Source organism: Meriones unguiculatus, chromosome 3, assembly GCF_030254825.1.
Source record: "Meriones unguiculatus strain TT.TT164.6M chromosome 3, Bangor_MerUng_6.1, whole genome shotgun sequence".
Lineage (NCBI taxonomy): Eukaryota > Metazoa > Chordata > Mammalia > Rodentia > Muridae > Meriones > Meriones unguiculatus.
In genome coordinates this window covers 102,547,137-103,044,105 of record NC_083351.1, presented here as the reverse complement: position 1 = coordinate 103,044,105, position 496,969 = coordinate 102,547,137, and the positions used below count along the sequence as shown (strand labels likewise).

The 496,969-nt window shown below is 39.6% G+C and overlaps 1 protein-coding gene across 1 annotated transcript; it reads left to right on the top strand.

The window, feature by feature from the left end:
• Nucleotides 1-10,889: 10,889 nt before the first annotated feature.
• Dnah5 (dynein axonemal heavy chain 5) lies at nucleotides 10,890-267,458 on the top strand. Its single transcript, XM_060378798.1, has 79 exons — nucleotides 10,890-10,925; nucleotides 11,638-11,772; nucleotides 25,066-25,150; nucleotides 30,332-30,492; nucleotides 31,224-31,445; nucleotides 33,896-34,033; nucleotides 34,939-35,115; nucleotides 36,250-36,363; nucleotides 37,139-37,246; nucleotides 39,392-39,514; nucleotides 40,146-40,361; nucleotides 43,378-43,485; nucleotides 51,777-51,862; nucleotides 52,371-52,692; nucleotides 53,606-53,812; nucleotides 57,915-58,086; nucleotides 63,536-63,681; nucleotides 69,311-69,485; nucleotides 70,028-70,243; nucleotides 72,511-72,701; nucleotides 72,788-72,875; nucleotides 80,257-80,390; nucleotides 82,630-82,831; nucleotides 83,576-83,811; nucleotides 87,045-87,263; nucleotides 90,385-90,447; nucleotides 90,723-90,961; nucleotides 92,036-92,276; nucleotides 93,939-94,138; nucleotides 95,586-95,739; nucleotides 97,750-97,913; nucleotides 100,552-100,708; nucleotides 104,141-104,353; nucleotides 105,129-105,353; nucleotides 106,823-106,995; nucleotides 124,480-124,658; nucleotides 125,150-125,337; nucleotides 125,667-125,861; nucleotides 129,639-129,773; nucleotides 131,030-131,137; nucleotides 133,442-133,595; nucleotides 137,249-137,395; nucleotides 140,426-140,667; nucleotides 143,589-143,765; nucleotides 144,336-144,537; nucleotides 146,269-146,411; nucleotides 147,149-147,283; nucleotides 171,861-171,983; nucleotides 172,505-172,718; nucleotides 174,127-174,350; nucleotides 176,592-176,790; nucleotides 178,812-178,984; nucleotides 185,895-186,025; nucleotides 192,540-192,693; nucleotides 193,341-193,608; nucleotides 198,596-198,827; nucleotides 200,820-200,934; nucleotides 201,099-201,275; nucleotides 206,018-206,221; nucleotides 210,705-210,884; nucleotides 212,646-212,783; nucleotides 216,406-216,541; nucleotides 217,095-217,411; nucleotides 217,981-218,136; nucleotides 218,920-219,102; nucleotides 229,359-229,602; nucleotides 230,420-230,534; nucleotides 230,996-231,186; nucleotides 233,709-233,830; nucleotides 235,588-235,737; nucleotides 241,306-241,551; nucleotides 242,568-242,787; nucleotides 244,154-244,359; nucleotides 245,170-245,373; nucleotides 247,167-247,382; nucleotides 248,975-249,187; nucleotides 254,489-254,641; nucleotides 255,061-255,292; nucleotides 265,829-267,458. The coding sequence occupies exons 1-79, from the start codon at nucleotides 10,890-10,892 to the stop codon at nucleotides 265,978-265,980; spliced, it is 13,839 nt and encodes a 4,612-aa protein (XP_060234781.1). The 3' UTR covers nucleotides 265,981-267,458.
• The last annotated feature ends 229,511 nt before the right edge of the window (nucleotides 267,459-496,969 follow it).

The following is a 496,969-nucleotide window of genomic DNA, read 5'->3' as shown; positions in this document are numbered from 1 at the left end:
GAGATGACTCTGGTTAAAAGAGTGGATTGTTCTTCCAAGGACTCAAGTTGGGTTCCTAGCCCTCATGCCATCAGTATCTATAACTCTGGCTTCCCTTTTGGCTGGCTGGGTGTGGTGGCCCCCTGCTGCTTTAATTACTAGCACTGGGGAGGCAGAGGCAGGCCAACCTTGATCTACACAGTGAGCTTGAAGCTAGCCAGAGCCATGTAGTGAGCACTTCCCCATTGCTTTTTAAAATTTTATTTATTTATTTTTGTTCACTTTATATCCTGGTTGTAGCCCCATTCTTTCTCCCTTCCCTATCTCACCCTCTCTTATTCCCTCTTCTCTCTCGCCTATTTCTCAGAAAAGGGGAGCTGCCTTTCCTGTCCACCCCAGATCATCAAGTTGCATCAGGACTGAGAATGCCTTCTTCCCCTGTGGCCTAGTAAGGCAGTCCAGCCAGGGGGAAGTGATCAAAAAGCTGGCAAGTGAGTCCTTCGCCAATGCAGTCCTTACTTCCCCTACTATGGAATCCACATGAACCCTAATCTGCCTATCTGCTACATCTTTGTAGGGAGCCTAGGTCCAGTTCATGCCTGGTCCTTGGTTGATGCTTCAGTCTCAGCAAGCCCCTCTGGGCAGCTGGTCTTCTTGTAGAGCTCCTGTCCCCTCCAGTTCTTTCTATCTTTCCCCCACTCTTCGGCAAGTTTCCCAGCATCTCACCCAGTGTTTGGCTGTGAGTTTCAGCATCTGTTTCAATCTGTTGCTGGGTGGAAGAGTTGAGTTGGGAGTATGGAATATTGGGGTGGGGAGGGATATTTGGTATTGGTAATATTCCTATAGCGGGCTTAAAGTTGGTTTGAGGAGAATTCACTTATGTTGAATAGTAAAGAGATATTATATTTGTTGTAGGGCTGCTGATGTAGAGATAATATATTCATACAGAAACATTTATGTTAAACTAGCAATGATACAGGCTTTGAGGCACGTGAACAAGACAAGTAGCTTTGTGAGAGTGACAATCGTCTAGTTTCCAGTGTCTCTGTGGGCTGTAGTTTACTTCATCAACTTTGCTCCAGTTGGGTGCCTTAAGAGTCATCCTGTGTACCACAATTCTGTACCCATTCCTCCACTGAGGGACACCTACGTTGTTTCCAGCTTCTGGCTATTACAAATAAAGCTGTTATGGTTGAGAAAATGTCCTTGTTGTGTACTTGAGTATATTTTGGATATTTGCCTAGGAGTGGTTTAGCTGGATCTTGAGGAAGTGCTATTCCTAACTGTCTGAGAAAGTGCCAGATTGATTTCCAAAGTGGTTGTACAAGTTTACATTCCCACCAGCAATGGAAGAGGGTTCCCCTTTCTCCACATCCTCTCCAGCATGTGTTGTCACTTGAGCTTTTGATCTTAGCCATTCTGATAGGTGTAAGGTGAAATCTCAGGGTCATTTTGATTTGCATTTCCCTGATAACTAAGGACTTTGAGCATATCTTTAAGTGTTTTTCTGCCATTCTATATTCCTTTACAGAGAAGTCTCTCTTTAGCTCGGTACCCTGTTTTTAAATTGGATTACTTGATTTGTTGCTTTTTAACTTCTTGAATTCTTTATATATTCTAGATATTAGCTCTTTGTCAGATATAGAGTTTGTGAAGATCTTTTCCCAGGCTGTAGGCTGTGGTATATTTACACAATGAATACTAGTCGGCAATTAAAATAAAGGAAATCATGAAATTTGCAGGCAAATGGTGGGATCTAGAAAAGATCATCCTGAGTGAGGTATCCCAGAAGCAGAAAGACACACAGGGTATACTGACTTATAAGTGGATATTAGACATATATTATATGATAAACATACTAAAATTTGTACACCCAAAAAAGCTAAGCAAGAAGGAGGACCCTGGGTAAGATGATCAGTCCTCACTCAGAAAGACAAATGGGATGGACATTGGAAGAAGGAGAAAACAGGGACAGGAGCCTACCACAGAGGGCTTCTGAAAGACTCTACCCAGCAGTGTATCAAAGCAGATGCTGAGACTCATAAGCAAACTTTGGACAGAGTGCAGGGAATCTTATGAAAGAAGGGGGAGATAATAATAAGGAGCTCCACAAGGAAAGCAACAGAATCAACAAATTTGGGCCCAAGGGTCTTTTCTGAGACTGGTACTCCAAACAAGGACCATTAATGGATATAACCTGGAATCCCTGCACAGATGTAGCCATGGCAGCTCAGTATCCAAGTGGGTACCCTAGTAAGGGGAACAGGGACTGTCTCTGACATGAACTCAGTGGCTGACTCTTTGCTCACCTCTCCCTGTAGGGGGAGCAGCCTTACCAGGCCACAGAGGAGGACAATGCAGCCAGTCCTGATGAGATCTGATAGGCTAGGGTCAGATGGAAGGGGAGGAGAACCTCCCCTATCAGTGGACTTGGAGAGGGGCATGTGAGGAGACAAGAGCGGGAAGGTGGAATTGGGAGAGAATGAAGGAGGGTCTTACATCTGGGGTGCAAAATGAATAAACTGTAATTAATATAAAAATAAAAATTTAATTAAAAAAGGAGTCATCTTGTTACCTCATCTAGGTTCCTTTGCCACCTTTAGAAGGTGGTAACTTTGAAACTCACACAAGTCTTATGTATGGCATGTGAAGTGTGACAGTCTTTTAGGGAAAACCAACCCCATGCTCTCAGGTATGTCTTTCTGAACACTTTTCTTTTTCTTAACTCTCAGGGTGCACGCAAGCTGTATGTGTGTGTGGGTGTGCTATAAAAATCTACCTTTAGTATCCTTTCTTCAAGATAGAATCTTTCATTCTCCTGAAAAGATGATAGAAAAGGGAATTAGCAAATGAGATTAAGGGCCCCTTGAAGCTCAAGTGAAATAGATGAACTTCCAAAGCATACTCTTGGACACAGACTGGATGGCACCTCCTCTGTTTAAGTACTGTCTCTGAGACAGGGAGTGCAGTTGTGCTGAATAAAAGAGGGCTTCACCAGGCTACCTGCTGTGAGTGGGATTAGCCAGTAGGGAAGTTCTTTCTCTTCAGGAGACAGAAGAGTTCTTAATTCAGGAAGGAATCACCCTGCTTTCTTGGTGGCTGCGGCCCTTTACCTGGAAAAATAAAAAAGGAAAGCTGAGTGAAAAAAGGGAGCATGTGAAAGCAGCCAAGAGAGTTTTTAAATTGGTTATCTCAGCCAATTAAAGAGCAGGATAGGATTGGTTGGGAAGCATCCTGCTGAGCTGGGAGAAGTGGGCCCGTGAGTAATAACGAAAGGCTGGAAGACAAAGAGGGAGGCTGAAAAGAATAAGAGATCTGCTTCCCTCAGCGTCTATAATTCAATACACTTAAATAGGATGTTGGTTCCGTTAGCATCATTTCCGGGGGTCATTTTTATTTGGGTCCCATCAGCATTAGACTGAATCCTGGTCTGCAATTACGGAACCACATTGATGTGAAGTAATTGGCTCATCCCTTACCTGGAAGAAGTGACTTGTAAAGTAAATCACCTGGTTAATTTATCCATTGATTACAAATCACAGGGCAGGACGGTGTGGCACCTTTCCTTTTAAAGGTCATCATCACAGGCTATAACAAAAGACAGATTAAGAAGAGGAAAAGCAAAGCAGAGTTACCTAATCAAAGTTTTGTATGACAATGAAAGCTTCAGAAATAAAGAATCAAAGAGAAAACGCTCCCTTTTCGTAGACAGTCAGGTGGAAATATGATCAAAAAGGGTGTAAGCTCATGGGTGGGGAAACTCAGCCAGACTTGTCTGGTCAGCTCCTTTATGGCTTTTCTGTGTGTCTTTCCCCTTGGGTGTGGGATATGGGTTGGGAAGTTCTCTGAGCAAAAAGAAAGAAGGGAGAGTGACCTTTCTAGTTTTTATGGCTTACTTTGACAAAGTTCTGTTCTTTTTGGTGTGTGGCTCATAAACCCAGTGACACACCATTGGCAAAAACTGATATTTCCTTTCCCAGCAGGTAGCAATTGCAAGTAGCTTCTTGGTTAGGGTGGGACTTTGTGTCCACTTCTCCTTCCCAGAAGGCACCATGCTGTAGAGCTGTTGTTCTCATCTTCCCAATGCTGCAACCCTTTAATACAGTTCCTCAGGTTGTGGTGATCCCCCAACCACAAAATTATTTCATTGCCACTTCAATTTCCATACTCAGAAATTGTAATGTAAATATCTGATATGCAAGATATCTGAAATTTTATCCCCAAAGGGGTTGCAACCCACGCGTTGAGACCCACTCCTTTAGAGTATCATTTTGAGATGCCCTGAAATATTACTTGAGGCTCTCATGTGTTCTGGGCATTGAGGATATCACAAAAACTCAAAACAGAACCACCCTCTGTAGGGTGTTTGTGCCCTTGCAGTAAGGACAGTGTTGAGCTGGGATTCGCTTTGCCTCAGTGCTCAGGAGATAGATAAGAAGGGTCAGGTTATGTTTGTGGCAGGGAGATAAGCTAAGCCAGGTGGTCATTTGGGTATACTTAGAAAAAGAAAATAAATTCTGTCAGTATCCAGCCATTTTATCTGCATAGGTGCTTCTTATAAATTTCCACGAGCAGAAGGTCATGGATTGTCCTGTTTCATCTAGCCAGGGAAAGCAGAATAACGTGAAGCTAACTGGCCTGACCAGACCTGTGTCCTTGGCCCTGTTAGCTCAATGTCTTTATCAAGCGATTAACTATCCACAGGCTCAAGATTGATATGGACAGCTTAATCAAGATCAATCATCAGGGTATTTACTCTGGTTATTTAAGATAAGGAACTGGAAAACAATCCATAGATTTTGTATTGTTTACAGTTATCTCAGAATTTGCTACCCAAGGTGCATCGCAACCGTACTGTGACACCTTTACAAGCACACAAAAGGACAAAACACATCAAACAAGTAGGAACAGAGCTAGATTTTATCTTAAAGTGGAACTGTCAGGTTTCGACAAGTAACAGGCTGATCATGCCATGGAGAAAAGGTTTTAACAAAGATCCCCATTATCTATTATCTGCTTATCATCGATCTATCCATCATTTATCTATCTATCTATCTATCTATCTATCTATCTATCTATCTATCATCTGTCTATCATCTATCTATCATCTATTTATCTATCTACATCATATTTTTATTGAACCCATTCTTTTGCCTAGTTACTTCCTCATTGTATAAAGATCATAGTGTATAAAATACAATGTAAGTGAAAGATGCATCTTCCCATTGGGAGCAGCAGCCAGGAAGAGAAGTGTCTGGGAGGGACGCTCTATAAAATGAAAGCACAGAGCCCAGTCTCTTGTATGCACAAGCAGAGAACTCAGCTCCCGGAGTTTTTCGGAGTAGAGGGCGAGGTAGGAGATTTCCTAGTTCCTGGGAAACTCAGGGGTGGAATGACAGAGCTGGACATATGGCAGTTAAGCTGGGAGACAATCCCAAGGTGGCAGTATGACTAGGAATGCAAGTATTAGTGTCTGCCCATAGCGCCCTACAGAAGCTGCGCACAGTCCCTGGGTACCCTTCTAGAACATCATAGAATAACTTAACTGCTAATTTAAAGAAAGTCTATGGAATGGATTCACCAGTCTTAGTCTCCCTTGAAACTCTGTGATTCTACCACTTGACTGCCAGCCTGTCACTTATGTATGAGGAATGTCGTAGACGGTCCATTGTCTCAATCTTCCGGCATGAAGACAGCAGCCTCTGCTTGGAAGGGTTTGTTTGGTATCACCATAGCAACAATGCAAAGATGAAGTCTAGGTAGCAGTGCGAGCAGGATGAACTATGAAATGTGTCCTCTGGGAGAGAAATGAGCATCTGTGCTCAGTCACAAAGGTGCCCTCAGCTTCATAGTTCCATCCTTCTCCCACTTCTGCAGGGTGTCAGTGTGGTCACTGTGGTGAGTCTGCCAATGAGGGGAAGAGCTTAAACATTTACATAATTGAAAAATCATCAATGAAAGTTTTGTTTCACTTAAATTTTGATGCTTGGACCAAATATTTGGTCATTCGATTTTAATCTGCTGCCTAGACTTCATCTTTACATTGTTGCTATGGTGATACCAAACAAACCCTTCAAAGCTGATGCTGCTATCTTCATGCCAGAAGATCAAGACAATAGGCCATGTATAACTTTCCTCACACATTAAGTGGCAGTGCTTGTTGATTTGGAGATCCCCATTGTATAAGGACCTTTGTCTCCATTTCTGTAATGTCTCTCTGCCAGAGGTGAAATAGAAGACTGAGAGCATGCAGTTCTCAGACATGAACTACTTTGCCTGGTTCAAGGCAAAATAATCAGGACTTAAAATGGGGAGATCGGTCTTGGGAAAAAGTCACAGGGCTTTGTGAAAGCGTACAGCGTTGGGAACTTCACTGGGATCTGGGTCAGGATTGTAATTTGTCACATAGAAGAGGAAGGTGTCTTCACTGTGATGTCATCCGATGCTGGGATCTTGTTATTGAGGGAATTTCAGGCCAGAGAGGTTAAATAACAGGCTTGAGGGGTTGCAACTGATGGAGGAGCTGGGACTAGAACCCATGACCCTGACAGTAGCTTTTGTGTGTGCAGGGAGCTGCTTGCCTGAGAAGTAGCACTAATTCAGTGTAAGCCAGTGTGTACTCACCCTCCCATCCCAAGACATCAGCAGCAAACCTCAGCACAAGTGTTTAACACCAGGTAGATTTCCTGGTGTTCTGTGTTGTTTCTGTCTACCCTCCAAACCCCTTAGTTTGGTGCTTGCTTATTCAGTGTAAAACAACTGTAATGGAATGCTTAAAAATATCCATCTCCTTTGCTCAGTGGTGAAGTCATAGCATGTGCGAGTCTCTGGAGGCTTATTCTCAGCAGAGTGAGAAACAAAGTTCATCACGTGGTACAGCTGTTACTCTTCTGTGACAAAATACCTGACAGAATGATATTTTGAAAGTGCAAAGTCTCTTTGTGGTGGCACATCTTCTCTAACGAGGACACATCTCCTAACCCTTCCCAATCAGTTCCATCAACTGGGGACCAAACATTCAAACACATGAACCTATGGGCACTATTCTCATTCAAAATACTCCAGAAGTCGTCTGATCTTGAACTTGCCATGAAGGTCAGGATGGCCTCAAAGTCATGATCCTCCCTCTTCTGCCTTCCACATGCTGGGACTATACAATTGTACCAACCATCTCCCACTGCGCTTCTTGCTTTCTTAATTACATTTGACTTTCACTCTCCAAGTGTCCAGCAGCAAACAAGCCCAGAAAGCTAATCACCTTGTTGCTGCAGTCCCTGAATAGCCAGAAAGGGGCATAATAACTTCATAGCCTGACAGCGTACTTACCTGTTTGCTAAGTCTAATGTTATTTACTATATCATGGTAATAGAAACAAAACAGGATAAAAAATCCTCTCCTTTTACCAGGATGTACCTAGTGGAAGTCAGTGAAAACAGAGACAGGCAAACTTTAGTCTTGATGATGCCAGGGTTGACTTCATATTTCTTGTTTTTAGGGAATGAACATACTTAAAAATAGCCTTTAAAACTTTTACTTTAAAAACATGCTGACCACTTTCTTTGTACACACAAAACTGCTTTGGAAGTTTTCCCTTCTGTGATAGTTAGGTAAAAATAGAATAATTAGAGTTCTGTTTTAGAGACCAATCTTTCTTTTCTCTGAATTCCTTTCCCCCTCTGGAATTTAGTAAAATCAGGTCATGGAGTAATGTGTTGCTATGGTAGAATCTTACTTAGGATTTCGCCTTCTTTGAAAGCCTTCATTTGTTCTTAATCTTGACTCCTGCCTCTATCCCTTTTATTTTTTGTTTGGCTACTGCACATCTGCTGTTTGTTTCATTGCTGGTTGACCCCCAAGCTCTCAAGCTGTTAAAAACATTTACTACACACTCCAAGAGATCACTCTGAGGAAAGTGTTTTATTTCCCCTGCCAGGAAGGTAGAAAGTAGTTGAAGAAATGGCATAGTCCTGGTTTTAGTGATATTTGAAAATACACTTACACGGTCCTCTCTTTGATGTTTATGGAATGTGTACTTTATGTCAAGACCTTTTTGGATAAAGAGCAAGGAAATTGGCAGACTGTTTGTTTGTTTGTTTATTAGCCACAGTCTGGACTCTTTTCCTCACGTTGTCTCTAGCCAGTCCTTCAGGTTAAGAGAAATGAATGTCAAGTGTACAGGGACAGCGATGTCCAGCTAACCTCCCTCCTTCCATTCTCTCTGCTGCCCTCTTCCTTTGCTCCTCCTCCCTCTCTTTCACATCTGTGTAGTCTAGGCTGGGCTCAACCTTGGCGATTTTCTTCCCTTGTTCTCTAGAGTGCTGGGATGTAGGTGTGTACCTCCTACCTGTCTCATTATCTTTCAATGCCCTGAAATCCTTAGCATTTTCACTTTCCTTTCTTGCCAACCTTCTGTAGCTTGAAAAGTCCTTCCTTAACTTTAAATTCTTTCCAACTAATACAGCGTCCTTTTTCTTTTGCAGTAAAGTTTCTGAAAAGAATAGCCTGCGTTTAGCTTGTTTGTGTTGCCTTTCCCCCAACTACCCATTTCTCAAGCACACATTCATTTGCTTTTTGTCTACCCAGTGGAAATTCTCTAACAGCATCACTATATGCTTATTGATGCATTGTAAACCACATCAATGTTTGTGAGTCTAAAGTGGCAACAATCATTGCTCGTGGCTCTGTGAGTGACTGGACTCAGCTACATGGTCCTGTGGCTCATGACCTTGGCTGAAATGCAAAAACGCAAAGGCAAAGCTGAAGTTTTCTAATGGCTGGCCCAGAAAATTTTACCATCTCACTTTTGCAAAACAGCTGTGAGATGCTGCAGCCATCTTGTAAACAGAGTCCCTACAGACATTCCAGTTAGTGTGAGCAATCATCTATAGAACTAGTGCTGTCGGTCACTGGCTATGCTTGATTGATGATGTTGTCTCCTGCATCCTCCCTGCTGCACATTCTCAGCCATCCTTTTTTACACTTCATTCCCTCCTTGCTCCAAGGTATTCACTTCCTTGTCTCTTATCTCCATATCTTCATTGGAAAACATTTATTTCCTATAGATTTATTTATTTTATGTTTCTGAGTATTTGCCTACAAGTATGTAAATGTACTATGTGAATGCTTGGGGCCCACAAGATGCCAGAAGAGGACAACAGATGCTCTGTGGGTTACAGGTGTTTGTGAGCTGTCATGTGGGTTCTGGTAACCAAACCCAGGTCTTCTGCAAGAGCTGCAAGTGCTCTTAATTGGGGAGCCATCTGTCTAGCCCCCTTTCAAGAAAATCTTATTTGTGCTCATAGTCTTAACTTTGATTTAATTATTCACTTGGTAAACATTTATTGAATAGCTACTATACTGGATGAAACTGCTGCTGATTAAGTTTTATTAAAAAATGTTTATGTATGATGTGTGTGTTTGCAAATGTGTGCATGTGCATGAGTGCATGTGTGTGTGTGTGTGTGTGTGTGTGTGTGTGTGTATTTGATGTGTGTGATGATGTGGTATGTGTGTGTGTGTATTGGTATGCCCATGCCATAGTACATACATGGAGGTCAACTTTCCAGAGTTATAGAGATGTGAGCTAACTTGCCAGTCTTGCACAGTGTGTGATATTTTTTACGCACGGAGCCATCTTACCTGCCTGATATTTAGTTTTACAGGTTCTGTTTTTCACAGTCACAACAAATAATACCTTTATTTTTGTTTTTATGTCAGTATCTTATGTTTTGCATATATCTGCGACCATGTGTGTGTCTATTTTTATGCCTTTGGTGATTCTCAGTGGGTGTGACTTTGCCTGATAGGAGATGTTTGGCAGTGGCTGGAGACGTTTTTGATTCCTGTATCTTGATGATGAGAAGGAACTTCCAGCATCTTTGAAGTAGAGTACCAGGCGGCTCCTGACTAGTATAGGATATCCCTCATAAGAATGATCTGGCCCACACTGCTCGGGTTGGATTGGGAGCCTGTATGTATATCTCTTTATCTGCATGTGATAAAATTCCCTTAAACTCTAGATATCCATTTCCAAGAGTTGATCTGTCTCTTCCATGTATGTGTTGATACATGTTGATACACGCGAACCCAGCATATCCAGAAGCCCACTAATGGTGTTGATGCAATGGTTTGCTCCTTCTGATACAATCTTACAGACTGGACATGCTGCAGAGATCCATTTGCCTGCATCTAGGCCTGTCTCAAGGCAATCTACTCTTCACCCTGATGCCAGGGTGATGGAGCTTTTGGTACTACAGAGAGAGCTACCATTTGTCTTCCTTTATTTGAAACTCATTGATTCCCCATGGGTTCTAGATAACGTTTGAAAGCTATGAGGTGTCCAAGAAGGTATTTTATCTTATGACATCTTTCTTATCTCCTACTATGTTTACTTGTCTGTCATTCAGCCACCCCTGGCTTCATTGTGTTTCCAGATGGCACTGAGCTTACTTATATCTCCCACATTTGCAGGTGCAGCTTTCTCCTAGGGAGTGATGTCAATTTTTCTTCAACTCTGGCTTAAGCTGCCTTTTCCTGAAACTCTTCAGTTATTCTCCCCTCTGGCCCTCTATAACTGTAGATTAGACTGGGAAATCTCTTTCTTACTCCTTTTCTGAAGATATATAAGCCTCCTGTTTTCTGGGACCCTCAAATCTGATTTTCTTCCTAACCTTTATGTCACCTTGCAGTAGTTACATTTTCTTCACATATTCTAATAAGTAGTTACATTTTCTTCACTTACCCTAATAACCAGCTCATGTACTTTTTTTGTTTATTGCCATTGTTTATTGCCACTGGCATTTATAGGAGTTTAAACAGTGTTGATCAGAAAGGACAATCCTTCTACTGCTGCTAGGATTTACTGATTGGCATTAAAGGTAATTGGCTGATTTGAGGAATGGATTGGAACAATGTGTACTAATGGCAAAATATTTGAACAGATTATGGTATACCCATATGCAATATTTTGTAGCTGTTATTTTTGAAGCCCTGGAAAAATCTGCACCAAACTACAAACAACACTGATGCATTGTTAAGGGAGGAATACACAAAGAAATTTTATGTCAATATAAACATAGACAAATGCAAATGTTTGAATATTTCGTGTGGGCAAAGAGTATGGTAGGGTGGTCATTAAGCTGCAAAGCCTGGTTATACTGAGCATTCCTCATTACTGTAATTAACAGCTAACAGAACAAAGCATCAGTGGTGGAAGTCAAAATGAATTCCAAGAGCAGATATGAACCTATAAACAGCAAAGATAAGAGATAAGAATGTTACTTTGTGGCTGAAGAATTTTACAAAAATGGGATTTTATTTTTTTGCATGCATCTGTTAAATTCTTTTATGCATGTGGAAATAAGTCTGGAAAGATATAATAAAATGTTAACAGTAATAATTTATGGATGGCTGATGATTTATGTGGCTTCTTTTTGTTTGTCTGTGTTGTTTGCATTTCAAAACAATGGGCTCACCTTATTTTCATAAGAGAAGTCAATTTATTTCTAAAAATAGAAGAGAGTACATAAACACTGCTACCATTAAGCTGCCTGTTATGCGGATCCCTAAGACTCAAAAACCACGATTGTGTGAAATTGTCATAAAGTGAACCATCTGAGAGCAGCAGTTGCAATATAACTTTTTATTCCTCTCTTTTAGCAACGGCTGAAAGAGGAGAAGGAAGCCAAGAGGGCTCGTTTGGATGGGAGGCATGACTACCTGTTTGCAATTGTAGCTTCCTGTTTGGACCTGAACAAACTGGAAGTGGAAGATGCCCTTCTTGAGGGTAATCAGGTAGGAGACTTTTGTGCCCCTACCATCCTGTGGCAAGCACCAGTGCTGTGCCTTTGAAGAGGTGCCAACCTAAAGTTCAGGGGCTCCATTCTGGGTTCGGCAGATCAGACTCCTGAGTCTCCAGCTCTCTCGGTTGGCTTTTGTGGTCATCATTTGAGTTCTACAGGTTGATGAGGATAACTGAGTTTCTTTATGGCCAGTGAGGTTGAGTCTTATGCCAGTTTGGGACCTGAGATTAGGGAGTGAACCATCTTTCAAGTTGCTTATTTATGTATGTGTGTGTGTATGTGTGTGTGTATGTATGTATGTGTGTGTATGTATATATGTGTGTATATGTATACATGCATGTGTGTATGTAACTATGTATGTATGCATTGTTCATTCATTTATTTTTATTGTTTAAACATTTTGTACATCTGTGTAATGTGTTTTTATCAAGTCCACCCCCATTCCCTCTTTGAATTTGTCCCCTGTCCTCCTACCACTATCGTCTCCCCTCCCCCATTTTTAAATCCATCACATTTACTTAGTGCTGCTAGCATGTGCCGGGGTTTGGAACCACCTGCTGGAGGTTCCTCTCAGGGACTTAATCCTTCAGAAAACCGACTTCTTCCTCTCCCCACCACCAGCAGCCACCAGTAGCTCCCTAGCTAGGTGTGAGACTTCTTGACCACCTCTCCGTTCCATGCTAGATTTCATTTGGCTTGGGCTTGCACGAGAGAGAGAGAGAGAGAGAGAGAGAGAGAGGCAAAGAGATAGAGAAAGACACAAAGAGAGACAAAGAGACAGAGAGAGGGATGGAGAGAGAACCAGAAAGAAGGTAACCAACAGACCTTGTGCACGTCGTCATAGTTGCCAGTTCATGAGCATATATGCCCCATTGTGCTTGAAGTTATTCACTTAGAATCTTTCCACCCACTCTTCTGTGACAATTCCATGTCTTGATAAGATACAGAGGCACTCTGTCTGTCCATCATTATCTATCTATCTATCTATCTATCTATCTATCTATCTATCTATCTATCTAATCTATCTGCCTACTTACCTACTTACATACCTATCTGTTGGTTCTATTCTAGGTTGAATATTGGATACTGAACTGTGCCATGGTTTTCTGACTGGTTTTGATTTGGCATCTGAAATGGCTTTCTTCTCTTCCTAACTTTGATTTCTCTGCTACGGTTTCTTTTCAATATTTGAGATGAGGTGTGTTAGGTAATGTGACCTTGATAGTGAAGGCAAATGCATGAGAAGGTAGAGTTTCCTGAGTCATGAAATTAGGAGCCCTATTAAGATTCCCAAAGACAATACATGCTGGAGAAGCTGTGGAGAAAGGGGAACCCTCCTCTACTGCAGGTGGGAATGTAAACTTGTAAAACCACTCTGCAAGTCAATCTGGCACTTCCTCAGACAACTAGAATAGCACTTCCTCAAGATCCAGCCATACAACTCCTAGGCATATATCCAAAAGAGGCTCAAGTACACAATAAGAACATTTGCTCAACCATGTTTGTAGCAGCTTTATTTGTAATAGACCAGAAGCTGGAAACAGCCCAGATGTCCCTCAAATGAAGAATGGATGCAGAAATTGTGGTACATCTACACAATGGAATATTACTCAGCAATGAAAAATAAGGAAATCATGAAAATTGCAGGTAAATGATGGGACCTGGAAAGGATCATCCTGAGTGAGCTGTCCCAGAAGCAGAAAGACACACACGGTATATACTCACTCATATAGACATGTGATATAGGATAAACCTACTAAAATCTGTACATCTAAAGAAACCAATCAAGAGGGAGGACCCTGACTAAAATGCTCAATCCCCATCCTGAAAGGCAAAGAGGATGGACATCAGAAGAAGAAGACAACAGGAAACAAGCTAGAAACCCGCCACAGAGAGCCCCTGAAAGGCTCTACCCTGCAGACTATCAAAGCAGATGCGAGACTTACAGCCAATGTGCATGAAATCTTATGTAAGAAGTGGGAAATAATAAGATCTGGAGAGGACAGGAACTCCACAAGAAGAGCAACAGAACCAGAAATTTGAACACAGGAGTGTTCCCAGAGACCCATACTCCAACCAAGTACCATGCATGTAGATAACCTAGAACCCTTGCACAGATGTAGCCCATGGCAGTTCAGTGTCCAAGTGGGTTACATAGTAATGGGAAGAGGGACTGCCTCTGACATAATCTGATTGGCCTGTTCTTTGATCACCTCCCCCTGAGGGGGGAGCAACCTTACCAGGCCACAGAAGATGACAATGCAGCCACTCCTGATGAGATCTGATAAACCAAGATCAGAAGGAAGGAGAGGAGGACCTCCTCTATCAGTGGACTTGGGAGGGGTATATGTGAAGAAGGGGGTGGGAGGGTGGGATTGGGAGGGGAGGAGTGAGGGGCTTATGGGGGGATACAAAATGAATAAAGTGTAATTAATAAAAATAAAAATAAAAAAGATAAAAAAGTGATTATACAACAGACAACAGCCAGGGCTACACACAGAGAGAACCCATCTCAGAAGAAAGAAAGAAAGAGAGAGAGAGAGAGAAAGAAAGAAAGAGAAAGAAAGAAAGAAGGAAGGAAGGAAAGAAAGAAAAAAGAAAGAAAGAAAGAAAGAAAGAAAGAAAGAAAGAAAGAAAGAGGGGACTCCAAGATGGCGGCGAGCAGAGCGCACCATTTTGGAGAGGCAGAAGACTTGAATCTCCGTAATTGGTGAGTGGAGAGTCAATCAAAGCTAGAATTTGGACTTTTGGGCTTTCTAAAGGAGAGGGGCCACCACAGAAGCGTGGAGTGCTTGTAGATTTAGATCGGACGAGGACTTCTCCGGGAAGGAAATAGGGTGCTTCCCGTGTCTGGGCCTCCCGAGGGGAAACCCACACACAGCACCAGGCAGCTGAACATAAAACTCACATCTGGGAGATCAAGGCAGCAGAGACAGTGCTCCTGGTCCCTTACAGCAGCGGTCTGCTGTAACCACCCATTGAACACCCAATCCCCTCCTGGGACACACTTCCCACTCAGGGCCCTCCGGTCCTGAGGAGCGAGGAGCGTCTCCTCCACCATCCCGCTGACGCTGACGCGATCCCTTGGCTAGACCGCAGCAGGAAGTGCAGTGGAGCTCACATCCCAAGTGGCCAGAGTGCAATAACCCCAGAAACCTCCTCACAGGAGGAGCGCAGGCCCAATCACAGAGCTCCAACCACTGAGTGCTAACCACAGAGACTCAGATCCACAATACAATTCTTCCTGGATACCAAAGCGGCAAAGCTCAGTGCCTGGGACCCAAGACGGGCGGAGGCAGGGAGGCAGGGCTCCAGACCCCGCAGCCGAAGTGGAGAGCAGTAACGACCTGCAGAACGCCACCACTCAGAGGAGAACACACCCCACCTAGGGCCCTCTCGCCTAGCTCTTGACCCACAGAACACACTCCCCACTACGACCACCACCCGGCTCTGCAGGAGTGCACTCACCGCCGAAACTCCACCCCGCCAGAGCACATGCCCAATACAGTGCTAGCCACAGAGACTCAGACCCACAGTACAACCCTTCCCAGATCCCAAGCCTGCAAGTGGCAGCACGGACTACACAGGGCTGCCCAGCCAGTGATTGTACGGGCCATCCAACCCTTCAGTGGCAGAAAACCAGCTGAATAGACACCAAAGACCAGCAGACCTGTAAAATCAATACACGCATGCATTCTTCAACAGTGCTTGCAATTCCTTAGTGCCTGCAACAACTTCAGTGCCTGCAAAGCACCCCTCTCACACACTGAAGGCCTCTTCATTCACCAACACCCTGTCCCTTAGGACACACCCACAAGCACACGCTCAAACACATGCTACTCCGCATTTGCCCTTCTGTGCCTGTGAATTTTCCTTCTACAGGTATAGCTGAATAACCAACGCACACACTGAAACCACTAGACCCCACTAGACCTTCATTCTCCTGAAGAATTCTCCAGATACCAGAGAAAAACCAGTCTGACCTGCAGAATCCAGGGACAGTGAACACGACAGATAACCAAATGGCCAGAGGTCAGCGAAAGAACACAACCAACGCACATCAAGATATCATGGCTTCCTCCGAAATTATTGGACACTCCAACTCAGCAGCAACAGAAAAAGAAAATGATTTTAAAGCTATGATTATCCAGTTATTTGAGGCACATAAAGAGGAAACCAACAAATCTCTAGAGAAATAGTCATAGAGATTCAAACAGTTAAAGAGGATACAAAAAAATCCCTTAAAGATTTGGCCTCCCAAATAGAAACAAAGAAAAACGAAGTGAACGAATTAGCTCTTAAAGAAACACATACAAATATATCCAAACAATTGGAGGCAGAAGCAGAGGCACTAAGAGAGGAAACAAACAAAAAAATAGAGACCATCTTGGAGACACAGGAATCCACACTCAAACAGATGAAGGAAATGTTGCAAGACATGAAAACAGAATTAGAATCAATAAAGAAAACACAAACTGAGAAAACCCTGGAACTGAAGAACTTAGAGAAAAGAGAAGGAATCACAAAGGTAAGCATCACTAATAGAATACAAGAGATGAAAGAGAGAATCTCGGGTGCTGAAGATACACTCACAGAAATTGATACTTCTCTCAAAGCAAAAATAATATCAGAAAAATCCCAAACACAAAACATCCAAGAAATCAAGGACGCCATGAAAAGGCAAAATATAAGAATAATAGGAGTTGAAGAAGAAGAGGAGTCCAGGTTACAAGGTCCAGAAAATATTTTCAAGAAAATCATAGAAGAAAATTTTCCCAACCTAAAGAAAGAGATGTCCACAAACATACAAGAGGCCTACAGAACACCAAATAGACTAGACCAGAGAAGAAACTCCTCACGCCACATCATAGTCAAAACACTTAATCTACAGAACAAAGAAAAGATACTAAAAGCAGCAAGGGAAAAAGGCCAAGTAACATATAAAGGCAAACCTATCAGAATCACACTGGACTTCTCATCAGAAACTATGAAAGCCAGAAGGGCCTGGGGAGATATCATGCAGGCCCTAAGGGACCACAGATGCCCTGTGACTACTTTACCCAGCAAAGCTTTCAATCAACATAGATGGAGAAAATAAAATATTCCACGACAAAACTAAATTTAAGCAATATTTGAACAGCAACCCAGCCCTACAGAAGATACTAGAAGGAAAATTCCAATCCAATGAATACAAATATACCCAAGAAAACATAGATTAAAGATAATTTCCAACAAAAATCAAAAGCAAACAAGCAATGATTCACAGTAACATCGCCAACTCCACAATAATAGAAAATAACATTCAATGGTCATTATTATCTATCAACATCAATGGACTCAACTCTCCAATAAAAAGACACAGACTAATAGAATGGGTGCGGAAACAGGAACCAACATTCTGCTGCATCCAAGAAACACACCTATACAACAAAGATAAACATTACCTCAGAGTAAAAGGCTGGAAAACAGTTTTTCAAGCAAATGGACCCAAAAAAAAACAAGCAGGAGTGGCTATCCTAATATCTAATAAAATAGATTTTCAACCAAAACTAATCAAAAAAGACATAGAGGGGCACTACATTTTCATCAAAGGAAAAATTCACCAAGAAGACATCACAATTCTAAACATCTATGCCCCAAATACAAGAGCACCCACATTCATAAATGAAACATCATTAAAGCTTAAACCACACATTGATTGCAATACCCTAATAGTGGGTGACTTCAACACCCCACTCTCACCAAGGGACAGATCAACTAGACAGAAACCAAATAGGGAAATAAAAGCACTTACAGAGTCCCTAAATCAAATGGACCTAATAGACGTCTACAGATCTTTCCACCCAAACTCAAAAGAGTATACCTTCTTTTCAGCACCTCATAGAACCTTCTCCAAAATAGACCATATAGTTGGTCACAAAGCAAGCCTCAAGAGATATAAAAAGATTGAGATAATCCCTTATATTCTATCGGACCACCCATGGACTAAAGCTGGACATCAACAAAAACGAAAACAACAAAAAGCCAACACGCACATGGAAACTGAACAACTTACTACTCAATGACAGCTGGGTTAAGGAAGAAATAAAGAAAGAAATTAAAGAAATTAAAGACTTCCTAGAATTCAATGAAAATGAAGGCACAACATACCCAAATTTATGGGACACATTGAAAGCAATGCTCAGAGGAAAATTTATAGCACTAAGTGCCTTCAAGAAGAAATTTATAACATCACATACAAATAAATTAATGGCCCAACTGAAAACCCTAGAAAAAAAAGAAGCAGATACACCCAAGAGGAGCAGAAGGCTGGAAATAATCAAACTCAGAGCTGAAATCAATCAATTAGAAACAAATAAAACTATCCAAAGAATCAATGAAACAAAAAGCTGGTTCTTTGAGAAAATCAACAAGATAGATAAACCCTTAGCCAAGCTAACTAAAAAGCAGAGAGAATCTATCCAAATCAGCAAAATCAGAAATGAAAAGGGGGACATAACTACAGACACTGAAGAAATCCAAACAATCATTAGGTCATACTATAAAAGCCTATACGCCACAAAATTTGAAAATTTAAACAAAATGGACAATTTTCTTGATAGATTCCATTTACCAACATTAAGTCAAGATCAGATAGAAAGATTGAATAGCCCTATATCCCCCAAGGAAATTGAAGCAGTCATTAACAGTCTACCCTCCAAAAAAAGCCCTGGGCCCAATGGTTTCAGCGCAGAATTCTACCAGACCTTCAAAGAAGTGCTAATACCAATTCTCCTCAAACTATTCCACAAAATAGAAACAGAAGGAACATTACCAAACTCATTCTGTGAAGCAACAGTCACTTTGATACCCAAACCACACAAAGACCCAACAAAAAAAGAGAACTTCAGACCTATCTCTCTTATGAATATTGATGCAAAAATACTCAATAAAATACTTGCAAACCGAATACAAGTACACATCAAAGATATCATCCACCATGACCAAGTAGGCTTCATCCCAGGCATGCAAGGGTGGTTCAACATAGGGAAATCCATCAATGTAATCCACCACATAAATAAACTGAAGGAGAAAAACCACATGATCATCTCCTTGGACGCTGAAACAGCATTTGACAAAGTCCAACACCCATTCATGTTTAAAGTATTGGAGAGATTAGGGATACAAGGCGCATACTTAAACATAGTAAAGGCAATATACAGCAAGCCTACAGCCAACATCAAACTCAATGGAGAGAAACTTAAATCAATCCCACTGAAATCAGGGACAAGACAAGGCTGCCCACTCTCTCCGTATCTCTTCAATATAGTACTTGAAGTTCTAGCCAGAGCAATAAGACAAGGAGATCAAGGGGATACAAATTGGAAAGGAAGAGATCAAAGTGTCACTATTGGCAGATGATATGATAGTATACATGAGTGACCCCAAAAATTTAACCAGAGAACTCCTTCAGCTGATAAACACCTTCAGCAAAGTGGCAGGATACAAAATCAACTCAAAAAACTCAGAAGCCCTCCTGTATACCAAAGACAAAAGGGCCGAGAAAGAAATTAGTGAAACAACACCCTTCACAATAGCCACTAAGAACATAAAATACCTTGGGGTGACACTAATCAAGCAAGTGCAAGACCTGTTTGAGAAAAACTTCAAGTCTCTGAAGAAAGAAATTGAAGAAGATATCAGAAGATGGAAAGATCTCCCGTGCTCATGGATTGGTAGGATTAACATTGTGAAAATGGCCATCCTGCCAAAAGCAATCTACAGATTCAATACAATTCCCATCAAAATACCAACTCAATTCTTTTCAGACCTTGAGAAAAAGATTCTCAGCTTCATATGAAGAAACAAAAAACCTAGAATCTCCAAAACAACCCTGTACAACAACAGATCATCTGGAGGTATCTCCATCCCTGATCTCAAGCTGTACTACAGAGCAATAGTAATAAAAACTGCATGGTATTGGCATAGAAACAGAAAGGAGGATCAATGGAACCGCATAGAAGAACCAGAAATAAACCCACTTACCTATGAATACTCAATTTTTGACAAAGCAGCCAAAAACATTCAATGGAAAAAAAGATAGCATCTTCAACAGATGGTGCTGGTCTAATTGGATGTCTACATGCAGAAAAATGAAAATAGATCCACATTTATCACCCTGCACAAAACTAAAGTCTAAGTGGATCAAAGACCTCAACATAAAACCAGATACGCTAAATCTGTTAGAAGAAAAAGTGGGGAACAGCCTAGAACTCATTGGCACAGGAGACAACTTCCTGAACAGAACTCCAACAGCACAGGCTTTAAGAGCAACAATCAATAAATTGGACCTCATGAAACTGAAAAGCTTCTGTAAAGCAAAGGACACCGTCATCAAAACAAAACGACTGCCTACAGATTGGGAAAGAATCTTCACCAACCCTTTATCTGACAGAGGGCTAATATCTAGTATATATAAAGAACTAAAGAAGCTGAAAAGCAGCAAACCAAGTAATCCAATTAAAAAATGGGGAATGGAGCTAAACAGAGAATTCTCTGTAGAGGAATATAGAATGGCAGAGAAACACTTAAAGAAGTGCTCAACGTCATTAGCCATTAGGGAAATGCAAATGAAAACAACCCTGAGATTTCACCTTACACCCATCAGAATGGCCAAGATGAAAAACTCAAATGACAACACATGTTGGAGCGGTTGTGGAGAAAGGGGAACCCTCCTCCATTGCTGGTGGGAATGTAAACTGGTACAAGCACTTTGGAAGTCAATCTGGGGCTTCCTCAAGACCCATCTATACCACTGCTAGGCATATACCCAAAATTTGCTCAAGTACACAATAAGGACATTTGCTCAACCATGTTTGTAACAGCTTTATTTGTAATAGCCAGAACCTGGAAACAACCCAGATGTCCATCAACGGAGGAATGGATACAGAAATTGTGATATTTTTACACAATGGAATACTACTCAGCAATCAAAAAGGAGGAAATCATGAAATTTGCAGGCAAATGGTGGGATCTAGACAAGATCATTCTGAGTGAAATATCCCAGAAGGAGAAAGACAAACATGGAATATACTCGCTTATATAGACCTAAAAGATAGGATAAACATAATGAAATCTATACACCTAAAGAAGATAATCAAGAAAGCAGACATGGGGTATGATGATCTATCCTCATTTAGAAAGACAAATGGCATATGCATTGAACGTATGACAGGAGTCTACCTCAGAAAGCACCTGAAGGACTCTACCTAGCAGTGCTCCAAAGTAGATACTAAGACTCATAACCAAACCTTTGGCAGAGTGAGGGAATCATATGAAAGAAGGGGAGTTTGATGTGGAAAGGATAGGAACTCCACAAGGACCAAACATATCTGGGCACAGGGTCTTTTCTGAGATGGACACTAAACCAAAGACCATGAGAGGATAAAACCTAGAACCTCTGCTCGGATGCGACCCGTGATAGCTCAGTGATCAATTGGTTTCCCATAGTAAGGGGAACAAGGACTATTTCTAACAGGAACTCAATGATAGGCTCTTTGACCTCCCCACCTCCCAAGGGAGGAGCAGCACTGTTAGGCCACAGAGGAGGACTTTGCAGCCAGTCCTGAAAATATCTGACAAAAGGGAGTCATATGAAAGGGGAGGAGATCCTCCCCTATCAATGGACTTGGAAAGGGGCAGGGAGGAGATGAGGGAGGGAGGGTGGGATAGGGGAGGGAATGAGGGATTCAGCTGGTATACAGAATTAACAAAATGTAACTAATGAGAAAAATAAAATTAAAAAAATAAATCAGGGATAGAAAAAGAAAGAAAGATATAGAGAGAAAGAAAGAAAGAAAGAAAGAAAGAAAGAAAGAAAGAAAGAAAGAAAGAAAGAAAAGGTGGGGGCCTAAGAGCACTGGCTCTCTTCCAAAGGACCCAGGTTCAATGGACATTGGAAGAAGGAGAAAACAGGAAACAGGACAGGAGCCTACCACAGAGGGCCTCTGAAAGACTATCCAGCAGTGCATCAAAGCAGATGCTGAGACTCATAGCCAAACTTTGGGCAGAGTGCAGGGAATCCTATGAAAGAAAGTGGAGATAGTGGGAACTGGAAAGGACAGTAGCTCCACAAGGAGAGTAACAGACCAAAAAATCTGGGCACAGAGGTCTTTTCTGAGACTGATATTCCAACCAAGGACCATTCATGGATATAATTTGGAACCCCTGTTCAGATGTAGCTCATAGCAGCTCAGTATCCAAGAAGGTTCCCTTGGAAGGAGAACAAGGACTGTCTCTGACATAGACTCAGTGGCTGGCTCTTTGACTACCATTGCCCTGAGGGGGGAAAAGCCTTGCCAGGCCACAGAGGAGGACAGTGCAGCCAATCCTGATGAGACCTGATAGGCTGTAGTTAAGTGGAAGGGGAGGAGGACCTTCCCTATCAGTGGACTTGGAGAGGGGCATGGGCGGAGATGAGGAAGGAAGGGTAGGATTGAGAGGGATTGAGGGAGGGGCTACAGTTTGGATACAAAGTGAATAAACTGTAATTAATATAAAAATAAAAATTTAATTTAAAATAAAAAGAAAGAAATAAATCGAAAAAAAAAAGAATCCCAAAGACTTAACTTTTTAAACACATGGCATGAGAGGGGAGAGAGAGAGGAGGAAAGAGGAAAAGGGAGAAGAACTGAGAGAAAGGGAGGAAGGGAGAGAGGGAAGGAGAAAGAAACTGTTGATAACATGTTCCAGTTTGCACAGGATGAGGGGCAGAGTAGGGAGGTACTAGTTTGAGATAGATCCAGTTTTTATGGTGAAGACCTTTCTGCCTCCATGGCCATTGTGTAGCTGTAAATGCTCAGTTGGAAGGCCTTGGGACCAACGAGACTCATTCATTAGCCAACACTAGCAGCTTCTAGTAGGAACTGTAGGAAGTGATTAACAAGAATTAGAAGAAAATGAAGGGGATCAGATCCAGTTAATAGGGAAGTTCCTCTTTGCCTCTCTTTCTTGGTACAGGTGACACTTACTTAATATCTACTGTACATTAGTTCCTGTTCTGAGTTAGTCTCACCTCCAATCTCAGTCATATTCATCTTACCAGGAGGTAGATAATACTATTACAAAAAAAGGAAGCAGAGGGTGGGTTACCTAGCCTTTCTCACTGTACTGGTACAGTCATCTAGATACTTCATATTTGAGAACCTATACAGTAATTGTCCTTTAGGGATTGCTTTATTTCATTAGTGTAATGTTTCATAGTTGCATTAGTCAGAGGTCTCTAGAGGAACAGAACTGATTATATATATGTATAAACACACACACACACATATCTGGCTTGTACAGTGCAGTCTGGGTAGTCTGGAAAGGCTGAGAATCTAGCAGTTGTTCAGTCCATGAGACTGAACAGCTCAACAGTTCCAATCTGGCACTGAAGGCCTTGAGGATCCTGGAGAGCTGTTAGTCTTATGTCTGTGTTAGAATCAAAGAATCTGGTTCTAATATCAGCAAAGGAATGCAGTAATACCATCAACAGGCTAGATGAACTTGACACAAAGACTGAAAGTGATCAGGCAGAAGTAAAGTTTCCTTCTTTGTATTGTTTTTATTTTATTTCTTTTTTAAAAAATTATTTATTTTTATTAATCACAGTTTAATCACTTTGTATCCCAACTGTAGCCCCCTCCCTCATCCCTTCCAAGTCCCACCCTCCCTCCCTATTCTCCACCCATGCCCCTTTCCAGTCCAGTTCCTCCTCCCCTTCCATCTGATCCTAGTCTAGTCTCCACCAGAATGGTCAACGCACATGCAGGGTTGGGTTTTATCACTTCAAACAATCTGGTCACAAAACTCTTCTACAGGAGTGTGTGGTGGCTTGCCTTTGATTCCAGATCTAGCGAAGAGGACCAAGATTGGCCATCACAAAGGTGCATCTTTGTTGTGGCGTGTGTCAGAGGCCTCTTGCTTATTGAAGTCGAGAAAAGTCCCTGCTCACAGGTGTCAGACTGTGTTTATTCATTCACGGCATTTCCACTTTTTGTGGAGGTGACTGTGGAGCAGAACAGCTGTAGACGTGAGAACACAAGCATCCCCTTGAGATCCTGCTTTCAGAGCTTGGCGATATACGTGCTATGTGTGGTTACAAACAGAACTGATGGATCTCGTGACAATTCCAAGTTTAACTTTTTGAAGGAACTTTGTGCTGTTTTCCACAGTGGCTGTACATTTTTACATTCCCATAGTGTGTTTATTTATTTTTTTGGCAGTAGCCATCCTAATGAGTATGTAGATTTTTTATTGTTTCTATTTCATTTATCATCCATATCAATTTATCACCTATCTATCTATCTATCATCTAATTTCTATTTATCTATCCACCTATCTATCCATATACCTATATGCACCATCTGTCTTCTTATTTTTGTGTGTGTGTGTTTGTGTATGTGCACACATGTCCACACATGTGGATATTGTCACATGCATTCACAATGTGAATGTGGAAGTCAGAGGACAACCTTAGATGTTGGGCCTTAGGAGCCTTTTGTTAGAGACCAAGTTCCTCGCTGGCCTAGGACTTTACCGTGTGGTCTGCAAGTTTCCTAGAATCTCCTGTCTTCACTTCCTACCTGACTATCACTGGGGTTATAGGCATGTGTCAGGGTAATAGGCTTCTTATGACAGAGTTCTGGTTATCCAGATCCTTCAAGTGCCTTTCAGACTGAGCACCTCCCAGTCTACACTTCTCATATGAACTCTAAACCATGCTGTAGACTCCTTGCAAGACTTCTGTTGGTATTACGCCATGTATGAGATAGATGAACTCTGGCTCTCATGGATGGGATCAGGTGCAAGATGGCTACGGAAAGAATAGTTGGCAGCTATATATGTTCTTAAAGCAGCTTTAGAAGATTATTACATTTAAATGTTAATTATATCTCTTGTGCTATGTGTTGAAGATTTACTTTCTCTTTCTGATTTGCAATTTACTGAGCACAAAATATTCACTTTTATTTATATCTGTCTTTAACAACTCAGTGTTTTGGGGAATTAGCAAAAATGGAAAGACAAGTCTTTGTCAAATGTACACACATAGTAAACATTTCTGTAATCAGTGAAATTACTTCTTTGAGTTGAGTGAGACATTTGTTCTTTTTGTTTTTTGTGCTAGGAAAATACTCCCTGCTTAGGAGAGGCATTGGGTTCAGCACTATAAGAAGACGGGAGTGAATTGAATTGATATGCCGTCAGTACTGGTTTAAATGCATTTTCTAATTCAGAACAAAAATGTTCCCTTACTTTTTTTCAGATTGAAAGAATCGATCAGCTTTTTGCTACTGGAGGACTCCGTCATCTCATGTTTTACTATCAGGATGTGGAGGGAGCAGAAGCAGGTATTGTCATTTGGCATGAGATAGCGTAGAAATGTCACTAAATTCATTTGAGGGCGGCAAAAAGAAGAAATGTAATGAAGGACTAAACAGGCCTATGCCTTAGAGTGCTAGGGGTGTGTGTATGTGTTGTGTATATGTTATGTAGTGTTTTTGTGGTGTGTATGTGTGGTACATGGGTGTTGTATACGCATGTATGAGGTCCTTGTGGTGTATATGTATGTTGTGTGTGTGTCCTGTGCATGATGTTTCTGTGGTGTGTATGTGTGGTATAAATGTGTGTAGTACATGTGTGTGATGTTTTTGCAGTGTTTATATATCATGCCTTTGTAGTGTTCGTGTATATGTGTGTATTGTGTATATGCAGTGTGTGTGTTTGCTTTATGTGTGTGAGATGTCCTTGTAGTGTGTATGTATGGTGTGTATTGTGTACATGTAGTGTGTGTGTACTGCATGTGTGTATGTATGTGTGTGTCCTGTATGTGTGTAGTGTATGTGTATATGCATGTGTGTGCATGTATGGTATATATATAGTGTGTGCCCTGTGGAAGGATGTCTGCTTTCTCTTTCAGGTTAGAGGATGGAGAATGGTAGTTAACCTAGATGTTGTAATTGTTTTGTGCTCCTTTTGATTTGCCGGCAGTGGGGGTACAACCATGCAAATTTTTGTCTTGAGACTTTCCTTCCTTCCTTCCTTCCTTCCTTCCTTCCTTCCTTCCTTCCTTCTTCCTTCCTTCTGTTTTTTCAAGTCAGGGTTTCTCTGGGTAGCCTTGGCTATCGCAGACTCACTTTATAGACTGGCCTCTGACTTGTAGAGATCTGCCAGCCTGTGCCTCCCTGAGTGCTGGGATTACAGGCATGAGTGACCATGCCAGGCTGAGACTTACTTTTCTTGTGTACTAGTTCCTTCTGTGTAACCATGTTCTAGAACTTCCAGCAAACACTGGGTTTTTAACAGAGGAATTCTTGTCAGTAAGTATGGCATCAACTTCCTTTAGTTAAATACAATATTATCTTTATTTTTTGCTGGTTTTGATTGATTATGTGCAATGTTGAATGATAGATTGAATACTTGCACTTAAAACATTGTAAGGCTTTGTATGAATTCAGCTGAATTATACTTTTAATCAGATCAATATAATTTTAAGGCCAAAGTAGAGTCCTGACTAAATATATCACACTTCTAGTATTATATGTATCCTTTCAAGACTTTTAAAAATTGGAAATAGTTATTGATTTTGTCAGGTAGCATGAACATGTTTCTTAGTTTCACACTCAGAGAAATCGTTGTGGAGAGAGACTGTGTAGATGTTCTGATTGCCACGAAGCACAAGGACAGGACCTGAGTTCTCATCCCCAGAGCTCTAGTTAAAAAACAAAACAAAACAAAAACGGGGTGTATCCTGTGCCCATCATTCCATCAGTGGGAGGGCAGGAACAGGAAGACTCCTGGAGCTCAGTGATAGCCTAGGCAATTGCTGAACTCTGGGCTTACTGAGAGAGCCTGGCTTAAAAACACAAGAGCAATTAATTAACATTGACACTCAATGTCAAACTTTGACTTCCGTGCATATGTGTTCACACACGTGTGCATACGCACATGCGTGTGCATTTAAAAAACTCACACACATACATTATGTGTGAAAATTTTGAATTGCTGATGTTTCTTTAGTTATAAATTTATCTTTCCACAGAAAATGCATTACATTTTGAGTAAAAGGAATCAAAAGACAGAAGATTTGATTTCCATCTCAGATTGCAGAACATGAGCTACAGCGGGAAGTGTGCTCAGCTGTAACCATGCCCAGGGTGAAATTACCCATTTGGTATAAACTGCACAGAATAAGAAGGGCTCATAGGGTCCAACAAAGAAGCAAGAATTTTTTGTTTCCCTCTCACTCCCCTTTTCAATCTTCTCAGCATGGTTAGTTCTTCTGACCTTGGAGTAAGAATCAGGCTCTTGAGTGACTTTTCTAAACATTCTTAGGAAAACTTCCATGATCATTTCAAATTGAAAACATAATATTAATTAAAACAAGTAGAGTATGCAGTTGACCAAATCTGGTTGGTCAGAAGCAAAGTCACCTTTCTTTGCACTCACCGTCTGCTTCCTCTGACCCTTGTCTGGGGCTTCTGAAGGTTTCCGCATGGGACTCAAGAGGAACTCTTGATTCTCCTTGTTTTCTTCCTTCATCTGAACTTAGCTCAGGTCAGTCAGTATCTGTGTCAGGTCTGAAGCCATGTACACACAAGAAGTAAAGGTGAGAGGGGAGTTTGTACTCGACTGCTACTGCTGAGTTTGCTGAGCTCATGTTCTTGTGGCTCTGCGGGTTCCCGTGCAGCAGTGACAGCATAGCTCCCCATGACGTGTTGTCCTCATAAAACTGCAGCCTTCTGTGTCAGTGTTTCACAGCGCATGGCACATGCCAGCTGGATTACCTCTGTTCTGGATTACCTCTGTTTCAGTGTTTCACAGCGCATGGCACATGCCAGCTGGATTACCTCTGTTCTGCACCATTCCAGCATTCCTCTTGAGAGATGGAAAGTTACTCTCTGGAAAGTTCTCCTCAGAGAAGTCCCCTCACCTGATTTAAGAGAGGCTCTTATTTTTCTCATTATTTAATTTTTTTTTTAAATTTTAACTTTTATTAATTATAGTTTAGTCACTTTGTATCCCCCTTGTAGCTCCCTCCTTCCTCCCCTCCCAATCCCACCCTACTTCCCCCTTCTCCACTCATGCCCCTCCCCCAGTCCACTGATAGGAGAGATCCTCCTCCCCTTCCTTCTGATCCTAGTCTATCAGGTCTCATCAGGAGTGGTTGCATTGTCTTCCTCTGTGGACTGGTAAGGCTGCTCCCCCTACAGGGGGAGGTGATCAAAGAGCCAGCCACTGAGTTCATGTCAAAGACAGTTCCTGTTCCTATTACTATTGAACCCACTTGGACACTGAACTGCCATGGGATATATCTCTGTAGGGGTTCTAGGTTCCCTCCATGAATGGCCCTTGGTTGGAGTATCAGTCTCAGAAAAGACCCCTATGTTCAGATTTTTTTTGGTTCTGTTGCTGTCCTTGTGGCACTCCTGTCCTCTCCAGGTCATTCTATCTTCCCCTTCTTTCATAAGATTCGCTGTACTCTGCCCAGAGTTTGGTTATAAGTCTCACTATATGCTTTGATACCCTGCAGGGTAGAGCCTTTCAGAGACCTGCTGTGGTAGGCTCCTGTCCTGTTCCCTGTTCTCCCTCTTCTGATGTCCATCCTCTTTGCCTTCCGGAATGGGGATTGAGCACGTTAGCCAGAGTCTTCCTTCTTGATTAGTTTCTTTAGGTGTTCAGATTTTAGTATGTTTATCCTATATTATATGTCTAATATCCACTTATGAGTGAGTATATAACCTGTGTGTCTTTCTACTTCTGGGATACCTCACTTAGGATGATCTTTTCCAGTTCCCACCATTTGCCTCCAAATTTCATGATTTCCTTGTTTTTAATTGCCGAGTAGTATTCCATTGTATAGATGTACCACAATTTCTGTATTCATTCCTCAGTTGAGGGGCATCTGGGACTGTGGGCAGTTGGTCAGCTCCCATCCCTTGCCCATTTCTTTCTCTGTAGGTTGTACGCTGTGTTAGGATTTATTGGCAACAGGCATCATTTTCCAGCCTATCATGTTCCTAACCTCTAGGAGGTCAGACTTTGCAGGAGGTTGGACTGAAATCCTGCTTTTCACTAAGACTGGCAACTGTGTTCTCTCGCCTGAGACTTTCCTGGTTCTAGTACTGGGAGTTCAGCATCCCAAGAACCCTTCAGCTTTGCGACAGAGAAAACAACGAATACCCGTTTCTTGGCCCCATCAAACAAAGAAGTATTTCATACTTCCTGTGTGCTATTGAACACCGGATTTTCCCTAGAGACTCTGTTTTCTGGTATCTCTCATATCTTGTTGCCTTGGTTGAAATGCCTTGCCTTGCTTATTGTCCCTCATCTGCTATTAGACCTGTGTGTATTCATCAGAAGTGGGCTTCATTTGAATATGAGAGCAACTGGCTTTCCCTTTGGAGTGGGTCCTTCCCCAAATTGCTAGTCAGAAGCTCAGCACCATCAGGCAGAAACAACTTGAGGGAGAGGCTCTATTCTCAGGACTCAGATTTTAATTTCCATTTCACTGCCTTCCCCCAAATTCTTTCCTGAACACCACCCTCTCTCTTAGGGTATAAAATTCACTTAAGGATATAAAATTTACTTGAACACAGTGGAACAACATAGAGCATGTTCTGTTGAACCTAACTGAGCCACTCTGCAAACAGCAGTCTTAGACAACCATCATGAGCTTTCAGATCTCTGAAAATGCTTGCTGAGCTAATAAGTTTATGAAATTTCCACAAAATTCAGCAAATGTTCTACAAAGAGTGTTAGATTAGAATAGCGTATGCCACTTTTTAAAAAACAACATGAGAGGGGCTGCTTTGACAAAGAGCGCTGGCTGCTCTTGCAGAGGATGAAGATAAAGTCCTTCATATTCACATCATCTACAACTCTAGTTCCAGGGGACCTGACTCCCCCTTCTGGCCTATCTGGACACCCGTCATGCATGTACAGGCAGGCAGAACACCCATATATGCAAAATGAGAAATGGAGACAGAGAAGGCTTAGGCAACTTGTTCAAGGTCAGAACATCAATTACTTTGTTATGCTACCTCTGTTCAAGCCTGAAGCTAGCAATATACACAATTAACCAGCTGCCTGGATTATGATGGTGTCATGAAGCATTGAGACTTAAGAGCCCTCAGTTTTGTAGTTAGAGCTTGCTTTTGACCTTGCCCCTGACATTCGTTGGTGGTACAGCTCAGGATAGCTCACAGGTGCCTCAGGGTTCTTAGCTTTAGTAGTGTAGACATGGTTTCCAAGAGAGATCCTGGAAATAGTGCATGACAATCAGTGCTTTTTGCTCCCACCCTTTTCCCCACCCCAGTCTCTGACCCAAATCACTGACCCTGTGATTTGGAATCCATCAGATCTTTTTAGATATCTTTCAGGATGAGACTAGAGATTATGCAAGTGCCAGCTCTGTCTAGAACTTCCGGCAGGTCAGCTATAGTAAATTCTACAAGGAATCTTCACCCTACGTGGCAACTCTGTACACCACAAACAACATTTGTGAAACTAAAGTTGTTTTGCATTTGTAGGACAGTTTGGCTCTTCAGGAGGGGTAACTCCTGTTCCTGGAAAGACGAGAAAGCCCAAGGTGTTTGTGACGGAAGGAAAAGATGTTGCTCTCACAGGAGTTTGTGTGTTCTTCATCAGGTCTGACCCTTCTAAAGCCATCACGGCTGAGAATATCCACCGGGTAAGAAGGCCATCATTTACCTCAGATTCCTCCAAACCACAAACATTGCTCAAACCTGCCTCGTTTTGTGGAGATAACCACAGGATTATTAAAGTGTCTAAAGTTACTTACTGGGGCTGGGCCTTTAGTTTAGTGGTCGAGCTCTTGCTTAGAGTATTCAGGGTTCTCAGTTTAATCCCCAGGACACACACAGAGACAGACAGACAGATAGACAGACAGAGAGCAAGGAAGTCCCCTTATCGTCAATTTTTGTTTTTAGCATTTAAAACAGACACTTAAGAAGATATTTCCTTCTTATCTTTTGATGAGGAATTGATATTCAGTTTACCAATAAAATATCGCAGAACATTGTATCTGTGTACAGAGTGAGTTCTTTTCTTTCCGAAAGACGCTCCCACCCAGAACTTACTTAATGACAAGACTTCTAACAGTGTATATGCAACTTGATGTTCTGTGTAAAGCAAAGTGCAACTGTTCGGATGTTCTCTGTCTAGCAGAGGTCACATGGCCTCATTACTTTCTTGTAGCAAATAAGCTAATAAACTAGAATTCGATTTCTTTTTTTTTTTTTAATTTAGGGGAATATAATTTGAACTGGTATAAAAGTATCTTTCTCAGTATGAAAAAAAGATTCACCCTCTACTTGGTTAATTAACATGTTTAGTGACTTCACTGCTATGCTGCAGTTGAGGCTAAGTTTTACAACACAGAGTGATGGACCTGTTTTCCAGGAGGTGAGCTTTAACACGTTAGACACTGCGGATGGGGGCCTGCTGAACAGCGTGAGGCGTCTGCTCTCTGACGTCTTCATCCCAGCTCTCAGGGCCTCAAGCCATGGCTGGGGTGAGCTCGAGGGGCTTCAGGATGCAGCCAGCATTCGGCAGGACTTCCTGAGCTCTCTGGATGGTTTTGTGGGCATCTTGTCAGGTGCACAGGAGAGCCTGAAGGAGAAGGTAAGAAGGAGTAGGCAGTTCATTAAAAACGATTACCAGATTCCCAACAACATAAAATACGAGGGGTGAGTCTCTCTTACACGGAAGGGCTTTATTCTACTGTGTTGAAAGCCTTCAAAGTGTTTGTAGGTAATTTTAACACCTTCTTAAGATGCGACTGTGGCTTGATTTAAATACTTTCAGTTCTACAGGCGTAATGCTTCTGAGGCCTGTAAGAATGTTTATAGCAGCAGTTCTCAACACTCCTAATGCTGCAACCCTTTAATACAGTTTTTCATGTTGTGGTGCCCCTCCACCATAAAATCTGTCATTGCTACTTCATAACTGTAATTGTGCCACTGTTATGAATCATAATATAAATATCCGATATGCAGGGTTTCTTATATGTGATGCCATACAAGGGTCATTCCATCTTCAAAGGGGTTGTGACACACAGGTTGAGAGCCCTGGTTTATAGTAACTTAAAGTTTTATTTAGCCTGTTAGATGGAAGATGGAATGCTTGTGACACCGATGTATTTCCTAAAATGAAAAGGGATTTAGAGCTACAGTGGAGAGTGTGTGTATGTTTGTGTGTGTTAAGTAGGAAGGGACAGGATCAGAAGGGGCAGGACAGAAGTGGTGGAAGAAGAAGGAAAGAGGAATTATTATTCCTGGAGGGAAGGTGCTGGGTATAGTAGTTTAGCTTATGGCTAAAGCAGCTTTTAATAATAAGCTTGGAAAATGTGAGATTGGCTGTTTATATAACTTGTGCAGCACATTTCCTTAATGGTTTAGTAGAAGTTGCTGGTTGCACACTCATGTGTATTTGCAGTGTGTGTGTGTGTGTGTGTGTGTGTGTGTGTGTGTGTGTGCATGTATGTTAGAGAGAGACACAGACAGAGACAGAGAGGAGAGTAAGTGAAGATGTCCAGCTGAGGTCAGGTATGTGTAGTAGGGAGATGTGGCCCCTATGGTAACCATAGCAAGGCAGCTCTATCCCCGCCTCACCAGGGAATACTGGGCCTGTTCAGTACTGTGAATGAAACTGACCTTACTAATAATGTAGACTTGTGGCACTGAGAAAATTTTATCCAGACAGGGGTAGGCATTCCCTCTAGCTAACATCTTTAGTTGCATTCACAATTAACTAGGCTGCAGGCCAAAACAAAATGCACGATAAACCAAACCAAATGGAAGAAAGTTCTTACCCAAAGCAGGGCTTTCCTGCGACTCTTCCTCATGTGTGATGGAGATATTAGCAGAGCAGGATGTGGAGGCATTGCCTCTGAGTGAGTGGGAGAAGCCACTGGACTTTAGGCCAGCTCCTGAGGGTGTGTGGGACCATGGAGGAGTGCTGGAAGGTCTGTCCAGGATAGATCAGTGCCGGCAAAAGTACAGGGAGTGGCTTGGGTGCATGTATGACCTGAGAAGATTTATAAGAGCTCCGTGAGAGGGCAGCAAAGGTGCGGAACAAGGCTGGTCTGGTCGTTGTGGAATCAGATTGCACTGGGGAGATGCAGATCTTGGCTTTCAATTGAAGGCCTGTACAACCATCCTATGGGAAAGAGTCAGCTTGGAAGGCAGGCACAGAGACCATGAGAAATCGGGCTGACAAGGTTTACTATGAAGCCCACGGGGGCAACGAGCAGCCTTCAGGAGGAATGACAGTGTGGGTGTGTTTCTCAAGGCAGACCCTGGTATGCGGAGGTGCCTCCATGAACACTTCCATGCCCACCTCTCTGGAGCATTCTTTGGTGCTCTGTTTAATGCACCGAATCCATGTTGGGTTATATGAGTGACCAATAGTAGCCCATTTGTTGGCCCTGAACATGCTGAAATATGAGTCATATCTTTTTTGAAGGTAAAGCCAAATTGTGTATGAGCACTGAGTTCTGAGATTCACACAAGTTTTAAGGAACACTTCTATCAGAAGGAAAGTATTCGTAGACACAGAGAAGGTCATGTTATGATTTGGTATACCATGCGTGCTTAAAAGTATATTGGGCTTATTTTGGGTCTCTGCCCTCTAAACTGTACTCAAGTGTTTGCAATTGAACTTGCTAACTGTGAAGACATGGGAATCTTTTCTCTCATGAATTCCAAAAAGGAACTCAGTGATAGAGTGAAAACTACCCATTTCCACCTTCCATGCTAATTTCCTCCAGGTTGACTCAGACTCTGTGGTGATATAACTTGGTGACTTTTTCCAATTTTCTTATTAGCTTCTCTGTTTCATGATGTATTATCTCTTATATCCAGCCAAATTTGAGCTCAGTACTTAAGACACAGAGGAAGGTGGGTATTATTGTTACCATTAGCAGGTGCTGCCTTTTCAATAAGCACTTTGAATGATCAAGGTAGTAATGATGCAAAGAATCCATTGAGCTCCAACGAACCCCAAGCTGACCAGAAAGTGTGTATAGACATTTGTAAACATTGTCTTATTATTGTAATCTTAATTTTAATTAGGTGAACCTTCAAAAATGTGACATATTGGAACTGAAGTCCCCCAGGGAACCTTTGGACTACTTGGCTCTAGCTAGTAACCCGGAGACTGTGGAAAGAGTGGAGTGTTGCATGAAAGTCTGGATCAGACAGACAGAACAGGTAACTCAGAAATCTGTGATGATTTCAGTTGCCTCGTCAGTGGAGTCGCCAGTGGAGAAAGTCCTTTCCAGACATATTCATTATCCACATAGCATACCACACACTCTTAAAGAGAAGGCGCTTCAATGCAGCTTCTATTTATGATCAGTATTAAGAAAGTAGAAATTGGTGATTTTGTGTACTTAAGTGACTAGAAGGCTACACATTGCTAATTCTTGAGAAAACTTCCATAGACTTTTGGGGCAGGTCACTAATTCATTGTGTCCTTCAAGAGAGAGCCTGAGACTTAACCACTCAAAGTATTTTACGGGGGGGGGCCCTTGGTGGCTAAGAGTGTTTGCTGCCTTTGCAGAGGACTTGTGTTCAGTTTGTAGCATTCACATCAAATCCTTTCTAACTGCCTGGAAGTCCTGCTCCAGGGCTCCAATAACCTTGTCTGGTCTTCATAGGTATCTGCATTAACTTACACCCCCCAACAAACACACACATAAACAAACAAACAAACAAACAAATCTTCAAATTTTTTTGGAAAAGTTCTAAATGGAGGGGACTATTCCATCCTAGCAGTGTATACATGTAAACTTACCCTGCTTAAGGCACGAAGTTGCTTCAGTTCACGCATTTAAAGAGCAGGCAAGGAAACTGCATATACTCATGGCATCCAGTGCTTATTCAACGTCATCACCCAAGTCACTGTTGGGTAGCAAAAGTCAACTCAGTTCTTTCCTGAAATTAGAATAATGGGTTTATACTGAATTAGATAAAACCCATCACTGAAGTCTCGGAAGTGAACAAATACATGATTCCCATAGTGTAACTTCTTTGTTACGACTTCTTTTTTTGCTCATGTATGGCTTCACACCTCAGGTCTCACACAATTGCTTGTTCTTCTCCTGCACCTACAGATCCTTGCTGAGAGCAATCAGCTGAGGAAAGAAGCAGATGATGTTGGTCCGCGAGCAGAGTTGGAGCACTGGAAAAAAAGGCTCTCCAAATTTAATTACCTTCTAGAGCAGCTGAAAAGCCCCGGCGTGAAGGCTGTGCTAGCAGTGCTCGCTGCGGCCAAGTCCAAGCTTCTGAAGGTTTTTAGCCATTTTGCCAATATTTATGTTATGTGAATAGGAAAGTTCTCCATCTGCAACTCCACAGAGCACTTCGGGATAGAGAGGTGTTATTTTATTCATATGAAAATCTTTTAAGACTGTAGTGTTAGTCACAGAACTTTGGATACTGTGAATTAACTTTCAACTTAAAGATGTTTGTTGGCTGCTATACTTGTATTATATGTATTATGAGTGAGCATTGCAAGTAACTGAGATATAATGTGATCGCACGGCTATATATGAACAGAACATGTAATAAATTCAGACAACATAGATATAGTAATCATGACAACCGAAGTCCTCATATATTAGTTTTATACTGCAAAGCATATAACTGAGAAATTTTTTTACTGCTGAAAATAGTATTTTTACTTCAGGCCAGGAATTGGGGTACAGCTTAGCCAAGCTAAGGTCCTGTGAGGCTGCGTCTGGGCTGTTGGCTCACCTGATGAGCCGACAGGCAGCTGATTGGGTAGCAGGTCTTCTTTTAAAGAGCACCCAATAGCAGGCAGAGTCTTTGCCAGCTAATCCTGGGATTAAGTTATCATCGCTCCTGTCATACTCTACTTATTAGCAGCAAGTCATAATTTTTTCTTATATTATGTATTTTACAGCGACTTTACATATTGTGATGCGATAGAAAGCCAATTCATGTTACATCCCCTTTAATTCTTAGGTATTGTTCTATTTTATTGTCTGGACAGCTCATTGGCAGTTAATAAATGCTTGTTATATCATGGACACAAGTTTAGGGCCCAGGGAAAAGGGAGATCAGGTTGGAATGGAGAGAATATGGAAAACGTGAGTATGAGACACAAAGCTAGTCTGGTGGCCACCGCACAGGAAGCTGTGACTTCACAGGGCAGTGGTGCCCTGCTGTACTCTCTGCTGGAGTAGAGTATCCAAGACAAATCTGGAGACAGAGGCCCTTAAACATTTCGTTAAACTTTTGGACTTGCTCTTCCACATCCTTTTCAGATTCAGCTTCTAAATGCAGGAGGCAGAGAGCAAATGGAGATGCTGAGGAGCGAGGAGGTGACGATTATTAGGTCTTGTTATGCAGGCTCCTCTGGAAGTAATTGTGTTAAAACTGTTTTTCTGCGTTGTGCTTAGGTCTGGCGGGAGACAGACATTAGGATCACGGATGCAGCTAATGAAGCAAAGGACAATGTCAAATATTTGTACACCCTGGAGAAATGTTGTGACCCTCTGTACAACAGTGACCCTGTGCGTTGAGGTTTCTGCTCCTGTAGTCCACTGGTTACTCTTTTTGCACTAGCAGAACGAAATGCTGAGTTTTAGCTCACAGCTGTGGACATTTTAGAAAGTTCCTACTCTCAAGAAAATAACTTCGCATAGCTCTGTATATATCTTATGTCCTCATCCATCATATCACACCTTATCATATCACATCATACAGTATCAATCTATCTTCTGTCAATCATATATCTATCCTATCTATCTTTCTATCTATCTATCTATCTATCTATCTATCTATCTATCTATCTATCTATCTATCTGCTTATCTATCATCATCTATCTATCTTCATCATCATTATCTACCTACCTATCTATCTTGAATGTTGTATATTTAAAAATGTTATATATTAAAAATGCATTGCATTACATTTTGCATTCAGTGTTGAAGCTGATATTCCAGACTCTACAGCAAAGCACTATGGAGAAAGAGATTGGCTGATGTTCTAAAAATATGTTAGGTTTAGGAAATATCTGCTCATTTACACTACAAAACCAAGTGTTAGCATAACCTATTTGTCATGAACAGCAAGCCTTTGGTATTGAAATAAATTTTGATTTACTTCATGACTAAAACAGTAAAAATAATTTTTGTAAAATATATAAATGTAAAGCATCAGGTACTATTTAAGATTTTTTTAGTAACAATCTTAAACTTTATTTTAATGAAAAAATTGGCTAGACTATCATAATCATTCTTCATTTGACATCTTTTTCCCCTGAAAACTTCTGAAATCTCTTCCAGATAACTATGATAGATGCTATTCCCACCCTTATAAATGCAATTAAGATGATCTACAGCATTTCTCACTACTATAACACCTCTGAGAAGATCACATCTCTGTTTGTAAAGGTGAGTGTATAAGAGAGAGTCTATGGTCACATAGTTGTCAATGGCCATTTTTTTTTTATAATTGAAACTTGTTAACTTGGCTCCATCCAGTATCTGTGCACTTTATATTTAAAAGGACTTAATTTGTCAACGGATATAAATTCACTTGACAGGTGACTTTTTAGCAAAGAAAGCATTGTTTCCTAAAGTAATTGTTATAATACACTTTCTATTTTATGTTTGAAAAACTAAGTTGTTTTTCAGAATTTTCCTGTGTGATTTTTAGCTTCCCTGTATTTCTTAATTATTTTAATTAAGAAAAATATTATTAGGCCAGTTATGGTGGCTTATGGCTGCAATCCTCACACTTCAGACAAGAGAGAAGGATTTTTATGACTAATTGGACTATATAGTGAATTCTAAGCTAGCCTGTACAACAGAATAAGATCCTGTCACAAAACCAACTAATCAGTCAAAATAACAAGAAGTGCCCAAACCATAACAAAAGAACACCCCATTCGCTAAACTGCACCAATCAAGAATATAAGAAAAAACTGTATTTGACTGGCTGTTCTGTATTTCTCTTCACTTTGCAGCTCCAAGTTTGTTTTATGCCACATATGTTTGTTTAGTGTTAATACAATAGTAACCATGTTAATAAGACACAATGTTTCAGTAACCTACAAAGTAATTAAAACTCTCCTGGCCCAAACTATGATGATGTTTAAACTGTACAGCCATATTCTGACCTGTAGGTATTTTGGGTCAGAGATTATATCCCTTGGGTAAATGATACACAAAAGCCTATTTGTATGATTAATTGATATTTCATGCATATTATTTCATGTCTTTGTTGATCTACCAATGATGGTCAGAAAGTTTTGTAACAGACATTTTCAAGTAGAATAAGGGGAGAAGAAATTGTATATTAACCCTCAGCTCCCAACACACACACATACACACACACACACACACTCACACACACAAACACACGTTCTTGCACACACAGTCTTAAAACCAACAGGCACCAATGCATGGCTAATATTGCTTTGCATAAACCCTAATTTTTAAGATTTATTTATTTTTATTTCATTTTATTTACATGGATGTTTTGCTTGCATGTATGATGTCTATGCACCATGGGCATGCCTGGCACCTGCATATGTTAGGAGAGGATATTGGACCCCCTGGACCTGCATTTCCAGATGCTTTTTTAGTCACCATGTGGGTGCTGGGAATCTAACCTGGGTCCCCTATAAGAACAGGAAGGGCTCTTAATTGCTGAGCCATGTCTTCATTCACCATCACTTCTTGACCTGATTGGTACCATCCCTGTTATGTTGTACAGACAAATAATTATGCTCTTGATTTATTTAAAAACAATAAGGAAACTGTTGAAGATATTTGAAGTTTAGAGGGATGAATATAATGTTACCGACTTTCTCCATTAGCTTCATCTCTGTTTCTCTGGTGTCCTATTTTTGATATTTTCACTGCAGGTCATGGTGCCATGAACTATCAAGTTGGATTGGACTTTACTTGGTGCTAGTTAACTGTGAGGTAGACATTAGGGAACGGGATCTGCAGAGGAAATTCTAGTTGCTGTTAGACAGGGGAGCCAATCCTTCTGTTGGTTAAGATCTTCATTTTTGTGTAAATGTGTGAACCCCATGGTTGATTTTTCATGGTGTGGCCAACTCTGGTTTTGCAGATGGTTTTAAAATTCATTCCTTGATAACTTCATATATATTTGGGTCACAATTACATCTCTATCCTGTATAATACCCCGTCTATTCTTGCCAATCCCCACTTCCTCCTGCCAAACTTCCCATCCTAACTTCCCGTCTTTTATTTTTGCTTTTGATTTGTGACTCACTGGGCATAGGCATGGAGCCAGTCACTGCCCCGAGTAACTTAGCACTGTCTCCACCACTCTTCAGCAATAGTGATTCCTCCTCTGTCATTCTGGGATTGCCAACAGCAATCCAGACTGTGGATTTTGACTGTATCAGAGGGTTAGGGTTCATCAGGGCTGTGAGGGAAACAAAGCTGAAGATGAAGGTCCCAGACTGGATTCTGGGAGGAAAAAGACTTGAGGACTCTATACAGATTCATAATTCATTAGAGTTTTATGTACCTAACATGATTTTATTGGGGGAACTCCAGGTGACAAATCAGATGATATCTGCATGCAAAGCCCATATCACCAATAATGGGACTGCCACCATCTGGAGCCAGCCTCAGGACATTGTTATGCAAAAGATATCTTCTGCGATTAAACTTAAGCAGGTAATGGAGCTTAGATTAGTAGTGTGCTCTGATGTATTTTCTTTTTCTGCTGCTTTTCTGAGACTATGTTAAATCATTTGACAATAATATTTTTGGTTGCTAATCAGAATAGTAACTATTTTCTTTTTGCAAAATAACTTTACAGCTAAGAAAATTGAGTGTTAATGAACATTCTGGGAAAGTTTATCAATTTAGTCTGCAAAAGTTCTGAACTACACTGGTAACTAATATTAGATAGTTTTCTTTAAGTATTGTTTAGCCTGATGGGGCGATGGACTTAGGGTGATTCTGTTACTGAAATAGTGGATCCTAGGAGGACAAGACACAGGTTTAGTTGCACTAGGAATGATATCTTGTTGGATTAAAAGATAGGGAAAGGTAATGATTCAGACTGATGACTAAATGCAAAAGAATGCAATTATGAAAAGACTGAGATTTTCAGTTCAATTTTGCTATCACCTTCACTTGAGAAAGACAATGAGTCCCCCTCTCCCTTTCCCTCCCTCCTTTCCTCCCTTTCTCCCTTCCTTCCTTCCCTTCCATGATAGCGGTCGAACCTAGTTCTTGTATATGTTCGATATGCTCTTCCCTGAGTCACACTTCTCCTCCACTGTTTGTACTTGGTTGTCAGGGATACCAGCGCTGCTTCCAGGAGACAAAACAAAAGCTTAAGCAAAACCCAAGTGAAAAGCAATTTGACTTTAGTGAGATGTATATTTTTGGAAAATTTGAAACTTTCCACCGACGTCTGACTAAGATAATGAACATCTTCACAACCTTCAAGACATACTCAGTCCTGCAAGATTCTAAAATAGAGGGGTTGGAAGATATGGTGACAAAATACCAGGTATTGCATGCTTAAATATTACTTTCTGTCACTGTCCATAACTAAACTGGAATATTTTACAAACCAGTGATATTTAGGCAAATAATTAGTACATAATATAAAATGTTTGGATTCTTTAAAAGTAAGGAAATTGGATTTATTTGAGAATTGTATAATGGTACTAGTATATTTTTTTCAGACATGTGGGTACAAAGATGATGTTGCAATCGTTTCAAGTTAATCATCTTTAAGCAAAAGCATTTTCATTAGTAGTACAAGAGAACTATTAAAATATAAATTTTCCTTTTTAAAATTAATTGCTAAGACATATCTTATTATAAAAAACATGCAAATAAATAAAACAACTAAGCAGACCCAAAGTCAGACAACTTAATGAAATTATATACAATTAGAATTGGAATTTGAGATGGAAGCTGTGAAGGAAGCTTCCCATTAGTTTTTACACTATCAGTACTGAATATATTTTATGCACTCATGCATCACCAAGACCCAAATATCTCTGACATAATTAGAACTAGAAAAACACAGCCGTCAATGAGATGGTAGTAACAATGGTGGCTGTAGTTCCAAGATCCCTTTTCTGTCTGAAGAGAGTCATAGCGTGAGGGGCATCAATGGGCACAGGCACCCAGTGAGGCATGCGAGTAACCAGGGCATACCTAAATTTACTAGCATTCCAGCATTGGGCAAAAAAGCAAGTATCATTACCACAATTACTTGGCTCTATCTGGCTAATAATGAATAAAAATGGGGGATATAGACAAACAGGTGATGCTCTTTGGGTGGATGACACCTAAATGAACATCTGTACAAAGTCCCAATTTATTTCTAATATCAGAGATCAGACCTCTACTCTTGCCTGATGCGTCTAAAACAAAAAGGGGGAACTGTAGAGAGCTGCGGAATGCTATGCCTAAAAGATGGAGCTGGTTTCCGCCTTCTACCTTTCCGATGGTGAGTGCTCTCTGTCATGAACAATTCCACATTTGGCTAAGGCTGAGGATCTGGCTTGCTTCCATGTATGTGGACCTATCTGCATTGCCCCCGTGGCACGCCTGGGTTGGCTACCCAGAGGCTATTTAAGCTGTGGGCTGGCTTTCCCCGGGGTCCGAGGATTGTTCAATGTTCCTGAATAAACTGCATTGAAAAAAAAAATAAAAAGAAAAAAGAAAAAAAAAAAAGAAAAACACTTAGCTTTGAATTCTCTTTCATTACAAATATCCATTACCTGCATCGGTTTCTTCTTCATCCCCCCATATTTAGATTTTCATGTTATCTTTATTCATGCAAAAATAGCTAATAAAGGACATACTGTATCGCAGGCACTATTTGACACCAAGATTTGATTATCTGTTTACATTTTATTTGTATACATCTTAAAGTGATATATAAAGAGCCAGTGTGATGGTTTAGCAGGAAAAAGTGTTTGCTATGCTAGCCTGACAACCTGAGTTTGATTGTCAGAACACATAGTAGAAATAGATAACAGATCCTCAAAGGTTGTTCCATGATTGCTACGGCAGGCCGGGACATGCACAAAACCTGCACTGTCATGCACGCCTATCCAACACACTTGTGTATACAGCCATTGAATAAGAAGAGATCACTGGGTTTCTGGCCCTAGTTGGTAATCTAGACAGCCCCCACAGCCGAGGCTCAGTGGACGACAGAAGACTATAAAAGCCAGAGGGCTAGCTACTGCCAGACAGTGTCTTTCAGACATGACAGGGATATTGCATTCACACAGTCTCAGCCATGTGGTTGCCTGAAGACCTGCATAATGACCGTGCCAGTCAACAATGCCTAGGTAGATGAGAGAATTTTCACAAGGCCCCGCTTTTAGATGAAGAGCTACATATATATATATATATATATATATATATATATACACACACATACACACACACACACACATATATATGTCACAATATGTAATAATAATAATTTCAGAAGACAGGATCATGAATTTGAGAGGGAGTGAGAAAGTACATGGAAGGACTTGAAAAGGGGAGATGTTGAAAATAATAGTATGCTATATGAAATTCTTAAAAAATAAAAAATTGAATTTAACAAGGAATGTATGTTGAAAAAGTGAATTAAGGCAGCTGCTCCCCACTTGTCTTAAGCATGTCACATGCTACATGCACACTCACTGTCTCCATATGTAAGTACGCTTGTTCACATGGGCACGAGGAAGAGTGCAATGTTTTCACTAGCGGACTTGACTCCAGAAGTTTAGCAGCTTTCGTTTCTTTCATGCGTTGAGAGATCTGAGTGGAAATGACTTTGAAGAGGAGATCTTGGAAGGAGGCCCAAGACTCTTCATAAAAATTACATACTCCGTCAACAATGTGGGGCTGTGAGTTTGAGAACGGCTTAGTATCTGGTTAAGAATGATCACAAAGCATTACTGCTCATCATTCTGAGCAAACAAAACTTCTGATAATAGTGTTTTCAAGGATGAATCACCTAATTTATACTCTCCTACTCACAGACTGTGGCTGTACAGGAGAGCAAAGAAATGAACTCTAGATCATCGGAAAGCAGTAGACTGTGTTTGACGGTTCACTTGAAGTGTTTTGTTTGGGAGGTGAAATCTCTCCTGTGGGTCTCAGAGAACCTCCATTTCCTTCCTATCTGGTTTTTATTCTGTTAAAGTCTTGTCTCTCTATTCCTTGGTATTATTTAAGCCTTTCAACAAAAATAATGTTTAATTAAATTTTGCTCTGGGTTTCTTTTTAATTAACACATGAAACTTTTGAGAAACAACCTGTTTATTTTCAGGTGTGGTTTTAATTGTATATGTTTGTCCAAATAATCTGTGTGATGGTGATTCCTTTGGATGGGAAATGACAGAATTTTACTGCTTGAAAGACAAATAGCACCAGCCAATGAGAAAGGCAGAAAATAAGGTTCCCTTTAAACAGACATCTTCGTGGGAACCATTTAAAGGCTACAAGTCTTGAGGACTGAAAGGAAAATGGAATGCCACTGTCATTTCTTCCATCTGTTTTAGGACATTGTTGCTGCCATAAAGAAGAAGGAATATAACTTCTTAGACCAGCGGAAAATGGATTTTGACCAAGATTATGAAGAGTTTTGCAAGCGCACTAATGACCTTCATGTAGGTTGCATAGTAAAACCCCTGGGGACAGACACAGGTTCTCCTTGTCCTTTCTGTGTTACCCTGCTCATCATTCCCCATTCAGAAGACAGAGGTGTCCCCATCACAGGGGATGGAAGGAAGAGGGGTAGCGATCTCAGCCTCCATTTGGTGGTTTCAGATGAATAACTGAGGGCTCCTTTCCCTGGTCTAGACAGTCATAAATACAGCTTTGACTAATGATTCATCATCAGACTTCTGCCCATCTTCTGTCTTAGTTCTTAGGAAGGTAACGTTCATCCTCTGTTGGAATGTTCCGTAGCTTCATTAAGCTGTGACATTTCTTTCCTTTCATTACCATAGAGTAATAATTGTGATAAGAAGTGACCTAACTGTCGGCTATGTCTGCAAATTCTAAAGGCAGGGCTGTAGCTGGTCTTAGAGACCGTGGTGCTGGGGCCCTTCTTGGCAGTCGCTTTCCTTCCCATCATATTTCCTCACTACAGGCCAGTCACCCTGACTTTCATCCATCCTGGGCAGCATGGCCTTTATCAGCATTAGAAAACACATCAGAGACGCAGTCCAGCTCCAGGTTCCTGGGGAAAGGATTTGGGTCCCAGCCTTAGGGGTGAGTGTACACCCTATAGCCTATCGGGTGTGGGGCCATGTGATGAATAAAGGATAGGCAGGGTAGCCTGGGGCTAATCAGAGAGGATCTTTGTTATTAGGAAAGGGGAGTCAGGGAGGCTAAGGTGGGAGACAAGCTTAGACACCTGCCCCCAGGTTAATATGCAGAATTCCTTCACCCGTGGGAGAGTCAGGGATATAGTATTCTAATAGGAACAAGATCAGGATGGGGAGATACCACAGTCTATGATGTGCTTTCAATACAAACATGAGGACCTGAGTTTGAGCCCCAAAACACACAAACACACACACACACACACATACACACACACACACACACACACACACACACACACACACATACACATACATATTTTTTTTTTTTTTTTTTTCAATGCAGTTTATTCAGGAACATTGAACAATCCTCGGACCCCGGGGAAAGCCAGCCCACAGCTTAAATAGCCTCTGGGTAGCCAACCCAGGCATGCCACGGGGGCAATGCAGATAGGTCCACATACATGGAAGCAAGCCAGATCCTCGGCCTTAGCCAAATGTGGAGTTGTTCCTGACAGAGAGCACTCACCATCGGGAAGGTGGAAGGCGGAAACCAGCTCCATCTTTAAGGCATAGCATTCTGCAGCTCTCTACAGTTCCCCCTTTTTGTTTTAGACGCATCAGGCAAGAGTAGAGGTCTGATCTCTGATATTAGAAATAAATTGGGACTTTGTACAGATGTTCATTTAGGTGTCATCCACCCAAAGAGCATCGGACCCGTCCGATACCTTTTTCTCAGAGGCGGGACCTGGGGCATCAACCCGCATGCAATCAGACATGCTCTTCTCTGGGTCCAAAGCGGCTGACCCTGAGTGCAGTGCTTAGCCTCGCATCCTGAGCGTATCATTTTAGCTTTTTATGGTATCCAACCATGCTTGGGGAGAATGTCTTGCTTCAATGGCTGTAAAGGCCTGAATGATCATGGCTGCATCACACTGTTGTGAGACTCTAATCTTGCATATATACCACAGGCAAACCAAGGAGACCAACACCAGAAGGCCTGCTAACACTCCCATGCCCGCCCATTCCTTCAGATGATTCATGGCTGCAGCAATCCATGTTGATAATCCTGTGGCTAGTCCTGCGTCCACTCTGGTAGAATTTACTGTGACAATGGCCACTCTCAGCTGCTCCATCGTAGTATCGAATTCTCCAGTCCAATTACCTAAAATATAGCTCGACAATTGTTTAGACAGATTTGCAGCGCAGGAAAAATTCTCATGTTGTATGCTAGTGACACAAAGTCCAGCATACTTTCATTGACAGCCAGGTTGAGCGATTTGCCATAGGGTATCAATTTGCTCCTGCAAGAGGTCAATCCTCTGATTGAACACCATCAAGCTTCCTTTTAGTTGAGCATTAATTCCTTTATGTACAACTAAGGCATGAGCTACATTGGCTAAATGATTATTCAGGGTCTGAGCAGTCTGCCCAGTATGACTCATGGCTAATGCCCTGGTGGTAGCTCCAACAGCCGTCAATGAGATGGTAGTAACAATGGTGGCTTATACACATACATATTAAACCTAGGTATATATAAAGCTCAGCAGTCGTGAGGTGGAGGGAGGAAGATGGCTGGCCAGTAGCCTCCCTTACTTGGTGAATTTTTTTCCTAAGTACATTAACTTTATTTTTTTATTAATTACAGTTTATTCACTTTGTATCCCCCCATAAGCCACTCACTCCTCCCTTCCCGGTCCCACCCTCCCTCCCCCTTCTTTGCGCATGCCCCTCCCCAAGTCCACTGATAGGGGAGGTCCTCCTCTCCTTCCTTCTGATCTTAGTCTATCAGATCACATCAGGAATGGCTGCATTGTCATCTTCTGTGGCCTGGTAAGGCTGCTCTCCCTGCAGGGGGAGGTGATCAAAGAACAGGCCAATCAGATTATGTCAGAGGCAGTCCCTCTTCCCATTACTATTTAATCCACTTGGACACTACACTGCCATGGACTACATCTGTGCAGGGGTTCTAGGATATCTCCATGCACAGTACTTGGTTGGAGTATGAATCTCTGGGAAGGCCCCTGTGTTCAAGTTTCTGGTTCTGTTGCTCTCCTTGTGGAGCTCCTGTCCTCTCCAGATCTTACTATTTCCCACTTATTACATAAGATTACCTGCACTTTGCCCAAAAGTTGGCCATAAGTCTTAGTGTCTGCTTTCATAGTCTGCAGGGCAGAGCATTTCTGTGGCAGGTTCCTAGGTTGTTTCCTGTTTTCTTCTTCTGATGTCTATCCTCTTTGCCTTTCTGGATGGGGATTGAGCATTTTAGTCAGGGTCCTCTCTCTTAATTAGTTTCTTTAGATGTACAGGTTTTAGTAGGTTTATACTATGTTATATGTCTATATGAGTGAGTATATACCGTGTGTGTCTTTTTGCTTCTGGGACAGCTCACTCAGGATGATCTTTTCCAGGTCCCACTATTTACCTGCAAATTTTATGATTTCCTTATTTTTCATTGCAGACTAGTACTTCATTGTGTAGATATACCACAATTTCTGCATCCATTCTTCAGTTGAGGGGCATCTCAACTTTTTGGGTATAGTCACTGGATGGCTGGCGTTTTTCAGGAGTTGCCGCTGCTCCCCTCAGGGATAGAGACCTGAGTGGTAACTGTGGTCTTTGTTAGTGGAGAGGGTTCTCCTCTCACCCAGGGAAGTCCTGAAGACAGCTGCCCTGCTTCTGGGTTTCTTGCTGTAAATTTAATGATCTGCTGCTGTGACCTGTGTGTCCCGTGGTTTGGTCAGTTTTGTTAGGGATAACTAGTTGCCCCTTGGAGCCATATCTGGGGGTTGATCTCGGGGATTCCGGGCTTTTTTAGGTCTGAGGTTGTGGCTCTGTGTCCTAGTCCCAAGCGGTAATCTGTGGTGGGTGGGTACCACTTTCCTGGTAACAGCAGGCTATGTGGTGCACAGCAGGTCCCTGGGTTGGACTGGTCTGTGGGACCTATTCCAGGGATATACTGGGTTGCCTAAGTCTGTCCTTTTGCTTAGTTCCCTGTGAGGATTTCTCCTGACAGTGACTCCCAGTCTCTGTTGCCCTGGTACACACAGTTGGAGAGCTGGCGTGCGGCAACTGTTTGTGCCTGATGCTGGAGCCCAGTTCAGTGATGGCGGCTTGGACCTGCAGGTCTGTGAGACTTTTTCCAGGGAAGGACTGGGTGACCCAAGTCAGAACCATTTCCTTTCTTCCCTGTGGATTCTCTTGTGACAGGGACTCTCGGTCTGTGGTGTTTTTTGTGCCCGCCAGTCAGCCTGGGAAGGTGATCAGGACACACAGTCCTGTGGCTCAGGTCCGGCGACCTAGTGCATGTGCGACCCGGGATCTCTTCCAGGTTCTGGCTGGATGGCCTGAGAGTGGGCCCGACTGATTCCCACGCTGTGGGGGTTTCCTCTCATCTGGGAAACATGATTGCTATTGTTTTAGGGACCAGAGTTCAGTCTCTTGGTTGCTGTACAGGAAATGTTGTCCTGTTCCTCAGACGCTCTGTTCTCCTGGCGCCGCCATCTTGTCGTCCCCTGTCTACTTGGTGAATTTTAAGCCAATGAGAGATTTTGTCTCCAGAAGAGGTGGATAGTTACTGAAGAATGATACCTAAAGTCATCCTCCGGCTTTCACATACAGATATGCACCTGTGCATGCATTGAACTCACAGCACCTGTATACTTACTTGCACACGTATAAATATGCATATACGCGCACACATATACTTCCTCTCGAAGCAAAAGGATAAAATGGCTACTCTGCTTCCGTCTTCCTAAAATTTATGGTTGTGAGCCCTAACTTAGTGCATGCGGAGGGGAAATGCTGTGAGGTGTTTCTGGAGGAGTGAGTTCAAGACAGAGCTGTGAGAAAGTGCCATGCATTTTTTCCCTTTGATGTTTGTGAATTAATTTAATAATCACAATGCTCCTAGAAAGTGGGTGCTCTTGCTGCTCTCACTCTGCAGAGGGGAGACGAGACTGTAAGTCAAGCTTCCATCTGTGTGTTTCTCTAGAGATTCTAGCCGCTCAACAGCAGCAGCTCCTCTGGGGAGGTAGGCAGATGGTGGGCATCCAGAGGGAGGGGTCGTGTTTTGTCTCAGGTGCTTAATAAGAAGGTGTAGAGTTTTTCCAAAAAAGCAGCCGTTTACTCTGTGCAGTGGTGTTCCAGGCTTCAGCACTGCAGACTGTGAAAGGAGAAATAAATACACCGTTGAAATGGGCTTGCCCTTGCTGTGCTCACTGATAGGATTTAAATATGAACATGCATTAAGTTAGAAAAGAGGAATGGTTGTAGCACCGAAAGGGAAGGGGAAGGGTGGGTGTGATATCAAAAGTGACGAGAAAGGAGGGAAAACAGTCAGTTATAAATGAACAATACTCAGATATGTGTCGGAATGAGAAGTCAAAGGTGAGAAGGCACAATCCTATAAAAATTCACGGGGGTCGTGGTGCATAGAACCCACACATAGAACTTGGTCACTAGCGTACCTCACAGGACAGGATGTGAACCTGGGAGAAGATAACAGTGTCTTTGTATTCGTCTGAGCTGAGAACTGGAGGCTGTGAGTGATGTGGGTGAGATGGACGAGAGCATGAGCAGAGGTGTATGTCTCCTCACAGTGCTGAGAGCAGGGCTGTGCAAATGCTCTGAAACCTCATGTTAAGGCATTAGTCACGTGCTCCAGTCCTGATCTGGTAGTTTTCTTCTTTGTTTAAATGAAAAATGTTTTTTTTTTTTTTTTTAAGGAATGGTACACAAGTACCATGTTTACGGCACTTTACCTCTCCCCCTTTGTCTCAAATTGTTAGTCTGTTAATATATGTATACTCACATATGTATATGTATATCTGTATACATAACCTGCTGAGTCCATTTACAGTTTCTCATGTGTGTATATACATGAACACTCTCACACACAAATACTTAAAGTTCACCATATGTCTATCTCATCTTCTATCTCAAAAATAGGCCAGGTCTGAAATTGGTTTACTGGTTACATAACCTCTGACTTGTTCATTTCTTTCTCTTCCTTTTTCTCTTAACTAATACGTTTTTACTTTGTCTCTGAAACAAATCCATTCTGTTGAATTTAACTCGTATCTCTGTAAAACTGGGGTAAAAGTATCCACACCTCCCAGACTCTGAGTGGAGTAGGTGGAGCTAATGGGGCTAATGGATGGTAGGAATTAAGGAATGGAGGGGTTTGCAGGGAAAGATTGTGGGGTCTCAGCCGTCCAGGAATGACTGAGATCAGAACTCTGCTGGTGAGGGGATGTAAGTTGCAGTTAGGTCCATGTGGTACTAACAGCACAAGAGTGTCAGTGTGCTGCAGTCGCACAGGGCGGCTTGATAGAAGTGATGAGTGATTCTACCAGTCAAGGAAACAAGGTTAAAAAAATCAATTAATTAATTAATTAATTACAGTTTATTCACTTTGTATCCCCCCTGTAACTCCCTCCCTCCTCTCTTCCCAATCCCAACTTCCCTCCCTCTTCCCCACCCATGCCTCTCTCCCAGTCCACTGATAGGGGAGGTCCTTCTCTCCTTCCCTCTGATCCTAGTCTATCAGGTATCATCAGGAGTGGTTGCATTGTCTTCCTCTGTGGCCTGGTAAGGCTGTTCTCTCCTCAGGGGGAAGTGATCAAAGAGCAGGCCAATCAATTCCTGTCAGAGACAGTCCCTATCCCTATTACTTTGGAACCCACTTGGACACTGAACTGCCATGGGCTACCTCTGTGCAGGTGTTCCAGACCATCTCCATGAGTGTTCCTTGGCTGGAGTATCAGTCTCAGAAAAGACGCCTGTACCCAGACTTTTTGGTTCTGTTGCTCTCCTTGTGGAGCTCCTGTCCTCTCCAGGTCCTGCTATCTCCCACTTCTTTCTTAAGATTCCTTGCACTCTGCCCAAAGTTTGGCTATGAGTCTCAGCATCTGCCTCGATACCCTGCAGGGTAGAGCCTTTCAGAGGCCCTCTGTGGTAGGCTCCTGTCCTGGTCCCTGTTTTCTCCCTCCTCCGATGTCCATCCTCTTTGCCTTTCTGAATGGGGATTGAGCTTCTTAGCCAGAGTCCTCCTTCTTGATCAGCTTCCTTAAGTGTACAGATTCTAGTATGTTTCTCCTATATTATATGTTTAATATCCACTTATGAGTGAGTATATACCCTGTGTGTCTTTTTGCTTCTGGGGTACCTCACTCAGGATGATCTTTTCTAGTTCCCACCATTTACCTGCAAATTTCATGATTTCCTTGCTTTTTATTGCTGAGTAATATTACATTGTGTAGATGTACCACAATTTCTGTATCCATTCCTCAACTGAGGGGCATGTGGGCTGTTTCCAGCTTCTGGCTATTATGAATAAAGCTGCTACAAACATGGTAGAGCAAATGTCCTTGTTGTATACTTGAGTGTCTTCTGAATATATGGCTAGGAGTGTTATAGCTGGATCTTGGGGAAGCACTATTCCTAATTGTCTGAGAAAACTCCAGATTGATTTCCAAAGTGCTTGTACAAGGTTACATTCCCACCAGCAGTAAAGGAGGGTTCCCCTTTCTCCACAACCTCTCCAGCATGTGTTGTCACTTGAGTTTTTCATCTTGGCCATTCTGATGGGTATAATGTGAAATATCAGGGTCGTTTTAATTTGCATTTCCCTGATGGCTAATGACGTTGAGCATTTCTTTAAGTGTTTCTCTGCCATTCGATATTCCTCTACAGAGAATTCTCTGTGTAGCTCTGGTCCCCATTTTTTAATTGGATTACTTGGTTTGCTGCTTTTCAGCTTCTTTAGTTCTTTGTATATACTGGATATTAGTCCTCTGTCAGATAAAGGGTTAGTGAAGATTCTTTCCCAATCTGTAGGCAGTCGTTTTGTTTTGATGATGGTGTCCTTTTCTTTACAGAAGCTTTTCAGTTTTATGAGGTTCCATTTCTTGATTGTTGACCTTAGAGATGTTCTGTTCAGGAAGTTGTTTCCTGTGCCAATAAATTCAAGGCTCTTCCCCACTTTTTCTTCTAACAGGTTTAGTGTGTCAGTTTTTATATTTAGGTTGCTGATCCACTTGGACTTTAGTTTTGTGCAGGGTGATGAAACATGTTTTTTTTTTTTTTTAAAGTAATACAATGATTTTTCTGGGTTTTACTTAATTAAATTTATATTTAAAACACAACCTGAACTGAATATTAATGAGTAACAACATATTATGCTTACTTTTTAATGCAATCTTTTTAGGTACAAATTTGCATAATAGTAAAAGACGTGGTTATCAGGACAGCTAGGTCTCAGTTTCTGGCTTCTGGACACTTATATTCCTTTGAGGCTCATTGAGTTTCTCTCTCTCTCTCTCTCTCTCTTCCTTCCTTCCTTCCTTTCTTTCTTCCTTTCTTTCGTTCTTTCTCCCATTAGTACTTTTTTTTTCTTTTAAAAGTGGTGTGAAGAATGTGGATCTCTTTTCTTCTATGGCTAAATAGAAAACCCGCATTGTTTCTTGAAACAGTGGCAAACGTTTTTAATCTCAGCCTTTGGGTGGCGGAGCCAGGAGGGTTGTGAATTTGAATTTAGCCTGGGTCTCATAGGATGACTCTGTCTCAAAAAAAAAAAAAAATCTTGGTGCTAATTCATTGTTTGTAATAGGGTTTTGTTCTACTTTCAGAATGAGTTGCAGAGGTTCATGGATGTCACATTCGAAAAGATTCAAAGCACAGGGCAAGCTCTGAGCATGCTGAAGAAGTTTGAAAGGTAAAGATTTGAAATAACTTTCCAAGTTCTGTCTTCTAAACTTGAGATAATGTGAGCACAGTTTAGCTTCTTTTTATAGCTTATCTTTTGTTGTAATTATAACTCTCATTATAACTTTGCTTTCTAATGTGAAGAAAAGCCTCTCTTGACAGTCTGAGTCACAAGGTCACAGGTTTTAAGTTTTTCAGAGGCTGAGGAGGATTAATCCCTGGAAGGATTAGGGATTTGCTTCATCTCTGTCAATAGAGAATACTCTTAGCTTTGAAGTGGTCTGCAGCTGCCTGTAGTAATACTGCCTAATGTCTGAATAATTTGACATAATTCTTCTCAGGTTAGTGGTTTGGCTTTGTAAGGATTGATGAAACTGTTTTGGTTCTTTAAACACGCCACACAACTATTCCATTGTTTCTAGCTGGACTGTTTTAAAATGAATGTAATTAAGTAATATTTAATAAATATATATTCTCATTAATCCAATACTTTGTACTTTTTTTTATGTTTCAATCAGATTGAATATACCTAACCTTCGTATTGAGGAAAAATACCAAACAGTTTTTCGGAATTTTGGGGCTGACATCGACATGGTTTCTAAGCTCTATACAAAACAGAAATATGACCCTCCTTTGGCTCGCAACCAGCCTCCCATAGCTGGGCAGATCTTGTGGGCCCGGCAGCTATTTCACAGGCTGGAGCAGCCAATGCAACTCTTCCAGCAGCACCCCTCTGTGCTGAAGACAGAGGAGGCCAAGCCTGTGATCCGCAGTTACAACAAGATAGCCAAGGTCCTATTGGAGTTTGAGGTCCTCTACCATAGGGCGTGGCTTCAGCAGGTGAATTCCTGAATGAATGCTTCTTAATGCTGTCTATTGTCCAGATGGAGGGAATCCTTTTCCAGCATTTGCCATGGATATGTCAGTTTGATTGCACTTAATACATCAATGTGTATAACATAAAAGTGAAAGTAGATACTTATTAATTTTGAAAAAAGACTAAGCTAAGTAATAAAAGCTTATTGTTTAATTTATAACTTAAGTGAGAAAGCCACATGTCACCATCCAGTTAGGGGTCCTATTTTTTTCCTCCTTTAAAAATTTGGTAAGATTCTCATTGGAGGTATAGTTCAGTGCTGGAACATTTACTTAGCAGGCATGAGACATTAGGTTTTATCTGCAGCAGAACACACACACACACACACACACACACACACACACACAGATCACAAATGTGTTAGCAAATACAAGCGTGTCTGTAGAAAGAAGTCTTATGTTTTATTTAGTTGTATTAGTACGGAATCAAGATATATCCCACCAATACTTAAATTTCTTTAAAGGTCAGCAAGACACAATAGCTGTATAGCTATGTCTATTGACTTTCTAGTTAAATAAAAAGTGAGATCAGCTAGGTTTGTGTAACTTTTATCATGAAATATGACTAATTAGGTATAAAGAGCTAAATGTCTCTTTAAAAATCACCCAGGCTACTGTAGTGTTTGCCTGTCATGTGAGAGTCTCAGGAATGAAAATAATACATTCAGTAGACTGTGCAACATCACCAACAAGAACCGAAGGCTGTTTTCTCAGAGGGAATTTGGAAGTAGAGTGAATGACCCCATTTCCTGGAATTTTGCAAGGTCAGGCCCATGGGAGAATACTGAATAAACACTTACCGAGGCCTGAGAATGGGTGAGCCAGTACAATGCATACATTACACTCTGATGGTAATAATGCTGACGTCCTCCCACAGATCGAAGAAATTCACAGAGGTCTTGAGGCTTCCTTACTGGTGAAGGCTCCAGCCACAGGGGAATTGTTTGTGAACTTTGATCCTCAGATATTAATCTTATTTAGAGAGACTCAATGCATGTCCCAGATGGGTCTCCTGGTCTCACCACTTGCAGCTGCCCTCTTCGAGAAGCGGGATGTGTACAAAAAGAACTTCAGTGACATGAAGGTAGAGTACTTTATTTCCCCCTTCCTGGATGCTTCTAGAGTACATTTGTTATTTTGTTTTATGTTCTTTCTTTCATTTCTTTATTTTTGTGTGTGTGTCCATGTGTGCATGCGCACACGGAGACGAAAAGCTAATGCCAACAATGTTTGTGTTTACTCTACCACCTTACTCACTGAGTCAGGCTCTATGAGTCAAACCCAGAGCTCATTAATTTGCCTAATATCACTAGTCAGCTTGTTCTGGAGATTGTCTGTCTCCACCAACTTAGGCTGGAATTACAGGTGGGCTGCCATGTTTATGTGGGTTCTTAAGATTTGAATTCCAGTTCTTGTGATGGAAAGTCTGGGCTTAATTCTGAATGTTTCAGGAAGTTACTGGGAGATTTCTTGGGCTGGAAAAAAGGCAGAGACTGACATTAATTGGGATAAGAGTACCAGTGGGAAGCCAATATTTTGGCCTATTGTATTGATCCAGGATAGAGCATGAAGACGGTAGCTTGAGCTTGAATGACTGTAGTGTTGGTTTTGTCCACATACAGGTTAAGGGGAAACTCAGGGGGAACTGAAGTGAGTTGACCACTTATGGGCAGATAGTTGTGTTTTATACAACTTGCACAATGATATGCAGTGGCTTTGACTGTAAATCATTTGTTGAGATGAGAGATGCTTGAAATGTTTTTTTTTTCGGGGGGGCATTAGAATCTCAAGTTCCTATTCTAAGTCCAAGATGACTTTTAGACATCAGTGTGGCCATGGTACCCAGGCAATTATATCTAGAAGCCTGGAGCTCAATGGAACATTCAAAGTTGGAATCATGCTTTCTGGAAGTGGAAGATTTAGCTGTTAGTCATGTCATTGTCCTGGATGAAAACTTTTGGACAGGGACAGAGGCAGAAAGGGCTATTGGATAAGACTCAAGGTTGTTTCATTATTAACAGTCGTAGTAGATGACATCTAGTAGTAGATGACAAGCCACAAAACCAGGCATGGACTTTCAGGTGGGATGAACTGTCATTCAGGAAGCTGAGAGTAAGGAAAGAGCTGCAAGGAAGGACCGATTGTCACTGACAAAGCCATTGCCAAAAGGATGAAAAGAAAAGTTCAAAGACGCAGTCTTGGTACCGGAACACATAGAAACTGTTGCTAAAATGCCACAGGAAACCAGCCGTGGTGGTGTATGCTGTAATCTTGGCACTTGGCAAGTAGAGCAAGAGGATCAGAAGTTCAAGGTCATCCTTGACTATGGAGCAAGTAGAGGTTGCCCTGTCTCAAAAGCAACTATGGTGATTAACATCATGTGATGACACTGAGCACCTCTTGCACAGTGCCTTATGGCGTGGGCCCCTCTCTCGTCACTTTGCTGTACTGCCCACTGAGTGCAGAGGCTTTTGCACACTAACAGGTGCTCTGCACTAAGCTGTCCCCTCAGCTCTTTTCACTGTGTTCTAGGACAGGGTCTTGGTCCTGTGGACTCACACTTCACTAACTCCTGTAATCCAGGCTGCCCTCGAACTTCCAATCCTTTGTTTCAGTCTCTCTAAGAGCTGGGATTGCAGACCTCTGTCTCTGTTCTAAGTTTATGGTCATTAGCTAATGTCATCTTAGCTAATGTCTTACTACCATGTAAGATGGGTGGGACAAAGCACTATCTGGCTCAGAGAAATTGAGAGAGTCAAGGTCTCATAGCTAAGTGACAGAATTAGGACCAGAACCCAGGATTGTTCTTTCCTGTCTTCTTATTACTCTTTTTACATTAAAAAGTTAAAATTCTCTTCAAAAGTTAAATTTCTCTACGGTTGACCCATAAAACACTAGTCAGCATGTTTATATTCTCTTTAAATTTTTTTGTGTGTCAGAAAAAAAAATGCCTGGTCAATTTACATATTTACAAGAGAGAAATGTTTTACTAAGAAATCATATTTATACAGTTATACAATTACTACTATAATTTTCCTCACAGAGTCTTTTTCAGTTATATGTTGCAAATAACACAGAACTTCAAAACATAGGGGCTTTTTGGCATACTTTTCATGGTTCCATGCTAAAGGTTTGAATGGATATTGTATGATATCCCCAGGTGGAATTACAGACTGAGGCATGGACAAGGGTTTCTGGCATGGGCTCTGCAGGCTAGTAGAAGATATCACTATCTAGGAGGAAGTGCTACATAAAGAGTCCACATGGTCTCAGTGCCAGCCCAGGTGTCTCACAGAATCCTTCTGTTGAGCCCTGTCGACTCTCAGAATGCACATGCTGATTCAGTGTAGGGTGCTTAGACCCAACTCCATAAGAAGAGAAGCGGCAAAGAATGTTTGAAAGCTACTACTGTTCCAACCAAAGATTTGAACAAGCAAATTACTATCTGGTTGGTATTTATTATATCTTGGAGATGGAAAGAGTTAGAATCCCTGTGTAGCATGGCTAGCTGGTAGAAAGTAGATTTATCGGCACACATGGTGGTTGTGGGGGGTACAAAAGCTCTCTCAAGTTTCAGAGCTGCTGTGCAGGAATCTAACGAAGTTTTCAGTTTCTACAGAAATGCTAAAGTAGCTGGCTGTTTGTCTTATTCATCTTTTTCTTGGAATATATATTTGGAACTGGAAAGAGATGAGCTTAGTGTGAGCTAATAGTGTGGAATATAGTTTGTGAAACCAATATGATCTGGATCCAAACCATTATCTCTAGATAAATGATTTTACCTTTGAAGCCTCAGTTTCTCATTTGTAAAAGGGATGAGTGGTACTCCTTGGGTTTAAAGGATTAAAGGTGAGGATGCAGATTCTAAGAACCATTTCTCTGATAGAATAAATAATGGACATTGAAAAGAAAAGGAGCAGTAAGCAGTGGCTAAAAGCTTTAGGATATTTGGAAGCAGCTGCTAATAGAATCATCAAATATAGGCCTTTCTCAAGAGGCCTTTGGGGAAAATGAAAGGGTATTAATGAAACTATAGAAAAGTATTATAGGAAGTCTGAGCTCATTTGGGAGATGTTAGGTTTAACTTCCATCTCAAAGCCCAGCAGGACTTCCTATGCTCTTCTGACAGGTTCTGTAAAAGTATGAATAGAAGCTGTAACACTGCTGTCTCTAAAGTTTTGCAAACATATCACCCAGAGGCCATTTCTGTTCTAGTGAGAACATTTTTTTTTGGCAATGATCTAACATTTTACTAATACCTATACCTTCTGTACAAGAATGGACCTAAAACTGTCTGTCTTTAAGAAGCACATTGATGTCCCCTGCAAGGAGTGTGTCAGGATGCACTATTAGGTGGGTTTGAAAATGATAGCATATGGACTGAATAGGGAGTAATGTTGACTTTATATTGTAGGTGATTTTTAATGGGGAGCTCAAACCCCTCACATTTCAGATCACAAATTCTTTTTCTCATAACAATTAATTGATTAATTAAATAGATGCTGATTGATCCTGTCCTGTATGGTAGCTAATGTTTCAAGGAAATTGTAAAAAACAAGTGGAAATCTTGTCCTTGCATTTTTATGCAGTTGCTTTTGACTTATGGTGAGGTTGAAAGTGTTGTAAGTAAATAATGCATTTATTACACTGAAGTTAATGAACAGCGTGGCTTAGCGTACTACCCTGCCTTCAATAGGCTCATTTCTATTAGCCAAGAGGTGTTATTTAAAGCGGCTTGAAATCGGCACTGATTCTTGACTCTCCCTTTGCCCTTTGGGTCTTGCGCCAAAACTGTTAACGGTATATGTGGTATATAGGAGACTCATAGCAGGAAGATGTACTGTGTCCCCATAAAAAATGGAAGTACAGTGAGGCACAGATGGACATACTCTTCCTGTAACTTTGCATTGTTTTCAAAAGTTGCTTGACTTTTCTCTGCTTTGGGCTGGGTAGATGCCAAGAAATGATCCTCAAATTCTTTTTCGCTCTCAGTTCTAATTTACTGGCTTAGGATTTGGTGGGTGTACAGAGAGTATCTGTTTTATTTTGTTTGCAGTGTTCGCCCTGCCAGGATACTAGATCCTAATTATTTCACCCCAGATATAAAAGTTATCTTTTTAAATAAAAATACTAATAGATATTAAAAGTGACATGTAACCTGGCTGTTTAATCACATTCCTTTGCAGATGATGCTGTCCGAATACCGGAGAGTGAAGTCGAAAATGCCTCCTGCCATTGAGCAGTTGATGGTCCCACACTTGGCTAGAGTGGATGAAGCCCTCCAGCCCGGCCTGGCTGCCCTGACTTGGACGTCCCTGAATATTGGGACATATTTAGAAAATGCTTTTGCAAAGATCAGTGAGTCTGTCCACATGATTTTTATTTCTCCATTTTAGGAGCCAAGTTCTTATTGCCTCCTGGATAATTTGTTATTAATATGCTGTTATAAATAATGAAATGAGGAATAAGGCCCAAAACCCCCACACTGAATAGCAGCAAACTATAATGAGTTCAGTACTTTCTTAGAAACTGTAAATATTCATTATTTAATTTTATTCTTAGGGATTATCCGTGCAATTTTGTTGATTCTTTTTGCTGTATATCAGCATCCGAAAAATGTTTAGGCCCCTTACTTTCTACACTAATTCATTAGTTCATTACAACTGTTTTCTTTTTAATCTTTCCCTCTCCCTCTTCTTCCACCTCCTTCTTCTCCTTCTCCTCCTCCTCACCTTCTTCTTCCTCCTTATCCTCATCTTTGTCCTTTTTCTTTTAGGTTAGACTCAGAGCTGCACATGCAGTAGGAAGACACTGTACCACTGAGCTTATTTGCAGACCTCTCTGGTTTGGGGCACCTGGATTTGGATGGACTAGAGTGCTAAAGGACAGGGCATCTTAAATGAGGAAAGTTTAAGCAAGTGCCAGTTTTCCATAACCAGGGATGTAGTGCTTACAATATATGTAAGACGGCGAATTCCTTTTAATCCAGTTTCTCAGAATAAGCATAGGTATGCTACAATGAAAATCTGATCTCAATTCCATCTGGGATATTAAACAGTTAGAAATCTTTGTTTTATAGAATGCTTTTCGTAGTCTCTCACTGTCTAAAAGCGAGCTCTTTCATGAGACATTTCCTGGAGATCATAGCTGCATTTTATAATGTATTACCTCCAGATCTCCTGTGTAAACAGGGGCATGCGGATTGGAACATAGTGGTAGAAGTTTGTAAAAATGTTTTATTGATTTTTTTTTGTGTGTGAACTTCATATTTTGTACCCCAATCCCACTTATCTCTCCATCCTTTAATATTTGTTCTTGCAAAGAAAACAAACAAGCCCCCCCCCCAAAAAAAAAACCAACAACAAAAACAAAAGCTTTGGTGTGTTGTGGTGTGTCCCAAAGTACACACTTTTGCCCAAACAGCTTTATTTGTTAATATTCATTTCACTGAGTCACTGGTCTGGTTTGAGGCCCCTGGCTTCCTCTACACTATCAATACTGGGTCTTCATGGCGTCTCCTCTTGGATCTCCTATTGTTGCCCTGTGTTGTGGAGATCCTGAATAGATGGGGTTGGTGTGGGATGGGCCAACTCAAATCCCTGTATCTTGGCCTGGGTGGTAGCTGAGTAATTCAGCCACCAGGGCCAGCATTATTGCACTGTCCAGGTGAGGTGTGGGGTGATCTTCTGCCTACCACAGATGGCAAGGGACAAGGCCATTTCTTCAGTGAGACAGTGGAAATTTCTATTCTTTATTTTTTCCAACTTGGTGTTATCTATTTCTTCTTCATGGGCCAATTTTGCCTATGAAGACTTTTTATGACCCAGGATAAGAAGTTAAGGTTCCTAGTCTGGCTACATTACCTGATGTCCACCTCTTCCTAGGGCCTCTGTTGTGCTGATGGCTGGAACTAGAGGTTCAATATTGTACATATCTTCTAATGGTGAAGTCCAACTCTGTCTTTCTCCCAAACTGACTGCAAAGGGCTTAAAACCCAGGCTATTTCCTGTACTTTTCTTGTGTCCATCTGGTGTACCAGTACTTCGAGACTCAAAAAACCACATAATTTCCATCCCTTTACTTCTCTGACCTTTTGCAACTCACTCTGTCATGTTACTTCCTTTCTGGGTCAGGTTTTCCTGGGACTGCCTTCTAGGTAACTGCTGTGATACTGCTCTTTTTCTTTCTCTTACTCTTGGTAGGACTTAGTCTACTGATAACTTTACTTATTAGGAACATGTCTTCTCAGTGGTTTCTTACTGTACCTTCCAAATAACTATATAGTAATTAATATGATAATTTAGCAGGCACATTATATTGAAGGATATTTGAGAAGTGCTGCGTTGGGGCAGATAATGAAGTAAGGGATTACGGTTGTGAGTTATCTAGTTTTTTTTCCTCCCCCCAACTTGACAAAAGCTAGAGTAATTTGGGAAGAAGGAATATCAGTGCTGAACATTTTATTGATTGGTGGTTGATAATGGAGGCCCAGGCTGTTGCAGATGGTGCCACCCCTGGGCAGGTGATCCTGGATCGTGTAAAAAAACAGGCCAAGCAAGCTGGGAGGAATAATCCAGGAGGCAGTACTTGCTCATGGCTTGTGCTTCAGTTCCTCCCTCCAGCTTCCTGTCTTGAGTTCCCTGGTAAAGGAATCACAAGCTCTAAGATGAAGTAAACCTTTTCCTCCCAAGTTGCTTTTGGTCATGGTGTTTTATCAAAGCAATAGAAAGTCTACCTAAGACAGTTGCATACTTTTGCTTAAATTTTGCTTGCTTAAGTGGGAACCAGTTTCAAAGATAAATTGTAACAGAGTGTTTGCATATTAATGAAGTGTATTTTAGGCTCATCGCTGTTTACAGTGGGATACTGAAAGGTGCACAGTTAGATAACCATGGCATCAGGAGGATCAAAAAAGTTTTAAAAAGGAGCCTTAATTTAAAGGTTAAAAGTAACAATCCAAAGATGCTTAATGGTATCCAGTATTGAATAGATAGAAGCAATAAAGATGAGTTTCCTTCCCTTTAAACCAATATTCTCTCCAAAATATCTCTCCTTAGGAAATGTAACAAGAGTAAATGGGCTAAAATCTCTAAGGAGGCATTTATAAGGCATATAAAGCCTTCATAGTGAGAGTTAACACAATCAAATTAGAACAGGCTGCTGAGGTGGTCTTAACAGTACTCTCCCTAGAGAGGTATAAGGATTAGCAATTTGGATATTTTATTAGATGTTAGCTAGAGAAAAGTAGGTAGCTTCTAAAGAAATCCCAATTCTCCTTTTTAAATTGTGTTTTCTTTTGTAAATTAAACTAAGAAGACAATGAAGAACAAAATTAAGCATCATTGTACATGTAGCCATTATGGTTGAGCACCTCATGGTCAATTGTTCTCTGTACTTTGGCCATTTGTAGTTATCTGTGATGGTCTCAATCTGCTGCATAAAAGAGCTTCTTTGATGAATGTAAACAAACAGCGTTAACTCTCAAGAACAGTTGGATACTGAATTGGAATAAATGAGCCAACCTTTAGAATTGCAGATGTTTAATTGGCCCACACATTTGTAAAAAACATTTCTGTTCTTTGAAATCATCAGCAGAACTTGAGTGGGCCTGATTTGGTACCCTGTGCTGCTGCTTTTTCTTGAGTTGTTGCTGCAATTACTTGCCACAAATTTCATGGCTTCATATAATGCAAATCACAGACATCAGAAACCCAGAGTCTCATGTTGTTAAATCAAGGCATCTTCAGAGAAGATTCTTCCCAGAAACTCTGCCACGGGTCCTTTCCTCAGCACCTTCTGGGTCTTATAGGCTGCCCTCATCTGCAGGAGAATGACTGTGTCATGTTTGGAGCTAGCTGTGTCTCATGGCCAAGCTTTTCTCTCAGCCACTCTTCCAGGGCCAAACTCTTCTCTTTCCCACTCTGACCTTCCTGACTTTTTCTTATAATGTCCTTGTGACAGCTCTGCCTGGATAATCCAGAACAGTCCTCCAAGCTCAAGATCCTTAACACATCTGCAAAGTCTCTTTGTCACATACGATAATATTTCCAGAGGATTAGAGATCTCCTTAGGATATATATATTTTAAGTTGCCACAAATGTCTTTGAAGATCTTGTGCAGGACCTTGTGCAAAAGGAAACAAGAGATTTCTATTGAGTGAGCACACTTAAGTAGAAGTGTTTGTTTGTTTCACTGCATACTGTTGTCAGTAAGAACCATTTGGTATATTGACTAGTTGCCTGAATAATTAGCTTAAAAAGTATTGAAACTTAGGTATTTATTATTTAGGTAGTGAAGATATTGATTTAAGGGACTATTAAAAAGAAGAATTTAATTTCTTTTTTTTTCTTTTTTATTATTTATTTTTATTAATTAAAGTCTATTCACTTTGGATCCCCCCTGTAGCTCCCTCTCTCCTCCCCTCCTAATTCCACCCTCCCTCTTCCCCACCCCTGTTCCTCTCCCAGTCCACTGGTAAGGGAGGTCCTCCTCTCTTTCCTCTGATCCTAATCTATCAGGTCTCATCAGGAGTGACTGCATTGTCTTATTTTATGGCCTGGTAAGGCTGCTCTCCCTTCAGGGGTGGTGATCAAAGAGCAGGCCAATCAGTTCATGTCAGAGACAGTCCTTGTCCCCATTACTATGGGACCTACTTGAATACTGAACTGCCATAAGCTACCTCTGTGCAGGGGTTCCAGGCCATCTCCATGAGTGTTCCTTGGCTGGAGTATCAGTCTCAGAAAAGACCCCTGTGCCAAGACTTTTTGGATTTGTTGCTCTCCTTGTGGAGCTCCTGTCCTTTCTACGTCTTACTATCTCCCCCTTCTTTCATAAGATTCCCTGTACTCTTCCCAAAGTTTGGCTATGAGTCTCAGCATCTGCCTCGATACCTAGCAGGGTAGAGCCTTTCAGAGGCCCTCTGTGGTAGACTCCTGTCCTGTTCCCTGTTTTCTCCCTCCTCCGATGTCCATCCTCTTTGCCTTTCTGAATGGGATTGAGCATCTTAGCCAGAGTCTTTCCTGATTAGCTTCCTTAGGTGTACAAATTTTAGTATGTTCAGAATTTAATTCCAATCCCAGTTGTTGAACTGTGGAATTGGCACTGACGTGAATGTTCACGATACAATGATAGAACAATGAATCACCAGAGTAACCAGCATGATCACACATGCTGGAAGAATGGAAGAATGCTCAGGTGATAGGTAATGTAAGACCAGGGACCAGTTTCCACACACAGTCATAGGTGACCTTCTGGGGAGATGAATCAGAGCCAGGGAGGTAAGAAAATTGCAAGTGTTAAAGGAGGAACCGTGTGCAGCAGCTACCTGCGGAGCAGCCAAAGGTTCGAAGGACACTGTGGTGCTTTTAATAAGAATGGCTCCCACAGGTTCATATGTTTGAATGCCTTCACCCTCTGTGGAATTCGGAGATAGTATGCTGCTGGGAGTAGGTTTTGAGGTTTCAAAAACCCATAGCATTCCTAGTGTGCTCTCTGCTTAGTGTTTCTTGACTCAACGTGTAAGCTCTCAGCTACTGCTCCAGAGCTATTCCTGCCTTCCTTTTTCTATGCTTCCTACCACAATGATCACAAACTCACTCTCTGAAAATGTAAGAAAGCCCCCATTAAGCGCTTTCTGCTGTAAGTTGTCCTGATCATGGTGTCTTTTCACAGAAATAGAAAGGTAACTAAGGCAGATATGTATGACCCAAACAGTTTTAATCCTGATGCTTCCGTTGTCATTCAGTCACATGTCCATGTTTAAGGAAATGCTTTACCTAATCTGCTGTTCATTTTGTTTTTCCTAAAGAGGACCTGGAGCTGCTGCTTGACCGGGTCAATGATTTGATTGAGTTCCGCATCAATGCCATCCTGGAAGAAATGAGCAGCATGCCGCTTTGTCAGCTCCCTCAGGAGGACCCCCTTACTTGTGACGAATTCCTCCAAATGACAAAGGTTATCAGAAGGCTGATTTAAAAAAAATATTCTTGAATTAACCTTTTTAAAGATAAAGGGCATATTTGAAGCATAGTTAGATTTAAAAAATTCTATTTTGCTCCATGATAGAAGTGATTCAAATGTAGAACCGCCTGACAACATGAAGATAAAGAAAATGTTATTTAAGCAGCTGCTAGTAAATTACTTCCCTTCAGATCAGTTGGAGGGGAATTGCTGTGGCATACATTTCCAATTTTTTCATGTTGTATGAAGGGCAGAGGGTTTTGTTTTGAAGAGCTTCAGTTAGCAAGGGTTAAGTTTGAAGTAGATTGTGAAGTAGTTGGGACAGCTTATTGGCAAGGTTTCTTCAAGCACATCCAAAGAGCCATTTCTAAACTAGTATTTTGAAGCCTAGCATTCTAGACTAGTCCCTAGGAAAGCTGGCAAAGAACAGATGCTGTGTTTAAACTATTCATGGCAGAGACTGCATTTCCAGGTTCATCACACTTCAGTATATGAAAATAAAACTCTCAGAAAGTCTCCCTTATTTCCCAAGCACCCTTGAAAATGGGGCACCTTTTTCCTACTTAGAACCAAGGTACTAGCAGAGAGGTTGTACACCTTTTTGGAATGGCATGTTAGCTTAATTTATAATATTCCCTATGGGTATTCTGGCAATATGAACTCTTCAATGATGGCTTTAATACTGTTGTCCAGTGGTGCTTACTGGAGGACCCATTACATTACATTCAGCTTGTGGATAGACTGTAGCTGGGATTCATCACCAAGACAGAGCGACAATAGCCGGATGATACAGAAGGCAGGTCGAGTCTGGGAAAAGCCTGGTGCAGTCTTCCTTATGCTATCTCTTTCCAGTAAGGATTCATGGAGAACTCTTTTTCACTCACAAGGAAACTGCAACAATCCATGCGCAAATTTCTGCTCAGTGAAGTTCATTGCTTGACACTCAAATTTTTTTAATTTAAAATTTTTTAATTTAAAATTTTATTTTATTTGTGTGTGTGTGCATGTGGTGTAGGGGGTGGGGTACATGTGCACAAAGGCCAGAAGAGGACATCATATTTCTGGAGCTAAGTCTTATAGCCTCTTTTGGCCTGAACTCTGACTCTGAGCAGTAAGCATTCTTTTTTCCTATTAATTAACTAATTTATTCACGTTACAGCCTGATTGTAGTCCCTGCTTCTCCTCTCAATCCCACTCTCACACACCCTCTCTCCCACCCTCCTCCCCTTCTCTGAGGAGAGGGAGGACACCCTTGGGTACCAGCCTGCCCTGGCATATCAAGTCACAGCACGACTAAGTGTGTCCTCTTCCACCGAGGCCAGATAAGGCAATCCAGCTAGGAGGAGAAAGGGATCCAGAGGCAAGCAACAGAGTCATAGACAGCCCCTGCTCCAATTGGTAGGGGACCACATGAAGAACAAGCTGCACATCTGCTACATATGTGTAGGGGTTTTGGTTCAGTCCATGCATGCTCTTTGGTTGGTGGTTCAGTCTCTGTTAGCCCCCATGGGCCCAGGTTAGTCGACTCTGTAGGTGTTTTTGTAGTATCCTTGACACCTCAGGCTCCCTTTCTCCTTCCTGCCACTCTTCAACAACATTCCACAAGCTTCGCCCATTGTCTGCCTGTGGGTTTCTGCATCTGTTTTTATCAGTTGTTGGATGACGTTTCTTAGAAGACAGTTATGCTAGGCTCCTGTCTGCAAGCACAGCAGAGTATCTCATGGGGTGGGTCTCAGGGTGGGCCAGTCATTGGTTGGCCATTCCCTCAATCTCTGCTCTGTCTTTATCCCTGCATATCTGCAGGACACATTTTGGGGTTGAGGTTTTGTGGTCGGTTGGTGTCCACCTCCTTCCACTGGGAGTCCCTCCTGGTTACTGGAGGGGGCATCTTCAGGCTCCATATCTCCAGCTGCTAGGTGTCTCAACTATGGTCACTTCCATCGACTCCTGGGAGCCTCCTCCATCCCAGGTCTCCAGCTAAGATAAAAAAAAAAGCTCAAGCAACTTATACACTGAGCCACCTCTTGAGTCCCAATACTCTAAGTTTTTATTGGTTTCTGCCACCATGGAACAGTTTGCTTTTCATGAAAAGGCTCTGAATTCTATAAGGAATCAAGTATTTGGTATAAACCATATTGCTTACAGAAGCAGTCTAGTCACAAATCCATGTTTCTTAGCCAGATAGCAGTGATAACCTACCTGAATCTGATCTCCTGGATGAGGAGGGTTTCACATTCACAGGTAACCCTTTAAAAGGACAGGACCAGGCATTTAGTGTTAACACCCGTTTGCATAGATGGTGAACTTCAATTTCTATTATCTTGTTATTAGCTGATTGTAACTTAATGCCTACATTTTAGAATTATGTTTGACTTTTTCACAATAACTTAATTTTTTTTCCTGCTGATTTTTAAATTCCCTTCTCATCTGAAAAGACATCACTTAGCTCTTTGTTGTTTACAAAATGTAGCTTAAATATTAGAAATCCAAGTTTTAGATTTTAAAAATAGAGAAACTAGAATTTATAGCAATCATATCACTATCGTTATGATTGTTATGCATTTCATGACTTTCATAGTATTCATAGCAGGTTTTCACAGTGCTTTTACTTTTTGCCTCTTAGCTAGTATTTCTTTGATATATATATATGTATATATATGTATATAATAGCACTATATGGCTTTTGCAGGCATGATACCTTCATAACATTTTATTCAGATGATATATATTGTTTATTTCTATTGGACATTAAATGACTCCCAAAATTTGTCAATTTTGCCAAGAGCTATAATGAATATATACTTATGATTTTTGTTTTTGATCTTCAGGATCATTGCTCACAAATAAGATTACTGTGTCAAACTGTATGGCTTTATCTATTTCACAACTCTTTACAGTCATAGACAAACTGATTTTTAAAGGATGATCCTGATACATAATGATATAATACAATGTACCAATTTCACTTCCATTTGACATAAAATTTATTAATTTTAGCTTGAGTAGCAAAATCATACATCCTAAATTAATCTGTATTTTGATTACCAATAGAAGTAAGTGCTTTATATTGACTTATTTCTACAAACTGTTTATTTGCTTTATAATTTTTAATTTTTTCATATATATATTGTTTTTTAATTTTTATGTTTGGTTTTTGGGAATATATAATCACATCATTTCCCTTCCTTGTTCTATTTCAAATTGATGGCTCCTTTTTCATTAATTGTTGTTACATACATATGTGTGTATATATATATTCCAAAATATGTAACTATAGCCTGCTAAATATGTATACAGCTACTTATATGCATGTTTTCAGAGCAGACCACTTGGTATTGGGAAGCCAACTAGTATGCTCTTCGCTGGAAAAGACTATTTCTTCTGCTCTCTTCATTCCTTAGCTGCTTGTAGCTCTTTGTGTAGGGCTGGAGCCTCTTGGGCTTTTCTCTTTCTATGCTAGCTGCTTAGTAAAGAAAGGGATGGTGGGGACTCAAAGACAAAGTTCAAATACATGCTCCTGCTGCTGAGGAAACTGGAGCCACTGTGAGGGTTTACTTCCTGGGGGAGCCTGCCTTGAGGATGGGAGAGGAAATTAAGGTCCATTTTGAGCCTCTTTAACATAGAGTTAAATGGACATTAAATGGCTCCCAAAATTTGTCAATTTTGCCAAGAGCTATAATAAATATATACTTATGATTTTTTAAAGGACTCAAGAGACAGTTTTAAAAATGTTAAGGCTCTCTTAGGGAACAAGGAGTTAACAGATTTAGAATGAGGCAAACAAGCGTGGCAAGCAGGATCCTTGGTTGAATGTCATTTGCTAGTTAACAATAGTACTTCTTGAAGACTTTCTTTGTTCTGGAAACTGCTCCCAGTGCTTTCATATGTCACCATATGGAGTACATGCAACAACATAAAACTTTTAAAATTTATTTTTAGAAAATTTCATATATGTATATCATGCATCTTAATCATACCCCCCCCCCCCAGTCAGTTCAACCCTCCAACTCCCCTGGTCCCCCTTCTAAATTCAAGTCTCCCTTTCTTTCTTTCTTTCTTTCTTTCTTTCTTTCTTTCTTTCTTTCTTTCTTTCTTTCTTTCTTTCTTTCTCTCTCTCTCTTTCTTTCTTTCTCTCTCTCTCTCTCTTTCTCTCTCTCTTTCTTTCTTTTTTTTGAAATAACACACTGAGTCCAATTAATGTCACCCATATGCATATGCCTGTGGACAGGCAACCTGCCTGTGGTTACCCCTCAGGGAAAACTGACTCTTCCTCCCCCAGTAGCTGTCAGCTCTCCTCAGCTAGGGATGAGGCCTCAGTAGGCACTCCCTCTCCATGCCGGAAGTTTTAACTGGTTTGGTCTTGTGTAGGCAGCTAGTTGTTGTGAGTTTTTATGTGTGTAATAGTCATGTCATCTCCAGACACCAGCATTTCACAGCACCACTTACTTCCTATCTTCTGGCTTCAAAAACAAAACAAAATAAAGCCAGGGTAAAAATTTGTCGTTAGGGGAAGTTGAGTTGAGTGAAGCTGTCATTTGATATTTTTCTTGGTAATAACAAAGTTTAAAAGTTTGTTCCAGGATATATTAAAACATTCACTCTAATGGCATCAACATGTCATGTCTATTGCCAAAGAGGGGTAAGTAGAAGTCAAGGCTGCTGAATGAGGAGGTATGGAACACAGATGGTCTGATATGTAATAGTACATGAACATGTTAGAATCTCAGTATATAAGTCAGTGAAACTTGAGATGGATTTGGGAACAGTGACCAACAAACAAAGTCTATTTTCATTGTGTTTTCCTCCAAATAGGTGGTAAAAGAAAGCCTTCTGTGTGTTTTACCTGTCTTTATAGATTTGTCATAGCAGCTACCACAGTGCTTAGTATTGTGCTATATTTGTCTTGTTTTCAATTCTAAGAAAGGTGCAACCTACCTAAAGCGAGTATAGATCCAAAATGAAGTACATGCCAATGGCTTGCCAGAAATGATGAGAAGGGAAGACAGCTGGAAAGGGTAGATTCACACCATATGAAAAAAATTTCATGGGACCAGATGCCGCTGATGCCTTTGGGAGTTATCCCCTCTGTGCTAGGAAATCAATGCAGCTTTGGTCTGTTCACCCTGCTCCCGTTGGTTCTCTTTTCTTTAATGCTTTTTTTCCTCAGTATGTCTGGCTAGGGCAACAGGGAGTATGTTGCTGTTTTAGTTACCTTTTATGTTGTTGTGATAAAATATCATGACAAAAACAACTTAAGCGAGGAAGGGCTGATTGTGGTTCGAGGTACAGTCCATCATGGCGGGAACTCAGCAGCAGGAGCTTAAGATGGGTGTTCCTGTTGCTAGAGAAGTGAAGAAGGATGAATGCTTAAGTTCAGTTCATGTTCTTCCCTTTTTTATAGAGTAGGGTCCACGCCCAAGGAATGGAACTACTCACTCCAGACAGATTTTCCTATCTCACATGATTCCAGATCCCAAGTTGGCAACTGAGATTAACCACCACAAGGTCAAACCATCACTGAAGCTAAATTATCAGTTGGAGGCTAAATCTGCACTCTTCCAACTCTTCCTGATGAACTTTCAAGAGCTAGATAAAAATGATCTTTTGTTCTTCTCGTTGTTAGGACTTGTGTGTGAATGGTGCTCAGATGCTCCATTTTAAAAGCTCTCTGGTGGAGGAAGCTGTAAATGAACTAATAAACATGTTACTGGATGTGGGTGTCCCGCCTGAAGAATCGAGTGAAAATGTCTGTCGTGAGAATGCCAGTTCTTACGGTGACACTTCAGGTAAGAGAGGAGGCAATGAAATGGTCTGCTTTTTTTTTTCCCCAGGAAATTTACTGAAAACCCAAACTTAAATTTTTACACAACAATCAATTTCATACTTCTATAAATACTATCCCAATTTTATACCAATATTTATAAATCTGAAATGATTCTTTTCAAATGGCAACGACTTGGTTGCTTATTCTCATTATTTTGTGTTAAACTCTGCAAATTAAAGCAAACCTTTTCCTACAGAGAGGAGGGGGAGGATGGTCTTTAGTGCTATTGTTGGGAGAGAACACACCAGAACACAGGTCTTGAATGGCCAGTAGAACTTTAAAATTATAGTCCTTGATCTGTTATTGGATGTTTTCTCACACTGAGATGGTCTCTACTAGGCCTTTTATGCTCTGATTTCTTCTTCCTTTTCTTCAGTGATCTCACTTTCTCAGATGCAGGGCATTTAACTGATATTGAGCCTGCATCTAATTTATTTTGATTTCCCGCTGCAATTTAATGGATCTCTGTCTCTCTCTTTGTCTCTCTCTGCCTCTCTCTCTCTGGAGGAAGAGAAGGGCATTCTGAGGCCTTGGCATCTATGTTTAATGCTGGGGCCTGTCATCTGCCTTTGACAGCAAGGAAGAAGAAAGAGAGTGAGATGTTAGAAGATGCCCATGAGCTGCTTTCCCATTTTAACCATCAAAACATGGATGCTCTTTTGAAAGTGACAAGGAATACGCTTGAGGCCATTCGCAAGCGCATTCATCTTTCCCACATGATTAACTTCCGGGGTATGATCTTGCACAGTTTGCCTATTGGCTAATCTTTCTGTGTGTGTGTGTGTGTGTGTGTGTGTGTACACTCCTGTTAAATGTAAATAATTAAAAAAAACTCCAACTTATAAGGGTCCTTCCTTATAAGTTTAAGAAGCATGAATTTTGGTCATCCTAACACATTCTATGATGTGGATTCTCTCATTACTTAATGTTAAAACTGAGAAACCCAGGGCCCAGAAAGATCAATTTGCCAAAGTTACTGAAATCTTGATGACACCAAATCAACATAATTCAACAATTTCCTGTAATAAGATGAAAATGTGAAGAAAATTATTTAATCCAAGAGAGAAGAAGTTTTTAAAAATGACACATGGGGGAATTGTTTCAGTGGTGAATTTTTATTTATTCACTAATCCTATTAATGAGGAAAGACTGATGTCATCTCCTTATTTATTTAGTTAGTTATTTTAAGTTTTATTTTATTTCAGTTTATTTACTTTACATCCTAAGAGTGCCCCTCCCTCCTTTCCTCCCAGTCCCCTCTCTCCTTCCTTTTCCCTTCCCCTATCCCTTTTCTCCCAGAAAAAGAGATTTTGCCTCTCCATCTCACCCTTCTCCAGCCCATCAAGTCATATCATTCTCATCCACAGAGTCCAGGCAAGGCAGCCCTGCCAGGGGGAACTTATCAAGAAGCAGGCAATAGAGTCTATGTTAGAAATAGTCCCCCACCCCCACTCCACTAGACAGGTGACTCACGTGAAGACCAAGCCGCCTACTGGCCACATATGTGCAGGTGTCCTAGGTCCAGACCATGCGTGTTCCTTAGTAGATGTGTCAGTCACTGTAAGCCCCCATGGGTCTGGGTTAGTTGTCTCTATTGGTCTTCTTGTGAGGTTCCTGTCCCCTCCAGTTCCTTCCATCTTTCCTCCAACACTTCCATAGGACCCTCAGAGCTCTGCCCCATGCTTGGCTGCAAGTCCCAGCATCTATCTTGATCTGCTGCTGGGTGGAGCCTATCAGAGTACAGTCAAGTTAGGCTCCTGTCAGCAAGCATAGCAGAGCATCATTAATAGTGTCAGGGGCTGGCTCTGTACCGTGGGGTGGGTCTCAGGTTGGGCCAATCATTGGTTGCACAGTCCCTTAATCTCTGTTTCCTATTTCTCCCCGCACTTCTTATAGGCAGAGTAATTTTTAGATATCATCTCTTTTAAATTAGAATTTATTTTACTATCTTCATGATACTTCAGCTGGCTTCTTTCTGAATGGCCTCATGTTTTTCTCAACACTGTTCAGTAAAAAGGTTTTGGCTTTTCTAGGAAGGCTACAAAATCCCATGAATAGTAGGGGTACTCTGAATTTAAAAATCTAAATGAAGAATAGTAGAAAAGGAAATAGTAATAAACTGAAACAAAAACAGTAGGATAATAAAATCTTAGTTACTTGGAAGATTTGTAATTATAAGGGAGCATAATATTGCATTAAAAGTGGATGAATAAAAGAAGGATTTGTGAAGGAATGTTTTGGGGCAAGGCTTTCATTTACTTGAGAATGGAAGATATTTCTTTCCATAGATACAAGGCAGGCAAAAGGATTCATAAAATGTTGGTTCATACATTAATACATTATGTCATAGTTATTGCATAGCTTTGTGCTTTGCAGGTATTTTTAACAATATAAAGTTGTGTGCAGTTCATGTGCATGTGCTATGAGCATGCATCTCTGACTAAATACTTAAGACCATAGCTGTCTCCAACTTAAACCTATAGCTTAAACCTATAGATATTTTATACATATAAAACCCCATTATTATAAATTATGAGTTATATTTAATTTTTTCTTACATGTGGCAACTGCTCCAAAGTTTGGAATATGTTCATTGTGGTAGGTGTTTTATTTGAAATTCCAAAAATTGCTTGTTGTAACTTTCACTATTATAGTATTTGCTCCTATGTCTTATGTGTTAACTGTGCATTTAACTTTTTGTTGGCATCTTGCTACTTGCCGCCACCATTTTAAAATCTTATGTAAGACTTCACAATTAACCTGAATCTACACTGAAGATTTTCTTTTATGTAGACTTACCAGCAAACTACAATCAGCAGAATGACTTGGGATGCACTGAATTGCTGTTATTTGAGTAAAACAATATCTTTAAATATCCATGCACTCAATAATTTGACAAACATTTCTCTGATTAAATGTGTATTATGCATGCTTTAGTATTTTGTTAAATATTAAATTTTAGTATACCATTTTCAATTAAAAATGGCATATTAACTCAGACAGTAACAGTACATCTAAGGCAAAACAGAGCCATCTTCCCATTTTCCGGGCAAACATCACTCTGGCCATTCCGAACATTGCTATGACTCCTGCCCTGGAAGACATACAGCAGACGCTGAACAAATCTGTGGAATGCATCATCAGCGTCCCCAAGGGGGTTAGACTGTGGAGCAGTGAGCTGTTGTCCAAGGTTCGTAGAGTATGAAAAACTGATTCCTTTGGAAGCTGCTGACTTTAAAGATGGAGCAAATTTGAAAAGTACTTTTTCCATTCTAGAGAAAGATGCATGAAAGAAAAATGGCTGCTGTGCAGAACAAAGAAGATAGTGATTCCGATGCAGAGGTGGAGGGAAGTGAACTGCAAGGTAAATATGCTTTAAAAATTATAAAAATTGAGAAGTCTCTCGTGTGTGTGTGCGTGCATGTGTCTGTGTGTGTATGTGTATATGTCCATGAAGATGCCCATGGAGGCAAGATGAGAGAGTTGGAGCTAAGGACAATTGAAAGGCATCTGATGTAGTGCTGTGAAGTGATTTGGGGTTCTCTGCAAAACAAGCAAGTGCTGAGCTTTGTTTCCCAACTTTTAAAACAAAGTCACTGCAAGTCAAGGGTTTCCAGGGATTTATGGTATCTCCTGTATCCTGCACAGTTTTCAAATCATGGACATTCAGAGTGTTAATCTTTGAGCCCATTTTGTGTTTAAAAACATTAGGATCCACATACTGATATGTTAGTGTCACAATATCTCCTGCTTCTCTTGTATTGTTCACAATTGCTGGCACCCAACTGATGTGTGGTCTGACCTATTAGTAGCTGAAGATAAGAAATGCTTTTAATTTCACACTTTACTGAGAAATTGGTTTTCATCTCAATGAGTATTTCCTGGCATGTTACAGACATTATTGACCCATTATGAGTTCCATTTTGTTAACACATTCTGTGTGTTGCTGAGCATCCCACGGCTTTCATTTGTAGTCTGGAAAACTGGGAAACATCAGACATCCAAGTTGATAATGACATCAGATGTCATCTTCAGTCCTCACATGCCTTTTAAGTAAGCATCATAGTTAGCAGACCCAGAATAATTTTGTTGGTGTTGCTCTCCCTTGAGATGATAAATTGACTAACCACGAGGAAGAAACTGAAGCCAGTGCCTCTTTGAAATAGCGCTAATGATGGAAGTAGAGTTAGCTGGAAAACTTTCGCATAACTTGCTTTATTTACCTCTGTCTGCTTATCTATCTATCTATCTATCTATCTATCTATCTATCTATCTATCTATCTATCTATCTATATCTATCTCTATCTATCTATCTATCTATCTATCTATCTATCTATCTATCTATCTATCTATCTACCTACCTACCTACCTAGATATCTATCTGTTTGTCTATCTATAGCTATCTCTTATTAACTTAAACTAAAAAACACTGTCTGGAGCTGGACAGATAGCCCATCAGTTAAGAATATATTTTGCTCTTGCTGAGATCCTGATTTTGGTCACAGCACCTCTGTTAGGTGCTTCCATTTTCAGCTCCAGGGCATCTGATACCCTTTTCTGGCTTCTGTGGGCACCTTTACTCATGTGCACCTTTAACACATACATACAATTAAAAAAATAAATCTTAAAAAGCACTTGCTAGTATTGTATTAGCTCCAATTTATTTTTATCTGACAACATTGCCTAGTTCCTAGAGTCATTTAAAATTCAGAGTCTTCTACTGAGAATATGCTTAATTATGAATCTGAGAGGTTAAAAAAATATGTTCTGAAAACATGATTAAAGAACTGAAGCATCAGACTACAGCCTGGCTATCTTTTTCTTTAACTGTATAGTTTACAGTTTTTTTGTATACTCAGACTCTCATCATGGTCTAATTTTAGAACATTTTTATTATCTCAGGATGAACCCCTACACCAATTAGTACTCATTTTGCTTTCTCTTCCTGCTCAGCCCTTGGTTGTTGTAGGTTGCGATTAATATTTACTATTGGTTTATCTTTTAGTAATGCTGCTGTTAATCCTAAAGAGCTGTGTAACCAAATCACTAACAGAGACTGGTTTTTATTTAATTAACCTAGAACACAGTGCTGGGCAATAGTTACTCCATCCTTAACCTCCAAGCCCTCATAGTTTCCTGTTATGTAGATTTTACCCATTATACTTGCTTTTTGTGAAATTTTAGGTCCGTTTCATTCTTGTTCCACCTCTGCTCTCCCAGGCTCTCCTCCCGCCTTTCTGTCCTCCTCTGCCTCCCACCTTCTTGTCCTCTGGCTCCTCTCTCTCTTCCTTCTATTCCTTCCTCTCTATTGCTCAACATTGTGGCTGGTTGTTTTATTTTGTCATGTTTACACGAAGTTGAGACAGGTGATGCTTAGAAAAAGTATCACAATGCAATGTCCGGATTGAAACCAGAGAGTCGGGGAGAGAAATCAGCATTTGAATGACCAAGGGTAAGGTGTATACATTTCAAAAGAACATTATACCAATAGTAGCCACAGACTGTCTTCTTTCCACAGCTATAGATCATTCTATGTGTGGTGTTCTGTGGCTGATTTTTCCATTTGTCATGGAGATTCATGTGTAGCATGAAGCATTCATGTCACATTTCCCTAACCGTAGTTCCATAGAGAAGATCCCAGGCCCTGTGCATGCCAGGCAAGTCCTCTGCTGGCTTCATCCTTACACCTTGTCTGTTTGAGACAGGCTCTTACTGTGTAGCATAGGCTGGCCCGTGAACTCATTAGGTAGCTCAGGCTAGTATTGCTTTCGAGATCCTACTACCCATACCTTCTGAGTGCTAGAATTGCAGGCACATAGGATCCATTTACTTTTATCATTGAAATCTATTTCACACTATAAAGTACATTTTATTTATGCATTAGTAAGTTGGTGAGCAGTTAGATTGTTCACATTTTGCACTGTTTTAAAGAATTCTGCCAAATATGTAGTGATGTTTGTTTTTTTATGTGTGTGTGCATGTGTGTGCAGGTGTTTGTACTCATGTACATGCACATGTGGAGGTCAGAAGCTGATGTTGGGTGTCTTTCTCAATCGCACCCCATTCCGTTTTTTGAGATAGGGTCTTTCTCTGATCCTGGAGGTCATCAGCTCGCTAAGCTGCCAGAGTGCTCCAGGGTCTGTTTCTCCATACCACGCAGTGCTGCGTTACATGCAGCTGCTGCAGACCCAGAGTTGATACGGGTGAAGAACATTCAGATTCAGGTCCTCATGCAAAAGCGGCAAGCAGCTTACCAAGTGCTTCCAAGCCCAATTATGTGGACATGTTTTTTATTTTTTTTTATGTTTTTATTTTCTTGGGATATACTAAACAGTAGGATTGCTGGACATGTGCTGATTTTCTGGTTGACATTGGAGGAAATGTCAGACTACCTTTGGAAGGTATAACTATTCTATCTTCCCACTGGCAATGTGGGAAGGGTTGCCTTTTCTCTCCAGAGCTAGGAGAGTATTTTTGCCTGCTTTTTGTCTATGGATAAAGTGCTATTTCGTTGTAGTTTTAGTGTAAATTTCTGCAGTGGCAAGTGAGGTTAAGCACCTTTTCATGTGGTTTTTGGTCATTTGTTCATATCTTTGGTGCAATATCTTATTACTTTTTTCATGTTTTTAAAAGTTGGGTCATTCATTCAAATTTCTGCGTGAATTTTTTATGTTCTTAATAAAATAGTAATTTTTTATTACATTATAGATTCATTTTCACTTTCTTGATGTCTTTTGGAGAATAAAATTTGAGTTTTAAGTTCTATTTAGCTGCATTTTTATTTTGTACCTAAGAAACAGTTGCTTAGCATTAAGGTTAGGAGAATTTATATTCTTAAAATGCATAGCTTAGCATTTATATTTCAGTCTATGATTCATTTTTCAGTGAAATTGGAGTTCAAATTCATTATTTTCCATGTGGGTGTATACTTGTACCACCACTGTTAAATGAAGAAATCACGAATCTATAATTGAATTTTCTTGAAACTCACTTAAATAGACATGTAATCCAAAGCTTTATTTCTAGACTTTTTTAAATCTTTATTTATTTTATTCACTTTGCATCCTTGTAGCCCCCTCCATACTCTCCCAGTTCCACTCTCTTTCCTTTTCTCTCTCCTCCCCTTTTCCTCAGAAAAGGAGAGCTCCCTTTCCCACCCACCCCAGCTCAGCAAATTGCATCAGGACTGAGCATGTCCTCTTCCACTGTGGCCCATTAAGGCAGTAGTCCTGCCAGGGGAAGTGATCTAAAAACTAGCAAGTGAGTTGCTATTTCTGGTACTAGAGGACCCACTTGAAGCCTAAGCTACCCATCTGCTACATCTTTGTAGGTGACCTAGGTCAAGTTCATGCATGGTTTTTGGTTGATAATTCAGTCTCAGCAAACCCCTCTGGGCCCTGTTTGTTGGCCCTGTTGGTCTTCTTGTGGAGCTCCTGTCACTTCTGGGTCTGTTTCTCTTTCCTCCCACTATTCCCCAAAGCTCCCCACGCATTGCCCCATGTTTGGTTGTGGGTCTCAGCATCTGTTTTGAGGGGCTACTTAGTAGAACCTCTCAGAAGACAACTCTGACAGACTCCTGTCTGAAAGCTTAACAGAGTATCATTCATAGTGTCAGGGGTTGGCACTCTCCTATAGGGTGGGTCTTTGTTTGGGCCAGGCATTGGTTGGGTAATCCCTCAATCTCTGCTCTATCTTTATCCCTGCACATCTTATAGGCAGGGTAAATGTTGGGTAAAAGTTTTGTGGGTGGGTTGGTGTTTGCTGCCCTTTACTAGAAGTCTAGTCTAGTTAGAGGATGTCCTCTTCAGTCTCTATGATCACTGCTATTAGGAGTCTCTGTTTGAATCCCCCTCATACAGTCCCAGGAGCCTATGCTGACTTAGGTCTCCAGCTTGTCACAGAAATGTCCCACTCTCAGTTTCTCTCTTCTCTACAGGCCTTCTGTCCTCTTGCCTTTGCTCTCCTCAGGTCTGATCTTCACTGTCTTAACTCTCTGTGCCCCATCTCCTGTTCCCTCTCTTCAGCCATTACCTCTGTCTGTTCTATCTCTCCTTCCTATTGAGATTTGAGCATCATTACTTGGGTCCTCCTTATTACTTATCTTCTTTGGGTCTGTGCTTTGTAGTATGCTTGTCCTGTATTATATGGCTAAAATCCACTTACAAGTAAGTACATACCATGTGTGTCTTTCTGGGTCTGGGTTGCCTCATTCAGGAGTATCTTTTCTAGTTCCATCCATTTGCCTGCAAATTTTATGATTTCTTTTTCTTTTTTTTTAAATAGCTGAGTAATATTCCATTGTATAAATGCACCACATTTTCTTTATCCATTCTTCTGTTGAGGGACATCTAGGTTGTTTCCAGATTCTGGCTATTACAAATAAAGGTGCTATGAACATGGTTGAGCAAGTGTCCTTGTTGTACGGTGGAGTGTCTTTTGGGTGTGTGCCCAGAACCTCAGCTCATGTGCATTCTAGTGCGACATTGTCTTTACTAATATAGCTTTGTAGTTAGCTTCCAAAAGTCATTTATTTACTCTTACAATTTCATGCATCTATATTATTCTTTGTTCGAAGTTCCTTCTCTTTATTCTTTCTTATTCCATTCCCATCACTCTTTTTTCTTCCAAAGTGCCCCCATCCATGTTTCATGCCATTCTTTTTTTGTGACCCATGGCATGTAATCAGGGCTGTCCTGGGGCCACTCTCATTTGTTTGAGTGAGAGCAAGGCAAGGTAACAGGGCTACAGCAGGGAGGAATATGCCCACCCCACCACTCTCTCTAACTCCACGGGGTGGGGTTAGCTCCCCCAATGGGTGGGGGAGCTCAGGAACTGCGAGTCCCATGCCATTTTACTCTTTTCCAAACTCACTTAAACTGTGCTGGATTCTTCATGTTTCTTTATGAATTTTAGGACCAGTTTGTTAGTTTCTCTAAAAAAAAAAAACAGTCTAAACAATATCATAGGAATATGCTGAATCTGTAAATCAACTTATGATACATTTTAATTTAAGAGGATTTGAATTATATAAAGCATGTCCCTCTGATCACACAACAGGATGGATATAGATATGAACTCACAGAAACAAGACCTGCACAAGTCCATGCCAGACAAGGTCCCAGCATGGAGATAATGAAGTGGAACACAGTGTCCTACTCCTAACCAAGATGCTATTTGAAATTGATACCTTCCAGGAAAGGGAAAATCAGTTTCCTCCAATGGGGTATCACTGGCTATATTAATCACACTTCAGAGCAGGCCCCGTGCTCAGGAAGAGTTCGCCAACAGAAAATGAACTCTTGTGTGCGTGTGTGTGTGTGTGTGTGTGTGTGTGTGTGTGTGTGTACTTTTTGTTTTGGCATATTTTGTCTCATTGGTCTTCTGCTCTCTTGTTTTGATTCTGTTTCTTTTGACAGAGGGTGGGAGAGAGAAGATAAAGTTGTTGGGTTGGGAAGTGCGTGGACCTGGGAGGAGTCAGAGGAGGGAGGAAAACGTGTAATTAAAAAATAAAAAAAGTAATAAAAAGGAGGAACTCTTGAGACTGAGGTAAAAATTAGAAAAGAAAAAACGAAAATCAGATTGCTGAACTCTAGCACTTCAAAAGCAAAACTAAGCAACCAACCAACCAACCCCACCACCACCAAAAAAAAAAAAAAAAGCCAGGACCCCCCCCCACCAAAACAAAACAAAACAAAACAAAATAAAACAAAACTAAAAGCTAGCTAGGCACCAGAAGAACATCATGCATCGACTTTGACTTCCACGGATGAATTCTGTAAAAACTCATATTTTTACAGAAAAATACGTAGCATCAGCTGTGGTAATGTCTGGCTGTTTAGGGGCCAGCTAAGGATTATGTGGACACTGCCCTCTCTTTTTTGAGCCCAAAGATTCACCCTTTGCCTTGGGATTCTGTGGAGGAGCATAGTAACACTACCCACGGTTTACATCATGATTAGGATTGCCTCAGTGTTAGCCAGAGATGAAGATTGGATATTTCCTTATCCTTCCTGGGCATGCTTGCAGTTCCATCTGTGTGGGGACTTTTAGAGCTTTCAAGGGCTTCCCAGAGTCTTCTGTGTCACTGTCATCACCCAGGTTTCTCTTTACTTTCACCATATCAAACCCATGCACTGGGATTTTCTTCACCCCAAACTAACACCGTTGTCTTAACTACTGATGAAGTTAAATGATTGGGGCTGATCGTGAATGTATCTAACTTTTATTTTGACAAAATGATGTGTGGCTAAAGCTTTTACTTTCCCCATCTAGTGTAGTTCTGACTCAGGAACTAGGCAAATATCAGTTCTTTGGGTCCAGTTCATGCAGGGAGCTTTCAGCCATGCCTGTTAACAACAGAATTTGCCAAAGAGACCCAAGTTTAGTCACACCCCTCCATGGGGTGCTGTCAGGCGGGTTAGCATAACTATCAGAATCCAAGACTACAACTGTGTAAGGCTGTCACGTAACCAGAGAGGAAACAGTGACAACAGAAGAGCACATCTCAGCGTGGAGAGCTTGCTATTGCCTCTGAAACCCAGCCTTTCTTCTTGAAGAAACACTTTCTGGATTGTCGCAGACTTTGATTAGTCAGCTCCAAAAAGTGAAGGTTGTAAATTTCACTACTGTTTTCATTGCTTTTATGCAGATTTTAAGTTTATCATTGCAGAAACTCTGATAGTCTGTGTTCTCTAGGCTGTTATTAACACCTCTTTTTTTTTTTCTTTTGTCTCTTCTGCTTTCAGAAACACTGGAGGTAGCATCTGTAAACTTGCCCATTCCTGTGCAAACCCAGAATTACTATAAGACTGTTTCTGAGAATAAAGAGATTGTAAAGTTAGTATCTGTGCTCAGCACAATCATCAACTCCACCAAGAAGGTATGTGTGTTAGGAGGCTGTTATGGGTCCTGGGCTGCCCAGCACGTGTGTGCACGAACTCCATCATAAGCTAACCCTGCATGCAGCCTGATTTCATCCATGATAGCTCCCTCCAGTAACCAGAGGCATCTTGTCTGTGTTCTGTGAGTGCGCACTCACTGAAGACCCTTTACTCCAGAATAAACTGGGAGAGAGCTGTGAACTCCTTGTTTCTTATTGTGTTCTGGTTAATGTCTTTAACCTCTTTTGTTAACATAAAGGAATTTAATTAAAAAAAAATCTGCCACAACTCAGACAGATGTGGCAGTTTCTCAGTTCTCCTTCGAAGAGCAAAACAGACTAAGATGTGCAGTCAGTGTGTGTGTGTGTTTATGTGTGTGTCCATCCATGTGTTTGTATGGGTACACTTGCCTGTCTATTCGTATTCAGAATAATTTGTCTAGATTCCCAACATTTGCCTGCAAATTTCATGATTTCCTTGCTTTTAATTGCTGAGTAGTATTCCAATGTGTAAATATACCACAATTTCTGTATCCATTCCTCCTTGAGGGACGTCTGGGTTATTACCTGGTTCTGGCTATTACGAATAAAGCTGCTATGAACATGGTTGAACAAATGTCCTTGTCATGTACTTGAGCATATTTTGGATATATGCCTAGGAGTGGTATGGCTGGATCTTGAGGAAGCACTATCCCTAGTTGTCTGATAATGTGCCATATTGAGGCTTAAGATCCTGAAATCTGTTTTTGTTTAAAGTCTGTGCACACAGTTATTAAAACCAGTTGACTCTCAGGTGTTTTTCAGTGTTGAGAGAGTAGCTGTTGTTTAGTAAGTACATGTTTTCTATGGCTGTTTTTACTAGAATGAGCTAAGTTTGTTTGAATGCATCCTGAAAGCTGCTGTTGCTATAACAAGATGAGGAAATGTTGATAAGTTGTGCTTAATGCAGTCCCCAGGGAATGGCAAGTCTTTGCATTTATTCATATTTAATCTTTTATTCTTAGCATTTTGAAGATCCTGTGTCTAACTTTCCTCTAGGGACAGTGTTCACATATTCAACAATTACTTATCTCATGCTTGGTTTATCAGGCTCTGTACAAAAGGACAGGAAACAAGTAGATTATGGAAAGAAGCAATTATTTATATTTTCAGATGCCTCAGTAATCATAGAGAATGCAGTAAAAATAAGCCAGACCTTGTATTAGTTTCTTCTGTCCGCCTTGAGGAGATGCCTTATGACAGCACCTTAAGAGAGGAAGGATTTAATTTGGAGGAAGGATTTACTGTGGTTCACAGTTTGAGAGCTCAGTCCATCGAGGCAGGGAAGGTAGGGTTGCAACAGCTGAGGCTCTGGCCACTGTGACTCTGCCATCAGGAGGCACGGAGAGATGAGTGCTGGGACTCCATCTGCTTTCCCCTTCCTCCATTTTCATTCAGTCCAGGACTTCCAGCCCAAGCAGATGCAGATGGTGATGTAGATATCCAAGGTTGGTTTTCTCCCCTCTGATAAACCTCTCAGACATGTCCTCACGGACTTGTCCAAAGTGTGCCTTCCAGGAGGCTCTAAAGCCAATCAAACTGACAGTAAAAACTAATTGCCACAACAGTAGGGTCTAATGCTTTCTCTGATTATAACCAGCCACTATCATGGAAATATAAGGATGAGGCACAATAGTTTTAATGACCTAAGGCTAGCAACAACAACGACAACAACAACAACAACAACAAAATATGGGTTTTCTTTCTTTCTTATTTTTAAATTTCAGAATGTGGTATTCCTTTTAACTGTAGAAAATAAGCACACAGATCCTAATCTTCTTTAATGTGGAGCTGAGTCTTACCAATAAGGATCCTTGGAGGAGACTTGAGGCGAGAATGATCCTCAGTGTTTTTCTCCTGTATTTCCTGATGGCACAAGCTTGCTTGCTTTTTTTGATCTAAGGTCAATCACTGTTCAAGATGTTCCTGTCCCCAATGGCCAACTAGGTAGTCCTTTGCTTCTAGTTTCTGCACAGTTCTTTCTTCTTTTAGGCTAGGGGTGACAAGATAATTAGCCCTAAGGTACTGTTAATGTCATGGAGTATAACTTATTTCTATGGTTTTTCCATTTCCTGCCAGATCATTAACTAAACATGTCAATAGCTCTGTGCTACAACCAACAATGGACCAATCCTTGGTTGCATGATGATGTTATTTCAGAGTCTTTCTTTTCTATACAAATCTATTCTTTCTATTCTAGGAAGTTATCACATCCATGGATCGCTTCAAATGCTACAATCACATTTGGCAAAAGGAGAAAGAAGATACCATTATGACATTTATTGCACAAAACCCTTTGCTTTCTGAATTTGAGTCCAAGATTCTTTATTTCCAAAGCCTGGAGCAGGAAATTAATGCAGAGCCTGAATACATCCGTGTGGGTTCCATTGCTCTATATACAGGTTGGTCTATTGTCTCTCAGACAGTCATGTAAACCCAACAGTACTTGTTCTGTCTCTTTACTTAGATTAGTATGCCAGAGAGTTTCAGATTTCTTAAAGATTTCATTTCCTTTTATGGGCTTCATGATTTTACACCTATTTGTAGATTTGTTTTTAATTCTCTTCTACATAATTATTAATTCTGGTCTATCTTAACACTTGGCTTCTTTACTTGAAAGTAAAGGGTAGTTTAGAGAGAGGCGATGAGTCTGTTGTAGGGAGAATTAGGATTTGGCTGTTATAGGTAACAATAGAAAACATTTGAAACTTATCTCATACATGCATTTATATACATTGTGTGTGTGAGGATTTTAAAACATGATATGAATTTTAAAAATAAATTTATAAGATGAATTAGTTATAAGGATTAAGAAAGTCTCTTGGTGTGTGCTATTTGTCTGTGTTGTGTATGCATGTGCATGCATGGAGGCCAGGGGACATCAAATGTCCTGTTACACCGATCTCCATCTTATTCCCTTGAGCTAGGGTTCCCTTTCTGAACTTAAAGCTTGACAGGTTTTGGCTCTGCTAATGGTACAGCAAAGGCTCTCACTCATTGAGCTGTATCCTCAGCTTGGAAAACATTTTCAATTCTAGTTTCACATGGTTCTAGACTCAGTATTTACTGTGAGTGAACAATGCCTCATGTCTTTTTATGTTGGTTCAAGCTTTCCAGACTGACCTGTGGGCCTTTTGTTTTTACAGCTGATTTGAAGTTTTCTCTGACTGCAGAGACAAAAGCCTGGATGGTTGTTATTGGCCATCACTGTAACAAAAAGTACAGGAGTGAGATGGAAAACATTTTTGCAGTTGTTGAAGAATTCCAAAAGAAACTGAGTCGGCCAGTTAAAGACTTGGATGATATTCGGATTGCAATGGCAGCCCTGAAAGAAATCAGGGAGCAGCAGATCTCCACTGACTTCCAAGTGGGGCCCATTGAGGTAGATGGGAAGTTTGTCTGTCACAGAAATATTTTTACACCTTTGATGCCATTAGCAGGAGTATTAACTGGGTCTGGGCCTGAACAACAAATGGGCTTTAACACTAAAGGCAACAATTTCAGCACGGAGGTTGCACTTTGTGGGGAAACTTCTAGGCTTTAGTTATTTTCCTTTATGTGCTCAAGAGATAGACTTTGTTTCTGGGCAAATGATTTATGGATGAATGATTCTGGGTTAAAAGAATGATTCTGGGTTGGAAGAAGGAAAAGACAATGAGAGAAAAGCTGAGTGAGGCTGGGGTCTCAGCTGTAGACCATCTTCAGACTCATGCCATGGGGACTCTATGGAACAAGTGTCACACAGTTACACCCTCCTGGAGGAATGAGATATTGCCCTGGGTGACGCTGAGTCTGTGGGTCATTGACCGTAGTCTCTCCATAAGCAGGCTCCCATCCACCCAGAGCAACTTTCTAAAGGCGGAAACAACAGTCCCTAAAGTCAGCACCCTCAGCAGTTGGGGATGGGAATCCCAGGTGCTCAGTAGAGATTTGGTATGTGCTGTCAGGCTAAGAGCACCCAGGTATGCAGATAACATCCCAGCTCTGCCTCTATGCAAAGACAGAGGTCAAACACATCACGTAAAACAGCATAATTAGCATTATATTCCTCTGTTGCTGAGTGTGTGGTGTATGAATGTGTGCACGTGCGTGTGATTGCCTTTATGGGTGTATGTGGAAGCCCGAGTTTGATGTCAAAATATCTAACCCAATCATGTCTCCACCTTATTTTTTGAGGTAAGGGTTCCCACGGAACCGGAAGTGCTCCATTTCAGCAAGGCTGGGTAGTCAGTCTGATTTTTCTATTTACCTATCTCAGGCCCCCTGCACTAGGGTTATAGTCACATACCACCACGCCTGGCACTCACGCTTGCCTGGCTAGCCCTTTATCTACAAGCCTTGCCCCCTGCTCCCCTATTTTTGTTTTATTACACAGTGCTTTGACTTTTCCAGCTGAAAAACTTTATTACATGTGGCTCACTGCATTTATTGCTTTCAATATATTATTTTAACTATAATTAAATGTAACTCTGCCATTAAAATCCAGATTTAAGGGGTTGGAGCTTTGGCTCGGTGGTTAAGAGTGCTAGCTGCCTTTGCAAAGGACCCAGGTTCTGTTACCAGCACACACACTGCAGCTCACACCCCCTCGTATCTCCAGCTCAGGGGATTCAATGTCCTCTTCTTGTCTCCCCGGGCAATGCATCTATATGGTGCACTCATGTAGGCAGACCTTCACCCACATAAAATAAAAAGAAGTAAATCTTTAAAAAATCCAGAAGTAAGAACATCACCTTTTTTTATTTTTTATTTTTTTAAATTCAAAGCTCTGGACTTGTACTCTCATGGTCAGGAGCAGATTCCATCTTTAAATTTCTTTAATCTCTATGAAATTTGAACAGTTCCATTTGCCATGAAAATGGTACAAACCACGACACATGCATATTTAGCCATCTTCAGGGAATTGCATGGCCTATTCTTTTCTTGGGACTGCAATTATTAAGGCAAATGGCCCCTTATCTATATGATATTGGGATGGGGTGTCCCTTAAGTCTAAACACAACCCAATTTATTCCTACCTCAAAGTTAAGACAGTAGTAGAGTCAATGGTCTTAGTTGGGAGTTGTGTTGTAGAGTACCTTTCTGGGTCTCCCAGCTGTAGGCATCTCCATTTCCCTGTTCCTATTCATACTGAAGCATGGACTGCAGCCTGTCTTTAAGGAGGAGGAAGAGGAGAAAGGCATGGGTTATGTTTGCCTAAATCTATGTTCTCCTCTACGTCTAAACTATCAATCAAATATTACCAGACGCATTTGGGGAGAACAGTGTTGGAGAAGCCAGGGGTATTCAGGGAAAGTAATCAATGCAAACAAACTTTGAGCATATGCCCCATCCATATTTCCTTGCATCTCTTTTTCTTGCTTTTCTCCTCATTAATTTCCATTGGCAGTTTTACTTTTCTGTTTATCTCTTTCTCTCTCTCTCTCTCTCTCTCTCTCTCTCTCTCTCTCACACACAATTTTATGGATCTGTATAAAATCTAGGAGAGAGAACACACAATATTTGTCTGTCTGAGAGTAGCTTATGTATAATTATATGAAAATGCCTTTGTGTGTGTAGCCCAGTACCAGGTACAATGCACATACACATGAAAGGTTATGAAAAGAATAAAACAAGGGAGAAAAATTATCAACTTTGCTTATCTGAATTTTAAAATCTTTTTCTATATTAGTAGTTAGTGTATTACCAATCAGTATTTACACTATTTCCACGCCTTCAGCTTGTCTAACGTCTCCCCTCTCAAACTTATAGCCTCTTTTAAAATTATATATATATATATATATATATGAATATACCATGCACATATAATGTACCAAGTCCATTTAGTGGTTTGTATATTTATGAGCACTTGGAGTTGGATAACCTGCCATATTAATCTTTTTTAGTTCTAATATTTTGCATTCTGAGAACAAAGACTTGGCTCAAGCTTTGGCTGAAAAAGACTTCCTTGTCAGGGATTCTTTTTTATTTTTAATTTATTCTTCTCTCATATATTACAACCAGCCCTCCTTTTTTCCCAGTCCCTCACTCCTCCGTTTCCCTTCAGAAAAGGGCATGCCTTCCAGAAATATCAACCAAACATGACCTATCAAGTTGCAATCAGACTAGGCACCTCCCCATATATTAAGGCTGGATGAGGTAACCGATAGGAAGAAAAGGTTCTCAGAAGCAGGCAAACGAGGCAGAGACAGGCCCCTGTTTCCACTGAAAAAAAGTAAGCTAAGAATGAATTTAAACGGTGTCTTATTTTGTTATCCTAACTTTAGAAGTTAAGCTTTATGTTTTTCCATTCACTTGTTATAATTTTATAGTGTTCAAATACAATTTGGGACCCAGTAAAAATATCATTGTGTCATGTTTTACAGTTTTGAAAATGATGTTTTCAGACACTTCCAGACATTCTGTGAAATAGCCAGAGTCTCTTCATTTCACAGATGAGAGAACTGGATCTGACTGGCTCGCTGGCTCACTTAGGTCCTTGAAGTTCATGAGTAGAATAATTAGAGCCCTTAGGGTGGCCTCTCCATCATGCCGGTCCCCTCGTTCCCGGCTCCAGCCTGTGACTGTGTGAGGATTTACACATTTGACCGAGAGAGTTTTCCCTCCTGTCTCTAGGAGTCCTATGCCCTCCTTAACAAGTACGGACTTCTGGTAGCCAAGGAGGAGATGGACAAGGTCGACACTCTGCGCTACGCTTGGGAGAAGCTGCTGACGCGGGCCAGTGACGTTCAGAATGAGTTAGTCTCTCTGCAGCCGGCTTTCCGGAAAGAGCTGATTGGCGCCGTCGAAGTGTTCCTCCAAGTCTGTCAGCAGTTTTACCTGGACTATGAGTTGGTATGACGCTGCCTTTCTTCTCTGTGAGAATTCAGGGGAGAATGATGGGACACCCAAAAGTACAAGTGTTTAAAAACTGTATGTTAATTTCCATACGACTTCGTAGGAAGAGTAATTTTATATTTACATGGGCAAACCTATTTCTCTTTTTGTATTCATCCCCATAAGAGTTAATTCAGAATATAAGTTTATCATTAAATGAGGACTGAAATGCTCTGAAGTCATTCAGTTGCTTCCCAGGCTACACTGACCTGAAACCAAACGGAAGTGAAGACCGGAATGGTGTGTAAGTTTGTATGGAATAATACCATTCAAATACAAACACGATTCCCCCTTTCCACAGCACGCATTGATTCTTCAGGCTTTCAGCCTGGGTAGGTGCTGTCCTTTGTGCCGAAGACATCGTAGTGGTAGGTAAGGCAGATGGAGCCTTTCTCCCCTGCTATCCATGTTTTAATCGGGGATAGGGGTTGTAGTGCAAGAACTTGTGGTGTAAATGTGTTGTGTGATGAGATGCATTACTGGTCAATTATAACAGGAAACATGGAGGAAATATGTAAGTATGTGGTTAGTTTTGAGTCTATTAGGTGAGCTATTAGGGGGCTTTTCAAACTGCAGAGCTCATCAAGGTGAGAGGCTGGGTCTGAGCACTCACTTCATGCCCAAGGATACATACGGGCCAGCCACGTCATGATACAGGAGCACTGAGCAGGACTGCAGAGACTATGTTCCATTTTCCAGGACAGCTGTTAGCATGGTACTCTGTGAGCTAGTTACAACAGCACTTTTTTTTTTCCATAATTTTATTTTTCTCATTAGTTACATTTTGTTAATTCTGTATCCCAGCTGTATCCCTCATTCCCTCCCCAATCCCACCCTCCCTCCCTCATCTCCTCCCTGCCAGAGGAGGACTTTGCAGCCAGTCCGGAAAATACTTGACAACAGCACTTTTGTTCAAAACCAGAACTGTAAGGTCTTTCTACAGCAGCCACTGATCCTCCCTTTCTGGTTCCATGCAAGAGGTAGATGATAAACAGTTAACAGCTTTCAGGGGTTCTCAACCTCTGGACACTGTGGTATTTCCTCGGCTTTACTAGACCAGGAATGTCTTCCCAAATGGATTCCATTAAGAGTTCTTTTTGGAAATTAAAAATAAACAACAACAACAACAACAACAAAATCCCACAACTTTCTTTTTTTTTTTTTCATTTACTCAATGCACATTTATTGATTATCTCCAGGCAGGCATTGTTACAGACATGAATGCTAAGAAAATTTACATAGATTTCTGCCATTACTGTTGACTACTGGTGCAATCTGGAAAACTGATTGATTTCAAGTAGTTGAATCACTTTTGCATTTTGTCACTATTTAGTCACATAATCAGAGTTGACAGGTACATGCAAATCCTGACCCTAGGACACTCAGGAGCCCATTGCTGCCACAAACAGCTGAATCTGGGCTGCAGTATCTTTTTTTTTTTTTTTTTCAATGCAGTTTATTCAGGAACCTTGAACAATCCTCGGACCCTGGGGAAAGCCAGCCCACAACTTAAATAGCCTCTGGGTAGCCAACCCAGGCGTGCCACGTGGGCAATGCAGATAGGTCCACATACATGGAAGCAAGCCAGATCCTCAGCCTTAGCCAAATGTGGAATTGTTCGTGACAGAGAGCACTCACCATCAGGAAGGTGGAAGGCGGAAACCAGCTCCATCTTTAAGGCATAGCATTCCGCAGCTCTCTACAGTTCCTCCTTTTTGTTTTAGACGCATCAGGCAAAAGTAGAGGTCTGATCTCTGATATTAGAAATAAATTGGGACTTTGTACCGGTTTTCATTTAGGTGTCATCCACCCAAAGAGCATCAGACCCGTCCAATACCTTTTTCTCAGAGGCGGGACCTGGGGCATCAACCCGCATGCAACCAGACATGCTCTTCTCTGGGTCCAAAGCGGCTGACCCTGAGTGCAGTGCTTAGCCTCGCATCCTGAGCGTAACATTTTAGCTTTTTATGGTATCCAACCATGCTTGGGGAGAATGTCCTGCTTCAATGGCTGTAAAGGCTTGAATGATCATGGCTGCATCACACTGTTGTGAGACTCTAATCTTGCATATATACCACAGGCAAACCAAGGAGACCAACACCAGAAGGCCTGCTAACGCTCCCATGCCCGCCCATTCCTTCAGATGATTCATGGCTGCAGCAATCCATGATGATAATCCTGTGGCTAGTCCTGCGTCCACTCTGGTAGAATTTACTGTGACAATGGCCACTCTCAGCTGCTCCATCGTAGTATCGAATTCTCCAGTCCAATTACCTAAAATATAGCTCGACAATTGTTTAGACAGATTTGCAGCACAGGAAAAATTCTCATGTTATATGCTAGTGACTCAAAGTCCAGCATATTTTCATTGACAGCCAAGTTGAGCGATTTGCCATAGGGTATCAATTTGCTCCTGCACGAGGTCACTCCTCTGATTGAACACCATCAAGCTTCCTTTTAGTTGAGCATTAATTCCTTTATGTACAACTAAGGCATGAGCTACATTGGCTAAATGATTGTTCAGGGTCTGAGCAGTCTGCCCAGTATGACTCATGGCTAATGCCGCGGTGGTAGCTCCAACAGCCACCAATGAGATGGTAGTAACAATGGTGGCTGTAGTTCCAAGATCCCTTTTCTGTCTGAAGAGAGTCATAGCGGTGAGGGGCATCAACGGGCACAGGCACGCAGTGAGGCATGCGAGTAACCAGGGCATACCTAAATTTACTAGCATTCCAGCATTGGGCAAAAAAGCAAGTATCAGTACCACAATTACTTGGCTCTATCTGGCTAATAATGAATAAAAATGGGGGATATAGACAAACAGGTGTGGGCTTATAGGAAATATTATGAGAAGCCTTAACCCCCTCGTTGGAACATCCTGCGTCAGTTCTAGAACTAGCAGTGGTGGTGTCCGAGGTCTGAGTAGGTTCAGGAGACCATTGCCCCCAGGGGCGAGACGATCCCACAACTTTCTATCACGTGTGCAACACCCCTGGGAGCTTTGGTAACCCAGTTTGTTGATTTCATAAAATTTTGTGTGTGGATGCTTCATTTTGTCTTGTGTTTTGTGTCTAATCAGAACGGTCCGATGGCAAGTGGACTGAAGCCCCAGGAAGCCAGTGACAGGCTTATTATTTTTCAGGTAATCTTTCACATCCCACAAAGGTCTTGTGTTTGTAGTACACATACAGGGTAAAAATTTTATCCTCTGAGTGAGGATATGCTTACGTAAGGTAATTTTCTGTTCTTTCAATAAGAAGCATTTTCAGAAAAGGTAAGTTTTCTTCAGATAAATAATTATACGCACTTACTGCCGCTACTTACATGTGCCTTCAGTTCGCGCATTCTTGCTTGTTTGCCAGCGTGCTAGCCCGTGTCTACATCATTCTGACACAGTTCACATTTTTTTTTTAACAGAATCAATTTGACAACATATATCGTAAATATATTACCTACACTGGGGGAGAGGAACTTTTTGGCTTACCAGTTACTCAGTATCCCCAGCTTCTTGAGATAAAGAAGCAGCTAAATCTACTACAGAAAATATACAGTCTGTACAACAGCGTCATAGAAACTGTGAATAGTTATCAAGATATCCTCTGGTCAGAAGTGAATATTGAAAAAATCAACAATGAGCTCTTAGAATTCCAAAGCAGGTAAAAAAAATCAAATGATTTTGAATTCCCAGAGACATTGAATTATTGATTAAACATCTGTGTGGGACTAGAGGACGTGTGTGTATGAGAAATGGAAGCCAGAGGTCAAAATCAGTGTCTTCCTCCCTCATTACCCATCTTTTTAATTTTTTTTTTTTTTTTATTTTGAGGCAAGGTCTCTCACTGAACATGGAGCTCACTGATTGGCTATATTGACTGGCCAATGAATCTCTGTGATCCTCTTGTCTCTGCTTCCTCAGTTCTGGGATTACAGACATTGGCCACCATGATCAGCTTTTTATGGGGGTGGTGGGGATTTGAACTCAGGACCTTATTCTTGCAAGCACTTTTTCTCTGAGCCTTCTCATCAGCCCACATGACTCATGTGTGTGATGGGCTTTCAAGTTTTCTTTTCACTGCAGGCATTTTAGAAATGTGCCTGGCATGTTTTGACTCTGTCTGCTGTCACCATCTATTTCATCTGTGTGAAATGCTGTTTTACTGTTTTCCCCAGTGTGTGCACCATGAAAGAATCACTCTCTTCAAAGCTGGTCAAGTGTTTTAAGGACCTTTTCTCTATCTGGAAGAAAGATGATTTTGTTTGAATCACACTTAAAAGTGTTTGAAGTTTATGTTCAGTAGTTTCCTGAAATAGAAACATGGACTACATTTTTTTCCTAGCATTTTAAAATAGCTGATCCCAAGGAAAGTAGAAGGTCATTGGTCATGTGTGAGTCAGCAGCTGGATACTTTATGCTGTGTTGTGTATTTGGAAAGTTCTCAATTTTATGTTCAAAAATTAAAATGAATTGAAAGACACTTCTCATCCTTTAAAAATAATACCACCATTTAGACAATTGTCATAAAAGATTGGAAAAAAATCTCTGATTTAGAGAAAGATTTTCCATATGTGCCAATATGTTTTATTAATATATAGGTTATGAGTCATTAAACTTCAAAATGAGATTGTATTTGTGGAGATTATTGTATATGGAAATGTTAGCAGACAATTTTTCTCTAGCGGTGTCTGGATTTGAATAACTCAATGGACTTTCCTGTTGGTTTCCCTCACAGGTGTCGGAAGTTGCCCCGGGCCCTGAAGGATTGGCAGGCTTTTCTGGATCTGAAGAAGACCATTGATGATTTTAGTGAGTGCTGCCCACTGCTGGAATACATGGCCAGTAAAGCCATGATGGAGAGACACTGGCAGAGGATAACTGCTCTTACTGGGCACAGTCTGGATGTGGGCAATGAAACCTTTAAGTTAAGAAATATTATGGAGGCCCCTCTTCTGAAATACAAAGAGGAAATAGAGGTACAGTTGACAGAGAGTAGAACAATGCATTCATGGCATCCATCTACTAATCCCTTGTTTAGTGAACGTGTACTATGGAAAGGGATCTATGTTAGAAATATAGAAATGTAGTCTTGCTTTTATAGACTGGTAAGTGATGACTGCAGTTAGTTATACAAATGAAGGTACAGCTATGATCTCTACCAAATTGCACTGGAAGGAAGGTATGCTGCTTGCCCAGGAAAGCCTGTGACAAAGGACTTGTCTTGTCTGGGTGCATGTGTGTCTGAGTGAAGGCAAAGTGGTTTTATTCTGGAGATTAGCATCTGTGAAAGTGCAAAGAAAGCCATTCCAGGCAGAAAGAGCATCATTCTTTGTTTCACTTTTTTTTTTCAAGACAGTTTCTCTGTGTAGTCTTGGTTGTCCTGGACTCACTCTATATAGATCAGGCTGGCCTTGAACTCACAGAGATAACGCCTTCTTTGTCTCCCTGAGTGCTGGGATTACAGGTGTGTGACACATGCCAGGCTTAAACATAATTTTTGAAATGTCTGAAGTGTATTAAGAAAAAAAAAAAGATGTCTCTGTGTTCCTCTGCTAGGGGTGAGGAGAGAAAGGAGACTGTTGCGGGCAGGGAAGTGGACTGTGTGCTGTCCACTTGACACTGTCCACATGACAGTGCATGTCATGGGCTTTGGTCTCCAGAGCAATGTGGAGCCACATGGGAGATATGTTTTTATTGGTGATGACATAGCTTTGCACTTTGGAAAGATCAACCTGATAATTGTATTCAGATAGATGATGATAAGAATAATGGCCAAAACTACTAAAAGATTGTAAGATTAGATTAGGGAAGAGGGAATGATTTGTTGACAGAGTGGAGGTTAGGAAGCTGAAGAATTAAGATTAATGTAATTTTTTTTGGGAGTCAAAGTGGGCAGAATTTGTTGAAAAAGGAGCATGATGGGAAAAAGTAAGGGTGCAACAATGAAGATCTGAATTTTTTTCTTTTTGAGAGGTCTGCATGAATCACAGAAATGGGTAATTTGTAAGAAGTCAGACTGGGTGATGGGTGCAAAGATCAAACTTGAGTTTTGGCAAGCTCATGGCTTGTGCCTGTGCTTGAAATATTCACACAGAGAAATGAAGAGGCAAATGAATGTAGATTTTTCCTAGAGATATAAGGTTAGTGAATACACAGAGATGAGCTTACCAAGAAAAGGAGCACCGTCAGAGGACATGAGTTGGGGTTCAGCTATGGGTTTGGGGGAAGAAGCTGTGCAGGAGACTGGGGTTGTGGCTAAAGTACAGGGATGAACTCAGATATCTGCTGATTCTTTTCTCTCACACTGCACCTGATTGACCTGAGAGGGAAATCAGAGACAGCAAGTCTTAAGCCTATGATTATATTTTATACTGTAACAGAATATTGAATCTTTTTTTTGTCATTTCTTTTTCTGACACTGTTGGAAAATTTTAGAAATTTAAGTTCTGTTTAGATACACCTGTATCCTCCTCTCCCTCTATTTGTGTTTACACATCCACACCATTTATGACATTGCATTTCATATGTGGAGTATCGACGCTTTAAAAAATATAAAATGGATAAGGAGCTCTTCTGGACTTAGACTATTAAAATGACATAGCTTTCCCAGGATAACCAAGAGCTTACTCTGATGACAGGACATTTGTATCAGCGCAGTGAAGGAGAGAGACATTGAACAAAAACTGAAGCAAGTGATCAATGAGTGGGACAACAAAACATTAACATTCAGCAGCTTTAAGACCCGTGGAGAACTCCTCCTGAGAGGAGACAGCACCTCAGAAGTCATCGCCAGCATGGAGGACAGCTTGATGTTGCTGGGCTCTCTCTTGAGCAATAGGTAGGAAAACCACTTTCCTCATTCTTGAGCTCTAAAGTGGCAGTGGTTTCATGCCATTATTCTCTGTTTGTGGGATGTGTCTGAGGCATCAATTGGATTGAATAGCACCTGCAATCAGCCCTTTGAACATTTCATCTTTGCTGCTGACACATCTCCCTGAAAAGCTGACAGTGCAACAAGTTGCCGATTACAATTGGGAATGCTATTCTGAATTCTGGAAACGTCCTGCCTGAAAACACCTTTTGTTCTAACATTCATGGTCTCAAAGCACTTAGTTGTATGCATACTTTACTGATCACAGACCAAGACAACATTAATAATGGTGCAAAAAGAAACCAGCCTGACACTTCTGTTTGACCATTTCATTGTAGCAGTGATGCAATTCTGTGTTGACATGGAAACCATAGACTCCTATTCCCTAATGAACTTACTTCTCTGTACTTTCCTCAAATAATTTATTGCACACCAGACTCTGAAGGATACCATCACTGTGATATAAATGTGTTATGCTTTTCTGGGTTTAAAACCTCACTCCATGTGTGTGTCTAAAATATGTTTTTGAGACAGAATTTTGTTATGTAGTCCAGGATGACCTTAAACTCATGCTGTTCCTTTCTCTGCCTCTTAAACACTGGGATTTGAGACATTTAGCATGTGTTAGTCTATAATTAAAATATAGGAAATACTATCTATTTAACATTATTTCAATAAAATTCCTTTTTTTTCATTTATTTGGCACATCTGACTGAGTACTATGGCTATAAAATTGAGTTTTTGCACTCTTTATAGTGTTGAGTTTGGGCTGTTCAGCACTTGGTAATTCTTTCATAAGCGTGGACACTATACTCTACAACTGGAAAGAAAGATTATTTGAATGGCAGCACACCTAGAGAGACAGAAAAAGCATGCAAATATATTTATTGACTGCTTTTTATAGGCCTTGTATATGTATATTATGGATTCAGCAACAGTTTAAAATACATGTATGCACACACGGGAACAACTGGACAAAAAGAAGGTGGAAAGTTAGAATAAGACCTGGGAGAAGGAGGCTAAAGAGAGTCCAGATATTGTGATAGTTGAAACTTATATTCGTTATTCAGTATCCATTGATGGTCTTGTAATTGCCACCAGTGAATGACAATTCATACCCCCTGTAGAATAGGCACAGAAACTCAGCAAAGAGAATGTTATGCTCCTAGATATCACAACAATTCTCTGGAATCTGGGTGGAGTTGTCTTATTCCAGATTTCTTTCTCAGATGATCTGTCTCTTGCTGCTATCCATACTCTAGATCGAAGCTGTAAAAACCAAACAGAAAACATCCAGCAGCATCCTGTTTACTATGCTAAGATGGAAGCAAGTGGTAAAGGATAGAAAATATATTAAACATGAAGTCTTTTTTTAAAAAAATAACACAACCAAAATAAGTGATTCTTATTTTAGGTACAACATGCCATTCAAAGCCCAGATTCAAAAATGGGTTCAATGCCTTTCCAACTCGACAGACATCATTGAGAACTGGATGACTGTTCAGAACTTGTGGATTTATCTAGAAGCAGTCTTTGTGGGAGGTGACATTGCCAAGCAGCTGCCCAAGGTTTTGGAATTTTCTTTATGATTTTATCATGTTATTCAATTTGTGAAAGATCTAAGAACTGATAACTCCTTAAAGAAACTAATAATATTGTAATCTTTATTGAGTCTTTGATTCTGGGCAACTTATCTTTTTTTTTTCTTTCCTTTTCTGATATTATCTTTCAAAAGAAGTGAGGAATTATGGTAATTACAGAGTGAAAATGCTATGAAACTATGATGTCTGATAAGAAACTGAGGGTTAAAAAAACGCAGAAAATGAATTTCTGTGTCATTGGTATAAGCTTTCAGATAATTTGAAGGTGGAGTTTGGAACAGTGTAAATTTATGGCATAGTTATCTTGACAATAGTAGGATAATTTGTTCTTTTACTACTGACATTTTAAAATAATGCACACTATAGAATATACCCAATTATATCCATGCTGTAAAATTGAGGGTTGGAAATCTGTGGGAAAGGCTGTCTTTCTGAAATATTGAGTGTATTTTTTTCTCATCAAATGGTAATTACCTTACTATGGTCATATTGGGCATATTTTGAAATTTTTAAAGACATTAAACTAAACTTAAAAAAAATCTTATTTAAGTACTATGATTTTCTTGCAAGGTTAGGACATTTAACCTCATATTTGAATTGTAGAAGCATGGCTATATCCATTGTTCTCACAAAGGTCCTGTAAGTTTCTCCTTGGTTATTTCAGTGAACTGTGGTAGGTGGATATGTTAACCATTTGTAGGCAAGAACGTTTATCTTTTGGTCAGTAGGAAACACATTCATAAACGAGAATTTTAGGTGTTCATTATACATTTTTGGTTTTTCTTTTTCACATGTCAATGGAAACCATATACAATATTTAAGGGTTAAAATGCTGTTTCTTTCTCTCATGTTTGTGAACCCATGATCATTAGTGGCATAGAGGAACTGCTAAGGAAAAAAAGAAAAAATAATTATTTCAAACATCCTAAATTAATGTATGCATTTTTCATTTATTCTGAAAGAAATGTGTCTGTTTTTTTACAATAATATATTAGAACTAATTTTGTGTTCTTTCAAATATATTTTATGAATTCTTTGAGAATTTTATACAATGTGCTTTTATCTCATTGGTCATCTCTTCTCCCCTAAATCCTCCCAGATCTACTGTATCACTCTGCAACACCTTATTGTTCTATTTTTTTTCCAAATAATTCATTGAGTCCAATTCATGCTGTCTATGTACTCCTGGGTATGGAGCCACCCACTGTACATGGTTGACCTGTTAGGAAACACACTAAAGAAAGTTGACTCTCCCTCCCTTAGAAGACAGCAGCTTGTTCATAGTGCCTCATTAGTGTAGGGTTGCATGAACACTGGCCCCACCGCCATGATGCTATGTTGACTGGCTTGATTTTGTGCAGGTCATTTTGAGGCCACTATAGCTGTTGTGAGCTGGTAAGTGTAGTAGTCCTGTCATGTTCAGAGGACACAGTTTTATCCTAGGCTTTCAATGCCTGGCTCTTTTCAGTCATTATGATATACACCCTGAGTCTTGTGGGCAAAGGGAGTGATATATGCATTCCTTCTGTGGCTGAGCTCTCTACTGACACTTCCTCTCCACACCCTATTTGTGAGTGTCTGCATTTAATACTTAGTATTTGCTTTCTCAACATACAATCAGTCTAATCCTCTACAGAACTCTTGAAAATAATAAGTTCACTCTATTTAGAGATCACCCTGAGAACATCTGAGAGTCATTTTTCTTCCAAAGTCATCTTGTACATACTTTTATTTTTGCATTCAGTTCCTGTTTTTTTTAATATAGTGGAAAAGTCAGGGTTGAGCCAGAGATTCTTATTCAATAAGGATGATGATATAATGAGAAAGACACAGGAGACTTTACATAGACCGTGTGGACCTCAGACATATATGTCTTGGGTGTCTAGCCTGGTTGGAATGATGGTCTCAGCTCTTGGCATGTGCGATGCCTCTTTATTGAGACAGACCACAGATTTATCCCATGTGTCATTTCTACAGGAAGCCAAGCGCTTTTCCAACATAGATAAGTCTTGGGTAAAGATCATGACACGGGCACATGAGATACCAAATGTGGTTCAGTGCTGTGTTGGAGATGAGACCATGGGACAGTTGCTGCCCCACTTACTGGACCAGTTGGAAATCTGCCAGAAGTCCCTCACAGGGTGAGTTCAGTGGTTCTTTGAAAGCTCTCAGGACCTTGGACACAAAAGAGAACAGAAAGGGTAGGTAATAAAAGCCACACTTGTGCTGTTTCGCTAAGACTAGTTTCACACACAAAACTATTGCATAGATGAGGTTTATCATTTAGAACCTCACATTCTATACCCATCCTGGTGTTGGACTAAGGACTTGAGATGTTTCCTTAGGGAGTAAAATATTGTAAGCATTCTCATACGGTACCCATTTTGAAAATTATTCTACCCCCTTTCTGACATTTTTATTGTTTATCTTCTATGTTATAGACAGAACTGAAATATTGCATTATATTTATTATATATGAAACAACATAGATAGATAAGCAGTAAAGACTATAGAGAAATGAGTGTATGCAGTTTGTTAGTATCCAAAACCAGTGCACATGTAACATGGAGTCTTTGAAAACTCAAAGACTCATAGCCTTTCCCATTGCTTTACTCTCACTGGTTTTAAAATAAATTAACCTCAAGCCAGGCACAGTGATACATGCCTGTAGTCTAAGTACTCAGGAAACTGAGACTGGAAGATAGGAAGTTTGAGTACAGATTAGACTGCAGAGTGAGACATTATCTCAAAAAACCAAAGCAAGCAAAAAAAAAAAAAAGTTAACCTAAACAACCAAAATGAACACACACATATACACAAACACACACACACCATAAACCAATAACAAACACAAAAACATAAACAACTCTCCTAAGCAAACAAACAAAATATACACACCTAAATACATAAAACAAAAACAATTAAATACTAAACACACAAGCAAACCAAGCCGCCAGCAGCAGCAGCAGCAGCAGCAGCAGCCACAGCAGCCACAATAATTAGGAACCAGCAAACAGTGACACCTAGAAAATCATGTAACTGGAAACATGATGAAAGTAATTTTCTAAGTGTATATCAGCACTCCAGGCAGACATTCATCTGAATTTAACTTGAACAATGATGTCTCCGTGGCTGACTTGGGGGGGCAGATGGCCTTTACCAGTGCACTCTTCTCTGTAGCCTCATGACTGGTGACAGTGTCTCAACCAGCTTCAACCGAGCCCCGAGTTACCAAGCTAGGCTCCTCTCACAGACATAGGTGATAGGTAAAAAAACTGGGCTTCAAGCAGAATTTTGAAATTATTTTAATAAAGTAAAGAAAGGATGACTTTATGAAACTGAAAAAATAAAACCTATGGACCACCCATTACTCCTTGTATATACTCAGGACCAGTTTTGAGATGGCTGTTGCAAAATAATGAAGTTATTAGAAAGTTAAGGCCAAAGAAAGAACAATATATTGGAGAGGAGAGTTGGTACACCACTTGCACAAGTGGATCTTAGTCAAATGAAAGAGGTCCTGCCTGGGTGGAGGAGGGGAGATGCACAGAGCCACACACACTCAGCCACAGCTTCCACAAGACCCATCGCATAAAACATATTTGTTTCCAGGAAAATGTTTGTTTTTGTTTTTTCCCTTTTGCGTCCTTGAACTGATACTTTTGGGAAGCTCCATTGTGTATCCTCTATCCCATCACAGAAGAGGTACCATGAGCTGGTGTGCATGTGTGTTCATGTATGTACACATGCTTGTAAAAGCCAGAGAACACCCTTAGCTGTTCACCATTTTTATTTCTCTTTTGGACAATATCTTTCACTGGCCCATTACTTGACAAAAAGGATAGCCTTTTTGACAAAAAGGATAGCGAGTCCCAAGGATCCAGCTGTCTTCATCTCCTTATCATTGGGAGTACAAGTATATTCCATCACAACCTGTATTTTTTTTTTTAAGAAAACATTGGCTCTGTGAATTTAACTCAGATCATAAACACCATACCAACTGAGCTATCTCTCCAGCCTTAATCATGAGGTTTTTATTAAAAATTATTTATATTATATTTATTGTTATAATGAGGATGATAATGATGATGTGTGTCTCTGTGTATGTACAAATAGTGGGTACAAGCCATGGTTTACTTATGGATATTAGAGGACAACTTTTGGGCATTATTTCTCTTGTACCATGTTGGTCCTGGGGATTGAACTCAGGTTGTTTGGCTTACATGAATAACTTATGGGCAGTTTAAATTCTGACATGAACCCAGAAGATGGGCTGTCTGAACTGCTGCCAAATAATGGGCATATGCAAAGGATTTTGGTACCTCTGGGAGGCAGGAGCCCTGTGATGGAGCTATGAATCCCTGGAGTTTGCTCTGTCCTGAGGAAGGATGTATTTATTTCTCTCCTATGGGAGACTTTTAATGATGTGGAGTCTTTCTGCAGTGCTGAGAAGCAAAGCAAAATCTGAAATGAACCCATGAACTGTATTTTTATCTTGCTGTCTATAAAAAATACATGATATGGTATCCTAAGTAATATACAAACTTAACATTTATGAAAAAATAAATTCTACCACTTACTCTGAAAAAAAAACCCACCCTTTTTTTGTTAAGACTATGAAATGCTATTTGATAAAACTTACAACCAAACAACACTAAAACATTAACGTGGGAAAAGCAGATGGTTACATGATCCTTCCTCCTCTTCTCACCCAGGGAAGCTGTTTACAAAAGATGAGCATGCCATGCTTACAGAGCCTTGTGGTTTTCCCCCCTGCAGATACTTGGAGAAGAAACGGCTGTGCTTTCCCCGCTTCTTCTTCGTCTCAGATCCCGCTCTGCTAGAGATTCTGGGCCAGGCATCAGACTCCCACACCATCCAGGCCCATTTGCTGAATGTGTTTGACAACATTAAAACTGTCAAGTTCCATGACAAGGTCAGACTAGTTTTAATCACTGCCCATAATCCCTTGCGTCCTAGTGCCAACTGTCTCTATCAAGTGGCCCTGTAATATTGTGTTTACAAAAGAGTTACTTCCTCGACACTAACTCTTGGCCAGTAATTAATTGAAAATTCCAGGATTCGAATTTACATTCAGATCTCTATGTTTTGTTAGTATCCAAAATGTATATTAAATATGATCAAGAATTTATTGTACAACACAATATTCTGAGGCAGGAGCACTAACCTTGACTATACTCTATGCCTTTGTCTCAAAACACGCAGGCATGTTTAACAAAAAGCAAAATAAACACTAACTTTAAAAACATATGTTATAATGTTTACAGTTTCTGAATACCTAAGTATTCAGAGATGCAATGAGTTAAAGAAATCAATTGTTTATATATAAAGGCATGACTAAACAGAAGTGCTGCATGGATTTGTTTATTTTTGTCATGCTTCAGAAGTTTTTGATAACTATTATATTATATTATATTATTGTTTCATACTTCTATCGTATTTATGGTATCATGGAGTTATATAAGTCATCCAACTTGATGGAGAGTACATTTGCTTCCAGAAGATGCTATTCAGTCCATCCTTCTATTTAAAACTCCTAGGAAAATGACCTTGCCCTTTTGACATTGTGCTCAGTCCTCTGGTGCCTCATAATAACTCAATAATACTGATTTATTCACCCTATAGGCCAATTTAATTTACTGAGTAGCTATCATGTGCCAGATGTTTTGCTCAAGAATGGGAATATAGCAACCAGCCTCAGGGAACTCATGCTCTGATGGAAAAGACAGAGACATAAACAGGGGACTCCGCAGAGCACAGTTAGTGCGGTGGCAGACCTTTTCCATGGTAAGCCAGCCATTACGGTCAGGCACCTTGCTGTGTGCCACAGGGAAGCTGGCTGTAGGGTTTCCCGGGGAGAACCTGTCATCAGTGACACGGAATTCTTTCCTGTTGATACACTTGGACCAAATTATTACTGTGTTTGTGCTAAGTGCATGTTGCATAAGAAATCCTGCCAGGGATCCCTAACGTGGGTGCATGGGTTCTCGGGAAGATTTTCTGCATAAGTGAATGGATTTTGATGGACGTTTTGAGGAGGGGTGGAATGTAAGCTGGTAGGTGATGAAGGACCGTGTGGCTTGGTGACAAAGAAGTCCGAGTGAGAGCCCAGAGGCGTGTGCAGCCCAGTCTAGAACTGTGGGTGTGTGCACTAGTGCCAAGCTTTCCATGGCTTAGAACGAAAGCGGTGTGCTCTCTCACAGTTCTGGAGGCTCAAAGGCAGACATCAGAGGGTAGAAGAGTTGGCTGTCCATAAGAGACCCCGAGAGAAAACTTTATTCTTGATTTGCCATAGTTTTTCCGCAGTGTTTGAGAGAACTTTGTGCTTTTGGCCGGTACTTATCACTTCAATATTTGCCTTTTGTGTTTAATATCTGCCCTTCTTGTAAGGTCAGCTAGTTTTATCAGGACACTCTAATTCATCATAACCTTACCATAACTTGATGAGACCTACAAAGACTCTAGTTTCCAGTAATTTCTAATCTATGGGCACAGGTGCCTCTAACTTTAATCTATCTTTTTTTTTTTTTTGAAAATATAATTCAAGTCACTAGAAGAAATGATGAACAAAACAACAGAGCCATGGGTAGATTCCAAAGGCCAAGTGAGGCATGCCATAGAATCTCACTCCTTCCAGCATGTATCAGCAAACCATGGGGGGCTTCCAAGTAGGACACTCAGTTTAGGGAGTTTGTTAGTATAGTTGCTGTGTGGAATGGAAAAAAAGCAAAAGTGGGGAAGGCAGAATTGTTGTATAAGGCTTGAATGAGGGTCAGAGAAGCAAAGACTGGGTAGATTTTAATGCTCAGGACCAAGGGTTCATGCTAACGTATGGACTTTGTTGATTAATGCTCCTGTCTGATAGTAGGAGCTGCTTCTTAGTAGAGTTGGTACTGTATTTTATTGTATGCATTTCATTTTATTTTATACATTCTACTTTTGCTCTATTGTGCTGTTATTTTTTTTTTTTTTTGAGATATGGACTTGCTGTGTAGCAAAGGCTAGCCCAGAACTCATTCTGCAGCACAGGCTGGTTTCGAGCTTATGTTTTTCCTACCTTAGCCCTCCAAGTGCTGGGATTACAGACATTTGCAATTATATCAGGCCTGTCTTAGCAATTTTTATTAAGGCCAGCACTGAAGTCAGTCTACAGCAGTGTTTTTTTTTTTTTTTTCTGGCAGTGTTTTATCTTTGTATTTATATTTATCAACAACTTAATTCTTAAAGTAAAAGTTGTATTATATCAAGAAGAAAGTCCTTCATGATGTTTGGGTAAATCTTTCTGCTATAGTACTCAGATTTCATGTTCAATAGAAAAGCTTTTCACAGTCTCAGGCTGAGGAGTAAAGGTTGTTTGCCTCCTGGTTGGTAAGTTAAATGCCTACTTAGCTTCAACTTCTGCTTAACAGACACTTCTGCAGACATCATTGCCTTTACTTTTTCTTGTTCCTACCACAAGGTTGGTGCGTCCTGAATCAGGTCCTGATTCTGTGGGTTCCAAGTTTTTCAGAATTATAAATACCAAATGCAAATGAGAAGACTGAAGTTTAAGACCCACTAGCCTCTTGGGAGATGACATCAGTGTAAGGGGATATAACACAGCACTACATTTCGTTTCCAAAAGAATCGTGTTTTGTTGGTTTACCCATTTAAACCAAAGAGCAGAAACAGCAGCAAACATTTGCATTTACTCTATGCCACTTTTTTTGTCATGCACATGGGTAGAGATGCAGAATAGTTGTCTTCTTTTAATGACTAATATAGACAAGAAATTTATTCTTAGTTCTGTCCTCCACGAAGAGGTCCAGCAGGATCTAGACAGCGTGCTCTTATGAGGGTGTGTTGCCTGGAGACCGAGTGAGCAGAGAAAGGGTGGAGTTTGGTCAGGAGACGCGTGGACACTCTCCTGGAGAGAGTGCGGTGCTTGGCACAGAATCAGAATTACTTCGTAATGGTTCTGTTCTTTTCATCACATTGATCAGGTAATTTTTAATGTCAAACCAATAATCACGTGGTGTGGAATTACAGCTCTTTGAAAGCTCCGTGTTGCTTGGAGGATTTTAGGGGTTTCTTTTTCTTCCCTCAGCACATTTGTATTAAGTATTCCATATAGAACTAAGTTCAGCCTTTTGGAGTACTGATGAGTTGGAATTGATTTAGGTTTCTTTAGAGTTTAAAGCTAGCTTTGTGTTGTTTCTTTGAAATTACTTCATGTCCTGTTTTGCCCTCTATTTTATGATTTGTGCCTTAACTTTTTATGGGAAGGGTAAAATTGACAAAGAGCACAGAAGAAAGGCATTTCTTCTTTTTATATGAACATAGCTATCTTTTTCTTCTTCTAACACAGATCTATGATCGAATTCTGTCAATTTCCTCTCGGGAGGGTGAGACGATTGAATTGGACAAACCCGTGATGGCAGAGGGCAATGTGGAAGTCTGGCTTAATTCTCTGCTGGAGGAATCTCAGGCCTCATTACATCTTGTGATTCGCCAGGCAGCTGCAAATATTCAAGAAACAGGCTTTCAATTGATTGAATTTCTTTCTTCCTTTCCTGCTCAGGTCAGTGTATTGAAATTGGAAAGTATTTTTTTCTTTCTGTCTTTTTTTTTTAAACTTTTTATAAAACAGTCATTTTAAATCTTAGATATTGCCTCTGTAAGGTTCATAAATGGTGCAGTTTTATTCTGACTGATTATTAAGATTTTCATAGAGACTTACCAACTATGGAGAAGCTGAAAGGTTCCCACTATTGATTATTTGGCTATATACAATTATAAACTTAAATATGACTTGGGGTTACTGAGGTACTTGATATATCTTCTTTAACTTAAAACAGTTTTTCTCTTATGAAATCTCATTATGTAACAATACATAGATCATGAAAACCATTGGTGCACACCTAACTGTAAAAATATTCTTTGGTATTAAAATACAGGAAACTTTTTTTTTAGTTCTTGTGATCAATAAATATTTTATGAGTGCCTACTATGTATGAACACTTGGATAAAGCCAAGTTAATTTAATTCCTTATCTGCTTAGGAATCTATTTAGAGAAGTGCAATGTAAACACATGTGACCTAAGATCCCAAGAGAGACATAGGCATGTCAGAAGGCTTCCTATATTTACCCATTGTATAAATAGCATAAATGGAATCTGTGGACTTTGAAATAAATAAAATAATAAATCAAATAAATCAAGACCATCCATTTTTGTAATAGCTATAGTTTTATTATGCTGTGACTTCTATGTGAAATTTGAATTCTATGCAGGTTGTAAATATACTATCTACACTGTCATAGAGCCTTAGCTTTTTTTGTTTAAAACCTCTACAAGGTTGGATTATTAGGGATTCAAATGCTATGGACCCGAGACTCAGAGGAAGCCCTTCAAAATGCCAAGTTTGATAAAAAAATCATGCAGAAGACCAACCAGTCCTTCCTAGAGTTACTGAACACGCTGATTGACATCACCACGAAGGACCTGAGCTCCGTGGAACGGGTTAAATACGAGACTCTGATTACTATTCATGTGCACCAAAGGGACATCTTTGATGACCTGGTAAACGCTTTATAAATGTTGCATCATGTACAGAAAAGCAAACTCTAGATGCCATCTGTGTTCACCCACCAGACTGATTAGACTGAATTTATGAAAAGGTCAGATTCAGTCAGAGCCATAGTGATATCAGAGCAAACATGTCAAATTCTCTTTTCGGCCTTAAGCTGAGATTTCAGTCATATTCCAGTAAACTATTCTACATTATTGGTGTAACTAGATATTACTTTAAAATTCCTTATGATTATTTTAGGTGCTAAAATGCCATGCCACATCTCAAAAGCTATTCTCTGTCTTGTTTCCCTTGTAGTTATTGATCAAAGGTCACTGGTTGGGGGGCAGATATTATGAATGCATAGATAATAAAGCTGTTGAAGGTTTCTTTGGGGGATTTGACAAATTCCATTCTTCACAAGTTTTACTGCTTTTTATGTTGTCGATTGCAAAGTGGCCTTTCAATGCTGTAAAGAAAAAGATAGTGGGATGGGTGGGAGATTCATAGTTACCGTTATGTAAAGTATGAAGAGAAATTAGAGTTGTCCTCGTCTAGAGAATGCAAAATTAGGTGATAGACAAGAAGCTCTTATATTCATAATAATTTTCTGGATTGTGTCTGAGCCCCATTATGTAAAAAAAGATTATGAAAGATTGGTTCTGATGTAGTGGCATCAAAGGAAGGCATTTTCTTGCTCTTTTGTGCTAATCTCTCCTAATAGCGGAGCACAATGTTTGGCTCTCAGAGAAATAAAGGGCACAGGATAACTCTAGATTTATTTGTTAAAGAGAAATGATTAAAGTGTTTTAAAATTTTGGTAAAAATTTTAGACAAAACCATTGGCAGGTATTAACCTGCCATTGAAATGTTAGGATTTTAGGCTTGTCGAAAATTTAGAGGAAAAAAATGGTTTAAAAAAAAAAAAGACCTCCCTTTTCAGTGGACTGGGAGAGGGACATGGGTGGGGAAGAGGGAGGGTGGGATTGGGAGGGCAGGAGGAAGGGAGGTACAGAGGAGATACAAAATGAATAAACTGTAATTAATAAAAATAAAAAATAAAAAAGAGGAAAAAAAAAGATAGCCTAAAATAATTTTTTTCTTGAAGTGATTCCATTTTTTTTGATAGTGAGATTCTCATAGTTTTGTTTTTGTGTTCTCATAGACTGAATATCATGCTTCAGATAGTATGAAACTATGCATGAAGCGCTACAACTATAGAGATGAGTCTCCTATTATTAGACTGTAATGCCATCTCAATTTGAGGGGCACAGCTAGAGTGGTCTTGATCCCTCCCATTCTCACAGCCTCTCCAGTTTACCTTTTGTTGATCAGTAGCTGACTGGGTCACATGATGAAAAGCTTGCTACCTCTCACCTCCTTGGCTTTCTCCTTTCTCCTTTGTGATGTGTGCAAATGCTAAAGTGTCCGTTTAGCAAGTGACTCCTCTCAGGTCTAACACATGCTTTTTGAATTTCAGTGTCGCATGCACGTCAAGAGCCCTACGGACTTTGAGTGGCTGAAGCAGTGCAGGTTTTATTTTAAGGAAGATTCTGACAAGATGATGATCCACATCACAGACGTGGCTTTCATATACCAGAATGAATTTTTAGGCTGCACTGACAGGCTTGTCATAACTCTGCTTACAGACAGGTGACGAGAGGATACTGATTCCGTAGCCCTTTTCTCCTCTGCCTGGCGTTCTATCTCTTCGGTTGCTCAGGGACATTTTGCCAACAGCTCTTTTATCGCAAGGCCTTTGAAAGTTAGTGTTCCTAGCTTTGCACCTGTTTTCATATGGGATTCAGGCCTGTGGTTAAAACAGGCCTGGTTTCTTTTACCTTCAGTCCCACAAAGGCAAAGTGTAAATGCCTCTGTGAACACTGAATGGACAAGAAAGGAATTAATTACTGTGTGCCACTGGGTGTGAATCTCAGTGGGCACCGAAGGTTGCTTTATTAGCGTCCACACCTGTTGTTCTTCAGAGAAACAATTAAGGTGTTTTTAAAAGGCAGAATAAAAATTTGAGTACAACACAATTGAAAGTAGGAAGACGGATGGGGCTATGGGTAGGGACATGGGACGTGTCATTTCTTTTCCCTTTGCCTGTCACTTGCCACTTATGCTGGTTAATTACAATTGTCAGCTTGAGTGGATTAAGAAACACCCCGGTCATTCATCATCAGTTCCTCTAGTTGTCTTTAGGGATTTCCCCACAAAGAACTAACTGAGAGTGATGGCACCATTCTATGCACTACGGTCTCAGAACGAATCGGAAGAAAAAGGAGAAAGCCGGCTGAGTCCCAGATTCTATCTCTCTCTTCCCTGACTCACTGAGATTCAAGGTTTCCTCTCTGAGCGCACCAGTAGTGGGCACATTCTGTTATGTCATTGTCCTCAACCGATTACATACTGCAGTCATTTCTGTCTGGAAAACTCTCCTGTCTCCCTCCATTTTCCTTCCCATTTTTGCACTATCATGCCCCCTCAAAAGTACAATTTCTTTCTACCTTGCTTGTTTTAAACTTATGCTGTTCAGATGTGTTAATTTTATACTGCCACCATAAGAAATCATCACAGGTTCAGAAGCTTAAACCATACAAATCTATTTTTTTTTTTTTTACTGTTCCATATTTTCTTCATAGAGACACAAGGGGGCACCGTTCCCCACCTTTTTAGGTTGTTGGCAGAACTCATGTTTGCAGGACCTAGGTGAAGATCACCCCAGCTCTGGATAGCTGCCTTGTTCCTTGGCTTGTGATCTTTACCTTCATCCGGAGAAGTGCAAACAGTGGGCTGACTCCATGAGATGTTGCCCATGGCCGTCACCTTTGTCCCTCTTGTGTCTTTGACATACTGTTCTGTCTCGTGTTTCCTCAGAATAGACTGAATCCACTGGGAACCCCAGGATGATGTGTCCACCCCAAAGTTTTCACATTGATAATGCCTGCAAAGCCCCTTTAGCTATAAAAGGTGATATGCTCACAGTGTCCAGGGGTTAGATTATTGGCATTTTGTGGGCAACCTTATTCTATTACATCCCCCTGCCAGCCCCTTTTCATTCAATCAGTCAATCATAGCTCAGGCCATCACATCCAATGTTGGTTCTGGCCTCAACTTCCTTGACTAGGGGCTGGCAACCGTGTCTGTCATTTATACCTATGCAGCTGCTGCCATGTCATGCCCATCTGAATGCTCACAGACTATTTAACCACCATATGTTTCTCTCTCTCTTTTTTTTAGATTTCTTATTTTAATATTTTTTTACATTAATCACAGCTTAGTTACCTTGCATCCCAGCCATAGCCCCATCCCTCATTCCCTACCAATCCCATGCTCCCTCCCTCATCCTGTCCCATGCCCCTTTCCAAGTCCACTGATAGGGGAGGTCCTTCACCCCTTCCATCTGAGCGTAGCTTATCAGGTATCTTCAGGACTGGCTGCAATGTCCTTCTCTGTGGCCTAGCAGGAGGGGAGGGGAGAGGTCAAAGAGCCAGCCATTGAATTCATGTCAAAAACAGACAGACCGTGTTCCCCTTACTAGGGTACCCACTTGGAGACTGAGCTACCATGGGCTACATATGAGCAAGGGTTCTAGGTTATATCCATGCATGGTCCTTGGTTGGAGAAACAATCTCATAAAAGACCCCCGTGCCCAGATATATTTGGTCCTTGTGGAGCTCCTGTCCTCTCCAGGTCATACTAACTCCCACTTTATTCATATGATGACCTGTACTCTGACGAAGGTTTGGTTATGATTCTCAGCATTTGCTTTGATACACAGCTAGGTAGAGTCTTTCAGAGGTCCTTTGTGGTAGGCTCCTGTCCTGTTACTTGTTTTCTCCCACTTCCAATGTCCATCCCATTTGTCTTTCTTTTTTTTTAATTTTATTTTTTTCTTATTAGTTACATTTTATTAAGTCTGTATCCCAGCTGTATTCCTCTCCCTCAATCCCTCTCAATCCCACCCTCCCTCCCATATCTCTACCCTGCCCCTTTTCAAGTCCACTGATGGGGGGGGACCTCCTCCCCATTCATCTGATCCTGTTTTATCAGGCATCTTCAGGACTGGATGCAAAGTCCTCCTCTGTGGCCTAACAGGACTGCTCCTCCCTTGGGGGGCGGGGGGGGGGTCAAAGAGCCAGTCATTGAGTTCCTGTTAGAAATAGTCCTTGTTCCCCTTACTATGGGAAACCAATTGGTCACTGAGCTACTATGATATGTTTAACTCTTACAGTTTTCATTCTAGTAGTTGGCCATTCCATTTACCCTGTGGTGGTATCCATCTCCTATTTGCTACCTTAACCTCACCAAGAACCCTTAAAACCTATGCTCCTTTGCATTTCATTGTTCAGTTCATGGTCAATATCCAGAATGTGACAGCATTTTTTTCAAATGCATTTTTTTATTAATTACACTTTATTCACTTTTTATCCCCCCCATAAACCCCTCCCTCCTCCCCTCCTAATCCCATCTTCCCTCCCCCTTCTTCACGCATGCCCCTCACCAAGTTCACTGATAGGCGAGGTCCCCTTTTCCTTCCTTCTGATCTTAGTCTATCAGACCTTATCAGGAGTGGCTGCATTTGTCATCTTCTGTGGCCTAGTAAGGCTGCTCCCCCCTCAGGAAAAGGTGACCAAAGATCAGGACAATCAGTTTATGCCAGAGGGAGTTCCTCTTCCCATTACTATAGAACCCACTTGGACACTGAACTGCCATGGGCTATATCTGCACAGGGGTTTTAGGTTATCTCCATGTATGGTCCTTGGATGGAGTATGGGTCTCTGGAAAGACCTCTGTGTTCAAATTTTCTGGTTCTGTTGCTTTCCTTGTGGAGCTCCTGTCCTCTCCAGATCTTACTATTTCCCACTTCTTTCATAAGATTCCATACACTCTGCCCAACAGTTGGCCATAAGTCTCAGCATCTGCTTTGATAGTCTGCAGGGCAGAGCCTTTCAGAGGCCCTTTGTGGCAGGTTCCTAACTTGTTTCCTGTTTTCTTCTTCTTCTGATGCCCTTCCTCTTTGCCTTTCAGGATGGGGATTGAGCATTTTAGTCAGGGTCATCTCCCTTAATTAGTTTCTTTAGATGTACTGGTATTAGTAGGTTTATCCTATGTTACATGTCTATGTGAGTGAGTATATACTGTGTGTGTCTTTCTGCTTCTGGGACAGCTCACTCAGGATGATCCTTTCCAGTTCCCACCATTTACCTGCAAATTTCATGATTTCCTTATTTTTCATTGCTGAGTAATATTCCATTGTGTAGATGTATGACAATTTCTGTATCCATTCTTCAGTTGAGGGGCATCTGGGCTGCTTCCAGCTTCTGGCTATGACAAATAAAGCTGCTACAAACATGGTTGAGCAAATGTCCTTACTGTGAACTTGAGCCTTTTTTGGATATATGCCTAGGAGTGGTATAGCTGGATCTTGAGGAAGCACTATTCCTATTTGTCTGAGAAAGTGCCATATTGATTTCCAGAGTAGTTGTACAAGTTTACATTCCCACCAGGAGTGGAGGAGGGTTCTCCTTTTTCCATAACCTCTCCAGCATGTGTTGTCACTTGAGTTTTTGATCTTTGCCATTCTGATAGGTGTAAGGTGAAATCTCAGGGTCATTTTGATTTGCATTTCCCTGATGGCTAATGATGTTGAGCATTTCTTTAAGTGTTTCTCTGCCATTCAATATTCCTCTACAGAGAATTCTCTGTTTAGCTCTGTTACACATTTTTTAATAGGATTACTTGGTTTGCTTTTTTTCAGCTTCTTTAGTTCTTTATATATACTGGATATTAGCCCTCTGTCAGATAAAGGGTTGGTGAAGATTCTTTCCCAATCTGTAGGCAGTCGTTTTGTTTTGATGATGGTGTCCTTTTCTTTACAGAAGCTTTTCAGTTTCATGAGGTCCCATTTATTGATTGTTGCTCTTAGAGCCTGTGCTGTTGGTGTTCTGTTCAGGAAGTTGTCTCCTGTATCAATGAGTTCTAGGGTCTTCCCCACTTTTTCTTCTAACTGATTTAATGTGTCTTGCTTTATGTTGAGGTCTTTGATCCACTTGGCCTTTAGCTTTGTGTGGGTGATAAGTATGGATCTATTTGCTTTTTTTTTTAATGCAGTTTATTCAGGAACATTGAACAATCCTCCTCGGACCCCGGGGAAAGCCAACCCACAGCTTAAATAGCCTCTGGGTAGCCAACCCAGGCGTGCCACGTGGGCAATGTAGATAGGTCCACATACATGGAAGCAAGCCAGATCCTCAGCCTTAGCCAAATGTGGAATTGTTCGTGACAGAGAGCACTCACCATCGGGAAGGTGGAAGGCAGAAACCAGCTCCATCTTTAAGGCATAGCATTCCGCAGCTCTCTACAGTTCCCCCTTTTTGTTTTAGACGCATTAGGCAAGAGTAGAGGTCTGATCTCTGATATTAGAAATAAATTGGGACTTTGTACCGATGTTCATTTAGGTGTCATCCACCCAAAGAGCATCAGACCTGTCCGATACCTTTTTCTCAGAGGCGGGACCTGGGACATCAACCCGCATGCAATCAGACATGCTCTTCTCTGGGTCCAAAGCGGCTGACCCTGAGTGCAGTGCTTAGCCTCGCATCCTGAGCGTAACATTTTAGCTTTTTATGTTATCCAACCATGCTTGGGGAGAATGTCCTGCTTCAATGGCTGTAAAGGCCTGAATGATCATGGCTGCATCACACTGTTGTGAGACTCTAATCTTGCATATATACCACAGGCAAACCAAGGAGACCAACACCAGAAGGCCTGCTAACGCTCCCATGCCCGCCCATTCCTTCAGATGATTCATGGCTGCAGCAATCCATGTTGATAATCCTGTGGCTAGTCCTGCGTCCACTCCGGTAGAATTTACTGTGACAATGGCCACTCTCAGCTGCTCCATCGTAGTATCAAATTCACCAGTCCAATTACCTAAAATATAGCTCGACAATTGTTTAGACAGATTTGCAGCACAGGAAAAATTCTCATGTTGTATGCTAGTGACACAAAGTCCAGCATACTTTCATTGACAGCCAGGTTGAGCGATTTGCCATAGGGTATCAATTTGCTCCTGCAAGAGGTCAATCCTCTGATTGAACACCATCAAGCTTCCTTTTAGTTGAGCATTAATTCCTTTATGTACAACTAAGGCATGAGCTACATTGACTAAATGATTATTCAGGGTCTGAGCAGTCTGCCCAGTATGACTCATGGCTAATGCCCTGGTGGTAGCTCCAACAGCCGTCAATGAGATGGTAGTAATAATGGTGGCTGTAGTTCCAAGATCCCTTTTCTGTCTGAAGAGAGTCATAGCGTGAGGGGCATCAATGGGCATAGGCACCCAGTGAGGCATGCGAGTAACCAGGGCATACCTAAATTTACTAGCATTCCAGCATTGGGCAAAAAAGCAAGTATCATTACCACAATTACTTGGCTCTATCTGGCTAATAATGAATAAAAATGGGGGATATAGACAAACAGGTGTGGGCTTATAGGAAATATTATGAGAAGCCTTAACCCCTCGTTGGAACATCCTGCGTCAGTTCTAGAACTAGCAGTGGTGGTGTTCGAGGGTCTGAGTAGGTTCAGGAGACCATTGCCCCCAGGGGCGAGACGTGCTCCATGCCAATTGACTAACTCCATGTTTTCCTCCAATTTTGAAAGTCATTTAAGGTTCTTAAATTATTTTTTTCCCTTTTTTCTTAAATTTTTCATCAATTACACTTTATTCATTCTGCATCCCCCCATAAGCCCCTCCCTCCTCTCCTCCCAATCCCACCCTCCCTCCTCCCTCTGCTTGCATGCCACTCCCCAAGTCCACTAATAGGGGAGGTTCTCCTCTCATTTCTGATCTTAGTCTGTCAGTTCACATCAAAAGTGGCTGTATTGTCCTCTACTGTGACCTGGTAAGGCTGCTCCCCCCCCCCCCCAGAGGGAGGTGATCAAAGAGCAGGCCAATCAGATTATGTCAGAGGCAGTCCCTCTTCACATTACTATGTAACCCAATTGGACTCTGAACTGCCCTGGGCTACATCTGTGCAGGGGTTCTAGGTTATCTCCATGAATAGTCCTTGGTTGGAGTATGAGTCTCTGGGAAGTTCCCTATGTTCAAATTTTCTTGTTCTGTTGCTCTCCTTGTGGAGACCCTGTCCTCTCCAGGTCTTACTATTTCCCAGTTCTTACCTAAAATTCCGTTCACCTGCCCAACAGTTGCCCATCCGACTCAGCATCTGCTTTGATAGTTTGAAGGGCAGAGGCTTTCAGAGGCCCTCTGTGGTAGGTTCCTAGGTTGTTTCCTGTTTTCTTCTTCTTCTGATGTCCATCCTCTTTGCCTCTCTGGATGGGGATTGGACGTTTTAGTTAAGGTCCTCTCTCTTGCTTAGTTTCTTTAGATGCACAGGTTTTAGTGGGTTTGTCCTATGTTGTATGTCTATATGAGTGAGTATATATCATGTGTGTCTTTTTGCTTCTGGGACAACTCACTCAGGATGATCCTTTCCAGATCCCACCATTTACCTGCAAATTTCATGATTTCCTTATTTTTCATTGCTGAGTAATATTCCATTGTGTAGATGTACCACAATTTCTGCATCCATTCTTCAGTTGAGGGGCATCTGGGTTGTTTCCAGCTTCTGGCTATTACAAATAAAGCTGCTACAAACATGGTTGAGCAAATGTCCTTTTTGTGTACTTGAGCCTCTTTTGGATATATGCCCAGTAGTGGTATGGCTGGATCTTGAGGAAGTGCTATTCCTAGTTGTCTGAGAAAGCGCCAGATTGATTTCCAGAGTGGTTTTACAAGTTTACATTCCCACCAGCAGTGGAGAAGGGTTCCCCTTTCTCCACAACCTCTCCAGCATGTGTTGTCACTTGAGTTTTTGATCTTGGCCATTCTCATGGGTGTAAGGTGAAATCTCAGGGTTGTTTTGATTTATTTGCATTTTTTTTTTTACATGTAGATATCCATTTAGACCAGCACCATTTGTTGAAGATGCTATCTTTTTTCCATTGTATGGTTTTGGCATCTTTGTCAAAAATCAGGTGTCCATAAGTGTGTGGTTTTATTTCTGGGTCTTCTATTCAATTCCATTGATCCACCATTCTGTTTCTATGCCAGTACCATGCAGTTTTTACTATTGTTGCTCTATAATACAGCTTAAGATCAGGGATGGAGATACCTCCAGAAGATCTTTTATTATAGAGGATTGTTTTAGCAATTCTGGGTTTCTTGTTATTCCATATGAAGTTGAGAATTTTTCTTTGCAGGTCTGTAAAGAATGGTGTTGCTAATTTGATGGGAATTGCATTGAATCTGTAGATTGCTTTTGGTAAGATGGCCCTTTTTGCTATGTTAATCCTGCCAAGGCATGAGCATGGGGGATCTTTCCATCTTCTGATATCTTCTTCTAATTCTTTCTTCAGAAACTTGAAATTTTTTTCATACAAGTCTTTGACTTGCTTGGTTAGGGTTACACCAATGTACTTTATGTAATTTGTGGCTATTGTGAAGGGTGTTGTTTCTCTAATTTCTTTTTCAGCCCTTTTGTCTTATGTATACAAGAGGGCTACTGATTTTTTGGAGTTAATTTTGTATCTGGCCACTTTGCTGAAGGTGTTTATCAGCTGTAGGCATTCCCTGGTAGAGTTTTTGGGGTCACTCACATATACTATCATATCATCTGCAAATAATGATAATTTGACTTTTTCCTTTCCAATTTGTATCCCCTTGATCTTCTTTAACTGTTTTATTGCTCTAGCAAGGACTTCCAGAACTATGTTGAAAGAGATATGGAGAGAGTGGGCAGCCTTGCCTTGTCCCTGATTTCAGTGGGATTGCTTTAAGTTTCTTTCCGTTTAGTTTGATGTGGGCTATAGGCTTGTTGTATACTGCCTTTACTACATTTAGATATGTGTCTTGTATCCCTGATCTCTCCAATATAAACGTGAATGGATGTTAGATTTTGTGACAGCATTTTTTAAACCCTTTTCTGTATCCTTTTGTTGTAAAAGGAATTTTTATTCACCTGTTTCAATTGTCTCAGTAGCTTACTCCCTCCTTCTGCTAACCTAGGCCTAGTCCTGGAAGAGTCTAGCCTCCATATCATCTAACCTAGGCCTAGAATTTTTTTTAGCCTCTGATACTTACTGCTGAATAAGCTCATTCTTTCTTGTTCTTACTGAGTTCTTGGCTGCCTGGTTTAACTCAGCTGTTTTGGCCGAACTCTTCTCCCAGCTGACTTACTCAATCTGGCTTCTCTCTTGGCCTCTGAATTGCTCTGTTTGGCCTCAAACTAACTTCAACAATCTTTTCTAATATTCTGCCTCTTTATCACTCTCTGGCTCACTCAGTGTTCACCTGAATTCTTTCTCTGCAGCCAGTCTTTTTATTACTGTCCAGGTAAAACTGCCTCCTCTCTCCCTCTCTCTTCTTTTTCTTCTTCCCCTCCCTCTCTCCTGCCCCTTAATTAGCTTCCTTTTTCTCTCTCTTTTTCTGAGAGTTGTTTGTATCTATTCTTTCAAATCTTATTATTTGTCACTATTTCTACCACTGAATTAGACATCACTTTTAAACATGGGTACTTCCTTCTACAAACTAACTTTACCTTTATTGTTTGGGATTAAAGGCATGTACCACCACACCTTAAGCTAAGCTTTTCCTTACTTGAAGCTTACTCTATAGCAGGCTGGCCTTGAACTCAGATCAGCATTCATCTTAGGCTTTCACTCATTTCTCACTCTGCATTTCTTCAGCTTCAATGTGTGAGAACGGAGGCATTCTTTTTGGCTTGTGGCTCAGAGTGTAAGACTTTCTGTCCTTTTACAGAAGGAAAGCTCCTCATGAAAACAAACTTTATAAAGGTATAATTTTGGAGGCTCTGGAATGCACTGTCAGTCTGTGTGTTTGACCTATGGAATTTGACAACAGGCAGTTCTCTCAGCTCTGGAGCTTCGCATCACATGGACAGACCTGTTGACATTCCAGATGGTCAGATGGCCATCATCACATGATAGAGATACATATCACCTTTCCATAAAACTCATGGTGACTCTAATGACCACCCTCCTTCCACTTCTGAGCACTCATGGAGGTAGCTGGAATGATCTCATGACTGCTGTTACTCAGCAAGATGAAACCAAGGGCAGATACAGCATCCTTGTTGACAGAAATACAGAAGCACAATGTTTTCTCATGATGCAGTGATATAGTTTCTGTTACTACTTGACCCTGCCCTTCATGGCTATGGAGTCTTGGGCAGGATTCTTGATCCCTCTCAGTTTTTTGTTTTTAAATACTTTTACAAACTATAGCTCATGCATAAAAGTCCTCCTGTATTATTTGCTTTGGAATAGATGTGACATCAACCCAACAGAAGAGCTCAGCGAGTTTGTTTTGGCTCATGGTTTCAGAGGGCTCAGTCCATGACTTTTTTTCTCTAGGCACTAAAGTAGAACATAATGATTATGATAGTATGTGGTAGATGAGCTTATTCACCTCATGATGAATAGAAGGTATGCGGATGGAGGAATATATTGGGAACAAGGCAAGTTATATCTCTAGTGACACCCCCAGTGACCCATTCCTTCCTCTAGACCCCACTTCCTACCTTTACCACACCCAATAATTCCAGAATATTCTGAATCTGTCAAGGTATTGACCCATAGATTAGGATAGAGGCCCAGAAAGTCAAACATTGCTCTAAAGTTAATCAGCTGGCAACTATACCACCAATCATATGAGCTTAGGGGACATTTCATATTAAAATTATGATACATCCTCTATCGAGGGGGAGTATGTTCCAGGATGCTAGGCAGATGCCTGAAATCACAAAAAGAATTCATCACTATGTATACTCTTTTTCTTATACATACAAATTCATGTTGCGATGTGATTTATAAATTATACATAGTAGGAGATTAGCAATAACTAATGATAATATGATAAAATAAAAGTTCAACAAATATATCTTTATGTTTCTTAAGATATTAATTTAATAGACTTTAGATAATGGCAACTTGAGAAGACTGAATGCATATGTAAGAAGTAATTGTATGTAGCTAGCCTTCTATTGTCTCTCTTTCACTGATTCTGTTTCTGACTGTTGTCTGTTTGTCTCTCTGCCTCATTTGTCTCTGTCTTCTCTCTCCCCTTCACTTTGTCTCTATGTCTCTGTGTGCCTGTCTGTCTCTTTATGTCTGTTTCTCTCTTTTTCTCTCTATCTCTATCTTTTTCTCTCTGTACCTCTCTGTCTCCCCTCCCCCATGTGTGTGTGTTTGTGTGTGTGTGTGTATCTTCGATCCTCCTATGCAGTTCAGTTGGACCTGGAAATATGCAACCCAAGCTGACTTTAATTCATGATCATTATCCATCCTGCCTTAGCCTACTGCACTGTCAGTTCTGCCTTGGCCTACCAAGAGCTGCAATTACATGAGTGTATCACCATGCCTGCCTCATTGCTTTTCTTAATCATGGAATGCACATTGCTTAGCAATCTTTTCTGGCAGCTCTCCTTAAGCACGTAAGAGTGACCTAGTTCAAAGTCTGTAACTAACTCCAGTTCTCAACAAAGTGAGTTCCTTGCTGGTACATGTGCCCTGTTGTTTTCCTTCAAAAATTTTTGAGCATTTTAGAATGAACACGTGCAGAAAGCACTTCTCTTTACATGTAATAAGAAGCATCTGTAATACCATGGATGTTCAATTTCAACGGTCATGACAAGTTGCCTGATGTTCCCAAGTTTAAGAAGCTCTGCAGAACAGCAGTGAATGGCTGTAGTTGGTTCCTTACTTCTAGAGGTTAGATGTGCCGTGGGTCTAACAGAAAGGGCTGGGTCTAACAGAAAGGGCCTGACTTGTGGCCATGGACTAGTGTTGACCTTGAATTTTTTTTTTATGATGACACGATAATTTTATTTGTTAAGTCAAGATGTGCACATTTACAATATTGTCTTACTGCTCTAGCTAGGACTTCCAGCACTATGTTGAAAAGATATGGAGAGAGTGGGCAGCCTTGCCTTGTCCCTGATTTCAGCGGGATTGATTTAAGTTTATCTCTCTTTAGTTTGATGTTGGCTATAGGCTTGCTGTATATTGCCTTTACTATGTTTAGGTATGTATCCCTGATCTCTCCCAGACTTTATATATGGGTGTTGAATTTTGTCAAATGCTTTTTCAGCTTCTAAGTAGATGATCATGTGGGTTTTCTCCTACAGTTTGTTTATATGAGGGATTATATTGATGAATTTCCATGTATTGAACCACCCCCGCATTCCTGGGATGAAGCCTACTTGGTCATGGTGGATGATATCTTTTATATGTTCTTGGATTCGGTTTGTCAGTATTTTATTGAGTATTTTTGCATCAATGTTCATAAGAGAGATAGGTCTGAAGTTCTCTTTTTTTTGTTGGTCTTTGTGTGGTTTAGGTACCAAGATGACTGTGGCTTCACAGAATGAGTTTGGTAATGTTCCTTCTGTTTTTATTTTGTGGAATAGTTTGAAAAGAATTGGAGTTAGCACTTCTTTGGAGGTCTGGTAGAATTCTGTGCTGAAACCATCTGGCTCAGGGTCTTTTTTTTTTTTTTTTCAATTTCCTTGGGGGATATAGGGCTGTTCAATCTTTCTACCTGATCTTGACTTAATTTTGGTAAGTAGAATCTATCAAGAAAATTGTCCATTTCCTTTAGATTTTCAAATTTTATTGCATATAGGCTTTTGTAGTACAACCTAATGATTGTTTGGATTTTCTCAGTGTCTATAGTTATGTCCTCCTTTTCATTTCTGTTTTTGCTGATTTGGATAGTTTCTCTCTGCCTTTTAGTTAGTTTGGCTATCTCTTCCTTAACCCAGCTGTCATTGAGTAGTATGTTGTTCAGTTTCCATGTTTGTGTAGGCTTTATGTTATTTCTATTGTTGAGGTCCAGCTTAAGTCCATGGTTGTCAGATAGAATACAGGAGATTATTTCTATTTTCTTGTGTCTGTTGAGGCTTGCTTTGTGACCAACTATATAGTCTATTTTTGAGAAGGTTCCATGAGGTGCTGAAAAGAAGGTATACTCTTTTGAGTTTGGGTGAAGAGTTATGTAGACATCTATGAAGTCCATTTGATTTAGGACTTCTGTAAGTGCCTTTATTTCCCTATTTGGCTTCTGTTTAGATGATCTGTCCCTTGGTGAGAGTGGAGTGTTGAAGTCTCCCACTATTAAGGTGTTGGGATCGATGTGTGATTTAAGCTTTAATAATGTGTTTTTTACAAATGTAGGCACTCTTGTATTTGGGGCATAGATGTTCAGGGTTGTGATGTCCTCTTGGTGGATTTTTTCCTTTGATGAGAATGTAGTGCCCCTCCTCATCTTTTTTTGATTAATTTTGGTTGAAAGTCTATTTTATTAGATATTAGGGTAGCTATCCCAGCTTGTTTTCTGGTCCATTTGCTTGCAAAACATTTTTCCAGCCCTTTATTCTGAGGTAATGTTTATCTTTGTTGCAGAGGTGTGTTTATTGGATGCAGCAGAATGTGATCTTGTTTCTGCAACCAATTTGTTAGTCTGTGTGTTCTTATTGGAGAGTTGAGTCCATTGATGTTGATAGATAATAGTGACCAAAGAATGTTAATTTTTGTTGTTGTGGGGTTGGTGGTGTTACTGTTTCATTGCTTGTATTCTTTTGATTTTTTGTTATGTAGTTATCTATATCCTATGTTTTCTTAGATGTAGTTGTTTTTGTTGGATTGCAGTTTTCCTTCTAGTATCTTCTGTAGGGCTGGGTTGTACTATAAGTCACAAGTTAAAATTATACTTCCTCAAAAAAATTATACTTCCTCATTGACATATTTTAGTTTAATGACAATAATAGATTTTATTTTTTTATTATTATTGTCATTGGACCATTACTTATTTATTTTTAAATTAAATTTTTACTTTTCACATTAATTACATTTAATTCACTTTTTATCTTAGCTGTATCCCCCTCCCTCATTCCGTCCCAATCCCACCCTTCCTCCCTCTTCTCTTCCCATGCCCCTCTTTAAGTCCATTGATAGGGGAGGTCCTCCTCCCCTTTCTTCTGACCTTAGCTTATCAGGTCTCATCAGGATGTCTGCAATATCCTCCTCTGTGGCCTGGCAAGGCTCCTCCTCCCTTGGGTGGGGGGGAATCAAAGAGCCAGCCATTGACTTCATGTCAGAGACATTCCCTGTTCCCTTTATTAGGGAATCCACTTGGATACTGAGCTGCCGTGGGCTACATCCAAGCAGAGGTTCTAGGTTATATACATGAATGATCCTTGGTTGGAGAATCAGTCTCAGAAAAGACCCCTGTGCCCAGATATTTTGGTTCTATTGTTCTTCTTGTGGAGCTCCTGTCCTCTGCAGGTCTTACTGACTCCCCCTTCTTTCATATGAGTCCCTGCACTCTGCCCAAAGTTTGGTCATGAGTCTCAGCATCTGCTTTGATACACTGCTAGGTAGGACCTTGAGATTTTTTTAACAAACCTATTCTATTTAGGGTTATTAAATGTTTCTACTTCCCTTTTAACCCCTTCAAAACTGGGCAGGAGGGAAAGAAAGTTAGTGGGGACATGGGTTGAGGTTCTCTCTGCTACTTGCCACTGGGTAGGGTTGTAGGAGTCTTTTTGGGGCCCTACCAATATCAGTAGTCAAGAAATCCAGAAATTCAGGTAACCAGTAAATCAGCAAACAGCTAATGCAGAAGCAGGATGAACCAGCAGCAATCAGTCCTCCTCCAAGCAGCTGTGCCTTCTTCCTCTGGGCTGTCATATTTATACCCCTCAAAGTCCGCAGAATTCAACTAATTCCACCTGGCAGAGGCAACGCCCCACATGAGACACATAACAGGTGTGGACAAACTAAAATCCCAGACTTGGAATTTTAACAAAAGCGTGTTTGCATATCATAAACCAAAACATCCACAACAGACTAGATTACATATCAGCTCTCCTCCTGAGATCCTGAGCAGGTTCACTCTACTGAGTGAGCATCTGTCCTACTTGTGAAATGAGAACAGAGACTTCCATTATTGCAGGTTGCTCTGGGGGTTTTAATGAGTCGACATGGAGACCATTGATTGTATAGGTGGTGGTTGCTAAAGACTGCTCTGAAAAGGCCTGGTGAAATGCAAGGCCGGAATTAGGCTGTTGGCTAGAAGAAAAATATATGTGAGTGCAAGTGTTCATCTGGTTTCACACCAGGCATCTTCCTCCTTGGCCAGGATGGTTGCTCACCTGGTTTTCAGGAACTCATTTCTAGTAGAGAACCTGGCAGACTGCAGTCTGTGTACTTGATGTCCGCTTCTGCCTATAAGCTGGACAAATTGCCTTTTTCTGAGTTCTTTCTCCGGTCCATATGAATGCTTTAGGAAACAAAGCTGCAGCAGCTTATGAATTGTTTTCTTTGGCAACACCAGGTGGTGCTGGGAATCAACTAATCTATCAGCATATTTTCAGGGTAAAATTCTTCCTTTAGAGGCTCTTATATTTGCTCACCAAATCTTTCATTTGTTATCCTCATATTAGATGTAGAAGGAATTGCAGGTGCTCATGCATCGACCTGGAATGCCATTATTCAGTAGTGTGTTGTTCAAAACCAAGATTTGTGGGGCTGGGGAGATAGCTTAAGTGTTATGAACACTTATCACTCTTGCAGAGGATTGGGGTTCACTTCCTAGTCCCCCGTCACAGCTAACAACAATCTGTAGGTCCAATGCTGGGTGGGAGGAGAGAAGGGGACAATACTTGGCAAAAGTTTCTCAGATATGTCCCCATGTGTCAAATAGCATGGTTTTCTTCTTGACTGTGGTTTCTTCTCCCCCCTCTTCTTCCAGTCCCTCCTCTCTCTTTTTTCCCCTCCCCCAACCACTCCTTCTCGCTCTATTTTCAGAAAAAGTGTAGTCTCCCTTGGATATCAGCCAGCCCTAGCATATCAATCTGCAGTAAGACTAGGTACATCTTCTCCAACTGAGTCTAGACAAGGAAGTCTAGCAGGAGGAATGTGTCCCAAAGGTAGGCACCAGAGTCAGAGACAGCCCCTGCTCTCACTCCTAGGAGTCCCACATGAAGACCAAACTACACAACTGTAACATATGTACAGAAGGTCTAAGTCAGTCCCATCCATGCTCTCTGGTTGGCGGTTCAGTCTTTTGTGAGCCTCTGTGGACCTAGGTTAGTTGATTCTGTGGGTTTCCTTGTGGTTCCTACAATCCTTCCTCTCCTTCTTCCGTAGGACTCCCCAATCTCTGCCTAGTGTTTGGCTGTGAGCCTCTGCATCTGTTTTTTTCAGCTGATGGGTGATACCTCTCTGATGACAGTTTTTCTAGGCTCATGTCTGCATGTATAGCAGATTATCATTAGCAGTGTCAGGGGTCAACTCTCTGTCATGACATGGTCTAAAGCTGGACCGGTCATTGCTTGGCCACTCCCTCAGTTTCTGTTCTATCTTTACCACAGCAAATCTTATGGGAAAGATAAATTGTAGGTTGAAGGTTTTGTAGCTGGTTGGTGTTCCAATTTCTCCATTGGAAGTCTTGCCTGGTTACAGGAGATGGAGGGTTTGGGCTCCATATCCCCCATTGATAGGAGTTCTAGCTAGGGTCATCCTCATAGATTCCTGCTCTAAGTTTCTAGCTTGTCCTAGAGATGGCTCCCATTCCATTTGTCTCTCCCAGTACTCTCTCTGTCTTCCAGTCACCAAATTACTCCTGTTCCCATCCCCATACCACCCCTGTCTGGTTGCCCGTCCCCCTCGTACCAACCCATGATGCTTGTTCTATTTCTCCTTTTCAGTGAGATTTATGCATCTCCCCTTGAGCCCTTCTTATTACTTAGTTTCTTTGGGTCTGTGGATTGTAGCATGATTATCCTTTATTTTATGGCTAGTATCCACTTATAAGTGAGTACATAGCATGTTTGTCTTTCTTGGTCTGGGTTACCTCACTCAGAATGATACTTTCTAGCTTCATTCGTTTGCCTTCAAATTTCATGATGTCTTTGTTTTTAATAGCCGAGTCCATTCTTTGGTTGAGGGATATCTAGGTTGTTTCCAGTTTCTGGCTATTATGAGCAAAGCTGCAGTGAATATAGTTGAGCAAGTGTCTTTATGGTATGTTGGAGTGCCCTTGGGCATCTGCCCAGGAGAGATAGAGCTGGGTCTTGAAGATTGATTCCCATTTTCTGAGGAAGCACAAATTTATTTCCAAAACTGTTCTTCAAGTTTTCACTCTTACCAGAAAAGGTTGTATTCCTCCTGTTCCACATCCTTGCCAGCATGAGCTGTTGCTTGAGTTTTTGATCTTAGCCATTCTGACAGGTGTAAGATGGAAGGAATCTCAGAGTCAGTTTCTTTTTTAAAGACTAAAAAGTATTCTACTTTTTGAAAAGTTCATTCATCATTAACTATCAATTGTGTCTTTTTTATATCTACTATGAACATCCACTGGCTGATAACTGGGTGTTTTCTTGGCTGTAGTGATCATAGCAAAGTAGACATTTTCATGAAAGGGCGATTACATCTTTATTTGTGTATGAACCTGGATGGGTACAAGTTAGTGTTGCTTTTAAGTTTTTTGGGGGGAGTAGAAAGTCAAACAGTTTTCAATAGATACTTCACCAAGCCACATCTTCATCAACAGAATGCAATTCCCTCACCAATGCTTGTTTTTACCTTTTGAGTAACATCCTTCCTTGAGGGTGCCTGGTGATACATAGCCACATGCATTTTCCTCATGCTCAGGGAAACTGACTCAATGTTGTTGTTTTGTCATGGAGAGACTTCTAGGGAAGCCTATCAGTTAAGTGCTGGCAATATTCTACACCATTTTTTCCTGCTTATACATTCTCAATTATCATAAATATCTAAAGCCCGAGAAACATCAGTAAAGAAATCTGTTTAACTATTTACAGACTTCTTAAACTTATTTGACCAGAGGCTACCTCCTTTTTTTCCCATAGCACATCTCAACACACACAAGACATTTATCTTAGGATGAAGGTTTGGAGATTATCTGTAGGGAAATGGGCTCTCTTCCCGCATCTTTTAATCATGCGCTGGTTCATTTTTCTGTGACATCTCGAGTAACTTTGTATGCTCTAGCAAGTTTCTAACACTAAGCTGGCCGTGCAGGTGCTACATCACATTGGCTCAAGCTCTAGGCATGAGCATGGGAGGGGCCCCTGCTGGTCCTGCAGGAACAGGCAAGACCGAAACCACCAAGGATATGGGCCGGTGTCTTGGGAAGTACGTTGTGGTTTTCAACTGCTCAGACCAGATGGACTTCCGAGGACTTGGACGCATATTCAAAGGTGAGCACCGTGCTCTTCACCGGCTGACAGATTTCAAATCAGGTGAATTTCTTGTTAAGATTCATCTGCCAGCATGGGTGATGCAGCTCACTGGGAGAGCATGCTTAGCTTGTGGGAAACTTGATTCAATCTGTAGCGACAACAACAGCAAAAGATTTGTATATATTTTTTCAAGAACAGGATATGTTTTGGTGTCATCTTTTTTTCCCAGCTTGTTTTATTTGACAAGCTCAGTTTGAGCAACATTAGGTGGATGGAATGCTCATGCGGGTTCCCCGTTGTAAAGCAACTTGTCGTCAGTAATATGGTTGGATGTTTACAGACAGGCTGCCAACTTCTTGGCTGTTTGGGGCCTCTTGATGCACCATTTATTTCCCAACTTAAGTTTTGAATAAACCGATCTCTGGTTCTTGGCAACTGTGTAATATCCATTTTCTTGGATTTTCAAAATTATATACTAATTGGATTTTCTATTTAATTTCCTTTCTAAGGGCTGGCACAGTCTGGGTCCTGGGGTTGCTTTGATGAATTCAACCGCATCGATCTACCAGTTCTCTCCGTTGCAGCCCAGCAAATCTCTATTATTCTCACATGTAAAAAGGAGCATAAAAAATCCTTTATTTTCACTGATGGAGATAATGTGACTATGAACCCAGAATTTGGACTATTCCTAACCATGGTACGTAATGCTGGAAGAGCTAGCAATTGAAATGAAACCCGGCCTTGTTGTCAAACCTCTCCCCAATCCTGTTTCACCTGCGCTTCATGAATGAAAATTGAGATTGTAATTATCATTTCTGTTTGAAAACCTTCAGGAGCTAAACAAAGCTCATATTAATAACTCATGACTTAGTCTGCCCAGGCAAAAGAAGAATAAGATACATAAATGAGCTCCACAGCTGACATTCCAGATTTGTTGTGTGCATAATGAATCTTTTACTATCACGCCGGTGTGTCCCAGTTGCCCCAGGAGTACGTCATTCGTTCTTGGGTTTTGCTTCCATTTAGAACCCTGGCTACGCTGGGCGCCAGGAGCTCCCCGAGAACTTGAAGATCAACTTCCGCTCCGTGTCCATGATGGTCCCCGACCGTCAGATTATCATCCGGGTGAAGTTGGCCAGCTGTGGCTTCATCGACAATGTGGTTCTGGCCAGGAAATTTTTCACACTCTACCGGCTGTGTGAGGAGCAGCTCTCGAAGCAGGTGTGTTATTCTGAAGGTCTCCATGGAGCTAACCACATTTCATCTCTCTGTTCACTGGGATGTTTTCAGTTGTTCTGAAAAATTGTTTGGAAATTTCACATATGCATATACTGTATTTTGATGAATCCACCCTGGATTCTGTCCCTCCGGTTCCTCATTGATCTTCTTCACTGGTCTTCTCTCCCAATTTCATGCACTCCTGAAACAATCACTCGGGTCCACTTAGTGCCGCCAGTGTGTGCATGGTGCGGGGCTGTCTACTGGAGCATGGATAGTCCCTTAGGCCGTACGCTTGTTAGAAGCCAACTCTCCCTCCCAGCAGCCACCCATCGCCAACAGCTCCTTAGCTTAGACCAGATCTTGACGAGGCACCTTTGATGCTAAGTATAAAATGACAGCAGCTGCTTTGTGTGTATGTGTACATACATGCGAGCATGTGTGCACGCCTGCTGGGTATGTGTGCAGGTACACGTGCATTGTGTACACATGCACATGGATGGGAAGTCAGCTTCATGAACTGTTTCTTTTTTTTTTTTTTTTTCACTTTCTTTTTTTTTTTTTTTTAATTTTTCATCAATTACACTTTATTCATTCTGCATCCCCCCATAAGCCCCTCCCTCCTCCCATCCCAATCCCACCCTCCCTCCTCCCTTCATGAACTGTTTCTAAGGCACTGTCCTCCTTGGCTTTTAGGACACAGGGTCTCTCACTGGCCTGGGCTAGCTGAGCAACCTATTGAGAACTGTGGACCTGTCTGTCTCCGTGAATTCATGTGTGTGCCACCACGCCTGGCTTTTCTTTTCTTTTGTTCTTTCTTTCTCTCTTCCTTTCTTTTTGGCATGGGATTTTAGACTGATGTCAGATCTTCATGGTTACACAGCACTTGGCCGCACAGTTATCTCCGAAGCCCAAACAAAATTTTCTCTGGACTTTTGTTAAGAAGTACATTTAAGGAAATTACTACTTCGAGTATAGAAGCGATGTGGTTACTCTGCAAACTGATATAAGAGCTAGAATGTGAATGATATTGCTGTTGGCGGTTTGCATGTCTTGGGTGTACATCATGGTACACTAAATGTTGGCATAGTTTTCAGGAACTACTGTGTCATTGACTCGTCTTACACTTAAGCTCACCAACGTGGTGTTTAACTAATTTGACTAATTCTGTTAGTCAGATTCTGTTGCTTATTCTGCTGCAAACTTCTTGATAGTTTCCTTATGTGTTTGGGATAGCAGATAAGGCCCTCATGACAGTTAACGGCTAGGAGATATGAGTTATCACATTACGTTTGTATGGCCTGATGCGTTGGACAATATTTCATAATGTCTGGGGAACTGAAGCCAGCTTGAGTGGGTCCAGTGTATGTCGCAAGACTGCAGTAAAGGTACTGGCTAGAGCTTGGATTTTATCTCACTTTTGATTGGGCCTCAGCTTACTGAATTATCTTGTCCCTTCTAGTCCTTGGATGTAGAGAACTTTCCAAGCCAGTGACTCCTGCCCTTGTCTCCACTGCTTCTGCCCTGCCCCTGCTTCACTCCTGCTGTCACAATCACAAAGCCCTCACAAAATGACAGCAACCAGTGCACCCAGGGCAGTTATCCCCTGACAAGGTTCTCCTTCAGGCTCTTAACACAGTTACAGTTCTGAAAGGAAGTCTCACTTGATTAGTTCCATCCACTCATACTTTGAAGACATTGCTACTTTTGTGCACATTTACTTACATTTCATATCTTTGTTTTTGGTAAAGAACTTGAATCCCCCGAAGGCAGGAAGTGACTCTGAGTGCTTTCACATTCTCCACCCTCAATGCATATGCAATGAGTGAGATGCAGTACTCCCTGTTACATTAATTGATGATGTTTAATTTTGTTTTTGTTTTTACGTAGTCAGGACTTTATTGTGGTAAAATACATAACTTGTGAAATCAGCCATTTCAAGTGTAGAGTTCAGTAGCATTAAGTGTAATCACAACAAATAGATTTACAGAAATTTTTCATAATTTCTTTTCTTACAAACTAAACTCTACTATTTGACACTTTCCTTCTCCCACCTCCAAGCCCCTGGTAATCACTCTTCCAATTTTCTACCAACTTAATAGATAACTCATATAAACAAAAGCGTACAGTTTTTGTTTTTCTTTGGCTGACATACTTCAGTCAGCGTGGTCTCTTCAAGGTTCCTCTGTGATGCGGTATGTGGCCTTCTTTATGTGGCTAAATAATAATCCGCTGTGTGAAAATGCTGTGTTTTGCTTCTCTATTCATCTGGTGCAGGGCAGCCAGGAATTTGGGCTGCTCCCTGCTTCTATGTTTTGTGAACAGTAAGGTATAAATATTTTATATTGTTGTTCAAATATCACTTTGAGATTGGGCTTACAGCGGGGTTCTTGCATCATATGGAAGGTCTCCTCACCTTTTTAAGACACTGTCTCACTATGGTACACAGGTTGGCTTGGAACTTGCCATCCCGCTCTGAAATCCTTCTGCATCAGTCTCCAGGTGTTGGGATTACAGGCCTCAGCCCATGCACCTGCCTGCTTGCTCCATTTTTAATTTTTAGAACTGCCAGCTGTATTCCACAGTGGTTGGATAATGGGATTTTAATTATTCACCTCATATATGCTAACATTTGGAATGTAGAACTTTCATAATTATTATATTAAGCACAAAACTGGGGCATGGCTCCAGATTTAGTGGGATTCTTCCTTCAGGTAATTCTGGAATGTGGCTTCTCCTCCTCATGCTTAATATCCCTATATTATTAGCAAATGTTTGAGAGTGCAGTGTCTGAGTTTGGTTCTGGTCCTGAATTTTAACCATAGACACACAAATACATTTTTATATGTATGAATGACTCAGAGGAAGGCAGAGGGATGTCACAGTCTAAAAGGGAATTTGTACCTTTCCCGTTATCTACACTCAACTTAGTTTTAACCCAAGGACTTAAGCTAATGATGGTAAAAGGAGAGACTCTTGGATGGTCTTCAGTTTTAAAAAAGTGTATCAGTAAAGAAAAAAAATTGTTTCATTGTTTTTTAAAGCTTTTTATTGATTCTTTGTGAATTTCACATTATGCACCCAAATTCCACTTATGTCTTCATTGCTCCATATCCACCCTCCATATTTGCAACTTCATCCCCCAAACAAACAAACAAACAAACAAGCCCAACCCAACCCAACCCAAAGTAGAGTCTCTTGCATGCAAGCTGTGGGATGCCACACAGTCTGCCTTCTGCCCCAAACAGCTGTGCTTGCAAATGTTCATTGCAATGACCCATTGGTCTAGTTTGAGGACTCTGGCTTCTGCTACACCATCAATACTGGATCCTCTCCAGGATTCCTCTCAGATATCCTGTTGTTGCCCTGTCATGGAGATCCTGCAGCTTTGATTTTGCAGAACCAGTCTCTTTATGGGCTCCAGCAGTTCACAGATGGGGCAGCTGTTGGGGTGGGCCAACTCAAGGCCTGGGTCCTGGGCCTGGGAGGTAGTTGAGTTGTTCAGCTTTTCAGCTCTCCCGTGCCCACACCCTCTCCTGCTTTGACCAGGTGAGGTGCAGAGGCCCTCTTTCCCAGCGCTGCAGCCAGGGAGGGCTGGGGCCAGCTTCCCTGAGCTCACATCCTCAGGACCTGCTCACCCATGACATTATTTTTTTTATTTTAATTTTTTTGGAATTCATTAATTTATCAATGGAACATGCAATGTGTTTTCAACCAAATTTGTACTGTTTCCCTAGTAGGATATTATTAGAAATAAGCCCAGCATCTCTATTTCTTCAGGTTCACTACGACTTCGGTCTGCGGAACATTCTGTCTGTTCTGCGCACACTGGGGGCAGCAAAAAGAGCCAGTCCCGCGGATACAGAATCCACCATCGTGATGCGTGTGCTGCGTGACATGAACCTTTCCAAATTGGTGAGACTCACAGGGGGAACTAATTCCACCTGCTTCAGGACGAGTTTAACGAATCGAATTTAGAAATATTTATTTAAATTTATTTAAATGCCCGGTTCTCAGATCAAGTGCAGAGTTTAAATTATACATTTTGAGAAGTTTTTTCCCCCTTTCAAATAGCTCACCTCTAGTCAGAAATAGTTCTATTTCCATAGAATTGAATCAATTAAAAGACAAGCTATACACAGGGCTGGAGAGATGGTTCAGCAGTTAAGAATACCTAAGAGCATTGGCTGCTCTTCAAGAAGACCCAGGTTTCGTCCCCAGCATCTACATGGTACTTGCCTTCATAGGCAACAGGACACATATGCTACACAGACATATACACAGACAGAACATGCCCAGAAAATATAATAATAAATTATTTTAAAAACTCACACAATAAAGACCTAAGTAGGTTAAATCATTTCTGTGTGGTAGATAAAAATCTTGCTTTTAAAATGTCCTCAGGGCCTGATAAGGGGTTGTGTTTTATAAGGATGTAACGGTTTCCCATTCCTTTCTTTAATTTAATTTTTATTTTTATATTATTTACAGTTTATTCACTTTGTATCTCAGCTGTAGCCCTCTCCCTCATTCTCTCCCAATCCCACCCTCCCTCCCTCTCCTCCTCTCCAAGTGCCCCTTTCCAAGTCCACTAATAGGGAAGGTCCTACTCCCCTTTCATCTGACCCTAGCCTATCAGGTCTCATCAGCTCAGTGGCTGGCTCTTTAATTACCTCCTCTTGAGAGGGGAGCATCCTTAGCAGGCCATAGAGGAAGACAATGCAGTTTCCTATTCTCACAGTAACTACCAGAAATCAATGTCTAGTGTCAGTGTCTCTGTAGTGTCAATCAACAAACAAAATGCTGCTTTTGTTTCAAAATGAAATAGAAACCAGATTCCAGTTTATTAATTTACAAATATATTTCATTAAGATAATATCTTTAGCTTAAGTTAGAAATTGAAGACTACTGTCTTCTGAATGGGGGATTTTCCTGAAATATTTGTTATGTAGATAAGGTTTTCTTTTCTTCTGTTTTTTTTTAAATTTTTTTATCTTTGCTCATCTTAACTTTGTAATTATGGGAGATGTGAGGAGCATATTATTTAAATTTGGTAGAGGTTCTATTTATCTACTTATGGCCACCCTGGCCTGTGTTGAGCATTTTCAAATTTTCTGTATATTCTGTATTTGTGGTAAAATTCATTGCTGTTCTTTCTTTGTTCTTTGTAGATTGATGAAGATGAACCCCTGTTCTTGAGTTTGATTGAAGATCTATTTCCAAATATTCTTTTGGACAAAGCAGGCTACCCTGAGCTGGAGACAGCAATCAGGAAACAGGTAATGCATTTCATGGTGAAATGAGGGCTGTGTCTCATTTGTCTGAGTTTTGGGGGGATCAAGAGAAATGTCCTCACCTTACCTGTGTCTCCAAAAATGACAATGCTGCTGCAGCTTTTTCAAATGAGAGGTCTGTACAGGTCATTGATGAAGCTCCCCGACAGAGCTTTCCTGATTTCCCATAGTCGCATGTCCAGGGAGTCACTTCCAAATGGCTGCAGCATTAGTGGGACCCATTCTGCTAGATTTAGAATAAAATGTCAAGATTGTCAGGGCCTGTGGGGACTCCGATGACTTCCTGCTGGACCTCAGCTTGGCTCTGCTGTCTGCCACAGTGGTCTCCAGATTTGTGTTTCTGTGTTCTACTTGAAGTGATGACATGTAACTTCATATATTCATTCTTTTCCTCTGGGCACTTGTTCTGTCTTTCATAATCTCTGTGATGGAGGGGTCCATTGCAGTGTGCCTACTCAGGCATCTGGATTTATGGACAGTTGCTGCTATTTAATTGATCTTTCTACGTGTGGAGGTGGACCATGTAAAACTTATATGCCCAAGTTTACCTTCCTTGAAGAACAATTTTAGAAAAAAAATGTTTTGTCCTTATTGTTCTTATTTGTCCTTAGTTTACAACATAAAATTGATTTTCTTGAAAATATTTCAATGTAATTCAGATGTGGTAGTTACTGTATATTTTTGCTTAAGAATTTGTGCACTGAAGTCTGCATTTACTTACTGATCAATAAAGAGTAATAATTCATTCTGCAAAAATATTTCCTCATCATTTGGCTAAATTAATTAAAGCCCTTCTAAAAGGCTAAGTAATTTATAAGATGGCTTATGTAAGGTAATAGTAGGCCATGGACTTTCTGAAGAGTGTTCATAACATGATGGTACATGATCATTATCCAAAATTATTTTTGTTTTTAATATTTTATTACTTAAATTCTTTGATAATTTCATAAGTGTATATGATATTCTGTATATATATATATATATCTTTGCTTTTTTTCCTCCTTCCCACCCACCCTATTTACCTCCTTCTTTACTATAAACCCCCTTCCCAGATTCATGTTTTTTTTGTTTGGTTCTGCAACTTACTGAGTTTAACCAGGACTGACCATGTTAGAATGTGTTTGGAGGTGTGTGGATAACTTCCTCTCTGTAGCTCAGGGAACATCATGAAAGAGGGTACAGAAAGAATGCATGAACCAGATAAGAGAAAGTGCAAAATACCATCTTCTGGGCTCAACAACGTAATTGAATTCATGAACTCAACATTAGTCTAGTCAACATAAAACCATGATTTATAAAGAGTTCAAAAATAATGTAGTTATTTTATAAATAGATCTTAGGCCTGGCTGTTTTTGGGTTCAGATCCCAACTCCATGACTAAAAGTTATACCTCATGGAAAACTGATCATTCCATGTTTCAATTTTCTTACCTATTCATAGTAACAATCTCATCATCTCATTTGCAGATTAATATTAGAACAGTGTTTGGAAGCTTCCACACTCCACGTTTTTAGAAGAAAGAAAGCATAGATGCACAGATACTATAACTTGTATTGCGATTGCTTAGAAGTTACATGGACTTTCAATCAATCTGACATACTATACATTTTTTTCCTTTTTGCCATTTAATGCTCTTTTCTCTTTTTAATAATTTATTTTAATTTTATTTTATGTGCATTGGTGTGAGGATGTCACACCACCTGGAACTGCTTTTGGACAGTTGTGAGCTGCCATATAGGTGCTGTGAATTGAATGTGGGTCTCTCGGAAGAGCATACGGCACTCTTAACCACTCAGCCAGCTCACCAGCCCTAATGCTCTTTTCTTAAGTTTATCCTCAAAATTACATTCAATAAAGTATTAGTATTAGTATTAGTATTATTGAAGTCAGTTCCCGAAGAGAAGAGCAAGTACTTCTTAATAGATTGAGATGATAGTTTGCCTCTAGTGGGCCACTCTTTGTCTGTGTTGGCATACATTGTTTCTGTATGGTAGGCGTGTTTTGTTTTTGAATTGTGGTTAAGTAGACACTGTCCAGCTTATTAGTTGTAATCGTAATGCTGTGAAGGAGGCAGTCTGATTGCAGTCAGTGACCTCACACTATGACTATGGCTGTGTACACAGTTACTATGTAGTCATCACTGCTATCCATTCTCAGATCATTTTCTATCTTCCCAGACCAAAGCTCCACATAATTAACCCCAATCTCCCATTACTTCTCTACCCTCCAACAGAGTAAGTGTGGCTCACACTGAATGCTGTCTAATATGGGGATTTTGTTGTGTTTCAGGTTGAGGAAGCTGGCTTAATTAACCACCCTCCTTGGACACTGAAAGTCATCCAGCTGTTTGAAACACAGAGGGTGAGGCATGGAATGATGACCCTGGGGCCCAGTGGAGCAGGGAAGACCACCTGCATCCACACCCTGATGAAAGCCATGACAGGTACGGAGCAGCAATTTCATTGCCCTTGGTGACACATTTCAACAGTTGTAGCACATTTGAGTGTTCAAGAGAGACATAAAGTCAGAGAGACAGACACACTTTTAGGGAAGAAATACTAATTTACCACTATTTGAGAACATTTAAGAAATAATACATTGTGTTCACACCCACAAAAAGGAAATGTTTTAAAGTGACATTTTTATTGTGCTGTGTGTTTTACACAGTTAATTTCCTCTTCGTGTTGAATTGGAGAAGAGGCTGTTATTTTGCATAAAAATCGAGGCTCATACTCAGAAAAGCCCAAGGTCAGAAAATGGTAAATGATGGGAATGAGAGTTAGGGTAAGGGCCCATCAGCTAATTTCCAAGATACCATGCTGCTTCCCATTAAATCCATAATACAATGTTACTTTTGAGTAACAAAAAATAATTCCAGTCTCAACTGTAAACATGTTAGCAGCCTGAGCGGTGGCAGAGCTAAATCCCAGAATTTTATGAACTTTGTCTGTTGGGATGAAATCCACAGCATTGGAGGGGGAGAGGGTGCTGTAGGGTTCCTGTTAGTGGAGCCCAGCTCACTGACTCTAGTACACTGTTGTTTGTTGTTGGAGACTGATGGCACCTGTGGCAGGGCTCTCAGTATGATCCGTTTAGTCTCATTTCTAGAAGTTATTGGATAACATGGATTTTGTGAGGGCTCTTCCAGATGGCCTCGGATGGTGCAAAATTCTGTTCTTTGCCAGTAGCTATGTCCTCCAAACTGAAAACACACATCTTCAGGATTTATTATGTCATTTTTTTGTATATTCTGCAAGCCCTCTGTTTGGGATTTTTATTTTTTTAAATGATGAAGTTTTCATAATTATGCTCAACATTTATTATAGTTGACAATCAACTCCTGTTAACAATAAACTGCAAATGCACCAGGGTCAGTGACTTGGACAGAATGAAATGCTAAACATTAAACAATGTGGATACATTATGCATGCTATATCTGAACTACTTGGCATTGTGGTTTTGGGAGAAATTCCTTGAAAAGCTAAATTTATTATTAGATGATTTGCTGTTTATTAACTTACTCTTGGCTTTAGCATATAGGGTAAACATTAATTATATTAAGTAACACACTGTTTCATGTTGAAAAGTATAATTATCAAAAAGACAAAGGAGATAGTTGAGTGGAACCCCTATCAAAGAGGTGCATGACCCATGCATGTTGTTTGCTGATTCACAATACAATTAATGTTATTATTATTTTTAAATATTCTGTACTGTGCTATCCTGCCAGGTTTTATATTAGAAGCAGAGAAATAGCATATAAAGGCATGTAAACAATGTGGCAGGGAGGCAGGCATAGACACAGATAATTATAACAGAATGTGTAATTGTTGTGAGGAAGGTTTGAACTATAATGGGAGCAGAGGGAGAGGGGATGGGAAACTTTCTAAGTTATAGAGAGTCGTACAGAGAAGGCACCACTTCATCTGAGACCCGAGGCTCAGTAGCTGATGGATAAAAGGATTTTTTTGCAGAAGGAAGAGCCTGTAAAGGGTAAGAGTGATTGGGAAGGGTATGATAACACTGGCACAGTGCTTCAGCATGGCTGAAATACAGTTTGTTTGTGGGTGGTGGTGGGGCTGTGTGTGGTGAGGCTTCATTTCGAGGTATGGCAAATGCTTAGTCTTGGCATGTAGTGTCACTCTTCTTTAGCACTCCCTTGCTGAAGATGTAACTGTGTTGGAGAGGCCCCACTCTAGCTTCGGAGATACCTCCCAGCTTTTAGTCCCATACTTTATTTCAAGCGGAGGAAGTAACTCAAAGAAAAGGAATTAATGTCCTCAAGATAGCCATATCTTTAACCAGTTGGAAGAGGAGCTGATGGCCAATGTCCCACCTCTTTTTTTTTTTTAAGTCTATTCTGTAGTTGACTAGTTTCATGACATGCCATTTACTCACTTGCTGCTTCTTTGTCCCTTTATTCAAGACTCCCAGAATCTGTCTCTGCCTTCTTTGTCCCTTTATTCATGACTCCCAGAATCTGTCTCTGCCTTCATTGGGCCCAAATTAGGGCAGTAGCTGTGACATGGGTAGCTTTTTTTTTAATTTTTATTTTTTAATATTACTTACAGTTTGTTAACTCTGTATCCCAGCTATATCCCGCTCCCTCTTTCTCTCCCACCACCACCCTTCCACTCTCATCTCCTCCCTGCCCCTTTCCAAGTCCACTGATAGGGGAGAACCTCCTCCCCTTTCATCTGATACTGGTTTATCAGGTGTCTTCAGGACTGGCTGCAAAATCATGGGAAGCTTTCTAATCATACTAAGTACCCGGGTTTCATTCCATATGTTTAGAGAAGCCATTGAACTCTGTGTGCCATGATTACCCCTGCTTGCAGAAAACCATCTGTTGGCCATGGAGAGAAGAGAATATGGAGGGAGGTTTGTAAGGATCGACAGTAAGCAGTGGTGCTCATGGTAGGTCACAGTCAGTGGAACAATCAGAACTCAGTCCAGAAACACCGGCTTACTCAAGAGGAATTCATTTAAGCAATGTTATGAAAGTCAAGTATTTATTCTTACAGTGTTTAAAAAACGTTATTGTATCTTAAATGAAAATAAAAGCCTTACCCACTGTACTGTGTTTTGATGTTTATCTTTTATGTACAACAGAATAAATACAGTTTTCACCCATGAAGCTGACCAACATACACTTAAAGATTTTCATAAAGTGTAATTATATTAAAAAGTAGCATAGCCAGAGTGTTGTGGATGTCAATTATTGCAAAAGCTCAGCTGTGGTAAGATTGAACTTTAGCATCATGAAATACTGCAAATAATTACCCTAATTTGCTTTGTGAGTTCTAAAAATTAGAAATTGGGTTCCGTTCTTTAGGGAAACAGATGCAGTAGGGGATGGATACACACACACAAACACGCACATACACACACAGAGAGAGTTTTTCTGAGTTGGCTTAATGTTGATGGATGCCAAGAACTCCTGTCACCTGTTATTTTTAAATTGGAGATGTAGAAGAGCTGGTTATGCACTTGTGTAACCAAAACTCAGAGGATAAGATGGTGTAAATCCTAGCCTGAAGACTGCAGAAGATGTACAACAACTTAAGCTCAGTCACAAAAGAGAAAAGAAAAAGCAGAGGGTCGAAGGGGGGGGGGGATTCCTCCCACCTCATGTCTCAAATTCTGTTAGGATCCTCCAATAAATGGATAATTCTTTTTTACTTTATTTTAGCTTTTTAAAATTTATTTATTTTTTATTAATTAGAATTTATTCACTTTGTATCCCAGCTATAGCCCCCTCCCTGTGCCCTCCCAATCCCACCTTCCCTCCCTCTTCTCCTCCCATGGGAAAATTCTTATACACACTGAGAAAGTACTGACATCATTCCAGCATGGCATCCCTTTTGTCCCCAAGGCAATATGAATTTATTTCACAGACAGCAAAGTGCTGCACTCAATAAAGGATAATAAGGCTAATTATAACTTGGAATGCAGAATGACATATATTTTCAGTGTAATTTTTCACTTCTCATATTTGACCACTTGCTGACAGTACACGACAAATTAGTGCAATGTTGCTTCATACTGACTCATGAAACATCTGAGATGTTTAAAATTGGGATGCGCTTGCTGCAGATTGTGGAAAACCGCACAGAGAAATGAGGATGAATCCCAAAGCAATCACTGCCGCACAGATGTTTGGTCGACTCGATGTGGCCACAAATGATTGGACTGACGGAATATTCTCTACCCTTTGGAGAAAAACACTGAAAGCAAAGAAAGGTAGAGGAATAAACATTATTTTAAACCTGCCCTTCTAAACAAAATCATAGATGGCTGGACAGATTTACCACGCAGTGGTGCTGTACATAAAATATGTTAGTCAGACTAAGTCAAAGATTTCAGTATATTTCTGAGTGTTGAAGTAATGGAATTATTGATTACTACACTTAAATCTTGTCTTTAACATTTTTATTGCATTTTACTTATTTATTTTGTGAACATGGTATGGAGTGTGGTGTGTGTGTGTATAATATGTCACAGTGTGCTTGTTAGGAGCTGATTCTGTGCTTCTACCATATGGATTCAGGGGTTGAAACTCAGGTCTTGGGGTTTGTAGGCAAGGACATTTTTCTGTTGAGCTATCTTGCTGGCTCCAAATGTGTCCTCTTTAAAGGATGTTTGTTTTTTAAAATAATATTTACACATCCTTGTGATATTTTATAATAAAATAGAGAAAAGCTGTAAAGGAAGGTTGATAGTATTGAATAAAGTGATTTTTTTTTTGCTGTGATTATACCCACTGCATAGTTTAAAAATGTAACATTTACATTTATGCAGCTTGTTTAAAAAAAAAAAACAATTCTCCTGTGAAATCATGTACAGAAATGAGCTTCTTTGGGTAGAAAATTATATATACCAAAAGTGAGCTGGCAAATCATTCTGTTTTGGGGACAGTGGCGTTGGATTGTTAAAGCAAAACTGAAGGGCTTGCTGTTCAGGTTGAATGGTCACTGTAAATAGACACTGTAAACAGCACAATGTGTTCTCAGAATATCAGCTCAGCTGGATGAGATGGTGACAGCTCACCCCTCTGTGCTACCTCACTTCTGAGAAAGAAAGGGGCAAGAGGCACAAAGGCAGGTAAAGAACACCGGAGGAAGGAGCTCTCGCAGGTCCTTCCCGCCTTCACTTTGGGCAGCAGAACCGTGGTGATGTGTTTAAGATGGGCAGCTTGGTCTTCATGTCAGTGTTCTAGTAAGGGGAGGCTTGGCTATCTCTGACTTGGGCCTGCCTCACCAGACCACAGGGGAAGAGGATGCACTCAGTCCTGATGTGACTTGATGAGCTGGTGTGTGTGTGTGTGTCCCTCTTTTCTGAGGAATGGGGGAGGGAGAGAGAAGAATGAGGGGAGGGTGGGACTGGAAGAAGAAGAGCAGGGGCACTATGATTGGGATGTAAAGCGAATGAATAAATAAATTCGTAAAAGAGAGATAGCATCATCCAAGTTCTCACAAAAGGAAAGGATCCTGACCTGTTAATATTGGTAGTCAAAAGATAGTGAAAATGACCCTATTGGTAACTACTACTGAACAGAAATTGGAAAATTGCTTCTAATATGTTCAATAACCCAGGGTAAATGTAGATGCAGTGATAAAATTTTACCTCCCAGAATTATTCGGAGAATAGTTTCTCTGAAGAGAACACAAACTTTGCCTTTCAAAGTGACCCTTGCTGAGATGACCATTTCACCTATTGCTATTGCTCAGAAGGTTTCATCAGGGATCCCAAGGCATTTAACCCGAATAGAGTGCTCACAGTAAGGCAAAGGGAATTTAGAAAGAGACAGTGATAGCATTGGTGACAGAGGTAGACAGACTGAAGAGGAGTACAACTGAGCCAAACAACCTTCACCTACATTTGCATTCTTGCTGAGCTGCCTTCTGTTTGTCATTCTCTAGCTCCAATCATCTCCTTAAGTGACTCCTGTCAGGTGTCTCGATTGTCTCCTGAAATCACACTACTCTGAAGAACTTTGTTGATTTTTGGCATATAGAATACAGAGTGCCTTTTCTTCTCACTATAGTTCTGCCTCCAGTGATCTCTCTCACAAGCGGCCACTCTTCCTGAATCTTGCCTACTCGGGTTCAAAGATTCTCATCCTGCAGGCTACCCTGTCTCCCACATTCACTGGAACTGAGATGTCTGGAAAAAGTGGGAGGATGGAGGGGGCAACAGCGCAGTCTCTGGCAGAAATCTGAATGCTTCATTGCCTCTGTCCACAGACCTTCTGTCTCTCTTTACTATTTTTTCCCGTGACTTTAAATGCCACTTCTAAGCTGAAAGCTTCTACATTGTAACATGTAGTCCCTATCTCTCCTCCAAACTTCCAGATCAACAGCTCTCCTGGGATTTCTGCAGGGTCTTAACCCATGCAAAACTGAATTTGCCTGCTCCTCCCCATCATCTTTCTTGTTGCACTGATATACCATCCCTTCTCATTTTGTTAGCTAGGTCTGATTTCGTCCTGCCCAGACTGTCTTATTTACTTCTCTTCGTCCCTTTGGATGGCTATAATACAACACAGTGGATGAAGCCATCTGCAAACAGACAGACATTTAACTTGCACTCTTTTAAAGGCTGCCAACTTTATGGTTGTTTCCTTTCATGGACAGAAGAGTGAGGGATTTCTTTTTCATCACAGGGCACTAACCCCATTCCTGAAGGCACTAACTAATTCCCTAATGTTAGAGAATAAGATTTCAACATCTCACCTTGGAGGGCACAAAATGTTCTGTCCATTTTATCTCCTGAAGCTTGTTCCTGCTCCAGGGTCTTTGTACCTTCTTTTCATAGATGTGAAAAACTCTACCTGCAGATCTTTAAGTTACTTCATTCTCTGTGTAAAATCTTTTATTGACCATCTTTTCTACTGCCTCTTCTCTCAATCTGCTTAAAATTTCTTACGTTGTTTCTCTGATTATCCGTTTGTCTTCCTCACTTAGAATGTAAGCTCTCCGAAGGTGGTACATTATCTCATTCATATTCCAGTAGCATACAGAAGGTGCTCAGTGAGTATTTGTTCAAGGAACAAAGAAGTTTTGGATTCAGTATAGTTTGTAACTTACTGGCACATACAGAACTTTAGAAGGTCCTTTGTGCTCACACAACTTAATTATCATTGAGATCAAAACTTTTCTAAAGATAAAGGGCATTATATAGGGTTTTAGTCTCTGTGATGCTACATAGCTCCTTACGTAAGCACCTCTGTGCCTGCGTGCTCTCTCCCTCTTCTCCCGGGTGGCATTCCAGGGGAACATATCTGGATGGTTCTTGATGGTCCCGTTGATGCCATCTGGATTGAAAACCTGAATTCTGTTTTGGATGATAATAAAACTCTGACACTGGCCAATGGTGATCGGATTCCGATGGCTCCAAACTGCAAGATTGTCTTTGAACCTCATAATATCGACAATGCTTCTCCTGCCACCGTCTCAAGAAATGGAATGGTTTTCATGAGTTCCTCTGTCCTTGACTGGAGTCCTATTCTTGAGGTATGACTGAATCCTTCCTTTTGTATAATTAAAAAGGGAAAAGAGTCTCACATTCGTTGTGAGCATGCTGATTCTTCCGCAGCTGGTGGTGTAATTGCCTTTTTATGATAATGTTTATAAAGGTCCTTGAACACACAGGGATTTCAGACCCTGATTGCCCCTCACAGGCTTCTCCAGCCCTCCTTCTGATCACTTAGAACTGTGATTTCCAGATAATTGTCAGGCCTGCATGAATCAATAATCCTGCCAAACTGTGGCTGAGGATTGAAAAGTACAATTTAATTTCACTACTTTGGGGATTCATGACATTTTTGAAAGATACTTGTTCACATAAAATTTGGGAATAACTATCTTAGAATTTTAATTTAAAGACAATTTGTTAAAATTGTATATAAAGATTTTTAAAATGAGATTCAGTAGTCATAATATTAATTTTAACTATGTGGTTGGAAATATTTCATATGGTATCACTTCAGTTTATAATTAGGTATAGTAGTTTATTACTGTCAATATATTCTAGATTATATAAATTAGAATTTTATTATAGTTATACACTTATATATATGTTTAATTAAATCCATAATATAAGAGCAGAGTAAGTGCTACTGGATAACCCATGTTTTCCATGTTTTATGACATGGTTATGACATGGATGCCTAGATTTTTAATTTTTATTTGCCTTTATATTTTGAAGATGATTTTATTTTAAAACTTCTTAATTTAAATTAGGTAGATATTATTTTATATTTCTATTATAATTTTTTGCTCATATCTATGTGGACATATTCTAACTTTTATTAATATCTTTTCAAAAGCTACATGTTTCTGGATTACAAAAGGGTTTAGACTCCATAACAATATATAAAGAGATACAAAAAAAGGATGTTTTATAGCAAAATGATATTTTTGAATATGACTATAAAATCACTTTTAAGAATTTCATATTGTATAATTAGCTTTTCTATCTATCAAAATGAAATATAGGTGCTCTTAGGTGTGCAGAAGCACTCGTCAGTGATAATTAAAAAAAATACAGGCAATAGTATCAGATCCAAATCCCACTAAGTTAGAATCTCCAGGGAGGAGACCCAGGACTCTTTATGCTTACAGATTCACAGTAGATTTTCTTCATATATCTGTGTTGGGTGACCACTAACACAACAGAGTGCAATTTAGTTGTAATTACATTATTTTTCCACTCAAAATATTTAAAATTCACAAAGTTGTTTGAAAATACTTTTATTGTACTAAATGGCTTTCACCTCAGGAAGTACACTTCTATCATACCGCACCTGGATTTTTACAGTAACATTAAACCTAATCACACTTTCACGTGTGTTTAAATGATGTAGTATCCTCAGAAGATCAGGAGCTTGCCGTGGGATTGTCTCTCAGTAATGTCAGCAGCTGCACCATGAAATCTCATCAACATGACCCGGTAAACACGAGCTGTACTAGAAAAATAACAAATAGGTCAAAGTGTAAGGGGGTCTCAACCCTACACAAAATATGACAGGTTAACTAAGAAATTCGGAGAGTGGGAAAGAGAGTTTTCCCCAGAGAACAGCACACCACATGGCTATCCCCTGGAAAACTGTCAGCCCTGAAAACATGCATACAAGTAACAATATACAGGCTGAGCAGGCTGCATTTATGTATTTGGGAATATACATGCATATATATTTGCCTGTAGCAACAATTAGTAAAAAACGAGAGCATGAATTTGAAAGAGAGCAAGGAGGGGTAAATGGGAAGCTTTTGAGGGAGGAAAGGGAAGAGATAATGAGATAATTCTATTATTATCTCAAAAGTAAAAGCAATAATTAAAAAGTTATCACAGTATCCTTTTGGACACGATCATGAAGAAACAGGATTTACCAAAAAACAGACTAAGAATGTTAGGTCAGGATGCTGTGGCCTAAGAAACTTTCCAGATGTTGGGACCATCATGGAGGGCTGTGGAGGTGGGATGTTACCACAGGGAGAAAAGCCATTCTCTGGCCTCCTTAACTCAAAAAAATTCCTGTGTCATGTTTCATTAATGTGGAAGCCTGGCAGGTCCACGAGCTAATGACTGCTTCAGAGTTAAGATTTTACTGTTTCTGTCTTGAGTCCCTAAGTATTTCCTGGGCTGCCGAGTTGACGGGAACACTCATTTCTTGAGCCCTTGAGAACCAGCCTAAAGAAAGTCTGGGACTGTGGGTGGCAGAGCTCTGGGTGGCATTACCCACACTTAAGTTTAAGTGATATTTTTCTATGAATTACAAAAATTTCTTTATTTAGCCCCAAATGACAAATTTGTCCTGCTTTCTGAATATCTTTGGTATTTTCTATGTTACTTATTAAGTCAGAAAAAAAAATAGTGGAACAATTGTACATTTTTGTTTTGTTTCTTGATTTTTAAAGCCTGGGTATGGAGTTTCTTCATTCATCTTTCATTGCTTTTCATCAGCTTATCAACTCCCTGTGGATGCCTCCTGGGTTTTTTTGTTTGTTTGTTTGTTTTAAGTACATTTTAACCGTCGTTAAGTTAGGGTCTGTCTCTGCATGCATGGCATTGGAGGTGCCCATGTGAATGCCTCAGACAAAATTTTTCAGTTCTAATTCTGGCCTTGCCACCCACCAACCATGGGATGCATGGTGGTTTATAGAAGCTGGAAATGGAAATGTCAAATGTCAAAATAACAAATTTTAATAAGTTATTAAAATTTATAAAATACTTCATATCTCAGAGGGTTGTTTGGAAGATCTAAACGAATTATTATATGAAAAAGTTTACAGCCAAGCATGGTGCATCTTACTTACAATATCCATTTGCACAATTATTAATTAATGGTAAGCAATTAATAATGCCGTAAGAATGTTCTTGCCCCAGCGGTCACTTTCCTGGTTTCACCAATGCATGGTGTTTGAACCCACAGGGTTTTCTCAAGAGACGATCTCCTCAAGAGGCTGAAATCCTTCGACAGCTGTACTCGGACACTTTCCTGGAGCTGTATCGTTTCAGCATTCAGAACCTAGAGTACAAGATGGAGATGCTGGAGGCCTTCGTCATCACGCAGAGCACCCACCTGCTGCAAGGCCTGATCCCTCCGAAGGTAAGGGATCAGCTTCCCTCTGAGCACACTGTGCAGAGAGCGTAGCATTTCAAACCAGCTTTGGTTAGGGTGGGTGGGAATGTGCTGGGGCTTGGGACAACCTTCAGACACGCCAATTTTTCCCCCCTCCATAGCTTTCTTACAACAAAGCAAGCCATTGATTCGAATTTTGTTGCTGGTTAGCGTAACTATATAACAAATGCCATTCGTTTTGTTTAAAAATATTTCCACTGTATTTTTATTTATTTATTTTGTGTTTGTGCAGAAGTCAGAAGACAAGTTGTGGGTTTGTTGGTTGTCTCATTCGACCACTTGAATCTGGGGAATCGAACTCAGGCCATGAGGACTGATGCCGAGTGCCTTTTCCCACTGAGCTTGCAGTCTTTCATTTATTTTAAAAGCCAGATCGTACGCAGGGAACTTGCTTTCTCATTTGTTACCCAGTTGTATCTTTTGTTCTCCTGGGGATAGCTAATATCTCTTTCTGAGTTTTATTGTTTTCATTTAGCAAAGTTTTAGACTGAGATTGAGAATCAAGTAACGAAAAGAGAACACTTTGTGCATCCTCAGGAGCAGGCCGGGGAGATAGGCCCGGAGCACCTGGGGAGGCTGTTTGTCTTTGCCATGATGTGGAGTGTGGGCGCTGTCCTGGAGTTGGAAGGTCGCAGGAGGCTGGAAGTCTGGCTGCGCTCGCGAGAGGTGCCCGCGCTGCCGCTGCCTGAGCCGAAGGATCCCGGGGACACGATGTTTGACTACTATGTTGCACCGGATGGTGAGCATGCACTGCACGCAGGATGCAAGGATGGGTTGTTAGTTCCGGCATGCTTTTGTGTTTTTAAAGTGAGACTCTTGTGTGCTATAAAACTAAAATAGGAATCTTAATGTACATAGGAAAGGTAGCGATTGTTTCTTTCCCAAGGTTTACTTTAGATTCCAGGTACGAGTTCCATTGGTGTGGTGTGTGGGATCTTTACTGACTTGATGCAAGTTGAATCAATTTCCTACTCAGGTATACACGAACCATTCACCAGTTGGTGTAGAAATTACATTCAAATATAGGTGTCTGTATTTACAAATGTCTATGTACTTATCTATATATTACTATATAGATATATAGATCTCTCTACATAAATATCTCTATGAACATCGATATATACTTTAAAATGACTTACACATGCATAAACATATATAATGCATACAAACATACATATGCAATAATATGCAGAAGCAATTTTATATTTTCTGCGTATCCATACATAAGCCATCTAGTATCTTTCGCCTAATGAAAAACTCGTGAGATTTGACATTTAAAACTAATAATGGCTTCAGGTACATGCTTCTCACTCTCTTCTGTATTTTTATGTACACTATATTGTTGAAAAGCTGCATATTGGGAAAACAGTTCTAAAACCTGAGTATGTCCAGATACAGGACTCCATTTGAAATAGTTCCCTGGGAAGTTTTGCTCAAGCTAATTAACATGTAGTGAGATCTAACCTTACTAAATATTTTTTGGGGCACACGGTCTTACATAGTCCAGGTAGGCCTTCAACTTGCTATGCTGTTGAAGGTGACCTTCAGCTTCTGATTCTTCTGCTTCCGTATTTTAAGTGCTGGCATCACAAATACATGCTACTGCACCTGATATCCTCTTTAGCTTTAATTTTCAACTTGTTACAGATCAGAGTCATCTGAGAGGAAAGTCACAACTTAAGAATTCTCTTTGATCAACTCCCCCTGGTGAGGTGGGCTTACTAAGGCACAGAGAAAGAAGATTCAGACAGTCCTGATGAGATCTGATAGACTAGGGTCAGATAGTAGGGCAGGAGAACCTCCCCTATCAGTGGACTAGGGAAGGGACATGGGGGTGGGGAAGAGGGAGAGAGGGTGGGACCTGAAGGAGGTGAGGGAGGAGCCTACAGGGGGGATACAAAGTGAATAAATTTTAATAAATAATGATAGTAAAGAAAAAAGTTCTGTAGATCAGTTTGCTCTGGAGACATGTCTGTGGGGAACTACTAACAGATGCAGAAGGGACCCAGCCCACCTTGGGCGGCACCATCTCTAGGCAGGTGGCTCTGAGCTGTGTAAGAAAGCTAGCTAAACGTGAGCCAGAAGTCAGGACAGTGGGTGAGCAAGCAAGCAGCACTCCTACCTGCTCCAAGCTCCTGCACCGAGTTCCTGTTCTGACCTCCCTCAGTGGTGGACTGAGACCTGAGAGCAGAAAATGAGCTTTCCTCTCTAAGTTAGTTTTGGTCAGACTTCTATTACAGCAACAGGAAGAAGAGTAGAAGACTCTATTTTATGTAGTGGTAGGGGTTGAAGCCAGGGCATTGTACATCCTAGACAATCACTAGACCAGCTGGGCTATATCTACATACCCTTAGTGATCTTTGTTTTATGGCTAATATTTGAAGCTGGCTCTGGGGCGTTTTGAAGGCGCCTGATCATCACGGGGATATACATTATTAACTGGAAGCTGTGAGCACCCTGCCCTTCTTAGGTACCTGGAAGCACTGGAACATGTGTACCCCGGAATATGTGTATCCACCTGATACCACTCCAGAGTATGGTTCTATCCTGGTGCCAAATGTGGACAACGTGAGGACTGACTTCTTAATTAAAACCATTGCCAAGCAGGGCAAGGTATGGCTTTTCAAACTACTATTAAACATAATGTTCTTTAAAAGATACTTTTTAATGTACTTTAAAAGGTCCTATGAAAATACAAAACTACCTTGAATTTATTTTATACTGCCTTCTGTTTCTGTTGAGAGTAGGTGGAAATATTGCCTAAATGAGGGAACTCCTTTTGTTATTTTACAATGACAACCCAATGTGTCCAAAAGGCCTAATTCCCAATTAATCATTCCTCGAATAGTAGTTGAAGCAGGTGAATTTTTTACTTGTTTTTGTTAAGATAATTCTTTCTCTTTTGGTTACCAACTTAGTTTGCTGTAGCTGTCTTAACAAAATACCGAAGCTTAGTGATTTAAACAATGGCAGTTTCTTTCTCAGCTGGAGGCTGAAAGCCATGAGGCTTGGGATGTTGCTGAGGTTGCTTTCTCCATTGGCCTTTTTCCTTGTCTTCTTGTGGCCCTTTCTCTGTCATGCATCTCTGCTGTTTCTCAGTGTACCTAGATTCTGAGGCCCCTTTCTGTTTCATGTATCTCTGCTGTTTCTCAGTGTATCTAGATCCGTTGCTTCTATCAGGTCATCATTAGGCGGGATCATGCACCTGCCTCATCTGGGGTGGCCCTAGGTACAGTCTCATTGGGAGATACTGAGGATTCCTCTTCAGTTTAGGAGTTAGTGGGCAGGAGGGGCACAGTTCAACCATATTGCTGGTTTTATTTCATTCCCTCTGAACTTCTTTATTTTAGGCTGTGCTGTTAATTGGTGAACAAGGAACAGCCAAAACAGTCATAATAAAAGGATTTCTGTCAAAATATGACCCTGAAAGTCACATGGTCAAGAATCTAAACTTTTCTTCAGCAACTACCCCACTGATGTTTCAGGTACTGCCTTTGCTGTTGCTCACAGGTCCGTTGGGTCAGTTTTGGAGGCTCAAAGTGTTCCATGTGTCTGTGAAGCCTTGTCAGACTTTTTGTAACCATGACATCATGTCAACAATGTCTTCTCTTGTCTCTATTGTTCAAATGAAGTAAAATCTCTTTCTAGTTAGGTTGTTCTATATAATCTTAAATTATGGAGAAATAAGACATTCTCAAAGAACTAATAAAAGGTATATAAGCTACCACAGGCCTCAGTGGTGTTTAAAGCATGTGTAGAAATGTAGGACATATTAGGAAAAACATCTCAAACCTGAGGCATAGACAATCAGTTTCTGAGTAGAACACTAAAAGCTCAGGTGAAAAAAGAATTGGCAAGTAGGATTTCATGAAATTAAGTATATGTACAGAAAAGAAATTATAAAGTGCAGAGAGAGCCTACAAAATGCAAGAAAACCTCTGCATTTTGAATAAAACCACTTATTCATCGGATGGGGAAATAACATCTAGAATATTTAAGAACTCAAAAAAAAAACCCTAAATAATTAAATCACAATATGAAAAAAATAACCTGAACAGACACTTCTCAAATAAAAAAATTCAAATACATACAAACATGATGGAAAAATGTTCAGCATATTTGGAATTGGCAAAATGCAAATCAAAACTAGACCAAGCCTCTATCTGTCCTGCATAAAAATGGGTATTATTAAGAAAACAAGCATTTGTGAGGGGTGCATAATTTTCTTTATGAAAATTTAAATTAGCGCTGCTGGTATCCAAGTCAGCATGAAGGCACCTCAGAACATTAAAAGTAAAATTTCCACACTGTACAGAATCAGAGTGAGTGGATTATAGACACACTTGCTATATCCATTGATGTGCAACTTCTACCAGCCGTGTTACAAAATCAGCTGATGTAGCTGTCATCAGATGAATGGGTGACGTCGCATACATATGCAGTGGAGTTTTATCCAGCCATCAAGAAGAATGGAAATGGATTGTCTGTACATCAGTACATTAAGTGCAATAAGCCAGACTCAGAGAATACACTCAGAAGTGGCTTTGATTTTTTGGGGGGTAGATACTTAGAGCTGGTTATATCTGGATCGTATGGAAGTTCTACTTGAAGGATTTTGAGGAGCCTCTATGCCGATTTCAACAGCAGTTGCACCAGCATACATTCCCGCTAGGAGTGGGAGCATGTGCCTTCCTTCTCATAGGCAGAATCTAGTGAGGGAAAGTTTATGAAAATTAAATTCTGCCTACTAGGGATGTGAAAGAGTAAAGGAAAAGGTCAAGAAAATGTAACAGAAAGAGTGAATACAGTAAAAAAATCCATGTATGGAAATGCTGTATGAAATTACTTTGTACAATACACATTTACAGTACAATTAATTTAAAAATACTGTATTGGAAATAAAATCATTTGGATCTACAAAGTCACAAGCTGAACCATCACCACTCATTTTACTGTATAAACTTTCACTTTCTGTTTAGTATCTGCCTTTTTGGTATATTATTTTTTATTCTTTAGTAATTTTAGAGTCATCTTTGATGGATAGCTTTTGAATTCAAGGATGTTAATGTATCTAAAGAAATGGTCTACACAGCTCTCCATTTGTTCCCTGGCCCCTGGGTAACCCACATCTCCTGATTCCACTATAGAGGGAACAGTCATGATCTATCCTTGGTTCAACTCTAATTTTCTTCTAGCCTAGCTTTATGCCTTTTCCCAACTATTTCCTAAATTGCCACTTTGTCTTCTCCTTCATGGTGTAGCATTCTAACATGACAACCAAGAAAAACTATAACAGGCATAAAATCTTAGAATTTTACCAGATGAAATATACTGTGTCATAGATCCTTACATCATATGGTAGTGACAACAAAAACCTTGGATTTGGGCTGCTTTAGTCAGGGAAACTTCAAGGACAGACCTGAGTTTGCAGTGGCTGACTTTTCCATCTTATGCAGGTGCAAAATTGCATACAACTATTAAACTAGAGAAAAGTTTTCCTCAGTGTCTTTTATACATAACTGTCAATGGTTACTATTATCATTTAAATTATGCATGCACACCTGTGCACACATATGATGTGTGTGTGTGTGTGTGTAGTGTGCATGTGAGTATAGTGACTGTGGAGGTCAAGCATCAGATACCATTGGAGCTGGAGTTACAAGCACTTGACATAAATACTGGGAAACAAACTCAGGTCCTTGGCAGAGACATGTTAAACCCCTGAGCCATCTCTCTCCAGCCCCCTTTTTTCTTCAAAAAAAAAAAAAATCAAAATACTGCTACTTCACTTGCCCCCTTTTCCTTCCTACCTCCAACTCCTTCCAGGTCCCCTTCCACCAACCCCTCCTAAGAGTCCTCTTCTCAAACTGATTATTTTTCTTTATTATTGTTACACACACACAAACAGAAAGAGAGAGAGAGAAACACCCTCCAAGTCTATTTAGTGTTGCTTATGTCTACACAATTTTGAGCTGACCACTCTGTATTAGAATAACATTTAGGAGGATCATCCCTTAGAAACAACAATTATCCCTCTCTCAGCAATCATCAGGTGCCTGTAGTCTTTGTACCCTGTGAGATTTCCTATTTCCACATTAGCATATCTGTGGGTACTGTCATCACTCAGACTTTGTTTAGAGAACCATATTGTTAAGTATCATTGGTGTAGCTTCCTGTCACAGCAGACTTTCTGGTACCTTGGCTCTTGCAATCTTTCGGCTCCTCTTAGGAGATGTTCCCTGAGCCTTAGCTGCAGGAATCGTGTTGTAGATGTATCGGCTCGGGATAGGCATTCAATGATCACGTATTTTGTGCATTTTTTCAGTGTGGTTTTCTTTGTATTGCAGAGAAAAGCTTCTTCGATGATGGATGAGATTTATCTGTGGATATAAGGACACATTCAGAATGCAGTTAGGAACAATGCCAGTCTAATAAAGTGGGCGGTAGTAGGTTCTTCTCTAAGATCCATGGCATTATGAGCCTCTGGTAGATGGCTAGGTTTTCAGTACCAGGCATGACTTCTCTCTTGTTGAGCAGGGCTTAAATTCATTTAGATGGCTGTTAATTATTGCCAAGATCATTGTATATATTCATTGTAAGTTGTATTATGTCACATATGAATATTTTCATATGAGTCTATATTGTACATTGAACATATTCTCTCTGCTTTTCTTTTTGTTCATCCACATTTCCATTTGTTAGAAAAGACATGTAGCTACATGGAACAGATTTTATGTCACAGATATATGGCATAGACCTCAGTAAGGATTCCGGGTGCGTCTTGAACTCTAGATGCTCTTGCCTCTAACTCCCAAGTGCAAGTACTGAAGGTATGTATTATCATATCTGGAAACCGAGGAAGAATGTTTTCTTAATTAATTAATTTACTTTCCCTCCCTTCTTTCCTCCCAAAATCTCCATCTCCCCTCCCCTCCCTCTATGCCTCACTCCCTTTCTTCTCAGAGGAGGGGAGACCTCCCACTGATATCAATCCACTTTGGCATAAGAGGTTGTAATAGGACTAGGTATATCTTCCATTGAGGCTAGACGAGGCTGTCCAGTTAGGGGAAGGGAATCCAAAGGCAGGCAACAGAGTCAGAAACAGCCCCTACTCTTGCTGTTAGAAGTCCTACATGAGGACCAATCTGTGTATCTGTTACATATGTGCAGGGGTCTTAGGTCCATCCCATGCATGCTCTTTGGTTGGTGGTTCAGTCTCTACGAGTCCCTGTGGGCCCAGATTAATTGATTCTGTAGATTATTTTGTGGTGTTCTTGACCCCTCTTGATCCTTCAATCCTTCTTCCTTCTCTTCCACAAGATTCCAGAACTCCACATAATATTTGGCTGTGGGTTTCTGTGTCTCTTTTCATCAGCTGCTAGGTGAAGCCACTCAGATGACAGTTATGCTAGCCTCCTGTCTGCAAATATAGCAGAATATGACTATTAACGTCAGGGGTCAGCTCTCTCTCATGGCATGGGACTCAAGTTGGCCAGTCATTGGTTGGCCATTCCCTCGCTTTCTGCTCCTTCTTTATCCTTGCACCTCCAATAGGAAGGAAAAATTATTGGTCTAAAGTTTAGTGACTAGGTTGGCATCCCATCCCTTCATTGGCAGTCTTGCATGGTTACAGGAGGTGACCATTTCCTGTTCCATATACCTTATTGCTAGAAGTCTTAGGGTCACCCTTCTTCTTCTTCTTCTTCTTCTTCTTCTTCTTCTTCTTCTTCTTCTTCTTCTTCTTCTTCTTCTTCTTCTTTTTCTTCTTCTTCTTCTTCTTCTTCTTCTTCTTCTTCTTCTTCTTCTTCTTCTTCTTCTTCTTCTTCTTCTTCTTCTTCTTCTTCTTCTTCTTCTTTTATTTTAATCCTCATTCTAACACATTGTTTGAGAGACCGGAGAGATGGCTCAGTGGTTAAGGATAGTTTTTGGACTTGCAATGAGCAACCACAGGGTAGCTCACAATTGTCATTAGTTCCAGTTTCAGGGAATCTGACATTATTCTGGTTTTCATGAGCACCATGCATGCATAAGGTGTATCTACATGAATTCAGGCAAAAACACATAAAAAATAAATATATCTTTAAAATTTTTGTTTGGGAATGTCATATATGCATATAATTTGCCTTGATCAAATTCTCCTCTAACTCTTCTCACACTAGGTTCCCTCCCAACCCCACGTGCTCTGTTTAAGCCTACTGAGCCTACTTAGTGCTTCCAGCATGTGCCCAGGGCAACTCACTGGAGCATAGACAGCCTACCAGGGGGGCACATTCCTGAAGCAAACAAACACACTCCCTCCCTCAGCAGCCATTAGCTGACAATAGCTTTTCAGCTAGGGGTGGCACTTTGTGAATGCCCCTCCCTTCCATGCTGGGATTTTGTTCAGGCCTTGTGCACATAGTTATAGTGCTGTGAGGTCGTGTGTGTAACTGCCCTGTTGTGTCTGGAAGTACTGGAAATGAATTGTTGTCTTGCAGTAGTCCTCCACTGCCTTTCCCTCCTCTTCTAATATGATTTCTTCTTGCTCAACTCCCCCCCGTGTGTGTGTGTGTGTGTGTGTGTGTGTGTTAGAGAGAGAGACAGATAGTTAGAGGTAGAGATAGATAGCTAAAGATAGATAGCTGTGTGTGACACACACACACATATATCTAGGGGGAGAGAGAGAGAGAGAGAGATATTGCATTTAAGGACGAGCACTTCACAGTCTCTTAATACCTGCACACTGACCAGTTATGCCTCAGGATTAATTACTATATGCTGCCAAAAGAAGCTTCCCTGATAAACATGGAGAACGGCACTTACCTATAGGTTTAGGAATCAGTTTAATTCTATGTTTGTTTAGCAGAATAGTAGTATTAGGTTCTTCCCTAGGATCTGTGACTTAACTCAGCCCAGGTTCTTGAATTAACAGTACCAGGAATGAATTCCATCTTGTGAAGCAGACTTTAAATTCAACCACAAAGTATTTGGTTATTTTTATAACATTTATGGCACTACTATATGTATTTCCAAGCCAGTCACTATTATAGCTTACAAGGTTCACACATGGGCAAGAGCATCGACTATCAGTTTCTTATAGTAGCATACTTTACACCTTCTAGCACTAGAAAAGTTAGTCAGTGGGGAATAAAGCAGCTGGGTTACAGCCAGCTTGATTTCCTCATGCCATGCAACTCAGGTATGTTGTGTCTCCAGAAATAAGATCTACCCTCAAGTTCTGCAGGTAATTCAAATCAGTATCATTAGCCTGTGATGGCACTGTTATGATATCCCGTCCCTCCCACAGACCAATAACTTGAAAAGAGGAAACTCACACCTGTCATTGGTCATTTTGTTTGATAGCCTAAGGTGTCTGGAAAGGGAATTATGGGGAAGAAATTCTTAATGTCAGTCTATGCCTCAATTACTTGAGAAATTTAATGTTTCTATTAGAACATTAATCAAATAGAAAAAGATAGTCATCAAAAAATTGTAATTGGAAGGCAAATATTTATTGAAAAACAAGCTCATAAAACTTTGCTTCTGGTGAACTTTGCTGTTCTTTCCTTATTGAAATCAAAATATCAGCTCAATGAAAATTGTGGGAGGCATGGATAATTCATGACTTCTTATTGCTTAATTTAATCAGTGACATCAGAGCGCCAATATGCTAAGATCATTGATTGAGTTTCTAAATAAGACTGTCAACTTCATTATACTCCTCTGCTGGAGATGAAATTTCCAATGCTGGCTAGCCCTCTGTTAAGTAAATGCTCTGTATACAGTATCTTGGCATGGAAGTCTAGATGAAATGTCAACCTTAAATTACAGAGCCTCAGTATTGTTTTATATTGTTTTTCTGTGTGTGCATGTGTGTGTGTGTGTGTGTGTGTGAGAGAGAGAGAGAGAGAGAGAGAGAGAGAGAGAGAGAGAGAGAAGAGAGAGAGATTATCTTAAGCTGGTAATGGACATATGTCTATACATTTATATCTCTATATGCACATATACACACACATGCATACACATACACTACCACCACAAACATACATTATTGATGCTGTGTCACATTTAAATAATTTTGACTTTCGAAGGACAGCTCTCTTTTTAAAAAAATTTTAATATTAATCACAGGTTATTTACTTTGTATCCCAGCAATAGCCCCCTCCCTCACTCCCTCCCAATCTCACCCTACCTCCCTCATCTCCTTCCTGTCCCTTTCCAAGACCACTGCTAGGGGAGGTTTTTCTCCACTTCTATTTGACCCTAGCTTATCAGCTATCTTCAGAACTGGCTGCCATGTCCTCCTCTATGGCCTAGCAAGGCTGTTCCTCCCTCAGGGGGTTGGGGGAGGTAAAGGAGCCAGTCCTTGAGTTCAAGTCAGAAATAGTTCCTGTTTCCCTTACTAGGGCAAACCCACTTGGATACTGAGCTACCATGGGCTACATCTGAGCAGGGGTTCTAGGTTATATCCATACATGGTCCTTGGTTGGAGAATCAGTCTCATAGAGGGCTCCCCTGCCCTGATATATTTTGTCCTGTGGAGCTCCTGTCCTCTCATGGTCATACTAACTCCCCCTTTTATCATATGTTTCCCTGCACTCTACCAAGGTTTGTTTATGAGTCTCAGCATCTGCTTTGATAAGCTGCTAGGTAGAGTCTTTCAGAGGCCCTCTCTGGTAGGCTCCTGTCCTGTTACTTGTTTTCTCCTACTTCTCATGTCCATCCCATTTGTCTTTCTAAGTGAGGATTGATCATCTTACTCCGGGTCCTCTTTCTTATTTATCTTCTTTAGGTGTTTACCTTCTTTAGTATGTTTATCCTATCTTATAGGACTATATAAGTTAGTATGTACTGTGTGTGTTTTTCTGCTCCTGGGATACCTCACTCAGGGTGATCTTTTCTAGATCTCACCATTTGCCTGCAAATTTCATGATTTCCTTGTTTTTAATTGCTCAGTAATATTCTATTATGTAAAAGTCCCACAATTTCTAAAGAAACTAATCAAGAGGGAGGATCCTGACTAAAATGCTCAATCCCCATCCCAAAAGGCAAAGAGGATGTACATCGAAGAAGAATAAAACAGGAAACAAGTTAGGAACCTGCCACAGAGGGCCTCTGAAAGGCTCTGCCCTGCAGACTATCAAAGCAGATGCTGAGACTTAGGGCCAACTGTTGGGCAGAGTGCATGGAATCTTATGAAAGAAGTGGGAAATAGTAAGATCTGGAGAGGACAGGAACTCCACAAGGAGAGCAACAGAACCAGAAAAGTTGAACACAGGGGTCGTTCCAGAGACTCATACTCCAACCAAGTACCATGCATGGAGATATCCTAGAACCCCTGCACAGATGTAGCACATGACAGTTCAGTGTCCAAGTGGATTCCATAGTAATGGGAAGAGGGACTGCCTCTGACATAGTCTGATTGGCCTGCTCTTTGATCACCTCCCCCTGAGGGGGGAGCAGCCTTACCTGGCCACAGAAGATGACAATGCAGCCACTCCTTATGAGATCTAATAGTCTAAGATCAGAAGGAAGGAGAGGAGGACCTCCCCCATCAGTGGACTTGGAGAGGGGCATGTGTGAAGAAGGGGGAGGGAAGGTGGGATTAGGAGGGGAGGAGGGAGCATTTTATGGGGGGATATAAAGTGTAATTAATAAAAGTTAAAAAAAAGAAAATACCCCCCAAAAGTACCACAATTTCTGTATCCATTCTTCTGTTGATGGACACTGGGTTGTTTCCAGTTTCTGTCTATTACAAATAAAGCTGCTACAAACATGGTTGAGCAAATGTCCTTGTTGTGTACTTCAGCATGTTTTGGATATATGCCTAGGAGTGGTACGGCTGGGTCTTGAGGAAGCGCTATTCCTAAGGGACAGCTCTCTTTAAAAGCTATAATTATAGCCTTACTTGCGAATAAACATTTAAAAAAAATCTAAGTTTGATTTTTCTTTTTACCACATAGGGTAATTATCTACCTAGTCACTGTTCTTGAGATTTCAGTACCTCTTTGGCTTTCAGTATGACTGGGGCATCACTGTCCCTGGTGATATAGGGATATGGCAGGTGTCCACTAGGATGTCAACGTTCTCATTGTTCAAGGACAGGAAGTCTCCTCCTCTCTTTTGTTTTTATTTCTTTATATCACTCTTTTTTCTCCCACCCAGGAACACAACAGCATGGCCCACTCTGCTTCTTGCCAGGGATACTTGATTGCTGAACCTCTCTGCTGCCTATCATGCTAGACTCATTAGTCTGAGAAAGCTTTCAATTAGCCAGATCCTGTAATTAACTTCCATGCTATAATTTCCAGTCATTCTTACTAAACAGAGCTGATGGAGCAGAGGCCATTCATTTCTTACGCTTCCACTTACGTGGATCCCAAGAAAATTGAAACTGTAGATGGGAAAGTAGATATTGGGCATCTTGTCTGTTACCATGATACTGCACAGTCAAACCGAGAACATTGCTCCTGCCAGGCTGTTTCACGATGGTTCTGGCTGGTTCAGCATCTTGTATCAGTGGGAGGTTTATGTGTTCCTTTTTGCTTGGGATACTCAGGATTACATTCACTGTCTCTTATTAATAATTAATTATGTCTCCTGAGGCTAGTCAAGGTGTGTAGTTTGGATAAAAAAATTATACTCAGCCCAAATTACATTTTGGCTAAGAGAATTTATTATTTTTTTAGAAGAAAAAGGAACAATTTTTCTCTTAACCTAGTGTTATTTTTTTCTACTTATGAAAATTATTGATTTATATCTTTGTGATTTAAATAATCTAATAGTGTGAAAAGAAGAAAATGAAAAATAAGAGGAATTTAAAAAACTTTATCTCTTTAAAAATTATCTTATAGATTTGTTTGTTTCCTCTTTATGTGCCTCAAATAATTGGATAAGTGTAGCTTTAAAGTCATTTTCCTGTGCTCCTGATGAATTGGAGTATCCATCAATTTTCGGGGTTGCTGGTGAAGTCATAATGTCCTGATTTATGTTGGATGTGTTCTTTCACCTACCCCTGGCCATTGGCTTATCCTTAACCTTCCCTGTTTATTCTTGGATTCTGCAGTTCAAACTGGTACGGTCTTTCTCCGGTGTCTGGAGCATTGTTTGGGAAGTTGAGAGAGGTCCTGTGGTTTCAGTGTGTGTGTGCGCGCGCGCGTGCGTGTGTGTGTGTGTGTGTGTGTGTGTGTGTGTGTGTGTGTATGTGTGTTGGTGTTTCAGTTGTACCTGTGGGAGGAAAGTCCGTCCGCGGGCACAGAAGGACAAATGCTAATGCAGAAGGTCAAATGTGGGCGAGCGTGTGCGTGGAAATGCGCGTGGAAATGTGTGTGGAAGTGTGCCTTTGAGGGACAGAGTGATAGAGAATGTTGAACCCTTGAGTGTGTGGGAGGGGCTCTGCCTTGCAGGCATCTAAGGGGTTGTGCATGCACTGTAGCAGGTGCTGGTGCTAATCGCAGCTCAATTTCCTTATGTAAATTCCCTGAATACCTCAGTGGCCAGCAGGTTGGCTCTGTCTGAGCTCCTGATTATCCCCCTGAACTCCACTGTTGGACCCACAGAGCAGGCCATTGTCTCAATAGGCCCTCCGTTTCCCACAGTGGCTGTGGGGGTGGGAGGGGTCTGATGTCCCGCTGTTAGTGTAGAAGGATCCTGGATCTGGTGCTCTGCAGGCACCTGGGTAGTACTCACTCTCAAGCAGGTCACCTCCGCAAGGATCAGGGCATTGGGGCTCTCCAACTCTGGTCTGGACCCACTTAGTCATGCAGGAGGACTGAGGAGCTCTGCCAGCTCAGTGCTGCTGCAGCCTCCAGGTTAGGAAGTCCAGCTACTGCTGCAGATCCCTTCCGGGAAGTCCTGGGGGCCCACCACTGTGTTCTCCAGACATGGGTGGCCTGGCGCTTGGTGTGCCTAGTTTGTTTGGCAGGTCTGCCCACTATCTGCCACTGAGGATTGGGGCGGGCCATACAGTCAGTGGCTCGGAGACCCCGCTGAGTGAGCCAGTCATAGAGTTCCTGTTAGAAATAGTCCCTGTTCCCCTCACTTTGGGAAACCAATTGGTTACTGAGCTACCACAGGCTACATCTTAGTGGAGGTTCTAGGTTATATCCATACATGGTCCTTGGTTGAATGTCAGTCTCAGAAAAGACCCTGTGCCCAGATATATTTGGTCCTTGTGGAGCTCCTATCCTTTCCCCATCAGACTAACTCCCCTTCTTTCTTATGATTCCCTGTACTCTGCCAAAGGTTTAGTCATGAGTCTTTGCTTTGAAAACACTGCTAGTGTCCTGTTAGGCCACAGAGGAGGGCTTTGCAGCCAGTCCTGAAGATACCTGATAAAACAGGATCAGATGAATGGGGAGGAGGTCCCCCCTATCAGTGGACTTGGAAAGGGGCACGGTGGAGATGAGGGAGGGAGGGAGAGACTGGGAGGGAATGAGGGATCGGGACACGGCTGGGATACAGAGTTAATAAAATGTAACTGATAAAAAAAAATAAAAATATATTATACATTTAAAAAAAGACTTTAGAGCAAAGAAAGGGAATGGAAAAAATGATGTAGTTATATTTTAATTAAAAATAAAAACAACAGCTTCCTTACTGAATATATAAAAAAAAAAAAAGAAAACACTGCTAGTTAGAGTCTTTCAGATGCGCTCAGTAGACTCCTGTCATACGTTCAATGCACATCCCATCTGTCTTTCTAAATGAGGATTGATCATCTTACCCCATGTCTGCTCAATTGATTATCTTTTTTAGGTGTATAGATTTCATTATGTTTATCATATCTTATAGGTCTATATAAGTGAGTATATCCCATGTTTGTCTTTCTCCTTCTGGGATATTTCACTCAGAATGATCTTTTCTAGATCCCACCATTTGCCTGCAAATTTCATGATTTCCTCCTTTTTGATTGCTGAGTAGTATTCCATTGTATAAAAATACCACAATTTCTGTACCCATTCCTCCGTTGATGGACATCTGGGTTGTTTCCAGGTTCTGGCTATTACAAATAGAGCTGCTATAAACATGGTTGAGCAAGTGTCCTTTTTGTGTACTTGAACAAACTTTGGGTATATACCTAGCAGTGGTATAGCTGGGTCTGGAGGAAGCACTATTCCTATTTGTCTTAGAAAGCGCCAAATAGCTTTCCAGAGTGGTTGTACCAGTTTACATTCCCACCAGCAGTGGAGGAGGGTTCCCCTTTCTCCACAACCTCTCCAGCATGTGTTATCGCTTGAGTTTTTCATCTTGGCCATTCTGATGGGTGTAAGGTGATATCTCTGGGTCGTTTTGATTTGCATTTCCCTGATGGTTAATGAGGATGAGCATTTCTTTAAGTGTTTCTCTGCCATTCGATATTCCTCTGTCGAGAATTCTCTGTTTAGCTCTGTTCCCCATTTTTTAATTGGATTACTTGGATTGCTGCTTTTCAGCTTCTTTAGTTCTTTGTATATACTGGATATTAGTCCTCTGTCAGATAAAGGGTTAGTGAAGATTCTTTCCCAATCTGTAGGCAGTCGTTTTGTTTTGATGACGGTATCCTTTGCTTTACAGAAACTTTTCAGTTTCATGAGGTCCCATTTATTGATTGTTGCTCTTAGAGCCTGTGCTGTTGGTGTTCTGTTCAGGAAGTTGTCTCTTGTGCCAATGAGTTCTATGCTCTTCCTAACATTTTCTTCTACTGATTTACTGATTCTGGTTTTATGTTGAGGTCTTTGATCCACTTGGACTTTAGTTTTGTGCAGGGTGATAAATATGGATCTATTTTCATTTTTTCTGCATGTAGACATCCAGTTGGACCAGCACCATTTGTTGAAGATGCTATCTTTTTTCCATTGTATGGTTTTGGCTTTTTTTGTCAAAAATCAAGTATTCATAGGTATGTGGGTTTATTTCTGGGCCTTCTATTAGGTTCCTTTGACCCGCCTTTCTGCTTTTATGCCAATACCAATTCATTTTTATTGCTATTGCTCTGTAGTATTGTTTGAGATCAGGGATGGGGATACCTCCAGATGATCTGTTGTTGTATAGGATCGTTTTGAAAATTCTGGGTTTTTTGTTTCTCCATATGAAGTTGAGAATTTTATTTCAAGGTCTGTAAAGAATTGTATTGGTATTTTGACAGGAATTGCATTGAATCTGTAGATTGCTTTAGGCAGGATGGCCATTTTTATTATGTTAATCCTACCGATCCATGAGCTCAGGAGATCTTTCCATCTTCTCATATCTTCCTCAATTTCTTCACAGACTTGAAGTTTTTTCTCTTGTTTTTTTGTATTTAAAAAAAGATTTTATTTATTATAATTTTTCACTTTGTATCCCAGCTGTAGTCCCCTCCCTCATCCTCTCCCAATCCCACCCTCCCTCCCTTTTTCTACCCAGTCTCCTCCCAAAGTCCACTGATAGGGAAGGTCCTCCTCCCCTTCCATCTGACCCTAGTCTATTATGTGTCAGTAGTACCTTCTGCATCATTTACTGGGTGGGATGGTGAGAGCTGAAGTTTTTTTCAAACAGGTCTTTCACCTGCTTTGTTAAAGTCACCCCAAGGTACTTTATGTTATTAGTGGCTATTGTGAAGGGTGTTGTTTCCCTGATTTCTTTCTCAGCCCTTTTGTCTTGGGTATACAGGAGAGCTTCTGATTTTTGCATGTTAATTTTGTATCCAGCCACTTTACTGAAGGTGTTTATCAGCTGAAGGAGTCCTCTGGTTGAATTTTTGGGGTCACTCATGTATACTATCATATCATCTGTGAATAGTGAAACTTTGACCTCTTCCTTTCCAATTTGTATCCCCTTGATCTCCTTTAGTTGTCTTATTGCTCTGCTAAGACTTCAAGTACTATGTTGAATAGCTATGGCGTGACTGCTTCAATTTCCTTAGGGGATATAGGGCTGTTCAGTCTTTCTACCTGACTTTGATTTAATTTTGGTAGATGGAATCTATCAAGAAAATTGTCCATTTCTTTTAGATTTTCTAATTTTGTGGCATATAGGCTTTTGTAGTACAAACTAATGGCTGTTTGGATTTCCTCAGTGTTTTTAGTTATGTCCCCGTTTTCATTTCTGATTTTGCTGAGTTGGATAATTTCTCTCTGCTTTTTAGTTAGTTTGGCTAAGGGTTTGTCTATCTTGTTGATTTTTTCAGTGGATCAGCTCTTGGTTTCATTGATTCTTTGAATAGTTTTATTTGTTTCTAATTGATTTATTTCAGCCCTGAGTTTCATTATTTCCAGCCGTCTGTTCCTCTTGGGTGTAGCTGCTTCTTTTTTTTTTTTCCTAGGTCTTTCAGTTGGGCCATTAAGTTGCTTGTATGAGATGTTTCAAATTTCTTCTTGAAGGCACTTAGTGCTATGAATTTTCCTCTTAGCAGTGCTTTCATTGTGTCCCATAAATTAATGGATGTTGTACCTTCATTTTCATTGAATTCTAAGAAGTCGAGGTCCAGCTTTATTCCATGGTTGTCAGATAGAATACAGGAGATTATTTCAATTTTCTTGTGTCTGTTGAGGCTTGCTTTGTGACCAACTATATAGTCTAGTTTTGAGAAGGTTCCATGAGGTGCTGAAAAGAAGGTATACTCTTTTGAGTTTGGGTGAAAAGTTCTGTAGACATCTATTAGGTCCATTTGAATTAATGCCTTTGTAAGTGCCTTTATTTCTCTATTTGATTTCTGTCTAGATGATCTGTCCTTTGGTGAGAGTGGGGTGTTAAAGTCTCCCACTATTAAGTTGTTAGGATCAAGGATCAATGTGTGATTTAAGCTTTAATAATGTTTTTGTTTTTTTGTTTTTTTTTTTACAAATGTAGGCGCTCTTGTATTTGGGGCATAGATGTTCAGGGTTGTGATGTCTTCTTGCTGGATTTTTCCTTTGATGAGAATGTAGTGCTTCTTCATCTTTTTTGATTAAGTTTGGTTGAAAGTCTATTTTATTAGATATTAGAATCGCTACTCCAAATTGTTTTCTGGGTCCATTTGCTTGAAAAACATTTTTCCATCCTTTTACTCTGAGGTAGTATTTATCTTTGTTGCAAAGGTGCATTGCTTGGATGCAACAGAATGATGGATCCTCTTTCTGCATCTATTCTGTTAGTCTATGTCTTTTTATTGGAGAGTTGAGTCCATTGATGTTGATAGATAATAGGGACCAATGAACATTAGTTCCTTTTATTGTGGAGTTAGTGGTCTTACTGTGATTCATTGCTTGTTTTCTTTTAATTTTTTTAGGCACATTATCTGTATCCTATGTTTTCTTGGGTGTAGTTTTTGTTGGATTGGAGTTTTTCTTCTAGTATCTTCTGTTGGGCTGGTTTGTTGTGTAGAAATTGCTTAAATTTAGTTTTATCATGGAATATTTTGTCTTCTCCATCTATGTTGATTGAAAGCTTTGCTGGGTATAGTAGTTTGGATTGTTATCTGTGATCCCTTAACGTCTGCATGACCTCTGCCCAGGCCCTTCTGGCTTTCATAGTTTCTTATGAGAAGTCTGGTGTGAGTCTTATAGGTCTACCTTTATATGTTACTTGGCCTTTTTCCCTTGCTGCTTTTAATATCTTTTCTTTGTTCTATATATTTAGTGTTTTGAAATGATGTGATGTGAGGAGTTTCTTTTCTGGTCTAGTCTGTTTGGTGTTCTGTAGGCCTCTTGTATATTTATGGACATCTCTTTCTTAAAGTTGGGGAAATTTTCTTCTATGATTTTCTTGAAGATATTTTCTGGACCTTGGAGACTGGAATCTTCTTTTTCATCAATTCCTACTATTCTTAGATTTCTCCTTTTCATGGCATCTTTGATTTCTTGCATGTTTTGTGTTTGGGACTGTTCCGATTTTACTTTTTCTTTGTGAGAAGTATCATTATCTGCAAATGTATCTTCAGCACCAGAGATTCTCTCTTCCATCTCTTGTATTCTGTTAGTGATGCTTACTTTTGTGGTTCCTGATACTTTTCTCTAAGTTCTTCAGTTCCAGGGTTTTCTGTGTTTGTGTTTTCTTTATTGATTCTAATTCTATTTTTATTTCTTGCACAATTTCCTTCATCTTTTTGAATGTGGCTTCCTGTCTCTGTATGATGGCCTCTATTTTTTTTGTTTATTTCTTCTCTGTATGCCACTAATTTTACCTCTGCTTTTGTCTCTATTTGTTTGGCTATATATGCCTGTGTTTCTTTGAGAACTTTGTTCAGTTCCTCTTTCTTAGCCTCCACCTGGGAGGTCAATTCTTTGAGAAATTTGTTCGCTTCCTCTTTAACTGCCTGGATTTGCTTGGCTAATTCTCTGAGAGACTTGTTTGTTTCCTCTTTATGTGACTCTAATAACTGGATAAGCATACCTTTAAGGTCATTTTCCTGTGCCTGATGAATTGGAGTATCCATTGACTTTGGGAGTTGCTGGTGAAGCCATGATATTTTTATTTTTGTTGGCTGTGTTCTTTTGCCTACCTCTGGCCACTTGCTTAACCATAACCTTCACTGTTTGTTCTTGGGTTCTGCAGTTCAGATTGGTACTGTCTTTCTCTGGCATCTGGAGAATTCTTCAAGAAGATGGGAGAGGTCCATTGGTTTCAGTGTGTGCATTGGTGTTTCAGCTATACCTGTGGGAGAAAAGTCTGCAGGCTCAGAAGGACAAATGTGAATGGGCGTGTGCATATTCGTGGAAGTTTGTCTTGAAGAACAGAATGGTAGAGAATGTAGAGGCCTTCAGTGTGAAGGAGGGGTGCTTTGCGGTCACTGAAGGGGTCATGGGTGTTGAAGTTATCACATGCGCTGGTGATGACAACATCAGCAAATTCACTGAGAAGGTCAGTGGCCTACAGGCTACTGGTAATCATCTCTAACTGAGCTCCAGGAGTTATTTGCCTAAATGCTGCTGGTAGCTCCACTGAGCCAGGGCTCACTTGTCCCAAGAAACCCTCTGTTTCCCACAGTGGATGTGTGAGTGGGAGATTTCTGATATCTGGTTGCTAGCTTAGAAGCACCCTGGATCTGGGGCTCTGCAGGCACTTGCGGGTGCACTCACTCTCTAGCAGGTCAAATCGAAATGCACAGAGGTTCCTCCTCTTCTCTCCTGGCAGGATTGGACCTGCTGAGCCAAATGTGCGCTTAGACAGCTCAGTAGTGTTGCGGCTGCTGTACCCAGGAATCCAGTTGTGGCTGCAGAATGGGGTGTCTAGGTGCCTGCCAGGAAGTGTTGTGTAGCCACTACCATGGCTCAGCACTTAGTGCCCCTGGGTGGTTTAATAACATACATTTTAAATTATCGTTTATTACAATTTATACAGTTCGTATCCTGCCTTTGTCCCTCATTTAATATAACAATAATTTTATATCCATAAATTTTTACTTTGAAAATGATAATCATAAGGCCTGCCAACACATTTTACATCTTTTCCAATATCATCCCCATATGTAGAGGTGATGAGAGCTTGGGTTGCTCTGATGCTCATGAAGCTGGGTCCTTCAAGCCCGTTCAGGCCCATTTTTGCTTCCTAAAGTTTTCTCTTCTGTGTAGAGGATTTTTTTTCTTTCACAGCAACTTGACCCTAGTTTCCAAAGGAGACTCCTAACATATGCTGACACACATTTAACATGTCAAATTTCACTATTTATACTAACTCTTCATTGGTTGGTAGCAAAGTGTGATCTGTAACCTGCTGGCCCAGGCCTACTTCTTCCCTCGGGGTGGGGTATCCATACACCAGGCTGGAAGGAAGCTTCATTGGGAGGGTAGGTTAGCAGGACTTCGGTTCCATGGTAAATGCAGGAGAAACAGCTTTCTCCAATTTGGGTTTCAGTAAATCAGTTCTCCTTTATCGGGTCATGAGGGCTATATCAACCTTGGAGAAGTGGGTAGAGGTTTTGGGGTGACTGAACATCATTGGCTGGGGCTGAGGTGCTGGGAATGCTTCATTTGCATAACGAGGAATCCCAGGTGCTAGCTGGTCTTATCCTTATAAGGAAATAGAAAGTTTACCAAGAAACCACCAGCCTACATGATTATCTCAGGAGTGGCAGAGGTGGGGTCACAAGGCTACATGCACTGGGGCATGCAGGCCCAGAACAGGGAGGGAAATGGTCTTACTCCTGGCGACCTCAAGATGAGACTGTTTGGGTTTGCACACATCTTGACCTTACTCTTGCTCTGGGCAGGCTCCTCAGGCCATAAGGCTCAGGTGCTCCAAAAAAGCCAGGTCCCATAAACTGCTGTGCTTTTCATAGCACCCTCTTGCCTTTTTCCTATGGATTTTCTTTATCTACCTTAAAATTAACAACTGATTTATCAGTAATGTGCTTATTTTACTTGTAGCTTTTAAGGATATGACTAGCTAGCACCTGAAATTCCTCTTTGCACTTCACTGTAAATTATTAAAAACAGTCTTATATTCACAAAGTTTAAAAGGCCAACCAGGGTTATACAGTGATATCCAGTCTCAAAACAAAAACAAAAACAAAAACGAAAAAGAAAGAAAGAAAGAGGAAAAAGAAAAGTAAAAAAGAAAGGGAAGGTGGATGATAGACAGATGTATATACAATATTTCATGGGGGATTTAAAATGTAAAATCTGTGTGCTGGAGAGATGGCTCAGAGGTTGAGAGCCCTGTCTGCTCTTCCGAAGGACCTGGGTTCAACTCAGCTCACACATGGCAGCTCACAACTGTCTGTAACTCCAGCTCCAGATGACTTGACACCCTCATACCAAAGCAAATAAAACAAAAAATTACAAGTAAATTTAAAATGTAAAATCTGATATTAGAACTGACATGCATTTAAATATTTCCAGTTTTAGTATCAAATTTTACATTCTATTATTTGGGCTGTAGGTTTTTAAATAAAGAGCAAAACCTCTTAATTTTTATATTTAAGATATATATTATGCATAGATGGAATCAAAGTCAATTAAATTTATATTTCAATTCAATTGTATGTGATAGTTATAAAAAATGACTTAACTACTTGAATGGCATTCATACCAAAATAATAAAAACATCGTTGTATTTTAACAATAACTTTAAACTTTTACTTCCTTTTTCATATATCACTTATGTTTAATTCTCTGTGTTTTATTGATTCTGGATTGTGACTTAAAAAAAAAAAGAAATAGATGAAGCCACAAAGCTAATAAGTGGGAGAAACAGTTTAACCTTTTTTATGACTCTAAGCCCCGTGAGAGCTGTGACATAAAGCCTTTGCAAATTATGCAGATTTGCACTCACTCACTCACAGGGATTGTTGTGCGAATGAAGGGCTATTCCCAGAACTACCAATGAACAATCGTTTGATCTAACAAAGCCCTTCCAGCGAAAGTTTCTTTCCTTCTTTTTTTCTGGTTAGAGAAGCAGACACATCTACAATTTGATGTGATAAACACTGCTTATGATATAATATAAGTACTATGAATCACAGAGGATAAAGGTATGATTATGGTAGAAAAATTATACACATGAATATAATGGAATAATTGGCTACTTTGTATAAGAGAAGAGTTGACATTTGTTTCAATGATATCTAGGAATTATGAAGACTGAACTGTCTACTGTGAAGTTTATTCAGAAAACTGAACTGCTCTGAGCTTTCAGTCTTATATTTCAGATGGATTACTGAGAATTGTCCTCACTCCATTCCTAAGCCCACTTGATTTTCTAACCACCTAATTATTTTAATTCAAATTTATTTTTTATAATTTATTCACTTTATATCTCAAATGCAGCCCCCTCCCTTGTCTCTTTCCCACCCCACCCTCCCTCTTTCTTTCCAGTACCCTCCTCCCCTATTCCTCTGAAGGGGGTGCCCTCCTCCCTACCATCTGACCCCAGCCTATCAAGTCTCAGTAGGAATGCCTGCATGGTTTTCCTCTGTGGCCTGGCAAGGTCCTCCCACCAGGGGGAAGTGATCAAAGAGCAGGCAACAGAGTCCATATCAGAGACAGCTCATGCTCCCCTTACTAAGGTTCCCACATGCCTATCCACTACATCTGAGCAGGGGGTCTAGGTCCTCCCCATGCATGGTCCTTGGTTAGTGTATCAGTCTCTGCAGGCCCCCATGGGCTCAGATTTGTTGGCACTGTGTAGCTTCTTCTGGAGCTCCTGTGCCTCTGGGTCCTTCTATTCCCCCACACTTTCTTATGACTTCCTGTGCTCTGCCCAAAGTTTGGCTGTGAGTCTTAGCTTCTGCTTGGATCCCCTGCTGGGTGGAGTCTTTCAGAAGACATCTATGGTAGGCCTCTTCAACCTCTTCTGATGTCTATCCTGTTTGCCCTTCTGAATGAGAATTAAGCATCCTCCGTAGGGTCCTCCTTTTTATTTAGCTACTTTAGGTCTGTGAATTATAGTATGGTTACCCTGTATTATATGGCTAATATCCACTTGTAAGTGAGTATATTCCATGTGTGTCTTTCTGGTTGTGGGTTACCTCACTCAAGAAGATTTTCTCTAGTTCCACCTGTTTGTCTGCAAATTTCATGTTTCATGATTTCCTTGTTTTTAATTGCTTATTAATATTCCATTGTGTAAATGTACCACAATTTCTGTATCCATTCTTTGGTTGAAGGTCATCTAGGTTGTTTCCAGGTTCTGGCTATTATAAATAAAGCTGCTATGAATATAGTTGAGCAAATGTCCTTGTTGTATGATGAAGCATCTTTCAGGTATATGCCCAAGAGTGGTATAGCTGGATCTTGAGGTAGGACTATTCCCTATTGTCTGAGAAAGCACCAGATGGATTTCCAAAGTGGTTGTACAAGTTTACACTTCAATCAGCAATGGAAGAGTTTTCCCTTTCCCCATATCCTCACCAGCATGTGCTGTCACCTGAGTTTTTGACCTTAGCCATCAAGAAAATTGTCCAATTTTTTTTTTGATTTTCAAATTTTGTGGCCTATAGGCGTTTAAAGTAAAACCTAATTATTCTTTGGATTTCTTCAGTGTCTGTTGTTATGTGTCCTTTTTCATTTCTTAGTTTGTTGATTCAAATAGGGTCTCTCTGCTCTTTAGTTTGTTTGGATAAGGATTTTCCAAATTGTTGATTTTCCAATTGTTTTCCAATATTGTTGATTTTCTCAAAAAATTCTACTTTTGGATTCTTTGATTCTTTGACTTGCTCTCTTTCTAATTTATTGATTTCTGCCCTGAGTTTGATTATTTCCAGCTATCTACTCTTCTTGGGTGTGTCTTCTTCTTGTTCTTCTTCTTGTTCTTCTTCTTGTTCTTCTTCTTGTTCTTGTTCTTCTTGTTCTTGTTCTTCTTGTTCTTGTTCTTCTTGTTCTTCTTGTTCTTGTTCTTGTTCTTCTCCTTGTTCTTCTTCTTCTTCTTCTTCTTCTTCTTCTTCTTCTTCTTCTTCTTCTTCTTCTTCTTCTTCTTCTTCCCCCCTAGGGCTTTCCAGTGTGCCATTAAGTGGCTTGAACAGGACGCCAATCTCTTTATGAAGGCATTTAGTGCTATGAACTTTCTTTTTAGCACTGCTTTCATTGTGTCCTATAAGTTTGAGTGGTATGTTATTTGGGAAATCATGGTGATTATAAGCTCCAATTTCAGAGTATGGTTGTTGTATTGATTATCAAAAAAGCATCCAGTCTTCTGCAAAAGATTTAAGATCTTTTAAAATCAGTATCTGGGTTAACAAAGTAACATTTATGGAAGGGCATTAATAAAAGAAAAATTGTTTCACAAGACATTTTGGCTACCACAAGTCATCCTGGGAGATGTTTTAGGTTTTATCTCTAGGAGTATGTGAACAAGGTTTCCATAATTAGCACTATAACCTAGACTATAGGATAAGCAACATTTCATAGTACATGTCTTATTATTATCTGAATTCAGATATATAATATATTATATTAGCACTATAGTATAAATACATTATGTCATATAATATATAATTATGTAATATGTAAGATATAATATTAAATACAATATATTTGTATATTTATATATAATTATATTATATATGTTATATAACATATATAATATAAAGGTATTTTTATCTAAGTTCAGAGACTGAGGAGGAATTTCTAGGGTAAGCAGCTAACATCATGCAGTTCCTTGTAGGTCATTCATGGGAATCCATTGGAATAGTAGGCAGGGTTATATCACCCTTTTGAAAGATTAACCTGACCATAAAGCAGAGATGAAGATGGAAAAGATTGCTGACTGCTTTAAATGATATCTGACAGAAAGGGTTACAGTAACTATTCAAGAGGAAGGTTGACTGGCTCAAGATGCAAAAGTGAGAGTGAAATAGAACACATGGATTCATTCACATTGCGGTTAGACAAAATTTATGATCGGTTGAATGGAAGTTGTTGAAGGAGATAGAGACATAACAAACATGACTCTGGGACTCCTGAATTTCCTTACTAATGTATCAAATGTACATGGTCGCAGGTAATTTTCTAGATACTAAAGGTACAATGAGGAGTATTATAGGTAGGATGCATGTAGCATTTCACCCTAGAGTGGGGAACAGATGGTAACTAAATAATAGAATACACCTACTTGGAGCTATAGGTTGATATTCATGATGCTGTGGGGACATCCAAGTGGGGAAGTTCAGTATTCATTCATCTGTTAGTGTTTGTATGTGCTTTCAGGTGCACATATGTGTGGAGTTGTATGTACATCTGTGTGGCCTGTATTTGTGGCCTATATGTGCTGTTCCTACGTGGGCCTCCACCTTGCACTTTGAAACAGGGTGTCTCAAAGGTCTCTAGCTCACCAAATAAGAAAGGCAGAGTATTAAGAAATCACCAGGCACCTGCTTCTACCCTCCTCTTCAGTACTGAGATCACAAGCATTTGCCTCCCCACTTAGATCTCATGCTTGCATGACAAGCATTTAACCATTGGTGCTTCCTCCACAGCTCTTACATAGTTGATACCAGCTTAGTATCAACAAAACTTTTCAATTTTTTCTAACTGGAAAATTGATTAGGAAATTATTCAGTGGTCAGAAATTTGAGAAATGTTACAAAATAGCTCCACATTTACAAATTCTTTCATTTCCTCTTTCTTTTTGTTGTTGTCAGCATAGCCAGTTTTATGATAAGTAATGCATTTATTATTTCCTGTCATCTAGAAGAAATTAGGATCATAATGATGAGGGAGAAGGTGCAGGTGTGTGGGTCTTACCTGTATTATTCTAATTATCCCACCTACGGAGTTTTAGCTCTTGGAAAGTTCCATACAACAAAATCTTCACATGACAAAGAGTTCTCATTAATAGACATAGGATGTCTGGGAGTCTCTGGTTTGCCATAGGGGGTTGTCGGGAGGTTAGTAATTGGCTTAGGCATTTAAATTCATTGAAAAGCAGAGCTAAATTTAACCTAGTGCATTAAAAAGCATGCTGTTCTGTCAGGGGAATATGAAAGTCTCATTTCTATTATATAATTTCATGGGGGATTTGTTTTATAATTGAATGAGCTATGATATATTTACATGTATTTCTATTGAAAATGATGAAAACATTTTCACATCTTTTCCTATTGCTTATTAAAATGACGGAAGCTTACAATTTGCAATTAAATTGAGTATTTCTGGAGGCAAGTATATAACCATTTCCTTATATTTCAGCACATCTTATAGTTATATAGTGGTTATAAAAATAATTTTAACTGGTTTGTTCTTTACAGGATGTAACAAAACAATTTTGGATAGAAGAACTCATTTTTATTGTATTATTCTTTCACTCAGAATGCATGTACATAACACTTCTAAAATGATTTAAAGTCATGGATGAGTAGATCCTACAGTTGTAGCAATGACTTGAAGACTTTAGAACGCTGAGCTTGTAGTTAGGGAACTTTGCATTTCATGTTTTTTCTTGTATGGTAATTTCCAATTAGTTGACCTATATATTTATTTTTACTTAAGTGTAGTTGTTAACTATTAATAGCAATACAAAATAAGCTAATCCTCAAAACCACAAATGATTATTGCTGTAGATTGTTTCTTGGTGAGACCTAAGAAAAAGGCAAAGGTTAGCAAACTAACCTTTTTTTTTTTTCAGTAATGGTTTAATGGCTTGTTTCTAAGCCACTGTGGACAGACGTGGAAACAAATGTATTGCCATTGTCAAGACTCTGAAATTCTTTTTAAGATAGAAAAAGAACACAAAGTTGGGAGGATAAAGAGGGAAATCTGGAGGGAGTTGGGGATTAGGAAAGAATATGATAAAATATACTGTAGAAACTTCTCAAAGAATAAATAAGAAATGAGTTTGAGATCTTTCTTGTATACTCTCCCCACTCCTTTCAAGACTCCACTAAAAAGGTTTGATTTTTTTTTTTTACGTTGCTTTTGATTTGTAGAGTACAGTACGGCTTCTTCTCCCGCTAAGGAGTAGAGTGAGAGAGACAGTGGGCTTTGTTCTTCATGCTGTTTTGTGGAATGGGAAAGAATCATTGTGGCTGCATCTGCTCCACAGCAGGGAATCTGGATCATATGGACCCCACTGGAATTGTAACAGCCTTCAGTCAAAGGCAGGCTGTACAGCTCAGGCTATGGACTTAAGACGCTCATTAGACAATATAGCCCTATTTAACAATATCTCTGACTGTGACAAAACTTTTACAGGACTGAAGTTAGGAGTCATTGGTATAGATGCCAGGAAATGAAAAGAAATCCTTATGAATAAACAGAAAAACATCATCTACTCAGAATTTACGTTGATTAGAACTTTATTAAATGGTAAATGAAGTCAGATTTAAAAAAATATTTATTTATTTATTATGTATACGGTGTTCTTCCTGCATGTACACCTGCACACCAGAAGAGAGCACCAGATCTCCTTATAAATGGTTGTGAGCCACCATGTCATTGCTGGGAGTTGAATTCAGGACCCTTGGAAGGGCAGCAAGTGCTCTTAACCTCTGAGCCATCTCTCCAGCCCCCATGAAATCATATTTTTAAAGCTTATAAATGTTAAGCAAAATAATTTCAGCACTAATTAGCTTGCTAAAGTTAAGGAGGGTATTTTGGCTTTTTATAAGTAAGTCTTGTCAGTTGAAAAGTTCTAGTTTTGTTGATTCGCAGTAGTTGATCAGGTCTTAGGAGATGCTTCACAGATGTTTCTGTTGGTGTTCTTGCTTAACAGAGGACAATCGAGAGCTATGTGGATAAACGCATGGGCACAACGTATGGTCCTGCTGCAGGGAAGAAAATGGCCATATTTATTGATGATTTGAATATGCCAGTAATCAATGAATGGGGTGATCAGGTATACTGAGCCTACTGTATGTTTTTATTTTGCTAATTTGTGGTTGATTTGTTCTTCCATTGATAATTTTTAAAATATTTTTTCAGCTTGCAGTTTCTGAGTTACAATAAACTCGGTTCATGAGTTTAGGGATTAGGTTCTAGAAACATGTCTGTCTTGTCTGGCTGTCTGCTGTCTATTTGTCCATTTGTCCCCGCCTTTGTCTCTCTGTCTCTGTCTCTTTGTCTCTCTGTGTGTGTCTCTCTCTATGTGTGTAGATTCACTAACCTGTGACTAATTGTGAGGCCAGAGGTTGTATTCTACCACTCTGTACCTTTCTGGAGATCGGTCTTTCTGAATCTAGGCCTCACCATTTTGGTAGACTATTTGGACACTGAGCTACACCCAGCATTTGCTTGTCTCAACCCCCAGCCCCAGGTCTGACATGCGCACAAGCACACCCGGCTTTTACACGGCTGCTGGGGATTCTGAATAGCTGCAAGCAAGAATGCCATTTTAATTCTCAGAGTTATTTTTCTTAGGTTACTAATGAGATTGTCCGACAGCTGATGGAGCAAAATGGGTTCTATAACCTAGAGAAGCCTGGAGAGTTTACTAGCATTGTGGACATCCAGTTCTTGGCAGCCATGATCCATCCTGGGGGTGGACGCAATGACATACCGCAGCGATTGAAGAGACAGTTCTCCATATTCAACTGTACCTTGCCTTCGGATGCTTCCATGGACAAGATCTTTGGTAAAATGGTTATTAGAGAGCAAGGGAAAAGAGGGATACCTACTCTCAGCAAGTATCTACCCCAGAGGTCAACAGAAAGTGTGAGAGGCTCCTTAGACTGCAGCCTTATCACTGTCTTATTTTGTTTCCTACAGTGAATAATTACAGGTATTTATGGAGGTAGATGCGTTAGTGCATATTTTCTGGTTGTTTATTATTATTATTATTATTATTATTATTATTATTTTCATTTAACTACCAGTTACCACCTTCTCAAGTAAGGAAGTTGAACATGGCACATACAGGAGTTGGTTTTCACATGGGTAGCCTATATATTCCTTTATGTAGACCACGTGGCTGATACACTTACTAACCCAAATAATGAGTATTTTGCCATAGGAATAACAGTGTCCAAAGTGGATAAGAGACTCCTCTCTGATCATCAGTGAACTCAACAGAATTGTAGTCAGTTATTGATGGATTAAGTACATAGTTCTTCAGAGACAATTTAATTGAAGTGCTACTAACTAAAAAAATATATAGCCAAGTATATTTACTTGAGCAATGAAAAACTAATTTTACTGATTTTGGAATTACTCTTTGCAGAAAAAGAGTGTGAAGTTATGAACAACTTTCTGTTGGTATGAATTTGTAATTCCACAAACTGAAACTGACACAAAACTCATTAAGATTACCCTAATTAATTTCTGGCAGAATAAAATGTCATCTTATCACCCCAGGCTGGGAGAATGTGACGGCACTCTGCCTTCAGTCACAGCAGTGGAAAGATTTGGAGACCAAATGACATTTGAATTATCTAAATTTGGGGAAAGTCAGGAAGATGAGAAGGAATGACTACTATCACTTTTAATTATTCTTTGTTGCCTGGAAAATGTTATGCATAAGGGAAATTAGTTTATAATGCAAGAGAAGTCAGCAACAGAAGAGGGAACTCTAGAAGACCCAGGAAAACATCTCATCTTTTAATGTCAAATTTATATATTTATCACCGTTACTCATTTAAAAATACTTTGTGCATTTAGAGTTTTCAGCAGTGTTTGTTTTCTTTATCGTTGTTGTTGTTATTACTATAATCGTTATTACTTAGCTCTACTAGAGATAGAATCGAGAACTTTACACTCAAGAGGCAACTGCCCTTCCACTGAGCCGCTTATCTCTATTTTTAAACCAACTATTTTAAAACTACTTTTAAACTGACACTGATATTTGGAATGCTGAGTTACTTAAATATATAACTGGTTTTTGAGTATCTGAAAAATTAATAGACCATGAATGGATGTGATCATCTTTAATGCGTGGCCATCTGATAAAATATATGAGCATATTTGTGCAAATTCTGCATTGCCACGCTTTTTCTCTGAACTGAGTTGAGCAGTTAGTCAGAACCAATGGTCTTCCGTCTTGCCAGGTGTGATTGCGGCTGGCTACTACTGTACCCAGCGGGGCTTCTCCGAGGAAGTGCAGGATACAGTGATGAAGCTGGTAGCCTTGACACGCCGCCTGTGGCAGATGACTAAAGTGAAGATGCTCCCAACACCTGCAAAGTTTCACTATGTGTTTAACCTTCGAGACCTCTCCAGGATCTGGCAGGGTATGCTGAACATCACTGCAGAGGTCATCAAAGACACAGATGTAAGTGAGAAGACAGAAAAACAGTTCACATTGCTATGATTAAATTTAATTTTTATGTGGAGTCTGAAAAAAAATTAGATCTTTTTGGTACAGTATTCATTTCTTCATCCCTGGTTAACATCCGTAAAAGAAAAACTAAATATTACTTTAGAAAATTTGAATTATAATGTCAGTTAAGCTAATTTATATTGAAGGAAATAGTAGACACAATTATTGTCTACGGGGTACATATTAGTTTCTTTTCCCATTCTTGTAGTAAAATATCTCGATACAAGCAATTTAAGTGGAGGAAGGATTTATTTTGGCTCTTCCTCAGAATGTGTAGACTATCTAGAGGGAAGGTCATGGTGGCAGGGTGTGAGGCAGCTGGTTACAAAGCACCCACAGTCAGGAAGCAGACAGCTCTGAATGCTGGCACTCAGTCCAGGATCTCTGCCCACGGGATGATGCTGTCTGTAGTTAAGGGGGTTTTCCACCTCAACTGACCCAATCTAGGTGATTCATGCAGGCATGGGCTTGTGTTTTAGGTGACCCCAGGTCCTGTCAAGTTGAGAGTGGATATCAATCACAGACTACAACAGAAGACACTACTGTTTTTTTTTCTTAATTTTTTTTCATAATATGCTATTTTTCTTTAAAAAGCAGTAGGTACAATTATGACTGGGTTTATTCATAGTAGCCTACATACTTTAAGCTTCATTTTCTTAAACTTAAAAATGTAATTATATTTATAAATAAGCAGTCAGAATAAAAGGAAACCATTTTTTTTTGTTAACCACCCATGGTTTTTCCTTGTAACTAGATAAAGTAAAAGAATTATTTATTTTGCTACAATTGAAAAGAGGCAACAGAGTAGACAGTTCATTTATTACAAAATCCAAAATGAGCATTTGTGGATGTATGTTAATATGACAGTTCGCTCCAAACTAGAAAAATAGGTTAAAAATCAAGTATGTCTTTTGCCTTCAGAGCATGACTACTCAGTTTAAGTCAGTGATGGCCTCTTTTCTGGCCTTTCTGGAGATGGGGATGTAGTTTGGCAACTGGCTTCAGCAGTATTGGTACCAAAGCACTCAGAGGGTGGAATTAGTAACGGAATAATCAGTAATGATGTCATGTATTCTCTCTCAGATTCCCTCATCTTTGCACCGATCCTCACCAATAGCCAAGTTAGCTAACTTGAAAACCACACAAATTTTGGGGAAGCTCATAATCCATATGACAAAACTGACCTTTAGTCTAGCAGAAGTGAATATTTTAAGTTGATTTAAAAAATTAAATATATTACTCATGTGGAGGTCAGAGGACAACTTTGTGGAGGAGGTTCTCCTTTTCCACTTTGATGTGGGTTCTAGGGATCAAGCTGAAGTCATGAAACTTCCATGACAAGCACCTTTACTTTTTGAGCCACCTGGCCTGCTCTCAGGTTGCATTTTCCTCTTGTAGTGTCATTAACAAACTAATGGAATTGTGGAATGTCATTCTTACCTACTATTCTTCAGTCTTCATTCTGGTCACTTATTTTAGGTCAATACAAACAATTTAAGCAATTGATAGTATAGTAAACTTTTTTCTTAACAGAATATTTTTATTCTGGAAACCAAAAGCTTTTTGTCATTACTAAGAAACCTGTCTTGAAAGGTAAATAATTCCTACTATTATTTTAAACCATGAAATACATAATCAAACCAATAAATAATGAAATTCATCAAATATTATTTTCTTGATGTAGAATAGGGATGTTGTTTAATAAATTTTCCCAGCTACCAGCAAATTTTGGTCCATAATTTTTTTCATTTAGATATGCCAGATTTATTTTTGCAACAAATTTTCCTTATTTATTGTAATTAAATATCCCTTATAATATTGTATACATGTGAGTTCCTCATATACTGTATATTGCACTATAAATGGCCCATGAAAGGAACCATTGTAACCAATTTAATAACAAATGAACACCTTTTCACACAACATCAGATAGTTTGTTGATTGATTGATCTGATAAATCTGTAATGTTTTCATCCAGGAGTATGTTCTTCTTAATTAAGACTCCAAAAGGATAAATTCGATTTCCCTTTATTATTCTTGGATAATATCAATTCAAATTGAAATGTGGGCATATTGTATCTTTAAAGTTTTGTATCTGAAAGCCAGCGAAATGAGGCTCTATGGCATTTCAGCCTGCAACCTCAATTATGGCACAGTAGGAATTAATGATGCATTTAATTATGTCTTCAACAGAACCTACTCAGGCTGTGGAAGCATGAATGTAAACGGGTGATAGCTGACCGCTTCAGCACGTCCGGTGATGTGACCTGGTTTGATAAGGCTTTAGTCAGTTTGGTAGAGGAGGAGTTTGGTGAAGAGAAAACACCGGTGGTAGATTGTGGAGTTGATGCTTACTTTGTGGATTTCCTGAGGGATGCACCAGAGGCTACAGGTAAACTACTGAGGAGGAGTGTGAAGTTCTCCAAAAGGTGGCACCCAAGGGAGATCTAATGGTAGAAGGTTTATGCTTTACAGAGATTCATTTCCTGTGCAGGAAAGAGCCAGGGACAAGTAGGTACTCAGCAGGTACAGGAAGAGTGGGTCAGTACAAAATCAGCGAGTTCAAAGGTGAATTACTAGTATGTTGATCTCTTTTGCATATTAAAGGTGATAGGAAGTGGTAGGAAGGAGGAACATGCCCAGGACTCGCAGCTCATCAGAGGCAGGGAGAAAAAATTTATATCTGTTGGCTGAATCTCTCGTATCTAATTGCCTTCATGCTGGCAGATAGAAATGTGAATATCACATCATGGAAACTGGGGAAAAAAATGAAGTGTTATCTATGGAATGTCTAGGCATCTGCAGACCACCATCACTGCCAAATAAAAGTCAGCAAAATTGGCAATGGTTATTCTCATACAGGTATCTGAATCACATGAGAAACCCAGTGTATATAACTTAGAAGAAGTGAGTGATTCACAGTCTCCCTTTTGTGACTGGTTCCATGAAAAGTAGAGATCTATTCTTTTTATTTATGGGAATAGACAGTGCCCTAACTTTCGTATCAGAACTAACCTGTGCTAAAACGAATATTATTCTTCATTAAAAACCCTTTCTAAAACTTCGGATGGAACAGGAGTTCCACAAGGAGACCAACAGTGCCACAAAAATCTGGGTTCAGGTGGACCTGTAGAGACTGATGTGGCAACCAAGGACCATGCATGAAGAGGACCTAGACCTACTGCTTAGATGTAGATCATAGGCAACTCAGTTTCCATGTGGGTTCCCTAGTAAGGGGAGCAGGGACTGAATCTGACATGAACTCAGTGGCTGGCTCTTTGATCACCTACTCCTGGGGTGGGGGATGGGAGGTCAGCCTTGCCAGGATACAGTGGAAGAGCATGCAGCCAGCCTTGATATGATATGATAGTCTAGGGTCAAATAGAAGGGGAGGAGGACTGCCCCTATCACTGGACTAAGGGAGTGGCATAGGGGAAGAAGAGGAAGGGTGGGTGGGACTGGGATGACATGAGGGGGGGCTACAGCTGGCATACAAAGTGAATAAACTGTAATTAATGAATCAATAAAAATTTAAAAAGGCTGCTGGTACTGGGGATGTAGCTCAGTTGATAAGTACATTGCTTGCCTACCACACACAAAGCTTTAGACACCAAAAGCTTCATAAACAAGCAGCACAGACACAAGCCTGTTTTCCCAGAAGTTTGGAGCCAGAGACAGCAGGAGCTAAGGCCATCACTGACTTATAGGGCACTCTGGCCTAATGTAGTTTATGTCTTCTAAATGGTTGGAATGACTACAGCATCTCTGATATGTGGCTGTGACAGTATGTGTGGTACATCAAAAGTTTCTGAGCAACAGCTACAAGAGAACATCCCGGATTCCTGTGAATCAGCTCAAGCATGTAGAAAAACCTGGCAAGGCCAACTGAAAAAGAAAATTGAGGATCGAGCCTGTGTAGAGAGAGCTTTTAAAGGTGCAAAGCGCAACTGCTCCCTCCATCTGGGGTGTAGCAAGGGCCACAGAAAAAAGTGTAATGGCCTGTGACTTCAAAACACTATTTCTTGACATTTCAACTGAACATTTATAAGAGAGTTTCTTTATCACATACCTACTAAAAAGTCCTGCATCATGATTTTGATGTTAAGTACCTATTTCATTTCAGCTGCTAGACTCATGTCTCTAGCATGATCTTCAAGACACAGGGTTTAATTGTGAGTTATCATTAAAAAACACATTGTTTAAAACTGGTTCTTTCTAGACATGAAAGAATATCTGCTTATGAAAATCACAATACTTTTACTATTACCTGCTTTCTGTTTTCTTAAAAGTTTACAATATGGTATTTTGATAAAATATTATTTAATATTAAATTGTAGCCCCTGTTAGCGTGTTAATGTAGGCAGAAGTAGTCAAGTCCAGTGATTTGAAGAAAACTTATTGCTTCTTGCCAAGGTGAAACTTCTGAAGAGGCTGACACTGAAATGCCAAAACTTTATGAGCCAATCCAATCCCTTAATCACCTGAGCGAGCGTCTGAGCATGTTCCTGCAGCTCTATAATGAGAGCATCCGTGGCACTGGCCTGGACATGGTGTTCTTCCTAGATGCAATGGTCCACTTAGTCAAGGTACAGTAGCTTCACCAAGGAGTTTGTCGGAGGTGACAGACACTTGGCTTCACCCAGAATACTGCCCCCGTCTTCATTTTCTCTTCCTATGAGTTTAAATGTAATCTCGCTGTCATATTCCAGTTGAATTTATAAGCTGAATGCAACATTTCACATGCTACAGGCTTAAAATAAGAGCATGTATATTTCCAATGTGCGATGTGAGAATTTTATTCAGTGTTGATATTCAGCTTCTAGCTCAGTGTTTTTGCTGCACAGGATGTATGTGGTTTATTTGAGTTCAAAGACTAAAGTCTGTTTATCTACATCATGTAAAGAACAGCACTCTGAAGTAGTGTCTAACCTTCAATGACGTCAAGTGAAATAAGTGAGGCAAATACCACAGCATTCCACTCAGAGTAGGCACTCAGTGAAATCATCCACAGAGATCAAAGTAGAATGGAGAAAGTCAGAGCCGGATCAAGAAAGAAATGGGATGTCAGTGCATAGATGACAATGCAGGCACTCCTCATGAGATCTGATAGACTAAGATCAGAAGGAAGGAGAGGAGGACCTCCCCTATCAGTGAACTTGGGGAGGGGCATGTGTGAAGAAGGGGGAGGGAAGGTGGACTGGGAGGGGAGGAGGGAGGAGCTGATGAGGGGGATACAAAGTGAATATAGTGTAATTAATAATAATAATAATAAAAAAGAATTTTAGTTTTGCCTGAAGAAAAGAGATATGCAAGCAGGTGGCATCAATGGTTGCACAACAGTGTTCCTTTACTTGATAATATTAAATCATGCATTTTAATTAGTTTTGAGTGACTTTTATTACATGTGTTGATTGCATCATCTGCTTTGCTTGATGCTATAACCAAATATCTGCTATAAATAGCTGAAGGAAGGATCTGTTTTGTTTTGTTTTTGCTTACAGTTTGAAGGAGGACAGTCTATTGGCGGCAGGAACTTGAGGCAGCTGATCACGTTGCTGAGTTAGGAAGCAGAGAGAGAGAACAGTATGCTGGTGCCCGGCTGGCTTTCCAGTTCTTACATAGTCTAGGACACTAGCCCAGGGCATGATGATGCCCACCTTTAGAATGGGTCTTGCTGTTCAATTAACCTAATCTAGAAAACCCTTCACCGTAGTCTTAGACATGCACTTCTGTGGTGGCTATAAAAATCCACTCAAATTGCAAAGTAAAGATTAGCCATCACATGTACTTTGTAATCAAAGCTAATAGTTCTAAAAAAAAAAGAAGAAAGGATAATATGAAGATTCTTTTCAATGAATCTGACCAGGTACATAGAATTTCATGCTACTTTGCCATATAAGACGGTTGATCCATTCCCAAATGTTGGAAATATATGTGTTTGTGTGTGTGTGTGTACATGCATATATATATATATATATACCAAAACATACATGACCTTATTTATCTATGTCATTAGACTTTCCATTTAATAGATGCCATCTATTTTCTTACTTCGTCAACATTATTTACTTTCTCAGACTACATACTTTTAGTTAGAAAACAGGCTGTCTTCTGCATCGTTTGTTTTTTTTTCATTAAATTTTAATTTTTTTCTATTAATTATAGTTTATGCACTTTGTATCCCAGCTGTAACCACCTCCTTTATTCTCTCCCAATCCTACCCTCCTTCCCTCATCTCCTCCCTGCCCCTCTCTAAGTCCACTGATAGGGGTGGTCCTCCTCCCCTTCCATCTGACCCTAGATTATCAGGTCTCATTAGGACTGGCTGCATTGTCCTCCTCTGTGGCCAGGTAAGGCTGCTCCTGGCCCCCTCAGGGGGAGGTGGTCAAAGAGTCAGCCAGTCATTTAGTTTTAAGTGTGAAGAATGAGCTCAGAAGTTAATAAACTGTAACTAATATTAAAAAAATAAAAATTTAATTAAAAACATGCTAATTAAATATTTATATAGTGGAGATAAAACACATTTCGTGTTGTTCCCAATAATGAGTAATAAAATGGTGTTTTTTTTTTAAAAAAAAGAATGAGCTCGGGGATGCAAGTTGCCTCGTTTAATAGTTGCTGGATCTGAGCAGTGGAGGTGGTTTGAGAGCACATCCACAGAGCCTTTCCCGTGATTTGGGCTTTGCTCTCTGTGTATTTTCTCCAAATGAGGGCAAGGGTATTTCTGCAGGGTTGAAGTGAGCCTGGGACAAAGAGGAAGAAAGACTGCTTGGCAATTGTGTCTCTTTAGCATGAGGGCACATAGATTGGTGTCTTTGAATTCTTAGAATTTGTGACATTTGTATGGACTGAATGACAAAGCCCAATGTTCTTCCAAATTCTAATGTAAATAGTAGTATGAAATGAACCTCAAAGTTATAGTTGGATAAGGGTTTATGTTTGGAGCTGGAGAGATGGCTCAGCTGGTTAAGATGGTTAAGAGCACCGACTGCTCTTCCAGAGGTCCTGAGTTCAATTCCCAGCAACACCACATGGTGGCTCATGACCATCTGTAATGAAATCTGATTTCCTCTTCTGGTGTGTGTAAAAACAGAGCATTCATATACATAAAATAAATAAATCTTAATAAAAAAGTTGATGTTTTATTAAGAATAGAACTTTGGCTATGTTGAACAGTTAAAATAAAGGGTGGGTAAAGAAATAATAATTAAAAAAAATCCTCCAACACTTTACATCCTGTAAAGGAGTCTGCTGAAGACATGGTCTTGTTCTCCCATTGTTAACACTGCTAGTGAGTATTTTTGCCAGTCTTTCAAAATGGCTTCACTTTCTGTTTTGCAACATAAACAGTAAGCCTTCTTCATTTATCTGAGCATGCCATGGAAGGCACAGTGGCTCAGCTTTGAGGGTCTTTTTCTTGGTTCTCATTCACTAGCTTGATAGCTTGGAATTGGTCTAAGAATACATATCCAGAACATCTGAGACAAAATTTTGCATCCCTCACTGTGTTCTAGGCTGACTCCCTCTTAAGTATGTGTGTGTGTGTATATATATGTGTGTGCTCAGTACCTCTAAGTTCTAGGTCATGAGAACATGAGCTTTGATGTGTGTGACCTAGTCATATGATATGACAGAAGTCAGAGACAGAAAAGAGGTAAAAATCTGTGTCCAATTGGCTGTGATCTGTGGTCCAGCTCACAGCTTACATTTTTTACTCAAAAAATGCAGACTATGTCTTTGTGCTATGTATCTTTATTAATATTATTTTTTAAAAATTGAGATTATAATACAATTACATTACTTTTCCCTTCCCTTTCCTCTCTCCAAGCCCTCCAATGTACCCTTCTTTGCTCTCTTTCAATCGTATATGGATGTGCATATATATTTATGCATGGATATTCATAATCACAAACTGCTCAGTCTGTGTCATGTTACTTGTATGTATGCTTTCAAGAATGAATGTTTAGTATTGGATAACCAATTGGTATGGTCTTCTCTGGGGAAGACTGTTTATCCCACTCTCAGCATTCCTTAGTTTCCTGTATTTTTTTAACTTTTTATTGATTCTTTGTGAGTTTCATGTCTTGCACCTCAGTCCCACTTATCTCCCCAACCCCTTGGATCTGTCCTTCACCCTTGCACCCTTCCTCCAAAGAAATTAATAAATAAACAAAAATAACCAAAGCAAAGCATAGAAAACATCTCGTGGAAGCTGCAGCATGTCACAGTGTGTCCCACAGTATACCCCTCTGTCCACACATTTTACCTTGCAAATGTTCATTGCAACAAGTCATTGGTCTGGTTCAAGATCTGGCTTCTGTCACACTGTTAGTATTGAATCCTCACCAGGACTCCTTCCTGTTACCCTGTTGTTGCCTGTGTCATGGAGATCCAGCAGTTTTGGATCAACAGGACCATGTGCTCCAATAGTTCACAGATGATGTAGATGTTAGGGTGGGCCAGCACAGAGCTCTGGATCTGGGCCTGGGTGGTAACTGAGCTGGTCAGCCTGCTGGCCTTCCCGCACCAGCAGGGTCAGGTCTCCAACACTGCTGTGGCTAGCCCACCCAAAGCCGCCATCAGCAAGAGGCAGGGTCAGCTCTCCTGACTTCTCAGATGACAAGGAACAAGGGGATGGAGGGTATCATCCTTGCGCCCAAGCTACCTCAGAGCAGATGAGTGGGCCAGTAGTTTTGTGTAGGGTTGAGGGCTTGCCATATTTCAACAATAGACATCCCAAAGTGATACATGTGTCTTTTGTGCGTGGGTGCGTGTGTGTGTGTGTGTGAGTTTAAACTACAGAGTCAATGGCTTATCATGACCCTGATAATGTACTCAACCCATGCACAACATTTTGCCTAGTGAATAATTTAGAAATATTGACTGTTTATGTTCAAATACACCTAAGTCCAGAATACTTCATTAGTATGAATTCCCTTCGGTTATTTGGGTATTTACTTCCCATGGACAATGAGTTCCATGAAGGCAAACCTCCTCTTGAGTCACTTCAGTCTTTCCTGATGAAATTCTTGGGAGATGATCAAATACACAAGACTCTGGCAAATTATCTGGAATTTAAACATGTCCCTGTGTGTCCCCAACACTTTGCAGCCTCGTCTACTTCTATTTCCTGTTCCAACCCTGGTCATCTCAGGCTTTTGCTGATTCTCATAATTTGTGTCTTACCTGTTGTCCACCATCCTTCCTCCTCTATCTCCTTCCTTCCTTCCTTCCTTCCTTCCTTCCTTCCTTCCTTCCTTCCTTCCTTCCTTCCTTCCTTCCTTCCTTGTGTTTTGTTTTGTTTTTGAAGAGAAGAAAGCCTTTGTTGAGTAGCTCCGTTGGCCCTGCACTCAACCATATATCAAAGGGTGGCCTTGACCCCTCTATTCTTTTGCTAGAATTGTGGGTGTGTGCCTCCACACAGGTCCACAACCAGAAAGCCACCTTCTTTGTGAACTTCTTCTTGTCATATTCCAAGACCAAGATTAAATTCAAGTCACATACCTGAACTCAACTCTCTGAAGCAGTGATGTCTCCATGGAGTTCATTGATCCCAGTGTTGTCATTGCTTTCTCTCTCAGACACTCAAACATTTCCTGTCAACAGGAGCATAGTGCTGCAGGGACATAGTGCTACAAGGATAATGAGCATTATTTTTTTTTTTACACATTTGCTAATGAAATGAAAACATGAACATCTTTATCTCAGTCTACACATTGGACAATGTAACCCATTTAAAGGTCTCCCTTGAGTGCTTTTTCTCCTAGCATCTTTGATATTAACAAGGATGATCTTGTGTTTTAATTTCACTTTAACACCTTTTATTTACTTGTCCATGTATCTGTTCATCCTTCCAATTTTGTGAGGATTTATTGTGGCAGAAACTGGAAATGGAAATTTCAATTTAATACTTTAGTCAAGTTCCAGGTAAAAATACAATGAAGATTTCTTAAAACCAAATACACAAATTTACATAATCCTCTAATATATTCCTACACATGAAACAGGACAGGATTATCACTGCGAAGTGGCAACCAAAGGACGTCAGAACGTACTAGTGTAGTTAGGGTTGCTCCTTATCTGTCTTGCTTCAACAGTTTGAATTTACACCAAAGGGAGGTGTGAGGAGACCCATGCAGCTCTCTGCCTCTATAGAGTCACAGACTTAGGTAGGCTGTGAGCAGGAAGCTAGAGAAGCTGAAGGACACAGATGTCTCCAGCTTTAAGGTGAATACAGAGGCAGGCAGATCAAGTTCCTTTCCCACATGTTTAAAGTTTGGAGTATTGGGTGCAAAGTCAGTAGTATTCCAAACAGGAATGGAACATACTGAGTTAAGAGACAGAAATTTTGAAGAAGGATGCTTAAGAAAACCTTGTCTGGATGGAAAGCAAGGGTTAGCAGGAGCTATGGTTAGCCCTTACTTCTTGCTGTCATTGGACTAAGGGAAATTTTACAGCAGTACTAAGTTAAATGTATATTTTTGGAGGGAAAGGGCTTGCACAGAAGGTGAAATGATTACTGAGAATTCTTTCCTGGATCCTGTCTAGAAGGAAAGCTAAATTAATGAACTACTACCAGGAGGCAACTGGGCATGGTCTGTGTCTGCTGAGCAGGGTGGAGAAGATGCCTGACCTATATTTTATCACTTCTTGATAAAAAACTTGGAAATCACCATCTTGCCAAGTAGTATGTTTATGCACATTTCCTTCCATCATCTCTGTTACTTAAGCTATCTTCCCTGTGATTGAAGCTATCTGTGTTCACGTGTGGATAGTATTGTAGTCAGTGGCCAGCTCTAAGTTCTGAGGATAGGTGTCGTCTGAGCATTCTGCTGTCTTTCCTAGCATGCTGCTTTAGGTTGCACATGCTAAAAGGACACATCAAAGTCTCCTTTAGTTTTCTTCTTGTAAGCAGAGTCAGCCTCAATCTGGAATATGTTGGTACCTTATGGGATCGTGAGGGCATGCCTTACTGTTGCGACCAGGTGGTGCAGCCCAAGTTCTGTCATAGTTAGAAGGGCTCCATTGTCTTAAGCAGTACAGCTTTCTATTCTGACCCTGAGACACCTTTGTGTTCCAAATGATTATCTGGCCTTTAAAAAATATTTTATTTACTATTTTAAAAATATTTTTATTAAAATAGAATTATATCATTTTCTTTTTTATTTCTCCAAGTACTCTCCCTCTACTCTCTCTAATGTCTTTCCATTTTTAAATTGATAGCCTTTTTTGATTATTATTATTGCAAACATATAGATGTATGCATATATTTTAATACGGCCTTTTGAATCCATTTTGTGTGTGTGTACTTATGGTTTCAGGGCTGACCACTTTGTATCAGATAACCAATAAGAGGGTTGGTTCATCACTGGGAGAGCTAATTTCCCATGTCCCATCAGTTATTACTTGTTTTTGGCCTTCTTTTATACCAAGTGCAAAATATAATGGTGAGCTTACATGTTGAAACAGATAAGTCTTTTCTACTTTATATCATAGATTTCCCGAGTCATTCGCACTCCTCGGGGAAATGCCCTCTTGGTTGGTGTGGGCGGATCAGGAAAACAGAGCCTGACAAGGTTGGCTTCGTTCATTGCTGGCTATACCTCTTTCCAGATCACTCTGACAAGGTAAGGGCTTTTATGTTACCATAAAATGGATTTTAAGAAAGATTTTCAGAAGTCACCAGCAGTTAAGAATGAATTTTTTTATGAACATTAAGAATCACAATAGTTTTCCTCCTTGAAAACAGCTTCCCCTTTTAACCTTTATTATGGATAAGGATGTTTTCTATTAGAAACCTGCTTTTTTAAACAGTTCAGCCCCTTACAACAGAGCATTGCTACTTCTTTGTTTATATCTTGTATGTAGTATAAGCATTAAATCTATCCTTTGTACATTTTAGAAGACATTCATATATTGTAAGTCTTAATGCAGATTTCAGCAATGAGAAATAGATAAAAAATACATCCATGCAAACACTTTAAGGTATTTGTTAAATATTGAGTAGACACTCAACTCTAGTTGGGGGAACAGGATTGTGTCAGCTTCCTGTTACTAGGGAAATATCACTGAAAATCAACTTAAGGAGGAAAGCTTTATTTTGGTTTAAGGTTTTAAATAATGTCTGACTAGCTCTGTTGTTCTATGGATTTGCAGTGAGGGAAAAATCATGATTGGCAGTTCATGGGTGTGTGGTAGAGCAAGACTGCCCACTTCATGGAAACAAAGGAGAAAAAGAAGTAGTTAAGGAGAACAACACACACACACACACACACACACACACACACACACACACACGCACGCACGCGCGCACACACAGACAGACAGAGAGACAAATGGAGGGATAGACAGACAGACACACACACTGATGGGGACACGGGGAAAAGAGAGATGGAGATATAGAGGGAGAGAAAGAGGAACATGAAAGAACATCTTAATGTCCCCCTCAAGAACAGCCCCAAGGCACAGTGACCAAACTTCCTTCCACTAGCTGCACTTTCTAAGGTTCTGTTACTTCCCAATGACACCACTAACCCATGGGTCTCTGGGAGACAGTCCTGAACCATTACAGCATAGATAAGTCCAGTCAGTGATATCATGGTGCTTCTAACAATTCAAAGGAGACATATGATGAGAATTTTACTCAACAGAATATGGCTTGTGAGGTGCTATTGTGTCTAATAGGGAAATAAAGGCAGACACATCAGAAAAGGCCTTCTAGAAGAACTGATGTTAAAAAGGAAACCTGCATCTGAGTAGGAATTCTAGAAGAAGAACCTCTGAGTTTCTAGGCAAAAACACTGGCATTGTGAAGTTAACATTATGCCAAGTTACATTTGATCCTGGGAGAATCACATATGTCTGCATGTGGAATGTGAGATGGCAAGTGGGAATGCAATTAATCATGGAGGTATTTAAAGGTATAGTAATGAATTCATATAGCATCACAGAGTAATAGGAAAGCACTGATGGGTTACCAGTAAAGCTGTGTGTGTGTGTGTGTGTGTGTGTGTGTGTGTGTGTGTGCGTATGTATGTGTGTGAGATATCTGTATGTCTGGCAAATGGATGGAAGGAAAACTGGCATAGTTATAAAACTATCTTAAGGGTTTAGGCAAGACAAGATGTTACTATGAGGAGTGGATGAAGGAAGGGAAAGATGGAGGATGGAAATACAGGAGATTGTTAGCAAACTGGAGCTCTTCTTGATAATCCTCTCTTTGGGGATACAGAATGATATAGATGGTCACTATTCATAAAGAGTAGGCACTCAAGGTATGTCAGGTGTGTGTGCACACTTGTATGTGCAATAGGTAGAAAACTGCATTAGCAAGTGAACTGTGAACATGAAAACATAAGAGGTGACTCAGAAAAGCCAAACTAAGTTTCATAAAGCCAGTTTAAAGAGTTTAGCTGAGATGAATTCAGTAGTATTTAATTCAGACTAGTGGGGGCAGGAAGCACTACTTCCCTGGCATCTGCAGGAAGTGTGCCATTGACCTGTCTCACTGAGAGAGACCCATATGCACCTGCTGCTATCTTGGAGCCTGAAAGTTATTAAATATTGGAGTTGGAGATCCTGTTATTCAAGCTGAGGTTGTCATACTTGGTCTGAATTATAGGACTCTCTTTGGAGAATAAATCCAAAGATTGCTGTTTAATACATGTAGGAAGATGACAGAGATAGCCCTTGTTACCATGAGTATAATAACAGCCTGTGTGTGTAAGCCAAGCAGGGAAACAGATAACCTACACAGGAAGGCGATTTGATTCATATTTTTGTCACCAACATTTGTATAAAACCTTATTGTTTTTAAATCACCTCTGCATATCTGGGCTAATTGGATTTTCTAAAGAAGTTTATTAGGAGGTTAGGTAGTAGTAGTCCATCTTGCAGCTGGAGTTCAGAGAGCCCGCAAATTGCCTGACATTAGTCAGAGTAGGGGATTGATTGCATTGCAGGACTTGCAATCAATTCAGGTGTCTAGTCAAGTGTGACTCCTGCTGCAACCCAATGGCTCAGTAAACACCTACAACTCTCACGGTGACAAATTTGTTCCTCTGCTTGTCACACTGAAAATGATCCATTACCAATGAGAGGAGAGGCAAGGTCTTCCTCACCTTAAAGACCATCTAATTCCATAAGCCAAAGATGTTTGTCCAAGGCTGGACCCTGGAGCCTCCCGACTAGGATGCAAAACCATTGGTTATATTTGAGGACAGTAATTCCCCCATCCTTTCAAGAAGCTGGATGAGATGAGCTATGCATTCTTTTTATCAATTGTTTTTGTTCTCTACTTCTCACCCCCATTTTCTCTTTTAATGGGAGAACTGTATCTATCTTAAAAAATTTTATAATCACTTAGTCCTTGTGTCTCTAGTAGTCTTCTAGGAATAGTGACACATGACTGTGCTGGTTAGTTTTTTTTTTTTTTTTTTTTTTTTTTTTTTGTCAACTTGATACAAGTTAGAGTTATTTGCAAAGGGGGACCTAAATTGAGAAAATGCCTTCATCAGGTTCTATGTAGGCAAGTCTATAGAACATGTTCTTGAGTAAAGATTGATGTGGGTGGCACCAGCCTACTGTGGGTGGAGCTGCCTCTGGGCAGGTAGTCCCAAATAGTGTAAGAAAGCAGGCTGCCCACTCTCTCCATATCTCTTCAACATAGTTCTTGAAGTCCTTGCTAGAGCAATAAGACAATTAAAGGAGATCAAGGGGATACAAATTCAAAAGGAAAAAGTCAAAGTATTACCATTTGCAGATGATATGATAGTATTCCTGAGTGACCCCCCAAATCAAAAGCCCTCCTATATGCAAAGGACAAAAGGGCTGAAAAAGAAATTAGGGAAACAACATCCTTCACAATACCCACTAAAGACATAAAGTAGCTTGGTGTGACCCTAACCAAGCAAGTCAAAGACTTGTATGAAAAAAATTCCTAGTCTCTGAAGAAAGAATTAGAAGAAGATATGAGAAGGTGGAAAGATCTCCCATGCTCATGGCTTGGCAAGATTAACATAGTGAAAATGGCCATTTTACCAAAAGCAATCTACAGATTTAATGCAATTCCCATCAAATTACCAACACAATTCTTTACAGACATTGAAAGAAAAATTCTCAACTTCATATGGAATAACAAGAAACCCAGAATTCTCTGCAATAAAAGATCTTCTGGAGGTATCTCCATCCCTGATTTCAAGCTGTACTATAGAGCAACAATAGTAAAAACTGCATGGTACTGGCATAGAAACAGAATGGTGGATCAATGGAATTGAATAGAGGACCCAGAAATAAACCCACACACTTATGGACACCTGATCTTTGACAAAGATGCCAAAACCATACAGTGGAAAAAAGATAGCATCTTCAACAAATGGTGCTGGTCCAACTGGATGTGTACATGTAGAAAAATGAAAATAGATCCATACTTATCACCCTGCACAAAACTAAAGTCCAAGTGGATCAAAGACCTCAATATAAAACCAGACACACTAAACTTATTAGAAGAAAAATTGGGGAAGACCCGTGAACTCATTGGTACAGAAGTCAACTTCCTGAACAGAACACCAACAGCACAGGCTCTAAGAGCAACAATCAATAAATGGGACCTCATGAAACTGAAAAGCTTCTGTAAAGCAAAGGACACTGTCGTCAAAACAAAACGATTCCCTACAGATTGGGAAAGGATCTTCACCAACCCTATATCTGACAGAGGGTTAATATCCAGAATATATAAAGAACTCTAGAAGTTAAACAGCAACAAATCAAGTAATCTAATTAAAAATTGGGCTACAGAGCTAAACAGAGAATTCTCTGTAGAGGAATATTGAATGGCAGAGAAACACTTATAGAAATGTTCTACATCCTTAGCCATCAGGGAAATGCAAATCAAAATGACCCTAAGACTTCACCTTATACCCATCAAAATGGCAAAGATCAAAAACTCAAGTGACAACACTGCTGGTGGGAATGTAAACTTGTACAACCCCTTTGGAAATCAATCTGGCACTTTCTCAGATAATTAGGAATAGTGCTACCTCAAGATCCAGCTATAACACTACTAGGCATATATCCAAAAGATGCTCAAGTATACAACAAGGACATTTGGTCAACCATGTTTGTAGCAGCTTTATTTGTAATAGCCAGAAGCTGGAAAAGCCCAGATGCCCCTCATTTGAGGGATGGATACAGAACTTTCGGTACAGCTACACAATGGAATATTACTCAGCAATAAAAATAAAACAAGGAAATCACGAAATTTTCAGGTAAATGGTGGGAACTGGAAAAGATCATCCTGAGTGAGATATCCCAGAAGCAGAAAGACACACAGGGTGTATACTCAATCATAAGTGGATATTAGACATATAATATAGGATAAACACACTAAAATCTGTACACCTAAGGAAGCTAATCAAGACGGAGGACTCTGGCTAAGATGCTCAATCCCCATTCAGACAGTCAAAGAGGATGGACATTGGAGGAGGGAGAAAACAGGGAACAGGACCGGAGTGTACCACAGAGGGCCTCTGAAAGGCTCTATCCTGCAAAGTATCAAGACAGATGCTGAGACTCATAGCCTAACTTTGGGCAGAGTGCAGGGAATCTTATGGAAGAAGGCAGAGAGAGAAAGACCTAGAGAGTACAGGAGCTCCACAAGGAGAGCAACAAATCCAAAAAGTTTGGGCATAGGGGTCTTTTCTGAGACTGATACTCCAGCCAAGGACCACTCATGGAGATGGTCTGGAACCCCTGCACAGAGGTAGCCTATGGCAGTTCAGTGTCCAAGTGGGTTCCATAGTAATGGGGACAGGTACTGTCTCTGACAGGAACTGATTGGCCTCCTCTTTGGTCACTTTCCCCTATGGGGGGAAGCAGCCTTATCAGGCCACAGAGGAACACAGTGTAGCCACTCCTGATGAGACCTGATAGACTGGGATCAGAGCGAAGGAGAGGAGGACCTCCCCTATCAGTGGACTGGGGAAGGTGTACAGGTGGGGAAGGGAGGAGGGAGGGAGCTACAGGTGGGATACAAAGTGAATAAATTGTAATTAATAAAAAGAAAAAGAAAAAAAAAAACAGGAAAAAAAGAAAGCCAGCTAAATATGTTATGTGGAGCAAGCCAGTAAGCAGCACTCCTCTATGCCTTCTGCTTCAGTTCTTGAGTCCAAGTTTCTGACCTGCTTTTGGTCATTTTAATCACAGCAATAGAAACTATAAGTCAACGATTGTAGATTTAGTTTATGCTATTAAAAAAGACAAAATTTAGATGCCAAATACTTAATATCTTTAAAAAAAGATCAAGTGGCTATTTGATTCTTTACTCTGAATTCTGATTTGTTTTAATCTCTCTCTCTCTCTCTCTCTCTCTCTCTCTCTCTCTCTCTCTCTCTCTCTCACACACACACACACACACAATTTAGTAAGTCTAACTCTCCAGAAACGAAATGTTTTCTTTTATACTCTTGGGAGTAATGGATGACTCTGTGGACATTGCTCTAGCGTTCCTTGATTGTAGGATAACTTCTACCTGTAGATTGTTTTGGAGAATGGAAGGAGATTAATGGTAGGGTTTATTTCAAAAGTTTCCAGCTAGTCTGATGCAGTGTACCAATTGTCTTGAAACCAACTCTTTGTGTGGAATCCAAATATATGACTATAATAGTGATTTTAGAAGATGAGAAGGGCATAGTAGGTCACAATTCAACTTTTAGCTCCCATATCATGAAAGCTTGAATGGATTTAGTTTAGTTTAGTTCAATCTATGAGATCTCTTCTAATATGCCCTTCACTGCTGGGTACTTAATCAATCTTCTAATTACTATGTCCAACAAATATTTCCCTTGTAAATGTGTATCTTCAAAATGGTGTTTGCACACAGATGGCATGTATGCAGGCAAATGATATTTGCTTGTGTTAAATTGTGATCTTTCAGATTTAACTTCTCCTTACAGATGATTCTGTCTACCAAAGCATTACAGTATCAGTGAAGTATGTATGAAGTTGAACAATCAGTTACCTAGCTAAAATTCAGTCAGTATGTATCCGTATGATAGAATAAAATCTGCATTGTTTGATGGCGTAAGTCTCTTGCCTTTCTATGGACATGTTTTAGTGACTGACACAATGGCCACGTTTCTTCAGATCCTACAGCACATCAAATCTGATGGAAGACCTGAAGGTTTTGTATAGGACTGCTGGCCAGCAAGGCAAAGGAATTACTTTCATTTTCACAGACAATGAGATTAAAGAAGAGTCGTTTCTGGAATACATGAACAATGTTCTGTCTTCAGGCGAGGTGGGAGTTCAGTTGTTTTCAGACCACTGCCTCTTTAGATTCTTTCTAACATAGAACTCCCCATTTTGTCATCCTTTAGAAATTTGAGTTAAATTTGAGTTCTTAGGAATTTGACAATCAAAATGAAAAATGGATTTTTCTATTGATTTTTGAAAGAATAAACTTCTTCCAGGCTGGAGAGATGACTCAGAAGTTAAGAGCACTGGTTGCTCTTCTAGAGGTTCTGAGTTCAATTCCCAGCAACCACGTGGTGGACCACAGCCATCTAGGATGAGATCTTCTGGCCTGCAGGTGTATATGTAGGCAGAACGTTGTATACATAATAAATAAGTAAATCTTAAAAAGAAAGGATAGATATGAACCTGACATTTATGACAATGACATGAGAAATGACTAAATGGAAGAAAGGCTGGGAAAGCGCGCTTTGCTATGCCCATTTACCCCCTGTCAGGGCTGTAGTTTTGCTGTTAGTCATTGAACCATCTGTGTGCATAAAGATGTGGTATAGTTCATCTTGAAAGTTTTAAGTTCACTTTAAAAAGTGGAACTTACAAGCACAAATGGAAATGTCTTGGACCTTTTTAGTATATATTTTGATGTGTTTCTTATGCATATAGCAAATTTAGATGCCTGTATTTCTTTCTGAGGTCTCCAACCTATTTGCCCGGGATGAAATTGATGAAATTAATAGTGACCTGACAGCAATCATGAAAAAGGAACACCCCAAGCGCCCTCCCACCAATGACAACCTGTATGAGTATTTCATGAGCAGAGTCCGAGGGAACCTTCACACTGTGCTCTGCTTCTCACCTGTTGGAGAGAAATTTCGGAACCGAGCTTTGAAGTTCCCTGCTCTGATTTCAGGATGCACGATTGACTGGTTCAGCCGGTGGCCCAAGGATGCTTTGGTTGCTGGTTAGTGTGATGGAAATAACTCTGCCATGTGTTCTTGTTCGCAGGGACTCATTTACTTTATTATTTATTACTTATGCTACCAGCTGTCTCTGTACTGGGCTGGACAACTCCCTCTGCTCAGAATGGGAGGATTTTTGTTTCAAGATACTGCTCTTTTTAACTTGGTAGCTGGTTATCTTTTTTTTTTCCCTAAAGTATGGTTGCCAGAGAGTAAAGTCTTCCATTTCTGCCTCTTTGACTAAATCTTCAGTGACCTCAGTTCTTCAATGATACACAAAAGGCTTTACCTTGATCAGTTTGTGATTTGTACTTAGTTGTGTGTTTCTTGAGTTTTGATGATTAATTTTACTAGGTTAAAGCCTCAGAAGGCAAGGATGATATATACATACATAACAGGTATTTTTTTAACTTTTATTAATTACACTTTATTCACCCTGTATCCCCCCATAAGCCCCTTCCCTCCTCCACTCCCAATCCCACCTTCCATCCCCCTTCTCATGCATGACCCTCCCCAAGTCCACTGATGGGGAGGTCCCCTCTCCTTCCCTCTGATCTTAGTCCATCAGATCTCATCAGGACTGGCTGCATTATCATCCTCTGTGGCCTGGCAAAGCTGCTCCCCCCTCAGGGGGAGGTGATCAAAGAACAGGACAATCAGTTCATGTCAGAGGCAGTCCCTCCTCCCATCACTATGGAACCCACCAGGACACTGAACTGCCATGGGCCACATCCGTACAGAAGCTCTAGGCCACCTTCACGCATGGTACTTGATTAGAATATGAGTCTCTGGAAAGACCCATGTTCAAATTTTCTGGTTCTGTTGCTCAACTTGTGGAGTTCCTGTCCTCTCCAGATCCTACCATTTCCCACTTCTTTCATAAGATTCCATGCACTCTGCCCAACAGTTGGCCATAAGTCTCACCATCTGCTTTGATAGTCTGCAGGGCAGAGCCCCCCACAGGCCCTCTGTTGCAGGCTCCTAACCTTCATAACAGGTATTATAATACACAGAGATTAGGTTGATAAGTGACACAGGGAAAAATCCACATCTCTACCTGGGTCTCATTAATGAAAGATCTTAAGAATGGACTCAAACATAAGCTTAAAGACACTTTTATTATATATTAAAAGCAAACAAAAACCTATAATGAGAGAGCTATATATCTCAGCAGCTGCCCAGGAGAAAAGGTAGAAGGCCGGAGTTTGCCCTTGTATATCACTTGTCTGACCTTGGCTAAGCTGGCATGGAGGTCAGACAAGTGATATACAAGCAGCCAGATTGTGGGGAAGGGAACTTTGGAGAAAGAGTAAGGAAGCCAAAGATGTTGGGGAAGCCCAGATTGTTAGGGAAAGTGTGATTAGAAAAGAGATAGAAGGAGAAGTTAGACTTTGCTGGATCATTTAGAAAAACAGGCAGCCTTATAGAGCTGCTTGGTTGTGGCCTAGTGAACTGCTGTGTAAGCTTGGGATGAAAAATTCTGGAAAGGAAAAATACATCATCTCATTAAAGAACTTATTATTTCTCCCCTCCTTTACCACAGTGCAAAGTGAACTCACCTTCTTATTTTACTTTGGCCAGGTGGTTGACCAGGCCCACCTGAACTGTTAGGTCTCCAAGTTGACCAGAAGAATTTTCTCTCATTGACTTTACTGCTGCCCTGGCATGAAAAAAAAAACCTGATAATCCTTAGACTCCATGTAGAAACCCAGGTGTTGCTGTAATCCCACCGTTGTGTGTGTGTGTTGGGGAAAGGAGGGGAAGGACCCACTAGGGTTTGCTGGATGCCAGCGTAGCTGCAGATTCAGTGTAAGGGCCCGTCTCAAACTAAGGAGGCAGAGAGTGAGAGTGATGCAGCAGGATCCCAAGGCCTCCTCAGGCCTCTGCACTTGTACTTAACTGTCTCAGCCTATACATAAATCACACACACACACACACACACACACACACACACACACACACACCCATACATACATACACAAAGAAAATTTATGATGAGGTTTCTGGAAAAAGTATTATTTCAATTGTCCTAAGGGTGTTTTTTAAATCAATTTATTTTTTATTCACTTTACATCCTGTTTGTTGCCCCATCCTTCCTACCCTTCCAGTTCCACTCTCTTTCCTTCTCCTTACCCCTTTGCCTATTCGTCAGGAAAGGGAACTCCTTTTCCCATTCACCCCAGCTCATCAAGTTGCATCAGGACTGAGCATGGCCTAGTCCCCTGTGGCCTTGTAAGGCAGTCCCACCAGGAGAAAGTGATCAAAAAGCTACTGAGTTAGTCCATGTCTGATGCAGTTCCCACTTCCCTTACTAGAGACCCACATGAGGCCTAAGCTGCCCAGCTGCTATATCTTTGTGTGGGGCCTAAGTCCAGTTGATGAAAAGACCTTGGTTGATGCTTCAGTCTCAGCAAGCTCCTCTGGGTCCTGGTTAGTTGGCTCTGTTGGTCTTCTTGTGGAGCTCCTGTCACCTTCAGGTTCTTTTCTCTTTCCTCCTACTTTTCCACCAGACTCCCTATGCATTGCCCAATGTTTGGTTGTTAGTCTCAGCATCTATTTTGAAGCTGCTGGGTAGAGTTTCTCGGAGGATAACTCTGACAATCTCCTGTCTGCAAGCTTAACAGAGTATCATTCATGGTGTCAGGGGTTGGCACTCTCCCATAGGGTGGGTCTTTGGTTGAGCCAGGCATCAGTTGGGCATTCCCTCAATCTCTACTCCATCTTGCAGGCAGGGTAAATTTTGGCTTGAAGTTTTTGTGGGTGGGTTGGTGTTCCGCTCTCTCCTCTAGGGAGCTAGTCTAGTTAGTAGGTGTCCTGTTCAGTCCCTATGGCTTCTGCTACTAAGAGTCTCTGCTTGAGTCCCCATCATATCCTCTCAGGAGCATACCCTGACTTGGATCTCCATCTTGTCACAGAGATACCCCAACCCCAGTTTCTCTTTTCTCTACTGTCATTCTGTCTTCTTGACCTTGCTCTACCAAGGTCTGCTCTCTACCTTCTTAACTCTTTATGCCCCTTTTAAGAATATTAATTTTGAATTTAGTATTATCTCTATCAAAAAATTTAGAAATAAAGATTGAGCATTCTTAATTTCTTAACCCATTTTCACTTTTGTATTTAATGTTAGCATTTTATTTAGATTTCAGGTAATATTTCCAATTTAAAAGAGCATTAAGTGGTTAACACCTGTAAACATTTCCTAGAGTGTCTGAAGAGATAGCTCAGTGGCAGGACGCTTGTCTATCATATGTGAGGCTCTGGCCTTCATGCCTAACATTGCAAAAATAAACAATTCTTTCATAGGTATGAATCCTTCCTGTTTTCAATGCCTAGATTTAAACTTACTGGGATTTGAGCTGTCCTTTACAACACTTGATTAACTTGTTTGGGAAGCATGAGTGAGTCACAGATCTTTTAATTTCTCACCTTTTAGTATTTAGTAAATTTTATTTTCAAGCAATTTGATGAGTGGTCTCTGTTATCTTCCCCTGAGAACTTAATTTACTGATCAGATATTAGTGATAAAAGGCTACTATTTAAGAATAGCCTCTACTCTTGCCTGATGCGTCTAAAACAAAAAGGGGGAACTGTAGAGAGCTGCGGAATGCTATGCCTTAAAGATGGAGCTGGTTTCCGCCTTCCACCTTCCCGATGGTGAGTGCTCTCTGTCACGGAACAACTCCACATTTGGCTAAGGCTGAGGATCTGGCTTGCTTCCTTGTATGTGGACCTGTCTGCATTGCCCACAAGGCATGCTGGGGTTGGCTACCCAGAGGCTATTTAAAGTGGGCTGGCTTTCCCCAGGGTCAGTTGATTGTTCAAGGTTCCTGAATAAACTGCATTGCAAAAAAAAAAAAAAAAAAAAGAACCGCCTTTGTAAGACAAAATAAAGTTTACCAAGAAACAGTGCTGAATGAATCAGTAAAGTGATTATTTAAAAACAAAACAAACAAAAAAAAGAATAGTCTATGCTATCTATCTCTGGCTCACTAGATATTTTTTCTTTCTCTGATACTTATATTGCTCATATTTCCATTTTCAGTTCTTATACACATAGGGTATTTCTTATAAAAATACAATAATTTAAAACTATATTATACATAATCTTTGAAACATTTTATGGAGTTCGGACTGTATTTTATATTTCTCTCTCATCCATTTCAGTCATGGATAGACAGTGAGAACACAGTACATATATGACAATAGATTTCATTTTACTTTATGGCTTATTATTTTTGGTTGCATGAGACATGGGCTCACTATAGTAGAGCTCATTATATAGACCGAACTGGGCTTAAACTCAAGAGATCTACCTGCCTCAATCTCCTCAGTACTGGGATCAAAGGCATTTGCCACCATGCCCATAACAGGCTTGTGCTTATAACATGAGTGTGTCTTTATAATAGATTCACTGTTAGACCTCATCGGCAAGGTAAAAGTCTCTAATAGGAAGAGTTTTAACCAGACATCTCTAAAAGGGTGCTGTAAATTAGGCCTGATCACAAATGACCAGTCACAGCTTTTAAGGGCAGATTACTGCATTAAAAAACAAATGCAGTAAACATTTCCACACGACAAGGGCAGCTTGAGTGGAAAGGAATTAAAGGACTGACAAGTTCCAAGTTAGAAAAAAGAATAAGTGGGTCTGAATGGCAGGTGGGCACAGATGTATCAGGTATTTGTATCACTTTTTTTCTTGGGTAACCTATAAAGCAGGTTGGCATAGAGGAGACTGCTCTAGGCATTCTTCAGAATGCAAGGAAATGGTGATTAAGTGTAATGTTTTTATGGTGTTATATTTGAAAGGGACAATAAAGTTGCTGATGTCTTAGGTCTGGGACCCAAAGTACTGAGAGCTATTACTTCCTGGGGCAACAAAGACTACGTTTGGATCTAGGAAATAAAGGACTCTTTTAAACACAGCCAGACAACTTTGAAAACGGCAATTGGTGTTCCTGTTTCACACTGTCATCTTTTTACTTTTCCTAGTGTCGGAACACTTCCTCTCATCCTACAATATTGACTGCAGTGTGGAAATCAAGAAGGAAGTGGTCCAGTGTATGGGCTCCTTTCAGGATGGCGTGGCTGAGAAGTGTGCTGATTATTTCCAGAGGTTCCGGCGCTCTACCCACGTGACTCCCAAATCATACCTCTCCTTTATTCAGGCCTATAAATTCATATATGGGGAAAAACACATGGAAGTGCAGAGCCTGGCCAACAGGTGAGTGTGAAGGTCAAATGAGAGTCATCTTGAAGCACTAGTTCTTCTCCCAGGGCCAAATTGTTGCTTGGATACAGTTTGAAAGGACCAGAGACACTGTCAGCTGTCACAGATGGGCTTCTAAAGTTAGGGTAGTGTGGGGGTCAACACTATTGGTACCTAAAGGACAGTGCATCACTTTTTGCACATTCCTTATATGGTTCACCAAAATTCATTATTACAAATTCATTAATGTTAATCCCAGTGTACCAAAAATGCATCATTGTTGCATAAAGCAAAGAAATAAAAGCACTTTCCCTTGGAGTAGTTTGGTTAATAATGAACTCAGATTTGTGCTCTCTTCTCCTCTTCTTGTATCTCCCATTGTCTCTCTCGTCTAAAATCTATCTGTTGTATGAGTCTGAATAGTACTTGTCTGAATATTGTCTTGTCTTGTAGGTCCTCATGTACACATCTGTCCCTAAGAAAGAGCTTTTACTCTTTATTTATTGAACAGCACAGAAAGTATCAAATGGGGAAAAATGAGAGATACTTTATAGAAATTTTTAACAGGGTCTTAAAAGGTATTAAATCACTGACATCAACTGAGTCCAACTGACTCATATAACAAACAAATACTATCAAATAATATATGTATGCTCTTTCCAGCATTTATAATGGATATTTATTGTGTAATGTTGCTTTTAAAACATTGTGTTTTGAGCATTTGTTACCATACCATTGGTATACACATGCATTTCTCTCTAGATCAGGGGCATGGAAAAGTTCGTATCTTAAGATTTAAGCTATACACTAGCTTAGATTGTAAAAGCTGATTAAATTTGAAATCCAAGACATGTAGGGCTGGTTATTAGATTTGTCTTTTAAAGGTAGGTTAAACAAACAGGCAGACTACACAGCAGGATCAGACTTACGTGAACACAAAACGTGTTATTTACTCTGTGAGGTTCAGCAAAAGTTCCAGTCTCTTAGAATGTAACAGATGTTTTCATAATCACCAAAGGACAGAGGTCAGGGCAGTTCCCTGACCAAAGAATCATCCAGCCCAGATGTCATTGGTACTGAGGTTTGGAATCCTCTTTTAGAGCCGTGTGGAGTATTCGCTTGGGCTCCTGGGGCCTCTATTGTTGTGCAATATGATAATATTTCCAGGTGTCTTAAATGGACTGCCACTTTTTATGATAGCGAGTGACAGAATTACATAACAGATGTGAAAGGAAGGTGAGAATACAGATTCTATGTCCTCTTATTCCGAGCATCCCAGTCCTCTTTGTGGCCAGGGTAGAAGGGTTGGGCTGATGTTTATGGTCAATGCAAAGTGAATATCCTGTGTTACTGAAGTTGGAACCCAAATATCACTGCTTTGTGTCATATTTTCTCAACATTCACATTTTTTTCTGCCAGAAAGTGGCCAGAACTACCCAAGATAGCCATGTGGTGCATCCCTGGGTAGGAGGCAAGATTACATTTGAGTGGTCCATGGGTTGGTGACTAAATGGCTCCAAGGACTCTTATCTTCTAGAAAACATTATTTCAGATCTATGCAGGTAGCTAGCTGACACCTGTTCTAGTTTAAATTTTAGTTTCTTGAACTCAAGTCCTAACTCATTTTAATTTTATTGGACTATTTTTGAAAAGAAAAATAAGTTATCTTCCTTCCACCGAAAACAAAGCTTTGAACACTTGAAGTATATTGTTACTAGGCTCTGGTGGGGGTGGTGTAGTCTTGATCATGGTGGTTCCTCATGCTCTGCACATGCGTTTGTGCACCCACATTTGTGCATTCATTCTTCATTTGGTGAAGGACATGCACGTGCCGGTTGGAACTAAACCTAGACAGACCTCCTAGGTGAGGCTGTTTCAGGTTTGCTTTATTATATATTCTCACTCCTTAAGTATAATGCTGCTGTTCTTACTAGTGAAATGACACTTGGAAACAACAGCACTTGCCACAAATTTAAACATTGCTTGCATGGATTTTTTCAACCCCAGAATGAATACTGGATTGGAAAAACTGAAAGAAGCTTCGGAATCGGTTGCAGCCCTGAGCAAAGAATTGGCAGTAAAAGAAAAGGAACTACAAGTGGCCAATGCTAAAGCTGACATGGTAGGTGGGTGGCCATGGACTCTCAGATATGTATCTCTGTTCTAGTAAACTACATATTGTTCTGTATGAAAACAGGTAAGTGGACAAAATCGACATGCCAAAGCAAAGAAACGTGTGCTGCCTGCAAAATGAGATGAGATTTTTTTTTTCTTCTATTCAACTAGGTTTTAAAAGAAGTCACAATGAAAGCACAGGCTGCTGAGAAGGTCAAGGCTGAGGTACAGAAGGTGAAGGACAAAGCACAGGCCATTGTGGACAGCATCTCTAAGGACAAAGCCATTGCGGAAGAGAAACTAGAGGCAGCAAAGCCAGCCCTAGAAGAGGCAGAAGCCGCACTCCAGGTGAATCTGAGGGAAGTGGCAGGTACTTCCAAGGAAGTAATGTGGGCAAACCCAAAGCTCTAGTCGCAGGGTCTGCAGAGACTACCAAAATCACCCCTCTCGATCTCACACAGACAGACTGACATCTTGTGCTCATTTTTAAGGGAATAATGAGCTCTGTCACAGAATGGCAGCCAAGAGTCTTGTGTTGTTACTTCCACTTTTTCATTAAAAGTCTGTGTGACAGCAGGTAAGTTGCATGACATTTACAAAATGTTTCCTGACCCGCTGGAGACTTTGAAGTGGGTGGTCTATGAGGTGAAGCTTCCTCTTGATCCTGTTTGTGAATTGTCCAAGTAAAGAGTGCTGATGTAATGCAGCCCATTAATGAGGTGGAGTGGCTTCCAGCACAGTCAAGTGCAATTGTGTGACTATAATAGAACTGATAAAATAACAAAGAAAGTGGTATTTTGAGAAGTATAATAAGTTCTGTGTGCTAAACAATGACCTATAGGGCAGGTCCGTGTGGAAGGATCGATGTAGGGTTCCTTTTTAAAGATTACCTTTAATTCATTTCTACTCATCTATTCCCTTAGGCTATTGATCCTGGCTTAGAAATGGATATATATATATATATATAAAAACCAATTATGCTGCATGTCCACTGCTAACTCAAGTTTTTGGACCTCATTTGGGCATGGATCATTGCTTGATAATGAGTTTAAGTTCTCTTACCACTTTCTTAGCATGATTCCTGAGAAATTTCCAACACTTTTTGATCCAAGTCTTTCTGTTTTGTTTGTTTGCTTGTTTGTATTTTGTTTTGCTTTTTTATTTCTTTAGGCATTTATGGCCCAATAATATAGCTCAGTGGTGGAGTTCCTGCTTGGTATATATGAGGCTTTGAGTTTAGTTCCCAGTATCACAAACAACAATAACAAAGCTACATGCATTTCCCATCTATTTAGATAATGGAGATATTGCCTTTTTTTATCACTGACTGTCTATACTATCCTTGCATCTGACATTTGTTACATAATTGTTTCTCATTCCCCCATGCTCTGGCTAAACCAGCCCCCTCTATTCATCAAGCCTTTCTGGGTCTTCCTCTTCTACAGTATCGTCACTTCAGCTGTATCTGATAAACAGAGAGGACAAGGGCACTGCACCAGAATTTTAAAACATTGTTAAATTCAGGGTACCTAAAACCATAGAACTAGAGCATAAAGCTTCTTACGTATTGCTTTTTAAAAGAAGGCCAGCATTTCCCTAAGAGTTAAGAGCTGGCGTCTTCTGTTCATATTGTAAGATGTCTTCTAAATTGCAGTTCTCTATAGCTAAAATATCCTGCATCATATAACCCCTGGTATAGACATATGTGGGAGCAGAAGTAAGGAGTATGTCTATGTGCACGTAAGGTCAGGCATATGCCAGTGAAATTTCTGTTACTATAACAAAAGTACTAGAGATAATACAGGTGTGAAGAAACCAGTCCTCTTTTAACTTATATTTTTAGTGCTTTGAGTCTGGTATGAGGCAGCATAATATGGCTGAGGAACATGGAACAAAACTGCTCACTTTTTGACCAGGAAAACAAAGAAGAGGGAAGCAGCTAAAGTCCTAGTGTGCCCTTCAAAAGGGCAGGACTCAGTGATGGTTTTCTCCTGTGTCCCACCTACAAAGAGCTCCTGCACATCCAGCATCACCCTGGGGACCAGTCCTGGATTTTTGAAGGACACTTTGCAACCAAACCACAGGAGCATGTATAGAAGAGAATGTTATTATTTTCTTTATCGACCCTACGTGTATCTTACTGTGTCTTTGTGTTTCTGAGATATTGAAAACTGGTCTTGCCAATCTGTCCTTAGAAAACTCCAGATACATTAACACTGCATCATCAGACTATGTCTATCTGAAAAAAGCCAATAACAAAGAATATGTCCCATGGAGCTGAAGAGATAGCTTAATGGTTTAGAGAACTTGCTGTTGGAGGATCTTGTCTCAGCACCTGCACAGTAGCTCATAACTATCCATCATTTCAGTTCTGGGGACCCAACTCCCTTCTCTGACCTCTGTTGGAACTAGATAAGCATGAGACATTCATACACATAAAATAAACAAGTAAATAGATCATTTAAAAGAAGTATGTGTTCCTTCCCACCTTAATCAGACTATAACGAGCTGTCAGCAAAAATAAAGTATGTTCAAGTGGCAAATAACTGTTATATTGACATGAAGTATAGGGTCTTACATAGACTCATATTACTGTACCTGAAGAAAATTGAATTCAATATTTATCAGAAACGCATTGGTCTCTAGGTACAACACCAGCACCAGCTCCTTTACCCAGTGCCTGTCATAAGAGCACAACTGTCAACATAAGTAAGTGATGCATTTTTGTAGAAGTGTAACTTAATCCTAGTTTCCCAATGGCTGCTGCTCCCACTCCCTCCTTTCTTCAGAAGTCACACGTCTCAAATAAGGGTTTGACATTTTTCAGTTCGTCTCCTCCAATTTTCTTTTCTAGCTGCCTAGCTTTCAGAAATGCTGGTATGTTGAAACACAGCTCTTCAGAGCAAATCACCAAGCGGAGTGTGAGTGTGCACTCCATCTGGAGAAAGTTTATGCCCTGACGGGGGATGCAGAGCTTCAAGACACAGACACACAGGGACATCAACTGTTCTGAAAACAAGCCTGTGCTAGACGCATCTTTTTCCCCCAATGCTGATTTCATTTAAACTTCAGCAGAGAGAATGTTACCAACCAAAAGCAGCTGATTATTAAGTAATTTGCTGCATAAGAATATCTGTGCCGGAATTGGAGTAGAACCTTTCTGAGAGCTGTGTGAATTTCAAATTGCCCAACTCCCTTCATTTAAAGGTCAATTCCCAGCTAAGAAACCTCTAATTATTCAACCTGTCAGCCCCAGGGCTACCCTCTGGTGTCAGTCCACTGTGACAGTCTGAGTTGCTTTAGAGAGAGGCAGATTCTTGACCTACATAGCTAATGAGGAAAAGGCCCTGTGAATACAGTATTTTTCCTCATCTCAAACCCTGATAACTACTTAAATGCTGACTGTTTTGTTTTAGAGCACTGTTTTTTTTAACACGAAGAAGTCTGTACATGTTCAGGGCTGTCACAGCTCCATATGTGTTCACCAACATTTCTCTCCTCCTGCTGCTTGTTAGGATTGTAAAAATTTGGTCTCTAAGCACACCCAACCCCACATGAGTAAAAACCACGCATATATAAAAACCCGAAGTTAGGATCTACGAGCAGGAGAGACCATGGGCGTGTCTCACAAGCTTGGGGTGTCTCACAAAAGATAAAATTCCCATTTCCGTGAATTAAAAAACTAATAAACAAGGCTTTAAGGGAAGGCAGTGGAGAGGGTATTGGGATATGTGTGATACGAGAATGGAATGGAGACTGCTGGGGGTATAAGTGTTCAGTGTTCAAAAGGGGGACAGAAGGGTAGGGAGAGAGGAGGAATGTAGGAATGACAAGGGTCAACCAAGCTATCTATGTATGTATGAAAAATGTTATTAAGGAACTTATAACTAGGTTTCTGAAGTGACAGCTCAGCCATTCAAAGCACGTGTGGATCTTGCAGAAGACTCAGGTTCTGTTTCTAAGCACACCTAGTAGGTGGATGGGAACTGCTTGTAACTCTAGTTCTAGAGAGATGTGGAGCTCTGACCTTCACAGACATCTGCACTCTCATATACACACCACTCCCATTACATAATGAACAGTAAAATATATTAACAATTAAAAATGAAACCTGCAGGTTTGTAAGCAAATTAAAAAAAAATTGTACCACTTCTGGTGTCTATTCTGTTTTCCCTTCTGAATGAGAATTAAGTATCTTCTCTAGGGTCCTCCCTGTTTAGATTTTTTAGGTCTGTAGATTTTAGTATGTTTACCCAATATTATATGCTTTATATTCACATATAAGTGAATATATACTATGCTTGTCTTTCTGCTTCTGGGAACAGGATGGGAGCCTACCACAGATGTCCTCTAAAAGACTCCACACAGTAGGGGATCAAAGATGCACAGACTCACAGCAAAACTTTGGACAGAGCACAGGGAGTCTTATGGAAGAAGGGGGATATAGAAGGACTCTGAGGGGACAGGGGCCTCACAAGGAAACCAACAATGCCAAAAAAAAGTTGGACCAAGGGAGACTGCAGAGACTGATGCATCAACCAAAGACCATGCATAGAGAGGACCTAAACCATCTGCTCAGATGTAGCCCGTAGACAGCTCAGTCTCTGTGGGGGTTCCCTAGTAAGGGGAGAAGAGACAGTCTCTGACATGAACTCGGTTGCCTGCTCCTTGATCACTTCTCCCTGTTGGGGTGACCTAGTGAGCCCACAGACTAAGAGGATCCAGGCAGTCCTGATTGGACCTGAAAGGTTAGGGTCAGACAGTAGGGGAGTAGGACTTCCCCTATCAGTAGACTAAGGAAGAGGGATAGGGGAGAAGTGATTGGGAGAAGACGAGGGAGGGGACTACAACTGAGATACAATGTGAATAAATTGTAAATAATAATAATAATAATAATAATAATAATGTAAAAATTGTAAAGAATTTTTACTTTGTATGACATTCATTTCTTTGGGCTTTAATGTGGACCTACACCTATGACTCTTAAAAATTTTGCCTGACTTTTGCTGAAAAGTGGCATTCATACATGAAAGGTTGTTTGCCTGCATTTTTGTATCTGAGCTTGGATGCTCTCCCCTTCCATCCCACAGACCATCAAGCCCTCTGACATTGCCACAGTGCGCACACTGGGCCGACCCCCTCACCTCATCATGCGGATTATGGACTGTGTGCTGCTGCTGTTTCAGAGGAAGGTCAATGCAGTGAAAATGGACATGGACAAAAACTGCACCATGCCTTCCTGGCAGGAATCTTTAAAACTGATGACTGCAGGAAACTTTCTCCAGAACCTACAGGTGGGTCTTCCCATAAGAACGAACTATGAGGTGACCTTAGTGTGACTAAGAGTTAACTGTCATAGCTGAATCTTTTAACAGAATTCATTTCTAAAAGTAATTTATTCTACATATATATTTTGGAAACGCAAGTGAGTACTCTCTCATAGTAGAATTTTCTCTTTCAAACATAAGACATGATTGTTAGATCTTTTCTGGCTGTTGTCAGCTATGTTGACACATAAACTCACATGAAAGTTGACACCATATATATATATGGTGTCAACTTTCATGTGAGTTTATATATATATATATATATATATATATATATACACACACACATGTGTATATACATATATATAATCTGCATATAAAAACGGTTATCCCTCAGTATTCAGGACTCCTGGTGGATGCAGAAATGCAAGGATGCTCAAGTTTCTTATGTAAAATGACATAGGCTTTGCATATATCCTTGCATGCTCTCCTGAGTGCTGTAAATGACTGCTAGATTATTTATGATCCTAACACGGTGTAAGTGCTTCACAGATAATTGCTATACAGTTTGTTCTTGTTAGATGATCTCACTATATATCCTACTTGAAATCACAATACACCTGCCTCAGCCTCTCCATTGCCACCATGTCCACTTTGTTATACTATATTGTTTAGAGGACAATGACGAGAAAGAATCTTGTATATGTTCAGTACAGACATGATATTTCTCATGAATATTTTTGGTTTGCTTTGGAGTCTATAGATACCAAGAATCCACTGCCTGTGCTCTTTTTACAGTTTGATGTCAATAGTCATACTATTGGATGAGTCATTGTATATTCTTAATTTTGTTGCAAATGCAATGCACACCCTTTAAGTGTGCCACTTGATGGATGTGCATGTACAGATTAATCATCACCAAAAGCAGAGTATACTTAGAACTTCTTTCATACTTAAACACAGTCAGTTACTCCCCAAAAAGTAAATATTATTCTTTTCTCTTGATCATCATTATTGCTTGTCTGGAAATTAACATATATGACATCATCTCTTGTGAAAGCCTTGCTTTGACCTGCATTCACTATGTGGATTTATTCTTATTGTTTCAAAAGGCAACTTTGTATTCATTTTCAGTTCTCACTTTCCAGTATATGAATGTGCAGTGCGGTGTGGTAAGTATATAATGATTAGATTATATTTTGAGGAAGAAAATAAAGAAAAAAGATGAGAATAAAGATAATGGTTTTTAGTGTTTGCACAGGATAATTACTCCAGGAAGACCAGTTTCAAGCTCCAAAAAATGATGCTGGGGACACAGATCAGGGAAAAGCAAACTACACAGCATTCTTTAGAATTATGCCAGGCAGGTGCAGTTGGTGCCAATGACCTACAAAGTGCAGACGATAGGAAGCCTAGTAAAGCAAGAAGAAACTGAGTTTTGACCACAGGTTGCCTTTATTTTAAATAAAAATCTTTGTGGGTATATGCAATTGACATTAAAATGAGTTAACAACTAGGGGTTAGATTTTTTTTTTTGAAATGTTTGCAGTCATTTTCATGAACTCCTTTGCATTAACACCAGTGTGGAACGTGATATGCTGTGATTTGCCTACTGGACTATTGAAGGAGTTTTGGGGTTGTTACTAAGTTTTGGCTATTACAAATGTATCTTCTGTCTGTACTGATACACAGGGGGAAATATTAGGCATTGCTGTTGGCCCTATTTGTAGGAGTAGGATTTCTGAGCCATAGATTGTATACATTTAGTCACTTATTTTTAGACTTTATGAAACAGTTTTTCTTTTTTCTTTTTTTAAAGTCTGTCATCTTAGCAGCAAGACACTTAGCAGCAAGACAGACTGTTCAGTGCCCCACATCCTCACTGTTTTCAGTCTTTCCCTATCCTTGTGCCTGTGGCAGTAGCATTTTCTTTGTGTTATGGGCTTAATTTGCATTTCATTGGCAACTGATGATGCTGATAATTTTTGGTGGGTTTGTACACTATTCAGCAATTTTTGTGTTCTTATTTGGACCCCCCTCGCTTTAATAATTTGTTTTGTTTTGTTTTGAACTTATAATTACATCATCTTCCCATTCTCTTTCTTCCCTCAAAACCCTCTTGTACACAGTTCATCATATTGGTTTTCATTAATTGTTTCTCTATGCATATATGTATATACATATATAACACTAAATACAGAAGTACAACCTGCTCAGTCTGTATAATGTTACTTGTATATGTGTTTTCAGGCTAACCATTTAGAATTGGGTTCTTCTCTCCTGGGGAAGACTATTTCCCCCACTCTCAGCATTCCTTGGTCGCCTGTAGTTTCTTGTGTAGAGTTAAGGCTCATATGGATTTTCTCTTGTTCACTTTGGTGTGTCTACTGGTGTCCTTCTTGTTCAGCTCACAATTGGGCAGCCATGTGGGTCATGAGACTTTGTGGGTGTAGTTTCTGGTATTCCTAGGAGACATGACCTCACAGCACACTTTCTGATTCTTTTTCTCTTACAATAAATTTACCTCCTCTTCTGTTTTGTAACTGGATCCATTGGGGCTGGCCTATACAACTCTGCATTATAATCTGCTTTGGTTTTATGTAATGATCTCTGTTGCAAAGAAAAGTTTCTTTGATGAAGAGAAATGACTATTCTCTTCTCTGGGTATCAGGACAAATATATACAATGCAGTTAGGGATTATGCTAATTTTAAAGAGACAATTACTTTTATTTTATGTGTGTGAGTGTTTGCTTGCATGTATGTGTGTGTCTGGTACCCACAGAGGCCAGAAAAGAAAGTCAATTTCCTGGACCTGTAGTTGCCGATGGCTGAGCCACCTCCTGGGTGTGAGGCACACAGGTCCTTTGCAGGAGTGGCAAGTACCATTAAAACACTGAGCCATCTCTGCAGCCCATTGCTAAAGTTGCTTGTCTGTTAGATTTCAAATACTTTACAAATGCTACAAATATCTCCAACCACTTCCTGGCTTAATTGTTCACTCTGTTAGTACTATCTTTTGCTAAGCAGGGGTTCTTAATCTTAATGTAGGACTTCTTATTGATATTCTCTTTAATAGCACTTTCTGTGTTCCATTTAGATCTTGGCTTCTTTCTGAGGAAGAATAAAACCTTTTACATTTTCTTCCAGAAGTTTTACTGTCTTATCTACCAGATATTGACCTTGAGACAACCAAGTGGAAATACCTAATCCACATCCATTCCACAGGCTACAACTTTAGCACCATATTTCCTTCAGTTTTCAATTCAATGTCATTCAAGTAACTGGTGAGGCAATGGGACTGGAAGGTGCCTTCTCTCTGCTGTACAAATAAGTCATTTATGAAATCAGCAAGCCATAGCTTGTTCGGGTAGCTGTGAGACAGTAACAGGGAAATTGGACTTTGAACAGATTCCTTGTGAATGACTACAGATTTCCCCTTGTGAGTTTGCTGGAAGATCACTGCTTGTGGGAGCACTGTCTCTACTATTTTCTAAATCTCATGAAAGAGACTTGTGACATGCAAGGTCAGAATGAGAGGGTATTCTACTCATTTTTTTGAACATATAATTACATCTTCCCATTTTCTTTCCTCCCTCAAAACCCTCATGTACACCTCTACTTGCTCTCTTTCAAATTCATGATCTCCATTTTCATTAATTGTTGTTATATGTATACATATTCATATATACATAATATGCATATATATGCATATACATATGTTTATATATATACATGTTTTGTGCAGGTTTATTCCATGTAATTACTAGTTGCTAGGTTTATTTCTACTTGGAAAATAATAATCCTTTTAGAAGAGAAAACATTATTTTTTAAACATCCAATTTCACCATGGCTGGACTTTCCTTCCTGGTGCAGGAAGGCATTCTAAATCCATTTCTGCTGTGTTTTAAAATTATATTTCTCCAGGATATAATAATTCTCTCATATTTGTGATAGCTCTATGATTAAAAATTAATTCATCATTCTCAAGGTGCAATGTCCAAGTTATTACTCTCACATTTTATGTGAATTTAATAGAACTTCTGTCTGACTCTATTAAGCATTTAGTTGCTGATAAATGCTAAATCTATATGTCCTTAGCCTGAATATAGCTGTGTTGTTTGTTTTTCATTGTTGATATTATGGGTTTATAATTCACCTATTTAGTATTAATGGAAAGAAGTTTTATTGCTTTTGAAATTCTAATAACTGTATTAGTGTTCATCATCACCTAAATACTTTACTCTTTTGCTAGAGCCAGTGTATTTAACAAGGACTGATGTCTGCGCTGGGGACAGAGTGCATGATGGAAGACCTCTTTTGCAATCATTCCACACTTTAAGCTTTAATACTTTCACTCAGTATCCTAAGATTTTGACCAAAAATAAACCCATACGATTTTTCTAGCTTTGTATGCTTACTAGTTTCAGTTACATTGAAAACAGAATGTGAATTCAGATGTACACCATAAAAATAAGTATTTTGACATCATTTTACATTTTCCTTTCACAGCAATTCCCCAAAGACACGATCAATGAAGAAGTGATAGAATTTTTGAATCCTTACTTTGAAATGGCCGACTACAACATTGAGACAGCCAAACGCGTCTGTGGGAATGTAGCTGGGCTTTGTTCCTGGACCAAAGCCATGGCTTCTTTTTTTTCTATAAACAAGGAGGTGCTGCCTCTGAAGGTAGGCCTCCCAGAGGGTACCCTGTGAGCCATTCCTGGGAGAGCCTCTGGGTCAATTGGTTTTTGCACAGCAGCCCAGGAGATTTGGCAGTCAGTGTGTTGGTCCTCAGATCAATATAGAGAGTGAGATTCTGAAAGATGGAGCCCAGCATGTTTCTTTCTTCTTTATAACACGACTCTGGAATTGTAAGAGCTTTTAAGCATGAGCCAGTTCTCTGTGAAGACAGAGTCTGTTGTGAGTCACTTAAAAATAAAGCAGAATAGCTGAGTAGTATTCTGTTGTGTAAATATACCAGTCTCTGACAGGAGCTTGGGTGCCTGCTCCTTGATCACTTCTCACTGGTGAGGCCACCTAGCCAGCCCACAAAGCAAGAGGATCTAAGCATTCCTGACTGGACCTGTTAGGTCAGAGAGTAGGGGAGTGGGACTTCCCCTATCAGTGGACCAGAGGAATAAGGGAGGAAGAGGGAGGGAGGGAGGAAGAGGAAAGGAGGGTGGGACCAGGAGGAGATGAGGACCAGGGCTACAACTGGGATACAAAGTGAATAAATTGTAAATAATAATAATAATAATAATAACAATAAGAACAACAACAGAAAATTAAAGCATAGAATGTTCTCCAACAGTGTTTAAGATCTGAAGCAAAGGAATCCTATGAATGAGATAGAGTTAAGTCATAGACACTGGGACCAGAAAATTCTGGTCTTTGATAAAGGAAAATGTAGCCTTCTCTTCTCTTTTCTTTCTTTTCTTTGCACATCAGGTGAGAATGTCAGCTATTTGTAATTTTATACTAAGCCTACATTTTCTCAAGTAGCTGAATTTTCAAATGTTATTTTTATATTTGCCACCACTATTAAAAAGACACCAAGTCTTTAGCAAACAGAGAGGTGAGTACATATTACAAACATAAACCCTAATATTCTTAAAGATCATATCTTGTGGCTCAATTTTGGCTTTTGGCTTTGTACACTTGATCTTTCCCAACCATAAGCCAAAATTTACTTATAATGGTCAGCTACCCAAATAATAATAATTATCATAATAATTATGATAAAATAATCATGAGTATCAACGTTATAGTGCAGAATTTACAGAGTGAATCTCAGATTTCCAGAACTGGGTAAATGATCAAAGACTCTGGGTCAAGTCAGAGAAGTTCAGAGCAAATAACTGATACCATGTTCACTGACATTACGGAGACTGATCGTTGGAGAGTCCAGCATAGCTCAAGGTTGGCCTTGAGAAGCACTTTGCACTCTTTTTATATTTTCCAAGGAAACATAATAATGTATATTTTCATTGTATTTATTTTAAGAATAGGAAACTGAAACTATTAAACAGAGACCTCCAGAAAGGCAGAACAATAAAAACTTTTCTCTGGGGTTCATATTTCAGCCTCCACTGAAGGACATGTCTTGTCTGTCATCTATACTGGTGGTTCATGAAATGGTTTTTAAACAAATATCTAAAAGCTTTGATTTTTCCTTTTAGCCTCTGTAGCCTGAAATAGTTTTTAGACTATTTGGCCTAGAACTGTATAGAAAATTAATTTACTGACTTCAATTCTAATAATTTATAATTTTATGCTTCTAAACATTGATGATAAATTCACATTAGTATTTGGGGTTGGATTAATGCAAATTAAGATGATTGTAGAGGCAGAATAAAGCACAGCTGTAAGTCTGTGCCATTGCTGACCTCCCAGCATCTACACTATGGTTGTTTGGGGTGTTTCTTCCTCACCCTGTATCCCCTGCAGGCCAACTTGGTAGTGCAAGAAAATCGTCATGTCCTGGCCATGCAGGACCTTCAGAAAGCCCAGGCTGAGCTGGATGCCAAGCAAGCAGAGTTGGATGTGGTGCAGGCAGAGTATGAACAGGCCATGACTGAAAAGCAGGTAACCTACATTTGACATAGAAGGGATGCTTACTCATTGCATTGGCTCTTGTGAGCTCTCATTCCTATGGTTTCCTTCTGTTAAGGCTTGGTTGTCTGCAAGAATTTACTGACTTCTATGCATCATGTACACACAGCACACAATCCTTCCCTGGGTCCTTGACTTTGATTCTAACCAACACCAGAAGTATTTATATGTGTCATGGTCCACTCACACAAAGACTGGGTTTAGGAGGTAACTGTGCCAAGTCTCCCTATGCATATGGACAGTGATGATCTCAATTAATCTTATTACACATCATTGCATTTAATATTTCGATCAGTGTAAGAAGAAGGTAGGGCAGATACTTTTATTTTTCATAAAGCAGCCAGGACACAGAAATGCCAAGGGAGAGTTCTGGCTTTAAACTGGTCAGTTACAGCCTGGGCTGGACTTTGATATTTTGAAGTTGACTTAAGGCCTCCCCGCTATGTGGATGTAGCTGACCTTAGGAGTATATTCCAAGGACAGTGATTGTCTACAAATTTCTCAGCTCTCTTTATATATGCACGCACAAGAGGTAGGGGAGACAAAAAGAGACAAAGAGGCAAAGACAGAGAGACACACACAGAGAAAAAGGTGTTGGAGAAAGGATTTTTACACTTAGAATCTAGGCCCATACACTTGTCATCTGTTATACAAATCTCATTCTCCTGGGGACCCTTCCTTTTAAAATCAAAGAGATTTAATATAGAGTGCATATAGCTAAAGCTTCAGGGTTCTTGACTTACATAGGTGACTATGAGTGCTCTAGTTACCAAGACTCAGCAGATATCTGAATATTAACATTCAGGTAAAAATGCCTGAAGAGATTGCAGAGAAAAGGCATTAGAATTTCTAAATCATAAGACCATTTTAATGATTTTCCCATAATTTAAAATAGCTTTGCATTTCATATTTTAAGAATGCCAAAAATGTCGTATATTTTTAACGTACGCCCACACAGGATTATATAAACTTTGAGCCCCACAGTGTATGCACCGGATGAACCCTGTATTGTATTTGTCAAGTGGGAGCCATATTGACTCTTCCTTTGAATATTTCATGGAAGTGGCCCCTGTCCAAATGAAGACACCTGCTTGTGAGTCTGTGGTTTCATTGCACATAGAATACACGCTGTTTCTCATGAAGATCAAAGCCTCCTGAAAGCTGTGTGAAAGCATCCCGAAGGAAGTTTACAGGAATAAGCCAGTAGCACCTGCATGGGCTTGTGTATTTATACTGAGAGTTCACGTATATAAGGAGAAAATTACCATTGCAATACCAGCATCCACTTTAAAAAGCAGGAGGAAAGAGTATTAATTTCTGTCTTTATGGATATCCTTTTGTATCCTGAATAGAAGTGCTCCTAATAAAAAAAACTTCTTTTTATTGTTACTGTGTTTAAGTTTTAGAAGGTTTGCACTGGCTTATTCATTCTTTTCTTTCCTTCTTTCTTTCCTTCCTTCTTTCTTTCTTTCTTTCTTTCTTTCTTTCTTTCTTTCTTCCTTTCTTTCTTTCTTTCTTGTTGCTGTTCTGGAACTCTGGAACATATGTTTGTTAAAGTGTAGATAAAGGACTACATAAGAACTGCTACTGTAAACATTTGATCATAGATTGAAAAAGTGAGTTTCAACAAATTTCAAATTTGTTTAGGTTAAAAAAAATGTTAGCTATGAGCCTGCTGCCATCAAACTTCTGAACATTATCTTCAGTCATTTCTGTTGCATTTTCTTCATCCCTAAGGCTAGTTGAAGCTTAAAGGGGATTATGGAGGATCATGGACCTCCCAAAGTTGTTCTAGTCTGCAGTTCATCATGGCCCAGGCCTGCGTGGCCTCTTAAAAGAGTGGCCTGAATACTTTCCACAAAGGACCCAGGGCCTTTTTTTAGGATCCAAGTTCTCTGGCCTTCTGAAGAATTAGCCAGCTTGCTGCCCAGTTAAGAGAGACAAGACCTCAGCGGTGGACCAAATTTTCTGTACCCAACCTTTAGCTGGAACAATTTTCCTCCCTGTATATATCATAAGTGCTAACCATTCTTTGCATTGCAGTAACCAGAGAAACCTGGGTACCCAGAGAACAGAGACAGGGAAAGAGGGTCTAACACTTTTTATAAGGTGCTGGATATAAGTAAGGATGGGAAATTCAGGAAAAATGCAATTAAGATTATATTTTCATTGAAAATATTGTTTTAAATAAATTATGTGGAATCAAACATCATAACAGCTGCTATCTTTATTCTTGGATTGAAGCATATAAGCAGATGTGATGGGAATATGACATGGATATGGGTTTTGGTTAGTTTTCATTAACTAAAGGGAAAGATAAAACTTGAGAAGGAAGATGAGAACAAATTGGATTATGTATCTTTCTTTTGCAAGACACTCTGTTGTATTATTCTTACAAAAACAATCTATTAATTATAGAAACTGTGTTAGGCAATCCTGGAGAGGAACAGTTTGCTCTTATATCTGAACATATGCAATGTATATTACATGTACTTCAAGTCCACTTAAAACCAGAGCATTCAGTACAGACTGTTTTTGTTTTATAGCTTATTACCTCAATAAAATATTGAGATCTTTTTTGGTCATAAAAACTTTTTAATCAGTTTTGAGTATTTATATCATCACACTGTAATAATTTAAATGGTATAATAATTTAAATGATGGAATTCCATCAAAGGAAAGTATTGATGCAGTTTAAACTTTCCGTAATACTGTAGGTATTCCCATTGAACTTATGTTGTAAGAATGTGCGTATGTATTTGTTACAAATGAGCATCTATAGATGTCCACATCTCTGTCCACACTTACTTTCTTTTCTGTACCTTCATATGTAGATCTAGAAGCCATCGCTTCAACATAGATGACAAGTATTTGGGTCTGGGAGGATAGCTCAGCGACATACATGTCTAGCATGCCTGAGGCTTTGTATTCTATCACTAGCATCAGAAATTGGAGATAGGATTGGGTTCTGAGTGACCATAATATGTGGAAGTCTGCATTAAAGTATTTTTTCAGTCTCAAGGAACAGCTAAGGAATATATGATGAGTTAGATGAGGCTGACTTTGACATAGGAGCCTTGGGGTACAGTGAGGTGAAGGTAATTTAAGCTTCTTCTGTTGTGAAATGAGTTGTGGCCTTATATGAAGCATGGATGACATGCGGGCTTAAGATGAGAGATATTCCTAATTGCCTTTTCCTAAGAATTTGAATAGTTTACATACTTTGTGCTACATGATAGTATCATGTGTGACATTAGTAATGAGTGTAAAAATGTCCATTGTTTTTGTGTTAACAACACCTGAGGAGGATTTGGCTGCTGGGTTCAAGGCATTGGGCAGGGAATCAGAGTCAAGACCAGGCCAGCACAGATATATGGAGTTAGAATCTGTTACCTGTGTAATGGGCCTTCCATGTCCCAAGAAAGGCAGACAGTAAAAATTTTAAAGTCACACAGTTGAGGTTGTAGCTGTTGGTTTTCTTTCTTTCTTTTTTTTTTTTTTTTCATTTTACATCCTGGTCATCTCTCCCCACCCCACTCCTGCAGCTGCTGCTTTGTTCTGAGTAAAGGTTTCCCTCTTCTTTGGCCTTCTCCAGACCTTGCTAGAAGATGCAGAGCGGTGTAGGCATAAGATGCAGACAGCGTCCACGCTCATCAGCGGCCTGGCAGGTGAAAAGGAACGATGGACAGAACAAAGCAAAGAGTTCGCTGCACAAACGAAACGACTTGTAGGTCTGTAAAATCTTTTCTTAGTGAAACTGTGAGTTGACTGTGATGGAATCAGAAGACTTAAGCTTTGGTCAAACAACACTTGCTTATTTCAAACTCCTATATGTGTGTTTGTGTGTCTGCAAGCATTTCAAGGAGGAGGGTAATTGTCCAGTACATATGTGTTCTGACTTGATGGGTTAATGACCGACCTTTACACCCCTTATTATTAGTTTCAAATATTTCTGAAAGTGTGGGGATATTGATCAAGGGCAAGTCGATGAAGGCTCTGTCTTCTCTGGGTTTTTAAAGTCACTCTCATACCACAAAGTTATGATGACCTGATGTTTAACTTCTGACAGTTTTGCTTGATAAGACATTTAGACTCTGTTCAACAGTCAGTCAAACCCATGCTTATTTTTCAAGCCATTTGCAATCTGTGCCTATAGGTTGATTTGTGGATATTAGCTTAAAAGAAATGGTTGTTGTTTTTATCCTTTTTTTTTCAATTTTAGTGAGTTATACAATTTTATGGATGGTCACAAAATATCTTAGGGGTGCTTGCTTTTCATTTTAGGGGATGTGTTGCTCGCAACGGCTTTTCTATCATATTCTGGTCCATTTAACCAAGAGTTTCGAGATCTGCTGTTAAATGATTGGAAGAAGGAAATGAAAGCCCGTAAAATTCCATTTGGGAATGATCTAAATCTTAATGAGATGTTGATTGATGCCCCTACTATCAGCGAATGGAACCTACAAGGCCTTCCAAATGATGACCTGTCCATTCAGAATGGAATTATTGTCACAAAAGCATCGCGCTATCCTTTGTTAATTGATCCTCAGACTCAAGGGAAGATCTGGATTAAAAATAAAGAAAGCCAAAATGAACTGCAGGTATTTCTTTGAGTACATTTATACACATCAAATTGTATTTCTTTATAGAGACCTCCTACCCCCAAAAGAGGGAAATATTTGAATATATTACGGGTTTTGTTTGGAATCCTAAATAGAGATGTAAGCTTATGTCTAATAACAAAATTTCTATGACCTTATTGTTTGCATTTTTGTTCACGTGTACTAGCACCATATTACAGTGAGTCAGGTTCATCTGTTAAGGCCAATTTTCCTTGATGGTCAGAAAGCGCAAAGTCATGTCACTTTACGTGTGCCATGCTTACAGACAGACTTCTAGTTGTCCACCAGCAGGGGTGGTGGAGGCCAGGAAGAAGCAGAGATATCCCACACCACCATCACATGCTTCCTGCTAGGTGACTAGTCTATTAAAGGTAGAATGGAAACAGTTTAAGCTTCCTGCACCCTTTCACATAGCATGGCTTCAATTCAAAGGCTTTCTAAGTCTTTGTTTCCTGTGCCACAGTATTTAAAGCGTTTGTGATTATTACTGTGTATTGCATCGTGAGCCCATCAGTCCAAAGTAACCTTGTGGTGCCATCTGATTTTAGATCACATCTCTAAACCATAAGTACTTTAGAAACCACCTGGAGGATAGCCTTTCCCTTGGAAGGCCTTTGCTGATAGAAGATGTTGGGGAGGAATTAGATCCTGCTCTGGACAATATTTTGGAAAAAAATTTCATTAAAACTGGATCTACATTTAAGGTAGGTTAAACCCCTCGATAACAATATGCAGAGCAATTAAAGATGCGACAGAATTTTTTCAAGAAGGAGCAACTGTGGGGAAATGTATTTCTGCTCCTCTTGAATAGAGGCTGAATTATTGAAGAATAGTTCTTTAAAGTTAATCTACTTTACTTCTGTAACAGAAACCGATTATATTTTGATCCTTAACTGTTGAAAACTTTAAGATCCTTCATATCCCATCTTCCTTCTGTCCAGATATTGGCACACTTATGAAATTCTTGGTACTAAGTTACATGGTACTGGTTAAAAATTCAAGCCACACAGTCCATGTATATATGTGAATCCTCCTCCTGTCCCCATCCCTTGACTGCCATAAATTCTTTAGCAGTGACCCTGCCCTGCTCTCCCAAGACATTTTTGGGTCTTGCTTGTATGACTTTTCAAACCTCAGTTTGTGGATATTAAGCCTTCCCAACCTCTGGTCAAATTTGGGCTAGTTCTTTCTTAGCTTCCTGACTTGTTCAAAACACTTTTGACCATAAATTCTGTACCCATTACATAGTATGATTAGAACTCTTAGCTGTTCTGCTTTTTTTTTTCCCTTTGTCCCTTCCTCCTTCCCTCCCTGCCTCTTCTCTTTTATTCTAGGGTCTTAAAGCTGTATCAGTACTTAATGACAATTTTTTTATGTCTTACTATAAAAATCATAACCACTTACACATTGATCAAAGCAATAACTGATCCAATATGGAAAGGACTCAGGTGAATCTCTCCTCTGTTTACTTTTCTTTTTATAAAAAGGTGAAAGTTGGTGACAAGGAAGTAGATGTTATGGATGGCTTTAAACTTTACATTACTACCAAGCTGCCAAATCCAGCCTACACCCCAGAAATAAGTGCTCGGACCTCCATCATTGACTTCACTGTTACTATGAAAGGCCTGGAGGATCAGTTACTAGGGAGAGTCATCCTCACAGAGAAACAGGTGGGGAATTCAAGGCCCACTTCATTTCTGTACTGCACTGTGTTTCACTGATAAAAATAATATGACAGTTGTCATAGGATTGACTTCCTCTTTATCCCTGTGGTTTTCCTGTGTTATGAATCTTACTTATTACATTGGAATTGCTTTAGGACCCATTAATTTGGAATCCTAAATTCATATTATTTTTTTCAGTTTTTTATTTTTTTTCATGAAAATGAAAATGTTATCCAATTATGTATACCTGAATTCCTTTCTGTATATGTGCTGTGTTGTGCTGTGTGCACATGCATACTTTATATATACTTATAAAGGTATAAATGTGTGTAGAAGTGAGATATAGACATTGGGTATTGCTTCCTGACTTTTTGTGTCATTGACATATAAAAACAATGTTATTAGTATAATTATATAGTATTTATATAATATACAAACAATAACTATTATGTTTTGCTTGCATGTATATCTGTACTCCACATTCATGTATGGTGCCTGTGTAGGTCTGAAGACGGCATTGGATCCTTTGGAACTAGAGTTACAGATGGTTGTGCCTGTCATATGGGTGATGGGAATTGAAACTCAGTCCTTTATAAGAGGCACAAGGGCTGCTCTTAACTGCAAAGCCATCTTCCCAGCTCCACCGCCTATATTTATTTATTTTTTTAAGATGTGACCTCTCACTAAACCTGAAGCTGGTCACTTTAGCTTTCCTGGCCAGTCAGCTTCAGTGATTCACCTGTTATGCAACCTCCTCTCCCACATCTTCTAGTGCTGCAATTGTAGGCACATGTCACAATGCCTGGTATTTTACATGAATTTTTGGCCTCCAAACTCAGGTCTCCACACTTGCGTGGCAGGCACTTTACTAAATCATCTCCCCAGCTGCAGGTTCAATAGGTTTTTCATAAACTATGCCCACCATAGGTAACTTTTCTAGGTACAGACAAAGTGACTCTGAGATTATAATTATTATTTTGTGTTGTTATTCTGTTCCTCCACTGTTTTATTTTTATGAAAAGCTTATTCTATTATGAAATCAGTTTACCTTCTGTCGTTTATTTTCATGTTTGCTTTTAGTTATGATGCTTCTTGGCATATAAGATGTTTAGACTGTAAGCAACCTCAGCCTCCTTATTTACTTGATTTTTATTTATGTGGTGTATGAACATACACATGTACTCCATGCATGGACATGCCTGCAGGACCAGGTGAGGGTGTCAGATCTCCTGGAACTGGGGTTGTAGGCAGTTGTGACTACCGAAATGAGCCTTGGGGCCTGAACCTGGGCACTCCGCAAGAGTAGCAGGCTCTCGGAGACAACTGCTCTCGGTTGACCTCTGTTGCTGTGACAAGGACTGTGACCAAAAGCATCAAGGGAAAGAAAGGTTTCCTGTCAGCTTAGAATTCTAGAGCACAGTCCATTATTTAGGGACATCACAGCAGGAACCCAAGGTAGAAACTTAAAGGCAGGCCTGTCTGCTATTCCACACGTTATTATTTCTGACCAAGGCCTTACTTGACAGCCAAGATGTACAGAAGGAGCCATGGTGGGTGCTGCTTGCTGGCTCATAGGCCAGCTTATACTTACCTAGGTTTCCTATACAGTTCAGGACCACCTGGCCAGGGATAGTACTACCTACAGGAGGTTATGCTCTCCCAAATCAAGTAACAATCATGACCATCCCTCATATATATGCCCATGGCCAGTCTGATCTAGGCAGTTCTTACATCAAGGCTATCATTTCACATGACTCTAAGCTGTGTTATGGTGACAGTTAAAGTTAGCCAGAGCAGCCACTGACTTAACGAAGCCCTGGAAACAACTCAGTGTCTGCTTCCTTTGCTACTATATTTTGAGGTAGCTAGCTTAGTGCTCAGTGGAAAACATGACCAATAATTTATAAACTTCTCCTTTCTGAGTCAGCAGTTTCTCTGGAGAATGTGTGAGGCTTAAGCAACGAGATGTAGAAGGTTTTAATGAGACTACCATAGTGAGGCTGAAGTCGCTATCGACTTTCTCGTGAACTCGACAGCAATGAGGTGGTCTTGCCTCATGGCCCAATCTCTGATGACTTGAAGATTTATTAGGTTAGGACCACTGGCAAATTCTTTGAATCTGCACCTCCTTCTGCCTACATGCTTTCTGCGTACGGTAGCACGCTTGTTCTTCTGAGCTCAACCACTGGAAGGGAAAGGGAAATTGTCTCTTCCTCTTCTCTCTCCCCTCACATACTCTGTGTTTTTAATTATGGTATATGTTTAATGCTCGCAAGTTCAGAACTTGTTTGAGGAGCCTTTAAACCAGTTTCATAAGCTCGCATGGGCGGTTGACATCCCTGTGACAGGAGCCAGTGTGGATTCTGGTTCAGCGCCTTATTATTTCCTTGTTGAGGAAATAATAACCTTCAGTGCACACCTGTTCCTTTCTCGGCCTGATTGAAAGCATAGGGAGGGGACTTGAGAGATGCAGCCATGCCACACCATTATATCAGTAAGGACTGGGGTTTTGATCAGCAGAATGTATGTTGAGCACACGAAATCCCGCCAGTCATTTGGGCCAGCATCCATCACAACAACCTAGGCTCCAATGTCACCTGTAGCTTTGGCTTCAGGAAGATGAGTAGCCTTTGTGGGAGGTTGCATAATGTGATTGTTTTTGGTTTTCTTATGTTGTACTGAGAGAATACAATTACTCTGGAAGCAATGATTCACTCTGACAGATGCTGGTTGCAATAAAACAAAACAAAAGCAACGACAAAAACACTAGCACCCAGCTTTGGTGGCAGAAGAGGATTACAGTATCAAGGGGTGATTTCAGGTTCTTATAAAACGATCATCATCCTTACAAAGTCAGTGTGGGTTCAGTGCCAGCAGCTTTCCTTTCCTGGGGAAAATTGAGAAAGTCATTCCCATCCTAACATCTCATTAGTAGGACACACACTCACAAAAGCAACTCTTTCAAAAATGGGGACCGGACTAGCATGACAGTTTTATTTTTTATTTATTTTTACAACATGAGAGGATTATTTTATCCCATACACCATGATAATAATTACAGTTGTCTTGGCTTTCTCAAAGTAAAGTCTACTCATGAAAGAATTAACTCTCTCTCTCTCTCTCTCTCTCTCTCTCTGTGTGTGTGTGTGTGTGTGTGTGTGTGTTGTGTGGTCAAACTCCAGTGTTGCTCCACAGACACCATTCACATTGTCTCCCATTGGCCTGGAACTACCCAACTGGGTGAGTCTGGCTGGTACCCAGCCATGGTACCATGATACCATGGGCCCTAGAATCCTCTTGCCTCCAACTCCTTGGCATTGGGAATACAGACACAGGACATGCACCTGGGTTTTTGTGTGGCTGCTGGAGATTGAACACAAGCAAACACTTTACTACTAAGCTGCCTTTCCAGTCCCGTGACTTACTTTTTTAACATTGTTTGTTTTCATCCAAAAATATTTCTTTTTGGTCTTTTCCCCAGCATTTATTCTTTGCATCCTCCTTATATGACTTAATTTTCCCAGTCCGGGTGGTGAAAAGGGGGGGATAAGCTGATCTGTTTTCTCTCCGATAGTCATTTTCCTCTAATCTAATAACTACATTTAAACTAGCCATCTTTATATAATTTTTGGACACAGGATTATAAATTGAGTTCCTATCTACAAGAAGATAATATTTTTCAGCCAATGTGATTCTCCAAACTGAATCAAAATAAATTCAACTATAAACTCTTCTCTCATTTAGGGAGCATTTTTTTTTTTTGACAAACAGATATTTAGATAGATGTGCATATAGAAACATATATATATATAGAAAGATAAAATTTTGTGCACTATTCTACTTATTAAGAAATAGTCAACCTATGATTTCTAGTAGAAACAAACATATTTCTGGGAAGGGCAGAAAGATAATCTGAGCAGCTATGCATGCAATCCCTCTCTTAGCTTCACTGCTTGAGATGCCTGTACCACCTTATATGACCTTTTCATGGGAGTTTCAAGGCTTGTGGGACTTTATAGAGAGGCCAGTGTGATGCATAAAACTATCCAAGTTTGTGTCTTTCTGTTGTCAACAGTAATATTCTTTCTGTCCTTTTACATTCCCTTTGTTCCTATAGGTGAAGGCTTCACAGTACTTTCAGAGGCCATATTATGTGAAAGTTATACACTTAGATGTTTTATGATTTATTATTGTTTTATCTCCTAGTGCAGCCATTAAGTGTGGGCTTTTAGGAAAACTGTTGATGGAAAGCCGTGTTATAGCAGCCTGCAAATGTCACTTGCTTATAGTAATTTCTATAATTCTGGAAGTTTTAAATTCTCATTTAGTGAATAAATGGATTCTTAATGATTAAGGAGTCTTCAAATGCAGCAGACAGCAGTGATAATGTACAGAACATGTTTTCCGTGATTGGCTACAGCTCAGCAAATTAGAAACGGGTAGACGTTCAGAAGTTCTGAACCTTCACTGTCCTTCAAGAAGAATTTCTTTTCTATGCTAACCCGGTAACTGGCTCACTGGCCTCTAATCTTGAGTTTCAGAATTTGGTGGGGTCCTTCCCATCAAAATACTCAGTGAATAAGGATTCATTGGCTAGAGTATGAAGTAGAGTCAGAGAGTCAGAGGTTTTTGTTGTTTGCTTTTATGTAGTTTTGGCACTACTGCACTTACTTTTAGTGTTTTATAGAAAAAGAATGTTCACATTTATATTTCTGGCACTGAGATTAGATTTTCTAGTTCACTTTACATTTCCAGTTCACTTTACTTGTTAGGAACACAGTACCCGATTATTTGTTCTATAATATTAATTGAGTACATACAAGTACCAGGCATCATTATAAGAATTGGAAGATGTTACTAAATGACCAAAACATACTAGTCACACAAAAGAGCAACAACGACCATCAAACCTCCAACTGTGCTAAGGGAATAGCATATACACAAGTATTCGTGTTTGTTAGGAGGTGTCACATGCTCTAAAAAATACAAAGCGTGACAAGATGGAGAGATGGGGAATCAGGCAGTGGGTAGCACATTTAGGGTGAGTAGCGGACCTCATTAACAAGGTACATTTAAAAAAGACTTAAGAAGAGACGACAGTCAGCTTTGTGGGGGAAGAACAGACTTGATAAGTCAGCAGTCAGTGGAGAGGTCTCAAGAGGAGAACGTCCTGCCTGTGTGTGATGTCACAGGTCTAAGAGTCTCACATTCAAGCCAGCAGTGTCATGTTGTCTGGGAAGATGCTAGAATCTCAGGTCCTTGACAGTACTCTATGCCCACCAACCAACTTCTGACTTGTGTAGGGAAAATAGTAGGAAGTGTGGTCCCAGTAGTAACTAGTGAAGAGACCATTTTGTGAAACTTTATGAGACACATCATAGGTTTCAGGTGAGATGGTCGGTACTGGAGGATTTGGAGGGAAGAGATATATTTGTCACTGGGATCAACTACCTGGCCAGGAGAGACTTACTGGAGAAAGCATTTGTTCTGGGTTATAGTTTCTGCAAGGTGGGGAGGAAAAGTGAAATGGTTCAGTAAGTTTCAGCAGGTATGCGATGGTTCATATAGCTGCAGGCCAAGAGGTGAAGAGGAATGACACACTTTCACAGACTCACCCTTAGGGACCTACTTGCACTAGACCCACCTCCTAAAGTTCTTCAGCCTTCTGTGTTGGGGACCAAGTGCCCCACAGATAAGCCCGTGTGAGTTATTTTGGATTCAAACCATGTTCTAACATTTTAGGGGCATCATTCTCACTGCTACACTGGAATAGGCTGTGGGGATAAGAGGTATAAAGGACCTGTTTACTTCCTGTAATTCAGAAGAGAGATGAAAATGGGCAATTGGACCAGAGTGGCAACAACGAGGAAAGGCTAGGTTCTGAGGTAGAGATGGTTGGCCTTGATCATTGTTTCATTGTTTGATCATTGCGAAGTTTGGGAAAAGGACGTAACTGCAAAGGACTTGGGGGCCATGAGATGACCCAGTAGTTAACAGTGATTGCTGTGCAAGGGTAGAGACCCTCATTCAGTCCTTGGTACCCACTTGAAGATGGAAGAAAAGAACCAACTCCACAAAATTGTCCTCTGATCTCTATATGCACATAGTGGCACACATAGGCTTAGATTTTCCAAAACCCTACTTTATTTAGGGTTCTTTTTTTCTTTTTTAAAATTTATTTTACTTTTTATTAATTATACTTTATTCACTTTGTATCCCTCCTGTAGCTCTCTCCCACCTCCCCTCCCAATCCCACCCTCACTCCCCCTTCTCCATGCATGCCCCTCCCCAAGTTCACTGATAGGGGAGGTCTTCCTCTCCTTCCTTCTGATCCTAGTCTCAGGTCTCATCAGGAGTGGCTGCATTGTCTTCCTATGTGGCCTGGTAAGGCTGCTCCCCCTTCTGGGGGAGGTGATCAAAGAGCAGGCCAAGGGGTCTTTTCTGAGACTGATACTCCAACCAAGGACCATGCATGGAGATAACCTAGAACTCCTGCACAATAGCCCATGGGAGTTCAGTGTCCAAGTGGGTTCCATAGTAATGGGAATAGGGACTGTGACTGTCTCTGATATTTAGGGTTCTTGAAAGCTTCGACCTCCCTTCCAACCCTCTGACCAGAGGTAGTTCAGGAAGAAGGTTATTAGGAAAAGGGAGTTATGGACATTTTTGGACGTAGTTCCTCGGGGAGATTCAACTCTGTTTTCTAGATACCAGCAGTTCAATCAAATAGCAAACACCAAACAGCAATGTAGATCAACAGCAGCAGCATGAGTCAGCAGAGACAGCAAGACTCTGCTGATTGGGCAGCCAAAGTGGCAGGACTCAGCAGGAGTGCCATGAGAAGTTCTCTGGAACTTACTCTGAGAAGTGTTGCTCTGAGAAGAGAAGTGTAGAAAAATGAAGGCCAGCAAAGGGATGTGAACCTTACAAAGCATATGCAAAAGCGTTGTCTCACTGTCCAGGGTCTTCTATTTATCTGTTCTCAGAATCCACACAAGGCTGTTTTTTCCAGCTAGAAAAAACTACACCCCTTGAATGAGACAGCCTCCAGCAAAACATCACGTGCCCTTTCACACATCTGTATTCCGCTGACCAAGTTCATGTGTTGAGTTTATTTTCAAATGAGGATGAACTAAAAACATTTCTACATCTCACATTTGGGGCCAAAACAAACAAACAAACAAACAACACATAAAAGAAACAGCTTTTACTACAGGCACATGCACCCACAAACAACACCCACACACATACCACTACCACCCCTCCCCAGCCTTCAAAAAGTAGAGTAATCAGAAGTTTTGGCTTGAGAAGCTGGAAGGAGAGAGTGCTGTTTGCTCGGTGAGGAAGGTTGAGGCTGAGCAGAATTTCAGACAAATTAAGAGTTTGCCGATAGGGCTAAGTAGAAGTCATTTCTTCCAAGTCCTGAGTAGAAACAATGAAAGAAGCTGATGGAAAGCTGAGACACAATTTGGCAGTGGTCACTATAAAATATATATTTGTATTATATATGTAGGTGTATATCTATATGTTATCTGTGTATAATATATTTATCAGTCTATCAACTTCCTATTTATGAATCCTCTACCTACCATCAATATCTATCTTTATATCAATGTTTGTTATCATCTATCTCTCTATGCTATCTATCTATTTATCTATCTATCTATCTATCTATCTATCTATCTATCATATGTCTTCCTATTTTCCTGCCTGCCTGGCTATCATCCATTCAACATCTATATTTTATTTTTAGTGCAGAGGATCAAACGCAGGGCATTGTGTGTAGTAAGGAATTATTACTTAATTAACTGAAGTACCTCTCCAGCTGAGTGATTAGCATATAGATGGTCATCAAATCAAGGCCTACTTTTCAGACTGGCTATGGGTTTCCTTTCTCACAATCATGAGATGCATCCCAGCAATGAGGAATTATATTACCCATAAAAGTGTAGGGATTTGAATATTGGTTAATAGGACATTTTTCTAGGTCTGGTTGGCTTCTTTCTGATGAGACTTGTAAGAGTACTGGATCTTAACAGACAGATAACATCATCCAGTAATTAACTAGTACTTCCATTATGCACTATTATTTCAAATGACTCACTGCTGCATAGATTTCTGCCTCTTTCAACACGGAGTAGGATTTGGAAATGTGCTGACCACTCACTTGTGTAAACCCCCTTCCTCATGCTCATCCCGGAACCTGACCAGTGCACAGTATGGCCTTGCAAATGTAGTGAGTCACAATAGACCCAAGAAATGGTGTGTGATTCCCCTGCTGAACTCACATGCAAGACTGTGTTTCCCAAGATTGTAGCAATATGGAATCACCTGTTACATTTAGTCATAGTGTCAACTGGAAATTGATAGTTTCAAAAGCTTTTCAAATAGAATTAGGAATGCATTTTTTTCTGCATTTTCTTTTTTTTTTTTACAAATTACATGTACTATTTACTTACTGTCCTTTCCATTTTTGATTATTTTCTTTATCTTCAAGATCCTTCACATGAGTACATCGCTTTCAAGCACAGCTTACCCAAGTGTCCGTGTATTTTCTCTGCTGTTCTTTCACCTTTGCATATCATAGTCCTGTGGCCTGCTCAGTGTCAGTTGCATTGTATCCTCTCTCTCTCTCTGAGCTTCCAAGGAAAGAACCACCATTGACAATAGTCTCCCAAAGATTTGCTCTCCTCTTGAATTATAAGATCTGAAAAATAAGATTTATATCTCAGAGGTGATATGAAACTATGCTATATATTATATAAGTAATATATAATATATAACTAATTGAGAATTTTACAAAATGCATTTTGATCATATTCTCTCCAATTTCTCACCTTAACTCCTTTCAGGTCCACCCCCACTCCCAATTTAAGTGCCATATTTTCTCACCTATGATTGGGGTTTCCCAAATACCTTCTTATTCCATGCTAGAACCTGACTGTGGACTGGCTGGATTTTGTCCAGATCTTGGACTGGCAACTATAGTTTCTGTGAGTTCATGAGTACAGATGTCATGTTATGTCCAGACCCTGCCCCAACCTCTGGTTTTATAATCTTTCTTCTCATTCTTTCATGATGGTCTCTGGAAAAAATATAAATAAATAAATTTTTTGTTTTGTTTTTCAAGACAGGATTTCTCTGTATAGCTTTGGAAGTCCTGTATTCACTTTGTAGACTAGGTTGGTCTCAAACTCATAGAGATCAGTCTCCATCTGCCTCCGAGAGAGCTAGGGTTACAGACATGTCACACAGTGTCCTGCTTAAATTATTATTTTTTTAAGATAAGGTTTTAAGTGTCACTGGCTGGCTTTAAACTTGCTGTGTAACTGAGGATGACTCGAACTTTGGATCATTTGCCTCACCTCCTGAGTGCTGGGACTACAGGCATGCACCCACACCTGGTTTTTGATGGTGTAGAGGTTTTCACCAAGGACTTCATGCATTGTAGGCAAACATGCTACCCATTAAACTATCCCAGTCCCAACATTGTTCTTGTTTGAGAGAGAATGGTACTTTTTCAGGCCAAAAAAAAAAAAAAAAAGCTTTAAATTGAAAAGAAAATTATCTATGTATTTTTCTCAGAAAGGTTCTTGTAGTCCAGGATGGCCTTGAACCTGAAATTCTTCCAGCTCAACCTCCTGAGTACCGTGATTACAGGTGTATGCTGCCATGATGGACTGGTGAAATATTTCGATTTAAATGGACCTGTGGTGACAGCTTAGGTTACTTACCTGATCACAGAAGAGTTGTTTTACAGAGAGGAGAGTACCATTTCAATGTATAAAGTGAGACATAATCTCCCTGAGACAGTGGGACTCTTTCCAAGAAGCTGAAAGAATTAATTATGTTTAATTAGAGATCTGTATGTTTGTCTTCAATGTGACCTCTGTATATAATAAAAAAAAAACAAAACAAAACACTACAATGATGATTTAGGAAAAACAACTAAGAATAAGTATTGGTAATATATATAATATATAACACACAATATATAACACATAGTATGTAATGAATATTCAACATATAATGAATATACATTATATAATATATAATTAATATATAATATATAATGTATGTAACACATTAGATGTTGTTTTCTGCTTATTTTTTTTTTCTGATGTTCATGAATTTTTTTGTAGCCAAGGCTGGTAGATGTAGTTCATTACTGATGCTTCATAGAAGACAGACAGGTCTGCATTTTAAGGAATGGCCTCAAATAGGTCCACTGATAATGAAAATCTATTTATGTAAATTAACAGGAACTGGAGAAAGAACGAACTTATCTCATGGAGGATGTAACGGCAAACAAAAGAAGGATGAAGGAGCTAGAAGATAATTTGCTTTATCGTCTGACAAGCACCCAAGGGTCCCTGGTGGAAGATGAGAGTCTCATTGTTGTGCTGAGCAACACCAAAAAGACAGCTGAGGAGGTGACACAGAAGCTGGAAATTTCTGGAGAGACAGAAATTCAAATTAACTCGGCCCGGGAGGAATACCGACCTGGTGAGTCTGGTAATGGAAGACAAATGTCACAAAAAAGTAGAGCAAGGCAGAAATGAGAATTAGAGCAACCGATTAAAGCAAGGACATTACACAAATTACAGTGCAATGTGGGGTGGCCAATCATGGTTTCTGCCGTTCCATGGAAACATTATGTAATGGTATCGACTCTAGGTATCATCTGTAGCAGCTGGAAAGTGTTTTAAGGTACTCATGAATTTATTTTAAAATGAGAGATTAAAACACTGCTGTAAATAGGTGTTCATTGTTTACTTAAGACATGTAAAATAAATATCCAATTGGCTATCCTTTTATTTAGCAATATTCCTGGAAAAAATAAAAAGAGTTGAAAGTATGTGATGGTCTGATGGCCAGTCAGAGGCACCGTCATTGTGATGTCTTGTATTGAGAGCCTGAGGCCAACACTAGGCTTGTTCTTCTTGAGCCTCAGAATAAGGTCCTGTGTGACCTACTAAATCTTTTGGTAAGAGTTAAATGGAAAACTTAAAAAGTTCTTACATTTTCTATTTCTGATAAAACACAGAAAAAACCTGTATTTATAAAAGAAATATAGAGATTCTAAAATGAGAACTGTCTTGGTTTCATTAGTACCATTTGGTAATTAGAAATAAACTATGACAAACTTATACAAAAGGATTAAGTAATAAGCATTGTTCTAGATCTCATTTTTAGGAGGCTATTAGTGATGAGGCAAGCAAAGAAACAAGTTGTTTTCAGCAATAGATTGGGGTGATGTGTCTGCATAGCTCATTTATTTTCTATTCCTCTGCTATGTGCATCCTCGTTCTTTGTCTTTCAGTTGCTACAAGGGGCAGCATCCTCTATTTCCTCATCACTGAGATGCGCTTGGTTAATGAGATGTATCAGACTTCGCTCCGTCAGTTTCTGGGCTTGTTTGACCTTTCCTTAGCCAGGTACTTTTCTTCCTAGGAAGTTGAGCCGAATTCTTTATCTGTGGATGAAAACAATGATAACAGAATTCTTCTTTGCTTGTCAGTGAGAGTATTTTCCTTTCCTAAATCGGAGATTAGTGTAGTTACCACCATGTTAACAAATCATTCAGACTTGTCATCCTGGGCTCAGAGGAGGCTGTGCCGGCCGTTCATCCGTAGATTTGATTCTTTTGGTTTCATGTGTTTCACTAAATGGGAACAGTTCTAAGACATTGTTGTGAATAATAATGGCCTGTGGCTAAAATTGATTTAGACAACAGCGAGGAATTCTGTTATGTTAATTTAGATTTAGGAGCCCTCTCTTGATGTGGAAGGTAAAAATTAGTCCTCCAAAGTTACTTAATCTTCACCAGAGATGCTGTTTTTAAAGACAAGTGAAAAGGGCAGTGGCATAAGCGCATCCCAAACGGTCTTTTCCTCAGGTCTGTCAAGAGCCCAATTACAAGCAAGAGGATTGCTAATATCATTGAGCACATGACCTATGAGGTTTTCAAGTATGCAGCCCGAGGCCTATATGAGGAGCACAAGTTCCTGTTCACTTTGTTGCTCACCCTGAAGATTGACATCCAGAGGAACCGGCTCAAGCATGAGGAGTTTCTCACCCTCATTAAAGGTCAGGAGACAGCACTGTGCACAGTGCAGGTGTGGCTCCTCATCACAGAATCTTATTTCACTTTTTAAGTCACAGTTGTTTCTTTGCATTTTGCTCGTTTGCCTACAAGAGATAGTGTATTTGAACATTTGTTAAATAATGAATATTTGTTGGAGGATCTACTGTATCTCAGGGCATGGAGCAGACATTTTATTGATCCAGCCCCTTCATAGAGTGCCTGAGTTTTGAGGGAAAGTACAGAAAAAGTAGTGAAACAAGTAATATACTATGTGGGAAGCAAGAAAGCACTTTAGAAACATGGAGGAAAAGCGTGTTTTATTTTTCTTTTGCTGTGATAAAATTCCCTCATCCCACCCTCCAGGCCCCTTTGTGCCACTGCCCCTCCCCCAGAAAAATACCTCAAGGGAGAAAGAGCTCATTGGGCTCTCAGTCTGAGATGCATTCCTCAAGAGAGGAATGTGTGCAGAAATTGTAGCACATTTACACAATGGAATACTATTCAGCTATTAAAAACAAGAAAATCATGAAATTTGCAGGCAAATGGATGCAACTGAAAAGATCATCCTGAGTGAGGTAACCCAGAAATAGGAAGACAGGCACGGTTTACACTCACTTTTAAGTGGATATTAGCTATAAAATATAGGATAACCATACTAAAATCTACAGACCTAAAGAAGCTAAACACTAGGGAGGATGGTCAAATCTAATTCAGAATGGCAAACAGGATAAACACCATAAGCAGTGGAAGAGAGGAAACAGGATGGGAGCCTATTATAGAGGGTCCTCTGGAAGGCTCCTCCCAACAGGGGATTGAAGCAGATGCTGAGACTCACAGCCAAACTTTGGGCAGAGTGGAGATTTACAGCCAAACTTTGGGAGTCTTATGGAGGAGGGGATGGGGTATAGAAGGACATGGAGGAGACAGGAGCTCCACAAGGAGACCAACAAAGCTTATATGACATTCTGAATTTTTCTTAGCTGTTGAATTTTATGATGGGGTGGAATACTGGAACATTTTCATTATAAATATGTCATTTAAGGAGAATGTAAAAGATATTTTTTTTTCTTCAAAGAATGAAGAGAAAACTTTAACTGGATCATCTAGGAATTTACTTTGAATTGTTTTCTCAGCTGTTTATTAAATGTTCATTAAGAAATCTATTTGATCTCCTGTCATGTTATCAAAAGTAGTTTTCCACCCAACATACAGTTATTCTTTGTACTTAATTGTACATATTTGGGCAGGCAAGATAGTCCCATCACAGTTGCCCTCTATTAAACATTGAACAGTGCTTCAACCTACAAGGCTCACTCATTTCTTTCCAAGATTAACCTTTTGTTAACTCACTGGTAAGTACCTTATTTTTTTCCATTTTGTTGGAAAATAGGCAGTTGTCATGGAAATTGGTGAGATATTTATTGAGCGTGGTGCTCTTATCATTAGGTCTTTGGCTTCTCCCTGGCATTCCAGCAAGCTGTTTTCACTTTATGAGCTAATGTCACCACTGAAATAGCTGCAAGGCCCCATTTACCTTATTACAAATGGACTAAGATCGATCTGGCAAAAGAATACAATTTAATAGTACATGGTGCCTGGATTAAGTAGAGAATGGTTCAATAAATACCTTGCACATTATTTGTTTATACCTGCTCAGTAAAACAAGGAATTTTAAGATGGCCAAATGGCTTGGTTTTTCTTTCGTGAACATTCCCCCGAAATGCTTTAATGGATGTTATTTATTAAACAACACACATCATCATTTGGAACACTCCCTAATGCTTTCTTTGAATTAAAATATGAGTTTTACCTGCTGAGATTTTTTTGAAACGGCAGTAATGATATTTTGAAGGTGTCCTTTATTATTTGTTGCTAAATGTTATGTGTGCTAACATCAGTTATCCCTAAAAAACAGGACTTGGTTACCAAATGGAAATTTTTTTTGCTGTTAGATTATCCAATGTAAGCAATATGACAGAGGCCCTAGGATGTGGTCAAAATAGATGTAAATTATTTATAGAAGAGAATCCTTCAAATATATCTAAAGATACTAACATCTGTAGACAAATTATATATTTCATATTAGCTTAGGCCAGGATAAGGCCATTCTTAGCACTTAGAAGAGCTGTTCAGCTAGTGACCTGCTATGACCTCCATCCTGCATGACTGATGCACTTACAGTATGACACTTAGGCCACATCATTCCATTTCAAAATTTGGAAGGAGAGTTTCAGATAGAGAAGATAGGTTGTCCTGGATGCTGGCCAAGCTAGGTAGGTGGGAATCCAGCATCAGTTTGTTCTAAAGCTAAAGTGTTGATAATTGAATAATTTTTTTTTTCTGTAATCATCTACTTGCTTATTTAGGTTTGAAGCATGTGCCTCACTATGGTTTATATCTCTAAATTTATTAAATGTCAAGGTAGTAAATTCATTGAAATTAAGCCACACCAAGTAGAAACATTTTCTAAATGAATTATTTTGAAGAAAGAAGAACTAGAAACTTCCTATGTTTAATTCTAAAGGTGGTGCCTCACTGGATCTTAAAACCTGTCCTCCTAAACCAGCAAAATGGATCCTAGATATGACTTGGCTGAATTTGGTGGAACTTAGCAAACTTAGGCAGTTTTCAGACATCCTTGATCAGGTAACATGTTCTTTGAATGGGCTTACGCTACTGTCCTCATGAGCAGCTTTCCTACTCATCACTACGTGTTTGTGGAAGACTGATGCTTCATACAGTGTCAGTCTTAGAAAGTATTGCACGCGTTTGATGTTTGGCCTTCCTGTAGCTCATCCACAGCCTGTTCACAAAAAACACTCACTGCAGGCTGGTTATGTGGGAAGAAGTGTGCCCAGGGAAGTTTAATAGGCATTGTCTCAGCCTACATGTCACTGTCATCAATGAAGGCTTAAATACAGAAATGCTGATAGGTCCAGTTAGCTAGAATAATTACATACATGCATAATTTTTAGAGATGGAAAGAAACTTAGCCTTTTCTACTAAATTTCCTTCTTTTTCCTTTGTTTCTCTTTCCTCTTCCTGTGCTTTCCTTCCCAGGTTCATTTTAGTTAGTCATCTAGGACTGAAAATCATGCTAACATTGATCTCTGGATCTGAAGAACTCTCTTTTTTTTAAACCATTTAGTTGCCCATGATCTGTGTATGTGCTGGAATTATGGAAGTTCAGTGTAGTGTGGAAGAAGGAGGTTTTTCAGTATCTGTTGATCATAGAGAAGTGAGATTGGCAGCTTGATGTTTTTATTTAGGAGAGGACTGAAGGGGCTATGGCTATTTGTTTTGACCAGGAAATGTCCCAAGATGGGTTTTTAACTGTGATAATTCAAGTTCCCTAGACGCTTAAATTCTGATGTGTTTTTATACGTTGGCTCAGAACTGGAGTTGTTTGTTATTGCTAACATGTAATTTGGCCATAATCAATTATTTTAGGTAAAATAACTTAATTTTGGAGTTATTAGGTAACCTAGATTACTCTTTCTTCGGGATACACCCAGGAATCTTTCCTGGATCACTCTGATGAGAGGTTGCTGCCTATTGGAGAGTGTGTCACATGTTTGAAATCCTGCCCCATTATGCAGCCTTTTATGAAATCAACAGATAAATTTTTATTCTCATATGATGCTTTCTAAACATGAACCCCAAAAGATTAATCTTTTGATTAAACCAGGAACTATACTTGAGGCTTTCATCAAATGGCTTATCAGAGGAAATAAGATTCCATTAATTATAGATGTTTTTTGTTTGTTTGAAGCTTTTGATGCTATTGCCTTTGTAAGGCTGGTGTCCTTGAGGTTTCTGGACCCCAAAGGGTAATGCACCATGTGCTTTGCCAATAGCCTACAAGTAGCAGGTGTCTGATCTTCCAGGTGATGGTGATATTAAATGCAATAGCTCAAATTACTCTAGATACATAGAATATTGACCCCAAACCTGTATATTCAATAACAAATATGTGTTAAATGTCTTCCTTTGTGTCAGGGGTGGTCCACGGAAACGAGGAAACAGGAATGAGTGCCTGATTATAAGAGGAGTTTGTGAAGCAAATGAGACCACCTTGAGATAATGAAAATGAGGCTTCATTGATTTCTCTTTCTTTATAAATTTATTGCCGTAAAGGCAGAGGTGAAATGAAGTATCCTGGGAATCTTTACCATGGTGGCTTGCTCTAGGAGAGCATTAACCTAGACTGATCTGAGAGCAAGCGATATTTGATCTTAGACAATCAGACATTTTGTCACTGTGATATAAAGCTTTAAAATAGTGAAGGTATATGGCTTACACATGCCTAGAATGGTCAGAAAGTTTGATAAAAAATGTTAATGAACAATCACTGAAAGACTTTTGTGTGACATGACATGCTTCTTATCCCATGGTATTTCCAGATATCAAGGAATGAAAAAATGTGGAAAATTTGGTTTGACAAAGAAAACCCAGAAGAGGAACCTCTTCCAAATGCTTACGATAAATCTCTTGACTGCTTCAGACGTCTCCTTCTTATTAGGTCCTGGTGTCCCGATAGAACCATTGCCCAGGTAAAATGTGTGTTAAAAGGAAACAACAGAGAATTTTCTAAAGCAGAAATTTTCTTTAAGTTTAAAGAAGCATTTCAAATGTGATTATCAACTAGAATTTCCTTGTGGGCTTCCAAGCAATTTTCTAGTGAGACAAATGTGATAAATGGAAACGTAAACAACAAATGAAGTACTGAGCTGCACACTTCACTAAGTGATTTATTAAACCCCTTAGGTCCTAGTGGTAAAACAAAAGCAAATGAGAAAATCATAATGCTGAGCTTGGCATGTAAGAATAACATAAATGTAATATATTATTCTCATGTATCATTTTATAATAACTCAGAAATGATATAGCTGCTCTATTTTACTAGCTGTAAATCAGCTTTTGTATAAGCCAGAGAACTGCAGAAACAGTGAGAGAGCCATCTAGCAGGAAAGACATGGTTTGTCTCAAGATAATGCCACAGCTCCAGGAGAGAGGAACCAGATCATCCCTTAACTAAATTCTGCACATGGCTTAAATGTGTATCCTTCTTCCAAAAGCCTCATCTTCCCCAAGACCTTTTATATTCTGGTCTTACAAAACAGGCATTTACCCACTGAAAAGGCACAGATCTTGCTTTCACAATTAAAACTTTAAAATCCAGCACAGGTGGACAGACTTCTTAATGATGTTCATAAAGCAATCATAGAGTAAAATCTGCTCGACTGTGTATTCATGTTATTCCCTGTGAGGAGTGTTACAAAATGTACAGGCTAACTATCACCAACTCAACTCAGGTACCCTGAATCAGAAAGACAGCTAGACCCACAGACTCATTAGGAAAAGAGAAAGGAGTTTTGCCACATAGGGCACTGAGGTCACCCTTCTACTCAGTTTTCCCTTTCAACTTCATTATTTTTACTCTGCCCCAGTGAATGGTCAAATAGTTGCTTTATTTCAGTGAGGTACAGGAGGGAAAGCGTAAGTATAGTTGTTTCTTTATCCATCCCTGCATCCTTGCCTTCCTTCCTTTTTCTACAGGAAATATTTAGTTTCAAGGTTACAGTGAAGGTCTGCAGATTTTTCCGCAACATTTTCGTCTTTGTAAGGCTTTGTCATCCTCAGGCAGGCCATGAGTGTGACTTCTTTGCTCTACACACTTTGAATATTCTTGCCCACTTTGACGCATCCTTTAAATTCTAAAAAATAAATAGAAAGGACATTCCATTTATCAGCTTTTCAAGTCCCCTAGTGAATTCTCATGGCCCTTGCAATAACACTCAATTCCTAAATAAAATCTAGATGGTCCTCTGGAAATATATTATACCCCCTGAAATTTTTATTTGTGTAAGTCCTTTTAAAATTTATTGCTGGAGAAGGTCTACAATGTGGATATACTTGGTCCCCACTCCCTATAAGCAGTATAAAACTACAATTAATGCTCTTTATTTTGTCTGGTATGACAGTCCACCACAGGTAATTTCAGTTGGTTTGGCTACAAGAAAACCACTCTGTTAGGGGGTGTCTAATGCTATGTAAAAAAATTATGTCTAAAAGACATGACACAAAGGAAGGTCAGTCCATATGAAGTAGCTTCAGAGTTCACCCTGCCCCCCCCCGCAAAAAATAGATGAGCATATTTAATTGAGACCAGATGGGACAAAATGTCCTTTGGAGTTGGACGGATTCACTTGTGAAAATGGAGCACTGTATATTTATTTGTGCCAATGATGTGTTAAGTTTTTATAGGTTGGCAGGCTGTGCAGAAGCTGGGCTGGCCCGCACACCAAACCACCACTTACACAAATTACACTGCATGTCCTCTATGCAGCCTCGACAACTTATGCTTGTCTGCTCCAAAATTCCTGCACATGTGTTAGCTGTACGTACGGAATACAGCCCACTCACATTCTACGAATCTGACTCTCCTTGCTTGACAAAGCCTACTCATGCTCTCATGGTTAGCTGAAGTGCTCCTTTGTTAAGTAAGGTGCATGCCCTAACCCATTTCTGCAGTATTAATTGCTTTTGTTGTTACACATCCTCTGGAGGATGTAGGGTATTTACTTGGTCATTGTATGTTTAATCGAGGAGAAGTAGGATTCCCAAAGGCAGTCATTCTTTAACTGCTCGGTAGGGCCATCTGACACACATCTTTGGACTGAAGAGGAGGTTGCTAAGCAAGTTTCATACCAGTTGTAAGTCAGAGGTATACGGGCATGGAGAGACTCACTGATGCCTGTTGGCCCTGTGAGATGATGTTTGTGTTGGGCTGAAGTTATGGAGGTGAGAAAATTTTCTTTCTTACATATGTTGTAGTTTTGTCTTTGAGGCTTACATTACAGGATGAGCTGCAGCCCCTGGACATGAAGACAGTTGGAAACAGCAGCTGTGACCCCAAGGACATCTCTCCTTCCCAGGACCAAGAATTTTATATAAATTTCAACAGAGACTTTTTAGCCAGAAAACCTTCAGTGATTTGTCATGTGACACCTCCTATATTGTAGTGGCTTATATGGCGGAGTTCGTACTGGGTTCATGTTGATTTGTGCAGTGGTATGGAGCACACCACTAACTTAAAACAGAAAACATTTGGTCTTTGCGTGTGGGTGAGGCATACTCTGAGACTCTTCTGGGATGGCAGGTCCCTGTGGTTGAGCTGCAACTACAAATGTGCAACACCCAGCCTTTGATTTGCTTCCTGATCTTAGTGGCTCTGAATGTGTACATAGAGTATATTTTTGACAACATCACTGGACATAATAAACACACTTTTAAAATAATTAAAATAATGCAAAATAATGCAGAAAAAAGACATTTAGAACAAAGTTAGAGCCTTTCATATTGGTGTTGTTGATTATTAATATTTATTACTGATTTATTTTTTACTTAAAAAGTATTTATTCCTAAACCAGCTGTATATCCAAGTCACCACATAGAGATCAGGATTTATTTAACCTAGAGCACATTGCTGGGCAATAGTTACTCCGTTCTAAATCTCCAAGCCCACATAATTTCCTCTCATTCAGATTTCCCACATTATATTTGCTTTTATCTTAGGTCCAGTTCATCTTTCCTTCTCATTCCAAGTCCTCTCCTCCTGCTGATCTCTCCTCTCCTCCCACTCACCACTTTCACCTCCCCTCCAGACAAGGATGTCCCACCCAGTTCTTTCCATTGCTTAGCATTGGCTGGTGGTTTTATTGACAATACAGAGAACAAATGTAAAGAAATGTTTGCACAAACTTGTAGCATCTTCAACAAATGATGCTGGTCTAACTGGATGTCTACATGTAGAAATATGCAAATAGATCCATACTTATCACCCTGCACAAAACTAAAGTCCAAGTGGATCAAAGACCTCAACATAAAACCAGACACATTAAAGCGGTTAGAAGAAAAAGTGGGGAAGAGCCTAGAACTCATTGGTACAGGAGACAACTTCCTGAACAGAACACCAACAGCACAGGCTCTAAGAGCAACAATCAATAAATGGGACCTCATGAAACTGAAAAGCTTCTCTAAAGCAAAGGACACCATCATCAAAACAAAACAACTGCCTACAGATCGGGAAAGAATCTTCACCAACCCTTTATCTGATAGAGGGCTAATATCCAGAATATATAAAGAACTAAAGAAGCTGAAAAGCAGCAAACCAAGTAATCCACTTAAAAAAATGGGGAACAGAGCTAAACAGAGAACTCTTTGTAGAGGAATATCGAATGGCAGTGAAACACTTAAAGAAATGCTCAATGTCCTTATCCATCAGGGAAATGCAAATCAAAATGACCCTGAGATTTCACCTTACACCCATCAGAATGGCCAAGATCAAAACCTCAAGTGACAACATATGCTGGAGAAGTTGTGGAGAAACGGGAACCATCCTCCACTGCTGGTGGGAATGTAAACTTGTACAACCACTCTGGAAATCAATCTGGCACTTTCTCAGACAACTAGGAATAGCACTTTCTCAAGATCCAGCTATACCACTCCTAGGCATATATCCAAAAGAGACTCAACAACACAATAAGGACATTTGCTCAATCATATTTGTAGCAGCTTTATTTGTAATAGCCAGAAGCTGGAAACAACCCAGATGCCCCTCAACTGAAAAAAGGATACAGAAATTGTGTATCCATCTACACAATGGAATATTACTCAGCAATGAAAAATAAAGAAATCATGAAATTTGCAGGTAAATGGTGGGACCTGGAAAGGATCATCCTGAGTGAGCTGTCCCAGAAGCAGAAAGACACATACAGTATATACTCACTCATAAAGACATATAATATAGGATAAACCTACTACAATCTGTACACCTAAAGAAACTAATCTAGAGGGAGGACTCTGGCTAAAATGCTCAATCCTCATTGGGAAAGGCAAAGAGGATGGACATCAGAAGAAGAAGAAAACAAGAAACAAGTTAGGAGCCTCCCACAGAAGGCCTCTGAAAGGCTCTGCCTTGCAGAGTATCAAAGCAGATGTTGAGACTTATGGCCAAACTTTGGGCAGAAGCAGGGAATCTTATGAAAGAAGTGGAAAATAGTAAGATCTGGAGAGGACAGGAGCTCCACAAGGAGAGCAACAGAACCAGAAAATCTGGATACAGGGGTCTTCCCAGAGACTCATACTCCAACCAAGTACCATGCATGGAGATAACCTAGAACCCCTGCACAGATGTAGCCCATGGCAGTTCAGTGTTTAAGTGGGTTCCATAATAATAGGAACAGGGACTGCTTCTGACATGAACTGATTGTCCTGCTCTTTGATCACCTCCCCCTGAGGAGGGATCAGCCTTATCAGGCCACAGAGGAAGACAATGCAGCCACTCCTTATGAGACCTAACAGACTAGGATCAGAAGGAAGTAAAAGAAACCCTCCCCTACCAGTGGACTTGGGGAGGGGCATGGGTGGAGAAGGGGGAGGAAGGGAAGGATTGGGAGGGGAGGAGGGAGGGAACTAGAAGGAACTATATTTACTTTATATACAAAGTAAATAAAGTGTAATTAAAAATAAAATAAAATAAAATAAAAATTAAAGAAATCCTGAGATCTTCTGAGTTTGGATTTTACTCAAAATTCAAACAAAATTAATAGCAGAAAGACAAAACCAAAAAGTGGCAAGGGATAATGAAAATGATGAGCAGACATATGATCCACTAAATATCTTAAAAATCAATTAGCCAATTAATTAATTCAATGTCTAATAAGTGTGATAAATAGCTACTGGTTTTTTGTTATTTGTTATGGTAAATACTCATTAAATTTTAAGTATTGTACTGTTAAACTGTTTGGAATAATAAAGTTTCTCTGTCTTATACACACAACAGGAAGCTATCAGTGTGTTGAAATGGGACCCAGGATCAGTCAGCTTAGATTCTGAAGTTCTAAGTATATGATTTTGTCTAGCAAGTAACCTAGCCTCTGTAAGTATAGCATTGAAGTGTAAATAAACAGCAAACAAACACCAGGAAAAGCAGTCTCTGCCTTGTTTCCCTAGCAGCTAATATGGACATCTTTTAGATAATCTGCAGAAGCCACACTATACTGTAATGCGCAAAGGAGCCAACAGTGGTTTTGCTGACTTTGTACTACTTTTGGCAGGCTCGCAAGTACATCATGGACTCCATGGGCGAAAACTATGCAGAGGGAGTTATGCTGGACTTAGAAAAGACCTGGGAGGAGTCTGACCCACGGACACCACTCATCTGCCTTCTGTCCATGGGCTCTGACCCCACGGATTCCATTATTGCTTTGGGAAAGAGGCTAAAAATAGAAACACGGTATGTGTCCATGGGCCAGGGTCAGGAGGTCCACGCGAGGAAGCTGTTGCACCAGACCATGGCAAATGTAAGTGCAAATGTCTAGATTTAAAAACACACCAAGATTGCGGTATTGGCAGTGTAGATGGCTCTACTTAGAATATCCCATAGACTGGATATCAGGGAGCTTGTTGCATAATCCCCAAATTTGACTGGGTTGCTGGATGTAAAGAACATCCTTAACAGTTACAGAATTATTCACGTGGAAACTGAGACTTACCATTCTTGTTTTAAAAGTAGTTAGACTCCAGAGAAGTTTTCCCATATTCTAGCGGGTATATATCTGAGAATCCAGAAGGGAGGGAACAACTCTCAAAATTCTGTGGGCAAACTCTGTCTAGTGTTTTTCAGTGTGGTTGCTTTATACCCAGAGTGCTGTTCCTCAGTCCAGGCACTGTCTGGTTTGCTCTCCGGAGACACAGCTTTTCATCTCTGAGAGGTGGAGACACGCTGGACTTCCTCTTGTTCTGATTCCCCCTCCTCTCCGGTCAGGTCAGGTGTCTTGCTCTTTGGTCCTTGTGCCGGTCTTGGCTACCCCCAGAAGTACCTTCTGCCAGTTTATGCTGTGTTTTCATCTCAGGGCACCTTGAGGGCAGCCCTTTAGGGTTCAGTTTTCTGGAACTTGTTTACATGTCATCAATATCGTTTATCTTCACTGTCTTTGTCTTTGCGATTGTGACTTAAAATGCTTTGATGCAGTTTTGGTGGAACTGGTGGAGGGGGCTGAGCCCAGCTATACTTGTAAGTTGTTACTTCTGTGTTTTACTCTGGTCATTGTTGTGACTGATCTAAAGGATCATTATGTGTCTTGGCATGACAGTGTGCTGTGCAACAAAGGTATGCAGCACACTTAAAACCATATTGCATTAATCAAGCATTAACAAATGAACCGAATTGGCCTAGATTAAGTTACAGCAGTTACTGTGCTTTGGTTCTAAATTTTATTGACTTAACTTTCTAAAGAGAGCTGTACTGAAATGTGGAGATTTCACCTGGAGGGGAAGGAAACTAACGTGATTTCCATCTGTTTGCTGGTATTCTTAGGGAGGATGGGTACTTCTACAAAACTGCCATTTGGGCCTTGATTTCCTGGATGAATTAATGGACATAATTACAGAAACAGAGACTGTGCACGATGCTTTCCGCCTATGGATCACCACCGAGGGGCACAAGCACTTCCCTATCACGCTCCTTCAGATGTCCATCAGGTTTGCCAATGAGCCACCTCAGGGGCTCCGGGCAGGCCTGAAAAGAACATATGGTGGTAAGTTGGTGAATGCTTCTGGTCTGCAGGATTGACACACAAACTGTTTTCTTAAAGAAAAATTAGCAAAGCCCACTCTTCTGCTGCCTGGAGACCAAGCAGCTGCATTGTGTATCGCTGTGTGAATTGAGCGCATGATTTTCTATCTTCACTTTTCCTGTCAGTTCAGTATTTTGTTTTACTGTGCCTGTGTAAGACAGTTTTCTGTTTTAACATCATATGTGTATGGTGGCATTGTTAGTGTGGTCTCTCTGCACCACACCTGAATTAGAGCAGCAGTAAAACCTCCTCCAAATGGAAGGTTGAGTTACGAGTGTGGCCGGATCCATATGTCAGAGCATCATCCAGGTGAAGAGTCAGACAATGGTGGAGCGCGATCACGCAGTAACCACAGGAGTCAGCAGGCTGAGGCAGGAGAATCAAGACTTACGTGGCTTAAAACATCCTGAGCCACATGGTAGGGCTGTGTGGTAGAAAACAAACTGAAAACAAAACTGAAAAAAAATCATAAAATATTAACAAAAAAGACCAAAAGAACCCTCTTGTCACAACTGGACCTGAGACCGTGCTTTCGTCTTCACCCCGTCTGTCACAGAAGGCACCTGGAGAGTAGAGACAGAAGCACCCATCCTGCCCATCTTTCCCTGCTTCCTGATAGCCGTCTTAATCACTTACTCAGTTCACTCAAAAACCTTTCAATTTTTTCATACCTAAAGGAGGATCAGTAAAGGGTTTCTAGGAGGATAAACTTAAACTGAGAATATTTAATAATAATAATATTATTATTAACATATTCCAAATAAAAACTACAGATATGCTTAAAGGAATTACCACTAAGAGCCAAATCCTGCCAATCTATAACACAATAGGATAAAATAAAGCTTGAAAGGTAATGCAATAAAAATTGATATGTATAATATAATTTATTAATGCATAATAATTATCTGGGGCACATACTTGGATTGAAATGGACTTTTTCTATACATTATTTTAGTTGATATTAAATTAAGTGTATGCTCCTAGTTTATAATTCAGATATTAATACAGGCACTATTACTAATTCATAATAGTATTCTTTTTATAGCCATTTTCCTTCCATCTATATTTTATTGTTACATTGTCTTGCTGGATTGGTAAGAACTTCTATCATGTTAGCAAGCATTCTTCATGACCTAGGCTTCCACGGATATGCTTCAAAGAGAAATCATTTCCAAAAGGGCCGAATTCATATGATAATTACCATAAGAATGTAATAAAATAGTGTGAAATAACTAGAGATTAGTACAAGCAATTTTTTGGAATGGTTCCTTATAAAAGGAAGAACAAACGAAAGTGTGATGTTCTTTTATTTGCCCAACCACAACAGGCGTGAGCCAGGACCTACTGGACGTGAGTGTGGGGACCCAGTGGAAGCCCATGCTGTATGCAGTGGCATTCCTACACTCCACTGTCCAGGAGCGGCGCAAGTTTGGTCCGCTGGGGTGGAACATCCCCTATGAATTCAATCAAGCAGACTTCAACGCCACTGTGCAGTTCATTCAAAACCATCTGGATGACATGGATATCAAGAAGGTACTGCGGTGCCTACTGCTTCATATCCCGACATACTGACCATATGTGGCCAGTGTATGTGACACAGTGGTTCAACACTGGGGGCGAATCCCATGAGGATTCCATAAGCTTGTAGGGTCTTCTTAAGGCATGTACACTTCACACGGGTCACAGTTGCTTCTTGATTTTAGGAAAAAAAAAACCCTGAAAACATTTTACTATCAATTTATTTTTCAAAGGCAAGTTCACAGTTGATAAGACAACCTGAAAGGACCAGTGGCAGAAATGGAATGTAGGGTGGAAGGACGTAAAACTAAAAATAAAGACAAGAGTTTAGATTACCTTTGTTTTTTTTCTTTTTCTGTCTATATGTTCTCAAAAAGTAAACTTTGTGGACTGGTGAAATGACTCAGTGGTGAAAAACAAACACTGCTCTGCAGAGGACGTGAGTTCATGTCCTAGTATCCATGTCAGGCGACTCATAACTGCCCGTAACCCCATTTCTAGAAGATCGTATCCCCTCTTCCGTACTCCTCCAACACCTGCATTCATACATGTATATACCACACCCAAGACATATATATACACATAATTAAAAAATAGAAATGAACGATTAAAAGTAAACATTAGAAATACTGAAGTATGAATGCATGAATTTCTCACAAGAATCTATTCAAATAATGAATGTAACCTTGGGGTAACTCCTTACCTTGGCTTGTTGGATTATTTTTTTGCACTGTATCATGGAATCACTGAAGAAAAATGACTGTGCTGCAGACATGGATGATGGTGAATACATGGTGATACATACTGTTTTGTGAATGCTTCTAGGGTGTGTCCTGGACCACTGTCCGCTACATGATAGGAGAGATTCAGTATGGAGGCAGAGTCACTGACGACTATGACAAGAGGCTGCTGAACACATTTGCAAAGGTCTGGTTCAGTGAAAACATGTTTGGACCAGATTTCACCTTTTACCAAGGATACAACATTCCAAAGTGCAGCACAGTGGATGGCTACCTTCAGTACATCCAGGTGTGTTGGCTTTAACTGAGGAACAAATCTTTCCAGCTCTTTGACCCTTATGAAATTTATTTACCCTGCTCTTACCGCTTTTAAAATTAATTGTAACAATGTTGTAAACAAAGGCTCCTCCTTTCTTTATATTTTTATAATCTCTTGATGACCTCGCTCATCTTTGCTCTGAGAACCAGTCTCGTGCAAGCTCCTTTTACATATTTCTTATGTTTTAATGGCTTAGGAAGCATTCTTTGTGTGTGTGCACGTGTGTGTGTGTGTGTGTGTGTGTGAGAGAGAGAGAGAGAGAGAGAGAGAGAGAGAGAGAGAGAGAGAGAGAGATGACAAATTGGGTGGGTATAGGGAGGGGATCTGGGTAAGTCATATGGGACCCTCTCCCCATGGGACTTCAGGTACTATACCAGTAAAGCAAGGGAAACCTCTGAAGCCAGTCTACTTTACTTTTAACCCAGGTGGTTAATCCTTTACACTCATCTTTAACCCGGGCCTAAGGCTGTGTATGGACATGCATGCAGCTGTCTTGATTAAGACAGAATTTCTTAACTCTGGAAGCATTGGCATTTATTACCAGGCTATTCTGTCTTGTGCATTGTAGAAAATCTTGCATAGTCCCTGGCCTCTGTCTACTAAATGCCAGTAGCACTCCTTTACCTGATTTAAACATCAATAAATGTCTCCATGTGTTGCCAAGTGATCCTTGGTAGAATTGTCCCTAGCTTAGGAGTGCCCTCTCTAAGATGGACTAATGTGGATTTTGATAGGCCCGTGAGGACTATATAAAGAAGGACTGTTCACTGTTGAGGATATCTGCATTCCATCTTCATACCTTGAATGCATTAGATCATGATTTGGCAGTTGGCTTGGCCTCTGTCTCAGATTTATCTCTGAGTAAACAAACTAATGCATAGCACCCTGAAAGGATGCATTTGTCAGTGTATTTATAGGGTTTTGATGTATAAATATATTGGATTTATCATATATTACCTCCTCTGTGCTTTTATTAATTCAAATCAACAAATAACATTTGCCTTACTATAGTGGGTGTGTCTTTAAATCATTAGCAATGAACAGAAAAGTGCCTGAGCTTATTATAAATTTAAGGATACCTGCATTGATATTTCTAAGTATATACCCCATTTCACAATGAAACAGAGGTAGCTCTTAGAGAAATGTGTGAAAGGAATAAGGTAAGGCGGAGGAAGGGAGGCAGACTAGTAATAAGATATTAAAGTTAAGGATGAGATTCACACATGGCAGTACATATCAAATTGTATTCCCAGTGGTTGAGGAAACTCCCTGCTTGATTGGTCTGTCCTTGGATGTGTCTGATTCTCTGTCGGTCTATTTTTCTCTGTTGTGTTTTTAATATTTCTCTTTTCCCTGTCTCCATTTTCTCCCTGGGACAGAATAGTTTCCACTCTCAGTCTTATTTGACCTATGCTTCCTAAAACTCATTTTTTTTGCTATTTGTAGCAATACAATAGCCATTAATTATACAATTCTTTTAAATAATTTCAATTAGATTACTCAAAAAAGCTCCTTTTTTAAATCTTGCATGTTATATAAAAGATTTGTCTCCAGTTAAATTTTGCTTCAGTCTATTTTGTATTTCTCAGTGTTACAACTTTACATTTTGGGTATGTGGAGACATTAATGGGGTTTTTGGCTAATCACAAGTGAGACATAGTAAGTGTTTATCCTAGCCAAACCCTTTTTATTTCCTGACTCTGTAGTTTAATTGATGTATATGTTAGCAATGCGTGTTTAATTTGTTATTTTTTTTCCCTCAGAGCTTGCCTGCCTACGACAGCCCAGAGGTGTTTGGGCTGCACCCCAATGCCGACATTACTTACCAGAGCAAGCTGGCCAAAGACGTGCTGGACACCATCCTGGGCATCCAGCCCAAGGACAGCTCTGGTGGAGGGGACGAGACACGGGAGGCTGTGGTGGCCCGCCTGGCTGATGATATGCTGGAGAAGCTTCCAGAAGATTATAGTCCCTTTGAGGTGAGTCCATGAGGTCCCTGTAGCAGTCTTGGCTGAGTCTGTTTGTGAGGAAGTAAGAAAGAAGGAAACAGGACAAAATAAAGCTTTTGAAGTGAGAGATAACATTTTGAACCAAAGGAGCTTTCTGACAAACCACAGAAGAAAAACCATGGAGAAACGTTAATGTTTATTACTGATATTTGTATTGCTGGATTATATAACCTTCCTTGAGGTACTTTATAATGCCATCATTTAGATGAAATCACTGAAGGACCAGTTATCATGTGTGTATCCTTGTATGTGTATGCATGTACATACTTATGTGTCAGTGTGTGATTTAATGCATACCTTATAATCCAGGCCTTCTTAATTTCTTTATTGATAATTTGTAAATTTCATATCATATACCTCAATCCCACTTATTTCCCAGTCCTTCCATATCTGCCCTCCACCTTTATAATCTCCTCCCTTCCCCCAAATTAAACAAATTAACAAATTAAACAAAATTAAACAAATTAACAGACAAAACCCATAAACCATCTCCCTGACCATTCTGGACAAGGGCCAGCCTGCTTCTCTATCAATCACACAGGCTGCATTTTCTAACATCATCTCTCTGCTGGTTGTTCATATTTGAAAATTGATCTTTTTGGTATATAAATAGCTTCTAAGCAATTCATAATTATGGAAGTTAATGTTTTAGCATCTAATGCATATTTTAAGAAAATTTATTATGATATGCTTTATAAATATTTGATAAAACAAGCAGTGACTTATTTTCTGTATGCTCTAAGAACTGCATGATGCTGCTCCTATCTACACACAAGTAGCTTCCACATCCTGTTGTTGCTACCAAAAAGATCATTTTGGCTACTAATACTCAAGGCCCCTTGTCAAGGGAATAATTTCCCTGCTAGAATCTCATCACTCACTTGGAGGAAATCGATACTGTTATCAGCTTTTGTAAGGTCTTTTCATTACAGTGTTGAAAGAGAGGTCGTTGGATCTACTAGGGGGCATAGTATTTATGAAGCAATTACAATATCTAAAATAGAATAATTATGTAACAAAACATGGTAACCAGATTTTGAAGAATGTTTTTTTTTTTTTTTGTTAGAACTAGTCCAGTATAAAATAGTCGAGCCTAACACACTATCTGCTATTCAGAAGCTTCTCAATAAATACCTGTAAAGTAGAAGAGAGTGAAAAGGTACCTATGATTATAGAAAAAAGCAGAGTGCTTTAAGAATAGATGTTTAGTTATGTGAGTCAACCCACAGAGTGGTTGTGTCCCTGTACTTGCTGTCTGCATGTACTCACACATATGTCAGCAGGGAATAAATAATTCCCACTAAGTTCATTTGATAAAGTGCTTGTAGCTATATACAATTTGCATGTTTCTGAGACTTAATGGCTCCCTGTTCTAAATGGGATCTGGTCGTATACATGTATTTGTTTTCTTATATCTTCTTTTTTTATGTTACTTTTAAAAAATGAAATGCTTATTCTTCATGGCATTGTAAAAATCTTATTTAGAAGCCCCAGGGCATGGCCCTGTACTGTCATAGTAGCTATCTAATTCCTAACATGTGCTTCGAATGTCTCCATGGAAGGTGAAGGACAGACTGCAGAAGATGGGACTGTTCCAGCCCATGAACATTTTCCTCAGGCAGGAGATAGACAGGATGCAGAGGGTGCTCAGCCTCGTCCGCAGCACCCTGACTGAGCTGAAACTAGCTGTCGATGGCACCATTATCATGAGCGAAAATCTGAGGGATGCTCTGGATTGCATGTTTGATGCCAGAATCCCTGCTCAGTGGAAAAAGGTAAGTGCAGTGGAATTGTATTGCAGATGTACCAACTGGCAGAATCCCTGCTCGGTGGAAAAAGGTAAGCGTAAGCCAGCGTGACTACCAGAGGATAACTAAAAGTGACAGAAACCACAATGGGTAAGGTGGTTTATGTACGCACAAGACTCCAAAAAAGAAAATGCTTCCAATGTTGTGAGCAGCTATAAAAGCAGACACAACGCACCAAAGATTCACTTGGTTTGGTTCTTATGCTTAGTGATGCTTAGGAGCACTTCCTCTGTCTACAAAATTCCATTTGTATGTGCCTAAGTGTATAATAATGACTCACATACATACAGGTGCCCACAGAGTCACAATAGGGCATCAGATCCCCTTTAAGTAGCGTTACAGGCTATTGTAAACCACCAAATATGGGTGCCAGAAGCTGAACCCAGGCTTGTTCCAAGAGCAGTGATTGTTCTTAATGACTGGGCCATCTCTCCCTTTATTTATTATTTTAAAAATTTAATTAAAATATAATCATATCACGTCCCTTCACAGAATTCCCATATGCTTCTGCCTTGCACCCACACCCCTGTTCTCTGGTTTGCCTCTTTTTTAACCACTGAGTCTGGTCAGTGTTACCTACATGTATGTTTTCAGAACTGATTACCAGGTATTACACAACAAATCAGGGGCTTCATCTCTTGGAAGGACTTTCTCTCTCTCATTCAGTCTCTCGGCAGCTGTTAATAGGTTGCAGCTCTTCAAGTAGGAGTGGAATTATATGATATTTCTTCCTGTATGTTGGGATATCAACTATTGTTGACATTGTATAGATCTTGCTTAGGTTGCCACATTGCTAAGACTTCCTGGGTGCACTTTCCCTGCCATAGCTAGAGACACAATCTTACAGCAGGCTTCCTGGTCCTCAGTTTCTCCCAATCTTCTCATTCCCCTCTATGTGATGTTCCCAGAGCTTAGGTGCAGGAATTGTATTTCAGATGTACCAACTGGCAGTGAGCACTCCATGGGTTTTTGTTCTCTACATTTTGTTGAGTTATAACTTTCTGTAATGGTCTTCTGCCAAAGAAACCTTTTTTTGAGGGGTAGGATATATACTCCTCTGTGTGTGTAAGGATAGGTATTTATATTGTATAGGTAGTTATATTGTTTTAACAAACTGGCAACAGTAGGTTCTTCTCACAGGTCTATGATCTCTCCTGTTGGGATAAGCTGGCTATCTTTATAGTATCAGAAATAACTTTCTTCCTGTGGATAAGGCCTTAAATTCAATTAGGCAGCTGTTGGTAGCCCCCAAGATGAATATGCCACTATTTCACAATTCTGGAAATGTTGTCAGTCCAGTCATTATTCTGGTCTTACATCTGGAAGAACTACTGAATATTCCTCTATCCTTGGCAGCTTGCACAAGACTGAGTCCTCAAAGTTGAGGCTTCTATCAGGTTCTGATCCACATTCCAAGTCCTGTATCAAAAGTGCAATAAAGCCTAAACTTTGTATCCTGGGAGACACTCCAATGCAAAGGCATAGCCTATATTGTTTTGTATCCCTCTGACCAGCCACTTGAAAGAGGTCATCTCATTCATGACACTGTTTTTTGTTTTGTTTTGCCTGACAGTCCATGACTCTTGGGGTGAGTACTATCTATTACCCCAACTTGCAAAATTCTTAAAAATTCTACAGGCTAAAGTTGGAGAATAGAATGTGGAAATGAGAGTTTTGAGGATGGTATAGATTAGATTGATTTTGGAGATTAAATATTTAGTTCTTTTCTACCTGGTTTCAAAAGGAAAAGGTTAAACAGAACAAGAAAATTGTAGAACATTTGCTAAAAAGGCTACTGCTAGGGAATGTGCATGATATTTGCTGAACAAAAAGTTTCTCAAAATAGAATCTAAAATTAGACAGGCTTATGCAGAAACATAACTTCAATGGTCAACTTCTTCTCAAGAAACTACTGAGCAAACTTGGTTCTAATGAGATAGGAAGGGATAGTTTTCCTAAAAGTAATCTCTATATTTCGTGAACGTGCAATGATGTTCCTAAAAGCTGTTGCCCATGTGTGACACACTGAGACATGTTTTTACGTATTTCAGGGGATGCTATTTTATCAGTTACCCACTTTGATATATTTCTCAGAAGTTGAGTAGGTCCTTCGATCCACCAAATTACTCTGTGAGAACTCAGCTGAGCCCCTGCCCTGTGAAAGCGGTGCCAGCTGGAGCATAAGGACTCTGAAGTTATCACAACAGAGGGCAGATGAATGCGGAAGGAACACTGGGTTCAGACTTCCCATGATCTTCCACCTTAGAGTCCTTGAGTCAGCATTTGAGTCATGGACCCTACCTAACTGTTTGGGGATCTGGAAGTTGTAGAAAGCCCATGGGTTGCTTGATAACCTATTTTTGAAACACTCTCCAGCCAGATCAGTTATTTTTTTGTTGTTGTTGTTAGTATGAGAGTAAGCATGTAGAGTAGCAGAAGAGTTATTTAAACAGAACTCTCTGGCAATAAAGATATTTCATGAGCGTAGAAAGCACACTTCTTACAACAAGCCAGTACTTGATGATGAACTATATGAAGCATGATTGTGGGAGTAGTAGAATAAACAGATATGTTTTGGAGGCTGCTTCAGGCTGAGACAATCACCAGTTGAACAAGTTTTATGCTAAATTAGTTATTTTTACAGATGCTGATGTTACCTCAAATAACTAAAAATATATGTATCTGTGAATGTGGATTTTGGGCTAATATTTGTACTTAGATCATGTCTAGCCTGGCATAAGTTTTGTTGGCTCATTGTGTCACAGTTTCCTTACCTTTACATACGTGTAGCATGGAAATGTCTTTGTGGCATTCCTAGCAGTTTTGTGAGGGTTAAATGAGTGGATGGATGTACAGTGCTTGTAAGATCCTGTGGTATGTGGCCAGTGTCATGTGAGTGCTTGTGGTTTTTATTAGCAAGACTGGACCATCACTAACAACTGCTAGTTTTTCCACCACCACTATCAAACCACGACACATGGTTCCATCTCCACATCTGCTTCTATTATTCCCACTGTGGTCTTCACTACCAGCACCAGCAGCAGCACCAGCTCTTCCTCAGTGTGGCCACTTTCACAACAATCATCTGTCATGCCTCTACCTCAACCACTGTAAATACCATCACCACCATTGCCATTTTGAACATTTGTGTTACTGAGTGTAAGCGTAAGCCAGCGTGACTACCAGAGGATAACTAAAAGTGACAGAAACCACAATGGGTAAAGTGGTTTATGTACGCACAAGACTCCAAAAAAGAAAATGCTTCCAAGTGAAAGCATCCAAGGGCATCTGACACAGCCCTGAGAGATGTGGTGTGCAAAGAAGACAGAAGGCTGTAAAAGCAGCAGTATGTATGACCTTTAGGAGGTTGACATCAGTGTATATTGGGTGTGGAGGCAATGCTTTGGGAAGAGGTGGAGGAACCAGAGTCATCTTTCTGTTAATGGCACAAGATGCTACAGGTGAAGTGTATTGAGAGAGCAAGCTTGTTGAGGATTGGACCACACTGTGAATGCAGAGGAAAGAAGCAGATAGTGATAAAATTTGGAGGAATTTTTGCATGGCTTGCATTTCTTTAACAAAATAGAAAGGTATCTTGACAGCATTAGTGCTGGCAGTACCTTGGAAAGGATTTGTTTACAACAAAAGTGCTGCATTAGTAAGTGACAATGCTTGGTAAATGAGCATGAGGATCTGAGTTCAAAGCCCCAGTACTTATGTTAAAAGTCATACATGGCTTCACATGCCTGTAACCTTAACACTGGGCAATGTACATGGGCAGATCCTGAGAGATGGCTGGTGTCCAGTTCAGTGAGGGAGCCTGTCTAGGCAATAAGGTGGAGAGCAGAGGGTCATAAACCAAGGCATTCTAGTGTCTTCCTCTGGTTTCTGAAAGTGTATAATTGGATATAGGCACAACCCTGTAGCCCATGAGTGCAACACACACACTCACAAGACTTATCAGGGCGGAGCCTCACATAGCTTGCCCAGTGTTTGGTAACTAGGACTTCTTATTATGTCTTCACCACCTTATTTGATGATGTCACTATGCATTTCGTGAGTCACATGACCTAGGATCACTGTATCAACATTGACCAGAATCCCTTTCCTTCTTTCTCACCGTTCACAAATTCAATGCAAAGGCCAGAGCATTTTCCTTTTGAACTGTCCATTCTCACTCACTGCCAAAAGATGGAGATTTGTTCCCTCTATGCTATCTCACCCAGCCCTGCCAGCCCCTGAGAGGCTCTGGAGCAGAATAAGTTTTTGTAGGCACCAGCCTCTCATGTAAGATTCCTTTTACTTCGAGACCAAATGTGATTTTAGCACATTTTTACCTAACACACCTATAAAGGTAGGTTAGAATGAGCTACCTAATTCCTAAATTATGATCATTTTATACAGTTTTTCTTCTATTAATGTTGCTATCAGTCTGTGGAGTTGCAGAAACTCTTGAAATATAGGCAAATTAATTGTAATGATATTTGAAATTCAAGTGGGATACCTACCCAAGTTGATTACAACATTTATTCCTAATGAAAATGTTGTAATTACAGTGAAATGTTATAACCTATGATTTGCAAATTCTTCCCCACCGTGCTTCTCCCGCTGCATTAATGTCATCCATGCCCATTGTCATAAAGGAAATTGCTCAAATGAATTCGGGGAGAAAGTTAGAAGAGGCAGGTATAACTACATTGTGGGTGGTAAAGGAAGCTAGGTTTCCCTTTCTGTACCATAATGGAACACACACTCAAGAGAACACCTGTTGTTTACCTCACTAAAATAAGCAGAGAATGGCTTCTCTGATGAGTTGCACATAAAATGCGTTTTAAAGTGTTGGCCTATCTTGATGATGGCATGAGTTTATTTATGTAAATAGAAATCTTGCCTTACACAGTACCTATTGAAATTGTAGCCTGATCATGAGGAAAGCCTGTTAAATTTTATTCCATAGATGGTTTTGATTCCTTTATAGCATAATTAGTGGTGGATATACCCACAGGTGTTAGTTGGCTGTGGTGTCATCTTTCTCAGCTATGTGAATTCACATCATTTATTTATCTTCACATCATTAATGTGAAGGAGAGAGAATAATCCAAAACATTTATAGGTCAGAGCTCAATGGAAATTCAATGTTGAAAGGACAGTCACATTGTAATAATGAAGTCATGGCCTTTTTGTTTCTCACAGTGAGCAGTTTACATGGCTGAATCGAATCTAAATTGTTTGATATATAGAAGTATTGTTTTCATGTATGTGTTTCAGGCATCATGGGTTTCAAGTACCCTGGGCTTCTGGTTTACAGAGCTGCTAGAAAGAAATTGCCAGTTCACCTCCTGGGTTTTCAATGGCCGACCCCATTGCTTTTGGATGACAGGCTTTTTTAACCCCCAGGGATTTTTAACTGCTATGCGACAGGTAATGGTTCTGATTTGGGCTCATTGTGTCATTATGATTTCCCTGTACAACCACTCTTCTTTCTTGATAGCTTTAAAGAATATAATAAGAGAGAGAATGACTACCTCTCTTTGGTACTAGCAGTTAGCTTGTTGTGATTATAAATATAACTACTTATTCCCAGGTTGCTAGCTTGAATTTCAAGTTTGTATTTTTATTTCTATGTTGGTATAATTTTATAGTTCCCCCTTTAAAGTACAAATGGCTAAATTAGGACATGAGCATTTTTTAAACAAGAGAATCTTTTAAATTCTTCAAATATTGCCTTAGTCCCTTTGTTGAGGATAATTTGGAATAAATTGATCATTTTGTTTTTCCTTTTAAGAAATGATTCTAATGGTTCTGTTTTTTTCTTTTCTTTTCTTTTCTGAATTTAATAGGAAATAACTAGGGCCAACAAAGGATGGGCTTTGGACAATATGGTTCTTTGCAATGAAGTTACAAAATGGATGAAGGATGACATTTCTGCTCCTCCCACAGAAGGAGTCTATGTCTATGGCTTGTATCTTGAGGGTGCTAGCTGGGACAAAAGGAACGCGAAACTCATTGAATCCAAACCCAAAGTGCTTTTTGAGTTGATGCCTGTCATAAGGATTTTTGCAGAAAACAACAGTAAGTTCTCTTGTATCTTCAGAGAGGGTTGGTATCTTCGAAGCTAGGTTTGACTGACATCTTCTCATTGTTTTGATATCAGTTAATAAGGATTTTACGATTTTATTAACCAGCTCCATATTCGTGCTCATGCTTAATGAATACCTCCTAATCTCCAGACTCTTTCTTGGGTGCTATTATAGAGACAATAGTCAGTACTTGCCTGCCCGGTAAAGCAGATAACATATGCATGAATACTGCTGAAGCCTTCGTAGATCTGGTTTCACTGTTGAGATCAGAAAGTAATACATGAAATGAAGAAGTGTTTGCTAACTATAGGACAAAAACACCAGGAAGTTAGTATCATGAGCTGTTGGGCATGGTCTGGTTTTGAAGAATGGAAGGAGGAAGAAATGAGGCAAGTAATATGATATTTTTCTTGTACATAGGGAGCACCAAGAAGTGTGACTCTACTTGTTTGTGGGTTTGAGTCAGGATATGAAATATAAACTGTATCTAAAGAGGAATTGGCCAAATCATATAGCTAAAATAGTTGGGTTGCTATTTTATGCAATTGTTATAATATCATTTGGATGAAGCACACATTTATTCTACATTTTCAATGTTCTATTTCAGAAATCTAAAACACATTGAGTATTTTCCATTGTTGGCTTCACATTTTCTAGAGGTTTTTGTTGCATCTATCTAACTGTCATCCAGCTAACATCCCTTCAGTTCCTTTCAGGGAATAATGTTTATTTGGAAGCATAAGCTACAAGCTCTAGAGACTGCCATGATGTTGGGTGCCCAGAAAGAAGTGTTTAATGATATAAGCACAAATTATGCTTTTTTTTTAATAAGTAAAGGAAGAGATGGCATATCTCTAGAGGCTGATGGTATTCTCATACCATAGATAAATACCACACTAGGAAACTTGGATCAGGGAAAGAAAATTGTGAACTCCATTTTTCTTTTTATTTTTCTTTCTGGGAATTGAATTCAGGACCTCCTATATAGAAGGTAAATGCTGATCTTGAACTTGTAATCCTCCTGTTTCAGTGTCCCAAGTTTCTGAGAGGCCTGTGGCATTAGACCTGGTTTAAATATTTATTTTAATATTTATTTATGTCTATGAATGTTTTGTCTTGATGTATTATGTACACTACATACATACCTGGTATCCATAGAAGCCAGAAGAGGGTCTGGATGCCTTAGAACTGAGTTATAGGTGATTGTAAATTGCCACGTATTAGGAAAAAAATCATGGCCTCTGCAAGAAGAGCAAGTTCTCTAACATGCTTGGCTTTCTCTGGAGCCCCTAAATAATTCTAAACAAACACTTGCTACTTTTTTTTAACATATATTAGTACAACCTTACATGCTTGTGGAAAAAGATAATTATGAACCAGATCTTGCCCATAAGGACACACAATCCAGTGAATAAGACCAATAAAAACTAATACTAAAATATAGTTAGAAAAGTATTATGATAATGGGTGTTTTCACAGTGCTTAGGACACATAGAAGGGAAACAACTGTGACCGAGAGACTAGGTTAGTAAGACTGAGTCTGAGATGTGGACAAGAATGAGCATGGCTTGGAGCTGGAGAAAGATTTTTCTTCCCAGAGGGACATAGCACCAACTCAGCCAGTCATTCAGTGCCTGTCTACCTGATTCCTGCTATCTGCCAAATGTCACTCTGAAGCTAAAGCTCCAACAGCAAAGACCAGACAGGATCCCCATTCTTGCTGCTCAGTTTCAAAGTTTGGAGAGATACAAGAAGCAAATGTCATTTTGTTACTTAATGTTTATTAATAATACTGATGTTGACACTTGTAGTCATCCCTAGATGTGTGCATAGAAGCACAATATTTGAGCTGTTTAATAAACACCTTTGCTCCCAGGTGAGGCAGAACATGGGAATGCTTGGCCCTCTGGTTTGAGCTATTATATTAGAAACAAATGACATTTTCATGGTCCATTTTCTGTTATGCTTTTCTATATGTACTTCTGTACAATATATGTCATTTATATAGAAACACATATATGATATGTATAGTTTTATACATTATATAAAATATATAGACGTGTGACAGAAAATATTAGATATAATAATATATATTATATATAATTTTTTCTTTAATATGATTGCTCCCCATTATAGTACCTAAGGAAAGCTTACCTTTTTAAGAATAGGAAGTCTCTGTAACATAACTTATGGAGAGAATGTATATATTTGACAGACTTCCTTTAGGTGCCAATTATGGTGCTGGTGATCTTGAATGAACCTTAAATTATCTTCAGGATACATTAAAAAGGTTCTATCAAGCAGAAACACACATAAACAAGATTATATATCGATTGGTTGATGACAAGTGTGATATCCTCAGAGATTTTTAGGAAGCACACCTGGCAATTCCCATAGGAGTGACAGCTCAGCATTTGTTAATCTGCATTAATGATGGCTTTAAATGAGGTGACTACCGAGCGCTGACTGTGTGTGAGTGTACGATTTCAGACAGTCCTTGTTTATCTAAGGAAAGCACACATGCGTATGGTTGAGTGTGTGATGATTTAAGATTTCAGTGAAGAGCGAAGGATGCACTGAGTCTTAGAGACAAAATAGGCTTGCTGATATCTAGAAGCAAAAGGAAATATTCAGTATTATGAGGCGGCATCAGCTATGTCTTGTATGAAGAACAGGATGATGGTGAGAGCATACATACAGCTAAGGAAGGTAATGAAAGGGCAGGAAGAAATCAGTAGGTGTCCAGAAGTACCCACACACAGTAAGGACACAATGAACAGAAATTCTGTGTGCTGTAGGTGACTGACATGGGATGGTAAGGGAGAGGGTACCCAGGTGTGAAGGATGTGGCTGACTTCCAGATTTGGGATTCCCAAGGATGGAGAACAGGTTATGAGAGGGAGGAAGGGAGGGGTCCAGGAAGAGGTCACAACGCACTTTGGCAGGTTGCAGGAAAGCAAAAGAATTGTGAAGAGTAAGATGGAAACATGTAAAGTTAAGGTAGAATGAATTATTTTATAGGATGCCTGGTGGAGGAAGGGAGGTAACTGAGAACTACTTCATGGTTTGGGGCATCAGGTGCATACACACGGTGAGTGTCCCGGTTACAGTTTTTTCAGTTTGTAGTTCTAGAGGGATAGACTTGATCACAGTGGAGGAAGACATGGAGGCAGGAGCACGGTGCCAGCCTGGCAGATTGGAAGCAGATTGTCTTTCTGCACGTTGCATGGGGAGGGAGAGAAGGAAGGAGAAAGAGAGAGAGAGAGAGAGAGAGAGAGGGAGGAGAGGAGAGGTGAGCACAGGTGTTGTGATTATGTGGCTGAGCTTAGAAGAGTAAATATGGATGGTCAGGCTGAGACAGGATCCAACTGAGGCTTGAGGTTATCAGTTTTTAGATTGTTGGTGTGAAGTTTTGGGGCAGGAATTATTTTTATAGAAACTTTAATGAAATATTTTTCCAAAATTTTCTTTTGAAAATTTGCTTCATAATAATATTTATTATATCATGTATATCATTATATATGTATATGGAGAGGGAGAGACAGTGAGACAGAGACAGACAGACTGACAGAGAGAGAGGGAACAGGAAGTAGATACAGCCCCCAGTGACATATTTGCCAAGGTTCTATCTCTTCAAGGTTCCATAACCTTCCTAAGTAGCACCGTCAACTAGGACCAAGTGTTCAAGTACATGACCCCATGGGAGCACTTCATCCAAATCACTACAGTGAACCTGGGTGGCAGAGTTCCTCAGTTGGAAGGTGCAAGCTCCAGAAGTGCAGAGTAATGAAGTCACAGAGTGGACAGCTGTGGCCCATCTTAGAGAATGTTCCCGGCATGTGTGTTCCAAGAATATGTGGCATCCAAAAGCATTCCCTGTGTTGCTCTAAGTGGAGTTCTGCCTAGGATGAGAGAGAAACATGATCCCAGCAGTACCACAACCCTATCGTGTTTCAGTTTATGTCACCATTCTAGAGCGATGCAGCCTGTCAATAAGGTATCTCTGATGACACAGGCGTGGTAGGTATAGGATATGTGATCCAACCTAGTCTAGAAAAATCAGAGCACTTGGCAGAGGCCAAGAGGCAAAGGAAGAGCAGCACCTGGAAACCCTCAGCATCTTCACATTTTCAGCTCAGCTCTCCACTGTCCACTCCTAAGTTCTGAACTAACACTCCAACCACTGGGAAGTTTGGGGTGATTTTGGGGCTCTCAGTACAAATCTATAACTTTTTGACTAGAGATGCTAGATGAGGAGAAGAGGGAGGAGGAGGAGGAGATCATTCCAAGAGATAACGTTTATGTACATGTGTTTTTAAAAGCCTAACATGGAGGATCCACCAATACATTCAGTTACAGTTGTTTGTTAATGTTTAAGCTGTAACTGTAGTAATAGTGACAACATTAAAGAGCCCTCCCTCCCAAAAAAATCCAGTTTCTTTTTGAATTTGTACTATGTACCAAGTACTCTCAGACCACTGCCAGGTATCTTGCATTCTGTGAAGTTTTCTAGAAAGAGCTTAGCTTGGAGTGCTTCTGTTAAAGGAGGTGAGAATTTCCTTGGGTGAGATCTAGTGCCAAAGGGATGAAGGAAGAGGCACCCATGAAGGGAGAAGCTGAGCCCCAGTGAGGGAGGTGAAGGCTCTCAGCACATTGCTAGGCACAGGTGTTGCTTGCAGTTTTATGCCTGAACTTACAAGAGTAAGTATGACTGGACGGGTTGAGACAAGATCCAACTGAGGCTTTGTGATTATCAGTTTTTAGATTGTTGGTGTGAAGTCTTGGTGCAGGAGCTATATTATAAAAATATTAATGAAATACCGTCTTTACCCTAAATACTTCTTTGGAAATTTGCTTTATCATATCACCGTATCTAGTCGATGTGCTGTGAAAATGTGTTCCTCATAACGAGAAAGAGATGACTTTCCGACAGTGAGTTCGGTGTTGTTTTTCTTTCCTTGTGAGTACCCTATAAAAGTCCATGGCATTTTGACATTGAACATCTTAGCATGACCACAATGCAGTAATAACTTCATAATACAGGCAATTAAAAAATATTTTGTAAGAGATTTTTATAGTGCAGCTGTGCCCATCCTGCTGGGCATTAGTCTGTACTAAGACTCATTAGCAGCAGGTAAAAGGTGGCGGTAAAACAAGCAGAGGAAAAGGGAGCAGTTTCAAGCTACTGAAAACAAAAATAAAATTTAGTTCTTATTCCTTGCCTTCTTTCTCTTTTTTAAGCCGGCGTAGGTAGAAACTTGTTTTTCTTTATGGTTGAAGAGATTAATATTTGCTAATGGAAAACTTAAAACTGCTGCTTTCATGCTGAACACTTTATTTCATTTCATTCTGATAACTAAATAATGTTCTAATTGAGATACAGAAATGTGGTATCGTTAATGACCAAAGGACACTCCAAGTGTAGCATTTTAAAATTAGAATTATCAGTTAATAGTTTTTGCATTAAAATGGAAGGTGATTTATCACTTTAAAATAAAGTAGTTATTGAAGTGCAAAATCAGGACTGATGTATTCATTTTCAAAAGGATGAGAACTGGATATTTGCCTTAACAATAAAATGTGGGAGTGACATATCTTGACATCACAGAAAAACTCTAAAGTTTTATGGGATTCACCACAATGGGAAAACTACGTAATCCAACCAAACTCTAGTTTCTCTATTCTCAAAGGAAGCTTGTAAGTGGCAGATACAGGAGAAAGTGTGCCACTGTATGGAATTACTTATATGGGCAGAATGTTGAGTCTAATCCAACTTCAGGGCTGTAGCTAAAAAGAGTTTAAAGGGACACAGCGTTGTAGTGTTTGGGGTATTATGGCATGACTTCTTGAATAATCAGTGGGATGAGAGAGCAGTTTTAGCATTTCCAAAGCATAGGAGGTTATTTCCTGCCAGATAAATTTGTTTGTCACCCATTCTCATCCAGGACCGCAGGTACCTCTGTGATGTAGGGCGAGACACATAAGGTGACTGGGGGCAACCTCCTGACGCCTGGGCCTCACAGTAGTTAATCCTCTTCTGACTTATATGACTTATAAGTGTGGAACGCTATCAAAGTAATGGGGAGCATGAGTATGGGGAAAGTTTTCTTAGCGAAAAGCAAACTTTCCGGTACATCTGTGTGAGCATGAGTGCCTTGCATGCATAGGTGTGCATAAATGTGCCAGGATATGTGTGTTTGCTTGTGTGCATGCATGGATGTGCCTGTGTGTGTGCATACTTGTGTGAACTTGAGGTTGTGTATGTATGTGTGTATGAGTAAAGTGTTTGTTGTGTGTGTGCATGTCCATGTGGACATGAGAATATGTGTGCATGCATGTGTGAGCATGCACGTGTGTATGAATATGTGTTAAAAGGCGACTAGGAAAGGTAAATGGCACATATGACATTGAGTACTGTGTTATAACACAGTAAAATACATTCACATGTACTTTCATTTTTAAACTTAACAATAAATTTGTATAATATTTTCTCCTTTTATAGAAGGGGAAATTGAGGTTTCAAGTTGTTAGGTTTGCAGATGACTATGGCTACCAAGCAGCAATGCAGTTGTGGGATGCATACAAATTTTAATCATTTGGTTTTGGAATATGCCACAAGTTGAACTGGAGACTCAGATTTTCTCTTCTTCATTGTCATATCTTCCTGCAAAGACCAGGAGGCAGCCATGCGTGCACCATGACAAGTTTTGCAAAAATTAGGGGTATAATTGGCTGTGGGCTTTCTGTCCAAGTGTGATTCTTACAGCTTTATAATCTTGGGGAAATATATTACTTCCTTATGTTTCAGCTTCCTAATCTGTAATGTGAGTAAGGGATCTTACTTAGTGACAGTATTCACAGCAGAGTTTTTTTTTTTTAATCACTGGATAGGCAATGTTTAATATTCAAAAAGCACAGAATGAAATCATTTTATTAGTATTACTAACATTACCATTTTAAAATCACAAGATTTTTAAGATGGAATGACACGGAGAAAATTGCCTAATAACCTAGATGCCGTTAGAAACAGGAGGTCAAAGAAAGGATTGACTTAAAATAATGTGGTTACTTTGGATATTGGCAGAAACACATGTAGTGTATATGATGGAATGCTTGGGACAGGCAGGGAAGGTAAGTGGGTAAAAAATAGCATTTCTCCAAGGCAATTTATGAAAATCTCTAGGATCCTGAAGTGTGGGATCCACCAGTTCTCACGCCCCAGTCTGTTTTCTGGGACCCTAAGGCTTGGAACATATGTAGCTAAGCTGTTCTCCTCAAACACTTGTCTTCACAGTTCCTTGTCTAAGCAGGGGATTGGGCACTCACAATCTGTTTTTGTCTCAGCATTTCCGATATGAAATTATATTTGGGGTGACTTCTAATCCCGTCGCAGACGTCTGCCTCATGCTGTGACTTGGAATACACATCTTCAGTGAAGAAGCAATTAAAAACAAATAAAATTGAATAAACATTTCAGAGAATTGTTATTTTCTGCTTATTAAAAAGGATTCTATTGTTTTATAATTCCAATTTGTTTTAGACTTAAAATTCAAGTAGTCAAATACTGTACAAGGTACAATTATTATAATTATCATTAGGCTCAGAGGTAAGACTTTAATGGCTTACTTCAAGGTTTATAAAATGGCTGCTAATCAAATTTACAAGAATAATTAGTTGTATGTTTTGTGGATGCTTACAGATCTTGGAATTAAAGGATTTAAATATATCAGTTAGTACAGCTAGTATTCTGTGATACATTGTCAGCCATTGACTCGATAAGAGCATTATGCCCCAAACTCCACACAAACACACACCACAGACATGGCATTCCAAGTATTTGCTTAGTCAGTGCCGCTGACATTACACTAAGAATAGCTGGAGACAGAACATCTAAACTTAAGAATTAGGTATCATGCTGTTTTTGATTACTTCTGATGATGGCTTTAATGAGAGTAGGTGCACACAGAGCTGTTTAGCACCGTCACGCCTGTGACTTTGTTGTTCTAGCACGAGGTCTGCCAGCCTGGCCGCTGTGTGTGCTTTTGCTTTGGATAACTTTGTGCAGGGAGTTATTCTCAGAACTATGGCTTGCCTGCAGCATGCCTGGCATCTCTTCACTAGATACTAAGCACATCCACAGTTGTGATAAGCCTAACCGCCCCCATAGGTGCACTCAGGGTAGGATTGCATTTGTTTTGAGTCACCACTTCAGAATTTGTATTTTATATTGAGAGGCATACATATAATAAAATATTAATAACCCTTCAAGGTGGTTGAAAGTAGATATTTAAAAACACATAGGTCTCTGGATAAAGTTTCTATTGAGAGATATAATGAAAATCAAGCTAGTACCTTGCTTTTGTAATTTGTTAGGAAAGTGTTGACTACTCCAGTGCCCAGCTTTGTTATTCTAAGGCACTACGTTAAGTTGTACTGTTGGTGAAGAAATGGTTCTATCTCAGTACTTACATGAGAGTAAAGCATAGTACGCCACATGCTTTCCAAAGTAGGGCAGGGATTAGTGTAAATGAGATGTTCTCAAAGTTTCTACCTTTTCAAAGAGAACACAATACTTCCTGAGATGGACAGTAGACGGACGTGAAGGGCAGACATGTGGGCAGAGTGGAACTTATAGGACATTAATGGAGCTTGATTTCCCAGGTTCTCCCAGGTCTAATTAATATTTGTAAATTTTCACACTTCTTAAAGAGGGCCTGCATAACTTGTGGGGTTTAATGCTCCTCAGATTTGGCTCTCTCTGTGAGTGTGGGGTGTCCCATGCTGGAGAGAATAAGCCTATGAATGATGTATGGGTTATCTTAGGCAGATGGATGAGCATTAGGGCTGCATAGTTACTTTGTGAAGTTGCATTAGCCCTGTCCTCTAAAACAGGAGAACAGGGATTGAGCATTTTAGCCAGAGTCCTTCCTCTTGATTAGTTTCTTTAGGTGTACAGATGTTAGTAGGTTTATCCTATATTAAATGTCTATATGAGTGAGTATATACTTTGTGTGTCTTTCTGCTTCTGGGATAGCTCACTCAGGATGATCCTTTCCAGGTCCCACCATTTACCTGCAAATTTCATGATTTTCTTGTTTTTTATTGCTGAGTAATATTCCATTGTGTAGATGTACCAAAATTTCTGTATGCATTCTTCAGTTGAGGGACATCTGGGTTGTTTCCAGCTTCTGGCTATTACAAATAAAGCTACTACAAACATGGTTGCTCTGCCCTGCAGACTATCAAAGCAGATGTTGAGACTTGTGGCCAAACTCTGGGCAGAATGCAGCGAATCTTATGAAAGAAGTGGAAAATAATAGTTAGATCTGGAGAGGACAGGAAGTCCACAAGGAAAGCAACAGAACCAAAAAATTTGAGCACGGGGGTCTTTCCTGAGACTCATACTCTAACTAAGTACCATGCATGGAGATAACCTAGAGCCCTACACAGGTGTAGCCCATGGCAGTTCAGTGTCCAAGTGGGTTCCATAGTAATGGGAATAGGGACTGCTTCTGACATGAAATGAATGTCCTGCTCTTTGATCACCTCCTCCTGAGGGGGAAGCAGCCTTACCAGGCCACAGAGGAAGACAATGCAGTCACTCCTGATGAGACCTAACAGACTAGGATCACAAGGAAGTAAAAGAAACCATCCCCTACCAGTGGACTTGGGGAGGGAAGTGTGTGGAGAAGAGGGAAGAAGGGAGAGATTGGGAGGGGAGGAGGGAGGGAACTAGAGGGGGGATACAAAGTAAATAAAGTATAATTACAAAACAAACAAACAGGAGAACGGAATCTCAGACTGTGCTTTTTTTCTTTGTTTCCCAATTCTCGAGGGGGAATTGAATCTTACAACCATGGCTGTTTCTGTTTCCCAGCCATTTTTAGTTCTTTGCTTACAAAGGAAATTCACAGCACTTCGTTTGGCTGGGGATAGTCCCTCTCCTGTGATTTAAATGTGATGGAAAGCACAGCACAGAAGGTTGAAAATGGAATTATAAATAACTGATGAAGATGAAGTAAATACTATACAATGTGATTAAAAGTGGATGGATCCTTAAGCCAAACACAAGCCCTACACACTTCCTTGGATGCTTAGTTGTGCTTTAAGTGCTTTGTCATTGGTGATTGAGGCTTGCATTTGTTTAAAAAATACTTTTTGATTTAAAAGTATAATGAAGAAAGAGGGAGTGGGTGCATGAGTCTTGAGGAGGAGAGTTCAAGAGGAATGAGAAGGGAAGGCCAAATTTCTATGTGGAGAGAAAGAGGAAGAATGTGAGTGGAGGTTGCTGTCAAGGTTGTGTGTGAAAGACTAACTACGCCAGCAAGAGGCTGAATGTCTTGCTATGGCTGATGTGATACTGCCTGCCACATGCAGGGACCTGATAATCTCAGAGGGTTAGTTCTTCATCTATCGGCTTTGTCTGTCCTTGGAAAGAGCTCCAAAATATACAAGCTTGGCTTGTGCTCTGATATGCTTCACCTAAAAATTAATCAAAGTCCTTTCTGCGATAAATTGTGTTTTGTAGCTGCAAGAGATCCTCTGCTGTACTGCTGTCCCATCTACAAGAAGCCAGTTCGAACTGACTTGAACTACATTGCGGCTGTAGATCTCAAGACAGTCCAACACCCTGAACACTGGGTTCTCCGCGGGGTAGCCCTTCTCTGTGATGTCAAATAACAGAAATGCACCGTCCAAATTATTGTAATCTGTTTGTCTGTCAGTGATGCATAAATCAGACTGTGTTCTGTGCAGCTAACGAGGCAACACAGTCCCATACACTTCCTTCGATGCCTAGTTGCCTTTTACTTCTTTTGTTATTGGACATTGACCTTTGCATTTTTTTGAAAAATAATTACTGATTTAAAAGCATAATTACTAACCTCCTAGTGAATTGTGGACATCAGATCCCTAATCATCTATTTTCTTTTTATTTCTACCTGAAGTCTATGTTAAGCAGATGCTATTTCCTCCAAGGGATTGCTTGTTTGTTAATTCTGGTTCTGGTAGCAGCCAGGTTCCCTAAAATAACATGGGGAAGCTTGTGCCAATTTTATTTCTATTGCTTTTTGCTTTTTGCCAGGTCAAGTAGCTCACTTTCAAGGCTTCAAGCCAGTAATTAAAAGATCTTTTACAAAAATCATAGCAAATAGAAGATGGATTAAGTTTGTAAATAGACAGCTCAGATGAACCTGGAATGAGAACACACAGAGCAATATTCAGTCTTACTTATAATTAGTAACAAGGTACTGACTGAAGTCTAACAAACGTGTGTGGTATCTATACTGCTGGTATGCTCAAAAACTGTTAGGGCAATATAAATTGATCCAATCTTTCTGTAAAATAATTTAAACAGAGAAAGAAACATAAAAAAAATCATTCACAGGCTTTGCTTCTTATTACTCTATACCAAAGGGGTAAACATACTGAAGGCAAGCTTTATATGAAAAGTTGTTATTTAATAAAGGAAATAAATGGACCTGCTCCAAATCTTCAACTGTAAAGCTATGCTAACAGAAACCAGGAGGTATCAGACAACTATAAAATGTGGTGTTAAAGAGTTCTTTAGAAGAAAATGACAAACATACTAATAAATAAAAAAATACAATTTACAAAATATTGATTTGTCTGCAATTGCAGCTATGAAATACATTTGAATGTGGACAAAAACTAAATAATAATATGGAAAACTAAAACCAGCAATTTAAGATGTAATGGTCAGAAGAAAAATGGGGACAATCAAAGCCCTGGCATGTGTGGGCTTTTATTAATTAGGGAAAATGTTCTCCAAGGATCTCCACATTTATTTTTACTTTAAGTTTTGGTTATAAATGACCTTCTGCCTCACCCATTATGTACTGACCAGGAAACGTAATCGGTATTCTGATAAGAATTTTGGTTTAGGTCAGATTACTGAAGCCTCTTCTGAGACAATGGGTTTCCCATGTCTATGGTGGGTGGAGATTGTTTTATGCTCATTATGCCTGTTTAGTTAGTGTGACTCTGATTGATGGGTGGTACTACTCCCGTTGAACAGCTTTGTTTGTATGGATCAATATATCTTTTGATGCTTGAAAAAATATTATTGATTATTTTTATTTTTAAGAACAATTAATAAAAATTAGAGTGTGATGCAAATTAATAAAAGAATGTTAGTAAATGTCCAAATTGGGATTCTTCATTGTTTTCTGAAAGGGGATAATTATTATTAAGAACTCAGAAAAAGTGCTTTCAAAACTGCATTTTATCAAATTTGAAAATTTATAATTCATATGACTTTATGGCACAAACTGTTAGTATAGATTCTCAAGTTCCAGGGACCCAAAGTAGAAAAGGACACTGTACAAACAATCATAAAACACTAAAAGTCAACTTAACATACCTGTGAAGCCAGGATGAGGCACAGACCCAGTTCTGCTTGGCTGGCCACTCTGGTTCCATCCTATTTCTTCCTGCTGATGTGAAGACACCCAGCATTCTGAATCAGATGTCTGAGGGAGAGCAAAATGTCTGAGTCTGCTGACAACCTGTTCCATGGGGCTTGTGTCCTTGCAGAGAGATGCGACCATCTTTTCCATCGGTGTCACTACGGAGTTATTTAACTTGTGCTTATTTCACAGTGCCTATGTATTAGGTCCTCTGCTCCTCTGGTGATACAATGGATCTAACAGGTGTAGATGCAGAAAATAAGCAGTTATTTAGGCATGCAATTATATATAATCTCAGTTTTAGAGCTGGTAGCAAGACATGTGTAGGAAGTATAGAAAGTGATGTGAAGAATGTCAGTTAAGGGCTGGGAAGGAAATTACTGGACACCACAGATATGAATAACACAGGCTGGCAGAATTCTCACTATGTCGTGGATGAGTAAGTAGAGGCCACACCACCTGTTTCTTAATTTTTGCTTTGTATTGTTGGTTTGAACCCATGAGGAATTACACCATGCCCCTGAATGAAAAAGTGCTTTATAAAGAAAGTCTTACCTAGGCGAGTGATCCTCACTGAGTTGTTCCCCACTGCCCCCATCTGCTCACCATCTGTGTTAAACTAAGTGTACAGAACAGAACTGAAGTGCCCCTGTAAGATGTCTTCTTTAATCTGTCTCTTATAAGCTATTTCCTATATGCTGGACAACAGCTGTACTTTCTCACCTGTCCTATGTACATTGTCCTATGTCCCTCCCCTGGAGTTTTTTCTTGGTCCTCTTTATCTCCTATATTGTCAACAGCTCCTTGCTGACCCTCAGGGCATCTAGAAATCTTTTTTTAAATTTTTTATTTAGCTTTTATTAATTACACTTTATTCATTTTGCATCCCCCCATAAGCCCCTCCCTCCTCCCCTCCCGATCCCATTCTCCCTCCCCTTCCTTCACTCATGCCCCTCCCCAAGTCCACTGATAGGGGAGGTCCTCCTCTCCTTCTTTCTGATCTTAGTCTATCAGTTCTCATCAGAAGTGGCTGCATTGTCATCTTCTGTGGCCTGGTAAGGCTACTCCCCAACAGGGGGAGGTAATCAAAGAGCAGGGCAATCAGATTATGTCAGAGGCAGTCCCTCTTCCCATTACTATGTAACCCACATGGACACTGAACTGCCATGGGCTACATCTGTGCAGGGGTTCCAGGTTATCTCCATGAATAGTCCTTGGTTGGAGTATGAGTCTCTGGGAAGTTCCCTGTGTTCAAATTTTCTTGTTCTGTTGCTCTCCTTGTGGAGTTCCTGTCCTCTTCGGCTCTTGCTATTTCCCACTTCTTACATAAAATTCCATTCACTCTGCCCGAGAGTTGGCCATCAGGCTCAGCATCTGCTTTGATAGTCTGAAGGGCAGAGGCTTTCAGAGGCCCTCTGTGGCAGGTTCCTAGGTTGTTTCCTGTTTTCTTCTTCTGGCTTTCAGAGGCCCTCTGTGGCAGGTTCCTAGGTTGTTTCCTGTTTTCTTCTTCTTCTGATGTCCATCTTCTTTGCTTTTCAGGATGGGGATTGAGCGTTTTAGTTAGGGTTCTCTCTCTTGCTTAGTTTCTTTTTTTTTTTTCATAACTTTATTTTTCTCATTAGTTACATTTTGTTAATTCTGTATCCCAGCTGTATCCCTCATTCCCTCCCCAATCCCACCCTCCCTCCCTCATCTCCTCCCTGCCCCTTTCCAAGTCCACTAATAGGGGAGGACCTCCTCCCCTTTCATATGACTCCCTTTTGTCAGGTATTTTCAAGACTGGCTGCAAAGTCCTCCTCTGTGGCCTAACAGTACTACTCCTCCCTTAGGAGGTGGGGAGGTCAAAGAGCCAGTCATTGAGTTCCTGTTAGAAATAGTCCTTGTTCCCCTTACTATGGGAAACCAATTGATTACTGAGCTATCACGGGTCACATCCGAGCAGAGGTTCTAGGTTTTATCCTCTCATAGACTTTGGTTGAGTGTCCATCTCAGAAAAGACCATGTGCCCAGATACGTTTGGTCCTTGTGGAGCTCCTATCCTTTCCACATCAAACTCCCCTTCTTTCATATGATTCCCTGTACTCTGCCGAAGGTTTGGTTGTGAGTCTTAGTATCTATTTTGGAGCACTGCTAGGTAGAGTCTTTCAGATGTTTTCTGCTGTAGACTCCTGTCATATGTTCAATGCATATCCCATTTGTCTTTCTAAATGAGGATAGATCATCATACCCCATGTCTGCTTTCTTGATTATCTTCTTTAGGTGTATAGATTTCATTATGTTTATCCTATCTTTTAGATCTATATAAGCGAGTATATTCCATGTTTGTCTTTCTCCTTCTGGGATATTTTACTCAGAATGGTCTTTTCTAGATCCCACCATTTGCCTGCAAATTTCATGATTTCCTCCTTTTTGATTGCCGAGTAGTATTCCATTGTGTAAAAATACCACAATTTCTGTATCCATTCCTCTGTTGATGGACATCTGGGTTGTTTCCAGGTTCTGGCTATTACAAATAAAGCTGCTACAAACATGGTTGAGCAAATGTCCTTATTGTGTACTTGAGCAAATTTTGGGTATATGCCTAGCAGTGGTATAGATGGATCTTGAGGAAGCCCTATTCCTAATTGTCTGAGAAAGCGCCAGATTGACTTCCAAAGTGGTTGTACCAGTTTACATTCCCACCAGCAGTGGAGGAGGGTTCCCCTTTCTCCACAACCTCTCCAACATGTGTTGTCATTTGTGTTTTTCATCTTGGCCATTCTGATGGGTGTAAGGTGATATCTCAGGGTCGTTTTGATTTGCATTTCCCTAATGACTAATGAGGTTGAGCATTTCTGTAAGTGTTTCTCTGCCATTCGATATTCCTCTACAGAGAGTTCTCTGTTTAGCTCAGTTCCCCATTTTTTAATTGGATTATTTGTTTTGCTGCTTTTCAGCTTCTTTAATTCTTTATATATACTGGATATTAGCCCTCTGTCAGATAGAGGGTTGGTGAAGATTCTTTCCCAATCTGTAGGCAGTCGTTTTGTTTTGATGATGGTGTCCTTTACTTTACAGAAGCTTTTCAGTTTCATGAGGTCCCATTTGTTGATTGTAGCTCTTAAAGCCTGTGCTGTTGGAGTTCTGTTCAGGAAGTTGTCTCCTGTGCCAATGAGTTCTAGGCTGTTCCCTACTTTCTCTTCTAACAGATTTAGCATATCTGGTTTTATGTTGAGGTCTTTGATCTACTTGGACTTTAGTTTTGTGCAGGGTGATAAATGTGGATCTATTTTCATTTTTCTGCATGTAGCAATCCAATTAGACCAGCACCATCTGTTGAAGATGCTATCTTTTTTCCATTGAATGGTTTTGGCTGCTTTGTCAAAAATTGAGTTTTCATAAGTATGTGGGTTTATTTCTGGGTCTTCAATTCGGTTCCATTGATCCTTCTTTCTGTTTCTATGCCAATACCATGCAGTTTTTATTACTATTGCTCTGTAGTACAGCTTGAGATCGGGAATGGAGATACCTCCAGGTGATCTGTTGTTGTATAGGGTTGTTTTGGAGATTCTAGGTTTTTTGTTTCTCCATATGAAGCTGAGAATCTTTTTTTCAAGGTCTGAAAAGAAGTGAGTTGGTATTTTGATGGGAATTGCATTGAATCTGTAGATTGCTTTTGGCAGGATGACCATTTTCACAATGTTAATCCTACCAATCCATGAGCATGGGAGATCTTTCCGTCTTCTGAGATCTTCTTCAATTTCTTTCTTCAGAGACTTGAAGTTTTTTCAAACAGGTCTTTCACTTGCTTGGTTAGAGTCACACCAAGGTACTTTATGTTATTAGTGGCTATTGTGAAGGGTGTTGTTTCCCTGATTTCTTTCTCAGCCTTTTTGTCTTTGGTGTATAGGAGGGTTTCTGATTTTTTTGAGTTGATTTTGTATCCTGCCACTTTGCTGAAGGTGTTTATAAGCTGAAGGAGTTCTCTGGTTGAATTTTTGGGGTCACTCATGTATACTATCATATCATCTGAAAATAGTGACACTTTGACCTCTTCCTTTCCAATTTGTATCACCTTGATCTCCTTTAGTTGTCTTATTTCTCTGGCTAAGATTTCAAGTACTATGTTGAAGAGATATGGAGAGAGTGGGCAGCCTTGTCTTGTCCCTGATTTCAGTGGGATTGATTTAAGTTTCTCTCCATTGAGTTTGATGTTGGCTGTAGGCTTGCTGTATATTGCCTTTACTATGTTTAAGTATGTGCCTTGTATCCCTGATCTCTCCAATACTTTAAACATGAATGGGTGTTGGACTTTATCAAATGCTTTTTCAGCGTCCAAGGAGATGATCATGTGGTTTTTCTCCTTCAGTTTGTTTATGTGATGGATTACATTGATGGATTTCCGTATGTTGAACCACCCTTGCATGCCTGGGATGAAGCCTACTTGGTCATGGTGGATGATATCTTTGATGTGTTCTTGGATTCGGTTTGCAAGTATTTTATTGAGTATTTTTGCATCAATATTCATAAGAGAGATAGGTCTGCAGTTCTCTTTTTTTGTTGGGTCTTTGTGTGGTTTGGGTATCAAGGTAACTGTCGCTTCATAGAATGAGTTTGGTAATGTTCCTTCTGTTTCTATTTTGTGGAATAGTTTGAGGAGAATTGGTATTAGCACTTCTTTGAAGGTCTGGTAGAATTCTGTGCTGAAACCATCTGGCCCAGGGCTTTTTTTGGAAGGGAGGCTGTTAATGACTGCATCAATTTCCTTGGGGGATATAGGGCTATTCAGTCTTTCTATCTGATCTTGACTTAATGTTGGTAGATGGAATCTACCGAGAAAATTGTCCATTTCATTTGAATTTTCAAATTTTGTGGCGTATAGGCTTTTGTAGTATGACCTAATGATTGTTTGGATTTCTTCAGTGTCTGTACTTATGTCCCCCTTTTCATTTCTGATTTTGCTGATTTGGATAGATTCTCTCTGCTTTTTAGTTAGCTTGGCTAAGGGTTTGTCTATCTTGTTGATTTTCTCAAAGAACCAGCTTTTTGTTTCATTGATTCTTTGAATAGTTTTATTTTTTTCTAATTGATTGATTTCAGCCCTGAGTTTGATTATTTCCAGCCGTCTGCTCCTCTTGGGTGTATCTGCTTCTTTTTTTTCTAGGGTTTTCAGTTGGGCCATTAAGTTACTTGTATGTGATGTTATAGATTTCTTCTTGAAGGCACTTAGTGCTATAAATTTTCCTCTGAGCACTGCTTTCAATGTGTCCCATAAATTTGGGTATGTTGTGCCTTCATTTTCATTGAATTCTAAGAAGTCTTTAATTTCTTTCTTTATTTCTTCCTTAATCCAGCTGTCAGTGAGTAACAAGTTGTTCAGTTTCCATGTGCGTGTTGGCTTTTTTTTGTTTCCATTGTTGTTGATGTCCAGCTTTAGTCCATGGTGGTCCGATAGAATACAAGGGATTATCTCAATCTTTTTATATCTGTTGAGGCTTGCTTTGTGACCAACTATATGGGTCTATTTTGGAGAAGGTTCCATGAGGTGCTGAAAAGAAGGTATACTCTTTTGAGTTTGGGTGGAAAGATCTGTAGACGTCTATTAGGTCCATTTGATTTAGGGACTGTGTAAGTGCTTTTATTTCCCTATTTGGTATCTGTCTAGTTGATCTGTCCCTTGGTGAGAGTGGGGTGTTGAAGTCACCCACTATTAGGGTATTGCCATCAATGTGTGGTTTAAGCTTTAATAATGTTTCATTTATGAATGTAGGTGCTCTTGTATTTGGGGCATAGATGTTTAGAATTGTGATGTCTTCTTGGTGAATTTTTCCTTTGATGAATTTGTAGTGCCCCTCTATGTCTTTTTTGATTAGTTTTGGTTGAAAATCTATTTTATTAGATATTAGGATCGCCACTCCTGCTTGTTTTTTGGGTCCATTTGCTTGAAAAACTCTTTTCCAGACTTTTACTCTGAGGTAATGTTTATCTTTGTTGCTTAGGTGTGTTTCTTGGATGCAGCAGAATGTTGGTTCCTGTTTCCGCACCCATTCTGTTAGTCTGTGTCTTTTTATTGGAGAGTTGAGTCCATTGATGTTGATAGATAATAATGACCATTGAATGTTATTTCCTTTTATTGTGGAGTTGGCGATGTTACTGTGAATCATTGCTTGTTTGCTTTTGACTTTTGTTGGAAATTATCTTTAACCTATGTTTTCTTGGGTGTATTTATTTTCATTGGATTGGAATTTTCCTTCTAGTATCTTCTGTAGGGCTGGGTTGCTGTTCAAATATTGCTTAAATTTAGTTTTGTCGTGGAATATTTTATTTTCTCCATCTATGTTGATTGAAAGCTTTGCTGGGTAAAGTAGTCTAGGTTGGCACCTGTGGTCCCTTAGGGCCTGCATGATCTCTCCCCAGGCTCTTCTGGCTTTCATAGTTTCTGATGAGAAGTCCGGTGTGATTCTGATAGGTTTGCCTTTATATGTTACTTGGCCTTTTTCCCTTGCCGCTTTTAGTATCTTTTCTTTGTTCTGTAGATTAAGTGTTTTGACTATGATGTGGCGTGAGGAGTTTCTTCTCTGGTCTAGTCTATTTGGTGTTCTGTAGGCCTCTTGTATGTTTGTGGACATCTCTTTCTTTAGGTTGGGAAAATTTTCTTCTATGATTTTCTTGAAAATATTTTCTGGACCTTGTATCTTGGACTCCTCTTCTTCTTCAATTCCTATTATTCTTATATTTTGCCTTTTCATGGCATCCTTGATTTCTTGGATGGTTTGTGTTTGGGATTTTTCTGATTTTATTTTTGCTTTGAGAGAAGTATCAATTTCTGTGAGTGTATCTTCAGCACCGGAGATTCTCTCTTCCATCTCTTGAATTCTGTTAGTGATGCTTACCTTTGAGATTCCTTCTCTTTTCTCTAAGTTCTTCAGTTCCAGGGTTTTCTCAGTTTGTGTTTTCTTTATTGATTCTAATTCTGTTTTCATGTCTTGCAACATTTCCTTCATCTGTTTGAGTGTGGATTCCCGTGTCTCCAAGATGGACTCTATTTTTTTGTTTGTTTCCTCTCTTAGTGCCTCTGCTTCTGCCTCTAATTGTTTGGCTATATTTGCATGTGTTTCTTTAAGAGCTTCTTCGTTCACCTCATTTGTCTTTGTTTCTATTTGGGAGGCCAAATCTTTAAGGGATTTTTTTGTATCCTCTTTAACTGTTTGAATCTCTATGACTATTTCTCTGAAAGATTTTTTGGTTTCCTCTTTATGTGCCTCAAATAACTGGATAATCATAGCTTTAAAATCATTTTCTTTTTCTGTTTCTGCTGAGTTGGAGTGTCCAATAATTTTGGAGGTTGCCGGTGAAGCCATGATATCTTGATTTGCGTTGGTTGTGTTCTTTCGCTGACCTCTGGCCATTTGGTTATCTGTCGTGTTCACTGTCTATTCCTGGATTCTGCAGGTCAGACTGGTTTTTCTCTGGTATCTGGAGAATTCTTCAGGAGAATGAAGGTCTAGTGAGGTCTAGTGGTTTCAGTGTGTGCGTTGGTTATTCAGCTATACCTGTAGAAGGAAAGTTCGCAGGCACAGAAGGGCAAATGCGGGGTAGCATGTGTTTGAGCGTGTGCTTGTGGGTGTGTCCTAAGGGACAGGGTGTTGATGAATGAAGAGGCCTTCAGTGTGTGAGAAGGGTGCTTTGCAGGCACTGAAGTTGTTGCAGGCGCTAAGGGATCGCAAGCGCTGTTGAAGAATGAGTGCGCGTATTGATTCTACAGGTCTGCTGGTCTTTGGTGTCTATTCAGCTGGTTTTCTGCCACTGAGGGTTTGGATGGCCCATACAGTCACTGGCTGGGCTGCCCTGTGTAGTCTGTGCTGCCACTTGCAGGCTTGGGATCTGGGAAGGGTTGTACTGTGGGTCTGAGTCTCTGTGGCTAGCACTGTATTGGGCGTGCGCTCTGGCGGGGTGGAGTTTCGGCGGTGCATGCACTCCTGCAGAGCTGGGTGGTGGTGGTAGTGGGGAGTGTGTCCCGCGGGTCAAGAGCTCGGTGAGAGGGCTCTAGGTTGGGTGTGTTCTCCTCTGAGTGGTGGCGTTCAACAGGCCGTTACTGCTCTCTGCTGCGGCTGCGGGTTCTGGAGTCCTGCCTCCACCCGTCTTGGGTCCCAGGCACTGAGCTTTGCGGCTTTGGTATCCAGGAAGAATTGTATTGTGGATCTGAGTCTCTGTGGTTAGGGCTCAGTGGTTGGAGCTCTGTGATTGGGCCTGCGCTCCTCCTGTGCAGAGGTTTCTGGGGTTATAGCGCTCTGGCTGCTTGGGGCGTGAGCTCCGCTGCACTTCCTGCTGCGGTCTAAGCCGCAAGATCACGTCAGCGGGATGGGGGAGGGGACGATCCTCGGGACCGGAGGGCCCCGAGCGGGACGTGTCCCAGGAGGGTTCGGGTGTTCAACGGGTGGTTACAGCAGACCGCTGCTGTAAGGGGCCCCTAGCACTGTCTCTGCTGCCTTGGTCTCCTGGATGTGAGTTTTGTGCTCACCTGCCAGGTGCTGTGTGCGGGTTTCCCCGCCGGAGGCCTGGACAAGGTTAGAGCCCTATTTCCTTCCCGGAGAAGTCCGCGCCCGATCTAAATCTACTAGCACTCCACACTTCTGAGTTGGCCCCTCTCCTTTAGAAAGCCCCACAGTCCAAATTCTAGCTTTGATTGACTCTCCACTCACCAATTACGGAGATTCATGTCTTCTGCTTCTCCAAAATGGTGCGCTCTGCTCGCCGCCATCTTGGAGTCCCTGCTTAGTTTCTTTAGATGTACCGATTTTAGTGGGTTTATCCTATGTTGCATGTCTATATGATCCATACTTATCACCCTGCACAAAACTGAAGTCCAAGTGGTTCAAAGACCTCAACATAAAACCAGACACATTAAATCGGCTAGAAAAAAAAAGTGGGGAATACCCTAGAACTCATTGGTACAGGAGAAAACTTCCTGAACAGAACACCAACAGCACAGGCTCTAAGAGCAACAATCAATAAATGGGACCTCATGAAACTGAAAAGCTTCTGTAAATCAAAGGACACCGTCATCAAAACAAAACGACTACCTACAGATTGGGAAAGAATCTTCACCAACCCTTTATCTAACAGAGGTCTCATACACAGTATATATAAAGAACTAAAGAAGCTGAAAAGCAGCAAACCAAGTAGTCCACTTAAAAAATGGGGAACAGAGCTAAACAGAGAACTCTCTGTAGAGGAATATCGAATGGCAGAGAAACACTTAAAGAAATGCTCAACCTCATTAGCCATTAGGGAAATGCAAATCAAAACAATCCTGAGATTTCACCTTACACCCATCAGAATAGCCAAGATCAAAAACTCAAGTGACAGCACATGCTGGAGAGGTTGTGGAGAAAAGGGAACCCTCCTCCACTGCTGGTGAGAATGTAAACTTGTACAACCACTCTGGAAATCAATCTGGCGCTTTCTCACACAACTAGGAATAGTGCTTCCTCAAGATCCAGCCATACCACTCCTAGGCATATATCCAAAGAGGCTCAAGTACACAAAAAAGACATTTGCTCAACCATGTTTGTAGCAGCTTTATTTGTAATAGCCAGAAGCTGGAAACAGCCCAGATGCCCTTCAACTGAAGAATGGATGCAGAAATTGTGGTACATCTATACAATGGAGTATTACTCAGCAATGAAAAATAAGGAAATCATGAAATTTGCAGGTAAATGGTGGGACGTGGAAAGGATCATCCTGAGTGAGTTGTCCCAGAAGCAAAAAGACACACAAGGTATATACTCACTCATAGAAATCTTTTAGAGTTGAGACACAAAGTAAGATTTTCTTTATAAATCACCTTTTCATTCAGGGGCAGATGTGTAATTCCTCAGAATCATCTCCCTGAGATTCCTTTGTAGGGGACAGTGACGAAAAGCAAACCAGCCCTGAATTAGGAAGATCATGTCCTCATTAGGGGACAAAGAAGAGCTGTGTGACCCTGAACATTGTCTCCTTCCTGGAAGCTGTTTGTCTTTTGATCTTTTTGACTGGTTTGCCATTTGGCCATTTTTGATTGGGCCATGTGGTAGTTTGAATCAGATTGCCTCCCATGGGCTCATATTTGAACACTTGTTTCCCAGTTGGTGGACTATTTGGGGAAGATTAAGTGGTGTAATCTTGGAGGAGGTGTGCCGCTGGGGGTGGGTTTTGAGATTTCAACTCTCTGCTTCCTGTTTGTGAACCAGGATGTAAATTCTCAGTTACTGTTCTAGTGTCACTCCTCCCTGCCTGTCGCCATGCTCCCTGCCATGAGGATCACAGATTCTAACTCTCTGAAACTGTAAGTTCCCATTAAACTCATACTTCTGTAAGTTGCCTTTGTCATGGTGTCTTATCACAATGATAAGAAAGCAAATGGGACAGATATTGGAACCATGGAGTGGGCTTTTGCTATGTCAGGGCTGATTGTATTGGCTTGTTTGTTTGTTTGTTTTTCTTTATGTGTGTTTTGTTTTTATTTTTGAAGAATATTAAGACTTTGGGACTCTGGACTAGGAACATTGTTTAATACTGTAAGCAGGCTGTAACAGGCCATCCTAGCACCCAGAAAGACAGTGGTGCTAAGAATCATGTGGACTAGAGAGTCCCAGCTCAAGAAATTTCAGAAGGAAATAATACTAACAATCAGGCTAGATACACAATTCTTGTGATATTTTGGCAAAGAATGCAGTTGATTTCTTCCTTAGTCCTAAAAAAAAATCTGCCAGAGGTTAAATTGAATTGTTTTGACTGATTTCCTTTGCAGAATAGATTATTTTTTTAAAGAAAACCTAATATTGACTCTGTTGCTTGGATGTTAACAATCACTCTTAATGCAGATCTACAATGAAAAAGAGTGAACAGGACAAAAAATACAAAATGCACAATTTGAGAAGATGAAGAACATCAAAAATGTAATTTTGGAGCCAAAGTTTATGCTGAAAAAATTAGGAGAGGTCTGATGCAAAATGGACTAAAGACAGGGTGCTTGGAGGGCAGATGCCAAACAGCTAGTCCTGTAACTTGTAAAAAAAAAAAAAAAAAGAAAAAAGAAAAAATCTAAGGAATCATCTGTTCCTAAAGAGCAACAACGAATCAAAGTCTACGCAATGTTATTCAAACAGGGGATGAGGTTCCATCCCAAGTGGCCGCGTAAGTCACATGGTTCTGAGAGTAATGAAGGACACAGGAGCACTAAACTCTCCTGTCAGTTGTACTGGTCATAGTGGCTTATCACAGCAATAAAGTAATGAAGACAGGAAAGGTAGGTGTGAGGAGGTGACATCTACAGTTTGATCTCAAAGAAAAATGGAAGACGCTCAAACCCTCAAGTGCTGGGACTGCCCTCCTGCTGCCTGCGCTGGTTGGTTTTGTTGATGAGTATGGGAAACCTTCACTGAGAAAACACCTCTCTTAGACTGGCCTGTGAACACGCCTATGGAAGCCCCTTCTTGAGTAATGATTGATGTGGTAGAGGCCAGCCCACCACATGCAGTTCCACTCCTGGGTTGATGGATCTGCACTAAAGAAGAAACTGAAAAAGCTGTGAAAAGTAAAACAAGAAGCATGGTCTCTGTTTCAGTTATCGCCTCCAGCTTCCTGCCTTGAGCTTCTGGCCTGACTTCCCCCTGATGGAATGTAACTTTTAGGTGGAAATAAACCTTTTCCTCCCCAAGTTGGCTTTGGTCAGTGCTTTATTTTAACAACAGAAAAACCACCTAGGATGCTCCCTAAAGGGTCTGTGTGAATCCAGGGAGGGAGAAAACTGACACGAACATCTGGCCTGAAGTGGAGGGCAGCAGAGTGTTGCTTTGTCAATGGCAGGTCACACCTTGTTTCAGCAGGCGCAGAGGCAGATGTGTAGCTGATGGGAATCCGATTTCTAAGTCTTTGGGATGAGGACTGCTAGACTTTGTCTGCAGTATAATCATCTCTTGAGAAAGAACTCCATATCAAGAGACATAATGAGATAACCATATATTTTATACCTAAGCAGCTTGAAGATTTAGTCCAAAACAGCACAGCATTAAGAATGTTATTATCAATGAACATTTCTTTGAAGTTTTAGTATAATATAAAATTAGATGTAAATACATAATGACAAAGATTTAGTGACGTGAAAATTTTTGCAAAAGTTAAGATATATGTTTGTGAGCAATGCCCTCAAAGTGACTATTGCCCAAAAATTGGCAATGCAGTCTTCTTTTTGTCTTTCTGACATGGTCCTCATGTGGTACATAATTACTTCTCCAATTTAAGTAGTTTTTTTGCTGGATTAGAAGTGAATTCAAAATACTTGGTGTAACTATTTAATTTTGATTACTAGCCACTACCAACGCATTAGAATAATGTTCCTTACAGTGATAATTTTCACAATATGGTCCTCCAGATTGGATAAATGCTTTGAACAATCAACAAACAAACAAGTAGGCTTTGAAAACAGGAAGTGATCGGCCTCATTCTTGAGGTCTAAACATTTTATTTTATTGAATGGCATGGACTGTGTCTACTAGATATTCGTCATCTGTCCATAAATAACTCAGGAGGAGGCTCAGCTTTAGAATCAGATACATTATTTGACACAAGAAACAGTGTACATAAACATATTTTCAGTGATCTTCAATGGTAAGACTTTTTGGTTGCACATAAACTTATTGTTACTGATACAAAGGAAGGATGTGTTGTTTTCAATTTGTACCTGTGAACTTCACTGGTTCTGATCTGGGAAGCCATGACTCTGAGAAGATCGGAGGTCAGCAGTACAGACTCACTCCTGTCCTCCTGTCTTTTAAAGAGATGTTGTGGGGAAGAAAGGACTAGATACCAGGAAGGACATGTCCTATGTGAGCAGCAACAGAGAAGTTGCTTCATATTGCTTTTCCTGAGACACTGTCATAGTTTTCCTGTGGAGCTTATAACTGTATCTCTGACAGATCAAGACACAGGGAATGATTTCATAATTCCTCAAATGATATTCCAAAGATGACTTTCAGGAACTGTGAAGACAGTTCATGGCAGAATGACTGACTTGCAAGTACAAAAATATGTCTTATCTTCTGGAATGTGGTATTTTCAAATGACAAACTATTGTGATCTTATATTGTGACTTCAGTGCCATAAAGGATTTAATAGGAAGTCTTATTAGACCACAACCATGCTCTCCTTAGAACACTCAGGAGTCTGGCTAATCTGTGTCCCTTTCTTGGAGTCTTTAGGGTCTCTCTGATTTAGGACTCAATTTAGTTTTCCAAGGTTCTGCATTTATAAGCATACTTAATTGTTTTCAAGTTTATGTTGGGTGGTTGCCTTGTCCTCTCTTTAATTAGCATGCCAAGTGGTATTTTTCACTGAGTAATCCATCACTGCACCTTGCTGTGCATCTTGTGAGCAAAACCAAGGCACATTGTACAGCATGGTGCTTGCTCTGTTCAAGTAGAGTTTTATGATATCTGTAATACATTTCTTTATTTATTTCTTTGCTTAGGCTAATATGCAGAGAATTCATATTGAATGTTATTCCAAGCAGACCAACTTGGAAAGCCAATTAAGTTTTCTCTATCACTTTGTTCAGGAGTCGGTTTTAATAAGTCTGCATAAAGTGTGCCTTCTGAGCAACTGAGAGAAAAGGAAGATTAAATGTGATGAAAGACACCAAAGAGAATACCTAGAAAATAATAGAGTGAAGAGGCCAGGAAAGATTATGAATCAAGACCTGGGCTGGGAATGGGTATTGAACACCCCTCTTTATGGCCAAGCACTGTTTAATATTCATTCCTGAATTTCACCTTGCTGAATGCAGTCAGCTGTAATGTATCCATTTATAATTTATTTATGCAAATAGATAGAGCAAATCCCAGTAGACTTTTAGAAAAAGACCTTCTGAAACATCTTAGTGTTTTATTATTTGCAAAGTTTGCATGCACCAGGGACAATTTTTGCTGTTCTAGCAAGTACTGGAAATGTGTTTGGTAGTTTGAGAACATAGCAAATTACTTGTTCACATTTCATACCTACTGATACATTATACAACTTTTATTGAGGATTCATAAGTGATACAAATAAAGGGCTTTAAAAAGATCATCAGTGCAAGTTGAATAATATTCTAAGAAAGCAAAAAACATTCATTATTGTTATTAGAAGTCAGAAAATCGAGCGTTAACTGGTACAGTAAGTAATGTGTACATCTATTTTTATTTAGCTTTCTTTCTTTTATTCCTATTCATTATTTGTCTTATTAATCTATTTTCCCCATGCTGAGAGTCTAGAAAACATACTATTGACCCATATGGATATTACATGGGTAAGGATTTCACTGGAAGTTTGGGATGGATGTGGAACAGTGAGAGGTTTTCTGGGTTGCAGTGGTGTGGATTGCCAGCCTAATGATCAGAGAGCAGTTGCATTGTGCCATGGTGAATTATTAGCGGTTATCAGTAGATCATACTTACAAAGGCTGAGGTGAGGCAGGTTTTTTAAAAAGGCAAATGTGTGCTAGAGTACCTAGCATATTTTGAAACAACAGCCCTTGAGCGGAGTCATTAATAAGAAGAGTGATGTTAGCCTAAGGAGGTTTGGTAGAGAGCTGCTAGACTGGTGTTTTTGCTGAGTTAATTTTGTATGAGTTTATGATAGCCTTCTGTGAAGTTATCTTTCTGTCAAAGCTTCTGTAGAAATAAAAGTAGAAGTTGTGGACAGTCAGGAATGAGAAACTTTCATAACTTTTCACTTCACTTATTTTTGTTGGTGTTTGATTTAAGTAACTATTTTGATTCTGATTAACTTTCACAGAATTGTTGGAAACTCACTTCTTTAGACTTTCGTTAATGTTTGTATGCTTGCACGAGATTGCTAAAACAAGTTTTTGTTTGTGTTTTGTTTTTATGTTTTTCAAGGCAGGGTTTCTCTGTGTAGCTTTAGCTGTCTTGGATTCACTTTGTAGACCAGCCTGGCCTTGAACTCACAGAGATCCATCTGCCTCTGCCTCCCAAGTGCTGGGATTACAGGCATGTGTCACATGCCCAGCTGCTAAAGTAGATTTTCAAACCAAAATAGGTTCTAAAATCAATGCCTGACAATGCACACACAGCCAATTAGCTTAGTTTTTAAAAAGTAAATCTTTCATTTTTAAGACATGAAGCACTCTTTAAGAGAATGGTAGGAGAGAATGAGAGATGTTATTCAGCAATTAAATAGATTAGCAATATTGTTCATTTTGAAATTAATTTCATAATTTGAAAGAGCACATCTTACAGTAGAAATCAGACCAGAGATGTTCACCTAGTCTAAAGTGTACAATGTTACCTTGAAACAATAATACCCTAAGAGCTCTTCTGGAATAGAGGTCACAGGCCACTGTTCTTGGAGAGACATTTAAGGTGAGCCTGGATTGGGGTATTTCCGAGTCTGAGCTAAATCTCAGGGTGTTTTCAGGTTCATACAGATCCCAGAAAGCCTTTGCCAGTTGGATATTATACAGATTCCAACAAGACTTTACAGGTTGGAGATTGTACAGGCCTCAGGAAGCCTTTCCAGGTAAGAGATTTCTCAGGTGTCTTTTCATAAATATTCTTTCATCTTCCTCATTTTCATCTCTGGTACATCCTGATCCCTAAAGGTTTAAGATTATAGCCTCTTGAAGAAATACTCTGAATATTATCCTTTCCCCACATAGAAGGAAAGCAAATATTTAGAATATCAGCACAATGAAAAAAAAATATATATGGCACCAACTTGTCTCCAGTAAAATTGTTACAACATCTATCTTTTTTTTCTGGGCTGGGGATATAGAGCAGTGATTAGCATGGGATTGGTCTTGATTTTAATCCTACCACCACAAACAAAACAGCAACAAAAATGTTATATTTTTCTCATTTCCTCAATGTCCTATCATGTACTAAATACTATGACCATGCTCTTATTAAAAATGTATTTTTGGTAATCTTAATTTCAATTTGCTTATGAATAAATTCCATATTATTTTTCTAAATTTTTTTTAAAAAGAGAGCCATGTATCTTACACACAAGTCTATATTACTCAAGGTTCTCTAAAGAAACAGAACTGATAATTCTATATATGTAATTCTACATATGTATAGAAATATTCTAAATGTATAATTAGATTGGCTTCCCATTGGTGTGGGTGGTCCAGTCATGGATGTCTCACAATAGAGAGGCTGAGAACCTGGGCCCTGTCCAGTTTATAAGGGTGAATGTCTCAGCAATCCCAGCCTAGTGCTTAAGGCCTAGAGGGCACTAGAGCACTGCTGGTCTTTTCTCTGTGTTGGGATTCCAAAGAAATCGGCTCTCTGGTAAGTGAAGACATGTTCCAGCAGTGGATGGATGGATTTCTGGCAAATGCGAGGACAGGAAGGTAAAAGCAGTTTCCTTCTTTCATCTTTTTATCTGTGGGTCACCCACACAATGTACTACCCAGAGTTAGGGTATTTCTTTTTGTTCCAAATAACCTAATTAAAAAAATATATTGTCAGCCAGGAACTTTCTGTCTCAATATCTCACTCTATTTATCTCATATTTTGGGGCTCCCAACATACAGAATAGGGTTCTGTTAATTTTGAACACTTGTATATATAATCATGACAATAATCAGAGGTAGAGAGGGTGTACAGTTTCTATGGGGCACAGTTACTATTTTCCCATGAGAAAAGAGAAGACACAGGCACTTGTAGATTATGAATCTAATACTCCCCCTTTATACTTCTACTTCAAGCTTTTCCAGCTCTTCTCTGGGGTTTGTGTGTGTGTGTGCATGCGTGCGTGCATGCGTGCCTGCCTGCCTCTGTGTGTGTGTGTGTGCGTTCTATTTCTCCCACTTTTACTATTTACTTTCCCAGGTTCAGTGACATGGTGGTTTCCTAGAACCTGTTGGCACTCTAGGTATCCCACAGTATATTCAGACAATGAAGGCCCAGGGCAAAGGAGCGCCTCACCAGAGTGAATTCCTTTCACCCTATCTGTCACAATTCCATTTTTTTATATGTGTGTGTGTGGGGGGGGAGATTTTCTTCCTTGGTGTGATAGTGTCTTTAGGAGGCACCCATGGTGTTCAGTTGTATGGATGTTTATATCTTGAAGTTGTATGTTGAAACATCATGCTGAGTACAATGATACCTAGAGAAGGGCACTTAGAAGAATGTATTTTTTAATCTCTCTCTCTCAAATGTATGGAAATAAAAAAGATCATCCTGAGTGAAATAACCCAGACCCAGAAAGACACACATGGTATGTACTCACTTATAAGCGGTTATTAACCATATGGTACAGGATAAGCACACTACAATTCACAGACCCAAAGAAGCTAAGTAACAAGGAGGGCCCAAGGGAGGGTACATGAATCTCACCAAGAAGAGGAAATAGAACAAACAGAGGAAATGGTTGAAGAGGACAGGATAGGAGAGGGAGTGCTGAGAAAAAGGAAGTTGGGAATCTGATAGGGTAGTGGAGGACAGAGGACTTTCAAAGAGAAGAGAAACCATGGCCTGGGGCATCTCTGAGACAGGGTGGTGACCTATGACAGGATGGGCTCCTGGGAGGATATAGGGCTAACTCTAGCAGAGACTCCTACTAGTGGGAGATATGGAGACTGAACAGGCCACCCTCTAACCTGACAGGACTCATTCTAGAGGGAGGGGAACACCAACCTACCACAAAAACTTTCCCAAATTTACCCTGCCTACAAGATTTGCAGGGATAAAGATCGAGTCAAGATTGATGGAATGTCCAGCTAATGCCTGGACATACCATTAGAGAGAGCCAACTCCTGACACTATTAATGACAATCTGCTATGCTTGGAGACAGGAGTCTAGCATAACTGTCTTCTGAGAGTCTCTACCCAGCAAGAGATTGAAACAGATACTTAGATTCACAGCCAAACATTGAGCAGAGCACAGGGAGCCTTGTGGAAGAGTGGGAGGAAGGATAGAAGGACCAGGAGGGAAAAAGGATTGCCACAAGAATACCAACAGAGCCAATAATTTAGGCCCAGGAGAGTTTGTAGAGACTGAAACACCAACCAAGGACCATGTATGGACTGGACTTAGGCCCCCTACACATATGTACACAATGCACAGCTTGGTCTTCATGTGGGTCCCCTAGTGGGGACTGTCTCTGACAAGGACTCTCTTGCACGCTTATCTATCACTTTCCCCTGGAGGGGCTGCCTTGCTAGCCACTGTCCTAGAGGATGCTTTCAGTCCTAAAGTGACTTGATGTGCTGGGATGGGTATGTGGGCTCCCCTTTTCTGGGCGGGGGAAGGAGAGGAAAGATACAGAGAAGGGGGAAGAAGGGTGGGCCCAGGAAGAGAAGAGGGAGGGGAATCTGAGTGGGATATAAAGTGAATAAATAAATAAATAAGTGTTTAGCTCATACAGATAGATCCTGTGTTAAAGAGATGAATGAACTTCTAGAAAAGACTCACTGTTGCTTCTGTGTGAGGACACCAGGAAGTCACCATCTGTGAACCAGAAAGGAAAGTCTTTCTAGACAATACACCTTCTGCTACTGTGATCTTAGACTTTCTAGCCTTCAGAGATTGAGGAATGTAAATTATGTTGAGTATGCCATTTAGATTTGTTTCAGAAGTTTCAATACACTAATATTGTGCCCTTTAAAAAACTATTTAATTTAGGTTTATTATGCCTCTTTCTCTCTTCTCCACCCCAATACCTTCCTATACCCCAACACCAGGTAGGAGACAGAAAGGGTTAGTGGGAGAAGGGGCACAGTTTTCTTAGCTGCTTCCTGCTGGTTACGGTCCTTGTATTCCTTGGAGCCAGTCCAATCCTCCTTTTAGGAGATCTCCAACTTCTTGTCTCATAACAGCAACCAGGAGCAGCAGGGGGAAGCAGCAGCAGCCTTATCCCTTCTCAGAGCTCCTCAATGCTTTCTGGGTATTTATTCTCTCTCCAGACTCCTCAGATTTAAATTATTTACATCTGACAATAAATTACAATAAATGTAAATTATTTACATCTGGCATCTCTCAGAGCCTGCCTGAGGCAAACAGTCAGCTGCTGTGGACCTTTGATTCAGTCCCACATCTCACACCTGGGACCAAAACAAAAATATGTTTATATCCAAACAGACTAAACCTTCTGGATTTCCTTTAACTCCAGTCAGTGTACTGACTCAGTCAGTGTACTGGTCTCAGTCCTGTCTCCCCCACTGAGATTCCTCCTTTTGATTTGAGTGCAAACTGATTGCGTGGGCTTCCTCTTCTTGTTGTTTTGAGTAGAGTGTGTTTTTTATGTAAGTTCCAAAGAAGAGTTAGAATGTGGAGTATATAAATACAATCAGTATTATAAGATTGAGGCATTAAGTGCTGATGTCTGATGTCTCATGCTGATATCATCCAGAGGTAACTTTTTGCTCACCTAAAGTAGTGAAGCTGATAATTGCATTCACAAACTAGTGGTCATACACAAGAGATGATGAAAAGGAGATGTGAAACAAAGAAGAGCAGAGTTAAAAACTCTGTTACTTCATTACAAAATGTTAATTTAAAAGCGTAATGGTTCTTAATTGGAATTGTGCATTAGAGTAATTTGGCTGACCTTTAAAGGATCTCACTAACAAGACCCTTCCATAGCCTAATTAAACCAAACTGGGAAAGAGCAGTCAGGATAACCTGTTCCAGCAGCCAGAATTGAGATACTGATTTAAAGTTTTGCTAATCAATTCTATTGCAAACACCCACCAAGGAGGGAATGGGTACATTAGAGTAACCTAGGTCTTGCCTGCATCTCCACATCGGAAGCAAAAATCAGGTGAGTGACTTCACAGAGAGGTGTGTATGAGTACCAAGATAGAAAAATGTGAGCCTCTTCTTTCTATTACTGATTACCATTTGTATTTTTTTGAACTTCTAATTCATTCTGTAAATAGCTTTCTTTTCAACTTTGCTTGGGGTATAATTATTTTTTTTAATTTTTTTATTTTATTAATTATACTTTATTCACTTTGTATGCCCCCATAAGCACCTCCTCCTCCCTCCCCTTCCTTCACTCATGCCCCTCCCCAAGTCCACTGATAGGGGAGGTCCTCCTCTCCTTCCTTCTGATCTTAGTCTAACAGATCTCATCAGATCGCTTTTCAGAGTGGTTGTACTAGTTTACATTCCCACCAGCAGTGGAGGAGGGTTCCCCTTTCTCCACAACCTCTCCAGCATGTGTTGTCACTTGAGTTTTTCATCTTGGCCATTTTGATGGGTCTCAGGTGAAATCTCAGGGTCGTTTTGATTTGCATTTCCCTAATGGCTTATGAGGTTGAGCATTTCTTTAAGTGTTTCTCTGCCATTTGATATTCCTCTACAGAGAGTTCTCTGTTTAGCTCTGTTCCCCATTTTTTAATTGGATTACTTGGCTTGTTGTTTTTCAGCTTATTTAGTTCTTTACATATACTGGATATTAGTCCTCTGTCAGATAAAGGGTTGGTGAAGATTCTTTCCCAATCTGTAGGCAGTCGTTTTGTTTCAATCATGGTGTCCTTTGATTTACAGAAGCTTTTCAGGTTCAAAAAAGAAATTAGGGAAACAACACCCTTCACAATAGCCACAAATGACATAAAGTACCTTGGAATCACCCTAACCAAGCAAGTCAAAGACTTGTATGAAAAAAATTTCAAGTCTCTGAAGAAAGAATTAGAAGGCGATATCAGAAGATGGAAAGATCTCCCATGCTCATGGCTTGGCAGGATTCACATAGTAAAAATGGTCATCTTACCAAAAGCAATCTACAGATTCAATGCAATGCCCATCAAATTACCAACAAAATTCTTTACAGACCTGGAAAGAAAAATTCTCAACTTCATATGGAATAACAAGAAACCCAGAATTGCTAAAACAATCCTCTACAATAAGAGATCTTCTGGAGGTATCTCCATCCCTGATCTTAAGCTGTATTATAGAGCAACAGTTTTAAAAACTGCATGGTACTGGCATAGAAACAGAATGGTGGATCAATGGAACCAAACAGAGGACCCAGAAATAAACCCACACACTTATGGATACCTGATCTTTGACAAAGATGCCAAAACCATACAATGGAGAAAAGATAGTATCTTCAACAAATGGTGCTGGTCTAACTAGATGTCTACATATAGAAAAATGAAAATAGATCCATACTTATCACTTGCCACAAAACTGAAGTCCAAGTGGATCAAAGACCTCAACATAAAACCAGACACATTAAATTGGTTAGAAAAAAAAGCGGGGAATTCCCTTGAACTCATTGGCACAGGAGAAAACTTCCTGAACAGGACACCAACAGCACAGGCTCTAAGATCAATAATTAATATTTTCAATCACCTTTTATTCCACTTAAATACCAGTTCTTTTCTTTTGCTATTTTTATCCCCCCCTTCTGAGTAAGTGGTATATCATGGTCCCATGAGAAGCTGCCCATATAAAGGTTCCTATAAAAAACAATTAGTAGGAATGAGAGTAATCCTAAAAAATACATGAGTTGTAACTTAGAGACACAATCAATATGAACAAGCAGAGCAATAAGACACTGCAAATTCTCATAGCTCCTTAACAGCTAAGTCAAAAGATAATAAAGTAGTTCAGGATAAACACTAGAGTCAAGTAGTAAGAGTTATCAATGAACTCAAATAGAACTTAAATCGAGGAATGGAGTAAGGAGAAAAACTTTAAAGTACAATGTGAAATACAGGAAGGAAATTAAGATTCTGATATAACAAAATAAATAAACAAATAAGGCAAAACAAAAATGCTATAAATTAAAAACCATTAATAAAATTTAAATTACTATAGGAAGTACTGCCAGGAAGCTAGCTTATTAGGAATAAAGAATACCAAGGACTCATGAAGATACCATAAAGTAAAAACCAACAAACAGGAATGACTGTAGCTTTTAAGAACTCTAGGACATGATCAATATTTTAAAACTAATAATCCATGGTATAAAAGGAATTGAAATTCAAGATAAAGGTAGAGTGAACATATTCAAAAAAGCATAGCAGAAACATCTCTGAATCTTGTGAACAATATGGACTTCATAATACAGGAAACATTTATAATCAGAACTTTTTCACTTAAAATTGTAGCTAAATGACAAGAACAAAGAAAAAATGTAAAGTGTCAATTAAAAACTATAAATTGTCTTTTGAGGAGAACTCATTCAAATATATATATATATATGTATATATATATATATATATAATGATAAATTCAGACAAGAATAAGTAAACTGCCAATCAGGAAGCAAAAAGATAGCCTTTAAAATTGATTGAGAAATAAAATCTTCCAAGATAAAGCAATTCATGATCATATATCCAGGATTTATGAAAGTATTTAAAGAAATATTTGTACAATTAGATAGGATTAAATGTGGTGTCAATACCCAGAAAAACTCAAAAAAGAGTGAATACCTGAACAGGTGATAATTATGAAAGAATCAAACAGGTTCAACTCAGTGGTCCGGAAATCCCAAGGTTGGGTAAGAGAAAGAACAACAACAACAATAAAAAAGTAATTATGAAACCAACAGTTAAACAACAAAATCACAGGACTCAGCCATTCGCAATAATAACACTAAGTGTAAATGCTCTTTGTCAAGAAATGATACAGGCTATTTGATTTCATTAAAACAACATTTGTTTGTTGTCTGCAAGGAACACTCTTCTCTTGTAAAGACACAAAGGGGCTGAAATTGAAAAAAATGAAACTCAAAGTACCAGCCAAATATGGAAGGAAATTGGAGTATCTTCAGCCTTACTTATAGGTAACAAAGTAGACAACAATCCACGTTAGAAAGAAATGAAAGAAAACACTGGAAAGGTAAAAAGATTCCCACCTCTATGTTTATGGAATAGCAGAATTAATGTTGTAGAAAAGGCTACATTAACAAAGATATCTATGGGTTTAAAACAACCAGGCCACAGAAGATGACAATGCAGCCATTCCTGATGTAATCTGATAGACTAAGATCAGAAGGAAGGAGAGGGGGGCGGAGCCAAGATGGCGACTAGCACACACAGTTTCTGAGCAGTGGGATACCTGAACTTCTGAGTTGGTGAATGGAAGGACTTCTAACCCAAGAAAATCACGGTGAGGCTTTCTAAACAACAGGGAACATCGCAGGAGGTGAAAACTTTGGTCTGGGGTCACCCGGGGACTTGTTTGGGGAAGGAGAGAAACAATCCTTTGTTCTTGCGGCACTCCCTTCCCCCAGACCTCCTTCTTCCTCGGCACAGCAGACTCATCTTTCTCAGCGCAGACCTAACTGCCTGGGGTATACAGCCCCTGAGGCGGAGCCCCAAGCCCTTTAGTGGCAGGCAAAAGCCAGCAGTATGTGTCCCGGAGTCCCAGATTCGTGCTGCGGCTGCACCATCCTCCCAGGGCGCCAATCTGCTAGATGCCATACTAGCTCCACAGGATTGCCATCACTGATGGTACGGCCCGCCCAATCCCAATCCCTTGTATACTATCTGACCACCATGGACTAAAGCTAGACATCAACAACAACAGAAACAACAAAAAGCCAACCAGCACATGGAAACTGAACAACTTACTACTCAATGACAGCTGGGTTAAGGAAGAAATAAAGAAAGAAATTAAAGACTTCCTAGAATTCAATGAAAAGGAAGGCACAACATACCCAAATTTATGGGACACATTGAAAGCAGTGCTCAGAGGAAAATTTATAGCACTAAGTGCCTGCAAGAAGAAATTCGTAACATCACATACAAACAACTTAATGGCCCAACTGAAAAACCTAGAAAAAATAGAAGCAGATACACCTAAGAGGAGCAGACAGCTGGAAATAATCAAACTAAGGGCTGAAATCAATCAATTAAAAACAAATAAAACTATCCAAAGAATCAATGAAACAAAAAGCTGGTTCTTTGAGAAAATCAACAAGATAGACAAATCCTTAGCCAAACTAACTAAAAAGCAGAGAGAAACTATCCAGATCAGCAAAATCAGAAATGAAAATGGGGACATAACCACAGACACTGAGGAAATCCAAACAATTATTAGGTCATACTACAAAAGCCTATATGCCACAAAATTTGAGAATCTAAATGAAATGGATAATTTTCTTGAAAGATTCCATCTACCAAAACTAAGTCAAGATCAGGTAGAAAGACTGAATAGCCCTATATCTCCCAAGGAAATCGAAGCAGTCATTAACAGTCTCCCCTCCAAAAAAAGCCCTGGACCAGATGGCTTCAGCACAGAATTCTACAAGACCTTCAAAGAAGTGCTAACTCCAATTCTCCTCAAGCTTTTCCACAAAATAGAAACAGAAGGAACACTGCTGAACTCATTCTATGAAGCCACAGTCACCTTAATACCTAAACCACACAAAGACCCAAAAAAAAAGAGAACTTCAGGCCTATCTCTCTTATGAACATTGACGCAAAAATATTCAATAAAATACTTGCAAACTGAATCCAAGAACACATCAAAGATATCATTCACCATGACCAAGTAGGCTATATCCCAGGCATGCAAGGGTGGTTCAACATATGGAAATCCATCAATGTAATCCACTACATAAACAAACTGAAGGAGAAAAACCACATGATCATCTCCTTAGATGCCAAAAAAGCATTTGACAAAGTCTAACACCCATTCATGTTTAAAGTCTTGGAGAGATCAGGGATACAAGGCACATACCTAAAGATAGTAAAGGCAATATATAGCAAGCCTATAGCTAACATCAAACTCAATGGAGAGAAACTTAAATCAATCCCACTGAAATCAGGGACAAGACAAGGCTGCCCATTGTCCCCATATCTCTTCAACATAGTACTTGAAGTCCTATCCAGAGCAATAAGACAACTAAAGGAGATCAAGGGCATACAAATTGGAAAGGAAGAGGTCAAAGTGTCATTATTTGCAGATGATATGATAGTATACATGAGCGACCCTAAGGATTCAACCAGAGAACTCCTTCATCTGATAAACACCTTCAGCAAAGTGGCAGGATACAAAATCAACTCAAAAAAATCAGAAGCCCTCCTATATACCAAAGACAAAAAGGCTGAGAATGAAATTAGGGAAACAACACCCTTCACAATAGCCACTAATAACATAAAGTACCTTGGTGTGACTCTAACCAAGCAAGTGAAAGACCTGTTTGAGAAAAACTTCAAGTCTCTGAAGAAAGAAATTGAAGAAGATATCAGAAGATGGAAAGATCGCCCATGCTCATGGAATGGTAGGATTAACATTGTGAAAATGGCCATCCTGCCAAAAGCAATCTACAGATTCAATGCAATTCCCATCAAAATACCAACTCCATTCTTTACAGACCTTGAAAAAAAAGATTCTCAGCTTCATATGGAGAAACAAAAATCCCAGAATCTCCAAAACATTCCTGTACAACAACAGATCATCTGGAGGTATCTCCATCCCTGATCTCAAGCTGTACTACAGGGCAACAGTAATAAAAACTGCATGGTATTGGCATAGAAACAGAAAGGAGGATCAATGGAACCGCATAGAAGACCCAGAAATAAACCCACACACCTATGAACACTCGATATTTGACAAAGAAGCCAAATCCATTCAATGGAAAAAAGACAGCATCTTCAACAGATGGTGCTGGACCAAGTGGATGTCTACATGCAGAAAAATGAAAATAGATCCATATTTATCACCCTGCACAAAACTAAAGTCAAAGTGGATCAAGGACCTCAACATAAAACCAGATACTCTAAATCAATTGGAAAAAAAAGTGGGGAACAGCCTAGAACTCATTGGCACAGGAGACAACTTCCTGAACAGAACACCAACAGCACAGGCTCTAAGAGCAACAATCAATAAATGGGACCTTATGAAACTGAAAAGCTTCTGTAAAGAAAAGAACACCGTCTTCAAAACAAAACAACTGCCTACAGATTGGGAAAGAATCTTCACTAACCCTTTATTTAACAGAGGACTAATATCCAGTATATACAAAGAACTAAAGAAGCTGAAAAGCAGCAATCCAAGTAATCCAATTAAAAAATGGGGAACAGAGCTAAACAGAGAATTCTCGACAGAGGAATATCAAATGGCAGAGAAACACTTAAAGAAATGCTCATCCTCATTAGCCATCAGGGAAATGCAAATCAAAATGACCCTGAGATATCACCTTACACCCATCAGAATGGCCAAGATGAAAAACTCAAGTGATAACACATGCTGGAGAGGTTGTGGAGAAAGGGGAACCCTCCTCCACTGCTGGTGGGAATGTAAACTTGTACAACCACTCTGGAAAGCTATCTGGCGCTTTCTAAAACAATTAGGAATAGTGCTTCCTCAAGACCCAGCTATACCACTGCTAGGTATATACCCAAATTTCGTCAAGTACACAAAAGGGATACTTGCTCAACCATGTTTATAGCAGCTTTATTTGTAATAGCCAGAACCTGGAAACAACCCAGATGTCCATCAACGGTGGAATGGGTACAGAAATTGTGGTATTTTTACACAATGGAATACTACTCAGCAATCAAAAAGGAGGAAATCATGAAATTTGCAGGCAAATGGTGGGATCTAGAAAAGATCATTCTGAGTGAAATATCCCAGAAGGAGAAAGACAAACATGGGATATACTCACTTATATAGACCTATAAGATATGATAAACATAATGAAATCTATACACCTAAGAAAGATAATCAATTGAGCGGACATGGGGTAAGATGATCAATCCTCGTTTAGAAAGACAGATGGGATGTGCATTGAACGTATGACAGGAGTCTACTGAGTGCATCTGAAAGACTGTAACTAGCAGTGTTTTCAAAGCAAAGACTCCTGACCAAACCTTTGGCAGAGTACAGGGAATCATAAGAAAGAAGGGGAGTTAGTCTGATGGGGAAAGGATAGGAGCTCCACAAGGACCAAATATATCTGGGCACAGGGTCTTTTCTGAGACTGACATTCAACCAAGGACCATGTATGGATATAACCTAGAACCTCCACTCAGATGTAGCCTGTGGTAGCTCAGTAACCAATTGGTTTCCCAAAGTGAGGGGAACAAGGACTATTTCTAACAGGAACTCAATGACTGGCTCTTTGGTCTCCCCACCCCTGAAGGGAGGAGCAGTCCTGTTAGGCCACAGAGGAGGGCTTTGTAGCCAGTCCTGAAGATACCTGATAAAACAGGATCAGATGAATGGGGAGGAGGTCCCCCCCATCAGTGGACTTGGAAAAGGGCACTGTGGAGATGAGGGAGGGAGGGAGGGACTGGGAGGGAATGAGGGATCGGGACACGGCTGGGATACAGAGTTAATAAAATGTAACTGATAAAAAATTTAAAAAAAAAAAAATAAATAAATAAAAGAAACTGAATAAACAAAAACAAACCAATACCCAAACTAGAAATAATTAAGACCAAGGCAGAAATCAATGAAGTAGAAAAAAAAAAAAAAAAAAAAAAACAACAATAGAATAAATAATAAGAATTAAAAAAAAAAAAGGAAGGAGAGGAGGATCTCCCCTATCAGTGGACTTTGGGAGGGGCATGTGTGAAAAAGGGGGAGGGAGGGTAGGACTGGGAGAGGAGGAGGGAGGTGCTTATGGGGGATACAAAGTCAATTACCTGAAAATTACTAAAATAACAAAAAACAAAAAACAAGGGCCATCAAGGAATCTGTAGGTCAAATGGAAAACAAAATAAAATAAAATAAATTATCCTTAAAAAAAATATATATATAAAATTCCAAACACCCTTCCCAGAAAAAGAAACTCTAAACTCTACTTGGAAATCTGAAAGACTAGAAATAGCCAAAGTTATACTGGGACAAAAGAATAATGCTGTACATACCAGAGTATCTGATATCAAAATTTCAAAGTTTGCTGCAGAGCTGGCGCAACTGGGCTGGAGAGATGGCTCACCTGTTAAAGCTTGGCTCAGAACCAAAAATACAAAATCAGGTACAAAAAAGGCAAACTGAAGAATGCAACAAATTAGAAGACCTAGAAACAAATTCACAACTATAGCCACCAGCTTTTGATAAGGATTCCAAAATATATGTTGGGAGATAATATAACCTCTTCAACAGGCCATTGTGATAAAACTGCATATTCACTTGTAAAAGAATGAAATTAGATCCCTATCTCTCCCCATGACAAGAAATCTTTTCGAAATTGGTTAAATACCTTTAAAAACTTTATACTGCTAGAAGAAAACAGGGTAACAGAGTAGGCCAGGGGGTTCTGAAAAGGGTTCCAGTAGTTCAGGAAATAGCTTCAACAACAGACAAATGAAATCACATGAAATGAAATAGCTTCTTTGTAACAACAACAACAATGACCAACTCACAGAAGGAGGAAAATCTTTGTTAGCTGATCATCTGACAAGGTGTGTGTCAGAGAAAAAGCTGAAGTGAATAATGCAGCAAAGAAAAGAGGAATCTTATCAGTGAATGGGCAAATGAATTGGACAGTTCTTCAGAGACAGATGGCCAATAAATACATAGAGATGTTCATCCTTTTTAGCCATTAAGGAAATTGAAATAAATATCAAAACTACATTGTAACTGTATCTCATCCTTGTCAGAATGGTTTTTATCAAGAAAACAGCAAATGCCTGTGAGGATACTAGAACATTACCGTAGTGGGGATGAGAATTAGTTCAGCCATTTTGAAAATCAGTGTGGAATTTCCTTAAACAAATAAAAGGCTCACATGATCCTGCCATGCCACACCTTGGTATATGAAGCTAAGTCAGCATGCACTAGAGATATCTACCTTTGTTGCTGCTGTATTTGTCAATAGACCGTGGTAATTATAGAATCAGCTTAGGCATTCATCAGTGAGTGGATCAATGGAGTATTATTCAGCCATGAAGAATAACAAAATGACATTTTGAGCAAATGTCACAAGCAATAGAAGCTAGGATTAGAAAACTGAGTATTATGTTTTCTCTCATATGAAGAATCTAGATATTTTTGATTTTAAATTTCAGTCTCATAGGATTTCTGGGAATTTGTTTATTTTACTTGAACTATTTTGAATTTTAGGATATGGTCATAGTTGATCAATTGAAAGGGGATTATTTGGGAACTGGTTTGCACACGTGTGTATGTGTTAATTCCTAGGTTATGCTGGATGAATATCATTAAGGCATTTTATAGAGGTGTATGAAAATACCAGAATAAAATCACTTACATATGCAGAAGCTGAAGGGATTACTATGGTAAAACTTACACTTTAGAGAGCAATTTGGAAGTTTTCTTATATAATCTGTGGTTCTGGAGATATGGCTCAGTGGTTAAGAGCATAGTCTGTCTTTGCAGAGGATCTGAGTTTACTGTCCTGTACCCTATCAGGTGACTCACACTGTTTGTTCATCCAGTTCCAGGGACTCTGGCACCCTCTCTTGGCCTGTATAGGCACCTACACTCATATGAACACACACAAAAACATCATTAGAAAGAATTAAAATTAATCTCTAAGGATCTCTATTTTATGGATTTCTTATTTCCCGAATCTATATCACAGTGCATTTTCACTGAATTCTGTTACCTTATAAAACCCTGGGACGACTCTTTCTTTTAAGCTGTTATGACAACATGCCCCATGCTGTTGTAGAATGTATGCCACAATGGACTATTTCAGTGTCTTCAGCTTTTCTTCCGCACTTGAATCACATGGGCATCTTGTTATAAACTTGGATTCATAACTCATCTGACCTTAGTCTTAAGGCCTGGAGTGAGCTTGTGACTTGTGTTTCTGGAAAACTCCTGAGATGTCCATGTCCCGGTGCTGCCTCAATGACACTGTATAATACCTCTGTGTGTATTATGAGGCTCTGTTGTCAGGGATGTGCACATTAACTGTTACATCTTCACAATGAATTCATTCCTTTGTTATTGCATAGCAAATTCTGTTTTATTCCCAGTAATGTTCAGCCTGGCATTTCTTGGCATGATGTTAATATAGCCTTGTATTAACTAATCCTGCCTCTTAGTAATACAGGATGTCTACTTCCCTGGGGCCTGTTCAAGAACAGGTGCTTGTTGTGGATATAAACATGTTTTTGTTTTAATCCCAGGTGTGGGATGTGGGACTGATTCAGATGGCCCATAGCAGCAGACTATTTGCCTTGTGTGGGCTGTGAGAGGAGCTCTTTGCCAGCTGCAGATAGTTTTAATTTTAGGAATCTGGAGAGAGAATAAATGCCAGATTCCAGAGAGTGTTGAGGAGGTCCGAGAAAGAACAAGGATGCTCCTACTTCTCTCCTGTGGCTCCTAGATGCTGTTATGAGACAAGAAGTTGGAGATCTCCTGAAAGGAGGATTGGACTGGCTCTCAGGAAGCCAATGACCCTCACCAATTAGAACTGCACCCCCTTTCCCACTAACCCCCCTCATACCTGGTGCTGGGGTGTTGGAAGGGATTGGGGTGGAATAGGGAGAAAGAGATATAAGAAGTGTAAATAAAAGAGTTTTTGTTTTGTTTTGTTTTAAGTACACCAAAAGACACTGCTTTGCCTAGCTGGATCAAAGCTTCTTACTTCAAAGTTCTGCTTTACTGCTTCCTCTGGTATTAATAAATTTCTTCTCTGAAGGATGATTTCATTTGACTAAATTTCCTCTATCCTCTCTCTCCCCAAAACCTAACACAGGGCATATCCTGTCAGCCTCTTCCAGCTTATGCCAGCAGCTAGCAGCACCCAACCTCCTTTCTTCCTCCCATCTTTATCACTTAAGGACACTGTGATGGCATTTAGGGTAAGCCTACATAGTCATGGATAATCTAATCTTAAAACTCTAAATGTAATCAAGTCTGAAAATGTCACTTTTCCTTACAAAAAGCAGGTTTGTTGGATTTAGGATGTGATAGCTTTGGATAGTGCTTATTCAGTGTACTGCCATGCTAGAGTTATCTTACCATAAGCAACATTTTTTTTTCAGTAGTGACTCCTGTGGGTCATTAGAGAGTCAAAGGAATACTACAAAATTAAAAATGGGGGGGGTGCGCTAACCTCTAGAATTCTTGAATTTGGAGCAGTAATTATAATGAACTAGAACACTAAAGCTATTATTTATTGGAAACTTAAATTATGCCAGAACTGAAATAATTTTCTAACTCTTTATTATTAAAAAGATAGTCTGAAGACCAGTATCGCTGAAGCTACCCTGGAGCTTGTTAGAATTGTAGAATTCAGAAAGATCCAAGATGGCTGCCATCAATGCACACCGTATCTGGGTAGCAAAGGATCTGAAACTTCGAAATTGGTGAGCAGAGAGGCAGCTTAACACATAAAAATGACAATGCGGCTTCCAGGGAGAAAGGGGACTAACTGTGAACTGAGACCATTTGGATTCCAGTCACCTGCGGACTTCTCTGGGGACTTCTCCTGGGGACTCAATCCCCAGGCACATCCCCTTAGCCACCTCCCTATTCCTTCCTTGGCAGAGACAGCAGAGGTGGCCCACAGCGCCTGCCATAAAGCATAGTGCCTGCTCTGCAGTCCCCGTTGCTCCCAGCAAAGAACTCCCAGAACAGGATCTGGGACAGAGGCTACTCAATCCCCCAAGCAATCCCCCATGATTGTTCTCCATACTCCTTCCCTGGCAGAGGTGGAGGCTGCAGAGGCTACCCATAGCACCCGCCACAGTGTGCAGTACCCAACTCCCAGTGCCGGAGGCTCCTAGCACAGCGCCCAGTGCCAATGGGCACCAAGTTCTGTAGCTGCAGCACCACTGAGCTGACTGATAGCCTACACCTGCATTTGCCCAGGAGGATCAAATCAGAGAGTAGAGAACAAAGGGAACCCCTGTGTTTTCCGATTGGTCCTGCTCGAGAATGAGTGTGCCTTTAAGTGAGTGCTTGCAGAGCCCCAGATCCAGGGTCCCTCTACAAAAGTAGCCAGATATCAGATCCCACCACCCACACCCCCACTGTGGGCAACATAAGAATTCTTGGGACAGCATTCACAACATTGAAGGCTCTGCTCTGCGGGTCTTCCAGTGAATTCCAGGCAAACAACTCCTGGAGTCCAGACAGATCTGCGAACTAGTGGCCTGCAGGCCACTAAGGTATTCAGGGAATCTGCACCTGCAAACAGAGCCCATGAACAGCACCAGCATCACATTCCTCCCTTAGGTACAGCTGAAACACTAACACAGACTCTCCAACCACTAGACTTCTCTCATCGTCCTACTCCATTCACCAGAGAAAGATGAACCTCAGCTGAAGTACAGATTCCAGGAACAAACAGTGAGGGTTACAGATAAGCAGATGGCCAGAGGCTGGTGTTAGAACACACCCAACAAAAATAAGGCTATCATGGCTTCACCAGCAACCCCCCAAATCAGTGGACATTTCAATTCATCAGAAACACAGGAAAATGACTTTATAACTATGCTTGTCCAGTTATTAGAGGCACATAAAGAGGAAGATAACAAATCTCTCAAAGAAATAGCTACACAAGTGGAGGCAAATAAGGAGGAAATGAACAAAGCTCTCAAAGAAATACATGCAAAAACCAAGCAAGTAGAGGCACAAATAGAGGCACAATTAGCGGCATATAGAGAGTAAACAAACAAAAAAATAGAAGCCATCATCGAAAGACAGGAATCCACATTGAAAACAGATGAAGGAAATGATGCAAAACATGAAAACAGAGTTAGAATCAATAAAGAAAAAACAGAGAAAACCCTAGAGCCAGAGAACTTAAGAGAAAAGATCAAGAACTACAAAGTTAAGCATCACAAATAGAATACAAGAGATAGAAGAGAGAATCTCATGTGCTGAAGATATACTTGCAGAAATTGATACGTCTCAAAGAAAAAGTAAAATCGAAAATGTTCCAAACACAAAACATCCAAGGAATCAAAGATACCATGAAAAGACGAAATCTAAAAATAATAGGAATAGATGAAAAAGAAGATACCAGATTCCAAGGTCCGGGAAATATTTGCAAGAAAATAACAGAAGAAAATTTTCCCAACTTAAAAAACAGATGTCCATAAACATACAAGAGGCCTACAGAACACCAAATAGACTAGTCCAGAAAACAAACTCTTTACGTCACATTATAGTCGAAACACTAAACCTACAGAACAAAGAAAAGATACTAAAAGCAGCAAAGGAAAAAGGCCAAGTAACATGTGAAGGTAGACCTACCAGAATCACACCAGCTCTCTCAAAAGAGACTATGAAAACCAGAAAGGCCAGGACAGATGTCATGTAGACTTTAGGAGACCAAAGATGCCAGCCCTGACTACTATACCCAGCAAAGCTTTCAATCAACATAAGTGGAGAAAACAAAATACTCCATGACAAAACAATATATACAGAGCAAACCAGTGCTACAGAAGATACTAGAGGGAAAACTCCAATTCAACAAAAAAAACTATACCCCAAAAAAACATAGGATATAGATGACTTCACAACAAAAAATTAAAAGAAAACAAGCAATGAAACACAGTAACACCACCAACCCCACACAGACAGAAATTAACATTCTTTGGTCTCTATTTTCTATCAACATCAATGGACTCAACTCTCCAATAAAAAGACACCGAAAACCAAATGGTTGCAGAAATAGGATCCAACATTCTGCTGCATCCAAGAAACACACCTCTGCAACAAAGATAAACACTACCTCAGAGTAAAGGGCTGGGAAAATGTCTTTCAAGCAAATGGAACCAGAAAACAAGCTGGGGTAGCTATCCTAATATCTAATAAAATAGACTTTCAACCAAAATTAATCAAAAAAGATAAAGAGGGACACTTTATTTTCATTAAAGGAAAAATCCACCAGGAGTACATCATTTCTGAACATCTATGCACAAAATACAAGACCACATACATTTGTAAATGAAACACTATTAAAGCTGAAATCACACATCGATTCCAACACCTTAATAGTGCGAGTCTTCAACACCCCATTATCACCAAGGGACATATCATCTAGACAGAAGCCATATAGAGAAATAAAGCACTTACAGAGGTCCTAAATCAAATGGACCTAATAGATGTCTACAGAACTTTTCACCAAAATTCAAGAGGGTATACCTTCTTTTCAGCACTTCATGGAACCTTCTCCAAAATAGACCATATTGTTGATCATAAAGCAAGCCTCAACAGATACAAGAAGATTGAAATGATCACTTGTATTCTATCTGAACACCATGGACTAAAGCTGGACAACAACAACAGAAATAGCAAAAAGCCTACACACACATTGAAACTGAATAACTCACTATTCAATGACAGCTGGGTTAAGGAAGATATAAAGAAATTAAAGACTTCCTAGAATTCAATGAAAATGAAGGCACAATATATCCAAACTTATGGGATACAATGAAAACAGTGCTCAGAAGAAAATCTAAAGCACTAAATGCCTTCAAGAAATTTGAAACATCTCATACAAACAACTTAAAGGCCCAACTAAAAGCTCTAGAAAAAAAAGAAGCAGATACACCCAAGAGGAGCAGACAGCTGGAAATAATCAAACTCAGGGCTGAAATCAATCCATTAGAAACAAATAAAACTATTCAAAGAATCAATGAAACCATGAGCTGGTTCTTTGAAAAAAATTAACAAGATAGACAAACCCTTAGTTACACTAACTAAAAGGCAGAGAGAAACTATCCAAATCAGCAAAATCAGAAATGAAAAGGGGGACATAACTACAGACACTGAGGAAATTCAAACAATCATTAGGTTGTACTACAAAAGCCTATATGCCAAAAAGCTCGAAAATCTAAAAGAAATTGACAATTTTCTTGATAGATTCCATCCACCAAAATTAAGTCAAGATCAGGTAGAAAGATTGAACAGCTCTATATCCCCCAAGGAAATTGAAGCAGCCATCAACAGCCTTCCTTCCAAAAAAAGCCCAGGGCCAGATTGTTTCAGCACAGAATTCTACCAGATCTTTAAAGAACTGCTAATTCCAATTCTTTTCAAATTAGTCCACAAAGGAACAGTACCAAACTCATTCTATGAAGCCACAATTACCTTGATACCTAAATCACACAAAGATCCAACACAAAAAGAGAACTTCAGACCTATCTCTCTTATGAACATTGATGAAAAAATTCTCAATAAAATACTTGCATACTGAATCCAAGAACAAATAAAAAATATCATCCACCATGACCAAGTAGGCTTCATCCCAGGCATGCAAGGGTGGTACAATATAAGCTAATCCATTAATGTAATCCACCATATAATCAAACTGAAGGAGAAAAACCACATGGTCATCTACCTAGATGCCAAAAAATTATTTGACAAAATCCAACACCTATTCATGTTTAAAGTCTTAGAGAGATCAGGGATACAAGGAACATGCCTAAAAATAGTAAAGGCAATATACAGCAAGCCTATAGCCAACATCAAACTCAGTGGAGAGAAATTTAAAGCAATCCCATTGAAATTAGGGACTAGGCAAGGCTGTCCACTCTCCCCATATCTCTTCAACATAGTATTTGAATTCCTAGTTAGATCAATAAGACAAATAAGGGAGTTCAATGCGATACAAATCAGAAAGGAAGAAGTCAAAGTATCACTATTTGTAGACGATATGATAGTATACATGAGCAACCCCCAAATTCAACCAGAGAACACCTTCAGCTGATAAATACCTTCAGGAAAGTGGCTGGATACAAAATTAATTCAAGAAAACCAGAAGCCCACCTTTATACCAAAGACAAAAGAGCTGAGAAATTAGGGAAACAACACCCTTTGCAATAGCCACTAAGTAACCTAAAGTACCTTGGTGTGACTCTAACCAAGTAAGTGAAAGACATGTTCGAAAGAAAACTTCAAGTCTCTGAAGAAAGAAGTTGAAGAAGATATCAGAAGATGGAAAGATCTCCCCTGCTCATTGATCGGTAGGCTTACCATAGTTAAAATGCCCATTCTGCCAAAAGCAATCTACAGATTCAATGCAATTCCCATCAAAATACCAACACAATTCTTTATAGACTTTGAAAGAAAAATTCTCAGCTTCATATGGAAAAGCAAAAAAAAAAAACAAAAAACAAAAAAAAACCCAGAGTTGCCCAGATGATCCTGTACAACATCAGATTGTCTAGAAGGACCTCCATCCCTGATCTTAATCTGTAGTACAGAGCAATAGTAATAAAAACTGCATGCTACCGGCAGTTAAACAAAATGGTGAATCAATGGAACCAAATAGAAGACCCAGGAAGAAACCCATATACCTATGGATACTTGATTTTTGACAAAGAAGCCAAAAACAAAAGGAAAAAGACAGCATCTTTAACAAATGGTACTGGTCAGACTGGATGTCTATGAGTAGAAAAATGCAAATAGACCCATATTTATCACCTTGAACAAAACTCAAGTCCAAGTGGATCAAAGACTTCAACATAAAACCAGATACACTAAATCGTTTAGAAGAAAAAGTGCTCAGAGAGCCTGGAACTCATTGGCACAGGAGACAGCTTTCTGAGCAGAACACCAACAGCACACCAACAGCACACATGCTCAGATCAATGATCAAAAATTGGGATCCCATGAAATGGAAAAGCTTCTGTAAAGCAAAGAACACTGTCATCAGAACAAAACAACAGCCTACGGACTGGGAAAGGATCTTCACCAACCCTATATCTAACAAAAGGCTAATATCCAGAATATATAATGAACTAAAGAAGTTAAAAAGCAACAAATCAAGTAATCCAATTAAAAAATGGGGCACAGAGCTAAACAGAATTCTCATAAGAGGAATATCAAATGGCAGAGAAACACTTAAAGAAATGCTCAATGTCCTTAGTCATCAGGGAAATGCAAATCAAAATGACCCTGAGATTTCACCTTACACCCATCAGAATGGCTAAGATAAAAAACTCAAGTGACAATACATGCTGGAGAGGATGTGGAGAAAGGGGAACCCTCCTCCACTGCTGGTGGGAATATAAACTTGTATAACCACTTTGGAAATCAATCTGTTGCTTTCTCAGACAGTTAGGAATAGTGCTTCTTCAAGATCCAGCTATACCACTCCTAGGCATATATCCAAAAGAAGCTCAAGTACACAACAAGGACATTTGTTCAACCATGTTTGTAGCAGCTTTATTCAGAATATCCAGAACCTGAAAACAACCCAGATGTCCCTCAACGGAGGAATGGATGCAGAAATTGTGGTACATTTACACAATGGAATACTACTCAACAATTAAAAAGAAGGAAATCATGAAATTTGCAGGCATACGGTGGAATCTAGAAAAAAAAATCATCCTGAGTGAGGTATCCCAGAAAAAGAAATATACAAACTGTATATACTCTCTTATAAGTTGATACTAGACATAAAATAGAGGATAAAACTACAAAAATATGTTCAACTAAAGAAGCCAAGCAAGAAAAAAGGATCCTGGTTAAAATGGTCAATCTTCACTCAGAAAGACAAACAGGATGGACTTTGGAAGAAGGAGAAAACAGGAAACAGGACAGGAGCCTACCACAGAGGGCCTCTGAAAAACTCTACGCAGCAGGGTATGGAAGCAGATGCTGAACTCATAACCAAACTTTGAGCAGAGTACATGGAATTTTATGAAAGAAGCAGGAGATATGAAGACCTGGAGAAGACAGGAGCTCCACAAGGAGAACAACAGTACCAAAATATCTGGGCACAGAGATCTTTTCTGAAACTGATACTCCAACCAAGGACCATTCATCGATATAACCTAGAACTCCTACTCATGTAGCCCATGGCAGCTCAGACTTCCCTAGTAATGGGAACAGGCACTGTCTCTTACTTGAACTCAGTGGCTGAGTCTTTGACCACCTCCCCCTGAAGGGGGGTCAGCCTTGCCTGACCACAGAGGAGTCAGTCCTAATGAGACCTGATAAGCTAGGGTCAGAAGGAAGGGGAGGAGGACCTCCCCTATCAATGGACTTGGAGAGGGGCTTATGAGGAGATGAGGAAGGGCTGGATTATTAGGGAATGAGAGGGGGGGTTACAGCTGGTATAAAAAGTGAATAAACTGTAATAAATAATAATAAAAAAGAATTGTAGAATTCAGTGTCCTACATGGCACCTCCTTCATAAGAAGGTGTTTTACCAAGGTCTCCATTGCATGTTGAGAACATTCCATTTTGAGAAAACACTTTGCAGTAATAACTTTTATTTAAGCTTTGTCATTATACAGTGTAGGCATTTGGCTATAGTGCTTTGAGTTTGGGTAACTTGCTCACACATATGCCATTAGCTCCAGGTGGATTCAGAATCCACACTTCTTAGATTGTGCTATCAGTTATCCACAGTGTTCTGCCCCTTCACCTAGCAAATGATAACACTACTCATGAGAATCTGATTTCCACTGCCACTAGTTAGTCCCGTGTGTTTTTAGTTTACTGTAAACATTACTGAGCTGTTAAGTTATTCATTACCAACCCTATAGGGCTCCTCTAAGCTTGCATTCCTGCATAACATCCATCTGCTAATGTCTCCGCTAAAGTGATAAGTCAGTTGATTGAAAGTAGGTTAGTGAAATGATTTTACATTGTGTAACATTTTAAAAATGCCAGTAAGAACCGCAAAACAAGTGTAACCCTTGGCACCTGTATTCTGTTCATCTCTATAGGTTAGAATTTTGACGTGTGGGTTCTGTCTTACAAGAGGGCACACAACTTACTGTCTGTGAATGTGGCCACAGGAGTTATGTAATTTTCTGTCTTTCAATTAACATCTGACCATTGATTTAATAATTTTGTAGGACTTCCGGTCAGGCATGATTTTCCTATGAGATATATACTCTCATTATGCCTCTTTGAACATTCAAAGTTTTCATCTCAAGCTTCCTTTTGTTCTAAATGAAAGCCACAGACTCTCTACATTGAGTTCCTTACAGGTAGAAGCACCTTTCCTTTCAAAAACTTAGAAAAAAAATCAAATAGCTCATTTTTAAAGATTTTATTTTTTTACCTACTTTATAAGCTTGGATGGCAGAAACAAAAATCTAAACATTTGCAAGGTTGGAGTATACCCATCATGCCTTATGTTCCAGAACAACCTTATGTGGCAACAGTGATATTTATTTTACATATAAGAAAACTGTAGCTCAAAAGTATTAACCTGGATAGAAGCAAAAGTTAAAAGTGTAAGAAAAAAAAGTGTAGAATGCTTGGCTGAGGAATTTATGTTCATTTATCAAATGTCCCAGATTCAGTTTGGTGTTTTGTGCACTGATCTTAAGTAGTCTTTATCCATTTATTCTGAACCTCAGCTTGGAGACAAACATCTCTAGTCGTTCCTTGACCTTCCGGTTGGCTCTACAGGGCTGTGCTGTCAATTTTTCCACTGTTCTTTGAGTTTTCTGGGTCACAGACACAGGTTTACTCATTAGCTCTATGCAAACCATTTTCTATCCCACGGCAGAGGATGATAGTGCTTCTTGGGAAAGAGGATGCTAACCTAGTGTGACAAGGGTACAAGGACAGCTGCAAATATAAGTCTGAGACATCAGAACCTCCCAATCATGCCATTCCCATCGATGACTGAAATAAACCTGCTTTTGTCTCATTCTTGTGTTTGTCAGCATGTATTAGTCCCAAATTACTTCAGACCTAACATGGAAAGACCCTTTATTATGAAATTTTGATCATTTACACATAAGGAATCATCTTGAACAAAATCAGTGCACAGCCTTTAAAGAGTCTTAAGATGATGGGAATGGTAGTCTACCATTTTGGAATGCCTTGGTGCTTGGATACATCTGAGAATTCAATTTATTGTGAGGTATCCCTCTGGTCCAACCACTCGCAAGCCTTTTCTATTGGTGAAGATTCATACTGAAAGATACAGAATGACCTTATGGAAGAAATGACAGTTGCAAATTTGATTTAACCTGTTCTTATAGGTATGCAAAGATATGGTATAAATTAAGTACATTTAAAAGAAAATAGAACTGCACATATTCTTGGAAGTATGAATGGTCTTCAAGTGAGGACTTGTGAAATCAGCCAATACCTGAAAGTAACTAAAAATGATGACATCCTTGTATGTTCAAAAGATAAGGAGATTAAAACAGACAGCATATTTGAAGGCAGCAATTACTCAGTATAAAGTAAATCCATTCCCCAAGATGGTGGAGTCCACCTTTTCCACCTTTAACAACATTTGTTGGCAACAAAAGTGCTGGTATTCACTTTCCTTATGGGGTGATGACACACAGGTCTAACTTGCTTTTAAGTGTGAAATGATGGCCTTATTCCTCTTCTATTTCTCCTCATTATTTATTTAAACCATTTTCGCTTTCACTTTACTCCATTCCCACACTGATTGCGATGTTATTCATGTTAACTTTCGTAAATAAATTATTCCAACAATGGATTAAGTACAAATTAGTTGACATCATTGTTCATGCATTTTGGTAAACACAGAATGTGCTACTGAGAATTTTATGCTAATATAAACTCTCAGTTGCTCTGATCATGGAAGCTTTCTGAATAATAACTCACAGCCTCCTTATTATCCCTAGGCTTCTGTAACCTCCACAGATTTCATTGGGGGTTGGAAGAGGGAAATGAATAAGGATTCATAGCTGAAATCTTGCATAAGGCACAATAAAATGGAAAATACACATTCATGATTTCTTTTCTTAATGAGTTTAATTTTGATTGCCATCAGTACATCATTTTTCTGCCTTAATGTGGATTGACTTTCAAAATCAGCAAGGTTGAGCAGTGACTTAAGCAGCCCCGGGTCTCTAAAATTTATAACTCTTTTTTAGATTTCATAATTCAAAGGAATTTGGGGCTCAAATGTCGTCCCAAGACTAAAATAATTTATTTAAAATGTGTGCTACATACAACTTTTATTTCTTCCCTTGTTCTTAATACTCATCTTTTCCTCTACTTTGCCTTTCTCCTTCTTTAACAGATTCAGATGTAGAGAATATTAAGTTCCCAGAACCTTGAGGAGAATGTGCTGGCTCTGCGCATATTCCCATGTGAGAAGCATGTCTTAAAAGATGTTGCTTATAGGGTAGAATTTGGTTATGATAAAACAGATGAGCTGGAAAGCTGGTATGAGAACTGAACTACAGGAAGGCATGTTTCTGGAACTATTAGAAGGTTTTTCTTTCCATGGAAATAAGGAAAGCGTCTGTAAGGCCAGCTATCAACAGTTTTCTGAGTATTGTATAGCCTGGCTCAAGAATCTGTGTTCCCAGTAGCCATGAACCTACCTAGTAATTCATATCACTGATGTGACAATGTTTCAAAACCAAGGATACATCTATGAATACATTTCTTTATCCACTTAAAGCCAGTCGCCTAAGTTACCTTAAGTTACTTGGGCCTATTGCCTAAGTTACCTTATCTAAATGTAAGGGTAATACTGTGGCTTGCAAGGTTACCTTGAAGATTAAATCAGAATATTTAGCATTCATTATCAACCTGGCAGTGTTCTTGCATTGATGAGTTGATGTTAAGCTGGCTGCAACTCACCTTTAAATCTATAAAATGTCTCTCACATATCATCAGAGCCCAGCTCTCTAAATAGCAGAAATGATTTTGCATTGCTTATTAATGTTAATAAAACATCCCCAACATTTGTTCCAGCATTGTTTGTAGTTCTGCTCAAATCCAAGGCCATGAATTTCAAGAATTAATGGAGGACAAATAAGTTAGCAAGATTGTAAATGCCTGGCTTGTTGTAAGAACTTTTCAAGTGGGCGCTATTTTAAAAATGCTCTCAAGACTGCTGAAATAGGTGTTGAAATATGTGGCATCCGCAGCAGTGCATATTTTTGACTGTAGTTTCTGGAAAGTACGGTTTTAAAAGCTAAAATAGCTACCTGTGAGTAAGGCTTATGTAAAATGGTCTATTTGATTCCTTTATGATTTTTACTTCCACTGCACTGGGGATGGAATCTAGAATCACACCTATAATACCCAGTTCTCTATCAATGGCTATACTCCCAGCTCCAATTCCATCTTTTTGCTAATCTTGCAACTTCACTGAGATAAGTTTTCTTTGGGCACATGTGTATTCTGTTCCCGGAGGCAACATATAGCCCCCAGAGTATTTTTTAATAGAAAGCTAAGGATTAATGCCAGGGCATTGATCTGCCATGTAGCCACTCTGACAACACCCCAAGCCTCTCCTGAAGTTTTTGATGCTGCCCAGGAATTTCCTCAGTTTTAGTCCATTCCCTGGAATGCTTCCATTTGATGAAAGGATCCAGAATCACTTAGATGTTGTCAATTAAATTAATGTATATGCAGCACTTCCAAAGCAAAATTACTTTGTGTTTTTCAAATGAAAATGAGCTCTCAGTCAAGGAAAGAGTCAAGGGTGGTCCCCACTGTCTCCAGCCCCTGGTGTTCAGGTTTTCATGTGGTTGTGACCTGTCATTTACTCCTGTGCAGAGTTTAGCAAGGGTATTATATGGTTATATGGATGTCATAATGTGGCTGTGGTCCACAAAAGCATAGCACTCTCTAGATGCAACCTCTTTCCTGTTGGCTTTGACTGAGATGGATGACATGAGGTGAGTGACCGTGCTGGGATGTGCATGTGCCAGGGACCTCAGGCTGCTGGCTGCTGAGCCAATCTCTGATATACAACTTGCAGAAAGAAAACCCCCCTTTTGAATCTATGCAAAAACGAGTCTGGCACCCCAAGAGAACTTGGAAACACATGCTCTCCAAGTTGAACCTTGATGAGGTCAGATAATTCTTCAGCTCCAGGGAGCTTATTTATTTCAGTTCTGTGGAACCTGGAGACAGGCTCTAGCCAAGCTGAGCTTGGATTGCAGAGGCACTGCAGCTGTAGATACTACATAAAGGAATGTCTAAATATTGGATGATATGCAGCAACAAATTGCACATGTATGTAATAAATATGTGTGAAATTTATAAAATCCTATTAAAATTTCATGCATATTTACATATTTGACAAGTTTGTCACCAGATCATATGCCCTGTTATTAGTAAAAACTGTGAGTTGAAGTGATAATTGATCTTAATCCCTCATGTAATTTCAGGCGTTGCTATGGAGACGTAAACACTTAAGTCACCACTTAAAGATCAAGTGTGTAGTGGAAACTGTAAATTATTGGCCTGCGGTTTGAGTTATAGAATCAGAACTAACGTGAACATTTTATGATATTCTCATTATTAGAACCTTCCATTTGTACATCCTAACAAGTGAAGAGTTTGGGTCAGATAAATGTCTGGCTCTATTATAGGCACATATTCACTGTGGCATTGGAGTTACAACTAAGAGTAATAACACTATAACCTCTGCTTAACCTTCAATAAGCTGCTTCCATGTTTTGAGCTTCCTGAGGCTCATAAGTACCTGGCCGGGGTTATTGTTATTTATAACTTATTTTGTGTGTGTGACTGATGAGAGCACACTAACTTCTCAGTAGAAGCCAGTTGACTCATTTACACAATAGTTTTAATCTCATATGTTTGGTTGAACTGGGAGAGTTATCAGCAGAAAGATGAAAACATTGTGATAGCTGTTAAGTATACTCCAGTCTTCCCACCCATTAAATGTACTAGGGTCATGATAATACTGTTGTTTCTGAGTCAAAAATGTTGAAATGTTGGGCCTTTATAGTTTTCCTTGTATGAAAAAGAAAAGAAGGAAAGAATAAAGAAAAATCAGTCTATTTATATAACACAAGAAAATTAAACCTAGTCAGTCCAGTTCATTTCATCTTTCATTTATTGGTATACATCAGAGCTAGAACAGCATCCTTATGCCATGCCTTTGTTGCATATTTGTATAAAAGAGCCTATCCAGTAGGTGTCAGCAAAGCAACCTTAAAAGCAATCACAGGGGTAGGGACTTCTTAGATGAGCTCTATGATGACTTATTAGTGAAATATAAGAACTTTTCTTTTACAGAGAAAGATACTAAGAAAGGAAGAGCAAGAGAAACTTCCTTGTCCCCAAATGAAACAAAACAATTATTTTATTTTCCTACACTTGTAATAAAACAGGTATTTTGAAGTATCATATAGGAAAAAAAGTGCAGCCTGGTTTCAAATCATACTTACACAGGGGACCGGGTATACCTAAAATGTGCTTACAGAAGACAAAATGTGTGCAGGATTCAAGGGATGTGTGCATGTATATGTGTCTGTTAGAGACACACAGATGATGATCCTTTGGCTGGGACACTTTTGAAACATGTGTAATAGTCACGAATACAACAGCGTCTCTGTGAAATTGATGGACTTGCATGGGACAACATGACATGTGCTTGGGGAGCCAGCACAATGTGGGCCACCTTTGTGCTTTGTCTTCTACTGTCTTGCAAGAGGCTCTGGAAACTCCTCATAAAGGCAGATGGTTTCTTTAAGGAAGGAGAGAAACAGTCTCAGGAAAGGAAAGGGAAGCTTGCTTCTCTAGAGAACACGGAATCAGTCGCAGCCACACTCTGAAGGCAACACTGGCGGGAGCCAGTGTCCCAGAGCGCAAACCATGGCTGCCTGCTGGGGAAATAGATAAGCATCAGGAGAGAAGAGACTATCAAAGCAGAAATGCAGAAAAATGTTTCTTTTTGGCTTTTAAATTTTTTACTGGGCTATAATGCAGGTCAGTAAAGTACATGATTATAAACACAAAACTCCACAAATATATAAATATTAATATAGAATAAATAACTTCACAGTAGTAAAGATGCAATTTTCTCCTACTGACAGTTGGAAATCTGAAAGGGAAATAAATCAGAAAAATAAGTTCCTCCGAAGTGTCTTGTTACCCCAATGGTCTTAGGGGTCTCTGCTTATGACATCATTACACCAAGTCTTCCATGTAAACTCAGATCAAGAGGTCCTAATTCTCCTTATCATTTACTGTGGTGCCTGATTGTGATGACTGAGCTGTCTGCTTGATTGTGGTGAGAAATATTTATGGGATTAGTGAGATACCTTCACATGTGTCTGTAAGGGCTTCCAGGGATCTCTATCTAACCAAAGAAGCTTCTTCTTGAGTGCCAGCAACAGCATCGCACAGGCTGCAGACCCAGGAAGCCCTGCAGAGAGAGGAGGAAGCAGGCTATGGCAGGTGCTGGCTCTTTTCCTCCTTGCTGCACTGAGTTGAGCAGCCTTTTCTTCTGCAAGTTCCCACCGCTATATTCATCTTTTCCTCAAGAATCAAACCAGAAAACCAGCCAACCATGGACTAAAATCTCTGAAACTGTAAGCCAAATGAAATCTTTCCTTCCTGAAACAATTTTTGCCAGGCACTTGTCACAGTGACAAATTGTCTGATTAATAATTCATTATTCTGCTGGCCACGGTGGTGCATGCCTCTAATCCCAGCCCTTGAGGAGGCAAAGTCCAGCCTGGTCTACAAAGTGAGTTCAGGACAGCCAGGGCTACACAGAGAAACCCTGTCTTGAAAAACTAAACCCACCAACCAACCATCCAACCAAACAACCAACCACCCAAACAAAAAAACAAAACAAAAAAACCATTCACTATTCTGGCTCTTATTCGTATGAATTATTTTCATGTGTTTTAAACATGTTATAAAAGTAAAGCTATGTGTGTATTTTTATGTCTCTTTTTAAAAAATAGTATTTTTTAATTTCTGGAAATTGTTTACTTCACTTTTTAAAATTAATTTTTTTAATTTCATATATGAACAGGATGTGTTTAAGGTCATATCTATGTTTTACAGCCATGGTTCTGCCTCCAAGTCCTGAGCCCTCTCTCCCATATCCTCTCCTAACTTCCTATCTACCCTTCCTCTTCTCTCTCTTGTTCTCTCTACACACACACACACACACACACACACACACACACACACACACAATTGATTCATTTATTATCCATCTATTACCCTTTTTTTTTAGCATTTAAACATTTTTTATTATTTTTTTTATGAGTTACATTTTATTAACTCTGTATCCCAGCCGTGTCCCGATCCCTCATTCCCTCCCAGTCCCTCCCTCCCTCCCTCATCTCCACCGTGCCCCTTTCCAAGTCCACTGATAGGGGGGACCTCCTCCCCATTCATCTGATCCTGTTTTATCAGGTATCTTCAGGACTGGCTGCAAAGCCCTCCTCTGTGGCCTAACAGGACTGCTCCTCCCTTCGGGGGTGGGGAGACCAAAGAGCCAGTCATTGAGTTCCTGTTAGAAATTGTCCTTGTTCCCCTCACTTTGGGAAACCAATTGGTTACTGAGCTACCACAGGCTACATCTTAGTGGAGGTTCTAGGTTATATCTATACATGGTCCTTGGTTGAATGTCAGTCTCAGAAAAGACCCTGTGCCCAGATATATTTGGTCCTTGTGGAGCTCCTATCCTTTCCCCATCAGACTAACTCCCCTTCTTTCTTATGATTCCCTGTACTCTGCCAAAGGTTTGGTCATGAGTCTTTGCTTTGAAAACACTGCTAGTTAGAGTCTTTCACATGCGCTCAGTAGACTCCTGTCATACGTTCAATGAACATCCCATCTGTCTTTCTAAACGAGGATTGATCATCTTACCCCATGTCCGCTCAATTGATTATCTTTTTTAGGTGTATAGATTTCATTATGTTTATCATATCTTATAGGTCTATATAAGTGAGTATATCCCATGTTTGTCTTTCTCCTTCTGGGATATTTCACTCAGAATGATCTTTTCTAGATCCCACAATTTGCCTGCAAATTTCATGATTTCCTCCTTTTTGATTGCTGAGTAGTATTCCATTGTGTAAAAATACCACAATTTCTGTACCCATTCCACCGTTGATGGACATCTGGGTTGTTTCCAGGTTCTGGCTATTACAAATAGAGCTGCTATAAACATGGTTGAGCAAGTGTCCTTTTTGTGTACTTGAACAAACTTTGGGTATATACCTAGCAGTGGTATAGCTGGGTCTGTAGGAAGCACTATTCCTATTTGTCTTAGAAAACGCCAGATAGCTTTCCAGAGTGGTTGTACCAGTTTACATTCCCACCAGCAGTGGAGGAGGGTTCCCCTTTCTCCACAACCTCTCCAGCATGTGTTATCGCTTGAGTTTTTCATCTTGGCCATTCTGATGGGTGTAAGGTGATATCTCAGGGTCGTTTTGATTTGCATTTCCCTGATGGCTAATGAGGATGAGCATTTCTTTAAGTGTTTTTCTGCCATTCGTTATTCCTCTACAGAGAATTCTCTGTTTAGCTCTGTTCCCCATTTTTTAATTAGATTACTTGGATTGCTGCTTTTCAGCTTCTTTAGTTCTTTGTATATACTGGATATTAGTCCTCTGTCAGATAAAGGGTTAGTGAAGATTCTTTCCCAATCTGTAGGCAGTCGTTTTGTTTTGATGACGGTATCCTTTGCTTTACAGAAACTTTTCAGTTTCATGAGGTCCCATTTATTGATTGTTGCTCTTAGAGCCTGTGCTGTTGGTGTTCTGTTCAGGAAGTTGTCTCCTGTGCCAATGAGTTCTAGGGTGTTCCCCACTTTGTTTTCCAATTGATTTAGGGTATCTGGTTTTATGTTGAGGTCCTTGATCCACTTTGACTTTAGTTTTGTGCAGGGTGATAAATATGGATCTATTTTCATTTTTCTGCATGTAGACATCCAGTTGGTCCAGCACCATTTGTTGAATATGCTATCTTTTTTCCATTGAATGGATTTGGCTTCTTTGTCAAATATCGAGTATTCATAGGTGTGTGGATTTATTTCTGGGTCTTCTATGTGGTTCCATTGATCCTCCTTTCTGTTTCTATGCCAATACCATGCAGTTTTTATTACGGTTGCCCTGTAGTACAGCTTGAGATCAGGAATGGAGATACCTCCAGATGATCTATTGTTGTACAGGATCATTTTGGAGATTCTGGGTTTTTTGTTTCTCCATATGAAGCTGAGAATCTTTTTTTCAAGGTCTGTAAAGAATGGAGTTGGTATTTTGATGGGAATTGCATTGAATCTGTAGATTGCTTTTGGCAGTATGGCCATTTTCACAATGTTAATCCTACCAATCCATGAGCACGGGAGATCTTTCCATCTTCTGATATCTTCTTCGATTTCTTTCTTCAGAGACTTGAAGTTTTTCTCAAACAGGTCTTTCACTTGCTTGGTTAGAGTCACACCAAGGTACTTTATGTTATTAGTGGCTATTGTGAAGGGTGTTGTTTCCCTGATTTCTTTCTCAGCCTTTTTGTCTTTGGTATATAGGAGGGCTTCTGATTTTTTTGAGTTGATTTTGTATCCTGCCACTTTGCTGAAGGTGTTTATCAGCTGAAGGAGTTCTCTGGTTGAATTTTTGGGGTCGCTCATGTATACTATCATATCATCTGCAAATAGTGACACTTTGACCTCTTCCTTTCTGATTTGTATGCCCTTGATCTCCTTTAGTTGTCTTATTGCTCTGGATAGGACTTCAAGTACTATGTTGAAGAGATATGGGGACAATGGGCAGCCTTGGATTTCAGTGGGATTGATTTAAGTTTCTCTCCATTGAGTTTGATGTTAGCTATAGGCTTGCTATATATTGCCTTTACTATGTTTAGGTATGTGCCTTGTATCCCTGATCTCTCCAAGACTTTAAACATGAATGGGTGTTGGACTTTGTCAAATGCTTTTTCGGCATCTAAGGAGATGATCATGTGGTTTTTCTCCTTCAGTTTGTTTATGTAGTGGATTACATTGATGGATTTCCGTATGTTGAACCACCCTTGCATGCCTGGGATGAAGCCTACTTGGTCATGGTGGATGATATCTTTGATGTGTTCTTGGATTCAGTTTGCAAGTATTTTATTGAATATTTTTGTGTCAATGTTCATAAGAGAGATAGGCCTGAAGTTCTCTTTTTTTGTTGGGTCTTTGTGTGGTTTAGGTATTAAGGTGACTGTGGCTTCATAGAATGAGTTTGGTAGTGTTCCTTCTGTTTCTATTTTGTGGAATAGCTTGAGGAGAATTGGAGTTAGCACTTCTTTGAAGGTCTTGTAGAATTCTGCGCTGAAGCCATCTGGTCCAGGGCTTTTTTTGGAGGGGAGACTGTTAATGACTGCTTCGATTTCCTTGGGAGATATAGGGCTATTCAGTCTTTCTACCTGATCTTGACTTAGTTTTGGTAGATGGAATCTTTCAAGAAAATTATCCATTTCATTTAGATTCTCAAATTTTGTGGCATATAGGCTTTTGTAGTATGACCTAATAATTGTTTGGATTTCCTCAATGTCTGTGGTTATGTCCCCATTTTCATTTCTGATTTTGCTGATCTGGATAGTTTCTCTCTGCTTTTTAGTTAGTTTGGCTAAGGGTTTGTCTATCTTGTTGATTTTCTCAAAGAACCAGCTTTTTGTTTCATTGATTCTTTGGATAGTTTTATTTGTTTCTAGTTGATTGATTTCAGCCCTTAGTTTGATTATTTCCAGCCATCTGCTCCTCTTGGGTGTATCTGCTTCTTTTTTTTCTAGGGTTTTCAGTTGGGCCATTAAGTTATTTGTATGTGATGTTATGAATTTCTTCTTGCAGGCACTTAGTGCTATAAATTTTCCTCTGAGCACTGCTTTCAATGTGCCCCATAAATTTGGGTATGTTGTGCCTTCCTTTTCATTGAATTCTAGGAAGTCTTTAATTTCTTTCTTTATTTCTTCCTTAACCCAGCTGTCATTGAGTAGTAAGTTGTTCAGTTTCCATGTGCGTGTCGGCTTTTTGTTGTTTCTGTTGTTGTTGATGTCTAGCTTTAGTCCATGGTGGTCAGATAGTATACAAGGGATTATTTCAATCCTTTTGTATCTGTTGAGGCTTGCTTTGTGACCTACTATATGGTCTATTTTGGAAAAGGTTCCATGCGGTGCTGAAAAGAAGGTGTACTCTTTTGAGTTTGGGTGAAATGATCTGTAGACGTCTATTAGGTCCATTTGATTTAGGGATTCTGTGAGTGCTTTTATTTCCCTATTTGGTGTCTGTCTAGTTGATCTGTCCCTTGGTGAGAGTGGAGTGTTGAAGTCTCCCACTATTAAGGTATTAGGATCAATGTATGATTTAAGCTTTAATAATGTTTTATTTATGAATGTCGGTGCTCTTGTATTTGGGGCATAGATATTCAAGATTGTGATGTCCTCTTGGTGGATTTTTTCTTTGATGAGAATAGAGTGGCCCTCCTTATCTTTTTTGATTAACTTGGGTTGAAAGTCTATTTTATTAGATATTAGGATGGCTACTCCAGCTTGTTTTCTGGAACCATTTGCTTGAAAAACAGTTTTCCAGCCCTTTACTCTGAGGTAGTGTTTGTCTTTGTTGCATAGGTGTGTTTCTTGGATGCAACAGAATGTTGGATCCTGTTTCCTTAACCATTCTGTTAGCCTGTGTCTTTTTATTGGTGAGTTGAGTCCATTGATATTGATAGATAATAGTGAACAATGCATGTTAGTTCCTTTTGTAATGGAGTCGATGATCTAACCCTGTTTCATTGCTTGTTTTCTTTTCATTTTTGTTGGGACATTATCTGTATGCCCTGTTTTCTTGGGTGAATTTGTTTTCATTGGATTGGAGTTTTCCTTCTAATATCTTCTGTAGGGATGGTTTGCTGTGTAGATATTGTGTAAATTTAGTTTTGTCATAGAATATTTTGTTTTCTCCATCTATGTTGATTGAAAGCTTTGCAGGGTATAGTAGTCTGGGTTGACATTTGTGATCTCTTAGAGTCTCCATGATACTTGCCCAGGCCCTTCTGGCTTTCATAGTTTCTGATGAGAAGTCCGGTGTGGTTCTGATAGGTCTACCTTCATATGTTACTTGGCCTTTTTCCCTTGCTGCTTTTAATATCTTTTCTTTGTTCTGTAGATTTAGTGTTTTGACTATGATGTGACGTGATGTGTTTCTTTTCTGGTCTAGTCTATTTGGTGTTTTGTAGGCCTCTTGTATATTTATGGACATCTCTTTCTTTAAGTTGGGAAAATTTTCTTCTATGATTTTCTTGAAAATATTTTCTGGACCTTGGAGTCTGGAGTCTTCTTTTTCGTGAATTCCTATTATTCTTAGATTTTGTCATTTCATAGCATCCTTGATTTCTTGGATAGTTTGTGATTGGAACTTTTCTGATTTTACTTTTTCTTTGAGAGAAGTATCCATTTCTTCTAGTGTGTCTTCAGCTCCAGAGATTCTCTCTTCCATCTCTTGTATTTTGTTGGTGATGCTTACTTTTGTGGTTCCTGATCTTTTCTCCAAGTTCTCCAGCTCAAGGGTTTTCTCATTTTGTGTTTTCTTTATTGATTCTAATTCTGTTTTCATGCCTTGCACCATTTCTTTCATGTGTTTAAATTTGGATTCCTGTCTCTCTACGATGGCCTCTATTTCTTTTTTCATTTCCTTCTTATATGCCACTAATTTTTCCTCTACTTGTGTATCTATTTGTTTGGCTATGTTTGCCTGTGTTTCTTTAAGGATATTGTCTATTTCTTCTTTCTTTGCCTCCAATTGACTGGCCATATCTTTGAAAGACTTGTTCATTTCCTCCTTATGAGCCTCAAATAATTGGGCAAGCATGGCTTTAAAATCATTTTCCTGTGCTTCTGCTGAATTGGAGCATCCATCGATTTTGGGGTTTGCTGGTGAAGTCATGATGTCCTGATTTATGTTGGAAGTGTTCTTTCGCCTACCTCTGGCCATTGGCTTATCTGAAACCTTCCCTGTTTGTTTTTGGATTCTGCAGATCAGACTGGTGCTGTCTCTCTCTGGTGTCTGGAGAGTTCTTCAGGAAGCTGAGCACTCTCAGCGTGTGCTGAGGACTATCTATACCTGTGGGAGGAAAGTACACAGGCGCAAACGGGGCAAATGCAAGCGTGTGTGCGCGCGCGCGCGTGTGTGTCTGTGTGTGTAAGTGTGCGTGGATGAGTTTCTCGAGGGACAGAGTGATGGCTAATGTTGAACCCTTGAGTGTGTGGGAGGGGCTCTGCACTGTATATGTCGCAGGCGCTAATGATGATCGCAGTGCAATTTCTGGCATTAACTGTCTTAACTCCTCAATCAGGCCCACAGGGCAGGAACTTCAATGTCCCTAGTGCCCCTCTGTTTCCCAAAGTGGGTATGTGGGTGGGAGGGGGGTTCGATGCCTGGCTTCTGATTTAGAAGGACCCAGGATCTGGGGAACTGCAGATTCTCAAGGGTGCACTCACTTACAGGCAGGTCTCTTGGCAGAGATCTTGGTATCCCGGGCTCTCTGCTCTCTGGTTTGGCCCTGCTTCTTTGATGTGTTCCACCAGTTCTGTGCTGCTGTCACTGCCAGGTTCTGAGGTCTTGCTGCAGCTGGAGATTTCAGGGTGGTCACTTCAGCAGGGATGGGGTAACCAGGCTCTCTGTTCTCTGGTTTGGCCCTGGTTAGTCTTAAACTGGAGGGCTGTGGTGCCCCGCCAGTTCAGTGCTGCTCTGCTGTCACGTACCACTGTAACTGGAGACTGGGTTGCTAGTCCCAATGCTTTCTGGGAAGTCCTGGGATCTCTTCGTCATGCTCTCCAAGCTTGGGAGGCCCAGCGCCTGGTGTGTCCAGATTGTATGACGTTTCTGCCTGGTTTTGGTGAGTATATAGCGTATTCTCTGTCACTGTGGGATTGGGCCGGCCGTACCGTCAGTGATGGCGATCCTGTGGAGCTAGTATGGCGTCTAGCAGATTAGCGCCCTGGGAGGATGGTGCAGCCGCTGCGCGAATCTGGGACTCAGGGACACATACTCTCTATTACCCTTTTTACCCAGTCTCTTGCTCTATAGTTTTGTGGTTTTATTTTTTTTAATTAATTATTTTCTCATACATTACACACTGACAATACTTCCCCTCCCTCAACTTCTCTTAGTCCCCTCTCCCAATCTTTCCCCAAGATTCACTCTTCTGTCTCCCTTCATGAAAGAGCAGCTCTCCTGGTAATATCAACGGAACATGGCGTAGTGAGTTATAGTAAGATGAGGCACAAACTACTCAGTAGGAGGAAAAGAGTCCAAAGAGCAGGCAAAAGAGTCAGAGACAGCCCCACCACCACTGTTAAGAGTCCCAAAAGAACAACAAGCTACATAATAACAAATATACAGTTGACCTAGCTCTGACACACACAGGCTCCATGAACATTTATTTTCAGGCTCTATGAGCCCCATGAGGCCTGCTTAGCTGATTATGAATGCCATGTTCTCATGGTGTCCTTGACCTCTCTAGCTCCTACAATCCTTCCAACTCTTTAGTGGGGTTCCCAATAGCCACCTAATGTTTGGCTGTGGGTGTCAGCATGTGCTCCCACCAAATGCTGGATGAAACTTCTCTGATGATGATTGGGCTAGGCAACAGTCTATGAATATAGCAGAATATCATTAGGAATAATTTTATTGACTTTTTTCTTCCCCCAGTCATGTTTGGTTTTTCCTAGGTCTCTGGGATATCCAGCCTCTGGTTCCTGGCCATCTAGGCAGTGTCAGACATGGGCGCTCTTAAGATGGCTCAGCAGTTAAAGGATAGACTCATATCCCTATAGTTTTTTCTTTTTCTTTTTCTTTTTTTTTTTTTAATTTTAGAAGCCTTTGCTTAGAAGCCTTTGCAATTACATTTTTGTTGGGTGTGGATTTGGGAGCTATCTATTACTGATTATCTGTATGAGGGTAGGTGGGGCTAGACTAAGAATCAACCCAAGAGGAGTTTTAGGAGATCAGATGTTCTACCATAGCATTAACTACATTTCTAGCATAAAAGCATTATTAGAATTGCATACATATACGAAGTTGTTTAAGGACATATTTAAATAATATAAATATAGTTTTGAAAAGCATTATTAATATAAATAAGTAAGAAATGTAAATACTCAATTTGGGTGGCTCTGTTAGGTTTCACTGTTCTGAGTGAAAATTTCTGGGTGATATATACAGGCCTTGGTTCTTGTTTTTCAGTTTTGGTAATTTATAGATGGTTCTTTTTCCCCATAGAGGTGTTCCTCCATCACGTCTCTTTTCCTGCCTTCTTCCAGTTAGAAAACTCATTTAGATATCTTGTACAATCTGAGTCAAACTCAGCACTGAAGGTTCTAAAGGTAACTGACTATATACTAACCATGTTGCCACCTGATAGAGCCCCAAGACTTGAATTATAAAAGGATGATTATAAACTACTGCTATTTGACACATTTTGACCTTGAAATATGTTTTGGTCCTCCTGAAATAGGTCATCTTTCTTTTGTCTTGTGTTTATGAATACATAAACTCTTCCCCGCATATCAAACTCCCATCAACTGAGCATATGCCATAAGATTCAACGAAGGCACTGATAAAAAAGAGAGACTGGTTCTTGATCACATGGAACTCACTCTCTACAACTATATGAAGAATATTTAAAAAGCCTAGAGGAATAGGAGTGGGCTTATACAGATTTGTACACATCTGTGATATTTCATCCCATAATTACAAAATCAAGCACTGTCCAGCTCTGGCTTCTTTCTTCCCCAACCCCCTATGAGGTGTTCCTGGAGACATTATGTGAAAGTTTTATTCTATCTACTAGTGTTTCTCAATACTATTTACACAGCTGATTTTCTTCCTCTTATAAACACCAAAGAGAAAACCCTTCTGTGACCATGCTCTCCTCCATTGCTCTCTACGCTTCTCCACAGTCAGAGCCCACACATTGGAGAGTGCATGCCCTCTTGCCCCATCTTATTCCCTCAGTCTTCAACATCCTCTTGTAACCTTGCTATAGATGCACCCAGATACCTGTGACATTACCGCATTTGATGGCTGCTTCTTAAGGGGGGTGGTTGTAACTAAGTTGTAGGGTTCTTTCATAGCATGCACAAAGCCTGATTCTATCCCCCGCAATCAGTCTGTTTATTTCTGTCTCTGCCTCTCTCTTTTCTGTTTGCTTCTCCCACGCTAATCTTGTTAATTCTTATTCATTCCTCCAATTCTTGGTTTAGTTGTCACTTCTCTGTCCAGCTTGAGTTAAGTGCCCAATCCACCGTTCTCACAGCTCAGATTTGCATTTGAATTTCACAGTTGTCCTTGTGAGGGTAGGAGTAGTTTCTCCGTAATGTCCAAGATTGTAAACAAATGCGTAAGGTTTTACACCAAAGATGGCCAAATATTTTCATGTAAACTTTGTTTTGAAAGAAAAATGTAAGAATTCCTTGGCTGAGATGTTATGTTCTCACATAATGATGTCTATCAGACATGATTAATTTTTGCCTATTGTTAAGTTATTCCTTTAGGCTCTTTCTTTACCTTTTCTTTCCCAACTCTCCCACTACCAGAAGAGCACATGAAAAACGGAGGGTAAAGAAGCAAATGGATTTTGCACTTCCTAAAAGTAGAAATGGAGAGGAAAAATTCTCTTCAGGATTTTATATGAGCAGCCTGAAGGTCCCAGTAGGCTGAAGAGTCTTTGATGGGTTTTACATCCTTTTTATTGTGGGGATTTGGAGGCTCTTGGGCTTCTCTGAGAAATGTCATCATTTTATCAACAGATAATATACTCCAAATACCACAAGATCTTGTCTCTAGTGGTGACATTGCTTTAAGAATTCTCTCTCTGTCGCTCTCTCTTAGTGCTTTGTATTACATAATTGCACAACTGCCATTTCATATAAATTTCCATGAATTTGATCTTAAACAAATAGGAACATGGCCAGGAGTGTACATCTCATCAAATTGCATCACTCAAATTACTCCTGTGGTCTTCCACAACAGGAGTGTTATTATGTCCACTATTCTAAATTCCTTGTAAACAATAGTTAATTTATCTCTCACTAGTCCTGAGATAGATGCAAATATTATGATCACTCACACTGAAGTGAGAAGAAAACAAAAACACTGAGAGTTGTAATCTTTTGTCCAGTGAATCTTGAACTTACCCTGTTGAACTCAGTTAATTTGCATTTAAGAATCCCAGCACAGTTCAGTTCTTGTTGGCTTCTCTATATTCATTCTTTACATGTTCTGAGTCTTGATCATATCCTGTGCTTGTCACATATAAGCTTTCATAAATGTTAATGCTACACAACTCCTCTAGCATTCTGCCTTTGAAAAACAAAATAGCTTTTATCTAGTCCACTTTCTTGAATTGGTTAAAACAAGACCCTTCCCCTTATCTACTCTTTCCCCATAACAACTCTGCTGTCAGTTTAAGGAAAGAGCAGGAATTACATTGTAATACAAAGCCAGCATGTGGCAGGGCATCTTCAAAATATCTGCCAGAATGCAGCTTGAGAAACATACTATAGTCATGGGTCACAAAACAAACATAGATACCACAGAGCAGCCTGCCAGCACATGACAAACATTTGAATATAAATTACAAGAGGCTTTGCAGACACAGCATAAAAGAAAGTCCAATTAGCAAGACTAGCCATATGCTACTACCAGAATGGTTGGACACAGTGGAAAACACACACATAATAACTGCAAAGAAATCTCAGATGAAACAGCTTCATAAGAGAAACTGGAAGCAGTGCCAAACTGCAATGCTGCTGTGATAAAAGACATTCTCTGCGGAGTCATTTCAAGTGTCCCCTAATAAAATTGCCATTACAGGTATATACACCCTCAAGCACCAAACAAATAGCGCCAGAGACTAAAGTGCAACATTGAGCTTTTGGGTCTGTTTTTATTATTTTCTTCCATACTGAATTACCGCAGAACTTGATTTACTTAGTAACATTTTTAACAGTGTTGCTGTCAGTTGGTAAAGATCATGAACTTTAGAACAAGGCACACTGGGTCTAAATCCTACTGGTGCTGTGCTAACTGTGATTTCACTTCAGTGTATTTAGGCTGCATCAGCTAATATGTACAGAAGTCAGAACAGCTCTCACGTCATCATTTTTTTTTGTCAATGTATCTAAAAGGCAGAGCAAAATGTTTGTAGAGAATAAATGTTTGTTCCATAAATTAAAAAAAAGTTACTATTTAAATGTAAATTGTAATCAGTATTTTTAGTTGTTGACTGGCTTAGCTGAAGAAAAGAGGAATCCATCTTGGGGAACTCTGTCCTTGGTATTTTATTATTGTTGTTATAGTAGTTACAACTAATAGGTCATCACACTCATGTGTGGGTTTGTTGCTCATTCATTCATTCATTCATTTGTTCTTTCATTCAATTTATTGTCTCAAGAGCATCTTTCAAGGGCTGGTTACAGTGTTTCAGATTCTGAAAATACAAAACTGCTTGAGACACAGCCTGAACCTTCTAGGATAAGACCAGCTTTTGGAGGAGACATACAGAAAGCAAAATATAAGAATTAAAACTTATTCATGTTTTGAGCACTTTGGGAGGACATATATTTGTTCTGCTTATAGAGGTTCAGTGGTGAGTCATTTGTGGGAGAATGAGAAGGTTTGATGGTGATTATAGAAAAATAAAAGGAATTAGATTTGCATCAAATTAGTTCATACATTGAAGTTTTATTATGAAAATAATAGACTACAGTTCTTTGGGACTATTCAATGACCTTCTAATTGCTTCTTAAAGGAAGGAAAAAAGATTCAACTTTTCTCTCTTTTTTTTCCCTCTTGCTATTCCCAGCTATGAGAGAATGCCCAAATCAGTTTTAAGTGATGTTAAAGAAACAATGCAGACTTTGGATTTTCCTAGGCCCTGTGTGACTTTCCTCCAATTCTTGATGCAAGCTTCAGGAAAGTCATTTAATTTATTTAAGCTTCAATTTTCACCTGTAACATCAGAAATATCAGAAATTATGCATCTCTTTTTAGTTATGGTCAGTAGGTGTTTTTTTTAATAAGGCAAGTCCCAATAAATTGGGAATTAAAGTTATTAAATTACTCTTGGAGAGTTATAAACTTGATATATAACATTTCCCAGCACCATTTCACTAAGAACTTACAGTTCCTTTAATGTGCAGTGAAGGCTTACACATAGGAATGCTGAGGTTTTGCTCTACTTTCTTATATTTACCACTTCTTACTAAGAAAATGTCTAATCCTTCACAAAACTGGCTGCTAGAAGTACTGACCATTGGGTGAAGTCTCTTTATTTCTTGTCTAGTGCAAAGTTGTTAGTCTTGAAAACACACACACACACACACACACACACACACGCTATACATACAAAATACAAAAACAGCCTGGTTTGTGTGTATGTGTATACATATACTCTCTCTCTCTCTCTCTCTCACACACACACACACACACTACAAATATGAGGAAAAAATTCTTGTTGTTATGATTAGCCAGTACTCTCATGGTAGCATATCTCAAGATATTAGTACAGAAGAAAACAAAATGAACAAACAAGAAAAAAAAACCAACTGCATTAAGAAAAGAATAAGTCCATTAGTAAAAGAGCTGACTCTATCATGAAGTTATAGAATAATGGGCAGTCTTTAGCTCAAATGTTTGAGAGCAATTTCAGCTAACTATATGTAATGCAGATTTATAGAAAACATTCTAACTAAAGAATTGATTAATTTTATGTTTAAATTTGACTTTACTAAATAATTTTCAGATACTACATGAAGCATTTTATATGTGTATTATAGTACATATAATAAGTAGAGGCATAGGAAATCAAGTTGTTTTGTTTCAGTGTAAGCCCAAATGCATAGAACTAGGAATATGACTAACACAATGGCACACTTTCCCCAAGTCCAAGGGCTGGAAAGCTAGATTACCAATACCCTTAGCAGCTAAATGTAGCAGCTCGAGAGGAGAGAGCAAATTTGGCCTTCTCTGTCTTGGCCTTACAAAGGTCCTCTGCAGATTCGAGTATCCTCCACAAACATCACAGGAGCTTAACTTTTGTATTGAAGACAGTGCAATTGATGTAGCAGTGCAATTGCTCATCTCCCACAGAAATGTCCACAGAGATAGACATGTAATAATAAAAATCATCATCATCATCACCATCATTATTTTATAGCATATAACACATTAATCATAATTATATAATATATTAGTTTTATATGTCATATTACTAATTTAATATATTTATATTAATTATATTATTATGCCAATTAATTATTTAATATGCATGTATAGAAATGAGGGTAACACTCACTTCTTCATTCTTTTGTCATATTAAAACTAATAATGTACTTAAGCAGGATAGCAAGTTTTTTGTAGAGAACAAATATTTGCTCCATAATAAAAATTAATTATAATCATGTAACATTAATTATATTAATTATATTAATATACTATATGTCATACATTATATTAACACACAATATATTAAACTATCACATCAATTAGCTATATAATTATATACTATATATGTTAATATTATATAGCACGTATTATATAATGCACAAAATATGTATTATATTAGGTTATATATTATATTATTGTGTATTATATAATATAGTTATATTATAATTACAATATGTTAATATATTGTATTATTAACATATATTTTACTACATATTATAGTATGTTAATAATATATAATATAGAAATATATAAATTATATACTAAACATTGTGCTAAGTATTTCCATATGTTAATATTATATATTATATATATTAGCAATGTACTATTATTACATGTATATCTCTGAGGATATTTCTGGGATAGATGGGTAATTATTGGCATCCTAAGTACAGGAGGTAAGCTCCTGCGATGTGTGAGGAGAATTCTCCAATCTGTAAAAGGACCTTGGTAAGGCCAAGACACAGGAGAAGGCTAACTTTTTTTAATTAATTTATTTTTATTAATTACAGTTTATTCACTTTGTATCCCAGCTATAGCACCATCTCTTAATTCCCTTCCAAGCCCTACCCTTCTTCTGTATCTACTCCCATGCCCCTCCCCAAGGCCACTGTAAGGGTAGGTCCCCTTCCCTCTGACCCTAGCCTACCAGGTCTCATCAGGACTGGCTGCATTGTCTTCCTCTGTGGCCTGGAAAGGCTGCTCCCCCATCAAGGGGAGGTGATTAAAGAGCCAGCCACGGAGTTCATGTCAGAGACAGTCCCTGTTGTCTTTACTAGTGAACCCACTTGGACACTGAGCTCCCATGGGCTACATCTGAGCAGTGATTCTAGGTTATCTCCATGAATGGTCCTTGGTTGGAGTACCAGTCTCAGAAAAGACGCCTGTGCCCAAATTTTTTGGTTCTGTTTCTGTCCTTGTGGATATCCTGTCCCTTCCAGGTCTTTCTATCTCCACCTTCTTTCATAAGATTCCCTGCACTCTGCCCAAAGTTTGGCTAAATTTACTCTCTTCTCTTGAGCAGGTACATCCATCTTCCTGCTAAAGGTATTGGTAATCTAGCTTCCCAAGACAAGACCTTAGACTTGGAGAAAGTGTGTCATTGGGTTAACACCAGAAGAACACCATTTGCCTTCCCTTGTATCTAGTGTTCTGAGAGAAGACTCTGGGCTTCATAGATACCACAATCTTGTAAGGCTGTCTCCCATGCTGCATTGCTTTCTTTATAACTGTAAGTACTGTAATGGTTCTGTTGCCCTGGTGCACATAGACTCATAGATATAAATAATGTAGAAAATGCCTTATGTAAACTTTTATTATGGTATTCCAGGCAATTTCATGGTGTCAATTTTGATAAAATTTTCATTAATATTCTGAGAGAATTGACACCTATAGATGGTAAGCAACTTGAACAAGAGTACACATCTAATTTGATTGGATCTGAGATTTGAAAGCCAGAAATTACCCTTGCCATAAATTCTGCTAACCAGAATGAGACTCTTAGGAGTGTTATCTTCATGATTTCTAAGTACAATGCTAACAAGTATCTCATATGGCTATGTTTTGCAAAAGTAGATCAAGGCAGAGAAGGCAAAATTCACACTAAAACTTTTGTGGCCCTGCGGTATTCAGGGATATTGAAAATTTATTCTAGCACAGCAGTTCTCAACCTTCCTAATGCTGTGACCCTTTATTACAGTTCCACATGTTGTGGTGATCCTCAGCCATAAAATTATTCCATTGCTACTTAATAACTGTAATTTTCTAATATTATGAATTATAAGCTCTTGATATGCAGGATCTATGATATGCTATCCCGGTGAAAGGCTCATTTGACCCCAGAACTTCTGCTTTAGAACAATGACCCATAGAATTTAAAAACAAGACACTGAATTTGATCACCAACCTGAGACCTGAATATATTTACTTCTTAGACATAATGCCTTTTGATTTATTTGGTTATAGGCATAATTCTTGTTTGAAAAAAAAGCATGTAGCTTCTCAGTGGTAGCTTTAGGTAGTTAAAAACTATCTGAATTTCCATTTCACAAAGAAATAGCTGTGCTATGAGTTTGACATGACTAAATTGGCTTGCTGCTTTCAGTGATATCAGAACATAGCTCTGGTAGATTACATGGTGCAACAGTATGTGCTAGGAGGAGACAGTGGTTTAAGGACATAAAGGATTAGTTACCACATAAGCAAATTCCAACATTTGTCTCTTTCTTTAAAGATAAATTTCTTCAAGCCCCCACACAGACACACATATGTATACTCCACACTCATAAACTTAGCAGTATACATTAGCAACATTAAAAGTACTTAGCAGATTGTATTTATAGATTGTGCATACATATGAAAAATAATAATCCAAGAAAAAAGGCTGTGGATTTGAAGGGAGTAAGGGAGCCTTGAGAGGGTCCTGGAGGGAAGGGGCATGAGAGGCTTTGTATGAAGGAAAAGGAAGGTGGGAATAATATAATTATATTTTGATTAGAATACATATTTCTTTATGTTTCTTCATGTCTCTCCATTCTCCAGGCTATCAATTACTTGACTTGAATTATTATCCTGAAGGATGCTTTATGACTTTAAGAAAATTAAATGTCAAAGAAAGAGCATTTACTGTTATTTAGATATGGCTGTCACTCAATATGCAGCCACCCCTCCAGACAAGGAGTGAGGAATAGGAGTTGGTATTTGCCAGGGTATCTCACAGTGGCAGCCATCAGTGTTCATCCAGCTGAAACCACAAGACTAAAAATAATCCAATTAAGTAACAACAGTATATCTTGAATTAGTCCAAAGCAGATGGTAAAGTCTCCTCCAGTCATCATTAATTAATGTTCACTCAGTGCCCACAGAGAATGACTCTGGGTTGCTGCTTCCTGGAGATACTGGTTAAACTTATTCTGAGTGGAAGAAGGTTGTTTGGTCCTAGGGGAAAAAAGCCGTACCTTTCAGGAACTGGAATTATTTTACAAAATAAGTCATGCCTAGAAATAGCAATACCATAGGCTTCAAGGGATTTTATGACCACAACAGAGGCTCTCAGGGATAGAAGAACTATGAGTTTCTTGTTTAAGAATGATTTGAAATGGCCCATGTATTCACCTTTGCTACACATCAGGCCATCAGAGAGGCCCTGCTTTTCTCGTAATATTTCCTGAGCATTTTAATTCTGTGAGAACTTACCGTATGCCTTGCAGCTGACTTTAGTTTTCGTGACTTCTGTGTGATACTGGTATATACATACATAATATTTAAAGTCCATAGTGTTATACTCAAACCCAATAATCTTTCTTGTGTATTTGTGGGTACTTGTTTTTCAAAGGGCATTAAATGGTACAAATTTGGAGGAATCATTTTCCATAAATAAAGTATTTTGCCTATGATTGTACATATAGAGTAGACACCTGTCTTCTGCCTGTTTTCTTTAACAGTCATGTTTTTGTTGCATTCCCACAGCACAAATAAGAAACTTAAACTTTTCATAACATTTTTCCACCCTTAGAATACTCATCATGAACACTGTTTGAAAAATTGGTTTACTTGTTTATTTTTAATATATTTAAAAATGACTACTAAACTCAGATTTGACTTTTAAAGTTATCGAACTTTATTATATTTGGGTAAAAGTTTGAAAAAGTATGTACGCTTGTTCATTATCCACTCTCTGTACATTGGCTCAGAATGTCTGGGAGTACCAATATACTTAGATAAATACTCCCCCAGTATTCCAGTACTTTATTCTTTATTTCAAATAAAAACAGGCAGTGATTTTAAACAGTATTTATTTGAGGATGAGAATGGAGTTGTTTATGAGAATGTCTTCTCAAGGAATTCACAAGCTGCTGGCCCTTCTGTCACTTCAACATCTTATTCCTCAATGCTTTGCTTCATCCTTCACTGATTTAATTTTCTCACTTTAATGTTCTAAGATGTGGATGTTTATCTTCTCAATACATTTTATTGCCTGTTTCTCTACTTGGGTCTAAATATTAGGTGTTTTGTCCATTATAGGTAGCAGATTGGGTCTAGATACTTACAGTGCACACACGTTTGCCAAATGATTGAATCATAATAAGGAATTGCTTGACCAAGTGTAATATGGAGAAGGATATTAAGGTTCTGATTTGGAAGGTTAGTATGTAATTACCTTTTGTTTGGTTTTTGTGGCAGATGGAGGCCAAATTTGAAAGTATAACTAAGGGTACAACTCATACTTCAAAAGCAAAAATGATAAAGAATTAAGCAAGAGAGTTTGGGAATATGAGAGGTAAAGAGTTTAATGAGATGTAATTGTTGATATTTAAAAGAAGAGATGTGCATTTCTTTAGAATGAGAATGAGTGTTTTCATATATGGAAGATCAGAGAGTTTGTAATGAGAAAGATGGAAATGGAAGGAATTGAAATCTTATTATTTCAGTCTTCAAGGAGGAATAGGCACAGCCTTCAGCATCAGTACAGAAGAGATGAAAGATGGAGTGAGGAGGAACGGTTCCATGGCTTGAGCCATGTTGGGGAATGGAAATGACACTGAACTGGACGGAAATTGCTACTGATTGGAATCAAAGCCTTGGGTGAAGCAGATAATGAGAATTTATAGGCTAGCCCCCTGCTGTGGCTTTATTTCTTTTCTGGTAATTGCTTTGAGCACAGAATGGGATAGAAATAAGCAAAAACAGATGGTCAGCTTTCCCCAGGTTTTGGTAAGTGGCAAAGAGGACATGGAAGAATGATGAGGAGGCCGTGGTTGAGCAGGGTGTAGACATGAATAAAATGTCATCCAAGTTGGAGAGGACAAGTAGAGCTGGAAGGGTGTGGGGGGTGAAACTTGGTCTGTGAGAGGAAGACATATGTCTCCTGATCATGGGTTCCCTCTTTTCCTTCAACTGAAAGTTGATTTGGCCTTCTCATTGTATTATTTTCTTTGTATTATGTACTTTTCTTTATATTATATGTGAAATTTATGACCAAGGCCTGAAAGCCCTTTATTTTTTCTAACATGATAAACCAATGAATTTTATTGGAGTTACTTATAGGAATGTGAATGAGAGTTACTTGCAAGAGCTAACGTGACTCAGAGACAGCTCAGCTGTATCACCAAAACCCACCCATCACGGATGGCAGCTCACAAAGGCTGGAAAGCTGAAGCACACCGCACAGCCTGCCAGAAGCTCAACAGGTCAGAGAATGCCCTTCATTTGACATTTAAATTGATGCATAAACATGACATAGTCAAAATCTCTAGCACAAGGGTCACAATACACTATAAGCGCTCATGCCAGGAACCTGACAGCTCTCATCAATGTGAACTGCAGGGTGCATCTGGAAGAGTAATGTCTGTCCTTTCCCCTTGGCCCTGATGCATAATCTTAATAAAAGGTCTTACCATTTCCATCTCTTCCTGTTTTTCATGTGCTTCAGAGTCTAGCAAAGCAGAGAAGTCTAGAGCTCAGTTATGTCTCAATTTTCTCCAAGATAAACCTTAGAGGGAAGCTCCTTAAGAGATAGAATATTATGTAGAGAGGTGAACCATTCAATCTATCTTGCACAGAGGCTCATTTTGCAGAGGTAAAGACAACTCAAGGCTTCAAGAAATCCATGAACCTGACCAGACACACTAGACTCTTAAGTAGCCAGGAACTCCTGGAAAAGCTGAACTGTATAGAAGAGAAGACACTTAGACTAGCCTAGGCACCTGAAGCGGACACTCTCTAACCTGCTGAGCTGCCTACAAGTTGTATATCAAGCTCTAGGTTTTCAGTTTTCATGAGCTGTCACAAGTGTTGGAGTGGACTTTGGTTATGCAGTTGAATCTTTTGAGTCATTTATACTCTTATAAATACACTGCACTTATACTGCTGTAAGTAACCCCAGTAAATTCACTGGTTCACTAAGGAAAACCATGGTGGTTTCCTTATTTTGGCCTGTTTTTGGTTCCATATCTAGAGTAAGTAGAATTTTTTTCATCTCCTTGGATAGTGTTACACAATAAGCTGGGAACTTGATATTTAGAAAGCTTTTCTTCTTAAGAAAAATCATGGTTCCTGAATATTTTAATTGTGATTTAGAATAACAATGCATTAATATTTTATTCCTGTTCAGCTTTCTCATCCGTGATGCGGGGCTTATGCTGGCATATACCCTCTGAGGTTATTATAAGACCTGGAGAGACATACATAAACTACTTGGACTAAAGTTTAGCATTCATGCACACTTAGCTACCGATGATGATGATGATTCTTCCAATACAAGAACTAAAAGAATTCAGTGAAACTTTAAGGTGGAAAGAAGGAGGCTTATGTCTGCTAAACACAAACAGCAAAAACTAGTAATTATAAGTTGCTCAACTCTTTCATGAAAATTAAACTAATTACATGAGTAATCTCGAATGTCTATACACTCTATTCAGATACAAACATAAGCATTTAAGAGTTGTTTAATCTTTTAATAACTTTTTCAAAAAATATTCAGATTAAGGGTTTGAAACTTGGCTAAGAGGGTAAAGTGCATCTTGGTACTATCAGAGGCAATTTAGAGATCTAGAGAGAATGGCACCTTTGTTAAGCCTTTCATTGTGAGCTATGGGCTTTTGTCCTATCTCACTAAGAATTCTGTCTCAAGTGTGTTAGAAAGGAGCTCACTGTTAGGAAAGTGTCTTTCCCTTCTATTTACTCTGTGGTCATTAGACTTGTGGAGAAAAACAATAGGAGCTTTCTTCACTTCTTAAGAAACACCTGGAGCTTGCAAGATGGCGTTGTCGGGACAACTCTCCTTCTGACCAGCTGCACAGCAGGATCGGCACAGTGACCAGCAGTAAGAACTCGCATCCCTAAAACACAAGAGATTGTGTTTCCTAGGTGAGAGGATACCCCACGGTGAGGGATTCATTCAGCTTCAACTCACCCGGCTAAACTGCGGAAGAGATCCAGGTTCCACCAGGCACTTGGTCTGAGTTTCTCTGTCGGTGTAAACCCACAGGGAGGGGAACAGCAGGTCTGATCTCAGAGCACTCAGCTGATGCCACCACCCCAAAAATGTCTCGGGAAAAATTACCCAGTTTCGGCAGACACCCAGGCGCCAGATTGCCAGAAAGGCGGAGACACTTGCCTCTGTGCCTGCATGTTCTACTCGCTATCCCAGACAGAAAGGTGGTCCACAAAGCATAGTCTGGGTGTCCCTGTCAGAAGGAAACCCCACAGTGGGGGGATCATCAGGTCTAACGCTCAGGACACCCAGCTCCAGAAGACTTTCTGGATTCACGCAGACTCTAGGCTCTAGCCTTCTACTGCAGGCAGGAGCGCTGTGCTCAGCCGCCATTATTGAGTACCCCTAAGGCACTGGGGCACACAGCTGCATCCTCAGACCTACAAAAGCCAGAGATCCATTACAGCAGCCCTCAGATACTGCTCTAAGGATCAGCCAGTTATCCCTAGCTAAACTGAAAAAACAGTGGGAATCCCTGGTTTTTCAAGAGGGCTGCACCCAACAATTACACCTTAAGAGCAACAGCTGCTGCTCACTAAATTCAGAGCAAGAAACCCAGCAGCAGGGCAGCCATCACCAGGACCTCTCCTGATGAGAGGAGAGCCTTCCTGAATACCACAGTTACCATACAGGTCCATACACCTGAAGTGAACTGTGACAATTCCTGAGAAGCACCACCATTCAGTTGACTATACCCAAGAAGCCGAGGAGAACTCCTTCAGAACCAAGTGAATTCTCCCCACCCCAGGACCCAGCAGGCACCAGAAATTAACAGACAACATCTGTTAATTTAATTTCTCATCTCTGAGAAAGAGAGATGGGTAGAGGCCAGCAAAAAAGCACAACCAACAAAAGGCATCCCCAGAACCCTGTTATCCAGAGGCAAGTAGCCCTGGACACCCTAACATAAGTGAAATTCAAGAAGATGACTTTACATCTATGCTTATGAAGAGATTAATGGAGGAAGCAAATAAAATGTGTAAAGAATTAGGGAAAGATATAATAAAACAGATTATGGCCATCTGTAAAGAAATACAGAAAGATGCAGCCAAACAGTTTGTGGCTTTCTGAGAGGAAATGATTAAATCACTGAAAGAAATAAAAGAAACAGAGAAATACTCAAAGAAACAGGCAAAGGAATTTAAGGAAAATACAGTCAGACAGGTGAAGGAAATCAAGATCTGAAAATAGAATTAGAAAAATTAAAGAAAACACAAATGGAGGAAATCATGGGGAGGGAGAACCTAAGAAAGAAAACAGGAACTATAGAGGTAAGCATAACCAACAGACTACAAAAGATGGAAGAAAGAATCTCAGGCGTGGAAGATATAATGGAAGAAATCGATGCACCCATCAAAGAAAATAATAAATTTAAAAAATTCCTAACACATACCAACCAAGAAATCCAAAACAACATAAAAAGACAAAACCTAAGAATAATAGGAATAGAGGGAAAAGAAGATTCCCTCCTCCAAGGCCCAGAAAATATTTTCAACAATATCATAGAAGAATATTTTCCCAACTTAAGAAACACCTAACTGAAGACCTTCTTCATACAGCATGAACATAAAGCTTATGTTTAAGTAAGTTCTATATAACAATCACTTCATCCTTTAGTGCAATATATATTAGAATATTATTTAGCTCTCAAAACAGCAATTACGTATTATCTTAGTTACTTTTCTTTTGCTGTGATAGGGCACTTAGATTGAAAAAAAAAAAAAAAGGAAGAAAGTGTTAAATTTGGGTTTGTGATCCCAGAGTGTTAGAGACCATGATGGCAGAACAGAAACTTAGTGGTAGGAAAAACTGAGAGCTTACATCGTGATCCCAGGAAGGATGGAGAGATAGCACTGGAATTGCCAGAGCCTTTTTAAACCCTCAAGTCCAATTACACTTTCTCCAACAAGGTCACACCTACTAATCCTTTCTAAACACTCCCACAAACTGGGAGCCTAGTATTGAAACATATGCCTTTGGGGGCCATTATAATTCAAACTACCACATATATTTTTCCAATAAATAATGACAAGATTTCTGCTTTCTTGAAAGTTATTCATTACAAGAATCACACATGATTGGAGGGGAAAGTTGTAGGCAGACGCTTCGTGGCAAGGATGAAGGATTACACACCTGGGAGATTCTTTGTGCTTTTGCCACATTGCCTAGGGTGGCTTCTGACTTTTATCTCCACAACCCTCTTCATAAGGTTCTTGATGTTCAAATTAGGATGAGTGAAGATCTTTATTTTGATGGGGTTAAGAAGGTTATACAAAACAGTAGAGAAGAAATTATCTGTCTAAAACATCATATCACAGTAGCAAAAAGAAAGTTTCAAAAAATCTATGAATGACATTTAATTTCTCATCTCTGAGAAAGAGAGATGGGTAGAGGCCAGCAAAAAAGCACAACCAACAAAAGGCATCCCCAGAAGCCAAATTATTAAAGTTTCAACATAATTATAAAAATCTCATGATTTTTATCTACATTAATGTAGAATGATTTTCAATAATCCTTTATACTTTTCTTAATTATCTTGTGACTTAAGAGGGAATAAGATGGGGGAGGCGGAGCCAAGATGGCGACTAGCACACACAGTTTCTGAGCAGTGGGATACCTGATCTTCTAAGTTGGAGAATGGAAGGACCCCCAACCCAGGAAAACCACAGCGAGGCTTTCTGAACACCAGAGAACATCGCAGGAGGTGAAAACTTTGGCCTCCGGTCACCCGGAGACTTGCTTGGGGAGGGAGAGAAAAGTTCTTGCTGCACTCCCTTCCCCCAGACCTCCTTCCTCCTCAGCACAGCAGCACAGCGGACTCATCTTTCTCAGCGCAGACCTAACTGCCTGGGGTATACAGCCACTGAGACGGAGCCCCAAGCACTTTAGCGGCAGACAAAAGCCAGCAGTACGTACCCCGGAGTCCCAGATTCGCGCGGTGGCTGCACCATCCTCCCAGGGCGCGAATCTGCTAGACGCCATACTAGCTCCACAGGATCGCCATCACTGACAGTACTGCCCGCCCAATCCCACAGTGACAGAGAATATGCTATATACTCACCGAAACCAGGCAGAAACGTCATACAACCTGGACACACCAGGCACTGGGTCTCCCAAGCTTGGAGAGCACAACGAAGAGATCCCAGGACTTCCCAGAAAGCATTGGGACTAGCAAGCCAGTCTCCAGTTACAGGAGGACGTGGCAGCAGAGCAGCACTGAACTGGCGGGGCACCACAGCCCTCCAGTTTAAGACTAACCAGGGCCAAACCAGAGAACAGAGAGCCTGATTACCCCATCCCTGCTGAAGTGACCACCCTGAAATCTCCAGCTGCAGCAAGACCTCAGAACCTGGCAGTGACAGCAGCACAGAACTGGTGGAACACATCAAAGAAGCAGGGCCAAACCAGAGAGCAGAGAGCCCCGGATACCACGATCTCTGCCAAGAGACCTGCCTGTAAGTGAGTGCACCCTTGAGAATCTGCAGTTCCCCAGATCCTGGGTCCTTCTAAATCAGAAGCCAGGCATCGAACCCCCCTCCCACCCACATACCCACTTTGGGAAACAGAGGGGCACTAGGGACATTGAAGTTCCTGCCCTGTGGGCCTGATTGAGGAGCTAAGACAGTTAATACCAGAAATTGCGCTGCGATCATCATTAGCGCCTGCAACATATACAGTACAGAGCCCCTCCCACACACTCAAGGGTTCAACATTAGCCATCACTCTGTCCCTCGAGAAACTCATCCACGCACACTTACACACACAGACACATACGCGCGCGCGCGCACACACACACACGCTTGCATTTGCCCCGTTTGCGCCTGCGTACTTTCCTCCCACAGGTACAGCTAGTCCTCAGCACACGCTGAGAGTGCTCAGCTTCCTGAAGAACTCTCCAGACACCAGAGAGAGACAGCACCAGTCTGATCTGCAGAATCCAAAAACAAACAGGGAAGGTTTCAGATAAGCCAATGGCCAGAGGTAGGCGAAAGAACACTTCCAACATAAATCAGGACATCATGACTTCACCAGCAAACCCCAAAATCGATGGATACACCAATTCAGCAGAAGCACAGTAAAATGATTTTAAAGCCATGCTTGCCCAATTATTTGAGGCTCATAAGGAGGAAATGAACAAGTCTTTCAAAGAGATGGCCAGTCAATTGGAGGCAAAGAAAGAAGAAATAGACAATATCCTTAAAGAAACACAGGCAAACATAGCCAAACAAATAGATACACAAGTAGAGGAAAAATTAGTGGCATATAAGAAGGAAATGAAAAAAGAAATAGAGGCCATCGTAGAGAGACAGGAATCCAAATTCAAACACATGAAAGAAATGGTGCAAGGCATGAAAACAGAATTAGAATCAATAAAGAAAACACAAAATGAGAAAACCCTTGAGCTGGAGAACTTGGAGAAAAGATCAGGAACCACAAAAGTAAGCATCACCAACAGAATACAAGAGATGGAAGAGAGAATCTCTGGAGCTGAAGACACACTTGCAGAAATGGATACTTCTCTCAAAGAAAAAGTAAAATCAGAAAAGTTCCAATCACAAACTATCCAAGAAATCAAGGATGCTATGAAAAGACAAAATCTAAGAATAATAGGAATTCACGAAAAAGAAGACTCCAGACTCCAAGGTCCAGAAAATATTTTCAAGAAAATCATAGAAGAAAATTTTCCCAAATTAAAGAAAGAGATGTCCATAAATATACAAGAAGCCTACAGAACTCCAAATAGACTAGACCAGAAAAGAAACACATCACGTCACATCATAGTCAAAACACTAAATCTACAGAACAAAGAAAAGATATTAAAAGCAGCAAGGGAAAAAGGCCAAGTAACATATGAAGGTAGACCTATCAGAATCACGCCGGACTTCTCATCAGAAACTATGAAAGCCAGAAGGGCCTGGGCAAGTATCATGGAGACTCTAAGAGATCACAAATGTCAACCCAGACTACTATACCCTGCAAAGCTTTCAATCAACATAGATGGAGAAAACAAAATATTCCATGACAAAACTAAATTTATACAATATCTACACAGCAAACCATCCCTACAGAAGATACTAGAAGGAAAACTCCAATCCAATGAAAACAAATTCACCCAAGAAAACAGGGCATACAGATAATGTCCCAACAAAAATGAAAAGAAAACAAACAATGAATCAGGGTTAGATCATCGGCTCCATTACAAAAGGAACTAACATGCATTGGTCACTATTATCAATCAATATCAATGGACTCAACTCACCAATAAAAAGACACAGGCTAACAGAATGGTTAAGGAAACAGGATCCAACATTCTGTTGCATCCAAGAAACACACCTATGCAACAAAGACAAACACTACCTCAGAGTAAAGGGCTGGAAAACTGTTTTTCAAGCAAACGGTTCCAGAAAACAAGCTGGAGTAGCCATCCTAATATCTAATAAAATAGACTTTCAACCCAAGTTAATCAAAAAAGATAAGGAGGGCCACTATATTCACATCAAAGGAAAAATCCACCAAGAGGACATCACAATCTTGAATATCTATGCCCCAAATACAAGAGCACCGACATTCGTAAATGAAACATTATTAAAGCTTAAATCATACATTGATCCTAATACCTTAATAGTGGGAGACTTCAACACTCCACTCTCACCAAGGGACAGATCAACTAGACAGACACCAAATAGGGAAATAAAAGCACTCACAGAATCCCTAAATCAAATGGACCTAATAGACGTCTACAGATCATTTCACCCAAACTCAAAAGAGTACACCTTCTTTTCAGCACCCCATGGAACCTTTTCCAAAATAGACCATATAGTGGGCCACAAAGCAAGCCTCAACAGATACAAAAGGATTGAAATAATCCCTTGTATACTATCTGACCACCATGGACTAAAGCTCGACCTCAACAACAACAGAAACAACAAAAAGCCGACACGCACATGGAAACTAAACAACTTACTACTCAATGACAGCTGGGTTAAGGAAGAAATAAAGAAAGAAATTAAAGACTTCCTAGAATTCAATGAAAAGGAAGGCACAACATACCCAAATTTATGGGACACACTGAAAGCAGTGCTCAGAGGAAAATTTATAGCACTAAGTGCCTGCAAGAAGAAATTTGTAACATCACATACAAACAACTTAATGGCCCAACTGAAAACCCTAGAACAAAAAGAAGCAGATACACCCAAAAGGAGCAGACGGCTGGAAATAATCAAACTAAGGGCTGAAATCAATCAACTAGAAACAAATAAAACTATCCAAAGAATCAATGAAACAAAAAGCTGGTTCTTTGAGAAAATCAACAAGATAGACAAACCCTTAGCCAAACTAACTAAAAAGCAGAGAGAAACTATCCAGATCAGCAAAATCAGAAATGAAAATGGGGACATAACCACAGACATTGAGGAAATCCAAACAATTATTAGGTCATACTACAAAAGCCTATATGCCACAAAATTTGAGAATCTAAATGAAATGGATAATTTTCTTGAAAGATTCCATCTACCAAAACTAAGTCAAGATCAGGTAGAAAGACTGAATAGCCCTATATCTCCCAAGGAAATCGAAGCAGTCATTAACAGTCTCCCCTCCAAAAAAAGCCCTGGACCAGATGGCTTCAGCGCAGAATTCTACAAGACCTTCAAAGAAGTGCTAACTCCAATTCTCCTCAAGCTATTCCACAGAATAGAAACAGAAGGAACACTACCAAACTCATTCTATAAAGCCACAGTCACCTTAATACCTAAACCACACAAAGACCCAACAAAAAAAGAGAACTTCAGGCCTATCTCTCTTATGAACATTGACGCAAAAATACTCAATAAAATACTTGCAAACCGAATCCAAGAACACATCAAAGATATCATCCACCATGACCAAGTAGGTTTCATCCCAGGCATGCAAGGGTGGTTCAACATACGGAAATCCATCAATGTAATCCACTACATAAACAAATTGAAGGAGAAAAACCACATGATCATCTCCTTAGACGCCGAAAAAGCATTTGACAAAGTCCAACACCCATTCATGTTTAAAGTCTTGGAGAGATCAGGGATACAAGGCACATACCTAAACATAGTAAAGGCAATATATAGCAAGCCTATAGCTAACATCAAACTCAATGGAGAGAAACTTAAATCAATCCCACTGAAATCAGGGACAAGACAAGGCTGTCCATTGTCCCCATATCTCTTCAACATAGTACTTGAAGTCCTAGCCAGAGCAATAAGACAACTAAAGGAGATCAAGGGGATACAAATCGGAAAGGAAGAGGTCAAAGTGTCACTATTTGCAGATGATATGATAGTATACATGAGCGACCCCAAAAATTCAACCAGAGAACTCCTTCAGCTGATAAACACCTTCAGCAAAGTGGCAGGATACAAAATCAACTCAAAAAAATCAGAAACCCTCCTATATACCAAAGACAAAAAGGCTGAGAAAGAAATTAGGGAAACAACACCCTTCACAATAGCCACTAATAACATAAAGTACCTTGGTGTGACCCTAACCAAGCAAGTGAAAGACCTGTTTGAGCAAAACTTCAAGTCTCTGAAGAAAGAAATTGAAGAAGATATCAGAAGATGGAAAGATCTCCCGTGCTCATGGATTGGTAGGATTAACATTGTGAAAATGGCCATACTGCCAAAAGCAATCTACAGATTCAATGCAATTCCCATCAAAATACCATCTCAATTCTTTACAGACCTTGAAAAAAAGATTCTCAGCTTCATATGGAGAAACAAAAAACCCAGAATCTCCAAAATGATCCTGTACAACAACAGATCATCTGGAGGTATCTCCATTCCTGATCTCAAGCTGTACTACAGGGCAACAGTAATAAAAACTGCATGGTACTGGCATAGAAACAGAAAGGAGGATCAATGGAACCGCATAGAAGACCCAGAAATAAATCCACACACCTATGAATACTCGATATTCGACAAAGAAGCCAATTCCATTCAATGGAAAAAAGACAGCATCTTCAACAAATGGTGCTGGACCAACTGGATGTCTACATGCAGAAAAATGAAAATAGATCCATATTTATCACCCTGCACAAAACTAAAGTCAAAGTGGATCAAGGACCTCAACATAAAACCAGATACCCTAAATCAATTGGAAAAAAAAGTGGGGAACAGCCTAGAACTCATTGGCACAGGAGACAACTTCCTGAACAGAACACCAACAGCACAGGCTCTAAGAGCAACAATCAATAAATGGGACCTCATGAAACTGAAAAGTTTCTGTAAAGCAAAGGATACCGTCATCAAAACAAAACGACTGCCTACAGTTTGGGAAAGAATCTTCACTAACCCTTTATCTGACAGAGGACTAATATCCAGTATATACAAAGAACTAAAGAAGCTGAAAAGCAGCAATCCAAGTAATCCAATTAAAAAATGGGGAACAGAGCTAAACAGAGAATTCTCGACAGAGGAATATCGAATGGCAGAAAAACACTTAAAGAAATGCTCATCCTCATTAGCCATCAGGGAAATGCAAATCAAAACGACCCTGAGATATCACCTTACACCCATCAGAATGGCCAAGATGAAAAACTCAAGCGATAACACATGCTGGAGAGGTTGTGGAGAAAGGGGAACCCTGCTCCACTGCTGGTGGGAATGTAATCTGGTACAACCACTCTGGAAAGCTATCTGGCGCTTTCTAAGACAAATAGGAATAGTGCTTCCTCCAGACCCAGCTATACCACTGCTAGGTATATACCCAAAGTTTGTTCAAGTACACAAAAAGGACACTTGCTCAACCATGTTTATAGCAGCTCTATTTGTAATAGCCAGAACCTGGAAACAACCCAGATGTCCATCAACGGTGGAATGGGTACAGAAATTGTGGTATTTTTATACAATGGAATACTACTCAGCAATCAAAAAGGAGGAAATCATGAAATTTGCAGGCAAATGGTGGGATCTAGAAAAGATCATTCTGAGTGAAATATCCCAGAAGGAGAAAGACAAACATGGGATATACTCACTTATATAGACCTATAAGATATATGATAAACATAATGAAATCTATACACCTAAAAAAGATAATCAATTGAGCGGACATGGGGAAAGATGATCAATCCTCATTTAGAAAGACAGATGGGATGTGCATTGAACGTATGACAGGAGTCTACTGAGCTCATCTGAAAGACTCTAACTAGCAGTGTTTTCAAAGCAAAGACTCATGACCAAACCTTTGGCAGAGTACAGGGAATCATAAGAAAGAAGGGGAGTTAGTCTGATGGGGAAAGGATAGGAGCTCCACAAGGACCAAATATATCTGGGCACAGGGTCTTTTCTGAGACTGACATTCAACCAAGGACCACGTATGGATATAACCTAGAACCTCCACTCAGATGTAGCCTGTGGTAGCTCAGTAACCAATTGGTTTCCCAAAGTGAGGGGAACAGGGACTATTTCTAACAGGAACTCGATGACTGGCTCTTTGGTCTCCCCACCCCCGAAGGGAGGAGCAGTCCTGTTAGGCCACAGAGGAGGGCTTTGCAGCCAGTCCTGAAGATACCTGATAAAACAGGATCAGATGAATGGGGAGGAGGTCCCCCCCATCAGTGGACTTGGAAAGGGGCACGGTGGAGATGAGGGAGGGAGGGAGGGAGGGACTGGGAGGGAATGAGGGATCGGGACACGGCTGGGATACAGAGTTAATAAAATGTAACTGATAAAAAAAAATAAAAAATAAAAAAAGAAAAAAAAAACAAAACAAAACAAAACAAAAAAAAAATAGAAATAGAGGCCATCGTAGAGAGACAGGAATCCAAATTCAAACACATGAAAGAAATGGTGCAAGGCATGAAAACAGAATTAGAATCAATAAAGAAAACACAAAATGAGAAAACCCTTGAGCTGGAGAACTTGGAGAAAAGATCAGGAACCACAAAAGTAAGCATCACCAACAGAATACAAGAGATGGAAGAGAGAATCTCTGGAGCTGAAGACACACTTGCAGAAATGGATACTTCTCTCAAAGAAAAAGTAAAATCAGAAAAGTTCCAATCACAAAATATCCAAGAAATCAAGGATGCTATGAAAAGACAAAATCTAAGAATAATAGGAATACACGAAAAAGAAGACTCCAGACTCCAAGGTCCAGAAAATATTTTCAAGAAAATCATAGAAGAAAATTTTCCCAACTTAAAGAAAGAGATGTCCATAAATATACAAGATGCCTACAGAACTCCAAATAGACTAGACCAGAAAAGAAACACATCACGTCACATCATAGTCAAAACACTAAATCTACAGAACAAAGAAAAGATATTAAAAGCAGCAAGGGAAAAAGGCCAAGTAACATATGAAGGTAGACCTATCAGAATCACGCCGGACTTCTCATCAGAAACTATGAAAGCCAGAAGGGCCTGGGCAAGTATCATGGAGACTCTAAGAGATCACAAATGTCAACCCAGACTACTATACCCTGCAAAGCTTTCAATCAACATAGATGGAGAAAACAAAATATTCCATGACAAAACTAAATTTATACAATATCTACACAGCAAACCATCCCTACAGAAGATACTAGAAGGAAAACTCCAATCCAATGAAAACAAATTCACCCAAGAAAACAGGGCATACAGATAATGTCCCAACAAAAATGAAAAGAAAACAAGCAATGAATCAGGGTTAGATCATCGACTCCATTACAAAAGGAACTAACATGCATTGGTCACTATTATCAATCAATATCAATGGACTCAACTCACCAATAAAAAGACACAGGCTAACAGAATGGTTAAGGAAACAGGATCCAACATTCTGTTGCATCCAAGAAACACACCTATGCAACAAAGACAAACACTACCTCAGAGTAAAGGGCTGGAAAACTGTTTTTCAAGCAAACGGTTCCAGAAAATAAGCTGGAGTAGCCATCCTAATATCTAATAAAATAGACTTTCAACCCAAGTTAATCAAAAAAGATAAGGAGGGCCACTATATTCTCATCAAAGGAAAAATCCACCAAGAGGACATCACAATCTTGAATATCTATGCCCCAAATACAAGAGCACCGACATTCGTAAATGAAACATTACTAAAGCTTAAATCATACATTGATCCTAATACCTTAATAGTGGGAGACTTCAACACTCCACTCTCACCAAGGGACAGATCAACTAGACAGACACCAAATAGGGAAATAAAAGCACTCACAGAATCCCTAAATCAAATGGACCTAATAGACGTCTACAGATCATTTCACCCAAACTCAAAAGAGTACACCTTCTTTTCAGCACCCCATGGAACCTTTTCCAAAATAGACCATATAGTGGGCCACAAAGCAAGCCTCAACAGATACAAAAGGATTGAAATAATCCCTTGTATACTATCTGACCACCATGGACTAAAGCTCGACCTCAACAACAACAGAAACAACAAAAAGCCGACACGCACATGGAAACTAAACAACTTACTACTCAATGACAGCTGGGTTAAGGAAGAAATAAAGAAAGAAATTAAAGACTTCCTAGAATTCAATGAAAAGGAAGGCACAACATACCCAAATTTATGGGACACACTGAAAGCAGTGCTCAGAGGAAAATTTATAGCACTAAGTGCCTGCAAGAAGAAATTTGTAACATCACATACAAACAACTTAATGGCCCAACTGAAAACCCTAGAACAAAAAGAAGCAGATACACCCAAAAGGAGCAGACGGCTGGAAATAATCAAACTAAGGGCTGAAATCAATCAACTAGAAACAAATAAAACTATCCAAAGAATCAATGAAACAAAAAGCTGGTTCTTTGAGAAAATCAACAAGATAGACAAACCCTTAGCCAAACTAACTAAAAAGCAGAGAGAAACTATCCAGATCAGCAAAATCAGAAATGAAAATGGGGACATAACCACAGACATTGAGGAAATCCAAACAATTATTAGGTCATACTACAAAAGCCTATATGCCACAAAATTTGAGAATCTAAATGAAATGGATAATTTTCTTGAAAGATTCCATCTACCAAAACTAAGTCAAGATCAGGTAGAAAGACTGAATAGCCCTATATCTCCCAAGGAAATCGAAGCAGTCATTAACAGTCTCCCCTCCAAAAAAAAAGCCCTGGACCAGATGGCTTCAGCACAGAATTCTACAAGACCTTCAAAGAAGTGCTAACTCCAATTCTCCTCAAGCTATTCCACAAAATAGAAACAGAAGGAACACTACCAAACTCATTCTATGAAGCCACAGTCACCTTAATACCTAAACCACACAAAGACCCAACAAAAAAAGAGAACTTTAGGCCTATCTCTCTTATGAACATTGACGCAAAAATAGTCAATAAAATACTTGCAAACCGAATCCAAGAACACATCAAAGATATCATCCACCATGACCAAGTAGGCTTCATCCCTGGCATGCAAGGGTGGTTCAACATACGGAAATCCATCAATGTAATCCACTACATAAACAAACTGAAGGAGAAAAACCACATGATCATCTCCTTAGACGCCGAAAAAGCATTTGACAAAGTCCAACACCCATTCATGTTTAAAGTCTTGGAGAGATCAGGGATACAAGGCACATACCTAAACATAGTAAAGGCAATATATAGCAAGCCTATAGCTAACATCAAACTCAATGGAGAGAAACTTAAATCAATCCCACTGAAATCAGGGACAAGACAAGGCTGTCCATTGTCCCCATATCTCTTCAACATAGTACTTGAAGTCCTAGCCAGAGCAATAAGACAACTAAAGGAGATCAAGGGGATACAAATCGGAAAGGAAGAGGTCAAAGTGTCACTATATGCAGATGATATGATAGGATACATGAGGGAACCCAAAAATTCAACCAGAGAACTCCTTCATCTGATAAACACCTTCAGCAAAGTGGCAGGATACAAAATCAACTCAAAAAAATCAGAAGCCCTCCTATATACCAAAGACAAAAAGGCTGAGAAAGAAATTAGGGAAACAACACCCTTCACAATAGCCACTAATAACATAAAGTACCTTGGTGTGACCCTAACCAAGCAAGTGAAAGACCTGTTTGAGCAAAACTTCAAGTCTCTGAAGAAAGAAATTGAAGAAGATATCAGAAGATGGAAAGATCTCCCGTGCTCATGGATTGGTAGGATTAACATTGTGAAAATGGCCATACTGCCAAAAGCAATCTACAGATTCAATGCAATTCCCATCAAAATACCATCTCAATTCTTTACAGACCTTGAAAAAAAGATTCTCAGCTTCATATGGAGAAACAAAAAACCCAGAATCTCCAAAATGATCCTGTACAACAACAGATCATCTGGAGGTATCTCCATTCCTGATCTCAAGCTGTACTACAGGGCAACAGTAATAAAAACTGCATGGTACTGGCATAGAAACAGAAAGGAGGATTAATGGAACCGCATAGAAGACCCAGAAATAAATCCACACACCTATGAATACTCGATATTCGACAAAGAAGCCAATTCCATTCAATGGAAAAAAGACAGCATCTTCAACAAATGGTGCTGGACCAACTGGATGTCTACATGCAGAAAAATGAAAATAGATCCATATTTATCACCCTGCACAAAACTAAAGTCAAAGTGGATCAAGGACCTCAACATAAAACCAGATACCCTAAATCAATTGGAAAAAAAAGTGGGGAACAGCCTAGAGCTCATTGGCACAGGAGACAACTTCCTGAACAGAACACCAACAGCACAGGCTCTAAGAGCAACAATCAATAAATGGGACCTCATGAAACTGAAAAGTTTCTGTAAAGCAAAGGATACCGTCATCAAAACAAAACGACTGCCTACAGATTGGGAAAGAATCTTCACTAACCCTTTATCTGACAGAGGACTAATATCCAGTATATACAAAGAACTAAAGAAGCTGAAAAGCAGCAAACCAAGTAATCCAATTAAAAAATGGGGAACAGAGCTAAACCGAAAATTCTCGACAGAGGAATATCGAATGGCAGAAAAACACTTAAAGAAATGCTCATCCTCATTAGCCATCAGGGAAATGCAAATCAAAACGACCCTGAGATATCACCTTACACCCATCAGAATGGCCAAGATGAAAAACTCAAGCGATAACACATGCTGGAGAGGTTGTGGAGAAAGGGGAACCCTGCTCCACTGCTGGTGGGAATGTAAACTGGTACAACCACTCTGGAAAGCTATCTGGCGCCTTCTAAGACAAATAGGAATAGTGCTTCCTACAGACCCAGCTATACCACTGCTAGGTATATACCCAAAGTTTGTTCAAGTACACAAAAAGGACACTTGATCAACCATGTTTATAGCAGCTCTATTTGTAATAGCCAGAACCTGGAAACAACCCAGATGTCCATCAACGGTGGAATGGGTACAGAAATTGTGGTATTTTTATACAATGGAATACTACTCAGCAATCAAAAAGGAGGAAATCATGAAATTTGCAGGCAAATGGTGGGATCTAGAAAAGATCATTCTGAGTGAAATATCCCAGAAGGAGAAAGACAAACATGGGATATACTCACTTATATAGACCTATAAGATATGATAAACATAATGAAATCTATACACCTAAAAAAGATAATCAATTGAGCGGACATGTGGTAAGATGATCAATCCTCATTTAGAAAGACAGATGGGATGTGCATCGAACGTATGACAGGAGTCTACTGAGCGCATCTGAAAGACTCTAACTAGCAGTGTTTTCAAAGCAAAGACTCATGACCAAACCTTTGGCAGAGTACAGGGAATCATAAGAAAGAAGGGGAGTTAGTCTGATGGGGAAAGGATAGGAGCTCCACAAGGACCAAATATATCTGGGCACAGGGTCTTTTCTGAGACTGACATTCAACCAAGGACCATGTATGGACATAACCTAGAACCTCCACTCAGATGTTGCCTGTGGTAGCTCAGTAACCAATTGGTTTCCCAAAGTGAGGGGAACAGGGACTATTGCTAACAGGAACTCGATGACTGGCTCTTTGGTCTCCCCACCCCCGAAGGGAGGAGCAGTCCTGTTAGGCCACAGAGGAGTGCTTTGCAGCCAGTCCTGAAGATACCTGATAAAACAGGATCAGATGAATGGGGAGGAGGTCCCCCCCATCAGTGGACTTGGAAAGGGGCACGGTGGAGATGAGGGAGGGAGGGAGGGAGGGACTGGGAGGGAATGAGGGATCGGGACACGGCTGGGATACAGAGTTAATAAAATGTAACTGATAAAAAAAATAAAATAAAAAGAAAAAGAAAAAAAAAAAAAAAAAAAAGAGGGAATAAGATGGCCATTTTTACTATGTTAATCCTGCCAAACCATGAGCATGGGAGATCTTTCCATCTTCTCATATATTCTTCTTCTAATTCTTTCTTCAGAGACTTGAATTTTCTTTCATACAAGAAAATTTTCTTTGACTTGCTTGGTTAGGGTTACACCAAGGTACTTTATGTCATTTGTGGCTATTGTAAGGGGTGTTGTTTCCCTAATTTCTTTCTCAGCCCTTTTGTATTTTGCATACAGGAGGGCTACTGACTTTTTGGAGTTAATTTTGTATCTTGTCACTTTGCTGAAGGTGTTTATGAGCTGTAGGAGTTCCCTGGTAGAATTTTTGGGGTCACTCAGGTATTCTATCATATCATCTGCAAATAGTGATAATTTGACTTCTTCCTTTCCAATTTGTATCCCCTTGATCTCCTTCAACTGTCTTATTGCTCTAGCAAGGACTTCCAGAACTATGTTGAAGAGATATAGAGAGAGTGAGCAGCCTTGCCTTGTCCCTGATTTCAGTGGGATTGCTTTAAGTTTCTTTCCGTTTAGTTTGATGTTGGCTATAAGATTGCTGTATATCGCATTTACTATGTTTAGATATGTGCCTTGTATCCCTGATCTCTCCATGACTTTAAATATGAATGGATATTGGATTTTGTCAAATGCTTTTTCAGCATCTAGGGAAATTATCATGTGTTTTTTTTTTTCTTTCAGTTTGTTAATATGGTGGATCACATTGATGATTTTCTGTATATTGAACCACCCTGCATACTTGGGATGAAGCCTACTTGGTTGTAGTGGATGATATCTTTGATGTGTTCTTGTATTCGGTTTGCAGGTATTTTGTTGAGTATTTTTGCATCAGTGTTCATAAGGGAGATTGGCCTGAAATTCTCTTTCTTTGTTGAGTCTTTGTGAGGTTTAGGTCCCAAGGTGACTGTGGCTTCATAGAATGAGTTTGGTAGTGTTCCTATGTTTCTATTTTGTGGAATAGTTTGAAGAATATTTGTATTAGCTCTTCTTTGAAGGTCTGGTAGAATTCTACACTGAAACCATCTGGTCCTGGGCTTTTTTTTTTTTTTGGATGGGAGACTTTCAATGACTGCTTCTATTTCCTTGGGGGATATAGGACTATTTAATTGATTTACCTGGTGTTGATTTAGCTTTGTCAAGTGGAATAAAAAAATGGCCATTTTACCAAAAGCAATCTACAGAATCAATGCAATTCCCATCAAATTACCAACACAATTCTTTACAGACCTGCAAAGAAAAATTCTCAACTTAATATGGAATAACAAGAAACCCAGAATTGCTAAAACAATCCTCTACAATAAAAGATCTTCTGGAGGTATCTCCATCTCTGATCTTAAGCGGTACTATAGAACAACAATACTAAAAACTGCATGGTACTGGCATAGAAACAGAATGGTGGATCAATGGAACCAAGCAGAAGACCCAGAAATAAACGCACATAGACTTATGGACACCTGATTTTTGACAAAGATGCCAAAACCATACAGTGGAAAAAAGACAGCATCTTCAACAAATGGTGCTGGTCTAACTGGATGTCTACATGTAGAAAAATGCAAATACATCCATCCATCACCCTGCACAAAACTAAAATCCAAGTGGATTAAAGACCTCAATATAAAACCAGACACATTAAATCAGTTAGAAGAAAAAGTGGGGAAGACCCTAGAACTCATTGGTACAGGAGACAACTTCCTGAACAGAACACCAACAGCACAGGCTCTAAGAGCAACAATCAATAAATGGGACCCCATGAAACTGAAAAGCTTCTGTAAAGCAAAGGACACCATCATCAAAACAAAACGACTGCCTACAGATTGGGAAAGAATTTTCAATAACCCTTTATCTGACAAAGGGCTAATATCCAGTATATCTAAAGTACTAAAGAAGTTGAAAAGCAACAAACCAAGTAATCCAATTAAAAAATGGGGAACAGAGATAAATAGAGAATTCTCTGTAGAGGAATATTGAATGGCAGAGAAACACTTAAAAGAAATGCTCAACCTCATTAGCCATCAGGGAAATCAAAATGGCCCTGAGATGTCACCTTACACCCATCAGAATGGCCAAGATCAAAAACTCAAGTGACAACACATGCTGGAGAGTTTATGGAGAAAAGGGAACCCTCCTCCACTGCTGGTGGGAATGTAAACTTGTACAACCACTCTGGAAAGCAATCTGGTGCTTCCTCAGACAGCTAGGAATAGTGCTTCCTCAAGATCCAGCCATACCACTCCTAGGCATAAGTATACAATAAGGACATTTGCTCAACCATGTTTGTAGCAGCTTTATTTGTAATAGCCAGAAGCTGCTAACAGCCCAATTGCCCCTCAACTGAAGAATGGATACAGAAATTGTGGTAAATCTACACAATGGAATTTTACTTGACAATGAAAAATAAGGAAATCATGAAATTTTCAGGTAAATGGTGGGAACTGGAAAGGATCATCCTGAGTGAGCTGTCCCAGAAGCAGAAAGACACACATGGTATATACTCACTCATATAGATATACAATATAGGATAAACCTACTAAAATCTGTACCTCTAAAGAAACTAATGAAGAGGGAGGACTGTGATTAAAATGATCAATCCTCATCCCAAAAGGCAAAGAGGATGGACATCAGAAGAAGAAAACAGGAAACAAGTTAGGATCCTGCCCCAGAGGGCCTCTGAAAGGCTCTGCCCTGCAGACTATCAAAGCAGATGCTGAGACTTATGGCCAACTGTTGGGCAGAGTGCATGGAATCTTATGAAAGAAGTGGGAAATAGTAAGATCTGGAAAGGACAGAAGCTCCACAAGGAGAGCAACAGAACCAGAATAGTTGAACACAGGGGTCTTGCAGAGACTCATACTACAACCAAGTACCAGGCATGGAGATAACCTAGAACCCCTGCACAGATGGAGCCCATGGCAGTTCAGTGTCCAAGTGGGTTCCATAGTAATGGGAAAAGGGACTGCCTCTGACATAAACTGATTGGCCTGCTCCTTGATCACCATCCCCCCCGATGGGAGAGCAGTCTTACCAGGCCACAGAAGATGACAATGCAGCCAGTCCTGTTGAGATCTGACAGACTAAGATGAGAAGGAAGGAGAAGAGGGCCTCCCCTATCAGTGGACTTCGGGAGGGGCATGCGTGAAGAAGGGGGAGGGAAGGTGGGATTAGGACGGGACGAGGGAGGGGTTTATGGGGGGATACAAAGTGAATAAAGTGTAATTAATAAAAAAGAGTGAATAAGAAAAACATGGAACACAGTTTAAGACACATACAGTTTCCACATATAGATTAGTCAGGACATTAAAAAAGAAAGGATTCTCAGACTCTCCAAATTCTGTATTACTCATGGTGAGTAATAATGTCAGTAGTAGTAGGAAATATGCAAGACGTATTTTCTTCTCTTTCTCAATTTTTTTCCACTCACCAAATCAGGTGACTTTTCACCAAGTGTCTTGGATATGAATTCATCAGTTGTATTAGCTTAAGGTGTTTTGTTTCATCCTGGGACCCTTAAATCAAAGTGGGGTTTTTTGTTGTGTTTTTTCATAACTCATTCAGAAGCACTATTTCCTCATATAATTCTTAATGCTTGGTGTACAGTAGGGTCCTGGGAGGCAGGCTGGACATGTTTATAAACAGTGTAGCTTGGAAGTTAGCAGTGTCTCAGTGCTGGATTTAAGCCACACTTTGTTCTCGTTAACTATAAACTTCATTTGGCCACAAGACAAGCTCCATTTTTCCATCTGTTGCAGGATGCTCATCTTTAACTGGTGAAGGCTGAGTAAGTGGAGAGATAGGAGATGCTCATGAGGTAGTGGGATTCACTGTGTTTGTACTAGACCTCTTGTCTTGTTTTACAGTGACCTGCACATGGGCAGAGAGGCAGTGTTGCTTATGCTTATGTAAGGTCTTTTTTTTTTTTTTTTTTTTTTTTTTTTACTTGTAGGCCTTTTACTTTTACTGTAAAACAGATGTAGAAAAACTGATTAAAAGTGAGGAAAATTCAAAATTTAAGGAATTGTGCTAAAGATTAAGTCTATCTTAAGAAACATTTGTTTAAGAAAAGTCTGCCTTGTTAGCTTCTGTAATAATTAGGGTTTTAATTAGTATTGACTTATACATATACAATAACAAAAATGCTATTATTTAACCACACCGGTAAAACAGTTAAGTGTGTTTTCTTTGAAAGGTTATTCCTAATGTTGGAGCAAGACAATTTAATATAATTAAATGTCCCTCTAATATTCCATTCCCATCTTTATTTTTGTGTTTCAGTTCAGAATTGCCTTTTTTTGGAGGGTGTTAATTTGAAATTAAGTAGCATGCTTCAGAAATGTTGACTTGTTGGCTTATTCTTCTATCAGCCTTCACACTGACCTGAGTTGCAGTCTGGACACGGCTCATGGCAACAGCTGCTTTGTAAGTGTCATGATGATGCCTGCTAAGTGAAAGCAGGCAGCAGGCAGCAAGAGAAAGGGCTGAGCCCTTGCACAGTTTTATCTAGTCTTTTTATCACAGAATTATCTAGTCTTCCTTAAATTCCTATATTGCAAATTTCTAAATAGCCTAAAGTTCAACTTAAAGTTTTACATATTTTCAACTTGCGTGTACCAGTTAAAATTTTAATGTTTTATGTCATACAATTAATAAAATATTTGCATACACTTGTATAAACCAAAGTATCTACATACCTTCCTGTACATAAAATACATTATGACATTAGCTCTGAAAAATAATGGAAGAGAACAACTCAAATGAGGAGAAAGAAAGAACTCTCACTAGCTACAGCTACAAAGGCTGTTGTCCCCTTCACTGTATGACTTGATGTTTTTTTTCAAAATGCACTAATATTTCCAAACAAAATTGCTTGTAAAATTTAACACTGAGAGTGCTTTCCATTTCAAAATTGTGTAAGTTATTGAAAATGTCTTCAGTGGCGTTACAAATGGTCTTGAAGCTTCCCCAAATGTACTCAGCATTTAGTAATGTGACTATCTCCTAAAAATTGCCCATCTAGTTATCTCTAAGCAAAAACAAGAAAAAAGCCTGGAGAGGTAATCATCGTGCTGTGTATAAAATAAATGCAGCAAATAGCTCTGTAAAATAATATTTTTAAAAGAGTCTTTTTTTGTTATGTTTTGTTTAATGTCCCAGAACTTTCAAACTGAAAATTAAGAGAAACTGTTAGAGTGAATAAAGTTGGTTAAGATGACTTCAGAAGAAAACTAAAAATAAGAAAAAAGAAAGGCATTGGGGAGATTCAGGTTTATGTTTGTTTCATAATCAGTATACATGCATGGAAGAAGAGCATTTTAGTCAAAGACAGGCAAGATTTTTCTAAGGTGATCTTTAAACAGAAAAAGTATCCATGTCTGTTGGAAATGCCCTTCCTTTGCAATTGTCCATAATACCCAAAGATATTTATTATGAAATGTCTTTCTTAGATATTAGGATCTTTGATGAGAAGGAAAATTTCATGTGCCTCTTTTGCATGTACTGCTGGGTGGTTTAATGTTTGTGTTGCCCTGAAATTCAGTTAATCACCACCATGGTGGTTTTAGAAGGAGAAACTTATGGCACCAGTTAGCTCATATGGATGAGGAGCTCATGAATTGAATCAGTAATCTCTTCAGCAATGCTCTAAAGAAGTTGCTTGACTTTCTAACACATGAGGACACGGTGGGAAGGTGACAAGAAGTAGGTTCTTTCCACAGGCCAAGTCCGCCATCTCCCCCAATGACAAGTTATTCTCTTATAAAATAATTGTCATTCATCTACCCCTCTATCTGATTGACTACAGCATTGGTGGGGACCAAATCCTATTCATCACTGAATTCCTGTAGCCCCAACTGTTACTCCTTTAATTATCACCCTCCCCTTCATTCTAAAATATTCAAAAGAAATGACACAATTTACACAAAGATTCACACATTCAGAGAGAATTTGTCATGTCTATCATTTTTCTGAGCTGCATTGAAAGTGGTCATATGTACTTGTTAATTCATTTTAGAGAGTTTGGACATAGAATTTCACCTCCAGCGCCTTGAGTGAATTCCAGAAGTATATAAGGTTTGAGGCAAAAGAAATCAATTTGTGTAGGACATAAAGTTCACTGTAATGGGAGTCTCACCTGTTAGCCCTACTGTATTTTTATGAAGTGGGTGAAATGATGAATATGAGCTTTTGATGATGTTTTGTGGTTCTTCCCTTCAGGGATTTGTGGCCTTTGTAGCCATATCTATGTTTTAGAATACAATTTTTATTCTCATTAATCTTGACGAATGAACTTACAAACATTCCTTACAACATTCTTCTAAAGTACAATTAATGAATTTATCAATATCTCAATATTTCCCCATGGATCTGGTATAGTAGCTGATAGTTCTATTACTTATGTTTCACCCCATGATTTTAAATTAAAGAGGGAGAGAACACCAGCACACCCACAAAAACGTCTACTCCAAATTTACTCCGCCTACAAGCTGTGCAGGGTTAGAGATAGAGCAGAGACTAAGGGAATGTCCAACCAGTTCCTAGCAACACCACGAGAAAGTGCCAACCCCTGACAGTCTCCTATTCTTGCAGACAGGAGCCTAACATTTCTATCCACTTAGAGGCTCCACCCAGCAAAGGATCAAAACAGATTCTGACACTCACAGCCAAATACCAGGCAGCGTGCACAGAGCCTTGAAAGAGTAGGAGGAAGGATAGAAGGTCCCAGGGAGTACAGGAGTTCCACAAGAACAATAGGGTCAACTAACCAGAGCCCAGCAGAGCTTGTGGATACTGAAGAACTCAAGGGCCATGCATAGACTGGACCTAGGCCCCCTACACATATGTATCTGATCAGTAGCTTGGTCTTCATGGGGGTTCCTTAGTAAAGGGAGCTGGGGATGTCTCTGACAAGGACTCTGTTGCATGCTTTTTAATCATTTCCCTCAGGTGTGGCTGACTTGCCAGGCCTCTGAGGAAGAGGATGTGCTCAGTTGTGATTTGACTTGATGTGCTGAGATGGGTAGGTATAGGGCCTCCCTTTATCTCAGGGGTTGAAAAGGAGGGAAGGTGAAGGGAAGAAGAAGGAGCAAGGGTGGGACTGAAAGGAGAAGGGGGTTGGAGTTATGACTGAGATGTAAAGTGAATAAATAAATACATTTTTAAAATTCAAATAAATAAAAAAATTAAAAAAATTCAGGCAAATACTTAAAGAACTGATGTTTGGGAGTTCCAGTATCAAGGGAAAAGAGAAAAGAAGAATAGAAGGCATGAAGAGACAGGTTTACTAAACCTGAGGCTGACATTTAATCCACCAAGACCTGAGCTTCATGTTGTTTGCATCTTCTAAGCTCAGAGTATCAGGCTCCTAGTGCAAAGTTTCTGTCTGCAGAGCAGCTCATGGTGGGAGTGGTGGGAACAGGAGAGAGTTGGCTCCCTCTTCTTTTTCTACTTCTTTTTGACCATTGATCCAAGGTTCACTTTATAGGCAGCCTCCCCTTCACTTTTGAGTTGTGCCATTTGGGATCTGCTTCGGTCATTAAAGAAGTAAATTCCATTGTGTAGATGTACCACAATTTCTGTATCCATTCCTCTGTTGAGGGACATCTAGATTGTTTCCAGATTTGGGCTGTTACAAATAAAGGTGCTATGAACATGGTTGAACAAATGTCCTTATTGAATGGTGGGACATCTTTTGGGTATATGCCCAGTAGTGGTGTAGCTGGATCTTTAGGTGGTGCTATTCCCAATTTCCTGAGAATGCACCAGACTGATTTCCAAAGTGGTTGTACAAGTTTACACTCCCATAAGCAATGGAGGAGGGTTCCCCTTTTTCCACAACCTCTCCAGCATTTATTGTCACTTGTGGTTTTGATCTTAGCCATTCTGATGGGTATAAGATGAAATCTCAGGGTAGTTTTGATTTGCATTTCCCTGATGACTAAGGATGTTGAGCATTTCTTTAAGTGTTTCTCTGCCATTCTACATTCCTTTGTTGAGAATTCTTTGCTTAGCTCTGTACCCTATTTTTATTGGATTATTTGGTTTGTTGGTGTCCAATTTCTTGAGTTTTTTAATGTGTTTTGGATATTAATCCTGTATTGGATGTAGGGTAGGTTAAAATATTTTCGCAGTCTGTAGACTATAGTTTTGTTTTGCTGATAGTATCCTTTGATTTACAGAAGCTTTTCAGTTTCACAAGGTCCCATTTATTATTTGCAGGCAAATGGATGGAACCTGAGTGAGATAACCCAGAAAGACAGGCATAGTATACATTTACTAATAAGCAGATATTAGCTGTATAATAGAGGACAACTGTCTACAGATCTAAAGAAGCTAAACACTAAAGAAGACTTTAGGGAGGATGCTTGAATCTCATTCAGAATGGCAAACAAGATAGACACTGGAAGTGATGGAAGAGAGGAAACAAGATGGGAGTCTACTATAAAGGGTCCTCTGAAAGGATTCACCCAACAGGGGATCAAAGCAGATGGATGCTGAGATTCAGGACCAAACTTTGGGCAGAGCACAGGGGGTCTTATGGAGGAAGAGAGGAGTGAGATTAGAGGGACATGGAGGGGACAGGAGCCCCACAGGGAGATCAACAAAAGTAAGAGATCTGAGCCCAGGGGATCCTGCAGAGACTTATGCAACAATGGAGAACCATGCATGGAGAGGACCTAGACCCCCTGCTCAGATGTAACCATGGACAGCTCAGTCTCCATCTGGATCTCCTTCCAAGTGAAGGGAGCAAAGGCTGCTTCTATCATGAACTCAGTTGCTTGCTCTTTGATCACTTGATTCAAGATGCAGCCTTGCCAGCCCATGGAGGAAGAAGATCCAAGCAGTCCTGATGAGACTTAACAAGCTATGGGCAGATGGCAATAGTGAAGAACTCCCCCTCTCAGTGGACTAGGGGAAGGAGATGAGGAGAAGAGGGAGGAAGGGTGGGACTGGGGGAGTTAATGGAGGGGGCTTTAATATGGATATATATTGAATATATTGTGAAGAAAAAAAACCCTAAAAATTATAAAAAGAAGGAAAAAAAAGATGTAAAACCCACCCAGGGGATGGTGTTCTTCATGAACAAGTCATACATTACCATAGTCTAAGCAGAGGCAGAGGACACATATTTCAAGTACATGACTGGACTGGTTGGGTGGAAGCTAAGAGCAAGATATTTTACCCATAAGTAGTGTTGTGGAGTTAGGAGACTAAACATGATCCAAATGTATACATAGAACTATTTATGTAAGTGAGGGAATCAAAGTGACTCCTCTTCCTGATTTACCTATTGGCTCATAAAGATTGAAGGGGACCTGAAGGCTTTGGGACAGGAGCTCCATAAGGAGACCAACAGAGCCCAAATATCTGTGCCCAAGAGTCCTGCAGAGACTGAGGAATCAGTCAACTAAGGACCATGAATGGAGAGGAGCTAGATCCCCCACTCAGATGTAACCATGGGCACCTCAGTGTCCATGGGGGTTCTCTAGTAAGGAGAATCGGGACTGTCTCTGACATGGACTCAGTGGCTGGCTCTTTGGTCACCCCCCCTTCTTGCCAGACCACAGAAGAGGACATTTCAGTCAGTCCTGATGAGATCTGATAGGCTAGGGTCAGATGGAAGGGGAGGAGGATCTCTTCTATCAGTGGACTAGTGAAGGGATATGATGGAGAAAAGAAAGAGGGTGGATGGGACCGGGAAGAGATAAGGGAGGGTGCTACAGCCCAGATACAAAGTAAATAAATTGTAATAATAATAATAATAATAAAAGAGAAACTGTCAGAGATAGTAATGAAGGTACTATTGTGAGTCATCATAGATGACTAACTTTAAAAATAAAAGACCTCAAACAACTATAAGGTAAAATCCATCCATAATCCACACTTGAAGAATCCTGGGCTCTTACCTGATGTAGGTTGTCTGCCTGAAACTCTCTGTATTATTTCTTTAGAATGATTTCCTGCAACATTTGCATTATTTTTAATGGAGCCTTAGCTATTTTGCATTGACTCCTAAGTTAAAAAAAAAAAAGCCTCCCCACCCTGACCCCTGGCAATGGGCAAAGAGACACCTTGCTGGTAGTGTAGTTCTTATTTCTTATTTATCAGTCAGGGGAAGAACAGATGGCAGTCCTTTTTCCATCTTATTTTGATGTCTCGCTTAGTGGCCAAAGCTGTTTTATGCCTACAACTCATAAAAATCAAATCAAACCAAATCAAATCCAGGTGGCACAGAGAGAGAGGAGGAAGACAGACAAGAGACCTGTGGACATCCTACCACCCACAGACCTGTCCTCCAGTGCAGGACACAGCGCATAGACACCTGCATGCAGCCATGCCCGCAATGTGGACAGAGGAGGTCATCTAGAGGCACGCCGGCTGCGTGGCCAGCCCGAAGCTGGAGCTGCTACAGTGAGTGAGTAGGAGGTGGTCAGGTGGGAGCAAAGGAGACACGGAGCAGCTTGAGCACTGTGAAAAGAAATGGAACTGGAGTCTTGAGGGTGGAGAGGAGTGGCTCGCTGGGAGTGTCCAGACCTGCCTTAGACCACGGTGAGGTTCCAGCCTGAGCTGCTGAGGGCCATGTCTGAGTCTGAGGCTGCAGCAGTGGCAGGGGGCCGTGTCCTGGAGCACACCTAGACAGCACAGCAGAGCCGACCCTGGTGGTAGGAGAGCAGGTGAAGAGCCCCGCGGATATGACAGGGGGAGAGCTGTCCCAGCCCCTTGCAGGCTGTAGTGCTTGGGAGAGTGGGCCCCATGCCTTGACTGAGAAGTACAGTGGAGCTAGTTCTGAGAAAATGAGTGAGGGTGAGCAGCCGGAGGGCATAAGAGCTGGAGAGCTGACCCTGACTTCTGCTGCGGCACTAGGCAGTGCTGAACAGCTCGCCCTGATGGTGCAGATGCAGGAGAGCCGGCTCAGCTACCACTCAGTCCAGATCTAGGGCTTTGAGTTCACCCAACCTAAAACCTGTATCATTTGTGAATGGTTGGGATGCATGAAAGGGCCATCACCCAACCTAAAACCTTTATCATTTGTGAATGGTTGGGATTCATGAAAGGGCCAGCCCTGCTGATCCAAACCTGCAGGATCTCAATGACACAGGGCAACAACAGGATATCCTGAGGAATCCTGATGAGGATCCAATATTGTCACACAAGCCAGAGTCACCAGACCGATGACTCATTGCAAAAAACATTTATAAGCCAATGAAGAAGTATGGGCAGAGGGATATACTGTGACAATCTGCAACTTCCATGATAAGATGTTTTCTATGATTTTGTTGTTAGTGGTGGTGGTTATTTCTTTGTGTGTGTGATTTTTATTTTGGGAGGGAAGGTTGCAAGAGCAAAAGGCTGATATGAAAGGATGGGAAGATGAATGGGACTGATGTGTGTGATGTGAAAATGACAAAGAATGAAGTTTTTCTTTCTTTCTCTTTTTAGTTTTTAAAGGAAATACTGGCAACCAGATGTTTTCCTGAAATGAGCCGCCCTGGAGGAACATCATTCCTGAAATATATTCAATCTGTTGAATTCAGCCTCGTTTTAGAGAAACACATGACATAGCCCATGTCACATTTCAGATTTTCCTTTTATCTTTGGCTGGAGAATGAGGTTACAGGTTACATATTACTATGAGATCTTGAAGGACCAACCATGTTATCAACATCTATCCACATGGGCACACAAAAGCAGTTGGTTTTCACTGTGCCTTCAGAAATGAGCACTCCAAGTGTTGACTCTGTGATCAGAAGTTGATATGCTGAGCCTATTGAGCATGTGAGTGAAGGAAACTTAGAAGGTCATATAAGTAGCCTGGGGATAAAGGGCTTTGAATTTGTTGCTGTTTCAGTCCTAAGCATAGATCTATTGCCAGTCTCAGAAGCTCCAATATTACATTCTCCTCCAAAAGGAATACTCTTGCATGCAGCCCTCACCCCAAATGCCACTAACCAACAAAATCTATGCTCATGATCAGGAAAGAAAACTGTATAATGGAATTGAACCTAGACAGACAATATCACAAGCTGTTTCTTGTCCTTTGACCCCATTCAGCATCCAAAGAGACTCATTTGCAAATACCTGCCTAGTCTTTGGGTCTTAAATATGTATACCATTCTCTTCTTTTTGAAGAGGGGTATGCGCTTTTCTAAATCTCATCAGTTTGTTGGGCAATCACTGTCTTGCGAGTCTCTTGTGTACATGGTAACTTCATTGATTTTTCCTCCTGTTAATGTGTACTGCATTTATTTCAGTAGATGCACAGCATCAGAACAGGGTGGGAAAGGTTCCTTTGTTTCCACCCTAGAAACACTTGTCCAAGTCCATTATCTGTGCATGGACATTGTCTCTGACCTTAATAAATCCTACCAGGAGTTCATACTCCTGACAGTGCCCTTTATTTGAGGTCAGCTGTGGGATTCATGAGTGTTTTTTTTTTTTTTTTTTGAGAAATTTTATGTGGTGCCCTAGAATAATTTTCATCTCAACATCACTGATTAAATCCTCAAAACATTATAATGATTGTGCTCTAATACTTTATTATTTTGAGCTTTTTTCATTGGAAGAGGTGGGACCAAGACACAAGACTGTAAAGTTGTGTTGAGTTCCCCATTTGCTGGTGGCTTGTGTCCTTCTGTTAACATCTATCTGCTTGTTCAGACTTCAGTCATCTGTGAGAGGAAATCTGGCAGATGATAGGCCAGATGACTATTTGTGAACTGTGTTTTTTCCTATGGTTGATTGGTGGAGAGACAGTCATTCTAGATCACCATTAAACTACTAAGGAACTGTAAATATGTGACAGTCTTTGTTTTTATGACTTATAGCAAATTATAAATTATTGAGGAGATGATCCATGTTGTTTATATTCCAACATGTAGATCTTATCCTTTTTAGGAGTCAATGCAGAGCAATTTCTTTTCATATATATATATATATATATATTTTTTTTTTTTCTGAAAATGGAGAAGGGTTGATACAGCAGCTTTCTTTCTATCTTCCTGAAATGATAGACTAACTCTACAAATCATTGTTCTGGCCTGACAGAAATCAATGAGAGCCACTATTCAAAATTCACATTTCACCCAACAGTGTGAAAAGGTAAATAAATAAAGGTCTATTCAATTTGGCAAGTGCTTTGCAAGCTCTGACTTGAAGGAAAAATGAAAATAGGATGGCTTCTGGATTTAAAATTCATTACAGTGTTTCAATCCAAGTCAGTTCATAGTTTTATTCTGAAGTTTTCAGTCCTCTTGACAATGAATAGCTGAAAACGGCACCAGACTCCTAACCTTTGCTGCAGAGCTATTGGTTTCAGTGGTCTTTCTTTATAGGGTATGCTCATTTTGACAGGTGCTCTGCTAAGATGTGTAGGAGATACAAAGATCAATGTGATTTGCCCTGATTTTTGAAAATAAATTGTGATATTTTTCCCTGAAAAGATTATAACCCAAGGTGAGAGAAAAGATATGGATGCTACCAAGGTGACAAAATGAACTAAGAATTGCACAGGCTGCTATACTCTAAAACTCACCAAGGATTACTGTGTAAGTTAGAACTAGAAAAATCACTGCTTGTTAAAAACAAAACAAAACAAACAAACAAAAAATACAAAAGAAAACAAAACACTGCTTGTTCCTTTGTGGCTAGAATCATAGCACAAAGTATGAAGCTGCTCTCTTGCTTGTGAGAAGAATGCAAAGGACTTGCTCATAGGTTGTTATATGCAAAAAAAGTACCAGGGATTTACAGTGATGAATATAGGTTCATGCTCACCCACTCAACTATGAGATTTTAAAACTTAGCTAGATTCTTACATATTCACAGATTTTAGTATGTTTATCCTATATAATATGTACACCTAAAGAAGCTAAACAAGAAGGAGGACTCTTGGTAAGACGATCAATCCTCATTCAGAAAGGCAAATGCGACTGACATCAAAAGAGAGCGAAAACAGGGAACAGGACAGGAACCCACCACAGAGGGCCTCTGAAAGACTACACCCTGCAGGGTATCAAGGCAGATGCTGAGACTCATAGCCAAACTTTGGGCAGAGTTTAGGGAATCTTAGGAAAGAAGAGGGAGATAAAAGACCTGGAGGGGACAGGAGCTCCACAAGGAGAGCATTAGAACCAAAAATTCTGGGCACAGGGGTCTTTTCTGAGACTGATACTACAACCAAGGAACATTCATGAAGATAACCTAGAACCCATACACAGTTGTAGCTCATGGCAGCTCATTCTAAAAGTGGGGTCTCTAGTAATGGGAACAGGGAATGTCTCTGACTTGAACTCATGGGCTGGTGCTTTGATCACTTCCCCCTAAGGAGGAAGCAACCTTATCAGGCCACAGAGGAAGACAATACAGCCAGTCCTGATGAGACCTGATAGGCTAGGGTCAGAGGAAAGGGGAGAAGGACCTCCCCTATCAGTTGACTTGGGGAGGGGCATGGGAGAAGATGAGGGATGGAAGGTGGGATTGAGAAGGGATGGGGGATGGGGCTACAGCTGGGATACAAAGTGAATAAACTGTAAGTAACAAATAGATAAATAAATAAATAAATAAATAAATAAATAAATAAATACAAGGATTTATGATGGCCGCGATCAGTGCTCACCATTTCTCAAAGGCAGAGGATTTGAAACTCCAAAATTGGTGAGTGGAGGGACAACTGAAATCGGAAAATCGACATTGTGGCTTCCTGAAGGAGGGGGGACACTACAGGAGTGGAGAACTTTTTGATTCATGTCAGACACAATCTTCTCTGGGAACTGAGAGGAGCACTTTCCTTCTTCAGGCCTCCCTCCCCCTCGGAGTTGCTGAGCCACAGTGCCAGTGTCACAGAACTTGCTACCTGAGAACCAAGACAGCAGAGACAAGGATACTAACACCTCAGCCTCAGCAGTCAGCTTTACCCACGTCCCAAGCCCCATATCCATGGTATAATCCTGCCTAGGTCCCACGCCTGCAAGCGGCCAGCTGTACCGACTTCACAGAGCCTGACTTTACGAGCTGCTCAGTCCCTCAGTGGCTGTGTAGCCACCAAAGTCCATCAACCTGCAATACCGCCCAGGTGCACCAAGCACCAAGCCACCGTGGCTACACAGGACTTCCCAGCGTGCACCTAGACACTCCAGTTCTGCAGCTGCAACTGGATTCCCTGGTACAACGGCTGCAACACTACTGAGTGGTCTGAGAGCACATTTGGCTCAGCAGGTCCAAACATGTCCGGAAAAGAACAGGAAGAACCCCTGTGCCTCACTCACTCTCTAGATTTGACCTGCTAGATAGTGAGTGTGCCCCCAAGTGTCTGCAGAGCCTCAGATCCAGGGTGCTTCTCAGTTAGCAGCCAGACATCAGAAATATCCCACCCATACATACACAGTGGGAAACAGAGGGTTTCTTGGGACAAGGAAGCCCTGGTTCTGTGGAGCTACCAGCAGAGTTTAGGCAAATAATTCCTGGAGCTCAGTTAGAGATGATTACCAGTAGCCTGTAGGCCACTGATGTACCTAGGGAATTTGCACACACATTCATCACCAGCACTGGCAATGATTTCCGCACCCTTGACCGCAAGGCGCCCCTCCCTCAAACTGAAGGCCTCTACATTCTCTAGCACCCTGTCCCTCAAGGCAGACTTCCACACACATGCACATGTACATGTTTGCCCGCCTGCATTTGTCCTTCTGCTTCTGCTTTCCTCCCACAGGTACAGCTGAAGCACCAATGCATATACTGAAACCATTGGTTGTCTCTCATCTCCCTGAAGAATTCTCCAGATGCCAGAGAAAGACAGTACCAATCTGAACTGCAGAACCCAAGAACAAACAGTGAAGGTTACAGTTAAGCAAAAGGCCAGAAGTAGGCAAAAGAACACACCCAACAAAAATCAGGAAATAATAGCTTCACCAGCAACCCCACAAATCAATGGATACTCCAATTCATCAGAAACACAGGAAAATGGCCTTAAAGGTATGCTTATCCATTTATTAGAGTCACATGAAGAGGAAACAAACAAATCTCTCAGAGAATTAGCCAAGCAAATAAAGACAAAGAGGAAACGAACAAATCTCTCAAAGAATTGACCTCCCAGGTGGAGGTAAAGAAAGAGGAACTGAACAAAGTTCTCAAAGAGACACAGGCAAATACAGCCAAACAAATAGAGGGACAAGTAGAGGCAAAATTAGTGGCATATAGAGAACGAACGAACAAAAATTAGAGGCTATCATACAGAGACAGGAATCCACATTCAAATAGATAAAGGAAATGGTGCAAGACATTAAAATAGAATTAGCATCAATAAGGAAAACACAAACAGAGGAAACCCTGGAGCTAGAGAACTTAGAGAAATGACCAGGAACCACAAAAATAAGCCTCACCAACAGAATACAAGAGATGAAGAGAGAATCTTTGGTGCTGAAAATATGCTTGCAGAAACTGATACCTCTCTCAAAGAAAACGTAAAATCGGAAAAGTCCCAAATACAAAACACCCAAGGTATAAAAGACACCATGAAAAGTCGAAATCTAAGAATAATAGGAATTGATGAAAAAGAAGACTCCAGGCTCCAAGGTCCAGAAAATATCTTCAAGAAAATCATAGAAGAAATTTTCCCCAACTTTAAGAAAAAGATGTCCATAAACATACAAGAGGCCTACAGAACACCAAACAGACTAGACCAGAAAAGAAAATCCTCACATCACATCATTGATAAAACACTAAATATACAGAACAAAGAAAAGATTTTAAAAGCAGCAAGGGAAAAAGGCTAAGTAGCATATAAAGGTAGACCTATCAGAATCACACCGGTCTTCTCATCAGAAACTATGAAAGCCAGAAGGGCCTGGGCAGAGGTCATGAGGACCTTAAGGGACCATAGATACCAACACAGACTACTATACCCAGCAAAGATTTCAATCAACATAGATGGAGAAAACAAAATATTCCATTATCAAACTAAATTTATGCAATATCTACACAGCATATCAGCCCTACAGAAGATACTAGAAGGAAAACTCCAACCCAACGAAAACAACTACACCCAAGAAAATGTAGGATACAGATTATGTCCCTACAAAAAGTAAATGAAAACAAGCAATTAATCACAGTAAGACCACCAACTACACAATGAGAGGAACTAACATTCATTGGTCACTATAATCTAGCAACATCAATGGACTCAGCTTCCCAATAAAAAGGCACAGACTAACAGAATGGGTACAGAAACAACAGCCAACATTCTGCTGCATCCAAGAAACATACTTCTGCAACAAGAATAAACACTACCTCAGAGTAAAAGGCTGGAAAAATGTTTTTCTAGCAAATGGACCCAGAAAACAAGCTGGGGTAGCTATCCTAATATCTAATAAAATAGACTTTCAACCAAAATTAATAAAAAAAAATAAATAAAAGAGGGGCACTTCATTCTCATCAAAGGAAAAATCCACCAAGAGGACATCACAATTCTGAACATCTATGCACCAAATACAAGAGCACCGACATTTGTAAAGGAAACATTATTAAAACTTAAATCACACATCGATCCTAATACCTTAATAGTGGGAGACTTTAATATCCCACTCTCACCAAAGGACAGATCATCTAGACAGAAGTCAAATAAGGAAATAAGGGCACTTACAAAGGCCCTAATTCAAATGGACCTAATAGCTATCTACAGAACTTTACACCCAAACTCAAAAGAGAATACCTTCTTTTCAGCACCTCATGGAACCTTCTCCAAAATAGACCATATAACTGGTCACAAAGTAAGCCTCAACAGATACAAGAGGATTGAAATAATCCCCTGTATTCTATCTGACCATCATGGAATAAAGCTGGACTTCAACAACAATAGAAATAGAAATAACATAAAGCCTAACACAAACACATGTAAACTGAACAACTTACTACTCAGTGACAGCTGGGTTAAGGAAGAAATAAAGAAAGAAATTAAAGACTTCCTAGAATTCAATGAAAATGAAGGCACAACATACCCTAATTTATGGGACACAATAAAAGCAGTGCTCAGAGGAAAATTCATAGCACTAAGTGCCTTCAAGAAGAAATTTGTGACATCTCATACAAACAACTTAATGGCCCAACTGAAAGCCCTAGGGAAAAAAAAAAAGAAGCAGATACACTGAATCGGAGCAGACAGCTGGAAATACTCAAACTCAGGGCGGAAATCAATCAACTAAAAACAAATAAAACAATTCGAAGAATCAATGAAACCAAGAACTGGTTCTTTGAGAAAATCAACAAGACAGACAAACCTTTATCCAAACTAACTAAAAAGCAGAGAGAAACTATTCAAATCAGCAAAAAAAGTGAAAAGGGGGACATCACTAACGTCACTAAGGAAATCCAAACAATCATCAGGTCGTACTATAAAAGTCTATATGCCACAAAATTTGAAAATCTAAATGAAATGGACAATTTTCTTGATACATACCATCTACCAAATTTAAGTCAAGATCAGGTAAAAAGATTGAATAGTCCTATATCCCACAAGGAAATTGAAGCACAGGGGTCCTCTATTTCTGTTTCTCCAGCCAAGGACCATGTATGGATATAACCTAGAACCCCTGCTCTGATATAGCTCGTGGTCTCTTAGTATCTAAGTGAATAGTAAGGGGAACAGGAACTATTTCTGACATGAACTTCATGACTGGCTCCTTTACCTACCCCACCCCTGAGGGAGGAACAGTCTTGCTAGGCCACAGAGGAAGACATGGCAGCCAGTCCTGAAGATACCTGATAAGCTAGGGTCAAATCCTCCCCTATCAGTGGATTTGGAAAGGGGCAAGGAGGAGATGAGGGAGGGAGGGTGGGATTGGGAAGGAATGAGAAAGTGGGCTATGGCTGGGATACAAAGTAAATAACCTGATTAATATAAAAAAATAAAAAGTAATAAAAAAAACCCAAAGTTCCTCTTCAGGTCAGTTTCTTTCAAACAGTTGTGTTCTCATGAGCCATACTATGTGATCTTTAAAGTTGATTTCATTATTTAAATAATTTTTTTTCATTTATTTTGAGATAGTATCTTACTCTGTAGCACTGGCTGTCCTGGAACTCACTTTGTGGATCAAGCTACCCTTTATGTCACAGAGATCCATATGCATTTGTCTTACAAGTGCTGGGATTAAAGGCTTGTGAGACCATGACTGAGTAATGTTTTCAGAATCCTTTGGTTTTACTGTGTTCTCCTTCCCACTGATCTGTAGTGTCAACTATTCATTATTACCTTTCACTCTCCTCTCAGTTTCCTTGAAGAACGATCTGTATTTTCTATTTTTAGTTCTTTAATCCAAGTTGGAATGCCTTCTGCTCATCTCTGGCATAAAAGCGAATCCCTCAGGGTGGTCACTTTTCTTGGAGTTTTTGTTACCGCAAAGTACACTGAAACTCATGAAAGAAAGAAAAAAAAAAAAACAAATTAAATGAAACTAATGTTTCCTAGCAATAAATGAGCAATAGCAGCGACGATGAGCTGGCCTCTCCCGGTTCAAAATTACATGAATCCACTGACAGCTAGTTATCCTGGAAATACAGGTCCCTAGATGGGAATTGGAACGTGTGGATGCTGCTTGAATTAACATGAAACTGCAGATTGAAGACCAGATGATGTAACTCATCTGCTTAGAGCATCGAGGTGTTGCTAGTACTCATCAATACAGAGGTGCAGAGCTCCAGGAAGTACGGTAACTTTAGTTATTGTTGTTGTTAGAAATGGTTATTGGAATGTGATAATACCAGCAGATAGTCAGAGATGCCTCCAAATGATTAGGATAATGAAGTTTTAAAATACTTTTATTAATGATTTATTTGACAATGGGATTTTATTTTATTTTAACATCAGGAAGAAAACCTTAAGATACAAGATAAAATTGTGTAGAAAGTTCAACTTAAAACATTTTATCATATGTACCTTCTATATTTTATAATATAACTGTATTTAGCTAAGAGACAAAAATAGAAGAATGGCTGCTACTAGCTTGTGCTTAGTTTTTCGAAGTGGCATATCCATATTTTCTTGTGGATTATAACTTCTTAAAATTAAGATATTTCTAATACAAAACTAACAATGGAAATAGAACTTTTAATACAGTGAAAATAAAGATACTAGGAAAAATTGTTCTGAAAAATGATCTTAAGATTGAGAATTTCCTTAGAATTCCCTAAAATTCACTGATGAAAATATAAGTTGATAGAGAACAGAGCTGTTTTATGAGGCCATCACTTTAAACTATTATCTTGACCTATTCAATCTTTTCCAAATTAAATGCAACCAATTGGTTTCAATGGAAACCAAATGGTTTTCAGTTTCTGTTTCCTCCACCTCCTGCCAATACAATTATGTTCAAGCCTCATAGGAAAAGAAAATCCAAGTCTTCTCAATCTTTGTGCATCTCTTTTATTGAGGGGCCTGGTGCTTTGTGGTTAGGGAAAGGAAATCTCCATCACAGGATTCACTTCCATTTTCTTTCCTTCCTACCCACTCCTGGTTTTTCTATCCCTGTCCTCTCCTCCTTGTTCTCCAGGCTGTATTTCCATAACTACCTTCTTCTCATTTCCTGACTCTTCTTCCTTTACTTTTTTTTTTTTTCATTCTCCATAGTTTGTTAGTTCTTTAAGGACTTCCTACAGTGAATTTTGATAATATTCACTTCCCCTCCAAAAGTTTAAGGACTTCCTACAGTGAATTTTGGTAATATTCACTTCCCCTCCAAAAGTCCAACTTTCTCCACCCACTCAACTTTGTGTCCTTTTTTTTTTTTTTTGCCCATTAAGTACCATTTGTGCTGAGAATATAATTTTGGATCTGTGTCCTATGGCCTAGCAGGGCCACACCATTGAAGAAAATGGACTCTCCCTCTTCCATCAGCTATCAATCACCAGTAACTCCTTTGTTAGCGGTGGGGCTCTGTGACCACCTTTCTTCTCCATGTTATGATTTTTCCTTGAGTTTCCAAAGGCCTTGTGAGTACTGCCATAACTTCTGTGAGTTCATACGTGCAACTTTCCCGCCACCTCCTCTGGTTGTTACTTTCTTTTTGCCCTCTCTCTCATTGTGATCCCTGAGCCCTAGGAGCAGTGGGTTTGATATTGATGCCCTATTTAGGGCTGAGCATTCTACAGTCTCTGATTCTTTTGTTGTTTCCCAGTAGTGGGTCTCTGTGTTAATTGCCATCTATTGAAAACCAAAAACCAAAAATCAAAACAAAACAAGAATGCTTGTCTGATGAGGGTTGAGAAATGCACCAATCTATGGATACAGCCATGAGTCATTAGTTTACTACCTTGGCCTGTTAGCAGAGTTAAGTAGATTCTCCCTTAGAATCTATGACCTATTTAACCACAGGTTTTTGGCCCTATAACAGTGTGAGGTAAGTTTTTCAACTTGTGGAACAGATCTTAAATCTAATCCGAAAGTGCTTCACTTTGCTCACTCTCTTCCTGCCCTAGGCTCTCCTTTTTCCCTTTCCTTTCACAGAGTTGGCATACAAACACAATAAAATAAATGTAAGGAAACACAGTTGGTAAATATGTGGTCTTTTTTTTTTCTCTGAAATAATTAGATTCTTCTGAATCATAAGCACTTAAGTCTAAATTGAGTTTCATTCTTATAATAAAGACCAACTCTTCCCCCAACAGGCTCATTGCTGTGCTTTATCTTTGATCAGGCCATAAGTTAATTGACTATTATGAGGAAAAGTCAATATATGGCTTTAATTGTACTTAATCATATGTTAATGATTAATGAGCTTTTGTGCTATAAGCTAAAACTTCACAGCTTCCATAGCTTTGTAGTACATATACTGTAATGAGAAAATAGCAGGGTGATAAAGTTAACATAAGCTAATTAATACAGGTCAACTCCATTATGGTTTGTTTTGTTTAATTTGGAAATAATACTAAAACAATTGAATTTTTCCTCTGGCATTTATGTTTTATTTTAGAATTACTTAAGGAAATAAAACTTGCAAATACAGTTAAGCCCTTTTCCCATGCCCAGAGGGAATGGCTTATTTAAAGTTTTTCTTATCTTTTCTGTTCATGGTCTTCATTTTGTTATAGAAATATCCTTTCATGGATAAGAGATGTGATTATTTCTTATGCTTTTTTAAAAATTAATTTATTTCTTTATAAATTACAGTTTATTTACTTTGTATGCTAGCTGTAGCCTCCTCCCTCATTCCTTCCCAATCCCACTCTCCCTCCTGTATCTCCTCCCATGCTCCTTCCCACGTCCACTGATAGGGGAGGTCCTTCTCCCTTCCCTCTGACCCTAGCCTATCAGGTCTCAACAGGACTGGCTGTATTGTCTCCCTTGTACGCTTTTTGAAAACGATGTCACTAATGAAATTTTGTGCTCTGTGCTAAAAACTTCATAGCTTCTATAGCTTTGTAGTTCATACAAAATAATGAGAAATAACAAGTGAATAAGGTGACTGTAATTGCACTAACATAATTAATAATTACTCTTCCAAATATCATCTTTTGAAGCTTTGTCTGAAAGTCTATTTTCTAACAAAGCAAGAGTATTTAAGAATTTTTACCTGAACTTTACTTGTAAGTTGTTTCACTTCATCCAAATTTTAGAATGAAACATAATAAGAGCAAGTATTGGCCAACTGTACCATATCCATGGGGAAATACTGAGATATGGATAAAATTCATTAATTTTAGATTAGAAGAATGTTGTAAGGAATCTTTTCAAGTTCCTTCTTCAAGAAGTCTAAATAATAAGGATAAAAATGGTATTCTAAAACAGATATGACTACAACAAAGGCCACAAATCCCTGAAGGGAAGAACCACAAAACATCAAAAACTCATATTCCTCATTTCATTCACTTCATAAAAATAAATACAGTACAGGTAACAGGTGAGACTCCCATTACAGTGAACTTTATGTCTTATACAAATCGATTTCTTCTGCCTCAAATCTTATATACTTCTGGAATTCAGTCAAGGCACTGGACATGAAATTCTATGTTTAAACTCCCTAAAATGAATTAGCAAGTATAAATGACTGATTTCAGGACAGCTCAGAAAAATGATAGACATGACAATTTCTCTAAATGTGTGAGTCTTTGTGTAAATTGTGTCATTTCTTTTGAAAACAGATCAGGATATTTTAGAATGAAGGGAAGGGTGATAATCAAATGAGCAAAAGTTTGGGCCACAGGAATTCAGTGATGAATGGGATTTGGTTGGTACCATTGATGCAGCCAGTGGGATAGATACATAACAATTATTTTATAAGAAAATAACCTGTAACTGGGGAGATGGCAGACTTAACGCGTGGTGAGAGCTGTTTCTTCGCACCTTCCCACTGTGTCCTCATATGGTAGAAGGTCAAGGCAGCCAGCTCTCTGGAGCATTGCTGAAGAGAGCACTGATTCATTTCATGAGATCCCCAACCATATGAGCTAACTGCTGCCATTTGTCTCTCCTAATACCATTCGCAGTGATTAGGTGAATTTGATGGGGACACAAACATTAATCCATCTAGTAGTAAATGTATAATAAACATGGACTTTTCTTTGTGGCAAATATCACAATGTTTTGAAGGAATATTTCATAATAAACATCTTTGGACATTATAGACAATAGCAAATGAAGGGCACTTCCAGTAGACATGGATAATCCTTCTGTTTGAGGATTACCTTGGAAAGATCTCGCCTTGCTCTACATTACAATGTCTGCCAGGCCATGCTTACTAATTACGATACAAACACCCAAATCTCTCCAGTGTCATTCTTTGAGACATTTAGTGTGTACTTGTGTGCATGTGTGTGCATGTGTGTGTACCATAAGCATAAAGTAACATGAATATATGTGAAATTAGTGGAAGACACACAGTAGTCATTTTTCTCTTTGTAGCATTTGTGTCCTGGCAATTGAACTCAGGTCATTAAGTGTGACACAAAATACCTTTATGCATTAGGCCATCTTGCTCACCCATTTATAAAAGATTTTTAAATTAAGTTATAAGTTTAAATAATTTTTCATTGTCAGAAAAATGGCAAAGGTAATATAGTTTTCAAACATCCCACATTGAGTTTCTTCTAACTAATATTTTTCAAAGAATTTGTTACATTTGATATAATTAACAAGCCCATCTTGATGCATGATTAAAAAACACATTTTACTACGATTTAATTAATTTTTATCTAATGTCATTTTTTTTGTCTAAGCATTTCTCACTATTACATTCTCATGTTTTCATATGTTCCTCTTAGCTGCCTAAGTTTCTCAGCCTTTCCTTGTTTGGATGATCTTGATTTTCCCAAAGTACATGGTCAGCTTTTTTTTTTTCCCAATATCCTTCTCACTATTGGGAAGTTTCTAATGTTTTAATTATGACTAGACTGAGGTTATACAGTTCTAAAAGAAAGGCTAAAGATCAAATATCTCATGTTTAACATGTGAATGTAATTCTTATCCATGCTTTTATGAAACAAACCACAGTAATTGTAAATGTATTGACTATTTTTTTTCTCTTTAAAGGGGTAGTGATATGCTATATCTTTATTACATATAGCTATCTGTAACATTATTATATGAATATCTATGTATCTACAGAGCTCTTACCTGTCTTTTGAATATCCTCATTAGCTATCAAGAAAATTAAATTTCACCTTACACCCATCAGAATGGCCAATATCAAAAACTCAAGTGTCAACACATGCTGGAGAGGTTGTGGAGAAAGGAGAACCCTTCTCCACTGCTGGTGGGAATGTAAACTTGTACAAGCACTCTGGAAATCAATCTGGCGCTTTCTCAGACAACTAGGAATAGCACTTCCCCAAGATCCAGCCATACCACTCCTAGGTATATATCCAAAAGAGGCTCAAGTACACAAAAAGGACATTTGCTCAACCATGTTTGTAGCAGCTTTATTTGTAATAGCCAGAAGCTGGAAACAGCCCAGATGCCCCTCAACTGAAGAATGGATGCAGAAACTGTGGTACATCTATACAATGGAGTATTACTCAGCAATGAAAAATAAGGAAATCATGAAATTTGCAGGTAAATGGTGGGACATGGAAAGGATCATCCTGAGTGAGTTGTCCCAGAAGCAAAAAGACACACATGGTATATACTCACTCATATAGACATACAACATAGGACAAACCCACTAAAATCTGTGCATCTAAAGAAACTAAGCAAGAGAGAGGACCCTAACTAAAATATTCAATCCCCATCCTGAAAGGCAAAGAGGATGGACATCAGAAGAAAAAGAAAACAACAAACAACCTAGGAACTTGCTACAGAGGGCCTCTGAAAGCCAGAAGAAGAAAACAGGAAACAACCTCGGAACCTGCCACAGAGGGCCCCTGAAAGCCTCTGCCATGCAGACTGTCAAAGCAGATGCTGAGCCTGATGGCCAACTGTCAGGCAGAGTGAATGGAATTTTATGTAAGAAGTGGGAAATAGTAAGAGCTGGAGAGGACAGGAACTCCACAAGGAGAGCAACAGAACAAGAAAATTTGAACACAGGGAACTTCCCAGAGACTCATACTCCAACCAAGGACTATTCATGGAGATAACCTAGAACCCTGACAATGCAGCCACTTCTGATGAGAACTGATAGAGTAAGATCAGAAAGAAGGAGAGGAGGACCTCACCTATCAGTGGACTTGGGGAGGGGCAGGCATGCAGAAAGGGGGGGAAGGGTAGGACCGGGAGGGGAGGAGAGGGGGTCTTATTTGGGGATACAAAATGAATAAAGTGTAATTAATAAAAGTTAAATAAAAAATAAAAAAAGAATTAAAAAAATCAAATTAACTTGGTGAGGTTTGAAAGCAATCTTTCTAGTACGTAACTCAAAATGGCATTTATCTTTTTTTAAATTAAAAATAGATTCTTTTCTCATATAATATATCTTGACCCCAGTTTCTTCTCCCTCCACTCCTCCCAGTTGCCCTTCCTCTCACCTCTTTCCAGATCTACTTTTCCTCCATTTCCCTTCAGAAAACAGCAGGCATTCAAGAGACAACCACAAAACAGGATACAATAAAACAAGGCAAAAGCCCTCATATTGAGGCTGTACAAGGCAACCCAATAGGAGGAAAAGCCAAGAGCAGGCAAAAGAGTCATACCTATGCCTACTGTTATGTGTTTCACAAAAACACTTAAGCTAACAGCCATAACATATATACTGAGGACCTGGTATAGGCCATTCAGGTCCTCTGCTTTCCGCTTGAGTCTCTGTGAGCCCATTTGAGCCTTGCTACATTGATAGGCATTTGCATCTTAATCATCCTTTAGAAACATTTTTAACACTTATTTATCTTAGTCTAACACTCACAATATTTTGCCTTGTTGATAAGGAAATATTGGGGTGTCTTTGAGAGTGGCTGATCCTTCCCTGGCTCATTGTGTGCTTGGCTTTGGGGGCTGTACTTTGTATACTTAGTAAACTTAACAGACACCAAAGCTGGCTGAACCAGTGACATGGGATTAGGCATAGTAGAGAGGGTGACGAGCTGGTCAATCCAGTTGGCCCAACCACAGGTTTCTAATGCCTGTTTCCAGTTCAGTCTTATTTTCAAGTATAGCTGTAGGCAGAGGTTATCTTTCAGGAGGTAACAGAGAAATAGAAAGTAGAATGATCTTCCATTTTTGGCATTCATGGCCTCAATAAATAGTCTCGCAACTGCTTCTTTGGGGCCCCTTATCTACCTGACCAGTTTCTGTCTCCTATTCTCATCTTAACCAGAAAATTTCAATTTTAACTAACTAAATATATCAGAGATAAGAAACAAATGTGTAAATAAGGCTTGAAAAATAAAACCTGCAAAGGAGTATTATTTTTTAACTAAGCACGGTGCAGTATTGGGATATCACGCTGAGCATAAATGATGCTTTGGATTTTCAGCTTCATTTTTCATTACACCTAGGGAAATTATCTTTACTGAGAAATTCATGGTGCAGGGCGCTTTTGCATAAAAATGGAGCTATTTTATATCTCATGGTATCTAGCAGGCATTACTCTTGAATCTTGGTTTTAAGAAAACAGCCTAAAATAAATAATTCAAAACTGAATGGCAATATAGATGATACTTTAAATCTTCATTGAATCTCATCATTAAGAATGTAATTTCCCAAAACATATTTACTATCCTTTTAATTTTATTTTTTTGAAAATGTCTAAGTTTATGCTAAGCCATTTCAGATGTGAAGTGAAAAGGTGCAGAGAACAAGTAAACTCAACATTGTTTCCCATTTTGCCATTATATAGTTGGGCTTTTCACCAACTTCTGTCTTTGTTCTCTTCACCATAAGTTGAAGGACCACAGAGATGGCTTTAAATTTATTTTAAGTAGAAAGACACATGGTATATTCTTACTCATAAGTGGATATTAGATATATAATATAGAATAAACATACTAAAATCTCTACACCTAAAGAAACTGATCAAGAAGAAGGACTCTGGCTAAGATGCTCAATCCGCATTCAGAAAGGCAAAGAAAATGGACATCAGAAGAGGAAAAAAACAGGGAATAAGACAGGAGCCTACCACAGAGGGCCTCTGAAAGGCTCTACCCTGCAGGGTATCAAGGCAGATGCTGAGACTTATAGCCAAACTTTGGGCAGATGGAATCTTATGAAAGAAGGCAGAGATAGAAAGACCTGGAGAGGACAGGAACTCCACAAGGAGAGCAACAGATCCAAAAAATCTGGGCACAGGGATCTTTTCTGAGACTGATACTACAACCAATGACTATTCTTGGAGACATTCTAGAACCCCTGCACAGATGTCACCCATGGCAGTTCAGTGTCCAAGTGGGTTTCATAGTAATTGGAACAGGGACTGTCTCTGATGTGAACTGATTGGCCTGCTCTTTGATCAACTTCCTCTGAGGGAGAAGCAGCCTTATCAGGCCACAGTGGAAGACAATGCAGCCAGTCCTAGTGAGACATGTTAAACTAGGATCAGAAGGAAGGAAAGAAAGACCTCCCCTATCAGTGGACTTGGGGAAGGACATGGGTGGAGAAGGAAAGGAATTGGGAGGGGAAAAGGGAGGGAGCTAACAGGGGGAATACAAAGTGAATAAACTGTAATTAATAAAAATTAAAAAAATAATACAAAAGAACTGTTGAAACTGGTTAGCTGGCTGACAGTTATATTAGATGAGGCTCTGTTTTGTGCATTTGTTACCAAGAATGTTGGTTGTTTTGTTGTTTTACATTTAAGGTATTTCCCCACTAGTTGTCAATTGCCAAGGCCTACCAGCAACTCACATCATTTCCATCTTTATTTAGCCTTTTGTATCAGCAAAGTAATGTAGGGAAAAAGTCATCTTTGTATTCTCCAGGTCCTGATTTGAGTCAGTTTCACTCATATGGAAAAAGATTCATTGTAACTATTGAGTGTGATTTCAAAATATAGAGAATTTAGAGATGAAGGTATCATTTTTACAGGTTATATGTAGGGTTCGGTAACATGAATTCCCAAACACATCACCTCAAAGGAAGATGTAAAAGGGCAGCTTATCTTTTTGGGCATACTATTTTCTTTTCTTTTCTTTTTCTTTATTCTTCTCTCATATAATATATCCCATCTACAGCCTCCCTTTCTCCCCTCCACCCAGTCTCTCCTCATACATTTCCTCTCTCCTAGATCCACTGCTCCTCTGTTTCCCTTCATCTTGTTCTGCTGTGTTCAGTTCATATCACTGGGAAGCCTGCTTTTTTCTGAAGAGGTTTCTTAACAAGTAGAGTAAGATTCCCTGCACTCTGCAATAATTTGGCTGTGAATCTCAGCATATGTTTTGATACCCTGCTGGGTAGGCTCCTGTCTTGTTCCCTGTTTTCTCCCTCTTCTGATGTCCATCTCATCATGATGATGATTGAACATCTTACCAGGGTCTTCCTTCTTGATTAGCTTCCTTAAGTGTACAGATTTTAGTATGATGATCCTGTATTATATGTCTATTATCCACTTATAAGTGAATATATACCATGTGTGTCTTTCTGCTTCTGGGATACCTCACTCAGGATGATCATTTCTAGATCCCACCATTCGCCTGCAAATTTCATGATTTCTTTGTTTTTAATTGCTAAGTAGTATTCCATTGTATAGATGTACCACAATTTCTGTATCCATTCCTCCATTGAGGGACATCTGGGTTGTTTCCAGCTTCTGTCTGCTACAAACATGGTTTAGCAAATGTCCTTGTTGTGTACTTGAACATCTTTTGGATATATGCCTAGGAGTGGTATAGCTGGATCTTGAGGTAGCACTCTTCTTAATTGTCTGAGAAAGTGCCAGATTGATTTCCAAAGTGGTTGTACAAGTTTACATTGCCACCAGCAATGGAGTAGGGTTCCTCCTTCTCCACAACCTTTGTTGTCACTTGAGTTTTTTATCTTAACCATTCTGATGGGTGTAAGGTGAAATCTCAGGGTCATTTTGATTTGCATTTCCCTGATGACTAAGGAGATAGAAAAACCTGGAGGGAACAGGAGCTCCACAAGGAGAGCAACAGAACCAAAAAATCTGGGCACAGTTTTTTGTTTTTATGTTTTTTTTTCTTTCTCTCTGAGACTGATACTCCAAACAGGAACCATGCATGAAGATAACTTAGAACCCCTGAACAGAAGTAGCCCACGGCAGCTCAATGTCCAAGAGGGTTCCCCAATAATAGGCACAGGGACTGTCTCTGACATGAGCTCATAGGCTGGTTCTTTGATCACCTCTACCTGAGCAGGGAACAGCCTTACCAGGCCATAGAGGAAGACAAAGAAGCCAATCCTAAAGAGACCTGATAGACTGGGGTCAGATGGAAGGGGAGGAGGCCCTCCCCTATCATTGGACTGGGAGAGGGACATCACAGAAGAAAGAGGGAGGGAGAGTGGGATTGGGAGGAGATAGGGAAGGGGGCCACAGCTGGATACAAAGTGAATAAACTGTAATTAATAGAAATATAATTAAATAAAGAGTGGAGTAAGATTTGAAAGGACATCTTAGAGAATCCATCCAATTTTATGAAACTCATTTCATTTTCTCAGCTGTTAAGGCTATTCATGAGGATGTGTAGGCTTCTACAGGTTTCTTAGATACCACATGGTTTTCCTGAGGGTGCTGTCCAGTGCCTTCAGAAATCCTTTTCTCCGGAGGTTGTGGCTACCTAAGAGTTCTGTGGCTTCTGGATAATGAGGGACTTTTCATGATTGTTTGAGGGAAGGCATGGAAGAGCTGATCTTAGGCTATTGTAAGTTTTCTTGAGAGCTTCTTCAATAGGTGATCATTGGAATGTCTCTGGTATAGAGGCTTCCTCGTCAGACTCTCACAGGGTGGGCAAAGGGACACTCAGGAAAGTGTACACTTTTGAGGTTTGAGAAATAGTTTTCAGCATTCCTGATGGCATCCGTTAGAGGTGTAGCTGAATTTCTTCTATGTCAGGTTGTTACCAGATGGTCAATGGGGCCAACTAACAGGCAGGGAGTCTCCAGGCCCTCGAAGCACTCTCTCGCTATATAGGTTGGGTGCTTCAAGGTCAGAGGGAGGTGAATTAGTAATGTGGAAAGAAGAAGGAGTTCCCCTCCTTTACTTCTTGCTGGAGGAGACCAATTGGATGTCATTTCCCCACTGTGGCCATGAACAGGCTGTAAGATTTGCCTTTCTTCAAAGTGACCAAAAAGTTTTGAGTCTGATTTTTGTCCAAGGACACACATTCTGAAGGTTTAGAGAGAGGTGGGTAAAATCTCACATACTGAAAACACCAGAAGCTCCACTGTTATATGTCCTAGTTATTAGATAGAGCCAATTAGGGACAATTCAGTTGAACTCATGATCTGCTTCTCTCTCTCTAAATTAGTGATAATAGTCTTTGTGAAAAATCAGAGTGATAATGAAGGCATAGTGTTCCTTTCTTGATAACAGTTTGATCAAATGGTATCTTCTTTCAAACCTTCGTACTTAATTTTAAATCATTTCATAAAATAATGGCTTTGATTACAACTTTCCAGAAATAAGAGAAAATTTAGAATAAAAAGCACATTAAGATGCTTCATGTTTCTTCTGATGAAAGAACGTCTTTACTATTCACTCACAGAGGGTTTTCATGTTCAGTGGCAGAGAAATAAGAGTGGTACCAGACATTCTTGGTCTTAGACCAACAGTAAAAGCTGGGGGGTAGGGGGTCTACCTGTCCTTCACAGAGGCGACAGGGTGAGATCAAGCTCATCTGATGCAGTGCCTGGGGGAGAGGTATCTATTTTTAATTTCCTCAGAAACCGCAGATTTCCCAAAGGGTATTTAGGAGCAAAAGAAAGGGGGACATTATGCTCCAGTTAGGTCTAAGAAATTGTCACCTCCCTCTTCAACTTCAATGGCCACTGAGGTGACAACAAGCAAGCAACTTACCTTTAAGTAGATGCCAAGACAACTCCAAGTCACTCCTCATCTTCTCTAGAACCACAGAGGCCCCACAAGCACAACTCCCTTCTTGCAGCTTATATAAACTTGATAATGAATGTGTCCCTTTATAAATTACATTTATTTATCTGTTTTTATGTGTGCGTGTGTGTGAGTATGCATGTAGCATGTGTGTACCGTGTGTGTATGTAGGTTACGGGACAGCTTGTAAGAACTTCCTCTGTCCTTCCACCTTGTGGGTCCAGGGAATTGACTTCATGTTGTCCAGTTTGGACTCAAGTACATTTACCAGCTGAGCCATCTTGTCAGCCCCTTGATGTGTTCTTTATGTGAGCAAGGGCTGTGAAAGTCTCTTTTGAGACGGAACCTGTTAGATGCCGAAAAGCTGGTGGCATCTCTAGGGGAATTTTTATGATGTGAGCTGAAGTCCATGCCATGGGTGAAGAAGGAATTTACTGACACTTCAGTATGTTTAAGTAGCAATTCAGCTGAAAATGGTTGCAGGGAATATAACATATTTCTGCTGTTGTCATGTTATGTTGGGCCGATCCCTGTCACCATGGATCAAAATAAAGACAACACACTGTTCCATATCAAAATCTGGAACGGCAGAGATGTGGACCCTTCATAAGGTTTTGCCTTATTCCCTGGCAGAGATGAATTTTTGAAGAAGGTCTAGGAGCTTAAGATGGTGGGGCATGCCATATTTGGAGTGTCAACTGTATTTAGATATATTTAGCTTAATATTCAAAATTTAATTTTACCATCAACTTCACAGAATTTGTACATTTTAGGTTGTAACTCATGCAGCAAGTTCATGTCTGTCAGTTTTCTTTTTTTTAAATTAAAAGTGTAGACAATGTAATATTTGCCTCAGGGCTGTAGACTCCCCCACCCCCCGCCCACTCCTTCTCCTCTGTTCCTCTGTACACATTTGTTCTGCTATGAAGCTTTCTCACCCTATATTTATTTTGTTTTTTTTATTGTGATGAGAATAATTGAGATCAACCCTCTTAAAGCATGTTTACTTGTATCATATGTAACTGATGACTATAAGCCAACTATATAATGCATCTTTATAGTTCATTTGTCTTTCCTGACTGAAACTGTAAGCTCATTTGTCCACAAGTGCCTCTTCCCTCTCCCGCATCTCCTGACAGTGAAATGGGGTAGTATTTCTTTCCCACCCCCTGAATGGCTTGTTTTACATACTATGGAATTCCTCCACTTTCGAGGCTGAGCATCATCTCTGTTGGTATGTGCCACGTGTTCTTTATCCACTTACCGATCAATAGCCATCTGTGTTCTCCCTCACAGTGTCTACTGTGAAGAGTATTCCGCTGGATATCAGAGGGATAATCAATACCAGTTGAGATCATAATTTCAAGTGTTAATTAATTAATTAGCTAAGAGAGTGTGTGTCTGTATGTGTGTGTGTAAATTTGAGTCTTTTGCTAACATGAAAAGGTTGATTTTTGTTACTTTTGTTCTTAAGTCAACTAAATAAAAATTAATTCTTCAGTGTTTGAGAAACAGCAATGTGATGTGAGTTTCATTAATGCAATAAATATTTATTGTAACTATCATTAATAGCAAGTGCCCTAAGAGGTACTAAGGGTCTAATTGCAAAAATGATTTCACTCTGTATGTAGGTCACAGGCTAGGAGAAACAGACTATAGGGGGAGGCTTTTCAGGGCTGAAGCTATCTTAACAGGGGTTCTGGGAATAAACAAGGGAGTGACTAAGAATTTTAGAAGACAGACATGTAGTGGTATCCATAGACTTAGGTGGGTAAAGGCAGGATCCTGTTGAGGAAGGAGGCAAGTGAAGCTGGATTGTGGTTATATGTGCCTGCATTTATCACTTTGTATGTAGAAGTCACTGTTTTTAAAATATATCTTATTTTATTGTTTTATTTTCATTCATGTTCTGTTTTAGCAGGAAGTTAAATGAATTTTATTATGAAGTTCTCATACTTTTTAGAAATATTTATTCCTCTTATTCCTTGCCATTTTCTGACTCTTGACTCCTGTGGGTCCCCAGCCCTCTTTACTATGCTCTATTTGCCTTCATGTTGTATGTTATATTTCCTCCTTCTCTTTATTCTCCATTTCTTTAAGATATCTTCTTCCCTACTCTGGTGTCCTTTCTAACTTCATAACAATCAATTTCTATGAATTTAAAACTAGTTTTTACAAATTAGAAAATAAAAATGTCATTTCTGTTTCTGAGTCCAGCTCATTCTGCTTGTCGTAATGATCTCCAGTTCCACCCACTTCCCTGAAAATAACAATTCCATTACTTTTAGATGGATAGAAGTCCATTGCTCATATCTTCTTCACTTTTCCTTTAGCCACTCATGTGTTGATGGACATTTAGAATTGTTCCATTTCTCAGCCAGTGTGAATGATATAGCAATAAATATTGACATGTAAAAATCTCTCTACCATGTGGACTCAGAGTTCTTTGTGTACACCAATGAGTGGGATAATCACACTAGTTTTAGGGTTTTTGGTTTGTTTTCTTTCTTTCTTTCTTTCTTTTTTTTTTTTTTTTTGAGAAGTGTTCTTGAATTTTATAGTAGCTGGACCACCTTAGAATCCAACCAGCATGAATAAGGTCCTTCTTTTCTTGCATTCTTGTGCTGTGTCCTCACCAGCATTTGTTTTCTTGATAATAGCCATCCTGATTAATGTGAATTAGAATATCAAAGCCATTTGAATTTACATTTCCTTGATGATTAAGGATATTGGCCAACTTTTGAAATATTTATTGGCAATTTATTTTATATGTATTTATGTTTTAGATATATACCCTTTCATGGGCTGTTTCTTCCCTCTGGCTATGATGATGATGATTTGCTATTCAAAAGCTTTTTATTTAAGGTAATCCAATTTGTCCATTTTGGGGATTATTTACTGTGCTTTTGGAATATTTTTCTTTTTTATAATTTTTATTTTTTTAATATTAATCTGGTTATTTACTTTGTATCCCAGCCATAGCCTCCTCCCTCATTCTCATCCAATCCCACCCTCCCTCCCTCATCTCCTCTGTGCCCCTTTCCAAGTCCACTGATAGGGGAGGTTCTCCTCCCCTTCCATCTGACCCTAGTTTATCAGGTCTCTTCAGAACTGGCTGCAGTGTCTTCCTCTGTGGCTTAGCAAGGCTGCTTCTCCCTCGGGGGGGGGGAGGTCAAAGAGCTCCCCGTTGAGTTCATGTCAGAAATAGTTCCTGTTCCCCTTACTAGGGAACCCACATGGATACTGAGCTACCATGGGCTACATCCAGGCAGGGGTTCTAGGTTATCTCCATACTTTTCTTACCTGCACTCATACCTTCAAGTCTCTTGTCAGTTTTCCTCTAGTAGCTTCAAAGTTTCAGGTCTGGCATAAACAGTGAACTGTTTTGTATTAGTTTTTATTCAAGATGAGAGATACAGATAAAACTTAATTCTCTTGCAAGCAGATTTTAAGTTTTCACAGCTCTATTTGTAGACTAGATTATATTTTTTATTCTTTTCTCAACAAATTAAGATTTATAGCAGGAAAAACTATTATAGATCTGTTGTTTTATTCCATGTATGTTTTGTGGCAGCATTTGTCAGCTTTTGTTCTCATGGATCTATGGTATATTTTGAAGTAATTATTGTGATGCCTACAGCATTGCATTTTATGCTTGGGACCATATATTTGAGGATCATTTTTGTCAAGGGTGGGATTGGAATTTTGAAGGGAATTTTATTTAATCTGTAGATCATATGCTAGTCTTTTTGTGATTGTTGTAAGCACATATCTGAGAAAGAAAGATGGTAAGGAAGATGTGATAGGAATCAGAGAAGGCACAGTGGCAGAAACTAGAGGCTGACTAGTCACACTGCAGCTCAGTCAGAAAACTGTGAGTGAAGAGTGAAGAGGAAATGTAGCTGGGCTATAAAACCTCAAGGTCTACATCCAGGGATTGTCCTGAAGGTTCCTCAGCAAGCTATCATCTCCTAATGGTTCTTCAACCTTCCCACTTAGCACCACCTGCTGGGGACCAAGAATTCAAAGACAAGAGCCTATGAGTGACATTGTAATTCAAACCACAAGAGACTATTCTACAGGAAAAAATTTTAAGTATTAGAGATACAGTGTCTTGATTGAACTGAAGAAAGACGTTTTTCTCAGTGGAATAAAAGAAAAAAAGAAAAAGGAACAATAACTGCAGGCCAAATTAGAATGCCTCAGCTCCAGTTATCTTGTGGTAACGTTTGCACAAATGTACAAACATCAAACAAAATAAACTGATAGATAAGATTTCATAAATGAAAATTGCACAATTGTTTGCATGTCAAAAATAGAATTAGGGCATTTTATTAACCTTTTTGGAGTCTCTCTCTTCTTTTCCATCCTTCTATATTTCCCAATTCCCACTCTCCCACTTCCTACATCTAGGTTAATAAACTGTAAGGAAATACTATGAAAAGTACCCAGAAAAGCAGGACAAGTAGAAGACTCAATGGGTAATAATGCTTTGCTAATCTTGATGAGTTGAGTTTTAAACCTCACAACCTACATTGTGGGAGGAAAAAACTGATTTCTCCAAGTTGTCCTCTGACTTCCATAATGTGGAAATCTACACTCACATTCCATTCCTACATTCCCACAGAAAATAAATAAATACACAAATGAAAAAGCATATAAGATAATAAAATAAAGAAAAGAACTCCGAAGAAAACTCACCACATGTTCTTTGGGAAAATCACTCTCAAATTATTTCAGTTACTCCACATTAAATAAAATAACTTTTGAATAATCATTTACTGTTGACCTTGTTGAAAAAGTTCTTTCCCAGAATCCTTAGTGGATTGTACCTGACTCAGAAACCCTCTTCTGGGCCCCTTGCTTCCCATTATTTACTATACCTTATTTGTTTCCTCAAGATTTTTATTTGCCATATCCAAAGTTGCACTCTTAATAAGGCAAAGGTGAAAAACAGATAAGCCTGAATCCACCAGGTAAATTGTCATCTGTCTGCCTCATGGACATGGCCTCCAGCTGGTCCATTTCTCATGGGAGATGGAGCATAGGCTAGAGATAGTGAAAGTGTGTCAGGCTGTGGAGGAGCACAGGTCTGAATGACAAGCAAAACAAATTTACTCTCTCTGCAGTAACTATGCTCCCAGAGGGGGCCAATCCATCAATATCGAGTTTGTTAGGGGGTGAAGGCTGCTAAGCAATTTCCCTAGGAGACAGAATTATGAGTCTGCAGAGAAAACCTTGGAACACAAAAGAAGCGGATAGTACCAGGCTTGCATGAAATGACAAAGGCGTGTGCTAGAGTGGCTTGGACTGAGTATCTCTGCCTTGTTGTCCTGATAGTGTTTGCAAAGCCTGTCACTGTTTGTGCCTTCACACATTTTTCCCTGCTAATGCAGTTTTGTGCTGTGGCTGTTCTTGTGGCTTTTTTTGTACTGCATTGGTCTCAGTAATGTAAAGTAAGCTACCTCTGCATCTTATGCTATTGTGTTCTTTGGGACCTTTCTTAGCACCTTTCTATGTTTTCTGGCTAGTAAGGACCACTTGACAGATAACCATGCCATGTACCCTCTTACTGTGAACAATCTTCCATTTATTCTTTCTTCAAACTATATCTTCGTGTCTTAAGCCTGGGAGATGGAACACTGGCTATGGGACAATGAAAATGTGTCAGCCTTTTGAGGAACAAATTTGGAGGAGAAAAGAAAAAAGACACCAACTTTGGTGTTTATTTAGAATCCAAACAGCAAATTTAGTATTTCTTCCAAATACAAATATTTCTTGGTAAACACAAGGCTAGTAAAGTTTGACTCTCTTCTGTATTATCCTCAGGGAACTGTTTTCCAAATACTAGCTTTCACACACCCATCCCAGACATGGAGCCTGGAAAGCTGAATTCTGCACAGATACTGAAATGGTTTCTAACTAGATTCATGAACCTTGATTTATAATTATGGATTACATATTCAAAAGTGAAGCTAGATAACCAGTTCTTTCTACCTACGAAGCATGAATGTCTTCTCAACTTTCTGCTCTCCTCACTTTTGGTGTAAGTGATGCCCGGGTGGTAGAAAGTGAAGATGGAAGAGCCTGGACACTTGAGTCAACATGAAAAAAAAAACTATCTGCAAAACATGTACAGAACAGGTAGACAGGGAATAAATATCTCATTTATTAAAACATTGAGACTTGCGGCTTTTCTGTAAGAAACTGACATTACTTTCATTAACATGGGTCTGAACCCATGTTTGCAATGTTTGACCATTCATAGTTATCCTTGTGGCTTAGTAAAGATGCCAGTGTATATTTGGAGAAGCCAAAAGTTCCAAGCCATGTTATTGTTAGCATTCAGTGTAATCATCTTCAGTGTGATGTAGGCATTCTGCATCAAAGTACAGTGTTTCTATACTAACATCACTGAAGTAGACAACACCACAGGGTGCTACTTAATGAGGATGGCCAGCAAGATTGTGAACATTCAAACTTGTCTGTGTAATGCAAGGTGCTCTTTGGTCAATATTTGATCAGTTGGTGAGTGATTATTTTTAAGGCTGTTCTGGTCCTACATCGTATGAAAAATGCATCTCAAAAGCAAGTGCTGTAGAAACTGACTCTGTATGGATATGATGCCTCCGATTGCATACTTACCCTTGCCTGATACTTTAATGCATTTGAAAGTTCTATTTAGAGTCCTTTAGAGATTATATTTTATGTTGCAATTCCCATTTTTTATATGTCCACAGAGAGATGCTAAATGAAGTTCCAGAATACCAGTGTTAGTGTCCTCTAAATACAAGTTTGGATTCCTGATCACTTGAAATGAGTTTGTTAGCTTGACTCATTTACAAATATAAAGTGAGGATATTTTAATTTCATATTTGAGAAAATATGTCATAGCCTCAGGCCCCTCGAACAATTGCTCATTTCCACTCTGCCTTGTGAAACTGAATTAGTAGGGAGGAAATGGGTCTTGTATTAAAATCTATTTCAAACTCACCGCTGAAGGGAACTTGTCTCAACGACACACAGAAAGGCAGTGGTGTTAACAATTCGCTGCAAAGGCAGAGCAAGTCAGACGTGCCAGGAAAGCAATTAATACAGTCAGAGTTCTCCAGACAGTTGGATCAAGATCAAGAAGAAAGTGCTCAGTTCCTCTGAAATTCTTGCATCATTTTTTACTTTGGTCTTTAGAAACCAAGAGTGAGAGTACAGAGCTCTTCAGTCTGAGAAAAAGGAAAAATATATAATTGAATGGGAAAATGTTTTAGGGAAATGTGGGAACTAAGAGTTTGTTTCTCTTTTGTTTGTTCAAACACTGAAAAAGAAGTGTGCTGCTTGAAATTCTCAAGCAAACAGAACAAATACAGAACAATGTATTCTTCCTTCAGCCTCCATTAACAGGACACTTCCAGGTATAGAACATACACTGTTTGTTACATTAAACATGGCATGCTGTACATATTAAATACAATATATAATCATGTGTGCTTTATGGAAAATATTACAAATAATTTAAAAATAAAGCATATCAGCAAGTAAGACTTTTTTCTTAATAAAATAATATCATATTTTATATGCTCCTAAGCAATATCCTTACCTTATTAATGCTTTTGGCCATGATTTTTATCTCAGCAAGAGAAAGCAAACTACAACATTAGATTTTATGTCTGCAAACCTATGCGGTATGTCTATAGTATCATGTTGCATTATAAAATAAGGGAAGTATCAGCGACTACAAAGGGTCTTGACAAAAGCCAAGGAAGCCATCTGGAGGAGTAGCCAGAATTTGGAGAGTTTGACATAAAACGGAATAAAGACTATGGTGGATTGGAATAGTACTTAAATCAATGAATTGAAATAGGTTTAAATGCCATGGGTTTTTTTAGTCACAAAGAGGTATTAAAATCCATAGCACTGTAGTGATAGACCCTTCTCCCCTCAAAAGGGGAGTTACAAGTTGGAGTTATTAAGGTACCATGTAATTACCCCAGGTACTGGTAAATAAGAGAAGAAAGAAGCATCTATAGCTTCCCCTTAAAGTCTAACATTTGACAGAGACCAACTAGTTGATGAAAGAAAGAGCTTTGTTGGAGAATTTTTGTTGGCACACGAAAAGGGAATAATGTCATTCAAATATCATTGTTGGATGGATACATTAAAAATGCAGAGGCAGAGGGGAAGTTAATTCAGAGAATAGAAAATAGCCAGAAGGGAAGCAGTTAAAAGCCCAAGCCTGATGTTCTGTAGAAACCACCACAGAGGTTTTAGTCATCCACTTTCAGGTAGTAAGAGATAGCCATATCATATCCCATAGCATCCCATCTCTCCCTCTCCAATGGTTACTTAGACTAGACTGATACATGTAAATCAATTATCAAAAAAATGATGAAAGCTAGAAAGCTATAACTTACTATGTGAGAGCTCTAGAGCCCAAGGGCCTGAACTTTTTTTTCCATGCCAAGGATCGCTGCCAGGATGGTAGACAGCTCAAAACTCAGAGCTGTCAATGAAGATGACATGAAAAACTCCAGGCAGAATGCACATTTTTCAGCCAATGGACCAAGAAAAGGGATGTCTGTTGTAGAGCTCCTCAGAGTTTGTCTGCTCTACATTAGGTAAAGATCTGCTAAGAAAGCCTCTCCCCAGGTCCACCCACTGGCTGTTTCAGCTTGGGATTCTATGGGAATGACCTTGGGGGGTCTTTCCCAACACCACAGGCGGCAGCAGGTGCTGTAGCAGTGTTTCCGTCCTCCCATGGCCTCTGTGGATACTGCAAGACAGAGCCCCATAGAGTCTCCCTGTCCTAAGCAGATCCTGTCAGATTGTATTTGCTTACTTATGTTATAAAACATCAAGCACAAATGTGCATTTAAAAGTCTGGGCAACAAAAATCAGGGTGTTTAGAAAATGTCATTTCCAGTTAACACCTAGGATCCATTTCCATTCTCTCATTGGACATTCTCTCATCCAGAAACCATATTAAATTCTGCCTTATTGTATCCACAAATGAGTAGGTATATGCATACTCTCTCATTTTCTTTTATCATCATACTGATTTTGATGACTCTTTTGAGTAGAATCAAAGCACACTAATACAATGAGGCTGATAACTCATAGTTGATTAATTAAATGAAAAAAAAATCTGTTACATCCAGGGGCAGAAATGATAACTGATAAATGTTATTTTTACAATATGTACATAAGCATGTTTTAAAAATTACTTGTAGAAGCAATAATTTTCTTCAAGCACCGTTGTCATCTACCTGTTATTTCATCTCAGTTATGTTTTCAAAAAGCACTGTGATTTACAAGACAAATGGACAGAGCTGTGATGATTCCCTCAGGTTAAATAACTGGGCTTGAAATAAGAGGTCTGTGTATTTTAACGCATAATTTCTTGGATCAGTTAATCAAACACGATTTCTTCCTTTTGCTGATTAACTTTTGGCTGCTGTTTTCAGCAATTTTTTTTCTTCTCACTTTAGTTGATGGCTTATGTGTTAAGATAAGTTCTTCAGAAGCCAAATGTGAAATGGAAATTCTTAAGCAATGAAGTATTCAGAGGAACTTATAGAATATTCAGGGCTAAAATTGAGAAAGAGTCAAAGTCCAATCCCTAGGCAGATGCTCAGTAGCATAAATTGAATATACACTGCACACTCTGAGTCCTCAATTTGAGTGAAAGAGGCAAGATAATGAACTATATAGCATTAGCCAACCACTGGCTTCTGCCAGTGAACTTGTGAGACGGGAATAACTCCCAAGTACATTGGTTGAGTCCCTCCTTCCCCAAATCTTTGCAGATTTGCACAGTTTTGGCTAGAGCACACACTACAGATTATATATGACTCCTGGGCTGTAGAGAATCTGCTGTAAATCTTGTGTCTAGTTGCAATGGCTGACCTTCCTTATCAACTTGGCAACTTGGAAAAAGGGACCGGAACTGCCTTCATCGCATTGGTCTGTGAACAAGTGGAAACATTTTGACAGTTGTTTACTTGCTACTCTATACTTCTTGATTTTAGCAGTTCACTTGAGTTTCAGCCAGTTTCCCACCACAAACGTTATTAGGTATTCTTAGCTACAGGGTTACCTTTTCTTTCTCACAAGCAGCTCTTTTGTGTGTGGGAGGCGGGGGGAGTGGTTGTGAATATTTGATCTGTGAAATGCTCCATTTGCTCAAAATTTTTGCTGAAATATTTTGGTAAATACAGAGAATTTATTGAACATATGCCTTAAATGATTCAGACATTATTTTGCTTCTCTTCAAAACAAAACAAAACAAAACAAAACACATAAACAAACAAAAGCCAAACATTTGTTTTTGCTGCAAAAGCTTTGTGCACATAACTTAAACATGGATTCCCATTTCTCCAAGACGCTAACCAAGAAAGGGATTTTTCAGGAAAGAATTCTTCACTTTCTGATCTGGCAAGATGGTTCAGTGAGGAACAGTGCTTGCGTGCCTGAAGACTATCGAGGAGGAGTTCCGCAATCTCATGGCCTCGCTGTGCTCCCTGAAGCCCCTGCTGAGAGGGGTGTTACCAACTGCGTTGTACTCTAATCTCTACACGTGTATGGTGTATATCTTTACTCACATACAGACACATCTCCTAGGCATGTGTGCATGTGCACACACACACATACAGCTAAAAATAAAAATTTCTTAAACTTTTTACTATTCTGATTGTAGCATGATTGACTGCAGCTTTTGTCAACTGTAAGTTTTTCTTCTGTAATATTAATATCTAAGACAGATTGCTATCTTCCCACAGCAGAGACTGCGGCATCAAAAAGAGTTATGATGGCAGATCTACCCTCATCTCTCACTCAAGTAGACTCTTACTGCCTATTTCATGGAAAACGTTCTGGGGTGTAAAAATTTAAAAAGTAATGTGCTTTTGAGAGTAAGCCTTAAACCAGTTGCTTAATAACAACTATCCATTCTTCATAATGTTAATTAGAGAAATATTATTAGTCCATCTAATATCATTATTAATAAATGACAGTGTTGATGTCTTTTGTATGTTGTGTAGAACACTACTAGTGCCTTAGGTTATTTGTTGGTACTGGAGACTTCTCTATCTTCTCTATAAGGTTTTCATTGGTCCTTCAAAAGCTTAGAACATCAGATGAAATTCTGTCTGGAAACAGATTTCAAATAAGTCAATAAGGTCAGGCTCCATATTCCCCAATCAGAGGAGTCTTAGCTAGGGTCATCCTTATAGATTCCTGGGAGTTTCCTTTGCACTAGATTTCTAACTTGTCCTTGAGATGCCCACCCCACTCCCAATTCCAGTTGTCTCCTGCAAAGAAACAAGATGTCCAGTGGAGGGATTGGGAGAAACACTCAGCCACATAATCTTCTACCTACAATTTGTCCTGCCTACAAGATATGCTGGGGTAGAGGTGCTGCAGAAGTTGTAGGAGTTGTCAACCAATCACTGGTCCAGCCTGAGACCTATGACACAAGAGAGATCCCACCTTTGACACTACTTGGAGGGCCAGGACTCAGATGCCAGATATCCCAGAGACCTGGGATGGAACCAAAGACAACTGGCAAATAAAATGTCAATGAAAGGATGCCTAATGATATTCTGCTATAGAATATCAAAGATTGGTGCCTAGTCCAATTGTTATCAAAGAGGTTTCATCCAGCAAGTGATGGAAACAGATGCAGAGATCCACAGCCAATCCTTAGGTGGAGTCTGTGGAATCCTGCTAAAGAAGGGGAGGATGGGCTGTAGGAGCCAGAGGGGTCAAGAACAAGAAAACCCACAGAATCAACTAACCAGGGCTTATAGGTGCTCAGACAGACTAAATCAACAACCAGGGAGCCTGCGTGGGACTGACCTAGGCATATTTGCTACAGTTATGTAGCTTGGTCTCTTAACAGTGGGAGCAGGGCCCGTCTCTGACTATTTTGCTAGCTTTTTCTCTTACTGGGTTGCCTCTTCTTGCTTTAATACAAGAGGAAGTACCTAGTGTTACTGAAGTTCATATAACATGTTTGGTTGATATCCATGGGAGGCCTGGCCATTTCTGAATAGAAATGGAGGAGGAGTGGAGGGGAGGTAGGGGTTGTGACTTGAAGGAGAGAAGAAAGTAAAAACTGTAGCAGGTTGTAGTATGTGTGTGTGTATGATAATAGGTCAAGAGAGTGGCATTAATTAGGACATATAGAAATGTGCCAAATCTAGTAGACTTGGAGGATATAGTAATAAGAGACCACCAGAGGCCAGTAGAGTGGGAAATTAGAAGGGGAAAGAAATGAGTGTAACAACCCACCCACAAAAACTTTGACTCAAAATTTACCCTACCTACAAGATGTACAGGGATAAAGATAGAGCAGAGAGAGCAGAGATTGAGTGAATGCCCAAGTAATGCCTGACTTAAGCAAAGACCCACCATATCAGAGTGCCAACCCCTGACACTATAATGATACTGTGCTAAGCTTGAAGAGCTGAGCCTGTCAGACCTGTCATCGGAAAGGCTCTACCCAGTAGCACCTCAAAACAGATGCTGAAACTCACAACCAACCATTTGGATATGAGTAGGGAGTCTTGCAGAAAAGTGGGAGGAAAGAGAAAGGGGTCTGCAGCTGACAGGAGCTCCACTAGAAGACCAGCAGAACCAACTAACCAAAGCCCAGAGGGTTTGCTGAGACTGAAGTATCAACCAAGGACCATGCATGAACTGTACTTAGGCCTCCTACGAAGATGTAGCAGATGGGCAGCTTAGGCTTCCTGTGGGTCCTCTGGTAAGGGAAGTGGGGACTGCCTTGGATGTAGACTCACTTGCCAGGCCACAGGGGAAGCTGACATGTTCAGTCCTGATGCAACTTGATGAGCTGGGGTGGGCATAAGAGGGAACTCCACCTTTCTGAGGAAAGTGGAGGAGGAAGGGGTAGAAAAGGAGGGTGGAACTGGAAAGGGAGGAGGGATGGAGCTACTAGAAGGATGTAAAGTGAATAAAAAATTAAAGAAAAAGAAAATAATTTAAGTAGATATCTAGAGAGCTGTGATTTGAGCTTCCAACCAGACCACAGCATAGAAGTAGACACACAGAGAGAGAGAGAGAGAGAGAGAGAGAGAGAGAGAGAGAGAGAGAAAAGAAATTCCCCACCACCCCTCTCTCAGAATAGCTTCCATTTCTTGCTTTGTTTCTTCCTTCCCTGCATCCCCTCTTCTAACCTCTTCCCTCCCTTTCAGCTCATATTTCCCTTCTCTTCTTTTGGATGATTCAGTTTAATCAAGAGACCTGAATCCAAGAATTGAAACATGAAGTGAGATAGTGAGTTAGGGAGAGATGCTTCCATCTCTGTGTCTTTCTTGGCCAGTAATCCTTTCGGGATTCAGATGACTACTAAGGATTAATGGGTTTGGAATTAAATCTGCTGACTACAGTAAAGATGGGGCCAGCAGACATAAATGGCCAATGCAAAGGTCAAAGCATTTCTGGAATTAAAGCTGAATGAAAGGTATACAAAGACTCAATAAAAGCTGTTTGGGCTATTGTATAAATGGTTAAGAGGTGCTATGGAGCTGTGCTACAGAAAGCTTTGGGTTTTGTGATACTTTTGTTGAAGAAATTAGACTGTAATCTTGTGAGTTTCAGGTTAAAAAGGAATTTGACACAAATCTGAAACAATCCTGGTGTGGGGTTGGCCATGTTTCACTACAGTGGAAAGCTCTACTGGATTAATAAAGAAAGAGGAATGGCAGTATGTTTAGTATGTGGGTTTTAAAACACTATTCATAGGCAGTAGGTAGTAGATGCCACAGGTGTTTTCAGTATGTGAGGTGAAGGAACAGATCTCTTTTTTAAATGTTGCAAAATTTGAGGAAATTAATAATTTCATTTAAACATGTAAACATTGCCATTCTCTACCCCTCGTTACAACATAAGGAAATTTTATTTTATTTTTTATTTATTACAATTTATTCACTTTGTATCCCAGCTGTAGCCCCCTTTCTCATCCCCTCCCAAATATGAGGAGATTTTAAATAATTATAGTTTAATACTGTTGAGGGAGAAAAGGCAAAAAAAGCAGATTCCCTTTTTTCTATGCTAGGAAAGAAACGTCTAGGAAGCTTTTGAGCTGCTTTCTGTGCCAGGCACTAATAACATATGTAAGTTTTTATGAAGTATTGAAAGCTACTTTTGCCCTCTGGTGATAAAGGATTTTGCTGTGCATTTCAATAGGTTTTTAAGTTTTAATTTGGTAGCGGATAGAAAGTGTCTTCCTTCCAGTGTGTGTGAAGCTTTGACTATTGTTCTGCATTATAGATTAAGAATTAGCTTCCAGGGAATCCGGATGAAGCCATATGCTAAGAACTTAGATCCCAAAGGGAGGAGTTTTGAATATGGTAACTGGATTTGGAGTCTGCTCTCAAATCTGCTTTGAATGTGGTTAAACAGCTCGCACCACTTTATTCTGCTTCTCACTTGCAGAAATGGAGTGTTATTATTAGTCTTTGCTTTCCCCTCATATTACATTTGCAATACTGTAAAAGCAAGAAAATGAGAGGGTACAAAAGCTAAAAACTCGATTATTTGCAAGGTTATTTATTTATTTATTTACTTACTTATTTATTTTTACAGTGCTGGCTAATTTTCAGTGTCAAATTGAGTGGACTGAGGAACAGCTAGAGAATTGGTATAGGCTGTCTTGGGTGTTTCTGAGGACATTTTTCCAGGAGTTTGATATGTGTTAGTCTAGGTGGACTAACTTCAGACTGCTGGCCAGTCCTTCCAGAGCTGGCTTATCCACATCTTTCCTATTCCTGGGCATCATTTCAGACTTTCTGTCCTTTGGTTGGAGTGGGTTTCCTTTTCTCAGCGGTCACTGTTTTTAAATATTTTGATTAAGACTGAGACAAGCTACAGATATGATTCTCCAGCTGTGGTGGAGAATCTCAGCTTGTCATCAGAGTCAGTTATGCCATCTATTGTGTGCATCTATTGTGTGCAGGTAGATCTACTATCTATCTGTCTGTTTTTCTGTGTATCTCTCTCTCTCTCTCTCTCTCATCTATCTATTCATTTATCTATATATCTGTTATCTATCATGCATCATCTTTCTATCATATATCATCTATCTAACCAAAATCTATCTATCTATCTATCTATCTATCTATCTATCTATCTATCTATCTACCATCTATAATCATCTCATGGGCTCTATATCATTGAAGAAATTAAGATGTAACTTGTAACTTGTGTGAAAATCAAGAAAATTGGAGTTCATATTAGAGTATGTAGATGTGAGAAATTTCAAGGTGTTGCTGCTCTCATGTGTTTGGGAATTTATGACTGCTGGGTTAGTCTACAGATGGGCAAAGTGCTTTGGACAAACAGGATAGGATTGGTTTTCCTTTTCTTCACCAACAGTACCTAAGTTGATACTCTACTCTGAAAGTTGAATTATACTTGTGTTAGTTAGGATTACTATTGCCATGAAAGATGAAACACAGTGGTGACCAAAATAACTTGGGGAGGAAAGGTTTTATTAGGTTTACATTTGCATATCATTGTTCAAAGGAAGTCAGGATTGAAACACAAGCAGGGCAGGAACTGATGTAGAGGCCATGAAGGAGGGCCTTGCCTTACTGCTTTGGTCCTCATGGTTTGCTAAGCTTGCTTCCTTACAGAACCTAGGACCACCATCCCAGTTGGCACCACCCACAATGGCCAGGCCCACCCCAAAAATCATTAATTAAGATATTCACTGAAGACCCTTTCTTTTTTCCATTTTACAGGTTTGGCTTCTTTGTAAAAAATCAAGTGACTATAGGTGTGTGGATTTACTTCTGGGTCTTTGATTTCATTCCATCAATCAATCTGTCCGTTTTAATACTAGTACCATGAAGTTTTTATTACTATTGCTCTGTAGTACATCTTGAAATTAGTGGTGGTGATACTTCCAGAAGTTCTTTTATTGTACCAGATCGCTTTAGTTATCCTGTTTTTGTTTTGTTTTGTTTACATATAAAGTTGAATATTGTTCTTTTAGGGTCAGTAAAGAACTTTGTTGGAATTTTGATGCAAATTGCATTGAATTCATTGCTTTTGGTAGGATGTTCATTTTTATTATGTTAATCTTACCGATACATAAGCATGGGAAATCTTTGCATCTTTTGATATCTTCTTTAATTTCTTTCTTCAAAGATTTGAAGCTCTTGTCACACAGGTTTTTCACTTGCTTGGTTAGATTTACACCAAGGTATTTTATATTATTTGTGGCTATTGTAAAGGTTTTTTTCCCCTAGTTTCTTTCTTAACCCATTTATTATTTATATAAAAGAGGGCTTCTTCTTCTTCTTCTTCTTCTTTTCTTCTTCTCCTTCTTCTCCTTCTCCTTCTTCTCCTTCTTCTTCTCCTTCTTCTTCTTCTCCTTCTTCTCCTTCTTCTTCTTCTTCTTGTTCTTGTTCTTCTTCTTCTTCTTCTTCTTCTTCTTCTTCTTCTTCTTCTTCTTCTTCTTCTTCTTCTTTTGAGTTAATTTGGTACCCAGTCACTTTGCTGAAGGTGTTTATAACCTGTATGAGTTCTCTAGTAGAATTTTGGGGATCACTTATGTATGCAATCATATCATCTGTGAAGAGCAATACTTTGACTTTTTCCTTTGCAGTTTATATTCCCTTGCTCTCCTTTAGTTATCTTAGTGCTTTAGTTAGAACTTCAAGTACTATATTGAATAGATACAGACAGTTAACAACCTTGTCCATGATTTTAGTGGAGTTTCTTTCAGTTTCTCTCCATTTAGCTTGCTGTTGGCTATTGGCTTGCTGTATATTGCCCTTATTGTATTTAGGCATGTGCCTTGATCTCTCAAAGACTTTAAACATGAATGGTGTTAGATTTTTTCAAAGACTTTTTCAGCATCTAATGAGATTATCATGTGTTTTTTTTTAATTTAAATTTTTTATATTAATTACAGTTTATTCAGTTTTTATCCCAGTTGTAGTCCCCTCCCTCATTCCCTTCCAATCCCCCTCTCCCTCTCTCACCTCCTCCCATGCCCCTCTCCAAGTCTACTGATAGGGGAGGTCCTCCTCCCTTTCCATCTGACCGTAGCCTATCAGGTCTCATCAGGACTGGCTGCATTGTCTTGCTCTGTGGCCTGGCAAGGCTGATCCCCCAATCAGGGGAGGTGATTTGAACAGAGCCCGCCACTGAGTTCATGTCAGAGACAGTCCCTGTTCTCCTTACTAGGGCATTCACTTGGAGATGGAACTGTCATGGGCTACATCTGTGCAGGAGTTCTAGGTTATTTCCACTAATGGTCCTTGGTTGTAATATCAGTCTCAGGAAAGAACTCTGGGCACGGATTTCTTAGTTCTGTTGCTCTCCTTGTGGAGCTCCTGTTCTCTCCAGGTCTTTCTATCTCCCCCTTCTTTCATAAGATTCCCTGTACTCTGCCCAATGTTTGACTATGAACCTCAGCATCTGCTTTGATGTACTGCTGGGTAGAGTCTTTCAGAGGCCCTCTATGGTAGGCTCCTGTTTTATTCCCTGTTTTCTCCCTCTTCCAATGTCCATCCTGTTTGCCTTTCTGAGTGAGGATTGATCATCTTACCCTGGGTCCTCCTTCTTGCATAGTTTCTTTATGTGTACAGATTTTAGTATTCTTTAATTAAATTTTTCATATTAATTACAGTTTATTCACTTTGTATCCCAGCTGTAGCTCCTTCTCTCATTTCCTCCCAATCCCACCCTCCCTCCCTCTTCTCCTCCCATGCCCCTCTCTAAGTCCATTGATGGGGGAGGTTCTCCTCCCCTTCCATCTGACCCTAGCTTATCAGGTCTCATCAGGACAGGCTACTTTGTCCTCCTCTGTGGCCTGGTAAGGCTGCTCCCCCTCAAGGAGGGGGAGTGGTTAAAGAGCCAACCACTGGGTTCATGTCAAAGACAATCCCTATTACCCTTACTAGGGTACCCACTTGCATACTGAGCTCCTCTTGGCTACATCTGAGCAAAGGTTCTAGGTTATATCCACGAATGGTCCTTGGTTGGAGTATCAGTCCTGGAGAGTACAGGAGTTCCAGAAGGAAAAGCAACAGAACCAAAATATCTGGGCATAGGGATCTTTTTTAAGATTTTAATATGTTTATCCTATAATGTATGTCTAATATCCACTTATAAGTGAGTATATGCCATGTGTGTCTTTCTGCTTCTGGGATACCTCACCCAGGATGATCTTTTCTACATCTTACCATTTGCCTGCAAATTTTATGATTTCCTTATTTTTAATTGCTGAGTAGTATTTCATTTTTCTTTCACTTTGTTTATGTGGCAGATTACATTGATGGATTTTCATATGTTGAACTATCCCAGTATCTCTGGGATAAAGCTTACTTGATCTTGGTCGATGGTGTTTTTAATGTGTCCTTGGATTTGGTCTGTGAATTTTTTATTGAGTATTTTTGCATCAACGTTCATAAAAGAAATTGGTCTGAAATTCTCTTTCTTAGTTGAATCTTTGTATGGTTTAGGCATCAGTGTGACTGTGGCATCATAGAATGAATTTGACAGTGTTTTAGAGTAATTTGAGCATTAGTGGTATGTCTGGTAGATTATGGAGGATCTTTGAAGGTCTGGTAGAGTTCTGCAGTAAAACTATCTGGCCCTGTTTTGTTGTTGCTGTTGTTGTTGTTGTTTATTTGTTCTGTTTTTGTTTGGTTGGTAGACTTTTATTCATGACTTCTATTTTCTTAGGGATTAGAGACCTAGTTAGATTGTTTACCTGATATTGATTTATCTTAGATAAGTGGTATCTCACAAGGAAATCATCCATTTTGTTTAAATTATCCTAGTCTATCAGGTCTCAGCAGGACTGGCTGCATTGTCCTCTTCTGTGGCCTGGTAAAGCTGTATCCCCCTCAGGGGAAGGTGGTCAAAGAACAGGCCACTGAGTTCATGTCATAGACAGTCCCTGTTCCCTTTACTAGGGAACCTACTTGGACACTGAGCTGCCACAGACTACATCTGTGCAGGGGTCCTAGGGGTCCTAAGGGTCCTAGGGTCCACGAATTATCCTTGGTTGGAATATCAGTGTGAGAAAGGACCCCTATGCCCAAATTTTTTTCTCCCCTTGTGGAGCTCTGTCGCCTCCAGATCTTTCTTGAATCTTAAGAAGGGGACTCAAGCAGAGATTCCTCGTAACAGAAGCCATAGAGACTGAGGAGGACACACTTTAACTAGGCTAGTCTCCTAGTAGAGGGAGGGGAACATCAATCCACTCACAAAAACTTTGACCGAAAATGTACCCTACATACAAGATGAACAGGGATAAAAATAGAGCATATAGAACAGAGATTGAGTGAATGCCCAACAAATGCCTGCCCCAACCAAAGAGCCACCTTATCAGATAGTGCCAATTCCTGAAACTATGAATCATATACTAAGCTTGCAGACAGAACCCTCTCAGAGTTCTGTTCTGAGAGGTTTTACCTAGCAGTACCTCAAAACAGATGCTAAGATTCACATCCAAACATTGGGAGATGCTTAGGGAATCTTGTGGAAAAGTGGAAGGAAAAAGAAAAAGACCTGGAAGTGACAGGAGATCCACAAGAAGACCAACAGAATCAACTACACCCAGGACCCAATGGGGCTTGCTGAGACTGAAGTATCAACCAAAGACCATGCATGAACTGGACCTAGGCCCCCTACAAAGATGTAGCAGATGGGAAGCTTAGGCTTCATGTGTGTCCTCTAGTAAGGGAAATGAAGACTACATTGGATGTAGACTCACTTGCCAGCTTTTTTGATTACATCTTTCTGGTGGGACTGCATTGCCAGGCCACAAGGGATGAGGACATGCTCAGTTTTGATGCAACTTGATGAGCTGGTATGGATAGCAAAGGGAACTTCCCTTTTCTGGGAGGGGAGGAGGGGAAAAGAAGGAAGATAGGACTGGGAGGGGAGGAGGGATGAGGCTACAACAAGAATGTAAACATATATATATATTAAAAACATAATAAACATATATATATATAAATAATAAAAAGATGTATAAGAGAAGGGGAAATAGGTTAGACATCAGCAATGGATGATGGAAGGAGACTGGGTAGGGGAGAGAGTAGGGATAAGAACAGGAGGGATGAGGTGGAGGGCAGATGGAGGGAGAGAGTAGGAGAGATAACTGAATTGGAGAGAGCAACTCTGGAACAAGCTAAAATCATAGGAAAATGGAATCTCTCAGGAATCTATGAGCGTGACCCTAGCTACAACTATTAGCAATGGGGCATATGGAGCCTGAATCAGCCATCACTGACAACCAGCCAAAACTTCCAATGGAGATATTGGGACACCATTCTTGAGACAAAACCTTGGACCCACAATTTTTCCTGCCTACAAGTTACGTAGGGGTAAAAAATGGAGTAGAATTTGAAGGATAGGCTAACCAATGACTGGCCCAGCTTGAAATCCATGCATAAGAGGGAACCCACCCCTGACACTATTAATGATATTTTGATAGTCATCATAGAGGCTTCACCCAGCAACTGATGGGAACTGATGCAGAGACCACAGCCAAACATTAAGTGGAGCTTGGGGAATCCTGTGGAAGAGGGAAAGGAAGAATCAAAAGAGCCAGGGGGAATCAAGGACATAGCAAGAAAACCTAGAGTATCAAATAACCTGGGCCCTAGGGGCTCATAGAAACTAAACTGCTAACCAGAGAACATGAATGTGAACAACCTAGGCCCTCTGCACATACGTAACAGTTGTGCAGATGGGTCTTCATGTGGGACTCCTAAAGGGGGAGCAGGGTTCGTTTCTGGCCACATTGCCTGCCTTTGTATCCCTTCCCCTCATTGTGCTGCCTTGTCTATCCTCAAAGGAAGAAGCACCCAGTTCAACTACAATTTACTATGCCAAAGCAGGTTGATACTCTTGTGAGGCCTCCCTTCTCAGGGGAGAAGGGAGAACTGATAGATGGAGGTGAGATGAAGTGTGAGGGAGATACTGGGAGGAAAGGAAGGAGGGGAAGCTGCAATCTGGATCTAAAGTAAATAAAAACTTAATAGTAAAAGACTAATGCCTTACAGCTGGATCTTCACTTATTTTCTCAAGTGAAGGTCCCTCCTTTAGGATAAGTCTAGTCTGACATAAGACTAGCCAGCCCAGTACTGTAGTTACTACAACCTCCTAAGTAACTGGGCTTTTCCTATAGAGAAAATATATTGATAAAATATGATCATGCTTTAGACAAATTGAGTTACTGGTGATTCACTTCTAGAGATCAAGCATATTGCTCTTTGTATGTTATTATAATCTCTATCACAGGCTTGTATTTAAGACTGTTCCTAGATGAAGCTCACACCTGCTTCTATAGGAAATTGGAGTTAAAATCAATTGTTTCCCAGTATGCCATTGTTCATATGTAAGCCCTCATCTCAAGAAAATGTTACCTCATCTCTAATTCACATACTCTACATAAGCAAAAAATGGTATCCTCACTTAAGTTAGGTGGGCACAAGGAGGCTCTGTAGAAGAGTTTCACATAAGCAGATGCAGCAACACTGGTGGGAATGTACTCCTGTGTTAATGCGTGAGACGTGAAGTGACATGAATTCTTAGATATCACTAGTTCATCATTTTGTTCATCGTTTTGTTACTATGACATGTGCCTGGGAGAATCAACTTCTAAGAGACAAGAGGCTAGGCTCATTTTAGCTCAATATTTTGGAGGTTTTAGCCATGGGTGAATAACTCTTTGCTTTTGGTCTCTGTTTGGGAATGGTGGTAGGACAGGTTTTCTAAAATGATGTGTGTGTGTGTGTGTGTGTGTGTGTGTGTGTGTGTGATTGCAATGTGAGAACAGAAGGGAGAGACCAAGGTCTCACAATCACCCTTGGCGGAGGTGCTCAACAACCATTAGGCTGAACCTCCTAAAGTCTTCTTTACTCCCGATTGCAGCATGCTGGATGAGCAGCCTTCAACACCTGCTCTTGGGGAGACAGCAAACATTTAAACTATACAGATGTAAAAGGATTCTTAATATGGTTGGTGTGTTATAGAAGACAGAAACCTGACATACTGGTTTGTGGTTTCTAAAAAAACTGGTTTCTATTAGTAGGTTTTGAAGTCTTGGGAACCGTCCTTGATCCTTCCTAATGGATTTCTTTTCCTGTGGACCTTGTAGATGTTAACCTTCCTCAATAGCATCAGCTGAGAGAAACTATCAGAGGGCACATATGATTTTTTTTTAATAGTAGGGTAAGCCTGCTTCATGAGGAGATTAACATTGTTATCAAATATTGATGTTAATTGGATTATCTGCTGCTTATTACAGAATCTTGGCTTCTGATTTTCTTGGCCTCCTCGACCCAGCTCTAGCAGCCTTGTTAGTGAAGAGGGCTCTTATCATTAAATCCCCAATAGACTTTCTTAGCATCATTTCCTTAAATACTTAGGTTTTTTTTCTAACATACTAGTACCACTAATTGTAATATCAGGGTTAATAACATTCAAATGAGTCATTTGACTCACACAAATTGATTTGTGAGCAGACTGTTGATAGAAAACATTAGAAACAGACAAGAAATATTTCACTAAAAAACAATATGATCCATACTTAGGAGACAAATGGTCAGAAAGTATTTCATTATAAGAAAATTCTATGGATTTTATTAGTCATGAAATACATTAAAAACAAACTGAAAGATCCAGAGAGATGGCTCAAGAATTAATAGTACTTGCTGATCTTAAGTGGGTCAAGATTTGGTTTGCAGCAGCCACATGGAGGTTCACAACTGTCTATAACTCCAGCTCCAGAGATTCTGAATCTATATTCTGATCATTGTGAGCATGGCACGCCTATGGTGCGCTTACATATATGTGGTCAAAACATTCATATACATAAAATTTAAAAAGAATAAAATAAAAACACTTTTTTTATAGAACTTTTTAAACTAATGTACCCTTTGGGATGATGTCAAAGATAGCACAAACAGTACCCAAATGTTCATAAAATATCTAGCTATACTTAAATAATACATAAAAATCTGATTATTTGACTTCTAAATGATGTTTCCATGACACACTGTCAAATTTGTTATGGTAGTTTGATTTAAAAAATATTACCATAAACATACACATTACTCAATACATTTTTTTTATTCAGAATCACGGAAGTATATGTTATTTGTTCAACAAAACACAAATACTACAAATTTACTGTAGAAAAAGCTAAAATATTAAATGGAAAAATGTGCACTCAATTCTTTAGAAGTCTAAAAGATAATGATATGTTGTTTCAAAAATAATCTAAAAACCATTGATGTTGAAACAAAGGTTAAAGAAATCAAAGGGAATCTGAAAAATTAATGCTAAAACTAACTGCAGAGAACAAGGAAGAACATCCAAAATTTGGAAAATACTCTGATTGGTATAGAGGTGCCTTAACATGTTATAATCATATTATAAGAGTATATTTGTTTTGTTTAATAAAGCAAAGGATAGTTACATAGAAATAAAGTCAATGTGGTTGCCAATGAAATAAAATTTGCAACCATATACAAAAATTTAATAAGAAATATAACCTCATATTTTAAACATATGTATGTATATATATTTGTAATATGTGAACTCAGACATGGGATGAGGAATTGTATCTAGGATAAAATTTTTATCTATGTTAGCCTAGGAAATTCACTTTATTTATTAAATAATAATTAAGATATTCATTTAAAAATTGAACTCTTTTATCAAACCACATTTTAGTTTTGATTTCATTTAGATATATAAACATTAAAAACTTGACTTCAAAAAATAAAGAATAAAATTATAAACAATAAAATAAATGCATATAACAGATAAAAACTAGTATTACTGATAATGTTTCAAGGTGCATAAAATAATAGCAGAATACAAAAATACCTTATATAAAATTACAACTTGTTATAAATACGTGAAAAGTATATTAGGCTCATTGTCATGCAGAGAAATATACATTGCGACTATTGATTTTGGTCTTTGTTTTTTCTTTTAATCTATCACAACACAAACAATTAAACACAAGTAATCAATACTCTCTAATATGTTACTTTATAGAAAATAAGCCATAAACTCAGAGACACATTGGCTGGGTCACTGTAATATCTGTAATAAGACAAGCAGAAAATATAAGTAAATTCAAATTCATTCATATTATAGACTATTCTACAGAACAAAATAGGGTGAGGTAAGTTTGTCTGGTCTGTGTGCTGCTTTGCATCAGAGATACCCCTCCCCCAACCTTAGTCTCAGGTACTTGAATGTTTCCTTCCCAGAGGAAGAATGCCACTTTGGGTGTGTCTTGAGAGCTTAAACCAGGTACCATTCTTGGTTCAGGCTGCTTACTGCTTTGGTTTAAGTGGTGAGCTCTCAACAAGCAGCTACAGCCACCATGCCTACCTGCTGCCATGTATCCATTACATAATGGTGATGGATTCTTTTCTTTCTAGAACATAAGCCTAAGCAAACCCTTCTGTAAGTTGTCTCAGTCATTGTATCTTATCACAGAGAAAATCACCTAATAGAGACTTGAGATTTCCACAGTCTCATGCTAAAAGTCACACATCCTTTCTCCTCAACCTCTCCAGCATGTGTTATCTCTTGAGTATTTGATCTTAGCCATTCTGATGGGTATAAGGTGAAATCTTCGGTTGATTTGCATTTCCCTAATGGCTAATGAAGGTGAGCATTTCTTTAAGTGTTTCTCTGCCATTCGATATTCCTCTGCAGAGAATTCTCTGTTTAGCTCTGTACCCCATTTTTTTTTATTGGATTACTTGATTTTTTGCTGTTTAACTTCTTTAGTTCTTTATATATACTGGATATTAGCCCTCTGTCAGATATAGGGTTGGTGAAGATCCTTTCCCGATCTGTAGGCTGTCGTTTTGTTCTGATGACAGTGTCCTTTGCTTTACAGAAGCTTTTCAGTTTCATGAGGTCCCATTTATTGATTGTTGCTCTCAGAGGATCTCTGAAAAGCTCTGCCCTGCAGACTATCATTGCAGATGCTGAGACTTAAGGGAAACCTTTGGGCACAGTGCAAGGAATCTTATGAAAGAAGTGTGAAACAGTAAGATTGGAGAGGACAGGAACTCCACAAGGAGAACCACAGAACCAAAAAATCTGAGCACAGGGGTCTTTCCTGAGACTGATACTCAAACCAAGGACTATGCATGGAGATAACCTAAGACCCCTGCACAGATGTAGCCCATGGCAGTTCAGTATCCAAGTGGGTTCCATTGTACTAGGAACAGGGACTGCCTCTGACATGAACTGATTGGCCTGCTCTTTAATTACCTCCCCCTGAGGTATTACCAGGCCACAGAAGAAGACAATGCAGCCACTCCTGATGAGACCTAATTGACTAGGATCAGAAGGAAGGAAAAGAAGACCTCCCCTATCAGTGGACTTGGGGAGGGGCATGCATGCAGAGGTTGGAGGAAGGGAGGGATTGGGATGGGAGGAGGGAGGGAACCACAGGGGTGATACAAAGTGAATAAAGTGCAATTAATAAAGAAAAAAAAGAAAAAAGTCACACATCACCTATACAAACATGCAGGTATGCTCACAGGGAAGCCCTCTGAATCCTTTGATTCAACTAGTTTCTGACAAAAAAAATATTCTAAAAATGTTTTTCTGTGAATATTCAGCCAGTCACTCATTGCTACATATCTGGAAGTATATTTTTTTTCTTTATTTCCATGCCTAGACTTTTTTCTCTTCCCTGTGTGAAATTCTACTGCTTTATTACACAGTTCTCATGACTCCATCAGCTATGAATTGCCATAATTAATTATTTTTAATATATAATTCTAAGAGTGTCATAATCTTGGAGTACACATGTGCCTTTAAGTTTGGGATCTATCTGTCAAGATTGTTTTTAGTGGCTAACATGGTGTCTTCTTTATCATCTGTCTTTCACATAGAAACACATGTGATACTGAACTGTCACAACTGCACATCATAATCAGACAAGATGATTCTGGCGAAGTAGCCTTCAAATAACGGGCCCAAAGTCAGGAACTTATTAAGTAGGAGAACCTGTCTTACTCCAAATGGCATGCCTCCAAGACTAGGTCAGAGCCTTGTGATTTGTCTGTATAAAGAAATTACTTGAGAAAAATTTATTCTGTCTGCATTAGGGTTAGTTTAGGGATGTTTAAGACAGCTTTGAGGTGAAGCTGTTATATGACCTTTTGGTTATGACCACATCCTACCTGTTGACTTCCCTTAAAAGTGACCTTTGGTTGTTACAGTCCACCACAGTGAGTCACGCCCTGGTCTGCTGTGTATATGCAAGCCTTCAATTTGTAAGAAAAGCTGTCTTGGTCCATAAAATTAAGATAGACTTGTTCATAATGATCTCAGGTTGCTGTTATTATTTTAGCTATTTTTAAATGTAAAACCAACTGTTTTGCTTTAGAAAAATACACCCAGCTCAACAAGCATGGGTATTTATTTAGAAATAGCATGAAAAGTATTAACCCAGCTTTCTTTTCTCTGTAGTATGTACTTGAGTTATGCTCTTACGGGATCATATTTACATGACATTTGAACATTAACACTGTTGAGAGAAATAAAAACATTCTCTTGAATAATACATAATTTGGACACATATATGTATATATGTTCTTTGTTTCCAAATTAGCTGAAAACACAAACACACTTCTGTTCCTTCCAAGTTCTTATCGATTTTACGTGCAACACAGTTGTAGCTAATAGAACTCTCCATCATAGCATTGTTTTTTTAATCCCCTCCCCCCATGGAATAATTCAGTTTCTCAACTCTCTTTGCAATACTAAAACATAACTTATTACACAAGTTATTAAACTCATGAACCATCTTTTTTTGGGGGGGATATTAGTTTGACCATTTTTTTAGGCTTCAAAAGGGAAAAAAAGTTTATATGAAAGAGGGTTTCATTGTTGTACTTCTATAGTTGTAAAGAAATGTCTTGTCTCATTGTGTGTTTTGTAGATCCACAATGAAAACAAAACTACAGTGCAGGTAGGATGTATTGATTCATCTAAGATTAAAGAATTTGAACTAACCTTTGAGAGGTCAGGGTGTTACCAATGAGAATTTGTAACCTGCCACAAATTACCACGTTAAACATCAGCAGGAAAACTTTGGTATCAAGGACTGAATACAGGTCTGGAATGACTGTAACCCAAGTACAGTTTGTGAATTTACAGTTGGCAACCTGTCTTTATACTTGTCGACCTTCCAGCAGATGTTGTGTGGAAGAAATGGACTCAAGGTGATACTTCAGTCTTTTCTCATGCTCAACATAAGGAGCATATAGGGAGTATTCAATACCTGTAGGTTTCATTTAATTATGTTATTAACTATAACCCTTAAGCAGAATTAATCAAATGTCCTTTAAAGAGTAGAGCTTTCAATCATAAAAATCGGTACTGTGATTATTTGTGTTCCCATCTCAATCAGCCCATGGAGACGAACATCTCAACTCTGGGTTGTGTTTGGTCTGAGGATGGGGAGTTTCCTTGTTTCTTTAATCACTTTTACTTATTTTGTGAGCAGAAAAAGATCATTTAAGAAAATAGAAAAGGGAGAAAGAGCAGCATCTTTCCCAATCAAAACGGCTTGAATTCAGGTTTAGAACAATTTTCTCAGTTATTCCAGGTTGCAGTTATGACTTAGTTTGTCAGAGTCAGTAGGGAAGCAAAGTAAGGTGTTGTGAAAGGTGCCTGGGTGCTCTAGGTGTCTGGGTTAAGTTTTGGCTTTCTGGGAGAGAGTCTGTCCTTAGAAGATCATTAGGCACTGTTTTGCTTGGTAAAATTGAACCCTCTCAGAGGGGAGAGATGAGAGTGGACTGGTGGAGAAGTTGACTGAGGCAAATGCAGAGTCTGTAGGTGGAGGGGCTCAGGATGCCTCCCTGTCCTTCCTTTCCTCCATCTCTGATTTCCTCTCTCCCTTCTTCTTCCTTCCTTTACATAAGCAGCCTTCTTGGCTGCAGGAAAGCAGACTGTTCATTTTGTGGTGTTCATGGACCAGAATGGAGTCGTAGAGGTTATTTCAAGGCTTGTGTTTTCTATTTCTATGTTCACCTAAGCATAGTAAGGTGATTCTTTACTTTAGAAATTGTGACACAAAATTACACATGTTAAAAACAGAGTGCAGAGAATCCTATGAAAGAAGGGAGAAATAGAAAGACCTGAGGGGCCAGGAGCTCCACAAGGAGAGCAACAGAACCAAAAATTCTGGGCACAGGGGTCTTTTCTGAAACTCCAACCAAAGACCATGTGTGGCGATAACCTAGAACCCCTACACAGATGTACCGCATGGCAGCTCAGTCTCCAAGTGTGTTCCCTAGTAAGGGGACAGGGGTTGTCTCTGGCATGAACTTAGTAGCAGGCTCTTCGATCACCTTCACCTGAGAGAGGGGCAGATTTACCAGTCCACTGAGGAAGACAATGCAGCCAGTCCTGATTAGACCTGATAGGTTAGGGTCAGATGGAAAAGGAGGAGGACCTCTCCTATCAGTGGACTAGGGAGGGGCATGGGAGGAGAAGAGGGAGGGAGGGAGGACTGGGAGGGTATTAGGGAGGGAGCTACAGCTGGGATACAAAGTGAGTAAATTGTAATAATTAATTAATACTAGTTTGAGGAGCAGATGATCTTTCAACAGGCTACAGGCTAATTGATAATCCTTACTTCTTGCAACCAGTTATCAATTCATTTATTAATCAGATGTCTATTGATCGCTTTCTGCAGACTAGACTATGATTTAGTTTCTGAAGACACAGCAGGGTAGCGATATATGGAACATTTTCATTGTCGCATTGTGTCTTGTTGGGAAGATACTTGATGAAATGTAATATATTTCACTTAGGCATTCTTTGGATCAAAGAATATTTTATTCATTCCTGGTCAAATGGGTGAGAAGAACTGAGCTAAGTGAGGAAAAGATGGTGATAACAAAAGCTGGGATGTTTCAGGAGCCCATTTACGGGATTCATATATCTTATTCAAATAGAAGCTGGAACAAAGGAGCCAAGGCAAACTAGAACTAAGGATCTGTGCTGCTAGAATTGTTAACATGCAAATCCCTGTTCTCATGTGGGTGTGCTTGACTCCTTTCCCAGAAGTGTGTACCCTATTGATATTATTAAACATAGGATCATAATATCATTCTGTTGAAATTATCGGCTATCATTACATCCTTTAATGCCTCCCAATATTTTAGGAATGCAGAGTCTATTTATTATTTTATTATTGAGTAAATAAAGTAGTGAATGTTATAAATAAACCACAATGAAATGAGTCTAAGGAACTTTTCAGAAAGGTGCTGTTAGCCCCATGTTTGGCACCTAATCTCTCTCATCTATTTGTGTAAGACTAGAAACTAGGGTTATTTTTCAGTTCCATCTCTAATGATAGCATTTCAAAGATGCAAGCTGGCCCCTAGAGATATTAAATACTTTCCCAGATTCACTCAAATGATGTGAAACAGTTTTTCAACTGTGTTAGTCACAAAGATGAATATATATGGAAAAGTAGATGACTATAAAGAAGTTTTTTTTTTTTTTTTTGGTTGGCCTGGATGCTTTCCCCTACAGTGTTGGCTCTATGTGATTAAATATATAGAATAGAAAATAAGTTGACTCAGCTTACTATATCTTATTCTGCTTTAGAACGTCTGTGTGATGTAAAAATGTCTTAAGTCCACTGATGAACCCATGACCTTTCTGCCTTTCTGCTTGTGGTCCAATTATGTTCTACTTGTGGGTCACAGAAGTGAGGGATCATCCTTGAATGTGGGCATATATGTCTAAGGTCATTCTTTAGCAGGGCACACTTGGGAAGGGCCTCAAGCATGATAGTCATTATAATTGTTTGGCCGATAAGATTTTGAATAGATTTAAGTGTATAGGAATGATCTCGTGGGTGAGAAAAAAGATGGGTCAAGTAAAAGTCATCGCATGGTATATTGTGCTATAATGTAGAGACAACTGAGATTTGTAGTTTTTGTTTCTAAAGAAAAGTTGCTGAGTATGATGTTTCATAATTTATATGCTTTAGTTTCAGGCTGGGGTTACTAAGGCCTGATATTGTGTCTCAGAAAAGTTGGAAGCAGTACCATCTACATGCCTACAAAGCCAAAAGCTTTGGATTTTGAGGCAAGGTATATGGTGGAGAATCTAGGATTGACTTAAAGTATAAACTTAGTGATGTAATTTCATAAATGCTCCTTAACCTGTAAATTTCTTGGAAGGAGAATTTGATTTTTATAGAAAGGTTGTATTTACAAAGAAATTACTTGCCAAAGAATTATAGTTTTAGACAGCATTTACTATTGTCATTTGGTGATTTAATTTGATTACATTTTTCTTTAAAAAAATTGCAATCATTGAACACACAGGGCAACTTCTATCTATGAATGTGTTTCAGTGAACCAAACTGACACAGATATTTCTGCCCATGAAAATATTCAGAAAACATGAAAACAAGAAGAAAGTAATTAAGCATACTCTGTGATTTTAAAAGAGGTTGATTTTCTTATTTTTTTTATTTCAAAATATTTCCTGGTGTTTTGATGTATATACTCTGGGAAAATTGGTTCTCTTGACATCTCCTTTGGCCCTTTGTTTGTCAATGTGACATGGCATGGAGGGATTTTTTTAAATATATAATAACATAAAAGTTTGAAATTGTATGAACCACAAAAAGTTTTAAGAATACCCTACTGCTTGTCTTTTTTTCTACTCAAAATGGAATTAAGTCAGTAAATTCTAGACAATTGATGTAAGTGGGGTGACATTTTAAAACTGCATGTGTATACGATGTGTATGACCATGTACATATATTTGCCAGTAGGTTATTGAACAACCACAGTGACAGTTTAATGTTACCGCTTGAGAGAAAGAAATGTGAAATATTGCACTAATTCTTAAAGAAGAAAAAAGTTACCTCATTTTTATGATGTCAGTAAGAGCACATAAAACAAGAAAGAACTTTTCTAAATGGCTTCCAGCATTTAGTTGGCTAGCTAACTTAATGAAATTAAATCATTGCTTTTTACATAGAAACATGGTTTGTCTATGTCTGTGTGTAGTAATAGTCATATTAAACATTTGTTTGCAAACTGATTATCTCTTTAACTAATTGAAAAAAACAGCTTCTGACATTTCCTTTAGCAACCAATTTAAATCAACCATTGGGTGGTAATTTGATCAAAATAATGATCAAATGATGTGACCAGAAAATACTAACCTTACTAAACATGAGATTTAGTTGGATATGAAGTTTCTTTCTTTTTTGTCTATTTTTTAATTCTTTATTAATTATACTTTATTCATTGTTTCCCCCCTGTGGTTCTCTCCCTCTTCCCTTCCCAACCCCTCCTTTTCTCCACCCTCTGCATTCATGCCCCTCCCCAAGTCCAATGATAGGAGAGGTCTTCTTTTCCTTCCTTCTGATCCTAGTCAATTAGGTCTCATCAGGAGTGGCTGCATTGTCTTCTTCTGTGGCGTGGTAATGCTGCTTAACTTCAGGAGGAGGTAATTAAAGAGCAGGCCAATCAGTTTATGTCAGAGACAGTCCCTGTTCCTATTACAGTGGAACCCACTTGGATACTGAACTGCCATGGGCTACATCTGTGCAGGGGTCTTAGGTTATCTCATGCATAGTCCTTCGTTGGAGTATCAGTTTCAGGAAAGACCCCTGTGCTCACATTTTTTGGTTCTGTTGCTCTCCTTGTGGAGTTCCTGTCCTGTCCATATTTTACAATTTCCACTTCTTTCATAAGATTCCCTGCACTCTGCCCAAAGGTTGCCCATAAGTCTCAGCATCTGCATTGATAGTCTGCAGGGCAGAGCCTTTCAGAGGTCCTCTGTGTCAAGCTCCTGACTTGTTCCCTCTTTTCTCCTTCTTCTGATGTCCAGCCTCCTTGCCTTTCTAGATAGGAATTGAGCATTTTAGCAAGAGTCCTCCCTCTTGATTAGTTTCTTTAGGTGTACAGATTTTAGTAGGTTTATCTTATATGTCTATATGAGTGAATATATACCATGTGCATCTTTCTGCTTCTGGGATAGCTCACTCAGGATGATCTTTTCCAGATCCCACCATTTACCTGCAAATTTCATGATTTCCTTGTTTTCTATTGCTGAGTAATATTCCATTGTGTAGATGTACCACAATTTGTGCATCCATTCCTCCACTGAGGGGCATCTGGGCTGTTTCCAGCTTCTGGCTATTACAAATAAAGCTGCTACAAACATGGTTGAGCAAATGTCCTTATTGTATACTTGAGAATCTTTTGGGTATATGCCTAGGAGTGGTACAGCTGGATATTGAGGAAGCACTATTCCTATTTGTCTGAGAAAGTGCCAGATTGCTTTCCAAAGTGGTTGTACAAGTTTACATTTCCACCAGCAGTGGAGGAGGGTTCCTCTTTCTCCATAACCTCTCCAGCATGTGTTGTCTCTTGAGTTGTTGATCTTAGCCATTTTGATGGGTGTAAGGTGAAATCTCAGGGTCGTTTTGATTTGCATTTCCCTGATGGTTAATGAGGTTGAGCATTTCTTTATGTGTTTCTCTGCCATTCGATATTCCTCTATTTAGAATTCTCTGTTTAGCGCTATACCCCATTTTTTAATTGTTTCATTTTTAAAATGTGTTATTTTATATTTTGAGATTATAATTATTATACCATCTTTCCCTCTCTTTCTTCCCTTCAAACTCTTCCACATTCTCCACTCCTTGCTTTTTTTTCTAATGGCCTCTTTTGTCTTTGTTGTTACACACACACACACACACACACACACACACTCCTAAATACTTTTTAAACTTCTGGATCTCTTGCTTCATTATAACTTCCACATTTTTCATAAACCATTCAGATATTGATTAGTAAAAACATGTTTATTTCTATCTTAGAATAGAAACAAACAAAAAAAACATGTTTTTTTCTATCTTTTGTATAGATCTGTGACCCCCAGATATCTACCTGCAAATTTAGCACTGTCTTATGCTGCCATGGCCTTGGTAAAAAACCTTTATCTTTTGTCTCTGAGAGCTTTACTGAGTTTTCTCTTAGTAGCTTAGGTGTTTGTCCTTGCATCATGTCCCTATTCGAATAAATGAGCATCTCTCTTGTTTCTAAGTACATACTTCCATGTTGCAATCCCAGTTCTGGTTAAGAATTCATGCTTCAAATATATTTGGTCCTTGTGGAGCTCCTGTCTTCTCCAGGTCATATTAACACCCCCCCTTTTTATGATTCCCTGCACTCTGCTGAAAGTTTGGTTATGAGTCTTAATATCTGCTTTAATACACTGCTAGGTAAAGTCTTTCAGAGGCCCTCTGTGGTAGGCTCCTGTCCTGTTACTTGTTTGCTCCTACCTCCAACATCTATCCCCTTTGTTTTTCTAAGTGAGAATTGATCATCGTATCCTGGGTCCTCTTTGTTGTTTATCTTCTTTAGGTGTGTAGATTTCAGTATGTTTATTCTATCTTATAGGTTTATATGAGTGAGTATATACCATGTGTGTCTTTCTGCTTTTGGAATACCTCACTCAGGGTAATCGTTTCTAGGTCCCACCATTTGCCTTCAAGTTTCATGATTTCCTTGTTTCTAATTGCTGAGTAGTATTCCATTGTGTAATATTACCACAATTTCTGTATCCATTCCTCAAATGAGGGACATCTGGGTTGTTTCCAGGTTCTGGCTATTACAAATAAAGCTGCTACAAACATGGTTGAGCAAATGTCCTTGCACAGGGGTCTTTTATGAGACTGTTTCTCCAAACAAGGACCATGTATGGATGTAACCTATAACTTCTGCTCAGATATAGCCTTTGGTAGCTCAGTATCCACGTTGGTACCTTAATAAGGGGAACAGAGACTGTTTCTGATATGAACTCAATGGTGGGCTCTTTGACCTCCTCCCCATCCCACAAGAGAAGAGCAGTCCTGCTAGGCCACAGAGGAGGACTTTGCAGCCATTCCTGAAGATACCTGATAAAACAGGATCAGATGAAAGGGGAGGAGGTTCTGCCCTATCAGTGGACTTGGAAAAGAGTAGGGAGGAGATGAGGGAGGGAGGGTGGGGTTGGGAGGGAAAGAGGGAGTAGGATACAGCAGAGATACAAAGTTAACAAACTGTAACTAATATTAAAAAAATCTCCCACTGGGGAAAAAAATTATTCATGCTTCAGAATTAGCCATGACTAGGCCCTGCAGCTACTGGTTCACTTGGAGCCATTAATAAAACTAGTTCCAGAATACCTATCACAATGCCTTAGCTGTCAAGTGTCACTCTTGTTTTCTAGAACTTTCCAGAACTATTTTCCATAGGCTCAGGAATTCCTCTCAATATTATCTTCTAAGTTGCTATTATCTGTCAACTCATATTGTAGCCCCAAATTAGCTTCAGCTTCTCAATGGTCATTCATAATTGTCCCCCCCCCCCCCCATGTTCATCTAATGTAGGCTGTTGGCGGTATTTGGAGATGCAGGTACATAGCATTTGATGACAAGGGCATGGTATAAAACAGATCAGTATGACAGAGGAGGAAACTCACACAAGGCACACCTCCACTCACTGCCTCAAACCAGAGGCACCACTCTCCATTCCTGTGTACAGCCTATTGGCTGGGGTTGTCATATAGTTCCTTGTAACTCTAAGAGCAGCGGGGCTTTGGGAGAACTCCATGGATATAGGAAATCTATACATGTTTGTATCCATTTGCTCTGGAGATCACGCTTCACTTGGGGGTGTGATTGTTTTCCAGCTTCAATGTTTTTAGATCAGTTTGTGTCCTTTGCAAAATATTCACTTTTAGTTTAGACTTTCTCAACAATCGTGAACAGAGCTTGTGCTATGTCTTCACACATTTTCCTTAGTTTATTTAAACATCAATTATTCAAGAATATATTTGTATGCCTTACTTCTGAGCTCTGTATTTAGACTCGGGGAATCCTAAAACACAAACTTTAAATAATTACGTATATATGCTACAAATGTGAGAAAGCTGGTTTTTAATGCATCAATCCTAGGGGTCCTTTTTATTGACACAGATGTGCTACTTAGCCTTGCAATTCAGTTAAAGAAGAAAGAAGTTTTCATTGTTACAAGCCTTAGCTTGACAGCTCTCTAGCCCTTGCACATGTAGACTGATAGGTTAAATAGTTCCTAATGGGAGGCGCCAAGTTTTGATGTTTATGAGTGTGGCATTGATAGATTCAACACTAGAGAGACTCATTATAGTGAAACCTTGGCTTTCAATCACCTGTCAGCTGCATGGCAAAACCCCAAAATGTCACCTGGGCTTGGCTGGATTTCTGATAGGTTGGACTTCCTCAATGTGGAGCTAAGGAAATTGTTTTCACATGGTGATAGAAAACATTAATAACTCCTTACATATGCCATGAATAATAATCACCCAGAAAAAAAATGTGGCCAGTTGTGTTGGATTAAAGTCAGAACCATTTAATGGGAATAGTGACCATAAGGTTGAAAATTTATCATCATATTCTGTTGATATTTTGAAAGGCTCAGCTCATTATAGGACACATGTAGGAATGCAGCACGAGTATTTATTAGAACTAAGAGGAGACAGAGGAATCCTTTGCCTTCCATTCCCTTCTCATTTTACCGCATCCCTTTTCTTTCAAGAAGTCAAAGTAGTTTCATAATTTCCCTCCCAAAAGCTCACATACTACTTTTATGGCAGGCATTCTAATAACATATGTCCGTCATTCATCTGTCCAGTGTGTAAACCTAGTTTTTCTTTGTGCTGTGTTATTGTGACTTGAATGTAGAAGGTATGACTATGTAGGTTCAAGGACTTCTGTTTCTTCCTGTTGAGCTATTAATCAATAATGATGATATTTCACACCTTTGATATGTAATTTTATTGTTTCCACTTTGTTTACTTCATGTTTATTTCCAATTTGGATGACAATGGGATTGGTTTCACAAAGGCATGTAAAGCTTCATTTAACACACTTAGAAGTTGGTAGTCACATAAAATACAAAATACATTGCTTCCAGTATTTATTAGAATTGTTATTTCTAAATAATAAAAAGGTACCTCAGCACATTAAAGAGTGAATAGTATTATAACTGACAAAAATGTTCGAAATATCAAATGAAAAAAAGTGAAAAGATCAAGTGAGAGGATACAGGATTCAGAAACACTGTATTAAGCTTAAGGGTCAGTTTCATTTAGTTTACTATAGGCCATTACAATAGGTCATGTAGAATCATCTCAAATACAAACTCTTACTTTTGCCCTGGATCTTTTATTTTATAATATATAAATAAGCAGTGAACTCAAAATTGTTAAACTTGTTCAATATAAATTTATAAATTACTATTACCTCTTACACCACAGTAATTCAACATGATGAAGGAGAAGATAAATTGCTCTAATAAGCTCCATTCAGTAAATATTTCCTCAAAACACTTTTCACGCTCAAGGCAGAGGCTAAACAAATTAAGAACTAGGGAAGGGATTTATGATTTATGATTGCTCACTGCTCTACAGTAAGCACAACAAGGCTTTCTTTCAGTTTTCTGCAACTTAAAGTCTAGGCAGAATCTCAGGTCCCGTGCAGGAAATGCTCACTGTGTAGGTGTGAGGATCAAAATTCAAGTTTTCAGAACTCCCATAAACCTGGGTACCACAGTACACATTTAAGAGGCAATACTTTTACTTTACGTTGAGATTGGAGGCAAATGCAGGAGAACTTAGAAGCTCACAAATCTGTTAGCACATAGAAGAGTGAAAACAAAGAGAGTATGTCTCAAGGTTGAAGGTGAGGACTGACACAGAGAGGAACAATGTACATATTTTTGTGCCCACAAACCTATACACATATACATATGTACATATATATTCACATATGTATACATATGCATGTCACACACAAAATCTTGAGTAAAATTTAATATTATTTCACTTCATAAATATAATGCTGTACAGGCACCTGCCCTGTACATGAGATAAAGTTTATCATTATTATTGTTAAATTGGTTATCTCAGAGAACACAGGTGGCGTAACTGTGGTGGGCAATTAAATTATGACGTCATTCTTCTTTACTTGATGAGTACTTCATGAACCTATCAGCATACTATTCAATAGCTATTTTATGACTATAACTGAAAATATACAATGTCAGGGAACAAGATATTATTTCTTCAAAAAAGTATGCAGGTTTGATAATACCATTTTTGAGAAAATGACCTTTTAATGAAATGGCTGTGATTTGTTGTTATTTACTTTAATTTTTTCTTTTGAAGAGGGAAAGTCTGGCATACAATTTTCTGTCTTTGTAAATGCATTAGTTACTATGGCAACAGTTTCATTTGCCAAAATAAAATTTTCAAAGTCTCTTATGTATTATATAAAGTTAATTTGAGCATCAGATTGTATTTCATACACCTGTAGTAAGAAATAAAGAAAATCACATCGAGCTTATTTATTTGTTTGGGGCTGGAGCAATGTCTGATGCCATCATGAAATGAAATATATATAGGACTCCAAATCAAGGATCTAATTGGATTTGTACAAGAAAGCTTGATTTTAATTTGTGAAAAAGGCTTTTAAATAAATTACTCTAAATTTAAATTTTTTGAGTACACTGTAATTTTTTTTTTCAAACTGGCAGATTTAGTATTTTCTTCAGCTCTAAATAAAATATGCCCAATTTTATCCATCTTTATATATGTTTTTAAATCACAAACCAGGCCAGAACTATAATTTTCTGTCACTGGCAAGCATCCCTTGGCTGGTGGATCGGGATCCAGTCTGCTCTTTGTGGCTTAATTATGTATTCTACTTGGCTAGTACTTGTCATTCATTCGAGGCCTAAAGAGTGAAGATACCAACTCCCAATGTTCATAAAATCAATCTGGAGAGGAACATTTCCTTTAACTGGATGCTTTTCTAGATACAGTTTATAATTGAAACAGCCTAAAAATTTAAGATGTCAGGAGGTTTCAAACCTGTGTGAATTCTCTCAGATGTATTTGTGAAACCTTCATTTCTTCATCTTCTCCCAATGACAGATAGGGGAGAAAATGATGGATGACAGCCATGTTGTACCATGTGGTTTAACAGAAGAGTCAAGCAGACCAGAACACCAAAACTATCTGTAATTTTGTGCCTGGTTGCAGCCCACCCTAGACTTGATTTCTAGGAGGCACTATCATGGAATAGAGAAAGGAGAGACACAGCCTTACCAGCACTTCGTTCCTCTTTCCAGTTCCACAATCAGGAAAATGTCAGCATACCTCCTGGGGCAGAGCTAATAAATGCCTGGAAGGAAACACCAACAGTCACGTTCCTTCTAACAAAAGCTGCACATGTGGCAAGCAAATTTTAAATCTAGTCTTTCCCCAGTCTCTGTGCTTCTTGTGAAAACACTCCGTTTGTTTTGTTTAATTAGTTCTTCGAGGGTCTCATCCAGTGCATTTTGATCGCAGTCACAGCCAACTCCTGGAGCCACTGCTCCCCTGCCCATGACTGTGTACATCTCAGCATCTATTTTACAACCCCTTTACCAGAGCTCAGGGGCCATTGTGACAGAGGAAGCATAACAATTTTAACAGTCAGAGACGGTGGATGACTGCAAGAAGAATGCTTCTCTGGACACAGGAGGACAGCTGCACTATGAACTCACTGTGAATGTGACAAGCCTCACAGTTCCATGCAGGCTCCAGCTAGACTAAGCATTCACCTTGTTTGTAGCTCTCTGCCACTGGGGAAAGATACGGTCACCTCTCAGGAGTCTGCTTTCTCAGTCTTACCTGCTGTCCTTTTATTACCATGTGGCATCCTCTGCATTTTCAAATTGTCCATTGACATGACTGATGTGGAATAGCCAGAGCAGGTGGCTCTTCTATACATACCTTTCTAAGACCTTTCCTGGGGCAATGCTCTGTCTGAGTTTTCTACTCTTCTACCTGAATTGAAAGGCAGTTTTGCAGAAGACACAACTAATGATAACTAGTCAATTGGACCTAGGAGAAAACAAGTAACAGGACAGGAACCTACTGCAGAGGGCACCTGAAAGACTCTACCTAGCAGCATATCAAAGCAGATACTAAAATTCATAACCAAACCTTTGGCAGACTGCAGGGAACCATATGAAAAAAGGGGGAGTTAGTATGACGTGGAAAGGATAGGAGCTCCACAAGGACCAAATATAGCTGGGCACAGGGGTCTTTTCTGAGACTGACACTCCACCAAGGACCATGTATGGATATAACCTAGAACCTCTGCTTGGATGTAATCCGTGGTAGCTCAGTAACCAATTGGTTTCCCATAGTAAGGGGAACAGGGACTATTTCTGACAGGAACTCAATGGCAGACTCTTTGACCTCCCCACCCCCCAAGGGAGTAGCAGTCCTGCTAGACCACAGAGGAGGACTTTATAGCCAGTCCTGAAGATACCTGATAAAACAGGATCAGATGAAAGGGGAGGAGGTCTTCCCCAATCAATGGACTTGGAAAGGAACAGGGAGGAGATGAAGGAGGGAGGGCTTGGGAGGGAATGAAGGAGTGGGATACAGCTGGGATACTGAGTTAATAAAATGTAACTAATAAAATAAAATAATAAAAAACAAAAAACAACAAAAAAAATAAAAATTAAAAAATAAAGAATTAAAAGGATTTGTTTTCACTGAACCTTCAGGATTTATCAGAAATCTTTTAACATCTTGACTTCTTATTTTAAACATTTCATCTGTCCAGTGCAGGTTTCAAAACATGTATATGTATTCTTCACAAAATCAAACATCATTACCCCTGTCCCATACTATCTTTTTCTGTCAAGTAACTTCACTGTCTCAAATATTGTTTTATTTCTTACCAAGCTTTGCCTCATAATTTGGAGAGTCTCTCATTTTGAGGCCTCACAATTTCTTCATGCTTATCCTGTTGTGCTCATGTATGGACAAGCCTGATAACACCATTCCTTCTTCAAATGCATTACTTCTGATTTCTTATTTTTCATAACGATCAGACTTTTTAAGTTTTTAAGCTCTTGTTGCTGCTAATATTCATTCATTTTTATTTATCTACTGCTACAATGACTCTGAAGACAGTCTTCCTATGTTTACTCCCACTAACAATGCCATGGTTTATGTCTCATTTGCAGATAGCTTAGTATTTGATAGCTGCTTATAATGTCTGTTTTCTTCAGCGCCTTGAAACTCCAATATCGCCCACACAAACTATGTGAGTCCCCCTGAAGCAAAACCCTGCTGGTGTTATAAGTTGGTGTTAAAAATTGAAGATTTTTGCAAAGTGCTAGACTACAGAGGAAATATCAGAGGATGTTTCATGACTGTGAAATCCTCCACCCATATGATTTTTGATGTGGAAAGATGAAGTCTGGAGATGATGGTGAAGATGATAATATTAAAAAGAATTCCTCTTGGCAGAAACATCAGACTTCCCAGCTTGAAAGGAGTTTCTAATTAAGATAGTAGGTATCTGGGTAGGGTAGCCAAGTAAAGAACAATAAGAAATATTTCTAGATATAGAGACTAAAGAGAGATAGTAAGAGCATAGTTGGAATTGAGGTGTAGCTTCTATCACAGTTTTTGCAATTCCAAAGGAAATTATGGATGGGTTACCCAATTCTAAGTGATCATTTTTGAATACACATACATACAAGCAACATTAATGGGTTCAGCAGGCTCTGCAAATGTATAGATATGTGTACATATAAATTTCATGCGTGAATATTATATATAACTTCTTTCCCTCTATTCTTTCTCTGAATCTTCCTATGGCCTCCATTCCTTCTCAAATTTATGACTCATCTTTAATTATTATTGTTACACTACATAAAGGTATGAGAAAATTGCTAGGAATATAGTCTGAAAAGAGATCAGTTGAAATCATACTTTAGCTTCTACCACAGTCTGAGGCCACCAAAAATATCAGATAACAATAAGTAGAGTAGTTCATATTAGCTATGTGAGGGCTGGAGACACTGGGTGTCCATTTCTAGAAGGATAGAGGGATGAGGGGTTATGATGGTGTAGGTTGAAGGGATGAGTTTGTGTTAAACTCTCTCTGTATATGTTTGTGTGTGTATGCATATGTGGTATATGCCTATGTGTGTTTGTGTGTGCACTGATACAATTGTCTATGGTACCTTGTGGAATCCAGAGGTTAATGTCGGGTATTTTCTTTTATTGCTGTTTATATTATACATTATTATATTTTTATTTATTTATTCTCCTCTCTCTCACTTTTTCTCTGTGTGTGTTCTGTGTGTGCCCATGCATTCAGGCACATGTGCTTGTGTGCACCGTGGCTTGTGTGTAGTGGTCAGAAGACAAGTTGTGGTAGTGGGATCTTTCCTACAGTGTGAATACTTGGAAAAGAACTCAGGTCATTGAGACCGGTGGTCTGTCTTTACCTGCTGAGTTACCTTGTTGGGATGACAATGTTATAGTATCTCTAATTGATTCTACAACTTGAGATGTTTGAAAGCTAGTGGGACAGGAGGAACCTATGATTTGTTTATTCCTGCTTCCTCCATTCTGAGGTTACAGGTTTCATGGGAGCATCGCCAAGTTTTATGCACGAGCTGGAGACCCAAACACAAAAACTCATGCTTGTACTTTGTCCATTCAGCCATCTCTACAACCCAAACTAGACATTACTGATCACAAATTTTAGATATGCCTGGGACAATACAGCCATTTCTCTTATCTTAATATGACCAAAAATCAGATGTGTTGCTTGGTTGACTTTTCATTCTAGGAAAGAAAGATGGTTTCACAAAGATTGATAGACAGTTGAGAAACCTTTTTACAAGAATACAACTATTTTCATGAAGACATACTGGGGAATCCTGCTAATGTGAAAAACTCTCACAAACCAATTATATTTTCCCAATTTACTCAAAAATAAAAACAAAACAAAAAATAGATCTAGCAGCATGATTCCAGAAAACTTTCTTTCGTAAGACTTCACTCTATTTAGTTCATTCTTTTCCTCCTCTGTGGTTGCTGGAAAAACACACATTTGAATGCTGCATTGGCTGCTCACTATATACTTTTAGTAAAGTTCTGTAACCTCAGCTTTTGTTTTCTTATCAGTAAAACTAATAATAACATGCAGTCTATTATGGGGAGTAGAGCAAAACATGCATCTAAAATTTCTGGCTTGATGTGTTAGTCAAATATTGCAATGTAACAAATTACAGAAAATGTTGTGCCTGAACACAATACACATTATCTTCTAACTTCTACGAGGCAAAATCCCAGCTGCAGCTCATCCAGGTGCCCCAGGCTCAGGATCCCTCACAACATCTGAGCTTGGTCTCAGCTGGAGCTGCAGTCATGTCACAGCTGGCTGGAGAACAACCCATATCCAGACCCTTTCCTGTGATTGTTGCAAGGCCACAGGTTCTGGATGGATGTTGGCTGGAGCCAGAAGTTCATTGCCTGAGGCTCTCATATAGGTTGTCTCACAGCATGCCATCTGGCCTCTTCCTATGTGAGAGACAAGAGTGAATAAAATGTAAGTCATGATGCTCTTGTAACCTAATCTTCTTTACATCTGTAGTATTTTATACAAGTGAGTCATTCTGCCCAGCCAACAGGCAAGATGGGATTGCCTAAGGCATACACATTCTGAGGAGAGAATGTTCTGGAGAGGCTGCTGGGGAATGAAACTTGTTTCCTCTTGTCATACCAAGACAATTTCCTTGATGCCATCTTTTCCTTTCCTCTAGCTCAATTTTTCTTCTTCCTTCAAATTCATGAAATATGCTTTTCTAATGCATTTTCTCATCACTTTCTTCTTTATTTTATTCATTTATTGACTAATTTTGATAGTATGTATTAGGACACAGCAGATGTCCTGTTCTGGGGAACAAAAGCTGTTCCCCAGAAGCATCTCCAGGTTGTAAAAGCCATTGGACTGGCTTCAAGTACGTGTTAAGTGGAATGATAAAGGTGGCCACTTCTCAAAAAGCCCACTTTTCAGGAAAAACGGCAGACTCAAGCACTAACTGACAACACAGGCAAGGAGGGCTAGATAACTCAATGGGTGAAGGTACCTGTTGCAGATCCCGATGACCATGAATTAATTCTCAGTTCACTCATAGCTGAAGGAGGGAGCCAACTTTGCAAGTTTCCTTTGACAGTCACACATGCACAGTAATAAGCACACTCATGTGCACGCATACCCTCCTCCACTGCTGGTGGGAATGTAAACTTGTACAACCACTCTGGAAATCAATCTGGTGCTTTCTCAGACAACTAGGAAAAGCGCTTCCCCAAGATCCAGCCATACCACTTTTAGGCATATATCCAAAAGAGGCTCAAGTACACAAAAAGGACATTTGTTCAACCATGTTTGTAGCAGCTTTATTTATAATAGCCAGAAGCTGGAAACAACCCAGATGCCCCTCAATTGAAGAATGGATACAGAAATTGTGGTACATCTATACAATGGAATATTACTTAGCAATGAAAAATAAGGAAATCATGAAATTTGCAGGTAAATGGTGGGACCTGGAAAGGATCATCCTTAGTGAGTTATCCCAGAAGCAAAAAGACACACATGGTATATACTCACTCATATAGACATACAACATAGGACAAACCCACTAAAATCTGTGCATCTAAAGAAACTAAGCAAGAGAGAGGACCCTACCTAAAATGGTCAATCCCTATCCTGAAAGGCAAAGAGGATGGACGTCAGAAGAAGAAGAAAACAGAAAACAACCTAGGAACCTTCTACAGAGGGCTTCTGAAAGCCAGAAGAAGAAAACAGGAAACAAACTAGGAACCTACCACAGAGGACCTCTGAAAGCCTCTGCCCTGCCAACTATCAAAGCAGATGCTGAGCCTAATGGCCAACTGTTGGGCAGAGTGAATGGAATTTTATGTAAGAAGTGGGAAATAGTAAGACCTGGAGAGGACAGGGTCTCCACAAGGAGAGCAACAGAACAAGAAAATTTGAACACAGGGAACTTCCCAGAGACTCATACTCCAACCAAGGACTATTCATGGAGATAACCTAGAACCCCTGCACAGATGTAGCCCATGGCAGTTCAGTGTCCAAGTGGGTTACATAGTAATGGGAAGAGGGACTGCCTCTGACATAATCTGATTGGCCTGCGCTTTGATCACCTCCCCCTGAGGGGGTAGCAGCCTTACCAGACCACTGTAGAAGACAATGCAGCCACTTTTGATGAGAACTGATAGACTAAGATCAGAAAGGAGAGGAGATCCTCCCCTATCAGTGGACTTGGGGAGTGGCATGCATGCAGAAAGGGGAGGGAGGGTGGTATCGGCAGGGGAGGAGGGAGGGGCTTATGGGGGGATACAAAATGAATAAAGTGTAATTAATAAAAAATTTAAAAAAAGAAAGGGAATTCCTCTCTTATGAACATTGGTGCAAAAACACTCTATAAAATACTTGCAAAGTGAATCCAGAAACACATCAAAAATATTATCCAACATGATCAAGTAGACTTCATCCCAGGAATGCAGGGATGGTTCAACATATGAAAATCCATCAACTTAATCCACCATATAAAGAAACTGAAAGAAAAAAAAAAAACATGATCATCTCATTAGATAATACAAAGGCCTTTGACAAAATCCATCAACCCCTTCATGTTTGAAGTCTTGGAGTGATTAGGGATACAAGGCACATACCTAAACACAATAAAAGCATTATAAAGCAAGCCAATAACTAACATCAAGTTAAATGGACAAAAACTTAAAGCAAGTCTACACAAATAAGGGAGAAGCTACCCACACTCACCATAGCTCTTAAATATAATACTTGCAGGTCTAGCTATAGCCATAAAACAAGTAAAAGTGATCAAAGGGATACAAATTGGAAGAGACAAGTCAAAGTATTGCTCTTCACAGATGATATGATAGTATTCATAAGTGACCCCCAACAGAGAACTTCTACAGCTGACAAACACATTTAGCAAAATGTCCAGATACAAAATTAACTGAAAAAAGTCAGTAGCCTTCCTTTACACAAGCAACTAAATAGCTGAGAAAGAAATTAGGGAAACAACACTCTGCATATTAGGAACAAATAATATAAAATATATTGGTGTAACACTAACCAAGCAAGTGAAAGACCTGTATAACAAGAACTTCAAGTCTTTGAAGAAAGAAATTAAAGATTTTCGAAGATCAAAAGATCAGTAGAATTAATATAGTAAAAATGGCCATCCTGCCAAAGGCCATCTACAGATTCAATGCAATTCCCATAAAAATTCCAACACAATTCTTTACAGAACTAGAAAAAGCAACCATTAACTTCATATGGAAAAATAAATGACCCAGTATAGCCATAACAATTTCGCACAATAAAAGAACTTCTGGTGGTATCAACATCCCTGATTTTAAGCTATATTACAGAGCAATAGTAATAAACACTGAATGGTATGATCAATGGAACAGAATTGAAGACCCAGAAATAAACCCACATTCCTACGAATACTTGATTTTCAACAAAGAAGCCAAAACAATAGAATGGGGGGAAAAAGCATCTTCAAAAAATGGTGCTGGACTCTGCATGTAGAAAAATGGAAATAGACCCGTATTTATCACCCTGCACAAAACTCAAGTCCAAGTAAATCAAAGACCTGGATATAAAACCAGAGAATTTAAACGTATTAGAAGACAAAGTAGGGAAAAGTCTGGCACTCATTGGCATAGGAGACAACTTCATCAGGTTCTGATATCAACAATTAATAGATGGGATATCATGAAACTGAAAAACTTAAATAAGTCAAAGGATGCCATCAATAGAACAGAATGACAGTTTACAGATTGATAAAAGCAACCCTATATCAGACAGAGAAAAATATATAAGAACTTAAGAATTAAACATCAACAAATCAAATGACCCAATTAAAAATTGGATCTAGTGGAGGGAGGGAAACAACAATTCACTAACAAAACCTTTGATCCAAAAATTATTCTGCCTACAAGAAGTGCAGGGATAAAGGGGAAAAATATTGAGGGAAAGTCCAAACAGTAATTGTCCCAACCTGAGACACACCCCAGGGTAGAAAGCCAGCCCTTGACACTCTTAATGAAGCTCTGCTATGTTTGCAGAGGGAAGCCAGACTTGACTGTCATCTGAGAGGTTCCCTTCTGCAGTGATAGAGACAGATGCTGGAACTTGTAGCCTAGCATGGAACAGAGCTCCGGGGGTCCTGGGGAAGTGTTGAAGGAAAGATGGGACTACCTGGAAGGGACAGGAACTTCACAAGAAAATCAACAGAGGCAACTAATCCAAACCCATGGAAGTTTATAGAGACTGAGACATAAACTAGGAGCATGCATGGCACCTAGGCCCCTGCACAGATGTGACCAATGGGCAGCTTGCTCTTTGTGTGGGTCCCCTGGCAAGTGGAGGTGGGCAGAACTGTTTCTAACATGGACCTATTGCCTGCTTTTGGATCAGTTTCCCCTCGGCAGGGCTGCCTTGACTGGCCTCAGGCAATGAGGATATGATCAGCCCTGATGTGACTAGATGTGCTGGGGAAGGTTGATAAGGTGGGAGGAGAACTCCCTCTTTGCTGGGGAGAAAAGGGACAGGGGAAGCGGGAAAGAGAGGGAAGGGGGACTGAGAGGAGAGGAGGGAAGGGGTCCCCTTGGGATGTAAAGTAAATAAATAGATATAAAATAACACAAAAATAATTAAAATAAAATTTAAAAAGAAAAGTTTAATGAAACTAAGAGAATGTGTGTTTTATACTTAATTGAATAATATTTTTGTTTATTCCATTTTAGTACATACTGTTTTATAACAGTAAATTATAAATTTAATTCTCATATACCCATTTAATCCTCTTACCTAAATGTAGTATGTTTGTTATTATTAATAGCTGATAATTTATAATGCTCTTAAACCAGCTTGCTGAGAATCATATTCACTGCTGGAATATTCTAGAAGTATCACTGGAGTGGAAATCTGAGTTGAAAAGACCATCATCTCAGAAAAAAGTCATTGGAAAAATGGATCTTTTTCTAAACTATAGGTATCAGAAACAATACAGAACCTACTGTAGAGATGAGTATTGGGAGCCAATTGGGGAAAAAGAAAATAATAAGCCCAAGTTTCAACCAGTGGAGATGATCTATGTTGAAATGCAAAGTAAAGTGTATTTGTGTCAATTTTAATGAGGATATTTTAAAATAAAATTTAAATGTTTCAATTTTAATTTATAGAAATTTTAATAGTTAGTAAAGAGTTTTCATTTATCCTTAACATTTATCCTCATATACCCATTTAATCCTCTTACCTAAATGTAGTATGTTTGTTATTATTAATAGCTGATAATTATACATTGTTATTGGCTAAAGACTTTACTTCTTAAAGATTTGTTTACGTTTTCCAGTAATGTCAATATTTCAGCTCTATGCTTTCACATAAAATATATCACCTCCCCCGGAGGGGGGAGCAGACTTACCAGGCCACAATAGAGGACAATGCAGCCACTTTTGATGAGAACTGATAGACTAAGATCAGAAAGGAGAGGAGATCCTCCCCTGTCAGTGGACTTGGGGAGTGGCATGCATGCAGAAAGGGGAGGGAGGGTGGGATCGGCAGGGGAGGAGGGAGGGGCTTATGTGAGGATACAAAATGAATAAAGTGTAATTAATAAAAAATTAAAAAAATATATCAATGTGGTTGGTTGTCATGCTCTCCTATGCTTTTCTTTCTTTCTTTCTTTCTTTTTTGCCTTTGATCTTAGGAGATTTGATTAAACATTTTCTAAAATGTTCCATTATTCTAGAGAAGTCAAAATAATATAAGTGTGCATAATAAAAACAGAAACCCAAGCGAACTGGTGGAGCACACCTCAGAAGGCAGAGGCTTACCCTGTCTCTGAGTGAGAGACACAGCCAAAGCCACACAGTAGGACCTCATCTCAAAACAGCCAAAACTACAACAACCACAACAGAAACAAAAAAAGACCATTGGGATGAATTTTTCCTGTACTTATATTTGAGTTTTATGAATTTGGGGCAAGATAAGAGAACTTAAATATTGTTGTCATAGCATCCATCATCCCAGCATTACTTCCTATTGTGGGATTGATTCACTGTGGATGATTGGTCATCTGACTAAGGCTGTGTTTCCAAGCTTAAGTTCAGTTAGCTTTGTTTTACTTAATGATCATTTGTAAGAAAGTGCCCATCTGTGGCCAGTTTGTAGGGAATGGCCTATGACCTGTCTAGCCACAGGTTGTTGGCCCTATTTGTACAGGAATTTTAATCCAGTAACATGGCTGCTCTGGAAAGGGATCACATCCAACCTAGTTCTGTGTGATCCAGCTGGAATATAGGCATACCCTTAGTATACACCTATAATCCCTCTGGCTAGAATACAGACATAGCCTTAGTATACACCTGTAATCCCTCTGGCTGAAATATAGACATGCCCTAACTACAGCTCTTTAATCCCAAACAAGGAGGTCTAATTGAGGGACAGACAAATTGATCAGTCAGAGAAAGATTTGACAGAGAACAGCAAAGGAACGAGGCAATTTAATAGAGTGCAGGAAGAGGCACTTTAGTTGCAGTGAGTTGAATCAGACACTCAGCTGAGAGTCAACAGTCGGGAATTAGTTGAGAGGCAGTGCAGTGGAGTTTACTTTTGCGGTAGCTCCTGAGAATGTGACATCTTTGGGTCCTCTGCAAGCACTGGGGACACATGTGGTATACCTACATAAATGTAGGCAAAGACAACATTCAGATATCTCTGGAGTTTTTTCTCATTTTTTTTTAAAGGTGCATACTTCTTGAAAAGAAAGAAAAAAAAACAGTAAAACAGTATACATTAAAAATTCACTGTAGTTTAAATTATATATACTACCATTCATGACAGTGTAAGACCTGGAGTCCCACTACTCAGGAGCTCAGGATTGCGCCCTTCCCAGGAACTCTCACAGACCACAACTCGATGCAAAAGCAAGAGTTTTATTGCTATCACAATAGGGTCGCCCCTCCAAAGATAGGAGATGACACCGAATATGCAAAGCACAGGGTTTTTATACCTGAAAATCAGATCACTTTTGCTCTATAGTTTACAGCTGGTTGTAGATAGTTTAGAGCTGGTTGTTTCTTAGAACAGTTCACCCCTTCAAGAGCTATCTGCACCTGGCTTCAATTCAAATAATCACAGTTGTTCTTCTCATTCCCGGGTGGCTCCTCTTTCCCAGGTGGCCCCTCAACAGAAGAAATTTCAAAAAAAATAATCTAACAGAGGACAGTGAGTCAATGGTTCACATAGAGTAAAAGAGAATTTTACCTGCACAAAGGTTCAGAATTGATAGGTTTTTTTTTTGAAAACAGATCTTTTTTACACAATATATTCTGATTATACTTTCCCCTCTCCCTATTCCTCCCATCACCTACCCACCTCTCCTCCCATTCTGATCCATGCCTTTTCTTCTCAAGTTAGAAAACAAACAGGCATCTAAGGAATCATAATATAATAAAATAAAACAAAACAAAAATAAACAAATTGGAACAGGTCAAAACAAATAGCCAAAGGGCAAAGAGCAAAAGAAAAAGTACGAGAAATACATCTAGACGCAGAGACACTCATGTGTGCACACACAGGAATCTTATAAAACACAAAACTGAAGCCGTAACACATAAGCCAGAGACCAATGAAGAAGAAAAAAAGCCCTGATTCAACATATGAGGCAAGTAACCTGTAAAGATGCTGTTGACTTCGTTTTCTGTAAGTTATCTACTGCTCGGCATGGGCACTTCCCATAAAGGTGTTTTAATTTTTCCCCAGTGAGACTCTCTGGGAGAAAAAATAAAATTTTCTTTGTAAGCGGTTATCAATTAGAGATAGCTTCCTGGTGCAGAGTTGGGACGGTGTCTACTCCCTACAGCTCTAGAAGCCCATCAGATGCAGACCTGTGCATGCTCCACAGTCTTTGTGAGCTCATAACTTTTTTAAATGAAAGTAATTTCATGCACAAATTGCTAGTGGTGCTGGCCTTTGGTTGACTGAATCTGGTGCTGGCTGGAGAACAAGCTAGAACTGGAGTCAATGCTGGTGGGAGCTGCCTTTAGCTCTGGTCCTAATGTTGGATCCAGAGCTATATGGAACTGACTGGGCTGTTCTTGCACATATTCAACACCAGGAGTGTAAGAAATATCAATGTACCTGTATTCCACTGAAGCATACGGTGTTTACTGCAACTTCCAGAAAAGAATGTTAGAGAAGGACAGTACTTTGTAGTGACTTCACACAGAAACATTCCACTGGAATTATGGTTCAGTTATTGGATCTTTCAGAGGTCCTATAAACTGAGGAACTCTTAGGATACTGCCCTCACCAAAGCGTGCAGACCAAGCAGACCACTGCTGGGTGTATTGCCCAGAGAATTCTTAATGAACAAGCAGCCCAAACCTGGATATGACATTTCACAGAACACCTGATTTTGACAAATAAGATAACTTTTGATTTCTTTCTATAACATCAGATTAGGGAATGGATAGGGAAGAGGACCTTTGGATTGCAAACCATCACCTGAAAAATGAACTACCTGAAGCCACCTAATTACCATGATCTGAATACAACAATTAAGGAAAAGAAAAGTAAAATAATATTGCTAAAACCTCGATCAGAAGATGGAATTTGCAGAAGATTTTCAGTTTCATGAGGTCCCATTTATTGATTGTTGCTCTAAGAGCCTGTGCTGTTGGTGTTCTGTTCAGGAAGTTGTCTCCTGTGACTGCCAATGAGTTCTAGGCTGTTCCCCACTTTTTCTTCTAACAGATTTAGAGTATCTGGTTTTATGTTGAGGTCTTTGATCCACTTGGACTTTAGTTTTTTGCAGGGTGATAAATATGCATCTATTTTCATTTTTCTGCATGTAGACATCCAGTTGGACCAGCACCATTTGTTGAAGATGCTGTCTTTTTTCCATTGAATGCGTTTTGGCTTCTTTGTTAAAACTCAAATATTCATAGGTGTTTGGGTTTATTTCTGGGTCTTCTATTCAGTTCCACTGATCTACCATTCTGTTTCTATGTCAATACCATGCAGTTTTTATTACTATTTCTCTGTTGTACAGCTTGAGATCAGGGATGGAGATACCTCCAGATGATCTGTTGTTGTACAGGATCATTTTGGAAATTCTGGGTTTTTTGTTTCTCCATATGAAGTTGAGAATTTTTTTCTCAAGGTCTGTAAATAATTGTATTGGTATTTTGATGGGAATTGCATTGAATCTGTAGATTGCTTTTGGGAAGATGGCCATTTTCACTATGTTAATCCTGCCAAGCCATGAGCATGGCAGATCTTTTCATCTTCTGATATTTTCTTCAATTCCTTTCTTCAGAGACTTGAAGTTGAGACACTGTCATCAGAACAAAATGACAGTCTACCGACTGGGAAAGGATCTTCACCAACTTTATATCTGACAGAGGGCTGATATCTAGAATATATAAGGAACTAAAGAAGTTAGAAAGCAACAAATCATGCAATCCAATTAAAAAATGGAGTACGGAGGTAAACAGAGAATTCTCTGTAGAGGAATATAGAATGGCAGAGAAACACTTAAAGAAATGCTCAACGTCTTTAGCCATCAGGGAGATGCAAATCATAACGACCCTGAGATTTTACCTCACACCCATCAGAATGGCTAAGATCAAAAACCCAAGTGACAACACATGATGAAGACGTTGTAAAGAAATGGGAACCCTCCTAAATTGCTGGTGGGAATGTAACCTTGTACAACCACTATGGAAATCAATCTGGCACTTTCTCAGACAATTAGAATAGTGCTTCCCCAAGATCTAGCTATACCATTTATAAACATATATCCAAATGATGTTCAAGTACACAACAAGGACATTTGTTCAACCATGTTTGTAGCAGCTTAATTCATAAGAGCCAGAAGCTGGAAACAACCCTGATGTCCATCCACGGAGGAATGGATACAGAAATTGTGGTACTTTTACACAATGGAATACTACTCAGCAATTAAAAGCAAGGAAATCATGAAACTTGCAGGCAAATGGTGAGATCTAGAAAAGATCATCCTGAGTGAGGTCTCCCAGAAGCAGAAAGACAAACATGGGATATACTCACTTATAAGTGGATACTAGATAGGATAAACATACTACAATCTATACACCTAAAGAAGATAAACAAAAAAGAGGACCTGGGGTAAAATGATCAATCTTCACTTAGAAAGACAAATGGGATGGACATTGGAAGTAGAAGAAAACAAGTAACAGGACAGGAGCCTACCACACTACATGAAGGCTCTCGGAGTTGTTCCTCATGTTATCCTGTTTCCAACCTGAAGGAGATTGGAAGGCTCAAGCAAATATAAAATTGTGTTCATTTTTGAGCCTAGCCTTTAATAGCTGAGCCATCTCTCCAGCAATCAGTGGCTGGCTCTTTGACCCCGTTCCTTCTCCTGAGGGGGCAGCAGCCTTGCCCAGCCACAAAGGAGGACAATACAGCCAGTCCCAATGAGACCTGATAAGCTAGGGTCAGATGGGAGGGGAGGAGGACCTCTCCTATCAGTGGACTTTGGAGAGGGACATGGCAAGGGATGAGGGATGGAGGATGGGTTTGCCAGGGAATGAGGGAGGGGGCTACACCTGGGATACAAAGTGAATAAACTGTAATTAACATAAAAATAAAAAATAATTAATAAAAAATTGTGTTCAAAGCTCTTTGAAAATGATGTCCTTCATGTTTGGGAGATTTTTTTTTTAATTTTTATTTTTGCCTTAAAACAACCCACACTATAGATATGATTAAACCTTGATACTCTTGCTTTGAATAAATTCTCTAATAAAAGTTCAAGTTTGTGATAGAAATAATTAAAGGCAAAATATGTAGATGGCTTTTCCTTGACTTGAATTGATATTTAATTAAAGAGAATTGAAAACATTTCACTAGGGCTGCATTTTAAGGTAGTTTAATGAACAATGAATTTCAGTGATTTTAATTTGGTAGCTATAGTATGGACATTGTATGTCTCCAGTGGGAGACAAGTCTTGGTTAATAGAATCTATGTTGAAACAATGCCATCCACTTGAAGTTTTTACTGGTACATTTTCAGGTGGCAGGCGGGTAATGGAAGCAGATTTATCACAGCCTGTGACTCGCGCCCTTATGGAGTGGAAGCGCTGCTCACTGCATGCCTTATTTGACTTTTTCGATGAATTAGAAGAAATCACTTAGAGTCCTGTGATGTTGCCACAGCAACATTTGTCATTGTAAAAAATTGCCATGGGGACAAAAGAGTGAGATACTGACATGTTTTCAGGTTCCCCAATGTGTTCCTCCTGACTCAAGCTGTGTTAAGTGTGCTGTGCAATGAGAGATTTAAAAACAGAATGGAAGAGAAAGGTGAACCTTATCTGTTGTTTGAGCTTTTCCTCCCCTCTCTTCTCTACGTTTCTACCAGCTTCTGTGTTTGTTATCCATGGCTGTATAAAGCATGCCATAAGCTGAAGGGCTTTAAACAACAAACATCCATCAATTATCTGGAGACAGGATGTCACAGCCATACATTTGCTAAAAGTTTACCAAATCAACATCTAAGTATGTCCTGAGACTGGATAATCTCCAGGTTCTTAAATTGTTGATAAAATAATACTTCCTTGAAGCTATCAGAATAAGCCCCTTTCCTTTCTGGCTGTCGGTCATGTGTTAGCATTTTCAGGTCTCAAGTAAGGTCATGTATTCCTAGCCACATGTCCTTTCACAGACCCTCTGGGCAGAAAGGGCAGCTGCTCCTTCAAGGCTAGCAGAGAATCTCTTCTGCACTTCCTCGCTCAGAAGTGTCCAGTGTCCTTAAAGGGCTGATTATAGTGGGTGAGGTCACTAATCATACTTGCCCTCAGAGGAAAGGAAAGTTCCTTGCATAGAGACAAGTACATAGGAAGATGATAGCACAGGAAAGATATCATCTGAAGGCCAAGCGATATCTAGGATGACCAGATGTTAGGGGAGAAGCACAGAACATGTCCTTCCTCACAGCTCTTCGAAGAATCTCCTGCTACCAACATGTAGACTGCAGAGCCACAGCCTTTAGTATGGTGAGACAGTAATGTTACCAGTGTGTGGGACTTTTCAGTGGCAGCCCCAGGAAAATAATGGGGCTTAAAGGTGTGTGCATAAGAGAGAGAGAGAGAGAGAGAGAGAGAGAGAGAGAGAGAGAGAGAGAGAGAGGAGGAAGAGAGGGAGGGAGGAAGGGAGAGAGAGAGGAAAATGGAGATACAGACAGAAACAGAGAGAGGTAAGAGAGGTGGATAAGATGGATGTGCAGTTTCTACAACTGCATAGAAGTCATGAAAAGTCAGAGGACAACCTTGTGTTTTGACCTCTGCCTTCTACCTGGTTTGTGGTAGGATCCCTTGTTCTCGTCTATGCATGCCAAGCTATCTGGCCTGCAGGTACCTGTAGGTTCGCTTGCATCTACCTTTCATCTTACCTTAGAAGCTCTGGGATTACAGATAGTGTGCTCAGCTTTTTATACACATTCTGAGTTCTGATCTCAATCTTCATGTTTACATAGTAAACATTTTACCATTCAGCTGGCTTCTTAGCCCCAAACTTTGATTTTGATTCTTGATGAATAATACCTCATGCAAATTTCATAGATTTTGTAGATAATCGTAACTTGTGGTGTGATTTTTTCTATTGTGTTCCTCTCTATTTTCAGTGGTTTCCAGGTGGCTTCTTAGTCACACAGTTTGCTTCAAGACTTGCCCAGTTCATGAGTTTATGTTTCTACGATTCTCTTTTATTTCTTTCAAGATGCTAAATACTACCTACTATGACTTGAGTGTTTGAAACAGAGAGGATTTTTCTTTCTCCAGTCATCTTTTAGAAGGCATAATTTTCTTCTGTTTATCAGTGCAAAACTACAATTTTACTGCAATTTTTTCATATAAAATTACTTTGAAGGCATCTGGGGGAAGAATTTAAACACCCATTTCTTAGGTGACCCCGATAATGTGGTATTTGGTAATTTTCCATAGGATGAAATGCCTAAGAAACTAACCTCACTCAACATGATACCAAATCTGAAGCACAACATTTTATTGCAAGTTTTCTATATTGTTTTAAAGAAAAGCCTCCAGTCACACAGCATGTACTCTCTGAGGCCAGTGCTGTTAGGGCACACAAATTGGCTGTGGAAAGCAAATATCTCACTCTTATAATAATTGTAAACCATCTGCTAAGATGATCTTTAGAGGTACTTGATTATGACGTAGAAATAGATGTCAGTGGAAAAGGTTTCATATGCTTTGAAATGACAAATATGAGCAAAATATGCATAGTGAGGAAAATGCCAACATGCAAACAGTACCACCGAGGTGGAAAATTTAATTTTCCTTCTCTCAGTTTTCTCAATTATCAAATACAGCACTTATGCTGAAAACAGTATACAAGGAAGAAGTTAAAATGCCAAACAAGCATCAGCACTGCATGACTGTCTTCCAGGCATGTTTGGGACTATCATAGCAAAACACAGCATGCTAGGAACAGACAAATTTTCAGGACATGATGGAGGTCAAACTGTGGGGGAAAACTGACAGGAAAACTGCTTAAAGTAATATCTAAGTTACCAAGATAAAAAAATAATATCTAAGTATGATCTAAACTGTAGGGAGAGCTACTCAGATACATGTTCACACCTAATGTAATCTGAGGGGCGGAGTCTAAAGATTATACACTGCTAAACTATGCTGCTCTATTTTGGAGCTCAAAACACACTTACAATGTTTCATTTGTATTTTATGTTTGAGATGATAATATAGTTACTTCAGTTTTCCCTTTCTTTTCCTCATTCCAAACATGCCCACATACTCATCCTTGATCTCCTTCAAATTCAAGACCTCTTTTCATTTAATTGTTGTGACATGCATATATGTATATGTGCTTTGATACATATTCCTTAATACAACCTGGTCAGTCTGTTTAAAGTTTCTTGTATATTTTCAAGGCTGACAGTTTAGTATTGGATAATCAATTTTTGTGCTCTTCCTTGGGAAAATGGTTTCACTGCCTCTCAGCATTCCTTTGTTTCCTGTAGTATTTGTTTAGGATTTAGGCTTCATGGATATTCCTCTATTCATATTAGAATGTCTATTGTTGCTGTCTTTGTTCAGCCACTGTTTGGCAGTAATGTTGGTGAGATTTTATGGATTGTAGTTTATGATATTAGTAAGAGACATAATTTCACAGTAAACTCCCTGATCTTGTGGATCTTATACCTTCCTTCTCCTTCTTCTGCAACGGTCGGAGTCTAAGGTCTAAGAAGATACAAATTATACACATACTAACAGTCACATGTTGTACTTCACATGTACCAAATGATAATCCTGAGTCCCTACATTTTTCAAGATGCTTGCCTTAATTTGTTTTTTTATACACCATGACCATGGCAACTCTTATAAAAGAAAATGTTTATCTTGGGCTGTTTTACTGTTCAAAAGGTTAGCCCATTATCATCATGGTGGGAAGCATGGCAGCAAGTAGGCAGACAAGGTGCTGGAAAGGTTACTGAGAAAACAGGAAGAGAGAACGACCCTGGGACTGATTGGAGCTTCTGAGGCCTCAAAGCCTACCCTCAGTGACACACTTCCTTTAACAAAGCCACATCTACTCCAACAAGATCACACTTCCTAATATTGTCACTGTTTATGGGCTTATAGGGGACATTTTTATTAAAACCATTACTGTGCCTTAATTTATTTTTTTAAGTACATTGTTTTTGTGGAAACAGCTGAGAGGAATAAATGCTGTCATAGCAATTCAGACCACAGAGGAAAAGACAGTCTATAGGTATTGCTCTGCACTGTATTTTGTGTGCATGCGATGTGTATACAGTTTACTAAGCCTGGCCAGGCATTTTCATGTAATGGCAATTAGGAGAGAAAAACTGAGAAAGTTATTTGATATGAACATTCTGTTATTCACTTTTCTCATCTTTCTGCTTTTGCTTTCAAATAAGACCAATGGCAAGTGCAATTCTAGTAGCCAAAGAGGGAGATTTATGATTATATTGCTTGTGTATTTTATGTGTGAGTGTGTTAGTGGGTGGAAAGGAAAAGTGTTAAAGAACATTTACCACAATGCCCTTTAAGAAATGATCATTTTCCTGTGTTTCAGCTGCAATAGAATCAGAAGACCTCTGAAAGACTCTACCCATTAGGGTATTGAATAAGATAATGAGTCTCATAGCCAAACTTTGGGCAGAGTTTAGGAAACCTTATGGAAGAAGAAAGAGCTAGAAAGACTTGGAAGGGACAGAAACTCCACAAGGAGACCAACAGAGCCAAAATACCTGGGCTCAGGGGGGTCTATAGAGTCTGATATCCCAACAAAGGACCATGCACAGAGAGGACCTAGATCTGCTCAGGGGAAGCCCATAGGTTGATCAGTTTCCAAGTGGGTTTCCTAGTAAGGGGAGTAGGGGCTGTCTTTCTGACATGATCTCAGGGCTGGCTCTTTGATTACCTTCCCCTGATGGAGGAGCAGCCTTACCAGGCCACAGAGGAAGACAATGCAGCCATCCCTGATGAGACCTGATAGGCTAGGGTCAGATGGAAGGAGAGGAGGACCTCTCCTATCAGTGGACTGGGGAAGGGGCATAGGGGGAGAAGATGGAGGGTGGGTGGACTGGGAGGAGACGAGGTAGAGGGCTACAGCAGGATACAAAGTGAATAAACTGTAATAAATAAATAAATTAATTAAAAAAGAGATGATCATAGAAACTAAGCACTGTTTACAAATGATAGAATTCATTGTGATTACTTTTGGTGGTTTTCTATTAAAACTATTTGAAAGGAGTGGTGAACAGGACATAAGTGGGATTGTAAACAATATTTCCTGAACATTCATTACACTGCAGCAACTGAGCTGCCTAATACATACTATCTCACTCACTAACTACTGTCTCAATATCACTGATTAAGAAATAGAGATTAGCCAATTGGTTCACTTTTAAAACACAATCATGGACCCTGCATGTGTCTGAGCTATGTCCTCTGCATATACTTTACAATTGTGTAGCTTGACAGTTTTGTGAAACTCCTTCTGGTGGGGATAAGGATGTCTCTGACTCTTTTGGCTGTGCTTGGGGGTCCTTTGCCTCCTACTGGGCTGCCTTATCCAGGCTTAATATGAGGGTTTGTGCCTAGTCTCTTTATAACTTGTTATGCAGTGTTTAGTTGATATCCTTGAATGGTCTTCTCTTTTTAAAAAAGGAAAACAGAGGCGTAGTGGATTTTGGAGAAAGGGGAAGTGGGGACTGGAGGAGTGGAGGGATAGGACACTGTGGTTTTGCCATAATGTAAAAGAGAAGGAAAAAAACTATTAGTTTGAATGAATGCCAGCTTCTGTAGCAGATAATCCCTGAGGCTGTAATGGAAGACAACAATAGAAGTTGATTTTTACTGTGTAAGAAATCAGTGCAGGTTTTCCTGGGTAGCCATCACCTGGCAGTGATTTAGTGCTCATGTTTATTCTGAAAGGCTTTGGAGCCCTGTACGTTCATTCGGCATAGAGGAGAAAAAGGCCAGAGAAGCCAAAATTTAGAAGTCCCTTTCCAGGACAGATGCATAGTATTCAGGTTCATATTCCACAAAGCAGCTCACCTGACCGTTTGGGTGCAAGGGAAGCTGAATTAAAAATAATGTTCCCAATTGGAGTTGACTCACTGTGCTTGGAGCGGAGTTTTGAGCCAGAACAGCTGAGTTGAACCAGCCAGCCAGAATTTAGAAATAAATAGAAAGGTTGAGTTTATTCAACAGTAAGTCTTGGAAGCTGAAAACATTCTAGGTCTAAGTTGGCAGACCGACTGGAAGCTGAAGCCTTCAATAGCCAGGCTTGAAAATTAGATTGTATGGAGGCTAGATGTTTCCAGCCTTAGGCCTAGGGATAGTTAGATAGAAACAATGTGGACTTAGCCCAAGCCGTTTATTCATAAAGCTTGTATATGGCTCTCATCCCCTTTTCTGAGGAATGAAAACAACAATTATACTAAATAAAAAATTGTATACACTTTAGATATCAGGGAATTCATTATACTGTTGAGATGAATAGGAGGGAGCCCGACTTATACAACATTTCATGCATCTTGTTAAGAAATGAACTCTTGACTTTCATAGCCAATGCTTCATTTATTTCAGATTATGCATGGAACTGTGGCTGCTCCTTGCCTGGATACTTGCCACAAAGTTATCTCACTTCTTAATGTCCTTGCAAAACTCTAGAGGATTTCATCTTCTAATCTGGTAGCATTAAACATCCCCACTCTGGTACTATAGTTATAAGTACAGCAAGTATACCCATAGATTTATTTAACATAAATATATCGTTTCTTCAACCACTCAAGTTTCAAGGTATGGGTGTGATTTCTAACTGGAGGTCCATACTGTATATAGGGTTAGCAGCACCTGCACCTCACTCATTAGTAGATAACTAAATTCACTAGACCACTTGCAGTCTTCAGTGATGCTGGTTGACAAGGCATTTCTATTTTCAAAACCATGTATACTTGACATATGCTCTCTAAATAGCATCCATGTCTAAAGGTATTTGTGTGTGTGTGTGGGGGAGGATTATTGGAATGTACAAACTTCTTTATTTGAAATGGACCACACTAAGGCCACAAAAGAATTTTACTTTTGGCTGATTAGCAAATATTTGCTACTTGTTTTAGGAGAAAAATATGTTTTTATTCAGTTTCTGATTTTTTTTTTTACAAACATATGCATCAGGATGTCAGACTGTATAATTCATGTATCCTAAAATATATTGCAGAATACATTTGCTCAAAGAAAAAGCTTATTCATTGTGGGTAAGGCTTCAGTTTGGAGACAGTTTTCTTGGGTTGGCATGGAAAAAAAAAAGTTTACTAATTTTAGATATGAAACCAAAGACAGACTAAAGTACGGAGAAGACCAAAATCCAATTTGGATATTAAATGTATTTTATTGGGGTTACTTGCAAGATTGTGGGTGAGAGGTTACTTAAAAGAAAGAAATGACACAAAGACAACTACATCACCAAAAGTCATCAATCTCTAGCATGAATGAAAACTCAGGCACACTGGAAAATTTCTTCCTACCACACAACTTTCAGGCAGCTCAGCAGGGTGGAGAGACCTCTCTGAGCATCTCAGGTGCTCTCATAGTCTTCTAGCAAGTTTGGCAGGTATTTACCTTCTCCGAGAAATTCAAATGGTCCAAGCCTTTTCACAGAGGCCCTGGTTGTCTAAGAGTGTCTCTGAGCAATTCTTACTGCTTATACATGCTTACATAAGAAAAAGGATTAGTGAATCTGGTCTGCTTCAGGGACTTCCTGAAGACTTTGAGTTGTTTGCTCCCTATTTTTTCTTCATTTCTGCATCTTACTTTTTTTAATAATAATCTTTTTTCCTTTCTTTCTTTCTTTCTTTCTTTCTTTCTTTCTTTCTTTCTTTCTTTCTTTCTTTCTTTCTTTCTTTGCCTCCTAATCTTATTGAGCTTCCTACAGGATGGAATGTTTCACCTCTAATTAAAATAGCCTGTTGCTTATCACTTTTCTAACATCTGTTTCTTAAGGAGCTGTGACTCAGCGACCTGCTTTGATATTTAAATCTCGGTGGAGAGATGGCTTTTAGGAGGCCTTTACTAATGGCAGAGGACAACTTGCAAGTCCATCTCCTTTTGTTTGTGACAACAGGTGGGATAGCTTGTGAGGGTTATACCTCTTCCTCAGGCTCCTTGTGCAAATTAACCTATTGTTCCGAGATGTTTTACTGGCTAAAAGTAACTACTCAAAAAATAAAGTGGTCAGAAGGCTGGAGGCAGAGGAGGAGGCAGAGTCTTGAGACTTGCTGCTTGCTGCAGCAGTCTGCCTTTTGCAAAAGCTGTCGAGTCTGGACCTTTAAAAAGTTTCCTGTGTGCTGTGTGTTTATTTTATTAATTTTAATCCTTACACCCAACTCAAGAACCGTTCGACTCTGCCCGGCAGGCTCAGGCATATTGTAAGATAAAAGGTTTTAATTTCAGAGAAATGACTACATATTACAATGAAGGGAAAATTTAAACCCAAGTGCTATGTTCATTATATGGCTATACTGTGATATGCAATTGAACTAAATGGTTGTAACCTAGAAACTGTCTTCATGCACCATTATTTATATAAATAAACTCATATCAAAATATGATTTTTGTTTATAAGCTTTCCATATTTATAACTGTATAGTAATAAAATGATCAAAGTAGAACAATGAAACAAATCATTTAATGTGGAATTTCTTTGATATTTCATAGTATATCTAAGTTCAACTACTTCATTATACGGATAAGAAGGCAGAGACCCAGTGAAATAAATGACCACAGTTAAATAACAAGTGAAAGAATAGTGAAACATATTTTTGCATAATCTTATTTTAGTTCTTACTCATTTCATAAGCTTGAAAATGTTCTAGAAATTGAGTATCAGGAGGATAGAAGGCACCTATACCTGCTAAGCTATCTCACTGGCCCTCTGAAAGATTTTTTTTGTATGCAGAAGAATTGGTTGATTTTTATAAATAAAGTAATATGAATATGCTTTTTACCATTATTCTTAGCCTTGTACTGGATTATCATTAAGAACCCAGAAACTCTTTAATTAATCTAATAAAGCTACCTATAAATGCCTAGAGCATTTTGAATAAAATTTAAATCTACATGAAACAATGAATTAATAAAACACATTTGAGGCCAAACCCCAAATTTAATGTAGATTAAATTGTAAAATATGAAATAGCCATGGTTTCACCGGTATATGAATAAGAGCATTTATGCACTAATCTTAAATTTGACTTGATTTTAAAATAGATAGCTATCTATGTGTATTGACTATTTGAATTTATTTTAATACAGCACTCATTTAAAAATTACTCACCTTTATCATCCTCTCTGTCAGAAGTACCTGTTGTATTAGCAGTAATACATTCTATCTACATAATACAAGGGCATTCCCCATGGTAGAATACTTTTTACAACTGCAAAAATATTTTTTTGTGAATAAAAGCTTGGGTTTCAGTTCCTGAATATTTGAATATTTTAAATATTCTTATACTCACAAATATTCAGACCTGTATACTCCCAGATGAATGTTGCACCTATCATAGACCTTGTAAGAAAACTGCACAGGCAATAAGGAAAATTTGCATAGAAAAGAAGGAAGTTTTGCATGGGAGAAGAGTGGTGCTTGCATAAGAAATGAAATTTTTATTTGTGATTTTGCACTCATGAATCTTTTTGCCTTATGAGAGTTTATGATTTATATTTATGAAATCATTGTATCTTCAGCTACAAATCCTACACTTCAAATCCATTTCTAGTATGAAGATTACTTTTTGAGATTGAGAAATGAAATCTAAAATTCTAAAAGAAAAAAAATGAATATAAAGACAACCTCATTCTCTACAAACAAAGGCCTCTTTCCAAAGCACAATATGGATGAAAAGTTGGATCTCAGTCTTTCCTGAGGGTATAGAGTTGTACAATGACTTGGAGACTCAAATCGTCTTCATTAAGGCCCTTAGAATCAAATTCTGTGGAGCTGTTATAATAGTGAACACTTCATAGCTCTCTTTCTTACACTGAATAGTTGAGCATAACTTGTTTGAAAGTTCCACTGAGATTTTTGTAAGAGAATAGAATTTCAAGTAAAAGAAAATCCAGGTTAGGAATTCACCTATGGTAAAACAGCCAAGAAAGATTCAAACCTAGGAATTACACAGATTTTGTTCAAGTTATTATATAATTGAGTTGTTTGTTCTTTATGTCCTGATCATTATGTATATAAAACTGCAAAGTGTCAAGAAAACTCTAATCAACACAGAAGGAATATACCAGTTTCCTATGTTAATTGAATTGTACAAAGTAGAAAGTTAACTTCCTACTAAGAGATTTAGGAAAATGTTTTCAAAATTGAAACTGTTTATAGTTTCATAACAAACAACCATTTACTTGTGACCCAGAATCTAACTTAGATTTTTTTTCCTTCTCAGGAATTCAGTAGAAATATTATCCAAAATCACTGAAAAGAGGAAAACCAACATCTATATCCAGACTGCATTGTCCACGCCAACAACATTTCAGATTCTCAGTGCACATGACAATGACATTGTTGTGTTTCAGAATCCACTGTGGGGCATGGCAGAAGAGCTGTTTCCAGGTTTTCAATGATTAATAAGCAACACAATGACATGATAAAATACAAAAATTAAAACATTAATCTCATAAAATAATAATATCTGACTCTGACTGATGAAAATGCAAGACAAAAATCAGATAATCCTGAGTTTTGGTGGAACCCATGGGTGTAGAAAGATCTTTAGAAGATGAGATATGTAAAATTGAATTAATTTGGTTGGAGGAAACAATAGCTTTGAAATCCTTTAGTGGAAGGTGATTCCCATCTGAAGAAAATAATTTCATTTCCTCATTAATTTTTAGAATTGCCTTATTAGTTTTGTATCTTAATTTTGTCAGAAAAAGGTGAGAATTTGTTGAATTTGTTCTGCTTCATGATATGTAAAACATTATTGTTTTTAATTAGCCCATAATTTCTAATATACTTACTATCTGGCTCCTTATTTTAAAAATGTGTCAATCCCCAAGGGGAGGCTCTCTGGGTTAGTCTTGCACCTGTCCCAGGCTTGTCTAACACCATTTCCACTTCCCCCACCCCTACTAATGACAGTGCTGTTATCAGCACTCCTTTCCCTCTTTAGGGCCTTTGCAATAGCTTTGTTTTTATTCTGCTAGTATCTATGCAGCTCTCCCTATCCCCAGGTTAATGCTCTTTCCTCTGAGAAGCTTTCTTTGACCTGCCTACACTTACTGCCAAAAAATGGTTACATTTTGATAACCGCTTTTTCAGATCCTTTATTTGTACCTAAGGAAAACTTAAGCATGTATTTTTGTATTGACATGAGTTCATTTCTTTCTTTCCAATGGACCATAAGCTCAACTACATCATGCTATGTGAACTAAACGTCTCTGCCAGTACACAATTAGCACTTCTATTTATATGCACACCATGGCACATACCTTTGTTGAAAATCTGTTGAATGAAAGGTATGAGAATCTATGATGGATATTTATTGTTAATTTGACTGTTTTGAGAGATGATTAGGATTAGCAAAGTCATTTCAGGGGTGTGTCAGTGTGGATGCTTCCAGGGAAGATTGATATGAGGAGCAGTAATTAAAGAGAAAAGACTGCATGGTGGTACAAGCCAGCCTGGACCAACAAGTGCATGTATTGCTGTACTTTAGCTTTGGACATTAGAATCTAGCTTCTCAGTTTCATGAGGTCCCATTTATCAATTGTTGCTCTAAGAGCCTGTGCTGTTGGTGTTCTGTTCAGGAAGTTGTCTCCTATGCCAATGAGTTCCAAGGTCTTCCCTACTTTTTCTTCTAGCTGATGTAGTATATCTGGTTTTATGTTGAAGTCTTTGATCCACTTGGACTTTAGTTTTGTGCAAGGTGATAAATATGCATCTATTTTCATTTTTCTGCATGTAGACATCCAGTTGGACCAGCACCATTTGTTGAAGATGCTGTCTTTTTTCCATTGAATGTTTTTGGCTTCTTTGTCGAAAATCAAGTATTCATAAGTGTTTGGGTTTATTTCTGGGTCTTCTATTCAGTTCCATTGATCTACTTTTCTGCTTTGATGCAAATACCATGCCGTTTTTATTGCTATTGCTCTGTAGTACAGCTTGAGATCAGGGATGCAGATACCTCCAGACGATCTGTTGTTGTACAGTGTCATTTTGGAAATTCTGGGTTTTTTTGTTTCGACATATGAAGTTGAGAATTTATCTTTCAAGGTCTGTAAAGAATTGTGTTGGTATTTTGATGGGGACTGCATTGATTCTGTAGATTGCTTTTGGCAGGATGGCCATTTTCACTATGTTAATCCTACTAATCCATGAGCATGACAGAGCTTTCCATCTTCAGCTATCTTCTTCATTTTCTTTCTTCAGAGACTTGAAGGTTTTCAAACAGGTCTTTCACTTGCTTGGTTAAAGTCACCCCAAGGTACTTTATGTTATTAGTGGCTATTGTGAAGGATGTAGTTTCCCTGATTTCTTTCTCGGCCTTTTTGTCTTTAATATACGGGAGGGCTTCTGATTTTTTTGAGTTGATTTTTTATCTAGCCACTTTGCTGAAGGAGTTTATCTCTAAAGCAAAAGACATTGTCATCAGAACAAAACGACAGCCTACAGATTGAGAAAGGATCTTCACCAACCCTATGTCTGACAGAGGGCTGATATCCAGAATATATAAAGAACTAAAGAAATTAAAAACAAGAAATCAAGCAATCCAATTAAAAATTGGGGTATGAAGCTAAACAGAGAATTCTCTGTAGGGGAATATACAATGGCAGAGAAACACCTAAAGAGATGCTCAACATCCTTAGCTGTCAGAGAGATGCAAATCAAAACAACCCTTTACACTCATCAGAAAGGCAAAGGTTAAAAACTCAAGTGACAACACATGCTGAAGAGGTTTTAGAGAAATGGGAACCCTCCTCCATTGCTGGTGGGAATGTAAACTTGTACAATCACTTTAGAAATCAATCTGGTGCTTTCTCAGACAATTAGGAATAGCACTTTCTCGGGATCCAGCTATACCACTCCTAGGCATATATCCAAAAGATGCTCAAGTACACAACAAGGACATTTGCTCAACCATGTTTGTAGCAGCTTTATTCAGAATATCCAGAACCTGGAAACAACCCAGATATCCCTCAGTTGAGGAATGGATACAGAAATTGTGATACATTTACACAATGGAATACTACTCAGCAATTAAAAAGAAGAAAATCATGAAATTTGAAGACAAATGGTGAGATTTACAAAAAATCATCCTGAGTGAGGTATCCCAGGAGCAGAAAGACACACACAGTATATCCTTACTTATATAGTCCTATAAGATAGGATAAATATACTAAAATATATGCACCTAAATAAGATAAACAAGAAAGAGGACCAGGGGTAAAATGACCAATCCTCACTTAGAAAGACAAATGGGATGAGCATGAGAAATAGGAGAAGACAAGAAACAGGAAAGGAGCCTATCACAGAGGGCCTCTGAAAGACTCTACCTTGCAGCTTATCAAAGCAGATGCTGAGATTAATAACCAAACCTTCAGTAGAGTGCAGGGAATCATTTGATGAAAGGGGGAGCTAGTATGACTGGGACAGGACAGGAGCTTCACAAGGACAAAATATATCAGGGCATGGGTGTCCTCTATCAGACTGTTTCTCCAAACAAGGACTATGTATGGATATAGCTTAGAACCCCTGCTCCGATGTAGCCCATGGTTGCTCAGTATCCAAGTGGGTTTTCCCTGGTAAGGGAAACAGGAACTCTTTCTGACATGAACTCAAGGACAGGCTCCTTTACCTCCCCCTGCCACTGATGGAGGGACAGCCTTACTAGGCCACAGAGGAGGACATTTCAGCCATTTCTGAAGATATCTGATAAGCTAGGGTCAGATAGAAGGGGAGGAGAACCTCCCCTAGCAGCGGACTTGGAAAGGAACAGGGTGGAGATGAGGGAGGGAGAGTGGGATTGGTAAGGAATGAGGGAGGGGGCTATGGCTAGGATACAAATTAAATAACCTGTGACTAATATTTTTTTTAGTTTTTTTAAATTTTTTATTTAACTTTTATTAATTACACTTTATTCATTTTGTATCCCCCCCATAAGCTCCTCCCTCCTCCCCTCCCAGTCCCACCTTACCCCCCCTTTCTGCATGCATGCCCCTCTCCAAGTCCACTGATAGGGGAGGTCCTCCTCTTTCTTCTTTCTGATCGTAGTCTATCAGTTCTCATCAGAAGTGGCTGCATTGTCAGGGTTCTAGGTTATCTCCATGAACAGTCCTTGGTTGGAGTATGAGTCTCTGGGAAGTTCCCTGTGATTAATATTAAAAAAATAAAAATGAAAAAAAAAGAAGAAGAACAACAACAACAAAATGAATCTAGATTCTTCAGCCTCTCAGTGTTCCCTGAGAAGATGCATAATAGCAACTCTGTGGGAAGCTTCCAGGTTCTTGGCCCAGGACCAGGCTACATCGCTGCTCAATCCTTCTGTGTTGTGAGGTTTCCAGATCCTTGAGCATATCAGAGACTGGCTTCTTCCCTGCCTTTCCAGTGCATAGGAGGCTATCATTGGATCACTCTCTCTCCTATCATGTAAGCTATTCAAACTAATCTCCGTAGATGTTAAATAATTGGCTCTTCTAGTAAACAGCAAGATGGTAATCACTTTAATTTATGTTAAACTCTGTCTGATGGATGAATTGGAAAAGAGAGCAAAGCAATGTCTTCAATTTTGACAAAAAATTCTGCTGCAGATGTCCTGGACTGAAAACTAACTCTGATTAGTATTGATTTCTACAAAATAAAAACATTACGTTTAAGCTTAGATAAAGCTATCTTTTTACTAAGCCTTGATCATATCAGTTGAACTATAAAAGCATTTATAGGTTGACAGACTTTCATTCTGGAGTCAAATACATTCTAATGTTTCTAAGTACTAAAGTTTAAAACATTAATCGTAAAAAATAAGAAGTAACAAAAAGGGAGATGAGGGGTAGGGAAGAGGAGGATTTGGGGAAGAGACAATTACCCCTAATGATTAAAATACTATATAGAAAATTATTTTATACACTTATACACCTCTATAGAATTAACCCACATAAGAAATAATGTTAATGTTTCTTTTAGCAGTGATAGACTACCTAATTTAAAAAAAGAGACAGCTAAATACTGGATACTTCCCTTCAAGTGTTGGTCAACAGTCCTAGAGCAACACCCTCACACTCAAGTAATGCAACTATTTCCATTGTTATTGTTTGTCCAACAGAAATTTATAGGTGAGACTCTGTTGCTAAATACATCATATACTTTTGTCACAGGACTCAGAGAAATCAAACTAATATTGACATAGAAGTTTCTTCCCTGCTAGCTAGTGTTCATAGTAGCTTAAAGTATTATCCTACCTGCTAAGGGATAATACTCTTTATTACTTTTACTCAGATGTGAACTCTGTGAGCAAGAATAAAGACTGTCTTGTCAAGCTGTGTCCCTTGGTTCAGTAGTTGCTTAAAGATAAGCAATCACATTCTGATTGATTCAAGGCTGAGTCCACAGAAGGAATCTTATGCTCGGTCCTGAAAATCTAGCCAAGAATATGACAGGGAAGCTTATAGGTCCTGGGGAAAAACTGCTGATGTTATTTTGTTAAATGAGCATAGTATCAGACTGCCTTCTAATTACAGATCTTATCACCTGGAAATCATTTCAGCTCTCAGTCCTCATCAGCATAGCATTTTGTGCAGTGGTTTGGTGGTTAACGCAGAGAGTCATAGCTGGGCAAAGCACAGAGAACAAGTGTCTGTGGATTTCTCAGCCGTAAATGGGACATCTATATTATATCCCCTCTTTCTGAGGCCCAGGGAGCATCTCAGAAGACTGGGTGGAAAGTTTGTATAAGCCAGAGGTTGTTGAGTATCGGGGTAAAACAGGGTCCTCAGAAATCAATGGTGGAATCACTCCTGAGCACCTGGATACTTTGGTTGCCTGTATGACACCTACACAATATGAAGCCTGTCAACATTTCAGGGTGAATGGAAGAAAGATGCAGAAACCACCACACCTAACAGAAAGGCTGCTGGTCATTAATCTCTGCTAGGAAAGTAAGAAACAGAGTTTTGTTGTTGATGATGGTGATAGGTTTTAGTCCCCCCTCCTACATTTTATGACTTAGGTTTCTCGCAGGTTGACTATGCTCCAATACATGGCCCCATATCGATGTATAGAGGAGTATCACTAATTGGACTCAGTTTGCTTAGAACAAAACAAAAAAACAAAAATAAAAAGGACATGAAGCTGCGAAGGGGATGCAGAAGCACCCATGAGGAATTGTTATTAAAGTGAAACATGAATGTGATAAAAATACATTGCATGTATGTATGTATGTATGTATGTATAAAATAATTAAATAATAAATAAAAAAGAAAATACTAGACAAATAAATGTGGCTTCTGCAAAAGTGCCAAATCAGACTTCCTCCCAGTCTAGAGCTCATTAGAATATGATTGTTATAAATTATCTGTGCTGAAATATGTGTATTATGTGTTTACTGAAAGAAACTTCCATTCTAATTAACCTACAGAAAATGGAAATTTAACCTCTGTCAGAACTTTTCCCTGCTACATGTCCATTAACATGGACAGTGCAGAAGTACATGGGAGAGTCAGATCTCTTTAGTTTGTATACTTAAAGTTACATATAACCCTAAATCTAGAGTATGTGATCTTCTCTAATGATGATAAATGCAGCTTTAGAATAATCAAGACAAATAGGTTTAAATGTAGAAGTCTTGACTCTAGTTTGTCACCAGAATGTGGCAGTGTGGAGACGCATTCTTTTCCAGCCCTGGCTCCATCTTCAACTGGGGTGAGGACTTAGACTTCTGTATGTGTGTAAATAGTAGTTTCAGTTCCTGAAACTCTTTGTCTGGAATGATTACATACTGAAACACCCGAGGGACAATCTTTGCCTGAGAAGATGAGTTTGATTAGAAGTCTCATGCAGATCCTGGAATGAGACCCATAGCTGTTTAGACCCTGAATTCTAGAACCTCGGATTTTCTAGAATAAAGCAATATTTTCCATAAATATTCAGATAAACACTAATTCAGTTTTGCCATCTCCTTTGGTTGCCCCTCTAAGTATGTGATGCTGCCCTGTGTCTTGCAGGCTTGACTGCTAGTCTTTGGCTCTATTGCAACGTGATAGCACCTTTAAGAAAAAGGGCCTACCCACACAGCCTGTCAGTGACATCTAGGTTCTGTTTACCATCCTGTCTCAAAAATAACGTGAAGGGTGGCTGAGGAACGTGTGTGTGTCTCACATGTACACCCACACATGTATACACGTTCATGAGCACACACATAAGCACACAAAAATTTCGTCTGTCCACATGGAATAAATGCATTCACATATAATGAGTTCAAGAGATAATTTCTGGAGTGCAGCTGCTAGATATTTTTTTTTTTAATTTCCCTTGTGTAGTAGTAACCTTTATATGAAGGACTACAAGCTATTTTCATACATAAGTAGATTATTATTTTACATTTAAATTTATGTGGAACTATCTTGTAAACTTGTTATTTTCAGTACTTAAGAATAAATGTCTAATATTTATTTTTAAAAGACTAAAGGTTCAGTTAGAGAAAGTTAGGTCATTGGAATCAAAGCTTTAAAGGTGATATAGAGACATCAGGTCCAAACCCTGTCTTTGCTTCTAAGCTGTGAAAGCCTGGGCAGATTTGTTAAATCCTTTGCTCTCTCCATAAATGGGGCACCACTGTCTGCTCAAGTGCCACAAGGCCAAGTGGCCATGGACTGAAACCTTTGATGCTAGGATCCAGTCAGGCACTTTTATTCATAATGTTAGACATCCGGTCAACACATGAACTATTTATTCAGTCCCTGTTTTAACCACACATCTCTGTCTTTGTGTCTGGAAGTTGCCACTTGTAACATAAGTGAATGCATAAGGCTATATTAAACCTGATTTAAGAATATAGTTTTCTTTGTAGACAAGAAATTCCATAATGTTTCAGAAGCTGTATGTGACCTTTCAGGAACCTTCACACTGGTTAAGGCAAGGTACGTACGAACTGGACAGATATGTTATTCTCTTGTTATAAATTATCACCTCTGTGTCGGGTGGGATCAGTGACTAGTTTGCTAATATGGTTGAAAAGAAAGAGATATACATGACAGAAATAGGAAAGCATATCTACATTGATTTGTAGCAGAAAATAACTGAAGGAATTTTCAGAAAAGGACAAGATACTAGCTGGAGGTTAGCATTGACAGAGTTGGAGGAATTCCTTGATATTGATGCTAGAGGTGATGGATAGTGGATTGCCTAGTGAACTGGAATGGGGGTAGTAAAAATGGTCAAGTGTTGTTTATAATTTATAAGTAATGGCAACAGGACTTTATTTTTTCCCTTTCTTCCTCCCTCCTTCCCTTCCTTCCTTCTTTTCTTCCTCCCACCTTTCTTTCTTTCTTTCTTTCTTTCTTTCTTTCTTTCTTTCTTTCTTTCTTTCCTTCTTTCCTTCTTTCTTTTTCTTTCTTTCCTTCTCTTTCATTTTGGACAAAGGAGTTTCTACAGAGGCTTTTTATCTCTTACCTATCTCAATCCAGATTTTTTTTTTTCTGTGCTCTCCGGAGTTTATGGAGAGGGTGCTGTGATGGTATTTACTCTCTACTTGCTTCCCTGCCACCAACATACATAACAGGCTATAAATATCAGGGTTTTCAGAATAGAGCTGGAGGCTTGCTTTCAGAGAATATACACTTGAAATTGATTCTTAACACACAGGGAAGCAAAGAAACTGAAGAGACTGGGATAAAAGGGGAACACGACATACACTGCCAGTTAGTATAACCACAATTTAGCATTGATTGAGGTAGAAAAGTGTATTTACTCAGGGGTTTTTCTTTCTTTTTTTAAAAAATGAAAATTTTATTTACTTATTTTTATTAATTATAGTTTATTCACTTTGTAGCCTTGCTGTAGCCACTTCCTTTGTTCCCTTCCAATCCCATTTTCCTTCCCTCATCACCTCCCAAGCCTCTCCCCCAGTACTCAGATAGGGGAGGTCCTTCTCCCTTTCTATCTGACATTAGTCTACCAGCCTCATCAGGACTGGCTGCTTTGTCTCCCTCTGTGGCCTGGTAAGGTGCTTCCCCCTCAGGGGTTGGTGATCAAAGAGCCAGCCACTAAGTTCATAGCAGAGACATTCCCTGTTCACATTACTAGGGAACCTTCTTGGACACTGAACTGCCATGGGCTATATTTGTGCAGGGGTTCTATGTTATCTCCATGAGCTGTCCTTGGTTGGAGTATCAGTCTCCAAGGCAAACATCTTACCCAGGGTCTTCTTTCTTGCTTAGCCTCTTTAGGTGTACCGATTTTAGTATGGTTATCCTATATTATATATCTAATATCCACTAATGAGTAAGTAATTACCATGTGTGTCTTTTTGCTTCTGGAATACCTCACTCAGGATGATCTTCTCTAGCTCCCACCATTTACCTGCAAATTTAATGATTTCCTTGTTTTTAATTGCTGAGTAGTAGTCCATTGTATAAATGTACCTCAATTTCTGTATCCATTCCTCCACTGAGGGACATCTGGGTTGTTTCCAGCTTCTGGATTACAAATAAAGCTGCTACAAACATGGTTGAGCAAATGTCCTTATTGTATACTTGAGTATCTTTTGGATGTATGCCTAGGAGTGGTATAGCTGGATCTTGAGGTAGCACTATTCCTAATTGTCTGAGAAAGTAGCAAATTTATTTCCAAGGTGGTTTTAAAAGTTTTCATTCCTACCAGTAATGGAGGAGGGTTCCCCTTTCTCCACAACCTCTCCAGCATGTGTTGTCACTTGAGTTTTTAATCTTAGCCATTCTGATGGGTGTCAAGTGATATCTCAGGGTCCTTTGATTTGCATTTTCCTGATGAGTAAGGAGACTGAGCATTTCTTTACTTGTTTCTCTGCCATTCGATATTCTGCTACAGAGAATTCTCTGTTCAGCTCTGTACCTCATTTTTAAATAGGATTACTTGATTTGTTGCTGTTTAACCTCTTGAGTTCTTTATGTATTCTGGATATCAGCCCTCTGTCAGAGATAGGGTTGATGAAAATCCTTTCCCAGTCTGTAGGCTGTCATTTTGTTCTGGCAACAGTATCTTTTGCTTTATAGAAGCTTTTCAGTTTCATGAGGTCCCATTTATTGGTTGTTGCTCTTAGAGCTTGTGCTGTTGGTGTTCTGTTCAGGAAGTTGTCACCTGTGCCAATGAGTTCAAGGCTCTTCTCCACTTTTTCTTCTAATAGGTTTTCTTAATTGTGTAGTTGAAAATAAAATTCATTTTGTTTTTTCTCACCGAATAAATTGTAGTAATATGTTGAATATACATAGAAGATGACAGAGTTATAATTAACTTAAAAAAACTACTAGCAAAGCTTTGCAGTTTCACTAATGCTCCTTTATTTTTATTTTTTTACCTCAGTGGAAGAATACAAATAATTTTTAAAATAATGGGAACATTAAAACATTTTATGGCATTGCTGCTTCCATTTATCATAATTATTGATCAAATAATCATACCTAATTATACTTGTAGAACATAATCACCCTAGACCCACCTTTCCTTTTCTTCACCTGATGGAAAAAATCACTGTGTGAAAAACCATCTTGAGCACTGTATTGAGTGGGCCCCTGCCACTTAGAGCCTGTTTCTCCAGTCAGCTTTCTTCCCTGCAGTGTGATCTGGTCTTCAGAGACAAGCTGGCTTCTGGCCTAGTCTGTTCTCAGACTGTGGAGTCCCCAGCATCCTGGAGAATGCTGGTGCTCGGTTATCCCTCCTCTGCAGTTGTTCACTTCTTCTTTATTCTCTGAAAGTTCTCTTCATAAACATGTCTGATCTTTTCCCTCCGTAACAAATTGTTCTGTTAAATTATTTTCTAGTCTTTTCTGCAGAGCCACATTTTATGAAAACAGACACATGAGGTTTATATTCAACATCTACTTTTCATGTGACATTGATTATATTCATAGCATCACCTGCTACAGGCCAAGTGGCAACACACAGTAGAGGTGGTCCTCTATTCCCAAAGAACTTTGTTTTCCTCGTAGATGTGCACCACTGTCTTTAACAAGTGTCGCCAAATTTAAACTGTACAGTGTTCACCAGGAGTATAGCTATAAAGCATATAGCCATTTTTTCTTTTTTTAAGCATTATTTACTTACTTACTTATTACCATTTATTCATTATATATCCCTGTTGAAGCCCCCTCCCTCAACACTTCCCAGTCACATCCCTTTTCCCTCTCCCCCACCCCATCCCCTTCCCTTCATCAACCTAAAGGGAGAGTTCTCCTCCTCTGCCATCTGCCCATAGCTTATCAAGTCTCATCAGGACCACCTCTTCCTCTGTGGTCTGGCAAGGCCACATCACCAGGGCCAAGTGATCAAAGATCCGGCAACTAAGTTCATGACATAGGCTGCCCCAGCTCTCCTTACTTGGGAGCCCACATGGATCCTGAGCTAATAATTGGCTACGTCTGAGCAGGGGATATAGGTCCTCTCCATTCATTGTCCTTGATTGGTTTATCAGTCTCTGCAGGACCCCCCCAGACTCAGATTTTTTATTCAGAATGGCTAACAGGATTGACACCAGAAACAGTGGAAGAGAGGAAATAGGATGGAAACCTACTATAGAGGGTTGTCTGAAAGGCTCTTCCCAACAAGGGCTCAAAGCAGATGCTGAGATTTACAATCAAACTTTGGACAGAGCACAGGGCGTCTCATGGAAGAATTGGAGTGGATAGAAACACATGGCGAGGACAGGAGTCCCACAAGTAGACCAACAAAGCATACACCCAATTTTGAAGCCATTATTCTACTTGGCATTTGGGGGGTGGGGTGGGACAGAGTTAATCCTCTTTTCAGACCTTCTTAAGTCTATTTTCTTTGTGTTAGTTTCTCATGTGCTGTTTGCTGGTGTCCAGGGCCTCTCAGGTTCCCAGGGCATCTCAGTTCTCTGGGAGGAGTTGAGTAATACTACACCCAAAGCTGTTGAAATAGATGAAATGATGCATCTGAGACATTTGGGTTCTGTGATCTGCTTGCAGACTATCTGCCTTCCACATTCAGTAACAATAAATTTGATAACTAGGCTTGTTCCTTGCTTCCAAAGGGCATAAGTACCTCTGAGAAAAAAAAAATAGAATGGTGTTGGCAGTGCTTTCTGAAAGCTATTCAGCTGTGAGACCAAGGGCATCCTGGAGGCCAGTGACACTCCCATTCTTATTTTTTTTTTCCTCTGGATAAACAAAGGATTGTTTTCTATAGGGCTGACAATCCAACTTCTTCAGCAAGAATCTTTTTGTTTTCTTATGTAAAAAAGGGCAGAGCAAGAACAGTCAAAGTAAATAGCAGACAAGGAATATGGTGCTTGAAATAGGAACACACACTTTGCAGCACCAAAGGGTAGAGTTCCAGAGTGGCAATGCTTGTGACCTAGACTGTTAAAAGACCTCTGTCTTTCGGTGGTTCGGGCTGTTCTTTTTCTTCATCATTTAGATGTTAGCGACTTTATTTATAATTTTATATCGCTAACAATCAGTTACTTTTTTTCTTATATTCTAATAATAAGTTCTACGAACCACTTTGCTTCAAGCAGAGGATGAGTTTTCTAATTTTGATTTCTTTGGCACACAGTGTAATAACTTAGTTTTTCATCAATATCAGCGTAGGTAGGCTGTATCCATGAATACATTGATTTTGATGTCTCTTTCTCTCCTAAGTTGTTTACAGTAACATTCTTCTGATCAATTCAACCTTTTACATGGCATTCCTGTCGGGTGTCCTCTGAATACAGACAGAAGAGTCAGCATAACGTTATGCTTGTATTAACAGTTTTCTTGGTCAAATCTGAAAATATGTATCTTGATAATATAAACTGGATTTTGTTTTAAGAGCTTTCCTAAATTATAAATTACCCCCCCAATTTTTTATTTAAGGAAAAACTTTAAAATTCTGCAATTCCATGATATTTTTAAAAAATTGGTATTGACTCTGGTTGAATTTGTACTTTTTATTGATTGATGCTTGGTGTTAATGCAGAGTTCAGTCAGTGATACCCATACAGGCATGGGTGTGGGGATCACCCACTGAAGCATGAGAAACCTACCAGTGACAATACCCCCAGAGAAAAGTGATCATTTCTCCTCCAACAGCCACAACTGCCAATAGCTCCTCAGCTAGGCATGTGGCCTTAATGCCCTGTCCACCATACTGGAATTTTTAAATGGCTTGTGCAAGTCTTAGTTGTTTCTTTTTTTAGTATTCCAAGTCCACACTGGTGCCAGTAGATCGGGTGAAAGTATTCTTAAAAGCTCATTTTTTTTCAGAGGTGTGGGAATTCTGGGTATTTACCAATGTGCAAATTTTCTTCAGGATACCAGTGGAGCTCTTAATGTTGGTGATACCCAGTATTAGGTTTTTATACTTTCCCCACCTGTTTGTATCAGAGACAAGGGTTATTTTTCTAGCCTTCTATCCTTATTCTTCTCGTCACCATATCCTTGCGTTGCAAGATTTGAGAACTTTCCAGCAAAACTGACACAGATTTTAAGGTAAATAAAGTCAGTGTTGACATTCTTAAGAGATTGCTTTACCTTATGCCACAGGAGCAACTAGCATTGGTCACAGGTCAAGCATATTTGGGGTGTAAAGTCAGCTTAATTTTTAATTTTTATTTTCTTCTTTTCATGGAAGAGTGATTTCTTTTGTTTGTTTCTGGAGGCCATTTATTACTGTTGTCTCAGAAACAAAATAAGAAATATAAAATACATAAGGATGCTCTGGGAAATAAATACTTACTTTCATTTTTATCCAAGACATACAGAAACCACCCATATACAGAAGCCCAGACATAGATAGGAAACGCAAAAAGAGGCAGAAAAAGGAGAGCTCACTCTGTCAAGGAAGCAATTAGAAATTGACTCCTGAGACTTCCATTCCCAGATGAGATTGAAGTGCAGATTCTAGTTTACAAGGTCTACAGTGGGAGTGGTGATGCCAGTCACAAAAGCTTCAGGTGTAGTTGAGAGGTAAGATGCTGGGATGGTGCTCATCGGCTGCACTACTCTCTAGTGTGATTTAAACATGTGGTCCAGGACCACAGGGAAAGCTGAGGCATAAAGCTAAATTATACTGTATGCTTAAGCCAGTGGAGAAAGGCTGAGCCCTGCCAAGTGAGTTGTACATGCATGTAAGTTAGAAAAGTGTCCTTAAAAGATCAGTGTTGTTTTTTAATTAGACCTTTATCTGCCTGTGTTCCTCATTTTGAATAGTTTTGTTTGTCTGTGAGTGATAAAGGCCTAGATAAGGATTATTTACTAATACTCCTACGCTTGCATCTTGCTCTTTTCTTTACTATATTCTTCTCTTAGAATATTGAAAAACTTTACAGCCCAAAGTGACATGTATCAAGGTTAGTAAAATCAATCTTGTGTTATTAATTTTTTTTAATTTTTTTTGAAATGACAGTACTCTTAAACTTCTAAGTTTTCAAAATATATATTGAGTTCATCTATATGATAATTAACTTTTATGAACAATTAGAGGAGAGGGTCTGATGTACCTGTTTTTTTTAAACGAATGTATAGAAAATGATTTCAACTAACAGAGGAAGCTTTTCTAATGAACAAGATAGTCCTAGAAGAATGCTAAGGTACATAGAATAGATTTTATTTGGCTCCTTTCTATTTTTAATTTATCTCATCATGAGGAATGAAGGCTAACAAGAAGAAAAGGCCTCTATTCAGTGATGCACTCTTGTTTTGATTGTGTCTTTGAGGAGAGCTATGAAGGGCATCAAATGAATCCATTTTCTCACAATCTTGGAATGTAATGAAAATGGAAAATGACACAATTAACTTTTCTTGTATCAGTGAATATAAGTACAGTTTGTAAAGACATTAAATTAAATCTATTCTTTGGGGAGTTTGAACCTTAGTCTATCAATTGTCCTGTTCTGATAGGAGAGAAAGTGAAAACTTAATGTTTCAAAACAATTGAATGGAAGTTTGCAGAATCTCTAACCCACAAACATAGTGAGTTTAGTCTTATGAATGCCTAAAGAATTAAAATTCTGTTTTTTTATATTCCCTTTACATGAAAATATTTCTTATGTATGTATTTAATTCAAATAAAATAAAATATTTTATTTATGTTTTATTATAAAATAATAAATTATTTAAGTCCTTTTCACACCTATTTATTGTGTATGCATGGACTCATTAACGTGTGTATGCCATGACAGGTGTGTGGAGATCAGAGATGATCTTGAAATGGTCTGTTGTCTTATTGTACAACGTAGTTCTAGGAATAAAACTCAAGTCACTAGGCTTGGGGGCAAGGGTTTCACCCACTGAGCCATCTCCCTGACTCTGACAATACATTTGTAAATTGGGTGGTATTTTTTAAATCAGTGGTTAATTTGATATTCAGATACTACAATGGCTTCCGACCAGCAGCAATACCGGTGTGAATTAGTGCATTTGAAAATGTAAGGGGGAGTTCTGTTTGTCACAATGGGTAGGACTGTTGGGAGGAATTGGAGGTGGTTCACTTCATAGTAGCTAGATGATACTTGGAAAATCAAGCCCCCTTTAGGGTTCTTAATTTCATTAATAAAAATAATGTAGGAATGGACTCAAAAGAAGCTTGAAGACAATTTTGTCAATATTTGAAAGAAAATCTTTGCAGCTACCTGGAAGAGGAGAAGGAAAAAGAGAGGGAAAAATAAGCTAGCACACTTAATTAAGGAAGCATGGAAGTCAGCCTTTGTCCATGTGACAAAGATGAAGGGTGGGGTGGGATATTAGAAAAAGAGTAATGAAATCCTAAATATTTCAGAAAGCATGCATGGAACAAAGATAAAATTAAGGAAAGACGAGTTTTAAATGAGGAAAGATGAGTTTTGCTCCTAAATGATTCAGAAAAGTGGCTAAACTTAGCGAGCTCCATGGCTATTATGTGGCAAGCTTCTGCACTGAGTGTGGTGGAATTCTGGGAAGGAAGAGAACATTGTCCCACTAAGGGCATGGCTATTCTTCCTATCTCCTCAGCATGGATTAAGGTGAGAGAACATTTCTATGCGTGGTCCCACCTTGCTGTGGAGTGGTTTCTTGGCCAGGTCATAAACCCGACTAATTAGATGAACTCCTAAGAGAGGAAACAATGACATGTTAAATGCCATTCTTTTCCCTAATAGCACTAAGGCAATTAGTATGAGGGTCAGGGATGCCGCATACCTGTGTGAAGAGGACAGCGATACTCAAAGAGGCATTCTCCCTCCCTGTGGAAGATAAGCTCTACAACTCTAGGCTTGGATCCCTTCCTTCTTGGTATTTAAATCCTTATGTACTCAATGACCTCACTCCTCTACCTTATATAGTACAGCAAATGTGGTTAAAGGCATTTGATTCATGTAGTTAGGTATTCTTTTTTAATTATTATTTTATTTTTTACAATTTATTCATTTTATATCCCAATCATAGCCCCCTTTCCTCTCAGTCTTACCCTCACTTTCTTCTTCTCCCCTATTACCTCCCCTTAGTCTGCTGAAAGGTGGAGTTCTCCTCCCCTGCAGTCTGCCCCTAGGTTATGAGGACTGCCTGGGTCCTCTTCTGTGGCCTAGTAAGGCTACATCACTAGGGGAAAGTGATCAAAGAGCAGGCTAACCAATCTGAGTCCAGGGGTCCTGCAGAGACTGATGCACCAACCAGGGACCATGTATGGAGAAGACCTAGACTCCCTGCTCAGATGTAGTCGATAGACAGCTTTATCTCCATGTGGGTTCCCTAGTATGGGGAACAGGGGCTGCCTCTTCATGAATTCAGTAATTATGTATTTTTGAAAAGTAAAATAAGAGGAAGGGAAGGAGGGAAGAAGGGATGCAATTTTATTTCAATAAATTTAAAAATACCAGTCTAAGTAGGTAGGATTATAGAAGGTACATGGTGGATCTGATAATAATTTCTGCTCAAAAACTTGCCAAGTGAATATGGGATTTTACAGCAAGTGCCGTCTGGCCATACTAGTCTTACAGCATTATTATCTCAGGAAATCATTGTTCTAGGTCTCAAATGACTTGCCTCAAAATAGTGAAATGGAGCAAAATATAATACTAGTGTATCAGCATAGAAAACATTAACTATACCACTATATATATGTATATATTATACGTATATATATATAATTCATGTACATTCTCAATACATACAGTTTTAATCACCAATTAAAAATAAAAACTGCTAAACATCAAAATTAAAATTCAGATGAAACAATGTATAAACTGTAGGCACTAATTAGAGAGACCTTGTGTGTGGGTGTGTGTTCATGTGTGTGTGACATATTAACACAGACCACGGTGTTCACGTATGGTCTCAAGTGTCAGTCTTCTTCTATCTTTGTTTAAGACAGAGTCTTTTAATTAATTTTTTGTTTAATACACTTTTCTAGTTGGCCCAAGCATTTCTAAATATCTCCTTGAGTCTTCTTCCCATCTCACTGCTGCAGCACTGGGCTAAGGGCCCAACTGTCATGTGGCTTCTAGGATGTGCAGTTCAGGTCTTTGCACTTATGTTGTAGCACTTTTCCCACGGAGACATTCCCAGCTCCAGAGAAAACTATTATCCAATGATATATTTGTAAAATGAAATTGCATTGTGAAGACATTCATTTTCCAGACTGGAAAGGAGCACACATCTTCCATTTGGTATGGAGAAACTGAGGCCCGCAAGAGTGACATCTGCTGAAGTCAAGAAGCTAATTGTGAGCAAAGTCCTGAAACCCAGGTACTTGTGGGAGCGTCATGTGTACACACTCTTTTGCTTTCCATCCCCAAATAAAGCAGCACTGGGAGATCCCAGTCACATCTCCTGCCAATGTTTGGTAATGGCTTAATAGGGCTTAACTCCTCAGAGCAAAAATGAGCCCTGTTTGTTTTGAACAGAAGGCTAAGCCTAACAGGCAACTGGATGTTGACAAAAGGTCTTGTGGGATAAGGACAAAAATGAAGAGCTTGTTTGTGAAGCTTCTTTGGGGAGCTGGGGATTCAGAACTCCAGGTGGTTCTAAGAAGCAGCTGAGACTGCCTGCTCTGCAGGGCTCCTTTTGCAGAAGGGAGCAGTGTATACCCTCAGAAGTGCAGAGCACCAGCTGACCTTTGAGGGAGAAATGCCAGCCTTTGCAAAGGCCATGGAAAACATCGAATGTCACATCGATTGCAAGGCCTATCTTAATCAAGGAAGGCTGAGAACATGGTGACCAGTACTCCACAGGTGGGCTCCGTGATGAATTCTGGGTTTGATTTCCCTAATGTGGTGTGCAAAGCTTTGCCGCATGCCAGTTTGCCCTTTTGTGTCTTAGTTTTTCAGCTATAAAATAGCTTCAAAACCCTTCAATATCTTACAGCCTTGGTTGTGAGGGTTAGTTGTGTACAGTATGAAAATAAATGATGGCTACATATTTTTAGAGCTGTTAAAATACCAACAGGCAAAGGGACGCATTAAAAACAAGATAGAAATCATATTTTAATTTTATGAATACAAGCATTTGTCTGGCAATTACAAGAAATGGAACATCTTAAGCAGAAAAAGTAGAGAATTTCAACCTTTTCTTTATATGTACTCTAGCATGTTGCTGAAGGTAACAATCAGAAACGATGAATGGAATTCAAATGGAAGTCTTTTGACACCCCCTCCAAAAATATAAAATTTGAATACTCAGGTAAATGAGTAGAGCTAGGAAAAAGAAATCATCCTGAGTGAGGTAATCCTGGCTCCAACAACGAATATTGTACGTATTCTTTTATATGTGGATATTTGCTGTTAAACCTTTGATAGACATGTTAATATCCCTATAACCACAGTTGTTAGTTATAGAGTAAGGGACTAAGGGAAGAAGCTCCTAAAGTAGGGGAAACAGAATATAGAGTTTTAGAAAGACAAGGAGAAAAAAGATTGGAATGGGAGGAATAAACAGAAAAGAATAAGGAAGGAGGAAGAAGGAAGAGAACATAGGGAGGAGAAACTAAAACTAAAGGTCATTTGAGGGGTTTTATGGAAGGAAGCCTACTACCATAGAAGCTTCTTAGTATATTTATGTACATGAAAGAAATCTAAATGGAATGGCTAAATGAAAGGTAGAGAAAGCCCCAGCTGGACCTCTTTCACCATAAAACAAAACCTCCAGTGCCAGAAATGGACTATATCTACTTCAGTTGTTGGCCAAAGGTGTACCACATGAACCCCCATGCTACTCAGATTATTGCCAAAGGCTACTGTTTGCTCTCTGCAAACTGACAGTAAGGCCTTATTGTTGAAGACAATACCTACACAACTCACTAAACAAGGAGACATCAAATTGGTGCCTGCCTAGAGCCTTCACCACTACCAACTAGTGTTCATAGTAATGGCAGGTAGTCTGTACACTAACAGAAGAGAAAGGCAAACAGAAAACCTTCTACAAACCCTTTGATTTACAGTGGTGCCCTGTTTACATGACACTCTGATCTAACAGTGGCACAAAAGTTGTGGCACTAACAAATCATTAACTGATTTGACTTAAGGCTCTACCCCACAAGATGGAACCCATACTTGACACTGTTCAGGTGGCCAAGGACATAAGACTAGATAGGCCATGAACCAAGGGGAAAGTAAAATACTATAGTTCTGCTAAAGAGATAATAAAATAGCAATAAAATAACCCCTAACAACATTCTGCTACAGATAAGTGTCTTGTTTAGCTAGCAGCAGAGAAGCTTCCTCCAACAGTAGATGGTACAAATACAGAGACATACAGACAGATAGTATGAAGAGAGTGAAACACTTTAGGATACAAAGTCCTAAATGGGATTTCTCCATAAAACTGCTTCTTCAAGGCTGAGTTAACTCTGGGAAAGAGAAAGGAGAAAGGTAGAAGAGCTAGTGGGGATGAAAGACACCAAGGACACAATGATTACTAAATACAACAGAACTGACACATATATGAACTCATGGAGACAGTGAAAGCATGCACAGGACCAATCCAGATAGGGTCCCAGTGCTGAGAGGAGAAATAGACATGAGATCCCATCCTAACCTAGAATCTATCTTCAACTGACAACTGCTCACAAAGGTAGAATTAGTTTTTTCCAGTGGAATCTCACTGGGTATAACAGATCACATTTAAGGGAGGCCCCATGCCCAGCCGTAGAGGGCCAACACACAACAAACTTAATGGCATTTTTGAAAATGTTTTGCCTCATAATGCTTTGTATGGGCATTTTTTTTTTACCTTGTACTTTGCTTATTGATTTTGTGTTTTTGCTGTACGTGTTCCTGTGCATGTGCTCATGCGCAAGTGTGTTTGTATGTGTGTTTCTCATGCTTTTTCTTTTATTTTGGGTATATGATGAGGTAGAAAGGATCTGGGAGGAGACTATGGAGGAGCCACTATGATTACACTATATGATTATACTATATGAAAAATATATCAATAAAAATTAGACTTTAACTCAAAATGTAAGGTAAATATCAATGAGTTTATACTGACATAAGTAGGTGACCAAATAATCTCTTAAGTAAGCAAGTGAAGTTTAAAAGTAAGGGAAATGAGACACATTTTATACAGATAAATCTATTATATTGGACTTATCTTCATCAAGGCAGAGATAATTCTTTCTGTGAAGAGAAGCCTATTCTTTTTTATTTTTTAATTTTTTTATTAATTACACTTTTTCACTTTGTATCCCCCCATAAACCCCTCTATCCCCCCCTGCTAATCCCACCTTCCCTCCTCCTTCTTCACGCATGCCTCTCCCCAAGTCCACTGATAGGGGAGATCCTCTCTCCTTCCTTCTGATCTTAGTCTATCAGATCTCATCAGGAGTGGCTGCATTGTCATCTTCTGTGGCCTGGTAAGGCTGCTCTCCCCTCAGGGGGTGGTCATCAAAGAGCAGGCCAATCAGTTTATGTCAGAGGCAGTCCTTCTTCCTATTACTGTGGAACCCACTTGGACACTGAACTGCCATGGGCTACATCTGTGCAGGGGTTCTAGGTTATCTCCATGATTAGTCCTTGGTTGGAGTATGAGTCTCTGGGAAGACCCCTGTGTTCAAATTTTCTGGTTCTGTTTATCTCCTTGTGGGGTTCCTGTCCTCTCCAGATCTTATTATTTTCCTCTTCTTACATAAGATTCCATGCACTCTGCCCAACAGTTGGCCATAAGTCTCATTGTCTGCTTTGATAGTCTGCAGGGTAGAGCCTTTCAGAGGCCCTGTATGGCAGTTCCTAACTTGTTTATTTTGAGAAGTCTGTTCTTAATGACTTGCACCCAACAGTACAGCATGAAATGGGAAAGAAAAAGAGAGATTTCCTGGTGGAAACCCTAATACCCAATATCTCCAGTCAAATGATCATGGTTCATAATAACTTGTATTGATAGTATGTATCCTTGACATCATATTGAGACGAAAGAGTTAACTTTCAGTAGGCAGTAAGGGTGTACGTACATGGTTAATTATAAACTAGTCATTTAGACTTAGAGCAATCATGAGAAATGAAACTTACAATAACTTATAAAACAAATATAGGATTAGGGAGGCAGGGTGGGTCAAGGTGACCGCACTGTGTGACGACTCTCCTGAGCGGATAGTTAGCACATGGTCATCATTTCAATTGGAAGGAGAAATTATGGAAGCTTATGGAGACTGCTTAACAGTTCTTCCCAAAGTGTGCTAAAAATGAGCAATTTTAATAAACATTACTTCAGTCTACCCAATTCCAAGCATGAGTCTCATGAAAGGCCTCTAGGTAGGGCTGAATATAGATACTTCTCTCTTGGATCTCTACTCACTCTTGAAAACTCTTTCTCACTTCGTTTGGATAAATCTGTGGTCATTCTGCCCAATCATTGTTTGTATTTCTTTACTCTTCTAGAATGTGAGACAATGGACTGGATTCTGGCAGCTTTGGTGAACACTGAGTATCCGGCACCCTAATTCCCTGGTTTAAGGTCCTCAAGAGCTGAGAAAGCTCTGCTGTTTTCAAATATTAATATCATATAATATTGATATCATATCAGTATGACTGAAATGACATTTTGATCTCTCTGGCTTTTTACCAAAAACCTCCTAGTCTTTGGGAGAAGACTCAGATAAAATTAAATTGAACAGTCTACAAAAAAACCAAAGCTGTTCTCTAATAATCTCAAGGTTAACAAAAATAAGGAGTCTGAGGAACTGTGACAGCAACTTGTAGCTTAGGAAGACATGATGGGGGTTGACAAAATGACTTCTTAAACAGAGGTACCTGATCCCAAGTGCAACCCAAGAACCCAGTTGCTGGAAGGAGCCAACTGACTTCCACAAATTGTCTTCTGACTTCCACATGTACCCTGGTTTGCCTCTGTGCACTTTCAAATCAATAAATGTAGTTAAACATTTAGAAAGAGGACATGGCAAGTGGGAGAAACAGTGAATCTTGTTTTGTAATAAGAGTACTGGATACTCAGTAGCAAAAGGTGGGCAGTTTACCTTAACACCATGAAAAGTAGCTGAGCAAGGTGGTACATCCCCGCACTCAAGGAGGCAGAGGAAGGAGGACTGCTGTTAGTTTGAGGCCAGTGTAGTCTTCAAATCGAATCCAGGACAGCCAAGGCCACACAGAGAAACCCTGTCTTAAAGAAAAGAATAGAAAAGAAAAGAAAAAGAAAAGAAAAGAGCAAAAGAAAAGAAAAGAAAAGAAAAGAAAAGAAAAGAAAAGAAAAGAAAAGAAAAGAAAAGAAAAGAAAAAAAGACCATGAAAAGTTGTGCATCAGCTTAGGGGGAAAGCAAAAATGGCAGGTGTGCCTAAATTCCCAAGGGCATTCCTCAGTGCATTTTCTGCACTCTGATTCCTAACTGGCAGAGTTCTTCATAGATGTTCAAACATTCCAGTGTCCATTGCCCCCTCTTTGAATTTCCCCCCTTCAGGACACAAAGTCTTATTTAATGCATGTGCTATGGCTGGGGGTTCCTTCCTTTTCCAATATGTGGATTTGCATAGCAGACTCCCTCTAATTCTTCAACTCCAGGATGAACCAAGGGTACCTAGAGAAGCAGGCACCAGCTGCCAGCAGATGGTGTATCTGCGTGTACGTGATATTGAAAATGGATCACGGCGATTTATTTCTTACAACAAGTATGTTTAATGTGGAATTCTTGAGAAGGCAACAAAAATTAGGTTAGAGTTAAATAAAGCAGGATTAATATATAAGCTTTACTAACAGAAACCAGCATTAGTTAATTCTGACAAATGAACCACGGTGACCTGCCGGATACAAGAAAGAGTAAGGCATATGGGACCCTCTTTGCTATATCACTGCACGTCATGTTTATCAAGTGGCAGATGCATAGACATTGAATTCCTAACCTTTACAAAATGGAGGTGAGACACAATGGGCAACCATCCTGGAATTTGGGGAGATGCATAATTAACAATTAACAAATTGTTATACAATTAACAATTACTCAATTCGTTAATTGTTATACAAATGCATAACAATTAACAAATTGAGTAAGATCTTGCAGTGAGTAAGATCAGTAGGATAAGCGGCATCCACTTATGTTGGATGCATTAGAAATTGCCTTCCAAGTACTTCCTTGCACTATTTCTCTCCTGTAACTATGTAGTATTTGAAAAGGAGCCGGTTCAGATACATGTAGTTTCAAAGTCCTTGTAAGATACTCACCTGTGTGAAGTCTATTCTGTGTATGTGCGCTTCCTGAATTGGAACTTCAGATAGTCTAGAAAGCATTTGAATTCTGCTTCTGAGCTTGTAGCATGTCTTAAAAACCTTAATTTCACATGTGATGATTACTGTCTGAAACTGAAGCCAAATTGTGTTTACTTCCAAGTAACAATTTTCTAATCAATGAAAAGAGGGTCTCAGTATCCCTGTTCCTCTCTGTCTTTCATTCAGGTAAACTGGGAGGATAAGCAGATATAGCTTTGTAATCTATACGGAAATTTACTGAGATGTAACAAGATCACTGCTTGTTACAGGAGAAGAAATGAACCTGAACAAAATCTCTGAAAGCATAATTCTCTTAAGTGGTAGTGTAATTGAACGATAGTGGTTTTCTTTCTGTTTATGTCTCTGCCTCTCTGTATCGCTCTGTCTCTGTCTCTATCTGTCTGTCTGTCTCTGTTTCTCTTTCCATTCACCCAACTTCTAAATTAAACAGCAATTTGTATACTATTTGAGGAGATTAATTGAGGCTACTAGCTTAAAAACAAGTTTCCTTCCTAACACTATTGTAAGGAGAGAAGCCAATCTAGAAACTTTGCAGTACTGTCAAGTTCCTTATTATGAGTAGATTTTCTGTTTGTATTATTTTCTATAAGCCTTTAGGTCAAAGTCTTGTGTGGTTTGAATGCAAATAATCATTTGATTTGTTTTCCTTCTTGGAATTATGAATCTATTAACAAGATCAAGTATAGATTGAGCAGTGAATGAGATTTTATTCCTGTTTAAGAAAAGGTGCAGAAGAAGAAAACAGCAAACAAGTTAGGAACCTGCCACAAAGGGCCTCTGAAAGGCTCTACCCTGCAGGGTATCAAAGCAGACACTGAGACTTATGGCCAACTGTTGGGCAACGTGCAGGGGATCTTATGTAAGAAGTGGGAAATAGTAAGATCTGGAGAGGACAGGAACCCCACAAGGAGAGCAACAGAACCAGAAAATTTGAACACAGGGGTCTTCCCAGAGACTCATACTCCAACCAAGTACCAGGCATGGAGATAACCTAGAACCCCTGCACAGATGTAGTCCATAGCAGCTTAGTGTCCAAGTGGGTTACATAGTAATGGGAAGAGGGACTGCCTCTGACATAATCTGATTGGTCTGTTCTTGATCACCTCCCCCTGAGGGGGGAGCAGCCTTACCAGGCCATAGAAGATGACAATGCAGCCATTCCTGATGTGATCTGATAGACTAAGATCAGAAGGAAGGAGAGGAGGACCTCCCCTATCAGTGGACTTGGAAAGGGGCATGCGTGAAGAAGGGGGAGGGAGGATGGGATCGGGAGGGGAAGAGGGAGGGCCTTATGGGGGGATACAAAGTGAATAAACTGTAATTAATAAAAATAAATAAATTAAAAAAAGAAAAGGTGCATGGGGATAAACTCACAATTTAACTTCTCTACAGCTGAAATAAAGAAATGAAGGGAAAGGATGTGGACAGAGATAATCTAGGAATTTAGGTATCATGTCTTTTCATGATGATTTCTGGCACTTTGTGCATGTGCATGCAAATGTGTGCCAGTTGCATGTAGATGGTATTATGACAATGGTAGAAGTTGTCTGGTGATCGCTTCCAAACCTAGGTTCCTCAACTTCCAACTGTTAACCTTTTCAAAGTTTCCAACATTGGAATTAAGTGTCTGCCTGAGAAGTTATTATGAAATAAAATAGTCTTTGACCTATACCTATTAAATATTCTCTTCCTTTTTCCTGAAGCCTGTGGTCTGCCCTGACACTTTTCCAGTTTCTACAAAGGTTATAGGGACAACAGAGCACAGAGATGTAATGAAAAGGCAGGCTTCCCTTTCTTTGGAGCTAATGCACCACATCCTTTTTAATTAATCCACCATGGACTCCCTGTCCTTTTGAGTGACTCTGGCAGCATCAAGACATCTCAGAATGCTTTCTGAACAGCCTCTTCTGAGGGGATGCTAATCTTCCTTTTGAAAATTCCCTTCAATGTGCATATTTTTAGAAAAAATATGAATAAGAGGACAATGAGAACAAATAGAATTGAATTAAGCTGGAATGTATACCTTTTGTGATAAAATGTAGAGTTGTTTAACACAGGAAGACAATGTTCAAGATACATTTCTCCTAAAGTAGCAGACTTACCAGCTACACATCTGACATAGAACTGAGACCCTGAAGAGACAATTTCTCAGTTCATCTGCTGGGAAACTGAGGCATCTTGAAGCAATGACTTTGTTGAAATATTTATCTGATGAATCCTGGGTCATATTCCAGTATTTTATCACCCTTCATCACTATGGTTTATTGCATTTGCAAGTAATTTTATGTTCTGCCCATTGATCTTTTCTTACAATTGACTATAGAACTTTCTATTGTTTGCTAGCTGTCAACTAGTGTTCCCATTTTCTTTTTTTCTCTTCTTTTGACACAAGGTTTTACTATGTAGCTGGGAACTTGAATTCACCACCCTCTTTCCCCACCTTCTGAGTACTGATTATAGGCATATGCCAACATTTTTAGCCCAATATTTTACAGACACAATCCCCAGTGCCTACAAATATACTTTCATTTTGAAGTAGGGCCTTTAGCAAATGATCAAGTAAAGATGAGCTTTATAGACTGAGCTTTAATCTAATGTCCTTACAGAAAAGGTCAATTTGCTTATATAGAGAGACACAAAGGGAACTGATGCAGGAAGAATGGCATCCACATGCTGAGGCTAACAGGCGCCTAGGGGAAGCTGAACAGATTTCCATTTCCCTCAAGGAGAAGCAGCTTTACTGTTACTTTAATTCAGATTTCTAGGTTTCAGAAATATCAGGCAGTACATACCCCTTTCTAATGTCACCCAGTTTGTGGTAGCTTGTTATAGTAGCCCTAGAAAATGAATATACTACCTTTTGCTTAAGAGGAAAGCATCATTGTTTATCTGCTTCCTTAACTGGAATGTAAGCTGTACATGAGCAGGGGCCTATTTAGTATCCATCACTGTTCTTAGAACAGTTCCTGGAATCAAGTGGTTCAATATCATTCCCACCTGTGAAATGGTTACTACTGGGCTCAGGGTAACAACCATGTTATATAGGATTGGCTGAGATTTACATTTTCTGAGACAAGGTTTCTCTATGCAGTCTAGGCTGTCATCTAAATCTCACATCAATCCCAGAAAATGACCTCCAAACAACAAATGCTATATCTTACATAATGCATGCAGTATTCTCTGACCTGTGCATTATAGGTGTTAATTAGGATGGCTCTGTAGTGCTTATATAACCAAAGTTGTGTCTGTTTGAAGCAGCCAGCACACAGAGGGAATATGAAACAACCTTATTTAGTTTTACATTTTGTCTCTAGTAAGCATACAACTTATCCTTGGAAAATAGTTTGTAAGGTACATCAAATTGTCCTAGTAACATTTTATTTTAGCTTTGTTTTTATCTTATAAAAATTGCAAAACAGTAGTGGCTTAAGGAAGTGTACCGCTTGTAACCTGGACATTAGGAGTACAAAGTTGTCTGGGTTAAAAGCAAGTGGTTGGAAGCATTGTGCTCTCCTGGGAGGCCGAGTGGAGAGTCTTGTCCAGCTTTGAGAGGCCATCTGTACTTTGTGCTTTCTGGACCTGTTTTCTTCTTCCAAGATGGCAATCCATCTCAGGATGTACTGTCTATTTGTCTATCTGTCTCTGTCCCTGTCTAACCTTCTCAGGGTGTACTGTTGGATTCTGACATTTTTTCTGCCCTCTTTTCCAGCTCAAGAGGACTATGGCCACATGGAACTCACCTAGATGAGCTTCTGATTTTACTGCCTTATTATTAGCAAACTTGATTCCATTTACAAACTTCTGCTAGCACTGTTATCAAAAAACTAGGCCATGGGTATTTTGTGGGGAGGGAATTCTTCTGTCCTCTATGAGGTAAGAGGGAAGAGCAAACATCATTACTATCTCTGTCTTCTATTGTTTTTGTATGTTGGTGCTTTTCTGCATATCCTTGGAGTTGGGTGTTTCCATTGTGACTCAACATTCAATGATCTCACATTCAAAATCACAACTCTGGGGTTTGTTGTACAAGATACTGAGGCCAGAATGTAATTTCAAAATATTGCTAATAACGGCTTCTCACAGTGTATGTCTATTCTGTAAGGTACAGTAGACAGTGAAAATAAAGGGCCACATCACATTGCAAATGAAAATTATGCAAGAGTGATACTGCCATCTGAACCTGGAAACATCCATAGAGCTTTGTTAACAGGGGATCAATGCCTCCCCAATGTTTCTGGACACAGAAAGTTTCACATTGCAGAACATTTTGCAAGGCTAGTGTGGGACACACCAGGAGACAGTCTCTGAAAGAAAATAGAACATTACACCAAGTTGGGAAACTTTTTAGGATGATGCATCCACAGGGAATTGGCTTCCAGAGTTTGCAACATTTTCCTTTATTGACACTTCCTTTTAAAAGAGAATAATGCATGTGGACAGAAGTAAGTTTGCTGCTTAGAAATCTTCACAATATAATTTATAGTAAAGTGGTTTGACATCACTTTACTTCAGTGTAGATATAAGGTTATTGTGTAATTCAAATGCTGATTTCTGCACCTTCTGGTTGTAATCCTTGTTCTGAGAATATCCTATCTCAATGTTGTATAAACATTGCTCTTAAACTGTCCCCTGATGTGCAATATAGCAGCTTACAACCAATAGCTGAACAGGGAAGAGAATAGGCCTGGACTTCCTGCTCCCCAGAGGACAAGGAGTTAGAGGATGAAATAGGGTATTCTGCCATGGGAAATGTCCAGAAGACAGCAGGAGAGAGATCTTATCAGCAAAGCTACAAAGTGCAAGTATCTCTGGGATGTATGCTGGGAGGAAACCAGATTAGCTTAGAGAGTTAACAGTAGAGTAACAACTGCTCAGTTCTTGTGCTGTGAAGCTTATTATTAAACAAATATAAGAGTCTCAATTATTTGTGTGATATCTGGGTTAAAAGAGAAACTGATAAACAAACACAGTTTTACAAAATAACCATAACAATTAAGGTTCTAGGCTAAACTTGCCATATTCCCCTCTCTCCCCAGTTTACCCTACTCTCAAGGGCCAATCCATGTCTTCCTAAGTGTATGTGTTGAAGTCCCATCCCCTTCCTGAACCTTACTGTGACTGACTGCAATTGGAACAGAAATCTTTAAATTTAACATGAAGTTTAAATTATGTAATTAGTGTGTCTACTAATCAGACATATTTGGCATGTTTATAATGAGAATATTCACATGTAGATATATACAGAAGAAAAACCATATGAAGACCCAGAAAGAAGGCAACATCTGCAAGCCTAAGAGACATAGCCTAAGAGCTGCACAGGAGTATGTACCTTGCTGGTATTGTGATCTCAGAAAATTCATTTCTATTTTAGAGTTGCACAGACCCTGATATTCTTTCTCACTAGTCTTAGGAAACTATGACATGTCCCTTATTTTGTCAATGCTACTTTTCTTTATATTTTTCTTACCTCTAGTATTTTGACAAGTTAGATTTTAGTAATTTTTATTATTTGAAACTCTCATAGACGATTCAATATATTTAAATGATATCAGTGTCCCTGCCCTCTCCAACTGCTAGGTTCCCCACCCCCAGCACACCTTTTCCCAACTTTATATCTTCTGTTTCTGTTAACCTATACTGACTAAAAACCGTGGGTTAAATGGAAAGTGGTGGATAAAGTGACTATGTTCGAAATCAGATGAACCTATTTGTGCTTCTTGAAGCTAGGGAGCGACTAGGTACCTTGGAATAGTGTAAGCGTTTGAAGCATATCAGAAGGCATCCTTCTACCCTATCTCACACACTTTAAACTTAATGAGTACATTTACATTATAAAATATAATTTTCACAGGCTCATAGCTCCACTCTGAACTAAAGATTAAATGAAAGTGTGAGAACAGAAGTGAAATGAAGGTTTAACCTTGCAGATTAATGATGAAAACTTGTCTCAAAGACTATGAGGTGAGACATCTGCTACAATTCCTAAGATATACTGCAAAGAATGAGCTATGTTTTCGGAAGTGCTTGTTCGGGACAAGGCATGCTGATCACTGAGTAAACAGAATGATTAGCAATGGGAAGAAAATGCTCCCTGAGGTTTCATAGCAACATTTACTTGGCAGTAAGTTCAGTAGAAATGAAAGCTTATCCACGTAACCATGACTGATTTTTAAATTATGCACAGTTATTTGATCTTAGCCAAACTGAGTTGACAGCTTGCTGAAGTCACAAAACTACCTAAGCTAACCACAGCGTAATACACTGATGTTAGATTGCATCACTTGAGGGTAGCATTATTCTTATGAAATTTATAACTTGAATGTACTCATAAGTGGCTTCACTTAACATGCAGATCTCTTTTGTGTTTTACTTAAACCTTTTTCAGGTCACTGTTATAATCTACAGAAGTGTGGGATAAGGTGAATGGTAAAACACACAGATGTATGTCCATCTGTATATGTGTGTATGTGTATGTATGTTTTAATTTGTCTGTACCTTTGTGAATGAGTGTGGTGCACATGTATGTATATGCACGTGTGTTTATGTGTTTGTAAATTTTGTGAATGAGTGAAGAATGTGTGTATCTGTGTATGGAAGTCAAAGAACAACTTTCAGATTTGACTCTCTCCTTTTATTGTAGGTTCTTGGGATTGAACTAGAGTCATTATGCCCATGTGACAAGCGCTTTCACCCACTGAGCCATCTCCTCTGCCCCATATGATTCTTCATAGAAACAAAACTCAGCCACCTTAGAAAGCACTTTAAGCATATCATAATATAACTTCGCAGTGAAAACTGATTATTGAAACTACTGAAATTCAATTATTCATTGATATCTTCTGGAAGGCTTTATTTTGCTAAATAGGGCAGTATGGGAAGATAGCCCATGAAATGTTTAAGAATCTTAGCTTTTTGCACCCTTAACCTTCACAGTACCTAAACTTCTCGGCAAAGTCTTCAGGGGGATGCAAGAAAACAGGTCAGTTGTTGCACAGGCTCTCTGGTGAAGCCTGGAACCTGGTAGGCAGTGTTCATAGCCCCCTGGGGAGAGAATTGTATTAGATACCCACTGTAGGTTTAAGATGGGAGAAGTCCTGATTGGCTTATAAAATGAAACACCACAGAGAATGAATGAGGGCAAAGTAATACTTATATCTGCTGGGTGGCTGGGATAAATTACACTACACAGACAGGCTTCTGAAGTGCCCATCTTCCCCAGTGATAGAATATGAAGAGACAGGAAGACCAAATCTTTCATTTTAGCGATCTCATCTCTGTTTGGATTCTGCAACATAAATATGCAGAACCTGGTTTCAGGATCAAAATGGAAACCGAAAGCATCACAATTGCAGTTGAATTTGTGGTTTTTATCTTAGTCACAGGAGTCGTAAACTGTCTCTCTTTCTCCTAGCAACCTTGGGGCAGTCTCCAGCACTTTCTGTCACAGAATCATGTTGACATATTGGCAGACAACAGTAAAAATATTTCAGTTGTTTACTTTTTAAATTAGTTTCCTTACCTCATTTATTCATTAATTGGCTGTTTCAGCTGTGTCTATCGAGCATCCCCTCTGTGGCCTCTCTTTCTTGTGTGATGGAAATGAGTGTGGAACAATGTGTCTTTGAAGGATTATAAAAAGCCCATCTTACCCTAGAGTTGAGTAGAATAAAGAAAACAGTAGTCTGAAGACAGAGCTATAGTATCTTTGAATATGGTATCTTTGAATACCATCCACTCATGACATTGGAGTGTATACAACACAGCAAACAGAGGGAAAAGGCAAACACATACACACATTTATATAATTTTGCTCTTTGATATCTGTATTTGGAAATTAACAAGACTCTCAGTTTGAACACTTCACAGACAGATCAGAGGCTGCTCCCTATGCCATCTTCATCCTTCACTCAGTTTTCCTCAGCTCAGTAAATAGTCCCTTCTATTCTATTCTAAACCCCCTTCTCGTCTTTATTTCCTCTTTCCCTAACACCTAAATCTTGACAAATTTATTGGCAGCATTTTAAAAATATATTCCAAATCTATTGTTTCTCAAAGTCTGTTCCAACTACTCTATTCTAGAATACTCTTGTCTGCACTATTCAGCAGACCATTAGCAACCATCTGTCCGCTACTCATAGCCTAATCCTCAGCCATTGATGCCCTGTGAGGACTTTCCATCACCCATGTAGTAAACCCCAAAATCTTGTTTGTGGTTCTTAGTGGCCAAGTGACATATTTTCTTGGCATCCTGACTAAATTATCCTCAACTCCCTTCTTTCTATCACTCTGTTCTTAGCAAACTTTCACAAATGTTCTTAACTTAGTATCACACACAGTTGGTTTTCACTCTGCAGTGTAAATTAACTGTTCTGATGATCACATGACTCATCTCACTGTATCCTGGAGTTCTTCCCTGACTTCCTACCCTGGGATAAATAGCATCCTTATCACTCTTTTCTCGTGGTAGTCATGGTATTTACTACTTGATCCTGGAATGCATGTATGTTGACTTACTATTTATAAATTCTGCTAGACCACGAACTTTGCAGGTTATATACCTTTCACTTATTGACAGAGTATGGCCAGCAGCAGACAATCAGTACATGGCAGAGACCCTCCAAATAAGTGAGAGAATAGACATGGAAAAGAACAAATAAAACAACAAAACAAACAACCAAAAAGCCACTTAAGCATTGGTAAAAACCTCATAGTCTATTGTACATAATTGAGGGAAATAATTAGCCAAAGAGAATGAGTGGAACCTTGAAAAAAAAAAAAGACATGACAGGAGATCATGAAAATGTATTATTTTTTTCAATTTCAGTTGCTAGAAGATGATATATTCAGAAAAACTGAAATCCTAATTGAGACTTCAAGAACCATGTCTGTGTTAGAGATGAGAGGTCAAGGCAGGTAGATATCCAAAATTTTTTTTCTTTGCTTTCCTCATCAGAATTAATATTTAGGGCCTGTAGTTTGATTAATTTTTGGCTAAGTAAACAGTTTCGCTGAGGAAGAATTTTGTGAAGTCTGGTAATTGAGTTGCAATTTCCCCTGCTAGACAGAAGCAATGAGATTAGTGACATTTATAGTGGTCAGAACTTCCTGCTGGGAATACACTAGGAAGCCATATCCTGAAGGTGCAGCCACAGCTTCTCTTTGCTTTGGCACTAGCAAGAGTGGATTCCTTTCTATTAACGAATCACACTCTCCTGGGGAGAAGTGATTATTTTAGATTGTTCTGACAACTTCTTTATGCTGGGAAAAAAATGCAGAAATGAAACAAAACACGACAGGTTGTAACTAAACAAACAAGCAAAATGCTTAATAAGATTAAGCCGTCATTCTTTCTTTGTTACTTAAGAACTGTAATTTAATCACATTTTTCACTTGCAAAATGAAGACCTGAAGATTTTTTTCAATCCTCAATTTGCCGATGCTTTTAGCCTGTTCACATTTCTATTTCCGGCCCTGTGAAAACAGCAGGGATGGGAATTATTCCTGTTTTATGTGGAACTGTAGGACATGTTGTTCCCCCTCTCCTTGCTGATGGCATCCCTTTTCATGTGTATGAAAACTCAAAAAGAATTAACTAAGGAGTCACCTCATATTGATAAATGCCGTGTAATGACACCAGAAGTGGGGCTGTAATCAGAATAATGCATTTTTTACAATAGCCGTGGGGCACTTTCTGTAATTTCAGGAACTGTTTGAGATAGGCACTCACAGCTAGACTTAGAGAGTCCAAGGTATTCACTTTGAAGACATGGGATGAGGATTAGACATAAAATGGAGTCATTGAAATTTACTTCTGATTTGCTAAAAGGTTGTTTAAATACTTCCTGTTTAGTCTTGGGAGAATTGCATCACTCCTCTGGGTAAGTGATGTCAGCTCACATGCCTATGATAGAGACCACAAACTCATTTCTCTCTGAAGAAAATTATTTGTTTGCAGTTGGAAAATGAGTTTATGCCTAATACACTGAAAGTACTGATAAACTATGTGTGAAAATGGGATTTTTTTTTCCTAGCCATTTAACATTTATTAATTTAAAATTTGAAAGTTTTCAGATGGCACTTCAGGATTCATTGATATAGACTAAGCTGCAAGCTGCCGAAACTGCATGTGGAAGCACTAACTCTGGAAGTGACTGTTTTTGTAAATAGTTGGAGGAGACAGTTCTGGTTATAAATGAAGTCATAATGCTAGGCTTTTGCCTGCTATCACTGGTCCTCATCAGAAGAAGCCACACCAATGCTCGCACTCTCCTCTATTATTGCTCTTCCTCTTCTCTTTCTCTCCTTTTTCCTCCTATGTAAGAACACACAAAAGTGACAATGATCTGCTATTCAAGGGTAGTAGTCTCATCCACCATCAACTCCCAACTTGTTCTTGGGATTTTAACTGATTTATGATTATTTTAACTAAATTGTCAGAGAATAAATTTCTCTTGTTTAATCACCCATTCTTTGGTGTTTTCGCAGGGCTGCCTAAACCAACTAATGTAGTCACTTGGGTACAGATCAAATGTAAAATACAAACATAAACATAAGCATTCAAAAAGCCATTTGACAACATGACCATTTAGCAAAGCAGTATTGATAGGACCACCCCCCTCAGGCCTCTGAACTCCCCAGCCATGAATTTTGACCATGTTAACATAACCAGGTATAGGTTCCCTTCTGAATCTCACTTCCAAGCAAAAGAATGCTAGCCTATCTATACATAGTGTTGCCACTATTGCACGATAGGCAAAACTTGCCTGGCAGTTGAAATTGTAGCATGCATGGTTCAGCATCTGGTAGGCCCAGCGATGTCTTTTCTCCCCCAGCAGCCTGCATAGCATATTCCAGCACTGTGAAATCTAATCAGCAGAGGGAGAATTTTCTGTTGAGTTCAAGATTGTTTTCGTTATGTCCTGTATCTTGGAATATTGCCCTCAGATTTGTTGTGATCTCAACCATTTGTTGTGTCAGAGAAATGTCTCATGACAGAGAAAATGCTCTGTAGATGGGGCATCTCTATCATTTCTCCGACCACAAGGCTCAGAAGAGGGAGCAGAAAGAATGCATAGAAAGTACATAAGGATGAGAGCTGTGAAATGCTGGCCCCTTGGCATTACATGGCTCTTGAAGATATGAACTCAACACAGTGGTGGTTACCTGTACAAGATGAAACCAGTTAAAATTATGAATGCCAAGAAGGGTGCTCTTAATGTCCAACCCATAGCTAAGAAGCTGTTGGAAGTCAGTGGTTGCCGAAAGAGGAAGAACCACTTTCTTTGGGAGTAGGTGTTTACTGGTATGTTACGTGTACCCCAGTGACTGAATGTGCATCCATGTATACATAGGGACCATTTATTAGACTCAGTGGATTGTAAAATAAAAGAAGATATAAAGTTGGAAGAAAGATGTGGTAGGGGGTAGCAAAATTTGGAAGGGGGGAGTGGTGACTGGTATGACCAAGATACATGTATGACATTTAAAAAAATAAAAAAATTTGCACAAGAAAAATATGAGTTTCATACTTTTCAGTGTCAGATATTCTAGATTTCATATATATTAAATACTATAGTGTATATAGTTCACTTGAAATGTTTATTTCAGATATCTGAGTTTTCCCAATTTTGTTGTACTTATATAAGAATTCACTAAGAAAAAATCTAATCTGAAGATACCAAATCTGAAATTCTGGACAATGTCAGAATTTATTTTCAGAATGTGGAATGTCAATTTGTGCTTTTGATTTAATACTGTATATATTTGTTGACCACTAAAGTATTCAAACTCTTTCTTTATGTCATCTTTCTAACTAAAATATTTAAGATGAAGTCTGTGGAGTGTTTTCTTCTTCTAATGATGTTGAAATGCATTTGATTTGTGACACATGGGCCACAAATATCATGGTCTGTCTGATTTTCCTAGAACTGACGAAAGTCTGTTTTAAGAAACTTTTAGTGCTCATACCAGGATTCTCAGTGTGATGGTCTATGCTTAGAGTTCCAACACTCAAGAGGTCACAAAAGGAGGATTATGAATTTAAGGTGAGCTTGCATTATATGCCAAGAACCTGTCTCAATCGATCAATCAACCAATCAATTGATCTAAAACTCTCTCAGATGAACTGGGATTTGTTTTACCTTTCACTGTAGATCTGTGATCCAGTGACCATGGTCACTGGAAACTTAAGTACTAGACTTTACCTAGGAGAAAAGGGGATTTGCAATAAGGATTTTCAGACAGGATCATATCAAAGTTGAGCAATCATACTTATAATTTTAACAAATATAATATTATACAAAGAATTGCTAATTAGATGTAAGAAACTGCTGGCTAGGGAACTGAAAAGACATTTAAGAAAAAAGTAAATATATTGTAAAATGGATGCTGACATTAGGGTTTAAGGGTTAACAGAAAGGATCAGAATTATTATAATTTAGCTGATTAGAATGCTTAAAGAAAAGGTAACATTGTCCTGAGACACAGTCTCCCCAGCACATGTTCTTGCTGGCTGTTGCTGACTCTGAGGAGGACAATAAGGATAGTTATGCAAGTGTTTGAAGACTTCAAACTGAAATAAATTGCTTTATTATAACTAAGTACTTTGCTGAGGTGGTTGAATGACTGATAGCAGCACAAGCTCAGCTGCTAGGAGACTACCACTTTACATCTGAAGACTCACAGTACCTCTTCATTTTGATCTTAGAAGAAAATCTTTCCACTATTTCCATCATTGATCCTGATGATAGACCTATGCCCTTCCTTGTTCTTCATTGGTATTGCATGCTCTTTATTGTGTTTGAGATCGTTTCTTCTGTATCTTACTATAGAGCCCTAATCTGGGAGAGCTCAACTAACTGAGCCCCAGCAAATAAGGCGTGGTTCATAGCATCCTATTCCAGCATCATACAGAAGAAGAGATCATAATGGAGTAAAAGAGAGTTGTATTATAGTTAAGAAAGTAACATCACAGTAAATAATCCTGGGTAAAAGTGAGAAAAAGAGGAATAGGGAAAAGCCTTAAATGGTTCTGAATAGTAACAGATATGATCAGTATCCAAGACTTAGGAGTTGAGGCTCAAGTAGCAGATTAGTGCTCAGACAGGTATATAACACTCCTCCCCAAGGCCAGGGAACCATCATGGGGGAGGAGCAGAAAGAGTCTAAGAACAAAATATTTGAAGAACAGGAGTAAAACAGTCCTGTTGATAGGATAGGGACCACCAACTCAGAGCAGCGGTGGATGCCCGGACCAGATCAAGTCCGTCAACATTCTAGCACGAAGTGGGGAGAATGATGAGCTCCCACTCTTAAGGAAGTGGCTTCTGGGAGAAGAGAGTCAGTATGGCTCCAGGTAGTGTATCATGCTCCATTCAATGGACCAACAGCCAGAAGTATTTGGACAGCACAAATTGGAGCTGGTGTGTTATTAAGGCAAACCAAAAACTGGGGGTAGAGAGATGGGACAGATATGGAAGAGGTTAAGAACGAGTTGGGGTGAATATGGTTAAAGTACAATGTACAACATTCCCAATGATCTAGTAAATATATTAAAATAATATTTTGAAGAGTGTTATGCACAGGTGCAAACAACCCACTTATTTTACTATCAACAGTAAGAAGGAAGAGAGAAGTGGCTTTTCATCAGGTGCCAAATTATCTCTGACGTTATGCCATTTAATCATCAGGAAAATATTTTGATGATGGCAAGAAAGGAAACAAAGATTTAAAGAAGTGAATTTACTTGACATCAATCACATTAAGTCACTTGAGAAACAAGAATTTGAATTTCAGTTTGTTCATTGCATAATTGCTGCTCATAATGAAGATCCTGAATTAACAAAGGCACTGTGAATAGCATCTTTTTTACTCTATTCCCAAAATGTGGAGAGATTCTTGTAGGTAATGTATATTTATAAATCAGGAAGAGAATGAAAAAAATCTTTTACCTAGCAACTGAGCAAATAAAGTTTTTGTGCCCTTCCTCTTTTCATGTCTTTAGGCAGAGATTCTAGATTGGAGAAATGAGATGATATGATTTCAGCATTCCCAGAAGAAACAACTTTACTGAGGATATTGTTTATTGGATGGGGACAACAGAATCAGATAATTTTCAGCTCTGCTTTTAGATGTCAAGATCACGAAGTGGTCAATTATTTTTTCCTTCAAGGGAAACACAAGCTAAGAAACTATGAGTAGTGGGATAGATGCTAAGAAATGGGCTTTTGAAATTTTTTTATATGTAACTTGTTTATATGTAATTTTATTAATTCTAAAAATATAGATATGTTCTAAAAGTATGATAAAAGTGGAGCTAGAAGATACTAAATGAAGTAGCCAGGCACAGAAAACAGTAGCAGCACATGATTTCAGTTGTATAACAATGTAAACATGTCTAATCAATAAAAACAGAAACCCCAATGTAGCTACCAGAGGTTGTGTTGGATATGGAAAGACTGGGTATTTATCAGTCAAAAGGCATCAAATTTTCATTAGAAATGGAAAATGTGGGCTAATGAGATGGCTCTTCAAGTCTGAAGACCTGAGCTCAATCTCAGTAGAGAAAAGAAACCATTATCCCAAATTGTTTTCTGACTTGCTTCGAAGTGCCATTCACCTGTATGCCTACAAACACCCCCACTCCCACACTCCATAGACAAAGACATGAATGAATATATATGTAATGCAAAAACAGGAAAAGGAGACATGAATCTAAGAAATTTATTTTACATGAAGACTATTATGGTAAGCTTCATGTTCAACATCATAAATATGCCCAAAGTTTACTTGTCAGCTTGCAAAAATTTTCAAAATGTCATTGAGAGAAAAATAAAGACAGAAATTATGAATATAGAACAATTTTAATTACTTTTGACATCACAATAGAAAGAGAACACAATATAGGAATAGGATATTACTTTGATTGCTGCCTTTACTTCTTTTGCATTTTTTGAAGCAAAAAAATTATTATGTAGCCCAGGCTGGCTTAGAATTCACAGTTGTTCTCCTAACTTGGCTTCCTCATGTTGAGCTATTGCCATGCTTGAATTAGGTCATCAAATTAGGACAAAAATAATAGTTTTTGTTAAGACAATTTTATATGTACATCATCATATTTTGATTTGATTTGCACATCTTGTACAAATCCCTATTGCCCTTGTCCATCTCTCCACAGCCCGAATGCTAGGTTTGTTTTTAATTATTACATTAAACAGTGCACTGCTTTGCCTTCACTTCATGTGTGTTCATTAACCCAGTACTATTCCCTGTCCTCTTCTCCCTCAGATCTTTTCTTCCCTTACTTCAATCTTCTTACCTACTCTACCACTCCTATATCATACTGTATGAGCATATACCATACTCTTTAGAAATAAACACACCCATTCAGCATCCCAACTTATTTAAAAATATGTTTTAAACAGTTCATAATTTTCAAACTTGTTCTTTTTTATTTTATGAAATGCTATTTTTATATAATTGTTTTGGGACAGGGTCTCGCTGTGTAGACTAGGCTGGTCTCAAACTCACAGAGATCTGCTAGGCTCTGCTCCTAAATAGCTGCAAATAAAGATCTGTGCTGACATGTCTCACTTCTGATATAAATTTTAATGGGTGACATTCTCTTCCTTATGGATATTATATAGTATTTATACTTGAGATTTTGACTGCTACATATTTGTAATAAATAACCACGTGGTTAACATATTTATTAATGATTTTATGTTTTTGATCTTTTGTTTAAATCAAATCCCTAGAAGCTGAATTAGTAAAATTTTTGTGGGTTTTGATGTATATTGATAAATTATTTATGGAAAATAATATTGCATGTAACATTTATCTTTGTATCATAAATTATTCACTTTCTCACATTATCAGAAAAATAAGTGCATGCACAATATACTAAAAGTGGGAATGGTGAGTTGAACTATAATAACCATGTCTGAATCCACTTATGCCTTTTTTTTGTGTGTGTGTGCATTAGTTTTTCACATCTTGCCAGTTTCCTGCAGGCATATTCATTTCATCTATGTAAGAGCATTTTTGCATTAGGAATAACAACCCATTGTGTGTTATCTATGACACACCAGTTTCCTCTTAGCATGTGCTTTTTAGAATTTGGTTTTGGAAAGCATTGTTGCATAAACATTTGGAATTTTCACGTAATAAAACCTATCAGTCTTTTACTTAATACCCCTCTCTATTTCTATGCTTGGAAATGCTTCCTCTGCTCTTAAAAGATATTTATCTAAAACAACATATAAAACACTGTTTTACAGTGTTACTATTTTTAGTGATACTATTCAGGAGCTGTGAGCCTGAGAACAACCTTGAAGAAAGAGGGGTGGGAGAGGACGGGTGTGAATGATAGCAGCCAAGCGACAATGCCGATGACACATCCACTTGTGATTAGATTACAGTGGCTTTTCCTTCTTTCCTTCTTTCCTTCCTTCCTTCCTTTCTTTCTTCCTTCCTCCTTTCTTCCTTATTTTCTCAAATGACTAAAGGTAGCAAGAATGATGAGCAGAACATTCAATACTAAGTGATTATCCTTTGAAAGAATTGTCAGGATCTGAGACTCTTTCCTTCCTAAATAGGTCTTGGAGGGAAGAGGGGAGTCATCAGTGTGGGGAGGTCCCCAGAAGAAATTATACTTGTAGATTTATGAAAGAAGGAAAGCGGTTCTTCAGCGGTTTCTATGTGTTCAAAGGTTCATCTTCTTGGTTGCTCTTGAGCTGAAAAACAAAACACGGATGCACATGATAATTGAAATTTATTGGTATTTTAGCCAAAGGATGAAGTTTGTTCCATCAAGTAGAAGAAACTAGGTTGTCTGGGTACTCTAAAATTTACGTCCTGAGACGGGCAGATTCTATCTCCACCTCCAGATCTGAAGCAAAGCCTCAGGATAAATTATCCTTGGCTTTGGTAGTGATGGTCAAAGATCTTTGTGCTGTGGGGGTCACTTTTAGGACTGTACACATAATCAGTAGAGAAAAGGAGAGCTGATGATCAGAACAACTTACAAAGTACAATATGTTTAATTTTCATTATATAGCTGAGGTCTTTAGAAATTATTTAGCTGAGATGTGACCAGCATTAAATAAAATGAGTGTATTTAATGTTGAAAGTTGGCTTTCTTCATTTACATGTTATTTGTTTAAACATAAAGAAGAGCTGAAGAATAGATAGAGTCAACTGAAGGGACATAGAAGGGAGGAGAGTGTTTGCCATCATTCAGACCTACACTAAATAGACACCAAGCATAAGACATGTTTTTCATATAATTGAACACAGAAAACAGGTCTTTCTGAAATTAAAGAGTGTATGTGTCCTGTTTCCTGTTTTCTCTCTTTTCTAATGTCCATCGCATTTGCCTTTCTGAGTGAGGATTGATCATCTTTACCCAGGATCCTCCTTCTTGCTTAGCTCCTTTAGGTGTACAGATTTTAGTATGTTTATCCTATATTATATGCCTAATATGCACTTATGAGTGAGTATATACCATGTGTGTCTTTCTGCTCCTGGGATACCTCACTCAGGATGATCTTTTGCCCACAAATTTCATGATTTCCTTGTTTTTAATTGCTGAGTAGTATTCCATTGTGTAAAAGTACCACAATTTCTGTATCCATTTCTCAACTGAGGGGCATCTGGGTTGGAGTCTACCATGGAGGGCCTCTGAAAGATTCTACCCAGCAGTATATCAAAGCAGATACTGAGGCTAATAACCAAACTTTGGGCAGAGTGCAGGAAATCTTATGAAAGAAGAGGGAGGTAGAAAGACCTGGAGGGGAGAGCAACAGAACCAAAAATATGGGCACAGGGGTCTTTTCTGAGAATGATACTCCAAATAAGGACCATGCATGGAGATAACCTAGAACCCTTGCAGCTCAGTCTCCAAGTGGGTTCTCTAGTAAGGGGAAGAGGGACTGTCTCTGACATGAACTCAGTGGCTGGCTCTTTGATCACCTTCCTCTGAGGGGGGAGCAGCCTTGGAAGACCACAGAGGAGGACAATGCAGTCAGTTCTGATGTGACCTGATAGGCTAGGAACAGATGAAAAGGGAGATGGACCTCTCCTATCAGTGGACTTGGACAAAGGCATGGGAGGAGAAAAGGGAGGGAAGGTGGGATTGGGAGGGAATGAGGGAGAGGACTACAGCTGGGATAAAAATTGAATAAACTGTGATTAATATAAAAATAAAAATTATAGTTAAAAAAGTAAATGTGGGTTAGTCTGATTCATCAGCAGACTTTTTTGAGAGGGTTAAATTTGCTTTCAGAAGAGGTATTGTCCTTTTGGCATATGGCTGGTGGTGATTCTTTTGTGAGTAAGGGGTACTTGCCCTGAGTCAGTTTTCAGTTAGGATTCATCCCTGCACTTAGTGGTGGTTCTTTTGACTTCTGATTTTAGTCCTTGCTCTGATCAGAACCAGCACTCTGGTGATGGTAAGGAATGAAACAACAAGTGAACTAGGAGAGGTTTTCCTGGTACCAAAGGGAAGGAAGGCATGGGCATTGCTTTATAAAGTGGTAACTGAAAAGAGAAGGATGACATACTTAACTGTGTAATTTCTGGTTCATACTGACTTTACCTGAGATGGGGGATGGGAGGAGGCTATGGTGGACAGAGTCTATAAGTCCTCAAAGAAAACACACACACACACACCTAAACACTGTTGTTAATAATTTATTTCTTTCTATGTCTTCATTCTTTTCTGTATCTCAGTGTCTCCATTGTCCTTTTTGACTTTTCCTAGTGCTGCTGGCTATAATGTTGGAATGATATCTCTACTTATAGGCTTTTAAATGGAAATGTGGTTACATGTTAAACCATCTTTATCATTAGATAAGAGCCTCATTGATTAACATAGAACATAGATGTTAGTGTTGAACTGTCTTCACTTTTATGATCTCACAAATGCAAATAATTCCCCACTTGTTGTTGGTTCCTCTGGATAATTTCTGACTCTATTGTATATTTGCCATCTTAATTTTTCATGTCTTAATGGCTCCAATTCTGACTTTTCTGAAAATTTCTCTCTTAAACTTATTCATCCTGAAGGCACCAGATAACATCGGAAACCTACAATTATGACACGTTTTAGTATTATGTTTTTGTAGCCATCCTAGTGATTTAAAGAAGCTGCTGGCTTGAATTTTTTCAACTAAAGTCTTACTATTCAGAATGTATGCCTTCAAACAGGTAGGTTAAGGTAGACACTCAAACTCTTACTGTCTTACAAATTATGTACAACTCAATAAACTTCTATATAGTTAGAATGGCCATTCATAAGCCTTACTCTACATCACAAAACTAAACAAAACACCCCCCCCAATCCAGAACCATCATTAGGTTCATGTGCATGTTGAATTTTAGAAGATTAAATATTCAACTGAATATGTGGCAATCAGCACTACACTTTCGTCATTTGTTAGCTGAGGATCACAGGGGCTACAGCTGAGGAAAATGAAGATAGCTCCTATTTAGCTTTTTCTAAAGCTTTCTAAAGCACATCAGAGAAACAGTCTATCTTCTTAGCAAGAGAGAGTTGAGAGAAACATATTATTGGATTTGAGTTTGTGATGTGTGGTTTTTCTAGAATCCACTTTAAAAAAATGAAAGATGATCCAAGTTCAAGTAATGCTGGTCCTAAAGTGCCAGTTCCTTTCTGATATCTCCCAATCTAGAGCCAATCTCTACGTTCCCAACTCCTTTCGAAGTGAAGGGACTTTGTAGTAGAGCAGTGTGCCCGGGAGCTGAGTGTTGCAATGACAGACGCAGTTCAGGATGTCAGAGCACGTAACTAAGAGGCAGCCACACCACGCTGGTGGCTACTATGAAGCATGGGTAGCACAGTTTCGTCAAGGTCTGGCCCAATGAAACCCATGATCAAATCATCCAAGAAAGCGAGCTTTGACTTCTTGAGTCTTTATTGCTGGTCATCTGCAGAGAGCAGGTGTGGTCAGTCGCAATCTGCTCTGTTACACAGCTGGACTGCATTCTACGATCTCCCAGTAGCAGAACAGATAGATGTAAGCCAGGAACATGGAGACAATGATGCTCAACTTAAGAAGTCACTGGATGGTAAAGAGTGTTTCTTGCCAGCCAGGTACCACATTGCCTCATGGTGACTGTGACCTCCACGTTAGTTACAGTGAAACACAGTGCTGTTCTCCTGGTATGTAATCCACAATGTTTGTGCAGTATTTCTGAATCAGCTCTTAGACCACACGAAAGTAAGCCAGGCATGTATTTCTTTATAATGCTCCTCAGACTATTCATGCATTTGTTGTTGAAAAGCAAATATTGCTAAAATTTAGTGCCAGTGTTCTAAAATGGCTGAACCCTTATTAATGATTGCTTTTTGGTATGACCACCTCCTTTGGCAGCAGTTTTTAGACATTTAAAAGCAATTCCACTGGTGATACCCAGAAATGTTTGTCTGAATTTGTCATTTGTGTTTCATGGCTCAGTGTTGAACACATTCCATTTTTCTTTGCTGTCTGGCCTCTAGGTGGGGACAGTGTCCTAGAAACTCTGACAAAAACTTTTTTTCCTTCATTTTCTTCTTCTTCTTCTTTTTTTTTTAAAAAATAAAATTCATTCAGTTTATTTACTTTACATCACAGGGTGCCTCATCCCTCCTCTCCTCCCAGCCCCCCTTCCCCTCCTTTCCCCTTCTTTGCTCCTCAATCTTTGTTTCCTCTTTATCCCTGCACCCCTTGTAGGTGGGATAATTTTTGGATCACAGGTTTTGTCAGTGGGTTGTTGTTGCCCCCTTCCACTACTCCTTCCTGGCTAGGAGGTGGTCACTTCAGGTTTCAACCCCACCCTCCACTAGACTCACACCCGTAAGCTCCAAGGAGTCTACCCTGTGGCAGGCCTCCAACTTGACAAAGAGATGCGCCCCCCCCCCCCAGTTTCCCTTCTTGTTCCCAGCCTTATCACCTCCCACCCCTGTTCTCCCCACATGTCCCTCCCTCATTCCATCTTCTGCCAAGTTCTGTCTCTTGGTCCACTTCTGTTGTCTATTCTGTTTCCCCTTCTGAGTGACATTCCAGCATCCTGCCTTGTGCCCTTCTTGTTACTTAGCTTCTTTGGGTCTGTGAATTGTTGTATGGTTATCCTGTACTATAGGTCTAATACCTACTTACAAGTGAATACATACTATGTGCATCTTTCTGGGTCTGGGTTACCTCACTCAGGATGATCTTTTCTAGTTCCATCTATTTGCCTGCAAATTTCATGATTTATTTGTTTTTAATAGCTGAGTAGTATTCTCTTGTGTAAATGTCCCATAATTTCTGTATCCATTCCTCTGTTAAGAGATATCTAGGTTGTTTCCAGTTTCTGGCTATTACGGATAAAGCTATTATGAACAAAGTTGAGCAAATGTCCTTGTTTGTATGGTAGAGCACATTTGCCCAGAAGTGGTATAGATGGGTCTTGAGTCAATATTATTCCCAGTTTTCTTATTAAGCACCAAATTGATTTCCAGAGAGATTATACAAGTTTGTACTCCCACCAGCAATAGAGGAGGTTCCCCTTTCTCCACATCCTTACCAGCATGTGTTGTCACTTGAGTTTTTGATCTTAGCCATTCTGACTTGTATAAGATACCCTTTTATATAATTTTTATTTTTTTATATTAATCACAGGTTATTTACTTTGTATCCCAGCCATAGACCTCTCCCTCATTCCCTCCCATTCGCACTCTCCCTCCCTCATCTCCTCCCTGCCCCCTTTCCAAGTCTACTGACAGGGAAGAACTTCTTCCCCTTCCATCTGACCCTGTTTTATCATGTATCTTCAGGACTGGCTGCAATGTCCTCCTCTGTGGCCTAGCAAGCCTGGTCCTCCCTTGGGGGGAGGCGGGGGATGTCAAAGAGCCAGCCATTGAGTTCATGTTAGAAATATTTTCTGTTCCTCTTACTATGGTACACACTTGGATACTGAGCTGCCATGGGCTACATCTGAGCAGGGGTTCTAGGTCATGGTCCTTGGTTGGAGAAACAGTCTCATAAAAGATCCATGTGCCCAGATATGTTTGGTCCTTGTGGAGCTCCTGTCTTCTCCAGATTGCTAACTCCCCCTTCTTTCATATGATTCCCTGTACTCTGCCAAAGGTTTGGGCTCAAGTACACAACAAGGACATTTGTTCAACCATGTCTGTAGCAGCTTTAGTCACAATAGCCAGAACCTGGAAACAACCCAGATGTCCATCAACAGAGGAAGGGATACAGAAATTGTGGTACTTTTACACAATGGAATACTACTCAGCAATGAAAAAGGAAATCATGAAATTTGCAGGCAAATGGTGGGATCTAGAAAAGGTCATCCTGAGTGAGGTATCCCAGAAGCAGAAAGACACACATGGTATATACTCATTTATAAGTGGGCACTAGATCTATAAGATAGGATAAACATACTAAAAATCTGTACACCTAAAGAAGATAAACAAGAAAAAGGACCGGGGTTAAGATGATCAATCCTCACTTACAAAGACAAATGGGATGGACACTGGAAGTAGACAACAAATAACAGGACAGGAGCCTACTGCAGAGGGCCTCTGAAAGACTCTACCTAGCAGTGTATCAAAGGTAGACTATTAGAGTCATATGATCTGCATTTTTTGATAGTTAAGAGCATTGAACATTTCTTTAAGTGTATCCTGTCATTTCAATATTCCTCTGATGACAATTCTCAATTTAGCTCTGTACCTCATTTTTAATTGGCTTACTTGATTTGTTGACGTTTAATTTCTTAAGTTCTTTGTATAATTTAGATATTAGCCCTCTGTCTGATATAGAGTTGGTGAAGATATTTTCCCAATTTGTAGCCTGCAGTTTTGTTCAATAGTGTCCTTTGCTTTACAGAAGCTTTTCAGTTTCTTGAGATCCCATTTATTAATTGTTGATCTTAGAGCCTGTGCTATTGGTGTTCTGTTAAAGAAGTTGTCTACTATGCCAATGAGTTCCAGACTTTTCCCCACTTTGTATTCTAATAGATTTAAAGTTTCTAGACTCTGGTTTTATGTCAAGTTATTTGATCAACTTGGATTTGAGTTTTGTGCAGGGTGATAAATACAGGTCTATTTACATTTTTTTTACATGCAGATATCCAGTTAGATCAGAATCATATGTTGAATGTTCTTTCTTTTTTCCTTCATTGTATGGTTTTGGCTTCTTTGTTGAAAATCAAATGCCATAGGAATGTGGGTTTATTTCTGGGCCTTCAGTTTGGTTCTATTGATCAACCTGTCTGTTTCTAAGCCATGCAGTTTTTATTACTATTGTTCTTTAGTATAGCTTGAAATTGGGATATTCATCCCACCAGAATTTCTTTTATTGTACAGAATTGTTTTGGCTATCCTGGGATTTTTATTTTTCCATATGAAATTAATAGTTACTCTTTCAGTATAGTACTAAGTTCTAGCTAGAGCAATTAAGACAGGCAAAGGAGATCAAAAGGATACAAATTGGAAGAGAAGAAGTCAAAGTATCACTATTCACAGATAATATTGGTAGTGACCCCCAAGATTTTACCAGAGAATTTCTATGGTTGATAAATACCTTCAGCGAAGTGGCTGTATACAAAATTAACTACAAAAGTCAGTAGCCCTCATTTATACAAGCAACAAAGGGCTGAGAAAGAAATTAGTGAAACAACAGCCTTCATAATAGTCACAAATAACATAAAATATCTTGGTGTTAACTCTAACCGAGCAAGTGAAAAAAATGTTAAGACAAGAACTTTAACTCTTTGAAGAAAGAAATTGAAGATTTTAGAAGATGGAAAGATCTCCCATGCTTGTGGATCGGTAGGATTAACATAGTAAAAAACATAGATGGCCAGAAGCCATCTACAGATTCAGTGCAATTCCCTTCCAAAATTACAGATCTGGCTAACACTTTTAGCAAGCCTGACTGCTTGGGCTGGGCTCTAGGATCTGGTGGAAAGGTGCAACCAGGGGGAAAATATTGTGTTCTTCCGTATTTGGGGGCTCAAGAGGACTGCTCCAAGTTTCTGACTCTTTCTGATTTCTTTCCTTGCAATTTTAGTTACCTCCTCACCAAAATGATGTAGGATGGTAAGCATGCTTTCATTTCAGATGTCTCCCTTGATCTTTCAGCTGGGTTTCCTTTTATTGTTTTTGTTTGTTTGCAGTGGACCAATTACTTACTTACTTACTTATTTATTTATTTATTTAATTACACTTTATTCACTTTGTATCCCCCCATAACCCTCTCCCTCCTCCCCTCTTGGTCCCCCCTCCCCTCTCCTCTCCCTCTTCTCCGCGCATGCCCCTCCCCAAGTCTACTGATAAGGGAGGTCCTCCTCTCCTTCCTTCTGATCTTAGTCTATCAGATCACATCAGGAGTAGCTGCATTGTCATCTTCTGTGGCCTGGTAAGGCTGCTCCCCCCTCAGGGGGAGGTGATCAAAGAGCAGGCCAATCAGATTATGTCAGAGCCAGTCCCTCTTCCCATTACTATGGAACCCACTTGGACACTAAATTGTCATGAGTTACATCTGTGCAGGGGTTCTCGGTTATTTCCCTGCCTGGTACTTGGTTGGAGTATGAATCTCTGAGAAGACACTTGTGTTCAAATTTTCTGGTTCACTTGTTCTCCTTATGGAGTTCCTGTCCTCTCCAGATCTTACTGTTTCTCACTTCTTTCATAAGATTCCATGCACTCTGCCCAAAGGTTGCCCATAAGTCTCAGCATCTGCTTTGATAGTCTGCAGGGCAAAGCTTTTCAGAGGCCCTCTGCAGCAGGTTCCTAGGTTGTTTCCTGTTTTCTTCTTCTTTTGATGTCCATCCTCTTTGCTTTTCGGGATGTGGATTGATCATTTTAGTCAGGGTCCTCTTTCTTGATTAGTTTCTTTAGATGTACAGATTTTAGTAGGTTTATCCTATGTTATATGTGTATATGAGCGAGTATATACCATGTATGTCTTTCTGCTTCTGGGACAGCTCACTCAGGATGATCCTTTCCAGGTCTCACCATTTACCTGCAAATTTCATGATTTCCTTATTTTTCATTGCAGAGTAATACTCCATTGTATAGATGTACCACAATTTCTGCATCCATTCTTCAGTTGAGGGGCATGAGATCTATTTTTACTAAAATCTATGGAACACAAAATTCAGTATTCAACTTCTTTCTTTCTTCCTTCCTTCCTTCCTTCCTTCCTTCCTTCCTTTCTTTCTTTCTTTCTTTCTTTCGTTCTTTCTTTCTTTCTGCCTTTCTTTGTTTCATTCTTTCTTTCTTTTTTCTTTTTATTCCTTTCTAAATTAAAAATCTCTTGGTTATAGTCTGAGTGCCTCCACATCATAGGATCCCAGACTAGTAAGAATTTTAACCCATTATTATGGATGAATAGTTCTCCTAGCTTTGAAAAGATTTTCTCCAAAAGGGTTTCTGGTGCAGCTGAAAAGTCAGAGTTAGGCTGTAAGATGTTAGGTTTGAGAGCCTGGACTCCAGGGTCCAGCTGCATCGTTTCAGTAAACAGTTTTACTATGCCAACTTTGTGGATTTGAGGTTTCACGTCATGCTCCAGCTCCCTTCCTGTAAAATGGGAACAAAGCGCAATGGCTGCCTTACAGTCCAATTGGGACAATAAGTAAGAACTTTCATGTAAAGCCTTTAAGGCAGTGACTAGAGAAAAATTCCATCTAAGCATCCATAAACACACATGTTGATGCTGCTAGTGCTAGTTGCTCTGGTAGATAACACATGTGTAGGTCTGCGAAGTGGTGTGATTACTCTCATGAAGAATGGTGAAGTGGGAAACAAGGGGAGGAAAAAGGCTGTGTCAGAATTCTCCAGATAAACAGAGCTGTGTGTGTCTGTGTGTGTGTGTGTGTGCGTATGTGTGTGTGTACATAATACACACACTGTTGTAAGGAATAGTAAACATACCGTAGCATTTTTGTGGCTACTAAATCTGAAATCTGCAGAGCACAATGAAAACTTGGGCAGGAATCAATGTCTCAACTTGGGCAAGGTAGAAAGGGAGGATCGGGGGCTTGTGAGTTTAATGTCAGCCAGCCAAGGTTACTATGCAAACCCTGCCTCAACAAAACAACACAACACAACACAAAATAAAACAAAATAAAATAAAAAAACAAAACAAAATAAAAAACTAAAACCCCCCAATAGCAAAATCAAAAGTGAAAAATACGAAGAAAGAAAGGAAGGAAGGAAGGAAGGAAGGAAGGAAGGAAGGAAGAAAGAAAGAAAGAAAGAAAGAAAGAAAGAAAGAAAGAAAGAAAGAAAGGTGATTGGATTATGCTCATGTGACTTATCCCTAATCCTTATTTATTGTCAACTGTAGCTATTAAGCACGTCTAATACATGTGAGTATAGGTGCATTTTCTTTATGTAGTCGTAAATAGGCCTCTGTTAAGGTGACAAGTGGGGAAATACCAAAAGAGGTCAAGTAGGGAAACACTCATACACTGAGAACAGACAACCAGAAAAAATGGAGCCTATGCCAAGGCCAGAGACTGGAGCATCTCAACCCTGAGTAATCACCTTTTGCAGGGATCTCAGCCCTCGTACTTTGACACATTTCACACTATAATGTAGGTTATGTGCTTTCTACCATTTCTTAAAATCATATTATTCAGCTCTTTAAGGAACTTAGCAGAAGTGTCACATGAAAGGATAAAGTGATGACATTCAGTAATTTATAAGGTCAGAATCATCACAGTGCCAGCAAGCACTGTCCACTTACTGTGGATCTGTCAAAGAAAGTTTTATTATGCCTTGGAATCCTGGCTTAGATTTTATTATATTTAATTTGTTTGCCTGCATATTTAATGGAAAAATATGAAAGCCCACCTATGTACCATTTTAAAGTTGTTGAAATTGAAGAGGAATCATCCATAAGTTCACAAAACATCCCTCCTCACACATACTTGCCTACAAATGTGCACATTTCCTTTGTCTTTCTAAGATGTCTTTTCTGTGGTCTTAGATAATTTTCTGTGTTCTGGAAAAAATAAAACAAAACAAGTCCTTGCTCTGCCTTATTGTGTCTTGCTCACAAGCATACTTCAGATTTCTATGTGTGTCCCAACAGATAATGCTGTTGAATAAAGCTGCTTGTTTTCTTTTTTCTTTTGCTAAAACCCCAGAAACTGTATTTAGTTTCTTTACCTATGAGGTATGACATCTTTATGATCTGATGGACAGCCTTGTACACTTGGGAATTAAGACATTAACTCAGTGGCTGGCTCCTTGATCACCTCCCCCTCTGGGGAATGGCACTTTACCAGGAAACAGAGGAAGACAATGCTGCCAGTCCTGATGGGACCTGATAGGCTAGGGTAGGATGGAAGGGGAGGAGGACCTCCCTTCTCAGTGGACTGGGAGGGGATGAGGAAGAGGGCTAGGGTACAAAGTGAAAAAAATGTAATAATAAAAAAATAAGTAAATGAAGCACAAAAAGAAAGAGTGGTAAATAACAGCTCAGGCTCCATTTAATTCCTGTGGCAGCTAAACTTGAACATGGTTCTAATGCAAATGACATTTAGATTGCAGCCACCTGTGGACTTTCAAAAGGCTGAAACAAAAATTGCCACCTGAGCTTAGATAGGGTCTGTAATTTCCAAATGTGCAACAGTATTCCAGGGTCAAAGAGAAACTAAAGCAAAGTTGTTTCCTGCTCTAAGAACTCATCTGTAGTGCTACTCTGTCCTTTTCATGTTGGCTGAAAATCTGCAAAATTCTAGGGCAGTGAATGGGGTTTGGGTAAAAGAAAGTGAGTTCTGTTCAGGAATCCCTTCCTAGCTCAGGTTCACAGGCTCAGTTGTCCCTGCCAGATGGTTGAGATGGTAACTATGGGTCCTGACAAAAACACAGTCTCAGTCTTGAAACAGAACTCCTTTACAAAGACCAATGTCTTTCTGAATCAGGATTGAACATTTTAGCCAGTCCTCCCTCTTGATTAGCTTCTTTAGGTGTACAGATTTTAATATGTTTATCTTATATTATATGTCTAATATCTACTTATGAGTGAGTATATACCCTCTGTGTCTTTCTGTTTCTGGGATAACTCACTCATGATGATCTTTTCCAGTTCCCACCATTTACCTGCAAATTTCATGATTTCCTTGTTTTTTATTGTTGAGTAAGATTCCATTGTGTAGATATATCATAATTTCTGTATCCATTCCTCAGTCAAGGGGCATCTGGGTTGTTTCCAGCTTCTGGCTATTACAAATAAAGCTGCTACAAACATGGTTGAGCAAATGTCCTTATTGTGTACTTAAGCATCTTTTGTATACATGCCTAGGAGTGGTATAGCTGGATCTTCAGGAAACGCTATTCCTGATTGTCTGAGAAAGCACCAGATTGATTTCCAGAGTGGTTGTATAAGTTTACATTCCCACCAACAGTGGAGGAGGGTTCCCCTTTCTCCACAACCTCTCTAGCATGTGTTGTCATTTGAGTTTTTGATCTTAGCCATTCTGATGGGTATAAGGTGAAATCCCAATTCAGAAAGGCAAAGAGGATGGACATCAGATGGAGAAAACAGGGAATAGGACAGGAGCCTGCCACAGAGGGCCTCTAAAAGGCTCTACCCTGCATGGTATCAAAGCAGATGCTGAGACTTATGGCCAAACTTTGGGCAGAGTGCAGGGAATCTTATGAAAGAAGTGGCAAACAGTAACACCTGGAGAGGACAGGAGCTCCACAAGGAGAGCAACAGAACTAAAAAAATCAGGGCACAGGGGTCTTTTCTGAGACTGATACTCCAAGCAAGGACCATTCATGGAGATAACCTAGAACCTCTGCATAGACATAGCCCATGGCAGTTCAGTGTCCAAGTGGGTTCCATAGTAATGGGAACGGAGACTGTGACATGAACTGATTGGCCTGCTCTTTGATCACCTCCCCCTGAGGGGGGAGCAGCCTTACCAGGCCACAGAGGAAGACAATGAAGCCACTCCTGATGAGACCTGATAGACTAGGATCAGAAGGAAGGAGACAAAGACCTTCCCTATCAGTGTACTTGGAGAGGGGTATTTGTGGAGAAGGAGAAGGAAAGATGGGATTGAGAGGGGTGGAAGGACGAAGTTACAAGGGAGATACAAAGCGAATAAAGTGTAATTAATAAAAATTAAAATAAAAAATATGCAAAAAAACCCCCACAATGTCTTTAGTCTTAGTTGCTTGGAGAGTGTTTGTACCCAAATCAATGAGATATGTTGAGTCTGAAAAAGGTGTTCTTCTGATGTTATTGAGTTGGAAGGATGTCTTCCTAGCTGTCTTTTTCATTACATCTTCTCAGACATGTTTATCATTGCAGCTGCACCTCAAATCATATGCATTTGTTGATACTGGCCATCTGACATTTTTGTCTGATTGACATTTGCTGTGAGTAGCCTCCCTTTATTTTTAATTTTATTTTTTTCTTATCAGTTACATTTTATTAACTCTGTATACCAGCCTTGTCCCGCTCCCTCATTCTCTTCCAATCCCACCCTCCCTCCTTCATCTCCTCCCTGCCCCTTTCCAAGTCCACTGATAGGGGGGGACCTCCTCCCCATTCATCTGATCCTGTTTTATCAGGTATCTTCAGGACTGGCTGCAAAGTCCTCCTCTGTGGCCTAGCAGGACTGCTCCTCCTTTGGGGGGTGGGGAGGTCAAAGAGTCAGTCATTGAGATCCTGTTAGAAATAGTCCTTGTTCCCCTCACTATGGGAAACCAATTGGTTACTGAGCTACCACAGGCTACATCTGAGCAGAGGTTCTAGGTTATATCCATACCTGGTCCTTGGTTGAATGTCAGTCTCAGAAAAGGCCCCTGTGCCCAGATATATTTGGTCCTTGTGGAGCTCCTATCCTTTCCCCATCATACTAACTCCCCTTCTTTCATAAGATTCCCTGTACTCTGCCAAAGGTTTGGTCATGTGCCTTTGTATCTGCTTTGAAAACACTGCTAGTTAGAGTCTTTCAGATGCGCTCAGTAGACTCCTGTCATACGTTCAAGGCACATCCTATCTGTCTTTCTAAATGAGGATTGATCATCTTAC

Coding starts and splice junctions, on each gene's coding strand:
- Dnah5 (XM_060378798.1), top strand. CDS start 10,890: ATGTGTACTAATGGCAAAATATTTGAACAGATTATG. Junction 83,812..87,044: donor TCCAAGTGGGGCCCATTGAG/GTAGATGGGAAG, acceptor TCCTGTCTCTAG/GAGTCCTATGCCCTCCTTAA. Junction 193,609..198,595: donor CAAGGATGCTTTGGTTGCTG/GTTAGTGTGATG, acceptor TACTTTTCCTAG/TGTCGGAACACTTCCTCTCA.